We start from the raw sequence: 576,716 nt of genomic DNA on the forward strand, positions 1-576,716 counted from the left end.
TGATTCTTCATTAGCTAGACTAAAGCTCCTATGTACAGTAGTAGATGATCAAGTGCAGAGTCTTGAAGAGGCAGTAGAGGCTAATGTCAAGAAGGAGCATCAAAAGGCTCTTAATATAGCTCTAGTGAAAAAGTTGAATGAACTCTGGTCTGAACTGAAGAAAGAACAAAAGGATATAAGGGATGCTCTAGATGAGGGGAATATGCTACTCAGCAAAATCTGTCAACCCCATCTGTTTTATGATGATGTGCTAGCTCAGAAGCAAAAGCTTCAAACAGACTTATAGTCTTACTTGAGAACATTCAAGCTGCCTTATGATTCCTTTGCAACTTATGGGCAAACTATTCACCGATTTCAGATCCAGTCAGCCAAAATGGAGCAAGAGATCAACACACGGTCTAGAGATTTGTAGGAGCTACAACTGGTTTTACTTCCACATCTGCAAATTCTTCAGAAGTGTTATCTGAACCTGGATGCCTTGACAATTACACAGGAGATGAGCACAGTTGATGCCATGGAAGAACAGGTCTCCCAGATGCAAACAGAGAAAGAAGTGGTCTCCTCCCTACTTGAGTCCTGGTCTCTATCAATGAAGCAATTCTTGCAGGACTATAAATCTATTTTTGACAAGTACTATTCCTTATTGTCATAAACTTTTATTATTTATATATATCAAATGCAAACAGGGTTGCGTAGCGGTACTTTGTCATTGTTGGCAAAGGGGGAGAAGTATTCTATTTTGGAGAAGTATAGGGGAGAAGTATCTGGTATTTAAAAATTTTGCTATATGCTTTGATATATGCTATCTGCTCTGATATCTCAATGTTTATGCTATGTATGCAAAATTGCTATTCATTTTATTGTTAAAGGGATAGTGTATATGCTTAGGGGGAGCAATTTTGCTAATGGCATAATTTTGTTGTAAAACACTTAGATGTCAAAATTTTATTTTCCTAAGTGTTGCCATCAATGCCAAAGGGGGAGATTGTTGGCATTCTTGATGTTCATGTTGTGATTGTCATTGATGGACACACACTTGCATTAAGATCCTCTTTATATGTATGAGTGAGAGCACAACAGGTATTTGTTCCAACCAATATGTTGCAAGTATGTTGTATTATAGTCATTAGACTATTGATGTTTTGCAGAATGTGTTTACCGGTCTAAAGCGGCATGTTGACCTCAAGCGGTATGAGGGATTAAAGCGGCATAACACATTTCTACCAATCTTCATTTTTGATAAACCGGCAACCGGTATTTTGTATGAACCGACAATACTCTGTGATGAGTTACCAACCGACATTTTGTGATGAGTTACGAATCCATCGATTGTTTGACGGTGTCGACACTGTAGCGATGCTTTTTGTGACGTACTACCTAGTATATCCAGGTTCATTGAACCTAGGAAATTATAATGCAATCCCATTGGACTGACATGAAATCAGTTTCCTTTATAAGGACATCATGTCTAGGGTTTTAAGGTGTTGTTGTTATTGTTGTTGTGATAGTCAATATAATGGCTGGGGTTTAAGGTGATTGAGGAGTTGGAGAGAATATGAATGTGTAGAAGACTGAAGTAATGTAGGAATGTATTAAGAATGAGCTATCAAGGATCTAATCGAGCAGTCTGTGCTATTAGATAGATCAAACACTTGTTGATTACTCACATCGTTGACAAGTTTGTAGCCCATAACCGGGTAGGCCCAAAAGCCTTTTGTAAAATCCTCTAACAAGGTGGTTCACCTCTGTGAATCTAAAATCCTCTAGCAAGGTAGTCTTTAATCGGACTTATCTCCTAACAGAGATTGAGATTCCTAACAGGATCTGTTCTAGTGAAGAACATTGTAAGACCTTAACCGATCTGACCTTAACCAGTTTGGTTTCTATTATGTAGATAGTGACTTGTGAGTTCCATCTCACCGTGGTTTTTCCCATTTGGGTTTCCATGTCAAATATCTTGTGTTATGGTTGTATTGCTTTTGTGGGTGAATGCTTTATTTGCATTTTGGTTTGCATGTGTGATAATCGGTCTGTCTGTTAAACTATTTTACCGGTTTATCTTTAGACTGTTTAAGTGTTTAAGTGCAGTAGTTTTTGGTATACTAATTCACCCCCCCCCCTCTCTTAGCATTCATCATAGTGACCTTAGATTTGACCTAACAAGCACCAATAATAACCTGAAATAGAAAGCTTCAAAATAGAAAACCCCAAATAGCATGAAATTTCTCTCAATTGGCAAACCAATGACACTCCAATGGCTCTGATGTCATGTGATATTATGCTTGAAGCAACCAAGATCAAAGAGACCATAAGATAGCACAATGACAAGAGAGATAAAATGTGACAAGATTAAATTGTATTTCTATCAATAATGCCAAAAGAGATCAACTAGATCAATAATCATTACATATAATGTAGGATAAGCCTCCTTATGAAGGCAAGGCTAAGAGACAAGAGAGCACAAAATGATGATATGTGGCTCAATGAGATGCAAGAGTAGGTAGGAGAAATAGTAAAATATTCCACATGAGGTGGATCACCCACCAAAGGTGGAATTATCACTCCACAATAAGTGGATATGATAAAGTAACAACAAGATCACACCTTAAAAGGTGGAAATTCTCCTACATACACACTCCCAATGTAGCACATCTCCCTAAGTGTCTCATATGCAAACTACAATGTAATACATGTACCTAAGTAAACTTAAGTAAAGTGTAATTATATCCAAGATGAATAAATAATTACACCAACAATATTGAAAGCAGTCATAATCAACCTTGGTTCTCAAGCAAATTCTTTAAATTTCAAACAAGTGTCCAAAATTTTTCCAAGGTCTTGGTTCATTCATCTTCATTGCATTATCATAAGATCCTGTCTTAAGTTGCATTTCACATATCTCAAATCATTATTTAGCATATATCCTTATTAGGTTTTATCATTGCATAAGTCCAAATCCTTAGTTTTGTCTTAGGTCATATCATATCAGTAGTCCAGATCATATCCTTCATTCATATCATATCTATATCCTATCTTAGGTCCTTATCATTGTCATTGTCAACTTGCACTTAGTTTCATAATTAGGTTTTGCCAAACTTGAAAAATAAAAACTTCAAACTAAACCCTAAGTGGTTGTTAGGAAGTCTTGACCTTGTCCAACATTTGTCCTTTTGTCATCATCATTTTGTCAAACCTAGTTTAGTATCCAAGCATATAGGGGAGACATTGTCATTTGTCATATCATCACTGTTTAGTCCTTTGTCTTTTTTTTAATTAAGGTCTTGACTTCATTTCAATTTCCCAAGGTTGGGCGTTTAGCTTTTCATCTCACAAGATTGTCCAAATCTTCAAAAAGTCTAGAAACATAGGTTGTATTCTTGCCCTAGATTGCATCATCATTCCCTAAGGTTGCATTTAGTTGCATATCATTGTCACTCAAAAATTCAAAAACTCCAAAACACATAGATTGCATTCTTGTCCTAGATTGCATGATCATCTTTTAAGGTCGCACTTAGTTATATCTCATTATCATACCAAAATATTCAAAAGTCAAAAAGCATAGATTGCATTTGTGTCCTAGATTGAATGATCATATTTTAAGGTTGTACTTAGCTACATATCATTGTCATTCCAAAGTTCAAAACACCAAAACCACAGTTGCATTTCCATCCTTTTAGGTTGCATTGCATAGTGACATGCCTATTGAAATGAGATCCCAAGTTTCTTATGATACCATGTCGTTGCAATTGATCAATGTCAACCCAATTTATACACATCTCAAAGCTTGGATGAAACTTTTAATGATGAAACACATGTCCAAAAAAGAAAATTAGAGGAAAAACTACCTTGAAAAATATAGATCTTACAACAAAAAGTGAAAAATAGTGAGAATTCTAGACCCCAATTGATTAAAACATTTCAAAAATTTCAAGTTCCAAATACAAATCTTGAGCCCATTTATGTAAAATCTCTCATCAAACGATCAAACATACTAGTTCTCATCTCTCAAATAGACATGATGAAGCTATTTCAAGCAACAAGCATAAATTTTAACCAAATAACAAGTCAGACTTCATTTGATTAAACTCCCTTCAATCAAATCTTGAATCAACAACCAATGATCCAACATACATAATCAATGGTTCAACATATCCAACCAATGGTCCAACATATCCAACCAACATAGTCGATGGTGCAATTTCAACAATATGCTCAACCAACCACAAAATGTCAACAATTGGTTCAACCAAATTTTAAGTATCAACAACAAACTCGGTCAATAAATCAATATCAACAACTACAACTAGAAATTAAAAAACAAAAGTAGCAACTCACACCAGGACAAATTTCAAACATGTCGGACCAATTCAACCAAAAACAAATCCAAAATCAAAACCCAACCAGGTCAAAATCTTGCAATGATTCAAATGCATCTCCAAAGAAAGATAACTCTCTAAAAAGGTTTCCTAAATTGTCCTAGGAAATTCTTCTAAGAAAGATCAAAATCATGTACCCATGTCTAGAAATGGCTCATCCCCTCATAAGCAAATTGAATCTCCAGTGGCGTCTATTCCTACACCTTTTGAAGCTTCACAAGAACCTTCCATATCATCCTCATCAAATGATACACCCAAGGATGAAATCCTCCAAGGGCTATCCATAATAGATTTCCGAGATAATCCAATTCATGATGCAAGTTCTTGCCATGCTTTAGAAATGCTAGATCAAATGCCACCATGTGCTTCATTTCCCATCAAACCTATTTCAAAAGATCCCATTCAAAGTCCATCTCCCTCATTTCAAAACATTGATTCATTCTCAGAATCCTCCAAGCATATTCAAAGTCCAACCCCATGTCAAGAGGATAATTTAGAGCACGAAGAAATGAGTCCTAAAACAAATCAAGATCAAGATCCTGAAACCTTATCATTCCATTCAGTTGTTGACCAGGATCCCATTTTCCTAGACACTCATGATGATCTCCCAATTCCTATGGATCCTATCCAAAGTCCCATTGGCATTCCACTCACTGAGAAAGGTCAAGATATCTTGTCCCTTCTTCCTAATGATCCCACTGAAAGTCAAGAGCAGAGCACCTTTAAAGAGGAATCCAATGATCTTCCTCCTTGTCAAGATCAAATTATCCTTTCATATTCATGTCCCCCACAAGATTTCATGTCCCCAAATGATCTCATTATTCCCCCCATTCCATCTCATGAAGAGCCTATCATTGATTCTGATCCCCTCATGATCATGCTCCCCCTCATAATCCTAACATTTGGCGCAAGATGTTCATGAACCCCCTACATGCACAATGGGTTCCTTCACTTTGGTCCAGTTTGATCCACTTCATGATCCAATCATTCTCATCATATCATATCCACCTCATAATGGACTCACATCTTCTTCCCAAATCAAAGAGTATCCTACGGGTCAAAATATTTATAAAGGCAAAGGGGTAGACCTTCAAAAGAAAGAACCCCTCCATGTCAAAGAAAATCTTAATGGTCATGGCCTCAGTGAAATTACTCAATACGTTGGTATCATTGCTAAACCTTGTATCCCTCCATAAAAATCCAAACATACGCCTTCCCCTTCATCCCTTCCATCCATCTTAGGTCCTTATATCCCTTCATCCCATATTTGGGATCGACAAAGGCACACATCCTTGAGCACCTTCCATCCATCCAAAAGACTTTCATATTATTCTTATCCATCCATGCATTCTTTTCTCCTTCCAAGTAATTTGGATGGGGAGCATAAATTTAATAGGTCCAAAAATCCACATACAGTCAAGGATCAACATGTCCAATCTTATCGACGTGGTCAAAACAAAGAAAAATATGATCCAAAAGGCCACAAAAGCCCACTGAGAAAAAGAAAGAAAATTCAAAATTTATATGGGCTCCTAAATCCCTTGTGCAAGAAATGCGTTCCAAGGAACTACAAAAGAATGAAAAATAAAAAACCACGTGGATTCCTAAGCAGCTCATAGAAGCACAAAAATAAGCATCAAAATTGGCATCCAAAATTGTTGTTCCTCCATCTAAACCTTTCAAATTTATTCCTCCATGACCTCCTCCATCCAAATCTCAAAATCTAAGATCCACTTTTCCTCCTTCAGTCCACCACCCCTCAAGGTGTGTGCCAATGTTGATCTTGCTAGCATTTCCATCTAGTCGAGACCAATTTTTCCAATATCCTATCAATTATCCAATGTATATTTTCCATCCGTCCATCCCTTTTCTCCAATCCTTTACATAAATCTTTACCTTAGTTCTATCTCATTTCCATGTCATTATCCTGCCAATGTCTTTAAGATTACTTTTAATAGTCAAGATCCATTTTTTCATGGATACTATCCGAACAAAAAGATGCTTGAGTCCTTCGTCCATCCCCTATCATGTGCCCATTTTCTGATAAAAAAAGAAAAGAAAAAAGAAGAAAAATAATTTGTCCACTAGTTAAAATCTGGCAAATAGGCACAGTGGGCAAGTACCATGATGAAAACCTGGTAAAAAGGCGTCATACGTAATCCATGAACTTCTTTCATACCATACTTGGGGTGAGGTTTCATTTTTGCTATCGAATTGTATCCTATTACCCTTCATTATCCTATCATGTCATATTACCCTTCATTATCCTATCATACCTCTGCTATACCCTTCATTATCCTATCATATCCCTACCATACCCTCCATTATCCTATCATCCCTCTTGTTCATATTCCTTTTTCCACCTTTGATCTTGACAAGGCTAAGAATTTTTTTGAGAGTCATGCATCCTATTCAGTCTATCACAAATTTTGGCCTTTATCCATTGGCTTATTACAACCTTTCATCCATATTCCTTGGCTTATTGCAACTTTCTATTGCTATCTCTTAGCCTATCGCAACCTTCAGTTTATATCCCTTATCCATTTTTTATCTTTCTTATCTTATCCATATCCTATCCCCGTCCATACACTCTTTTTCGTCTCTTGATCTTTATCTAACATAAGGATGTAAAAATGCAAAACTTGGTTTCAAAAACCTTTTGACATATCCCTCATGCCATGTTATTGCTTTACATTGTCATATCCAGTCCCTTATCCCATCGCGTGATAGCCCTTGGAAGTTGCATTTGCTCTATCTCCAGAATAAATGGCCTTTGTCTTCCCTCCATCCACCACCATTTCAACAAGCTTGTTTATCTATTCGTCATATTCCTTGCCTTGCTAGACACAAATCAATAAAAATCAAATATGATCCTGAAAAAATCACGAAAAAGGAAGTAAAGTCCTAAAAAAATAATAAAAAGCAAATAAAGTTATGAAATAGTCAACAAAAAATTCAAAAAATGTCTTGAGATAAATTTAAAAAAATTGTAAAATATCCTGCAAAAAGCACAAAAAAATCAAAAAGTTCAAAAACCCTAAAAATTGGAAAACATAAAAAAATTCAAAAACAATTGTGCTTTTGTTTCATTTCGCCAATAAGTTGCCCCTCTTGTACATAGACAAACATCTATATGGACATCAAACAAATAACACATAATAACTCTCCACTTAACAAAATCACGCATCAACAGATGAATTTTTCAATCAATCTAATCATTCAAACTGGTCAACTTGTCATATCAATCAAAATCACATCAACATTATCAGTCCTTTGTCAATTATCATGGGTCTTATACAAGGTGTGGTATAATCGAAGCCATATTGCATCATGTCTTAGACATGGTACTACATTTCTTAAAACCAAATAGTAGGATCATCCTATCATTACCAATTTTTACAACGAAGATCAGAATGGTTGTTTGATTTGTTTGAATTTGTGAGTCTTATCTTTCATTTAAATATCTCGGATCATGTTCCTATGTTTCTCGATGATGTCACTAAGTGATTTAGAGTGGTGGAGATGGCTCATGATCATATTTTGTTTTGTTTTTTGTTTGTGGAGTGTTTTGTAACATTCTAGGGCAAGTATATCTTGGGTGTTTATGTTGGCACGTCCACATTCTAGTTGTCTCACATACCTCAACCTTTGACACACATCATGTCTTAGGATGTTTTGACTCATTCCTTGTCTGTGATGTCTGCTTTACGCAAAGGGATTGTTGTTGGCAATATAGCATTATAACAGACATTGAGAAGATTGTTGATGATTATGGATATAACTGATTAAGGATGTTTACTGTCTTGATATTATTATTTTGTCATTGATGTCAAGAAATTGATTTTCTAATTCAGTAAGATGTTGCCATATCTTGAGAAGTATGATTTGAAGAATATAAAGATGTCGGTAAAAAACACAGAAAGAATATGATGAATAAGGGGATGAATAAGGTATTCAATGGGCAACTATTACCGAGTAAGACAATGATGAGATCATGATGTTTAGATTGTTTTAACATCATACATATGTTGTAAATTGTAAAGGATAATACTATACTATGTTATCAAGCAAAGAATCTAGTTGGTAAACCCTAAGGAACCTAGTCGGTAAACCCTAAGGTTATCGCTATCGGTTAATGAAGGCGGAATGTCTATTGAGTGAAGTTTAGTATTTACCGAGTTGTAACCGAGCTATAACAGAATGCATTAAATGGTTACATGCATTATTTAATGAAGGAAGCTGATGAGCTAGAACTGGTTAAATGATTGGTATGTCATGCATGAAGTTTGTTAATGAATCTATGGCAAAGGAAAGTCGGCATGAAGATCTACAACGCAGATTGAACTACAATACCTTAGCACAAGTTCCAAGAAATATATGCAAGTTCCAAGGTGGGGTAAAATGTTTTCAAATCGAAAGATACATTGAACCTGGACAAGTTTGAAGATTTGATGGCTATGATTGATCATGGGAAATGTGATCATGGATATTAAGCGGTTAGCTAATTGTTTATAAATAGGGAACTATTGATAAACAATGGATGCGGGAAAGTGTATGCACAGGGATGCTACATAGTGATTACCGAGCACAGAAGCTTGAAGACCTGTTTGAATAACAGAGTATAGAAGCCCAGCAGATGGACAAGATTAGTTCTATGTCTAGATTGTATTGAGAAAATAAGAATCTGCTTTAGCATTTTAGGTGTGAAGTTGCAGATAGATTTTTATTACTGTTATTTTGTGAAAGTGACAGAAAATCTCTTAACCGAGTGGACTTAACAGTCTTATTTGTAAAACCCTTTAGCAAGGTGACATTCTGATTGAGTGTTTGAAATCCTTTAACAAGGTCACTTCTAACAAGGTGAAGATCCTAACAAATCTGAGGGAAATCCCTTAACCGAGTCACATCTAGCAATGTGTTTGTAATCTTTAACATGATTTGCTTTTAACCGAGCATACTCTAGAAGAGTATATTTCTTAGTGGGTTCAAAATCCCACAGTGGATTTTCCCTATTTGGGTTTCCACGTTAAATCCGGTGTTATGAAGTTTATGATGTTTCTATGCTTTTGAGTTTGCATGTTTGACAGTTATTGTTATATTACTGAAGTATATGGTACCGAGGTTGAATCTGATGTTTTTTTGGAAGATTAAGTTTGTATGATTCAGCCCCCCCCCCCCTCTCATCTTGTTGGCTATTGGATCTGTACTTACATTAAGTATCAAAACTATCAATTGGTATCAGAGCTTTGGATTCCAGAAGAAAAGTTTAAAGGCACTTGAGTTAAAGATCCAAAGATGTATAAGAGGGATGCACCGAAGCTGAACAAGTCAAGCTTCTCTACATGGCAGAAAAGGATGAAGCTACATCTATCAAGAGTTGAAGAATATGTTGTATACTATCTGGAGAATGATTTTGTTACACCGAGCACCTATCCATTGACTATGGAAGAGATAAAGGCAAAGCAAGAACATATTCAAGCAATGATTGAAATAACATCTGCATTGACCGACTCAGAGTTTAATGATCTAGAAGGCTGCAATGATGCAAAGGCAATGTGGGATAAGCTCATATCAGTATATGGAGCAGATGAACATGTTCAAAGAGCAAAAGTACATAGTCTAAGAGGACAAATTGAATCTATGAGGATGAATGAAGGTGAGAACATAACTCAGTACAGTACAAGACTAAAGGAGATTATCAATCAAATCAAAGGAGCGGGTGGAACTATTGAAGAAAATGATATAACAAGTAAGTTGTTAAGAACCCTTCTACCAGCTTATGCAATCCGAGTCTCTGCAATCAATGAATTGAGGTCTGTACCTAATATGCCAGTTTCTTTAGATGCTACTATTGGTAAGCTACATGCATTTGAATTAAGTAACTTTGATAACAGTGGATCTTCGGTAAATAAAGTTGAATCTACATTTAGTTCTTTTCATCTTGATGAATCTAATGATTACAATGAAAGAAAGTATAAGTACTCTGAAGGAGATCACAGTGGAGCAAGTGAAAGATTTCGTAAGAACATGGAAGAAGTACACAAACTGTATGAGGAAATCAGAAAGCAAGAAGAGTTTGAAGCACTATTAGCCAAAAGGTTACCGAGAGGCAAAGGTAAGTATAAAGGAAAACTACCTTTGAAATGTTTCAATTGTGATAAGATAGGACATATGGCTTCTAACTGTCCTGACAAAGATTCTACTGAAAAGAGAGATTACTGAGATGACAGATAGAAATATAATCATTACAGAGGACACCGTGACTTCAGAAGAAGAGATAGAAAGACATGCTTAATATCCGATGAGGAATCCAATGATGATAAATCAAATGAAACTGATACAGAGGAAGTAGTTTATGTGGCTATCAAAGATGGATCAGATGAAGAAAGGTATGAAGAAAAAGCCCTAATATCTCACATAAACACTAATGATTCTTGGATCATAGATAGTGGATGCTCACATCTTATGACAAGAGATAAATACAAGTTTGTTATATTAGAAGATTATGATGGAGGCTATGTTAAATTTGGTAATGATGCACCATGTCCGGTGAAAAGTAAAGGATCTATAACACTTCTTGACAATGCAAGATGCAATGATGTTTATTGGGTTGAAGGTTTGAAATACAATTTTTTGAGTGTAGCACAGCTAAACAACACAAGTTACCGAATAGAATTTCAGAAAGGAATTGTCAAAGTTCATGACAAGCATGGAAAGTTAGCTGCCACCAGGACACAAACAAAAGGTAACACATTTCACCTTGACTCAACTCGGAATAAGTGTTTTTATGCAAAGATAGATGATACTTGGTTATGGCATAAAAGGTTTTGTCATGTAAATTTTGATAATCTGATCAAAATAAGTAAGAAGCATCGAGTAAGAGGTCTACCAAGTCTTGAAAAACCTGAGAATGCTATGTGTCGAGGATGTCAGATGGGTAAGATGAAAAGATCAAGCTTTACAAGTAAGTCTTAAACTTCTAAGGGAATTTTAGATCTAGTACACACTGATCTTTGTGGTCCTATGAAAGTTCAAAGTTATTATGGTGATAAATATTTCATATTATTTGTGGATGACTATTCAAGGATGATGTCAGTAATGTTTTTAAAAGAAAAATCGGAAGCTTTTCAAATGTTTAAATGGTACAAGGCAAGAGTTGGAAATGAAACAGGAAGACAACTGAAATGTCTTAGATCAAATAGAGGAGGAGAGTTCACATCTGATGAATTCAACTTATTCTGCAATGATCATGGTATTAAAAGACAAGTCTCTACACCGAGAACTCCATAGCAAAATGGAATAGCTGAGAGAAGAAACAGATCTATTATGGATTGTGCTAAAACACTGATGATTGAAAAGAAGGTGCCACAAACATTTTGGAGAGAAGCAATAAGCACAACAGTTTACACCTTGAACCGAGTACAATTGAAGAAAGGTACTTTGAAGACACCATATGAAATCTGGTATGATAAGAAACCTAATGTAAGTTATTTTAAAATCTTTGGAAGTAGATGCTATGTTTACAAAGATAATAAAAATGGCAAGTTTGATCAGAAGAGTGAAGAAGGAACATTTCTAGGTTATTCTTCTAGGAGCAAAGCATTTAAATGTCTGATTAAATCATCTAACAAAATAGTAGAAAGTTCAAATGTGAAAACTGATGAATTTGCAGAAAGAAATGATGAAGGAAATTCCAAGGAACCAGAAGACTATGATGAATTTGTCTATGTTCAACCGAGAAGTCTTACCGAAAAGGCTGTTAAAGAAAATGAAGAGAATATCCAGTTACCGAGTGATGAAGAAGATCATATAGAGCCTACCGAGCCTGTATTAGCCAAGTATGTCAGAAGACATCATGCACCAAGTCAGATTATAGGAGATAAGGATGATCTAGTGATGACAAGGAACAAACTGAGACAGAACACATGTCTGATATCTGAATTTGAACCAAGAATAGTGAAAGAGGCATTTAACAGTGAAGATTGGATAAATGCTATGACAAAAGAGATTGATCAAATCAAGTAGAATGACACATGGACACTAATCCCAAGACCAAAGGATAAGAATGTAATCGGTACAAAGTGGATTTTCAGAAACAAGCTAAGTGAAAAAGGAGAGGTCATTCGAAACAAAGCAAGACTAGTTTGCAAAGGTTATGCTCAAGAAGAAGGAATTGATTATGGTGAAACTTTTTCACCTGTTGCTAGACTTGAAGGAGTAAGAACATTGTTGGCATATGCTGCTTTCAAAAACTTCAAGGTATATCAAATGGATGTCAAATCTGCATTTCTGAATGGAATATTAGAAGAAGAAGTTTTTATTGAACAACCTGAAGGATTTGTTGAAGACAAGAATAAAGATCAGGTATGTAAATTGAACAAATTTTTATATGGTTTGAAACAAGCACCTAGAGCATGGTATGGAAGATTGCACTCTTATTTGATTAAGATTGGTTTTATAAGGACAAGTGAGAACAACAATATGTACATGAAGAATGATGAAAATGGAATACTAATCTCAGCCATATTTGTTGATGATATTATATTTTGTGGAAATGACTCTTTATGCAAGAACTTTGGAAATGAAATGAGCAAATAATTTGAGATGTCATTAATCGGCGAGATAAAGTATTTTATAGGTTTACAGATACTGCAAATGAAAAATGAGATTTTTATTACTCAATCCAAGTACATAAAGGAAATCTTGAAGAAATTTGGAATGGAAGATTCAAAACCAGTAAGTACTCCTATGACTACTAACTATAAATTATCAAAGAATGATGAATCTGCATTTGTTGATGAGACACTTTACCAATCCATGATTGGAAAGCTACAATATTTTGTTCACAGCAGACTAGACATAGCACATGTAGTAGGTATAGTTGCAAGATTTTCTGTAGATCCTAAGGAAACACACATGACAACAATCAAAAGAATCTTTAGATACTTGAAAGGCACTGAGGATTATGGCTTAGTATATCAGAAAGGAAATGACTTTGATTTAAAAGTTTATACTGATGCTGATTGGGTAGGCAACATTGATGACAGAAAAAGCACAAGTGGAGGAGCTTTCTTTTTAGAAGAAAGACTAGTGAGTTGGCTTAGCAAGAAACAAGAATGTGTTTCACAGTCAACAACAGAAGGTGAATACGTTTTTGAAGCATTGAATTTTACTAGCATTACATGGATCAAACAACTGTTGGAAGGTATAAATGAGAAAGTTACCAAGCCAGTAACTATATTCTGTGACAATACTAGTGCCATTCATATTTCAAATAATCCTGTTATGCACTCTAAGACAAAGCACATCTCTATCAAATATCATTATCTTAGAGAAGAAGCTCAAGAGAAGAAAGTGGTGTTGGAGTATGTTAGCACAAAGGAACAAATAGCAAATATCTTCACCAAGCCACTACCAAGGGACACTTTTGAATATCTCAGAAGTAAGTTAGGGGTCCTACCCCTATCTTCTACTCATTGACCAAGTTCGGTGAAAGCATCAATCCGATGACTCTATTGAATATCTTTTAAGAGTTGATGCTGATTTACACACTTTAGGATGTTTTCTAAAGGTGTACAGGAAATATTACAAGAAAATATTACAGGGATCAGGAATTGAAGACAAAATGCTCTGACTGAGACTGCAGTTGATACACAACAGCAGGAATTCATTGCATACAGGAAGAAATTATGTTTTAGTTCTTTACTTTTTGGCATTGTTGTCAAAGGGGGAGAAGACTGAGAGAAGACTGAAGATCGGAAAGAAAACTGAAGAAAAGAGGAGAAGTCTAATATATGGGGGAGAGAATTTCAGCATTTCAGAATCACAGCAATCCGAATCTTTTAAGGTCAAATCAATTGGTTTTGCCATCAATGCCAAAGGGGGAGATTGTTGGCAATATAGCATTATAACAGACATTGAGAAGATTGTTGATGATTATGGATATAACTAATTAAGGATGTTTACTGTCTTGATATTATTATTTTGTCATTGATGTCAAGAAATTGATTTTCTAATTCAGTAAGATGTTGCCATATCTTGAGAAATATTATTTGAAGAATATAAAGATGTCGGTAAAAGACACAGAAAGAATATGATGAATAAGGGGATGAATAAGGTATTCAACGGGCAACTATTACCGAGTCAGACAATGATGAGATCATGATGTTTAGATTGTTTTAACATCATACATATGTTGTGAATTGTAAAGGTTAATACTATACTATGTTATCAAGCAAAGAATCTAGTCGGTAAACCCTAAGGAACCTAGTCGGTAAACCCCAAGGTTATCGCTATCAATTAATGAAGCCAGAATGTCTACCGAGTGAAGTTTAGTATTTACCGAGTTGTAACCGAGCTATAACAAAATGCATTAAATGGTTACATGTGTTATTTAATGAAGGAAGCTGATGAGCTGGAACTGATTAAATGATTGGTATGTCGTGCATGAAGTTTGTTAATGAATCTATGGCAAAGGAAAGTCGGCATGAAGATCTACAGTGCAGATTGAACCGCAATACCCTGGCACAAGTTCCAAGAAATATATGCAAGTTCCAAGGTGAGGTAAAACATTTTCAGATCGAAAGATACATTGAACCTAGACAAGTTTGAAGATTTGATGGCTATGATTGATCATGGGAAATGTGATCAAGGAGATTAAGCGGTTAGCTAATTGTTTATAAATAGGGAACTGTTGATAAACAATGGATGCGGGCAAGTGTATGCACATGGATGCTACATAGTGATTACTGAGCACAGAAGCTTGAAGACCTGTTTGAATAACAGAGTATAGAAGCCCAGCAGATGGACAAGATTAGTTCTATGTCTAGATTGTATTGAACAAATAAGAATCTGCTTTAGCATTTTATATGTGAAATTGCAGATAGATTTTTATTACTGTTATTTTGTGAAAGTGATAGAAAATCTCTTAACTGAGTGGACTTAACAGTCTTATTTGTAAAACCCTCTAGCAAGGTGACATTCTGATTGAGTGTTTGAAATCCTTTAACAAGGTCACTTCTAACAAGGTGAAGATCCTAACAGATCTGAGGGAAATCCCTTAACCGGGTCACATCTAGCAATGTGTTTGTAATCTTTAACAGGATTTGCTTTTAACTGAGCATACTCTAGAAGAGTATATTTCTTAGTGGGTCCGAAATCCCACAGTGGCTTTTCCCTATTTGGGTTTCCACATTAAGTCTGGTGTTATGAGGTTTATGATGTTTCTATGCTTTTGAGTTTGCATGTTTGACAGTTATTGTTATATTACTAAAGTATATGGTACCGAAGTTGAATCTGATGTTTTTTTGGAAGATTAAGTTTGTATGATTCACCCCCCATCCCTCACATCTTGTTGGCTATTGGATCTGTACTTACATTAAGTATCAGAACTATCAATTGCATTATTGCCTTGGCTTTCATTGTCATGGTGAGCTACATCCATTTTGCCATATCAAATAAAGGTTCTTACCTACTCTTTTTATGCATTTATGAAAGCAAGTTTCTCTTCATCACTATCTGTTCTTCATCAAATTTATTTTAACATTTCTTTTTTTAGTCCTTGCAATCCTCTTGGTCTAGTCCTAGCATTATTGTCGATTAATTGGCCTCTTTTCTGGATTTTTCCAGTCAATTCCTCAAGGGGGTATACATATACCTTGTCGTTGTCTGGGGCATATTTCTTGATTGTTCTTTGAAACAACGTTCATAATCACATTGTCTCAACGAGGGGCAAACTGTAGGCATCTAAAAATGTTCAACTCTTGTGGTGTCATACTTTAATATGTCTGTGTGACCTTATTTTAGGGTTTTTGCATCTTATTAACATTTCTTGTATGTCGCATTTGATATTTTATCATTTGTTGACATTTTGCCATTCTTCTACATTTCTTCCCCTTTCGATTCTATTCTCTCTCATTTCAATTAGGTCTTGTTAATATCATTTTCAAATTGCATTCAGTGGTTATGATCAGGTTATCATGTCAATCCTAATTGGTGTTAAATTAGGGTTTTGGCCTAGATCTTTATCATTTTCAATCAGTTTGGATCATTTTAGATCTTTGTCAATATTCAATCATCATTATCATCAATATTTTATCAATTTCAATTGATTCATCATCAGTCCTGATCAATCTCTTTATCAAGTCAACCTTCATCAAATCGACCTTTTATCAATCTTTGATCGATTTGTCATCGATCTCAATCAATCATCAATCTTTGTCAATTTTGGATCAATTAGTCATTGATCCTTTGTCATTTATGTTCTATCAAATCAATCTTTTTATCATCTTTGACTATTTTGTCACCGGTCTTTATCAATTGATGTCATATCAATATAAAGTCTTTTTTATTTGTCCTTTTGATTGTGATCCTTGTCATTTATTGGCTTTAATCATGTCAAAACCTATTTCATTTCTAGTTCGTCTCCTAGGGTTTAATGATTAATTCATTTAATCCTTTACTAACATTTCTCCTCTAGGTTAAGTGAATTTATTCATTTATCGTAAGTGTCTCATGTCACAATTAAATTGAATTATTTAATTGGCTAATTCTTAATCCTTTTTGTGAGCTAATTAATAAATGAAATTTATTAATTAGTGCCACCTATTTTCCTAATTTTCAAATTTCCTTTTGCCCCCTAATTTTCTCCTAAAATTTTCCACTAATTTCTCCTCTAATTTGTCTCCACTTTATGAGGCTAATTTGTCATGTTTTGAGAGCTATTTTCATGCTCAATTTGACATTCAATCAATGAGCTATTTTTTAGGCCTAATTTGTCATAATCAAGTGTCTATTTTCCCTCTCAATCATGTCGTATTTGATGAGAACAATTTTCTCTCAATTTGTCATTATTTTGACATAGCAATTTGTCATGAAATTTGTCAACCACTCATGTCATAATCATACCAAATTTTGAATTTATTGTCGTTTTTAATTTCTCATCAATTTTGGGAGATTTGTGGCCTATAAATTGAGTCCTTTTCTTCAATCATTTCTAACCATGCTTCTAGTATCCTTACACTGCAAATTTCATATTTCAATCTTGTTTTCACTTGCATTTTCTTTGTAGGTGAGATCCACAAACATCATATTTGAAGGAGAAAGAAGGACAATGGAGGTCAATGAAGGATATTTTTGCATATGGTTTGTGTTTATTTTGAAGATCTTATATTCATTCTTGTATTGAGTGTATTGGAAGTTGATTTCATTACTTAGATTAGGTTTTGTGGTTACCTAATTGTATGCTTTGATGCTTTTCCTCAATTTACTATTTACAGTTTATATTATTTATTTTATTATTATGTGTGGTGCACCTAGAGGTCCCAAAAGTATGTTCATCACTGGGCATTAACATTCTTAGGGCCACTTTATGTCTTGTATGTGACATTGAGAAATATATTTAATATGGGGGTCTTGGATTGAGAAAATGTATTTTATTTAATATTGGGGAAATATTAATAAAGTGGGAAATTACTACACAATATTAAATGAGGGGTTAATGGTATGTATGTTCACATGGTTTTATTTTACAACTTGGTTGTATTTATGTGAGCTTATTTCTATATAATAAAACACATGTTTGTGGTAAAGGTAGGTTGGGTGAGTGGGTTGTCATATTATTGAGTCTTTTGAAGGAGTGCATATGGGAAGAACAACATGGGATGTGTTGATTCATGCTTGGATACATGGAGGATGCATAGGAGGGGCTTAATGTTTTAGAAGTATTCATTGTAACTTTTTAAGTGCATGTATTATTTTATTGTTAATTAATAAGATAGATTATGGATTCTTTTTTAGGCTAGGTATTTCTCTCTTCAGGTTTTTTTGAGGTATATCTTGTGTTATCTTGTGGCTTGTCTATTTTATCTATGAATAATGGTTATTTTGTATTCTTTATGCATGATTTTATCTCATAGGTTATCTCTTTCAATCCACATAACTCTATCTCTATATCTATCTCTATCTTAACATCTCTTTCTATATCTCTCCCTATACCTCGGTATATCTCTCTCTCTCTCTCTCTCTCTCTCTCTCTCTCTCTCTCTCTCTCTCTCTCTCTTATTCACTCCATCTCCATAATGTTAGGACCTAGAAGGCAACTGAGAAGGGGGGGGTGAATCAGTTGTGTATGAATTTCAACCCAAATACAACTTAATCAAACCTTATACTTAATACCGGTAAACCAAACTTAATGTCGGTTAACAGATTAACAGTTAATATCAATGCCGGTGAAAATTAATGCATGAAATAGAAAGAGAAACAACATCCACAACACATAACACAAAGATTTTAACATGGAAACCCTTTAAGGGGAAAAACCACGGTGGGAAATCTTACCCAAAATCATATGATACTACTGCAGATAGTATGTGTATACAAATGGGGTCTGCACATGTAGAAAGGCCAACCACCTAGAGCACACTACTCAAATGGCAGTCGTAATGACTATAGTAGGATAATTAAATCCTAGAATAATGTACTGCTCAAAATAACATCTTCAATGTTGGATTCAGTACCGGTTAAGCTCTGATAATTACCTTCAAAACCTTCCTTGAACCTTCTCTATGGTCTGCTCATATGATCTTCAATATTCACACATACCATGTTACAATACCATAACCTTACTTACCATATACCATATCCTGTATCTCATCAATTGAGATCTTACATATATACAAAACCTAAGACCAAATGTGTAGGTCAGCTCACTAAGAATATTACAATAAAATCAATTACAAACAAGTTAAGATATGATGCATCATGTTGGATCAATACATTTACAACAATATCCAATCAATAAATCATCTACATAACGTGTCGTGCTGATGTGGAATAGATAATGCATACCGGTCCATAACCTAGACCAATTTGCCGGTAACAACAAATATGTCAACCCGATTAGACCATTAACCAAAATACCAAAACCAAGTATCCAAACCATGTCTTTGACATAATCAAGTGATCTCTAGATGATAACAAGTCATTCTCAGTGTCGATGAACAATATAACCTGTCGGTGAACAATATACCAATGATTGTGCATAAGTCACTGAACTTGCCGGTGAACACGATGTGTCGGTTCAATATAACCAAAGATATCTAGAAGGATAAGTGTTGACATTAATGAAAAAACTAATGCAACACATCCATAATACCAACAATTTCCCCCTTTGGCATTGATGGCAACACAAGATGGAAAAACATCTAAGTGCCAAAACAGAATGCCAAAAACCAAAAACCAACAATCTCCAGAATAGATCAATACCAGAAATCAAAATCAAAATGCAAAGAGTATATAGCTCTCCCTCAATGAATAATCTCTTCCCCAAGGATAATGTTTCCTAAATACAAAATTTTTCCATAGATTTCTCTCCCCCTTTGACATCAAATTCCAAAGCAATACAAATATTAGAACACATAACCAACTATTATGACCAATTAATATAACCAACTACTCCCCCTGAGAAGTAGCTCTCCTCCATCAAAGCCGGAAAAAGGTTTCTCTATTATTTTCTGTCGGTTTGATGCCAATCTTCAACTATCTAAGTTTCTACCAGTGAGGGTATTACCCCAAGCTTCTCTCTGAGATATTCAAAAGTTTCCTTAGGAAAAGGCTTAGTAAAGATATCTGCAATTTGCTCTTTAGTATTTACATAAACCAAGCTTACTTCTTTTGCTTCAACATTCTCTTTCAGAAAATTATATTTGATAGAAACATGTTTAGTCTTAGAGTGAAATACCAGATTCTTTGATATATCAATTGTTGCTGAATTATCACAATAAATGATTATAGGTTCTTTGCACTTTACCTTTATGTCCTTCAACATTTTCTTAATCCATAATACCTGAGTACAATTAGTTTTTACTGCAACATATTCTGATCTGTTGTTGATAATGATGTATAACTCTGCTTCTTGCTCAACCACGAAATCAATCTGCTACCAGGAAAAAATGCTCCACCAGTGGTACTTTTTATGTCATCTACATCTTCTACCCAATTTGCATCGGTCTATGCACATAAATCAAATTTTTATCTTTAGGATACCATAAACCAAGATTTGTTGTGCCTTGTAGATACCAAAAAATCCCTTTTACTGTTGATTCATGATTTTCTTTAGGATTACTCTGAAATATTGAAACAATACATACTGCATTCATTATATCAGGTCTTGTTTGTGTCAAATACAGTAAATCACCAATCATAGATTTGTATCTTGTCGGATTAACAAGAGCTAAATCATCATTCAATGTCAATTTGTCAGTTGTAATCATAGGAGCACTTACCGGTTTGGAGTATTCCATACCAAATTTCTTCAATAGTCTCTTCAAGTATTTTGTTTGACATATGAATGTACCTTTATCAGTTTGTGAAATTTGCAATCCTAAAAAGAATTTTATCTCCCCAATCATAGACATTTCAAATTCTTCTTGCATTTTGTTAGCAAAGCGTTTACACAATCCATCTTCTCCTCCAAAAATGATATCATCAACAAAAACTTCAATAACCAAGATGTCATCATTAGTCACTTTGAAATATAAGTTGCTATCAGCATTACCTTTAGTGTATCCAAGCTTCAAAAGATATTTGTCCAATCTAGCATATCAAGCTCTAGGAGCTTGCTTCAATCCATACAAAGCTTTCCTTAATCTACAAGCCATATCTTTATCATTTGTCAATGAAAATCCATTAGGTTGTTCAATGTAAACTTCCTCTTCAAGATCACCATTCATAAATGCACATTTTACATCCATTTGATATACTTTGTAGTTCTTATGAGCTGCAAATGCAAGAAATAATCTGACTTCCTCAATTCTAGCTACGGGTGCAAAGGTTTCATTATAATCAATTCCTTCCTTCTATGAATATCCTTTACACACTAATCTTGCTTTGTTCTTGATTACCTTACCATCTTCATTAAGTTTATTTTTGAATACCCATTTAGTTCCAATTACTTTTTTGTCTTTAGGTTGGGGAACTAATGTCCATGTATTGTTCTTTTCAATTTGTTCTAGTTCATCTTCCATTGCTTTAATCCAATGTCATCTTGACAAGCTTCAATAACAAACACCGGTTCAATTTGAGAAATTAAACATACCTCTTCATTTTCCAGTCTTCCTCTTGTCATAACACCTTGATACTTATTCCCAATTATCTGATTTTCTGAGTGATTTAGTCTTACATACCTGGGTTTATTCACATGTTGGTGTTCTTCAGTCACTGTGGAATTATCTGATGATGTCGGTGTGACTGGATCCACACTTTGTACCGATGCACTCTGTATAGGTTCATTTATGATCATCTCAACTGTCGATTCAGAATCTACAGACCTTGAATTTACTCTAAATTGTTCATCTATCTTCACATTAGCTCTCTCAATGATTTTCTACAATCTCTTATTAAAACATCTATATGCCTTTCTCTTAGATGAATAACCAAGAAATATTCCTTCGACACTTCTAGGATCAAATTTACCAATATACTCATCTCTCCTAATATAACATTTGCTTACAAAAATTCTGAAGTATTTAAGAGTAGGAGTATTACCAAACCATGGTTCATAAGGGGTCTTACTAGTTTCACCTTTGATGTGAACTTTGTTAAAAGTGTAAACCGTTGTATTCACTGCTTCTCTCCAATACACGAGGTAGATTTACTTCCAATATCATGCTTCTAGCTACTTCCAAAATAGTTTTGTTCTTCCTTTCCACAATTCCATTTTGCTGAGGTGTCCGAGGTGCTGATAGTTGTCTTATGATTCCATTCACTTCACTAAATGTATTAAACTCCTTAGATGTAAATTCTCCTCCTTGATCAAATCTCAAACATTTGATTTTCTTACCAGTTTCATTCTCTACCATTGTCTTGAACAGTTTGAATTTTCCAAAAGCTTCTGATTTCTCCCTGAGAAAAGTAACCCAACACATTTTAGAATAATCATCAATGATTAGCATAAAGTATATATCTCCCTGTAGACTTGTTGTTCTAGTTGCAATCTCCAATCTAGTTCTGTTCATGATTTTGCATTTACCATTCTTGAACTGTAATTGGAAACCCTTTTCAACTAATTGACCAACACTCAAAAGATTATGCTTCAAACCTTCAACATAATAATCATTGTCAGTATTGTGCTTACCATCCAAATATATAGTGCCTTTTCCTTTGATCAAACAAGCTTTATCATCCCCAAATCTTACTAGACCTCCACTATATTCCTGAAAAGATAAGAATTTACTTTTATCACTAGTCATATGATGTGAACATCCGGAATCTATGATCCATTTATCCTTTTCTTCAATTTTAGCTGCCAGGGCCTGCTCTACTGGTGGAATAGTAGGTGTCAATTGATCTTCTTTTATTGCAACAAAAGCCCATCCATTGTTTGTTGGTTCTTCATCAGAATCATTAGTAACTCCTTCATCAACATAGTAACGCGATTTGTCTCTATTCTTCTTAAATCTGTATCTCTGATATCCAGGGTTAGGCTTACATGTTCTTTTAGCTTCCTCTCTCAATCTTGCATGTCTGTCAGGACATCTAGATGTCATATGACCAACTTTATTGCAATTAAAACATTTAAATGGTGCTTTACCTTCATACTTACTTCCAACTGGACCTTTACGCATTTTCCTTGCAAATAGTGCTTCAAGTTCTTCTAGTTCTTCATTTTCCCTTCTGATATCTTCAAGTTCTCTTGCATAAAGTGCTTTCCAATCAGATTTGTTTGATGATGATGATGATGTAGATGATGATGCTCTGAAGGCTAAATCTGTCTTAATTGTAGCAACAAGACCAAATTCCTCAAGCTCAAATATTGAAAGTTTTCCAACCAAGGTATCTCTAGATACTAATGTATTAGGCATTGTTCTCAACTCATTAATAGCAGTTACTTTAATTTTGTATGCCGATGGAAATGCTCTTAAAACTTTAGAAAAAAATTCATCTTCACTTAAGGATCTTCCACAATATTGTATTCCTAAAATAATTTCATTAACCCTTTCCGTAAAAGCATAAATTCTTTCATCTTCTTCCATTTTCAAATTTTCATACCTGACCTGGAAACATTCCAGTTTTGCAATTTTGACAGTGGTGTCTCCTTCATTCAATGTCTCCAATTTATCCCAAATAGCTTTAGCAATAGACTGGTCTGATAAACCCATGATTTGCTGATCTAATAATGCGTTCAAAAGTGCTTCTCTTGCTTTGCAATCATTTTATTGATCTTTACCCAATGTTGGTGGATTAGGTTGATTCGGTGTAGGATCAACATAGCCTTTCTTTGTAACTTCCCATATGTCTCTTCCAATGCAATACAGATGTGTCTCCATTCTGATCTTCCATATACCATAGTTAGTTCCATCAAGTTTCAGACTGTCCTTCCTGAAAATATTAGTCGCCATAGGATCTCCTCAAGCTGTTAGGCTTCTGCAAAAAGAGAACTAAGCTCTGATACCAATTGTTAGGACCCGGAAGGCAACTGAGAGGGGGGGGGAGGGGGGTGAATCAGTTGTGTATATATTTTAACCCAAATACAACTTAATCAAACTTGATACTTAATACCGAGAAACCAAACTTAATGTCGGTTAACAAATTAACAGTTAATATCAATACCGGTGAAACTTAATGCATGAAACAGAAAGAGAAACAACATCCACAACACATAACACAAAGATTTTAACGTGGAAACCCTGTAAGGAGAAAAACCACGGTGAGAAATCTTACTCACAATCAAATGATACTACTGCAGATAGTATAGGTATACAAATGGGGTTTGCACATGCAGAAAGGCCAACCGCCTAGAGCACACTGCTCAAATGGGAGTCGCAATGTGTACAGTAGGATAGTTAAATCCTAGAATAATGTACTACTCAAAATAGCATCTTCAATGTTGGATTCAATACCGGTTAAGCTCTGATAATTACCTTCAAAACCTTCCTTGAACCTTCTCTATGGTCTACTCATATGATCTTCAATATTTGCACATACCATGTTACAATACCATAACTTTACATACCATATACCATATCCTGTATCTCATCAATTGAGATCTTACATATATACAAAACCTAAGACCAAATGTGTAGGTCGGCTCACTAAGAATACTGCAATAAAATCAATTACAAACAAGTTAAGATGTGATGCATCATGTCAGCTCAATACATTTACAACAATATCCAATTAATAAATCATCTCCATAACGCGTCGTGCTTATCTAGAATAGATAATGCATACCGGTCCATAATCTAGACCAATTTGCCGGTAACAACAAATATGTCAACCCGATTAGACCATTAACCAAAATACCCAAACCAAGTATCCAAACCATGTCTCGGACATAATCAAGTGATCTCCAAATGATAACAAGTCATCCTCAGTGTCGGTGAATAATATAACCTGTCGGTGAACAATATACCAGTGACTGTGCATAAGTCACTGAACTTGCCGGTGAATACAATGTGCGGGTTCAACATAACCAAAGATCTCCAGAAGGATAAGTGTTGATATCAATGATGAAACTAATGCAACACATCCATAATACCAACACATAATGCCTCTAGCTCACACACCTAGGATAAATCCTGGCAAAACATTTTTTATTAAAATGATGACAACAATATTGAAGATGTGACAACATACCACACTTGCAAAATATTGTGTAGACAATATCATGTGAAACATGATGAAATAAGTACAATAATAATACAACAACCTCGTCACTACACAAGCAAGATGGCAACAATAAATATTTTCTAATTGTGGGATGAAGTTAGTATGATGAACCTATGAGAGGGGAAATGAAACCTAAATGATGATCAAGAACTAACCTACAATCACATTGTCTCACAACACAATGCAAGGTAGGATTAGGAAATCATCAACCTCCAATCCACACCAATACACAATAACTGTTATAACACAAACATAAACATTCACAAATGGTGGAATGGATAGGAGTTAACACCACTCGACTAGACAACTCTTGACCACTAGATTTTGAAACCTAGAGTAGGATGAGGACACTTTTACCTCCAATATACTTAACAACACCTAAACATAAGGGCCAAACTTTAAAATAGGTTTCCTAAATGGTAGGTACAAACCCTCCACTAATTAGGATGACGATGGGTCAGTTCCAAGTGAAAACATGCTTTCCAGTGCAAGGAGATGGCATAAAACTTTATGTATGACATTTATTGATGAAATGGCAACATGGAGAGTCTCTTAATACCAAGGGAAATTATTTTTTGATATATATTTTTTTATTAAAAATTGAATTAAAGACTTAATTTTATGACAAGATGAAAATGGGCACCATAGGACATTAGCGCTTAGGGAGGACACTAGAACAAGTTCTTAGTGTTAATGTGAATGATTTTATTTCCTATCTAGTTATTAGAGGAACATATTCATGTGTTAAGTTCACTTGGAGTTAAGTTAGTCCTAGGCGCCACATTATAGGAGTTAGTTATAATGGGTTCGTGTCTCATTATTTACTTTTAGGCATTTAGATATTTAATATTTGATTTAGGCATTTACTATATTGCATTGAACATTTGATGTTTGTATCAAGGATAGTTTTCATACCTCACCACACCTTGCCTATATATTCAAGGTGCCTATACATTGTAGCACATCATCTCATTATCACATTTTCATATCAAATATGCATGCAAGATCATGTTATAACACTCTTTTGTGGTGAAAAATCAAGGTGGTAAAAATAATTTTGATCAGATTAGAGTGTAGATAGAAGACCTTCACGTGAGAATGAACATTATTAAGACTAAGATGGAAGAAGTTAACAAGAAACAAAAGACAAAATATATTGAGGGTAATTTAACCTCTATTTTTATCACCATTTAATCATGAAGAAAATGGTTATGGGCATCTCAACAGATCAATCGAAGATCAAAAAATACCTCAAGAGAAGTAGTCAGACTGGAGATGTCAAGTATTCAGACTAGAAAGATGAAAAGAAGGCTAAATTGGGTGCAAAGAAGCCATGATGGATCCTCAAAAGAATTGCAACATCATTTTGGTCCCTAAGCAAAATGCCTATTTTTTCTTGGTTCTTAATCTATGTTATTTTTTTAGTTGTCCTGCATGCCTTGGCGTCTCTACTTAACTACTTAATACTTTAATTTTCTTAGGTTATCTAGTTTAAGATTTTATTGTTTTTGGTTATCATAATTTCTTATTTTTTGATGTGGGGTCCTTGGTGACCAACCCGTTATTTTTTTGGTGTTTGGTTAGTGCTTAATGTTGTTTCTGGTGATGTGACTATTATGTTATTTTGTATATGGGATCAAGGCCCTTCCCTATTAATCGAATCAAAAAAACTATTTTGTGGAAAGTATCAGTCGATTATTTGAAGTGTGCAACTTCATTATGGATTCATTAGCATTCCAACATGGTATCAAAGTTATGGCCTTGTAAGACTCTTCTTGTATTGGAGAGTTGACCTATTTCTAGATAAAAGATATTTCATTGCAAGTAATTCTTGGCTAGTATTGAAGGAGATGTAAGCTTGCCACTGAGTCTAAGACACTAAATAAATTTAGGATTGCTTTTTGTTTCATCAATATTTGATCATTTTTTCCAAATTTGTGAGGGTTTGAAGCTAGGATAGTTGCTAATTTTGGGAAGTAGATCATTTGGAGCAGACTGGGCCAAATCCAACCCTGTGATTGCATATAGAAGGCCCAAACACCTCCAAAGTTCTTTCCAATTCATCAAAATTTAACATTTTCATCCCAGACATCAATTTTTTTGTCATTATTATAGGCATATAGAATCCGTATAATCATACTATATTGCTGGAAAATTAGGGTTAGGGTTAAATTAAGGTAATAAAACTATTAAATGACCTAATTAACCAACATATTTTGAAGGAGAAGGAATCTAATAGATCTAGCCTCAAAAGATTGAGATTCCAATTAGATTCTAGGCTCTTTGGATAAGGCCTTTCTCCTTCTAAGATTGAATTGAATTAGATTGTTGATGATTGAGACAAAATAGATGATAATTGAAGTATCTTGACATAAACATTAAGCTACAAATGTCCCACAGAGCCACTGACTTGGATCCAGGAAAAATAAGTTTTCTAAGATTTGTTCTCAAAAGTTTGGCCCGATTTTTCGAGACCAAGTAGTATCAATTCACCATGGTCCTCCGAATTTTTTGTCATTGAAAATTGAACTTGTTCATCACTATGAACTCTATAGATCCTCTTGAGTATAGCTATGTACTTGTTCCTTCACACAAAAAGAAAGTGAAATATGTTGGGAATGGGGGTTTGCCTTAGGTCAAACCTCGATTTTGGAATTAACCAAGAAATTGAATTGATAAATGTAAATGAAAGACTATAGTAAAATGCTTTCCTTTCGAGGGAAAGGCTGAAAATGCTTGAAACACTAATGATAAACCTCAATGAGGTTTTGTTTGACCTTCACAAAGTAATTAGGGTTTCATTTATGTTGTCTTCATAAAACACAGACCACGGATGTCATCTTCAATGTCTAAAACTTGACTTCACTTCTGCTCCAATGCTTGATGAAAGACTGATTTCTTGCTCACTTGAACTTTCTAGAGTGTAGATCTTGAATTCAATCATTATTTTTAAAATGAGAGGGCTAGACCTCCTTTTATATATGTCTATTGGAAAAATGAATTATTTTTCTGAAGTAGGCCGACACAAGATCTATGTCCCCACCCAAATTATGTGACCATTATGAGGCCCAAAATTGGGCCCTTTTTGAGAGTGTGCCATGGTCCTAGTTTAGGACTAGGGAACCCAGCGCCATGGTCCTAAACATTACAATTTCAGGTTTCAGGGGAGACTGTGAAGGTAGTGAAAAAACCTGTTTGATAGGTTATGTGAGCAGAATCACCACTCCAGTCAAGCCTTGGAAGCCAAAGCACCAAAAGGAGGTCCAAGTGAGGATAAAATTGTAGGCGATTACAATTTAGGATGATACACATATGAATTTGATAACTCAATGATGAACGAATAGTACCAAACCGGTACTGAGACGGGGGGTGAATCAGTACAAACACAAATCCAATCCAAAATCGGTTTGATAGCAAATACTCCAAATGAATGGCAAGCAGTGATACTAGTTGAAATAGAGTGCAACCGGTAAGACCCAGAATAACTAAAACAATCATAAACTGGTCACTCACTAAGCTTTCCTCTTAGCTCAATACTATAGTACCATTACACCCTCATGCATGAATAGGTAAACTATCATTAGATCTTCACAATAGTTAGTTCAATATGTTTTATAGATAGGCATAAAACACAGAACCATCATATGCTCAACAGGTAATAACAAGGCATCACAAGATAAAAGCATCACACATGACACACATTTTTTCACGTGGAAACCCCACTGGGAAAAACCACGGTGGGGATGAATACCCACAAGCTGCTTTTGAACTCTTTAGAAGTCCACTCTGTTAGGAGCCTTGTCCAGTTAAAGACATTACAATAGGTTCTGCTAGGAACCGATCCTGTTAGGGATCACCCGGTTAAGGGATGGCTATAATACCTGGTTAAGGGTTAAACCTAGTTAGGGTTACCTTGTTAGAGGATTTCAAGAAATCGATAGCTAAAGGATCTTCAGAGCTCCATAGCTTCCCAAAACTCAATAACTTCGAGTTACCCTGTTAAGGGATTTGAATCAAGTCGGTTAAAGCTACCCTATTAAGGGATTTGTATCAAGCTGGTTAAGGCTACCCTGTTAAGGGACTTCACAACTGTTGAAGTGGTCAAAGATCAACAAGAATTACAATGATCTGGTAATAGCACTCAATGCTAATGCAAATCCATTTTGGCTCCTCTTCAGCTTCTGCACATTCACTTTGCAGGTATCTCTTCTCTCCTTTGGTCTGGCAAGAATCACGTATCACTTCCCTTGGATACACACACACAACTTTTGCCAACAACCTTAGAAAGAAACACAACATCGACCTTATAGGAAATAGACAGGTCGGTAGCAAAAACCCTAAACCCTAAACCTGTTAGGTTAAGCAATTCAAGCAGTTCAATCCTGACCATTGAATCATACTGCATTAAATGCAACAATCTTGAATCGATCTCAAGACATTCTCCATCGTCCATTATCCACTGATTTCATGGCGGCTGATAACCCATCACGCGTTATCATCGTTTGACAAACTTCGCACATTCCCGAGGTAGATAGGAATAGTATTCTTCATGCAAGATCCTTCACACGCACAGGACTTACATGGCAACATGACCTGTTCTCTGTTATACTGCTAACTCATCACATAAATATCACCGATTGAGTCACACAGGCTTGAGGTACTCCAACCAAAAATCCTAAAGTGGAAACTACCTACCAACCGATAGCCATACAATGCTTCCATGTGCTAGTTCCCATAACTACATGTCGGTTCACCTTGAGCAAATACACTACTTCACTTTGGCATATATACTGGTTCACACATATGTCGGTTCTCTCTTCTCACATATCACATATGTTGGTTCACTTCATATCACATATTGACATCAATGACAACATACAATATCATTATGTCCTTATATCGGTTCACATAATGCCAACAATCTCCCCCTTTGGCATTGATGGTAATATACAAAGATATCTCTCCACTTCACATCTTCTCCCCCATTTTCTGCAGATATCTTTTCCACTTCACTCCTTCTCCCCCTTTGACAACAATGCCAAAGTGGAGGCACAAGCATCCCTGTTCCATTATTCTACTCCCCCTAAGGAGTAGCATCCTTCAACACATCAATCAACAAAAATCTGACTATGCAATACCTTACTGGTGTGGAACAAATACTTTTAGTTCACCTCCTGAAGGGGCAGTACCCCCAATTCACCTCTTAAATGCACAAATGTAGTCTTTGGGAGAGACTTGGTGAATATGTCTGCTAACTGCTCCTTACTGGAAACATGTTCCAGTGCAATCTCTTTATTCTAAACCTTTTCCCTCAAGAAATGATACTTAAGCTCAAAATGCTTGGTTCCAGAATGTAAAACTGGATTCTTTGAGATATTGATAGCACTTGTGTTATCACAGAATATACTTACTGGTTCAGATACAGGGATTTTGAAGCCATTTAAAACATGCTTCATCCAGATTGTTTGAGTGCAGTTCATGAAAGCTACAACATACTCCGCTTCTGCTGTAGACTGAGAGATATAACTCTACTTTTTACTCATCCATGAGACCAGTCTACCACCGAGAAAGAATGCACCACCAGTTGTGCTTTTCCGGTCATCCACATTACCTGCCCAATCAACGTCTATGAATACTTTCAGAATGAAATCATTGTTGTATGGGTACCACAATTCATAGTCAATTGTTCCCTTTAGATACCTAAGAATCCGCTTGACTACAACCAAGTGGGATTCTCTTGGACTTTTTTGGAACCTTGCAGTAATGTCGACTGCATGTGCAATATCTGGTATGCTATGCACTACATAATGCAACTTACCAATCATTGATCAGTATTCCTTCTCATCAACCAATGCAGAATCATCCTCTTTTGTCAATTTGCAACCGGTCACCATCGGTGTACCAACCGGTTTTCTATCTTCCATGCCAAAGGTCTTCAACACCTATTTGACATACTTGGACTGAGTGATAAAGATTCCATCTTTCATCTGTTGGATCTGCAGTCCAATGAAGAACTTAATCTCCCCTATGAGTGACATCTCAAACTCTTTCTTCATCTCATCAGCAAACTTATGACTCATCTTGTCATCTCCACCAAAGATAATGTCATCAACAAAAACCTCACAGATCAGGATCTGATCTCCTTCAGACTTCAAGTAGATATGGTTATCTTCACTTGTTCTCTCAAATCCAATCTTCGCAAGATGGGAATGTAGGCGCTCATACCATGCCCTAGGTGCTTGCTTTAGACCATATAAGGCTTTATGTAGCCTGCACACCATATCATTGTCTTCAGATAGGGAAAACCCATTTGGTTGCTCTATATACACCTCCTCTTCAAGAACACCATTTAGGAATGCAAATTTTACATCCATTTGATATACTTTGAACCCTTTAAAAGCTGCATATGCAAGAAGCATACGAACTCCTTCCAATCTGGCTACAGGAGCAAAGGTTTCTCCATAGTCTTCTCCTTCTTCTTGAGCATATCCTTTGCACACCAATCTGGCTTTATTCCTAATCACTGTGCCATCCTCATTCAGCTTGTTTCTAAACACCCATTTGGTGCCAATGACATTTTTATGCTCCAGTCTGGGTACCAAAGACCATGTACTATTTTTCTCTATCTGATCAAGTTCCTCTTCCATTGCCTTGATCCAAGCTTCATCTTTATGAGCCTCTTTGAATGATTTAGCCTCAAATTCAGAGATCATACATGAGTTTTCTCAGATCTTTCTCCTTGTAAGGATTCCTGCATCCTTATCTCCTATGATCTGCTTAGGATCATGATTCAACTTGACATACCAAGAAATGGTCTTGACAGGTTCTTCTTGCTTTTCCTCTTCATCCTCATCTTCATCAGTATCAGCATTCACCGGTTCAGGAACACTATTATTGGTACTCGGTTGACTGACAACTGGTTCCCAGAAGGTTGCAACCAATTCATTTACAGCTTGCTCACTACCGATTTCCTCAGTTTTCTTAGAGGATTCATCAACTCTTACATTGATACTTTCCATAATTCTTTGAGTCCTATTGTTGTAACACTTGAAAGCTTTACTCTTGGTGTAATATCCTAGGAATATTCCCTCATCACATTTAGCTTCAAATTTGCCCTGATGTTCACTCCTCTTGATGTAACATTTGCTACCAAATACCCTAAAGTAGCTAACCATAGGTGTCTTACCGATCCAATACTCATAAGGAGTTTTGTCCTTACCTTTCTTTATGAGTACCTGGTTCATTGTGTAGACTGCAGTGCTCACTGCTTCTCTCCAAAAGGTGTGAGCTACCTTTCCTTGAATCATCATGGTTCTAGCTGCTTCAACCACAGTCTGGTTATTCCTCTCTGCTAGGCCATTCTACTATGGAGTCTGGGGGGCAGACAGTTGCCTTTTGATGCCAAATTCTTCACAGTACTTGTTGAATTCACCGGAAGTGAATTCCCCTCCTTGATCAGTTCTAAGACACTTGATCCTTTTACTACTTTCCTTCTCCACTAATGCTCTAAAAGCTTTGAATTTCACAAAAGCTTCAGACTTGTCTTTCAAGAATGTGACCCACATCATTCTTGAGTAGTCATCAGTGAGAATCATGAAGTACCTATCACCCTGCACACTTCTAGTTTTCATAGGACCACACAAATCAGTATGCACAAGATCAAGCAAGTTGTCAATAGTGAAAGATTTACCTTTAAAGGTTGAGGAAGACATTTTCCCCAATTGACACTCTCTGCACAAGGTATTATCAGGTTTGCTTAGCACCGGCAACCCTCTAACTGCTTTGATCTTACTAGCCTTCACAATGTTATCAAAGTTTACATGGCAGAGTCTCCTATGCCATATCCATCTATCATTAAGCTTAGCCATAAGACATGTACTTATATTTGCATTCAAATGAAATAGGTTACCTTTGGTCTACATGTCGGTGGCCACCAATTCACCATCTTTTCCTTTGATTCTTCAAACTCCATTCTTGAATTCTAGAGTGAGGCCACTATCATTTAGCTGGGCAACACTCAGAAGGTTGTGTCTGAGACCATCAACCCAATACACATTGTCAGCACTACTCTTTCCATTCAGAGAGATGGACCCTCTGCCTTTGACCATGCATGGTGCATCATTGTCAAAGTGAACCACACCACCATCATACTCCTCCAAGGATAGAAACTTGCTCCGGTCACCTGTCATATGGTGAGAACAGCCACTGTCAATGATCCACTCATTGGAATTATCAAACCGGGAGACAAGAGCTTTCTTGTTTGCCACATCTTCCTTTACAGCAACAAACACAATGTCTTCATTCTCTTCATCTTCTGATTCCTCATCTGTGACACCTTCATCAACTGCCACAAAACAATTTCTCCGGTTTCCTCCTTTGAATTTCCTAAACGTTTCTGGTTTGTCCTTGTTATCGCCATTAGGACAGTTTATAGCAATATGTCCTATCCAATTGCAAGAAAAGCATTTCAAAGGTAGCTTACCTTTGTATTTACCGGTTCCTTTAGGAAGCTTCTTGGCAAGGAGAGCTTCAAATGCCATCAGAATCTCCTCATCATTCATTTCTCTGCTCTGACTAGGTTCACCACTAGTGCTAGCTTCTTTTCCTTTTCTGAATGGTAAAGTAGAGGCTTTAAATGTTGATTCAGTCTTTTGAACACTGCCATCAAAACTATTTAGCTCATAGGTTGTTAGCTTGGCTATGATGGAGTCCAAGGATACCTTAGTCTTGTCTATTGATCTCAGCTCCTGAATAGCAGCAACCCTTATTGCATAGACCAGCAACAGGGATCTCAGGACTTTGCTTACCACAGTGGAGTCTTCTATTTTACCACCTGCACTCTTGATTTCTCCAACAACCATTTTGATTCTTATTCCATACTGCTAAACGGTCTCACCTTCAACCATCCACATATCTTCAAACTTCCCTTTCAAGCTTTCTTCCTTAGCCTGTTTTACATGTTCATCACCACCATAGATATTTTCAAGAGCATCCCATACCTCTTTGGGATTTACCTTATCCTAAACATCAATAAACTCAATGTCAGATAGACTACTAATGAGGGCTTCCATGACTTGCCCATTTTCTTGTATCTCTCTCTTTTGGTCATCGGTGAGAGTACCGATAGGGACAACATAGACATTCTCAACATAACTCCAGTGCTGAGCACCCATGCTTCTGATGAATATCTTCATCCTATCTTTCGATATACTGAAATTTTCCCTATTAAACTTTGGACCTTCCCTCTTCATCATTTGACTGGGATCTTTACCTCAAGCGGTTAAGCTTACAACACAGAGGACCTAGAGGGCTCTGATACCAATTGATAACTCAATGATGAACAAATAGTACCAAACCAGTACTGAGAGGGGGGGTGAATCAGTACAAATAAAAATCTAGTCCAAAACCGGTTTGACAGCAAATACTCCAAATGACTGGCAAGCAATGATACTAGTTGAAACAGAGTGCAACCGGTAAGACCCAGAATAACTAAAACAATCATAAACCGGTCACTCACTAAGCTTTCCTCTTAGCTCAATACTATAGTACCATTACACCCTCATGCATGAACAAGTAAACTATCATCAGATCTTCACAATAGTTAGTTCAATATGTTTTATAGACAGGCATAAAACACAGAACCATCATATGCTCAATAGGTAATAACAAGGCATCACAAGATTAAAGAATCACACATGACACGCATATTTTTTCACGTGGAAACCCAACTGGGAAAAACCACGGTGGGGATGAATACCCACAAGCTACTTTTGAACTCTTTAGAAGTCTGCTCTGTTAGGAGCCTTGTTCGGTTAAAGACATTACAATAGGTTCTGCTATGAACCGATCCTATTAGAGATCACCCGGTTAAGGGATGGCTATAATACCCGGTTAAGGGTTAAACCCGGTTAGGGTTACCTTGTTAGAGGATTTCAAGAAATCAATAGCTAGAGGATCTCCAGAGCTCTATAGCTTTCCAGAACTCAATAACTTCGAGTTACCCTATTAAGGAATTTGAATCAAGTCGGTTAAAGCTACCCTGTTAAGGGATTTGTATCAAGCTAGTTAAGGCTACCCTGTTAAGGGATTTCACAATTGTTGAAGTGGTTAAAGATCAACAGGAATTACAATGATCTGGTAATAGCACTCAATGCTAATGCAGATCCATTTTGGCTCCTCTTCAGCTTCTGCACATTCACTTTGCAGGTATCTCTTCTCTCCTTTGGTCTGGCAAGAATCACGTATCACTTCCCTTGGATACACTCACACAACTTTTGCCAACAACCTTAGAAAGAAACACAACATCGACCTTATAGGAAACAGACAGGTCAGTAGCAAAAACCCTAAACCCTAAACCTGTTAGGTTAAGCAATTCAAGCGGTTCAATCCTGACCGTTGAATCATACTGCATTAAATGCAACAATCTTGAATCAATCTCAAGACATTCTCCATCGTCCATTATCCACTGATTTCATGGCGGCTGATAACCCATCACGCATTATCACTGTTTGACAAACTTCGCACATTCCCGAGGTAGATAGGAATAGTATTCTTCATGCAAGATCCTTCACCCGCACAGGGCTTACATGGCAACATGACCTATTCTCTGTTATACTGCTAACTCATCACACAAAGATCACCGATTGAGTCACATAGGCTTGAGGTACTCCAACTAGAAATCCTGAAGTGGAAACTACCTACCAACCGGTAGCCATACAATGCTTCCATGTGTCGGTTCCCATAACTACATGCCGGTTCACCTTGAGCAAATACACCACTTCACTTTGGCATATATATCGGTTCACACATATGCCGGTTCTCTCTTCTTACATATCACATATGTCGGTTCACTTCATATCACATATTGACATCAATGACAACATACAATATCATTATGTCCTTATATCGGTTCACATAATGCCAATAGAATCTATAACGTATGAATCGTATAGATAGGTTGGATGAAAAAAATCACATCATATCTTGGAGATTTGATATCAGTTTCTATAAGATATTTTGTTATTTTTCTCAAATTATGCTTGTGGCTCTAATGGTTGAATGATTAAGGATTTGAGGTTCTTACTCCTCATAATTATTATACATGAAAATTGAGGATGCAAAGACTAGTTTGGTCTAGGGGGTTATGGTCTACCTTGAATGAGGAACAACATACCTTCACAAAGGATTATGAGAAGTTTGTACATAGGAACAAATGCGATGAGGTGACGGGCTTGAGTATAATGCATATTTTATATTCCTTATTCTTCAACTTTGATTAGTGCACTACACCTATAGAGGTATGCAATAAATATAAGAATATCTTTGGTTTATTTATTGATGTAAGAGCTTTACAACTAGAAGTAGAATTGACATCTCCTTCTATTGATTCATTTCCCACTATTTAGGATTAGTTTATTAAATTCAAGTCTTTAAGATCTCAATTAGCAAGTTCTGGAAAAGACAAAATTGATAAAGAATGCATATTCTTGATTTTATCTAAATTGAATGGTGTCTTTTCATATTTCTATATTTTCTTTTACTCCACTATGGATAGGTTAGGTGCTTCATTTGTCATGCCTCTATTTGAGATATTTTGTGAGAGATTGACTAAGGAACAATCTAAGCTTAGTCAAAATTGTGCCTCCTTAGTCTCATGCATTGATAGCTACAACACCTATGGGAAAGGGGAAGAAAAAGAAAATCCTAAGATAAAATCTAGTGAGACTTCCACTACCTCTTCTAAAGAGGTTCATTCAAAGAAGGAGAAACATAAGTGTACCTTTTGTAAAGGGATTAGGCATAGTTAACAAGTTTTTTTATAAGAAATGAATTTGTGAGTTGAAATAACTTCTCAAGGAACATCATATTCCCATTCCTTCATCTAGTTCATAATCTTCTTCTATCAATCGTGAGGACAATTTGCACATTGGTTATGGAAAAGGTTTATGCATTGATCACCATTCATGCAAATAGAGATTTTGGTTAGAGAATATAATATCCTGTATTAAATTATTAAATTAGATTTAAATAACTCTTTAATATTTTATTCCAAATTTGCAAAAATGGAGAAAATTGACAAATCAAGTAAACCCTGTAGAGTTCATCAAACACACCAAACTAAAATATTACTAAAATGTCAAGCCTCAAAATTTCTTACAACAACAAATGAACAATAACATATGTTGTTATAATTAACAAAATAATTTGAAAATCACTTCTACAATATTCACTCCAGATCTTGCAACACCTACAATTTATTACAAAATATGCAACTGTAGAGCATGAAATACAAATGCAATCCTTGATTGAGAATGCCCCTGGAGGACCCAAGGACCCACTACCCTCGAGTCTCTAATATCACTAGTTTATCAGCCCCGAAGATCAGTTCTTCATTAGTTTATCAACCTCTAAAGAAAACAACATAGCTTGTTCTACCAAAAAATGAGATAGAACAAATGATTCTTTCCAACTCAAAATAGATAAATGCAAACATATCCAAACTCCATATTGGGTGTCCAAATCTAATGCCTAGGAAGAAAAAATGATTGATTTCCTAATTAGAAACATTCATTTCCTCTTTGGAAACCATCTCCTAACATGCCAATCGAAAACTGTTGATTTTATTAACTTCTATTTTCAGTTTGCAAGATAAAATTGATAATTCAGAACTCACACCATCTTTTGGATTATAGAAACATTTCAAATAGCATTTATTAATTTCCATTTTCCAACCAAAGCTAAATGGGCAATGAAATTCAAAAATTTTCTAAAACAAGCCTTTCCAAAAAACCCAGGCCATCACTTGAGTATTTAATTCTAAATAATATCTTTTGATGATAAAATATTACTTATTAAATCATTATAAATGATATTATTTTTTTAGTCTATCAAATAGTCATGATTTACTATTGTGGACAACTTGTCTTACTATAAATAGTGTTATTTTTTAAAAGGGGACATTACAAGTCCTCCCTTCTAAAAATTGCTTGTCCTCAAGCAATGAAGATTTGGATAAATGAGAATATTTGACCCTTCCCATTTTGCATCTTTAATTCACAAACCTTTCCATGTGATTAAGGACTATGTAACGCTCATGTTTCTTAGCTTCATTCCTCTTGTTTTTCGAATCTCCTAATGAATCAAAATCAATTTCCCCTTGTCATCCAATGATGGTAACTCAAGTGAAGTCACTCTTCTTTTCTCAACCACCTTCTTGGGACATCAAGTATGAAGGACATTGTGTACCTTTCAATCTGTTGGCAACTCTAGTTCATTAGCTACCTCTCCTACCTTCCTAATGATTCTGAAGGATCCATTAAACTTGGGCTTGAGATCCTCTGCTCTACTATTTTTTAAGGAACTTTGCTCATTTAGATACAATATAACAAAAACCACATCCTCAACCTAAAATTTGTCTCTATTCTTTTTTTTGTACACAACAATGGGCATGTGATAGGAGGTATTATAGAAACACTCTCCTAGATGCAACCATTATGCCCAAGCATTTCACTAATTTAAAACATAAATTCTCAAATATCCTTCTATCCAACTATAACAACGCTTATTTTCCCATCTGTTTGAAGATGATATTTTGTGTGATGTGTGAAATTTGTTGTGCATTTTTCCTCATACTTCTATTGATCTACCTTTTCACACAAACATATACCAAGTGCATTTTTTCTCCACTTCCTTGCTAACATTCTAAAAACCTTTTGAGAAGTAAACTCAAAATGAGTAATATTATTGTAGAAAACACATAAGTGTAACCATATTATGAAGGCTACTAGTTGGTATGTGATATTTCTTCACTCCTTTTCCATCAATATCTTTCCTCTCACAACCATTTGTCTCAAATGTATACATGCACTAGAACTTAACAATTGGCATCATGAACACTAGAAATTAATTATTGTGACACATATTATTTTGACACTCAATAAAGTTTTTATAACTATGAATGCAACCCTCATTACAACAATTATATAATTGGGAAATAGTTACCTCCTTTACCTATGAGTTGTTGAGATACACCTTGCTGAAAACTATACTAATTGTCTCAAACTTTACTTCAACTTGAAGGATGTGAAATACAACTTCAAGATTAGATTTAGAATAGAAATGCTACAAACATTATATAACAACAATAAATACTCCACCCAAATCTAAATATTGAACCTAGAAACAACAATTCATTTTGATCGAGGTTTGTGCATTCTTTGATTCCACCATTAGTGCATATTGATAAACAAAAAAAAAATTCCAGTATGATAGTGGGAAGCATATTTATAACATTATAGTGTCGTAAATTGTATCCTTACAGAATTTCATCCTCACTTGGTCATCACCTTGGCATTCCAACCTCCAGTGCTTGATGTTTGAGCTTTGAAGCTGCTCATAACATCTTCAAGTCTATATTTTCAGCTCATAACCTAGACTTTGTCCCATTTTGAGTCTTCAGGACTAGGACAACTTGGTCCTCCCATTCAGGACCCAAAATAGGACCTCACAATGGTCACCTAATGCGGGTGGCAAATTTGGCTCTGTGTCGGCCTACTCCAAAAATTCAAACAATTGATGCACGATTAGGTATAAACGGATTCCTACCCTCATTTAAAAAACCTAGAACCTCAATCAAGATCCAAAGTACACTCTAGCAAAATCAATTTAAGTATATGTGAGCAAGAATTCAAGTATTCATCGAGCATTGAAGGAGAAGGTCATTTCAAGATCAAGCATCTTTGATCAACCTTCTATGAAGGCATTCTACATTACATTCTAACCCTTTGCATGAGGACTCAAGAAAACTTCATCAAGGTATCAAGCTCAAGCATTTTCAAATCAGATCTAGCCTTTCCCTGAAAAAAAAGCATTCTATTTCAATTTTATTTCAATTCCATTTCAATTATCAATTCAAGGTTAATTCTTAAACTGGGGTTTGACCTAAGGCAAACCCCCATCAACCAAACCTATTTCCTTCTTTTGGTGTGCAAGTAATTGTCTCAAAAGTTGCAAGAAAGGAATTTGATAGTGTAGACAATGACAATAAGACTTATCTTTTGAAAGTGCAAAAACTAGAGGAACAAGGTGACCAACTCCCCTCGATCTCGAGAATTTCTGACAACCTTCTAACAGTGGATTCGATTCATCATCTTGATCTAGAAAAGACCCAGTTTGTCTGCTTTTGATATCCAGAGGACCAAGGTGACCTGCTTCCCTCAGTCCCAACAACCTGAATCTTTTGTCACAAGTTCTAATCCATTTTCCTTAGATCTAGGTTTACAACTTTGCTCAACGTCTAGAACATTTTGTTCCTGTTGTTTTATGTCAATTTCTCATTGTTTTCCTTAGATCTAGCATTACAGAAAACCCTAATTACAATTTAATTTCAACTCTAATAAGGGAAGAATTAACCTAATACGAATCCAGTCCTTTTAGGATTGGATCAATCAAGTTCAATTGCCTTTCCTTAATGTAAGGTGATCCCATGGAAATTAGTGGCCTTTATTAGCAATTAAGGTGTTGAAGTTGTTGAAGATATTGTAGCTATGGCCAAATTACTGAGATCTATTTGTATATATATATATATATACAAACTGAAGCACATACCATACCAATATAGGACTTGGATTAGTATCTTCACATCTAAGATGAACTTGAGACATATATGAATCAATATCAAATGTTAAGTGTTGGAGATGCGATTGAATTATAGTTCGATCCATGTTTGTATTGTTAACATACTAATAGTTAGTTAGTACTTACTAACTAATCAGATTCATATGAATTGGGTTAGTTAGTTTACTAACTAACCATTAAGACATATTGTTTGATATTGAAGAGACACAACCGATCATGGATCGGTTCTACAATTCATATATAGGCTCATTCGATGGAAGAATGCAATCATCGAAATTGATAAATGACTTGTATTCTTCAGCAGAGATAATCCCAGCGACTCATATATTCACAAGATATAGTTCAACATTATATATTTATTTGATATTGCAGATTGATAACAGTATCTAAGGCATTCTATATCGCAGATTGACATCATATTAAGGGCAATTTATACTATAGATTGATTATATATTTTCAAGTGTTGGGCATTCACTATTAGTGAATTAATCATCATATCAAACATTATTGTGTACTTACCTGGGCGAGATCTATCGGTGATCAAGGTGGACTTGAGCAATATTATATATTAGGCACTGCTTCATATCAATCAAAGTCCATATAAGTAATTGATTCTATACTAGTTGCAAATCATCTACTGCATTCTTTGATATTAGATTCTAAAGACATCTATACATACCTGTGATTTGTCTTTCTCTACTTGAGTCTAAAGAAGTTAAAGAACTGAATTTAAAGATACTTACCTACAAATAGAAGACTGAATTTTATTTAGTTCACATCTATCTATATCTATAATAAGTTCAATTTGCATTAACATGGTATCAGAGCCAGGATATAATCTGATCCTAAATTGAACTTGAGTAACTAAAGATTGCATAATTTGAAGACTAATCAAATTCCTTCATCAAACATGGCAATCACGATCAGATTCAAGGATCGATTAGATGGTGCAAATAACTTTTCATCATGGAAGCTAAGAATCACTATGTTGCTAAAGGAAAACAAAGTATACTCATATGTATACGATAAAATCACCCAACCCAAAGATGAACCAGAAAAATATCATTGGATAGAAAACAATGAGAAGGCCATGAGATTGATCATAGATGTTGTTCAAGATCACATTGTTCCAATCCTAGCAAGACAAGAAACTACACATCTCATGATGAAATCACTTGAAAATGCATTTGAAATCAATAATATCGACAGGACACTCGCACTCAAGAGGCAAATAAACAACATGAGAATGAATAAAGATGAAACTATAAATGCTTACTTCATGAGGATAACAACACTTCGAGATCAACTATCTTCAATTGGATGTAAAATTGATGAAAAGGAATCAACCTACGCTGCCTTAAGTGGATTACCTAACTCATGGGAACCTTTTGTGTAAGGCATAAGTGCAAGACCTGAACTTCCTAACTTGGACAAACTAAGATCTGACTGTCTTCTAGAAGAAACTAGACTACTCACCAAAGGGAGAAAACAAAAGGGTTTAGATGAGGACATTCATGTTCTTAACAATAATTCCAACTCTAAGAAGAAGGGAAAGAAGAAGAATTTCAAGAGGAAGAGAAAATTTAAAGGAAAGGGCAAACCAAGAAAAGATGTCTCTCAAATTCAATGCTTCTGATGTGACCAATATGGACACTGTGCTGCTAACTATCCAAATCAAACAAAGAAGGAAGCAACATATGCCAAGGTTGGAAAAACATACTCTCAAGAGGAATCTAAAATTCTCACATTCTACACATCACTTTCAAATCAAGTTTCCAGCAAATCTTGCACATGGGTGATTGATAGTGGATCATCTTGACATATCACCAGATATCGAGAAAACATGGAAGATATGGTGGAAGAAACTGATGAGGAAGTTACCATTGGAGATGATTTCGCACATCTAGTGAAAGGAGTGGGGACCTGTACATTCAAGTTAGAATTGGGCATAACTATTCAGTTGAAGGATGTACTATATGTACCAGAAATCAAAAGGAACCTGATATCCATTTCTTCCCTTGAGGATAATGGCTATAGGGTCACCTTCATGGATGGAAAAGTCTTGGCATGGCCTAAAACATCTACATTCAAGAAAGCTCAAGTTATAGGAAAGAGGCATGTATATCTTTACAAATTGTGCACTAAACCTAAACAAGCCCTTGTTCATGAAACTACATACTTGAGTGAAATTTGGCATAGAAGATTAAGGCATTTACATTTTCATGCTCTAACCTCTTTAGACAAGATGGTAACAAGATTACCTAAGTTAAACCCCTGGCACTGTGGGACTTGCAAAGGATGTGCTCTAGGAAAGAACACCAAAGGTTCTTTTCAAAATAGCTCAAGCAAAACCAAAGTTACATTGGAGCTAATACACTCAGACTTGTGTGGACCTATGTCCAAACCCTCCATAGGTGGAGCCTTATACTATGTGATTTTTGTGAATGATTTTTCAAGGAAGACTTGGATCTATTTCTTAAAGTGTAAAGAATCTGAAGAAATTATAAATAGATTCAAAGAATTGAAAGCCTTGACAGAAAACTCATCTGGGAAGAAAATCAAGACTCTAAGAATAGATAATGGGAGAGAATATACTTCAGAATTGTTTAAAGAGTATTGTGCAACCGTAGGGATCAAGAGGGAGTTTACAGTACCTTATGATCCCCAACAAAACGGAGTAGCTGAGAGGAAAAATAGAGCTATTGTGGAAGCTGCAAAATCAATGATGTTCAATCAAAACTTAGATACCTCATTCTGGGCAAAAGCATCTTGAACAACAATTTATATCCAAAATAGATGTCCACATTCTCATCTTAATAACAGAACTCCAGAGGAGGTGTTTACAGGCTAGAAACCAAACATAAGTCATTTAAGGATATTTGGTTGTCCTGTATATATTCATGTTCTAAAAGGGAAGAGAACAAAGTTGGAGCCTTTCGGAAAGAAGGGTATTTTTGTGGGATACAGTGAGACTACAAAGGCTTACAAAATCCACATTCCTGGACAAAGACAAATAGAGCTAACTCGGGATGTAATATTTGAGGAGGATATTGCCATCAAAAGGGCAAAGAATTATGATGAGTTCGAAATACAAAATCCTCCCTCAAACAAGGAAACATGTTACTTCCCTGAAGTTCAGACAGAAGTTCTTGAAGACACTTCTTATGAAAACCCACCTGAAGCTGAAATTCAGAGGGAGTATCAAGAAGAAAATCCAAATATCAACAAAAAGAAACAACCACTCTGGGATAGGAAAATAGTAGAGGAATCAGGAAGCTTCGCGGCATCTGATGGTACATTCAGAGAAAGCAAGAGGCCTCAGAAACTAACTTATGATGCACTGATGAATGAAATCCTGGACTCATAACCTGGAATTGTTAGTGAAGCCCTCAAGAGTCAAGCATGGAAAAATGCCATGATGGAAGAGTACCTATCCATCTTGAAAAATGATGTTTGGGACATAGTGCCCAGACCTAAAGCAAAATCAATTGTGTCCTCCAAGTGGTTATTCAAGATTAAACATGTTGTAGATGGTAGTATAAAAAACACAAGGCACGGTTTGTTGCTAGAGGTTTCTCACAGAAAGAAGGTATTGACTACGAAGAAAATTTTGCACTAGTAGCTCGATACACCTCGATTAGAATAGTATTAGCCATTGCAACATCCAAAGGGTGGAAGGTTCATCAAATGGATGTTAAAACTGTTTTCCTAAATGGAATTATTGAAGAAGAGGTTTGCTTGGAACAACCTAAAGGCTTTATAGTTCATGATTCCACAACTCATGTGTATAGACTGAAGAAAGCTCTTTATGGGCTAAAACAGGCTCTCCAAGCCTGGTATGAAAGAATTGACATCTATCTCATGAACTTAGAATTTTCAAAGAATGTTGCAGATCCAAATCTCTATTTTAAGGTTATTAATGGTGACTTATTGATCCTAATACTTTATGTAGATGATCTCCTAATCACAGGTAAGGACCATCTCATTGTCTAGTGTAAAAGGGATCTAGCTGCAAAATTTGATATGAAGGATTTGGGACTCTTACACTACTTCCTAGGTTTGGAGCTATGGCAGAAACCTGATGGTATTTTCTTGAATCAAGGAAAATACACCATTGATATATTGAGGAGATTTGGAATGATGAACTGTAGACCGATGTCTACACCCATGGAAATAAACTTGCACAAGTTGAAGGAAGCTACAACAAAGTCCAAATTTATGGATCCTACTCATTATAGACAGATCATTGGATCACTTATGTATTTGGTTAAGACTAGACCTGGCATATGCTATGCAGTTAATGCTTTAAGTTAGTTTATGTGTGAACCTCGAGAAATACATCTTGTGGTAGCAAAACATATCATGAGATATCTACAAGGCACTATTGGATGTGGCCTTAAATATGAGAAATTTGATTTCAACTTACATGGATACACAAATTCAAATTGGGTTGGAAGTGTGAATGACCATAAGAGTACTTCTGGATCCCGTTTCAATCTAGAATTTGCCATGATCTCTTGGACAAGAAAGAAATAGTCCCCTATAGCTCAAAGCTCTACCGAAGCAGAATACATAGCAGCCTCTATGGGAGCCCGAGAAGTGGTGTGGCTTAGGAAGTTGATTGTGGGACTATTTGGAAAGCCTCTAAAACCTACCACTCTTCTGTGTGACAATCAAAGTTGTATAAAGCTTTTTGAAAAATCTAGTATTCCATGATCGATCTAAGCATATTGAAATCCCCTATCACTATGTAAGAGACATGGTGGAGAGACATGCTATTCAATTGGAATATGTTAGTACAAGCGATCAAACGGTAGACATTCTCACCAAGCCTCTTTCAAGGATTAAAGTGGAGCACTTCAGGAAGAAACTTGGTATGGTTGAAATGTAATTGAGACACAGTCTCAAAATTATTTTATTTGTACTTATATATATAAAGTTGTTTAATGTGTAAAATCTTTATTGTCATATGTGTTGACTCTATGAGTTTAATGGGCCTGCCCTCCTATGTACGCTATGGGAAGGTGACAATCTTTCTAATAATGAACACTTGTATTTAGTATTGTAAGGTGGCGACTTTACAATGCTTACTATCACGACGAATATCATGTTGACTTGATATTTATGGAAATGTCTTGATAGTTATAATCCTTTGGAATTATTGATAGATATCATGTTGACTTGATATCGAGTATGTATCAATATTCATTATGGATGAATCATGGTGGATATTATGTAGACTTAATATCTATGGATATGCCATGATGAGTTATGGTAGACATCATGATGTCAGTACACATACCATAACCAGGATATTTAAATATCATGCTAACTTGATATTTAATATAATCCTTGATATCATGAGTAGTGTGATATCTAAACTTGTTCATACTTAGTCAATCTTCCCTAACTAAGAGGGACTGTTGAAGATATTGTAGCTATGGTCAGATTATTGAGATCTATTTGTATATATATATACAAATTGAAGCACAAACCATACCGATGTAAGACTTGAATTAATATCTTCACATCTAAGATGAACTTTAGATATATATGAATCAATGTCAAATGTTAAGTGTTGGAGATGCGAATGAATTATAGTTCGATCCATGTTTGTATTGTTAACATACTAATCATCAGTCAGTACTTACTAACTAATCAGATTCATATGAATCGGGTTAGTTTATAATTACTAACTAACCATTAAGACATACCATTTGATATTGAAGAGACACAACTGATCATGGATCGGTTCTACAATTCATATATAGCCTCATTCGATGGAAGAATGCAATCATCAAAATTGATAAATGACTTGTATTCTTCAGCAGGGATAATCCCAACGACTCATATATTCACAAGATATAGTTTGACATTATATATTCATTTGATATTGTAGATTGATAACAATATCCAAGGCATTCTATATCGCAGATCGGCATCATATTAAGGGAAGTTTATACTGCAGATTGAATATATATTTTCAAGTGTTGGGCATTCACTATTAGTGAATTAATAATCATATCAAACATTAATGTATACTTACCTGGGCGAGATCTATCGATGATCAAGGTGGACTTGAGCAATATTATATATCAGGCACTGTTCATATCAGTCAAAGTACAGATAAGTAACTGATTCTATACTAGTTGCAAATCATCTACTGCATTCTTTGATATTAGATTCTAAAGACATCTTTACATACCTGTGATTCGTCTTTCTCTACTTGAGTCTAAAGAAGTTAAAGAACTAAATTTAAAGATACTTACCTGCAAATAGAAGACTGAATTTTATTTAGTTTACATCTACCTATATCTATAATAAGTTCAATTTGCATTAACAGAAGCCCTAATTTTCAACATCTTAAAAATATTTATTTTTTATAATAAAAAAGTTAATATTTTTCTTGATTACTCCCCATTATAATCCTTCCCATTTTTTTCTCACTTTGAATGGTACATTTCTTCAACAATGTAACTAAATTAACTCCCCTCCCCTTAGCTACTAATTGGAAGAAATGTGAAATAAGAAATGCAAGACATGAGCTTATTACCTTCTCATATTTGGGGAGTTTCTTTTGTATTCCATTCATCTACAGAAGTACTCCTTTATTTGTCATTTTGGTGATTGGTGCTATCACATAATGAAATCCTTGTATAAAAATCCTCCTTTTGACCCATGTATCCATGGTGATAAACTACATGAGGGCTGAGAACTATCTATTAATAGTCACAAATATAAAATATCCCTCCCCATGACTGAGATGCATGCTATACCATAGGCTGAAATACTTGTGAATGTATACAAATACACTCATACGCAAGTACTCATACTTGTAATCAAACATTCTAAGTCATGAAGCACTATCAAATGGTCATAAAAATAGTAAACCATAAATATTGTTGATGGTATAGCTATAATTACCTACATAATTATATAGAATCCATTGACACTTATCTAAACTCTTTTGTTACCTTCCATACTTGCTACTGTTGTATCCTTATGTATGACTTGATAATTAGTGAGTCATTCTCACATGTGATTTTTCAATAATCCAACTTCATGGCATATTGAAATCATTTAACTGGTGGTGATAACTTTTTAAATATTTCTCTATGCTAACTTGAAAGCATCTAAAAATCAAAATAAAGTTTGTATTGCTTACCACACCCTGAAATGTTATGCATATTCTCCAAAACCAAGCAACTCACTGCCTCAAGAACTTGTAGCATCAAACACCCTAAAGTGACTATCTCCACATGGAAATCGCTCATAATCTTTCCTTCATTTGTGGGACTTGGCTCCAAAAAATGATCCACGAGTTGTGAACATCGATCTTTCAAAATATGGTTAGATTGCAAAATAATACATATAGATTTTATTTCAATATAGATTAAAAAAACTGGGATACTCATTAGCAACATTAAATCCTCCATTTTTTTTGATCCGCATAACATCACTTATATTCCATTTGCAAGAATAATCTTGTGATCTTGATCCTTCAATGATGATTATGATCCTCATAATCCTCAATATCCCTCTTCGAGTGTGGGGAGTAATTTAAATCCTCTTAATGGGTTTTTCAATCCTGTCATGATTCCCACATTGCCTGCTTCATTAAATGGAAAATTGATGTGGAAACTAGGACTTTTGCAAAGTAGGACATATTTAGTTTTTTATATTTGTAGTTGCAGGATGGATTAAATTTTTGTGTTTCGGACTTAGTTTGTCATTCTTCTTCAATAGGTTTAGAGGACACGCTTGAGGGGGTAACACTCTTCTTAGGATATTTTACATTGGAGGATGTTCTTGATTCTCCCCATTCCACTATTTCTTCCTTGATTAGGGTTCTTCCTAATTTTGATGAGACATCTTTGGAGGGACTTGATTATTCTTTAGAGATTTCATTTATGAGACTTCTTCCTTCTTATTTCTTCATGGAGATGGAGTTTCTTCTACATACATCATCATATCTCTTTCTTCCCAAGGGGATACATGTTTTTTTTTATCACTTTATTCTGTTTTGGCTTCAAAATTTATTTAGTAGTTTTGATGATGCTTTATTATGGGGAGGCAATCTAATCTCTATATTTCCCTTCATTGGAGGGTTAATTGTATTGTACCTTTGTTATGGATGTAGTTCTTGGGGGGTATTTATGTTGAGACCTTAATACATCACTTCTTCTATCACTTGTACATGTTTTGCATTTTCTCTCTTTTCAGGAGGAGTTTTGTCCCACAGTGTTTTCTCATTTTGTCCATTCGGATTAGTTGTTCTTGGGTGTCTATCATAGCTTAGTTGTCAGGTTCCATATTGAATTTTTATTTTCATGTTGTATCATCACTTAGGATATTGCATTATTTTAGTAATAATTTCACTCCCTAAATTTCACTTAAGGGGGTGTGTTTATGTGAGTGAGGTTATTCCGTATCTAGTTATTAGTGAGAACCTATTCACATGTTAAGTTTACCTAGGAGTTAAGTTAGTCCTAGGTATCACATTTTAGAAGTTAGTTATAATGGGACCATGTCTTATTGTTTACTTTTAGTCATTTAGATATTCAATATTTGCTTTAGGCATTTATTATTTTGCATTGAGCACTTAATGTTTGTGTAATGTTGGTAAATAGGGTTCACAAGTTTATGCATGCAAACTAGGAACTAAAACCTAATTTCACAATTATTAAATTTAGAATGAGAATGGATACACTTGGATCAATCACATATTTGATTGCAAAGGACTGAGCACAAGGTGAATTTAGTACTCCTTGAGTTGAGTTGAAAATTTTTGGCATTATGGGTGAATTGATTATTGTGTGGCATTGATGTCAATACTAGTTGTTACCGGTAGACAAACTTACATTGACTGATATGGATGGTTACTGGCAGATAGGTTACTGATATAAGATCTTGTGTTACTGGCAAAAGAGATTATCTATTGGACACTTTCTACATGTTTGGATCAGAAAAGTATATTGGATTTCATGTGTTATATGCCCCATAAGCATGTTTTGGTCAGTTGGTATTGGCTTGATAATTAGATGTTATCATACACACTGGTAAACCCTTACTGACACTGGTTTAAGGTTTTACCAACAAAGATTTTAGTGAGGAATCATGATAAGATGCACAATTGGTGTTCGTGCAGCTTCTTCGAGGATTTCAGGATATTGAAGATGTTTGTTGATCGTGCTTTAATTGCTTGAAGACATTGCTTTAGCATGGTGGACCTAGAATAGGTCAGGTACCTATCTAGGTTATGGATCGATATCATGCTAGTGTGTACTCTACACATTACTGGGATGATTCAAGATGTTTTATGGATTTTTTATTATTGTTTTGATCTTAAGATGAAATGGCATTTCATTGTAATAAGGAATTATGTAAAGATATTATTGTAATATATTTAGGTGGTCGACCTAATTGGTTTAGGCCTTAGGGTTTGTATAAATAAGAGGTAGAAACTCTTTATAAAGTATAATGGTCATTGGAAAGATCATGGTCAAGGAATGTAATGTGTGAATATTGTAATATCATCAGGCAGAGGATTTGATCGATCATTGGTGATCGGATTGGTTTCAGAAGAGGATTTAGTCCTCCGAAGTTGAGCTTAACCGAGACTGTAATCAGGCATAGTTGATGTTATTTCCAGTAGTTCACTCTATTGGATTGTTGTCCATTTATCTTGAGAAGGTTGTAGCCTCTCTGTAGTCAATGAGACTCTTTTGTAATGAGCAGTATGCTCTAGGTAGTGTGCCTTCCTGCAAGTGCAAGCCCCTCATTATAACTCATACTTTCTGCAAAAGTATCATCTGACTGTGGGTAGGCTTCCCACTGTGGTTTTTCCCTTTTTGAGTTGTCCACGTACAAATCATGGTGTTATGTGGTATGGTTTCTTTGCATTGATTATTTGGTTAATTCTAAGTTGTATTGCTTACCGGTATTTGTTCCTACTAGTATCTGTTTATACCAGTACTTAATCTGTTTAAGGTTATAATTTGTTAACAATTGATTCACCCCCCCCCCCCCCACCCTCTCAGTTGTTCACCAGTTATCCTAACAATTGGTATCAAATCTTTTGTCCTCTTTTTGCAGAAGCTTAACCACTTGAGGTAGATCCTATGGCAGCTAACACTTCTAATCCACTGGTAGTTATTTTTAGAAGAGAAATCCCTAAGCTTGATGGAACAAACTATGGGATATAGAAAATTTGAATGGAGACTCATCTTAGATGTCTTGGCAAGGATATTTGGGAGATCATTAAGAAAGGATACACACCTTATGATCCGGCATCCGACAATCCTGCTCCTGTAGACCTAGACAAGAATATTGAAAATGATTCCAGAGCTAGAGAAGCCCTCTTGTGTGCACTTACTGATCAACAAATCATGGGATTGACTGGAAAATCATTAGCTAAGGTTATATGGGACAAATTGCAAACTTTGAATGAAGGTGACCCTATTGTCAAAATTGCTAAACTTGATGGTTACCGGGTAAGGTATGAAGACTTGAAAATGGAAGAAAATGAAAGAATTGTTGTGTTTATGGAAAAAGTAAATGAGATTGTTATGGGAATTCAATGTTGTGGAGGATTTCTAAGTGAACATGAAATAGTTTCCAAAGTCTTGAGAGACCTTCCACCGGCTTACAAGATGAAGGCAACTACAAATGAGTTAAGAACAATGGAATACACTTCAGTCAACAAAGACATTCTAATTGGGAAATTATCTGCTTTTGAGCTTGAAGAATTTGGATCTTCTGGAGTTGTAAAGTCTAAACCTGACTTTTGTGCATCATCAGCAACACCTACCAGCAAAAGTGATTGGAGAGCCCTATATGAAAAAGAATTGGAAGACATGAGGAAAGAAGATGAAGAGCTTGAACAACTTGAAGCCTTATTTGCTAGAAGAGTACCTAAAGGACCAACTAGAAGTAACTATGAAGGAAAATCACCTCTTAAATGTTTTGCATGTTATAAGATTGGTCATTTTGCATCTAGATGTCCTAAAAGGAATGCAAGGTTTGAGGAAAGAGTTAAGAAAACTTTCAAGCCTAACCCAAAAAGATATAGATTCAAGAAAAACAAGCATTTCTACATAGCAGATGAGGAAGGAGTAACTGATGACTCTGGAGATGAACCGACAGAAGACTCAGCTAGTGGATCTAGAAATGGAAAGGAATGGGTGTTCTATGATTTGAAGGAAGATGAACCAGAACCGGATATCAAAAATGAAGAGAAGGCCTTGGCAACAAAAGTTGAAGATAAGGATGAATGGGTAATTGATAGTGGATGCTCACATCATATGACTGGAGATAAAAGGAAATTTTTGTCCTTGCAAGAATACAATGATGGTCAAGTCAAATTTGGAGATGACAAGGCATGTATGATCAAAGGTAGAGGTATTATTTCTTTGGATGGCAAGCATTAACACTGATAATGTCTATTATGTAGAAGGTTTAAGGAATAATCTTTTGAGTGTTGGTCAATTAGTTGATAAGGGTTTTCAACTTCTATTTAAGGATAGAAAATGCAAAATCAATAACAAAACTGGTTTGGAGGTTGCAACCGGTATTCAAATAGGAAGTAATATCTTTCACTTGAACACTGGTAATAAGACATGTTTGATTTCTCATATTGATGAGAGTTGTCTATGGCATAAGAGGTTGTGTCATGTTAATTTTGATTGTATTGTTAAGATCAGTTCAACTAAGGCAGTCAGAGATATACCTAAGATTATGAAGCTTCATAATCCGGTATGTAAGGAATGTCAATTGGGTAAGCAAGTTAGAAGTTATTTTAAAAGCATGCATGATAAATCTAATGATGTACTTGATTTGATTCGCACTGAATTGTGTGGTCCAGCAAGGACTAGAAGCTTTCAAGGTGATAGGTATTTCATGTTGATTATTGATGACTATTCTAGAATGATGTGGGTGACTTTTCTAAGCGAGAAGTCTGAAGCTTTTGAGAAATTCAAGATATTTAAAGCAAAGGTTGAAACAAAATCTGGATTGAAAATCAAATGTCTAAGATGAAATCATGGCGGTGAGTTCACTTCTCATGAATTTAACAGTTATTGTGAGACAAATGGAATCAAGAGACAACTATTTGCACCTAGGACTCCTCAGCAAAATGGGGTAGTTGAAAGAAAGAACATAACTATTTTAGATGTAGCTAGATCTATGATGATGGAAGCCAAATTGCCTCATATCTACTGGAGAGAAGCAGTGAGTACAATAGTCTACACACTAAACAGAGTTCACATTAAAGGTGAAACCGGTAAGACCCCTTATGAACTATGGTTTGGACATACACCTACTGTTAAGTATTTCAGAATTTTTGGAAGTAAATGCTATATCAAAAGAGATGATTCAATTGGAAAGTTTGACCCTAGATGTGATGAAGGGATATTTCTTGGTTATTCAATTCAAAGCAAATCATATAGATGTTATAACAAAAGATTGCAAAAAAATGTGGAAAGTGCTAATGTGAAAGTGGATGAACAATACAAAAATCATTCTATATAATATGACAGGGAACTGGCAGTGGAAATGATCATAACTGAACCAACAATGCCTCAACCGGTACAGGAAGTTGAAACAGTTACACCGACACAATCAGAAAATTCAACTGTGACTGATGATCAGAGTGGTGAACCTGAATTTCAAAAGACTCCAAGGTATGTAAGATTAAATCATTCTGAAGATTAAATCATTGGAGATAGGAACAAGGGAGTAATGACAAGAAGAAAACTGGCAAATGAAGAGGTATGTCTTGTTTCTCAAATTGAACCGGCAACTGTTATTGAAGCTTGTAAGGATAAAAATTGGTTAAAGGTTATGGAAGATGAATTAGATCAAATAGAGAAGAATGAAACTTGGCCTTTAGTTTCTCGACCTAAAAATAAGAATGGTATTGGAAATAAATGGGTTTTTAGAAATAAACTGAATAAGGATGGTCAAGTTATAAGGAACAAGGCTAGATTGGTTTGTAAATGATATTCTTAAATGGAAGGAATTGATTATGGTGAGACATTTGCACCTGTAGCTAGAATTGAAGTTGTTAGACTATTTCTTGCCTATGCGGCTTATAAGAACTATAAGGTTTATCAAATGGATGTCAAACAAGGAAAACTTTAAGAAATCCCCCCCCCCCCTTGGACAAGGTGTAAAAATATGGTGAAAGTTGTATAATTCCCAAGGAAAATTTTAATTTTACTGGCGAATTTTTGCGGTTTACAGAGAAAAAATAATAATCTCCATTGACAAATTAGCCGTGATCGCTCAAAGTTTGTGAAAAATCCTGGCAAATTGTAATGTTTTTAAAACCAAAAAAAAAATTCTATATGCCTTCTAGTATGACCTGTAAAAATGATTAGTACTAGCCTAACCTGCTCTGATATCATGTTAGAAATTAGGATCTTAGGATACTAATCATTATAAACAAGATTATAAAGTAAATGAAATATGAAACATACATGCAAAATATACACAGTACACAAGATATACATGGGGAAAACCCTTTTGGGTAAAAAACCCCATAAAGCATCATTTAATTAAAACACTTACAAATATAGTCTATAATAAAATAGACATGAACCTAGGGACACTCCTCCAATACTTCCACATGGCCAATAATACCTCATATGCATAGTGATACAACTCACAATAAAGCTCCAAATTCACACACCTCTCAAATGAGAGAGAACCTCTTTAAATATAGGAGGAAGGGTGACTTCACTAGTCACACCTTTTCAATAACCCCCACTTATAAATAATTAATAATCTAATAGTTATTAGATTATAATTATTTCAAATGGGATATGCTTATAAAGCATATAATATATAAGGTTTTATAACCTTATATTAGAACATTATATATAAATGTTATAAGGATGTGATCCCTAATAACATTATGTTCTAACACTTTTCCATGAACCAACTTAGTGGGCTTGATTTTCATATCATATTCTTAAATCTTGGCAACCCAGTTGCCCCTTTTAGTTCCAAACTCTTATTGTGTCAGAATCGACTTGACAACAACATCAGGAACAAGAGCAATAACATGCGAATTCAGAATATAAAACCTGAAATGTTTAACCGCTTTCACCATGGCAAAAGCATGCTTCTCCATTTCTGAGTATTTCAACTCATGAGCCTTTAGCAGATAACTCATGAATGCAATAGGTGATTCTTCACCTTCATTATTTTGTTGCATTAGTATAGCTGAACAAGTATGATATGACACATAGCTATACATAATGAACTCTTTGGTATAATCTGGGCATACTAAGACTGGAGCATTTTCCATGGCTTCCTTGATCTGATGGAAAGCTTTCTTTCCTTCGGGAGTCCATTTGAAGAGAGAATTACCTTTCATCATATCAACTATATGACGAGTCTATTCAGCAAAGTCTGGAATGAATCTTCGCAAGAAATTAACTTTACCAAAGAAAGAATGAACAACAGTCTTACTTATTGGTAAGGAAAGGTCACGAATAGCTTTTACCCTTTCTGCATCAATTTTTATACCTTCCTTCGAAACAATATGCCCAAGCAATTTACCTTCAGTGACCCCAAAAATAGATTTCTTGGGATTGAGGGAAATTCCATGCTGACAGCATTTTTCTAAGACTCGTTGCAGGTGAGAAAAATGATCTTGACATTCTATAGAATAAACTGTCAAATCATCCAAATAGACCACAATGAACTTACCAATAAAACCTTGGAAGGCCAAGTCCATTGCACGTTGGAAAGTTTCTCCCGCATTTATTAATCCAAAAGGTATCCTACGATATGCAAAGGTACCCCAAGGTGTAGTAAATGTGGTCTTATGCTGATCTTGCTCCAGCACTTCTACCTAATTATAACCTAAAAATCCATCCAACATGGACATCATCTCTGCTCCAGTAACAGCTTGTAGGACATGGTCCATGACAGGTAGAGGATAATTATCCTTCAAGGATGCCTGATTCAAGTTTCAAAAATCTACACATATTCAAATTTCACCATTCTTCTTACGTACAGGTACAATGTTGGCTATCCAAGAAGAATGGTGGATGGGGAAGATTATCTTTGCTTTCAATATCTTTTGTACTTCAACAAAGATAGTATCAGAAATCTTTGGGTTGTATTGCATTTGCTTCTGATGGAAAGTCGTAATACATGGTTTCAAAGGAATGTCATGGCGGAGCTCTTCAGGATTAAAAGACTTTAGATCTTCATAGGAGTATGCTAAGACGTCAACATACTACTGCAATAATGCAACAAATTTTTGCCTTTCTCCTTGTGAACAACACTTTCCAATGTTGATCATTTTTGGATTGTCTTCAATCCCAATGTTTATTTGTTCATATTCCATTGACCCTGTAGTTGATCTTTGTTGCTTCTTAACATAGCAGTCATGCTTGTCAAAAAGCTTTTCTAGTGAAACTAGACCCTTGGGGATCTTGTTTCCTTTTAATTGCAGAAATTTCTCTCTAGTTTCTGCATCAACACTTTCAATTGCATCCTTTGAAGGGGGCAGTGACTACCTTCAAAGTACAGATCATCAAAATTGTCCAAGGTCTGCAAAAAATTTATTACATGATGATCATCATTAAACACCTGCCAATGATCAAAGTTGTCCAGAACGCTTGGCTGGAAAACTAACTCAACAACATAAGTTGATCCTGAAAAATCTTTGTGAGGAACCAAAGAGGTTGTTGCAACTACTAATGAGTTAGCCCTATCGTTGAATTCATGGGAAACCACAAATATATCAAAAGCATCAAATGTTTCTATTAGATCCCAGACAAGGTTGTGGTAATGTTGCAGCCTTTCACTCCGTGTTTGATATATGTTCCTGACCCGACAGACTATTAACTCAGCATCTCCTTGAGCATGCAAGTTCTTGATTCCCTTCTTCTAAGCAATATTCATTCCCAGAAGGAAGGATTCGTACTCAGCAGTGTTATTTGTGTTATCGAACTGCAATTTGAAGGAGAAAGGGAAAAGATTACCCTCAAGAGAAACCAAAACAATACCAGCTCCCGATCTGGTAGAAGAACAGCTGCCATCAAACTCTAGTGTCCAAACATCATCTAGACTACCAATGTTGATGGTATTAAAATTGAGAATTTCTTGTTGTGAAGTTGAAGATCCTTCTAATTCCATAACACTACTTTCACAACCACTTTCACAATCAACTAGGAAATTATTGAGTGAAATGTCAACTTCACTCTCAGGAGTCACCTTTAAACCATCATCAGCATGCATGAAATAATTACCCATGCCTGATGATTCGAAAAGAATCTGGGCCAATTGATCGTCAGACTTGACAATGGTATATTTTGATTCTTTTTTTTGGGAGTAACCTTTGGACAACTCCTTTAACAGGGATACGAACCTCAGTCATATCCATGTTTAACTCACCCCCAACATCTCTATAGAAATTTCTTCCCAACAATAGCCCATAGGAGGCTGGTACATCGGCTACCAGCACTGTCATCTTGATTTTCTTTTCTGGGAATGAAGCAAAGGCAAACTGTGCATCCTTGATTTGACCAATCAAAGGAACTTGTTTGTTATCCATAGAGAAACACCTTCCAAATGTTTTGGTCAAAGTTAAACCAAGGGCATTGGCAACTTTTGACGGCATAACATTATCAGATGTCCCAGAATCAATTACATAGTTACTAAGCTTGTAACCATTTATTAACAAAGAGATGTAAAATGGTTCTATCTTCTCGACACTAGAAGGGGAAGTTACTAGGTTGTTTTGAAGAAAGTTTTATTTTGGAAGATTACTAGAGGTAGTATCTTTTTCTTTAACAAATTTGACCAAACGGTCAAATTGATCTGGTTAGATCTCAAAAATTCAACTTCAGACATTTGTATTTTGGTTTTCTTTACATGATCTAAAATATCAAATGACTGAAAGGAATTCATCACCAAAGATGGATTTGGATTTTCATTTTGAGAATTTAAAATATTTGGTACACTAGTCTTCGATGCATGTGTAGAAGAATTGACAGGTGCAGAAAAATTGACAGTAGTCGAAGAATCACTTACATTTTTATCCTTTGCAGCGTCCATTGAGATAGTGTTGTCCTTTGCGGGATTTGGTATGGGAGTCCCATGCTTCGCAATAGAAATTGGCAAACGTTGAGAGTCCTTTATTTGAGTAGAATCATCACTCTTCGCAATGACAGGTGGCTGAGCTACCTGTGTTTGCGAACGAGTGAATATTGCAAAGACGTCTCCATCATGTGTGCCTGGCGTATCATCTTCTTGATATTGCATAAACCTTATATTAGAGTCGCCAGCCAACTCTGCATCACATTCTTGATGCGAATTAGCATCTTCTTCACCAAAAGGAGGAAGATCATTCTGTTCAGCTTCATAATATCCAGTAGCTGAACTTTGGGGTGGTGCTTCCAATGCAAGCCTCTCTGAAGTAGGAGGTAATTTATTCTGATTACGCATGGTGTAATTGGAAGCATTGTTTGGATAAGTCCTTCTTGTAACATCACGATAAGAAGTATTTCCTTGTGAGGAAATTTGCTTCTTAAGCGCCAACAACTCATTTGCTAGCTTTTGTATCATAGGATCAGCAGAACTAGTTGAAGAGAGAGATGCATCGACAGCTTGATTACTCCTAACCTTGTTAGAATCTCTCCTTATCTTACCAGCAAGGATAAGATCATCTTCAACCTATATGACCATTTGTTGAGTTGCAGCCAAATCTGTAGGCTTGTTCCTTCGCAAAAGGAAACTCACCTCTGGCAATTGGGCATTGATGAAAAAGCATTTCAAGTTTCCAGTAGTGGGTCTTGAAGCAACTGGAATACGATTATGTAACTTGTCAAATTTTGCTACAAACTCATGCATGGGTTCCTGAGGCTCTTTCTTCAACTGAGTTAATTGTGCCAATAAAGCATGATCATCTTCGGCGGACTTGAATCTCACCTCAAACAACATTTTGAGAGTTGCCCAATTTGTGATACAAGCATTAATAAGATGATAGAACCAATCAGCAGCAACTTCATGCAAAGTCTCAATGAATAATCTCACTTAAACATCTTCGTGCTCAACACCTAGGACTCCACATGTGATGTAGAAGGCAACAATGTGTTCATTCGGGTACTGAGAACCGTCCCCAAAAAATTTGGGTAAATGTTTCCGCGTACCTTTGGGAAGTTCATGCAAAGGTGCGGTCAAGTTCCAAGGACCAAAAGCAGTGCCCCAAGGGCCAGCAGCGGCCATCCTTAATGGATCATAAGGTGGTATTACAAAATGATTTGCAAGTGGAACAACTGAAACTTGCAAACTTGATGCATCACTTGGTACGAGAGATCGCCGTGTAGATGGAGGAAAACTTCATGTCTGCTGCAAGGGAGAAGGCATTCGTGGAGGTGTCACAAAGGGAAAATTAAATTGCCGCAATACTTAAAAAGTAGGATCAACAATTCCTGCTCATCGTTGCCCACGAGTGTAACTTCGATCAGCCAGATTATGATTTAAAGAAAAACAACAATATGGAAATTACAATGAAAGCGCACTGCAACCCAAAAGACAAACCGGTTGCACGTCGCTCCCCAGCAGAGTCGCCAAAATACTGTTGGCTGGATATTTTGTCACCAGCATACTAATGATAAAATATATAATTCACACAACGCTATGCTAAGAAATTAATCTCTCCTCTCATCAAGGGGAGGTTCCCTATGAAATTTCTCCTCTAATTAATAAGAAATTAAATTTGTGGGTTGGTGTTGGGCATATAACTCTCTTTTTTTAGAGTTTATATATTCTCCCTTCACTTAGTTACAATTTCTCTACCTCTTCAGATACTTAAAGAAAAGAACTATTAAACTAACAAACTACACCAAGAGTTACTATTAAGCAACACAAAGTCTCCTTTATGGTAACACTAATTCACACTGATCGTTACAAATTAAACAATTAGAAACTTAGCTTAAAGCTCAAAGTCTTCGAGTATAGATTTCTAATCCATTAAACTACAAATAACCGCAGCAATACAAAGCTTACCACAAGTTACTTAATTTATCAGCAGATTTCTCAAGTATGCTAAGAGCACAAAGTCTACTTTGCAAGATTTGAGAGCTCTCTAACCACGTAGCAATATCTTAAAGATCAAATAAGTAAAGATAATATAGATTCAATTGACATAGGAACATCAAATTATATAAATGAGTTTCTTGATACAACACAAAGTTTGTAATCAACAAAACTATTTTCTTTATTTGTTTGATAGGATTTTCACCACAAAAAGCCCAAAGTCTTAGTTGGGATAAAATATCGGCAGAGTTTTGCTAAGCATGAAAAAAGATAAAATATTTACAAAAAGGTCCTCCTTATATAGGAAAAGAAGTTGAGAAAAAGGTGGGCACAGTTGACTTATTCAATTACACAGTCCCATTTTACTACAACTACTACATAAAGAAAATGTGCAGCTGCACAAAAATTGACAACATTTATCGGTGCGGCTACATGAAGAAAGGATGTCGGGAGGGGGAACTTCATTCTTGATTCCCCTCTTCATTGGATTTCTGGAAATCTTCGAATTTAGCAAGGATGGTTTTCATTTTTTCTTCGTTCAGCATCAAGGTAGAACTTGTGATGATTTGGATGCGGGACATTGCATCTTGAATCTTCACCTGTTTCTTTTTAACATCCTTCAACATGGATGCGAGGACTTCAAAGCTGACCTGAATTTCTAATAGTTTATCAAATGTATCAAGAGAGAAATCTTTTCTTGTGCATTGATCCATCAAAGAAAGGAATTCTTGCATGACAACTTCAGCAGTGACAAGATTTTGATCGCTATCATATAAATAGCAAGGGAGATCACCAAATTTAGAAAAAATAAGGTCAACCTCATTGTCACCTTCTTTCTTCTTCCGGTCCAACTCTGCAATCATTAACTTCATTGTCTCTTGTTTATGAGACAATAAAGACAAGATTTGAATGTACTTCTCCCTTCTGGGAATTACCTTATTCTCAACCAGGACATCTATCATGAAGTCCTCCATTTTGCTCCACAAGGTAGTACTTTTCACAACCTCCTCAATCTCCTGTGATAAAGAGGTTTTGAGTCCTTGCATCCGACTCTGGATTACTTCATAATCGGACAATAGTTCCACTGTTGAGCTCAGAAGATGAGAGCCTTCTGACCTTAGCCTTGAAATCCACTCATCCATCACTTGGCCTTTAGCTCCCACCTGTTCAATCTTCTTGAGAGATTCGGTATCTATTGAAGATCCTATAGGCTCTATCTCTTGAGAATATTGTGTGACCTTTAAAAGAATGTTGGTCAGCTGTCCACACTTCTGCTTCAAGATATTTTTCTCATCCCTCTCCTGATCCAATCTTCTCAATAAAGAATTAAGGGTTGTTTGAGAATCTAATTTCACACTCTCATATGTTTCCACCCTGAGCTCTATGACCTACATGGTATAGTCTTCAGATTGTATGTTACCTTTGTCCTTGTCTAATGATGGCACCATAACTTCAGCGTATTTTCTCTTGGAAGTTGGGTCTATTACCACCTGAGATACTGTCTTTGGCTTTTTTGTTCCCTTAGGCTTCAGAGGAACTAAAAGTTCAAAGTCAAACTCATCTGGGGATATCACCTATTTTTTCCTCTTGTTTCTCATAGTACTCTTGAGCAATCTCTTGAGAAATATCAGCTACTTCTTCAACTAATGAACCTTTAAAGACACTATTGAAGAATACACTGTCTAGAGTCATGATGACATTTTGATCTTCATCTTTCACTTGCCTTGTGCTTGGATCAAAGTGATCAACTACTACCAGTACAAATTCAAGATCATGAGCCACAACTGGGAAAGATGCATACTTATGCAACTCAGATTTGATTAAACCGGTTAGGTGTGCAGGAGCCTTTTGAACCCGGTCAACAAATTCTTGCATATCAACATGCCCAATTTCAGTGTCTCTTATCTCCTTAATATTTGAGTCCACTGAACTCTCTGGGTACAGATTCAAGTACCTATCATACTTGTATTTCATCTTTTTTGATGATGCTTTACTTGGAGAAGGTTGTCCTGAGGAAGACTTGGGTTTGTTGTGAGAGAGCTTTGACATTCATGCACAATTACTACATTCAACATTGATGATTAGCTATTCATCATTATCAAAATCAATTTTTCTCAAACGGATCGAAAAACGGGACTCAAAACAGGCTTAGGAGTAAAACTGCCAAAAACAGCAGGTCGGAGAAAAAAGTCCGACCTGCTCTTTTGAAAACAAAAATTACATATCGGACTTTAAAGTTCGAAGTGCAAATAAAAAAACCTTGATCTGCACATCGGACTTGTGTAATCTTGTGAAAGGGTTATCAACACATCGGACTTTAAAGTCCGATGTGTCAATCTGGGGAAAAACATGAACACATCGGACTTTAAAGTCCAATGTGTAGGGGAAAAACTTCAAACAAGCACATTGGACTTTAAAGTTCGATGTGCTTCCTAGAAAATATTTAAAGGCACATCGGACTTTAAAGTCCGATGTGCTTACTAAGGGGAAAGACAACTGGTTGACATGTCAGGTTTTAAAACCTGACATGTCAACTTACTCCCCTCCGTATATCAGATTTTAAAGTCTGATATGCAAAGGTTAAGATCCCGCATATCAGACTTTAAAATCGAATATGTGGAGATACATTTCTCCAGCTACACACCGGACTTTAAAGTCCGGTATGTAGCTTTAGAAGGGGGGGCTCTGAAGGGCAATCAGGTTTTGAAGTCTGATTGTCCTCTGAAACAAGGGAGACAATCGGACTACAAAACCCGATTGCCCTCCGGAACAAGGGAGACAATCGGGCTACAAAATCTGATTGCCCTTCGGAGAGAAGTCCGAAAAAGACAAACAAAAACAAAAGCAAAAATGAAAACAAACAAGATGCAAACCCAAAAAGAAACCCGGAAAGACAAAAAGAAACACAAACCCTACCTCTTCCGCTTCACTGATGATGGAAAAAGATCCGACAATGAAGCAAGGAAAATCCGAATCACGATGAGTAAAAGCAGAGGAGGGCGCGCGGAGAAGAAGACAAACCACAATGAAAACCCAAAATGCAAAAATTAACTTTAAAAATTTTTTTTAACAAACCCTAATAGCAATTAATACGGCATTAATACAACACGTAGTTGCATGTCGGGCTTTAAAGTCTGACATGCAAGCTAGGAACACTTGCACTTCGGACTTTAAAGTCCGACATGCAAGTGATGGGCAAATCACCCACGGTTCAGACTTTAAAGTCCGAACTGCAAGCAGGAAAACCACAAATACATATCGGACTTTAAAGTCAGAAGTTTATTTGTAACAAAGAACCCTACAGTTCAGACTTTAAAGTCCGAACTGCAAGCAGGAAAACCACAAATACATATCGGACTTTAAAGTCAGAAGTTTATTTGTAACAAAGAACCCTACAGTTCAGACTTTAAAGTCCGAACTGCAAGTAAAACTACAAACTTAAGAAACAAGGAAAACATTAAAAACGGAAAGCAAAGAACGAAACGAACTAACCGACCAAGTCAATTAAGCTCTCTCAGAGACCATAAGGTACAAAATGGACCAGTTTCGTAGGGTTGCCTCATGATTTTGGCCAAGTTGAAATCGAAGACAACATACCTAAAGTGCTATACTCATTAATATACATAGTTTTGTCTTGGGCTTTCTTAACAAGTTTGTTCATTGAATCCAGCATGGGGAGAAGACTAGCTAAAGTTAACAGAGTCTCTATATCACTTGACTTATGTAAGAGATCAGGAGCTTTGTCTACTGTGAGGCATTGCTCATACATTAGTCCGATCAAGGATTGATATTCTATTAGAACTCGTTCCGCTGGTCCATGCAAGGAGATCCATCTAGTCTCAACATCCCAAAGGAAATTGTTTCCTATTGTTACTCCCTCAGCAAAATCTGAAATTTTGCAAAATGTTTAGGACTTCGACAGAAGTATGAGTGGAGCTCGTGGACTAGATCTTCAACTTTTGACATTGTAGGGAAATTACTTACAATTTTATATGCTAAATTCACTTGATGGGCCATGAAGTGAATGCCAACCATGTATGGTGCAATACTAGTTTGTAATCTTGCGCAAAGACTGGTCCTTTGACCTTGTATTACTGTAGCTCCATCAGCTCCAACACACACCAACTTCTTGGCAATTGTCAAGTCATCCATACCAGCAATTTCATTCATAGCTTTCTTAACTTCCAATAAATTTTATGTTGTTGGATTGCCCCTCATTTTACGAACACAAAGTAGATGAGCTCGGCGGACGTGTTCTTTTACGATATACACATGCATACAAACCCAAGCAGTGTTATCTACCACAGTAACTTCATCTATGGATAATGAAATGAAATTTGACTCTTTTATACTCTCTTGTAAATTTTGCTTGTCCACCTCAGTGAGACAGTTTGCCATTTCCCATCCAGTGTTTATTGACCAATGTGACATAGGATAGTGAGGAACATTCAAAAAAGATAATAAATTACTAAATTCTAGGAAATCTTTCATAGGACGCCCTCTCGACAGAATATGAAAAATAACACTCATCTAAACAGTCTTTGCCAGGTTTGCATCTTTCGTTGCATGTTCAAGCCCAGCCTTGATTGTATTTCCAAATCCACTATTACCAATTAGTGTCATTTTATGGTTATGCTCATCATATTTCATGGCATACTTAACATGAAGATATTCTTCCTTTGATTTCCATCTTACTACTGGTGTTTCCTTTCCATCTATGATCTAGTTTTTCATAAACCTTACCAATATGTTTTTCTATGGTGTCAAGCTTTAGCTACATCTTCTTCTCTCTTTTAGTTTTCCAGTTACAAATATTACACCTACATTATGTTGGTTGTTCATCATTGTTTGGGACTGGTTCAATGAATGGGTACTTTTCTACCCAATCAATCTTAAAACTCCTTGTCATCTCCCACTCTCGCCCCAGTTTTACTTTCCTTTTTCTTTTCTTCCTACCAGCATCAACTTCAGTACTAGCATTTGCATCCGAGTGAATTATCTCATTGTGTGTATCCCTTAAAACATCTTATGTCGTGTCGGTATTGTCATCCTCATTTGATGCATTTAACTCAATGACAATCCCACCTTGTGGTGGTGGTGAGCTACTATGAATGGCTTCTACAACTGTAGAAGTTGATGGACCAGAAACTTTGCCAATTCCAAAGAAAGACTTTATGGTAGTATCTTTAAGTTTAAGTTTTGGGTGTTTTGATGGCCTCCCAATCCCTTCAGTTTCATCGCCCTGAGGAGTCTTACCCTTGTCTGACATCCCAATCCCTTCACCACCTTGAGGAGTCTCAATCTCACCCTTGTCTGACATCTCAATCCCTTCACCACCCCGAGGAGTTTCAGTCTCACCCTTGTCTAACATCTCAATCCCTTCACCACCCCGAGGAGTCTCAGTCTCACCCTTGTCTGACATCTCAATCCCTTCACCACCTTGAGGAGTCTCACCCATGTTTGATTGTGACATCTTGAGTCTCGACCTCTCACTATGAATTAAAAGTTAAAACTAATACTATCAAGTATGAAGAAATGATTACTCACCTTTATGCCTTCTCAATTCTCTGAATCAGGAATCAGGAATGCCTAGGCCTGTGTTGCAGGATTCTAACTCTGGCCCTCCGCCCTATAATGAACTTCGACGCTCCAACTCAAATTGTGGAATGCGAATCGAGAGCTCCCAAATTTACTAATCAGACACGAAAAAATTGTAAGAAAGTCAAAGAGTGTATTTATATCAATCCATGATTTCTTTTTTGGCGAATTTGGCCGACACGTAGAATGAATATTTAATTTAAGCGGGGCGAAGTGGGTCCTCGAATGCTTATAATGTTTTAATTGATATTGGTGAATTTGGTCGACGCGTGCAATGAACATGTAATTTAAGCGGGGCGAAATGGGTCCTTGAATGCTTATAATGTTTTAATTGATATTGGCGAATTTGGCCGACGTGTACAATGAACATGTAATTTAGCATTGGCGAATTAGGTCATGGGTACGTGGTCGTTTTACAGTTGTTGGCTAATAACAGAGGTGATCTAATACCCACGTCCGAGTGATTCCAGGCGAATATTACGGGAATGCACGTCGAACGGTGTGTGGTCAATGGCGAAGCCAGAATACAGTGTACCGTTAACCCCAAAATTTTGGGCGATTTGACCAGTGATGTTGCCCCAAACTATTCGCCATTTCCTCAAAAAAAATATGGAAAAATATGCGAAATTCGCCAATTGGTGAAGATTCGCCACTAAAAAACTCTCTGATGTCAAATGTGCATTTTTGAATGTTGAGCTTGAGGAAGAAGTTTACATTGAGCAACCTAATGGATTTACACTAACAGATGACAAAGACATGGTTTGCAGATTGAAGAAAGCTTTATGTGGTTTGAAACAGGCTCCCAGAGCTTGGTATGCAAGGTTGGATAAATATTTTTTGAATCTTGGTTTCACTAAAAGCATTGCTGATAGTAATCTATATTATAAGATCACTGATAATGATATTCTAATTATTGAAGTCTTTGTTGATGATATCATTTTTGGAGGAGAAGATAAATTGCGCATGGAATTTGCTAACAACATGAAAAATGAATTTGAAATGTCCATGATTGGTGAGATGAATTTTTTCTTAGGTTTGCAGATTACTCAAACTGACAAAGGCATTTTTATCTGTCAAACTAAGTATCTGAAGGAATTGTTGAAAAAGTTTGGTATGGAGAATTCCAAACCAGTAAGTACTCCTATGGCTACAAGTGAAAATTTATCTATCAAGGATACTTCTTCACCGGTAAATCCAACAAGGTATAAATCTATGATTGGTGGTATGTTATATCTAACTCAGACTAGACCTAATATTATGAATGCAGTAAGTATTGTTTCAAGATATCAAAGCAATCCTAAAGAAAATCATGAATGTGCAGTAAAGAGGATATTCTGGTATTTGCAAGGAACAACAGAATATGGCTTATGGTATTCCAGAAATGATGATTTCACATAATATGCATATACTGACTCAGATTAAGGAGGTGATACTGATGACAGGAAAAGCACTTCTGGTGGAGCTTTCTTTCTTGGAAATAAATTGGTTTCATGGATAAGCAAAAAGTAGTCATGCATTTCTTTATCTACTACAAAAGCCGAGTATGTTGCAGCAGCAACTAATTGCACTCAAGTTTTATGGATGAAGCAAATGTTGAAGGATATCAGGGTAAATTGTAGTGAACCGATAGTTATCTACTGTGATAACTCTGTAGCTATTGACATGTCCAAGAATCTGGTATTTCACTCCAAGACTAAGCATATTTCAATAAAGTATAACTTCCTGAAGGACAAGGTAGAAGCAAAGGAAGTCAAACTGGTTTATGTGAACACTAAAGAACAAATTACATACATATTCACTAAACCGCTATCTAAGGAATCATTTGAATACTTGAGAGATAGGTTAGGGGTTTCTACCCCTCCGACAAAGACTTGATTGATGAAGTTTGTCATTAGTCTGGTATACATTATCAAGAACATTATCCATTCCGGCACTGATGAGTGGTGCTACTACTCAGGGGGAGTAGTCAGCTTTGAGATTCAGAGGTTTATATCATTCCTTTGATATTTTTGTCAGGTTTCTGGCATTGATGTCAAAGGGGGATAGATATTGATGTGAAAATAAAAGAAAAGTCATATACATTGTGTGGCATTGATGTTTTGTCATTGATGTCAACACTAGTTGTTACTAGTAGACAGAATTACACTGACTAATATGGATGGTTACTGGCAGACAAGTTACCAGTATAAGATCTAGTGTTACCGGCAAAAGAGATTATCTGTTGGACACTTCCGACATGTTTGGATCAAAAAAGTATATTGGATTTCATGTGTTATATGCTCCATAAGCATGTTTTGGTCAGTTGGTATTGGCTTGATAATTGGATGTTATCATACACACTGGTAAGCCCTTACCGGCATTGGTTTAAGGCTTTACTGACAGAGCTTTCATTGAGGAATCATGACAGGATGCACAATTGGTGTTGGTGCAGCTTCTTCAAGGATTTCAGGATACTGAAGATGTTCATTGATCGTGCTTTAATTGCTTGAAGACATTGCTTTGGCATGGTGGACCCATAATAGGTTCAGTACCTATCTAGGTTATGGACCGGTATCATGCTAGCGTGTACTCTACATGTTACCAAGATGATTCAAGATGTTTTATGGATTTGTTATTATTGTTTTGATCTTAAGCCGACATGGCATATCATTGTAATAAGGAATTGTGTAATGATATTATTGTAATATCTTTAGGTGGCCGGCCTAATTAGTTTAGGCCCTAGGGTTTGTATAAATAGGAGGTAGAAACTCTTTGTAAAGTATCATGGTCATTGGAAAGGTCATGGTCAAGGAATGTAATGTGCTTATATTGTAATATCATTAGGCAGAGGAATTGATCGATCATTGGTGATCGGATTGGTTTCAGAAGAGGATTTAGTCCTCGAACATTGAGCTTAACCGGGACTGTAATTAGGCATAGTTGATGTTATTTCCAGCAATTCACTCTATTGGATTGTTGTCCATTTATCTTGAGAAGGTTGTAGCCTCTCTATAGTCAATGAGACTCTTTTGTAATGAGCAATACACTCTAGGCAGTGTGCCTTCCTGTAAGTGCAGGCCCCTCATTGTAACACATACTTTCTGTAGAAATATCATCTAACTATGGGTAGGCTTCCCATCGTGGTTTTTCCCTTTTCAGGTTTTCCACGTACAAATCATGGTGTTATGTGGTATGGTTGCTTTGCATTGATTATTTGGTTAATTGTTAAGTTGTATTGCTTACCGGTATCTGTTCCTACCGACATCTATCTGTACCGGTACTTAATTTGTTTAAGGTTATATTGTGGATAAGTTATAATTTGTTCACAACTGATTCCCCCCCGCCCCCCGCCTCTCAATTTTTTACCGGTTAGCCTAACAAAAATGAGCTACAGAAAGATGTAAATTTAATGCAATATCTAAGGCTAAAGATGTCAAAGTTACAAGAATCAACATGTATAGGAAATCTCAAATTGGATATGCAAACATAAGTTTAGATCTGGAAAGAGGAAGTATAGGGGAACCTGTGTCTAAAATCTAGACTTGGAAATGCCAAACAATTTCACTAGGGATGCCCTTGTCTAGGTTCTTAGATGCAAACAATTGAGATATTTTTGGGATTAGGATGCTACTCAAAATCTAGCTCTAAAGTTTTATTGGAAAAGTGTCGAAAAAATTCACTCGAGTTGACCTTGTCCTCTAGTTTCTACCTCTGTGAAATTTGATTCTGTATCTTAGTCTTCTCTTCCTAAATCTATTTTTGTGTCTTCTAAATCTGTTACCTACACACAATAGAAGGAAAATTGTGTTGTTGATAGGGGTTTTCTTAGGTAGAACCCTTGGTTTGGAATTAACCTTGTAATTGAATTGAAACAGAAATAGAAAGTGTAGATACTAAAAAATGGTCAAAACCTGTGTCTCCTATTTTTAACATTTCATGCACATAGTCTTTACTAACTTAATTCTCCCAGTTCTTCCCATTTTTGTCCAATTTGACCCAATTTGACTTAGTTTGACCAAATTGAGGTTCAGTCTCAACTCACTTATCAAATACCATTCACAAATCCTTATACATTGTCGGGATATAATGTCATAGGTGTACCCCCTCCAAAACTTGTCAACCCAAAGTGGGAGGAAATGAAGAACGCCCTAAAAGAACTGTGGGTGGGGTATAATGAGAAATCCTTTAAGTTTGAGGAACTTATCCCTCACTCATTTGACAAGTCTATAGTCCCTATCTTGAAGCATTTCGAAACACCCAAATTTGATAAGTATAAAGGGACTGGTGACCCCATCAATCATGTTAAGGAATTTTATATGGCTTGTAAAGAGGTTGCCTACAATGACAACCACCTTTTGTGTTTTTTTCCCAAGAGTTTAGGAGGTCCGACTTTGGCGTGGTTCCTTAATCTCCCCTTTGGTATATTAAACACATTTGCATATCTCTTTGAAAAGCTCATCACGCATTACTCTTACAATATTGAGAGAAAATTTACCCTGCTCAATCTATCTGAAGCCGAATAGAAAGGTGAAGAGAGCCTTGTATACTACTTGCAATGATGCCAAGCCTTGTCAACTAAGTTATCTTACAAACCCCATGAGAAGTATTTGGTCAACATATTTATTGACAATTTGCAATCAAAGATGATCTATAATTCTTTTAAAGGTATTAGTGAAAAGGGACTAGTAAAAAGAAAGGATTCATAACTAAAGGGTTGATCAACCTTTACAAGGATCACAATGACAAGCCCAACAATGATCGGTCACACAATTCGAACAAGAACAAGAATATCACTAGTGACATAGCCATTGACAATAAACATGTCCAAGTAGTGGTTGCAACACCTACTCTACCCCCACCTATGTCTTAGTAGGAGAACCGTACAGCTAATGCCATATCAATCCCTTGAGGATAAACAAGGCACAAAACCCAAGGTAACCAAATGTGAAACTTTACACCTCTCGGTGAGCCTTTAGACATGACTTTTTGTAAGATGGCTAATGAAAACTTGATTGTCTTTCCTCAGACACAATCATTCAATCCATCCACCCTAAAGGTCACATGGTACAAAGAGAACGATTATTGTGATTACCATTGTGTCAAGGGACATGCCACTGCCAAGTGCAGGAAGCTGAAGCATTATATCCAAGATCTTTTTGATAAGAACAATATCACACTTGAACCACATTCCAAGGCTTCACCTACTACTAGCTTGCAGAGATATCAAAATGTGTTTCCCAAGTACACCTCCAATGCCAATACCTTAGCTATAAACCCTAAGTTGCACACACCAACAATAATAAGAATTAAAACAATCGTGGTAATACCACTAATTATGGCAACGTAGTTGGTTATATTACCCAGGTCGACGACCACGTGAGCATAATTCATATCAAAGGGTAAGACCCTGAGTGTTTCATTGCCACTATAAGAGGAAGAATAATGATCGTCGATGCATCTAGTGCACCTTCCTCTAATGTGAAATACAACCTCTTGAAATACCTAGGTAACACCTCTACGCAAATCTCCATCCTGGATCTCCTTCGTACTTTGCCCATCCATCAGGAGATCCTCGTAAAGGCCTTGCAAGATTCTCGTGTCCCCAATGATATAGACTCAATGCAATTCCAAGCTCTCGTGGTGCACTTGGCCTCGTCATATATCTTATCATTCACTCCATATCACCATCACAATAAATCACTTTACAGTAAAGTGAATCATGTTGGATAATGGCTCAACCCTTAATTTATGTACCTTAAAATTTGCTAAACAAGTGTGGTACCTTGTTCTATCAAGGCCTATGACAATCTAGAGCATACTTTAGAGGGAACCATCTCTCTGCCTATCCAAGTCAGCCCTACTTTGCATCATATAGAATGCGATGTTGTTGATCTTGAAATTCCATATAAAATCCTCCTTGGTCGCCCATGAATTCATGTCATGAAAGTCCTTCCCTCCATATTCCATTAATGTCTCAAGTTCCCCTTCAATGGTACCAAAGTCACTATTCATGTAGACCCACAACCTTTTCAATATTGTCATGCTCTAGAAGCATCATCCCCCACTCTTAGTATTGCCATGGGATAGAGATTGTAACTTTGCACACCAACACCTCGTCATCCTATGTTGATCCTACTGCCATCCTCACATCATTTAGAACAGAAGCCACCCTTATCACCATCCTTGTGCAAGTCAACATTAATAACAAAGGATTTGGGGAATATAGTTTCACATATGCTTTTGTAGTCGGGGCAATGCTCTTAGATCCCCACACGCATGGAAAACCCACATATGAACAAAATTAAAAGGATTCAATGGTCAAAGAAATGGGTCACACTAACTTTCAGGCATTCAAAGGCCTATATGTTGAAGAGATTGAGGAAGACATAAGGATCCCTCTACAACTAATGAGAATCTCCTCAATTATTTCGAGGAAAAGTATCCAAAATACCACAAGTTGGTTATTCAGAAGTAGGGTTTTCAAGGTAGTGGTCTACGACACGAAGAATGAGGAATGCAAGCTCCCATTGAACCTACTATCTATCCTAGAAATTAGAGCCTTAACTTTGGTAATGTTGCTAATGATGACACCATGAGTAACAAGCATGTTTTCTATGATGATGGTTATACTTACATAACAGTCAAAGACCGCAAGTAACAAATGTTTTTTCTATGATGATGGGTATGATTACGTGATAGTCGAAGACATACTTGAAGAGAAAATCAAGAGAGCCTATGACGATATAGATATGTCCCCATCCTTCTTCAAAAATTCCATCCTCACCATTGAAATTCCCCTTTGTCACCCTGAACTAATTGATTGAGAGCAACAAACGATTGCACATCTCGACATCTTTTAGAGAAATGAAGCGCTCCTAGAATTCATGGGTTCTATAGAGTATTCAGTTGACCAAGGGCATGATTCCACCTGTATCTACAAGCTTGATCATTAGGCCTATTTTAGGGAAGAGGAACTCCTTAGTTGCAAAAGTATAAGTGGAAAGACAAATCAAGGATCTCCTAGTGAAAACCTCTCTAAGGCACTATCAGATCAAAAAATAGTAAAAATAAAGGACATATATCTTCTATTGAAAACCTCTCTAAGGCACTAGAGGATGAGGAAATGCCTCTTCCCCTTATAGACATGCAATGACCTGAGAGATCATCTATCCTTATAAAGGAAACTACAAAAGTTAATCTTTGAACTCCAAAGTCTCTTAGAATCACCTATGTGGCAACATCACTCTCAAAATTAGAAAAGAAAAATTTATTTGCTCTTCTCCATGAAGCGTCAGTAAATTTTGCATGGTCATACTCTTATATGTCTAGTTTTACATCATCTCATAAATAATCCAGATGCAAAATCGATCAAAGAAAAGTTGAAGAAAATGCATCCAAAGGTAGTGCTCTTGGTCAAGGCAGAGCTTAAAAAGTTGTTGGATGCAAATTGTATCCATCCTATAGATTATTTAGAGTAGATCTCAAACATCACACCTGCAACTAAACTAAGTGGCGATATCTACATTTTCACTAATTTCGGGGATTTAAATAAAGCATGTCTGAAGGATGATTTTCCGTTGCCAAATATTGACATCCTTGTAGATCTCATAGTAGGACAAGAGATGTTGTCCCTCATGGATGGTTTCTCTAGGTATAATCATATTAAAATAGAAAAAGAAGAGCAACACGGGACTTTCTACTACCATGTCATGCCTTTTTGTCTCAAGAATGCACAGGCAACATATCAAAGTTCAATGATATTTATCTTCCATGACATGATCCACGTAACCTTAGAAGATTATGTAGATGAACTTTTGGGAAAATTGAAGACCAGGGTTAGACATATTGATGTACTAGAAAGCATTTTTTATCGCTTAGAGATACAAGCTCATATTGAATCCCAAGAAGTGCATCTTTGGTGTCAGCTCATGCAAGTTATTGTGGTTCATTGTATCCATGCAAGGCATCAAGGTTTATCTAAAGAAGGTTAAAGCTATCATGGAAATGCCTCCTTTGTGCACTATAAAACAGTTGAGAAGCCTTCAAGGCAAGCTACAATCAATCAGGTGTTTCATCACTCAACTTGCAGATAAGTGTCAACCATTCACCCATTTTCTTTACAAAGATACATCATTCAAATGGGATACCACATGTCAATAGGGGTTTGAAAAGATCAAGGAATACCTCGCAAATCCACCTATCTTTATGCCTCCTATTCTAAGCAAACCCCTAATTATGTACATTTCAGCTACCAAAGGTGCACTAGTGGCACTCCTTGCCCAACAAGATGAGAATGGTAATGATTGGTTGTGTATTATATCAGTCAAACATTGGTCAAATATGAGCTTAATTATTCACCCATGGAAAAAACATGTCTAGCTATGGTCTTTTGCTAACAAAAACTTAGACACTATATGTTCAATCATACAATAAAGTCGATCTCTAAGGTAGATCTACTTAAATATCTACTTTCCCACACTACTTTTATAGGTCACATGGCTAAGTGGGTCATGCTCTTAATAAAATTTAGCATCTAATATGTAGACGAAAAAAGTAATCAAGGTTCAAATTATTGCAGATCAGTTAGCAAAGGCACCCCTTGTGTCCATGTGCAACCCTTGACCCCAAAATTGTGTTATCACTCAACAACCAATTTGGAAGCTATACTTTGATGGATCCTTCACATCACAAGGATTTTGGATAGGAGTTTTTTTTGTCACCCCTCAAGGTGATTATATTCCTAAGGAATTCAAGTTAGCTTTCCCATGCACCAACAATATTACTAAGTATGAGGCTCTTCTTACTGGTCTCAAAACTAACATCAAATGGAATGTCACTCAGTTGCAAGTCTTTAGTGATTCTCAACTAATAATCAAATTGGTAAATGATGAATTCCAGATAAAAGATGACAAACTACTCTATATAAAAGAATGGTTGATGACTTTAAGAAGTACTTCCAAATCATTTAGTTTGAGAAAGTCCCAAGGTTGTAAAATAAGGTTACAAATGCCATGGCTACAATTAGATCTCTCTTAGATGTCTTTCAAGATGTATAAGAATATGAATTCCTCGTCAAGTAACTTCTTGTGTCTACCTACAATAATTCTGACATAGAGGGAGTATGAAATCGTTGGTCCCCAATCACCATGGTACCAAGATATTTATGCTTGCCTATAAGATGGTATCCTTTCTCCCACCTCACTCAAAACCAATGCCAAAATATTATTCATTGATCCTCTCATTACATGATCCTTAGAGATACCCTATATGGTTGAGGCTATAATGGTGTCCTCTCTAGATGTTTAGACATTACAAAATCAAAATAAGCATTATAAGAAGTGCATTTCAGTACTTGTAGTGCTCATACGAGTGGCATGGTCTTAGCCAAACAACTACTAAGAGTAGGATACTATTGGCCCACAATGGAGCATGATGCCTATGAGTTTGTCAAAAAGTGCCTTCTATGTTAGCAACATGTAGATCTCATCAATGTTCCAACACAAGATCTACAACCAATTATCACACCATGGCCATTTTCACACCAAGGTCTCAACCTCATCGGCAAGATTTCCCCTCCCTCATCCGATGGGCACAAGTTCATTATTACTACCACATAATATTTCACAAAGTGGATGGAAGCAATTCCCCTCACTCTTACCACTGGTGCCTAAATCTCCAAATTCATCCTTTATCACAGCATCTACCGGTATGGCATCCCCTCCACCATCATCATAGATAACATTACTCCATTCAAGAACCAACATGTGAAAGAATTGTGGTACTACTTCCATTTAAAATATCATTGGTCCACACTATATTACCCCCAAGGCAATGGCCAGGCTAAGGCAACTAATAAAAACCTCCTTAAAATCCTCAAGAAGGTTGTCAATTATACTAGGCGTGATTGGCACCTCCATTTTAATCTCGCCCTTTGGGCATAACATACCAACATTTGTACCCTATTAGTGCCACTCCATAATTAATTGTGTATGGGGTTGATGCAGTCTTTCCAATTGAGGTCAAAATCCCATCCTTGCATGTGTTGCTCAATCATTTGATCACTGATGAAGATTACCATGTGGCACAACTCACACCTGTTAGACTTGTTAGATGAAAGGTGACAAAAATTTTATAACCATTTGTTGTTCTATCAAAAGAGGCTCAAGAGGAGCTACAAAAAGAAAATTAGGCCTCATCAGTTTCAAGTGGGTGATCTATTTCTTAAAGAGAAACATAAAGTATGGCAAGATCATGAGAAGAAAGGAAAATTTGAACCAATTTGGCTTGGTCCTTATATCATTACAACAAAAAATGGTTTAGGAGCATATTAGTTGTCCACTCCAAAAGGGGAACCTTTGAGTGATCCTTTCAACATCATTCACTTGAAGAGGTTCTATGCTTGAATCATAAGTAGTGTACCCAACAATTTTAAAAAATTTAAAAATAAATACATAAAGTAAAGAAAAATAATTCATCCTTTGAAGAAAACCACCCTTAGTTGCACCTTGGATAAGTACATGTGGTGAAAACCTAGAAACATGCATCGTGTGTAAGGGGCCTTGTTATTATCCTTCAGGTCCCCATTTCATTCTCCATCACATACGCTTTTCATTCACTTCATTTGCATTAAAAATTGAGTCAATTAGATAAACAGGGGAATCGTGAACACCCTATTCTAATTAACGAATTCAAACACGCATCAACAAAAGTACACATGCAAATCAATAATATAACAAATTAAACAATTAAATGAAACTCCCTATTGATTTGATGTGTGTCGCTTCCATTTCTCTTCTCTTTCCTATGGAATGTTAGCTCTCAGAGTTACGTTGCTAACCTGCATTAAGACAACAAGAATTTGAAGATTGTGATTGTTGAAAAAGGGAGGATGATGCTCAATTTATAGATTTCGAAGAGGAGGTTTGAACAGTCAAGATTGATATGCAAACTAATTTGATCAATGGTTAAGATTAATTGAGACAAAATTGATTAGAGGAGATTACGATGAGAATTGGTTGCATGACTAAATTGATGGAGAGATGACTAGCTTGATTGAGCAGTGAATTGAATAGATTTATGAGATAACTAAATTAATGAATCTGTTCGAAAAAGTCGATTGAGAGTTTAAAAAGGTGATTGAGAGTTAACTGAGTTAACTAATTAGTCAAAAAAGGCTAATTGATAGTTGAACTCGAAGTCAGTATTAGTTAGGAATTTGGCATGAATTTGCATTTGATTTTGAATTTGATTTGAATTTAGAATTTTGGAAATATTAAATGACATGCACATGAAATGAAATTAGTTGGAAATTAGAATTTGGGAATTTTTAATTTTTGAAATGAGAGGAAACTAAATTAAACAAAATTGAGAAATTTATTTAATTTGGGAAGACATAGTTAGCTAATTAAATAATTGATAAAAATTGAATTTAATTAAGTAACGAAAGTAGTTTAATTAAAATTAATAAATCATAATTGATATAGGCTATTATTCTTGAAAAACCTTCCGCTAGAATGTAATGTCTCACACTGAGAAAGAGACCGTTTGGTGGTTTTCGTTGTCGCATTTTGTCCACGTGGGAGGTAACTCTCAGTTTGGAATTTGATTCGTAGGCTGATATGATATACTCATAAGTAATACATTAAATGACACGTTGCGTGACAGCTCGGTCGATGCAGAGTAACGATGCACTTTTCCCTTGGCACGATTTGCAAGGAAAAAAATTATCCCCCTCGCCTCCTACCTCCCTAACCCTGGCTTGCCCCTCCTCCTTTGGCTGGCTAGATAATACCCACTTTCCTTGCATCAAGTCTAAAACTATCTATAATACCCTGATGGACTCCTCTTCTGTTGTTGAACATCTTAATGTTGTGTGGAACTTGGAATTGAGTAAGGTGCAGTGGAGCAAAGCTCTCAATAGGAGGTGGCTTGGGCCTTTTGAACCTAAGAAGAAGTTTTTTGTCTGGAGATTGCTATTAAACAGACTTCCCTTTAAAGACCCCAATGGAAATGTCACCCTCTGTCAAACCTATTGCCTCCCTGAATCTGTCAAGCATGTATTCTTCGATTGTCCATTTGCCAAAGAAGTTTGGACCCTGTTTGGTTTTAATTTTGAAAAGATTAATGTAGCACACATTGATGTTGTCCTAGGCTTCATTAAGGGCTATAAGAAATCTGCTAATTCCTTTTGGCCTTATTTTCTTTGGAAATCTTATGGTATATGTGGAAGTTTCGAAATGATGAAGTTTTTAATGGTAGGAATAGGAATCTTACTAGTATCTGAGGAGATGCATTTTACATCTTTGTCTCTTTGCAGATTTCAGTGGTTATAAAATTGGATGGAGGAAAATTTGATAAATGACTGGATGATGGCACCATTCATGTTCACATGGAGATATCTGTGAACCCATGGGATAGAAGTGACCTCAGAAGACCCGCTTGAGCAGGCACTGATAAAGTCCATGCACCATCTTGAGGCACGACAGGCTAGGGAGGATGTGATAGGAGCAGATTCAGAGGAGGACTTCGTACCCTCACAAGGAGCAGATCCTGGATGGCATGGTGGAAGTCTGGATGGAGGGAGACTGGGGTTGGACTGCCTGGATCCCGCCTGTAGAAGCTAACTGTCATGAGGGTGACATTGTTTTTAGATGATTAGTGGTTGCTCTCTTCTTCTGTCCCTTTTGCCATAATATTTTGGTTATCAATGATGTAATTTTTGGTCTCTTTTGATTATCCACGAGCCCCGCTCGTGGTTGGTTGTATCTGAGACATTATCTGACTGTGGACATGTCCGGTCTCTGTGGGCTTTTATATGTATCTCTTTGTTTGAGTTCCTTTATATTTAATAGAAAAAAGAAAAAAATTATATACGAATTTCTGGTAATAATCATCAGCGGGCATTCTCCGGCCAACAGGAAAGTCACAGCCTGCACATCTTCAACATGAAGATGAAAGAGTGGTTGAGTGGGCCAAACATGATGGTTACGAGAAGCGGCTTCGCATGCGGTGTGCTTGAAAACCGTCTTTACACAGCAGGTGGTTTTGGAGGATCCACCTAAAGTGCATGTAAGTTGTGACATTATGGTTGATTTATGCTTGGAGATGCCTTGGTGGATGTTCACATTCTATTCCAAAAGTCCTCTTTTTGTTGTTGGCAGGGAGTACGCTGGGAAACATTCATTTATTTTAGCTTTTCCCATCCAAAAGCCTTGCCTAAAAGTTTCTCCCCATACCGTTTCTGCATTATTGGTCTTCAGCCTTGTGTTTTTAAGTCAGGATTGTATAAAAACAGGACAGAGTTTTCGAATATAAGAGTGTGCTAATTGTGAAATGATAGTCGTGCAGGCCCTAACTTCGCCTGGTTTGAATAAGCTAGAGAGGCTCAAGGAGGCAAGCGACACCAGAACTATGTGAAGTGTCGCCTGACAAAATTCTTCGATCCTTTTATGCTTTGATGGATGTCCATGCCCTGTTTCAAACATCCTATTTTGGCACAGACATGGAGGATGCTTGCAAAGGTTGTGGAATTTGGCTTTACACCTGCCAATTGCATTTTCTTGAAAGTTTCTAAATCCATTTCAACAAATCCATGTTGTGCATATCCTTCGATCATTCATGAGACCACATTTATTTGAGGCAATATCTCAAATAGGCTCTAATGCTTCCACATTTTGCATACATGTCAAACTAGGCCAATGGAGACTACAACATTTGACAAAATTCCCTCTAACCTTTATGCTTTGAAGGATATCCATGCCCTGTTCCAAAGCTCCCATTTTAAGATAGGCAGGGAGGGTGCTTCCACATTTTGCATTTTGCATACGTCTACCAAGGTAGTTGCAACTACATCATCTGATAATATTTATCTATCCTTATGCTTTGATGGATGTCCATACCCTGCTCCAATGTTGCCTTTTCTGCCTCCACCTGACTATGACAGTCTTAACATGACTGTGACCTCATCCTCGTAAGCTAGCTTTTAAATAAATTCCATAAATTGCACAAAGCCACATTCTTTTTCAGATTTACATTCAAGGAAAAACATATAGCATGTTGTATAGGGCTTGACATGCACATCAAAGTCCCAGATTAAGTGTGAAAGGAGAATTTGTCATTATTGTTGTTATTCATGGTGACTATAAAACTTGTAATATAAAACATTTGTTGATGTCAATGTATGTTTCTGGATTTGATTGTATGAATATTTTTGTATCAATGTTTCGGATCACATTCCATGATTCGTCATCAGGATGAAAGAGAGCATAAGCATAAAAATATTTACACAATCAAATCTAGAAGCATACATTGACATTTGAATGGATTGCGAAAATCTAATGACATAGATTTGTTGATTCCAATTTTATTTTTTTTGTTGTATTATTAAATACAATCAATTCATACATTTTTTTTTCATTTAATAAGATAGATTATGAAAGTTTATTTATTTATCTAAAATTAATGTATAAATGTTTTTATTATCTTTCATTTAGTAAATTAGCAACATCTTTTCACTCTTTCACAATAATTTTCTGACACCTATTTGTTGATACATTTAATGCTTTTTTTTTTTTTGTATTAAGTATCATATAGCAGCTTTACAAAATTCAAGAGTCTTGGTTGGAAAACACACAACCGTCTAACAGATAGAACTCATAGTGTTAGTAAAATCACGGTTGGAAAGCCCATGGGTCATATCATGTGACCATTACATACAAGGTGCAAATGATGCATAGGAATATTACAGCTATATCCCAAAATTTACAAAATTACAGTTTTGAAGGTCGCATATATGCAGTATAACGTAAAGGAAAAAGCTTATCAACTAGCTAAAGAAGAGGGAGGAATTGGGATCAGTATTATCTCCCAATGGGGGGGCCATGCAGTCCAGCCCGATTCGCCCTCACACCACACCTGTACATGCCCCTCGATGAACTGATCTCTATAAGGGTGTGCAGGTAGACCGTCCAGTTCCATCTGAATGAAGTCTTCTCTCTATTGTCTTGTCTCCATTTCCTGCATGAATTTCATTAAGGTTTGTTCAAAGTGTGTCTTGTTACTTCCCATTCGGTCCCAGGTGAAGCCATGCGACAGTTCTCTGATAAAGGCATATGTTGATCCATAGTTCAACCACATGTCAAATTTGCCCTCATCGAGGTGGAGGACCACTGTGACCTACATAGCAACAAGGTAAAGAATGAGTCCTAAGAGACTCAGTGAGGCATCTACCCTTGCCAATAAACACATCATCATTCCTAGACTTCCAAATTATCCATAGAATTTCCAGGGAGAGAACAAACCAAAAGAGATTAGCACATTTCTTGCCACCTTTAATATAACCAAGTACCACCTCATCAGTAGTAAGACATTTAGTATCAATTGAAAGACCAAACAATTTCCACACCTCTTTGGCGAAATGACATTCAAAAAAAATATGTAGGACAAATTCGAAAGAGATGACACAATTTACACAATAGGGGGTTTCCATTGTTGTCTTTAAGAGGGAGCTTGGAGCAAAAGTTTCCAGGCAAAGAATTTCTTTTTTGGTTCAGACGGGGCAGACCAGAATCTCAAGAGAGCAGAATGCCACTTTTTAGAATCCCAAGTGAGGTTCCAAAGATTATTAAGGTGAGTTAGGATATCTTCGGAGTTAGCAAGGGAGGAGTAGACAATTATGGCTTTCATTAGAGGGAGGGGAGAGTCTTCAACCCAACAGAGGGGAGAAATTGGGGAGAGCATGGGAGGGGACGATGAGGAGAGGATGGGGTCGTGTGCATTTTTTAGTACATTGTAGGTTTTGGCTTGGGAGGTGGGGAGGTTGAAGGCCGAACTAAGAGCATCCCAAGAAATCAAAGAAATGTCTTCCAAGATGTGTTCAAAAGTTACTAGTCCTAAGTTGTGCCATTTCAAGGCGGAGCACCCTTGAAGGTAGGCCAAATGCTTCCAATTGTGTAGCGTATTCCACCATATGGATCTGTCTAAGTTAAGAGCACCCTTATTATCAACAATGCCTCTATTACTGATGAATTGTTTGACATGATTCCAAGCCCTCCATATGGACTTAAAGACCTCTGAGGCTGCAGGAGAGATATCAAAATTGCCAGCAATCAAGTTCCACGTGGGCAAGTTCCTCCATTTCTTTGCCTTTTTAGGGAAGGCATTTGATGCTTTTTATTTCTTTCTATTAATTTATTTATGGATTCAAATTTACATATTACATATTATAAAATATAAATTTTTACAATTATTTTTTAACAAATAAAATTTAGAAATATTGTTAATTACAATTATTTTCTTCTAAATTTTTCAAATTTAAGAAGCAATAGTAATGGGCAACTATTTTTTTGCTAACTCAAAGATTATTCCTAAACTCATATAGAATATAAATCTTAAATATTCAAAGTGCCACACATCTTTCATTATCAAAATAATAGTTTTTATTGTCACATAGAATATATATCTTACATACTCAAAAAACTACACATCTTTCTTTATCTAATAAGTAGTTTTCTATTATGAAATATTAGGTTTATTTGTAAACCTTGTGAGATGGTTTAGTAAATATAAATCTAAATAATCAAGAATTCTTGAAATAGACACGTAGACAAACTTAAAAATTAACTTGATGATAGATGAATAGCTTGAAAAAAAAAAAAAAAACCTAACACTTTCTTGATTAACAATTTTATTGAAGTAATGAAATTAAAAAAATGATAATTTTGAATCTAGCATAAAAAATCAACCCCTCAAAATTTATTTTCCTATTTTGAAAAAGGAAAGAATTGGGCTTCTCTTATAAGAGATCCCTCAAGCCTCTTCAAAATTTGCGCATTGTTTTCATTAAATTTATCAATATAAATGAATCGTTCAATTCAAGTTGGATTCAATTAAGATTTAGGTAAAATTAGAGTTAGAGATCATTTATGATTAGAGTAAAATCAAGGTTACGATTAGGCTTCAAGTTCAAATAGTGTTATTTATGTTTATGACTAGAGTTAAATTAGGGTACATGTTCACTTAGGGTTAGGATTAAGGTTTTATTAATAGTATGATCATAGTTTAGTTATGATATGTGTTAACATATAATTAGGGTTAAAGTTATGGTTAGAAAAGTGTTAGGGTTTAATTATTATAAGGGTGGAGTTAGGGTTAGTATTAGGGTTATAATTTAAATAGAGTTAGCATTTAATTAATGTTAGGATTAGGGTTCAATTAGAATTATAATTCAATTAAGGTTTAAAGTTAGCTTAAGTTTAAATTATAAGTTGTGTTTGTTTGTTTATTCAAACTTCTGTCTGCCATGATTGCATGATACGCATAGAGTGGATTTGTTGAAAAGGCTTTAGAAAATTTCAAGAAAATACAATTGGTAGGTGTAAAGACAAATTCCACAACCTTTGCCAACATCCTACCTTCTTATGTCAAAATGGAAGCTTTGAAAACAAGGTATGGACATGTATCAAAGCATAGACAAAACATGACAATATTTCTTTAAAAAATAAGGGATATGCACAAAAAGAATTTGTTGAAAAATCTTTAGAAACTTTGAAGCAAATGCAATTAGCAGGTGTAAAGCCAGATTTCAACGACCTTTACCAATGTCCTCCTTACATGTGCCAAAATGGGATCTTTATAATAGGATTTGGACATAATGGTAGGGAAATTAATGGGAAATGTTATGTAGACATGCATGCAAAATGTGGAATCAAAGATCAATTCAATTGTATTTTAAATAATTACTTCTAAAACAGGCAATGTTTGTTTCTTCCAACTTTTGCTTGCCCTTCAATAAACTACCCAAAACATATTTTGCTATCGGCTAACCATTGCACCTCGTTGAGGTGCAAGTGCTAGTTTAATTAATTTTAAGAAAGGGAGGTTTAATGATTAAGATAGAAACTACTTTGAAATTTGAATTTGGGAATTTGAATTTTGAAAATTAAAATTAATTAGAAAAGAATAAATTAGATAATTAAATAATCTAAATAAATTATTTAATTATGGGAAAATGAAACTTGAACTTAATTAAATAATAAAAATTATTTAATTAAGGGAAATAAATCACAATTAATTAAATAGTAAGATTATTTAATAATTCATAAGAGGAATAGTTAAATGATTGAGTGATTAGAAAGAAAATGAATAATTAGTTAATGATGTTCAAGATGGGATTATTGATTTAGACAAACAGAATTAGTTTAATCAAATAATTTAAGAATTATTTAATTAACATGGAAGAATAATTAGCGATGTTACATATAGGACAATTTTAGGTGTCTACATTTTGCCCCTCTTTGAGACAATGTTCGAATTAACATTTGTTTCAAAGAAAAAGTGAAAAATATGCCCTAGTATGTCGAGGAATGGAGGTGGGATGTTGATGCCCCCTCGAGAGATTTTTCGTGCATTAAAGGAATGAATGATCTCTCAAAAGATGAAGAATGTGAGATAGTGCAACAGTTAGTTGATGACATGTATGGGTTTGATTGGGTAGAAGAAATTGTTGGAGTGATTTGTATATTGATTGATTGATTAGATGGATTGGATTGATTTGATTGATGGAATTGATTGGATTGATGGGTAAAGATCAAGTCTAGTTTTAGGTTGGACACATCCTTAGGAAGGACGGATCTTGTATAAGACCAATGATATATGAAAACATCTGGTTTTAGGAAGGACACATCATGTATAAGACCAATGATAGATGAAAGTTGGATGAATGATGAAGATACTATGAAAGTGAAGATGATTAGTAAGAAGTGGAGAATTTTAGGAAATAAAATTGATTGATGAATAGAACAGCTGAAATGAGGAGATGAAACTATCACGAATCCTTGTGTCTTTATTAGAGTGCAACATTTTCATCATTGAGCCTTATTATGTATCAATGGAGTTTTGTACACTAGGGTATGAAAAACCAAGGTGTGAATAATATCGCATTGCAATAACAATCATGTAGCAGTCAAGGAGTGAATACATCCATCCTAGGGTTGTTGTATTAAGGATCGAGGTATGTGTGATAGTCACAAGCATAATTATCCTTGACTTTCATTTTTGCATAGGATACTAAATCAACGTACCAACATAGATTTTTATGGATTTTTTAGATTTTTTCAAGGCTTTATATAATTTTTTGAGATTTTTATAGGACTTTTTATTATTTTTTAAATATTTTATAATTTTTTGGGATTTTTTCAAGACATTTTATGATTTTTTTTTTAATTTTCATATGCCCCCAGTTTGTAGACAAGAATGCATGCTCTAATACATACTAGGTATCCTAAATGACTATTGATTATGCAATATGGTTTGAAAATCCTTATTATGCAATGCTAAGGGAAACCATAGATGACTCTCTATCTAAACAAGGGTGACTACATGAGTGTATCACTTTGTCATGAACTAGCATGATTAGGGTTGTAGGACTTTTTAGAGATAAGGGGTCAATTCATTATTAGAACCCTCTGACTGCTCAACTTGATGCACCAGGTGATTAGAATTTGCATCCAAAAGAAAGGAAAGATCTTCTATCACATCCTATAACTTTTGTCTCTGATTACCTAATTGTGTACAAGTGGGTTTATTCTAGCTCATATGACCATTATTGACCCTTAGAATCTTACATGACTAGCTACGTGAGATATCCTGACTTCGTAAGCATCCTAGATAGAGCCTTGCAACCAATAGATGTCTATAGCCCCGATGAGGTTATTGCTAGAATCTCATGAATATTTCTCCATTTCTAGCCAGGCATCTATAGCCTCAATGAAATTACTCGCATGTTCCCAAAGACAATCATTTTGATATTGCATTTTATTGCATTTTTTATTTTCTTTTCTTGATATTTCTCATCTTACTCTTTCTTTATTTTTAGTCTTTTGATATATCTTTTAGCATCATTTATTTTCTCGCATTGGCATGTAAGAAATGAAGCTCATGCGAGTTTGAGAATTACAGTGGCGCTAAAGTAGGATTTTAGATTTTTCACTAGCCACATCACCAACCAGTTATCTACAATGACATAGAGAAAATGATTAATGTGCAAAAGATATAGAAACCGAGATATTTAGGTCACAAAAAATAGTAGGAGATCTTCCATTCTGCTAGAGATAGATCCTAACCTCAAGGTGACATTGAAGACGAGCAACCTTAGATTTCAAAATTTTCATGACTAATTATCTAAGAAATGAACTAAATCGGAATCATGCAGGTGCAGATGTGTGACCAAGTAACACAAATGCCCTTTGTTCAAATAAAGAGTCCTATCTAATGCTACTATATGAAGATGCAATGCAATTATGTGCTAAAAAAAATGAATAAACTACAAAAACAAATGAAAGGAAACTAAGATAAACAGTTACTAAATGTAATACTTCTTTTAAGTGCATGATGTTGATGGGTTCAAGAAAAGGATCACCCTCCATGATTGCTAAAGTGTATGCTATGTTACCAAGAACTCATGTGATTACATAGGGACCCAACCAGTTTGCTTCAAACTTATCTGGCTGCTCTCTTTCTGTCAAGTTTCTTTGTTTTCTTTTAGTACCAGGTCTCCTATCTCAAAGAATCTGACTCAAACCCTCTTGTTGTAGATTCTTCTCAGTTTATTTTAATATCCATGTAGATGATTTAATGTGCTCTGGTCTTTTCTCATCAAGGATTTATAGTTCTTTTAATCTTTCCACTTTGTAGTCTTCTTTTGAAATAATATGTCGTAGGGAGACACAGAGAGATGATAACTCTACTTCAATAGGCATAATAGCTTCTGACCCAAAGACAAAAGAATAGGGGGTAGCATTCGTGGATCTGTGAACACAGGTTCTATAAGCCTAAAGAGTGGGATCAACTATAAGTGTCGATCTCATCTAGCTTCATTAACAACTTTCTTAAGGATTCTCAAGATGGTATTATTTGTTGTTTCTTCTTGATCGTTAATTTGGGGATAATAAGGAGTGGTGAAGCGATGTTGAATGCAGAATTGATTGCAAAGCTTACGCACTTCCTAATTCTTAAATGGGTAACCATTGTCTATAATTATTCACATCAGTATTTCGTACTAGCAAATAATGTAATTGAGGAGAAACTTTTCTACTTGTTTACTAGTTGTGTATGTAAGAGGAAATGCTTGTACCCATTTAGTAAAATATTTGCAGCAACTAGTATAAACTTATTCTTGTTAGAGGAGGTAGGGTTGATCTTCCCCAACAGGTTCAGTCCCCACTATGAAAAGGGCCATGGTGATGTGATAGGTTGGAGATATTGTGCATGAGCACGAATGAGATCCCCATGTATTTGGCATTGTCTATATATTTGTGCATATTTGTAAGCACCTTTTTCCATGGGTGGCCAATAATATCTTGTGTGCAATAGTTTCTTAGCTAGATTCGGTCAACTAGAGTGAGCCCCATAGATTCCATCATGTAATTCCTTTAGGATCGATTGTGCTTCTTTAGAGTCTACGCAATGGAGGAGTGTCCCATCTAGGCCTTTCTGATATAATGTGTTTACAATGATCACATGTCTAGATGCTTGTCTCATCAAGGTTTAGCATTGATTTTGAGACAAATTAGGAGGAATATATTGATCATGAAGATATGCATGTATTTCCTTGTACCATGCAGATTCAGGACCAACTATCACACAACCACATTTTGATTGAGGGATCTCATATGTGGGTACTGTCAATTTTTCTACTAGGAATTCAAAATGTGTGACATTATTAGGCATATTTAGAAGAGACCCAATGATCACCTTTGCATCGGTCACTTTGTTCTGTACTCAGGGAACTTTCTCAAAGACAATGTTATTAAAATACTTCTTGAAATCACCCACCATCCTTTTATATGGCATCATCTTATCATCCTTAGTGAAATAGTCATCATTGACCTAGTTGATTATGAGTTATGAGTCACCATACACATGTAAGTATTTGATTTTCCATTGTACTATGGTGCGAAGTCCTGTGATAAGGGCCTCATATTCTGCCATCTTATTTGTACAAGGGAAATTGATCCAATAGGATTTCAAAATATAATCGCCTTGAGGTGTCACAAAGAGGATGCCTACCCTCGCTCCGTGATTGGTACATAATTCATCAAAGTACATTTTCCAATTTTTTGAAGCTGCTAGAGCAAATACTAACTCATCAAGAAAGTCTGTCAGTAGAGGATGATCATCTTGAAGAGGGGCTTCTACCAAGTGATTTGTTATAGTCTGCCCCTTGATGGTTTTTCGATCCAAATATTCAAATATCAAATTCACTAAGGATCATGACCCATTTAGCCAACCTACCTATCAGTGCAACCTTAAGAGATACTTGAGGGGGTTGATACTAGCTATGAGTTTCACCTTGTGACTGAGCAAATAGTGTCAAAGTATCCAAGAAGCAAAAATTACTGTGAGACATGCTCTTTCTATAGGAGTATAGTTCATCTCATATCCCACTAGCGTTCTAGTGATATAATAAATTGCATATTCCTTCCCTTGGTCATCATGTTGTGCCAAAAGTGTTCCAAGGGTCTTCCTAGTGTTCATGTTGGAATCAGGGATCACTAAGAGGGGGGGGTGAATCAATGATCTACCAGATACGAAAACTACAAACTTATTGTTTATCCACCGGTTAACAATGCATAACAAATATGAACATAAACATGCAACAATAAAAGCACAAATCTACAACATTGGAATTTTTGCATGGAAACCCAGAAAGGGAAAAACCACAGTGGGGCTGGAACCCACAATATTCATATACTATGGCTAGGAGTACATAAATTACATAGATGGGGAATGCACTCACATTCAGGCTCACTGCTTAGAACTCACTGCTCAATTACAATTGCCTGGAAGGCTACAACCTTCAAGGAAGGATCATTGCCTTACAATTTGATTACAATGAGAATGTACAATGAAATGAACTCGTAAATAGCATCTGACTATGCAAAATTGAGTTCTAGTTAGGCTTTGTATCATTGACTGTTTATGTTCTGTTGATTACCCTGTTCCGGTCTCAATCAGTTACCAATTGATCTGAAAGAAAAATGCGCACGTGAAACTGTTCTCAATCGCACAAAAAATGATCACAAACACTTAACACATCATAACATATTGAACATCAACCGCTACAATGAACTCAAATATCCAGTCTCACCATAAAAACAATCTCTATCAAGTCGTCTTCAAGAGATGTAACATGTAGATGAATTCGGCTCCAATCTCGAACAAACCATAGCATTAAACCAAAATATTACAACCATTCACTTCCTAAAGGTCCTACCAAACACCAAGATCATAAAAATAGTTACCACAAATACCGCAAACACTGGAGATGATTATGGATCAACACATTATCAAAATACCCTATTTTGCCTTGTGTTGTCGATTAACGGTCTACCAGTTACCTCCATCTTCCGAATAAGCTAATTCATGACTGTTGAATCAAATCACCATGAAGAATTGACATCAATGAAAACCCTAAACAACTAATCAACTACCGGAAGTCTCCTAAAATTACCAGATGGGTGTCAATTGCCAACAATTCAAGGTACTAGTACCGGTGGTGATAACAAGTAATCCTTTAAAGCCTGGAAAGATTATTCACATTGTTATGTCCATTTAAAGGTAACTCCTTTCCTCAGTAAATGTTGGAATGGTTGGCATTTATCCACAAGTTGTGCTATGAACCTTCTGATAGATTGTAGCTTCCCTTGTAAACTTATTAGTTGTTTCAGATTAGAGGGTGGTGGCATTTATAGAATAGATTTTACTTTATTTGGATCCACTTCAATACCCATATTGGAAACTATAAACCCCAAGAGTTTCCTTATTGTGACCCCAAAAACACACTTCTTTGGATTTAACTGGACCTTGTACCATTCAAGTTTATCAAATATTTTTCCTAGGACCTCAAGGTGGCTATCTTTAGTTTTGGATTTTGCCAACAAGTCATCCACATAATCTTCAATGATGTCATGTATCATATCATGGAACAAAGTTGTCATAGCTCTTTGATAAGTGGTACCGACATTATTTAGCCCAAACAACATTATGTTCTAGCAATATGTTCCCCATGGGCAAGTGAATACAGTATTATGTTGATCCTCAAGGGTGATCCGAACCTAATTATATTCTGAGAAACCATCCATCTAAGATAGCATTTCATGGCCAACTGTAAGATCCACTATGATATCAATTTTCAACAAGGGAAAGTCAACGCTTAGACAAGCCTTGTTTAGGTCTCTAAAATTAGTGCAGATGCGAATAACTCTAGCAGGTTTTGTCAATGGCACAAGATTAGAGGTCCACTCTACATAATATATAGGTCTTATAAAGCTTACATCCAATATTTTTTGCAATTCTACTTTAACCAGGAGAGCTGTCTGGGGATGCATTTTTTTGAGTTTTTGTTTGTACATCTTTGCTCTTGGGAGTAGTGGTAAGTGATGCAAAACAAGTTTCAGGTCCAAGTCGGGCATATCAACATATGACCAATCGAAGTTTATCTACCTCTCCTTGAAAATCTGAATGATTTTTTATCTCTCGTCAGGTCTTAGTGACTCTTCCAAATAGATCTTCCTCACGTTCTCACCATCGCCGATATTGACTTCCTCTGATTTTTCCACTAATAGTGATGACCTCTCTTCATCAATTCGCAAATAATCTAACCTTGATTGTTCAGCTATCCTTGTATCATTTTTGTCAAGGTGTCCTTGATTCAAGGATGAGCTTCCTTCCCCAAAATGTGTTGTCCTATCAAGATTAATTGAAAAGTCTACTTTATGATCCTCATATGGTAGTCCTTCCTGGGCACCCAAGAATTCAATGATGGCTTCATCATTTTCAAAGCAATCTAAATGTGGCCTATCTTGTTGTCCCCAATTTAGGAGATGTGGAAACATGAGACAAAGTTCTCTACTTTCATCAGAATTGGATACGGTTGTTATAATGCATATGTGGGTATCCCTATTGTCTTTCCATGAATTAGGATCAATTTATTTGTCTTCATAAGGGATTCCATATTCTTGTGAAAATTCAAGCATCGTGCCCACACCATTGGTATTACCATGATTAAGGGATTTTGTTTCCTCTTCTATGTATGTTTCCACGTTGAAAACTTATTCTTCATCTGTTCCTCAATAATCAATGACAAATGCCCTCATTTTATTTCTATTAAATTCATGCAGTTGTGACTGGTTGATCCTATTTCCATTTGAGTAATAACATTAAATTCCTTTTCTAGGTCCAAATTTATGCCATATGATTTAATTAACTCAGTGGGGATCACATAGACTACTAATGCTACTTCTACCCAGTGTGTTGATTTTGATTCTGTAGTGTCATAAAATTGCACCTCCTACAATTTTAACCACATTTGAGGTCTTCACCTTGGTAATGACATTCTCCTTTCAAACTGAGACCTATTTTTGCATTCTCACCCCTTGCTCCCTTCATGTTTGAGCCCTGAGATAGCCTCAGGACCCTGTCCGGGCCCCAAGATAGGTCCCCTCGGCCCCATCTGCACTTCGGGATCCTAAATCTCCCCGATGTCGGCCTTTTATGAGATGAATTAATCTTCAAGAGGCATGTATAAAAGGGAGTTGGTTTTCTCATTTACATAAGGAGGAATGCGAGGTGAAATTCAAGCGAAGTGGATCATAAGCAAGCATAGGCGAAGATATACATCATCAAGCATTCAAGTCTTCTTCATTCATCCATTGGAGAAATATTACAACATTCATTTGTAATTGTGTGTGTGTTAGGGTTTTGTCATGTTACATGCCATTTCATGCAACACTTGTGATTACATTCAAGAAGCAAAGCAATCATCATCAACAAGTTGCAGATCTATAAGGTATACATTTTCATTGTTTACATTCAAGCATTTTCAATTACTTTCTTTCAAGGTTGATTCCTCAACTAGGGCTTGACTAAGGCAAACCCCTATCCACAACCCACTTTTCCTCTCTTTATTGTGTTTTTTGTGTGTAGGTTGTAGGTGCCCAACTATAATTGCAAGTTTGGGCTTCATTTGTAGTGACGGAAGGACCCTTTTTGTTTCACGGATTTTGTGGAGGACCATGTACATTCCTTCTATGGTCCTGATGAATTTTCTCCAAATTTGCAGGGCAGATCCATATCAGTCTAATTAGCTCAGATCCGAAGTTACAACACGATCCAAAACTGGTAGCTCCTCATTTCACTCATTTCTCTCTCTTTTCCACATAGTCAACAAGTCAACTTTCTCATTTACAAAAGAGGGCAAATCACACTTCAACCCTTGCAATCCACTTGGAATTCACATCCTTGTTTCCCTTGGATTTGGATCTAGTGGATTCAGCCCCTCTTTTGAATGTAAAGTTCTCCCAAGGGAAAACCATCCTAGTGACTTCCTTTCTCTCTCCTAGGTGCGGAGTCACTAGGGTTCAATTTTCCGCTTTACATTTTGGTGAACCCGACGTCCTACATCTTAATTCTGATTTCTCATTATTAGATCTGAATAATTGCAATTTGAATTTCAAATTTTCATTTCCAACTTTGATCTTTTTGCAAATTTTAGAGGTTAATTGCATAAAAACCCTAATTTTCCATTTTGAGAAAATTAAGCTTATGAAGTGTAAAATTTTAATTACTTGTTTCAGATCTGATTTCTATTTCAAAATTGTAATTCAAATCTGTCTCTTTATTGTAAAAATTCAATGGTTAAATCATAAAACCCTAATTTTTAAGATCTTTCTATTTTCGACCTTTGACTGCAAGTTTGACCAATCTAGACATCTCCAAATCGGTTGTTTTTTTGGATTCTGCATTTAAATCATAATTTCTATCATCCCTGAAAATTTTGAAAAAAATTGGTCGAACCGTGTGCACTTTCACCACAGTCCTCGACTTTTTTCCCAAAAATTCTAGAGACGAAATTGACTATATTTTTTTGCTCAAATCTAGAAAATTGATGTACTTTATCGATTTTAACACCCTCTAAGGTCAAAAACAAATTCAAATTTCACAGTTTTAAATTCAAATTTCAAATCTGTAATTCAAATTCCATTTTCTCTCCTTTATTCAATTTTCTATGCATGTATGGGGTGAACATTATTATGGTTAAATGACATACGAGTCTCTTGTTTGATCATAAGTGCATATGGAGTTCCTATATTATTTTGATAATTCAATTTTGAGTTACATTAAATATGTTCATGATGTTCCCTTTCATGCATATGACAATAGTTTAGTTCTCCCTTTCATTCATAGCTATGATTTACCCTCTCCCAAAATTGATCTCAGTAATGAGGCCACATTGGTGCAAAAATGAAATGTGGACACTTTTTTCAAAGATCTCCCTCCTAAAGAAGAATCTTTGGAGAATTGTGTTCCTTCTCCTACAAAGTACCTCCCTCATAAGGATTATTTGGTGCAAGGGGATTATTTGGTGCTACTTATCCTAGTGATACCATACCTTATTTTCATGATCTTCCCTCTAAAGATGAAGCATTCATTACATATGATAGTCATTTTTCTAATGAGTATCTTGAACATAAAGATACCTTAGAACAAGAGGATGATATTATTTCTCATCATAGTTCTCTCTCTCCCAAAAATCAAGAGCCTAAAAAAATCAAATCAATTCCATTCATATTCCTACGAAACCAAAAATTCTTCTTGATTATCATGTTGTGCCTTACACATATACTAATGAGGTAGTTGATGAGAACATAAGTGAAGCATCATATGCTTTCTTAGTTCCTACAATCCTCTCTTCAATTCACTTAAATACACCAACTCCTACCAAAGAAGTTCCTAAAGAAGAACTCTTAGAGGATCATTGGAGGTCCTTGGATTTCACTCCTATCTTCTCCAGAAAGTTTAAGATTCCTGAATTTCACATTCCAAATTTTTCTCTTAAAACGAATCTTGAAATTGATTGGGCCTCTTTAAAATTCAATTCAATTCTCCCTAGGAGTGAACTTTCTTTTGAACATACACATGGATGCAATGGACAAATGCTTGAATGTGAGTGACAAAGTCATGAGAAATCACACTTTCCTTTGTCCACATCTTCTTTTCTATTGTCTTGTAAATCCACACCTTCTCATTCTAATTTTGAGTTACAACAAGAACATGTGTTGACCAATCTTCTAAATTCCAACTTAATATTTCCTCTTTGTCCTAAACGAAGAAGAAAACATATACAACATTCTCAGATTTCTTATTTTTCTAAATATCATCAAACCCATGGCCATTCTACTAATGAGTGTCAAGCTTTGAAAACACAAATACAACATTTCATTGTTTCAGGCATGTTAAAAATAACATCTGACAATAAATGGCATCTTCATCATGATCATTGAAAATAACATTCAAGTTCCTATTTTGTTTCTCCTCACTATGTGACATAGTTAGCCTATCTATTGGAGGCTTCTAGTCATTTGTGGTGGTATAATTTCAGGTGCAATCATACTTAGTGAGCAACAAAATAGTCTATTTATTCTTCCCTCTATTCTTGGGGGGCAAGAATATTCCTTTTCCTCTTTCTAAGGTTTCACTATTTTCTTCATGGAGTACATTATTCATAAACTTGATGTCCTTTCTTGCATGGAATTTTCCTTCATGCGAGCGTATGTCTGTTCTGTTCTTAGGATCTTTTCCTTTCTTGAAACAGTATGTCTATTATGAACAATCTCTCCTTAGAGAACCTTTGTGAACCTTCTTCTTCTTTCTCTCTCTTTTCAAATTACCTCTTCTATTGCATTATTCATAAACTTGATGTCCTTTCTTGCATGGAGTATTCCTTCATGCGAGCGCATGTTTGTTCCATGAGTGGGATCTTTTCCTTGCTTGAAACGGTACGTCTATTATGAATAATCTCTATTTAGAGGACTTTTGTGAACCTCCTTCTTCTTATTTCTCTCTCTTTGAAAATTTCCTCTTCTATTGTGTCATTCATAACTTGATGTCCTTTCTTGAATGGAGTTATCCTTCATGTGAGTTCATGTTTGTTCCTTGGTTAGGATGTATTCCTTGCTTGAAATGGTACGTCTTTTATCAGCAATGTCTCTCTATAAGTTCTCCAATTCTTCTCATTATTCTACACTTGGGGGGCAATGATCTCTCTCCCTCTCTCTTTCTCTAAGGATCCACTTTTCCCTATTGTGTGGATGGTGTGAGCTTTATTACTTGATGTCATTCCTTGTGCAAAATTGTTGGTTGTTTGCTCAAGGATTCTCTCTTATACAAGAGGTGTAAGTCCTTGATTACAACCTCTTTTCCACTTATTAATGTACATCTATGATAAATTCAACCATCCCTCTGGGGGCTAAAAGTGAGTCATCCTTCATCAAGAATCCCTTTTAACCTAGCAATAGGAGGAAGGATTGCATTCTTGTTCTCTTTTGCGCTTCCTTCTAGATGATGTTATATTTGTCTAAGACAACTCCTTTGGGGGTAGATGTCTTTTGAACAAAGATATCTTCTCCTCTAAGGATCATCTTTACACTTATAGCAAGATATCTCTTTTCAACTATATTATCCTTGCTTGAAGAGTATTCCCTCTCTTGCTTGGATTTATGAAATTGTTGCATAATAGATATCTTCTTTGTGATGAAGGTAGGTATCCTTGTTCTTATTTCCTTAAGATATAAACATTAGTCTATGTTTACATCTTAAGGGGGGGTACCCACACTGCTCCTTTGTACTATAATTCTCGTATGCATTGTATAGTGGGACATTCTTGGAACCAGAGGGCAGCCTCTTAGAGCAAGGTGTCTATTGGCAATATTACATTATAAGGATATTGAGAAGGTTGTTGATGATTATGGACATAACTGATTAAAGATGTTTTACTGTCTTGATATTATTATTTTGTCATTGATGTCAAGCAATTGATTTTCTAATTCAGTATGATGTTGCCATATCTTAAGAAATATGATATGAAGATTATAAAGAAGTCGGTAAAGACACAGGAAAGAATATGATGAATTAGGGAATAAGTTATTCAATGGGCAACTCTACCGAGTCAGACAATGATGAGATCTTGATGTTTTAGATTGTTTTAACATCATACATATGTTGTAAAATGTAAAGGTTAATACTATACTATGTTATCAAGCAAAGAACCTAGTCAATAAACCCTAAGGAACCTAGTCGGTAAACCCTAAGGTTATCGCAGTTGGTTAATGAAGACAGAATGTCTATCGAGTGAAGTTTAGTATTCACCGAGTTGTAACTGAGCTATAACAGAATGCATTAAATGTTTACATGTGATATTTAATGAAAGAAGTTGATGAGCTGGAGCAGATCAATGATTGGCAAGCCGTAAAAGAAGTTTGTTAAACGAATCTAAGGCAATGGAAAGTCGGCAAGAAGATCTACAGCTCAGATTGAACCGCATTACCCTAACACAAGTTCCAAGGTGAATGTGCAAGTTCCAAGGTAGGGTAAAACGTTTTCAGATCGAAAGATACAATGAACCTAGACAAGATTGAAGATCTGATGGCTATGATTGATCATGGGAAATGTGATCAAGGAGATTAAGCGGTTAGAAGTGTGTTTATAAATAGGAAACTGTTGATAAACAATGTATGTGGGCAAGTGTATGCACAGGGATGCTACATAGTGATTACCGAGCATAGAAGCTTGAAGACCTATTAGAATAACAAAGTATTGATGCCCAGCAGATAGACAAGATTAGTTCTATGTCTTGATTGCATTGAACAAATAAGAATCTGCTTTAGCATTTTAGATGTGAAGTTGCAAATAGATTGTATTACTGTTATTTTGTGAAAGTGATAGGAAATCTCTTAACCGAGTGGACTTAACAGTCTTATATGTAAATCCTCTAACAAGGTGACATTCTGATCGAGTGTTTGAAATCCTTTGACAAGGTCACTTCTAACAAAGTGAAGATCCTAATAGATCTGAGGGAAATCCCTTAACCGGGTCACATCTAGCAATGTGTTTGTAATCTTTAACAGGATTTTCTTTTAACTGAGCATACTCTAGAAGAGTATATTTTTTAGTGGGTCCGAAATCCCACAGTGGTTTTTCCCTATTTGGGTTTCCACGTTAAATCTGGTGTTATGAGGTTTATATTGTTCATATGCTTTTGAGTTTGCATGTTTGACAGTTTTTGGTTATATGACTGATATATATGTTACCGAGGTTGAATCTGATGTTTTTATGGATGATTAAGTTTGTATGATTCACCCCCCCCCCCTCTCATCTTGTTGGTTATTGGATCTATACTTATATTAAGTATCAGAACTATCAATTGGTATTAGAGCTTTGGACTCCGAATGGATAGTTTAAAGGCACTTGAGTTAAAGATCCAAAGATGTATAAGAGGGATGCACCTAAGTTGAATAAGTCAAGTTTCTCTACATGGCAGAAAAGGATGAAGCTACATCTATCATGAGCTGGACAATATGCTATATACTATCTGGAGAATGATTTTGTTGCACCGAGCACCTATCCATTGACTATGGAAGAGATAAAGGCGAAGCAAGAACATATTCAAGCAATGATTGAAATAACATCTGCATTGACCGATTCTGAGTTTAATGATCTAGAAGACTGCAATGATGCAAAGGCAATGTGGACTAAGCTCATATATGTATATGGAGGAGATGAACATGTTCAAAGAGCAAAAGTTGATAGTTTAAGAGGACAACTTGAATCTATGAGGATGAATGAAGGTGAGAACATAACCCAGTACAGTACAAGACTAAAGGAGATTGTAAATCAAATCAAAGGAGCAGGAGGAACTATTGAAGAAAAGGATGTGACAAGTAAGTTGTTAAGAACCCTTCTACCTGCCTATGCAATCCGAGTCTCTGCAATCATTTAATTGAGGTCTGTACCTAATATGCCAGTTTCCTTGGATGCTACTATTGGTAAGCTACATGCATTTGAGTTAAGTAATTTTGATAACAATGGGTCATCGATAAATAAAGTTGAATCTGCATTTAGTTCTTTTCATCTGAATGAATCTAATGATTACAATGAAAGAAAGTATAAGTACTCTGAAGGAGATCATAGTGGAGCAAGTGAAAGGTTTCGGAAGAACATGGAGGAGGTACACAAACTGTATGAAGAAATCAGAAAGCAAGAAGAGTTTGAAGCACTATTGGCCAAAAGGTTACCGAGAGGCAAAGGTAAGTATAAAGGAAAACTACCTTTGAAATGTTTCAATTGTGATAAGATTGGACATATGGCTTCTAACTGTCCTGACAAAGATTTCACTGAAAAGAGAGATTACCGAGATGACAGACAAAAAGATAACCATTACAGAGGACACCGAGACTTCAGAAGAAGAGATAGAAAGACATGTTTAATAGCTGATGAAGAATCTGAAGATGATAAATCAAATGAGACTGATACAGAGGAAGTTGTTTATGTGGCTATCAAGGATGGATCAAATGAAGAAAGGTATGAAGAAAAAACCCTAATATCTCACATAAACATTAATGATTCTTGGATTATAGATAGTGGATGCTCACATCATATGATAGGAGATAAACAGAAGTTTGTTATGTTAGAAGATTATGATGGAGGCTATGTTAGATTTGGTAATGATGCACCATGTCCGGTAAGAGGTAAAGGATCCATAACACTTCTTGATAAAGCAAGATGCAATGATGTTTATTGGGTTGAAGGTTTGAAATATAATTTGTTGAGTGTAGCACAACTAAACAACACAGGTTACCGAATAGAATTTTAGAAAGGAATTGTCAAAGTTCATGACAAGAATGGAAAGTTAGCTGCTACCGGGACACAAACAAAAGGTAATACATTTCACCTTGACTCAACTCACAATAAGTGTTTGCGTGCAAAGATTGATAATACCTGGTTATGGCATAAAAGGTTTTGTCATGTTAATTTTGATAATCTGATCAAGATAAGTAAGAAGCACATAGTAAGAGGTCTACCGAGTCTTGAAAAACCTGAGAATGCTATGTGTCGAGGATTCCAGATAGGTAAAATGACAAGATCAAGCTTTACAAGTAAGTCCTACACTTCTAAGGGAATTTTAGATCTTGTGCACACTGATCTTTGTGGTCCTATGAAAGTTCAAAGTTATTATGGTGATAAATATTTCATATTATTTGTGGATGACTATTCAAGGATGATGTCAGTAATGTTTTTAAAAGAAAAATCAGAAGCTTTTCAAATGTTTAAGTGGTACAAGGCTAGAGTTGAAAATGAAACAGGAAGACAACTGAAATGTCTTAGATCAGATAGAGGAGGAGAGTTCACATTTGATGAGTTCAACCTATTTTGCAATGATCATGGTATTAAAAGACAAGTCTCTGCACTGAGAACTCCACAGCATAATGGAATAGCTGAAAGAAGAAACAGATCTATTGTGGATTGTGCTAGAACACTGATGATTGAGAAGAAGGTTCCACAAACATTTTGGAGAGAAGCAATAAGCACAACTGTTTACACCTTGAACCGAGTTCAATTGAAGAAAGGTACTTTGAAGACACCTTATGAAATCTGGTATGGCAAGAAACCTAATGTAAGTTATTTTAGGATCTTTGGAAGTAAATGCTATGTTCATAAAGATGATAGAAATGGCAAGTTTGATCAGAAAAGTGAAGAAGGAACATTTCTAGGATATTCATCTAGAAGCAAAGCATTTAAATGTCTGATCAAATCATCTAACAAAATAGTAGAAAGTGCAAATGTGAAAATTGATGAATTTGTAGAAAGAACTGATGAAGGGAATTCCAAAGAACTAGAAAACTATGATGAATTTGTCTATGTGCAACCGAGAAGTCCTACCGAGATAACTGTTGAAGAAAATGTAGAAAATATCCAGTTACTGAGTGATGAAGAAGATCATACAGAACCTAACTAGCCTGTATTAGCCAAGTATGTCAGAAGACACCATGCACCAAGTCAAATTATAGGAGATAAGGATGATTCAGTGATGACAAGGAACAAACTGAGATAGAACACATGTTTGATATATGAATTTGAACTGAGAATTGTGAAAGAGGCATTTAACAGTGAAGATTGGATAAATGTTATGACTGAAGAGATTGATCAAATCAAGAAGAATGACACATGGACACTGGTCCCAAGACCGAAGGACAAAAATGTAATCGGTACAAAGTGGATCTTCATAAACAAGCTAAATGAAAAAGGTGAGGTCATTCGGAAAAAAGCAAGATTAGTTTGCAAAGGTTATGCCCAAGAATAAGGAATTGATTATGGTGAGACTTTTGCACCTGTTACTAGACTTGAAGGAGTTAGAACATTGTTGGCATATGTTGCTTTCAAAAACTTCAAGGTATATCAAATGGATGTCAAATTTGCATTTCTGAATGGAATATTAGAAGAAGAAGTTCTCATTGAACAACCTGAAGGATTTGTTGAAGACAATAATAAAGATTAGGTATGTAAATTGAACAAAGCTTTATATGGTCTGAAACAAGCACCGAGAGCATGGTATGAGAGATTGCACTCTTATTTGATTAAGATTGGTTTTATAAGGACAAGTGAGAACAACAACATGTACATGAAGAATGATGAAAATGGAATACTAATCTCAGCCATATTTGTTGATGATATTATATTTTGTGGAAATGACTCTTTATGCAAGAACTTTGAAAATGAAATGAGCAAAGAATTTGAGATGTCATTAATCGGTGAGATAAAGTATTTTATAGGTTTACAGATACTGCAAATGAAAAATGAGATTTTCATTACTCAATCCAAGTACATAAAGGAAATCTTGAAGAAATTTGGAATGGAGGATTCAAAACCAGTAAGTACTCCTATGACTACCAACTGTAAACTATCAAAGAATGATGAATCTGCATCTGTTGATGAGACACTTTACCGATCTATGATTGGAAAGTTGCAATATGTTGTTCACAGCAGGCCAGATATAGCACATGCAGTAGGTATTGTTGCAAGATTCTCTGCAGATCCTAAGGAAATCCACATGACTGCAATCAAAAGAATTTTCAGATACTTGAAAGGCACTGAAGATTATGGCTTAGTATATCAGAAAGGAAATGATTTTGATTTAAAAGTTTATACTGATGCTGATTGGGCAGGCAACATTGATGACAGAAAAAGCACAAGTGGAGGAGCTTTCTTCTTAGGAGAAAGACTAGTGAGTTGGCTTAGCAATGAACAAGGATGTGTTTCTCAGTCAACAGTCGAAGCTGAATATGTTGCAGCAGCATTGAATTGTACCAACATTGCATGGATCAAACAACTGTTGGAAGGTATAAATGAGAAAGTTACCGAGCCAGTAACTATATTTTGTGACAATACTAGTGCCATTAATATTTCAAAGAACCTTGTTATGCACTCTAAGACAAAGCACATCTCTATCAAATATCTTTATCTTAGAGAAGAAGCTCAAGAGAAGAAAGTGGTGTTGGAATATGTTAACACAAAGGAGCAAATAGCTGATATCTTCACCAAGCCACTACCAAAGGACACTTTTGAATATCTCAGAAGCAAGTTAGGGGTCCTACCCCTATCTTTTACTCACTGACCGAGTTCGGTGAAAGCATCACTTCGATGACTCTATTGAATATCTTTTGGGGAGTTGATGCTAGATTGATACACTTTAGAATGTTTTTCTGAAAGTGTACTGGAATAATACAAAGAATGATACAGGGAACAGGAATTGTAAACAAATGCTCTGACCGAGACTCAGTTGATACACAACAACAAGAAATAACTTCTTACAAAAACACATTATGTTTTAGTTCTATTCTTTTTGGCATTGTTGTCAAAGGGGGAGAAGACCTGCCTAGGGGGAGAAGACCTGAGAAGGAGAAGATCTACCAAAAGGCGAGAAGACTTGAGAAGACTGAGAGAAGACAACAGATTGAAATAAAGACTTAAAACAGAAGAGAAGTTTGATGAATGGGGGAGAGCATTTCAGCATTTCAGAATCACAGCAATCCGAATTTTTTTTTAAAAGATCAAATCAATTGGTTTTGCCATCAATGCCAAAGGGGGAGATTGTTGGCAATATTACATTATAAGGATATTGAGAAGGTTGTTGATGATTATGGACATAACTGATTAAAGATGTTTTACTATCTTGATATTATTATTTTTTCATTGATGTCAAGCAATTGATTTTCTAATTCAATATGATGTTGCCATATCTTAAGAAATATGATATGAAGATTATAAAGAAGTCAGTAAAGACACAGGAAAGAATATGATGAATAAGGGGATAAGTTATTCAATGGGCAACTCTACCGAGTCAGACAATGATGAGATTTTGATGTTTTAGATTGTTTTAACATCATACATATGTTGTAAAATGTAAAGGTTAATACTATACTATGTTATCAAGCAAGGAACCTAGTCGGTAAACCCTAAGGAACCTAGTCGATAAACCCTAAGGTTATCGCAGTCGGTTAATGAAGACAGAATGTCTACCGAGTGAAGTTTAGTATTCATCGAGTTGTAATCGAGCTATAACAGAATGCATTAAATGTTTACATGTGATATTAATGAAAGAAGCTGATGAGCTGGAGTGGATCAATGATTGGCAAGTCGTAAAAGAAGTTTGTTAAATGAATCTAACGCAATGGAAAGTCGGCAAGAAGATCTACAGCTCAGATTGAACTGCATTACCCTAACACAAGTTCCAAGGTGAATGTGCAAGTTCCAAGGCAGGTTAAAACATTTTCAGATCGAAAGATACAATGAACCTAGACAAGATTGAAGATCTGATGGCTATGATTGATCATGGGAAATGTGATCAAGGAGATTAAGCGGTTAGAAGATTGTTTATAAATAGGAAACTGTTGATAAACAATGTATGCGGGCAAGTGTATGCACAGGGATGCTACATAGTGATTACCGAGCACAGAAGCTTGAAGACCTGTTAGAATAACAGAGTATTGATGCCCAGTAGATAGACAAGATTAGTTCTATGTCTTGATTGTATTGAACAAATAAGAATCTGCTTTAGCATTTTAGATGTGAAGTTGCAGATAGATTGTATAACTGTTATTTTTTGAAAGTGATAGGAAATCTCTTAACCGAGTGGACTTAACAATCGTATATGTAAATCCTCTAACAAGGTGACATTCTAATTGAGTGTTTGAAATCCTTTGACAAGGTCACTTCTAACAAAGTGAAGATCCTAACAGATCTGAGGGAAATCCCTTAACCGGGTCACATCTAGCAATGTGTTTGTAATCTTTAACAGGATTTGCTTTTAACCGAGCATACTCTAGAAGAGTATATTTCTTAGTGGGTCTGAAATCCCACAGTGGTTTTTCCCTATTTGGGTTTCCACATTAAATCTGGTGTTATGAGGTTTATATTGTTCATATGCTTTTGAGTTTGCATGTTTGACAGTTTTTGGTTATATGACTGATATATATGTTACCGAGGTTGAATCTGATGTTTTTATGGATGATTAAGTTTGTATGATTCACCCCCTCCCCTCTCACCTTATTGGCTATTGGATTTGTACTTATATTAAGTATCAGAACTATCAGTGTCATCAATTTTCTTGTACAGTGAGATATTCTTGGAACCAGAGGGAAGCCTCTTATAGAAATATGTCATCACTTTTCTCTTGTAGAGTGGTTCATTCTCAAAACTAGAGCATAGCCTCTTAGAGCGAGATGATGCCACCTTTTGCAAGGTGATTATTCTTGGAACCAGAGCACAAACTCTTAGAGTGACATATCATGTCTTTTTTGACACATGTACTGTACATTTTGTACAGGTTGTAGCGTACTCAGGCATAAACTCCTATGAGGTGCTTCAAACCTCACTTGCACACACACGCACTTGAGGTTGGGTGGAATTAATGGTTTTCTCACTCTCCTCCCTTACATGGATCACCTAGATAGGATCTATGGGAAAGATTTTCCATGTCCTTCTCTCCATGGATCATCTAGTTTTTAGGGGTGAGATGTCCATGGTTTCTCTCTTGTCCGCTTTTCTTCTCAGGGATCACCAAAGTGTGTATTCATGTTCTCTCTCTTCTTCCTCTCATGAACCCATAGTTATTCTATTGATGGTTAATGGATGATGTCATATTTTATCTTTTATGTGATCACTTGTGTTTATGTGATGGCATTAGTCTTTGTGTCTTGATTAATTGTTGAGACATCTGAGTATCGAGGTCTCTTTGGCTAGTCGGTTTGTTGTCTTGTGTCTTGTTTTTATCGCATGTCTTTTGCACTTTGTTTTTATTTTGTGTTTTTTGTGTGCTCTTGCATATGCTTGAGTGAGTTAAGATCCTAAGATTAGGGGCTTGGTTCCTTGAGATTAGTGACATCTTATACTCTTTGTGATCTTGCTTTGCATCTCTCTCTTTCTTCTACTTTACCGGTAGTAGTGGCATAAGACATATTCCCACTAAAGTGGGGGCTAAATGTAGTGTCATAAAATTGGTCCTCCTACAATTTTAACCACATTTGAGGTCCTCACCTTGGTGATGACATCCTCCTTTCAAACTGAGACCTATTTCTGCATTCTCACCCCTTTCCCCCTTCATGTTTGAGCCCTGAGATAGCCTCAGGACCCTGTCCGGGCCCCAAGATAGGGCAGGATAGGGGCATGGAGCCCCTATCCCACCTTCTTAGGGTGGCCCCAAGATAGGTCCCCCCAACCTCGTCTGCACTTCGGGATCCTAAATCTCCCCAATGTCAGCCTTTTATGAGATGAATTAATATTCAAGAGGCATGTATAAAAGGAAGTTGGTTTTCTCGTTTGCACGAGGAATGGGAGGTGAAATTCAAGTGAAGTGGATCATAAGCAAGCATAGGGGAATATATACATCAACAAGCATTCAAGTCTTCTTCATTCATTCATTAGAGCAATATTACAACATTCATTTGCAAGTATGTGTGTGTGTTAGGGTTTTGTCATGTTACATGCCATTTCATGCAACACTTGTGATTACATTCAAGAAACAAAGCAATCATCATGAACAAGTTGCAGATCTACAAGGTATACATTTCCATTGTTTACATTCAAGCATTTTCAATTACTTTCTTTCAAGGTTTATTCCTCAACTGGGGTTTGACTGAGGCAAAACCCTATCCACAACCCCCTTTTCCTCTCTTTTATGTGTGTAGGTTGCAGGTGGGCAGCTATAATTACATGTTTGGGCTTCATTTGTAGAGATGGAAGAACCCTTTTCATTTCATGGATTTTATGAAGGACCATGTACATTCCCGTCATGGTCTCGGTGACTTTTCTCCAAATTTGCAGGGCAGATCCCTATCAGTCTAATTAGCTTAGAACCAAAGTTACAGTGCAATCCCAAACTGGTAACTCCTCATTTCACTCATTTCTCTCTCTTTTCCACATAGTCAACAAGTCAACTTTCTCATTTACAAAAGAGGGAAAATCACACTTCAACCCTTGCAATCCACTTGGAATTCACATCCTTGTTTCCCTTGGATTTGGATCTAGTGGATTCAGCCCCTCTTTTCAATGTAAATTTCTCCCAACGGAAAACCATCCTAGTGACTTCCTTTCTCTCTCCTAGGTGGGGAGTCACTAGGGCTCAATTTTCCACTTTATAGATTCCCTTGAGGTATTTTCATTGATCCACTCACTATGGGGTGTTTGAGTGTCTGTGACTTCACATAAATTTTGTCCTTGTTTTGGAGTTAGTGTAATTTGTTTGGGAGGAGATGGTGTGATAAAAGGGGCATTAGATGACATTGTTTCATTTGTTTGACTTGAAGCTCTTTGTTTTGTCTCTCCATATCCTAGCCCTCGATTCTTTATGTTCTTGGTTGGTAATATTTGTTCTATGACACCTTGATGTTGTGCCCCTAGGCCTATAGTGCCATTGAACCATGTCTCTGTAACATTGTAAAACCTTTTCCATACCGATCCGTAGGGAGCTAAATGGATGGATTTTTTTCTTCATCTTTATACAGCCATCAACATATATCCTCTTTCAAGGATTCCTCATTTAATTCTCCCCATTTGACAAAAGAGGAAGAGGGTAAGTACTGGACCACTTCTTCATCTTTGCGTTGATTCACATGGTTTGGCGATGGTCTACCAAAAGACTTCAGGGATGTGATCCACACAGAATGCTCATAAATAATAATACTCCCCACACTCTTTGTCCTTGATTTTGAGTTATGCTTTAGATGTAGATGTCTAGGGTACTGACGTGTCTACAATAGACAAAGATTCTAACTATGAAGTGAAAGGATCTACTTGATTTATTGGGACCTGATTGTTTGTGTTTACTTTCAAACTATTACAGAGCTAAAATGGGTTGGGATCACTTTGTATTATAATCTTGATGCTATTATATGGAAACTTGACACATTTATGAAAATTTGAGGGCACTACATGCATAGCATGTATCCATGAGTGTCCCAATAGCATATTATATCCCAATTCTCAATCTAGGACTTGAAATGTGGCATATGTTGTTACCAGACCGACTTGTACTAGCAAAGTGATCACACCTTTCGATGGGCATTCCTCTTCATCATAGGATTTGGTAATTATCCTTTTAGAAGGATCAATACTAAGTTCTAAATATATCACAAATCCTCGACTAAGTTTAAAGTACATATGTTAAGGCCAACTCCACCATCTATCAGTACTCTCCTAACCTTATTCTTGTGGACAAAGACTTCCATATATAAAGGATCATTGTGCGATGGTTTATGCACAGGAATGTCATGTTGTGTAAAGGAAACATAGGAAGCAACCAATAAGTTCCCCACCATAGCTTGAAAAATCCTCTTCATCAATATCTCTAGGTACAAAAAACTCGCAAAGAGCTTTGTCCAGGATCACTATGTGAGTCGGGGATATGTGTAACAACTCAAAATTTTATATATGGGCAGGGATCCTTTTCAGTTGATCAATGACATTGTGATTCCTCGTCGATGGTGGAGGATTTAAAGGAGCTCTTTGAAGTGTAACTTTTGAATGGTGGGTGATCACTACACAATTAGGGCTCTTTGGTTTAATAGTGATAGTTGTCACTGTCTCATCAACCTAACTGATATTATTGATTGTGTAGTCATATGAGACCCTAGTATAATTTTCCTTGTTGTCTTGCGAGTTGTAACTTGAAGCTTTACCCTTATCATGATTGACAAAAGGGTCATTAAAAATTGTATGATCCATGCTAGAGGTCTCCTTAGTGTTTTCCATAGTTATGTCACCTTGGTCAATGAGGTCTTGCATCGAGTTTTTGAGCCTGTAGCAGTTGGATGTCTTGTGACCCTTGGTGCAACAGTATTCACAAAAAATCATTGTCATTCCACTAGGAAGGCTTGAATGGACCTGGCTTGTAAGGTTTCACCTTAGGTAATATTATTACATTTGTTTGGATCAACTTTTTAAGTACAAATTCAATTGGTTCTCCGAGGGGTGTGTAATTTTGTTTTGGGTTATTATTCACTATTTGTCAAGAATTATTATATTAGACTGTGTTTGCATTATTATCATTGGTGTATGTCTTGTTAAGTGTGAAGGTGTTATTAGGTCCTTGTAACGATGCGACAGGTTGGGATCTTTTCACAACACAAGCATCAACTACACTGTCATTTGTTACATTCTTGTTTCTTGATTAGAATTTTGATCTCTCATTATTCGTATTACTAGTCGGATTGTTGTCTTTGTTGGTTTTCAAAATACCCTATTTGATAAGACACTTCTCGCACTTGTATTTTTTTCTATAAACTGATGGACCGAGTTGAGACATTGCATTTGTAAAGGATATTTGATTTGAGGTACCAAATTTTCAATGAATATATCTACTTGCTCCTTTTAGGATATGACAAGGACATCTTTGAGCAAGGGAACGCCAATGTTGTAGGAAGGAGGCAAAAGATTCACCCTACTTTTGTCGAGTAGCACATAAGTCCATGAGTGTCACAAGAATGTCTATATTATGTGAGAATTTTGCGATGAATTATTCGGCTAGTTCTCCCCATGAGCTTATTCTAGGGGGTAAATGTGAAAACCATTCTAATGCCTTACTGTTGAGACTTCAAGGAAAAAGGTGCATCAAGTATGTATCTTTGTCGTCCACTTCTATACAAGCAGTAAAGAATTCTCTGATATGGTCCCTTGGGTCACCTTTTTCCTTATATTTATCAAATTTTGGCATTTCAAAGTTTGGCGAAAAAGGTGGCATATACATCATTTGATCAAAGGGATATGGAAAAAGATCATCCATGGTGTAGCTCTTCTTCTCATTTCCTGTCTAAAGATTCGTCATTTTTTTTTGCAAGTTTTGGACTTGTTGAACAAGGAGGTCTATTTGTGTCAAAGGTGTGTTTGATGCATAAGTGTTCACAACAAATGGATTGGTATTTATGTATACAGGAGGTTGTTGGAACATTGAATGATTATGTATCTATGTAATACTGGGTCAGCTAGGTGCTGAGAAATGTGTAAAGTGTGTACTAACACTGGGTTGAGTTGAGCCAAATGGGTTACCAGGACCTTAAGTCACGTTTTGATGATTGTAGGTGAATCGGATAGAGACTAACACCACAAGTGGTGAGGTACTAGGAAGCACTAAAATTTGAGAAGCACTAGCCAAAGTCTGGGCTAAAATGTTTGAAGCACTTGCTATCATTTGCAATGTTGTGCTAGCATATGTTAGTGATTCTATGTTTACATTAGTCTAAGCATTGATTGTCGTTATGCCAAAACTTGAACTTCGGGTTGAAGCCATGGTGGCTTGGGTTGATTTCGTTTGTGTGCTTTGGATAGAACCTTGGGTAGAACTGGAAGATGCCACATGTGTCTAAGTGTGTTGTAAAGGTGACCCTGAAGTTTGATTCATGTTTGAATTTAATGTGGTTCTAGTTGGTAGGATTGTCGTGACATTAAAGTTACAGGGTATTTTAGCCTCGTTTTGTAATAATAGTGAAAGGTATATGTCGCGATCATGATTGAGAAGAGCATTGAGGACAATGAGGACATGTGGATCTTGTTGTGCAACCTCAAGCTCTTAAGTTGTTAGGTTATGTTGGATTTCATTTAGTGAAGACAGGTTACCTGTGTATATTGGTAAATTCGCACCTCTTCGGGACTATCAGTGGAAATAACCTAACAGATTCATGGTATTGGTTGGATTCAACGTAGGATCACTTAATGGGTCCATTTGACTTCGGTCTTTCTATGATCTTGTAATGAGCATAAGGAATCCTAAGGGAATTCAAGGACGTAATGCAAAATCTATGATAGGTTATGACACACTAAGGACTAAATGCAAGTAACTAAAGTTGATGAGAGACTATGAACGTAGTTGGACTAGACACTCTATTGAGTATTTAGACGAGGGAGTTGTTGTTGAAGTCGAATTGTCTCAAGTCTTTGTATAAGTATATCTCTTTCAGCTGCAACCTAGATTCTATGGGATTTTATTTCTTCCTCATCTAAAATAAAGGTGATTCCTATATACTGGGGTTTCTTTAGTCTCCAAGCAAGGTTGTTCAGACCTAAGATAATAACTTCTTGGTCGTTGTTGTATCCTAAGTTGGGTTGCAAGACTAGGAATATGTCATTCTGAGATAAGACCATCCTGACTTATGTTAAGGAACCCTTTTAAGGGATATGATGTGATTTCTAAGACAAGAGGGTTGATGATAATGATGACAAGTACAAGGACCAACTTACGGACACTATGCCAAAGATGCCAAGGATTGCTGTGACCCAAATTGAGATTAAGATTGATGATAGATAAAAGGGTACCCTATACTATACTTATGAGTATGGGCATAAAGATTGTTTGATGATTGATTGATGAAAAAGGGTCTTTTGATTCCAATGACTCTCTAAGTGAATGTTTAAGCCTGATTTTTGAATGACGAGGACAATTCTAAGGTGCCCAAATGATGACCACTAAGGACATGCAACCTATGGACAACTAAGGATTCTAAAGGACACTTTTGATCGTAGAAGGGAGAAGATAGTATGAACTTTATCGGTAACTTGATGTGTGTATATCTAAGCACCAATTTTGTTAGGATTTAGTTCAGGGCGATTGTGAAATACTGAATATGTAGATGCAACATAGGGGTTGGTCGAATGTAGAATTATGACATAGTGGATGCAAAATACTTGCAAGTCAAATGCAGAATCCTAAATCCTAATACGTCAGACCAACAAGTCAATTACAAAATAAGGATAGGGCAAATGTGAAATTATGGGTTTTTGTCTGATTTCTGGGAAATGTGTAACAAGTCTGATGTTTTTAGGTTAAATGGTTAAATTAAGACACTCAGAAAATAAATCAAATAGTACGACCACTGGAATTTTCTTAAAAAAATGAAAATCAAAGTGACGTGCGAAAGGGTCTAGATTGGCCCAAATCTTGACTGACTCTATTGGTTTTACGCATTGAAGTTTTTTTTACAAACACTTTGAAGACAAGCACAAGCCTACTTAGGATATAAAGGAAACCATTCGATGGGGCCTGTATGATAGAATACCTCAAGCAAAGGGACAAATAGAGATTTTGGTAGCACTGGTTCCCCACCACGACACTCACTTCTCAGGCATACTAGATTCTCTTACCCCGAAGATCCAAAGATCTTATAACCAGGGGATTCCTCTCTCATTATGAAGGGTACATGAGAGGTATCTACGAAGTACGATCTCCACTCCCTGAACCATCAAATGTAGGGATTTTGGCCTATATAAACAAGGTTTTTAGTCAGAATATGGGGTTGCCAGCACTCTACATGGGCCAAGATAACCATACTAGAGGTATGAAAACACCTTTCAAATTAGCAATAATAGGAATTGATACTGATGGTGGTTGACTTTTGTCACACCCTAATTTGTATAAAGGACCAAATTAGTACCACTTGGGTCATTCTCTCTCACCTGACCTCAGCTTCTCGGTAGGTAGGACTGCTACTAGGGTTAAATAGAAATGAGCTTAAGGCTCCAAGCACAACAAATAATGGTTAATTTTAAGAGAACCAATGGAAGTGTGAGATAATTTAGAAATCATAGACAATCACCTAAGATACCTTTACAAACACAAATTAGTTATTAGTTTTAGATTCTATTCAAAGTCTTCAACTGATCGTATCCTTTTCTACGCCAGACTTCAAATTGACCATTAGTACGTAACAACAAAAAATACAGACATAGAAATAAATTAATTCACCAAACAAATGTGAAATCCTAATTGATCAAATGCAAAATTATAAACATACAAATGCAAAATAGAAATACATATATGTGAAACACTATGAAGGCGAATGCAAAATACCAGAAACGTATGCAAAAAAACACAAACAAAAAATAGAAAACCTAAAAAACAAAAAAAAGTTAGCACCTACAAACACAAAAAGGTTAATCAGAACCTTAAAAATGACCCCAGTTGCATTTGATACTTTTGTATATAGGCAAAGGTGTGCATTTGATATTGAGCAAACTGGATTTGTTCCTGAGGTTTGTTTATCAGTTTCTCCACTCATACAATCCATTGAACTTACCTGTCATTTCTGGTATGCTTTTTTATCGGAAATCTATAGACCTAAGTTTTATCTTACGAGCCATTTGTTAGCTTCATCTCCAAATCTAAATTTTGTTATTATTAATCGTGAATTTGAGATCAAACTATTATTAAAAATTGGATTCCCAAGTCAATTGAAGAAACTCATATTGATTCCTAACCTAATTTTTCCTTTCTACATATGCGAAATGGTTGAATATCAAATGTGAATTCCGACCAGGGCAAATGCAAAATCCCAAACCGTTGAATGTGAAACCCTAGTCTGGTGAATCTGAAACTCTGAGGACCTATGCAACAATACATACACATTCCTATAAAAAATGAAAAAAAATCAGAAGGTTAGAAAGCTATAAGTTCACGTCGGATTTACCAGATGTTGTATGCCTGAAATCATTGAAAATTGAGTCAATTAGACAAATGGGAGAATCATGAAAGCCCTATTCTAATTAACGAATTCAAACATGCATCAATGAAAATACACTTACAAATCAATAGAATAACAAATTAAATAGCTAAATGAAACTCCCTATCGATTTGATGTGTGTCACTTCCATGGCTCTTCTAGTCTTTCCTATGGAATGGTGGCTCTCAAAGTTGTACTGCCGACCTACATTAAGACAACAAGAATATGAAGATCGTGATTATTGAAAAAGGGAGAATGATGCTCAATTTATAGATTTTGAAGAGGAGATTTGAATGGTCAAGATTGATATAGAAATTGATTTGATCAACTGTTGAGATTAATTGAGACATAATTGATTAGAGGAGATTACAATGAGAACTGGCTGCATGATTGAATTGATTGAGAGATGAATGGCTTGATTTATTAATGAACTGAATAGATTGGTGAGATAACTGAAATGACGAATCTATTCGAAAAAAGTTGATTGAGAGTTAACTAAGCTAACTAATTATTTAGAAAAAGGTTGATTGATAGTTGAGCTCGAAGTCAGTGTCAGTTAGGAATTTAGCATGTGTTGTAGGAATTTGGCATGAATTTGCATTTGATTTTAATTTTGATTTGAATTTAGATTTTTGAAAATATTAAATGACATGCACATGAAATGAAATTAGTTGGAAATTAGAATTTGGGAATTTTAAATTTTTGAAATGAGAGGAAACTAAATTAAATAAATTTGAGAAATTTATTTAATTTGGGAAACAGTTAGCTAATTAAATTTTAAAAAAAATTGGCCTGCTAATGGGCTTTTGAGGGCTTATCCTCCTAGGGTTGTTGAAAAAAGTCATGTGTGGATGCCGCCAAATAGGGGATGGATCAAAATCAACTTTGACGGGGCATCTAGGGGGAATCCCAGGATCTCCAGTGCAAGGGTCATTGCTCGAGATGAGAAAGGTAGTATTTTAGCACTTGGAGCAAAGAGATTGGTAGATGGCACTAACAATGAAGTTGAGTGTCAGGCAGCAATTGAAGCAATTCTTATGGCAAAAAAATTGGAGGTGAAAAATCTACACCTTGAAGGGGACTCCCAAATAGTGGTGAATGGCATCGCTAGGGGTAGGATGGATGCTTGGCACCTGGATAAACATATCAGAAGAATACATGAGCTCCTGAATGGGTTTGAGGACTTTAAAGTATCGCATGTTCTAAGGGAAGTGAATGCAAAAGCTGATGTGCTCTCAAATGTAGGTGCAAATGGTTCCTTGGTTGAACATTTTAATTTCTTTGAAGACTTAAGGGATTTGGATCCCTTAGAATTTGTATGAAGAAGCATTGAGTATGAAATGGGAACCCGAGAAGTTGTGAAAAGCTATGTGTGAACCCATTTTAGATACGCATGTAGAGGGGTGGGGAAGGCTTATGAGGATTGAGTACACTGCAATGGCAACAAGTAGAGAAAAGGGCGATGAAGGTGCAATGATGACAGTGAATGCAACTTTGGACTTGTTGGCGATGTGTGGTGTGAGGTGGTGTGTGTAGTGTAATAAATGGATGGGGTGGCAGCGTGTTGTGACATTATGGTCCTTGGTTTTTGGCATTGCAAAGAGGGATTGCAATTTCCTTTGCAAGCATTGTTTCTTGGTTGTGTGGCAAGGGAACGATGGAAGCGAATTTCTCGCTGCTCACTCTAGGCCAAATGTTTGCCTTTCGAGGCCCTATTTCAAGCCATCGTCTAAAGAATGTATTTAGGGAGGACGAGGAAGAATTTTGGAAGGTTGTTTGTTTGATGTTTGGGGATGAATTCCTAGACACTGACTGTCACCCGTGAACTAATTTGGACGTATCGTCCCTATTTTTGGCTCTGGCATTGATGGTGGAAAGTTCAAGGGAGGAGGTGATGTGGGTGGCATCTCTAGTTCTGAGACCAAAATGGTCAATTAGCCTGGTGGAGTTGGTGGAACGTGCGGAGATTGGTGTGGGTTTGTGAATGGAGCAAAGATCATGGAGGCACTTAGGCGGGTGGAATGATGCAGTGTAGCCTCTTGTGGTGTGGTTGGCCTCTCGCTCGGTTGAAACCCAGTTGGAGGATGCAAGGAAAGGGTGGTGGGATTTGCTGGACTTTGTGCAGAAGATGGGTTTGACAGAGCGAGCGAAACTGTGTGGCAAGCAGACCCCGGTGAAGTTGCAGGCTCTGATTGGTGAGGATGGGCGGTCAATGGTGCATCATCAAATCCAACGGAAGATGGTGAAGATCATGGAACGCAGTGAGTTGCGAGAAGGATGGTCGGAAACCATGACTAGTGCTGGGATAGCGCAGTCCAATGTAGGACCCAGTCATGCCATCCCCAATTTCTCTAGGAAGGAGGCCCTCGGCTGGTTCTGATAGGATGGTTTCGTGAGGAATTTTCTGTTAGTAGGCCGTTGGTTTTTTTTGGTGGTTTTTCACTAATGTAAGGAATGTAACTTTAGTGGTAGGCATAGCTGGTGTTGTCTTTCTGTCTCGGGGTTCATTTTGAGTTTTGTAGGGGCGAGACCCCATATAGTCTTATGATAGTGGAAAAGTTGCAGAGTAGCTGAAGGCATGTAATTCTCTCCTTTCAATCAATACAAATATTAAACCTGTTATCAATCAAAAATATATATTTAAAGAAATTATTTAATTAGGAGAAGATAGAAATTGAATTTAAATAAATGATGAAGGTCATTTAATTAAAATAAATAAATCGTAATTGATTAAATAACAAGATTATTTAATTAATTTTAAGAAAGGAAAGTTTAATGATTAAAAGTTTAAGATAGAAATTAGTTTGAAATTAGAATTTGGGAATTTGAATTTTGAAAATTAAAATTAATTAGAAAAGAATAATTAAGATAATTAAATAATCTTAGAAAATTATTTAATTATAGGAAAATGAAATTGAACTTAATTAAATAATAAAAATTATTTAATTAAGGTAAAGAAATCACAATTACTTAAATAATAAGATTATTTAATAAATTCATAAGAGGAATAGTTAAATGATTAAGTGATTAGAAACAAATTGAATAATTAGTTCATGATGAAAGATGGGATTATCAATTTAAACGAATAAAATTAGTTTAATTAAATAATTTAAGAGTTGTTTATTTAATATGGAAGAATAATTAGCAATGTTACTAACTTACAACTTTAGTTGTCTACACTTGTACTTGTTGGAATATGATGAACCGATATGATGATAATGTATGTTTTCATTGATGTCAATAAGTCCAGGTGAACCGGTATGAAGATTGGAAGAAGTTGTTATTGATGTTCAAGTAGGAGAACCGGTATGAAGGGATAAAGTGGACCGGTGTTAGGGTTTCACTAAGTGTGACTACCGGTTGGTAGTCTCAGCTCTAGGGTTTCCGGTTTGGCAATCTAGCTTGTGTGATACAACCGGTGACATTCTGTGATGAGTTGGCTAAGAAATAAGGATGAGATCGAGATGCCACATCAATTTTGTGCACGTGAAGGATTTCCTTGAGGATCTTGTATGTGAAGATCGATTGCATTAAATGTCTACCTCAGGAATGAACATTCTTCTTAGCGGTATGTGAAGACAGCGTGATGGGTTACTGATTTCCATATGTAGTGAAGAATGGACGATGCAGAATGACTTGTGATCTGTTTGAGATTGTTTTATTCTATGCAAAGTGTTTGAACAGTCAAGATTGGACCGCTTGTAATTGTAAACCTAAAATGTTTAGGGTTTAGGGTTTATGCTACCAACCTAATTGTTGTCTATAAGGTTGATGAGTTTTGATATTGTAAGTGTTGGCAAATGTTGTGTGTTGTCTCTGAGTGATGAGATACTTGCCAGACCAGTGAGTGGAAAACTGCGGAGTGTGATTGCAGAGTAGAGGAGCTGAAAAGGATCTACCTTAGCAAGTAGTGTTGTTATCATATCAGAGCTTTACCTATTGTCTTCTAACCATTTCAATAGTAGGAAAATCCCTTTATCGTGAGCTTTAATAGGCTTATTGCAAATCCTCTAACCAGGTGACTCAAGATCATTGAGTTCTTCAAATCCTCTCGCAAGGTAACCTTTAACAGGGTTTCAACCTTTAACAGGGTATACAGCCATCCCTTAACCGGGTGATCTTTAACAGGATTGGTTCCTAACAGAACCTTATTGTAAAGTCTTTAACCGGACTAGGCTCCTAACAGAGCGAGCTTCAAAAGAGTTCAAAAAAAAGCTTGTGGGTATTCATCCCCACCGTGGTTTTTCCCATATGGGTTTCCACGTGAAAAATTTGTGTGTCATGAATTGTGCATTTTTCATGTGATGATTGAGCAGTCTTTGTTTAGGTGAATATGCATTCAAAGCTAATGGTTATGGTATTACTGATACAACAAATGCATGAGTATATTGGTGAAGTAGTTATCAAGTGTTGAATGTTATTTGAAGTATTCAGTTTTACTAGTTTAGCTGTTTGAAGTCTTACTGTGTTTAACCAGTATTGCCCTGGTTAAGTTTAGTGATGAAGACAACTGGTTAGCATTGTTTTAACTTGATAAGTTGTTGAGAAGTTTTTGTATGTACTGATTCACCCCCCCCCCCCCCTCAGTACCAATTAGGGTATTTGTTGTTCATCATTATTCATCAATTGGTATCAGAACAACTCTAGGTCCATGATGATATTGTATATGGTGAAAATGGATAACAATAATAACAATATTGAAAGGCTAAATGAATTCAACCACAAAAACCCTAGCCTAACAACAACAAAGATCCACTATAACATATGAAGATTACCTAAGATAATGCAAATCAAATGAAATCACAAAGATTATACCATCACATGTCTAATAGGGTTTGGATCTCCATTCTTCCTATCTCCATTGATCTTGCTTGATATATTTGCTCTCAGATTTTATGTGCACAAGAGCTCAACAAAGAACGGAATGTGGTTGCAAGTAGGATTGTAGTGTAGTCAAGTGCATAAATTGATTAGAATGATTGATTAGCTCATTAGGGTTTGATAATGAAGAAAGCATCTCCTTATATAGAAGACACTATATGAAATGGAGGGATAAGATTGAGAGGTGTAAAAGGAGGTCGGCTATGATTAGAGGGTAGGTAAAGAAAATAATAAAATAATGAAAGGGGTAGGTAGTGTATGAATTAAGAGATGAATGACATGTGTCATGGGTAGAAAAGATTAATGAATTAATTAAATAAATAAAAATTTATTTAATTAATAGAAGGAGTGGGATCAATTAAATAAATACAATATTTATTTAATTTAGGAAAAGGATAATTTAAATAAATAAATGTATTTATTTAAATGAGAAATAAGGCTAGAAGAGGATAAATGAATTAATTAAATAAATAAAGATTTATTTAATTAATAGAAGAATTAAACTTAGATAATTAAATAAATAAAATATTTATTTAATTAGACATGACAATTTTGGATGTCTACATTTTGCCCCTCTTTGAGACAATGCGGCTTGTCGCGTTGTTTCAAAGAAGATAATATGAACTGATACAGAGTTGCCCCAAGATGGGAATGATATGCCCCCTCGAGAGATTGGATGAAAAAATGTCTGAAAAGATCACAAACAATCTCTCGATAAGAAAGAAAGGCTAGAATGGACTGACCGGATAAAGTGACAAAGTCACGGGATAACGAAGACTGACTCGGGAGGCAAGGGCTAGGGCTAGGGTAGTCTATAAGATAGACCACTGGGGAAAATACATCCTCATTGTCATCTACACACCCACGAGAGCAGAGTGCAGAGCGAAAATAGAGTAGCAGCAGTCAACAGCAATGGCCTTCATTCATAGATTCGACCGCATTCGCCGATTTCAAAGGCCGGCAAAGGCAGGAGAGCCGGTAAGTACCACCAAACCTCCTCGTACTTTGATGCATTTAATTTTGTCATTAATGCATGCTAGATAGGGTAATAAATGCGCTTAGACTAAGGTCCAAAAAGTGTCCAAAAATGTCCAGGCGCGTCTGCGTTGGTGCCAGGCATGTCTGTGCTCGCGAGGCGCGTCTGTGTTTGTGCCAGGCGCGTCTGCATTTGAACCCGCGTCTGTGTCAAATGAGGCTGCGTTTGTGATGGTCAGTCGCATTTGTGCCAAGAAGGCACGTTTGTGTCTCCCAAGCTTGTCTGTGTAGAGCATAGGCACGTCTGTGTTTGGCAGGCGCGTCTGTGCAGTCTTTAAGTGTGTTTGTGTTAAGTTTTGGTCTTCTAGGTCAAATCGGCAGTTCTGTGATGAACATACGCTGTCGATTGGATAAGCTGCTGAGAGGATACACTCAAGCAGGTCCTCTAGGAAGACTAGGATAGATCAAAGCACTTTGTGATGAACAGTGAGTACCAAGATAGAGTACTTTGTGATGAACAGGGAGTACTAAAATATGAGCAGCACTTTGTGATGAATAGGGAGTGCAAATGTGAGTAACACTTTGTGATGAATAGGGAGTGCCACACACGTAGTACTTTGTGATGAACAGGGAGTACCACTAGGATAGAAGCAACACTTTGTGATGAACAGTGAGTGTCACTAGGGTAGATAGCAACACTTTGTGATGAACAGTGAGTGTCACTAGGATAGAGAGCAACACTTTGTGATGAACAGTGAGTGTCACTAGGATAGAATGCCCTATGCATTTAGATAAAAAGTAGCATTTTGTGATAAACAGTGAATGCCACGATGACTGACATGATTGATTTGCTTGACTGCAGGAGTATTTACCGATGCTGAAGTCACGGGAGAGATTCCCGTCTACTCAGAGGTTGTGACCTGAGTTGTCCTTCGAGGACTGAGCAGCTATTGAGGAGATAGGACTGAGACATGTTCTTTATGTGCCTGATTTTTGGGCAAACATGGGACTGTTGACTACGTTGGCGGAGAGATGGCACTCTGAGACCTGTACATTTCATTTGTCGATGGGTGAGATGACAATCACCCTGGAGGATGTATATAGGATACTAAGGATACCGACCGATGGGGAGATGATCCCTTATGATCAAGATGGAGACAAGGAGGCCCTGAGACGAGTATTCCAGGACCCAGGAGTAGAGATGAGGGCAGGACATGTGGCATGGGATACTATGACAGCCACAAGGCTAGCGCTGTCGGCAGTGGTAGGAGGAGCGATCAGTGGGTTCCTGTGTCCAGATAGGGCGACACGGGGGTTGGCTGTGGGTTGGGGAGGAGAAGTGGAGACACTGGTGATGCAGCACACCATATATGCTTGGGGACTGTGCGTGTTGGCACACCTCTACTACGAGCTGCATCAGTTTGTGTACCACGGATCTGTGGGTTTGGGCTGCGGAGTGACATTGCTGCAGGTATGGGCTTACGAGCATCTGCCAGTGATGAAGTCGATACACTTCAGAGGCAGGGGTCATGGATGCAGTTTTGTTCATTTGTATGACATGATCACATCACAGCCACTAATTGGCAGGCTAGAGCATTGGCGGTGAGTGATAGATGATATCGACATGGTCATATGGAGACCATACCTGGGCTGCGAGCAGTGGGAGGATGATGCAGTTGAGCTTCCCTACACCTTCCGAAGCAGGTATTTGATTGGGTGGATGCCCTATGTGCTGGAGAGACAGCTAGTGGATAGGGTTGGCCGACAGTTTGGCAGGATTCAGAGGATGCCACGGGGCTCAGGCATGTATGCACGGACAGTCAGAGATCAGGCACAGTTTGGGCCCTTGCTGTCATATGATCAGGCAGTGACATAGCTGGTAGAGATGATGCCCCTACCCTGGGACATGTGGCCAGAGATTGAGGACGTCGGCATGGATGCTGAGTACACAGCCTACCGGGCAGAGCATCCCTTCCCACGCTTGACGGATCCGGGAGAGCCATTGGATGGAGATGGGGGTGGGGATGATGATGATGGTGGAGGTGATGGGGGCAGAGGCTGACGGAGGAGGAGGGGAACAGTTGGAGAGAGGAGGGTTGCACCTCAGAGGGAGGGTGGTGAGGAGAGGCAGGCTCGGGTGGTGAGGGGTCGCGGTGGATTGCCGCTACAGGTGCCAGCAGCACAGGGTCCCAAACAGGTATAGGTACAGGGACAGGGACAGAGATAGGTACCAATACAGGTACAGGCACAGGCACAGGGGCAGGCACCCGTACAAGGGGAGCCACAGGCAGAGGTGGAGGGGGCTGACCCGGTGGAGGATGAGCTGCTAGAGCTGAGAGAGATCTGTCAGGGCCAGGCAGATGAGATCTAGGAGCTGGAGAGGGAGAGGGATCAGCTCAGGATGAGGCTCAGAGATATTGAGTGAGAGCGAGATCAGGCTATTCAGTGCTATACAGAGGCTGAGACAGCACTAAGGGCTGGGAGATAGGCAGCAGAGGACACAGGGGCAGGGTATGCTTATGTCTTGCAGGCAGGGGAGGAGATTGCCTACTGGCGGGATCTCTACTATGGTGCAGTGCCAGCAGATCAGCAGGCGAGGAGCTTCCATAGACCGTCGCATACAGCGACAGCTATGGGAGGGAGTCGGAGGAGACAGGCATCGAGTGGTGGGGTTATGGGTCCTCCACCACCACCAGATAGAGGAGACAGGAGGGATGATCCTAGGGCGGGTCCTTCAAGGGCTCAGATTTCATCGAGGCCAGGCGGCTCCGAGGGAGGGAGTTCATCATAGCCATAGAGGGCTCCCTATGTATTAGTTTTGTACCATTTTTGTATTGTAGACACCTACGGGTGCTTTTGTAGCCATATGATTTTGACATCATTGTATCATGACACTTTATGATTATATATATGAGATGATTCATTTTTGCGGCAGCTATATGAATGTGTACCTATGTGATGAGATGCTCTTATGTGATGTTTGTTTTATACTATGGATGCAAATATGTATATGATGTAATGCGGTATTTTTTTCTTTTATGTGTTTATATGTGTATGCATGATGCAAATGTGAATGTATGTAATGTAGATGAATATGATAATGCAAATGTAAATTGTGCTAACAGGCGTTGTATGCAGGATGCGATGCAGTTGTGATATCTATATGTATGTATGAAATGCTAACATGTGGTAATGCAGGTGCAACTACATGAAATGCAAATGTTTTTGGTGTGTCATTATACTCAGTCATGTAATAGCAGGCTACACGAACTCAAGAAGGATGATGGAAGTCAATCAAGAAAGGGGATGGAAGATAGAAGATATGAAAGTGAAAGAGCTTCTTGTGCATTATCATCATTGAGCTTTATTATGGCAAGTAGGTTATGACAATCAAGGCATATGTTCGACCCAAAAAATCATTGTACCTGTTTGCATGGAGATAAGACAGTCACAAACAAGGAATGCCCCAGTTCACACTAGACTCACAGTGTCCTCATATCCTTGGACAAGTCATAGCATTACTAAGAGACAATCCACAGACAGCAAATACAAATAGGTGACGATACCCCATCCTCGCCTTTCTAGTCAAAGACATCCTGGAAAAGCTAAAAGACATGTCACCAAAAGCTAAAATCAAAAGAAAACCAAGACTCGACACCAACATCCACTGTAGTCCTCAAGTTTAGTATCTCTTGTCACTTGTATAAGTCTTATTTGATTGTGGTCACAATGTTTACTTTCACAAAAAGGATAGATAGCACTGAACCATATGTTGTCTGAGTCTGTTGAAAGATTTGATTTATTGAAGCCCATTGTTGTTGCTGTGTCTCATCTAAAACTGACTGAATCCATGAAACTGATACTTTATTGCGGAGAAGACAGAACCTTATTGTGGATTGGTGATGCAGATGTTGCTTTATTATGGATTGTACGCGGATAGACTGAAGGAAGCTAGAAGAAACTGTACTCCTCGAAACATGTGATGTTCTCAGTTCCACACCCACCACTAGACGTAGGATTTGCCTTAGCCACAGATAGAATCTGATTTATTATGGATGGAAAGGGATGAAAAGGGAGGTTTATTATGAATGGCTAACCAATCTTAGGGAGATCAATAACAAGCCATGATGGGAATGGGTAAGTTTATTATGGATGAATTGGTCGTGAGTGTGTGCAAAGTGAAGTGATGAAAGAGAATCCCGAAGGAGGGAGGAGCAATGTCTCTACGCATGGCGCTGGTGACCCATTTTTCACCATGGTACTTGCCCAGGGCACCACCGAAGTGGTTTTCACCGTTGGACGAAATTATTTCTCTTTACTTTTTTTATTTTTCAATGTTTTTTGTGTCACAAGGCGCCTGTTTGCCAGGTTTTCACCAAGTAACGATTTTTTTATTTTAAGATTTTTTTGTATTTTTGAAATTAGGATACTCTGAAGAGCTATGTGTAAAACCTGCGAAGGTGCATGCTGTTGATAGGATCCTCCAAAGGTTCACCTTCTGTAGTTGAGAGTCGATATGCCCCAGATCCATACGCTGCTGTAATAATGTAGGGACCAAGCCAGTTTGGTTCGAACTTGCCCTTCTTCTCTCTGTCTTGCTGATTTTTAGGATTTTCTCTGAGAACCAAGTCACCTACCTCAAATGTGCGAAGCTTGACCTTGTGATTGTAGCTGTGACTCATTCGTTGTTGGTAAGCCTTGAGATGGCTAAAAGCAGTTTGTCTTCGTTCATCCAATAGTTCCAACTCTTGTAAGCGAGAGACCCTATAGTCTTCATCACTAATGATGTTTTGCAAAGAAACCCGTAAAGAGGGTAGCTCGACCTCAATAGGCAAGATGGATTCAGTACCATAGACAAGTGAATAGGGTGTAGCTCCTGTAGGTGTGCGGACACTTGTGCAGTAGGCCCAAAGTGCAGGATTAAGTTGGATATGCCAATTATGACCAGCATCGTCGACTATCTTCTTTAGGATTTTAAGGATTGTTTTATTAGATGCCTCAGCTTGGCCATTACCTTGGGAGTAATATGGTGTGGAGAAATGATGGGAAATATGGAAGCGGTCACAGAGTTCACGAACATCCTGATTTTTGAAGGGACGCCCGTTATCAGTGATAATGGAAACAGGAATACCGTATCAGCAAATGATATAGTTAAGGATGAATGTAGCAATCTATTTTCCAGTAACTTGTGTGAGAGGCACGGCTTCAATCCATTTTGTAAAATACTCTGTGGCAGTGATAATGAATTTATGACTATTGGAAGAAGGAGGGTGAATCTTGCCTATGAGATCGAGTCCCCACTGACAAAAGGGCCAAGGAGACACAAGTGGTTGAAGTTCTTGTGCTGGCGCATATATGAGGTCTCTATGAATCTGGCATTGCTTACATTTCTTGACAAACTAATATGAGTCTTTCTCCATATTAGGCCAGTAATATCCAGTCTTGATGAGTTTCTTGACCAAGGTAGGACCACTAGCATGTGGACCACATATCCCTTCATGTACTTCCCGTAACGCAATCTGAGCTTCATCGCTTTCTAAACATTTAAGAAGAGTGTCATCTAGACCTCGCTGGTATAGGATATCAGCTAAAATGACATATCGAGAGGATTGGCAAATGAAAGTGCGACGTTGGTTATTTGATAGAGCAGGAGGTAAAGTATTGTCATGTAGGTATGTGAAAATGGAACCATATAACTGGGATTCGGGACCGACAACACATATCATCTCAGTAGGCATGATCTCATATGAAGGGACCAAAAGGTTATCCACCAAGAACTCATAGCAGGTCTCATTTGGAGGTAAATCAATCAGGGAAGCAATTGTAGCCATGGCATCTACGGCGCGATTCTGCTCTCTTGGTATCTGCTCAAAATCTATCTTTATGAAGTGTTGTTTCAGGTCATCCACCATTTGTTTATAAGGCATTATTTTTTCATCTTTTGTTTGGTAATCATCAGTTGCTTGATGGATGACAAGTTGGGAATCCCCAAAAACACGAAGTTCCTGGATCTTTCGTTGAACTGCAATTCGTAATCCTGTTGTTAATGTCTCATATTCCGCTATATTGTTAGTGCAAGGAAATGATAAGTGGTATGATTTTGGTATAGAATCCCCTTGAGGAGTTATAAAGAGGATGCTAGCTCCTGCCCCATGCTGTGTGTAGGAGCCGTCAAAGTATAGTTGTCATGGCTTTGCATGTGACATTGTCAAAATGGATTCATCTGGAAATTCTGAACTTAGAGGAACATCATCTATCATAGGAGCATCTACTAATTGATCTGCGATGGCTTGTCCTTTTATTGCTTTTCTGTCCACATACTCGATGTCAAATTCAATCAGGATCATTACCCATTTGACCAGTCGCCCAGTAAGTGTTGCTTTATTGAGAAGGTATTTCAATGGGTCTATCCTTGCAACTAACTTAGTCTTATGAGTAAGCATGTAATGTCGTAATTTCTGCAAAGCAAAGACCACGGTGAGACATGTACGCTCAATTGGTCTGTAGTTTAGCTCGTATCCCACCAATGTGCGACTGATATAGTATACTGCTTTTTCCTTGCCCTCAGCAATTTGTTGTGCTAAGAGTGCCCCCAGTGCTGTTGGAGTAGCTGATATGTATAGTAACAGTGGTTGATCTGGAACTGGTGGCATCAGAACTAGCGGATTTAGAAGATAATCTTTGAGCGTCTGGAAAGCCTGTTGACAGTTATCATCCCATTTGAATTTAATGTTTTTATGTAGCAGGTGCTGAAAAGGATTACACTTATCTTCCAGTTGTGCTATGAATCATCGGATGGACTGGAGTCTGCCTTGTAAGGATCAAAGTTGACTAATATTTCTTGGTGGTTGCATCTCTAAGATGGCCTTGACATTTGCTAGATCGGCTTCAATTCCCCTTTTGGATACAATGAATCCTAGGAGCTTCCTGAAGGTTACTCCAAAGACACATTTCTTGGGGTTTAATCTTACTTTGTATTTTTCCAACCGATCAAAGATGACTGAAAGTATGTCCAAATGTGTATTTTTGTCTATTGATTTGCCCAAGAGGTCGTCAACATAATCTTCCACAGTTATGTGCATGAGATCATGAAAGATAGTAGTCATGGCTCTTTGATATGTCGCACCTGCATTCTTTAGCCTGAAAGGCATAACATTCCAACAGAAAGTTCTCCACGGACAAGTAAATGATGTTTTGTGTTGATCCTCGGGTGTGATCCTTATTTGATTATAACCAGAGAATCCATCCATCAATGATAACATTTCATGACCTACTGTGAGATCAACAATCAAGTCAATATTTGGTAATGGGAAGTCAACCTTTGGAAAAGCTTTGTTGATGTCTCTGAAATCTATGCAAATTCTGATGCTGCGATCTGGTTTACTGACAGGCACTAAGTTGGAGATCCATTCGGGATAATCGATTGGGCGTATGAATCTGACATCCAATAATTTCTCAAGTTCTGCTTTGACTAGTAATGCCACTTGTGGATGCATTTTTCTTAATTTCTGTTTTACTGGTTTTGCCCTTGGTTTGACTGTCAAATGATGCATTACCAAATCCAGATCTAATCTAGGCATATTAGCGTATGACCAGGCAAAGTTGATTTGTCGTTCTTTGAAGAGGCAAAGTTGATTTGTCGTTCTTTGAAGAAACTTATGAATTTTGACCTTTCGGACTCTGTCAGTGATTGAGCTAGGAATATGTTGTGTGGAACCTCTTCTGTACCAATGTTTGTTTTGATAGTCTCTTCTACCAACATGGATGACTTTTCCTCATATGATGTTGGGATAATGTCGAGCCTTCCATCTTCGGGTGCCTCACAGAGGTTTTCGCCCTCAGATACGTCCTTTCTTTTTACTTTTTTGAGGTCAGACAGCGCCACAGTGTGGTTTTCACCATAAGACCCTTGATTTGTTCTTATTTTCACATTTTTGCGACTGGAAGGTCCGACACCCTCACCAAAATATGCCACGCCATTGAGTTCTATAGTGTATCCCGCTTTATGGTCTCCAGAGGGAAGATTATCTCGTATGCCCAGATAGTCAATAAAAGCTTCATCGTTTTGGAATGTGTCAAACTATGCAGGTCCTCCATGATCTCAGTCAATGAGTTGGTGGTGGACAAGAGGAAGGTCGTTAATGTCTTCGAAGTTAGCGGAGCTAAGAGTGAAGATGTAATTATATTTGGGTATGTCAAGGTAATTATCGAGGTCATCGATGGAACTCTCCTCATCAATCTCGATCGCGAGCAAATCCAAATTATCATCACTAGTAGCGCACTCTGGGACAGGTGTTCTCATCCTATGTGATTTCAACCTAGAACCTTGAGACAAGGACTGTGTGGAATCCTCATGGGTTGTTTCTTGACCAACTCTGAACTTGTTATAAAACTCCTCTTCTTCTGTGGGTTCATCTGGCTCTCTGAATGTCTCGGTGAGCTCGTAGTCACTGGAAGACTTGTCGAAACCCCATTCCCATTCATTGGAATCTGTGGAATAGCGATCCTCTTGTTGAATTTTGGTAGCTTTGATTTGTAAGGCTTCTTCTATCCTTTGGGTGTGGACCTTGGAAGTTAAGAAACCAAGTCCTTTCGAGCGTTCCTTCTTGAGAGTCAATTCAGGTTGTAAAGGTTCAATGATGCCTTCCTTTCGTAACCCCAGAGGGCTTTTTCCATCATACCTGAATTTTTGTAGAATTTTGAAGCCTTTGCCATATTTCTCACATGGTAGATTGATGTGATCTTGTGTTTCCTCTTCATTGTATTTGAAAAGCATTTTGTATAAATCTTCCTCTTCTAGTTCACCCCATCTTTGAAAGGTAGTAGGGTCCCATTTGAGCATCATGATGGAGATTTGTTTGTTAGGGTGTGGTCTTCCATATTCTTTTGGGGAACTCATGACTTGTCGTAAGTACATGGTCTGATTTAAAGTATATTCCCCCATGCCTTTGTCCTGAAACTTGCCTTTAAGCTCACCTTGTTTTGATGTCAAAGGTTTTAATGACTCTGGATCAATGTATGCCGACGAAGGAACAGCCTCACGATTACTGGGAATGATGGTCTCATTCTTTGATTTCAGGTTATTGCAGTATATGAATGGATTAGGATCACCATTAACTGTTACTTCCACTCCATTATGAGGAAACTTAATGCATTGGTGATATGTGGATGGGACTGCCCTCATTTCATGAATCCAAGGGCGTCCTAGCAATATGTTGTAAATGAGATTTAAATCCAGGACTTGACAAACCACATCCTTTGTAACTGGCCCAACTCTGAGAGGTAAGATGACTGTACCCTTGGATGAACACTCTTCATCATCATATGCTTTAATGGTGATTTTGTTTGTAGAATTCACAACTTTATCAGAATATCCCAATTGTGTAATAGTGCTTAATGTGCAAATGTTTAGACCTGCTCCTCCATCTATCAGGACTCTTTTTATTCGATGTTTGTGTATGAAGGATTCAATGTGTAGTGGTGCATTATGTGGCTGACTTACAGAGGCGTCATCGGCTTCTGTGAAAGTAAGTGAATGTGGAACGGAAAGGTATCCCACCATGGCTTGAAACTGGTCCATGTTTAGATCAGTAGGAACGGCAGTATCTCTCAAGATTTTGTCAAGAATGGCTTTATGAGCAGGGGATATGCGTAGGAGCTCAAGAATGGAGATGAGCGCGGGTGTCTTCCCTAACTGTTCTACAAGGTCATATTCAGGTTTGGTTGATGAAGGAGCGGTGTTTTTAGTTGGAGCACCTTGCAAAGTGATTTTACCTCAACGGGTTGTAACATGACATTCAGAGGTAGGTTCAGAAGAAGATCCAACACCTTTTAGGACAATCCTGGGGCTCCGAGTAGAATTCTCAGACGCTTTGTCCTTGATGATAATGGTAGAGACATAATTGTCCATCGAGATGTGATTGATGGTTGAATCATAGTTGTAAGATGCTCTGGTATAGTTGGTTTGATCCTCTGTGGCTTTAGCTTTTCCCTTGTCATGTTTTGGGAATGGTTCCTTAAACATCTCATGTTCTTGATTAGACGAATGTCCCTCAATCTCAATGTCACCTCTATCAATGAGATCTTGTATGATGTTCTTCAGTCAATGACAATTTCCTGTCTTATGACCTTTGCTCTTATGAAATTCACAATACTCATCATCATTCCACCAATTTGGTTTAACCTTTGGTTCATATGGAGGAAAATCTAGAACTGTGATTACCTTGTTTGCCACTAGCTTCTTGAAAACTGACTCAAGTGGTTCTCCCAATGGAGTGTACTTCCTTTGTGATCTGGAAGTTGTTTGAGTATTCACCTGATTGTTTGTAGAACTTGATTCCGAAAAGATGAATTTGGGTCGCACTGTGTTGGCATCAACAACACCATCATTGACTGTGTTCTTGTTTTTATTCCAAAATCTTGGCTTGTCTTTTCCTTTAAAGTCATCTTTGTTTTCCTCGAATATCTTGATGACTCCTTGTTCAATTAGGACCTTTTCTGTCACTAAGCCTTTTTCAATAACGTCCTTGAAGGTGGACAAGCAAGATTTTCTTAGATCATAACCAATGTCTTTGTTAACATTCTGGGTGAACATTTCTACCATTTGTTTTTGTGGAATTTCACAAGAGCATCTGCTGGCTAGATTTCTCCATCTTTGTAAGAATGATGCAAAAGACTCTCCCTCTTTTTGCTTGGTGTTGCACAAAGTAGTGACTGATATGTCTGTCTCTATGTTGTAGGAGAAATGTTGGATAAATGCCTCTGCTAGATCACCCCATGACTTAATTCCAGGTGGTAGTTGGGAGAACCATTCCATAGCTTGATCACCTAAGCTTTGTGGGAATAATCTCATCAAATATGTCTCTTCTGCTGCTATCTCAATGCAAGATGTGAAAAACTGTCTTATGTGTGCCTTAGGATCCCCTTTTCCTCTATACTTATAAAATTTAGGCATCACAAAGTGTGTAGGAAAAGGAGGCATTGGAATGCTCTTGTCAAATGGATAAGGACGTATGTCTCTCATTGTGTATGTAGGCTTTGGTGTATTTATGTCTTCCATTTTCTTTTGTAAGTCCCTGATTTGTTGCTCCAAATTGTTCTTAGGTGGAGACCGACTTCTTGGACCATATCCTATGTTTGAGGTACCCATTGGAGGAGGAGCATGTTGCATATATGGATGATATTGATCATACACATGTTCATATGGAGGAGGTTTGTAATGATGTTGCGTATATGGACCACTTGGTATAGATTCATGTTGAGGAACACCATATCTATTTTGTGCATGTATACCATACTCTATAAGCATGTCATGTTCTATTGTATTGCCCTCAAATTTGATACGGGGTTTCCTTGTGTCCAAATTTTGAGCATGCCTTTGAATATCCCATTGTTTTGGTGGTTGATCCTTAGCATTGATATGTGATTGAGCATATTTTTCTCCATAAGACTTCCATAATGGTCTGCGAAGGTGAGTATCATATGTTTGACCATGTGTATGTGGGACCTCTAGTTTTTGAAGCAAAGCTGATGGTGATTCAGGTACCATATATGGTCCTCTATTTCCTCCACTATTAGGTCTCCTTTGATCCATGTTGGAGTGAGGTTGTTGCAAAGGTTGATTTTCCATTATTTGAGACATGTCAAAATCATGAGGTATCTTGGCTCCACTTTGTGCCATCATTTGTAAAAAGTATTGTCTATCCCTCCTCATTATTTCCTCAACCAATCGATTGAAATGGGGATTCATAATGGATTCTTCCACATCTGCTGAATGTACTGAAAAGTTGTCCATATTGTCATTATGTATAGCATTGTTGTTTATAGTGTCCATGTTCTCAACATTTGGAATGTTTCTATAGGCATCCATGTCAGGTAATGTAGTATGATCGGAATTGAAAAAGATAGCATTATCATACTCATAAGAACTCATGTTTGCGGACGCTTGAGCCTCTTTAGTTTCTCTCCTAGATTTTTGAAGACGGGTTTCAACCATGAACTAGGTATTGACCAAGATGTGTGAGACTAGATGAAAATGGAAAAAGTATGGAAGACCAAGAGTTGGATGGAATGTAAATGAATCTGAAGTGTACTTGCAATGTCCAAAGTGTAAGACCAAGTATGTATGTAGTAGAGTAGGTGTGACTTCCAAAGAGAGGATAGTTTCTCTTGATGAGGTAAGTTGACCTTGGCTCTAAGTAGGACCAAATGAGACCCAAAGGTAAGAAACCTTGATGAGGGACCACTTAGCAAAGTGTTGTTGTATGTAGTGTGTTGACAAAATATATTGAGGACAAACAAGTGACCTTTTGACTCAAGTTTAGACAAGTGTGAATGTAAAGCGAAATGTGAAGCAATGATGGATTTTGTGAGACCCAAAGACAGGTTGAATACTAAATGAAACCCTGGAGAAATGACCTAGGAAGCTCAAGAATTTCGAAACTGACTGTGTTTGTTTGCTGGACTGTAACAGTTTTTCAATTCTGAATGCAGACGCACCTGTATACTTCACAGATGCAGTTTCCTGACGCAGACGCGGCTCTGTTTAACACAGACACGTTTCTGAGATTTTTTTTGCAAAGTGTAATGTTGACTGTTGGAACACAGATGGGATTCTGCCCTTCACAGACGCGATTATACAACACAGACGCTATTATGTCTGGCACAGATGCGTTTCTGTAAAATTTGTGCAATTTTTTCCAATCTATGAAGTCATTTTGTTGTGACCAAATCTGACTGTTTGACTATTTTTCGTGACAAGAGGACACAGTGTTGATGAGGACTCAATGTTTGCAATTGTCTAGACTCAAAATGACTCCAAGAAAAGTGTGTTGTTTGATGTAAAAATGTTTTGCATACACTTGAAGACACAAAAAACACAATGTTTTGATGTTTGGTCTTGAATGTTTTGAATGTTTAAAATAAGTCAAGCACAATTCTTATGGCTGGCCAAGACAATAGTTGTTGATCCCACATGGGGTTTTACACCCGAGGCTACACTATTTAGAGTGGATACTTAGATGCTTGACCTCACTGGCTCCACCCTCGGCACTCACTTCTTGGGTCAGCCAAGCATCAGTCCCCACGAAAACTCCCCGTGGCGAACTTTGTATCTCTACTAAGAACCGTATGTGTGTGGGCCACTACCAGAGGTCCGACCTCCTACCCCAACAACTAGAAGGATTTGGGCTTCTAAAACAAAAAGGTGCTAGTAAGGGCATCCGCTCGTGTGGCCATACATGCGGCACTTTCAGCTCTGTAAATACAGAAGGCTCCCAGCCGGTAGGGGTTACACCCTACAACTGATCAAATAAATTTGATCAAACGGGTTTATGGGGAGACATAGTGTCGGTATGAACTAATCAGCACACGTTATTCATAGTTTTCACCATGAATACATTTGTTTATAGTGGTTCAGAAGAGGTGGGTTTTCCTCGCTACCACTTGGGTCGTTCTCTTCTCACTAGTAGTCCTAATGACCACCCGGGAAGACAGGCCCTCTAAAGATTAAACAAAAAGAGCCTATTGCTCAAGACATAAAAGATAATGATTCAATTTTAGTGCACCAATTGAAGTGTTTGCTAGTCTATGAAAACAAGGCACACAATAGAAAAAAATCCAAAAATCCTTGACAAGGACCTGCAACAAAGAGTTGTTAGTAGTTTGGATTGTTTCAAATGATTACCCCTTCCTGCAAGCACACAAGTTAGGTAAATTTTAAACCCAAAAGACTTTGTGAAAATAGGGGCCTTCAACCAAATGATTTAGCCTTCAAGACAAGTTGCACCAAATTCGTTAGCTAGATCTGAAAATGTTAGCTCAAAATAAACCAGATCTGAAACCCTAAATGTAAAATCCGAAAAACTGAATCAATAAAAACCCAAAATTTGAAACTGGTAAACACAGACGTAATTACCATCAACACAGACGCGACTGGGTGACACAGACGCAGTTCTATGAAACACAGACGCGACTACAGAACACAGACGCGTCTTCTGGACACAGACGCGGCTAAAAATATCGCAGATGCGACTTTATAACACAGATGCGCTTTCCTAGAACCTGCAAAATAAAATATTGCCAATAACACAGACGCGACTCTAGAGGTCGCAGACGCGCTAGAAAATCAAAAACGCGATCCGAAAGTACGCAGACGCAGAAATATCAAAATGCTGCCGAAAATGTCAGATCCGCAACTTCAAAATACAAAATCTGCAACAAGGAAGTTAAATGCAAAAGGGACAAGAGTCCCACCGGGCGTGCCAAAATGTATATGGTGAAAATGGATAACAATAATAACAATATTGAAAGGTTAAATGAATTCAACCACAAAAACCCTAGCCTAACAACAACAAAGATCCACCATAACATATGAAGATTACCTAAGACAATGCAAATCAAACGAAATCACAAAGATTATACCATCACATGTCCAATAGGGTTTGGATCTCCATTCTTCCTATCTCCATTGATCTTGCTTGATATATTTGCTCTCAGATTTTATGTGCACAAGAGCTCAACAAAGAACGGAATGTGGTTGCAAGTAGGATCGTAGTGTAGTCAAGTACATAAATTGATTAGAATGATTGATTAGCTCATTAAGGTTTGATAATGAAGGAAGCATCTCCTTATATAGAAGACACTATATGAAATGGAGGGATAAGATTGAGAGGTGTAAAAGGAGGTCGGCTATGATTAGAGGGTAGGTAAAGAAAATAATAAAATAATGAAAGGGGTAGGTAGTGTATGAATTAAGAGATGAATGACATGTGTCATGGGTAGAAAAGGTTAATGAATTAATTAAATAAATAAAAGTTTATTTAATTAATAGGAGTGGGATCAATTAAATAAATAAGATATTTATTTAATTTAGGAAAAAGATAATTTAAATAAATAAATGTATTTATTTAAATGAGAAATAAGGCTAGAAGAGGATAAATGAATTAATTAAATAAATAAAGATTTATTTAATTAATAGAAGAATTAAGCTTAGATAATTAAATAAATAAAATATTTATTTAATTAAACATGACAATTTTGGGTGTCTACAGATATAAACTTAACCGCTTGAGGTAAAAGATCCTTCTTTAATGATGAAGAGGGAAGGTCCCAAGTTCAATAGAGATAACTTCAAAATATGGAAGGACAAAATTAAGATTTATATCAAAAGTTTGGGTGCTCAACACTGGAGCTATGTTGAGAATACCTATGTTATCCCCACTGGCACTTTAACCGATGATCAGAAAAGAGAGATTCAAGAAAATGGGCAAGTCATGGAAGCCCTTATTAGCAGCATGTCTGATATTGAGTTCATTGATGTACAAGATAAGGATACTCCTAAGGATGTATGGGACACATTGGAAACCATTTATGGCAGTGATGAACATGTCAAGCAAGCTAAGGAAGAGAGCCTTAGAGGAAAATTTGAAGACATGAGGATGGATGAAGGAGAGACCATTCAACAATATGGCATAAGGATCAAGACTGTGGTTGGAGATATCAAGAGCACTAGTGGAACAATTGATGATGCCACCATTGTCAGTAAAGTTGAGATCATTGTTACTGGTCTATGCAATCAGAGTTGTTGCTATTCAGGACCTAAGGTCTATCGACAAAACCAAGGTATCCTTAGACTTTATCATTGAAAGTTGACTGCATGTGAGTTGAATAGCTATGATGGCAGTGTTCATAAGACTGAGTCACCCTTTAGAGCATCTACTGCACCAACCAGAAAAGGAAAAGAAGTAAGTACCAGTTGTTTATGGTGAAAATGGATAACAACAATGTTGAAAGACTAAATAGATTCAACCACAAAACCCTAGCCTAACAACAACAAAAATCCACCATAACATATGAAGATTACCTAAGACAATGCAAATCAAATGAAATCACAAATATTATACCATCACATGTCCAATAGGGTTTGGATCTCCATTCTTCCTATCTCCATTGATCTTGCTTGATATATTTGCTCTCAGATTTTATGTGCATAAGAGCTCAACAAAGAATGGAATGTGGTTGCAAGTAGGATCGCCTATGTTCAAAAGCGTAGTGTAGTCAAGTAGTCAACGGGGGGGTTTGATAATGAAGGAAGCATCTCCTTATATAGAAGACACAATATGAAATGGAGGGATAAGATTGAGAGGTGTAAAAGGAGGTCGGCTATGATTAGAGGGTAGGTAAAATAAATAATAAAATAATGAAAGGGGGTAGGTAGTGTATGAATTAAGAGATGAATGACGTGTCATGGGTGGAAAAGGTTAATGAATTAATTAAATAAATAAAGATTTATTTAATTAATAGAAGAAGTGGGATAATTAAATAAATAAGATATTTATTTAATTTAGGAAAAGGATAATTTAAATAAATAAATGAATTTATTTAAATGAGAAATAAGGCTAGCAGAGGATAAATGAATTAATAAAATAAATAAAGATTTATTTAATTAATAGAAGAATTAGGCTTAGATAATTAAATAAATAAAATATTTATTTAATTAGATTGGACAATTTTGGGTGTCTACACCAGTTACGAATACAGGCAATACAGAGATATGGATGATGAAGAGATTCTGATGGAGTTTGAAGCTCTTCTTGCCAAGAGACTTCCAAAAGGCACCGGAAAATATAGAGGTAAGCTTCCTTTAAAATGTTTTTCCTTCAATAGGATAGGACATATAGTTGTTAACTGTCCTAACAATGACAATAAGGATAAACTGGAGAGGTTTAGAAAGTATAAAGGAGGAGGTAGGAGAAATTGTCTTGTTGTAGTGGATGAAGGTGTTACTGATGAAGAATCTGAAGATGAAAAGAATGAGGACATACTGTTTGTAGTTGTAAAAGAAGAAGTGTCTGACAAGAAAGCCCTTGTCTCTCGCATTGACAACTCTAATGAGTGGATTATTGATAGTGGGTGTTCTCACCACATGAGTGGTGACTAGAGAAAGTTTTTGTTTCTGGAAGAATATGATGGAGGTGTTGTTCAATTTGGCAACAATGCACCATGCTTGGTGAATTGTAAAGGATCCATCTCACTAAATGAAAAGAGCAGTACAGATGATGTCTACTGGGTAGAAGGTCTTAAGCATAACCTTTTGAGTGTTGCTCAACTAAATGACAAAGGACTCATTCTGGAGTTCAAAGGTGGAGTATGTAGTATAATTGGAAAGAGTGGTGAACTTATTTCCACCGGTAAGCAGACTAGAGGTAACTTGTTTCAGTTGAATGTCAAGATTAGTCAGTGTCTAATGGCGAAGTTTAATGATAGTTGGATATGGCATAGGAGACTTTGTCATATAAACTTTGACAATATTGTAAAAGACAGTAAGATCAAGGCAGTAAGAGGATTGCCTTTGCTGAACAAACCGAAGAATTCTTTATGCAAAGAATGCCAACTTGGGAAGATGTCTTCCTCAACTTTCAAAGGTAAGTCTTTTTCAGCAAAGAACTTACTTGATCTTGTGCACACCAATCTGTGTGGTCCAATGAAAACTAGAAGTATTTAGGGAGATGGCTATTTCATGATTCTTACTGATGACTGCTCAAGAATGATGCGGGTCACATTCTTGAAAGACAAGTCCGAGGCATTTGGAAAGTTCAAAGCCTTTAGAGAATTGGCAGAGAAGGAAAGTGGTCAAAGGATAAAATGCCTAAGAACTTATCAAGGAGGTGAATTCACTTCTGATGAATTCAACAAGTACTGTGAAGAGAATGGTATCAAGAGGCAACTGTCTGCCCCAAGTACACCACAATAGAATGGCATAGCAGAAAGGAATAACAAGACTGTAGTTGAAGCAGCCAGAACAATGTTGATCCAAGGAAAGGTTGCTCACACTTTTTGGAGAGAAGCGGTGAGCACTGCAGTCTATACTATGAACCAAGTACTCATCAAGAAAGGTAAAGATAAAACCCTTTATGAGTACTGGACCAGGAAGACTCCCACTGTGAGTTATTTTAAAATATTTGGCAGTAAGTGTTATATCAAGAGAGGTGAGAATCTGAGAAAGTTTGATGCTAAATGTGATGAAGGAATATTTATGGGATATTCCACTAAAAGCAAAGCTCTCAAGTGCTACAACAATAGGACTCAAAAAATTATTGAGAGTATTAATGTTAGGATTGATGAATCCCCTGAGGAGCCTGAGGAAACCTGCAATGAGCAAGTGGAAGATGAACTGAGTGTAGCATTCTGGGAACCAGTTAAGAAAGAAACAAGCAAAGACCTTAGTGTTCCTGTACCAGTAGAAGTTGTAGTAGGTGAAGAAGAAGAAGAGGAAAAGCAAGCAGAACCAGCTAGAGTCATTCCTAGATATGTGAAACTACATCATGATCCGAAGAAGATCATAGGAGATAAAGTTGCAGGGATACTCACAAGAAGAAAGGTGAAAGAAAACTCTTGCATGATTTCTGAATTTGAGCCTAAGATGACTAGAGAGGCACTTATAGATGGTGATTGGATTAAAGCAATGGAAGAGGAGCTGGACCAGATAGAAAAGAATGCAACATGGTCTTTGGCACCCAAACCGGAACACAAGAATGTCATAGGTACCAAATGGGTCTTTAGGAATAAGTTGAATGAAGAGGGCATAGTTGTAAGGAACAAGGCAAGACTTGTATGCAAGGGATATGCTTAGGAAGAGGGAGAAGACTATGGAGAAACCTTTTCCCCAGTGGCTACACTGGAAGGTGTTCGAATGCTACTTGCATTTGTAGCATTTAAGGGATTCAAGGTATAGTAGATGGATGTGAAGTCTGCATTCTTGAATGGAATCCTAGAAGAGGAAGTGTATAATGAGCAACCAGATGGGTTTGCCTTATCAGAAGATAGTAACATAGTGTGTAGATTACACAAGGCCATGTATGGATTGAAACAAGCACCAAAGGCATGGTATGAACGGTTACACTCTCATCTTGTGAAAATAGGATTTCAGAGAACAAGTGAGGACATCAACATCTACCTGAAATCTGAAGTTGATCAAATTTTGATCTGTGAAGTGTTTGTAGATGACATAATCTTTGGAGGAGATGATGAAATGAGACATGCATTTGTAGATGAAATGAAGAAAGAGTTTGATATGTCTCTGATTGGAGAGATAAATTTCTTCATTGGTCTACAAATTCAGCAGATGAAAGAGGGTATCTTTATTACCCAATCCAAGTATGTCAAAGAGGTATTGAAGACCTTTGGCATGGAGGAGAGCAAACCGGTTGGTACACCAATGGTGACCGGCTGTAAATTGACTAAGGAAGATGATTCGGCGTTGGTGAATGAGAAGGAGTACCGGTGAATGATCGGTAAGCTGCACTATGTGGTACACAATAGACCGGATATTGCTCATGCAGTGGGCATTATGGCCCATTTTCAGGAAAGTCCAAGAGAATCCCACTTGGTAGTAGTCAAGAAGATTCTTAGATACCTGAAAGGGATGGTTGATTATGGATTGTGGTATCCATACAATGGTGATTTTAATCTTAAAGTGTTTACCGATGCAGATTGGGCAAGTAATGTGGACGACCAGAAGAGCACAACCGCTGGAGCATTCTTTCTTGGTGGAAAACTAGTCTCATGGACGAGTAAGAAGCAAAGATATATTTCCCAATCTATAGCTAAAGCAAAGTATGTGGCAGCATTTATGAACTGCACTCAGGCAATCTGGATGAAACATGTATTGGATGGTTTCAAAGTACCTATATCTGAACCGGTGAGTATATTTTGTGACAACACAAGCAATAAATATTTCCAAGAATTTGGTATTGCATGCTAGAACTAAGCACATTGAGCTCAAGTATAACTTCTTGAGAGAGAAGGTTCAAAACAAAGAGGTTGTATTAGAACATGTTTCCAATAAGGAGCAGCTAGCAGACATATTCACTAAGCCCTTACCGAAGCCTACATTTACCTATTTGACAGGTGAATTAGGGGTTCTGCCCCTTCATGAAGTAAACTAAATTTTTGTGCTCCACATCAATCAGGTACTACAGTGTCAAATCTTTCAGGATTGATGTGTTGAAGGATGCTACTCCATAGGGGGAGCAGCATAGTGGAGCTTGGAAGCTTGTACCTCCACTTTGGCATTGATGTCAAAGGGGGAGAAGATATTTGATGATGTATGATATGGGAGAAGATATCTGACGATGAATATATATGTTATAGTTGCACTGGTCTATGTTTTTTTATATAGTTGTAATGCTACACTGAGTATTACCATCAATGCCAAAGGGGGAGATTGTTGGCATATGGTGAACCGGTATGATGATAATGTATGTTGTCATTGATGTCAATAAGTGTATGTGAACTGGTATGAAGATTGGAAGAAGTTGTTATTGATGTTCAAGTAGGAGAACCGGTATAAAGGGATAAAGTGGATCGGTGTCAGGGTTTCACTAAGTGTGACTACCGATTGGTAGTCTCATCTCCAGGGTTTCTAGTTTGGCAATCTAGCTTGTGCGATGCAACAGGTGACATTCTGTGATGAATTGGCTAAGAAATAAGGATGAGATCGAGATGCCACGTCATTTTTGTGCATGTGAAGGATTTCCTTGAGGATCTTGCATGTGAAGATCGATTGCATTAAATGTCTACCTCGGGAATGAACATTCTTCTTAGCGGTATGTGAAGAGAGCATGATGTCTTACTGATTTCCATATGCGGTGAAGAATGGATGATGTAGAATGACTTGTGATTTGTTTGAGATTGTTTTATTCTATGCAATGTGTTTGAACAGTCAGGATTGGACCGCTTGTAATTGTAAACCTAAAATGTTTAGGGTTTAGGGTTTATGCTACCGACCTAATTGTTGTCTATATGGTCGATGAGTTTTGATATTGTAAGTGTTGGCAAATGTTGTGTTTGTATCTGAGTGATGAGATACTTGCCAGACTAGTGAGTGGAAAATTGCAGTGTGAGTGCAGAGTAGAGGAGTTGAAAAGGATATGCCTTAGCAAGTAGTGTTGTTATCAGATCAGAGCTTTACCTGTTGTCTTCTAACCATTTCAACAGTAGGAAAATCCCTTTACCAGGTAGCTTTAACAGGCTTATTGCAAATCCTCTAACCAGGTGACTCAAGATCATTGAGTTCTTCAAATCCTCTAGCAAGGTAACCTTTAACAGGGTTTCAACCTTTAACAGGGTATATAGCCATCCCTTAACCGGGTGATCTTTAATAGGATCGATTCCTAACAGAAACTTATTGTAAAGTCTTTAACCGGAATAGGCTCCTAACAGAGTGAGCTTCAAAAGAGTTCAAAAGCAAGCTTGTGGGTATTCATCCCCACCGTGGTTTTTCCCATTTGGGTTTCCACGTGAAAAATCTGTGTGTCATGAGTTGTGAATTTTTCATGTGATGATTGAGCAATCTTTGTTAAGGTGAATATGCATTCAAAGCTAATGGTTATGGTGTTACTGATACAACACATGCATGAGTATATTGGTGAAGTAGTTATCAAGTGTTGAATGTTATTTGAAGTATTCAGTTTTACCGGTTTAGCTATCTGAAGTCTTACTATGTTTAACCGGTATTGCCATGGTTAAGTTCAGTGATGAAGACAACCGGTTAGCATTGTTTTAACCTGATAAGTTGTTGAGAAGTTTTTGTATGTACTGATTCACCCCCCCCCCTCTCAGTACCGATTAGGGTATTTGTTGTTCATCATTATTCATCGGTACCTGTGCCTTGTCTTCCTCAGAGTCCCCAGTGTCCTCTGCACCTATCTCTCTGTCTCCATCCCATGTTGGAATCCACTCCATACATGTCAGTCCCTATCTAGTCCATCCTAACCTTAGCTCTATCAATGTTTGTGAGGGCCCCATCACTGACTTTGCCTTGGCCTATGAGGAGCTACTCCTCTCTGAGTGCCTATTGTTCTCTTTGTGTCTGCTATGACTAATATGTCTTGAGGATCCCCCGTTGTTTTGGTGGAATGATGCTCCACTCCTGGATCATCGCCCACTTTGGTGGAGGATCTGCTCCGTGAGATAGATCTTCATGAAGTACTGATAGATCTTAGAGGTACGTATACCTATCTCTGATATGGCAGTATTGCCGCCTCATACACCATGTTGGAGAATAGGGCCTCCCCTATCAACCCTATCACCTACTATTGCTACTGGATTTATAGGGCATTTTGTTGTACCAAGATTGTTAAGACACCTTCTCCTACTCCCCCTCCACCCCTCCTCACCTCATCCCTCTCCTGACAAGCCTCATCTCTCTCCCTCCTCAATCAACTAATCTCATCTGATCCCCTCTAGTGGGTGACCTCTAATGAATACCTTTTCTGTAATCTATCCTTCATCCTAAGGTTGTCCCTCTCTATTAATGTCATGTCTATCTATGACTTGAGGCTATCTCTCTCCTCTGTCACCACCACCATATCTCCTCAAAGTAACTCTCTCCTCTACCAGTAGATCCCTCTCTTCTACCATACCATCATATAGCCCCTGTAACCTTTGTAGTGGTGCATCTAGTGTTGCCTCCCACCCACTCTAACTATCTCCCTATCTAGAGCTTTCCCCTTATCTATGAGCCTTGTCTAACTGATCTACCAACTCCTAAATCCTACACTATTTATGTTGTATGGACCTTGCATGTTGCTCTACTTTCCCATCCTACATCACTCTTGGCCTCCTCCAACTCTACTTAAGTGGCACTATTATCGAGACTACCACTACTCTCCATCTTCTCAAATTTTCCTCCTTTTCAACCTCATCCACCTCCATGGCCTTCACCTCCTCCTGCATCAATGTCATCTCTCTCCTCCTCATCTCTACCCTCCTCATCCCTCATCTCCACCTATACCTCCTCAACTCTATCTATCCTCTCTCCTCTCCTTCCAACACCTATCACCAACAGTCTCCCTCCCCTCCCTCACTTTCTCCCTACTAGCCTCCTTTGCCTCGTGATAGGATCTTGTCCTCCCACCATCTTTAGTATCTTGACAATACCCCTGCATCATCTACCCCTCCCACTAGATCCCATGGCTCTACCTCCAAATCTTCACACTCTAGTCGGGCAACCTCTTTGTCCATAGGTGTCCTTCATGCTCTACCCTCCTGAGTGATCCATGTTATCCTATGGGGTGGTCCCAAGAGATGTTGTCTAATACCAAACTATCACCTAACCATGTCTAGCTTGTAACTCTAAATCAAAAAATGCATCCTTCTTGTAATGTATGTTTTTGTGATCATATATAGGATGCGTTATGGGTCCTCCAGCCATCCTGCTATGTCTTTGTATCATCTCCATACAATGTAGTTCTCATCTAACTGGTCCAGCAATACTCTCCAGTAATCAACCATGGTAACCACATAATGCAATACTCTCCACCAACTATATACCACTAGCTCTCCATCCACCCAGTCTAATCTTTGCCCGATTGGTTAGGCTATCAAGAAGCCTAAGCTCATTTGTCCATGATAACAAATCACATGGATCTCTATTGACACCAAAGTCCCCCACATGCATGGTCTTTGTCAATCTACCGCATCCACAATAATTTGTACCATCCTGAGTGAAATGACATGTCCTCCCTTGTCCAGAGTTAGGAACCCACTCACTAGGGTGCAAACATAAACATATAGGTATCAATCTAGAGTGGTCGCCTAGATTGGGCCATCACTAACACCAATACACCCCTCTTCATGGGTACGTTTGTCCTCCCCAACAATATTTATAATGTGGTTGTGTGTCCAATGTCTTGCATCACTACTTGTTACCCCCTGATAGGATGCCGCAAGATCCTGTATATGCCATCGGTGGTGACCATCATCTTCCCCGTTAGTAGATGGAACATCACCATGTTTGATCTCCATCACTTTACTAATGTTGTCAGCAATGTTGTGTGTATCCTAATTTGGGGCATCTTCCTTGCCCACTTCAGCAAAATAATTGATTTTGCCCATTCCTTGGCAATCTCACCCATTTATAGGCTTTCTCACCAATCTATGATTGGTTTTATCAATCCTATCATCCTATCCCTTTCCCAACCAGTGGGATTATTTATTTCATTTGATCCCTTGATAGATCCTCCCATTTTGGGATGAGTCTGCCAATTTATCCAACCCCTCTCTCTCATGGGAGTGGCGAATTTGTGCTTCACGCGTGTATCCATCAAATACAATTTGACATAATAGATAATTTTTTTTCTAATAAAGCATTAAATTCTACCAAATTGTAGGTACATGCTAGGTTTGATGGTACATACCTCTAGGTTTGGTTGTCCCATCCAATGTACCCTCCTCACCACATCCACTTGGTGCCTCGATGTTATGCTAGTAGTCCTTTTTGCTCGCACTCTCTTATCCTCAAATTCACTCTAAATCTTAACTTTAGGGGTACAAATAAGGGGGAATTTTTTATTTTTCCCTTATGTAGGTCCCCCAAAACCCTAATTTGCTTCCCATTTCCTCATATGGGCTCCATTTTTTGCCTTGTTTTCTCCTATGCTCTCCATTTTTTATCCTAGTCTTTTTTGCGTTTGTCATTTCTTTATGTCTTTCCGCCACATCTCTTCCTATTCTTTGCTTTTTGTCCTATCGAGACACCACTGAGGCCCCCTTTTCTTTCTCATCCACCCTCTTGAGGGGGAATAACATGTCCCCACTAGCCCAACTACCATTCTCACTATTTGGGGCATATTTTTGCCCACTTTGCTTCGCATCATCAATGTTTTAAATTTGTTTGAAACAAAGTTATTTTAACGCCATTTTGAAGAGGGGAAAAATGTAGACACCTAAATTTGATCATTATTATTTGATCAAATTAATTTCCATAATCCCCTTTCGTCTAGGGTCCAACTATTAATTATATAATTTAATTATTTAACTAAAGTCCTTGTCATCTATAGTTCTGCGTGAATTAATTTAATCAATTTACCTATTTTATTATTGGTCCATTTAATTAAATAAAACCCCATGTTTATTTAATTAAATTTCCATCCTTCTTTCATCCACTTTTTGAATTAAAATTAATTCAAATATCCCCTTTCTCCTAAACCCTCAGTTGCATCATAAACCTAGTCCAAATCCACTTGTTAAATTAAGTAAATCTCCTTATTTATTAAATTTAATCTCCTTTTCCCTCCTCTTGCATCATGAATGTTTTCCTTTATTGTTTGTTGCACACAATAGGATATTGAATCACATGCATCAACCTATAACACTTCTCGATATCATGGCCAAATTGACGATGGTATTAGAAAAGGCTTTAGGATCAAAGGAAGATTGCAAAGGCTTGAAGAGATCTATGGGTTTGACGAGAGGAAGCTTCATCACATTAGTAATAATTAAATTAAGCATGATATTATGCAACGATTCAAAAAGAGGAGTAAAATTATGACGTGTAAAGATTGATGATAGAGGGGCTACACTTGAAGTTACAGTTGCCACTTGTGTATCAACATGATTGGAATAATTATTGTTGATCTTGATAAAATTCTTGTTTTATTTTTGGAACCTTTGAAAGTATTTATGTTGAGTATCTTCATTCTTATCAATCGTAGCCATTGATGAAGAGGATTCAAATTGACACACTTAAAGCTAATAGTTATGAAGCATTATGCATAAATGTGTGAAAGATGTAGAATTAGAAAACATAACCTTATCTCCAATATCCTTTTATAGATTATGAATGAAAAATCTTTGAGCATCACCATCAAGCACATGAGAAGAAATTTGTGAATGCAAATGTTTGTATCTACCCATGAAATCAGTCATTTTTTCTTTAACTCCTTGTTTACAATGCATCAACTCAGTTAAAGCAATTTGAGGACCAATATTGTTTTGGACATGTTGCACAAATACATTAGAAAATTGATAGAAAGAATGAATCAATTGAGGAGGCAAGGAACTAAACCATTGCAAAGCCTTATCTCTCAATATAAAAGTAAATAGTTTAGTCATAAGTATATTGTCATGGGAGAAATCACTACACACTGTTCGAAATGTTTTCACATGAGTTTGAGGGTCACCTTTTCCATTATATAACTCCAAATGAGGAACCTCCATGTATTGTGGGACAAGAGTACAAACAATGTCATCGAAAAGTGGGCTATCCATATATATTATAGGGAGATTGAATTTGGATTGGATTAAATAATCCAATTGTTGTTGTAAGCATGAGACACTTTGAGCTAGATAAATAAGTGGATTTTGAGAATAGGAAGGTGGAACATTATGGTATGTAGGTTGTTGGCAATTGACACTCAATTGGTTGTTTTCACTATGTATTCATTGATGGCAACATGGCAATTTATTCTGACTTCATATTTTGGTTTAGTTGTGTACCTACAGACACTTCACCGACACCAGCACCAGCACCGGCAGGTTGGATAGATTTCTTTGGTTACTGGCAATGCAATCTGACATGGTTTAAAATCAGGTTATCGGTATTGGAGGTCGACATCATTTGGAGATCTGACATCAACAATCGTTTTGATATTCATGTATTTATGTTGTTGAGCCGAGATGTATATTCATATTATAATTATCTTTGTAAGCCGACATAAGGCATAATGAATTGTAAAGGGTATATAGGTTAGTTGGTTAGTTGGTTAGATCATTTTGGAAAATGGATTGATAGGAGAATATGATAATGTTATGTAATGTTAAATATATGAGAGAGATCATGTATGTGAGGATATTTATGTAAAGGGTTATTTTGGTAAAGGGTTTAAGGTTTCAGACTAGAACAAATAGAGCTTAACTGGAATTGTATTCACACATAGAAGATGTTATCTTTGCAGTTCAATCATTTCTCTAGATTGTAGTCTGGATTTGTATGTAGTCAGTGAGGCTCCTTTTGTGATTGAGCAGTGTTCTCTAGGTTGTAAGCCTTCCTGCAAGTGCAGGCCCCTATATTTTGTAATATCTCTTCATATGGCCAGTGGATTGATATTGTGGGTCACAAATCCCACCATGGTTTTTCCTCTTTGAGGTTTTCCATGTATAATTATGTGTGTTATGGTATTCATTTGTGTGATTGGCTTATTGGTTACTTTACTTCTTTCAATTCTATATGTACCGATATACCGGTTGGTGTATGCATGGTTTAATAAGGTTAAAATTGATCATTTTGGTAGAACACTGATTCACCCCCCCCCCCCCCTCTCAGTGTTCTTGGATTCCAACGTAGGTATAGGAGATGGTTGTGATACAAATGGAAGGCTAGTGGAAGGAGGTATGTAGGAGTAGTGTTGACATAATTTTCCCCATTACTAACATGTGAAGTAGTAATATTTTGTGTAGAGGTAGCCATGGTTGAAGATGCATATGTAGGCACATTAGGCAAAGATGTAGCCATAGGAATGGAATTCTCAACTTGATTTGTAGGAATATAGTGACTAAGAACATCGACACAACTTTGCATGGTCATAACATTAGTATCAACAATATTGAGCAATGCTATGCAACACTTTTGCACCATGTTCATCACTTTAAACCATTCTTCTCAAGCCTTCAATCAAGGAGATTGGCTCACTATTTGAGTGCTCTTGACCCATCCAATGTTGAAACCTATCCAACTCATGGTGTAGATTTCCCACTTGGTCAATAGTTTCTCAAGTTAAGGATTCATCCTCATCATGACAAGTACAAGGGGAATGGTTCTTCATAATGTTAGGTAATAGAGGATTCACCCAAGTTCCTATGGAATAGGTTAGTCAACCTAGACTCAATACCCTTAGTATTTAAATTGTGGGAAGCCATAAGTCTATAACTTCATCTCACTGAGATATTGGATGTAGGACAAAGGGTAATGAAACTCATACACCAAGAAGGAAAATCTAATGAAATATATTTGAACTAGCAATGCCTCTCATACAAGCAAATATATGTGATTAAACAATGGAATTTTCCAATAGAATGATTGATTAACCAATTAAGTATGCAATATGAATGATATATTTTAACAATAAATGATTCTAAATCTAGAAAAAATATGCAATAACAATCAAATTTGAGCATAAAAATAAGAAATTATGTAACCCACAACTCAGTTCATCAAAATATTTAAATTTTATATGAATTAGACCTCTAAATTTATGTAATTTAAGTGCATACATGATATATTTCAAAAATGATTGCAAATATGAATCAATGAAATGCATACAAATCAAATCTGGAAATGAAAATAAGAAGCATAAGGTATGTCGGGTTCACAAAAAATGCAATGTTGGGAAATAGGGTTCACAAGTTTATGCATGCAAACTAGTAACTAATACCTACTTCCACAATGATTACAATTAGAAGGAGAATGAATCCACTTGACTCAATCACAAGGTGAATTTAGTACTCCTTGAGTTGAGTTGAAAATGAGCTATTGAAAGATGTAAATTGAATGCAATATCTAGGGCTAAGGATGTGAAATTGACAAGAATCAACATGTACAGGTAGTCTCAAATCGGATCTATAGACATAAGTATATATTTGGAAAGAGGAAGTAGAGAGGAACTTGTATCTAAAATCTAAACTAAAAAATGCTAGACAATTTCATTCAGAGCACCCTTGTCCAAGAGTTCAGATGTGGACAACTAAGATATTTTTGGGATTAGGATCCTTCTCAAAATCTATCCTTGAAGTTTCATCGAAAAAGTGTTGGACAAATTTTCTTAGGGAGACCTTGTCCTCCAATTTTCGCCTCTATGGAAGTTGTTTTTGTGTGTCTCAATTCGTTCTTCCCAAATCTATAACCATATCTTTTGAATTTGTTACTAGCACATAGTAGAAGGAAAATTGTGTTGTTGATAAGGGTTTGCCTATGTTAAACCCCAGGTTTGGAATTAACCTTGCAATTGAATAGAAATTGAAATGGAAAGGCCTACAAAAGGTAAGAGGCTAGATTTAGAATTGAAATGTTATACCTTCATGAATCTTGCCTTGAAGTCTTCATGAAAGCATTGATGTATCATGTAGGAATGTAAAAATGTCTTCATAATATCTTGATCATGGATATCATCTTGAATGCTTTAAATTTGAATACTTGACCTCTCCTTCACTGCCTTGATAATGCTTGATTTTTTTCTCACTTGAATCCAAATAATTGAGTGGAGGGATGTAAGATGGATGTTCAAATGAGGGAGTAAGGCTTGCTTTTATAACTCACCTCATGAAACATGTTTGGATTTTTTAAGTATTTAAACATTGGAAAGGAATTCTTGCCTACATTTTTTGACAATTGGAGGGTTCAAAATTGGCCCCCTTTAGGTTGAACAAGGGCACTCGGGGTGCCTTTATCAAGGGAACTTGGGATGCCCTTATCTAACCTATTAGGGATGAATAAAGAGCCACATGGAAAGGTGAAAATGAGAGTTGCAGATTTGGAGATTATGTGAGAAAAATCAAACATTATCAAAGCATGGAAGTCCAAAATGCTAAAGTGGCGCCTAAGTGAGTGTGAAATTATATAGGGATATAATTTATGATGCTACATTTTTTATCAAGGGTAGGTTTCATACCTCATCACATCTTGCCTACATATTCAAGGTACTTGTACATTGTAATGTAATGTCCCCGATATAATTAAATAGTTCAATTTAAATAAATTATTGTATGGCCTTGTACTTAATAATATCTTTCGATCCTTTTTTATTAATTAGTTGGTTATAAACTTTTTTTGTCGGCCCATTTGTAACCCTTCGGGAAACTTTCCAGAGCCCATTTATAAGGCCGAGTTTGGCATAGTTGTAAGTATGGTGAATTTTATATTTTCTTTGTATCTATGAATTCCAGATGGAGTTTGGCACTGTTGCAGTTTTGGAGGTGCAAGATCCTCCCTATTTTGTAATCGCAGTTTCAGTGGTTAGCAGTCACCCTAGTCTGTTGTTGGAGATATCATTTTTTTTTATTTTACTTTGTACTTCATTGCCAGGTCTATCCCTACCATGTGGAAATATAATTACAAATATCTAGTTCTTCGCCATTCAATGTTGTTGGTGTATACTCTATGTTGATAATTCATTCTTGTATCTACAATAATCTTATCGATGAAGGAATTATCTATGATTGGATTCTTCAGTGAAAGTAACATTGTCGTACAAAATATTTGGAAGTGTGCAGCCTACTTTTTAGTACGAGTGAAACGTTGTGTTTGGAGACGAAGGGTGTCGAGTGTCATTGATTGATGGTCAAAGGTGTCGAAGATACTTTGCCCTCAAGTGCTTCCCTCGAGTATTTTCCCTTGGGTACTTCCCTTGGTAATTGCCCTTGGATACTTCCCTTAGGTACTTTTCCCTCAGGTATACTTCCCTCGAGTATTTTTCCCTTGGGTATTTCCCTCAAGTACTTCCCTTGAGTATACATCCCTCGGGTACTTTTCCCTCAGTAATTACCCTCAAGTACACTTCCCTTAGGTACTTGGCCCATGAGTATTTCCCTCAGGTATTTCCCTCAAGTACTTCCCTCAAGTATTTTCCCTCAAAAACTATGTCGTAAGAGAGCATTGGTACATCACATTAGTATGTGATGTATGGTGGAAATTCAGGTACTGTGCGGTTGGGTACATTCTAGTGGTATCAGAGCTAGTGATTCTACCAACCTGTCAGGTAGTGGATGCAGAACGAGCTCAAAGTATATACCAGAAGGAGATACCGTTATGTGGATACAATGGGGGATATCAATGCTGAAATCAAGAGTTTGTTGAGGGATCTAGCCAAGAGCCAAGCTGAGCTCAATGAAGCTATGATCAAAGGGGAATAACGACAAAAAATCATGGAAGAGACATTGCAAAAATTGGCAGAAAGTAGAACAAATGGAGAACACAATGGACATGGTGATAATTCCATTACAGGAAGGTCTAACACAACGCTCATATTCTCGACCTTTGATGCTGACATTTCCCCAAAGAACATAAGCTCCTTGCAAGGAACGAGATACCACTTTTCAGGAGATGTGGAGGCAACTGAGACAAGATTGGACAAATGTAGATCTTGATGAGGATATATCCTTCAAGGATTATGTAGACCTCCGAATGAAATATTCGAATGGCAGGAGTCGTGGCTACTACAACGATGACATCAAATGAAAAATTGGCAAGGTACACTTATCATACTTTGATGGGACCAGATCAACATCTACGCGAGGAAGGGTACAAAAAATAGATACCTACTTCCAACTCAACCTGATGCCTGAGGATGAGACGATCAAGTTTGCAGTGCTTCACTTGGAGGGAGTTTCTCACGAATGGTGGCATCATGGGTGTTGGAATTAGGGATCACTGAGAGGGGGGGGGGTGTGAATTAGTGATCTACTAGAAATTAAAACCTCAAACTTATTCTTTATCCACCGGTTAGTTATGCATAACAAATATGAACACACACATGCAACAATAAAAGCACAAATCCACAATACAAGAATTTTTATGTGGAAACCCAGAAAGGGAAAAACCACGGTGGGGCTGGAACCCACAATATTCATATACTATGGCTAGGAGTACATAAATATTACACAGATGGGGAATGCACTTGCATTCAGGCTCACTGCCTAGAGCTCACAACTCAATTACATATGCTTGGAAGGCTACAACCTTTAGGGAAGTCTCACTGACTTACAATTTGATTACAAAGGGAATGTACAATGATATAAACTCTTGGAAAGCATCTAACAATGCAAAATTGATTTCTGATAAGGCTTTGTATCACTAACTGTCTCTGCTCTACTAATTTCCCTGTTCTGGTCTCAGTCAGCTACTGGTTGATCTAAAAGCAAAATGCACATATGAAACTGCACTCAATCACACCAAAACTGATCATTTACACACATAACACTACGAAAATCAACCGCTACAATGATCTTATATATCCGGTCTCACCACAAAAATAATCTCCATCAGGTTGGCTTCAAGATATGTAACATGTAGATGAAGTCGGCTCCAATCTCGAACACACCATAGCATCTAACTAAAATATTATAATAACACACTTCCAATAGGTCTTACCAAACATTGAGATCACAAAAATAATCATCAAAAACACTAAAATCACTGAAGATCATTCTAGATCAACACATTTTTGATATACCATGTTTTGTCGGTTAACTGTCTACCAGTTACCTCCATCTTCTGGATAAGCTAAATCACGACTGCTGGATTGAATCACCATGAAGAGTTGACATCAATGACAAACCTAAATAAATAATAAACCACCAGAAATCTCCTGAAATCACTAGATGAGTTTCAATTGCCAACAATCTCCCCCTTTGGCATTGATGGCAACACATGTGAAAAATGACTAAGTGTTGAGATCTGTACAACTGGATGAAAGAATAAAGGAAGAATAAAGGAATAAAAGAATTCCAAGACTCCCCCTTTGATCATGAATCTACAGTACATCGGTCTATACACTCCATACATACAATATGTACACTATACATTTTTACCTCATCTCTCCCCCTATACATTTTTCACCGCATCTCTCCCCCTTTGACAACAATGCCAAAGATAGAGTGTCCATCAAAAAAATTCGTACATGTTCAATGGAGGATTAAATCTATACATTCTTTAGTATCTCCGCATAAGCCATCTTGAGGAACCCTAGATATGTTCTCCAACCTTCCCGCAATTTCTCCAAAATTGAAACAAAATCGTGCAAAGCATAGGCATGAAACTCTATAGCAGCAATGTTTATGGGAGTATCTTGAGACATATTCTATATGCAATCTATTTTATGATACATTAAGGTTTCCAATCGGGGACCAATTAGATTCCAGAGTTCACCTACTTGCCAGATTATTCTCTCCTTCTCCTTTTCAAAATTTTTGATCTACTTAGTGATATTCAAAATTTGACCCTCTATACTACCAGTTAAATTTGTTGTGGGCTTGAGAGATCTTAGCTAACTATCCTTTACAATTATCTATTTGCTTGTCTATGTTAGTAGTAAAATTGGTTAAAATTTGACACAACTTGTATATCTTACCGCCTTCTACTAATGCCTCATCAACTAGTTTTAACTCCTTGTCTAACTGGGCCTTGTCATTATTTATCATTTGCAAAAATATTTGAATTTTGGCATCCTTAAACTTCTTCATAGCTTGTCGAGTGGATGCTTTAGATAAAGAATCAAATTTGGTGGATACGTGATCAATCAAATTGCTAAGCTTACTGGATGAGTTGGTACTTGCATCAAATTTCACTTTCGGTACCACCTGTCCCAAAACTTTAACTAATTTTTCAATGAGTTTCTTCTCCTCTGACTCTGACTGGGCTAACTCTTGATTGGCTTGCGCCTGAAGAGAAACAACAGCTATCATCCTCTTAGCCAGAGACATTTGAGCGAATGGTTTGTCAAAATTGATGTTGAATTGAGGAAAACTCCATAGGCTTTTAGTTCTAGAAATGTCAATTGCCACTAATACCGAAGTTTCCATATCCTCACCCTTATCTTTATCCTTATCTTTATCCTTATCCGGTTCATCCTATTTTATCTCTTCTTTCTTCTTAGCCTCAACAGGTCCGGATTTATCCTCCTTAGGTGCCTCTTGTGCATTGGTGTCACCACTTGGTGCACCATCCTTTGCCTCTATTGGTTTATCATTATTATTTGTAGCCTCATCAACAACAGAATCCAAAATTTGTTGTTCACCAATATCCTGAGTAGACTCTTCTTTATTTACAGAGGGTTATCTGACTGAGTGGCATTTTTTGGAGTATCTACAAGTCGATTCTTAGTAAGAAATTTTTTCCATATTTCATGAGTTTCTCTCCTTATTTCCTCAACTCTGTCGACCATCAAACTGTTCACCTTGTGCTTGCTTTAGAATTCCCTTTTATTAGCCAATGAAATTAGTCTATCAATTTCTTCTATGGTGATACCGGTGCACTGATTGATCAGTTAACTCTCCTTTATTTCCCTATCAATTTGGCTAGCTGATTTTCTCCCAGCATCAATTAGATTTTATAATTCTTTGGGAAGAAATTTTTCCAATTCAATCAATGCATTGCTAAATACATCCATATACAAAATTACTGCTTCTTCTATCTGCCTCTTATCATTATCATCCATATTTACATAATATACAGATATATTCTTTAAATTTCCATCTTTAATAATCTCATCAATTAGTTCTTGTGTAGATAATGGGGGGATAATATGATATTCTGTTTTGGAGGATTTTATCTTACCGGATTCAATGGCTTCATCAAGATCTGACTTTCTCTTCTTCCCTTTCTTGGATTGGCCTGTCGATTCAGGTTCAAATCTTACCTTCTTCTTCTTCTGCTCACTCTTCACACCACCGGATTGTGATTTCTGAATCACCCTAGTGAATTCACCTTTTTTAGGTGCCTTGTGAGTGTCAGGATCATATTTGATCTCAGATTCCACCCGAGTGACCACCACACATTCTCTCTGGGTATTCTACTTCTTCCTTAGAACACCTTTGCCCTTGGCAAATGTACCAAAGGTTTCAGCTTCGGTAGTAGGTGTCTTCACCGGAGAAGGCCCTATCACTTTATCTTAACAGGGGCAGATGCAGACTTTTGTTTCTTTTCCTTTTATGCTACATCTCTTACTGCCCTTGCAGCCCTAAATTTCTCCCAAGGGTGGCCCTCCTCAACAAGAATGTCTTCAACTATCTTTGCCACCTTCCTCTTCCTTGCGGTTTGGTGAATTTGGATTGTAAATCCACTGACTTCTCTTTACAGGTACCTCTCCTCTTCTCCTTAGTGTCTTCCAGAGAATTGAGCAAGTGTTGAGCATAAGCTTCCAAGGTAGCCTCATCCACCTCGTATCCCATTGGCATAATCCAAATGGTTCGGGTTTGGACCACTTCCATCAAGCATTCATCTTTATTCACCATAAAACATATTAATCCCTCATACTTCTTAACAATCTCCTTGGGGATATGCACTCTTTGCTTCATCTTCTCCTGAAATGTATTGAAGAAGGCCCATAGAGTAGCATTCTGATTGTCCCATTTGCCAAGACTATCCAATCCTTGCTTGATCTATTGCGCCATCGGTCATTCATAAGCCCACTGGACTCTCAGTTCTGAGGATTTGATTCATAAAGTATAGGGCAAGACGGATAATCAATTATCCGAATTTGAAAACATGTTTCTTATCTTGTTTAATTTTATCCAAATTGATCAACAACTCCTCCAGCAACACATTGCACAGATCATAGTGACCATCTTCCTTAACCATTTTTTAAGCGACATGAATTGCAATGTTGGAAACTGATCAATTCAATCTATTGGATTGATACACCTTGTATCCAATCACCATAGCAGAAAACTTAACATCATCTTCCCTTATGGTACTGATTTTCATTGATCTTCCATCAAACTCTGCACTGGTTAACTTGTTCATGGTAGATTTTGTAACCTTCTGTAACCCTGGCTTCTCACCGGTTTGATGTAGACAAGTAACAACCTTAATTGCCTCAACAATGATCTTGTAAGGTTTGTCCAGCCACATGAATTCAACATGAACCCTGCTTAGCACATATCGAACCCACTCCTTCTCATTGAAAGTCAGAAAATTCACAAATTGGGTGAAACCCTTCCTTACCAGTTGTGCAAATTATGGCTTGGGATTGTCGATATCATCCATGATTTTGTCTGTGTATAGATCCAAAATATCTTCTGAGTTAGTTTCTTCAATTTCATAGTGGATATAAGCTCGAACATCATCTACATGCATAACACCATGTAGAACGAAAGAAAATGCACCTATCGGGTCGTCCTCCATGGACTTGTATGGGTCTTTCTTGAATACAAGACGGGTCATGTCCTTAACTTCAACCACCAAGGAAGTAGAAACTGAGGATGCATATGTTGGCAGTGGGACAACATCCCTCATGGGGATTCGCAACATGGTTTAACAACCTCCTATGGATTCTATAAGTCTGGTGGTTGTATCGAGCATTGACAGGTCGATCTTTTGGTGCAATGGCAACCCTAGCTTGTAACAAGTGGTATCAGAGCTTGGTCACAGGTTCAAATCACGCAGGCCGCAGAGAGTGATGCTAGGAGGGGGATTGTTGGCAGTGGGCCAACATCCCTCGTGGGGATTTGCAACATGGTTTAACAACATCCTGTGGATTATATAAGTCTAGTGGTTGTATCGAACATTGACAGGTCAATATTTTGGTGCAATGGCAACCCTAGCTTGTAACAGCAGATGCCATTGCAAAATCTCGAGAAAATAAGACTCAGAAAAATGCCCTTCGAGAAATACCTTGACCAATAGTCAAATGCCCTAGATCACTTCATCAGATTGTTGTTAGCACTTAGACCAGTTGGAAACTTTGATCTCCTTGATTATCAACTCGAGAACACTATTTGAAAAGTGAAGAATGATTCTCTTATTTTCCCTTTTAACTCTGCAAACCCTAATTTTGCTTTGAAATAAATACACCTCAAATATTCAACTGGATGCCTTGTTCAGCTACTGGATGACGAAAAACAACCATTTGAGCTTTGGATATCAACTGCCATCTATAATCCATTGACCACAAATCTCATCAAGGGGTACTTGCAAGATTTTCATTGATTTTCCTCCCCCAAAGGCCAAAAGCCCTAGTTACCGGATGAAGATTTTGCATCGAATTCAAGTACAGATCCATTCTATGTCTTAGATTCATCCTTCCTCACCCACATCTTCTTATGTTGATCTTTGATCTCTTCAAACTTTGCCTTACCCTTCTCATATGATTTATTCTTGTCTACTAGAGCACTGCTCTTGTTTCTGTAGTACTTTGCAATGTGACCGATTTTGTTGCAAGCTCTGCAAACAACATTATTCTTCATAGATCTGAAGTTCATCTTATTTTGTCTCATCCTTCCCTGATTAGAGATATGTCCAAACATTCCACAGGCATAGAATATTTTGTTCTAAAAGATTAATCACAACTCTACATGCATTTGACTTGTGTCCAAAATTATTGCATATGAAGCACTGACCTATAAAGGTAGAAGGATTGTTCATGTTGTTCATCATATTGTTATTGTTCATTATTCCATTATTCATCCTACTTCTGCACTGACTTTCCATATGACCAAATTTGTTGTAAATAGAACATCTACCATTAAATTTATGAGCTTTAGGTTGTCTTACTAGAGAATTCTTGTTCTTCTTCTGATCAGGTTTAGTATTGCCTTGTCCAGATCCAGAGGATTCACCTTTCTCATATCCTATACCTCGCATATCCTTCCCATGTCTTTGACTTTCCAGCATCTCATCAAATCTTATTGAACTGGTTTTGAATTTGTCTTTGTATTCATTGTCAGTAGCAAGTTCATCCCTCAAGGTAAAAACCTATCTTTCAAGTTCTTGACAATTCTTCCTTGATTGTGTCAACTCAAGCTTCAACTAATCATTCTCATAGGTAAGTCTGAAGCATTCATCAGCTCTATCCTTCAATGATTATGACAAATTCTCCTCATTCTTCTCTCGGTCATCAATCTCCTTAGTCAGTCTCATCACAATGGATTGCATCTTATTCTTCAAAGCAGTATTTTCTCTCTCAAGTTTGTCAACTTCATCAGCTTTGTCCTGGTATTCCATGATCTAATCTTCTTTCTCCTTCAACTTGTCCATTAATTCCTTCCTCTTTTTTCTATAGATACTTGCTTGATCCTTTAGCTCACTAATGAATTCATCAGTTGCATTCAGATTCTTCTTCAAGGTATAGACCTCCCTTCTAGCAGCATCAAGATCCTCAAGTGCCACATTGAGTTGTCTCTAGAAACCGGAATCCATTGAATCAATCTCCTAGATCTTCCTCAAGTGGTTAAGTTTCCTCAGAGGAACTAGTCTCTGATACCAATTTTTGAAATTAGGGATCACTAAGAGGGGGGGTGAATCAGCGATCTACCAGAAATTAAAACCTCAAACTTATTCCTAATCCACTGGTTAGTTATACATAACAAATATGAACACACACATGCAACAATAAAAACAAAAATCCACAACACCAGAATTTTTACGTGGAAACCCAGAAAGGGAAAAACCACAGTGGGGATGGAACCCACAACATTCATATACTATGGCCAGGAGTACATAAATATTACATAGATGGGAAATGCACTTGCATTCAGGCTCACTGCCTAGAGCTCACTGCTCAATTACATATGCTCGGAAGGCTACAACCTTCAAGGAAGTCTCATTGACTTACAATTTGATTACAAAGGGAATGTACAATGAAATGAACTCTTAGAAATCATCTGACAATGCAAAATTGAGTTTCGGTTAGGCTATGTATCACTGATTGTCTCTGCTCTGTTAATTTCCCTGTTCCGATCTCAGTCAACTACCGGTGATCTGAAAGCAAAATGTGCACATCAAATTATGCTCAATCATACCAGAATTGATCGCTTACACACATAACACTACGAAATTCAACTGCTACAATGATCTTATATATCCGATCTCACCACAAAAACAATCTCCATCAAGTTGGCTTCAAGAGATGTAACGTGTAGATGAAGTCAGGTCCAATCTCGAACACACCATAACAAAAGACTAAAATATTATAATAACATGCTTCCAATAGGTCTTACCAAACACCAAGATCACAAAAATAATAACCACAAACACCGAAATCATTGGAGATCATTCTGGATCAACACATTATTGAGATACCCTGTTTTGCCAATTAACTGTCTACTGGTTACCTCCATCTTTCAGATAAGCTAAATCACGAATGTCGGATCAAATCACCATGAAGAGTTGACATCAATGATAACTCAAAACAAATAATCAACCACCAGAAGTCTCATGAAATCATCAAATGAGTGTCAATTGCCAACAATGGGATGGGCACCCTTGGTCACGATCAAGTAACTTCATATGTTAGTTTCACAGAGCGACTTATAGCCCGCTTTGATGGAAAGGATCCAGAGCTCAACTTCAAGGAGTTGGCCCTGATGATGCAGTCTGGATCAATTTGACAGTTACATCACAGAGTTTTAGAGATTGTCAGTGTTTGTAATAGATATCTCGGAAAGGAGACTAGTTGTGTTGTTCATGGATGAGCTGATGGAACCCTTGAAGGGTTGGGTCAAGGGTTTCAACCCTAACATGCTCACTAAAGTGATTAAGAAGGCTCATGACATGGCAACCTCATCTTCTTCCACCAAGAGCTACTCGCATGACAAACCACCCCTCTCCCCAAAGGAGAAAGACAACAAACCCCATTTAAAGAAGCCATTATTGGATGAGGCCACAAGGCAGGAACTCAGGAGGAAGAAACTCTATTTTACCTACATGGAGTTGTGGGAACCATGGCACCAATGCTTAGGTAAGGGAAAGATCCACTTTATTGAAGTGGTGTCCGAGGGTGAAGAGGAGATTGAGGAAGATGGTCAACAAGGTACTTAGGAGGCTAAAGAAAACATAAACTGTGCAGAGAGAATTTCCACACCGGTACAAAGGGGAGGCACTATCGCGGCATTGACAGGAACTCCAAGGTACAATATGTTTCGAGTAGGTGGCACACTCCAAGGACAGTGGGTTGTAGTCATGCTCGACAGTGGGGCCACACTCAACTTCATCAACTCATCACTTGTCACCCGGAGGGGTTTGCGAATGGAGGAACACGAAGGGTTCAAAGTCAAAGTGGCAAAAGGAAATCTCTTGTCATGTACCCATCTGGTCCCGTAACTAAGCATCACAATGGGAAATTACACATTGACTGATGATTTATTTGTGGTAGATATGGATGATACAAATGTTATATTGGGCAATCAATGGATGGAGACCCTCAACCAGCACACACAGAGCTTCAAGAGAATGGAACTCTCATTCGAAGTGGATGGCAAGAAGGTGGTAATAAGGGGAATGTCCAATGGCACCGTGAGGTAAATTTCATCCAGATGGATGGAGGAAATCTTTAGACATGATGACACCGTCTGGGTAGTACACTGCTTGGTCTCAAACAAACCATTGTGTAGGAAACATGCATACTACCATGATGATGAGCTTTAGGTGGTGTTGGGAAAGCACAATTTGGTTTTTGCAAACATTCCACCTAGTATTCCCCCACACCGAGGTTTTGAGCACAACATGGAGCTAGAGGAAGGATTCAAGCATGTTATCACCGCACCCTATCGCCACCCTAAGAAGTTTAAAGATGAGATAGAGAGGACAATTTAGGAACTCCTCGACAAAGGTGTCATGGTTTCTGAGGAACTCCTACCCACTTATGATGAAGAAAAACTTATTTTGGAGCCCACAAATATCATCAACATCAGAGAGAAAAAGATGAGGTCATGCACCATCAAGGAGTACCTTGTCCGATGCAAGGACTTGTCGATTGAAGATGCCATGTGGAAGAGTAAACAGATCTTGGAACATCTGAGTCTGCAATTGCTTGAGGGCAAGAAATTCTTGGGTCGGGAGGACTATAATGTCCCCGATATAATTAAATAGCTCAATTTAAATAAATTATTGTACGGCCCCGTACTTAATAATATCTTTCGGGCCCTTTTTTTTAAATTAGTTAGTTATTAACTTTTGGTGTTGGTCTGTTTGTAACCCTTCGGGAAAATTTTCGGAGCCCATTTATAAGGCTGAGTTTGGCATAGTTGTAGGTATAGTGAATTTTATATTTTCTTTGTATCTACGAATTCCAGTTGGAATTTGGCACTGTTGCATTTTAGAAGGTGCAAGATCCTCCCTATTCTATAATCATAATTTTGGTGGTTGGCAGTCACCCTAGTTTGTCATTGGAGATATCATTTATGATATTTCACTTTGTACTTCATTGTCAGATCTATCCCTACCATGTGGAAATATAATTACAAATATCTAGTTCTTGTCCATTCAATGTTGTTGGTGTATACTCTATATTGATCATTCATTCTTGTATCTGCAATAATCTTATCGACAAAGGAATTAACTATGATTGGATCCTTCATTGGAAGTAACATTGTCGTATGCAGTGTTTGGAAGTGTGCCGCCTACTTTTCTGTACGAGTGGAACTTTGCGTCCAGAGTCGAAGGCTGCTGAGTGCCATTGATTGAGGTTCGAAGGTGTTGAAGGTACTTTTCCCTCGAGTGCTTCCCTTGGGTATTTACCCTCAGGTAGTTGCCTCGGTAATTTTCCTTGGGTACTTCCCTCAGGCACTTTTCCCTCGGGTATACTTCCCTCGAGTATTTTTCCCTTGGGTATACTTCCATTGGGTACTTTGCCCTCAGGTACTTCCCTTGGTAATTGCCCTCAGGTACTTTTCCCTCAAGTATTTCCCTCGAGTACTTCCCTCGATTACTTTGCCCTCGGGTATTTGACCTTGAGTATTGTGTCATAAGAGAGCATCAGTACATCACAGTGGTACATGATGTGTGGTGGAAATTTGGGTATCATGCGGTTGGGTACATTACATGTAATATATCATCTCATTATCATATTTTCATATCAACTAACCATTTCTCAATATTCATGCAAGCTCGTGTTGCAACAATCTCTTATAGAAGGTATATTTATTGGTCTATCCTTTGAAATCTGCAATTTCATTATGGTTTCATTAGCATTTCAACAATTTAGGTGTCCAAGTATAAAACTAGAGTCCCAATATAGCATTGGAGTCTTATTTTAGAGCTAGAGTCTATGTCAGATGTTATAGTCCTTCCTAGGAATTGTAGTCATGTTCTAGCATTGGATTCTTAGCCAATGAGAAAACCCAAGCTAGATTTTGGTCCCTAAGACATACCAAATTCTTGAATATTATAAAGAAGAAGATCTAACAAAAATAGACTTTGAAATGATGAAAACAACTTGGGAACCAAGAAGGTCCTAAACACAAGATCTTGCCTCATACAAGACCACAAAGGATAACATTACCGAGGGTTAGGGGGACCACAAGGGACTCCTACACAAGGTCAAGGATACTAGGGGTAAAGGAAAAGGTGTTCCAAACTTCTTAAGGCTACAAAGACTACTCAAAGAACCCTAAATGATCCCTCGACGAGGCAATTCTCATTGACACCCTACAAACATAAAACACCAAAAAGATTCTTAGAGTTTCAATCACCAAAGCTCGAAACTAAATGTTCTATATTTTAATTTTATCCAACCTTGCAATAAAATTAGAAATCATATAAAAACATGCATGTTCAAGACCAACATCAAAATACATAAATGATGCATTATACTAATACAACCCATCCACTTAAGGAGGTTCAAATAACATATTAATATTTGGAAAGATGAATGTCCTTCAAAATACAACTTTAAAAATATATAATAAGGAAATATATGAAATGGGAAACCTTGCCACTTAAATCACAATCTTGGAGATCCTCCTAAGATCCTTAATCCCCAACTATGGCTTCCATGCTACCCAACCTCATGGAATCCAAATATCCACTCCCACTATGCTAGGAGATAGTCACATAGGCTAAAACATACATAATACACACGAGGGTAGGCTTAAACTCACACCAATCAAAAAGTAAACACATAACAAACACAACATGTAAAGATCACTTTATGATATCAAAAAGGGATGAAGTATCATTAATTGCCTACAACCAAAATGCCTATAATGCAAATTTAATAGAGGTTGATCCAAGAAAGCATGATAAATATGCTTGAATTGAATTGACTGCATAAACTTGGATATATTTTAATGAACACGATGAATGCTTATAAAAGCATAAAGATAAAACCCTGGATGAAAACTCTAGGAGAGGATTAAAAGAGATCTTAACAAGTTTCCACGTCATAATGAATGAAATAAAATATGTTAATTATAGCTCAATATAACAAAAGGAAAAAGAAACTCTTAAGTTTAGCTTAAATGAATAAAGTAATAAAGTACCTAATTAGGTTATTACCATAACTACTCTAACACCCTCCTTAATATTAACTTAGTGAGAAGCTAAAACCCTAAAGATGAATGGTTGAATAGATCCATACATGGATCCTATCTATAAGTCCTAATGAGGTACCCATGTACAAATAAATGCAATCTCTCATAATTGAAAAAAAAGGAGAAAACTAAATTGGAAAAAGTCTTCTCCAAAAGAGAGAAAAAAACTACACTACTAAGATAACAATAGGATGGGGACTCAGTGTATGAACACCTAAAGACAAATCAAGATCCATTGCCTACAAAAAATATTTCTCCCCTTAAGAAGAAACAAATCCACAGGTGATTGGAGAAGTCATTTGCATAAAGTGGAAGAATAAAAAATCTAAATACAAATAGTGTGTGCCTCTATAAATTGCTCAAATGTCACTATATCCACAAAGAATGATAATGCCACAAACCAATCAGGTATATGCCCAATCAATGTAGAAGGTGACAAACTAAGAGTCTATGAAATTGATGTAGAACAAGATCCATAGGCGATGAATATGAGTTAACACTAAGGAGATTGTCAATAAAGAGGAGATGAATGTCCTCAAGATAATCCTCCATATTTGTAATTTGAGATTCCATAAATGAGAATGATATTCCTGCAAGATACAAACTCCAAGTAGCCATATCTAGAAGAAATGTAGATGATGGGCTAACAATGATGATGTGGCTATCAACAACGAGTAAATTTAATATCCTCAAGATAATCCTCCAAATCTACAATCCCAATACTCCACAAACAAAGATGATATGACTACAAAATATGAATATCAATTAGCCTTGTCTAGAAGAACAATGCACTTTTACATTGAATCAATGGAGGTTGCATGCATGTGTCAATTCCAAGTTGATAAGAAATAATAAAATATGAAGATGGGGTCTTAATATGAGGGGTGAGAATTGTGAGACTAGTTGTTGATTCATCAAAATGTGCAAGACCTGTAATCAACGCAAGCATCTCAAAAGTATCACAATCATAGTGTATACAATCTACATGTACAAGGAGAATGAGACAATCTATTGAAATATCCTCTAGAAATAGAGAGATACGAGGATCTCCACAACTCTCCCAAAGGTGAGGCTAAAGTGTGTGGGAACAATCAACATCAAATATAAAGCAAACGTAGTGTCAAAATCAACACGAGACAAAATAACTCCTACAACATTGTCAATAATGATCCTACAAGCATACTTAACCCTCTATGTGGCAGAGTTAAGGATGATTCCATATAGATAAGACAAAAAATTAAGCCACCCGATATGTGTCAAGATGCCATTTCACCAAGACTCATAATTACCCTTTACCAAGATGATAACAAAAAGATGACTAAAAAACTCCTGAACCCTCCTCAAATAAAATAATTTGACCATAAAAAACCTAATTGTATGTAAATTAAATTAAAAAATGTCATCCACCACAAACATTTCCTTTCTAGATGCCAAAATGTCCAAGTACTTGACCATAAAGTGAAAACATAAAAATTTGAATAAAAAGTAGCTCAACAAGAATCTAGAAGAAGTGCATGAATAGATATAAAGATTTCTAAATCGCATGGAAATGAAAAATACTGGTGAAAAGGTATGAGTTTGAAAGTAGAAATGAAAGATCTAACTTTGACATAATATGCTCAAGTTATGAATTTTGAAAAATGGGCTAAATTTAGCCAACCAATAATTAACAAGTGTGACCCTTCTAATCTTATTTCTATAAAAATTTCTCACTTCATGTAAAATATAATAAATACCCATATGGTTTATTGGGGCCGTGAAAAAAATCCATAAATCTTTTTCCTTGAAAATTTACTAAGAAAAAATATGGCCAATTTTTTTTTCTTCTTTTTTGCCTTGTTATTTTTTTATCTCTCACAAAATTTGACGAATTTTGAAAAATTGATGCATACCCAAATAGTTTTTTCATGGCTATGAACAAAACCCAAAAATATTATTTTTCCAGGATGAGGTGATTTTTCTCCTCAAGGCTAGATTTTCTTAGAAAATAGATAGGAAGTCATAGATTTGATGCTCTGATACCATGTTAGATTTGATAGCTAACACCACAGGTCCTAGAAATCACCTGCAACTGAAATGCCTATAACGTTCTAAAGAGAAAAAGTCATGATTGATGTTATGCAACCTTGAGAAGAGATTGATCAAAACACACATGATATATATGTCTATATTAAATTGATTACATAAATCTAGATAGATTTTAATGAATACAATAAATGTTTATAAGAGCATAAAGATAAAACCCTGGATTTAAAACTAATGAGAGGATTCAAAGAGAGCTTGACAAGTGTCCACATCATGATGAATGAAACAATGTGTACTAAATATAGCTCAATTTAATAAAAGAAAAAAAAAACACTCCTAAGTTTACCATAAGTGAACAAAGTAATAAAGGACCTAATTAGATAATTAATTAGGTGAATGTCCTAATTACTCTAATAGCAATGGCCTAAAGTACCAACCAAGGAAAACTGAGCACACCTCTCGCAAGAGATGAGGTTACTCAACCAAATATGTCCCAATACTCCCCAAACATGCATGTCTTTCACAATTATCTTGAGCTTATACAAGCACTCCAAGCATGATAGGGCACCATTATATTGATTCATTTAATTCCTATGTGTTTCTTTAATAATCACTTAATTAAGAGCCATCCACATGAGATATCCTTGGGCCCCTGATAAATGTCGAAAACCACTCTCACACTTCTATCTAACACCTACATCTTAAGTTCATCACAAATATCAACAATCAATTATTTCCCAACGCAAGAATTTGGCTCAACAAGAAAATTAATATATTCTTAAAATGCATATATTATGAAAAATCATGAAGGAGACTTCAAATATCCCATTCCAAAACATTTGAAATCACTTTCAAAATTCAAATTTAATATTTTTTCTTCAATACAAAACCATATATTTTCTCATGGACTCCATTGATGAGACCTCAATTTTCAATTTTCAAATTAAAAAGATACCCTTTGGAGCTCCAAAAATGCACAATACCTTTTTTTTAGCCATTTTTTATTTTCAAATATATATATATATATATATATATATATATATATATATATAATAACAGTTTCATTTATTAAAAGAAAGTACAAAATTCGACCGAAAATGACTGGTCCTTGTGGCAAAAAAATCAGTACCTTCCACCGCATAGACATCATCACACCAAAAAACCAAAATACCCTGTAACGGCTCATGGCGATTGCAAATGACAAACATTTACAGAGACTCGACCACCCACGTAAATCCTACCAACTACCCCTTACAACCTCCAATTACATTGGGGAGCCAAAAGACAAAAACCCTTGCAACAAACGAAACCGAACAAATACCATTACCGGAAAGCATAAAAGAGGAAAACCCAAAGCCATCTACTTCATGCTCGAGGTCACCCCGCCTATATTCTGTCCCTTCACCATCACCACCCTTCCTCGCCTCGGGCTTCCTTTCCCTTCACCTTTCACTTTTTCGTCAACCACCACCATCACACCACTCGCCATGGCCTCATGCTATCTGAGGTAGGTTTTTCAGTGATTCCCACTTGATGAGAGCCTCTGCCCATCGTTCATCTTGATTGAAATCTATAGGCCAACATATAAATGGGACCAATTCATACACCTCTACTGCATTTGGGTCCTCAATTCCCTCAATCACATCAAACCCAAACCCTGCCCCAGGACCGCCCACCCCATAATGGAGTCCAACCCAATCAGCCACTCATCATCCAAGATTGCTTGTACCTCCCATTTGATATTCTCTGTTGCCTCACCCAATTCTAGCCCCCATACAATGACCATCATCATAATTTCCATGTTGGACCTATAATGGTGCTTTGCCCAAAGAAAAACCTCTCCTAGCAATGCCTCCATCACCTACATAAATTCGTCATCTCCAAACTTGAAGAGCCCCTTCAAACGCTTCGCAAAGGCCAACCCAAAGAAAGTTGTTTGAGGCCGTGATGTCACCAAGGAAAAATTGGCCTCCATTATTCCAACTTAGTGGGAAATACTCAACTATAGTCTGTAGAAAAAGACACTCAATGCCCCCTTTTAATGCCACCTCAAGGCCCCAGTCCCATTAGACATTCTCCCCTGTCATCTAATAAATGCAACATTCATTCATCTGCATGCCAAGAATGTTAGTCGTCAAGGATGAGAGTACGAAAATCCTTGACTCTTAATTCACCTACATCATTTGGAAGCTTTGTAAAGTTGTCAATCCATTACAAATTGCAAGGATGCACTTCTTCAAATGCCAAGCTTGCACTTCCCTATAAATGATTGCATTAATGATTCGCCCTCCAAATGTATTTTTGATAATCCCAAATGTTTCCCAAATTTAATCACCTAGAGGACCGCTATTGCCTCTGCCACATTATTTATACCATCCTCTAATTTTTTTGCACCCATAGTAATAATATTCCTTGTCCAGTTCCTTGCCATGAAACTAGTGTCAGAATTGCCCTTGGATGCACCATCAAAATTAATTTTATGCCAATCTTCCTCTAGTGTTTTCCAAGAGACCTCCAAAGGTCTATTCATATCCAGAATAACCCGATGAAGTCCATTCACGAGCTGATTTTCAAACATTTTCAAAATGCACAAATTTTTTTTTGTTTTTGCATAATTAAAACCTAAAAAGGAAGTCCTATTCTCTATTAAGGGTGAGCATGGCATCCAAATGGGAAATCATAAACAAAATAACGAGAAATTAGAGACTTGCCTCAAAATTGGAGACACATAAAAATAATGAAAACTTGTAAAAATCCCAAATAGAGGAGATGACATACAAACACACACGATCACAATCCTATTCCTAAACCCAATCCAATCCATTCCCAAGCTTTAACCCAAATCGAATCTACATTGTTTTTTTGAATTCTAATTTTTGCATGAAAGGGATTTGGAGAGGAATTTCTTAAAAATGAAAGATTCACAAAAAAGACTAAGTTCATTTATTTTAATCCTATTTTGGTCATTTTCCTATTTTCGTTATTTCTTTTATTTTTTCCTTTTCTAATTTTAAATTTACCTTTTCTATCTTTTTCCATTTCAATAATTGAAAATAAATAAACATTAAACTTCATTTAAATTTTAAAATTTAATAATGATTAGATTAAATATATGCAACCCATTAAATATAATAAATTTAAATAGAATAACTTACCCCCCTTATTTTCCCAAATTTCACGGAACAAATACATTAGACAAAAAAAATACTTTTAACTCATCAATTGTTTTTGCGGTCAACTAGGAATTTAAATTACCATTTAATCCCTAAAAAAGTCATCTATGAGAAATCTAGAAATTTGAACCATTAAATTTAAATCTAGTGATCATTGATAATTCACAACATGAACAAACTTTAAAATTGCCTCTGATTTTGATCCAAGTTAACACGAGTAAATTACAACACGTCATACTCAAATAGAATATGATCAAGTATAACAAGGGAAGGGCCCAATGTGACATCTCGTAATATAACCTTTGTTGAGGAATAACTCAAACTTGTGTAGCCAGGTGGAGAAATAACCCTATACCTATAACCACTAAACATGCATGTCAAGCATACCTTCTCAACGCATATATAGTCGAAGCACATAGAAATCACCCAACAAGGTTCAACATCATATATAATATAGAAACTAGTGAATCTAATTGACCTATAATCATGATACCATTTAATTGAACATGAATGATATTACACACATCTATGAACTAAGGTATTTAAATAAATTATGCATGTAAACATATAGAACACCAACAATTGACATATTGATGGATCACATCTCAAAACACATAGGTGGTCCAAACACACCATTTAGAGAAAGAACAACAACCACAACAAAACTCACAAAAAAATGGTGAATTTGAAACATTGTTCAACACCAAAGGCAACAAGCACGAACATGACCTATACATCCCTTAATACATAGCCAAAGAACAATGTCGAGATCTAACCATCTCTAGGTTGCAAACAATAAGGGAATTGCAAACTCTCAATCTTTTTTCACTCCTCTCTCTATCTCTTTCTATCTATATTTTTCTCTATATATATCTCCTTATATCTCCATATCTCTCCTCATCTCTCTATCCCTCTCCCTATTCTTATATATCTCTCCATATCACCCTCTATCTCCCTCTCTCCCTCTCACTCCCTCTCCCTCCCCCTCTTTATATGTTGAGCTTGTAGGAGCCGAAGATTGGATCACTTGCAAAAACAAAGACAACCTTCCATAAGAGGGTATGCAAGAAATGAGTTTGCTTGATATTAATATTTGCGAAATATGATATTTTGATCTATGGTACAAATTGTATAATGACCTCACTTATAAAGGTAAAATGAAAGTTAAAATTAGACAAGATAATGACATTGTCTTAATCATGCTATGAGACAGTTGACTTGATAATTATTAAATGACCCGAGACGAGAAGTAAGTGCCAAGATAAGATTGCATGACGACTAGAACTTCTAGAAAGATTCCCTAGGACCTAAGTAAGACATGTGAATATGACTTACTAGTGAACTAGATGGGTAAAATACTTTATTCACACCAACACACCCCCTCAAGTGCAAATTAGGGAGTAACATATTATTATACAAATAATGCAAATATGAAGATGATTATGGGTCTTGGATATTATGCCATGTTAGGTTTAAATTTACAATGTAATCTCTCACAACTAGAGAAAAGGAGAAAACTCAACAGGACAAAAATACTCTCCAAAAAATAGAAAGGATAAAAACAAGTCATGAAAGATGGAGGACTCAATGATACTCACCAAGGAATACATCCATCACAAATATACAATTAATAGCATCCCATATGAGGGAAAGAAAGAGACTATGTAGCCCCCAAAAATGTGTAATCTCTTGTAAAAATGGTGTCTTCAAAGACAAAAAAAGATTTAGTGCCTAAAAACAACTTTTCTCCCTTTCGAAATAAATAAAACTAAGTACAAATGCAAGAATGCTTCCCATTTTGGATAGGAATTGAATAATGTCTCTGAAATCTGCTTATCTGTCTCTCACATGTCTCCTTGTCTATAGGAGATGAAAATGTACAAGTACATTCCTAATTAAAGAAGGTGACAGACCAAGAGTATTCAAAAATTGATGTTGAACAATCTTCAAATACAATGACGGTTTGACAATAATAGTGCAATGAGTATCATCAAAGAGGAGAGATAACCCCTTAAATGTATTCTCCAAATCTGAAAGACAATGATGGTCTTGCAAAGCAGGAACATTGAAAGTCTTAAGCAAGGACTCTATGCAAGGAATCATGAAGGTGAAGGATTAAAAACTATCTCTAGAGGACAATTAGGAGCCTTTGAAGGAACCTTGATCTCATCTTCTAAATTTCCAAAGAATAAAACTCCCAAATAGTACCTTAGTCACAAGGTATCCTTTCTGAAAAATGAAGATGCACAAGATAGTTTGAAACAGGATCATGTAGGAATGGATGAATATTAGAATCTTCATATCTCCCAAATTTTAGTCCAAAGAGTGTGAGGAAACTCAAAATGAACAATAGCATTCAAAATGTAATCATCAACATGCATATCAATAACTCCTGAGATATGATCTATTTTGCAATTCCAAGAAAAATTCTTATTGGGTGTTCTGGGAGGAGGAACAAGACCATTAAAATATGTCAAGAAATGAAACCATTGGATATATTTCATGATGCCATCTTTCCATTTCTTATAATTTTCCCTTTTCAAGATGATCAAAGAAGGATGAAAAGAAAAACCCATAGTCAGTTATAAGATATCCAAAATGACAAAGATAAAAACCCTCATCATCAAATAAAAACTCCTAAATATGATGAATACTACATATGAAGCTTTCCAAAAAATATAGAATCTCTTCAAGAGTCGGGATTTCCAATTAATTAGTCACAATGCAAAATATGTAAAAAAATAAAATAAAATATACTTGGGACTGAATTTGGAAAAAAGTGAATGGGCACAATGATAAAGCTCCTCAATACCTTTCTTACGTTGCAAAAATCAAGAATATTAGAGATCATGGCAAAAAGTTATGGGCTTAGATGTCTAAAAAGGAAAAAATGACTTCAATGAGCAATAAAATTTACCTGCAACAAAATCTAGCAAAATGACTTGCAACATTGCAATATGTAAAACCAGCTTTTTATCAATATCTTGTTTACAAAATCTTGACACCCTAGTAAAAAGTTATGGCAAAATGAAGGAGGCCTATTTTCGGCTTTAGAGTGTCAACTTTAGGCATTGAGTGCCTAGGGTTTGGTCACCCATATGACTATAGGCTCCACTGATAGTTTTTAAAAAATATGTGCATTACTGGTTGGGTAAGGTGACGACGGTGACCTTCATGCCACCCACTTTGGTCTTAACGTTGAGTTCTTAACAAAATGATCTCATGCTCGACAACAACAAAACTAGGGGCAAAATAAATGAAACACTTTATGAATAAAAATAATAATTAAATTTAAATGTTGATGCCATCGTACCCAACACGACAATGTGATGTAGGAAGGTACTTCAAATGGAAGCGGTTATTCTCCACATAAAATAACATGTCGTACATGAACACCATACGTAAAATAGCACGTCATACATGAACACCATACATAAAAATGTATATGCATACGTAAAAAGTGGTCATTGATGTGAGCAATCAGGGCAAGTGGTGTTGACGGAATAAACAGAGATCTCTAACTTTTCAAATTTGACGCTCATGCCTTTTTTTAAGTTTTTTAATTTTGAACAAGGGTGGGGGTCCTGTAGCCTCGCGGGCCTCAAGCTCCCCTCCCCAAAATCCTTGCACTGATGCAACACATGGATTTTGGGGAGGGGAGCCTGAGGGCCCGCGAGGCTGCAAAACCCCCTTCCCTTTTTCAAAATTAAAAAACCTAAAAGCTTAATTACATTTTTAATATATTTTATTTAATAAATTTTTAATTATATTTTTACTAAATTTTTAATATATTTTATTTATATTATTTTTTTAATACATTTTATTTATTTTTTTGACTAAAAGGGTAAAAACTTTATTGAGAATCAGAAACAAGCATTACAAAAAAGAATCAGAGCCCCGAGGCCCCAGAGAAGAACTACCAACCCAGCTGCAGATCAACCAACTTCAAAGCCATCCATGTCCTCAGTGAGAATCTTCTGCAATTCCTGACAGTAATCCCCAGAGAGATGCTCCTAGCCTTCCACTTTCCACTCACTATCATGTTCCAATGCCCACTTGGCCAAACAGTCAGCCACACCATTCCATTCGCGAGGAATATGGATGAAGGACACTTGCTCCATTAAAGAGCTAATTTGGAGAATCTGTTGAACAATCCCTGCCAACTGCCACTGAATCCCACTCACCTTCTGATCAGACAACAAGTTAACAACAATTTGTGAATCCGATTCACAAATCACCTTCCTAAAACCCCACTCCAAAGCCTGCTCCAAGTGCATAAAGAATCGCAAAACCCTCCATAAAATTATTAGACTGACACCCTTTATTAACCAAAAAGAAGAAAACAACCTCCCCCCTGCTATTCCTGCCAACACCCCCTACACCAGTAGGGCCTGGGTTTCCCCTAGATGAGCCATAAGTGTTGATCTTGATATTCTCATCCCGAGGGAGTATCCACCTTCCAACCCTTTGCACCTTCTTCATAGCTCGTCTACCTTTCCTGACACAAGTAGAGGCAAGAGACAACTCCTGCAAGCCAAGCCTACTCACAATATCCACCTCATCTCTACCTAATGGGAAATTCACCTCACATTTAGCTTCCATTGTCTCCTGAATCATAGCAGTGATCCTATTCCAAACTTGTTGAACAAATAGTTTGGCCTCCCGAAAGATCCTCCTATTCCTTTCGAGCCAGGTTTGCCACAGAATGAAGATCGGCCCAATATACCAGACCGTCTGGAGGAAGGAGGACAGAATAGGAGGTCTGCCCAAATTGCTCCAAAACTCCACCAGAGAGTCTTCATGGACACAAGGATGCTTCCACACCCCCCACCAATAGTGCCAGATAAGCATAGAGAAGGGGCATCTAAAGAACAGGTGTGAGTAGTCTTCCTCTCTGTTACCACACAAAACACAAATAGAAGGCCCCAAGAATCCCCGCTTACGGATATTTGTTGGTGTAAATAATTATTCATCATGGATATTATTACACTTACTTAAGTTTACTTAGGATAATGCATTTCATAATAGTTTGGATATGAGACACTTGGGTGTTTGTGACACATTGGGATAGTGTGTGTAGGAGAAATTCCACCTCTTATGGTGTTGATCTTGTTATTACACTATCATATCCACTTATTGTGGAGTGATAATTCCACCTTCGGTGGGTGATCCACCTCATGTGGAATATTATATTATTTCTCCTACCTACCCACACCTATTTCCTACCTACCCTTGTTTCTTATTGAGCCACATGTCATGTTTGTGTGCTCGTACATATCCCTAGCCTTGCCTATATAAGCAGGCTCATCTACATTGTATGTAACAACTATTAAACAATTATTGATCATTTTTCTATTGATGAGAATACAGTTTATTCTTGTCCCATATTGTGTCTCTATCTTGTACATTTCATTGACCTCTTGATCTTGGCAAAATCCAACATGGTATTAGAGCTATTGGAGCTTCATTGATTCGTCTTGAAGAGGCATTATTGCGATGTCAAGAGGCAGATCTGAGGAGCTTCATCATTTGAAGGCGTCCTAGACCAGATCCGACCTCGCCATTGCGTCCGGAAGGCCGTTTCCATGAATTTTGGTTATAAAGTTGCCCTATTTTGGTGAGAAATTTTTTTTCTCCATTTTTGCCTATATCGTACGGATTTTCGAAAATATTTTATAATTGTTTCAAAAAAAAAAAAATCATTTTTTCTGAAATTGTTTGGAAAAATTGAAAAATAAAAAAAAATTGAAAAAAAATTTGAAAAATTTTGATCAAAAAAAATTGAAAAGCAAAAAAAAAAAATCAAAAAAATATATAGTTTTTGGGGGGTCCGCAGACCCCCCCGTACCCCCGTGACCTGCAGGTTGCAGGTACTTTGCGCGCAGGTTGGGCAACCCGTACCTGTCAGACGCCGCCACCTCGCTGACCGCGCGCCTCGGGCACCGGACTCCTACGCTCCAAGTTCTCCGCCTCCCTCTGCCTGCCAGTTCCTGCGCCACCGCCCGAGCAGCGCCGTCTCCCGCCCGAGCCGCGTTCCCTCAGCTCTAGGCAACACCACACTCCGGCGCCCGAAGACCTGCAGACGCCGGCAGCCGCGCCGTCCTCCCGCCGCTGCTCCCGTGCAGCACAGCTCCGCTCCACGCAGCGCGCCCATCCACCACCAGCTCGTCCGCCACGCGGACACAGGTCCACAAACCGGCGAACCCGCGTCCGCCACGTGGCAGGCGGCCACTGGCCCGCGGGTACTTCCGTACGCAGAGTCAGTTTTCCGTACGCCACATCATCAGTACGGACTGCCACATCAGCAGCATAGTTAGCTCTTCCGTACAGTGCCATGCAGGAAGCCGTACGCCATATCAGCCTGCCCAGTCAGCAATATTCCGTACAGTACGGAATACACAGTCAGTTGCCACGCAATTTGTCCGTACGGTACGGACGCCCAGTCAGCCAGAGAGGCGAAGTTTTGGCGATGGTCATACGATCGTCAAATTTAATCGAGTGACTTGCTGACGTCAGCGCCACATCAGCAGGGTTTGAAAATTTTTTGACCCCCTCTCATTTGCATTTTTGATTTTGCAGTTCAACTTCAAATGGCCATATCTTGCTCATTTTTGCTCCTTTTTTGGTGCAATTTTTTTTGAAATGGGCTAGAATTTCGTGCTCTCCGCAGTGGTGAAAGAATTTTTTGATTTTTATGCACGGATTTTTCAAAAAATGCAGTTTTTGGTGACTGTCCCTGAGTAATCCCAGTTTTTGCAACTTCAGAGGCTTCGTTTGGGGTCATCCGACCTCCTTTTTAGGTGCCATTTTTTTTTTAAAGTGCGTATTTTTTCATCTACTTTCACATAATGCTATCAGATTGATGTCATTGTAAGTAGAAATTGTACTTTCAGATCTTGGCCATTTTTGGCTCTCTTGGTACTTGTATATTTGCTTGAATCTCAGTTAGATTCATTGCACTATTGATTGAAGTCTCTTGTATCTCATTTGAGAAGTTGTAAAATTTGCATCATAAGTCCACTTTGCCTTGTCTTGCAAGTGGCTCATTGTAATCGCACTAAGTATAAAGTGCCAAAATCATCACTTTTTGGGGGGGTACTTTGATTTATTGAATTTGGGGGGTGTCTCTTGTGCTTTTGTGCTCTTGTGTTCTTTCCTTTTTGCTGCTATGGGTTCTTCTAAGTTTCCTCTCTTAACTCCACATAACTATGCTACTTGGAAAATTGATGCATGGAGTAAACTTATGGAAAAAGGACTCACTCGTTACATTGATGGAACTATTGTTGCTCCAGCTGATCCTAAGGCTGATCCAGTTGGTCACTTAGATTGGCTCACTAAAAATATCATGGCAATTGGTACCTTAAGAAAGTATGTATCAAAGGATCTCATTTTTCATATTGAGAAATGTACTCTAATCAAGGATGCTTGGCAAAAGTTTCAAGACTTGTATGGTCAAGTTGATGAGATTAGGGGATATCAAATTGATAGTGATCTCACCATGTTAGATCCCAAGAACTTTGATACTATACAAGATTATGTCACTAAGGCAAATGAGTTGAGGGAACAACTCAAAGATTGTGGCATTGATAAGAAGGATAGATATTCAACTTGATAGGGAAGCTTCCACAAGAATATGCAGCATTTGTTTCTAGTTTCCAAACCCATAGGATGACAATGGGTTCAAGCTACAAAATGCCTACATTTGATGCTTTCAATGAAATGTTGATGATGGAACAAACTAAGTTGATAAGTATGGGCATTCTTAAGGCTTCTTCTAAGTCTCAAGCATTAGTGGCAAATCAAGGGAACAAAGGAAATCAAGGAAAGGACAACTCAAACAAGAAGAAATGGCAATCAAAACCTAAAGAAAAAGCACCATCTTCTCCACAACAAGGAGATTCATCCTCTTCCAAGAAAGATAATTCACCAAAGAGAGAGAGACCTACTTGTGCTTATTGTAAAAAGATTGGTCATGAGGAACATCGTTGCCATACTAAGAAGATTGATGAACTCACACATATCATCAAAAAGCATAACATTGATTTGCCTAAAGTCTACAAGAAGGATGATTCATCAACTTCCACTTCCTCACATTCAAAAGGAAAAGGGCAAGCATTCATGGCTTCTACAAGTGGAAAAACTCACTCTTTTGGAACAAGAAAAGGAAAAGCTCTATGTGCTACTATCAGTCATGATTCAGAGAGATGGCTTCTAGATTCAGGGGCTTCTCATCATATGGCATCTTCACAGTCTATGTTCTCTACATTTGAGCCTTGCACCATGCCACAGATTTTGATGGGCAATCATACATACATGGATGTGATTGGGAAAGGATCTATTGACATTGGGGATAACTCCTTCAATGATGTGTTGTGTGTACCCCACTTGACAAACAATCTCCTTTCTATCTATCAAATCACACATGGCGCAACTAAGAGAGTTGTGGAGTTCACACCTGACTCAGTTTTCATTAGAGACATGGAGACTAGAGCTATCATTGCGACTGGGGTGGTTGATCATGCATCTCGGTTATACTCCTTTTCAGATTTTGTTGATGATGATGATTTCACATTTGATGATTCTACACATGATGATCACACTTATTATGATGATTCAGATTTTGAGGAGAACTTTGGACACTTGAACATGGGGATTCTCACATGTGACCCCATTCTTGAGTCTTGTATTTCATCTTCTCATATTGATATCCCATCACCTATTGCACCTGATGATGCAGATAGCGCGAGAGTTTTGCCTTCATGTCATTCAGTGCAGCAGGATATTCATTGTCTTCCAGCTTCAGATTCATGGGATGATTACATGACAAATATTGCAGGTTTGTTTGTGGAATCCTACATTGCAGATTTGGGAGACATCATTGATGACATACATCTTCTCTTTGATGAAGATGATCCTTCTTCGATTGTTGCGAGGGCACACTCTGACCCTCTTGTTCATTCTCTACATGATCATTCTTTCGAGGCTGACATGATTGTGGATACTTATGTACAGCAGTTAGAGGAGGTCTCTTTATTCTTTGAGGAGACACATGAGTCTTTGGATATTGTTCTACATTCATCTTCACTAGATGTTGGAGTTCCTTTTTCAGCAGTGTGGCACAGTTTACCACCTTTGGAAGGGGTATCTTTTAGCATCGACATGGGGACACTTGAGCAGTTTTCAGAGATTCCTTTCATCATGAGTTTTCTTCATACATCTTCCCTTCATGATTGGGGAGACTTCATGGATACACCTTTGGTTTTGTTTCTTCCTAAGGGGAGGAATGTTGTTCGACGTTCGTGGAGCAGTTTCTTCATACATCGAGCTTCTATCATTGGTGCAGATTCTTCATTGAGGGAGGATCACAGTTTGACTTCTCTTCTTCTCTCATATGGGGGGGACTTTTTCCTCACATGGGGTTTTGTTCCTCACATACTTCTTTGAGAGTTCTCTTGTATAGCTTTCATCTCTCTTTTGGGGGAGGGTTTTTTCCCATTGGGTTTTTCTCTCTTTCCCCACTTTGTGAGAGATTTCATTGCTTAGTTGCATTGTAGACTTAAGTGCATTCCCCTAAGTTGCACTTAAGGGGGGGTGTTGGTGTAAATAATTATTCATCATGGATATTATTACACTTACTTAAGTTTACTTAGGATAATGCATTTCATAATAGTTTGGATATGAGACACTTGGGTGTTTGTGACACATTGGGATAGTGTGTGTAGGAGAAATTCCACCTCTTATGGTGTTGATCTTGTTATTACACTATCATATCCACTTATTGTGGAGTGATAATTCCACCTTCGGTGGGTGATCCACCTCATGTGGAATATTATATTATTTCTCCTACCTACCCACACCTATTTCCTACCTACCCTTGTTTCTTATTGAGCCACATGTCATGTTTGTGTGCTCATACATATCCCTAGCCTTGCCTATATAAGCAGGCTCATCTACATTGTATGTAACAACTATTAAACAATTATTGATCATTTTTCTATTGATGAGAATACAGTTTATTCTTGTCCCATATTGTGTCTCTATCTTGTACATTTCATTGACCTCTTGATCTTGCAAAATCCAACAATATTGTCCCGAGTTAGACATCTATTCCAAGCCAAAGTCTAGGCAAAGCAATTACACTTCGGCCAAGAAGCATTATTCCACACCTGTTTCCACCAGTTCACTTCTCCTCCCTCAATTCTTTGACTCAACAATTCTAGGTAACCACTAGCCATAGAAAAATGCCCTTAGGATTTGGAGACCAAGCAAGCCCATCCCTACCCTTAAGGGAGCTACAGTGTCTATTCGCCAAAATGCCCTACAACTCTACACACTCTTCCTCCATCCCCACAACCGGCCATTCAATAGGAGGAGTCTTCCACTACTCCAAATCCAATTGACCGCACCTATAGACAGCCTTAAAGTCACTCACCCTTGACCATCCAGCTTCCAAGAACCTCTGGCCCATGTTTCCAAGGTTAGGAAACTGATCAAGGATGGGAGGGTATCCATCCCAAGAATCATTCCAGAAAAGAACCTCTTCCCCCCTTCTGCAGATCCAAAAAAGCCCCGCCTTAATGAGAGAAGCCCCCCTTTTGAGAGTGTACCAAATCGATGAGCCCTTTCCTTCAAGCGGATATATAGGGATTTCCTCCATCGAGATCCTCTGCTATATTTGTTGGCCAAAATCCTAGCCCAGCCTCTGTCCTGCTCAACACACCACCTCCAGTACGATTTAGTTGCAAGTGCTTCCCCAAAAAGAATAGACTGCCTTAACCCAAGCTCCCTGAACTGCTTCAGGCTACATACCAGGTCCCAATTGACCAGACTCCATTTGGAAGAGGTGAGATTACCTGCCCATAAGAATTTCCTAGCCAGAGAGTCCAAACCCTTCAAGAACCACTTAGGAGCCACTTGAAGCATACATCGATAGATCAGAAGAGCCTAAACCACCGACTGAATCAGTAGAACCCTCCCCGCAAAGGATAACCATCTATGAGTCCAGTGTTCAACCTTGGAGAAGAATTTATCCAAGATCCCCTACCACGACTCCCTAGGGGGGTTGCCAAGAGAAATAGGGATACCCAAATACGTCAGGGGCAAGGAGCCAACTTGGAATCTCAAGATAAGAGCAATCCTCCTCCGAATAGACTTAGGAGTGTTGAAAAAGAGGGTAGAAGATTTATCCTCATTGATCATCTGGCCAGATGCTGCAAGATAAACATCCAGGACCTTACGTAGATTCGTAGCTTCGTTGATTCGAGCTAGCCCCATAAGGGTTGTATCATCCACAAACTGCAAGTGAGACTGCGGTTGCAAGTCATTACCCCATCTCCAACCTTGAATAGAACCCCGACCCACATTATGCTTAATCAGCCTCCCCAGACCCTCAACAAGAAGAATGAATAAAGAAGGGAAGAGGGGATCTCCCTAGCGGAGACCCCTAGAAGCACCAAACAGCTCAATATGGTCTCCATTGATAAGCACAGAGAAAGAGGTGGATGTAACACAACTCATAACCCACTAGATCCACTCGTCCGCAAAACCAAAAGCCCTGAGGATCTTCTGAAGGAAGGACCACCGAACTCTATCGTACGCCTTAGCCATATCTAGCTTGATAAACATAGCTTTTTCCTTGGAGGTTGCCATAGAATGAATGGTCTCTGTAGCAATGACCACCCCATCCAGAATTTGGTGCCCTTCCACAAACCCACTCTGCTCCTCAGAAATAACATTCCCCAAGCACTTCTTCAATCTATCCGCTATCAGCTTAGAGATGATCTTATAAATCACATTGCAAAGGGAGATCAGGCAGAACTGGCCTAACCGGTTGGCCCCTGCACACTTGGGGATTAGAGCAATGAAGGTCGCATTCAATGCCCTAAGCATTTGTTTATTCCTCTGGGACTCCTAGACTACTTCCAATAAATCCAACTTAATTATATCCCAGAACTCTTGAAAGAATTTAACCAGGAACCCATCCGGTCCAGGAGCCTTTCCTTTCCTCATGTGGAAGACAATCCTCTCAAGTTCTTCCAGCAAAATAGGACACAAAGGTTCTCATTCATCTCCCTTGAGACAAGAGAAGGGATGCAATCCAGAACCAGATTCTCCTCCACTATTTCCCCCTGAGAGTCCTCCCTAAAGAGGGACTGGAAAAACTGGAGAGACTCCCTAGACATCTCCTACAAGGATAAGCACTGCTCATCTCTGTCATTAACCAGAACATGAATGGAATTTTCGTGTCTTCTTGCTTTCACTAAGTTAAAGAAGAAAGTAGTGTTCTTGTCCCCCTCCTTCAGCCAGTCAATACGAGCTCTTTGCTTCCAATATATTTCTTCCCGAAGCTCCCATTCCTCTACCACCTTGACATCCATGTCTTCCTCTCTAAGTAGTTCCTCAGATAACCCATGCTCCCTAATTTCATTGGTGATCTCATTCAACACAATTTGAGCAGCTTTCTTCTCATGAAAAATGTTCCCGAAACCTTGATGGTTCCACTATTTAAGCTGAAGCTTAACAAATTGCAGCTGCTTGGCAAAAGAGTACATGGTAGTGCCAAAGGTCAGCCTCCCTTTCCTCCACCAGTACGCAACAAGAACCTGCAAAGAAGGGTCCCAAAGCCACATAAGTTGGAATTTGAATGAAGGCGAACGGGCTACCCGAGCCGAAGATGAAACCAGCTTGATGGGCCAGTGATCCGACCCTCTCCAGTCAAGAATCTCAGAACTTGTGGACCACCCCCCACCGATCCAAAAACAGGACACCAGAAAATGATCCAATCGTTCAGCAATCCAATTCTCTCCCACCCTCCTGTTGTTCCAAGTGAACAAACCATTGCTAGACTTGATGTCAACTAGCTGCAGCAAGGAGATACTATCCTGGAAAAGGAAAGAAGAAGAAGGTTCCAACTGCATTACACCCCCCTTCTTTTCACTCAACTCCAGGATGGCATTGAAGTCTCCTACCATAATCCAAGGATGAAAAGGGGCCAACCTTCGCATACCTGAAATATGTGACCATAAGCTTTGCTTACCCTGAAAATCAGTGGGAGCATAGATATTCGAAAACAAGATAAATTCCCCAGTCTCAAGACTAGATAGCACCCTGGATAATGAGGATCTGGAGGAAACCCACCAAACAGGGCGGAACCTTAAAGGGTTCCAAAGACAGGCCACCCCTCCCGAGGAACCAGCTACCCCAACACACTAACACTCGCCTCGCCCCCACAGCTTTGGCACGAGACCCATCATACTTTCCACTGAAAGTTTAGTTTCTTGCAAGAAAAGGACATCAGGTGAGTGATTCCTAATCAAATCCCGAACAACTTTTTGTCTAGGGTCGCTGTTCAAGCCCCTTACATTCCATGAGAGCACAATCATTTAGGAGGGTTGGAAAGGTGTGAATCCAAAGTCTTCACTGACCTTGACTCAACCAAATTCTCCCCCATCAATTTGATCTTATCCAGATCCTTCTTTCTGCCAACCTTTGAGCTCTTCTCTGAAGCACTTTTCTTAATATCTCTCTGATGTAGACCCAGGTGAACAACTGACTTATTACTTTTAGCCCCAACCAGTTCCAATTTTGAAGATATCGGAGAACCCTCCCCCTCAGCCAGGTTCACCTCGATACCAGGAGCCAGGCCCAACTGAACCCCTACTGTCTGGTCCATCTCCATTTGCTGGCTTCTAACCACTAGTAGGGCCTGGGAAGATTCCACGATTACACTTTCCAGCACCCCTCCTGATGCACCCTGATCTAGAGGGGCTAACCCCAGGTTTACTTCCTGATGGCTCAGGTCATCCAAGGCCTCAAATCTGTTAAAGGTATCCTCCTCACGTCTCTCTTGTAAGGGTCTCTTTTATCCTTTGTTCTTGTTCTTTGTCTTAACTGAGACAAAACCATCAGCACCCTCTACCACACCCAACATGGCAGCTTTCCCTTTCTCAGCCCTATCAAGGCTCGGTTCTGGCTGTTGAGGTTGTCGCACTACCAGTTTGTATCTAGGACAGTTACGCTGTAAATGACCATACTCATGACACAGACGACAGCGAAATGGTAAAGTCTCGTAATCTAGCTGTTGAACCCATGAATAAGAGCCTGCACACATATCTATAGCATCTGGCAAGGGTTTACTAAGATCTATTTCAACACAGATACATGCAAAGTTCATTACCTTTCTCCCCAGAGTTTGCGATGAGGGTCCCACTGGCCTCCCAAGCAGAGTAGTGAGCATTTGTAGCACATCCTCCCGACAACATTCCACTGGAAGATGTGGTAACCGAACCCACACCGGAACCCTATTTGGGAGCTCCTCTGAAGGATTAAACCCTGCATGCCAAGGTTTGATGAATAATCCCACCTAGTTGTAAAAATACAGACCTCGTTCAAAGACCCTATTGCGATCCTCCATGCAGTTGAACGTAACCATGAAATAGTTATTTGTCAAAAGCATAATCTCCATTTCCCCTTCCGATGCCCATGTCCGCTACACCCAGTTTTCCAAAAACTGCAATGAAACCCTCATTCCCAAAAACTTGCAGTATAGCAAGTGATTTGAAAAGCATTCAATGCCTTCAGCTATAATCTCAGGAGGGATGATCAACTTCGGCCTCTCACTGCATCTCTCCAGGCAACCATTAATTTTCACCATGCGAGAGCTACCAGCACTCCCAGAACCCGAATCAAAAGATAATAGGTTATTGTTAAACGTCCTCACATTCTGAAATGGGGGTTTTGAGCCCACCGCAGCACGTAAATCCATTGTTGGAACTGCCTACGAGGCTTCCCCACCCAAAGTCGCCATTGGGGCACACAAAAATTAATAAACAACAAGGACAATGGCCAAGGGCCCACACCCCAAAGGTCTCCCCACGGGGGCTCGGCACCCAAGGCCCCTCCCCTCACTCACACCACCAAAGATCGGCCCGCCTAAAATCCCAAACACCCGGGATAGCCTCGGCCGCAGTAGCAGAAACCCCATCCCCGCGTAGCCTTCCCACCTCCCGACGACCACCCCCACAGCCACCACCGAGCCCTACCAGCCCCTTCCTCCACTAGCTTCCCCCGACACCCAGCACTTCCCCCCCACGCAAAACGGCACCAGCGCCGCCTACGAGCTAGGGCCGCGAAACCCTAACTCGACCTCCTGCACGCACCCGCATGAACGCCATCCAATATTTTCATCTATTATTGATCGAATATTAAATTGGAGTTCAATACATTTTATTTATATTATATTTCTTTATTTATATTATTTACAAGTATGGAAGTTCTTTATGCGCAATTTATAAAAAATATGAATAGAATTAATAAAATAATAAAATTAATATTAATAAATTGTAATGATTAAATGAAAAATAACTTTATAAATAAATAAAATAATATTATAGTTGATAGAAATGAATAATAAAATTATTCATTTTTAAATCATTATATATATATATATATTTTTTTTAATCATAAATTGATTTATCTATTATGTATAATAAATTTTTTAATTCATAATTGTTTATTTTTAAATCCTTTTTTTTTAGAAAGGTTATAATTTTCAACATTTTACTATCTATTATTTACAAATTCACAATGGATAATTTGATATTTTAGTGTCTCTAAAATACGTTGTGAAGTTCAAATGACTATCATTTACCTTCAAATCTATAATAATGCATGCTACATTATTAAGTTGAATCAGTATTTCATTAGCCTTTACTTGGATACACATCTAATCTATGACTTTTTAACCTTTTTCTTTTTTCCTTGGCTAATTCCCTCTAATATATGAAACATAATGCATCTCGAAGAACAAGATTTCTATGAAACTATATCATTGATTTCCTTTTGTTTATGAACATAATTGTATGTACTCTTTTCGTATTGTGTAGCACATTAAGTACTTAATTTTGTTTGACCATCAATGTTATCTATCAAATTTAAGTTATATTGCTAAATTATAGTGACCTATTTTCTTGCAACGAGCAATCAAAATTTTGATAATTTCTGAAAAAAATGTAATCTTGGATTCACTCTTGATTATCTTGAAAGCCTAAAAATGGTTGCTATATTAAAACTTCAAGTGTAAGTTACCTAAGAACTCCATATTATATATTATAACTTTCTTCGATGCTTGAAAAACTAATCTTTAGCTTTTAGAATCAGTCAATGGCATAATAGTTTGATATCATTACTTATACAATAATTATAATTTGGATAGATCAAAGGGTCTCTTAGTGGTCCAAATTGACATGGCATTGTATATGTCATGTTGACACCAAAAAATTGAAGTAGGGGAGAGGGTTCGAAGTTGGTCCATTTGAACTTTATAGATTGACATGGTATTGTATATGTCATTTTGACATCAAAATGTTTAAGTAGGGGAGAGGGTCTGAAGGTGGTCCATTTTAACTTTTCAAACTAAAATGGTATTGTACATGTAATGTTGGTATCAAAAGAGAGAGAGAGAGAGAGAGAGAGAGAGAGAGAGAGAGAGAGAGAGAGAGAGAGAGAGAGAGAGAGAGAGAGAGAGAGAGAGAGAGAGAGAGAGAGAGAGAGAGAGAGAGAGAGAGAGAGAGAGAGAGAGAGAGAGAGAGAGAGAGAGAGAGAGAGAGAGAGAGAGAGAGAGAGAGAGAGAGAGAGAGAGAGAGAGAGAGAGAGAGAGAGAGAGAGAAGCATGTGAAGAAGGAGTGGAATGTAAGAGAGAACCCTAAGAGAAAGAATGGGAGGGAGAGAGAGAGGGAGATGGGGAGATATAGAGAGACTTGGGAGGTGGATGGTGAGAAAGAGAGAGCCCAAGTGAAAGAGGGAAAGAGAGGGAGGCTCAAAGGGATTAATAGATTGAGGATTAAAAACAATGTGGAATACACTATTTTATAAAACACAATGTGTTTCAAAACACATGTCTCGTTATGTTTCAAAACCTTCTTATTCAAGTAACAAAGGTATGTCCACCCCCCAAAAAAATTCATTCCTCATTTTATGTTAATGTAGGGTTGTGATAGTTAAATGTGTCATAAAGATAATTTAAATTTGAAATAGGGAAAGGCCTAAATGGAATTAAAAGAAATAGATTGTACTTATAATCATTAAAGTGAAAATAGGGAAAGACCTATATGAAATTGAAGTGAAATGAGGCATGCTAAAGAAAGGGCCCTGAAATGAGTGTGAAATTAAAAGGAATTATAATTCACAACACTACATAGGTTTGTCAACCATGAACTATGCTTTTGTAGGTTACAAAACACAATGTGTATTGCAACCTACAACTTCATATATACAATGAAATCCTATCAAAATTTGTAACATTATGAAATGAAAAATACACTTTTGTTAGGGTTCACTTGCCTCTGTTACTTGAAGAGAAAGGTTGTGCATTTGAGATAACATCAAATGAGGAAAAAACACATCTTATCAACCATAGGAAAAAACTCCCAATAATTAAATTTAAGATAATCTATAACATGTAACACTGAGTTATAAGGATCATCATCTATCAAAAACCTTGTTAACACTAGACCTATGAAATTGTAATTGACACGATATTTATTGGCCCCACATAGTCTTCCATCCCATATAATTGAATTCATTTTGATAATTAATGACATTATTAGGGAAGATGTTAAATCCTATAAAGGTATATAATAGAAAGCTAAAACATCCTTACCCTAAATGTAATTTAATCCTAACCCTAACCTTCACATTAATCCTTACAATAATTGAACCCTAAGTTTAACCCCAACCCTACGTAAACACTAAACTTAATTAAACCCTAGCCCTAATTAGAACTTCAAGTGTAAGTTACCTTCAAGTGTAAACTTAATTACAACTTACCTAAGTACTCCATATTATAGATTATAACTTTCTTCGATGCTTGACAAATTAATCTTTAGCTTTTACAATTAGTCAATGGCATTATAGTTTGATATCATTACCAATACAATAATTATAATTTAATTATAATTTGGATATATCAAAGGGCCTCTTAGTGGTCCAGATTGACATGGAATTGTATATGTCATGTTGACACCAAAAAATTGAAGCAGGGGAGAGGGTCTGAAGTTGGTCCATTTTAACTTTTGGAATTGTATAGTTCATAAAGGGATAGGGTAAAGAGGGAGGGAGAGAGAGAGGTAGAGAGGGAGGGAGAGAACTATAGAGGGGGCATATAGATAGGTAAGAGACCTAGAGTGGTAAAAGAGGTGATAGACCATGAACTAAGTTTGTGCCACTCGATTTGTCACAATATAGATGGCAGTATTATAAGTGAATGCTATTGATGTATTGTATTTATTTACGTTTGTGTTATGTGCTCTTGTGACAATTTGTATTGTCATTGTATGTTGTCTTTGTGAAAGTTGTGCCTCTACATCATCTCTACCTTTACTAAGGCGACAGACACAGTGTGTTCACCTTTCCTTCCTGTGGTGATAAACATGATGTTGTCAAATCTCCCTCCTTTGGTGATAAACACATGGAATTTACCATTGCAATAAAAACAACGCCTTTACTATGGCGATAAACACGGTGTCTATAACCTGAGCACGATTACAATTTGTATTGTCATTGTATGTTGATGTCTTTGTGAAAGTTGTACCATTGTATCATCTCTACCTTTACTGAGGCGATATACACGGTGTGTTCACCTTTCCTTCCCGTGGTGATAAGCACGACATTTTTTAATTTCCCTCCTTTGGTGATAAACACGTTGAATTTACTGTCACGATAAAAACAATGCCTTTACTATGGTGATAAACACGGTGTTCATAACCTGAGCACGATTATAATCTATATTGTCATTGTATGTTGATGTCTTTGTGAAAGCCCTACCTTTGCATTATCTCTATCTTTACTACAACAATAAACATGGTGTGTTCATCTTTCCTTCATGTGGTGATATACACGGTGGTGTTCGACTTTCCTTCCTTTGGTGATAAAAATGGTGAATTTACTGTTGCGATAAAAACAACACCTTTACTATGGCGATAAATACGGTGTCTGTAACCTAAGCATGATTACAATCTGTATTATCATTGTATTTTGTCTTTGTGAAAGTCGTGCCTCTACATCATCTCTACCTTTACTGAGGAACTAAACATGGTGTCTTCACCTTTCCTTCCTGTGGTGATAAACACACTATTTTTTACTCTCCCTCCTTTGGTGATCTATAACCTAATGACTTGAGAGAAGTTGGAAATGAAAGTAATGTGAGTCTATTTTATTTCACTTATGTGGATGTAAGAGCACTTAAAGGGATGGATTACAATCTGGATGGAGGGATGGTGTGTGTGTGTGTGTGTGTGTGTGTGTGTGAGAGAGAGAGAGAGAGAGAGAGAGAGAGAGAGAGAGAGAGAGAGAGAGAGAGAGAGAGAGAGAGAGAGAGAGAGAGAGAAATAGATATCCCAAGTGAAAGAGGGAAATAGAGGGAGGCTCAAAAGGATTGATAGATTAAGGATTAAAAATAATGTGAAATATACTTTTGTGAAAGTCGTACCTCTGCATCATCTCTACCTTTACTAAGGCGATAAACACGGTGTGTTCACCTTTCCTTCTTGTGATGATAAACATGATGTTGTCAACTCTCGCTCCTTTGGTGATAAACATGTGTAATTTACTATCACGATAAAAACGACGCCTTTACTATGGCGATAAACACGATGTTTGTAAGTTGAGCACGATTACAATCTGTATTGTCATTGTATGTTGATGTCTTTGTGAAAGTCATACATTTGCATCATCTCTACCTTTACTGAGGTGATAAACACGATGTGTTCACCTTTCCTTCCTGTGGTGATAAACACTATGTTTTCAACTCTCCCTCCTTTGGTGATTAACACGGTGCATTTACTGTTGCGTTAAAAACGACGCCTTTACTATGGTGATAAACATGGTGTCTGTAAGCACAATTACAATTTGTATTGTCATTGTATGTTGATGGCCTTTTGAAATTCATGCCTCTGCATCATCTCTATCTTTACTAAGGCGATAAACACGATGTGTTCACCTTTCCTTCATGTGGTGATAAACACTATGTTGTCGACTCTCGCTCCTTTGGTGATAAACACGTGGAATTTACTGTCAAGATAAAAATGACGCCTTTACTATGGTGATAAACATTGTGTCTGTAACTTGAGCATGATTACAATATATATTGTCATTGTATGTTGATGTCTTTGCGAAAGTCGTACCTCTGGATCATCTCTACTTTTACTGAAATGATAAACACGATGTGTTCACTATACTTTCGTGTGGTGATAAACATGATGTTTTTGACTCTCCCTCCTTTGGTGATAAACACGATGCATTTACTATCACGATAAAAAATGACACCTTTACTATGGTGATAAACATGGTGTCTATAACTTGAGCACGATTACAATCTATATTGTCATTGTATGTTGATGGCTTTGTGAAAGTCGTACCTCTGCATCATCCCTATCTTTACTGAGGCAATAAGCACGGTGTTTTTGACTTTCCTTCATTTGATGATAAAAATGGTGAATTTACTATCGGGATAAACACAATGCCTTTACTATGGAGATAAGCACGATGTTTGTAACCTAAGCACGATTACAATTTGTATTGTCATTGTATGTTGTCCTTGTGAAAGCCATGCCTCTGCATCATCTCTACCTATACTGAGGTGATGAAAATGGTGTGTTCACCTTTCCTTCTTGTGGTGATAAACACAATGTTTTCAAATTTTCCCTCCTTAAACACAATGAATTTACTGTCGCGATAAACACGACGCCTTTACTATGGCGACAAACACGATGTCTGTAACCTGATGACTTGAGAGAAGCTGGAAATGAAATTAATGTGAGTCTACTTTATTTCACTTATGTGGATCTAAGAGCACTTAAAGGGATGGATTACAATCTGTATTATCACTATATGTTGGTGTCTTTGTGTGTTCGACTTATTTGACTATTTTATATTATGCTTAATAATTCATAGTTTATATTATTTAGAGAATAAACGATAATTTACTTTACTAATTTTGTTGAAATCATAGATATCCACCCTCCTTTACTCATTTTATGTTTTGTAACAACACCATGTGTTTTCAATCATTCGACAAAATAACACGTGTTTGCCACACTATCTACATAAAATATTGTGTTTTTCACCATGCTTAATAATGCATTGTTTACATTCACAACCTTTTATAATTTGAAATGACTGGGTGGATATCACAACCTTCCTCTTCACATAACATAAACATGTGCACCCAAAAAAAATTGTATTCCTCATTTTATGTTGTTGTAGGGTTGTGATAGGATGACATTGTAAATATGAATCTTCACTAGTTGAATTACATAGTGCATTTGTCAACCTACAAAAGATTAGATCATGGTTGATAAAATTTATTTCGTTCTTTTGAGTTGAGGTTATCTCAAATAAACAGTGGGGTATTACCTCCTCTAGATATAGAGATACTTGAGAGAGAGAGAGAGAGAGAGAGAGAGAGTTAATAGACCAAGGATTAAAAAACAATGTGGAATACACTTTTGTGTAAAACATAATGTGGAATACACTTTTGTGTAAAACATAATATGGAATACACTTTTGTGTACAACACAGTGTGTAAAATATATCTTGAATGATTGATGCAAGAGAATCCCCAGTTCATGGCAATCTTGCATCAACCAAAAATATTTCCTTTCTATTTTGTAGTTTCAGCATTTCTTTCTGTATTTCCCGAACTTGGCTCACTAGATCATGTAGAGTTGGATTTTTCATGAGGACTTGATCATCTACCTTATTCCCAAACCATGGAGCATTTAGATCATTTTCTAGCGAGTTATCACTACTGATTTCCAAGATAGTTTTTTGGTACCGATTGCCTAGTTGTAATCTACCAGGATCTATCAGATCCCTTTCGTAGCTTGCGGAGCCCTGAGTGTTGATTCTGATGTTTCTTGGCTTGTGGTCGACCTTTCCCTGTGATCTACACTTCATCTTTTGGATTTTTCGGAGGAATTTCTTTGGCGGAGGCCGACCTGGTTGTTTTTACACTTTAGTGTTCTTCAACATTTGATCCTTTTTGGGTCGACCAGATCCCTTTGGATCGTATAAATCATTGTAATTGGGCATTTAGAATGTAGTTCAAAGAAAGAGATAGAACATAGAAGATAGATCCTAATATTTGAGGTCCCGGTTGTGACCTGTTCTATAATCAAGCATGTTTTAGCAGGCCAGTGAGTCGATTATTGTAACCCGATTGCTACCAGTTGATTGTAAACAATTTTCATGATATAATTCATTCAGTTTTACATTGCCTTGATCATTCCCCATGTTTTCGTTGTGTTTACTCTTGTTGACCAGCCCAGATTGATCTCTTTGAGGTCCCTCCTAACCGATGACTGCACCAATGATTGGTTTGATATCAAAACCTTCCTCTTCGGGTAATAGAGGTATGTGCACCTCCAAAAAAGTGTATTCCTTATTTTATGTTGTTGTATGATTGTGATAGGGTTCCACTATAAATATAAATTTGTAGGTTAAAATACATTGTTGTTTCTAACCTCCACACACTTAGTTGTGATATCCGACATGCCTCTATTACCTAAAGAGGAAGGTTGTATAGGTTGCAAAATGCAATGTATAATTCAACCATGAGTAATTCCTCATTTTATATTGTTCTAGGATTATGATAAGGTTCCATTATAAATATAAATTTCGTAGGTTAAAATATAAATTGGGTTTTTCAACCTGCACACACTAAGTTGTCATATTAAACATGCCTTTGTTACCTAAAGAGGATGGTTGTGCTATCCAAAAGTTCATTTGAGAAATGACATTCATTGAGAAAAACGTCTTATCAACCATGAACTAAGATTCTACAAGTTGCAAAACACAATGTGCATTTCAACTTATAACTTCATCTATACAATGAAATCCTATTGGAACCTTACAACAACATAAAATAAGGAATATAGCTTTTTTGGGAGGCACATATCTCTATTACCTAAATAGGAAAGTAGTGATATCCATCCATTCATTTGAGATAACATGAAATGAGAGAAAAAAAATCTTACCAACTGTGAACTAAGTTTGTACAGGTTGAAAAATGCATTGTGTAATGTAAAATGCAACTTCATATTCATAGACATAATCCTATTACAACCTTACAACAATATAAAATGAGGAATACACTTTGTTGGGGCGCACATATCTCTGTTACTTGAAAAGGAAGGTTGTGATATCCAACCATTCATTTGACATAACATCAAATGAGGAGAAAAAAAACACATCTTGCCAAACCTTGACCTGAGCTTATGTTGGTTGAAAAAACAAAATATGTAGTTCAACTTTCAATAGGTAATTACAAAGATGTGATTTACTCTAAGAATAAGATGGATACATAATTCAACATATTACCTCATTGATATACTAGGGATGACACTTGGAGACAAGATTTGAAAACCTCTTAGAACCTAATGATGATATATATAAAATTATGATCTCTAAGGTCTTGATAAAACCTAATATCCATATATAATTCATTTGTAGGATTATGTTTGATGAATTTCCACTATGTTGTCGAAACTCTTGAATTAAGACATACTAAAGGTGTGACATGAAGTCATAGTAGCCTCAAATGATGATGTGGATTCACTAGTTGACTTTGTTTCTAAAGATCATCACCAAATGTCTTCATGTGTGTACTTATAATCCAAGACCAACAAGCTTATACTTTTTCCTTCAATCCTTGAACTTCCTAACTTCTTGATATGTAGTCTTACTTTTCACTTATCATTCCTTTCAAAAGTTATAAAACTCCACAAAGTGGTGAGGAACAAAGTATAAAAGATTTCCAAGGTTACCAACCTTTGAAATCACTAAAAAATTCACTTGAAGCTCACATTTTTTATTGAATATTATCAAGTTTTCAATGTTACCAAGCATGCAAGTTCAAAGTGTCTTGAAAATATGGTAAAGTTGTGAAGTTTTTAAAAATCTCCAATGGTTTTAAATGAACATAACCTATAACTCAATATAGAACAATTGATATTTTAGAGAGTTTAAATATTTTTAAACTAGTGACAAAGTTCAATGTGGCTCAAAAATATTGATCAACTTAAGACCTAAGGTTATAAAAGGAGTTTGTCGGTTCATTTATTAATATCATATACTTAAACAAAATATCTCTATTGTGTATTTTAGCACACATTGCTACTACCAACTCTCTATTAATTCCCCCATTAGTTTGGATGTGTTACAAGGTAGGGGCAATGCATCCTTTGCTAGATTAGTTCAAATCCATTTTACATTTGCTTTCTACTTCAAAACCATTTTTACCTACCTACAAGTAAAATTAAAAATTTCACCAACAATAAAATTGTCCTTGACACAAAGGTTAGGTTGATCTTCTATGTCTCTTTATTAGCAGAAACTACACTTTTCACTGAACCAAGACAATATTTTGTAATTGGGGTCATAAACATGAAATTACATTATTGTAATGATAGTCACCACATCCAAGAAGTTATATCCTAAAGCAATCCATGTAAGGTTTAATCAACTAGCTTGCAAGAATGAGTAACACTCATTAGAAACAACACTACATTGTTGGAACCCCAATTTAGGGTCAAGTTCTGTTGTTGCCCCATGACATACCACTTATTACTAACATTACTAGAATAAATTTGTGCATGGGGATTATACTTCCAACAAATTCAATATAAGGTGAGCTTAGTCACATTAAAATGCAAGGCAACAAGAAGTAATAAAACTATTATCCTAAACTATAATTATGCATAACAACTTACTCAATTCAAACTACATCCACTCATAACAAAACATAGGGTAGCAAGGAAACAATTATGCTAAATACCCAATAGTAAGAAGTATTCTTATTTTGTCATTAGTACATTTGTTTTTGAAATGAGTTTCCACTTCCTCAAATGATTTGCTCAACAAATTATAGCATGTCTCATTACATCATATAGGTAAATATTTACAAGTCAAATGATTGAGGGTATTGATGAAGGAAGAGAACAAAAATGTAAAATAGTTTATTGAATGTCAATTAACCCATGTAGAGGGTGTAAGATAAGCTAATAGGACCAGATTCACAATGTTTTGCCAAATACATATTGCCCTATTAATTATCAACAAAGCCCATGCTACAATATCAATGCTAATATTATCCCAATCAAACTATTTTAATTTATATCTCATAAATATATAATAATTTAAATCACTAAAAGATCTTAAAATATTAACTCAGATTTTCCTTGAACACTCCTAACCAAAGAACAATGCCAAATATGAATTCACTCAAGTAAATGGTTGTCACCATAGTCATGTTTCATGCTAAATAAGGAACAAACACAAACAAAACCTTTATAGTTGTGCTACAAACTTGTATTTTATGTTTCATGCTAAATAAAGAACAAACACAAACAAAACCTTTATGGTTGTGCTACAAACTTGTATTTTAACATTGTATTGGAGAGCTATTTAGTACAAAACTTACCTGAGAGACTTTGAAACTTAAATCTGCCATGAAATGTTTCCATTGAAAAAAAATCCAGATTTGAGTACAAGCAAATTCCTTGTTCACTTATCTATTTGTCAGAGCTTAAACAATGCTGCTATTTTATTTTACAAATTGTCTATTTGAAGATTGGAATAAGGAGCTTTGACCAGATAAAATCGGACGCATCTATTCTGGGTCCAAAACGGTAGTATGGATTGACTAACACGCGTGTTAGTCGTGCGTTTTACGCCATCAATTTTGCAACAAACGGCTGCGATTGACTAACATGTCACTATCACGTTGTACGAAAGGTTTGTTTTGAAGCGAGAATAGCTTCGGCCGACAAAATCATTCTACATTCAAAGTGAAATCATTTAAACTAATACAAAACTCTATATTACTTTTTTGGATAGATACATAATGGGGTCTAATTCGTTCACTCAATGGGGTCTTATTCATGCAGTAAATAAACAGTGTGAAAGGAGAAAGAAGAAAACTAATGCATCATGTCCTTCACCATGCATATTTCTCGTAGGCAAACCTTTGAATTAAGAGTCACAATATCCATCTTAGCAAAACCATATTACCATGAGACTTGATTGCATTATTTGATGGTCTTCCTTCAGCGATTTCTAAAAGGCATTGAAGTTTTCCTAAATTTGGTCCCTGCATATAGGAAAAGTTTGACATTTTCCTTATGCACTTCTTTGCTTATTTTGAATATTGCATTCTGTTACAATCACTATTTGGATCTACAAACTGAAAAATTACAGGGCCAGGTTCTACATCATTTGGTGTTGGTGCACTTACTGAGAATGGCCCATTTCAACCAAAGGAAAACAAATTGGTTAGAAATGGCTATAATTGGGACGAAGGTATACTGGATTACTAATCAGACCATTCTATCATAAGATTTTAAAAAACACATTTTTCAGATCATTCTATCATAACATAGCTTGCCTTTATCCCCACATTTTTGAGTGTGTGGTAGTACTCCATGTTCCTCTCCTTCAACATGTCCCTTTCCGATATGCAAACAATCACCGGTGGTAAATTCACATCGTGCAACACCTCAGCCATGAGATTACGTGCCAGATGCTCTCTCTTCACTCCCACCAGCAACGACAACTTCCATAACGCGTCCATCCAACACCACCACAGGTTTGGGTCCGACTTCGCTGCCTCCACTTTCTCTCCGCCGAAGAAGGGTTGAAGCAGAATGACCCATCTCATCTCAACCGGCTTCACATCTGCCTGCCCACACCTGAATAAAAATCCAAAGAATTCACTGCTGAATAGAAAGCAAACAAAAACAAAACCACATTACAAGCAAAAAATCAAAATGGAGCTATTTTACGTATGCATTAACCATAGAAATTATGGACCAAAGATGGCAAATTTTATCACTGCAACTTATATCCCACAGAGTGAACAAGCTGCGCCATTGATCAGAATAGAATTTGAAAATATTATTATATATTTTCTTAGTTTGTCTATACGTTAGTAAATGGCATTTTTGAAGGCCTTAGGGTATTTTTAGCCCTTGAAAGCGGTGCTAGGCATGTTCTTTTAAAATCTCGTCTACAACTCTTGGAGACCTTTCCAACGAGTTAAACGGCTCGTAATTTCGAGTCTCGTGCAGAAGGTTATGCCTAGTTAAAGTTAGGACAAATTTTATATAGTTTTTTTGAAAAATTACGTAGTTTTAGATTTTATTATATAATAAACAAATGTGACTGTTGGACTTCGATTCTCAAGGGGTTTTTGTGACCCTTGGAATCTCATGAATTTCTATATGTTGGATTTTCGAATGAAATAGATTACTTTTTGACTTGCTTCAATTCTGTATTATCTTGTTCATCCACAACACCGCAAGTTCTCACTTAGGTGTTGTCATCCGAATCCATAATTCGGATCAGCCATCCAGACCCAACATGAAGAACAATGAAAATAGAAATGCAACAGCAGTGGGAGGAATTCAAAACAAATATTTTGAAATTATGTTTGGGCGGGAGCGGGAGAGTGATTTTTTAAATTCAAAACATTTGTTTCTGTCGTTGTCCGTCTGTTAGGGGAGAGGGACTAGTAGTTGAATGGGGTCCAATAGCCATTATAGCAATTGTGCACATAATATCCAATCTTACCACAAATTTATACTATATATTATAAATAAATAGTCCACATGTAAATTTCAAAATAACCAAATGTTATATAAAAAGTACAAATATACATTCATTAACAAGTGAAATAAATAGTTTTTTGTTTGAAATAAAATATCATAACTATCCACTATAAGTGTGTCATTTAAAAAATAAGATGTTCATTCAATACAATAGGATACTTGCTTAAGCAAGTATTGTTATCATAGTGGAAAAATAGTATTCCTGTGTACAACTATTGGGGTAGCAATGTATATTCATTAGAGTATTTCATATTAATAATTTGTCCTATCACAAATATAAAAGGTGAGCACAAAAAATACCTTGTATTTTTCCATGAAATGAGAAGGATTTTCAAAAGTTTTAGTGTTCAACTATTGGTCCATTTGTGTTAGATATATGTTATATTTTATATAATAATGTGTTTTTTTGTTCAACTATTAATTCATTTATGTTGGATTTACAAGTTAGATATAACAATTATTTATGGTTACTAATATGTATTTGGTCCATTTATGTTGCATATAAGCTATAGTCTAAATAAAAATATGATATTTTACTAACAAGAAATGATATATATATTTTCAATTACTAGACATTTTTAGATTAAGTTTTGGTCGAATCTTTAAAAAGTCATTTTTTGGACACTTCGCAGTAGACGTGTTATTTTGACGAGTTGCATGATGAGTCACGCCTTCAAACCTTAGTTGTAGATAGTTAAGTATCCATTTTACATTTCTAAAAAAAAACGGAGGTCTTACGATATTCCATGTGACGACTACATGTTGATGAAGTTAGCCCTAACGACTACTAGTCCCTCTCCCCTACTCTGTTAGTAGTCTATTCTTAGTCTACTCCTTCCATCATCTTCATGCATCGTATGGGTGGTTGTATGTTATGCATGTTATATGCAAAAACATGCCTAGGTGGATGCTTTTTTTATGTGAAGATTAGCCAGTGCCACTTCAAACTATGTAGAGATGTTGTAGTACTTTCAACATCAATAAGAATATACATTTTTTTTGTAAAATATTTTGTTGATTATTATAGATGAATGGAATGGGTTGTACAGTATTGATCCATGCTATATGGATTTTGTATAGATAGTAAATGATGATGAGGGTAGGGATTTTCCTATAAGGGCTTGGAGAAAAAGTCTCAAACTTTGATAATTCAACACTCAACCTTCGGGTTTTTGGGGCCTTTTAGAAATAATGACAGGGCCTATTTTGGCCCAAAGTGCTTCAAAGTTTTAGCTATCTCCTAGATCTGACAATCACCTCCTAACTTCAAACCCTTGTAGATTTGACCTCTCAAGCTGGGTTTGGATGAAATAAACGGTAGAGTTAACTTTCATCGACTTCTTAAACTCAATAGTGAGATCATATTTGATCTAATACATTCTGCAATGAAACTACAATACAAAAACACAAATATAAAAACCCCAAATTTAATGTTTCTCTTAAGTTTTTTTGTTTTGTTTCTCTAGGTCATCATATGAAACAAGAGAAAAGCATACTCCATTAGAGTTACCAAGATAATTCATTTGGAAATAGCTCTACCCTCGTATCTAAGAAGGGTTTTACAATACTAGAGCTCTAATACCATGTAGAAGCTAAATATTAGCTGTACATCATAGGATCACTTGCATTTAAAAGACCACCTTCCATGAGAGATATATGAGATATGATCTTCTGATCTATGATACAGAGTGTACACTAGTCTTTCTTATAAAGGCAAGGTGAAAGATAGGATTAGATAAGATGACGATGTGTATCTTAATCCTATTATATTAGATAACTAACTTGATAAATATTAAATGATCTAGGACAAAAAGTAAATGCCAAGGTAATATCACATAACAATTGGGACTTCTAAAAAGATTCCTTAGAAGGTATACAAATAGGACCTACTAGTGAAATAGATTGGTAAAATACCTTATTCACACCAACATAGCCATCTTTTCCTCTCTTCCCCTCTTATTCTCTCTCTCCCTCTCTACCCATCTCTCTCCCTCTCTCTCTCCCCCTTCTCTATACCTCCTCTCTCTCCTCTCTCTCTCTCTCTCTCTCTCTCTCTCTCTCTCTCTCCCTCTCTACCCATCTCTCTCCCTCTCTCTCTCTCTCCCCCTTCTCTCTCTCTCTCTCTCTCTCTCTCTCTCTCTCTCTCTCTCTCTCTCTCTCTCTCTCTCTCTCTCTCTCTCTCTCTCTCTCTCTATCTTCCTATCTCTCCCTCTCTCCCTCTCTCCCTCCCCATCCCCTATCTATCTCTCTATATCCACCTATCTCTCCTTTTCTCTTCCCATATATCTATAATTCTCTCTCTTTCTCTTCCCATATATCTCTCTATTCCCTTCTTTCTCTCCCCCTCCCCATTTCCCTATATTTTCCTTCCTCTTTTTGTCTCTCCCTCTCTCCATATTTATTTGTCTATCTTTACTTCTCTCTATTTTTAAATATTTATTTGTCTCTCCCCCTCTCCCCCCCCCCCCCTCTCTATGTCCTTATATCTTTATCTCTAACACTATATCTCACCATTTATATATGTCTTTTCTCTCCCTCTATATCTCCTTATCTCTCCCTATCTCTATTTCCCCCCTATACCTCTCTCTATCTCTCTATCGATCTCTCTTCCTCTCTCTCTATATTCATCTTTACTCATATCTTCCCCTCTCTCTTTCTCTTCACCCCCTCTTCCTAAAACTCTAGATACTTATATATCTCTTTGCTTCTTTATCTCTATCTCTCCATGTTTCTCCATCAATCTCTCCCTCCATCTCTATCTCATAATCTCTCCATGTCTCCCTTTATCTCCATCTCATTGTCTCTCCACCTCTCTACCCTTACATCTCTCCCTCTCTCTCTTTCCATATCATTTCTTATCTCTATTTGTGCCTTTCTATCTCCCCCTCTCCCCCTCTCTATATATTTATCTCTTCCATCTCTATCCACCCTATGCTCTCCTCCCCCTCCTTATATATCCCTCTTTTCTCCACATCATTATCACTCTCCAGATGGATCTCTATCTCTATCTCCTTATCTCCCCCGCTCTCTCTCACTCTTCTCCTCTCCATCTCTCCCTCTTTCTATCCTTTCTCTCCCTCCTTCCCTATTTCAAACATAACATGAGCCTATTGGTAATGGAGCCTAATTATCTTCTTACTTCAGAGGTTGTTTGTTTTGGTCATGTTTGGATCCCTATAAGTGAATGCATGGTTGACTCAAAGCTATCACTTCTCCATTAAGACCTTTGTTGCACGAACAACATCATTTGCTAACTAACCTACCAATTGGCCTCATTAACTATATAAATGTATTAAAAAAATAGACCACAATCTATCACAATTAGCCTCCTCCACCCCTTCAACACACCCATTGCACGCCATGTTGGATTGGTTGAAAGGACCCAAATATTGAGAGGGAGGGGGTGAATCAATATTCCCATAGATTCTAAAACTTTCTTCCAATTTTTAAACCTTTTACGGATAAATCAAATTCATCAATTAAGGACATCAACATGAAATAGAAAACACATAATAAACAAGAAACACAACCACAAATGGAACACCAAATTTTATGCGTGGAAAACCCAAATGAAAAAAACCATGGAGAGTGTTAGCTCTCAGGATAATATAACTAGTTATATTGTATTTACAAAAGGAATGAGTCACTTTTGGATGACTCACTGCCAAGATACAAAAGCGACTTATTGTCGGAATGCTCACTGCAATAGATATAAATGAACTGAGAAAAGTTGCATCTCCAAATGCATGAAATCAGTTCCAGGTTAAGATTAGATCACAACTCACAAATCTTACAGTAGATCCGGTAAAGGATCTTTGCACCTTTATCCATAAACACCCGCAACAAATCCGATGAAGGATTACTGCAGTGCTATGCCAAATCAATCACTTGCAGCAAATCCAATAAAGGATTACTGCAATGCTGTCTGCACTCTGACTCTACTTCAACTGCTTCGTTGTCCACAAATCGCACTACACACACTGCACCCTTATCTGCTACTTCTCATCATACCATCTCACACTCTACTACTCTTCTTTATATATACTAGAAAGCTTATACACTGGGATAATATGCCAGCCAAACATAAGCAATATGTTGCTTGAAACAACACATTATCCAATAAAGCCTTAACCAAAAACATGATAACAAAGTTGGTCTTTGCAAGATCTCCTATATGCTTCCTTCATACATTTCATTTACCGATGCATATACCTTAATTACCAGAACATAACAGGGGTCAACCATCGGTCCAAACTAGATAATCGAATTTGACATCAATGACAACAATGATAGTATTCACACAAGTTTGACACAACAAAGTGCGACCACTTGTTTAAATTAAATAGAAATAAATAAATGTAAGCTCAAGATGTTATTACTTCCTTATCATTAATAAATATTTAAACAAAAATACAAAAATATTTTTAAAAATATAATAGATATAAGATAAGTGATTTTGTATATCATACATTAGATTTTTTACAACATAAAAAAAATTCATATCACAATCATCTATTTATTAAATTATATAATTAAAATTTATTTGATAATAATTCTTTTAATCTCTATCATGAATTAGACATTTTTTTAATATTGTAAAAAAATTGATCTCACTAGCATCTAAATACCTACAATATAGACTTAATCATTTAACTTCATCTAGTCTTAGAAAAGACTTGTATAGGAGTAAAGAAAAAACTAAAAACAAGAAATACAAATAAGATTCAAATTACCGAGAGCAATTTTAATATATATTAATATCCTACATGAAGTAAAGAGTAAAGAGGCCAGATAGGCCCTAGCTAGCCAATTTTCTCATCGCTTTTGCTCCTTCAGACGGGGGAAGAGCATTTTGAACGCTTCTCAGACTGTTCGCAAGTAATCGAAGAGCCAGGATTCGAATCCTGGTTGGTGAAAAAGTTGCAGTTACTTTTCTTTTTCATCTGTTTTCCCTTGGGGCCGGTAGATCTGGAAATCCATAATAATGGAGTTGGATTTATGGATCGAGAGGGTAAAAGGCGGGGATCATCTCACAGAGGATGACCTCAAGCTTCTCTGCGAATACGTGAGTGTTATAATTATTCATTTTTCTTTCTTATTTAGTATAATTATCAAAATGCTATATTTTTTTGAGACTCGAAAATAAACCCTATTACTTTATAAGTAAGCTTGCGAAGTTTCCCTTTGTCAAATAAATTTTGCTGTCGTATTTTAGCTTTAATGATTTTCTTTTCCTTGAGTTACCGACGGTGTTAGTTAACTAGGGCAGGACATTAATTAACACGAGGGCTTGGCTTAGTGTGTTTTCTTTCTTTGTATGATTGCAGTGAATTTTGAATGCAGAGAGTTTCACTCTTATTTTTCTTTGTTTAGTTGTTTGTACTGGATTCATGAATTCTTATCTTTCTTAGCACTCATTGAGTCCGATTTAGGCTGTGAAGATACTTTTTGGATTGCGAAATGACTGCAATCAATGCATTTTAGATAGATTTGGTGCCGTCTTATCACTCGTCAAGAACATTGGGTAGTAAACTAAACAATTTTGATTGCTAGCTAAAATATTTCAGACCAGGATGTGTTGTTAGAATGTGAAAATTTTAGCAGTGTAGGACTATCTAGACCATTTGTTTTCCCTTCATACCGATAAGATAGTTACGAAACAGCCAATTGTTGAAATCATCTCATTTGGGTTGATCTGTAAGAAATCATTACACCAGGAAACTATGCTGGAGACCACAACCAATTTTTTAATATAAATTATAGAGGGTTGTATTGGGGCTCTCAACCGCACTCAGAAATGGACATACAAAGATACTTGTAAATTGTAAAACGAAGAACAAACCTAGATTACCCAATACAAACAAGAACATATGAACAACCACCAAAACTAATACATAACACTGCAAATAAAAAATTTCCAAAGCCAAAATTTAAAGAACAGAGCTAAACTTCCATAAAAATCCCCCTTGGTCTAAGGGAAAGTAGGCTATCTGACGTTCATGCTTCCTTTTTGTTCTCTTTCATTTTTTAATGCTGCTACAAGGTTTTACATTTTGCATTGAATGAATACCTCCATGGTAGTCTGAAAATACTTGATTTGATGAGAGATCTTGGAGCAAACTTCCAAACACCTGCTCTTGCAATCCGTTTTACTATCAGCCTGCCCCTGTGCACCTTTCTCAACTGAGCTCACTTTCTTCTTACATACTGTCACCTCACAATCTACCATGCTAACACCTGTTTCAGCAACCACCTCCTTTGATGGAATAATGTTCCAGGCTCCTCATTTGTGCTATCAACTAGCCTATCCATGCTTGGAACTTCTTCAAGCTCTATCCTGCGAGCTAGAAAACAACTGGAGTTTCTCCACACAAAAATTCACATTCAGGGCTCCTTTTATTTTTGTACCCATTTTTTCAAAACCATGCCAAATTGTGAGGGAGCTTTTGCAGAAGCAGCAAATTGGTAGCTTTTTGCTCTGCTCTGTTGCATTTGAAACATCATAGTGACATACCTTCATAGTCCATGCATTGGATCCAGGACGCTAAAGAGAATTGGATGTTGAGAGCATGAAGGATTGGCTTGGACACATCAACATATACACAGGCTCTTGCAGACTTGTTTGACAAATTATTCTGGTCCAAGTCCAATCTTACAAGCTCTCCTATCCTTTCGGAGAGAAGCTGGATCACTTTGGCTTTTCTACAAACAAGTGAGAGATTGTAGAATGAATTCAAATCAGATTCTCTGAGAAAGTAACTCAACCAAGATAAAAAATGTTTCCCCAGGACAAAGCCACAAACCTGATTTGCCACTAAACCATGGGCCATTATCCCAGACAAATCATGTTCTGTTGCAGATTTGAAGGACAAAAGAAAGATACCATGCTCCAGAAAGGATATTGAGGGTAAAGCAATATTTGGTCATTGTTTACTTTTCCACCTAAAATGTTTAGCTTCATCCATAGGTTTTCTTGCATACTTCCCTATGAAAGAAAGATCCTCCTACTGAAGATACTTATAATGACATTCATCCAAGAGAATAACAACTGAAGGAGGGACATCTATATAAAAGGGAATGCTGCCCAGAAATAGGCTGGAAGCCTTGTCCGGGGCAGCAGGAAAAGCCTTGTCCGGGGCAGCAGGAATATCTTAAATACTGTTACAGTTTGCATTCTTTATCTCTGAAGCCTTTTGTAGGAATGGGAGGGGGGCCATGCTTTCCCATTATAAGCAATGACAAGCAATACTAATCATTGCATTCATGAAAGACATGTTGCCAGTGGATTTTCAACTATAAACATTTGAAGGAAACTCCCATAGAAAGGGGGTAAGAAGGGGCCGTTGCACTCATAGACAAGCACAGACACCAAACCTCTTGGACATTCAAGCCTTATGGCCACGACCATCACTTATTAGATGCATTGAAAAATATGGATTGTCTCAGCTGATTTTGTTGGTACCTGAGAAACTCCAACAGATAGGGAACCCACACATTTGCAGTACCTTTCAAATAATTTGCATGGGGACTCTCGAAAAGGTTGACTTCCTTTTCTAGTCTACATCTAAGACCAAACAGAATTAAATCTGGCGAGTGTTGGATTTTTTTTCTTTTTTAAATCATAGATTGTTTTCATGGTACAGGTCAAAGAAATATTGGTGGAGGAATCAAATGTACAACCTGTCAATAGTCCAGTGACTGTTTGTGGAGATATACATGGTCAATTCCATGATCTGATGAAACTTTTCCATACAGGAGGTCATGTGCCAGAGACAAATTATATTTTTATGGTGAGTGATTTTTTCAGTTTTGATGTATCTGTGAACTACCTAAATAGTGTAATAGTTGACAGAATTGTTCTATATCGTTTTTGGTTTGTCATTTTATCCAGTCTACAAGATTAGCTTGTGTGGAATCTTTGCAGGGAGATTTTGTTGATAGAGGATACAACAGCCTTGAAGTATTCACAATTCTTTTATTATTGAAAGCAAGGTATATTCTAAGTGTCAAATCATAATTTTAAAAACGTGCTGTGTTTTTTTCTCACTAGAGATGCATGAAAGTATTCTTTTAAAATAAGAAAAACTAAATTTAGCACATGTGTTTTGCTTGGAGCAAGTTATATTTAAAAATAGACATTTGACAGTAATATCATATCATATCCAATGTTTGAACTTTGACAACCTCTGTAATTGTCCTTTCTATTTACATTTATTCTCCAGCAATTGGACATTGTATAAGTTTTCATATACTGAAGTCTTTGATATTACTTTTTGAGACAACGACATGGAGCTGCCAACAAGTAAAGTAGAACAAAGTTTTCTGCTTTTTAGTTTGTTCATGATTGAATGGGATCCCCCTTTGTGTGAGGCCTAGTTGTGTTTCCAAAATTTAAATACTGACTGTTGAAGGGATGTGCACAATCAGTTCATCACAGTCAATGTGTGAAAGATCTTGTATTGTCTTCTTGCCTCTCATTACACAGAGAGGCATAACTACAGTGGCAGCTCGGGACGAACGGCCTGAGCACGTTAAAAAATAATGTTAATAAAACAATTAAATAGCCGACCAATGAAAATAATATCATAAATCATTTTCCCAATTAAAAAAATAAAAAAGAAAATTAAACAAGTAGAGCAAAATTTAAGAATTACGCAGCGGAATTCACAAATTACAAACTATTTGGAGTGTAAAAACAAAATTTAAAGGTTACTTAATTTTTTATTTTTATTTATTAAATAGTTATTTTTTTACTTTAAAATTATTTTATTTTAATTTAATTTTATTGTTTTTTTTTGTTTTTTTAAGCAAGTTCTGCCTAGGGGGCAATACCCATTCTATTTCCAAAAGAAAAAACTTTACAAAGGGTGAAGGAGATGCCACTTCAAATACAAACATCCATATGGGATCAGTTATAAAGATACTTGATCCCATTACCTATTACCATCAGCCTATTTCCTACTCCTTCTGGAAAGAGGTCATTATTTTCCTGAAGGAAAGCTGCAAACCTTTCCATACTGTTTTCCTTCATTATGCCAACCTTGAAAATGGACCAAGCCTTTTGCATCTTCTTCTTTTTCCCCATTGACTACAAACTGAAGTAACCCAACATGCACCCATCTGCTGGAATGGAGACTATCCCATCCAAAGCTCTCATCACCTCCAGGTAAATCCCTTCCTCCATCGTCCTACGCAGAATGCCATTTGCCGACAGAGCATGTCCCAACACTTGAATAATCGGTCGGAACAAGTCTTCCATCAGCCTTCCGTCGTGGACATGTCCCCCAGACCAGTAATCAGGTCCCAAAATATCAACCACAGTCTCTTTCTCCTGTTCATTTGCTTTTTTGAAATGTCTTTCCACCTGCTCCTCGGGCGATTCCTCCAAGCCAACCACCTGGCTGCACTTACAGACAATGCCCAAATGCTCTGCCATTTTCTTTTCTGCTAAAACTAGGCCGAACGACAGTCCATAAATAGACCTCTCCATCGCCTGTGCGTCAACTGCACCCAAATCAATAATGCTTGGGACAATCAGACTGTCAGTCTCCTTGTACCCAAGCTTATTTACTTATGTAAATAATGCTTGGGACAATCGGACTGTCAGTCTCCTTGTACCCAAGCTTATTTACTTCTGTAAAAGGCCAAGCAAATATGAAATCTTTGAAAGTACAACTACGGACCGTGTGATTCTGCAACATTCTTAAAAGCCAATCCCAACATTGAGTTGAAAATTTGCACCCGTATAAGAGGTGATCAACTGTTTCTTCCTCTTCCTTGCATAGATAACATCTGCTAGGCCCAGAAATACCAATTGTTTATAGTGTGTCACTTGTCAGTATCCTTCCATGAAGCACAATCCATAAGAATGCACCAGCTTTTGGGAGTACCCTTTTATCCCAACAAAGGGTCGCTGGCTAATTACTGTCTTTTTGTCTCCTTCTTTGCAATTCATAGCCCAAACTTACCTTGTAGTTACCTGATTTTGCCGCATTCCATATTAGTGTGTCCTCATTCGAGATGTAAACCTTCCTGCCTTTTAAAATCTCTGCCAGTTTTAAACAGTTACCCATGTTCCATAATCCAACCATTTTCCAAATAATCGGCTCTTTCTGGGAGTCAAATAGCTCGAAATAGTCTGCCACAAACATACCTACTTTTGCCTCCACCTGATTGATCCAGTCTTGATCTTCCATCACTTCTGCCAATGTCTCCTCCCCACACCAAGAATCTCTCCAAAACTTAGCCTTTTTCCCATCACCAATCTTCCATGTAAGGTGTTCTGTAATTATTTTCCTACTCTCCCAAATAAACTCCAAATTGATGAACCTCTTGTGGTGTTTGCCATAGTAAATATTCTTTCTGGCTCATTCGTATCCAGATACTTATTTGCCATCAGTCTACACCATCCCTTGTGGGGATATTTATACATTTTCCAAGCCAATTTAGCACCAAGTGCCAAATTCTGAAGGCTCATTTTTCTCAATCCCGCCCCACCATCTTCCTTTAACAAACATGTCGTGTCCCAATGGATTAAGGGAATTTTTTTCTCCTCTTTATGACCTTCCCTAATGAATTTTTTCAGCATCCCATCTAGAGCAGTAGCCGCCCTGCTAGACAGTCTGTAACAAGACATGAAATAGGTTGGGACAATCGAGAGTACTGACCTAATCATTTGTAATCTCCCGGCTTGAGTCAACCATTTATTTTTCCAAGAGGTCGATTTTGTTTGGCACTTGTTTATCACCTCTTCCCAAATTTTAGTGTCAACTCTCCCAGCAAACAATGGCACCCCTAAATATTTTATTGGAAAACAACCTTGACCATAGTCCAAGATGCTCATGATCTTCAATTGTGTCCTTTTATTTGAATTTAAGAATTATATCATCGATTTTTGTTTATTCATACTCTGACCAGAGCATTCCTCATAATCATCTAGCACCTTTTTAATAATTGGAGCTTCTCTTTCTGAAGCTTCTCCAAATAATATTGTCATCCGCAAACTGCGAATGAGACACAGGTTCCATATTCCTATTGATAGAAATACCTTTCCAAGCCCCCTGACCAACTCTATATTTGATACTCCTTCCAAGTACTTCTACCATTAACACAAACAAAAATGGTGACAAGGAATCTCCTTGTCTTAACCCGTTAGTAGCCTCGAAAAAACCGCTAACAGTGCCGTTGACAATCACAGAGTAATTGACAGATGAAACACAATGTTTTATACAATCCAACCACCTTTGCTTAAAACCAAATTTATTGAGAACCTCAAAAAGAAAATTCCAAGATACCCGATCATATGCTTTGCTCACATCTAGCTTAATGATCATACCTTTAGCTTTTGAATTATGCATTGTATGAATGGTCTCCGCTGCCATGATGATACCGTCCGTAATCTCTCGCCCCGGGGTAAAGCCATGCTGCTCCGGCAAGATGATCTTCATCAGAATTGGTTTGAGCCTATTCACCATCGACTTGGAAATGATTTTATATATAGAATTGCATGAGGATATGGGTCTGTAATCTGTCATTGAGATACAGTCCTGTTTCTTTGGAATGAGGGCAATGTTAGTATGACTGATTTCTTTTACAAATCTCCCCCGTTTTCTAAAATCCTCCACCACTTTGAAGATGTCGTCGCCCATAAATCCCCAACATTTTTGGAAACACTCCATAGTAATTCCATCCGGACCAGGGGCTTTGTTTGGATGCATGTCGAACACTGCTTTCCTCACCTCATCTTTAGTAAAAGGACTGAGCAGATGTTTGTTATCCTCATCAGAGATTTCTTGCTGAATGACATCCACCATCTGAGCCGACTGAATATTTTTCCCTCCATTGTCATTGCCCAACAATATTTTGAAATTATTAACTGCTAACTCTTCTATAGCCTCAAAGGAAGAATGAAATGTGCCATTTTGATCCATGACAGTATCAATTCTGTTTTTGCCACGCTTTGTCTTGACCGACGCATGAAAGAATTTTGTATTTGCATCTCCTTCTTTGATCCAGAGTTCTCTAGATTTGTCTCTCCAAAATATTTCTTCTCTTAGTAAAACCTCTGCCAACTCCTCCTTTAGCGCTTTTTCTCTTCGGAATGTGTCATTGGTCATACCCCTTAAAATGGTGTCCGAATTTATTTGCAAAAGTTCTTCAATTCGGCTTTTTTCTTCAAAAATGTTTTTGAAGCACTCTCTATTCCACCTTTTGATTTTTTCCTTCAAAAACTTCATTCATTTTACAAAGCAAAAGCTAGGGGTACCCCTGAAAATATTACTTTCTTTCCACCACCATTCAAGATTGGGCAGAAACTCCCCATCTCTCCACCACATACTTAGGAATTTGAAGCTACTCATCCTCTTAGGTTTACCTTCACTCAATTTTAATTCCACAGGGAAATGATCGGATAGTGAAATAGGGAGAATGCAAGCCCTCCGCTTGGAAGGAAGACTCCATCCAATATTCTCCAATAAAGTGCCCATCCAATCTTTCAGAAATATTTGCAAAGTTTACTCTTCTATTGGTCCATGTGTATCGGCCATTTTTGGGTATGACATCCACTAAATGATTTCGCGCAACAAAGTCTTTGAAATCATCCATCACCTTATTAGTCATCCTCAGGCCCCCCTTTTTCTCATCCAAATCCAATAAGGCATTAAAATCCCCTGCCACAACAACCTTGTCTCTCACTAAATCCTTAATCTTGTTTGTAAGAATATTCCATAACTTTGTCTTCTTTGCAGTATTTGATGGCCCATATACATTAATTAATGGAAACTCTAAATTATCCCTCATGCTATATATATTACATATCATCCAATTCTCTGCTTTCTCAGAGAGATTTACTTTCACACTATCTGGCTTGCACAAGATACCTAGCCCACCTGCAGTACCATTGGCCTCTTGAAAAACACCTTCCCAATCTCTACAATATTTTAAAAAGCCTTCAGCGTTGTCTATGTTAAGTTTAGTTTCCTGCATCACTATGATTTCACTTGTGCTCCTGCTTAACGCTCGTTTGACCAAGCGTCTTTTGTCAGAGGCCGAGAGGCCCCTGACATTCCAAGTAGTTATTTTCATGACTCACCAAGGGAGACAGATCCTCCCTTGGCATTTTTCATAAACTCAATGACACTCACTATCCCTTTCTCTTTGGCTCTGGCCTCTCTCACTTGCCTATTGGTCCTCCTTCCACGTGCTCCTTTGGCTTTCCCTAACAGAGCATTCGCAGATTGGCTGATACATCTTTGATCCACATTGTCTAATTCATCTACTGACTTGAATTCTTCTTCCGATCCCATATCATACTCAATCTCAGTATCTGACGAACCCTTAAAGAGAGGCATATGCAAGGAAGTATTATCTAATCCGGTAGAACTCGATGCACCCATTAAGGCCAGGCTCCGCCTCCATTTGTCCATCTTTTGAATTGTCAGCCTCCAAAACTTGGTTCTTTGGAGAAAGATCCACCGGAAAGACATTGAAAGCTTCATTATTCAGTTTTGACACACTATCTCCCTTGTTCGAGTAATCTTTGAGTATAACCGCTTGTAAAGGTTGAGTTTCCATCTTATTCCAAACTTTCTTCACTTTTTTGGGTGGGCCACCTCTTCCTCTTCTGACAAACATCCTTCAATTCACCACCGAATGAAGGCGACTGCCACACCTAGAGCATGGAGAGATGACCTTTTCAATTTCTACTTGCTGCCTCCATTCTCCTGTTGTGGTCGAAAGAATTATCTGTGTTGGTATTCTTTGAACCGCAGTGATTCGCAATCTGGCGAATTTGTAAATGCTGTTTTCAATATTCTGCTCATCTACTTCTAATAGAGTGCCCAAGGATCTTCCAATTTTTTCTAGCACCACATCATCCCAATATTCAATCGGAAGCTTATACAGCCGAATCCAAACCGGACTGTCATATACCGCTAAGGAAGTAGGGTCGAAATTCGGGGACCAGGGCTGTAAATAGATTGGATTGCAATTAACAAACCAATTTTCTTGACTTGAAATCCGACATCTTACAGATTCCTGAGCAAATACAACCACAAAAAAACCTTTTGGAATATATTTAACCACATTGTCCTCACCCCAATTTTTGAAAACCCAGTTGTTGATTTCCATTCGGGACATTTTAGGGCCAATTATCCTTGCAATAACTGCAAAATCCTCCCACAAAGCTTTCTCTACCGAGATTTCCATAGACAAATCAATGATAAATTCACCATTACCCCCTGAAAGTCCTGCTGCAGCCGGTCCTTCCTGGTTTCCCTCCTGCGATTCTTCATCTCCTCCATCTACCTTCCCCATTTTTTGTTGTGTGGATGTTCTTTGGAATTGACTGATCACCTTTTTTATTCGTTGTCCCTTTGCTTCAGAGTGTTGGTATTGGCTTTTTGCAAATTGAATTGGTCTGCAACATTATGTGGGGATATCCAGTCCCAGTTTTATTTTATTGTTTGTTTTACATTTATTTAAAGATAAATTTTAATTATATGTAAATTTTTTATTTTACTTATGAAAGAATCACCATTCATTATTTTAATATTTTGGTATACTTATGTTTCATTTTATTTTGAAAAGTGTCATACGTAATATAAAAATGATTTTATTCACTTAAAAGTTATTTTTTTCAAATATATACCAACTTTTTTCTATTTTTTATTTGATAGATTCACACCATTACACTTAACACTCCATTGTAGTTATGTTAATATATCTAAAAGACGTTGATAGATATCAGTCTCAAGGCACCTATGTTGAAATTGTTACTGAGAATAGGTAGGCATCTTGAGACTGATATCTCTCGGTGTCATTTAGATAGATGATATCTATGTTAGTTGTATTTCAATTAGATCTTTTATGCAAGGTTTTGAATGCTCATGACTTTGTTTTTTGTTGACAGATACCCAGCCCATATAACTCTTTTGCGAGGGAACCATGAAAGTAGGCAGATAACTCAGGTATGCCTTTTGTTAATGATTTGTTATTCAAATGAAGCTAGGAGTTGCTAGATGTAAAATCCAGAGACCTACTGCAAAATGAAATATGCATCTTCAATTTAGATTCTATCAATAAGATTAACTTAAATAGTATACATTTGTATTTGTTTGAAACTAATATATATTTTAAATTATGAGATCTTTAAGTTCCTGCGTGGAAATTTCGAGGTGCAGTTTTGTAGTTGTGTATGTGGTTCAAAAAGATATCTAGATGGACATAAATTTGAGCTTTTCTAATGTGAGCCAGATGATGCATATTCTGCTTTTCTAAATCAGCAAAGTTTGGAATTACTAGTTTCTTGAATGTTCTGGCTTCTTGCAATAGTATTTGCTCCCTCATTCCAGTATTTTCAAGTGACATTACTAACTAGGATATGTGTATGTTAAGATTTGCAAGGTGTATAACCTACAACTTAAGGAAGAGAATTCTTACTATCAGAAACCTCTAATGGTTTTATATAAAAGGTCATTACTAAAAATTGATATAAGCCACATATCTGGTTACAGATTTGTTGATGTGTATTTTGTACACTATCAAACACAGAATAAAATACCCAAGGGTACCTTATCCTCTCTTGAGTAAAGCCTCTGAATGCTGAAGATATCGCGAAAAGGATCAATCAGGGTGACTTCAAGGTTCTTCGCTGTAGGATCTCTATGTGTGGATAAGCACCAGTGGTCGTTGTGAATGCTGTTTCTTCAAGGGGTCTTACGCAGTTTGAAAGCTAGTCTGTGTTGCTCTAACTCGACTGCAGGAACAAGATTTTTTCTAATACTAACAAATTCTCAAAAAAGATCAAAAGATAGGGTTTGCAAGAGATGAATTCTTATTTAATCCTAAGAATGACTCAATGTAGGCTAGACTTGATAAGATTCTACCAATTTCAGTATTGCCAAGGAATTACAACTCTACTGGAATTGATGCGATCTTCTAAGGTGATTAGTGATTTTCAAATCATCCAGAATTATGGATACTACCATAAAGATACATATCAATAGTTCAACAATGATTGAAGGTTCAAGCAATCTAAATATCTCCAGTTGACCACACAAGGCGTCCTTACAATCAGTAAGAAGCTAGTGGTTTGGAATGTGAATCTCACCAAAGATCAAGCACAACACTTAGTCCTTCAAACTTAAATACTACTTCGACTGAGAATGATTCAAGAAAGTAAACAACCATGAAGATAGCCACAAGAATTGCAATAAAACACCATAACTTAAATATTTTATTGATCTCCTAGCCAAAATAGACAACAATTGTTCGAAATTCTCTCTTCACTACTCAATCTTGCTACAAAATAACTTTCTCTCTAAGCTCTCTAATCTCTTTCTCTAAAATCTAATCTGATCTCATCTTCTAATGACAAAATGAAAATGAGTGAGGGTATATATAGCATCCTCAATTACAATGAACGACCCAGATTGAAAGAAGATCAATGGCTGAGATTCTGACACCTAAACCCTAATTAGGGTTTGTTACAAAAAGTTCCCCTTTTAGATGAACATTATTAAATGCATAGCCAAATATTTAATTGGCACAAAAGTCGAGGAAACATAGACCAATGATAATTAAGATGCCACATCATCCTATAACAACCTTTCTTCTAGAACCCTGTTCCCTTTCCAATGCTCTTTCTTAGCATATGCAACGAATCTAGACACAATTCCTTCAACCTTAGCAATGGGAATCTCAGGAAGATTCTTCATTCGTTCCTCCAAGTAAATAACCTGATCAAAGGCAGTGAGAAGAGCCGCTTCCCATCCAGGTTCGAGTTCTTTGATCTTCTCAATGAACATTAGAGCCCGTTGTTCATTTGTGATGACATTCTCATCTTTGCAAAAGATGACCTTGATTCTATCTTCCAACTCTTGGATGTCCACATCTGTTTCAATCTCGATTCGTTGGCCAAGGATGGTACACAATACTTCAAACACTTTATCCTGAATCGGATGGATGACACCTTCAACTTGACTGCATTTGGTGTTGATGTCTTCGAAAAGAACCTCTTTCATCTGGAGTAGAGTTGACCACTGAAGTAGGTTATGAGTTCCTCCATCCATTATCTTTTCCTGTGCTAGGATCTTCCTTGGTGTTTGCCTGATTACTTGCAAAACGGGAATGATAACATCTCTAGTGTGAGCAAAAGCGGCTACAGTTATCATTAGATTGTGGATGATCTCAAGGACCTGAATAGCTCGATGGATTGTCTTCATCATTCTTGTTGCAAATTCAACAACTACCGTGTGGGATTTGTCAATCCAAGAGCTCATAAGCTGAACCAAGCTCTTGACTCTTTCTGCTTCGCCAACCGATTCGAGAGGAAGTGCTTGCACAGGAGATATTGCTGGATCCTGACGTCTCAAGGGCTGATTGAGATGACTAAAATAGCCTCTCCAAGCACCTCTCTCTCTCTCAAGCTTCCTATTCTTTTCCATTTCTTCTTTAAGTTTGCCCTTAAGTGCTTCAAATGAATCGGTTGCCTCATCCATCGCCTGTTCAGAAGTGAGTGGACCAAGCTCAAATGTTTCCAGATCATACTCATCTGCAAGAATTTCATTTTCATACTTGTCCACTACTGGTGTAGCTATCTGCAATTTCCTGAATCCCGTCTCATCCCTTATCACTTTGGACATCTTGGTGGCCTTCTTCTTTTCCGTTACTTCTTGAGAATTTCCTATAAGGCTCTCTAAGTCAATTACATCCTCTTCTTCTTCAATCACAATCACCCTTATCAGTCTCTCCTTCAACCAATCTGGGATGGCGGATCTTGTCTCTCTAACTTGTATTTCTTTAAGCAAGGGTTCATCTTCTCGGAGAGGAGATGTCGCTTCATCATCATTTCCCTGATCCTCCTGTAGCTCATCAATTTGTAGAGGTTGACTTGATGAATGTTGAGGTGTTTGTCCCTTCTCTAGCTTATCATTCTGTACCATGGATTCCATAGATTCATCAATCTTAGGTACTATCTTCTCTTGACCTTCACCTTGACTTGCCTTCTTTCCATGTCGAGAAGATGTGCCTGATGGGCGATCTCGATTGGCCTCTTGCTTCTTCTTAGAAGATTCTCTTTTCTCAGGGCTTTCTTTTCTCTTTGCGCCTCTAGGATGAGAGGTATCTTCACTTACGCTTGCTCTTCCTTCTTCTGGTCTTTCTTCCAAAGTAAAAGTCATTGGTATGTTCTGCTCTCTTAACTTCTGATGTTGTACATCCACCCATCTGCGAGTACATGACAAAACAGGAGCCATCAAAGCTCTCAAATCCAAAATCTCAGGCTCGTTCCAATCTATCTTCACTCTCTTATCTTCTTTGTCATAGGATGATTGGAGATGTCTGCCATTGTCCTGAGCTTGATCGGCTACTCTGTAAACTTTGCATTTTCTGATGAAATCTAAAGGCAATCTGGAATGCATCTTTCTTTTAACTTCTAAATCATTTGAGAGATTCATCCAAAAGTCTTCCACCTGAAACTCATGTCCGTACTTCCTAGCAATTGTCTCCTCCATATAACCATACCGATCAAAATTCTCCCGTGGGGCAAAGAAGGTGAATGAATACCAGGCTAATTCCTTCTCTGCATCCTCTGAAGCTTGAATATTAGGACATACCTCAACTGAATTTCCCAATATGATAGGCATGGGAACTCCATTTCCATGCTTGTGTCTGGATATCTTCGCACAAGCTACCAATTGTCTGGTTACCTCAAGTAGCACTACTCTATCTGTCGGATATCTTGGCAACATGTAGGGAGGTGAAGGACATCCCTGAACTCTGATGTATGTAAACTTTTGAAACTGGATGAACCAAGCACCATACCTCTTCACAAGCCCTTGTGCATCCGGAGATAGTCGATTGTGAATCCCGCCTTGCAATATCCTAGTGATGTTCATCGTGAAGGTATCATTGACTAACTTGTAGTCACTTCTAGGTGGATGATGCAGATGAACATAAGAGTCACAAACTCTCACTTCTCCGGGTCCTCTTCCGATCACCTCTGTGAGGTAGCCTTGCATACTCGAAACTCCTGATCAAGGCATATATGACGTATGAGCTCATGTGGAACGACTTGGTAGGCCTTAGTCTTCTCAACTGCACATCCAGGCTATTGCTAATCATTCTGGCCCAATGAATCGTTCCTTTTCCTTGGACAATCACTTGAATGATGAAGAACATCCACTTTTCGAAGTAGGCGGCTTGAGGAGCCCCTGTAACTCGATTGAGCAAAGTTATCAAATCTCTGTACTCCTCTTGGAAATCAATCCTATGCGGTGTATTGGGAATCTTGTTCAGGCGAGGACGACTTTTGAGCAACCAATTCTTGTTGATGAGGTTCAAACAGGGGTCAGGATCATCTTCATACATTGACCTGGCTACTTCTAAACTTTTGTAAATCATATCTTTATGCTCTGGAAGATGAAGAGCCTCACTTATAGCCTCCTCTGAAAGGTAAGCTAAAGTGTTTCCTTCCTTGGACACGATCGATCTCGATTGTGAGTCATAATGGCGGGCACACTCGATCATCAGCTCATGACACTGGACTGCTGGAGGGAATCCTGCTGCCATGATGATGCCACTTTCAATTATTCTCTTCGCGACAGGTGATGGCTCGCCAATGTAGGGGACCTCTCGAAACTTCTTCACACTGAAGTTTCCCAAGTTGGTATCTCCGATATTACTCCATTTGGACACGATCCTGGTCTCCAATTCTTCGTTCTTCTGATCCTCTTTGATGAGGGCTGGATGACTAGTGGATGCTTCTGTCTTTGGAGTTGCCATCTTGACACCTACACAACATTTCACAATTAATAATATACCTTGAAGCGTAGAAATATAGAGTGAAAAGGAAGATTTAATTAGGAAACTTCATGATAAATCCTAAGTTATCATTTCCTAATTAATTACGCAATACTTGGATTTTTCAAAATGTTCAAAATTCAAATCTTCAAAATGGTATTAAGATGATTTCACCATACTTCCTCTTGAGTATTAAACTCTAAGAAATGATGCAAAAATAGATGAATTTCGCTAGGCAAAATGTAGATCTAAGCTCTCCCTTGGATAAAATGCGCCTCCTTTAGCCTTCAAAAGAATCAACTCCACTTCCTTCTAGTCTCCAACGCTTGAAATAAATTCGCTTCAAGCAAACCAGATTTCGCACCCCCAATTGGCTCTCTAAATTCGCTCTTAAGGCAATGATTGAATGATTTGAATTGTGAAAAAACACCTCCAATATATAGAGCGCTCACCCCTTTGCTCCCTCTAGGCTGACTTAGCAAAAAAAGAGGTTAAAAATAAATAAATTTCCAAAAAAGGGGGCCCGACTTGGAAAAATAAGTGAAAATAAGGCCTTGTGCGCTCTATATTTAATTTTAATTTAATAAAAATTTATTTTAAATGCCTTCACAATAAAAGTTCGATTTTTTTTAGGCTTAAAATCAATTAAATGCCAAAATTTAATGTCAATTTAATCTTAATTTTCCACATGCCTTCAAATTAGCAATTTTAGCGGCCTAATGCAATTTGGAGAATATTAATTTTTTAAAACAAGGCTTAATGAGATTTCATGAGGATTTCGCCCTGGACCCTCTCTGAGGGTCAGGAGCGACTTTTGATTTTTAGCCTTGAATATTCCACATTTCAACTTGAAAATCTCCTGGAGGGTAAATTGATATCCCGTTAACGTGTTGCACTTCAAATTTGACATTTTTTATGAGGAAAAATAGGTGAAAATGCAAATTTCGCTCTGGACCTTCACTGAGGGTCAGGAGCGATTTTTGATTTTTTGCTCAAGCTTAGCACTTTTCAACCTCCAAAACTTCTTCAAGATGTTTCAACTAGGTCCTTTCACGGAATTGCAAACTTAGCCCTATCCAATTTTGGAGAAAAGGTGTGTTTTTGAAGTTTCTCGCTGTGGGCCCTCTCTGAGGGTCAGGAGCGATTTTTTGATTTTGAGCTTGATTCTCCATCATTTTTCATTAAAACTTTGTTCATCATTTGGCAATGTCCTTCCTTAATCCACTCCAACCAAATTCGCTTTGGTGTCGCAAGGTAAAATGAGGATTTTCAACAATATCGCTATGGGCCCTCTCTGAGGGTCTAGAGCGATTTTTCGCTGTGGGCCTTTATTGAGGGTCAGGAGCGATTTTTCATTTTTTGACCAAATTCATCAAGTTTTAAAGGCAAAATAATATTCATCCTGCTCTTGGAGGTCTTTTCTCCTTGTCCAAACCTTGCCTTAGCACCATTTTGAAGAAAACATGCATTTTTTGAAAATCTTGCTGTGGGCCTTCACTGAGGGTCAGGAGCGATTTTTTGGTTCTAGGCAAATTCCTTCATCTTTTGATCTTCAAATCACCTCCAAGGCATAACACATCACGTCCTCCTCCTGTCCAAGCAAGTTTTTATCTCAATTCTTCAAACAAAGGAGAGAAAACTGGAAAATCGCTATGGGCCCTCTCTGAGGGTCCGGAGTGATTTTTGTAATTGCCTTCAAAATATTGATTCTCAACGATTTCTTTTCACTTCAAGGCTTTTCAAACATCGTTTCTAACCCATGCCTAACCTTAGCTTTCCTCAAACTTGGATGAAAATTTCCCATTTTAAGTTTCTCGCTGTGGGCCCTCTTTGAGGGTCCGGAGCGATTTCTCGCTGTGGGCCCTCTCTAAGGGTCAGGAGCGATTTTTTCATTTTGGGCTGATTTCTCCTTGTGTTGATCCTCCAAATTATTTTCAACGGATAGAACATGCTTTCCTTCATCCCCTCCAATCATAAAATCACTTTGATCTTGCAAGAATAATGCATATTTGAAAATCTCGCTGTGGACCCTCTCTGAGGGTTAGGAGCGATTTTTGCCACCTGGACCAAAATGTTTCACTTTTCATCTAAAAATCACTTTGCCAAGGGAGATATCGTCTTGTTCTTTGCTATGAATAAAAATTCATGTCCAAGAAAGGTCCAAAAATGTGCACACAAAGAAAATCGCTGCAGGCCCTCTCTGAGGGTCAGGAGCGATTTTTCCTTTCCTGGGCAAAATTCACCATCTTTCATGTCTCCAAACCTTCCAAAGCATCAAGTCATGTTCAATCATCCTTCCACGAGACCTTGCACAAAGCAAATTAGAAAAGTCAGTGACAAATATGACTTAAACATCATTTTCACCCTGGGCCTTCACTGAGGGTCAGGAGATTTTACCCTTTTTGGCCAAACTGCTTCAAATTTAAGTCTCAAACTGCTTCACAAGGCAAAGTCAGGTTCTTTTCAAGGTCAGGAACCAGTTAGCAAGTTCATCAAAAACAAGAAATTGTACTCCGGATAAATTTCGCCTTGGGCCCTCTCTGAGGGTCAGGAGTGATTTGTCTGTTTTAGGCATCATCTTGCTTCAAAAATTTGGTCAAAACTCACCAAGGCAAGAACACACAATTTCACCTTCAAAAATGCTAACACTTAGTCAAAATTGGATTTTACCCTAAAAAACCTTTATTAGACCTAACCTGAGACCTATTTGACTCTCCTGAAAGACCTACCTTATTTCAATCACCTCAATCTTCGGGAGGATACTTAACAATTTTCAAAATTTGACTGGACTCAGCTTGAATAACATCCAAAAGAAACTCCTAAGGCTTAGCCCTGGCCCAGACAGATAACTCACTCACTCAAAACCCTAAAAGCAGAGAGAAGAACAAGCAGAGAGAAGCAAAAAACGAAGCGAAAAGAGGGGGTCCCCATTTTAATGGGGCGATGTGTGAAATGGTCACAACAAGATTGCAACAATCTTGTGAGCAATGCATGGCCATTCTAAATGCCTCCAGTCACCCTGACCATGAGGCTTTGAAATAACCTGACTCATTTGTAAGTGGCTCATACATAGATCATACATTAAACCACGGATACTTGTATATAAAAAAATTAAACATGCAAATATATATTTATTAATGAATATCATTCATGTCATCATGATAGCTAAACCAATTTAATTTAGAGAGTGCCCATAGTACATACGATAATTTCACAGCACTTATACCAGGGGGAAAGTCTTATTGTCAAATAGCTCGTTCCTTCCTATGAAAAAAGTATCTTATTTCGCTATGTTATCAATTCAATAGCCCATTACCATAACACATCACTTAATTAATTGGCCAATTTTATAATGCAGACAAGGGCTGAGGGCCTCAAGTTGGGCAACCGATCTGAGCAGCTTTACATAAATTATGAACAGCAGCAATGAATTACAGTAGCTCATAATTTATGAGATCAAAATAACAGCAATTTAATAATTCTGAACCCAAACTTACTGTATAACAAAGTACTCAAGAAAATTCAAATCTCAGAATTTTGACTACAACTTCACTTGCAGATGCTCACCCCAAAGCAGAAGCTTTACGACAACCCAGGGTATCACGAAGACCAGTGTGACTGTCTTTAGTTTCTTGAATTTTTACTAATATTTATTACTGGGTCATCCTTGAATTGCTCCTTCAAGGATCTGTTTGTAATTTTTTACAAGGACATATAAGGTAACCTAGCAAGATAACTGTTGTCAGACAGATTTCCAGTTTTGGTAAAAGATGCCATCTGTCACATAAAAGATCAACTGAGAATAGGGATTGATCACAAATAGGAATGTCCACTAGAGGTGCAGTCAGGAAATGCAGGTTGTAACCATCCAGGCCAAGGAAAAGCATCAGTCAATGACTGCTATGGCTTTATTGATGTTGCCCAGTAAGGAGGAATACATGCTTGGACCCAGCAGAAGAGCTGCCATGATGCATACTTGTTTTGCCAGAAGGTTATGTGGGCCACAGCGGCAGCCTGTAGATAAATTCCCAGCATCAAGGGAATTCAATCAGCCAAAAGTAGACAAGACAATACGTGTGCTCCATCAGCAGGTAAGGAAACTGCCTGTCATAAGGGATACAAGCAATGGGCAACATTTTGATTTGTATCCTCTTGACTTAACAAATCAAATGTTCTTTCAAGAAGCTTTAACTTGCTCCTATTGTGATTTGTAGATGTCCTTGAGGTTGATTTTGGATGCAATGGAGCTCCATATATACTTAGAGCCAACCTTTGATTTGATGCTTGAACACAATTATTAGCTAAATCTGGCTTTTTTTGATATTTTGCAATTTTTGCAGGTGACAGCCTTTTCTTTGAATGATCATCAACATTTGGACTGGGACATATAGTACACCATGTTTCTGTTACGTGGCAAAGGTGCCCACGAACTTTAGTATAAGAACCTCCATAATCTTTTAGGCACTAATGACAATGTCCATTTGTAACCTCCACCTTGTTGAATTTTGTCAAGATACCTTGTTGAATTTTGTCAAGAATGGTGACATTTCCACAATGGAGATCTATGATCTGGTTTGATCCACTTTTTAGTGTTTTGATTTGTTGACATCAAACAGTGATGATGCCATGATTAATATCCTACAAATATCTAAATTTTAATAAAATATAAATAATTATATATTGATTTAACAGTCTAACTCCAAAAATTTATATTATATATTTAATATTTATTATTTTAACTTAACAAAAAAAATACAAACTAGGAACCTTCAATTAAATTCACAATAACTTTCACATTTAATTTGAAATTAATTTAAAAATAAAATAATGTTAATACAAAGGGAAGTTGCCTCTGAAATGTTTTTCTTGTGGTAGAATTGGACATCATGCTTCTATTTGCACTTACAGAGAAGACTATAAGAGGCTGGATGATGATGAGAAGAAAGATAAGTTTAGAAGACGCAACTTTAACAAGAAATAAAAAAATTAATCATATTTAAAAATGCCCTCGTTATTAAAATTTTTGGAAATGCAGCGAGGTACTGGAAAATACAAAGGTAGGTTGCCTTTGAAATATTTTTCTTGTGGTAGAATTAGACATTATGCTTCTAATTGCACTTACAAAGAAGACTATAATAGACCGGATGATGATGAGAAGAAAACTAAGTTTAGAAGATGCAACTTTAACAAGAAATACAAAAAATAATCATATTTAAAAATGCCTTCCCATAGAGCAGCCATTACAAAAGTATGCTAAGCATGTTATGGATTTTCTCTTTATGCATATGACTCCTTGAAGCCACTTTCATATATCAAAAAAATTTATTGTGACTTATATCGTAACACATAATAGTTCAAAATGTTTGAATTAAAATAATAATGGTAATTTTATTGCAAATATGATTGAATTTAATAATAGTACATACGCGACCAAATTTATTATTTTGATTTATATTTATTTTCTTCATTATAATTTTTAATATTTGATTAAAGATTTAAAAAACTAAATGTTTTATTTTATAAGTTTAAATTGTTAAATTTTTTATATTTATTTTTTTATTTTTAATTAATATTAACATTATTTTTTTAAAAAATTAATTTCAACTTAAATGTGAAAGTTATTGTGAATTTAATTATAGGTTCCTAGTTTGTATTTTTTTTTTGTAAAGTTAAAATAATAAATTATTAATCCCATCTCTACCCTCGTTGGTAATATAGTATTAATAATTTAACTTAGTAAATTTAGTATTAATAATTACTAAATTATTCATCCCATCTCTACCTTATTATTGATTGTCATTAACTTAGTATTAAATTATTCATCCCATCTCTACCTCGTTTAGTTGATTGCCATTTAGTATGCGTATCTCTCTACCTCTCTCTCTCTCACCCTCAAACCCTTGCGAGGGGTGCTACTCTCAACCTCGTTTTGGTGTTGCCCCCAAACTCCCATTAAACTGTAAGTCTAAGCAAGTAATAGGCTAGTGATGAATCATGGTCATAAAAATCTACATGATACATATCATTTGTTGCAAATCTCTGCATATTCATAGTTAAAAAAATATTATGGCGGCTGCATCATCCAAGACCTACCTTAGATGCCTTCATAGGAGGGATGTAGGCTCCTCTGAGCCATAGACTTCTAGTTTTTGTTTGGATATTTTTTTAGAACATTTGATGTCATGGATTTCATATTCCACTAGTTTTGTATACATTTGACTATATTTATATATCTAAGTGTGCTATTTCCTTCAATTTGTGTTTATACTTGTGTGATCGAGGTATACTTGTGTATGTGATAAAATTAGCTTCTATTTGATGATGTTATAGTGTCTTTAATGCTTATTTAATAAAGGGTGCATGAAATAAGTTTTAAATCCTAAAAATTTCTCTAAATTTCTTGGATTCTCACTTGCCGAGCCTTTGTTGAGTCTACGTCAAGTCGGAGTCTCGTTTCTATGATCTTATCTCTTTCACTTATAGGATAACTTGGTTCAAAGATAGTGGTTACCTAGGATAGGGATGATGACATGGATGATATTGAGTCAAACGTAGATGAAGAAATGTTGGAAAGATGGAGTGTATGAGGGAGCTTGAGATTTAGGTGGTGACAAGGAAACATCATGGATGAAGGAAGCCAATAGTTAGCTAGTGGCAAATAAACATGCATGTGAGAGATCAAGATTGAGGTCGTGATGAGGGAACATAAGCTTAGGAGGTTCATGTTTCTGATTCTTGTACCCTTGACATTGTGTTGCTCCTAGAATACTTGATGTTTCTTCTTCTTTGCATGGCATTTCAAATGAAAATACAATGGCAGAATCCACTATATCTGTTGCAAAGTCTCACTTAATACTTACAAACCTTGCTCCTTAGCTAAATTCTAATGGCATCCAAATCAATCGTGGTGGTTACTTGGAAAATCTTCACCAGTGATGTTGAGAAATCTACCCATGTGACTGATTTTGTAATGTAACAGCTATGGGTGGTGGTTACCTATTTATTACCAAGGTATGGCATTTCACATCTTTCACCTCAGCTGATAAACATTGATGTCAATGTTGGTAAGCAGCTTAAACTGTTAAAGTATATATCAACTCCATCTTTTTTATGTTCTTTGCATTCCTTGGACCAAATGGCAAAGAACAACTTTTAGAATACACAAATCTAGGATTCTACTATGTGTGTAGGAGAACAACTAAAGGATGCGATGAAATGAAACACGAGGAAAACTGCATCAATACAAAAGAAAAAACAAATAATGTGGAGTATACTGACATGGGTACTTGTTTACTAACTCAGAATCAGTTAAAATGTGATTCCAAATGTGCAATTTTTTTTGGTGTCTTCTCTACTCACTCAAAACTACTTTATAACACATGGAGAATGGGCTTTATGGGGTCTACCTTGAAACTGCTTTAATAAAGAACTGGCGATATAATGTGATGTTTTTAGCATTGTTTATTATTTATTGATTTTGATTTGTGGTGGTAATTGACGTCTTGACTGTAATGACCAACTACTCAAATTTGCCCCATATATTTTTTTATATACTCTTAGTTACACAGTTGACTCCACTTATTGACTTTGTGCCTATGATTTGATTATCATGACTGCATATTGGACACCAAGTAGATCAAATATCAATCAATGAAAACATTACAAGATACTGGAAAAAAGTCTTCACTGATTAGTGATTACTCTTTTCTGCAGCCATTTTCTTTGCTTGTAACAAAGTATAAATGGAGTGAATGGCCTTTTTTCAGAAGTGATGCTATCTGAAATTTACTAGAAGATTTCAGCTCAGTAAGCAACCTAGTATATTTATCTGTTTCGATAATTCTATCATCACATTGTGCTGCTTATTCATATTGAATGGTAGCAGATCCTTTGAAATGATGTTAATTCAAGTAGCTGCAAATTGAAGAATTTTGGTTTGGTTTGTTCTTTTAGTGAGGCATTTAATAATTATTGAGTCCCAAGGTATATGGTAGGGTCTTTGTGTCAATGCTTTTTAAATGTTGAATACAGAATTAGCGATACAACCTTTTATGTTTTTAATGCTTTCAGACATATGTCTTCAGTTCTCTCATTGGACATTTTTAAAATTTTTTTTTGAGTTAAATCTCCAAAGTATGCTTAGGGATCTTTTGATATCATGTTTTTGTTTGTTAAAAAATGCACGTTGAAGAAAATCTATTAAGTCATAATCTGGTGGAATTGTATTTGTTAAGGTTGTCTAGTTTGAGGTCTTTACTTCCAAGGTCTTATAGATTCCTCTCTTGTGCTTCAGGTGTATGGATTCTATGATGAGTGCCAGCGGAAGTATGGGAATGCAAATGCATGGCGATTTTGTACTGATGTATTTGATTACCTCACATTATCAGCAATCATTGATAGAAGGGTAAGTTAAAGCTTTTAAGCTATATCATTTTCTAAAATTTGCCAGAAATCCAAGTGCTAAGCATGTAATGTAATGGTCAGTTTCAAGTGTTGAAAACACATAAATTTATAATCTAATGGTTGTTTTACCATTATCTTATTATATCACATAGTCTATCACGGTTTGTCAGAATGCATAGATTTTGTATATGTTCGATCTTCCAAGACGACTGGAGGTGGCTGTGTGTATATATGTGAAGCAGAATAGTTTTGTTTCTTGAACATAATCCCATTCCATTGGCTATTAAAATTAGGTCCTTTGTGTTCATGGAGGGCTTTCACCTGACTTACGAGCAATTGATCAGGTCAGCAGCAAGGTTTTTCAGACAAGCACTTGTGATTTTAGAATTGGAAGGAAAGATTTGAATGTAAGGGCCAATATTTTTGATCTGATATATTTGTGTTCTTATTTGCAGATTAGAGTCATTGACAGACATTGTGAAATACCACATGAAGGGCCCTTTTGTGATTTGATGTGGAGTGACCCAGAAGATATTGAAACCTGGGCAGTTAGTCCTCGTGGTGCTGGATGGCTTTTTGGGTCTAGAGTAACTTCTGAGGTAAGCAGAATCATTATTTTTCTGACAGAATGTAGGATTAAGTCTCAAGATATTGGTATAATTTTGTTAGTGTTTCATTTAAACTGGCAAATAGTCTTTTAAAAACCTTCTTGGATCCACAGTTCAACCACATCAATGACTTGGAGCTTGTCTGTAGAGCACATCAACTGGTGCAAGAAGGTCTTAAGTACATGTTTGAAGACAAAGGTTTAGTGACGGTAGGCAAATGAAAATGCAATAAATCTAACTCTACATTTATTTTGCATACTATTTGTATGCATGAATTGGATCAATGTTTTTTATTCTAAATTTCATTACTACTTGAATGTGGATCACTAATCATTCACAAATTGTCAGGTTTGGTCTGCCCCAAATTATTGCTACCGTTGTGGCAATGTAGCTTCAATTTTGAGCTTCAATGAAAACATGGTATGGTTGAGCTATTTTATTTGGTATGCTTAATTTTTCATTGATTTATTAATAGGCAACTGAGAGCCATTTAAATGCAGGAGAGAGATGTGAAATTCTTTACCGAAACTGAGGAGAATAACTCTATGATGGGAGCCCGAACTGCGGGTTCATATTTTTTGTAGAAAATATTTAAATATGCTTCATGATTCATGACTTTTGTAACTTGTAATATAGATGAATGGGGGTCATGTCTCTGTGTATTGTAATACTTTGCAAATTTTTATGGATTGTTGTTATGATAATATAAATATTTGATAGCCAGATGGTCGTTTGATTCTACATATCTTTAAGCTGGCTTGGTTAATTCTGTGAGGTAACTTTCAAAATGCTGGTTCTTAATCTTGATTCAAAACCAGTATGTGGAATATCCTCTAATGCAGAATGGCAAATTTGACATCCATTGTATAAGATAAAATGCAGGTCATACTAACAGCATTAAAATCCATTGATTTCTTTCATTTCTCGAAATCTATTTGCATCTTTAGACCTCATTTTTATTGATGCTTTTGTATAAAGTTAAGGATGCAACGGGTTAAGTAGTCATCAACTGTAGCTTTTTAGGTGATACCCTCTGCTCTACTTGTGGCAGTTTGTATCCCATCCTTGAACAGTTTGTATCCTTGCACATCGTCCTTATACTATTTTGCACAAAACATATAATATGAGTTGCACGAGGCTGGGATAATGTGGACGAGGAGCAATTTTTCTTATTACGTAGAGAAAATAGAAGTTCAGGATCCAGGTTCTTAATATTGTGTTAGTTGAGGTCACTATCCTGGAAATTTTTCTTAGGCTATTTTTTTATATATATTTTACTTGTATTACTATACCATTGGGGATTAACACGAGCATTGAATTCAATTGAGTATATTGGAGATGAATTCATTAAGTGATATTGATGTTTTCATAAGTGGACAAATGCGATACAATAATTATAATATTTTCATGACAAAATATTCAATAGAACACATTATACCAAATATAAAATTATTCATCACACATTCAAATTTTTCCTAAAATTGAACCCACAAGAAAAGTGAAGACCATATCATGAAATCTTTTGCCTTAAGAAATAAGATTCTAATAACTATAAACTTACTAGATCTTTGCATGGTTACAACATACTAAGAAAATAGTTTGTTAATCATCAATGCCTTTAAAAAAAATGTAAAATTCATGGATGTAATTTTTTTTTTTGAGGAGTTTTACATTCTTGCCCCCAACTATTTATTGCAACCTTCACTTGCATATGTTTTTATGTCTTGCATAAATTCTTTCACAACTTTAATTTAATCATGCTTAAATTAATAAAGTGAGTATTAGTGTGGTGAAGTGTGAGGCACCCAAATCTTCTATCAGGTTTACACTTTTTTAATTTTTGGAGTTTTGTTGTGTATTCCTATCATTGGTCCCAATTTCTATCTCCTCGTTCACTTAACCTATATGGACAAATTACTACCAGAGAGGGTAGCTCCCATAATATTAAATCTAAAAATAAGTTAGATTGCTTTAACAGTTGAGAGTGAACATCAGGATCTTAGTGGCCTCAATGACCTCTTGGAGTTGCAAAATTTGTACAGGAGTAAGCACATTCTTATGAAGAGAATGGTTGTGAACTTAAATTGTTCCATTCCTTGGTAGGGGCGCTCTGGGCTCTTGAAGTTCTGTAATCCAGGGAAGGACATCGTCGAAGATCCATTTGTGCCCATCTTTTGGAAGGGGACCAATGCTTTATCTTATCAATCTATCAATTTTGTCTAGAATGATCTTTGGGATCAAGAAAAACCCCATACTGATTGTGAGGTTCTCCAGCAGCATGAACGGGAGTGAAAATCCCATCACAAAGGCTAATTTCATATTTGGGCGATTAGTTGCTCCTAAAGATAAATAGGATTTACGTGTGTTTCAAAGGTGTCTAATCTTACAAAAAGGGGGATCAGTTTCAGTCTCCATTTTGTCTTTTTGTTTCTTGAAACTTTCTTTTGGCATATCTCAAATTCTTTATATACAATCGATGGGATCTCACTTCATAGTTTGCATTGTGGCATGTTTGTATGAAGAAAGTTTTGAAATTATGGCCAAGCATTCACTTGATTGGATAAGATTGTATTTTCTTCTTGATCAATAACTCAGTTAGAGAGATAGTCTGCAACTTTGTTCGCTTCTCAAACACATGTTTGATTGTGTAATTGTTTATATCATTCAGAATTGGGCAGATGACATTAATCCACATGTTGGATTTCTAGCTAGGCGCACTTTTAGTACGAGTGAGTCTCCTATATCCACATTTTCAAAATTGTTTTGATCGCATCCCTTTAATCCTAGCTTTCTCGAGCCGTAATCATTACCCTACCTTTCACCATTCGCACCATGTGTTGCTTATCTAAGCCATTTTGTCACATAATTATTATTTATCAATAATGAATATATATCTATGCATGTTGAATTGTATTTAAAATATTTTCATTATTAGATATACTAATATGATAATCAAAATGATTTCCAATTTCTATTATTTTATTTAAAATAAAATAAAAAATTATATTGACAAATACATATTATTATTAAATAAATAAAAATATTAAATTATGTTTATACTTACCAACAATTAAAATGGAAAGTTCCTTTTTTTCAGAAAAGATAACAATTAATAAAATAAATTAAAATAGAATCTTTATTTATTAAGAAAGTAATCTTAAGAAATAAATAATAATAATAATAAACAAAAAAGTTTCTATTAAAATATTATTAGAAACTTATCATATTTATCCATACCATATTTCATTTAATTAAAAAGAAATATTTCTTTTAGCCTCCCACGTAGGAAGAAAGGAGATAAATAAGGATTTAATAAGAAAACTTTCTTGTTTTAAACTGTCTTGCATTTAAAAAAATAGAAAATACTAGCTAGGTGTAGCTTTTTATGGGGACAAGAAGCATGTTAACCTTCATCAACCTTCTAAGATGATAAGGTAAGAGATTGCATATTCTTTACTTATCTTTATTTTATTTTAAAGTTGTTCAAAAATATAAAATCGCACTATAAGTATAAGTATGGTAAGTTAGTATAAACAATAGTTTTTAAAATTATAAAAGTTGCAATCTTTCTAATACATGAGAAAAAAAAGGAATCCTCTTTGAGTGTCTATAAACAATAAATTAGTTTTCATTTGGGATTATGCAATTATTGTTTTAAGTGCAACAACAATAAACATAACTTGGAAGGAGAGATAAGATAATGGTTCCACGAAAAATAGAGTTTTATGATGATAGAAAGAAACAATAGGGGGAAAGCAAATTGATTTAGGGAAAGGGTTATTAATGCAAAATGGTTTTGATGGTTAAAGGGCATGTAGATCCGAATTGTGTTGCTTACACACACAACATTTAATGAAAGCTATTCAGATTGTCATTATGAAGTTATAGGAAGTGATAGAGATTTTACAATATATTATTTTTTTTACAATTAATTTTAGATGTTCATCTTGACGGTTAATATATTAATAGTATTATAAATAGTTGAAGGTTAATATGGTTGTATTACCCCTTTTTAGATCAAATGATTATTAGCATATTGTAAATTCTTTTATTGGAAGACTTTTTATTATAAAATCTATGATATGATAGATAGGAATATATATCTGTGTGTGTATGTGTGTGTGTGAGATATTAAGAGCCTGTTAACTCTTAAGAGGAACAAAGTAGATTTTTAAGCTAATATGAAACTCTTTAAGACTAAATAGATGTATTTCATTAATGTCTATTTACATAGTAATACTACTAAATATTATTACAAGATTGGATTGTCCTACATAATGAATCTTGTAGAATTTAGATCAACTTGTACAACTTTATGGTGATTAGAACTAGACCAAGTAGTTATGAACTTTGTTTTAATTTGAATGATAAGTTATATAAAGAAAAATAATATATCTTTAAAATCATTTATAGTTATGCTTCTTAAAACATTAATTCGATATTCTTTCAAACCTAATACAAAGGGCACATCTAAAATGCAAGAACTGTGTGTATTGGGGAATGCAATAGTTCAATGGGGCAAATTCATGTTTCAATAAGATATTGGTATGAAATCTTTTGGTGAAACTAGGTTATTGTCATAAGGTACTAATTGTTTGATGATAGATTAAATGGTGAGTAATGATCTATACTCAAATTGTGCCTTAGATATCATAATATAACTATTGGGTGTTAAAGATGAGACATTGTCATGAGTAGCCTTTATTAAGCTCATGATCTTTTCTTGAATGACCATTCTATGTCTTCATGTTTGATATCCTTATATGCTATTTATGAGACTCTTATATGCTTTCTTATAGACACTCTTGAATACTCTTGTAAACTTATGTATGCAAAGATGCGTTGTAGTATCACCTATGATTCTAGTCTTGTATATTCCTTGAAAAGTCAAGTAAATTGAATTATGGTTCCTATTAGATTTTATGATTAATTGAGGTTTGATTGAAAATAAGATCCTTGATAAGTTATCAAGTGCATGGATTGACGATATTACGCACATATATGCTCATGTAAGCTATGTATGCTTAATATGCATTCTTATGTAACCATGATGTTGTTAAATTAGCTTAGATATAGATGTCATATTGCACTATTCCATTACTCTTGTTGGATTTGCATTGTTAGTCTACCTCGTGCTGGGTCGGGTATCTTTCGTATCATGAAAGATTCCAAGGAAGTGTAACTACTTTGTGGTAGGGCGGATACGTGCTCCAACAATGTTCTCGCCCTTGATGTGATTGTGGGAGACAAATGTTAGAGTTCCTATCTTGGTGGTCTTCATGATTCGTTTCCTATGTATTCTTATAATTGACCTTGTGGTCTAATGTAAAGGAACATGCTCCCTTATGTTCAACCTTGTTATAAGTTGTATATTAAATATTTATGTTGAAATGTAATTTTAAGTCTCCATTCTTGTATATCTAGACATGTGGAATATTTAATGCTTTATTTTATGAATTTTTCTAAGAATTATGTGAATTATGTTATTTTAAAATTATGGAGGTCATTACACATTTCTTTGTTTATCTATCTTGTTTTACATCTATTTGATCTATTATCTTAGGCTTGACCTTTCTAGATTTAGCCTATCCTTTCTATTGAGAGGTCAACTAAAAATTATTTTTCCTTTGAGGGGCATCTTTATCTCCATCAATCATTAGGGCATATTGGAGTGTGTCATCAACACTTGTATTTTTACCTTGTCATTTATAGTTTTCATGAATTCTTCTATCTATATTCTCTAAATAATTTTTAATTAATTTTATTAATGTCCTTCTAGATTAAACAATTTTTAAATTGTCTAATTAAATTGTTAATTAATCATTTTTTATCCACTATAATTGATTTTTTTAAAAAATTATTTAATTAGCTAGCAATGTCCCACAATTAAATAAAATTTAATTAACTAATTTAATTTATATTTCCCTCCACAATAAATAAAATCAATATTTAATTTATTATACATTTTAATACTTTTAACTCTTCGACCTCATCAATCCATGTGCTAATTTTAGCACATATCCTATCTTAAAATTTCTTGTCCATTGATATTTCTAATTAATATTCACGATTGATCAAATTTGTGAACCATATAAATATAAGTCTCCATCAATTTATCCTCCCCTAACACATTGATCTATTAACCATTATCTACAAGCAAAAGTATCATTACCAAGCATTATCTACACAAGCACGCAAACTTTCCTATCTATCTTTGAGCTACTATCATTGCATACTATCTCATGTTATCATACTATCATTGTGTTATCATGGTTATGCTACTTTGAAGAGAAACCCACACATCAATCATTCAAGTAAAATATTAAAAAAATAATGGAGCAAACTAAAGTCTTTGCTATGGTATAATTGTTCATTATTATCTTGTTTTATGCATAAATCTTAATTTCTATTGAGTGAACGTAGATCTTAAATTGATTTTTGCATTGCATTGTTCTTATTTTACAAGATTCACATTTTTATTCTTATAACAATATTGATGTTAATAATTCACAAATAAATTATTTCATGTAAGTTATTAGACAAAATTGTATTCTCTTTGAAGTACAACATACCAATTAACAATGTAAAATGCCTTCCACAAATTTCTTCATGGGTTTAAGAAGGGTTAGATACTAACTACAAAAGCTTCATAATAATATTATTCTTATAAGGAGGTATATTTAGATCAGATTCATAATTTGACAATACCTTACATTATACAGCCTAAAAATCATTCAAACATTTCGACAAACTTTTGCAAGCTATATACAAATATACTAGTTTCATAAATTAGTTCGTGATGCAGTAGGGGACCGGGGATAAGCCCAATCTCCCAATGACATACTCATCACAGGGAGTTACTCAACAAAGACTAGATTAATTTCCCAAAACAACTGAAATATCACAAGTAAATCAGATAAATGCTTGCAATGTCAAACAAATTACAAATTACAGATCATGAATTGAAATTTACATCGTTTGAACAAACTCCCATATTCTCCTTCATTTTCATCAACATCCCTCTGTTCCGTCTTCTCTCTGCGCCTTCTCTAATGCACATTCTTTTATTTTCAAAGTCTTCTTACATCTGAAGAATTTTCCCCACACATTTTCTCTGCACTCATCCTACACTTTCTATATGCAACTTGGAATTTGGCATTCCCCTTAAGCATGTATGCCCAAATTCTTTCCTTACCCTGCTTCCCAATCTTCTTTTCAATGTCTTTCCCGATCTTTAGTCTGCTATTTCACATTTCTATGTTTTTATCTCTTGATCATTTACATTTCTTCCAGTTCCATTAACTCTTGCCCAACACACGTTTTTGTTGGAAATGTTAGCTAGTTCGGATACCTGATTATCGAATTTTAATGTTGTCAAATGACAATTAAAATTCATATGTATTATCTCAATAAAATTTGTTATTGGGCTGGACCCAAATGTAACGTGTAAAGGGAATTACATATGTTATTGGGTTGGGCCCAAAGGCAACATGGAAAGGCAATTCAATGACTATTGGACTGGACCCAAATGTCTAACGTGGGAAATGTATAATGACAATATAACATTATTAACATACAAACTGACTTTAGGATACTTGGCGCCAAAGGTTGATATATAACCACTTCAAGATGAAGTCATTTGAACATACAATCATTATCAAATGCTATATGCTCTCCTAGCAACGATTCCTTCTCATGCAAACTTGTATAAGGCGATTGTGCAAAACTCTTCAAGGTTGAATGTGGTGAAGTTGAAAAAGTTCTTCATAAGGTCTCTTGTGCGAATTTGATCTGGACATCTGCTACTCCTCCTTATCATCTGCTGTTAATGAAGGGTTGCATTCATCACTAATATCTTGAACAACAATCTGAGATAAGTCATTGCCTTGTAAAGTGTCTATATTTGAGATAATACATATCACATTTAAAAGCTGGGTTTTTCACCTCCAAGAGGGAGGTTTTCCCAGGGTATTGGTGGCTTGTGTCTTGTGTTTTATTGCTGTTACTGTTTATTCACAGTCTAATTATAATCTAATTGGTTAAATTAACATCTGATTACTTAAAATTAACATTGTATCAAAGCTTTAGGTTCATTCAAATAATCAGATTATTAGTTGCCCTTCACTTTCAGTTTGCTGTTTTAGTTTTGCAAGATGGTTACATGCCTGAAAGTAAAGGATAGACTTGAAGGTGCCCTCAATTTCACATAATGGAAGGTTCATGTCCTCCTTGCTCTTGAAGAATTAGAGCTGTTATAGTTTGTGGAAGATATGGATCTGACTGAACCTTCGGATCCGGAAGAGCTAAAACAATTCAAGAAGAATGCTCTCAAAGCAAAGAAGTTCCTTATTAATTCTGTGAAGGATCATCTTGTTCCGATCATCTCCAAATTGAAGACAACTCGAGAGATGTTTAAACATCTAGAAGGGATATATGAGATCAACAACATCAGCCGGACACTTACATTGATGCAGCAACTTCTTCAAGTCAAAATGAGCAAAGGTGATTCAGTCATGTCCTTCTTCATGAAAATTTCAGAATTGAAGGACCAACTCAGTGCCATTGGAAGCGAGGTTGTTGACAAGGATATTGTCATGATTGCTTTGAATGGTCTTCCTGACTCTTGGGATCCTTTTATTGAAAGCATAAGTGGAAGAGATGAATTCCCTTCCTTCGATCGCCTCTGGTCAGAGTGCATTCAAGAGGAGTCACACCTTGCTGCCAGAGAAATGCATAAAGGCTCTCATGGAGGAGATCAACATGTGCTTGCATCTCAACATGTTAAAAGAAAATGAGGTCATTGGAAGAAGAACAACTTCAAAAGAGATAGAGACTTCAGACCTCCTACTTACGATTCAAGGAAGAAGCCAAGGGATCTTTCACTTGTCCGTTGCTTCAGATGTGACAAGTTTGGACATTATGCTAAAGAATGTTAGCACCCGCCCATGCAAGGAGAGGCCGACCTGAATGAAGTTGCAAACTCAGAAGACAATGAAGACTACCTCTTCATTTTTGCCTTGTCCAGCAATGTGCCAACCGATAGCAACACTTGGTTGATCGACAGTGGTGGATCTAGACACATCATGAGATATCGAGAGCATCTCTCAGACTTGATGGAGAAAGAGTCCAACCTTCATGTGGTAATTGGTGATGATGCTCGGTATTCGGTAAGAGGTTTTGGTAGCACTTCTTTAAATTTAGAATCTGGCATGTCCTTGCATCTTAGTGATATCTTATTTGTATCGAGAATTAAGAGGAATTTAATTTCTATTTTTGCTCTAAAAGATAAAGGTTATCAAATAACATTTTCTGAGGGTAAAGTACTTGCATGGCCTAAGAAATCTAGTATTAAATCTGCTTGTGTTATTGGAAATAGATATGATAATTTGTATAAGCTTTCAGCTAACCCCATTCAAGCACTCATTCATGAAGCTCCTGAATCTAGCGAGCTATGGCACATCTTCACTATCAGAAACTTCCTTCACTTGAAAGGATGGTTAAAGGTATGCCTAAACTTAATCAATCTCATGATGATGCTTGCAAAGGTTGTGCATTAGGTAAGAACACTAAAAGTCCATTTCATAAAAGTGAAAGTAGAGCTAAAGAAAAATTAGCACTTGTTCATTCTGATCTATGTGGACCCATGTATGTTCCTTCACCTAGCGGATTTCTATACTATTTTACATTTATAGATGATTTTTCTAGAAAGACTTGGATTTACTTTCTAAAATCTAAAGAATCTGATGAACTGTTAAGTATGTTTAAAGAATTTAAAGCTCTAGCTGACAATATGTCCGTTTAAAGGATTAAAGTGTTAAGATCTGACAATGGAGGTGAATATACCTCAAGTAGCTTCAATGAATTTTGTGTAGAAATAGGAATTAAGAGGGAGTTCTACGTTCCCTACAATTCTCAACAAAATGGTGTAGCTAAATGAAAGAATAGAACCATTGTTGAAGCTACCAAAGCTATGATTCACGATCAGGACCTGCAGACCTTCTTATGGGCTGAAGCATCCAAGACTGCTGTGTACATTCAGAATATATGTCCTCACCGTGTCCTGGAGAACATAACTCCCGAGGAAGCTTTCACAGGAGTCAAACCAGATATCAGCCACCTAAGGATATTTGGAAGTCCTGTCTATGTTCATGTGCCAAAGGAAAAGATGACTAAGTTAGAGCCTTCTGGGAAGAAGGGTAACCTTGTTGGATATAGTGAATCTTCCAAGGCATTTCACATCTACATTCCTAGTCAAGGGTACATTCAGGTAAGTAAGGATGTCACCTTTGAAGAAAATATTGCTTTCAAGAAATCTAAAGGTTCTCTTATTGATAATGATAAAGAAGTTAATGATAATCAAGATATGGATATTGATACTAACCCTGAGATTCAGAGGGAGCCTATTGAGCCTCCTGAACCTATTGAGCATGATGATCCTCCTGAGCCTCTGGTTCCAACTGATGGACCTAGAGATATTGCAGTTAGCAAGAAAAGACCACTTTGGGTTAGAAGCACAATTCAAGATGCAAAAAAGTTTGCAGCTCCAAGTGGCACTTTCAGAGAAAGTAAGAGACCTTAGAAGCTCCCTAACTATGTTGCAATGATGTGCAACATCATTGAGGCTGAACCATCCAACATAGAAGAAGCTATGAACCAACAAGCATGGAAGTTAGCTATGGACGAAGAGTATCAATCCATCATCAAGAATGATGTCTGGGATGTTGTGCCTAGACCTAAAGGTAAGTCTGTTGTTTCTTCCAAATGGTTGTTTAAAATTAAACATGCTGCTGATGGTAGTATAGAGAAATATAAAGCTAGATTTGTAGCTCGTGGTTTTTCTCAAAAGGAAGACATAGATTATGAAGAAACATTTGTTGTTGTTGCTAGATACTTCTATTAGAACTATTATAGCTATTGCTGCAGCCTAAGGTTGGAAATTACATCAAATGGATGTAAAGACTACCTTCCTTAATGGTGTTATTGAGTAAGAAGTCTATATTGAACAACCTGAAGGTTATGAGATTCATAATAGAGAGACTCATGTGTGCAGATTGAAGAAAGCTCTCTATGGTCTCAAGCAAGCCCCTAGAACTTGGTATGAAAGAATTGATAAGTACTTAGTCAATTTAGGATTTTATAAGAATGATGCTGACCCTAACATTTACTTTAAAGTATTTAATGGTGAAATGCTAATTTTGGTTCTATAAGTTGATGATTTATTTCTAACTGGTGAAGATAGTCTCATCATTAGGTGTAAGAAAGAATTAGCTACTGAATTTGAAATGAAGGGTCTAGGTCCAATGCATTACTTTCTAGGGTTAGAAGTGTGGCAAAGACCTAATGAAATTATTCTAAGTCAGGGTAAATATACTATTGATATATTGAAAAGATTTGGTATGATGGATTGTAAACCTATGTCTACTCATATGGAAATTAACTTGAAGAAGTTGAGTATTTCTGCAGCTAACTCTGATTTTGTAGATCCCTAGAGTACAGGTAGTTGATTGGATCCTTGATGTATCTAGTCAACACTAGACCCGATATTTGCTATGCAGTGAGTGCTCTTAGCCAATTCATGAACCAACAAAAGCATGTTCACTTGGTGGCAATCAAGCACATCTTGAGATACTTGCGTTGAACAATTGGCTATGGGTTGAAGTATCCAATCAACACAATAATCAATTTGGAAGGCTACTCTAATTCTGATTGGGCTGGAAGTGTTACTGATAGGAAAAACACTTCAGGAATCTGTTTCAGCTTGGGTTCCACTATAATCTCTTGGGCCAGTAGGAAACAGTCCTCAGTTGCATTAAGCACTGCAAAACCTAAATACATTGCTTCAAGTGTAGCAACTAGAGAAGCAGTTTGGCTTCGCAAGCTTCTTGTTGGGTTGTTTGGACAACCTTGGGAATCCACTGTTATTTATTGTGATAATCAGAGTTGTATTAAAATGTCTAGTAATCTCGTGTTTCACGACAGGTCAAAACATGTGGAAACTCATTATCACTATATTTGTGATATGGCACAAAGAGGTGCCATCCAGTTGAAATATATCAGCACTGATGAACAGGTTTCTGATGTTCTCACCAAGCCTCTAGCTTGGGTGAAGTTTGAGTACTTCAGAGAGAAGCTTGGAATGGTGGAGAACACAACATTGATTGAGAGGGAGTCCCAATCTCAGTGATGCAATTCAGTCTGCATCTTCCACCCTTTGCGGGCAATGCAAGGTGACAACGTGTCCTTCTCTAAGAGAAGGCTGAGGTGTAAGACCTCTTCCACCCTTTGCAGGTAATGCAAGGTGGATCAATCCTCTGTGGGCAATGCAAGATGAACATCATGAAATGAGTTCATGATATTTATGTGTTTTTGTTGCAGGTATACTATATAGATCTTATACATTCATCCTTGTGAGCAATGCAAGATGAAAGTCAGGAATGGATCATGACATATGACAGATATCCTCCCTAGCTAAGAGGGAGTGTTGGAAATGTTAGCTAGTTCGGTTACCTGATTACCGAATTTTAATGTTGTCAAATGACAATTAAAATTCATATGTATTATCTCAATAAAATTTGTTATTGGGCTGGACCCAAATGTAACGTGGGAAGCAATTAAATATATTATTGGGTTGGACCCAAGTGTAACGTGTAAAGGGAATTACATATGTTATTGGGCTGGGCCCAAAGGTAACGTGGAAAGGCAATTCAATGACTATTGGACTGGACCCAAATGTCTAACGTGGAAAATGTATAATGACAATATAACATTATTAACATACAAGCTGACTTTAGGATACTTGGCACCAAAGGTTGATATATAACCACTTCAAGATGAACTCATTTGAACATACAATCATTATCAAATGCTATCTGCTCTCCTAGCAACAATTCCTTCTCATGCGAACTTGTATAAGGCGATTGTGCAAAACTCTTCAAGGTTGAATGTGACGAAGTTGTAAAAGTTCTTCACAAGGTCTCTTGTGTGAATCTGATCTGGACATCTGTTCCTCCTCCTTATCATCTGCTGTTAATGAAGGGCTGCATTCATCACTTATATCTTGAACAACAATATGAGATAAGTCATTGCCTTGTAAAGTGTCTATAATTGAGATAATACATATCACATTTAAAGGTTGGGTTTTTCACCTCCAAGAGGAAGGTTTTTCCAGGGAATTGGTGTCTTGCGTTTTATTGCTGTTACTGTTTATTCACAATCTGATTATAATCTAATTGATTAAATTAACATTTCATTGCTTAAAATTAACAGTTCTTTTCTACCGATTTCCCATCTCTCCCTCCCGCACAACCATTTCCCTTCTTTTTGTTTGGTAAACTGCAATTAAATCATGTTTTTTCAGTGCAGGTTTCTTCTTCTAAGCCGCATCCCCCTCTTCTTTGCCATGCACATCCTATCTTTCCATCATCTCCGCGCCACACTCTCATCTCTTTGTCTTCTGCACTCGCTTATTTTTAAAGCTGCCCCCGCTCTCTCTCTTTTCTTTTTACACACACTTCTTAATGCACTCATCTATCCAACACATCATTCCCCTTCTTCTTCAGTGCACCCTATTCCATGTTTTCAATCTTGCAATAAAACTCTTGGTCTTCTCTTTGTTTGCCATTAGTCTTTTCTTTCTTGTGTCTTTGATCTGCAAATTCTAACTAAGCATTTAGCCATTACTCCTCCTGTGCACTATACAATTCGTCGTTTTTCTACTTTCAGTGCATTTCCCATTCTCTTGTTTTCACTACGTGCACAAGGTCTCTCTATTTAAACTTCACGCCCCCTCTTACTTCATCTTCACTTCTTTTCAACTTCCATGCCTTTTCTCTCACTTTCTTAGTGTTCCAAATCTTTGTCCTTTTCCCTAGTCAATTCATCTAATGATTTTATAATGCCTCTTTGTCGTCTTCAGTTGAAAATAGCGTTTAGCCTCCTTGATTTCTCTTTAGGCTTGGAATGACTTTTTGATCTTTCCATTGTGTCCTGGTCCCCTCCTGGATGCTCCTGCATCATTTTGACGTCTTCGTTGTAACAATGCATTGTAATTATTGTGGTAAATGAGATGAGATTTCGTAGAGACATTTTGTTAAGAAGTTGGGATCATTCATCATCACCTTGCATAGGTAACAGATAGAATTACAAAAATCAGTTTGAACAGATGGGCTGTCCCATAGATTATGTTAGTTTTCTTGGTTTGCAAGCAGGAATGACCGAGAGACAGTGACAGAATACTTTCCATTGCAAACTCAAGCGGCTGGGGTAACTGAGTCCGTGCTATTCAAGGAGTCCCTCGGTCCCTCCTCCCAAGTTCCTCGTCTACTGCAAGTTGATCCATCTCAATAGATTCTTGTTTGTCTTTGCAAAGATAGAAGATTCTATCTCTTTTGGACAACAATTTTATACTGTAGATTTTAGTCTTTTTAGTCTTCGTTCTTCAAACTATCTATTTTGGATGTTGCCCTTCATAATTTTGGGCTTTTTTGAAAATTTTGTAAAGCTCATTGGCTCTACATCGATCTGGACTGTTAATCTCGGGTTGTTTTTTTGGTAATCTTAATTAAAAAATAAAAAAATTATTTCTTTTTTTCATTTTGTAAAACAAGAGACACATTGTGTCAGATTCCTGCCAATCGTTTGGTTGTTTGATTTAGTAAGAACTTCCAATCGTGTGGTTATTTGATTTAGTTAGAAGATTTAATTAATGCTGCTAAATAAAAAAACCTAGTTTACATTTTCTATTTGACATTTATATCTAATTTTGTGATTATGTTCAGTTGGCTTAGGAGGAGGAATATAGACTTTATCTTTTGTTTCTGCACTTTATAATGTCAATTTAATAATGGCAATTTGTTGTAAAGAGGTTGAACCATAAAAAATCTTTGATGTAAATCAAACCCCACCAAGATTTGAGAAGTTTGGAGGAGGGATGCCTTGAAATATGTGTAAAAATGTAAATGTTATGTGAAAAGTGAGTGCAATTATAAAAGAGCATATTAATGGCTTTTAATGTACTTCCTAATGCCGTTACATTTTTTTTACTTACAATTGTGCATCATTGTGTTTCTTTTTTGCACTTGTGTATACAATATTAATAACGATATTCAAGCATTTAACATTGTTGAGATTTGATTCAATATATTAAATGTATTAAAAATAATATAAAAATCAAGGTTACAAAGACAAAAATAATGCTCCACTCAAACATGTGGTTTTAAATTCACTTCAATCATATTCACATTTAATAGAATACATAGCAATATCTTTCAAGTTTGTTGGCATTATATATGATTTTAGTACAGTATACAAATGAAGTCAAAATGTATGACATATACAATAGTAGTAATGCTATTCAAAAATTATTCATTGTTGACATTTGATTCAATGAATCAAATACATAAGGATATGCAATTTTTTGAAACAAAATTGAATTTGCATTGACTATTTCCAATATGAACCAATATAAAGAAAGAATAATGGCATTTTTACAATCATTTAAAATAAAAAAGTATACAAATTATATATTTTCTTTCAAAAAATATAATTCCCTGCAATGATTGGTTACATTGATGGAAGAAATAGAATGGCAACAAATGCATATAAGTATTCTTGTCTTGGTAGGAACTAATAATTCATGTACAGTACAATTTTATATACACATTCATTAAGACATTCATAATTATTATATTTTTTCATATTATAAATAGATAGATAAAGTCCTTGCAATAACAATACATTAAAAACTATTGTAAAAATATGTGATCACATTTCTTTTTATCTTTTTTATGAAATAAATTTTCATGCTATTTTGCTTAACACAATTCATTGGGAGATCTCATCAAATAGCTCTAAGTAGACTTTAAGAAATGAACTCTTGAAAATTTTATAAAAGTATTGATAAATCCATTACAAAAATAAATAATATTCTAGGTGATTCTTTCTCAAATATTTGAAATCAAATTTTGAGTGCTTTACCATTTAAAATTTTTTAATGACTAATGTCTAACTTTTGTGTTGATTGAACATATAAATTTTTACTAATACAAAAAATATTGAAATGGGGTATGGAAAATGAAAAAATATCCACCAATAAATTGGGGAGATTAAAACCCATATTTCATATAAAATAGCACAATATGTATCCATAAATTTCTAATGTAAACAATTTTGATTCAAGATTAGAGGAAATCTACCAAATATGAATGAATTACACTTCTAAAGAATCTAAAATGCCATATCTAAAAATAGAAATGTCAAAAATAGTCAAATAACAACATATAACCATTATAAAATTCATTATACATATCTATTAGAATATTCATAACTATAACATTTGATGAAAAAACTAGTTTATATGATTGGATAGGGTTTTGGAGGCTAGGAACAGTTTGGAAGTGGGGTGTAGAGGCATTCATTGTAATAGTCCTCTCAAATTCTTGTGAAATTCAAAGAATTGAATCTGTACTTCCTATGTAAGAGACAACCATTTTCAATTTAGGATTGTACTCTTATTCAATATGAATGATTTCTATTTTATAAGTAGAGTTATGCAATAAAATGTATGCATTGTTGAAATGATTAGCTAGTTCGGATCATATTTTAATGATGTCGTGTGGCAATTAAAATATTATCTTATTGTAATAAGGTTAAAGTAATTTATGTCTAATAGAGTTGGGCCCAAATGTAACGTGTGGTTTATGTCTAATAGGGCTAGGCCCAAATGTAACGTGTGGTTTATGTCTAATAGGGCTAGGCCCAAATGTAATGTGTGGTTCATGTCTAATAGGGTTGGGCCCTAAAAGGAAACGTGGCTCAACTTGCAAGTTATGTAGGCCCCAAATTTGGGCGCCAAAAGTGCAAGTTAAATATGTAAAATAAAGGGAATTTGGCAAAACTCGACTTGGGAAAACTTGAGCATAAATCTTGTATATAAACAAGATTCATTCCACACAACCATATCCTTATCAAGTGCGATTAGCCTTATGCAAGAACAGTCGGCAAATCTGGCATGTTAGAGAGCGAATCCATTGGACAAGTTGCTGGGCAAGGTGGCGCGCTATACTTCAATGATCTCCCTCTTCAAGTGGTGTCGACATTCTTCTCTATCTGAAGACATACTACAACTGCATATTCTAGGTTCAGTCTGCCCTAGATTGACACTCAATCAGATAAGTAATCTGCTTATCAATAAGGAACTGATCTGAATCTTTGATGCTGGGTTTTTCCTCCAAGAGGGAGGTTTTCCCAAGGTACTTGTGTCTTGTGTTGTGTGCTTTTATTATTATTTCTGCTTATTCGCAGTTTGATTATAATTCAAGTAACTAGATTAACATCTGATTGCCTAAAATCAACATGGTATCAGAGCCAAGTTTGAATTAGGGGTAATCAGATTGATTGTAGTTGTTCCTCCTCCTTCCATTTTTGCTCTTATTACTTCATTCGAAATGTTGAACTGTCTCAGGGTTGAAGATAGATTGGATGGTGCATCCAACTTCACGTCATGGAGATTCTGAATCATGCTTGCATTAAATGGAAGTGATCTTGTAGACTTTGCGGAAAGATCTTCCATTGAACTTGAGGCAAAAGAGGAAAAGACTTCATGGAGGAAGAAGGATTTTCAAGCTCAGAGAATGCTGGTTGACTCCGTGAAAGATCATATTGTACCTATCATCTCCAAGTTGAAGACTGCCAGCGAAATGTTCAAGACATTGGAAGAGATGTATGAAATCAACAACACCAGCCATGCCCTAGCTTTGAAGCAACAACTTCATCACATCAAGATGATGAAAGGTGAATCCGTCATAGCATACTTCATGAGGACTTCGATTTGAGAGATCAACTCTCATCCATTGGGAAGGTTGATGACAATGACTTGACCATGCTTGCCCTCAATGGTCTTCCGACGTCTTGAGAGTCTTAATTCAAGGAATCGGTGCAAGACTAGATCTTCCCAAGTTCGATTGTTTGAGAGCATATTGCATACAAGAAGAGTCACGATTGATAGCAAGAGGAATTGAGCGTGATCATTATGATATAAACAATCAAGTCCTTGCTTCGCATATGGTTAAATGCAAAGGAAGGAAGTGAGATAGAGACAGAGATTCAGATGCTGCCCCTAAGAAAAGAAAGAAGGACTTATCTCACATCCAGTGCTTTAAGTGTGACAAGTATGGTCATTTTGCTCGAGATTGCAAATTCAGGTCAACTCCTCTTGCTTCCTCTGCAGAAGTTGGCATAGGGACATCTTAGGAGGAGCAAAGGTCAAATGAAGACTTCCTTTTCTAAAAGGAGGAAATGTTAGAGGGAGCTTGACATCATTAGCTTCAGAGGGAGCTTGTCAAGCCCAGAGGGAGCCAGTTTCTTTCAGCTTCAGAGGAAGCCTCATCTTTTGTGTAATAGTTTTTCGTTCCACCCTCTGCGAGTAGGCATGGTGGACCCACCCTCTGCGAGTAGGTATGGTGGGCATCATTGAAGAAATTCCACCCTCTGCAAGTAGGTATGGTGGGTATCATGGAAGAAATTCCACTCTTTGCAAGTAGGCATGGTGGTCCCACCCTCTGCGAGTAGGTATGGTGGGTATCATGGAAGAAATTCCATAATGAGCTATTTCGACCTCTGGGAGTAGCTATGGTGAACATATTATTTGTTTCATCCATGGTGGTAGTCACTTTGAGACTTGATAGAATCCTCTCTAGCTAAGAGGGAGTGTTGAAATGATTAGCTAGTTTGGATCATATTTTAATGATGCCGTGTGGCAATTAAAATATTATGTATTGTAATAAGGTTAAAGTAATTTATGTCTAATAGGGTTGGGCCCAAATGTAACGTGTGGTTTATGTCTAATAGGGCTGGGTCCAAATGTAATGTGTGGTTCATGTCTAATAGGGCTGGGCCCTAAAAGGAAACGTGGCTCAACTTGCAAGTTATGTAGGCCCCAAATTTGGGCGCCAAAAGTGCAAGTTAAATATGCAAAATAAAGGGAATTTGGCAAAACCCGACTTGGGAAAACTTGAGCATGAATCTTGTATATAAACAGGATTCATTCTACACAACCATATCCTTATCAAGTGCGATTAGCCTTATGCAAGAACAGTTAGCGAATCTGGCATGTTAGAAAGCGAATCCATTGGACAACTTGATGGGCAAGGTGGTGCACTATACTTTAGTGATCTCCCTCTTCAAGTGGTGTCGACATTCTGCTCTATCTGAAGACATACTACAGCTGCATAGTCTAGGTTCAGTCTGCTCTAGATTGGCACTCAATCAGATAAGTAATCTGATTCATGTAATCTGCTTATAAATAAGGAACTGATCTGAATCTTTGATGCTGGGTTTTTCCTCCAAGAGGAGGTTTTCCCAAGGTATTTGTGTCTTGTGTTGTGTGCTTTTATTATTATTTTTGCTTATTCTCAGTCTAATTATAATTCAAGAAACTAGATTAACATCTGATTGCCTAAAATCAACATGCATGGCCCCTCATAATTCCAAACCCTTTGTAAATGCCACTAATAGGATGTTTTTAAAAGATACAAAGCCACACTTAAATTATAATTAACCTACAATAGTGATATTTTATGAGTTTGGCAAAAGGATTTCAAATTTGAGGTAAATGTTGGAATTAGAAGACAATTAAGAAAATAGATTCACTTTCCATTCATTTCAATTATTGAAAGACTTGGTACAATGAAGAAAAAGGGTTCTTTCCTTCTTGAGTGAGCAAGTAAGCAAAAAAGTACAAGTACACACCTCCTTTTGTATTAACCAAGCACACCCATTTACAAGGATAATAAGAATTGACCGATATTTTTCCAAAATTTAACATACCATTGAATTTTTTATAGTTTTTAATGAGATGTTCAATATGCCAAAATTTGCCATTCATTCTTCATCATCAAAGCCATTGTAAAAATATTGTGAATATTATTACATTACCATGGAAGGGGCTTCAAGACATCCAGCACTCGTGTCATGAAACTTTGGATTGGATTTTCAAGAATTCAGACATTTGTAGAACATAATTATTATAAAAATGTTGTGATATAGTTTCAGGCCATAGAACATCCATGAAAAATGACATACGCCTATTTTCAAGAGGTATGAATTTGCAAGTAACGGGCACAAATTACAATGAATAGAATTTCATGGGGCACTTGAATAAAGTTAGATGTCAGCTTTGGATAGAATATAATGTACGTCCATAATAAATTATATAGATTCTTAAACATTCCAAAAATTTAATGGAATGCATTGCTGTAGATAGATATTTGCTATAAGAAGACCCCGATCTAGTACACTGAATAGAAGTTGTTCCATGCTGACAAATATCCTCATTCAAGATTCAGCAAATGAATCTAAGGTTGAATAGGCATTGACCGCAAATGTGCCAAGGATTAGATAAAATCATCAGGCTTGCCAATTTGTATGCCTTCTTGTGACAAAAATTGTGAGAGAACACTCCGTTGCCAACCTTTGAAGCTCCTATGATCAACACAAATTATTGATTTTTTGTCATAACAAAATATCAATTTATCTTTCTAAACAATATGTATCGTTTTTCACTAAAATAAATGCAAAAATATGCACAAATCCTTCCTCAATATTATCTAAAACAAATCAAAATTCATTTCATCAATTAATGGATGATGCTTCAACTAGCATGCATCATTTAATTATTGTTGTTATTTGCAGGTACACACATTCAAATTCTTTCTTGAATTGTTATAATTCAATGCAATCTTAAACATTACAAAGGTTTATGATGATTGGTTAGTTATTCAGTTTGAAGGATAAGCCCATAATGATCACCTAAACCTCACATTGGACAGCAACCAATAGAGTTTTGCCCTCTAGGGTGTTGAACTCAATAAATGATGTTTTTAAATATTTGATGCAACAATCTCATGGCATCATTGTAAAGTTGCATGGAGATGGATGTGGTATCAGATAAGCTGAATTTTCAAGACCCCTCAATACAGAAGACATTTTTGAATGCTTAAATAGACCTAACCTAGATACAACACATATATGGGCTCGATGATGGCCATACATGTATGAAAAAAAAGCGAGGTTTTATTTTAACTTCCGATCACAATAGTATTTATAAGAGGAAATTATGGCTCCGCAAGATTACTTGATCCTTACAACTCACTTAGAAAACTCTTTTCTCATCTTCAAGTCATCTTCAAAGTTAATGTTACATATCACCTTTCACGTACCTCAAAAACATATTTTGTGTAGGCAACATCTTTGACTCTCCTATTGTTTTTGGCTAACTAAATGATCCATATATTAATAAAAGTTTTCAGAGTTCAAAACATAACCATGTGGCTACATATGTGATTGTTCTTATGCAAAGTAACAATCCAAGCTACAATTAAAATACATTCCATCGCAGTCTGAACGGTGTGTAAGGGGGTCTTAAAACATTGTCAAACCACACATCCAGGTACAAATCCCACTGGTGTCGTTGGGGCAAGGTACAAATCTTGGGTGAATTTTGACTGAATAGTGTTCCCTGTTTTGACAGCAAAGCTGAATGAGAGGTGAAGTTTCTGGCTGTGACATCAGACATCCAAGTTGAATCACATGCTAAGTGTGGGATGTGCTTGCAGATTGAACATTCTTTGAATGACACTCTATTCCTGGGAAAGCGGAAAGCTTGAAATGAATTGTATTAAGGTCCCTTGGAGAGTCTAAAGGATGTTCTCTATCAAGAAGACACCATAGTCCAACCATAAAGGCTTCTTGAAGCCATTGCTATTTCATAATCTTATAGTGTTACACAAGCAAAACCCTGAAGTTAGAGTCATTCATTAGATAAAAACATCAAATGCAAAATAAGGAGTTCACATCAGACATTTTTTTAGTGATGAATATTTGTCAATTGACGAATAGTTGAAATCATTGAATCAAAAATTGGCAAATTATAGAAGCTTCAAGGCGAACAGATTCGCCACATTTAAAATCCATAAAAATTACTCGTGGCCAAACACCCAGAAAATTCAATTATTAGAGTTTTAAACATGACTGTTTCACCACATTATTTGAATAATTTTGGAAGAAAATTAGATCTAACTCGCCTGAATTGTTTTAGTATTAGAAACATTTACTTCCTTATTTCATGAATATAGTTTTAGAATGTTTGAGATTGGTTTCGGGTCTCTAGAAGTTATAATGTAGATTCTAGGTAGGAAACTTCCTAAAACTAAATAAAGATGAAAGACATAAATGGAAGTTTCTAAATACTAACTAAATGACTAAGATGACCATTATATCAATATTACAATATTATTTAGAAGTAACTATGAGTGTGATTCTGGAATTTTTTTTGGGTGCTGAAGGGATATGTGCAGGTCTATGATGCAGTGTGTGGAGTGATCTTTCTGAATAGTTTCTGAGAAATAATGGACAAGACAATGATATTCTTCTGAGCAGTTTCATATTGGTCATTGAAGAAATTTTGTTTCAGGTTGTAGAAGAGTGTTCAATAATATACTTCTGAGCAGTTTCAATCAGCTAGAATTAAAAGTGTTTTGAAAGGTTGAAGTAAAAAAACCATGGCATTTAAAAAGCTCTTATTAATCTAATGTGAAAGAAAAATAAACCCTTTTGTGTTCCTTCGCGATGTCTTTCCATAACAATGGTAGGGTTCCTGCGCAAGGGTTTCTCTCTGCTGGTTTTCCCTCTGGCCGTAGGTATGCCAACTGGGCGTCAGTTGTGAAGGGGGGTAGTGTCTGTTCGAGAAGCTTTGCTGCACAGATACATCCTTGAACGGATGGTAGTGAGGCGGTTAGACGACGGAGGGGTTTTGACGATTCTGTTGATGGTGTAGCTTAGGGCAGTTTGGGGGGTCAATTCTGCTCTCGGCCTCAGGCAAATTGCAAAGGGCCAGCGGGGGTGAAATGGGGGCTTTCTTGACCGGAGTGAACAACTCTTAACGCATGGTGACGTTTCGAGGCCACTTGGCGGGGATTTTTTGGAACCCTCTTCATTGGCTTTGGTGGTAACAGCCAAGCCGGTACAGGTCTCTTTGAGAGGTGTTATTGAGAAGGAAGTTGAACACAATGAGAGGGTTTTTGCAGGTCTTGGGCTTATTGGTCGATTCAAAGGGCACTGGCCAAGTCTTGGCGATCTACATAAATGGATCTCAAAAGATTGGGAACCCAATGCGGATGATTGTGTGCAGATTTACCCACATGCCCGAGGTTTCTTTGTGGTTGTTTTTCAAAATGAAGCGGATAGGAACAAAGTTTTGGGATGCTGTCAAAGGTGTTGGGAGGGTAGTCATCCGTTGAAGCTGAAACCTTGGCATCCGACATTCAATCCCGAGACGGAGACTTTTGATAACACCCCCATTTGGATCAGGCTCCCAAATCTCCCTTTGCAGTACTAGTTTGACTCTTGTTTTGAAGCCATTGGGAACTCCTTAGGTAATTTTTTGATGACTGATGAAGGTTCTCTTAATTTGATGCATTTTACTTTTGCACGCTTACTGGTTGAAGTTGACTCCAAGGATCTCCCTTTAGAGATTGCTATCTCGACTTCGAAAGGTAGTTGGTTACAATTGGTGGATTATGAAGGGATTCCTTTTAGATGCAAAAGGTGTTTTAGGATTGGACACACAACTGATTCATGTGATAGACGTAGGGTGAAGAGACCTGCTTCATGGTGGAAAGAGGTCACCCCCAATCACTACACGGTGGAAAAGGAGGAGGCAAACCTGATCTCCTCTCAGTTTCCTCAGGCTCTGAGTGATGCGAAATCGGGAGAAAAGGATAAGGCACTAGAATCTAAGGGTGACTTAGGATCAACAATGCAAGCTAAATTTGGGGATTCAGGAGGTGTGGGGATTGATAGTGTTTTCTTAGGGAGACATGTGGACCATGTAAGTAATGTGCAAAAGCATGAGTTTAAGGATAAATCTGGTTCAAAGATGGTTACTGAAGCGCACCATATCAGTCCACAAAGCTTGGAGGAAAGGGGGAATAAGGCTGTGGGAGTCTCCAATTTGAAGTTATTGGAAAATGCAAGAGATGAAGGGTGAATTGAGGTCAAAAGGAAGCGAGACAAGAGAGCCAAGGATGATAGTATTAGGCTGATCCTTCACGCTCAGGAACTGGAGGATGTTAATCTACGTTGCACACAATGACTTGTTAATGGGTCTTTTGTGGATGTGGGGAGGTGGCTCCCTGATTGTAGCCCCACTTGGTTCGGGCTAGGTCAAAACCTGGTTTCTTAATATAATAAACAATTATTACCGAGCAAATAAAAAAAAAAAATATTACAATATTATTTTAAAACCCTCACTTAATGGTTAGCCTACTAACTACCCTACATAAGACTTTGACATAATTTGTAGGTCATTTGATCATGAATGCATAAAAGGCTGCCCTCTTCTCCTAAGAACGCTTTGTGACATAAGCCTGCTACTGAGACCCTACTTGTGTTGAAAATGTAGCTAGGTCGTATCCCTTGATTGGGCCGATCTAGCGTGGTAAATTTTAATGTGGCCTTCAGCCTTAAAATTTATTGTTTAACTGGGCCTATTTGGGCATACCTCATGTGTAATGTGTAAATTCAATAGGTCAAGACCTATTAAATGTAACTTGTAAAGTGTTATTGGTCAGGTCCTAACCAATGTAACTTGTGATATTGCTCTGACTCTATAATGGCGAATGTAACTTGTGAATTTGTAATTTGGCGCCAAAGCCGACCTAGGCATAAGGGTTAAGGGCATGTATATAAGGGAAGTGACTTGAGGTCACAAGACAAATATATCAAACATCACATCTCTACTAAATATGCGATTTATGTAATTGTGGTTTGCACAGGATAAGCTGTGAATCTGATTCTTTCAGTCAGCTAAATTGTCTTCTAGCTGGACAAACATCTTCCTAGGTCTGCCGAACCTGCTCCAACGTTGCTGAACCTACTTCAGGCTGTGCTACATCTGTTCTAGGGCAAACGAACTCCCTCACATGATCTTCAATCAACAATCTGGGCGATTGTTCAAGTCTGACCTGAACTGTGATTTAGATAAGTTCTTTGTATGCCCTAGAAGGGCAGTATTGTAATCTGCTGCTATATCTAATCTAATCAGATCTGAGATCCTTGGTTGCTGGGTTTTTCCTCTAGTGTGTTATGCATATGATTTACTTTGCATTCTGATTTTCTGTTTTATACTGCTAATCTGATCACTAAAAACTAACATGAAAAAAAACTATGCTTGGTGCACGACACGCCCTCCAACTCCACGAGGAACGCTTAAGGGGGGGGGGGTGTTGGTGTTGGAAATAAGCCACACCCGAACCGATGATGGACTGGTCCAAGAGGGGCTAGTAGCTCAGTGGTAGAGCACTCCAACAGCGTATGGAAGGTCCTAGGTTCGAGTCCTAGCTGGTCCATGTCTCAACATGTGTTACAAATTTTTTAATCAAAGTTTCGAATCACACTGTGATTCATCATGAGGATGATCAAGAATACCAAGGAGAAGAATACCACTTTTTCTTCTCCTTGGTATTCTTGATCATCCTAATGATGAATCACAGAGTGATTTGAAACGTTGATGATAAAATAATTGGTATACACAATCGAATTTAAAAACAAATCACTGAATATTCCTTGAGTTGCCAACTGAAGGAAATAATTTTGCCTATGTGGAAAGACTCAGATCATTTGGACGACATGGTTGGTGATGCTTTCCGCATGTAAGAAGTACGTACTAAACCCTGAGTACTATAATGTATCCTCAAATTGTTGTCAATATTGCATTTACTCTCTGTAGGATTTTGCCAAGATCAAGGGCACAATGAAAAGCATAAAAAGAAACAATAGAATGACAAGAACAAACTGTATTCTCATCAATATGCAAAAATGATCAACTGGATTAACCAATACAATGAATATAGGCCTGCTTATATAGGCAAGGCCATATGGATGTATGAGCACACAAATATGACATGTGGCTCAATGAGAAACAAGGGTAGGTAAGAAATACTAGGGGTAGGTAGGAGAAATAATATAATATTCCACAAGAGGTGGATGACCCACCGAATGTGGAGTGTAACAGCAAAATAAGACCACAAAAGGTGGAATTTCTCCTACAAGCTCTATCCCTATGTGCACACTTCCCTAAGTGTCTCAAATCCAAACTACGAAGAGATGCATTATCCTAAGTTAACTTAAGTAAGTGTAATAATATCCAAAATGAATATTTATTTACACCAACACCCCCCCTTAAGTGCAACTTAGGGGAATGAAGACTCAAGTCAACAATGCAAGATGGGTCCCGGCTACTAGGCCATGATAGGTACCCATGTACAATATGCAAATGCAAGCAAAACTATGCAATGCAATCTCTCACAAACGGAGAAAGGGAGAAAACCCAATGGGAAAAAACTCCCCCCCAAAAGAGAGATGAATGTACAAAAGATTCTCAAAGAAGGACAAAACCTCAAAGAGGAAAAAGTCCCCCCCATAAGAGAGGAAGGAGAAGTCAGTTGACCCCCCCTAATGACACATCCCGCACCCCCAAGAGAGCTAGCAACTGCTGGAACTTACTCTTGGTGAAAAGTTTGGTGAATATGTCAGCAACCTGCTCTGCTGTAGGACAATACTGCAAATCAATGACCTGCTCCTGGATGAGCTCTCGGATATAGTGCATATGGATCTCGATGTGTTTGGTCCGCTGGTGCTGGACCGGGTTCTTCGAGATTGCAATAGCACTCTGATTGTCGCAATGTAGAACTGTCGGCCGTGGAGTGGTGAATCCAAACTCTGTGAGAATCTGCTGGAGCCAAATGGTCTCAGTCGCTGCGTTAACAGCGCCTCGATACTCAGCCTCAGTCGAAGAGAGAGCAATAGCATGTTGCTTCTTGCTCTGCCAACAAATGGGGCCTGAACCAAGGTGAAAACTGTAACCAGAAGTAGACTTATGATCATCAAGATCGCCAACCCAATCGGAGTCTGTGTAACCAACCAAGCGAAGTCCAGTGCCTGCTGCATAGTGAATCCCATAGTGATGTGTACCCTAGATGTAATGAAGGATGTGTTTGGCGGCTTTCCAATGAAGCTCATGTGGTTCCTGCATGAAGCGGGAAACCATGCCAATTGCAAATGAAATATCAGGGCGTGTATGAGTCAAGTAGATGAGACTACCCACAAGCTGACGATACAAAGTGGCATCAACTGGTGGAGAAGAACACTGAGCCTCAAGCTTGACTCCTGAAAGAAAGGGAGTCAGGGCAAGCTTACAATCAACCATATGAAAGCGTGCAAGTAGATCAAGAGCATACTTGGGCTGCGATAGTGTAATCCCAGAAGGTGACTATGAAATCTCTATCTCGAGAAAGTAGTGCAAAAGACCCAAGTCAGTCATAGCAAATCTGTCATGCAAAGCAGATTTGACCTTGCTAATGATGGATGAAGTACTCCCTGTAATGATCAAGTCATCAACATAGAGCACAAGTATCAAGTGAGAGTCATCCTGTCGCAAAATGTAGACATTCGGATCGGAATGACACCTAGTGAAACCTGCGGAGAGAAGAAAGGAATCCATCTTGGCATACCAAGCCCTGGGGGCCTGCTTAAGGCCATAGAGAGATTTCCTTAGTCTGCAAACCAAGGAAGTATCCTGGATGAAACCCTGTGGCTGCTCCATATAAATCTTCTCATCAAGATCACCATGAAGAAAAGCACTCTTCACATCCATCTGATGTACAGCCCAACCATGAGCTGCAGCAATAGCAAGTGTCAAACGAATGGAGTTCATCTTGGCTACGGGTGCAAAGGTCTCAGTATAGTCAACACCTGCAACTTGGGAGAAACCTTTCACAAAAAGCCGAGCCTTATACTTATCCACACTACCATCCGCTGCAAACTTGGTCCAATAGATCCACTTACATCAAACCATCTTTCTCCCCTTAGGGAGATGGACTAAATCCCATGTGTTGTTCCTCATCAAGGAACTATACTCTTCCTCCATAGCTTGGTCCCACTCAGGAACCCCTGATGCTTCCCTAAATGTTTGTGGATCGGAAGCGGTGGCAATGAATGCATGTGGAAGATCTTGATGTTGTGATCGGGTTCTCCGTGTATCTGAAGGATTCCCAACAAGAGAACCCGCGGACTCAAGTGTCTGTCGAGCCCAACGAGGTCTAGGTGGAGGTGGTGAACGAGGCTCCTCAACTGCAAGTGGACCCTGCGGAGGTGTAACCCTGCAAGTCGGAGTTGAAGGAGTCTCATCATCTAAATCACTAACATCACTATCCACAATGGAAGAAGGTGGAGGAGGTAGAGAGGCTAAGCTAGGAGAGCTTTCCTCAAAGTGAACACTCCTCTCAATGAACACCTCATGTGTCTCTGGATCCATCAATCTGTAGGCCTTAACACCCTCAGGATATCCAACAAATATGCAAGGTTGACTCTGTGGTTCCAATGCCTTGCGTTTTTGCGGAGGTATGCGAGCCCATGTTGGACACCCAAAGACTCTGAAATGTCTCACAATCGGTTTCCTTCCAGCCCAAGCTTCAAAAGGAGTAATACCTTGCAAAGCTTTGTGAGGAACCCGATTCTGGATGTGTGTGGCACAACGGATAGCCTCTGCCCAAAAGGCGGGATCAAGAGAACGTGCATGTATCATACAACTAGCCATTTCTTTGAGAGTTCTATTCTTGCGTTCTGCAACCCCGTTCTGCTGTGGAGTGTATGCGACAGAATGCTGAAGATCAATCCCCTCAAATGTACAAAAATCCTCAAGTCTTTTGTTCACATATTCCCTTCCATTATCTGTGCGAAGAATCTTGACCACTTTCCCTGATTGCTTCTCGACACGAGTCTTGAAGTCCTGAAATCTATCAAATACTTCACTCTTATGAATGAGAAAGTAGACCCAAGTGAAGCGGGAGTAGTCATCAATGAAGGTGAGAACATAGCGGGCCTTACTAAATGAAGGTGCTGGAAATGGACCAGCTACATCGTTGTGAACAAGTTGAAGAACTTCCAAATCTCTCCAAGCTTTCCCTTTATCAAACTTCTCTTCGGGATGCTTGCCCATGGAACAACCTGAACATACACCCTCTGAAAAACTGATTCGAGGTAGACCTGTGACCATGTCTTTAGTGCTGAGCTGCTAAAAATAGCGGTAGTTGAGGTGACCAAACTGCTCATGCCATAGCTTACTTTCTGAATTTGAATGAGTAAGCAAGGCCCTAGAAGGTGAACTTGGCACAAAGTGGGAGAACGAATAAAGCCTTGAGTTGTCATTGACTTGTCCCACTGCTACCAAGGCATCAACATCAAGTTCCTTTACCACAACTGAATCTGGTGTAAACTCAACCTTTTTCCCATTCCCATAGTGAGTGATTTGGTAGATGGAGAGAAGATTGGTAGACAAGTTAGGAACATAGAGAACATTCTCAAATGTTCCATCATCCATGTCAACTGAACCTTTCCCTTCAACCTCTACTTGTGTATCATCACCTATGTAAATGTGAAGTACCTTAGATGGCTCCAATGAAGAAAATTGCTCCTTTGTAGAACCCATGTGATATGAGGCACCCGAGTCAAGTATCCATTGCTGTGAAGAACCTGTTGTAGCCACAAATGCTTGGCCTTTTCCCTTAGACTGTGAGGAAGAGGAAGGAGATGAATCCTTCTTTGTGTAGGCGGATGGCAAGTTGATGTTGTTTTTCTTGAGAAGATTAGTTAACTCATCAACTTGCTTTGCGTGGCATCGATGCTCATCATGACCATACTTCTTGCAATATGCACAAGTTGGTTTACCCTTCTTAGGTGGTGTCCCCTTCTTGGAAGAGGATGAAAAATCGCCTTGTGATGGAGAGGATGATTGTCCTTTTTCCTGGTGTGGCTTAGACTTAGAGTGCTTCTTCTTCTTGTTGGAATCTTTGCCTTGACTTCCTTGATTCCCTTGATTAGCCACCAAAGCCTTGGACTTTGAAGACTTGAGAAACCCCATGTTCAACAACTTAGATTGTTCCAATATTAACATTTCTGTGAAAGCATCAAATGAAGGCATAACATAAGAACTCCCCACTGTCAAACGATGAGTTTGGAAGCTAGACACAAATGCTGCATATTCTGGTGCAAGCTTATCCAACAAGTTGAATATCAACTGAGCATCCTTTTTGTCAATTCCACAATCCTTAAGCTTTGCTCTTAGCTCATTTGCTTTGGTGACATAATCTTGGATTGTATCAAAATTCTTGGGATCCAAGTTGGTGAGCTCACTGTCAATCTGATAGCCTCTGATTTCATCAACTTGACTATACAATTTCTGAGACATATCCCAAGCCTCTTTGATTGTTTTACACTTCTCAATGTGAAAAATGAGGTCATCTGATACATACTTGCGCAAAGTTCCAAGAGCCATGCAATTCTTTGTGAGCCATTCTAATTGAGCATTTGGATCAGCCTTAGGATCAGGTGGTGCTGTTATTGTTCCATCTATGTAATGTGTGAGACCCTTTTCCATTAATTTACTCCATACTTTAATTTTCCATGATGCATAATTATGTGGAGTTAAAGGTGGAAATTTATTAGGACTCATTGCAACAAAAATGGAAAGAGCACAAAGAGAGGCACAATCACACAAGACACCCCCCCAAATTCACTCAAAGAACCCCCCCCAAAAGTGATGATTTGGCACTTTATAATTAGTGTGTATACAATGGGCCACTTGCAAAAGATGGCAAAGTGGACCTCTGATTACAATTTTACAACTGCCTCAATAAGGCCAAAAGAGACTCAGACTGATAATGCAAGAGATCTAACTAAGATCCAAGCAATTTACAAGTACCTAATAGGCCAAATAAGACCAATATCTGAAAGTACAATTTCCACTCAAAATCTGTGAAATCTGATCATATATTATGAGAGTAGACGAAAAAACATGCACTTTCAAAAAAAACGGCACCTGAAAAGGAGGTCGTATGAGCTCAAACGAGGCCTTTGAAGTTGCAGAATTGAGGATTGGACAGGTACAGCTGAGAGAATCCGAAAATTCCAAAAAACCTGTGTACCAAAATCAGAAAATAACCACACCACTACGAAGATCACGAAATTTTAGCCCATTTCAAAAAAAATTGCACCAAAAAAGGAGCAAAAATGAGCAAGCTATGGCCTTTCAAAGTTGGACTGCAAAACTGAAAAGCTCAATGGAGAGGGGTTGAAAAATTTCAAAAATCTGCTGATGTGGCGTTGACGTCAGCAATTCACGAGATTAAATTTGACGCCCGTCTGGCCGTCACAAAAATGTCATCCCCCCCTGCGTGGCGTCCGTATTGTACGGATATGTTGACTGGGTGCGGTGATGTGGCGTACGGCTGGACTGCGTGGCGCGGGTGACGTGGCATACGGACTGCAAACCACGGGCCAGTGGCCGCCTGCCACGTGGCTGGCGTGGATTCCACTTGTTTTAGTGGTCGCCGGAGAGGAGGAAGCGGCCGGGGGGATGGTGACCAACGGGCCGGGAGCCAAGGGAAGTCGGCGGATGGTCTGGGCGGCCGGCGGCGGGAGACCTGGGCGCCGGTGGCGGTGGCGCGCGGTGGAAGCCAGGAGAACTGGGTGCCGGTGCCAGTGAGCGGGACCCGAGGACGAGTACGGGCGGCGGCGGCTCCGACAGTAGGTACACCTGCGCCCTGCAGCACACGCAGGGTACGGGGGGGTCTGCAGACCCCCAAACAATCCAATTTTTTTCTTTTTTTTATCGTTTTTTTTTTATTTTTCGATTTTTTTTTTCGAAAAATAATTTTTTGAAATTTTTTTTCGAAATCCGTACGATAATAGCCAAAATGGGGAAAAAAAATTTCTCACCAAAATAGGTCGACTTTATAGTCGAAATTTATGGAAACGGCCTCCTGGATTCAACGGTGATGTCCAAATCGCTATACGACGCCCTCAAAAAATGAAGATCCCCAAATCCGAAAATAGAAGCCTCCAAAGTGTCTCCAAAAAACTAATCAATGAAGCCTCAATAGCTCTGATACCATGTAGGATTTTGCCAGGATCAAGGGCACAATGAAAAGCATAAAAAGAGACAATAGAATGACAAGAACAAACTGTATTCTCATCAATATGCAAAAATGATCAACTAGATTAACCAATACAATGAATATAGGCCTGCTTATATAGGCAAGGCCATATGGATGTATGAGCACACAAATATGACATGTGGCTCAATGAGAAACAAGGGTAGGTAAGAAATACTAGGGGTAGGTAGGAGAAATAATATAATATTCCACAACAGGTGGATGACCCACCGAATGTGGAGTGTAACAGCAAAATAAGACCACAAAAGGTGGAATTTCTCCTACAAGCTCTATCCCTATGTGCACACTTCCCTAAGTGTCTCAAATCCAAACTACGAAGAGATACATTATCCTAAGTTAACTTAAGTGTAATAATTTTCAAAATGAATATTTATTTACACCAACACTCTCAATAATAGACGTAATGAAAACTTGCAATCAAAGGCTAGATTTGTATCAACTCTTTGTTCTAGAAAATGTTATTGTTTGATCATATTTGATGAAAAGATTAGTGTTACTACAATTTGTTGATGTGGGAAAAGTACACGCTAATCCTTTGTCAACACATAATAGAATGTCGAGTATCATATGCTTTCTTGAATAAGGAAATCCCTAATGTTGTTCTGAATGATCAAAGGGAACAACCTCAAGGTTCCAACTGTCATGTCTTGGTTGAAGATAACTCAACGGATGATGTGCTTTGCTGGTAAACACTCGAGGGCTTATGAATATTGCAACTAGCTATTTTGCATCTGTTGATGTTTTGATTCTTAGACTGGGGAAAAATAAAAGCAAAAGGATAGGGTTTAGGGATACTAAGGAGTAAGGACAATGACAGTAACGATTATTGTTGCAAGTAGATAGATTTCACATAAACTAACTCCTTCTTGGCCAGAGATATACTCACAACTCCACAAGAATAGTGCAAGCTCCAAAGGACTAAAAGATTTTCAGATTGTAGGCACTTGTTCAAGCACCCAATTCTAGCGCAACTTGAGACAAACACCTACAATTAAACTAAGAACAGTTTTAGATTCAGACTAACCATACACGAAGACCTACAATCAGCAAACCCCCAATGGTATGAACTTGAAATCAAATTGGATACCTTCGCACTTCACCATTAAAATCACTGAACTCTAAATAACTAGATGAAGAGAAACCATGCAAACACACTAAGACAAACAACAAAACACCATGCTTCAATGTTCCATTTATTTGTTCTAGCTACCATTACAACAATTTCTTTCCAACAATCCTATTCTACTTCTACTCCTAATTTGCTAGCTGCTAACTTGCCAACTTTACAAAAACTCTATCTAACCCCTTATAAAGAGAGAGGCATTGGCCTTTTATAGGTTTTACATTCTGGAATCAAAGGCTAGGATTTAATCCATCCAATGGCTGCAACCTGCCTTCTAGAAGCCTAACAACTTTAATCCATACCTAGTAATTCTCATTACTTCCTAGCTGCCCCTTTTCAACCACTTTTTCAGCTACCTACAACTGTTCTTAATCAATTTAGGCCAGAAGACAAGACCTTTTTGGGCTCAAGGCAAATAAGGTAGCTGAGAAATAACTAACCTATGTTCCCCTTTGCTTTTAATTATATTAATGGGGCCCACAGGTAGTCACTTTACAACAAAGCAATTTTGTTTCTACATGCTTCCTGTAGCATTCTGTGAATTTAGCTGACTTTCAACTAGTTGCCAATGGTGGTGGTTTCGCCTTCTCGATCTTTGGGACACATTCTTCGACCCTTCTACGCTATAGCACGTTCCTCACAGGCATAGCTTTGTGATCACCATTTTGATCTTGCGTTTTGGATCTTCATCCTCGAGCTTGAATATGATTGAATCTTCAATCTGCACTTTAGGCTTCCCTTTGGCTCCTTCCAGTGGCATTGATCTACACAAGGCAATTAAATTTGAATCAATTCCAATGAGCTATTCAAATAATTAGAGTTAATATCATTAACCATGCGGTTCCAAGCCTGTGACGTATAATGCTATATCACACCCGTACACACTTCCCACTTAACCCAGATCATAAGATTTCACCAGCTTATATGTATTATAGGTCATTATGATTGCGCGTGTGACAACTCAAACCCTTTACTTACTAAAGAATTTATATGCCCCCCAGTACTAAGTCACTAAGCAGATCTCTCTTGACTTGCAACTCAATCACCCCCTTCAGTGTTTTTATCGGGGAAAACAAAGACGATTTAAAAACAAAAAACCTACTTCATCCCTGGTCTTTGCGACTCCATTTTGAGTGTTCACGATTCACCAATGTTGCTCTGGCAACTTCGGGATTTCTTTTGACGATGTCCAAGGGCATTAGCAAACAATATGAGAGCTTGTGCTTTAATCTCAAAAGCCCGAACTTTTTATTTCGATTCATTAATCAACACCTTAATATTTATTTAGCACCCGCTCGCATTTAGTTCGGTATATTAATCGGCCTTTTGGAGGCTTCAGCAAACTTTAACGAACTTTGTTTCTCCACACTTGAGAAACTATACACTTCAAATTTTTTCCTTTCTAAGCGTTGTCCTTTGGGAAGTTTGTTGGGTATCACAGGGGCTAAAATGACTTCAATTTTAATCATTCAACGTTTTGCTAATTTTAATTCAGCATTTTTATCAGCCTTATGAGGCGCGATAAAGCATCTCTTTTGCTTTTCTAGAAAAAACGTCCAGACTTCAAAAAGTTCGAGCTTTATATTATTCGTTTGCCCTAAATGTTTGATCTTTGGCATTTCTTATGGGAAAATAAACAATATTCACCTTTGTAATTCGAACCCAATGCTTCTTTTCGACGTTTGAGGAGATAACAAGAATGATCTTCGAACTTGTGATTTGATAGAACTTTTGGTGCTTATTTCGACACTTTTTGTGTAGCCACGAATAAGAAAGTTGAAACATGATCTTTGCCCATCTGAAACAGGAAAACCTGAACTTTTTATTTTCGACTTGGTTTTTCTTTGAACGTTTTTAGGAGTCTATCGGAAATATTTTCGGTGGTTGCAAGAGCTTGGGTAAAGTCGATGATTCCACAAAATAGTCGGAATCATATATTTCAAGAGTCTATTGGAAATATTTTCGGCGGTTATTTAGAGTTCAGTGATTTTAATGGTGAAGTGCGAAGGTATCCGATTTGATTTCAAGTTCATACCATTGGGGGTTTGCTGATTGTAGGTCTTCGTGTATGGTTAGTCTGAATCTAAAACTGTTCTTAGTTTAACTGTAGGTGTTTGTCTCAAGTTGCGCTAGAATTGGGTGCTTGAACGAGTGCCTACAGTCTGAAAATCTTTTAGTGCTTTGGAGCTTGCACTATTCTTGTGGAGTTGTGAGTATATCTCTGGCCAAGGAGTTAGTTTATGTGAAATCTATCTACTTGCAACAATAATCGTTACTATCATTGTCCTTACTCCTTAGTATCCCTAAACCCTATCCTTTTGCTTTTATTTTTCCCTAGTCTGAGAATCAAAACATCAACAGATGCAAAATAGCTAGTTGCAATATTCATAAGCCCTCGAGTGTTTACCAGCAAAGCACATCATCCGCTGAGTTATCTTGAGCAATCAAGACCTAGCAGTTGGAACCTTGAGGTTGTTCCCTTTGATCATTCAGAATAACATTAGGGATTTCCTTATTCAAGAAAGCATATGATACTCTACATTCTATTCTGTGTTGACAAAGGATTAGCGTGTACTTTTCCCACATCAACAAATTGTAGTAACACTAATCTTTTCATCAAATATGATCAAACAATAACATTTTCCAGAACAAAGAGTTGATACAAATCTAGCCTTTGATTGCAAGTTTTCATTACGTCTATTATTGAGAGTAAATGCAATATTGACAACAATTTGAGGATACATTATAGTACTTAGGGTTTAGTACGTACTTCTTACATGCAGAAAGCATCACCAACCATGTCGTCCAAATGATCTGAGTCTTTCCACATAGGCGAAATTATTTCCTTCAGTTGGCAACTCAAGGAATATCAGTGATTTGTTTTTAAATTCAATTGTGTATACCAATTATTTTATCATCAACGTTTCAAATCACTCTGTGATTCATCATTAGGATGATCAAGAATACCAAGGAGAAGAAAAAGTGGTATTCTTCTCCTTGGTATTCTTGATCATCCTGATGATGAATCACAGTGTGATTCGAAACGTTGATGATAAAAAAATTGGTAACACGTTGAGACATGGACCAGCTAGGACTCGAACCTAGGACCTTCCATACGCTGCTGGAGTGCTCTACCACTGAGCTACTGGCCCCCTCTTAGACCAGTCCATTGTCGGTCCGGGTGTGGCTTATTTCCAACACCAACAACCCCCCTTAAGCCACACCTCTCGTGTGCTTGGGGCTCCTACCCTGGACTTGGCTTTGATACCATGTTGAGACATAGACCAGCTAGGACTTGAACCTAGGACCTTCCATACACTGCTGGAGTGCTCTACCACTGAGCTACTGGCCCCTCTTGGACTAGTCCATCGTCGGTCCGGGTGTGGCTTATTTCCAACACCAACAACACAATCGAATTCAGAAACAAATCACTGAATATTAGCATGGATTGTGGAAATCTGATAACACTAACTCAAGGAATGCCTACGCCTTGTAGAATTGGTCTACTTTGTCCCACACAACACTAAGAAATATTCAACTCACCATTCAACCACCCCCCATCACCAAGAGTCTTTAGTGTTGAAGTTCTTGCAGCTCTTCCAAATATTCTTCAGTGGCAACAACTGCAAGTTACTCATCAACAACAGAAAGGTGGAATCAGCCCACACAATGAAGCTGCTAGAAATTAATGTCTCCACGACCCATCAAACTCCATTCCATTTAGTGTAGCCAAAGGAATCATGATAGAAATAAGGCACACAAATCCACTCCATTAGAGAGTACAAACTTACAACAATAGATTCTAGTTCCTCTTTAATGACCAAATACTCAACTCAAATAATGCCAACTCCAAATGGATAGACAGAGCCATAGCCGTTTGAATAACTCTATCCACACATCACACATGAAGAATACAAAGCCCGATAACTACTTCCAATGCGTGATTGTCAAAGAATGTATATACGAACTGGTTTGAAATGGATTCATATGCAAAAACAACCATGATTCTCTTTTCACAAGGCAGATACTATAGACATTTGCATTTAATCAATCCCACGACACTAGGAGACATGTATTCAGACCTCCGACCCTTCTGAAATATTAAGTGTGATTAATACTTAGACCGTTCATATACATTCTATCTAACCAAACTAAGGAGGAGATGGCTGGTTCCATGCCTTCAGAGTCTTCAACAATATAAATCGAACTCCACTAATGAATGGCTTCAAATGTCAAGAGCAGGAAATGCAAATCTTCGGTCTCAAACAATATCGACCTATTCATAAATTTCCACACCTAAAACAATGCTTCAGAAATAATTTGTTTATTCCATAGCTTCCCAACAATATACTTAATTTTCAAAGATTTAAATTAACATTCATACTGCTGTCTTTATGTTCAAATATTTAAATCATTCCCATTTAATCATTATAAAATCAGCCAGCAATTGAATAATTAAGTTACCGAAACTTTATAATTAAATATTGAATGCAAAACATTTATCTCATGCACATGAAAATATTCATCAAAGCACCAAAATGATGCACAATAAAATAATATTGTATTCACTCAGAGCCATAAATATTTTCTAGCAAGCATATAGATTTCCTAAATATTTCTTGTAAATAGATCCTTCTCTGAAAAGTAAATGTATACCTCTTCAATAGCTTATTTTTGTAAAACTTCAATCAATAACTCCATCTGAGAAGTCTAGCTGACTCCTCCAAGTCCATCTAGGGTAGATAGTCACACTAGCGAAAATGGTGACTGCAAGGTTCAATCCTGAGCCTATAAATCTGAGAAACTCCTCAGAAATATTAAATAAGAAAATATAACCATTCCATATCTCGCACCAATTCCAGTGGTTGCTTATATAATTATTAATTTCAGTTCTTTCCATTACCGCACACAGTTATTCATTAAGGACAATAATTAATCTTTTTGACTAAAGTAACTTCAATTAATTATTAATAATATTACCTTTTAATTTAATTTTTAGGTAATGATATTAAATAATTAATTTTAATACTTTTTGCTCCACTTTAGTCTTCAGAAATAAAACGGGACATTACAGAAATGAGGCATCCAATTAAAACATGTCTATATAACTACATAAGAAGGCTGAGAAAAGAAGAAGAAAAGCCAAAACTTGAAGAAGTTGCTAAGGAAGATATTAGGAAGCAAGAAGAATGGTTGAAACCAAAGCCATGAGACATTGCTATAGAATAGAGCATTGAGCAGGGGCAAAAAAGTTCTTGCATACAAGTTGAAGTTACAGATCCATTTTTAGAAGATGTTTTATCGACTTCTAATGAGTGTGTATGACAACAAAATATTGATGAAGTTAAGGAGGAACATGCATTACTTGTTGAAAAAATGAAGAGCCCAAGATGGAAATAGATGTTTCAACTTTCAATACATATACTACCCACCAATCTTCATAAGGGTGTGGGGAAATCGATGTTCAAATCCATGAACTATCCACCGATCTTCATAAAGGTGTGAGAAACCACTACTATTTCCACCTTAAAACACTTATTACTGCTGTTTATTATTTCCAGAATACTGTATGGATAGACCAGAGTTCCCAAACTCGCTGCGAGTCAAGCGAGTTTGTCAAGTTGGCAAGTCGAGCCAAGCTTGGCGAGGACTCGACGAGTTTTGCTCATAACTCGTTTGACTCGGGCGAGTCAGGCGAGTTATGGTAAAACTCGCCGAGTTTGAGCTCCAGGACTCGCGCCGCGGCATGTTGGACATGGCAGACAGAGAGGCTGAGTCTGTGGCTATGGCAGAGGAGGAGGATAGAGAACGATCCGACACAGGCACAACTGATGTTGATCATTGTGGCACCTCACAAGCGGAGACTATGGCTACTCAGTCATCCAGAACCTACCTTAGACTACTCTGAGGCTGAGGCTGAGGCTGAGGATGAGCTAGAGCTTTTATTTGATGATGTTATAGTGTCTTTAAGCATTATTCAATAATGGGTGCATGAAACAAGTTATAAATCGTTAAAAATCTCTAAATTTCAAGGGTTTTTTTATTTTGCCGAGTCACGAGTCGAGTCGGCCTTGCCGAGTCCGAGTTTGGGAACTTTGGGATAGACATAGATGACTTAAGTGAAAATATTTTTCAGGAACAACTGCAGACTGAAGCATAGAAACAAAGTTTGTACTTCATTTATCTGTTCCTGATACTTGAGACTAATCAGTCATTATTTGCTGTTTACAAAAAATAGTATGCACATGATCAGAAATGCTTAGAATTGCAGAATTAATACTCAGCAGAAAACATGATGAATTCCAACTCAACAGGGGTGTAAACCCATTCATATGTATACCTGTTGACGTGTATTTTCTACACAATCATACACAGAATAAAATACCGACAGGCATCTTATCCTCTCTTGAGAAAATAGTCTCTAACTGCTGAAGATCTGCAAAAAGGATCAGTTAGATGGACTCCAAGGTTCTTTTAGTGGGGTCTCCACGTGTGGACAAGCTTTTTTAGTGGTATGATGTGATTTGCTGTTCCCTCCAAGGCGTCTTACGTATTCAAAGCTCGAAGATTTTACTAAACTAAAAGGAACTTTCAAAAAATGGAAAAAGGACAGGGTTTAAGAAAGTCTAATCTAGCCTAACCCTATGAACGACTTAGCATGAATGAGATTTGGCAAGACTCAACCAACTTCAATTTTGCCATAAGATAACAACTCAATTGAAATTAGTGCGATCTTCTAAGGTAATAATGGTGTTCAATGCATCAAAGACCAAGGACACTACTATGAAGGTACATATCCTAGATGCGAAAATGCTTGAAGGTTAAGGACTCAAAAATGTTTTCCAGTCGACCACGCAAGGCGTTCTTACAATCAGCAAGAAGCTAGTGGTTTGGATTGCGAATCCTACCAAATATCAAATCTCACACTTAGCCTTTCAAATTAACAAACTACTTTGATTGAGCGTGATTCAAGTACATCCAACAACCATGAAGATAACTTATGAAATTTGCAACAAAACACCATAACTTCAATATTTTATTGATTTCCAAGTCATCATATACAACAATTGCTTGAATTTCTCTCTTCAAGACTCAATCTTGCTACAAAATAAAAATTGCTTCTCTCACACTTATTCACTATTTTTCTATTAACTCTCCCTCTAAATGAAATGAAAAATGGGGGTATAAATAGCATCCCCAGTTACAATGAAAGGTCCAGATCGAAAGCAAATCAATGGACAAGATCATGACACCTAAACCCTAATTAGGGTTTGTTACAAATGACCTCCTTTTTACTGAACAATATTAAATACATAGCCAAATATTAAATTTGGCACAAAAATCTAGGAGGTATCAACCAATGAGAAATAAGATGTCATGTCATCTGTAACAACCTTTCATCTAGAATCTTATTCCCTTTCCAATTCTCTTTCTTAGCATATGCAATGAATTTTGTCACGATTCCTTCAATTTCTGTGCTTGGAATCTCGGGAAGATTCTTGATACTCTCTTCTAAGTGGATAACCTGATCAAATGCATCTAGAAGAGCTGTGTCCCAAGTAGGTTCAAGTTCCTTTGTTCTATCAATCAGGAGCATGGTGGCATACATTTGATCATACTGCTCATCTGTAACATCTGCGTCCTTGCGAAAGATGATCTTGATTCTATCCTCAAATTCTTGTATATCCACATCTGTCTCGACCTCGATCCTTCTGCCAAGAATGGTACGAAGTACCTCAAATACTCTGTCCTGGATCGGATTGATCACCTCCTCAACTTGACCACATCTAACACTGATGTCCTCAAAGAGAACACTCTTTATATGGAGTAAGGTTGACCACTGAAACAAACTGTGAGAATCACCTTCTAAGATCCTCTCTTGTGCTAAAATTCTTCTGGATGTGTGTCTTATAACTTTCAAGACAGGGATGACAACGTCCTTGGTATGGGCAAATGCAGCTACTGTTGCCATCAATCTGTGAATAATCTCAAGAACTTGGATAGCCTGATGGGTGATCTTCGACATCCTTGCAACAAACTCAATGGCCACCGTGTGAGATCTATCCATCCAACTACATGTACGCTGGACCATATTCCTGAATCTTTCTGCTTCATTGATTGATTGAAGGGGCAATGCCTGCAATGGTGATCTAACTGGATCCTGACGTCCCAAAGGTTCATTGATGTGACTGAAATATGTCCTCCATGCACCGACCTCTTTCTCAAGCTTTCTATTCTTTTCTACTTCTTCTCTAAACTTGTCCTTCAATGCCTCAAATGTGTCGGTGGCATCATCTAAAGTCTGCTCTGCTGTGGATGGTCCTAACTCAATAGTCTGTATATGATAGTCCTCTGCTAGGATCTCACCCTCATATTTGTCTGCTGCCGGTGTAGCTATCTGCAGTTTTCTAGATCCAGTCTCATCCCGAATCATCTTGGACATCTTTGTAGCCTTCTTCTTCTCTGTTGTCATATGTGAACGTCCCACGAGGCTCTCTAAATCAATTGCACTGTCCTCGTCCTCAATTACGATCACCTTAGTCAATCTTTCCTTCAACCAATCTGGGATATTCGATCTTGTCTCTTGAACTTGAATTTCTTTATGTACCATTTCTTCTTGTCTGGGAGGAGATGTCACTTCATTATCATTATCTAAATCATAGTCTTGGAGAAATCCATCGGATGAAACATGCTGTGCTTGTTCTTCTTCCTGTCTGTCATTCTGTACCATCGATTCCATGGATTCCTCCACTCGAATTGTTCTATCCTCTGGCCTGGAAGAAGTACCTGGTGCTTGATCTTTGTTAGCACCTTGCTTTTTCTTGGAAGGCTCTTTCTTTTCTGATCTTTCCTTTCTCTTCGAACCTCTCGAATGGAGATTGCCCTCACTGGCACATCGAAGGTTACCTTCACCTGAATTCCTAGGATTAGGATTGCCTTCACTAACACTGGCTCCACCTTCGGCTGGTTTCTCTTCCAAAGTAAAAGACATGGCTATGCCTTGTTCTCTCAACTTCTGATGCTGAACGTCTACCCATCTGCGAGTGCAAGACAAGACTGGTGCCATCAAATCATCTAAATCCACGGCCTCGGGCTCATTCCAATTCAAACTTATTGTCTTGCTTTCTCTATCATATGAAGATTGGATGTGCCTGCCGTTGTCCTGAGCTTGGTCGGCTACTCTGTAAATCTTACATTTCCTGATGAAATCCAAAGGCAATCTAGAATGTATCTTACGTTTCACTTCGAGATCATCTAGGAGATTCATCATAAAATCTTCAATCTGGTACTCATGTCTAAATCTTCTACCGACCGTCTCCTCTAAATGTCCATGTGGATCAAAACTATTCCTCCAAGCAAAAGATGAAAAAGGATACAAGGCTAACTCCTTCTCTGCGTCATCCATGGCTAAGACATTAGGACATACCTCAACTGAATTACCCAAAATAATAGGTACCTGAACTCCATTCTGATGTCTGTGTCTGAATGCCTTCACATATGCTGCCAACTGCCTTGTTACTTCAAGTAACACAATTCTGTCTGTCGGGTACCTCGGCAACATGTATGGAGGTAAAGGACATCCATACACTCTAATGTAAGTGAACTTGGGAAACTGAATGAACCAAGCACCGTACCTCTTGATGAACTCCTGGGCATCCTGAGATAATCTGTTGTGAATCCCTCCTTGCAACGTCCTTGTGATGTTCATCGTGAAAGTATCATTGATTAACTTGTAGTTCTTCCCTGGTGGATGATGCAAGTAGGTATAGGATTCACAAACTCTGACCTCGCCGGGTCCTCTTCCAATCACTCCTCTGTGAGGTAGTCCTGCGTACTCAACGCTCCTGATTAAGGCATAGATGACGTATGAACTCATGTGGAAGGACTTAGTAGCCCTGAGTCTTCTCAACTGTACGTCTAAGCAATGGCTAATTATCCTAGCCCAATGTATTGTACCCTTTCCTTGAACAATCACCTGGATGAAGTAAAACATCCATTTCTCAAAATAGAAGGCATGAGGCGCTCCTGTAACTCTGTTGAGCATGGTGATCAAATCTCTGTACTCCTCCTGGAAATCAATCCTGTGTGGTGTGTTCGGTACTTTGCTCAGACGGGGACGACTCTTAAGTAGCCAGTTCTTATTGATTATGCTTAGGCAAGCATCTGGATCATCATCGTACACTGACCTGGCTCCTTCAATGCTCTTGTATATCATGTCCCTATGCTCTGGAAGATGGAAGGCTTCACTTATGGCTTCCTCTGAAAGGTACGCCAAAGTGTTTCCTTCGTTGGACACAATTGTCCTGGACTGTGGATTGTAATGACGGGCACACTCGATCATCAACTCGTGGCACTGAATGGCTGGAGGAAAACCGGCCGCCTTGATGATGCCACTCTCTATTATTCTCCGGGCGACAGGTGATGGCTTGCCGATGTAAGGGACCTCTCGGAACTTCTTCGTGCTAAAGTTCCCCAAGTTTGTATCTCCAATGTTGCTCCACTTGGACACGATCTTGGTCTCCACTTCTTCGGTCTTCTGATCTTCTTTCATGAGAGCCGAGCGGCTGGTGGATGCTCCCGCCTTTGGGGTCGCCATACCTACACAACATTTCATTATAAGAAATAGATTTTGCAATAAATAACGTAAATAAGAGAGATAAATTTTAGGAAATCTCATGATAAGTCTCTAGAGTTATCATTTCCTAAAATACAACGATTGAGCCAAGAGAAATTCAAGAATCAAAATTTCAAAATTTGAAATATGACGATGAATGAATAAAACAATAATAATAAATCGCCATACCTCGATAGAGAGCTAACTCTAGAATGCAAAAGATAAAAATTCGCCTAGGCAAAATTGAGGTATAAAGTAATCTTCAATATGATCTCCTCAAAATTGACTTCGCCACCTCTGGAAAGAATGTGATCTTCAATTATCGCCTTGGACGTGGTCTCAAATGGATCTTCAAATTCATACTTTGGCGTGGTCTTCAAGTTCGCACCACCTTTGGTCTTCAAGCACACTTCGCACTCCACACAAGATGATACTAGCGCCACCTTTTGGATGAATGGAACTCGCGCCACCTTGGATAATATTCGCACTATCTTTGAACACACTTAACACTTTCCTTCGTCTTCCTTAATTCGCATGTAGAGAGGTAAAATAATGATGTGAAAATAATAGTTTTCACCCCCCTATATATAGCGCTCTCATCGATTTATCCCTTAGGCCGACTTGATAAAATAAAACCATTTTTTAAATGATTTGCAATGAAATGACAAGGCCGACCTCCTTAAATGAGCGCTTGAAATCGATTTTTTTATTAATTAAATAATTAATTATTAATGCCTTGCGTTTTTTATTTGCAAATTTCGATTTTAATAAAGGCAAAAATAATTAATAAAGATTAACGCCATATTAAATGCCAATTTAAATAGGATTTTCAATTTTTTAAATCGATTTAGCATTTAAGGATATTTGAATTGTTTAATTTGGTGCCAAAAATATGAAAATAAAGGGACGTACCTCATCGCTCTGGTCCCTTGGAGAGGGACAGGAGCGATCCATGATTTTGGTCTTGATTCTTGCGTTTTCAACGTTCAACTCCTTCATTTCCACGTTCCAAATCGATCATCTGGTGGTCCTTCGAATTTGAATTTCTTTCTTGTGCGAGCAAGTACATCTTATGACCATTATCGCCCTGGTCCCTTGGAGAGGGACAGGAGCGATCTCCATGTTTTTGCTCGAAATTCTCCATTTTGGTACGATCCTCTCCTTGTATCATCTTCCAAATGCCATTTAAAATCCTGTGCGTCCTTGTCTTAACGTGACTTTCAAAGAATGTCATGTGTTTTGTCTAACATCGCCCTTGTCCCTTGGAGAGGGACAGGAGCGATCTCCATGTCTTCACGTTCACCTTGTATCTTTGACCCTCGAACTTCCATTGTAAGGCGAATAATATCATTGTTTGTGTCCTTTGCGCTTATTCCATTTGCTTTTGCAAGGTACCTTCGATGTTATAAGGATCATCGCCCTTGTCCCTTGGAGAGGGACAGGAGCGATCCATTATTTCTCCTTGATCTTGGCGACTTTTAAACTTCGATCTCCTTTGCAACGTCTTCCCAACGATGTCCCTTACACTTCCTAACCTTGCTTCGCCTTGATCTTTGAAGGAACGCGAGTGTTTTGATAGTATCGCCTTGGTCCTTGTCCAAAGGACAGGAGCGATATGGGGCTTTTACACTATTTGGCGATGTTTAGGCGTTCAAACCCTTGCAAATTATCTTCAAACGATGTCATGGACCTTGCATAACCTTGTGAATCTTTAACTTAGCTTAAACTTGAAGCGAAACAAGGAATCCAAAGCAAATCGCCCTGGTCCCTTGGAGAGGGACAGGAGCGATATGATCCCTAGGTCCATTTTGGTGATTATCTAACGTTTGAAATCTTCATGCATCACCTTTCTACCCTTCCGTGGACCATCTAAGACCTTGCGAAATCTTGTCCTTACGTAAATTTTGCCTGAAATGGTTAATACATCTAACATCGCTCTAGTCCCTTCCTGAGGGACAGGAGCGAAGTTCATCATTATGTGCTTGTTCTTGTTTTTATCAACTTGCCATCATCTTCATTACGTGAAATGATGTCCTTTCGACCTTCTTGGTTGCTCGAAACTTGTTTGCCTTTTGAAATTTACGCCATTATGTAGATATCGCTCTGGTCCCTTCCCATGGGATAGGAGCGATCTGGGTCTTGTGGCCTTCATTTCACTTTGTCACCTTCCAAATTTATATTCAACGGACTCGTCCTTCTTCACTCTATTCGCCCATGCCTTGACATTGTTTGGAACTTTGCAAGAAAAGCAATTATATCAAAAATCGCTCTGGTCCCTTCCTGAGGGACAGGAGCGAACTAGGCATTTAACACTGTCACGGACGTCCCAAAAATCTTCAATTTATATTCAATGCGTTCATCTCATGTTCCTCTTTGTTTTTGAACGTAAACTTGCCTTGACCCTTGTCTGGATTTTGCAAGATGAGTGAAATCGCTCTGGTCCCTGGGAGAGGGACGAGAGCTACAAGGTACCTCGCCCTGGTCCCTTGGAGAGGGACAGGAGCGATTTGGTCAATATAGGTCATTCTCCTTCGTTTCTGCATCTCAAATTATATTCATTTGGCAAAGCATCTTCCTTTGGACGTCCTCAAATTGCTAAGTCATCAAAATCTTGCAAGGACGAGGCGAAATTTGATTTGTAGCTCCGGTCCTTCACTGAGGGACAGGAGCGATTTTCCTCCTGGAGGCCTTTCTGTGCTCATGAAAATCTTCAATTTATATTCAATGGAAAGACCTCGTCGTTCTCCATCACTTCAAACGTAAAATTTGTCTGGACTCTGCAAGGATGATGAGATATTTGAAATTGAGCTCCCGTCCTTCACTGAGGGACAGGAGCGATTTTGCTCCTATAGGCCAAAATAACAAGATTTTTCACATTTTAACACTTCACGAGGCGAAAATAAATCAATTCTAATGCCCAGGATCAAAATTCAAAAGAGTCAAAATTTGGTCAAAATATTCAATCAGACAAAAATTCATATTGACGGTCAACACTTAGACAAGTTTAAGCTCTGCATGAACATTCCAATTGAAAATTAGACCATTTTGGCGAAATCATTGCATTCAAAAATTTGCATTCTAGAAAAGAAGCTCAAAAGCTCTCAAAAACGACTGGATTTTGGCTTGAAAAGGCAAAATTTAAAACCCTAAGGCTTGGCCCTAAATCCAGACAACTAACTAACTAACAAAACCCTAAAAACGAAAGCGAAAACGAGCGAAAAACAAGCAAAAAGAGGGGGTCCCCATTTGCGATGGGGCGATGTGTGAAATGGTCACAACAATACCAAAGGTCTGTGCTCAACAAACTTTACTTTCTCCCTTCCATGTCAATTCAATCACCAGTAGGAAGAACTCATGCCAATATCAAGGGTCACGCCAATCAAGGTATTTATTGTGCTGGAAATAATGATCAGACTCCGCCCTTCAGCACTCACAATAACACTCAAAAACCCCTATGACTCAGGCACACACTTAGGAAAGAACAACTACATAAAATACTAGGATCACACTTGCATGGAAATGCCAAAGAAATACTCAACCGACACTTTAATATTTTCCTTTTATTGAATTGATCTTTATTTTTATCACTACCCAAACACTCACATTTCTCCTTTATTGAGTTGATTCACTTAATAAGAATGAGGCTCTTTATTTTCATGCCAACATTAAAAGCAGTGAATGTTAATAAACTTCCACACCAATAGAATAGAGGTTCACAATGAACAAAAATCGCCATTAAAATATTCAGAAATACAATAACCTTTAAAACAAATCACCTGGCAATGTATTCATGTATGAAATTTTGCAAATACAAAACTTTCTGCAAATTCGTCTCCAATGGAGACTTGACGAATTTGGCCCAAATGTGAACCTTGGTTGGATTCACCCTTAGAAAGAGCTAGGTTTTCGTCCAACCCTTTATCAATCTAATAAAGGTTTCTGTCCTCAAAGATCAGCTCATACAAAGCACCATACAAATTTTTCATATAAAAAACCATGCCTTAATACAACCTAGCAAGACTCCTTATAAAGATCTCCAATCACATTCTAGAAGAATAGGTCACATTTAATGTTTGCAAGGTTTCATTTAATATTTGTCACAACTGGAGAAGTTTATTTAATAAAGTGACTATTTTAATATTTTCACTTTTTTTTTAATTAAATTAATTAATTATAAGTCATCCTAATGAATTTTTTTGGGCAACTTAATCCACTAATTTAACTGAGTCACTTTACCAAAATTTGGGGACATTACAAAGGGTAAGTCATTGCCATATGTAGTTGATCCTAAATTGGGAATGTTGAGCCACAAGAATGATTGTGTTGATGATCTCTCAACATCTAAACTAACAAAAGGAGGAAAGGGTTAAAGGCAATAATGGGAAGGACCTAAAGGCAATAAGTTCCCTTGGATTGGTTCTAAGCACTTTGTTTTTGGGGATGCATGTCAATGCTTCGGTACAAATCCATTTCTCGTCTATGTTGTTCTCCATTCATGCCAATGTAATGCTTGTTCATTGGTCCATTCATGCTCACCAAACAACATGGGAAGAGTGTTCTAGTTTATTCCATTGTGAGGGTGGACCTACCCATGGTTGCAACCTCTACACTCCTGTAATGTTTCCTTCCTAAGCATTGACAGTTTGATGACCATTAGCCTATTCCTTGGGTTCTCATAGGCTAATGTGGTTGGGTAAGGGAACTCCTTGGGATTTGGAAACCTTGCAGTTCTGCCTATTTGGTATTTATAGAAGTTGCCTCCAGCTCAGCTCGGTAAGAAATGCATCATGACACTTTTTGGAGCGGTTTCAAACATTTAGTCTTTTATTGCTATTTTTAGAAAGTCATCATTTCGGCACCAATTTTGTCACTCAACATCAGTTATACCTTGGCATGGTCGATTTGTATATTTAATGATTATTTGGTGATTATGGGTAATCAAGGTAATTATTTAAGTAACGCTAATGTTTTAAAGTTAAATGTTTAACCTATCGTATTTAAATATTTAAGTGACTTCATAAAGTGGTTGCCTAGGGGACATAAGGAGACTTAAAAAAGTCAAGTTAATTTTGTTTTAAAAGGAGTGACGCCTACATGGGAGACATAAGGAGATTTTCATTAAATTAAAATTAATGTTTATTTACCCAAGTTGGGTGTGGGGTTTTGAGGGAGGAAATAAAAAGTGTTTTGAAAGCTCATTTTGCATATGCTAGAGAATTTTAACGGGATATTGTTGGTTTGAAGTTTGAACTTTGTACATCCAAGGGATTTGTGAGGATGGAAACCCTCATGGAGGACATCAGCTGCAAAAGTGAAATATCTTTCCTAGCTGACTGCTGGTGGTTTCATTTGGGAACTACACGAGCTTATTTGATAAGAAATTTCAGTTTGCTTGCCAGGTATTGAAAAAGAAACTATTGGACAGATTTGCAAAGACAGAGTTAGCAAATTTGATAGCATTTACATCAGAAATTTCAAATCATTTTGCTTGCCATACATTTTCTAGAGATGGCCATACTGGTGAGGGCATGATTTTCCTAGGGCAAATCACCTAGTGTTTGATGCAGAGTTTGGCTTGCAATGGGATGCCTTGGTAACTATTTTGCACAGTGAGAGTTCTGGCGTTGGAGCAGCTAGGATTTGAAGGCCATATGCAACCACAATTTGCTGTTTACGGTCACATATCAGACCAATTTACAACAGCAGCAAATAGGTATGCTTGTATTGTCATTTTGAGGCTTTTTGGCCATATGGATATTGTTGTTTTTTAATGATATATGTGCAGTCCAAACTCTAATATTTCTGAAAATTATTTTCAGCTTGTGGGCATTTCAAATATTCAATATATTTGTGTTCAGTTCATCTGGGCATTGTTACAAACACTTCTCTTTGATTGCATTCTTCATATTATCATTAAAATCCATATACAGCATTAAAAAAACCTAAAAACAAAGTAGGATGCATATTACAATTCCACCCACCCCATGGAAGGAAAGGGAATCTAATGCAAACCCCTCGTAGATGGAATAATCATCAGTCAACAGACCATCCTTACTTCTCACACCAAATTTCCAATATAGTCTTATGTGATCAACTAAAAATCAATAGGTCCAACCACATTCGAGAGAAGAAAAGTCTTGTCTCCCATCTCTATATGGATTGAAGTACGAGATACCTAACTTTTGATTACAACTCAAGGTATGAAAAAGATTGTTATATTTCAAATTTATCTGGGAGATGTTCCCTCTTATTGAGTTTTCTTTGATATATTCATCTGTGTCTTTTATCGGTCTTATGTGGCGCGATAAGAAAAGAGTGCTCTGTCGTCAAGGCCTTCAAACCTTATTTCGCCTTACTTGCTTCGAGGTAGATAGGAGATTCGAAGCATAGAGGTGTCGGGGCTCCAGGCATTTTAAAACGTGAAACAAACTATCCCTCTCGGTACTTTATCAGCCTTTGAAGGCCCAATAGCAAGACGGGATTATTTTCGGCCTTTGTAGACGTTTGGCTTTGATGGGCTTTCAGAGGCAATGTCGAGGGTTTCTTCTAGTATTTCACAGGCCTTTGAGAAATACGACTACAATGAACTTTGGCCCTTTTTGTGATTTGCGATTTTGGCTCAGCCAAGCTTCAGTATTCCCTTGGGTGATTGCAATTGGGGTTTGAACAAATCGACCCTTTCTCTCTTAAGCGAGCTACGGGAGGGTCCCCTGTCTAAGACGGGGCGTGGTGCGACGCACAACACATACTATGTCATTACAAGATTTCTGTCATCATGGGAAATACTAAAAAAATATTGAAAGGGTGAAGGATACAACTTGCAGTAAAGGGCATATAGATTCTTTAATTCCGATTCAAAACTATTTATGCCTAAGGGATCTGGGTGACATTTCGAGGCATGTGAAGGAAAAAGACTTTTAAAGATCAATATCATTATTTCTGATGATTCTTCATTCCATGCAGTTAGATAGAAGAATTCCATGGAGAATCATAAAGAATATGTTGTAATCATTATTTCTGATGATTCTTCATTCCATGCAGTTAGATAGAAGAATTCCATGGAGAATCATAACGAATATGTTGTAAGTTCTAATAGAGTTATGGAAGTTCAATGCTTGTAGTTCATGGGCCACTACTTGAAATTTAATTCTACACTTGAACACAAAGTTATGATGCCCAACATAGACTATGGTCTAATGGAGGTAATCACAATTGTTGGGACAGGAAGATGCTTATGTTGGAAGGCAATAAGGAAGTTAGGCATTATTTTTATATTAAGATTTTGTGGCAAAGTATATTGTGGTCATGAAGGAGAATCTGCAAAGAATGAGATACTACAAGGTAACAATGATTGGATGACTTCAATGATTGCAACAAGGTTGGAGGTCATTACATATATTCAAGAGAAGACCAAATACGCAAATATGGACACATGCTGGGAAGGGTTTGATTTTCTCATGTCAATGCATTTCTCGCACCAAGGTGGTACCACAACTTTTCATTACTTTGCAAAGACACAAGGTATGCAACAACTTCTATGTTGTGGGTGTAGGAGAGATAGACATAGTGTTGGGTGTGCAATAGCTACATTCTATTGGGGAGTTCACTCTAAACTATCAAATCATGGAGTTAAAATTCAAATCAAAAGCAAAAAAGGTAGACTTTGAGGCATTGAAGATGAAGCTCCAAGTGTCATCTTAGCTAAGAGAATGGCACAAGTACTTTGGATTGAACATTGATTGGTGACAACCACAACTTCATCCTTAGGTGAGACACTTAATCATTATAATATTTAGTCTATGTGGGATAAGCATAGTATGGAGCTCAATGTTACACCTCTAAAATTGACAAATAAATTGGCACCATGAAAGGGATTCAAGAAGATGTTTGCTGGGAGACTCCAACTCATGACATAAAAATTAAGACAGTGATAGCGGTATAGCAGTGATAAAACTAATCATGACAGCAGTGACAGCAGGGACAGAAGCATAACAACAATAAATATGTTATGATTCAGATTTATAGATAATGATATAGGTTATATCAAGTTAATTCTTTTTTGATGTCATGAAAGAATTCAGATTCATGAAGGAATTCTAAAGCAGTTAATGGTTATAAAGTTCTTCAGATTCCTGAAGAAATTTTAAAACAGTATTTTTTCAATGTCATAACAGATTTTTTTTTTTTTTTATCAATAAAAATTTGTCTTGCCATTGGGGATGTCTTCTAGCCATTCCTGGGATGTTTGAGGGACATCTCAGATTTCCCCAGCTGGCTGGGGAATGGCCAGATGTCCCCACAGCGTTTCCTGTTCCTGCAAAGCATTTCTTGTTCCTGCAATGTGTTTCTGACATGTTTTAGATTTTTGAACATTTTTGGGAATGCCAGGGGACATCCCCTGCCATCCCCTTGTACCAGAAATACCATTGGGGATGGGGACAAGGGTTTGAGAAATGGGAATGCATCCCCATGGAACACAGCCAAAAGGAGCACAATAAGGCAAAACATAGTTACCAAACAACAAAATGTATAGAGCCATTTTGTTTAATTTTAAAATTTGTTTTTGAAAAAAAATAAAATTCTTCTATGCTCTTATTCCTTGTCATCAAAAGAATAGAAAAGAAAAGAGACACACTTACTTATTATCAATGTGTACAAGGACCTTTCCTCCTGAAAACGCTTCTTGTGTTGTTGCAACTGCCACACTAATTGCTTGTTTCCACGATCCACCTATTTCATTCACATCATATTCCTTTTTTTTCAAACTCGGTTCTTCCATAGGTAAGGAATATCCTGATAATAGATGGCCTACCCAAACATCTTCTTTCCTGCATTATATCCAGAAAACGAACACTTTATAATCCTATTAACAGAAATCACAAAATAAATAAGGTGAAATTACTCACACAATGTGCAAGAGAACAGAATTCTTTTATCCTATCAAACAACAATGGAAGCTAGAAAACTTCTGAGGGTTGGATTCAAAGGTCAAAGGAATAATCACAGTTAAAATGAGTTTGTGTAAAAGTGTTGCACATTATTTCTAAGACAATCATTCATATCAATGCAAGCACACCCATTAGTTGCCCTTAAGTTGAGGTCATCTTTTCTATTTTCAACATTATCTTTCACTTATTTGGTACAAAACGTGTAACATCAATGGTTCTAATTTGAGCACCAAGGCTGCAGTTCAGACTTCTAAAGTTTTTAGGAGCCTATTGAAGTGATTCACTATGATTCAAATGTCCTTGTCTTGTCAAACTCCATTAGCCTGGAAACTAGTCAAACCTGTGAGATTTAGTTAAATTTGCCAAGACATGGACAACCTTGCATTTGCTTGAAAAATTCCCCAAAACATAAGGTAATTACAAAATGCCTAGATTTTATTGGAATGCATCCACAAAATCTAAAAGTGTTCTAGATGCTCAAGATGTCTCCGAGATAGGGATGAAATGTCCTCTAGTCATTCCTCCTCCCAACCCCACTTTCTCTCTTGCCATTCTCCACTTCTTAGATCACCTCGCCTCCCCACTCCAGCCCTCACCCTCCAAAACAAAAGCATAAAAAATATCACTGTATTCCCCATTTCTTAGGGATTTGCACATATCCAACATCACCTTCATGTTGAGACATCTTGAAACATCCTACAAACACATGCACATCCCTAACTGTACGTGGATGGTTTTTCTTTAAATGTTATGAAAAACAAAGGACCTGAACCCAAGTTCACCAACGGCCAAACCCTAATTTCATTTCATTTTGAAAAAGGAGATTGCAAGGAAGAAAGATTTTCAGCCAAGCTGTCTTGCCACATTTTCATTCTTTGACTGTATGCTTCATTTCTTTCCCTTGATTTTAATTGTTATTGTTTATTGGTTGTGTTTTTCTAAAACTACAAATGTAAATGATACTGATTTTTATCCCAATTTTTTGTTGTTCATTGTTTGAATGTTCCATAAAAAACATATATATCATTTCAATTTTTTTCCACTTCAAATTTGTTGAACATATTTTTAGTTGCTTTGCATCTATTGTACGTTCATTTTGTGAATGTTTGAGTTTTGTTTTTGTTTCATTTTCATTTTTCAAGGCATGATGAGTTTCAAGATTGATGCGGACAACAAATTCAAGAAATATATAATGGAAGTCGGCAAGAGGACAAAGTTGTTGGCACTCAAACTGAAAGTTCATTAGAAAGTGCATTAATGTTTAAACAACCACCAGTGATGTTGGCCACCTTGCAGAGTAACCATTTAAGAAAAGAGTCCACAGCATACAGTTTGCAAAGTTCTTGACATAAACAGAAGTAATAAAAGAGAGTGTAGGCATAAAAAATGCATATTTCCAGCAATGATTGAAAGGGCGACATTAAGAGGGCTAATGCACAATTTCAGCATATACCAGGTAAAGAGTCTTTTCCTTGCCTTACATTTGAGGAGAGGGCTGGAATGTTGAAGTTGTATGATGGTCCTTCCTCTAGGCCGTAAAGACATTCTTCTACATATTCTCCTCTTCCTACAGCTCCAGCTTTTGAGGTTGGTGTGATGGAACCCAAGGGAAAAAGAAAGGTCACTTCAATTTCAATTCATCACAAATATGGATATGTGTATCAGAAGAGGAGGCAGATGGTGGTATTCCATTTCAATTTGCTTGGCTTTCTCATTACAAGGACACACTTGCCAAGGCATGCAAAGAAGCTTCATTTTATGTACCTCCTAGCAAAATCATACTGAAAACCAAAGTTAATTTACTGATAGAAGAGGTGAAAGTTTATGTGAGTGACATCAAAGTGATTTATCATCATGGACGGACTGATGAAGATTAAGCATCGTCCACTCATCAATGTTATCATCACATGTACTGAAATATCTTTATTCCTTAGGTTTGTTGATTGTTTTGAAAGGCACATGGATGTTGAACTCTAGTTCCAGACTTTGAGGGATGCTATTAAGAGGTGGGCCTTGGCAATGTAGTGCAATTAATTAGAGATGCAACATATGTGTGCATTGCAGCAGGAAGTTGGTAAGGCTATCTATATGCAAATAGACCTCTTGCATGCGATGCATAATGCATTTAACAACATTGGAAAAACTGAATAATTTGAAGTACTGATGCATGCTAGGGAAGTGCAGATATTCAAATGCATACCACACCTTATTAGCATTGTTTCAGTCCCCTTTGAGGAAGGAATTATTGAAATCAATTGACAAATTTGCATCCTAGTTCATTTTATTCAACACAACACTTGAGTTGCAATAGGCATCATGTTGATGTGTGAAAACTGCAGCTGCTGCTTTAGCTTTTGGTCAACACAGAATAGAATGCTGAGTGTATCCTATTCTCTCTTGAATAAGGAAATCCCTAATGCTGTTCGGATTGATCGAAGGGGATAACCTCAAGGTTCCAACTGTCAGGTTTTGACTGCTTAGGATAACTCAGTGGTTGATGTGTTTTGCTGGTAAACACGAGGGGACTTAAGCATGCTACAGGCTGGCCCGCATCTGGCGATGCCTTGATTCTCAAATTGGAGGAAATAAAAGCAAAAGGATTAGGGTTTAGAGGGCCTAAGGACAATGATAGTAATAATTGGTGTTGTGGGTAGACAGATTTCAAATAAACTAGTTCCTGCTTAGCTAGAGATATACTCAAGACTCCACAGGAATAGTGCAAGCTCCAAAGGAATAAAAGGACTTTCAGACAATGGATATTCATTCAGACACCCACTTCTGGCACAACTTGAGACAAACACTCATAGTTGAACTAGGAACAATGATAGGCTCAGACTAACCATGGATAGAAATCTACAATCAGCAAGCCCCCAATGGTATGAACCAGAAATCGATCCAATACCTCTCACTTCACCATCAAAATCATTAAAAATTACCTAGCCAGATGAAGAGAAACCATGCAAACAAATTAGGGCAAATGACAAAATACCATGCTTCAATGCTTTATTCATTTGTTCTAACTGCCATTACAACAATTTCTGTCCAACAACTTCTACTCTATATTACTTCTACTCCTAATCTGACTGCTAACTTGTAAAATCCTAACTATCTAACTGTTCTAACTCTAAAAATTCTAACCCCTTACAATGAGAGAGGCACTGGCCTTTTATGAGGGGTCTCTTTGACGCCTTTGACTGAAATTCATCTCCCTCTAGCCTAAATCTCAAATTCTCTAACCTGCACATAGAAGCACATTGTGTATATATGCACTTCGGTATTAATTTTAGGGTTTTCAAGCCCAAAGATCGGTAAACACCGAACCCTCACTATGAGTAGTGAACTTTGGTATAAACTTCGGCAAAAGTAGGGGAATTGGCAAGCAATTTGAAATGCCAAAAGTCCAAAGTTTCCTAAGAACAACCTAAACCTTTGGTGCATTACTTCCATTAGGGAGGCCCTCTTCTATCTCATTTTACATTTTCTGAGCATTCTCCATCAACGTCTAAAATAATGACTCATGTCCGATGAGTTCTTCATATGCTCCCTCCTCATCGATCATCTCTTCTTGGATCAAAACGATTTTGTCCATGCGGAAGAAAATGTGGTTGATTGGTGACCAACGTATATTCTTTTCCCTCATAAACTCATCCTTAAATGCACACATTGAAAACCTTGCGGTCAACACCACGTGCACCTAGAGGATCATCAAATAGATAAACATTTGCACCAGAATATGCAGCCCTTGCAATGGAAACTCTTTGCTTCTCCTCTCTCACAACGAGCAGGTTAGAGAAAAAAGGGGGGTGGGGGGTGGGTCCTTGTCAGAGAAGATGGGGATGGTGTGCCAAGCACAACACATCACAACTTATGATTATCACAAGAGTGGACTGGGTGGGAGGATTCAAAGACAAGACATGGAAAGAGAGTAAAGGATATGATTGTCAGAGATTTTGTTAGGCTAGATGTGAAATATGCTATATCCTTTGCATCTTGTATTTTTACCAATCATATATAGGGACTCTAATAGTCCAAACCACATAAAGATTTGTAAGTGCATTGGTAGTATGCTTGGCCAAATGAAGGCTGATTCATGCTTTGAAGCCCTAAATTGGCATCCTTCATGGCCATATTTGATGCAGGAGCATCCCCGGTTCTTGGCAATCTTGCATCAACCAAAAATATTTCTTTTTTGTTTTGCAGTTTCAACATTTTCTGGCATTGGTTCACCGGATCTCGAGGAGTTGGATTTTGCTTGAGGACTTGATCATCTACCTTATTCCTAAACCGTAGAGCATTTGGATCATTTTCTGGCAAGTTATCGCTACCGGTTTCCGAGACAGTTTTCTAGTACTGGTTGCCTGGACCTATTTGCATTTGTAATCTACCGGGATCTACCTGATCCCTTCCATAGCTTACGGAGCCTTGAATGTTGATTCTGATGTTCCTTGGCGTGTGGCCGACCTTCCCTTTGATCTACACTTCATCCTTTGGATTTTCTTTGGCGCAAGCCGACCTTGTTTTTTTTACACATTAGGTCTTGTTCTTCGACATTTGATCCTTTTTGGGCCGACCGGATCCCCTTGGATCGTATAAATAATTGTAATTGAGCATTAGAATGCAGATCAGTTAAGATATAGAACATGGAAGATAGATTTGAAGATTTGAGTAACTGGTTGCGACCTGTTTTGTAATTAAGTATGTTTTAGCAGCCAGTGAGCCAGTTTCTGTAACCTGGTTGTTACCGATTGATTGTAAACAGTTTTCATGATATAATTCATTTAGTTTTGCATTGCCTCCATCATATCCTTGTGTTTCCGTTGTGTTTACTCTTGCTGACCGGTCCGGATTGATCTCTTTGAGGTCCCTCCTAACCGGTGACTGCACCAATATTCAACCCATGATTTGTTAGAGTTGAGAAAAGCTAAACACCCTTGTATACATGGCTACACATGCAGTGAATCCCAAAAAGTTTTTGGAATGGCATGGGAGAGTCATTCCTATAGATATTGAAGAGGTGAAGAAGGGCTTCATGCATCTCTTCAAGAAGATGTCGACATCAAGGATGCTGCAACAATTAGGGATCACTACACCAAATGTGCTTCTCTATGGTTAGAAGGTTTTGGCTTGGATAGATACACTCATACACTTGCCATGGCATAGGAAAACCCAGTAATTTGGTGGCAGTTATATGGGAACTTGATTTTGTTAGTCATTGCTTTTTCCCTCATTTCTATTAGAATATTAAATTATTATTTAATTAAAATTTTAATGGTCATTAGAGTATTTTTTGCTTTATTTAGTTTTCTATTTTTGGCTTCTATTTTTAGAAGCAATTGTTTCTTTTTAGAAACATCACCGCTTGTAATCGCCTATTTAAAAAAACTCTTTGATTGAATAAAGAACACATTGATTATTGGAGCAATTAATTTTGCATGGTATCAGAGCGGGTGACAAGCCTGAAGAAATTTTTCATGCCCTTCTACTTGGAAATCATTCCAGAAGTTTTTAAAGTGATTTTTAATGAAAAAATCTGATTGGTGAGAAGAGGATTTTCAAGTTTTTTAGGGTTTGCGTCTGAAGAATCATGAAGGTTTTTTGTGTTTTGGGTGGTGCATATAGGGTTCCACGGTTTTTTTTAAAAATAAAAATAAAAAACCTTCTGTTCTTTTGACACGTTTTTCGCAGCAATGGTTCTCTGTGTTTAATACATGATTTTCATGGTGGCTGCGACTATAGTTTCCGCGTGATTTTTTCCCGAAAATTGCGTTTTTTCTTTGGCAGGTATCGCGTTTTTTCTCTAGTGCTAGAAGGAGAGGATCTACGCGATTTTTTGCCGAATTCTTGCAAATATTTAGGCGTGCGATTTAATTTCATATAGGCACGATTGTTTTCCTACCCGCATTGGAATATTTTTGACACGATTTTTTTTGGTGTTTTCCATCTTTTTGTGATTTCCGCGATTATTGTTCCCACCTACAACGACGCAATTCTACTTTCAGTTTTCACATTTTTTTTCGGAAATTTCGACGACAGCTAGGGTTAGGGCTGTCGGATTTCACGATTTCTTCATGTTTCGTGCCTTTGAAATTCAAAAATCAGATTTTGTCCTAGTTTTTTGCGTATAAGAAAATGAGAGGGATGGCATCATTGACGAATGTCATGTTTGAAAACAGTCAGAAGTTCAACGGACAAAACTTTAATACTTGGAAGCAGAGGATGTTCTCAATTTTTGAGTATCGATGCCTTGATTAGATTGTTTTGGGCAAGGAATCTCGTCCTACAACAGCAGGTGATGATCAAGACAAACATGATGTGAAGAATCGAGAGGTTGTCATACTTATCAAGTTATCCGTCATAGATGATCAACTCCCTCAGGTGCCTTAAGGTAAAACAGCTAAAGAGATCTAGGATCTCTTGAAGGATCTTCATGAAGTGTCCGATAAAAGCTGAGCTTTCTTTCTGAAGAGTATGTTGTTTTCTATCATGATGGATGAAAAGACATCTATCCAGGCACATCTTACGAAGATCAAGGAGATCCGTGACCAGTTGGAAGCTATTGGTCGTACCATGGTGGAAGAGGATATGGTAGTGATCACGCAGAAAAGCCTTCCTAGATCCTACGAGCATTTCATTGACACGCTCAATATCTCATCTACTAGTGTTGATTTGAAGTTTCTTGATCTTTGCACCAAGCTTTTACAACAAGATAGATGGAAGCAACAATTTGGTAGTAACAATGTCAGTGCGAAACAAGCTTTTACTGCCAAGGACAAGGGCAAAGGTGAGTACACTCAGCAAAAAGGGCAGCGCAACTCTGAGGAGGGGTTCACACAAAGATTCACATGTCATTATTGTGGTAGATCTGGGCATATCCAGAAGTTCTGCAGAAAAAGGTTGGCTGATAAGAAGTCCAACCAGGGAGGGTCTCAGGAGCAGGTGCATGCTCATGTTGCAAAGCATTCTAAAGAGAAGAGGGAGTCAGCCTTCTATGCTTTTTGATTGTCATCGGGTGGGTTTTCTGATTTTTCACCATAAAAATCATGGGAGGGTTTTGCTTGATTTTTTTTCCTCAAAAAACAGGGTTTAACCACGTGATGTTGTATGTTGTTTTACCACGTGATGTCTGCTATTTTGCCACATGATGCTTGCTGTTTTACCACGTGATGTCTGTTGTTTTACCACGTGATGTTTGATGTTATACCACGTGATGTCTGGTGCCTTACCATGTGATGTTTTGGGTCTTGCCATGTGATGTTTCAGGGTTTTTACCGTTTTTTTTGCACAAAAAATGATTTGTATCGTCAATTTTCAAGGGTTTGCCAGTTTTTCCTCAAAATCGTGGTTTCAGGTTTCAGTTTGGTTACCCAACATCAGGTTGGATGGATTCTGGTATTCTTGGTCATTAACACTTTGCAAATCTAGGGAGGGTCTCCGCCGCAACAGAGTGTTCTTTCCGTTTGTAATCAAAAGACCTGCAATGTCTTCAGTAGGGTATTTAGTAGATAGAATGAACATTAAGGGAGGGTATTAGAATATTTAATTAATATTTTAATGATCATTAGAGCATTTTTTGCTTTATTTAGTTTTCTATTTTTTGGCTTCTATTTTTAGAAGCAATTGTTTCTTTTTAGAAACATCACCGCTTGTAATCACTTATTTAAATGGCTCTTTGATTGAATAAAGAACACATCGATTATTGGAGCAATTAATTTTTCAATTTCATAGGTTAATAGTGTTGATTTATTGTAGCTGTGGTCGGAATCCACATGCCTACATAAATAACACAAAGCTTGTGATTATATTGATAATATAATTATATTATAATTATTATATTATTAATAGTGATGATATAATTATAGTTATAATTATTAATAATATAATAATATTAATATTATATTAATATATATATATATATATAATCATTAATATTTAATTATTTAATAATATAATTAAAGTATGGTGTCCCTTGGTGAAAGGGCATCTTGCATATATATTACGAGATGTGTGATCTCATTGAGCGTAGAAGATGGATAATAATAATAATAAAAAATACAGGCAGTACCTGGGACTTTAACATGGTATCAGAGCCAGGTATCTTATTGGTTCTATTTATTAATGGAGCAATATGAGAGAATGATAAAAGTCAGCAACTGCATCTGCTAATACATTGATGAAACAAGTTGAGCATAGCAACGACTTAGTTCCAAACTCAGCAATTAAATTAATGATGGAGAGATTGTATCGAGGTAGACATTCTATGTTCGTGTCTTACATCCACGACCCAAGCGAGTCCATTAGGTGACAATACTGATCAAGTTAGAAGTAATATTCTTCTACGTAACTTGCTTATAAGAGTGATCAAGTCAGAAGTAATATTCTTCTACGTAACTTGCTTATAAGAGAATCAACTAAGCATCGATTAATCTCAATGATAGATCAGAGCAACATGCCAAGCACAAGGGTACTAAAAGAATTCTTGTCGCCGCATTGGCTTCTGCATTGATAGTCAGTACCGATATCTTCCTCACAGTTGGAGTTCAAGGGCACAATAACGAGGGAGCCAAAGGTGTGCAAAGGAATCGTTTGGGAAGGGGGAAATTGACGTCAAATACCGTGAAAGATGCATGCAGCAAAATGCTTCACCCAGAATTGTGCGTCTCCAGTCTCTTGAGTTTCGACGGCTTATCCAGTGAAGCCGGTCCCATGGAGATCATGAACGCTGCTGTGAGTGTGGGCATATTGGTAGTGGCGAAGGCCAAGGCACAGGATCGGCACAGGCTCGTAGCCTTTCTCACCCCGGCCTCAACTTGAGGCTCTCCATGACTGTATGGAGATGTTTGATGACACGCTGGACCAGCTCCACGACACTCTGTCCGATCTGCAACACATCATTTTGGTCTATCCTAAAGCAAGTCGCTGACCTGGGGACATGTCTGGGTGCGGTCATTACAAACCAGTACACTTGTCTCGAGGGCTTCCACCTCTGCAAAGGAGATCTAAAACAAGACCTGAATGGCCAGCTGCATTTCCCTTTCCAATTGGCGTCGCCGTCTTTTGTCGAAAGATTTCATTGCATTTGACGACGAGGGTTTGCCGTTGTGGATGTCGGCGGAAGATCAACGCTTTTATGGGCTCCTGCCTGTAGTATAAGGGTTAATGTTGTGGTTGCCATGGACGAGAGTGGTGATCTTAGAAGTATTTCGGCAGCGGTGGCAGCAGCTCCTGAGAAGAGCAAGACGAGGCATGTTATCCACATAAAAGTAGAGGTGTATGAGGAGAACATAGATATACAGAAAAACAAGCATAATATCATGTTCATTGGTGACGACAAAGATCAGATTGTCATTACTGGCAGTCGAAACATTCACAATGGCTCCACAACGTTTGATTTTGCAACAGTTGAAACAACTACCAGTGTTGAACCACTCCTGTAATTGCATCCATACCGAGACCAATAGGCATTTCTGGTATCAGTGCGACCATGAGCTCTTGACATTTGCTTGTCCTAGTTAAGGTGGAGAGTATGCTTCTCCATGGTCCAGAATTCATACGGCCGCAGTAGAAACTTTGCTTCTTCCATTCTTTCTATACACCACTGTGTTACGACTTACAGATGTTCTCGATGTTTGCGTTCCCTCTGCTTTGGATCTTCCATATTTTTTAATATTGAGGCTGGATATGCAGTTCCCTTCTCGATATATTAAAAATTTGAGGAGAAAAAGTTGTGCGAATTTTCTTATTTGCTCTCCGAGCTCCTTGCAATGCACTCAAACCTGCTATTGATGTTGAATCGACACCTTCATTGTCCATCCTTGCGGGATTCATATCGACGGTATCGTGAATGAAGATAACTTCACTATGATTATTGAAGACGCGGAAACTATTTTTGGTTGACATGAATCAATTGGATAGGAGTTTGTTTGACATAATAATATTATCGCAATATTGGTAATTTCGTATTATTCTGGAACTCATGATATTTGCTCAGACAACTGGCATCAAGAGTTTCCAGAGACATCATTTGCACATGGATTTGGCCGTAAAGATTATTGTTGGAGAGTATTGTGATTATTATGCCTAGCTGATGTATGATCCTCCTCCTTGCCTTTCATCACATCCCTACAGCCACAATGCGACATTATGGCTGGAGTTGAACCTGGTCAAAGGGCCCTAGATTCTCTGCTATCAATGTGTCATGTCTCTCATCTCGCTTTGAGGTCTTTCGACCAAGCACAATGGCAATTCTTCCTTATTGTGATGGTATTGAAACATGGCTAAGACTTGACAGTTCGTGCGCTCCATAGTTAGCAGAAACATGGAACAATTCTTCTGAACAATTACTAAGAAGGTCCAGATTACCTGGTGGCAAGGAGTGCAAGTTCAGAGATTGTGTGTAACCTTCCATCAGAGGGATGTGGATAATATTGAAGGATGTTGTGCAATCTATGTGCTGAAGAACATCATATCCTTGACAAGCGAGATGAGGCAGTTCTTCAGATGATGCTCAAGCCATGCACGGAGCCGATATCATGAATATGTCGTTGCTAAGCCGAAGGTAGATGAAGTGTGATAGCGAGGGCCAAAGGCCACACAACCATCAAATCATCACTAGATGCTTTTGTATGGACGTAAATTTCGTTGCTGAGCGAAATTAGGAAAGAAAGTTGAAGACTAACCTATAAGAGATAAGTATTTTTTATGGTTGAATAATATTCATTAATTTTTCATGCTGTTATTAATTCATGCTATTGGGATAGTGAATCATGTATGATTCTAGCATTGATATTTCTCTTCGAGATAGTCTTGAACTATTAGTAATCTCTCTTAATGCTTTTAGGATGGACTAGGGAGCATAAGGATGATGAGAGATTGCATTCAAGGAAGGGAAATCTTGATAATTGCTTGCATTTCTTCGAAGAGGAAGAATCAACATTCAGAGGGAGTCTGACAAACCTATAGAAGAAACCTTGGACGAGAAGGTCAGGAGGTTGAGGTTAGAATTTTCTTGATCGTATTGATTTAGGGGGAGTAGACCATGTCGAGATGGTTTCTCTAGTGACCAGGAAATTGTAGCAGTTAGAGGAATCTATGATTCATGAGATAGAGTTCCATGTGATATCCCTGGATGGATGGATACTTGGTGGGCTTGGGATTCACCAAGGGTGATGCAAACCTTCGAGACAAGCTTGGAAATATGGAAAATGAAGCTCTAATTGAGAGGGACTTGAGGTGAAAGTCCTTATCTCCACCCTCTGATATGGTTCAGGGTGGATGTCATGTGTGTGACTCCATGACTTCATTGGTTCAGTGCTTGTTGAGCTCCTGTGAGCATTATTGAGAGGTGACGATCTCACAATGATGAACACTTGTACTTTTGATCATTATTGTAAGGTGACGATCTTGCAATGTTGATTGACCATACCATCATGATGGATATCACGAGACATGATATTTGTGGATAAGCCATGATGGTTGATATTACATAAAGAGATATTCATGGTGGATATTATGTGACGTAATATCCGTGGACATGCCATGAAGTAATATCCTTAAATGCTATAATGGTGGATATCATGAAATGTGATATATGTGGACAAGCCATAATGGTGGATATTACATTATGCGGTTATGGTGGATATCATGTGACGTGATATCCGTGGACATGCCATAACCTTTGATATCACGGTGAGGTGATATCCTTCTCTCACACAATAAAGGGAGCTATTGTGTTTACTATAAGGTGTTATTACTTATTGAACATGTCAAGTAGGATTCCTCCCTAGCTAAGAGGGAGTGCTGATTTTATTGTAGTTGTGGTTGGAATCCACATGCCTACATAAATAACACAAAGCTTGTGATTATATTGATAATATAATTATTGTATTATTAGTTGGGAGAAAATATAATTATATTATTAATAGTGATGATATAATTATAGTTACAATTATTAATAATATAATTAAAGTATGGTGTCCCTTGGTGAAAGGGCACCTCTTGTATATATATTATGAGATGTGTGATCTCATTGAGCGTAGAAGATGAATAATGATAATAAAAAAAAAATACAGGCAGCACCTGGGACTTTAACAAATAGAGCTTCTATTGCTGAGCAAATTGGTTTACATATAGCTTTTCTACTCTTCTAAGAGGAATAGATTATTTTTAAGCTATAAAAGAGTGGAGAAGTAGATGGTGCAAATAGTGTCTTGCCTCATTGATTACTAGACAACTGAGTGCAAAAATAGTCTAATATGGTAAAATGTAGAGAGCTCAAGGACCCAAGGCAGGTTGAGGAGGGCCAGGACGTGCATCAAGGATAGTTTGAGGCCCCTTTGCAGGTTTCAATGTCATGTCCCCTTGATCGTTATATATATAACCTAAATAAAGTAATTATTATTAATCAATACGATAATTATCAAACAAAAGATTATTTAAAATTATTAAATATCTTTTTATTAGATATTATTTTTTAATTAGTAATTATTATTAATGTGATGAATCTTATAGTGTATTTTTATCTTGTAAGCTTACATCTTAATGTTCTATATTTCTTCCATTATCAAAGAAACAAGTCGTAAGGAAAGGGACTACAGTATGTTAAGGATTGAGTTTGGAAGAGAAGCACGAATATGAAAAGATAACTATGATATCGAAGGTAGTGATGCATATTTTGGCGCTAATCTAGCAATGACTGGCAAAAACAATATTGGTGTTATTTAGTATTTGTCATCCATTAAGTTTGAGAAGTACTGGGTGGATGGTATGAAAGACTTAGCGATCCTTCTTGTCCTATATCGATTCATAGTCTCCAAGGAAGTTTTAAGACAATCAACAAAACCCATCAAATAATTACGGACAGAGAATCAAACTATATGGTCACACTATTATCAACAACTCGGGTGTCATCAATGAAATGTTGAAAAGCAGCGATCAGTTTAAGACATTAAGACATCGACATTAATAATATATAAATCATTAAGCAAATCCGATCAGTTTAAATAGGTTGATGTTATCAAACAAACATCGATTAAGACATTAAGACATATTCAGCAATTAATAACTTATAGTTATGTTCATATCAGACAATAACAAATATTTATGAAGAGATACGGTTAAGGGAAGTACATGACTATTCTCAGTCTCAGGGATGCAACCGTTCCATACCAAATATATTAATAAGAATCGATACTCATCCGGGTAGGGGAGGGTGGTGAAAAATAACATTGTGGTAACAATTCTAAAGGGGGGATATAAAATAAAAAGAGGAAATATATATTATTGGCAGCCATCGATCAGATCAGATCAGAACCATCATTAGGTTACAGGCAGTAACATCCTTGTTTTGGGTGGTATGAATGGGGATGTGCATAATATGAATGCTTAATATATGAAGCACGATAATGTTCTTATGCAGAATTTAATAATAATATAATTATAGAAAATAATATAATGATTATAATTACTATAATATTTTATAAGAACTACTCTGCAGGAAAACATATAGTATAATACTATCTGAAAAATAAATAAACATATATATATATACAGAAATAGTAATTTGAAAACATATACATATCAGAAATAGTAATTTGAATGATTTGAATAGTAATTTGAAAACATAATTTCAATGAACAAATAAATCTGGGACTATAAATCAGATTGAATTATCAATTCAATATCAGGAAGAAGACTATGATAACACTGATTTGATTCATGTTAAGATAAATCTGTTTCCTACTCAGGTTAGTTTTAAGTCAAAATGTATAGAAATAGATTAATTATGGTTAATCAGGTCTAAGCCTATTAGGGGACATTCCAAGTGGTATCAGAGCATGTTCCTGCTCACATGGGGAAAAAGGCTGCCAGCTGAGATTAAAGGAGAAGCAAGCAGTGACAGGTATGTATGGGGGAATAAAAAGAGATACGCCCAAAACCACGCCAAAGGTAATTGTATTCCTCACAGGTATGAATCTTCTATGTGCATATCTTTCTGCATTTACGATATCCTCTGATTTAGTGATAATACGTATATGGCAAATATTGTAATGAAATTAATATATATGCATGTATCCTACGATATTGTGAATGCCGATATGTATAAAATCTGTAGTAATTACATTAATTCTGAAGAACAGTAATTGATTCACTCTGAAATATATGGCTATATGAATAAGTCCACTAATGACATCTATACACTAGAAATATAAACTCTCTACTGACATATAATAATTAACTGGAAAATCTGCAGTAAATTAATCGATAACACACATTTGATGATAATGGATCGCTGTGTACTGGAATCTAATTAACATTCAAATTGGCAAGTAATGATATTAGAATTACATGATTGATGACTGGTAACAGATAATTAATAACAATTTGAACACATACAGTAAATTAAAAGTGCTGATAAAGAATTCAAAATGCTGATTACAGTCTGAGGGAGAACGGTCTCTAAGACACCCTCACTGTATGTCTTGAGGGAGAACCGTCATTAAGACACCCTCGCTGTGTTTCCTGAGGGAGAACCGTCTCTAAGACACCCTCATGGTCTTTCTTGAGGGAGAACTGTCTCTAAGACACCCTCACTGTGTTTCTTGAGGGAGAACCCTCTCTAAGACACCCTCATGGTCTTTCTTGAGGGAGAACTGTCTCTAAGACACCCTCACTGTGTTTCTTGAGGGAGAACCCTCTCTAAGACACCCTCATGGTCCTTCTTGAGGGAGAACCATCACTAAGACACCCTCACTGTATGTCTTGACCTGGGAGAACCGTATGATAATACACCCTATCAAGGCAAATGGAGTTCTTTTAATTATAGATCAGAACCTTTTATTTCCATAACTAACCAAATTCTATTATAGTAATTCTTTAGTTGCAATTCTTTCAATCATAGTTAATTCCCTTTCTTTTCTCTTTCATTTATCTTTCATGACTGGTAGTCATTTATATGTTGTAATCAGAAATCTACCTTCTAACTGTATTGCAGGTTATTTATTTCAAGAAGATAAGAAGATCCTTTCCTTTAACCTTTCTTGATAGTTAAGGAATTGTGACTTAGGACAAAACAAGAGCCATCTAGGAAGAGGGATATTACAATGTTAACTTCATGTGTTTGCTTCTTGCCTTAAGTACACTCTGCGTATTCTCTATGTCCTATGTGTATACTTCATGTTTTACATGTGTACTTATTGTTGGTGTTGGAAATAAGCTACACCCGAACCAACGATGGACTGGTCCAAGAGGGGCTAGTAGCTCAATGGTAGAGCACTCCAACAGCGTATGGAAGGTCCTAGGTTCAAGTCCTAGTTGGTCCATGTCTCAACATGGTATCAGAGCCAGGTCTAGGCTAGGAGCCCCAAGCACACGAGAGGTATGGCTTAAGGGGGGGTGTTGGTGTTGGAAATAAGCCACACCCGGACCGAGGATGGACTAGTCCAAGAAGGGCCAGTAGCTCAATGGTAGAGCACTCCAGCAGCATATGGAAGGTCTTAGGTTCGAGTCCTAGCTGGTCCATGTCTCAACATGGTATCAAAGCCAGGTCCAAGCTAGGAGCCCCAAGCACACGAGAGGTGTGGCTTAAAGGGGGGGTGTTGGTGTTGGAAATAAGCCACACCCGAACCAATGATGGACTGGTCCAAGAGGGGCCAATAGCTCAGTGGTAGAGCACTCCAACAACGTATGGAAGGTCCTAGCTTCGAGTCCTAGCTAGTCCATGTCTCAACATGGTATCAGAGCCAGGTCTAGGCTAGGAGCCCCAAGCACACGAGAGGTGCGGCTTAAGGGGGGGTGTTGGTGTTGGAAATAAGCCACACCCGGACCAACAATGGACTGGTCCAAGAAGGGCCAGTAGCTCAGTGGTAGAGCACTCCAACAGCGTATGGAAGGTCCTAGGTTCGAGTCCTAGCTGGTCCATGTCTCAACACTTATTGCCTTAAGTGTATACTTCATGCTTTAAGTGTATTCATGTACCTTATGTTTATTTCTCTCAAGTGTATACTCATGGTTTGCAGATATCTATGTGTTTACTATATGCCTGATGTATCTTCCAATGAAGCAATAGTTTACAAAAAATCGCAATTATACCCAATTAATCCTGAATCTTGGAGCTAGCTGATTTATTCCCCGAAAAAATAGCGATTCATGAAAAAATCACTGACCAAGTGTTGACCCAATTTTCAAAGATTTCTTGCATTTAAATCATGTTAAAATAATGTTAAGAACCCCAAAAATGGCAAAAAAGTGAAAAAATCATTGCAAAAACTTGCAAAACCCTAGAAAAATGCATGAAATTACTGAATTGCTTAGAAATAGGGTTGGTCTGAGACAAAATTAGAGTCAATGTGGAATCAACGTTGAAAAAGTTTGTTATTTTGTCTATTTTCGCGGGGTTCATCATTCCCCGCACTTGTTCAAACCCACAAGCTCAACAACCCAACAAAGGTAGAAAGCCCACGAGCTCAATGGCCTAGTAGGGGTTTGAACCTTGGTGGCTATCTCACCAATGGAGGTTTTCTACCACAACACTAAACGTTCAAAGACATATTTCATTTATGTAGATATAGATATATGATTTTTAATTTATAATTGATATAGTTAATTTTTGCTCAAACAAAGACATACAATTCATTATGTGAGCAATGTATCTAAAGTGCTCCCGAAATAAATCTGAATGACAGCAAACAAGCTTACATAGTTGTAATAAAAGAGCCTCCAACACAATCATTAAAATTTGTCTCTACCTAAAATAGTAGCTGCAAGCTAGGTATTGCCAAAACCAGTGGCTTGCTAATCTTTTACTTCAGCTAAACAAATGCCTTTTGTTGAATTCTACCAAATATAAAAGACTTACCAATTGCCATTAGGGAATATAAAGCATTGCAAATTTGATAAGCTTTCTCAAATATTGAACTACCCCTAGAAAACTCCTTGCCTCAATCACAATGAAAGTCTTGGATCACTTCAAAATGGCTTCCACTTTTACTAAACTCCTAACGATTGTTGGATCTCTGTCTGATAAATTTTGATCTCAGCTACTTCATAGACTTAGCTAATCTTTGATTTCAGACTTAGACAACTATTTAGTGTATTTGGCGACTGCCCTTTTAAAAAGTGAAATGAATTTTTGCCTATGAAATCAGCAATATGAATATAAACAACAAAAATCTATTTTCTACAATTCATGGGTTAAACTCCATGTTCTCAATCACAATGAAAGTCTTGGATCACTTCAAAATGGCTTCCACTTTTACTAAATTCCTAGCAATGGTTGGATCTCTGTCTGATAAATTTGGATCTCAGCTACTTCATAGACTTAGCTAATACCCCTAGAAAACTCCTTGCCTCAATCACACTGAAAGTCTTGGATCACTTCAAAATGGCTTCCACTTTTACTAAATTCCTAACAATAGTTGGATCTCAGTTTGATAAATTTTGATCTTAGCTACTTCATAGACTTAGCTAATCTTTGATCTCGGACTTAGACAACTATTTGGTGTATTTGGTGACTGCCCTTTTAAAAAGTTAAATGAATATTTGCCTATGTAATCAGCAACATGAATATAAACAACAAAATCTATTTTCTACAATTCATGGGTTAAACTCTATTTTATTTACTCTCTATATCTCTATGCTATGGAAATACCCTTAAGTTTTAAAAAAAAAGTAGTTTGTGTCTATTTTTCTACAAATTTTTATGATTTTTTAAAATCCATTTTCTTATCCATTTTTTCAAAAAATCTTATACTTTTGGTTTGCCGATTTTTTCCCCAAATGATTTTTGTTACTATGATAAAAAGCATTGTAATTGTGGAATATGATTTGATAAGCTTTCTAAAATATTGAATTAGCCCTACAAAACTCCATGCCTCAATCACAATGAAATTCTTGGATCACTTCAAAAGGACTTACTTTTACAATTTGTCTGTTAACTTTTGATCTCAGTTACTTCATAGACTTAGTTAACACTTAGACAACTATTTGGTGTATTTGGTGACTGCCCTCTTAAAAAGTTAACTGATTATTTGCCTATGTAATCAGTAATATGAATATAAACAACAAAAAATTATTTTCTACAATTCACAGGTTAAACTCTATTTTATTTGCTCTTTATATCTCTATGCTATGGAAATGCCCTGAAATAATTTTAAAAAATAGATTTTGTCTCTTTTTCTATTATTTTTTTTTAATTTTTAAATCCGACTTTTTCCCGATTTTTTCAAAAAATCTTATACTTTTGGTTTGCCGATTTTTTCCCTAAACGATTTTTGCCACTATGCTATCTTCAACCTAATTGCTCCATCATATACATGCATGTCTTAATGATTATGAGATTGTTTAATGCTGTCATGTTTTGGGCATGATTACATCTTGCACCTTCCTAATGTAGGGTTCATGTACTCTTTACTTATATACTACGTGTATTCATGTGATTACTTCATGTTTGATATGCTTTCAGCATGTATGCCTTGTGTCTTTATGCGTGCCTCATAACTGATGTGTCTTCAGCATGTTCCATTTATTATATATGCTTTGTACCCTACATATATCTGTGTACTGCTTCAGGCCTTACATGTCTTATGTGCATATTTCATGCCTCGGTGTATTGGTATATTACTTTGTGCTTTACATGGATGCTCCCTCACGCTACAATGCCTTATGAATACTACTTCATGTTTACATGTGTGCTACTTCATACCTTGTGTACACTTCATGTTTTTCTTGCACTACATGTCTGATATGTATTTAAGTGTATTGCTTCATGCTTACTTGTCTTCCATGTATTTATTGCTTCATACCCGACATGAGCACTTCATGCCTTGCGTGCATTTATATGTCTGCGTGCCTTGTGAATGATTCATGCCTTAAGTGTATTCTTGTGGATGACTCATATGATTCATATGTGTGCTTGTGTATGTATTTCGTGCTTGTATGCTCTATGACTTAAGTGAATTCATGGTGAACTTCATGTTAATTAAATGAAATCAAGTGTATACTCCATACTTTATGTACTACATGTGTTTCATGTGTATGACTCATGTCTTATGTGTTCATGTGTATGCTTGATGTATTGGGTTTGTACATAGAGTATTTACTCTGTGTGTGTTTCATATACATGCCTTGCACCCCCATGTGACATGTATGCCTCATATCTTACGTGTATTTGTGAATATTGCTACAAGTATTACTTTTGTCTATGCTTCAAGACTTCCATGTATAGTTCAAGCCTTACGTGTGTTTAAATGATTTCGTGTGTATTAATTCATGACATCCATGTCTTACATACTCTTAATACCTCATGCTTCATGTGTACTAAATGTATTTAGGCTTCATGCCTCATTACCTTACATGTATTGTGTGTGTACTTCATATATGCTCTATTTCTTTATATATGCTTATGTATACTTTGTATTTTTATCAAAGTTCCCAAACTCATGACTTGGCTATGACTGGGCAATGACTCGGCAAAATAAAAAAAACTCTTGAAATTTAGAGATTTTTAATGATTTAAAACTTGTTTCATGCACCCATTATTGAATAAAGCTTAAAGATACTATAACATCATCAAATAGAAGCTCTAGCTCATCCTCAGCCTCAGCCTCAGAGTAATCTGTATGCCTCATACAAAGGCGTCTAAGGTAGGTCCTGGATGACTAAGTAGCCATAGTCTCCGCCTGTGAGGTGCCACAATGATCAACATCAGTTGTCCCTGTGCCGAATCGTGCTTTATCCTCCTCCTTTGCCATAGCCACAGCCTCAGCTTCTCTGTCTGCCATGTCTGACATGCCGCGACGCGAGTTTTGACAACTCATGACTCGGACTTGGACTCGGACTCGGCGAGTTATGAGCAAAATTCGCCGAGTCCGAGTCCAAGTCCGAGTCACGAGTTGTCAAAACTCGCCGAGCTTGGCTCGACTCACCAACTCGGCAAACTCGCTTGACTCGCGGCGAGTTTGGGAACTTTGGTTTTTATTGGGAGATGACTCAATTGAGAAAATTGTCAATTGCTTGAGGACAAGCAATTTCGGGAAGGGCAGACTGTCATGTCCCCTCCTTGATCGTTATATATATATAACCTAAATAAAGTAATTATTATTAATCAATATGATAATTATCAAACAAAAGATTATTTGAAATTATTACATATCTATTTATTAGATATTATTTTTTAATTAATATTTATTATTAATGTGATGAACCTTATAGTGTATTTTTATCTTATAATCTTACATCTTATGTTCTATATTTCTTCCGTTATCAAAGAAACAAGTCGTAAGGAAAGGGACTACAGTATGTTAAGGATTCAGTCCGAAAGAGAAGCACGAATATGAAAAGATAACTATGATATCGAAGGTAGTGATGCATATTTTGGCGCTAATCTAGCAATGACTGGTGAAAACGATATTGATGTTATTTAGTATTTGTCATCCTTTAAGTTTGAGAAGTACTTGGGTGGATGGTATGAAAGACTTAGCGATACTTCTTGTCCTATATCAATTCATAGTCTCCAAGGACGTTTTAAGACAATCAACAAAACCCATCAAATAATTATGGACAGAGAATCGAACTATATGGTCACACTATTATCAACAACTCGGGTGTCATGAAAGAAATGTTGAAAAACAGCGATCAGCACCAATATCATCCAGCAGTAATCAAGAAGACATCGACATTAATAATATATAAATCATTAAGCAAATCCGATCAGTTTAAATAGGATGATGTTATCAAACAAACATCAGTTAAGACATTGAGACATATTCAGCAATTAATAACTTATAGTTATGTTCATATTGGACAATAACAAATATTTATGAAGAGATACGGTTAAGGGAAGTACCTGACTATTCTCAGTCTCAAGGGTGCAACCGTTCCATACCAAATATATTAATAAGAATCGATACTCATCCGGGTAGGGGAGGGTGGTGAAAAATAATGTTGTGATAACAATTCTAAAGGGGGGATATAAAATAAAAAGAGGAAATATATATTATTGGCAGCTATCGATCAGATCAGAACCGTTATTAGGTTACAGGCAGTAACATCCTTGTTTTGGGTGGTATGCATGGGGATGTGCTTAATATGAATGCTTAATATATGAAGCATGATAATGTTCTTATACAGAATTTAAAAATAATATTATTATAGAAAATAATATAATGATTATAATTACTATAATATTTTATAAGAACTACTCTGCAGGAAAACATATAGTATAATACTATCTGAAAAATAAATAAACATAATATATACAGAAATAGTAATTTGAATGAACAAATAAATATGGGACTATAAATCAAGTTGAATTATCAATTCAATATCAGGAAGAAGACTATGATAACACTGATTTGATTCATGTTTAGATAAATCTGTCTCCTACTCAAGTTAGTTTTAAGTCAAAATGTATAGAAATAGATTAATTATGGTTAATCAGGTCTAAGCCTATTAGGGGACATTACAAGTGGTATCAGAGCATGTTCCTGCTCACCTGGGGAAAGTGGCTTTTGAGCTTCAGATTTGTGACTTCTGAGATAATGAGTTATCAAAGATCAATGATCATATTGCAGCTCTAATCTTGATTTCTAAAGTTCGATGTCATGGATGCTCATTGGTATGATGGAATAATGATATTTGAATAACAGTCCTTTGTAATGTCATTCAATGTTGGATCGTGGATGTTATTTAATTCCAGCTTCCTTATTTATAATTTTATTTTAGTTTATTTGTAATTTTCAAATATATATAAGACATGCCCAAAATTTGACAACTTTTTGCACTCCCTGAAATGCATATCCTGTCCCAAAACTCCATGAAACACAGAGCAAAAACTTAGGCACTCAACAAGAACTTAAGGGCATAACTAAAATTGACAAAATCTCCAAATTTGAAAAAAATAAAAAATATAAAGAACATTCAGAATTTTAAAAATTCAATGTAATTTTTAAATCTGGAGTTTTTATTGGGTAACAAGCTGATTCTCTTTCATTTACCAAGCATTCCTGAATCCCATTCCTGTGCTTAAGAGTTTTGTAACTCTTGCTGCACTTATAAATAAAGATAAGGCATAACTTTTTCCTCAAACCATTAATTTTCTTTAGCTCTTGGAGCTATGACAAAGATATTTCACTTATGGGAGCTTGGTTTCAGTTTTACTCAAGATTTCTAAACAAATGTACTTCTGAGGGTCTTTTTCCTTACAAGAAAAGTTTTTAAAGGCAAAATTATTTGATTGAAATTACACACAATCCACCCAAAGATGACACAGCTTCCATCATGAGCCTAATCTAATGTTGCACAAATGGTAAAAGATATAAAACAATTTAGCATATGCTATGTTATTCAACCTTGTACATTCAGCCTGAGCTTCATATATCACTGAAAATCTTCATAACTTTTGCTAATCTACTCCCTAGGCCTATACAAACCAAAGTGTAAATTTCTATGGCCTCCATTGTTCTTTATGAAAGATCCCTGATGGATCCCCTTGCTGATCTGCTGTAGTTTTTAAATTAATAAACTATATTTTCCTGTGTTTCCTTTGATGGTTTTAGAGAAAAGACAGAAGTTGCAGAAGGTTTGTTTATTTTTGTTTTTTTGATAGTTTTTCAGCAAGTAATAATTGAAGAACAAGTACATGAAAAGAGTACTGGAAATAAATGTTCATACACAGCCAAATTGAAATTGTATCAAGCAGATTTCTGATTATTTAAATCAAATAATTATCTAGATAGTGATTCCAAACAATTCCAAGAAGATTACAATAACAATGAGTCCAACCTGGATGAAGAGTGAATACTGTAATCAAGAAGGAGGCTGCGAAAAAGATCCAAAGCTCTTACATAGCTTCACATGGGAAGAGAAATGGCCGCAAAGTACAGCCGTACGGCTATTAGGTGATGCCAAGCTGAAAACCCCAATCTCCACGCTGAACCCTAACTCTGTTCACTGAATCCTCCAGAAAAGATGTTGTACCAACTCTAAGGCACTGAAAACTGAATGCAAGAACCAAATAACCACTGTGCTGGGGGCTACGTCCCAGATAGGCAAGACCCTGGGGTTTCCGTCCTAGATGCTGAATCGCTCTCCAGAGCAAATTCTCCAAATCAAAGATGAAATGTGTAAAAGATACTTGATAATTAGGTTACCATCTCCTTATAACTCCTTCCCTCTAGCTCGAACCCTAAAAGTGTATGAAAAGTGCGCTTAGGCTTATAAAGTCTTATTTCTCATTTTTAGTCGCCAAGTATAGAGAAAACGCCACTTTTTTAATATAAAAGAATTCCGTTCATCAAAAGGGTCCCTGACAAATGGGAAACATTTAGAAAAGTTCAAGACCTTTCCAACGAGCTATAACACATGGGCATATGCAACCAGATGAAGCCAAAAACCCCTTATTACTCCAAAATGGCTATAAACATAGCCTTATTTAATTAATTAAATGCTAACTTAGGAAATATTTAAATATATTAAAAATATAACCCAAATAGCTGCAGGAGGCTCAAATGACTCCAAAAGTTTGAAACGGAACCTGTCACCTGTCTGTGACTGATGTCGGAAATCATGGATCAACTGGCAATCTCATCCCTAAAATCTAGGGATGCTCCTAGAAACTAGGAAACACACCCAAATCTCCTCAAACTGAAACGAAGGAATGGTCTCATGGAACCCCAACCCTGGACGCTGTCACAACCTCCTAAAAAGTAGGAACTGCCTCCTAAAATCAAGGAACTACTCCAAACTGGTCTACTACTGCCAGAAACACCAAATCCAAACACTGAATATCCTGACTGAGTCTCTATCCACCATTGCCAACCTACAAGACTCCATAATAGGCTAACTCACATGTCTCTGCTAGACAGAGCTAAAGAGGGGACATGACACTTTAATATTATAAATATTGAATAATTTTGAAATTTTCAGTGTAAGTCAATCAATAAACTAATTATCAATGCCAGTGTAAAAATTCGAGTATCATCACACTTCTCTGTAGCAGCTTATACATGATTGCATGTGTGCTCTCTGAGAGTAGTTTATGCAAATAATTTCTTTAGGAACATTTCCAACTTCTATGAGTTTGAATTTCATGTTGCTTAATCATTTAAAATATTACTCAAAACAATATACAGCCCTAATAAATTTATTACTCACCGCACAATATCCATATGCCGAGGAACGTAATGTCCACCCCCTATCCCAACAAGTACTTTCTTCCCTTTTTGGGCTCTGTAAGAAAACAGTCCATATAAATTCAGCAAAAAATTAAACCAAATATAGATCTCATTACATATCAGTTTTAAATTTTTGTTTAAGTAGATGCATAGAATGTTTGGAAACATTAGACTATGTGACTATGGTAACAAACACCAGAGACAATGTAATATTTTAGGTAGCATCATCAAGGTTTTCGTAATGTGCCCAATCAGGAACCTTGGACATATATTCATTTTTTTTGTATTTTCTGATTATGGAGAACTTAAAATAGGTAATAGAAATACAAAACTAAATCCTACCCTAATGCTGCTCAGAAAATTAAATTTCAGAATTAATTATAAGCTAGGCAGATCTGGAAACTAATAATGAAAAATAAATTAAAAAACCCTTGAGATCATGTATGTTAATAGATCTGATTTATGGCCGCAATCAATGATGATAGTAATAAATGATCAGCAAATATAACATTTATAGCAGCAATTAATGGGTTTGAAACTGGATGCCAATATGACAATTTATGCATGAAACCCTTGTAATAGGCCCCGAATTCTATTGTATGGCCTGCAATGGGAGGCATAGGGCTCGGAACAACTGTATGGCAGTCCAAATTGCTGATAATAAATAGGTGCAGGCTGGAAACAACCCCCAAAACATTCAAAATATATGGTGCAGGTCAATACAATGCTGATTATGTATAGCAGAGCTGGCGACTATGATTTATATTTGTACAACAGTGGCTGGAAAGCATAATGCCATCAAAATCCTGTTCCAAAAACTGATACAACTAGACAATACAAACTGGGCGCACCTATAAGAATCCTCAAACCCTTCATAGTATTACTGATATAACAATTCGCTTGCAAATATAAATCATTGCAGCTGAGATAATTCCAACAATAAGCTCAAATGCGAGGCCCAAAGGGAATCACCACCCATAAACAACAGGATTTCCATCCTCAAATCCAGAATTGAATCCAAGAGGAATTTCATCCTCTAGATTTCACACGCCAAGGGGTTTCGTACTTAAATATTCAAATCTATGTTCCACAGGGATGTGTCCCTGAGGTTTTTTTAAGTTTACCAGCATTGAGGACGTTTCCTAGCCATCCCCAAATCAATAAAAAATAAGGAACCATACCTGATATGTGGGGATAGGTTGGAAACACCACAGGGATGGCCGGCTGTCCCTGCAACATTTTATTGCTGTTTAAAAAAAAACACATGCCAATTAAAAAGAAGAATTTAATATTTGTTTTCTGGGCCCCCACTCTTTTCTCAGCCCTAACACAACAAAAGGACTCCTTCATATGAAACTTTTGTTCATTTTTACATGCAAAAATAATTTGCAGCCAACTTAGACATGCAAGCAAGGTTTGAGAGTGCAGATGGAAAAACCAGCATTGGTTAGCAGCAGAGGTGATGAGTGAAGTAGCAACTAGCCAGAGAAGTTAAAGAGGTATCCTAATCTTCCATTTGTTATTTTCTTTTCAAAAAAATTCAAAGTTTTAAAGATGAAATGTATGATTTTTTGTTTTTGTTTTCCATTCAGTTTCCAAATTCCACTTGCATATTGTATCACAAAACAAAACAACATGAGTAGTAGTAATTAGAGCAGTAGGCATGAATAGAAGAAAGAAAGAAATGAAAACCAACTTGGGGATTCATCAGGGTGTGTGAGTGGTATGGGTGAAGTGGGACAGCTTCGAAATCCATTTGAATGCCCTTCCAAAGTTCTAAAAGTTATGCAAAAGGCCCATTAAATTCTAAACAAAAATCTTCTTCAATTTGTGAAAACTCTACACAAAGATAACAAGAAAAATTTCAGGGATACTAGATTGTGGTTATGTCACATTTGTAAAGATGATTTTACAGGGAGATACACGAGTGTATTGTCATCTATTGGGCGATAAAATACAAGGGGTGAAGGTTTGTATAGAGATAGAGGATGAGAGGATAGAGTGTCATTGATTGCATATGGAGGTGGAATCAAGGTCTAAGGGGTTGCCAATGCCAACACAATTTAACAATCAGCTATGCATAAGTTCTTTACAGTTGGCAGTGCTAGTGCTAGTGGTGATGTTTGTAGATGAGGTTAGAGGAAGACTATTACCAGTGAGCAGCTAGGTAAAATTCAAAGTTTGTTCAATATGCATGCACAAGATGTGGCAGAATCTTCCATCGCCAATTTTTTATATGCCCATGCCAACCCATTCCATGTAGCACATTCTCCTTACTTCAAACAAATATTCAAATATGTACCTTTCATTGGTCCCTCATTCACCCTCCCTAGAGAACATAAACTATGTTAATGCATTAGTAGCTTCTGCAAGATAAGACTCTCCTAACTCTCTACTCTGTTATTAGTTTACTCATTCATGCTTTATGTTTATCAGACTATAACATTGATCATAATTATGATATTGATATTGGATAATGATGGATTAGATTGACGACCTACATAACTATGTTAAGCGTCAATCTAAATGCTATCGGGCTATTAACCCGATAGCATATAATGCTAACCGTTATTGTTATTGTTTACTTTATAATATTATATTGATCCATTATTATATGCTTTGATACCGATTGATTATCGGGTATGTTTTATATATGTAACAATTAACAAATACCGATACATGATCGGATATGTTTATAAGCACTGTTATCATTAACAATGATACCGATTCATTATCGGGTATGTTCATAAGCATTGTTAAACATTAACAATCATACCGATTCATTATCGGGTATGTTCATAAGCACTGTTAACATTAACAATGATACCGATTCATTATCGGGTATGTCTATAAGCACTGTTATCATTAACAATGATACCGATACATTAACAAGTATGTTTGTAGCACCGATTAGTTATGGATCGGTTAATGTTAGTAAGGGTCACGACCAAGTGACATCTTGGTCGGACATGTCTAAAAGACATGTTTGATCAAGGTGCCACTTGATCATGGCCATCCTACTACTTATACATCATTCCAATCAAAGGAGATGACATTGAAATCGATACATGTTCATCCTCCTTACCTGTAGTAAAAGAAAGATAGCAATATTAGTGTCATAGTCATAATATCAAAATTAAAATACACCATCCTACATATAACTTGTCCATTAAATTGGAAATTACAATACATTTACATGGTATCAGAGCCAAGTTGATCGAACTTGACGCTATTTAATTTCGTGAAACAAATTTAAGAACAAGTTTATATACTACATCACATTTCTTCAAATGGCCAGTGCTATCAGATTCGAAGACAGACTTGGAGGTGGCGATGATTTTTCAGCCTGGAAATTCAGAATTCAAATGATCTTAAAGGAGAACAAAGTGGATTCGTTTGTTCAAACTAAAAATGATCAACCCGAAAATGAACCTGACAAAACAACATGGATTGAAGGAAATGAAAAGGCAATAAAAATAATAGTTGATGGGGTGAGAAACAACATAATGCCCATCATAAGAAAACATCAGACAGCCTATAAAATGTTCAAAGCTCTTGAAAGCACATTTGAGATATCAAATGCAAGTCAAACTCTAGCATTAAAACGAGAAATAAATCATATCACCATGAACAAAGGGGAGACAATCAACGCCTACTTTATGCGGATAACAGTTCTAAAAGATGAATTTGCAACTCTGGACTATGAGATCCAAAGCAAAAGAGTTAACACTCATTGCTTTAGATGGGTTGCCTAGTGGATGGAGCACATTCGTCCAAGGCATCAGTGCAAGGTCCAAATATCCCAAGTTTGAAAGATTAAGGGATAACTGTCTCCAAGAAGAATCAAGATTGAACAAGATGGGAATGAAACACAAGAATATAGATGAAGACCTACAAGTTCTAAACACCAACTCCACCAAGCAAAACAAGAAAAGGCAGTTTCGAAAGAGAAAAGGTCGTCAAGGCAAGAAAACTTCAAAGGAGGACTTATCTCACATTCAATGTTACAGATGTGATCAGTTCGGACACTTTGTTGCAAAATGCCCGGAAAGAACCAAGAAACATGCTACATTTGTCAAAGCAGGAAAGACTAAAGGGGAAGATGACTCCGGGAAATACGTATTCTACTCAGCACTCACAAGTCAATCTTCTAACAAAATCAACTCATGGGTGATTGACAGTGGTTCATCTAGGCACATCACTGGGTTTAGAGAAGTACTTGATTCCATGACAGAGGAGAGTGATGTGGACGTAACCATCGGAGATGACTCCACACATCCAGTCAGAGGAATAGGAATTTGCACCATCAAATTGAAGACAGGCATAACCCTGCGGCTTGAAGGAGTACTATATGCCCCCGACATCAAAAGAAATCTAGTCTCTATATCGGCACTAGAAGATAACGGATATAGAGTGACATTCATTGACAACAGAGTATTGACTTGGCCAAGGAACTCCTCCATCAAGAAGGCAAAGACCATTGGATAGAGACGGGGCTATTTGTATGAGCTGTGCATGGAACCCGATGTAGCCCTAATCCATGAAGCCACTAATGCAAATGAAGTTTGGCATAGAAGATTAGGTCATCTGAATTTTAGGGCTTTATCTTCAATGGGAAACCTTGTCACAGGTCTACCCAAGTTAAAGCAAGATCATTCAGGGGCATGCAAAGGATGTGCCCTAGGTAAGAATACCAAAGGTGCATTCCAAAATAGTACTAGGAAAACTAGCAAAATTCTAGAATTAGTTCATTCTGATGTATGCGGACCTATGTCCGTATCCTCTCTAGGGGGATTCTTGTATTATGTAATATTTGTTGATGACTACTCTAGGATGACTTGGATCTACTTTCTGAAAAGTAAAGAATCAGAAGAGATCCTCTCTAGGTTTAAAGAATTTAAATCACTAATTGAAAACCACTCAGGAAACAAAGTTAAGACCCTAAGAACCGATAATGGGGGAGAATACACATCAGATTCATTTAAAGAATTTTGTAGAGATAATGGGATTAAGAGGGAGCTTACTATACCTTATAACCCCCAACAAAATGGGGTAGCGGAAAGGAAAAATAGGACCATAGTTGAAGCTGCCAAGGCCATGATCCTAGATCAAAACCTTAACACAAATCTCTGGGTTGAAGCATCTAGCACTGCTGTATATATTCAGAACAGGTGCTCTCACTCCCATCTTGAGGACAAAACTCCTGAGGAAGTATTCACTAAGATTAAGCCTGATATTAGCCACCTTAGGATATTTGGATGTCCTGTCTATATCCATATACCTAAAGAAAAGAGACTAAAACTAGAGCCTTCTGGAAAAAGAGGATTGCTTATAGTGAAACCTCCAAAGCGTACAGAATCTATGTACCTAGTCAAAGAAATATTGAACTAAGTAGGGATGTAATATTTGAAGAGGACCTGGCTTTCAAAAGAGCTCAAAACTTCATAGAACCTGAAATCTATGTACCTACCTCTAACTTAGATGAAAATCCTGCCCCTGAGTTTCAGAGGGAGAATCTAGATGAAACTGAAAATGAAAATGAAAACTCACCTAAAAATTTCAAGAAAAGACCACTATGGGCCACCAAAACAGTAGAAGAAGCTCAAAGGTTTACTGCTACTTCTAGAACCTTCAGAGAAAGCAAAAGACCTAATAAATTTACTAGCTATGTTGCTCTTATGAATGATCTATCTAAAAACGAACCTGACAATGTGACAGATGCCCTTAAACATCAAGTATGGAAGGATGCTATGTCTGAAGAGTATCAATCCATAATGAAAAATGATGTATGGGAAATTGTTCCTAGGCCAACTAAGAAGTCTGTTGTTTCTTCTAAATGGCTTTTCAAGATCAAACATGTAGCAGGTGGCAGCATTGAAAAATATAAGGCAAGATTTGTAGCCAGAGGATTTTCTCAAAAGGAAGGAATAGACTATGAAGAAACATTTGCTCTTGTAGCCAGATATACCTCAGTAAGGGCTGTACTAGCCATTGCAGCAGCAAAGGGATGGAAGGTACATCAAATGGATGTAAAGACAACTTTTCTTAATGGAGAGATATCTGAAGAAGTATACCTAGAGCAACCTGAAGGGTTTGAGATCCATCATGCAGAATCTCATGTGTGCAGACTCAAGAAAGCTCTATATGGGCTCAAATAGGCTCCCAGGGTCTGGTATGAAAGAATTGACACATATCTATCAAAACTAGGCTTCTCTAAAAATGATGCAGATCCTAATCTCTACTACAAACAGAATAAAGGTGATATGCTAATAATAATTTTATATGTTGATGACTTATTAATCTCTGGAGAAGATCACCTTATAGATCAATGCAAGAAAGAGCTATCCAAAGAATTTGATATGAAGGACTTGAGATTCCTTCATTATTTCCTAGGGTTGGAAGTATGGCAGAATCCTGACAACATTGTTCTAAACCAAGGCAAGTATACATTAGACATTCTGAAGAGATTTGGAATGCTCAACTGCAGACCTATGACCGCTCCAATGGAAACCAATCTTCATAAACTTAAAGAAGCAACAGCAGAATCACCTTCTACTGACCCCACTCTATACAGGCAAATGATTGGGTCTCTTATGTATCTGGTAAATACAAGACCAGATATCTGCTATGCAGTAAATGCCTTGAGTCAGTTTATGTGTGAGCCAAAGGAGATACACTTCGTAGCAGTAAAACACATTATGAGATATTTACAAGGCACCTTAAACCTTGGTCTCAAGTATAAGAAAATTGATCTTAATCTACACGGATTCTCAGATTCAGATTGGGCTGGAAGTGTGATTGATCGGAAAAGCACCTCTGGGTGCTGCTTCAGTTTGGGATCAACCATGATATCCTGGATCAACAGAAAGCAGTCTTTTGTAGCGCAAAGTTCCACCGAGGCCGAATACATTGCAGCCTCCATGGCTACCCGAGAAGCGGTGTGGCTTAGAAAGTTGCTTGTGGGATTGTTTGGTAATCCGATGAAACCTACTATCATCCATTGCGACAATCAAAGTTGCATAAAACTTTCAGTGAATCCAGTATTCCATGATAGATCCAAACATATTGAGATCCCATACCATTATGTACGAGACATGGTAGACAAAAATGTGATCAAATTAGAATATGTTAGTACAGGAGATCAAATTGCAGATATTCTGACCAAACCACTTTCCAGAGTGAAGGTTGATCACTTCAGAAAGGGTTTAGGTATGATAGAAAGGTAATCTGCTTTGTAAATAAGATGTTGAAAATGTAAACTTCTTTTGTCATGTTGAGACATTATGGGTTTTTCCCCCTGTGTTCATATCTAAGAGGCGACGATCTCTCAGATTATGAACACTTGTATGCAGACATCATAAGGTGACGATCTTATGATTCTCAAACCAGTTATCATGTTGGATCTCTGGTATGTCATGGATGTGCCATGATGGTGTTGTGATAAAACATTTGAATAAAATGTTTGAGCACATATCACAATATGGATAAGATGAGAATTTAACCATCCTCATATGTTTATCCTCAGTTTTGCGTGTTTAGGCAATACTGATATCACGTGTCTAGGTGATATCTTGTTATGATAAAATGATGAATCCTTTATATCACATGGTTGGGTGATACATACTTAGAGTAATGTTTTATATTTGTATCCTATGTCCTGATGATACTTCATATCATATGTATAGATGATATATGTTCTTGGAGACTAACATTATGAAAAGAAATGTGATGTAGGTTACTTTATCTATCTTCCAAAAGCTAAGAGGGAGTGTTAATGCATTAGTAGCTTCTGCAAGATAAGACTCTCCTAACTCTCTACTCTGTTATTAGTTTACTCATTCATGCTTTATGTTTATCAGACTATAACATTGATCATAATTATGATATTGATATTGGATAATGATGGATTAGATTGATGACCTACTTAACTATGTTAAGCGTCAATCTAAATGCTATTGGGCTATTAACCCGATAGCATGTTAATGTCAATTCATATATGAATCGACATTAATATGCTATCGGGGTATTAACCCGATGGCATATAATGCTAACCGTTATTGTTATTGTTTACTTTATATTGATCCATTATTATATGCTTTGATACCGATTCATTATCGGTTATGTTTTATATCTGTAACAATTAACAAATACCGATTCATGATCGGATATGTTTATAAGCACTGTTATCATTAACAATGATACCGATTCATTATCGGGTATGTTCATAAGCACTGTTAAACATTAACAATCATACCGATTCATTATCGGGTATGTTCATAAGCACTGTTAACATTAACAATGATACCGAATCATTATCGGGTATGTCTATAGGCACTGTTATCATTAACAATGATACCGATACATTAACAGGTATGTTTGTAGCACCGATTAGTTATGGATTGGTTAATGTTAGTAAGGGTCACGACCAAGTGACATCTTGGTCAGACATGTCTAAAAGACATGTCTGATCAAGGTGCCACTTGATCATGGCCATCCTACTACTTATACATCATTCAAATCAAAGGAGATGACATTGAAATTGATACATGTTCATCCTCCTTACCTGCAGTAAAAGAAAGATAGCAATATTAGTGTCATAGTCATAATATCAAAATTAAAATACACCATCTTGCATATAACTTGTCCATTAAATTGGAAATTACAATAAATTTACAAACTACACACTACACTCCTTGACAAAGAATATTCCAAGGTGAGTTTGGTGATGGAGGACATGAGATGGAGTAGGATGAGCTGTTCTATTTGCATGGATGGGTGGGACTGATATTAGACATCGGCATCATAGTCGCATGTTCAAATGGCTAATATTTTCTTAGAGCTATCAATTGTTTTGGGAAACAAAAGGATGAATAATTCCAATTTCATATTTTGCGAGATTCCATAGAGGAGGTTGGGCCCTCAAATGTTGTGCAGGTGGTCATTGATTCAGCACGTGTATTGAAATTAGCTGGGATGATGGTGGAGGGTGCTTCCAAGCACATCTTTTGGACCCTTTTTGTGTTCATGTGTTGAAAAATGCACTGAAAGACCTAAGATACATTGGGTGTAGTATGCAGTGATAGAAGCTAGAGATGTTCAAATGTTTATTTGCAACCATCACACCTCACTTGCTCTCTTCAAGGCATTTTCAAAGAAGGAATTCCTCAAACCTGCGGAGACAAGGTATGTCAATTATTTTATATTGTTAGAGAGGATGCTTGAGGTACAAGAGGCTATACAGTTAATGATGGTTAATTCAGAGTGGGGGAGATGGTCTAATGCAAACACTATGGAAGAAAAAGCATCAAACAAAAAATTCTTAATGATGATTGATGGTCCAATGTAAGGTAAAAAATTGTTATTTTTAATAACTTGCTGGTTTTCATTTTATTAATAAATTTATAATTTAAATTTGATTGCTGATTTTATTTTAAAAAAATCTGCTTTTAATTTTCTAACTTGTCTTTTTTCAAATCTTTGTTTGCAGATATATTTGCTCCTACATTTCACTTGTTGTGGATGTCATTACATATGCTGATATAGACTCTCCTAGTCTTGGAGAGATTTATGAGATATTTTGCAGCATACTTGGAAAAATGAAGCAAGCAATTTGTAATAGGGATCCTGATTTGGGATTATACGAGCAACACATTAAGTCCATTGTGATGCAGCAGTGGAAAATTATGAACACCTTGCTTCATATGGTAGCCTTTTCTCTCAATCCCAAATGGTATGCACCAAAAGTTGGTAAGTTGCCTCCTTGATATAACAAAGAGGTGAAAGAAGGGTTAATGAAGGCCCTTCAAAAGATGTATTCAATTGTGAAGTTGAGTTTACTTTGATTTTGATGAAGTGTTGGTAAATGTTATAGGCAACCTCATACTTTCTATCACTATGTTTTTGTGACTTTGTCATTTTGACATTTGTAGTGCAAATTTGTAGCCTTTGGGCATTTTGGTATACATAGTTACTATTTTTTAATTTTATATCATACGCACATTGACAATGAATTATGGAAGCAATTAAATATTAATTTGTTCGACTCTCATATAAACTCTATTGTTGTGTTGTAAAGATTCTATAATATATGTCAATATGATGAATGCCTTATAATTGTTATCAATGTTATTATATGGATATTTGAAATTTTCCTATATTTTTTAAATTTTATGTATTTTTATGGTAAGTCCCAAAAAATGGCCTCAAAAAAATCCATCCTCGAAACACATCCCCCAATCCTGGAAACTTGGTGGAACATAGGTTCAAATTCAAAAATTGCATTCAATACAAAGACAAAAATGGATACCTTGCTTTGAATGCTTGTGTCTCCTTTATAGGGGCTCCCTTTTGGGCCCTTAATTAATTTTAGTTTTCCCCTTAAATAAAGTACTACATATGCCATATAATGTCTCATTTAGATGGCCACTATCATGCCCCTGTCACAACACCAACAGATTATTACAAAGAAACATGTCATGCCCCCACCTTAACAATTAAAAATCCCTACTAAGAAAATTGTAAGAGTTCACAATTTTCGGAATCAATTATTGCCAAAGTTAAGTATTTTAAGGCTGAAATATATAAGTTTAGTGAGCGGAAATTCCAGGCAACAAGTATTTAAAGCACAGTATTTATAACTGTAGAAGAGCAGTGTTTCAAATGAACAAGTTTGTTAAGGAAGACAACATGGCCGACCTCTTGGGGCAACGTGGGATTAAAAAGGGTCTAAAGCAGTAGCATTCAAGAGGGCCGACTACTTTGGGAATTATCTGGCCGACTCCTTCTAAAGGCAAATACAAGAATTTTAAGAGTAAATTAAATGTTGACAAGGCCGACTTAATATGAAGTGTCGCCTCCCTTCAAGAAAGGTGCGATTGGGTATAAAAAGGTATGAAAGATAAGTTAGAAAGGGGAAGAAAGCAATAGAATAATATTGGAAATTTTGGGGGCAGATCTCTGAAGTTTAATAGCAATACATACATATACATATATATATATATTCAGGATCCATGAGCAGATTGAGATGAGATTTATTAGCAGATCTTAAGTTTTAACTGTATTAATCAATAGTCAGTGATACCCTAGTTCGTATACCTGATATATACTAATATATATCTGGGTGTAACCTGATATATATAAGCATTGAAAAGAATCGAGGAGGATCAGGTCAGATATAAATAACCAGATATCAGACATACAGAAGCTTAATATCACAACTGTGATCTGGTAGGAAGTAATAGAGCAAAACTAGGGCATTTATTAAAAAGGGAACATTGCAAAACACTAAATCGCACTCTTCAAGGGAAGAAGAGTCTCCTATATACTAGTCAGAACTTTTAAATAATCTAACACTTAGCAAATACTGGTCGACAATCCTAAATACTAGTCGGGCATTCTCATCTTAAATGCTAGTCGGTTACACTTACAATAATCCTAGTCGGTGGTCAGGAAATAATTAATTAATAATTACATAATGCTTGGAAAGGCCAGCGCTTCTTGTAGGGTCATATCTCTCCAAACTGAAGGGTATATTTGAAATCTGTACCAATCCTATATTGGTTGGCGTTATGAAAGCACAAGCCCAGTTGAAGGGCTTACTAGTTATCAATGGAAGAACTGACTCAGATAATTAATTGGGCTGACCAGAGTACATTAATTGCAGAGCACCTAAGCTGAAGCATGCAGGGTTTTGTAAAAAGTTTCAAACTCTATATGGGTTTTTTTAAATAGTTTATGAAGGGTACTCCCCTAAAAATCATATAGGAAGAGTCTGAGGCAGTGTGCAACTTTTTGGAGGGAGGTAAGACAATAACAGTAGTCAAAGGTCTCATCTGTGCTTACAGAAGGTGTGTTTTCATGTACCTTATAATTTTGGCGCATTCAAAGTTGTTGATTTCAGCTGGTGTTTGCTGAAGAGTAGAATCAACAAAAAAGAGGTGAAATTCGATAATATAGGGAAATTGTCAGAGTTTCAGAGCTTCTTCAAAGGGCTTTCCATGTTTTGAACAGATAAGCTTCAGCAGAATTGCCTCTAGAGCCAACTGTTAGAAAATTCATTTTTAGCCGACGCGATTTTTTGGCTGTCATTGTTTATGAGAAAACAAACATATTCTGAGAAGGCTATTTTAGCCATTTTTAGATGAGATTCAAGAATGTCTAATGTTAGTTTGTAGATATCCCTAAGTCTAATTGAAGATTGCCTGAGTTGGATTTAGTATTCAGTGATTTAAATTTTATAATAAAACTTGCTTTGCATGCAAGCAACTATTGTTACCTAATTTTCATGCAATAGTTGCGAGCAACTATTGTTAGGGTAGAAATTAACTAATTTTCATGCAATAGTTTTGTAAAGATTATAAATAAATGTTCTTCACACTTAGCTTATTACTTCAGTATTATTCAATAGAATTTAGTATGCATAAATAATGAAAAATTGATTGCTCAAAATAATCGAATTAATTATTCAACAATATACAACCGTATATAAAGAGTTTACAAGACGACGTTCTGAACTAAGAACTAGTCATTTTAAGTGAAAACTATAACGCTAAAAAGCTTAAAATACTAAATAAAGCTTAAAAAGCTAAATAATAAAAGCTAACTATGCGTCTTTAATAAAGAAGCAATAGTTTCACTTAACGAACTAAAAAAGCTAAATAGCTCAATAAGTCGACAACTAAGATGACCATTATAGAATAGATATTAATATTATTTTAACACCCTCCCTTAATGGTCATCGTACTCAATAGTCTACAGAAGACACTGCAGGTGTTTTGATCACAAATGCAAAGAACACTCTACTGCTACGGAGACCTCCTAGGATCTGCAGAATGTAAATGACCAAGAGTACCAAAAGCCATCCAAACTAATATAGCCCTCACACGCGAATTAGAGATCTGGCACACATGAATTGTTAATTTTTAGTGATCAGATTAACAAAACTCAGAAACAAGTCAAATGCAAACACACAAGAGACACAAAACACCAGAATACCCTATGTTAATTTTTAGTGATCAGATTAACAAAACTCAAAAACAAGTCAAATGCAAACACACAAGAGACACAAAACACCAGTATACCCTGGGAAAACCTCCCTCTCGGAGGAAAAACCCAGCATCAAAGATCCGGATCAAAATCCTTATCATGACCAAATTATAAGTACAATGAAGATCGGATTACTTATTTGATTAATCACCAATCTAAGGCAGAACTTTGCCTAATTCAAGTCATTGTGATATGCTGATGTATAAACCTGATTTCTCGTCTGAGATTTTGGCGCCACTAGGAGAGAGAGATCGCAGTCAAGACAAACTACAAATTCGCCCAGTAGATTCAGATAAGATTGCCCAGCAGATTAACTAAATTAGCACATCAACTAGGCACAATATGTTGCCTGAACTCGCCCAAAAATGGCACACAAATCGCAGGTCTGAGTGGCAGATTTGGATGCTCAGAATATGCAATAATTTTGCTCAATCTCCAAGCCAGTTCGAATGACCAGATTCGCACCAGTTAGATTGCTAAAGCAAATTGAATAATAGCCATGAAAATGAATGTGTGTATTCACAATGAAGTTCATATTGCCTTTATAGGAGACTCTAACCATTTGTTTCTCCATGTCAGCTAGGAGTCAAGATACAAGTTGGTGCCAAAATACAATAACCTTAAGCACGTTACATTTACAAGTTTCATGAAATAGGTCTTGACCTATCATGTGAATTACAAGTTATATTTGCCCCCCTGATATCACGTTACATATGGCTTATAGGACCATGTTTTAAGATATTACAATATGCTTTAAATTTTAATTGTCATTTAAAATTAAAATTAACTAATCCGATCGAGCTATTAATTTCAACACTCCCTCTTAGCTAGGGAGGATTATAGCTAGTGACCATACCATATTGTAATAACACATCATGGAACTTTCCATGAAATCCATCTTGCATTGCCCACAGAGGATGGATCCACTTTGCATTGCCCGTAGAGGGTGGAGGTGGTCTTTCACCTCAACCTTCTCCTCATCACAAACATAGTGATAATGAGTTTCCACATGTTTTGACTTGTCATGAAACATTGGATTAGCAGACATTTTAATACAATTCTGATTGTCACAATGAATGACTGTGGGTTCTCAAGGTTGTCCAAACAAACCAGCAAGAAGCTTGCGCAGCGACACTGCTTCTCTTGACGCCACACTTGATGCAATGTACTCAGCTTCTGTAGTACTCAATGCAACTAAGGACTGTTTCCTGCTGGCCTAGGTGATCACGGTAGGACCCAAACTAAAACAGATTCCTGAAGTGCTCTTTCTATCAGTTACACTTCCTGCCCAAAAGAATCAGAGTAGCCCTCCAAGGTGATGATAGTGTTGATTGGATACTTCAACCCATAGCCAACTATGCCTCACAAATATCTCAGGATATGCTTGGCTGCAACAAGATGAACATGCTTCGACTTGTTCATAAATTGGCTGAGGGCACTCATTGCATAACAAATATCCGGTCTAGTGTTAACTAGATACATCAAGGATCCAATCAACTGCCTGTACTCCGATGGATCTGCAAAATTAGAGTTAGCTGCAGATAAACTCAATTTTTTCAAGTTAGTTTCCATAGGAGTAAGCATAGGTTTACAATCCAGCATACCAAATCTTTTCAATATATCAATGGTGTATTTTCCTTGACTAAGGATAATTTCATTAGATCTTTGCCATACTTCTAACCCTAGAAAGTAATGCATTAAACCTAGATCTTTCATTTCAAATTCAGTGGCTAATTTTTTCTTACATCTAATGATGAGACTATCTTCACCAGTTAGAAATAAATCATCCACATATAAAACCAGAATTAACATTTCACCATTAAATACTTTAAAGTAAAGGTTAGGATCAACATCATTCTTACAAAACCCTAAACTAACCAAATACTTGTCAATTCTTTCATACCAAGCTCGAGGAGCTTGCTTTAGGCCGTAAAGAGCTTTCTTCAATCTGCATACATGAAATTCTCTATTATGAATCTCATATCGTTCTAGTTGCTCAATATAGACTTCTTCCTCAATGACACCATTAAGGAAAGCAGTCTTTACATCCATAGATGTAACTTCCAACCCTTAGTTGCAACAATAGTTATAGTAGTTCTAATAGAAGTATATCTAGCAACAAGAGCAAATGTTTCTTCATAATCTATGCCTTCCTTTTGAGAAAAACCACGAGCTACAAATCTAGCTTTATATTTCTCAATACTACCATCAACAACATGTTTAATTTTAAACAACGATTTAGAAGAGACAATAGACTTACCTTTGGGTCTAGGCACAATATCCCAGACATCATTCTCGATGATGGATTGATACTCTTCGTCCATAGCTAGTTTCCATGCTTGCTGGTTCATAGCTTCTTCTATGCTTGATGGTTCAGTCTCAATTATATTGCACATCATTGCAACATAGTTTGAGAATTTCTGAGGTCTTCAGCTTTCTCTAAATGTTCCTTGGGGAGCTGCAAACTTTTATGCTTCTTGAATTGTGCTTCTAACCCAAAGTGGTATTTTCTTGCTAACTGCAATATCTCTAGGTCCATCAGTTGGATCCAGAGGCTCGGGAGGATCACCATGCTCAATAGGTTCAGGAGGCTCAATAGACTCCCTCTAAATCTCAGGGTTAGTATCAATATCCATATCTTGATTATCATTAACTTCTCTATCATTATTGACAAGGGAACCTTTAGATTTCTTAAAAGCAATATTTTCTTCAAACGCAACATCCCTACTTACCTCAATGTACCTTTGTCCTGGAATGTAGACACGAAATGCTTTGGAGGACTCACTGTATCCAACAAGGATACCTATCTTCCCGAATGAATCTAGCTTAGATCTCTTTTCTTTTGGCACATGAAAATAGACAGGACTTCCAAAAATCCTTAGGTGACTGATATCAGGTTTGACTCTAGTGAAGGCTTCTTCGGGAGTCATGTTCTTTAGGACACAATGAGGGCATCTGTTCTGAATATACACTGCAGTCTTAGATGCTTCGGCCCATAGGAAAGTCTGCAAGTCCTGATCATAAATCATAGCTTTAGTTGCTTCAACAATGACTCTATTCTTCCTTCCAGTCACACCATTTTGTTGAGGATTGTAGGGCACACAAAACTCCCTCTTAATTCCTGTCTCTACACAAAAGTCATGAAAACTACTTGAGGTGTATTCACCTTCATTATCAGATCTTAACACTTTAATCCTTTTACTAGATATATTTTCAACTAGAGCCTTAAATTCTTTGAACCTACTTAGTACTTCATCAGATTCTTTAGATCTTAGAAAGTAAATCCAAGTTTTTCTAGAAAGAATCATCTATAAAAGTAACATAGTATAGAAATCCACTAGGAGAAGGAACTGACATAGGTCCACATAAGTCAGAATGAACAAGTGCTAATTTTTCCTTGGCTCTACTTTCACTTTTATGAAATGGACTTTTAGTGTTTTTACCTAATGCACAACCTTTGCAAGTATCATCATGAAAATGACTAAGTTTAGGCATACCTTTAACCATCTTTTCAAGGGAGGGAAGTGCCTGGAAGTGAAGGTGACCAAGCCTTCTGTGCCATAGCTCACTAGATTCGGGAGCCTCATGAATGAGTGCTTGAACAAGGTGAACTGAAAGCTTATACAAACTATCATATCTATTTCCAATAACACGAGCAGATTTAAAACTAGATTTCTTAGACCATGCAAGTACTCTACCCTCAAAAAATGCTACTTGATGACCTTTATCTTCTAGGGCAGAAATGGTGATTAAATTTCTTTTAATTCTAGGAACAAATAAAATATCACTAAGATGCAAGGAGATACCAAACTCTAAATTTAAAGAAGTATTGCCAAAACCTCTTACCGAATATCGAGCATCATCACCAATTACCACGTGAAGGTTGGATTCTTTCTCCATTAAGTCTGAGAGGTGCTCCCGGTATCCCGTGATATGCCTGGATGCACCACTGTCTATCAACCAAGTGTTGCTGTCAGTTGGCACATCGTTGGATAAGGCAGAAATGAAGAGGAAGTCTTCGATATCCTTTGAATCTGCAACTTCATTTAGATTCGCTTCTCCTTGCTTGGGCAGATTCTGACTTTCTTTAGCATAGTATCCAAACTTATCACATCTGAAGCAACGGATACGTGAAAGATCCCTTGGCTTCTTCCTTGAATCGTGAACAACAGGAGGTTTGAAATCTCTATTTCTTTTGAAGTTTGTTGTCTTTCAATGACCACCCTTTCTTTTAACACATTGAGATGTAAGCATGTGATGGTCACCTCTATGAGTGCCCTTGAGCATTCCTCTTGCAGCTAAGCGTGATTCTTCTTGAATCCAATCAGACCGGGGGCGATCAAATGTGGGAAATTCAAATCTTATGCTTTGAATGAATGGATCCCAAGAATCAGGAAGTCCATTTAGTGCAATCATGACAATGTCCTTGTCCACAACTTCATTTCCAATGGAGCTAAGTTGATCCTTCAATTCTGAAATTCTCATGAAGAAAGACATTACTGAATCTCCCTTACCCATCTTGACTTGAAGTAGTTGCTACCTTAGGGTAAGTGCCCGACTGATGTTGTTGATCTCATACATTCCCTCTAAGTGTTTGAACATCTCCCTGGCTGAAGGTAGCTTGGAGATGATTGGGACAAGACGATCCTTTACAGAATCAATTAGGAACTTCTTGGCCTTAAGAGCATTCTTCTTGAACTGCTTTAACTCTTTTGGATCTGAGGGCTCAGGCAGATCCTTATCTTCTACAAACTACAATAGATCAATCTCCTCAAGGGCAAGGAGAACATGAACCTTCCAAGAGGTAAAATTAAGAGCCCCATCAAGTCTGTCCTCTACTTTCAGACCTGTCACCATCTTGAAAATAAAACAACAAATTGAAGGTGAAAGCTTACTGTTAATCTGATTACTTAGAATGAACCTAAAGCTCTGATACCATGTTAATTTTTAGTGATCAGATTAACAAAACTTAGAAACAAGTCAAATGCAAACACACAAGAGACACAAAACACCAGAATACCCTGTGTTAATTTTTAGTGATCAGATTAACAAAACTCAGAAACAAGTCAAATGCAAATACACAAGAGACACAAAACACCATAACACCTTGGGAAAACCTCCCTCTCGGAGGAAAAACCCAACATCAAAGATCCAAATCAAAATCCTTTATCATGAGCAAATTATAAGAACAATGAAGATCAGATTACTTATCTGATTAATCACCAATCTACGGCAGAACTTTGCCTAATTGAAGTCACTGTGATATGCTAATGTATAAACCTGATTTGTCGTCTGAGATTTTGGCGCCACTAGGAGAGAGAGATCGCAATCAAGACAAACTACAAATTCACCCAGTAGATTCAGATAAGATTGCCCAGTAGATTAACTAAATTAGCACATCAACTAGGCACAATATGTTGCCTGAACTCGCCCAGAAATGGCACACAAATCGCAGGTCTGAGTGGCAGATTTGGATGCTCAGAATACGCAATAATTTCGCTCAATCTCCAATCTAGTTCGCATGACCAGCTTCGCACCAGTTAGATTGCTAAAGCAGATTGAATAATAGCTGTGAAAATGAATGTGTATTCACAATGAAGTTCATATTGCCTTTATAGGAGACTCTAACAATTTATTTCTCCATGTCGGCTAGGAGTCAAGATACAAGTTGGCGCCAAAATAAAATAACCTTAAGCACGTTACATTTACAAGTTTAATGAAATAGGTCTTGACCTATCATGTGAATTACAAGTTATATTTGCCCCCCTCATAGCACATTACATGTGGCTTATAGGACCATGCTTTAAGATATTACAATATGTTTTAAATTTTAATTGTCATTTAAAATTTAAACTAACTAATTCGATCTGGCTATTAATTTCAACACGAATTGTTGAAGCCTAAAACCATGATTTTGAAGAAAAATCAGCAAACCCTTTTGTAGAAGAAAACTGAGCACTGTTTGCTTCAACAACTCCAAAATAGACTGCAAGATACCATGGTTGCAGATGTTTTCCCTAGCAGTGCGACCCAAAACTGATTGCAACAAAGCACGATTTTTGTGGAGAAAAATGTCAAACCCTGAGAACTTCACGAATCACAAAATCACACGTGAATTTTGCGTATTACAAATGATTTTTGAGGAAAAAATCGAAAAAACCAGCAAAAAAATTTTCAGGAAAAATAGATAAAACCTAGAATAATTTTTAAAGTGAAAAACTTATAAACCCCAAAACAAGAAAACCTAAAAATATTTTTTTTTAAGGGACGAAAATTATAAAACCCAAGACAACTATTAGAAAACAGGAACCCAAATTGCGGACAAAAAGAAACCCTAGACGACATTTAGCTCCCATCATGAGCAGAAAACAGGAAGTAAAAAACACACAAGCCACCTAACAAATCGTCGCCTCGAAAAATGCGAGCAGAGAAAAAAACGGACATGAACATGAACGCAAGGTGTTGCACAAAACAAACATTGCACACAAAAAATCGCGACGCCCAAAAAATGCAATCGCATCGTCGAAAAAAAAACAAAAACTGGAAAATATCACGCCCGCCAAAACGTTGGTCCAAAAAAGCCGACGGCAAAAAACCGTGGGAGTAAACAAAAAACGCGGGTTCTGAAAACCTTTGTTGTTGCCGCTAGCACTGTAGACGCCTAGAAAAATCGCGAAACAAAACACGTCGAGAGACAAATCGCGAGCAAACACCAGTCGCTGTCGGGAGAACGCAAAAAATGGCATCTATCTCTGAGAAAAATTTGCAAAATACATGAGAAGATTTGCGCTGCCGAAATGGAAATCGCGGGCAAGCAGAAAACAAAGACTTTAAACAATCGCGAAATCTCCAAAAAAAATTTGCGAAAAATCCGATGCAAGCAAGAAAAACTTGCAAAAACCCTACATGCAAACTTCACACTGTATGTGAAACCCAAAAATCTCATTAACGATTTTTTTCATCAAAAAATCAATTAAAAAATTCTAGAAAAAATTTCAGAAAGAAGACCTCGAATTTTTATTTAAAAATTCGTCAAATCCTAAAGAACCCTATTGACCCGCTCTAATACCATGAAAAGTTGATTGCTCAAAATAATCGAATTAATTATTCAACGATATACAACCGTATATAAAGAGTTTACAAGATGACATTCTAAATTAAGAACTAGTCATTATAAGTAAAAACTAAAAAGCTAAAATGCTTAAAGTACTAAATAAAGCTTAAAAAGCTAAATAATAAAAAGCTAACTATGCATCTTTAATAAAGAAGCAATAGTTTCACTTAACGAACTAAAAAAGCTAAATAAGTCGACTAAAAAGCTAAATATCTAAATAAGTCGACAACTAAGATGACCACTAAGAATAGAAGATGACCATTATAGAATAGATATTAATATTATTTTAACAAATAATGATTCAAATTGACATTGAAGTGTTCTATGTCTTATGTGTTATCGTGTTTTTATGAGTTGAATACTGCTTAAAAGTTATTGGAAGTTTTGTATTATAGTAATTGTAAGTTGGTTAGCTTATAATGTATGATCAATGATGCATGTAGATGAAGTGAATTGAAGTAATTTACTCTTAATTGCAAGCTTTGTATTGCAAGTTTCAATCAAGTGGGTCTAAAAGCTTTGTATGTAATTTCCATTTTCTTATTTAGTGTTCAAACCAGTCTTTTTTTTTGTTGACACAGGGTATCCCCGCAATCCAGCCCAACGCTCATTTGGGGTGAGTTGAGGCAAGACTAGTCACTGGGGATGTACCAAGCAACCCGCTTGCTAGGTGCATCGAGTGATATCCAGGCCTCAAAGTCGAACCTGAGACCAATGGGGATGTGATGTCCCCTTCTAGCTAGAGACATCACTCTAGCTTGTGATTAGCCTATCAAAGACCCTCGTACGCTGGTAGGATTGGATAGAGGGTCACCTTGGCGTGGAGATCTTCCGGGGACAGAGCAGAGTACACTTCTGAGTTGCCAGAGTTTGTTTATGATGAGTTTTGCTTTGAGTTTGGCTTGGTCAGGCTATTTTTAGCAATTGGAGATGGACCCCTGCTATTTTTAGCAGACATCACGGTCATATGGGTGGTCAACTGGTGAGCTCCAGTTTCAGACGGCATACCTAAATTCAAAGTATTCATGGAGTTAGACAAGTTTGAATAACTTAGCATTTATTATTAAGTGATTTAATAAAAAAGTTATAAAGTGACTTTATATTATAATCACTTAACTTGAGGGTCAACTCATCATTAGACGGGGCCATGTTTTTAATTAAATTATTTGAGCCAGACTATTGAAATATTAAAATTAAATGCCCATTTAATGATTAAAATCGTTTTGACACCCAAAGTGAAATTAAATGAAACTACAAGCAAAATTGTAATTAAGAGGATTAGGGTACGATTTGCAAAAAGGATATATAGCGTTGAGTTTGGAAAGAAGGGGGGAATTGCTATTTTGCTATTTTGACATTGTGAAATTGAAAGGGTTTTGCTCTGGAGACTAGGGTTTTCAGCCACCATTGGAGGACGTAGTTGCTTCAATGTTCACCATCTGAGCTGATGAAATATTCAGTGATATTTGGTTTCAGGAAGACTTCATTCAGAGGTCTTATTTGCATCTAATTGTGTAGAATTGAAGAATAAATTCATGGGAAATTATTGCAGATTTATTGAAGAAATTTTGGTAATTAACAAGTACGGTACGGATTGCTACAGTACCGTCGTACAGACTGCTACAGTGCCGCATGAACAGTGCCGCCGCACGGACTGCTACAGTACTGCGTGAACAGTAAAAAAATTTTGAGATTAAAATTTGCAGTTTGCAGATTTTCATCTACTGGGACAGCAAAAATCAGGTTTTTATCTTCCATTGTAATGAATTTGTTTTCAGGCATATTGGCCATAGAACAAAACAAACATTCCCTTGATAGTCTCATAAATTAATTCCAGCAGTAATATTATTGTTTCAGAATTATTTTAAGCATAGGAGTTTATTTCAGTATTGTATCATTGCTCATTATTACCAAAAAACACAAAAAAAATCCATAAACATTCAAAAACCAAAACAAATTCAAATCAACTGTATTCAAAAGAAACAGTCAGCAGAGGAGAGCCAAGTAGGGTTTTTACATTGGTATCAGAGCCGAATCCTGCCATCCTGAGGGTTTAGCAATCACATGCAGCCGCCTGAGGTTGGCTCTCACAGATATTACACTCGCAGGCGAGCTTTGTTTGACAGGGAACAAGAATTTGACAGGCAGTCGGGCACCATGGGTGACAGGCAAGAGTGTAGCCCACCTAGAGGCAATAGGAATGAGGAGCAAGAAACAAGGGAATTTTTCAGAGCAATGGCTACAGGACAGCAGCAGATGGCTTAGGCCTTGCAGGCACTCACCACCATGATTGAGCGCATGAACCCACAAGACAGACAGAATCAGGAGCAAGGGGATAATAGGAGTGCAGTGGGGTCACCTAGAGCTCATAGGACTCATTCCAGGACAGCAGACAGGCCTACACGTCCTACCTTCATTAGAGATGAGCCTGAGGTAGCACCTACAGAAGAACCAGGAGAGGAGATGTTCGCAGATATCCTCATGGCTGCGAATGACGAATGGGATCTATTAGCTCCACAGGTGCGAGAGAGGATGACATTTGAGAGGTTTGTTAATTAGAGGAGAGAGCATTACAGGTCACTCAGACAGGATAGGAGGCCTAGAGGTCAAAATAGTGAGTTGAATAGGGTTAAAGGCAAGCTTACTATGCCTACATTTGATGAGAGTGGTAAGATGACAGCTCAAGCTTGGATTCATAAGATTGACAAATTTTTGGCACTGAGGCCAATGACAGAGATTGAAGCTATCAAATACGCCACTTTGCATTTGGAGGGAGTAGCACATGATTGGTGGTACCATGGTATCGTATCACTTCAGCATAATCAGGTGACAGAGTACCAGGACTTCGTGGATAGGTTGGTTGAAAGATTTGACAAGAAAGATCCAGAGGTTTACTTCCGGGACTTAGCACAGCTAAAACAAACAGGCAACTTGGAGTATTTCATTGGTGAATTTCATCGGTTGGCAGTCATGGTGCCAAACATTTCGGAGCGTAGATTGTTAGTTATTTTCATTGAGGGGGCCTATCCGAACCACTGAGAGGTTGGATAAAGGCATTTGATCCTATTTTTTTACAAGAAGCTATGAAAAAGGCAAGAAGTATGGAACATGCAGTCCCAACAAACAAATTTCAGTCCAAAGGAGCATCTTCTAGTAAGGATAACAAACAATTTTATAAAAAACCAGAGAGGACTGATTTTAAAAATGATTCTAAAGATAAAACTTCAGCACCTTTTGACAGGGAAACATTAAATGATTTGAGGAAGAAAAAATTATGTTTCTACTGTAAGGGACCCTATGATGCAAACCATGATTGTCCTCTTAGACCAAAGGGCAAAGCTAACAGAGTTATGTGGGCATACTATGAGGAATCAGAATCAGATAATTCAGACCAGCAGTCTGATATAGAGGAAATAGATGGTGAAAAAGAGGAAGACAAGGCTGAAAACTTGTCTAAAATGGAGTCCAAGGATGGGGAAGGAGATGGGCAACTTAGGGAAGCTCGTCTCACTAGTATTAGGCAGGAAGGGTCATTCCGGATGAGAGGAGTGCTTACTGGACAGCGAGTTATAACTTTGGTTGATACAGGTGCCACTCATAATTTCATTGATGCTAGGATGGTGGAGAAGCGTGGCATACAAACAAAGGAGTTTGGGGGAATTTGAGTGAGGGTAGCTGATGGCTATGTCCTCAAATGTGATTGTAAAATCACTGGACTCCCATTGAAAGTTAATAATTATGACTTTAAGGCAGATTTCTATGTTGTGCCTATGGGAGATACAAATATAGTCCTTGGGATGAGTTGGTTGCATGATATTGGGGAGTTCACTCTTAACCTCAAGGAGATGGAGATGAGGTTTAAAGTGAATGGGAAGACACATATTCTTAAGGCAATCAGGGACAATGATCTCAGGATGGTTTCTTTCCGGAGGATGGCTAGATTGATTCGACATGATCAGGTAGAGTGGGCAGCAGAGTGCATGTTGATGCCATCACAGGAGGGAGAGTAGAAGACTGAATATCCTCCTGATATTCAGGAGCTTAGAGTTAAACACTCTAAGGTGTTCAGTGACATTCCACCAGGTAGACCACCAGACAGGGGTATTGAGCACATCATTGAGTTAGAGGAGGGGGCTAAGCCCATCATGATTACACCTTACAGGCATCTGAAGAGGTTTAAGGATGAAATTGAGAAAACCGTAAAGGAGTTACTTGCTATGGGCCACATTAGACCAAGTAAGTCTCCTTTCGCTTCTTCAGTGGTCTTAGTGAAGAAGAAGGATGGGACATTGAGGATGTGCATTGATTACAGGGTGCTTAATAGGAAGACAATTAAAAACAGGTACCCCATTCCTAGGATCGATGAGTTGATAGATGAGCTTCATGGAGCTTGCTTCTTCTCAAAGATAGATTTGAGATCAGGTTATCACCAGATCAGAGTTAGAGAGCAGGACATTGAGAAGACAGCCTTTAGATGTCATTGTGGCCATTTTGACTTTGTAGTTATGCCATTTGGGCTAACTAATGCACCTGCTACCTTTCAGGCAACAATGAATCGGGTTTTCCATCCTCAGTTGAGGAAATTTGTACTTGTCTTCTTCGATGATATCTTGGTGTACAGTAGATCTTGGGAGGAGCACTTGGTTCACCTTGACACGGTGTTGGATATATTGGGCAGAGAGTCCTTGTATGCAAAGGAGTCAAAGTGTGATTTGGGCATGACAGAGTTGTTGTACCTGGGTCACATCATCAGTGCAGAGGGCGTACGCATGGATCCTGAAAAGATTCGTGCCATTGTGGAGTGGCCTTCACCGGTGAACCTTACACAGTTGAGGGGCTTTCTAGGATTATGTGGTTTCTACAGGAGGTTTGTGGATGGATATTCCAGGCATGCAGCACCCTTGACAGATTTGATGAGAAAGGGAGCTTTCTTGTGGACTCCTGAGGCACAGAAGTGTTTTGAGAAATTTAAGGAGTTGATGACTTCTTGTCCAGTGTTAGCATTACCAGATTTCAGCAAACCTTTTGAGCTACACTATGATGCTTCTGGAGAGGGCATTGGAGCGATGCTTATGCAGGAGAAGCACCCTATTGCTTACGAGAGCAGGAAATTGAGAGGGCCAGAGTGGAGCTTCAGCATATATGATAAGGAGATGTTAGCCATTATGCATGCTTTGGCTAAATTCAGGCAATATTTGGTAGGTAGCAAATTTTGTATCAAAACCGACCATAATAGCCTAAAACTCTTTTTGGGGCAGCGAGATCTCAATGATAGGCAGCAGAAGTGGGTGAGCAAGTTACAGTCCTATGACTTTGACATTACATATTTTAAGGGGACACAGAATGTAGTTGCTGATGCCTTATCATGTAGGCCCCATTTGAAATTATTGACAGACATAATGGAGGATTGGAGACACTTGATCCTTGCAGAGTATGCAAAGGATACTTGGGCAGCTGGATTCATAGATGGGACTATTCAGGACAGCAGATACACCCTTGTGAATGAGCTCATCATTTACAAAGGGCGAATATTTTTGGTTCTAGGATCAGCAGTGAGGAGGATGGTTCTGAAATCTTTTCATGATTCACCTATGGCAGGACATCCTGGTTTCTACAAGACATACCGGCAGATTAGAGAGCGCTTCACATGGAAAGGGCTCAAAGTAGAGGTACTTCAGTATGTTAGGGAGTGTCCCACCTGCCAGCAGAATAAGCAAGAACACTCCTATCCAGCTGGTTTACTTCAGCCACTTCCGATTCCTAATAGGAAGTGGGAGTGTTTGTCTATGGACTTCATCACAGGACTACCTAGAGCCCAAGGCAGGGACTGCATATATGTGGTTGTGGATCGCCTTACGAAGTTTGCACACTTCTTTCCGATCACTGCTACATACACAGCTACACAGGTGGCAGAGTTGTTCTTCAAGGAGATATTCAGATTACATGGCTTACCTCGGAGCATTGTGAGTGACAGGGATAGCAAGTTTATGAGTCACTTTTGGCAGGAGCTATTCAGGTTGTGTGCAACAGAGCTCACTCCGAGTACTAGCTACCACCCTCAGACAAATGGTCAGATGGAGATAGTGAACAAATGGGTGGAGGGATATCTCAGAAATTATATAGTAGGGCAACAGAAGGCATGGGTAAAGTGGATTTGTCTCTGTGAGTATTGCTACAATACCACTTATCACATGTCTATTCAGATGTCACCCTTTATGGCCCTGTATGGGTATGAGGCACCCAATTTTATGGATCTGCTTTTGAGTGACAGTAGAGTGCCCAGTGCAGGTGATTTGTTACAAGAGAGTCAAGACATTGTTAAGACTCTCAAGGATAATATAACTAAGGCACAGAATCAGCAGAAGCAGTATGCAGATCAGAAGAGGACTGAGCGGACTTTTGAGGTTGGAGATATGGTGTATCTTATGTTACAGCCTTACCGTCAATCCACTCTCAAGAAGAGTGGTGCCGAGAAACTTAAGCCACGATACTATGGTCCATTTAGGATTATTAGGAAAGTGGGAGAGGTGGCTTATGAGTTAGATTTGCCGGCGGAGAGCAAGGTGCACAACGTTTTTCATGTGTCACGCCTCAAGAAGGCACTAGGACATCATATTGTGCCTTCTACAGTACTACCACCCCTGGATGATGAGGGAAAACTTGTTTTGATATTGGAGGCTATCATTGATTTCAGAGAGAGGAACTTGAGGAGACGTACCATCCGAGAATATTTGGTGAAGTGGAAGGATTTGCCGGTAGAGGATGCTACTTGGGAGAGTGAGGAGATTTTACAGCATCCAGAGTTGAGATTGGTTGAGGACAAGCAATTTCAGGAAGGGCGGACTGTGATGTCCCCTTCTAGCTAAAGACATCACTCTAGCTTGTGATTAGCCTATCAAAGACCCTCAGAGGGTCACCTTGGCGTGGAGATCTTCCGGGGACAGAGCAGAGTACACTTCTGGGTTGCCAGAGTTTGTTTATGATGAGTTTTGCTTTGAGTTTTGCTTGGTCAAGCTATTTTTAGCAATTGGAGATGGACCCCTGCTATTTTTAGCAGACATCATGGTCATATGGGTGGTCAACTGGTGAGCTCCAGTTTCAGACGGCATACCTAAATTCAAAGTATTCATGGAGTTAGACAAGTTTGAATAACTTAGCATTTATTATTAAGTGATTTAATAATAAAGTTATAAAGTGACTTTATATTATAATCACTTAACTTGAGGGTCAACTCATCATTAGACGGGGCCATGTTTTTAATTAAATTATCTGAGCCAGACTGTTGAAATATTAAAATTAAATGCCCATTTAATGATTAAAATCGTTTTGACACCCAAAGTGAAATTAAATGAAACTACAAGCAAAATTGTAATTAAGAGGATTAGGGTACGATTTGCAAAAAGGATATATAGCGTTGAGTTTGGAAAGAAGGGGGGAATTGCTATTTTGCTATTTTGACATTGTGAAATTGAAAGGGTTTTGCTCTGGAGACTAGGGTTTTCAGCCACCATTGGAGGACGTAGTTGCTTCAATGTTCACCATCTGAGCTGATGAAATATTCAGTGATATTTGGTTTCAGGAAGACTTCATTCAAAGGTCTTATTTGCATCTAATTGTGCAGAATTGAAGAATAAATTCATGGGAGATTATTGCAGATTTATTGAAGAAATTTTGGTGATTAACAAGTACGGTACGAATTGCTACAGTACCTCCGTATGGACTACTACAGTGCCGCGTGAACAGTGCCGCCGTATGGAGTGCTACAGTGCTGCGTGAACAATAAAAAAAATTTAAGATTAAAATTTGCAGTTTGCAGATTTTCATCTACTGGGACAGCAAAAATCAGGTTTTTATCTTACATTGTAATGAATTTGTTTTTCAGGCATATTGGCCATAGAATAGAACAAACATTCCCTTGATAGTCTCATAAATTAATTCCAGCAGTAATATTATTGTTTTAGATTTATTTTAAGCATAGGAGTTTATTTCAGTATTGTATCATTGCTCATTATTACCAAAAAACACAAAAAAAATCCATAAACATTCAAAAACCAAAACAAATTCAAATCAACTGCATTCAAAAGAAACAATCAGCAGAGGAGAGCCAAGTTGGGTTCTTATAGGGGAGCAAACCCACAACCCAAGCCAACTTCGCTACCTATGCGGGCTACTGTTCAAACCAATCTTATCCTTATGTATAGAGGCATAATTCAATTTTTGCCTTTAGTTGAACATTGTGTGATTATCATAGGGTTTACTTCCAATCAAAAAACATAACAACCTTTTTCCCTGAGTTCAAGTGTATGTCAACTGTTTTCCTTAAGTGAATCCAAAACGACCTCCCTTTAGTTCCGTTCGTGATGCATAAATTGCCCATAAAAATATACCAATACGTATTGTTTAGATAAGGGTTTTTAGTTTATTTTTTGTTTATAGGACACTTCCTCTTCTAGTTCAAAAAGTAGTTTTATCACACATCTATCTCGTTTTGTGTTGCACTGAATAGTGTGAATTAAAATGCTAACAAAATGAGGAGACAATCTGATTGATATATGTGTGTGTCTATGTGTGCGCGCGCGTGGGGGGGGTGGGGGGGCGGTGGGTGTACAACAAACAAAGAACGTGCAGCTACAATAGACAATAAATTGAGCACTTAAACAATTAAAGTATTTATGACAATTATTTGTACATGTAATCATATGCAAATTTCAAATCCATTACATTTCACATGATAGGCATTACCTTCAAACTGGTATATATATCATTGGTGGGGCAGTCTGTTTCTTTTTCCTTCGTTTTCTAACAAAGCACTCTATATTTGCATACTATCTAGTCCCTAAATGTGGGTACAAGAAACAAATAACGTACAGCTACAATAGACAATCAATTGAGGACTTAAACAATTGAAGTATTTATGTCAATCATTTGCACATGTAATCATATGCAAATTTTAAATCCATCACACTTCACATGATACGCATTTACCTTCAAGCTAGTATATATCATTGGTGGGGCAGTTTGTTTAATTTTCCCTCATTTCCTTAAAAAGACCTTTAAATTTGCAGTTATAACATTCTGGCCACTGTTAAAAAGCTTATGTGCAGGAAAAAATGAACAGAATATAATAGAAGTGTGGACACATAATAAGGATATGCATTTATTGTTACACCCATGAGCTTTTTGGTGTAATGAAATAGAAGGAAATAGATTAAACATGAATCTTTAGAGTTTGACTTCAACAGACCAAATAGACATTGAGAAAACTCGTGCTAATAATAGTTATTGTATCATTTTCTATGTACCACAATATGCATCTGAAACAGAAAGAAAAAAGTATATTTACAAATAACATACTCAGTCCAATTTCCCACACCACTACCTCCATCCAGCCCTAGCCCTTGCCATACAACCTACAAATATATATATTGGTCAACATAAGCAAAATTAGTACCAACACAAAACCAGCTTTTATTTGAACATGATTGAAATAAAAATGAAATGCAACATAGAATTTGTTTACAGTTTGGAAATTAGATTCAAAAGTAACGCATGTTTGAAATAGTGGAATATTAAATTAATGAAATGGAAGTGAAATAAAACAAAGTCAGCTAAGGGACTAACAAGCCTCAAAGTGGTTGAAGAAAGAATGAATAAGGCCACAAGACAAATATGCAGATTAAGGGAATAAATCATCAAAGAAGGCCTGCAATCAACAAGAAAAAGGTTCCCAAACTAAAAATGGCCACTAAATATATTTATAACAAGCAGATGTAGAGAAAAACTAACAATAAAACCAAAACAATGAAGGGGAAAAAATGAGCTATAGAAATGTAGCATGTAACAAAAATAAATGGTGCCTAGGAAAATTTGCAAGTGAGCAAATCAGACATCAGTAACATTTGAGTAGTCAGTTCAGAGATCAGATGAAACATTGACCAAATTACTAGGGAATGCACATGGATGGTATAAGAATTAAGAACTATACTTATGTCCACCTCTATCTTTTTACTAAAGCAACATCATAACTCAATTCTGCAACAGTTCGAATCCTTATTGCACCATTATGCTGTCACAGATTATCCTCTATTTTGAAGTCAACAACTTAACATCCTGCTCTATTGAATTTCTTCTTAGAAACCATCCATCTTTTTCCTAGCTCCTTAAAGGCACTTCCATCAAGACATTAAATATATGGCATGTATTCTAAATAGCATATCTGCAACCACATTTATTTTTCCCACTTACAAATTAGTTTTTTCCATACTCATCAAAACCATGAGGCTCTCTACAATGCTTGCTTGATTAAAGATGATGTGAAAATGCATAATCTACACATTTACTTTCATCCATCAAGACATTAAATATATGGCATGCATTCTAAATAGCGTATCTGCAACCACATTTATTTTTCCCACTTACAAATTAGTTTTTTCCATACTCATCAAAACCATGAGGCTCTCTACAACGCTTGCTTGATTAAAGATGATGTGAAAAATGCATAATCTACACATAAATTTTTGTTTTACACCAGTTTGCATCCGATTCCCAGGTACATTGCCCTAGTACACGATTTTAATAGATTTGGCACTCCCATGACTCAAATTTCCAATTGACTTTTATAACAAAATTTAACTTCTACTCAGACAATTCCTATAGGATAAATTATCAATCTGACTACCAAGGTCAAATCTGATTTGTGAATTCAAACCACATTTTCAAAATCTAAATTTCACCTTAAGCCAAGCCAACTCAGTTTCAACTAATTGTTACATGTTGATTCCCATGCCAAAACTTTCAAATAGTGTGCCTAGATTGTTTATAAAAAGACATCAACCTTGGCCACCATCCATCATCTAGGATCACTCATTATTACACACTATTATGGATAAGTCTCAGACAATCACTCCCCCCTACCATTATTGTTCTCAAAATCATTCTCACTATGCCATTATACTGTTTTGCATCAACATTTTTTATTGTGCTAATCTCCTTGTTGACAATTTCCAAAACCCTATTTTAACACCTTGGTTGCCTTAGTTATTGCATCGCCCTTAACATTTTTGTTCAAGTTTCAAGTTCCAAGTTATGCTCATCATTGCAACGTCATTCTCTTTAATTCCTAATGTCTTCCTATATTCATCAAAATTGTTGAATAGATCCACCAGGATTGATGAAGGAAAAACCTCTATAATAGCAAACCTCAATAGGTGCACAATAACACCCCAATTTTCCCACTGCAAGTATAAATATCAGGTGAGTCTACATTTGAAAACATAAAAAGTCTGCAGGCATCAGGGTTGAATTTGCAACAAAAGATCAAATCTGCAAAGACAAAGGTCAAATCCACAACTCAGGATTGACCTCACACAAATTTTGAGAGCAACACAGTTCAAATTTTACCCTTCTAGTTTCAATGCATCCTTAGTTGCACTTGATCTAAAGGATAGCAAGCATCATCCCCATTAACCTCCTGTGTAGTAAAGACTATTCAGGTCTTCTCCTAGTTTTGTTGTTGAAGTTGATGGTATTGAAGATTGAGGACTAAATGTATCTCAGATTCTCATGTAGCTCATTTGTTATTGATACATGTATCCCAATCAATAACAGCTACCAATTGGACAGACACATAGCAATTCTGCAATAGAATTAGTAAATAAATACCTTTTTTGATTGTTTCATCTACTTTCTTTGTCTTTATAGTTTTAAAACTCGTGGACTCGCCACGGACTCGCGAGTCCATGGGAGCCACGAGTCGACTCGCCAAGGACTCGCGAGGGGAGTCCGGCGAGTCCATCTGAAAGACTCGCGAGTCTTTTGCAAGGACTCGCGCGAGTCTTTTGCATGGACTCGCGAGTCTTTCAGATGGACTCGCGCGACCCAGAAAAAATGTCATGCAAGCTTTAAAATTGAGTTTAACATGTGAAAAAATTTGGTCTCTCCGTCAGGATTCATATATGGAATATAACATTTAAGTATAAGAAAGAAGAAAGATATTCCATATATACTGTCAGGATGTTTGAGAGTGGTTTCGGACCTCCAGGAGTTATAATGCAAAATCTAGTTTTTGGAGGATTCTTCAATTTTCCAGACTTAGTCAGATTTCAGGATTAGGAAGACATTCCAGACTTAGCCAAATTTCAGGGCATTTGAAGATCAGGATGACATTCCAGACTTTAAGTTATATTCCATATATACTGTCAGGATGTTTGAGAGTGGTTTCGGACCTCCAGGAGTTATAATGCAAAATCTAGTTTTTGGAGGATTCTTCAATTTTCCAGACTTAGTCAAATTTCAGGATCCTTCGACGATGCCCCTTGACCCCAACTTGGGGGCGTTGCCCCCAAACCCTCGTCGAAAAATATAAGGGGAAATTGCGTCGATGGAAGTAAGGAAAATTTAACCTCCGAGTCTGATTAGGCTCCATATAAAAGCATAATTAGCATTGAAGAAATCTTGGTATTATACATTTTAGAGTTAAAAGTTTGAAACTATGAGTATGTGACATGTGTAATGCTTCAATTATGGCTGTTATGTTCTCTAAATGCATTAATTTCTTTATGTTTTTTTGTAAAACTACGGTTTTTTTTTTTGCCGAGTCTTTCACGAGTCCGAGTCCGAGTCCAAATTTTTGGTTTGCCGAGTCCGTGGCGAGTCCGAGTTTTTCAACTATGCTTTATATAACATATATAAATAAGAATAAGATACACAAATCTATTATAGAAATAGTCTCCTTTATACAAACTCATATTTACTATAGTTTTTGATGTATGTTGGTGGAAGACTATACTGTTCAAGTTTCTTTACACAGAAAAGTTCAAAAAATGAGTGCATCAAAGATCAATATACAATTAGAAAATTCTAAGAAATTATGGTCCTTGGACAACAGAATAGGAAGCTTGTACCAATCTTTTCTGGCTTCTATAGTTGTCATGTCAACTAATAAAAGGTAAAACACGGCATACATCAAACATTTCCAATATATTCTGGAAGATCATTAAGCTAAAGTGGTATCTTCATATTCCATGAAGATCTATATGATTCTTCTCCACGCTCAAAGGCGATTTAATGCTCTGCATGAAATCTTTAAAAGACATTTTCTAAACAGATATTACCTTGAATAAGGGAGGAATGTAGGATAGGAGATAGACATAAGCAAAAGCAAAAAATGAATGGCAATCAAAAAAGAAAACTAAGCCACAGCCAAAATGGGAAAACTAGCTTTGATACCACAATGACTGAATTGTTCATTCAGGTAAATTATAAGAAAATGGATGCGCGTAATAGCGGCAAAATTGTTAGCTAAACAATTCAAATCAAAAAAATCATAATGAAAAAAATGATGATATAATACGGGATCCCCTTTTCACAACACTTGAGGGTATATTTGCATTCACCCTTTACCAATAGACACCATTTTATCTAATTAACCATTATCTTTGTTGGAAATAATGTTGCCATTGATGTCAAGAAGGAATTCATTGTCTAAGATTGATGGCAAGCATATTGTCATTGATGTCAAAGGAGTTTTCAATATGAGTAACAGATAAGGGAGATATATGAGAGGGCAATAGCAAATGTGCCACCTTCAAAGGAGAAACACTAATGTGCAGAGATTTAAACTATGATGTAGCAGAGAGAATAATAGCACAAGCTTTGAAATAGACTCACATAATATTAAATGAAGCATATATTCTATGTGGTCATCCACTATTAAATTATTGCAATCAGCAGCCACTGGGAGTTTTGCTTTGCTTTATTAAGAGATAAACATAATCACAAATGGATTGGAAGGAGAGCATCATAATGGCCAATATGATAAAATGGAACTAGCTATCAAAAGCAATATAACTGATCGTTTCTTTGCTAGAGTTCAACATGACTTCAATGAGAATGGTTATGATGTTGTTGACGCTAAATGATGACAATGAATCCTATACCTACAGAACTTCGGAATGAAGATGAGGCTTTGCACAGGGAAATCGATTTAGAAAACGATCAACACATATTGATGATGAGCATGCAAATGCATTGGAAAAGGATCCAAAGATATTTGTGGAGTACTTCTTGCAACACAAGCAGTCAACTTACACAGTTTGTCAAGGAACTAAAATTTGTATTTACTAATGCACAAAGGATCAACCGGAGTGATTAATGTGATTTTGTTTTGAAGCATCCTACTATTTCTTGATACCATGCTGTTCTACACCACAAAGGAAATGGTAATATATTTCTTTATGATCTGTGCCATGATAGAGTGATGTTTGCATCTGCTGAGCCTAACATTGATATGAGCTTGAAACGAAAGAACCTTTGGATTAATTAATGCAAATGAATGTAAAAGGATAACATAATCACAAATAGAGTTTAAGTTATCAAAGGGAGTGCTGAAATTAATTTAAAGATGGCCAACCCTTATTGTAATAATCAAAAGTTGTCTCCCTTGGAAGAAACCGCATCCTCTAAATAAAGAGGCATGAAAATGAGTGGAATAAAAGAAGATGGAATAGAAAGGTTGATGGGATGCAACACAAGGAGATACCATTAGATTTGAAGCAGATTTACAAGCAAAATAAAAAGATCTGAGTATACGCAAAGCAGAAATATATTAAAATGTGTATGTAGATTTGTGAATAAGAAAGTGGAGCAATGAAGAATATATAAGATCTTTCAAAGAGATATATGTGTGGAGCAATGAAGAATATATAAGATCTTTCAAAGAGATATATGTGTGGAGCAAATGAAGATATAATGTAAATATAGAGATCATTCAAATTAATCACGGAGCATGCACAAGTGAGAATATATGGAAATTTGAGGAGAGTATATGCAATTTTGTGAAGGAGGGTATATATGAATAAGAAGAAGAATTTTATGAAGAAGATCAAATTCACTATCAACAATTGAAGAAGTAACATTCAAAAGGTGGAACTTTGATTTTGGAAGTAGGTGCTTCCTAAAGGAGGGATCGGTGTCTCCAGTGGGTTGGTGCCTACACGGTTTTGCCATGGTTTTTTTCCCATAAAGGTTTCCGCGTAAATCGTGTGTTCTACTTGAGTTGCATAATTGTTAGATCTTATGTGAATAATATTGTGCTATTGATGTTATTGTGGTTGTTGAGTTAAAAAGTAAAAGATTGTATTATACTAATTAACTAACCACCCCCCTCCCTCTTAGTATAATTGTGTGCTCATCAATTTTAAAAACTAATGGTTAATTATCAATCCTAATTAACTTCATAGTTGAATATATTACAAGAAGAAGAAAATTTCCTTTTGTTAATTCCTCTCAACAATATTATATCCAACAAAAACTTGTAAAATGAACTGAAGAATGAATACCCTAAGATAAGGTTTGAAAAATCTTTTACCAATGCAACAGTATGTGCAGCATCTTGCCTCTTCCAGTATTCTTCAGTACTGCCTGTTATTGATTATAGATGTCAAATACAAAAAGAGATCAACAAAAAGTCAAGCAATAACATAATTTGTAAAGCAATAACCAAGCTTTCTAGTTGAAAAAAAAAGGATGTATCAAAACATGAATTTAATGAAATAAAATAATTTCATATTTTTTGAATTGAATATCGATTACAGATATCTTGCTCATATGAGGATCAACATTAGACCAATACAAGGTCCTTACAAGCAAACATCTTAGAAATCACCTATGAAAAACCAAGAGTCACCTTAGAAATCCACTTTTATATAAAAACCACCTCCATAATAGAAGCCAATTATCAAAGACCAAGAGTCAACTTAGAATTCCACTTTAGATGTCCCTATGGGGAATTGAACTTGGGTCTTCACAATTAAAACCCAACGTTTTAACCAATTAATCTCAACCCCTTGGACAAATGATGTCATATAAAAATATCAGATAGTAAAATATATGTTATACAAAAGATAATTTCTAAGTGAGCACAAAGATAAGCTAACTAATGAAAAAAAAAATGCAACAATTTCCTACTTACAAGTTTTCAAATCTAATTAAATTTCAGAAGAGTTTTGCCATGTACACCTAAGAAACAAAACAAGAATATAAAAGAATATGAAGAAGAATAGAAAGAACAAGCACAAAGAACAATGGTACCAATATAACTTGAGCAAAAACTCATAAAGGTAAAAACAGCCTCCAAATCACTGAAACAAATGTATTATCAGCGACTATAGGCAACAATACAATATCATGTTTCAAGCTTATAGGAGATCAACACTCTAAATTTGGAGGAATTCTGACAGCATAACCCTGCATAAAATTAAACATAATATCTCCATCCCAAGCCTTGTATATATATGCCAAGGAGAGCCAAGAACCAAGAATGGTTTTCAAAAACCATGAACCAAAGACTAGTTAAGGTCATCATCGACATTCAACCCATGCACCTCAGCTCCAAGTACAACTCTTCCACAAATAGAGTGTAACTCCCAATTGACTTATTTGAACCACAAGACTAATTGGGATCAAAGTTTCTCCCGAGCACTCCATGTAGGTGTCATGTCATTATTACCATTTACATAGCTCTTAAATGAGCTATAAATAGTTGGTCAAACATGCTTGTCATCGTCCACCTAACAACCTCCGATTCAATGACTTAAAACTATTATAGACCAATGACACATGGTGAACAGTGCCCCTATGGAATCAAAGATTCCATCCAAGCGGGATGCCTTTTTTCTGTGTGGGCACATTATTTACAAATATTAAATAATTTTTTCTAAACTTAGGCCTTGCAAGCTGTACAACACACCTAATCCCTTAGTCCTAGCAATCTTCCATGTGGTTGTATACATTACAACACTCATTAAGGTTACTCAACATGGTGAACTAAATGCTAGGGGCTGCTCACATAGCCATCTTACACCATTTAAAATTTGTAATGCTCATAGGCTTTGACAAAGCATCCACACTAATCGCCAAGTTGTCCACCTACTCAACCATAACTCTCTTGTCCTCTAGCATGTCCCAAGCAAGTCATCCTACATAACAATGTGCTTTGTCTGGGCATAAAAGGTAGGTTCCTGCCAAGCTGATGTAACTCTATCACAATAAATTACCGTTATTCCCCACGTCAATGCCAAAATGCCTCCTTACAAGCATGAGTGGCTACCATATACTTTGCCCCTGTAATTAAAAGAACAACCACAACTTTTTGGTTTGCACATCCGATTATTTGCACCACCAATACAAGATTAATATATGCTCAATAGAGAGCTCCTACTATCTACATCTCCCATCCAATCAAAATCCACAAATCCTTGTATATCCATTCTCCTACTCAAAGTCTACTCTTTCTAGTAGGAAATTGAACACTCTAATATGTTTCTAAGACACCTAAAGACTCTCTTTACTGCAGTCCAATGCTTTTTGCCTGGATTGGACACATACCTACTTAGAACTCCCACTACTTAGTCGATGTCTAATTTGGTGCAAACCATAACATAGAAAAGAACTATGTCATAGGGTTCGCCACATTTTATGCATGAAATTCAAAATCCAATGAATTTTAGAAAAACCCAATGAATTTGCTTCATTTCACCCTCAAATTTGTATAAAAAATCGGCTAGGTTTTTTTATCAAAATATATTTTAAAAATACGTTTTCACCAAGATTTTTCGGATTAAAAACATATCATGACCTTCAATGGAGCATAATTTGCACTGCGAGATGTAAATTATTTTTCCTACTTACGCCTTTTGCCAACTCCCTTCTATAGCTATCATTGAGGCATTAGAATTGACCCTCATAGATCAGATATATCATGATATGTATTGGGAACTATACAAATCAAGTATCTAGAAAGATTTTAAATTGTGTTCTTGAAGCTGGACTAACCTCCTCAATTGATTTTAGTAAATGGTATCAGAATTAATAATAGTAGGGAAAATAAAACCCATAGTTAGAAATAAAAATATAAAAAGATTTAAAATTTAAATAAATATTAATAATACTAGGGTTAAAATATTGAGAATAATATCAATATGTAAACAATTAACCCTAAAAATCACATCAATAATTCAGGGAGAGAATGAAGGGGAACCATGGAGAAGTTGCAGGCGATGTTTCAGGGGATGCCGGGATTTCCAACTCAAGGAATCCTAGAAAATCTAGTGCTGAATCAGATTTTCCCTCGATTGAAGTTTCGGAGGAAATCGAGGATGATATTGAACTTGGGAGAGTTTGGCGATTATCTACAGAATTATCAGCCCAAGATTTGACAGAAGAGTAGTTAGGGCTTGGGTGGCGGATCATTGGAGGACCAATGTAATTCTCAAATTTATACCAAAGGGGTTTTTCATTGCAATCTTCACAGAAGAGTCTGAAAAAAACAAGATTATGCAACATGGTATATGGTGGTTTAATAATAACCCGATTTATATGCAACCATGGTTTCCAAACTTTGATCTAGTCCCTCTAGATCCATATGACGAGCCTATCTGGATCAGGTTGTATAATTTACCAATTGAGTATTGATGCTTGGAGAAAATTGGTAGAACTCTATGGAAATTCCTGGGGATTGAGAAAGGTTTGATTGAGAAGGATTCTTGTCTATATGCAAGATTGTGTATAGCGGCAATCAAAAGGGTGCTGCCCAAGATTTTTCTATCTTCAAAAGGGAGAAGATGGGTTCAACAAGTTGATGTTGAGGAGCAGAAGCAATTTTGTTTGTGATGTGGTAGCAGATTTCATTTTGAAAAGGACTGCAGGGCCAAGGGCTGTAATAACAAAAAATGGATCCCCAAGGATAAGCCTAAGGAAACAGTTTCGAAAGTAGTTAAGCCTATGCCGCTTCTTGAAGGTCCAGGGAAGAAGGAATTGAAGAATTCCAGTGCTAAAACTTATCCAGCATTGAACATTGGGAAAGAGATTTCTTCCTCGAGGGTAGAATGTGGCTCTTCCAAATTGATCGCAAGGGAAGAGGACATCGGTTGCAAGGTGGTGCATAAGAGTGTTTCCAACTCTGAAATGTAATGAGTTAGGTTCTGAGGGGGATATGGGAGATGATCTGGATATTATTGATCCCAACAGCCTTAGTCAATCTGCCAATAAACTGTTGGGGACTTTGAAATTGGGGAGAGGTAGAAGAAGCAATAAACAGAAACGAGAAGATAGGGCCAATGAGAAGGGGATCATTAACGTGATTGATTTTATGAAAGTGATTTCTTGGAATGTCAAGGGTTTAGTGACCCTTGGCAAGTGTCGCTTGGTTAAACGTACGTTAGAGAATTGCTCTAATAATGTGGTGTTACTTCAGGAAACCAAGCTCAACCTAGATAAGGCTCTTAGTTTTTTAAAATATTGTGGAAAATGGTAAGGATTTTTTCACGAAGCCAGTGGTTCCTCAGGGGGGTTGGGTATTTTATGGAACCCGCTTTCAGTCAAAATCAACTTGCTGGAATCAAAGGACAATTGAATGTTATGCTCTATCGCCTCCTTTGTTCAAGATTTGGAATTTCCCTTAATCAATCTGCATGGTCCAATTCAAACTGTGGATAAAGCTAAGTTGTGGGAGGAGGTGTTGTTTTGTATTCAGAATATTGAGGGAGATAAGGTTATTGTAGCAGGGGATTTTAATGCCATTTTGGATCTTAGAGAGAAGAAGGGTGGTCTATCCAAAATTAACAGGAGTATGGAAGTCTTCAGAAATTTTCTCTCCCATAACGAGCTTTTGGACATTCCTCCCAAGAATGGCAAATTCACTTGGACTAATTGTAGATTTAATTTCGCCAATATTGCTGAGAGACTCGACCGTTTCCTGGTTGGGGCTTTTTGGTCGGAGGGCGCTCATTCTTTGGTTTCTTCAATTTTACCTATTCGGTTTCGGACCATTCCTCGGTACAATTGGAGGTGGACTTGGGTGTCTTCAACAAGAAGGAATATTTTAAATTTCAGAGTATGTGGTGGAGGGACAACTCTTTCATTGCCAATATTCAACATTGGTAGGCTCAAAGCAACATGGATTCCGGTACTCCCAACTTCCGCTTTGTCAAAAGACTTCACTTTTTGAAGGATAAAATTAGAATTTGGAACCAAGAGAAATTTAAAAATATCTTCCTAGAAAAATTCAAAACGGAGGAGGATCTTAGATTGCTTAATGAGAAAGTTATTCAGGAAGGTATGAAGGATGCAAACTTCACTAGAGAAAAGGAGTTGAAGGAGAGAGTATCAGAACTGATAGCCAGAGAGGAGGTGTACTAGAGAGACAAGTCCAGGGAAATGTGGATAGCCTCTGGAGATTTGAATACTAAATATTTTCATTCTTCAGTTAGAGACAAGAGATCAGCCAACAGGATTAAAGGAGTAACGAATGAGAATGGAGATTGGTGCTCCAAGGCAGAAGCTACGATTGTCCATTTTCAAAAACTCTTAGGAAGTTCGACTGAGGGCAACTGCAATTTATGGGAGGTGACGGAGGTAATTAAAGAGGAGGTGCAGCAGGTAGATAATGATTTCCTTCTCCAACCTTATTCCCTTGAGGAAGTTAAAAGAGCAACCTTCTCTTTACATCCAAACAAGGCCCCGGGGCCAAATGGCTTCACAATTGAATTGTTCCAGAAATGTTGAGAGTTCATGGGGAAAGACATATTGGAGGTGGTGGAGGATTTTAGAAAGGAGGAGGTTTGTTAGGGAAACCAACAATACGGTCATCGCTTTGATCCCCAAAGAGTAGCACTGTGTTTCTATGGCGGATTACAGACCGATTTCACAATGTAATTCTATCTACAAGATCATTTCTAAGGCTATGGCGAATAGGCTCAAGGCCACCATTGGTAGGCTCATCTCAGAGGAGCAGAAAGGCTTTACCCCTGGGAGAGAGATCACAACAGCTGTAATGTTCCTACTTGGGGATTGGATTATTTGGCGTTCAAGTCCTACAAACAAACGTTAGTATACAAACAATATGAAAGATAATTAAACATATATATTTATTTGTGCAATTATACAAGAAAGAATGCTATACGTTATTCTACATATTTAACAAATAATGTTAACTGATTTATTGTATCTATAAAAAAAAGATACAATACTCAGTTGGACCTTACCTGGATTGACCCAACCCTCTATTGAGAAATATTTCTCAGTTAGGAGCAACCCAGGATGTCGTCCTCCTAAGGTCTCTATTTGGGATCTCTATTAATGAGTGAAATCATTAATGTTCTCAAAGCTTGGCAGAGATCCCACCCCTGCTCAAACTTGTCTATCTCTAACATATGCATATGGTTAACCTCTACAATATAATATATATTGTCTCTAAGAGATTCCCTATGAATCTCTCTCTGGATTCCTCTTGGAATCTTGGCATTCAATTATGCCCTCTGGTCTCTATGGCTCCTTTAAAAGGAGCAATCATCGCAGACATTATCGGGGACTTAAATATAATTCTGCTCTGAAATGCCTCAATGATCCCTAGCTCTGTAAATTGCCTCTGAAGCAATCTCTATTTCCTCTGTTTTAATTCTGAGTGTATCTCTACAATCTTATGGTAATTGTTATTTAACATCACTAATATATCACTATTATATTATAATCCTGAGTGTATCTCTGTCTCTAGAAGTGTCATTACAATTCTGAGTGCATCTCTATTGTGCTAATTCTGAATGTATCTCTGCAACATTGATTCTAAATGCATCTCTAATATATTAATTTAGAATGTATCTCTGTTATTTACCGGCTATTCTGCTTTAATTTATCTTGCGGTATGATTCGAATTCCATAACATTATTCATGAAGTATTTCCTACGGTTTAGGGCAAACCACTTACCGTTCACTTGTCGGTGGTGTATCCTGGATATGCTGGGTACGCTCTACTCCTTCCACGGTTTTTGCTTCCAACGTGGCTATCCCTGTTAGCACTATCCCCCCTTTTTCTTTATATCTCTCAATGTGAGGGAGAGGTCATACCTCTTCATCATGTATGCCCTTTGGCAAGGGACACACCCTTTCACCATTAACACCCTTTGAAAGTGTGCAACTCTTCATTATTTCTGCCCTTTGAAAGGGACACAACCTTTCACAATCAGACCTGCACTTCTTATTTAAATCAGATCTGCACTTCTGATTTCCAAGTTATCCCCCTCCCAAATGAGGTTCTCTTCTCCCTTTTATATCTTATTGTTGAGGGAGTCACAACTTTTCCTTCCATGTCTTTTAACCATTCATTAACTTAATTAAATTTTAATTAATTATATTCTTTATATTATAATTTAAATTTTAATTAATTATATTCTTTATATTATAATTTAAATTTTATTTTTATTATTTATTATTAAATTCTACTTCAAAGGGGGGACATTACAACAGCATAATTTTGGTGGCTGAGACTATACATTCAATCAAAGCAAAAAATGCCAAAGGTATGGTGGTCAAACTTGATGTTAGTAAAGCATATGACCGAGTTAATTGGGATTTTCTTTTGTTCGTATTGAAAAAATTCGGATTTGATTTGAGATGGCTGGAATGCATTCGTCATTGTATATCCTTTGACTAAGTTCTTTGTGTTAGTGAATGGTGCAACTAGTGGTTCTTTTCAGGTGACTAACGGTTTGCGTCAAGGAGATCCATTATCTCCTTCTCTGTTTGTCTTGATGGCTGATATTTTGGGAACGAATATCAAAGCCAAGTGCAAGAAAGGTGTTTGGCAAGGTATTCAACTCCACAAGGACTTGGACAATGTTTCTCATTCTCAATTTGCAGACGGCCTGGTGTTATTTGGTGCTGCTACTATCAAAGAGGCTATGGTTATCAAGTCCACGTTGGAAGAATATTGAAACTCAAAGGCTTCGGGGCAACACATGAACCAAGACAAATCCCAGGTTCTTTTTCTCATTCTCAATTTGCAGACAGCCCGGTGTTGTTTGCTGTTGCTACTGTCAAAGAGGCTATGGTTATCAAGTCCACGCTGGAAGAATATTGAAACTCAAAGGCTTTGGGGCAACACATGAACCAAGACAAATCCCAGGTTCTTTTTCTCATTCGCAATTTGCAGACGGCCCGGTGTTGTTTGGTGCTGCTACTGTCAAAGAGGCTATGGTTATCAAGTCCACGCTGGAAGAATATTGAAACTCAAAGGCTTCGGGGCAACACATGAACCAAGACAAATCCCAGGTTCTTTTTCTCAATACAAGCAGAAGCAATCAAAGGCGGATTGCGGATATTCTAAGTTTTTAGATTGCTTCCTTTCCAATTAAATATCTGGGTGTGCCCCTTTTTCCTAGGAGGAACGAGTCATCACTTTGGGAGGACGTCATTAACTCTTGTCTGACAAAGGCTCAAGTTTGGAAAAACAAGTGGCTTTCCCAGGCAGAGAGAATACTTATGATAAAATCGGTTATGTTAGCTATTCCTATTTACACTATGTCCTGTTTTAGACTTTCGGCTAGAGCTATCGGGTCTATTGATAGTTTACTAAAAAGATTCTTATGGGAGGTCCCCAAAGATGCTACAAGGGTTCCATTGATAAACTGGGATATTGCATGTTTGATCAAGGCTAATGGAGGCGTGGGTTTAAGGAAAATGAATCTTCAAAATCTAGCTCTTGGAGCTAAGTTGGTCTGGAAGATCTATAAGTTCCCAAACAAAATTTGGTGTAAAATTATTAGACAGAAGTACTTAAACACAAACAATCCTGAAAGGATATTTACCATGGAAAACTCAGGAAAAGGATCAGAAGTTTGGAAGTTCATCTAGGAGAGGAGGATTATTTTGGAGCACATTACTTGGAAAATCAGTAATGGGCAAAAAGCCAAGTTTTGGTGGGATTCCTGGGGCAGGGAAGTTGCTATTGCAGATCTATTTGATAATCAGGATTGGATTCGAGTTGTTGAACAGATAATGGGGACATATGTTAGGCAAACTATATAGGTGAAGTTAGACATCATCAGCCGATCTGGAGACCCATTGAATTTGAGATAAGTCTAGAGGATGGGCAGAAGCTGCGGGAGACTCTAGCCAAGAGAAGAGTTGTTCCTACTGGGGAAGAAGATTGTGTCGCCCAGCATGAAGGATGGATACTGTAGTGTCCTAAATTGTACCCGGTGCATTTATGACACTTGTGCATGATGCCTAAGGCACTTATGACAACCCTATGATCGAAATTGTAATCATAGGACCTTCATTCCAAGGATCATTGTGCAGCCCTATTAGCCCTTTGGGACCTATTCCCGACGGACGACAGCACGACGCAGGGATGTCCGCGCACTGCGCTAACGTGCCAGAAAACGGTCGGATTTTAAAAGTGTCGGTGACTCAGATGCGCGTCGACGTGTGTCCTTTGGACCACGTCGTTCCGTAACGGCTCTCTGCGCTTGCTTCGAATTAAAAACCCTTTCCAACTCATTTGGAGGGGTTCCCACTTTGGGTTCTTGGCTCTTGATCTTTGCGCTCTCTCAAAAGCTCTCTTTGGCAAGCTCTTGACTCATGCAACATCAACATCAAAAGCAAGCTATCAATACTAGCATCAAGCTTCCCGACCTCGTGGTGGCTTCTTACCAATTCGTCTATCGAGTGGGCTTCATCACACTCGCGGTGTCAAATATCAAGGAGGGTTTGATTTCCAAACTTACTCTCTCTATTTCACTTTCATGCAATGAGTTCTTTGCATTAATAAGTGTATTTACCAATATTCCAATGTTTATTTGCATGCAATAGGAATTAGATTTCTTTTTGCATCTATTTACCAATTTACCAATTTACCAATTTGTTCCAAGTTATCTATTTTCCAATCTATACCAATCTAGTTGTCCGTGGCGGTGGAAACACCTAAGCGTGGGTCTGACTGAGGCAGGCCCCTATACAACCCCAACATTTTCCCCTTCTTTTTGTGTGCGTAGGTATAGGTTTGACCCAATGGTTGGACTCGGAGACATTGCTTTCTGGACGTACAGACGACAGCGCAGTGCGTTGGCGTCCTAAACCCGAGAGCTTCCCAGGTTCTCCATTTGCTCTATCCTTTCTGCTTCATTTTTTTGTTTAAGCGGTTCACAGATTATTTCACCCATATTCTATACATTCTATATTTACTCATTCGTAGTTGGTTAGCTCGTTAGATAGTTAGTAGTTTAGTTGTCTCTGTTTTTGTTCTGCGTTCTGTCCGTAAGAATTAGGCATCTTTGTCTAGCTCTATGTTCCGTCCACCTAGGACACTAGCGCACCATTATGCAGTTCGCAATCTGCACTGCAATCTTGGGTCTGCGCTATCGCCCCGAATACAGAACCTTGCAGAGTTCGTTAGAGGTTTGCCTCGGTTCTCTGACAGATCCAGAGCATTCCTTTTGCTCCTGGCTCAGCGTTGCGCCTGTTCAAAGAGGTAATCGAACGTATAATTTGTCATTGGGGATTCATCTTTCCTAAAGGTGGCAAATTCCATCCGTTACATTTTGGTGAACCCGACGTCAATGATCTAGATGTCGGATCTCTTCCTTTCAGAGTTTAATGCCTTTGATAAGGCATTTTCAAAAGATGATTTCGATAGGTTGGATGAAGTCTTAGACGACTTCCTTGATGCACCTCCTCCAAAAAGGAGTGCGAAGGATGAGTCACCTTCCTCAACATCCTCATGCGAAGAAAAAGCGTCTGTGAATGTCATTGTCGTCTCTACAGCCCCTCAAAGGCCTAAGAGACCTTTCATTCATGTGACATCAGCTAGTCCTTCCCCCAAGAAGGTTAAGTCCATTAATGGAAAGCCTTTCAAAGGAGAAACTTCCGATCTATATGCCAGATTTATGCAATCTAGACAATCGTCTTATAACACCATTGCACACACGTATAACACTCGTAATAACAAGCAAGTTCCTGGACAACAACAACAAATTTTTTTACCACCTTCTCAACCGACTTTTCCTAAGGCACCTGTGTCGGCGAACAAGCGACCGAGTGATTATGATCTTATCGAGCAATTGAACGTTACTCCAGCTAAGATCTCACTATGGGATTTGCTTCAAACCACCCCGATATACCAAGGTATGCTGCAGGAAATCTTGCTACCTTCCTCTGCAAGACCCGCTGACATGAATGCGCTGATGGATCATATTCATGCGGATTTGCCGAATATTACTTTCTATCCACATGAACTTCCGGCTCTCGAGGTGAGGAATCTAGCAGATCCTTTGATGATTATTGTCCATGTGAATGGTGTGGGTATCAGACAAACTCTAATTGATACTCGATTTGCACTTAATGTTTGTGGATTGGACTTGCTACCAAAAATTAAAGTAGATCCAAAATCTTTGGCAGCATCCTCTCTATACATTCGAGGTTTTGACAACTGTGGAAAAACTGTTGTAGGAACTATCATACTGTCCTTGAAGGTTGGACCGGTAACCATTCCAACCCTTGTGCACGTTGTGCCAAGTCCTTTATCATACAACCTTCTTCTAGGTAGGCCTTGACTTCATGCTTTGGGAGCCATTTCTTCTACGCTTCATGGAGTGGTGAAGTTTGTAGTTGATAACCGGGTTGTCACAGTTTGTAGCTATGAAGTTATGTCAAATTGCCCCAGTGAGTCAGGCTACTGCTATGCCCTCGTTTCATAATTGGGTACCAAGCTTATCTTCTTCAGTGATAACTACTTCTTCTGCCACCTCCCCTAAAAAGGAAGAGTGTAAGAAAGAAGAGATCCCTAAGGAAGTCGTTAAAAAGGAGAAGTCATCTGAGTCTCTAACGATTGACACTCCTAAGACAGAAATGCTAGAGCCGCTGCCTAAGCAACGGTCTCCAGTAAAGTCGTCTTCTCCATCGAAAGTCAATGCATGCTTAGGTGACGACTGTGGTTCTTTAGATTTCACTGATTCCCACGTTGGTGAATACAAAGTAGATCTTGTCTACTTGAGTTTTCCAAACATAGCATTCACTTCGGCTACGAAGGATGATTATGCATCCATAAAGCCAGGTGACGCTTACCATGTGGATCATCTTTTCTATACTAAACCACCATCAGGGAAAGAGCTTCAAGAGATCTATGGTCCTAGATACAAGATGGTCTCTCAACTTGGGTACGATGGAAGGGCTTGTGGGCCTAATGAGCAAGTCATTTGGATCCCTTTAGAGGCCGAACCTTGCCACCACAACACTGGACTAGGGTATCGCCATACGGGATGAAAGGCAAAACCATGGTTGATAGTGAACATGATTTCGACCAATCCCCTGCCTCTGTAGCTTGTCCATCCATAACTCATTGATACTAGTGCATCGCCAGCTGAGATTCCTTTGGACTTATTCCCTTCGGAAGAATCCTTGAAGGAATTTCTAGGTGTCTACGAGGAGCTGCCCTCTTATCACCATAAACATCGATTCCCATATTGCTTGAATGCTCAAGCCTACTTTGGAGAATCCGCTGCACAAGGGGCACCTCTTTCCTGTAATGAAGAGCAAATATTTGTGATGTAGAGGTATGGTTCAAACAACTTAAAATGCTCCAAGTTGCTCACTTGCTCAACTGGCAACCCAATCCCTTTCAAAAGAGATTCTCCCAACCAGACCTCACACCTTAATAAGCAACAAATCAATGTCTCATTTCAATTGTTTTCATCCCCATAACCCCCCACTGAGACATTTTACAAAGGCTATCAACTTTGGTTTGTCAACCCCACAGGCAAAGTGCTCAAGCATTGCTCAAATGGCTCACGCCCCTCCAAAATGGTTCTACAAGTCCACAAAGACTCAAATCAAGTTTATTAGGATCCAACAACCTCCAATGATGGTAAACAACCCTCAAATTGGGTTGGTCAAGTCTCAAAGGGGTCAAAGTGCAAAATGGCTATTCTGGCCTACTAGCCCTCAAAAGTGACTTTTTTGGTTTCTCTCCCAAAAACTACAAAGGACCAAGCAATTTTATTTTATTCACCATTAACAAACTAGGACAGCACTTTTTCCAAAAGGGATTGATCTGGAATCTTCTACAAATACCATTTCTTGTAAACCATCAACTAGGCTAAATAGGGCTAAATGAGCACTTTAACAAAGGAACTACCCTTCCAATTGGCAATTTCTCAAAGGCAACAATTGGAACACCTTGGGGAACTCAAAAATTCACCAAATCCAAAGTTACAAGTCTTGGTTTGCATCTGATCAAAAATTATGGGGAAATGTCAAAGTCTTCTTCACCACCATATGCCAGTCACATGGGAATGCCTGGCTTCAAACTTGAAGAAAACTTTCTCCAACCACATTCTCCTGGTCTGAAACCTCTTGAATCTCATAGTACACTCCCAAATCTTCCATCCAACCAAGTTTTAGACTTTTGCCATGATTAAATTGGAAGAAAAGGGAAAGAAAAGGTGAAACCCTTGGTTTATGCCCTTTCACGGGCTGTTTTGGACTAACACACAATAACTCGCTCCAAACTCCACCTCAAAGGCTCTGGTTGGACTCAAAAGAAAGGTATTTCACCCCCCTAACTCCCCATGGAAGAATTTTTCAGTTTGGAGGTCGTGAAATTCCGTACCAACCGAAAGAACAGCAAATTTGCAGGAAATTGCAGTATTTTTTATTGCTTCAAAATGTCAAATTACAAATATCCAACAACAACTACTTCAAATGAGGTTGTTGAGGCATTATATAGCCATCTCAACATGTTCCAACCAAAACAAAGTGGTTGTGAATGTTGGGAACTGATTTTAATAACTTTTAAAAAAGTTGTTCACCAAGTTGGCAACATTTTGTCAATTTTTGACAATTTTGCAATTTGCCAACAAATTAACTTCAAACATAGACCTAGGAGCCTAAACATATTATCTTGGACCTAAATAGACCAAAATACACATAACTCACTAAATCTACACATCCCAAGTCCCTTTGACCATAGTTGACCATAGGGTTTATTAGGACTTTATTTTCAAAACAAAACATGAACATAGGATTCTCAGATCCTTTACAACACCTTGAAACCAAAACATGAAATAATGAAAGAGGAAATGATGAATTCTTAGGCTTGTGCCCCTGCACCAGTTTATTTCTCATCCGAACGACAATAGTGCACTCCTACGCGAGGAGACTACTGATGTTGTCATGAGTGATAAGGTACCCGATAAAATTATAAAGATTGGGAAGTGCTTGTCCCCTGAAAAATCGAAAGAATATTCTGAGTTGTTACACCAATTCCCTAACATCTTTGCTTGGTCTTATGAAAAGATGCCTGGCATTGATGAGTCAATTGTGGTACACAAAATTGTGCTTAGTCCTAATGCTAAGTCGATGAAACAAAACATTCAAAAGATGAATCCTAAGGTAACCTTGTTGGTCAAAACCGAGATAGAAAAGCTCTTAAAAGATGGCTTTATCCGACCTATTGACTACTCGCCTTAGATCTCGAACATTGTACCGATGAGCAAACCTGATGGGAGAATCCGCATTTGCATCGACTTTTGGGATGTGAATAAGGCATCTTATACTAACTTTCCCCTCCTGAATATTGATATGATCGTCGATTCGACCGAGGAGTATGCTTTGCTTTCATTTATGGACGACTTCTTGGGTTATAATCAAATCTGCATTAACCTGGAAGAATAATATAAGACTGCCTTCACGAACCCATGGGGGACCTTTTGCTATGTCGTCATGCCGTTTGGGTTGAAGAATGCAGGAGCAACCTATCAATGAGCAATGACTTTGATCTTCAATGATTTCATCCATAAGATCTTAGAAGATTATGCCGGTGACATTTTGGTAAAATCCCTAGCACGAGGAACACATGTTGAAAATCTACGTCTGGTCTTTAAAAGACTTCGATTATATAAAATGAGACTAAACCCTCTTAAGTGTGTCTTCAGTGTAGACGCAGGAAAACTCTTGGGGTTTATCGTCTCTCGCCGAGGAATTGAAATAGATACAGATAAGATTGATGGTATCGTCAACATTTCTCCACCTAGAAACATCTCTCAGCTTCGTAGTCTACAAGGGAAAATCAAAGCCATCCATCAATTTGTGGCCCAACTGGCTGATCGGACTCTCCCTTTCACACGATTGCCGAAGATGGATGTTCACTTTAAATGGAATGAAGACTGTCAAAAGGCTTTCAATTTCATCAAGGATTACTTGGCTAATCCTCCTATCCTGATGTCGGCTATGTCTGATAGACCTTTCTTCTTATACATCTCCGCTACATCTCACGCTCTAGCAGCATTGCTAGCTGAGCGTGATGATGAAGGTCGAGAGAGAGTTGTCTATTACATTAGTTGTACATTGATAGGTTATGAGACCCGATATTCTACCATAGAGAAACAATGCTTGGCTCTCGTGTTTGTGACCCATAAGCTAAGACATTACATTCTCCACGCAGAGACACAGGTCATTGCCAAAAATGACATCCTTAAGCACCTTTTCACCAAATCTGATCTTTCAAGATGGTTGGCTAAATGGGTAATGCTGCTCTTTGAATTTGACCTGAAGTCAATTAAGGGACAAGATATTGTTGATCAGTTGGCCAGCGCTCCCTCAAGCAAATCTTTTCCCACCCTAGACCTCTTCCTCGACGAGGATGTCTTGATCATTGATCAAGACCCTGTATGGGACATGTATTTTGACGGTTCAAGATGTCAAACTAGTTCCAGAGCAAGTGTAGTCTTTGTTTCACCTGAAGGAAAACCGGTTCCCCTTTCGTTCCGCTTGGAATTTCATTGCACCAATAACATCGCTGAGTACAAGGCCCTGATTGCAAGACTCCATGTCGCGATTGCCATGGTTGTGAAACATATCCGCATCCAAGGAGATTCTAAACTCATTATAAATCAAGTGACAGGTGCTTATCGCGTGAAACAGCTGAAGTTGTCTCAGTATAAGGATTTAGTTCTTACTATACTGAAACAATTCGCTACTTACACGATCGATAGCATCCCCCAGAGAGAAAATCGTCACACGGATGCAATGGCAAGTACGGCTTCCCTTATAGGCCCCGATTTTGGCCAGGATGAGTACCGCTTTGTGGTGCAAGTCCTCCGCTCCCCGGCTGTTTCAGATAGCGCATATCAAGACAATCTCATATGTGCTCATCTCTACTCAGGAGAATGGTTTACACATATATTCGATTATCTAAAGACCGGAAGCTTTCTCGAAGATGCTAGTAAAAGTTCGCGTGTGCGAATTTGGAAATTAGCTACCCGTTATATCCTCTTATTTGACATATTATACAGGAAATCATATAATTTGCAATGTTTAACAAAAGCCAAGATCCCTGGAGGTGGTCATTTTGGTGGTAAATCTTTAGTGTACAAGCTTATTCATATGGGGTACTATTGGTGAACGATGGAGCAAGACTCCTTCGCTTTTGTTAAGAAATGCCCTCAATGTCAACAACACAGCAACTTGATTTGAGCCCCCACACAGGAGCTCCGTGGTCAAGTCTCTCTGTGGCCTTTTCAGACTTGGGGACTAGATATTATTGGTAAAATATCTCCTCCGTCGTCTAAAGGTCATATCTTCATTATTACCGCCACAAATTACTTCACGAAGTGGGTCAAAGCAGTACCACTGCGTTCAACTACCGTTGCCATGATTTGTGGTTTTATCATGGATAACATCATTTCTTGATTCCGTATACCTGCTACCCTCATTTCTGATAACGGTACGTTGTTTATGAACAAGGAGGTCAAGCAGTTCCTCAAGAAGTTCCACATTCAGCATCGCTTTTCCACTCCTTACTATCCACAGTCCAATAGTCAAGCAGAAGCATCTAACAAAACCATCGAGCAGATCTTAGGCAAGACTATCACTAAGCATGGTAATGATTGGCATTCGCAACTGATTTATGCGTTATGGGCCTATCGCATGAGTGTCTGTACGGCTATAGGAACAATGCCCTATGACCTCGTGTATGGCTGGTGCCATCATGCCTCTCGAATTTGAGATCCCCTCTTTGTGTATCTCCTTAAAAGGGGCTATCGATGATGATTCTTATCGCACTCTTCGTCTAAATCAGCTGGAGCTGTTAGATGAGCGTCGTTTGAAGGCCCTCTATCAGAAATCTCAATCTCGTCAATATAACCAAAGTGTGCTTCCTAGAACATTCCAAATAGGTGACCTGGTCCTCTATGAGAACCAAAGAAATGTCAACGCGCCACCCAACCAACGTCAAAAGTTTAGTCCGAATTGGTTAGGTCCTTACATCGTCACTTATGTGTATGGTTTTGGTGCCTATGGTTTATCTTCCATGGATGGCACTCCTCTCAAAGAGCTTATCAACGTTGCGCACCTACGTCGATACTACGCATCCAGTTTATCTTTAAAGATTTCCCAAACCTTGTCTTTCACAGGCAAGAGAAATGATACACCTGAGGGATTTCGTCCCCAAATGCCAAGAAGACTTTCCAGATTTTCTCCAGAAATTAACTTCACAATTTTCAAAAACACCATACCCAAGATGAGTTTCCAGCATTAAATGCATGTATTTATCACTTCCTTTTGGCACACTTCTCAAAACACCAACAATGTGGGATAAATGAAGAATAGAATAAAATAATATTATCCCTTATGTCTCCCAAATAAAAGGGTCACTCTTAATTTATTTTTTCTGACTATAGTCCCAGCATTAAATAATTCATTAAGTTAAATATTTACTTTTAACTTCGGAACTTTTAATAAATTAGACAAATAGATCGTTAACTTCATAAAATGGCAATCCAACTGGAAATAAATGAACCCAAAGAAGTCGGCATAATAAATGCATCAAAAGTTCCATTGCCTTTGCGCTCCTGGTGACTTACTATAAATAGTAAGTGTCTGGAAAATCCATCAAATCACCTCCGTTCGGCCCAAAACTGAAAACACCTAGGCCAATTTCCTCACTAGTCCCTAAAATGTCTTGGTTAGCCCTCAGGACCATGGAAAAATGGGCTAATGACCAATCACCCTGTGACTGCTAAGAAGGGGACATTACAATCAATTGGTGTAGAAGGTCCGAACTAGTGCCCAATGTGTAGAAAAGCAGAAGAGACCGCTAGTCATTTACTTCTTTAGTGCCCATTTGCTGTAGGGTGTTGGGATTGGTTCTTGGAGATGATCGAGTGGCAATTGGCTAGGAATGAAACGTTCTTGGAATTTTGTAGATCCTGGCCTCTAGATAGAACAAAGTCAAAATGGGGAGATATCTGGACTGTGGGGCCGTCCATTATTGTATGGCTGATCTGGAAAGAGAGAAACAAAAGGGTATTCAAAGATGAGTATCTGTCTTTAGAAATGACTATTAGCAAAATAAAAGAATCAATTGCAGAGATGGTTAATGGCAAGATTGCCAACAAGAAAGTTAAGCTCTATTCTAAGTGGGACAAGTTGGAGGAGAAATGGATGATTTTGAAGGCAGAACTGGATGGTGTTCATGGCGATAGAGTGAATAGAAACTTAGTCAAATGGAAGGCTCCGGGGAGGAATTGTTTTAAACTGAACTTTGATGGAGCTAGTAAGGGCAATCCGGGGGAGGTAGGCTTTGGTGCCATCATTAGGGATCACGCAGGGAGTGTGGTCTTGGCAATCATGGGCTACATGGGGTCAGCCACCAATAATGAAGAGGAGTTGAAGGCCTCGGAGAGTGGTTTAGACTTATGCCTTAGTAAAGGTATTTTTCAAATAAACATAGAGGGAGATTCCCTTCTTGTGGTCAAAGTAGTGTAGTTGTCAAACATAGAAAATTGGAGATTGAAGCAAAGATTAAAGGTTGTTCAAGAAAAGATTGGGAATTTGCAGACTTTATCATCACACACACCTACCAAAAAGGGAATAGGGCATCAAATTGCCTTGCCAACGAGGTAATAAGGCGATGTGTGGAAGTGATTACTTTGGATGAGGAGCCGCATATAGACGAATTTAGATCCATCATTGCTGAGGATTCGAGGCAAGTAGAGTATTCTCCTCATACAGGCATTGGATGATTTTTTGTTCATCGACAGTTCTCCAAGATCCGCATAGCAAACAAGTGACTGATATTTGATCTCAACTCAAATCTAATGTCCATAGAGAGTATACAATGAACTGTTTTTGTGGAATCTCAAAGAGTTAGGCTAGCAGACATTGGAAGGAACAAAGCAGCTTTATTCAGGCTTGTTCCGTCAGGTCTGAAAAATCAATCGACCCGGTGGGAGGTGTATGTTAAAAGGGCCTCTTTGCACTCTGATTAGCTTTCTCTCTTTTGTAGGTGTAGGTTACATGTTCAAAAGTTGTGATTATAGAATTATGCAAATTACATGGAGACAATCAATTCTAGCTTTTGCAGGAGTGAAAAGCAGAGGACAAGGTTGCCCCACGCACCTATGTCTAACAAATTTTGGCAAAACTTTTGGGATACATTCTCATTCTGGTCTGAAAAAGGTTTTTGTTGTATGCATCCAACATTCCAAGGACAAGGTCACTCGGAACACCATTGTCTCGCATTTTCATCCTCATATTCTAGTCACAAGTTCTACTCATCTTCCCCTTTCTAGGTCTGTGTTTATTTCTGTATATCAAGTCTAAAACTACTTGTTCATCTTAATTTATATCGCTTTATCATCTTAAGTCCTAGATCTAGCATTCACTTTACATATTTGTAGTATCCATTTCAAATCAAACAAAGGGACCACATCAATCAACAACCAGACTTTAAAAGCCCTCGAAATGATTTTAGACTCATGCTTGGGTGAGGGACATTATCACGATGGTAGCATTTTCAGATTGTTTTTCCATGCTATAGTGCAGGCCATAGGTTCAACAGAGATAGGGTACCAAGTGGGGAACGACTTTGTGACCTAGGCATTCTGGCCCAAAGTGGCTGATCAAATCTATGAAATTGGTTTGGGTAATTTAGATAGACCGCTTTCTCTATTCTTTGGTCATCTCAAAGAAGAGGAAGGGGAGGATAGCTCTCGAGACACACAAAGAGAGGATAAGGTTCCGGCTTCGACTGTTTGGCCAATCTTCAAGGAATGCATTCAGCGGCAGGAATACAACAGACTATGTAAAGTGATATTCTTAGAGCAGACACCATTCTCTCCTAACCAAGCAAGGAAGCTGTTATTTCTTTATAAAGGTAGAGGTTTCTTTTGTAGAAATTTGGTCTGAATGTTGGATAGGTTGGAAGAGAGGAGGTGGGTAGTAGAAGAAGTTCTATAAGCTAGGTGTTTGGAGGCTTGTAGTCTCTGCCATCATGGAGACTTCTCTTTAATGATGGTGATATGTATTTCAAATTTCTTTTCTCGGTTTAATATAGGGCACTATACCCATAATGATAGAACTTGCCAAAAAAATAATAATAATAATAGTAGGGTAAATTTAATACATTATGTAAATACTAATATTAATAATAGGGCAAATATAATATGTTATGTTTTGTTCTTTCTTATTTATTTATTAAGTCACTTATTTATAAAGTTTAACATATTAAAATCATATTAACATTTTTTAACTTTTAGTATATTGAATTTTAATATTTAAAATATTTATTTTAGATTATTAATTATTAATATAATCAATTGAATATATTTAGTATTTACAATATTTAAATTAAAAAAAAATTAAAAATATTTATATTTTAAAATCACGAATTTGTTTTTGAAATTTTTACCTTTGTCAAACTTCATCCAAATTTTATTGTAGCCAAACTCAAAGTTGAACTTTAACCTTGTGATGTTGCATAAGACTATCAATTGGACTTGAAAAAGGATTGTGGCTTGTGTCCTCTATCTCATTTGGTGTAAAAAGGCACTAATCTATTGAAAGCTTTGTTCCCATAGGAGTGAGAACTAATTGGTTTGCAATCTTGCATACTTAACTACTACAAAATAGAGTTAGCATACTTCCTTTGGCTGATCCAGAGTTTTCTGTTCACTCAATTGAAGAAAACACACACACATACTGATATGGGGGATGAATTAGTATAAGACCAACTTTTTCAATTTATAATTTTAACAATCTTAAAGCAATGAACAAAGCATCCACACAATTGAGATCTAACAAAAGCACACACACATGAATTTACGTGGAAACCCTTGCAGGAGAAAACCACAGAAAAATATTGGTCTTGTATTGAAAACTAATTACAAATTTCATAGGCACCAACCCACAGGAGACACCAATCCTTCCACTAAGCACCAACTATCTATTAAGAGGCTCCAACCTCAGATCTGGCAAAGTAGTAGGCACCAACCTTTGAAATGCAAAGTGTTTATAATGTAGTCGGATATGCCCTAGATCCCCTTCAAGGTCTTCAACAAAATCTGCCTTCAACATCTGAAATAATGTTTTTAAATATATGCTCTCAAATCTGGAATATACCTTCACAAAACTCTGCTCAAGAGTGCTCAATTCTGCTTATGTTCTTCAAGGATTTCTGCACTTATTTGCCCTTAAAGTTTGCAACAGTCTGTTCATAAGATTGAACTGAATCTGAAATGAAAATTCGCTCAATAAATCTGCTTAATACGTATACTTATGAACTGAAGAAGTCTGCTCATTAATTCTGCTTATGAACTGAACTAAGTCTGCTCTTAAGACTGCTCCTTATACTGAAAAGGGTCTGCTCATTATGTCTGAAATGAAACTTCAACAATCTGCTCAAAAAGGCTCCTTAAGTCTGCTTCTGAGTTCTGCCTTTAATAGGAATGAATATCAATTAAATCCATGATTGAATGATCTCCAAAACTTCTTATTTATACCCCTCAAAAGAATCTTTTCACCAACAGTTGCAACACCTTAACCAGGTCATCCAAACGGTTTGCATTTAATTTAATTTAATTTATTTTTTAATCACATTGCCCAATTCCGCTCTGCCCTCTTTGGGAGGCCAAAAACAAGTCATTTTATTTATTTTAAATCTGCTCATACAGGTAAACCCATGAAGCATAATTATTTTTAATTAAGTTTCATTTATTTCCCATAGTGGGCGTCAATCTCTAGGGGATCGGCCTATATGTAAAAATAATTATTGTTTCAAAATTCAATGCCAAGGAGGGGCGCCCAAATACCAAGGGTCAGCCAGCAAGGTAAGACATTAGTTGGTTATCATAATAAAGCATGAATTTTTTATTTAAATTATGTTCAAGACCCTATGTTGGAAGCCAATCTAGGGAGGGTCAACCCAAATATTGACAATGCCTTTCTTGCCCAATTTTATTAATTTATTTCATTTTATTTCTGATTTCCTTGCAAATAATAAACTCCCCTTTTTAGCAGGCCTTTGACATCAATGACAACTATTTCCAACATCCATCTCTCCCAATCTCATTCCCTAAGATGAATTTAGCTGCCTCAAGTTCTTCATATCAAATAGAAAGCTAAGATTTAAGAGCCATAATCATATCTTCATTGATACTAAAAACATAAAATGAAATAACATGTTAGAAATAACACAATGATATGACTTAGCTCTAACAAAGCCCAACTCCAATAGCATACATATTACAAATCAAACTTTTAATACAAAGGTGAAAATGAAATAACATGTTAGAAAGAACACAATGATATGACGTAGCTCTAACAAAGCCCGACTCTAATACCATACATATAACAAATCAAACTTTTAATACAAAGGTGACTTTTAGAGTACAAAAAAATATCTTGCAAAGAATAATCTATATGTTCGTTTGTATATCTATCTATCTATCAATCTATCATCTATATGTCTGTCTATCTATCTATCTATCTATCATCTGTCTGTCAATCATTCAGTCTATATATCTATCTATATGTTTGTCTTTTTGTCTCTCTCTCTATCCATCCATCCATCCATCCATATATCATCTATCTCTCTGTCTGTCCATATTTGGACCAATGAACTCATGATTGATTGATTTTCTCTTGTTTCCATTCAGCTCTGTTGAGTTAGTGATGCATGAGGGTGTTATTCCTAAAAATTGTATAGGTACAAATTCATCAAGGGCAATGTGCAAAACTCATAGTCCATTTTCTATTTGAATTGGGGGTTTCTCTTTGTTTCAAAATACCGTGAAGCAAATCGCAGAATGAGTTGGAAGAAAAAAAAAATGCAGGCGGAATGCACTCAAGCACAGATTGCAAATGAATAGACGATTCGTGCGGGCCAAAATTGCAAAAAAAAAATAAAATATCGCTGCCGCCGATAGGAAAAAACTCCAGCCGGAATAGAAGCCACCCCTTCTGTCGCGGGAAGAAGAAATCGTGAGCAAAAGCGAGCTATCACAGACAGACGCAACGAAAAATTGCATCGCAAATGAAAAACATCGTGCAGATTCAACATAAAACGTGAAAAATAGTGTTAAAAACCCTTGAACACAGGCGAGGAAAACAAAAAAATCCACAGGTCATGAGTAGAAAACATTGAATCGCGGGTTTTGACGGAGGTTGCACAGTGAACACGACCCACCCACAATCACACATAGGCATAGGAAAAAGTGACAGAAAACCCTAGATGGGTTTTTGGAAAAAACCTTTTACGAAAAAATTTCACTAAAAACAAATTTTAGGATTATAAAAATTTTCGAAAAGATTTAGCCTATGGCTTTGATACCATATTACAAGTAATTGGTAAAATCCAGTGTTCCACGGGGACGCGTCCCCCACCTTTTTGGGCGCGTCCCCCCGTCAGAGATGTCTCGGGGACGGGGACGGGGACGCGATGTCCCCCGCCGTCTCGCCACGGCCACCCAAACGTTGCCGGGATGGGGATACGTCCCCGCGTCTCCGCGTCTCCCAGGGAGACGTGGAGACGTCTGGGTGTCTCCGTGGGAGACGCCTGGGCGTCTCCCTGTCCCTCAAGAGACATCCAGGCGTCTCTCGAGGGACGGGGAGACGCCCAGGCGTCTCCCGCGTTCCCACGCGAAAAAAGACAGTTTTTTTTTTTTTTTAAGTTTTTTTAAAACATGTGCCTTTTGGGGGGGGTTAAGGGGTAACCCTAATTGGACGTGGGCCCCACCCTACCCCCCAAAACAACACAAAAGCATGTTTATTTTGGATTTCACTCTCATTTTGGAAAGCTGATTTTTTTTCCAGCAACTTGAAGAGGAGGAAATACTTGAAGAAGATTGATTGAAGGGGTGAGAAAAGTGACTGCAAGCGTGATAGGAGCTAGAAGAAGCAAGAAGAAGAGGAAGAAGAAGATTCTTCTACATTTTGGAGATTTTTCAAGCAAAAGGTAGGGTTTTTCAACTTCTTGTTTTTTTTTTTGTTTTGCTTCTCTGATTTTCATTGTTCTTTGTCATTTTTGGTTTTTTTTTCCCTATTCATCTCAAGACTCAAAATGAGATTTGACGTTGAATCTTGAGGGCAAAATGATTCATCATTTTGCCCTCAAGATTCAACATCAAATCTCATTTTGAGATGAATAGGAAAAAAATTTAAAAATATATTGTTAAACAAGGCTGATTTTATTTTTATTTTTATTTTGTGAAATGCAGTGTCAATTTCACAATGAGCTCCCAAGGCACGAGTGAAGATGACATGGAAATCCATTCTCATAGTGAGAATGATTCAGAATATGAACCTGAAAATGAGGGGGGTGACCATGGGGCTGATCCTGGAGCCCAATCTAGTTCTATGGCAAGTGCACCAGCTAGTACAGGTTGCCCTTCAGAGTTGTTGGCACCATATGCTAGGGGTCATTTTGATCCTAAGTCTCCTCTAAAACAGTTTGCTTCACAAATATCAGTACAAGGCACTGCATCACATTCAAGTGGGGGAACAAGGAAGTGGAAGTGCAATATTTGTGACAGAGAATGGTTCGGTAGCATTAGTAGGGTGAATGCACACTTTCTGTTTTGGAGAGGAAAAGGCGTGAAACATTGTAAGTTTTTGGAGGAACCCAAAAATATACAGTACAGAATTGAGTTTAACAGGCTTTGGGGGGTTCCAGATGACACAAATATTTCAATGCCTACTACTTTGTCTGCTAGGGCATCACTTCACGACAACCAGAATGTGCCAGTGCCACATACTTCTCATGCTTTGCAGGCGGGAGGAATGATGTTTGGATCTCCATCTACTTCCACTTCTACTGCTGCCAGGGCTGGGAAACGTAGGTTGCATACACCACAGAGCAACCCCATTGCTGATATGTTTAATGTGCAGCTGAGAGATGAGATAGATGAATCCATTGGCAATTTCTTCTTTGCCAATGGCATTCCATTTCATGTTACACGGTCTCCTTATTATAGGAAGATGATGGATATGGTGGCCAAGGGAGGACCATCTTATGTGCCACCAGGGGAGACGAAAATGAGGACCTCGATCTTGGATAAAAGCTATTCCAAGATCAATATTTTGATGGAGAAGATGAAGGCATGTTGGGCGGCATCGGGGTGCAGCATAGTTATGGATGGGTGGACGAACATTAGCCATCGTCCACTCATCAACGTCATGGTCACATGTGCAGAGGGCCCATACTTCCTTAGAGCAGTTGATTCTACAGGGCATCGTAAAGATGCTGATTTCCAGTTTCAGGTCCTCAAGGAGGCTATTGAGGAGGTTGGGCCACAAAATGTGGTCCAAGTAGTGACAGATGCAGCCTATGTGTGTAGAGCAGCAGGGAGACTCATTGAGGCAGCCTATAGACACATTTGGTGGACCCCATGTTGTGTGCATGCCATGAACAATGCACTCAAGGACATGGGGAAGATTGACTGGATTAGAGGAGTGGTCACCGATGCGAGAGATGTGTAGATGTTTATCTGCAACCACCACACTTCACATGCACTCTTCAGGACCTTCGCGAAGAAGGAGTTCTTGAAACCAGTTGAGACTAGATATGCATCCTATTTCATTCTCTTGGAGAGAATGATTGAGTTGCAAGAGGCATTGCAACTCATGGTTATGACTAATGAGTGGAATAGGTGGGCTGAGGCCAAGACAGAGCAGGGGAGAAGGGTGAAGGAGATAGTGAAGAGTGATGTGATAGCGAAATACATTGTCTCCATCATTTCTCCAGTATTCTAGGTGATCAGATATGGGGATGGGGATGCACCTAACCTTGGAGAGGTGTATGAGTGCATTGACTCTATGCTTGACCAGATGAGGGCTGCTGTGCGAGTGAAGGACCCCTCTCTAGCATTCTACAATGAGAAAATCCGGCCTATCATTTAGAGTAGATGGGACAAGTTGAACACTCCTTTGCATATGGCTGCCTTTGCCTTGAATCCTAAGTGGTACAAGGCTAGACCGAGTAGAATGACACCAATTGAGGATGATGAGGTGAAGGCGGGTTTCTTTAGGTGCATAGAGAAGATGTTTGATTCCAGAGATGCCGGCATAATGCGCACTGAGTGGGGAAGATTTGCCACTCTTAGAGGTTATTCAGATGCAGCAAAGATGGATATAGACACTATGGCACAGGAGGACCCACTTTTGTGGTGGACTTGTCATGGCCCGAAATCTTTGACCACCACTCTAGCCATCCGTCTGCTATCCCAGGTTTCCAATTCTTCAGCTGCTGAGAGGAACTGGTCTACATATAGCTTCATCCACTCTCTTAAGAGGAACAAACTTACCTCTAAGAGAGCAGAGAAGCTTGTGGCTGTACACAGTGCTTTGCGTCTCATAGACCGCAAGACACTCGTGTACAAGGAGAGTCCAGCGGCACGATGGGATGTAGAGCTAGAGGAGCCTTCACAGATTGATGAGGATGATCCTACCACTTCAAATACAGGGCTAGTTAGTGTGAGCTTGAGGGACCTTGATCTTCAAGAGTCCAGCAGTTCCAGTGAGGAGGAGTTCGCAGATGATTAGAGGCCTCCATTAGCTACATTTTGAGTTTTGTCATTTTGTCTTTGACTCTAGTCTCTTTTGTAATGCTATTGCTACACGTATTTGTATTTGGCTACTCATTGTAATGATGAATTATGTAATCATCTTTATTATTATAGACTTTGCAATGGCATCAGATATTCGTATTTTCATTTTCCTTTTTCGATATTCATATGATAGAAATGAGAAATCTCCAATTTGACAATTTCATTTGTCAAATTTTATTTAGCATTTAGCAATTAGTATTACTAATCTAAGTATTCTTGGTATTTCCTATAGTTTCATTTGAAATCTAATTCTTATACTGTTATACTGTTATACATCTTTTCAAAACTAGTACTATATGTATATATATGAGCACCACCACCCCGCCACCCCCCCGCCGCTGTCCCCCCGCCGTCCCAAATTTAGGCCCTTGGTCCCCCCGTCCCGGAAACGCATCCCCCTCGTCCCCACGTCCCCAACGCCCGTGGAACACTGGTAAAATCTGAATGTATTAATGGATGATCGAAAGATCATTATATAGATTACAAGAGATCATCGTTTCTAATAAGAAACAACTGATAACAAAAACAGAATTAGAAACTCCTAATATTTACAGTATATTACAATATTGACCATTAAATAACTAAATAAAGATATTATTCTAATAGATTGTCTCAAACATTCTAAATTCAATGTTGAGCTCAAATTTGTTGTATAAAGCTCCAAAATTTGCTTACAATACAAATCACAAAGAGAACCCCCCCTAAATCTGGTATAATTGTTCAAAAAAACTAAAAAGGACTAACTTTAGGACATCAAGGTTCTAATACCATGTTAAAAATTTGCATAAAATCAAATTCTCCTTAAGACCAATTGTCTAATAGCTAATCACAAAACAAGAATTTGAATAAAGAAGTTAAATATTCAATATTTTGAGACTAATATCAAAATTGCTTATACAATTGAAGGATAGAGCTTCAATACATAGCCTTATAGTTTTCAAATCCTTTGAAGAAGAGAAAAAAAAAACACAAAACCAAAAAACTAGAGATAACTTTTGAGATTCTAAATTTGAGAGGATTAAAAAACAGAATCCCATGAAAGCAAAAAATGACATGTACTCATTTATCCTATTCTATCAAAGTAATAAAAAATAAATTACCTAAGTAAATTTTATATAATAAGGTACAAAGAAATAATTATACTAATCTGGGTGGGCAATAAAAAGGCATAAAACTTATGAGTGGTTGATGGTTGAATAAAATTGTGGTGCAATCTGTACATATGTTTTTTTTGGTTTGATGGTAAGCACAAATATGATGACAAGGGATGGCAAGCCCATAAAAGACCTTTGATTTTGGTTGCTTTTCAATTTGTCAGTGTGGCTGAATCCAACCAACATCATCCTCACTGTAAAATGCATCTGAAAGTAAGTTTTACTGAGCATCAATTCTCACTTAAGGTATATTGTTGGCCACTTGAAGCTACAAAATGCATAGCCTTCATTGTACCAAATCCTTCAGGTAGGAGAATGTGGTCTGTATATTTTTCCTCAAATAGCATCATCAAGTCAAACAAAATAGAAAAAAATATGGAAACATTGGAATTCTTTGATTGGGGAAATCATAAAGTGAAGAATCAAGTGTTATTATTTTGTGTTGAGTTTGAGTTGGGACCCATCTCAATTAAAGGTCATTAAAAGCAATCACTTAAGGTTATCTTAATTGACCATTAGTGGAAATTTTGTTGGAAACTAGTTAGTGAATAAATTAGATGTATTCATGAATTGTTTGTGTTAATTATAGAACTGACTCTCACATGACAACCTCCTCTCCTAATAAATAGAGCCATAGGCTCTTACTTGCAATCAACTTTTGAACCACCAAGTTTTATAAAATGTTATGAAGCTTATGTCTTTTCCAGATTGAACTATTTTGAAGCTCAAGGATAAGTAAGATGAATGCCATGGAGGTTTTTATGCCATCTTGTGTGCGTTAATTGTGTGAATCCTTTCTTTTGGCAAGTGACCATTTCCTTGTGCTGGTTGGTATACGAGATTGAATCCATCTCAGTGAACTATACATTGTTCTTGGTGGATTCTCAAAAAAATGGCACTGAAAAGGGAACTCTATTTCTACTCCTTTGAAGATGTCATTTCATTTTTTACAAATGTTTTAGTTCTCTATTCTAAGTGTTTATGTTTTTTTTCTGCGATTTCGGCCCGTGCAAATCGTCTGCTCATCTGCAATCTGCGCTCGCCTGCATTTTTTTTTTCTTTCAGCTCATTCCGCGATTTGCTTCACAGTATTTTGAAACAAAGAGAAATCCCCAATTCAAATAGAGAAGGGACTATGAGTTTTGCACGTTGCCCTTGATGAATTTGTACCTATACAATTTTGAGCACTAGTAAGTTGTGTGATGGTCCTACCATCCTTAGACTCTTCTTTTGATGTCTTTTCCTCTTCACTACTCTCTAAATAAGATTGCTAATCTGATTTTTCTCATACAGATTCCTCAGCAGAAAAATACTCCAATTGCTTAGCCTTAGCTTTCACATTGCACTTATGTGAAGGGTCCCAAGGTTCTTTGCAATGGAAGCACAATTTTCTTCTTCTAAGGTCACTCAACCTGTTTGAATCATTCTTTGGCTGCTGTAATTCCCTTTGGAATGGTTTCTTGTCCTTGTCCTTCTTATGAGTAAATCCCTTAGACTAAAATTTGCTCCTAGAAGTAAAAGCTTCCATGTCTCTAGCCTTTTTGATGGCCTCTTGTAAAGTAGGTGGACTGAGAGCTTTAGTCTAACCTCTCAAAGGATCTGCAACCCATCCATTAATACAACCATGAGTCTTCTCTTTGAAATGTTAGTGACTAACATTGCAAGCCTTTGAAAATCTACAATATATGTGTTAACTGAACCCCATTGTTTCACTTGTACCAACTCTTTGAAATGCAGTTCCAAATCCTTCTTATCAAATGTTTTGATCAACCTCTCTGTAAAATCTGCATAAGAAGTAATCCTATCATGCCCCATGGTGATCATCCCATGATACTATCATTCATGTGCAATGCCATCTAGATGTATAGCTGCAAATTTAATGGCCTCTTCCTCTAGCATAGGATTAAGCTGAAAATAGGTATCTACCTTTTGGACCCAAGCTCTAGCTGTAGTCTTCCCTAAACCATCATAAGGAATAGTCAATTTTGCTACCTTCTTCTATAAATCAAAGTTTTGTGTTCTATCACCAATGTGGGGTCTATATTTCATTATAACATCAATGTGACGTCAATGATATAGTAGCTTGGAACTCAGGGCCTCCACTTTTCCAATCATGTCTAAATTGATCCTGCAAAATTGTTATTCGTGGCTCATTATCCACTGGTGCAGGTACCTGTTGACATGGGAAATGTCGCAAGCTAATCTCTTTTGACAACACAAAATAGAATACCAAGATAATATCATTCTCTCTTGCATAAGGCAGTTTCTAATGCTACTAAGGACGATCACAAGAAAGCAACCTCAAGGTTTATACTGTCAGGTCTTGACTACGAGATAATTCAGCAGTGATGTGTTTGCTGGTAAAACAAAGGGGACTTACACCTACAGTTAAGATTAGCTTTGGAAAGGTTCTATAGGTCACTCTTAAGACTTTACAAGTCTCTTACTCATCAGTTTTTCATTGAACATGATGTTTTTTTTGCAATATCAGCTACAAATTTATAAAATAAATGGAAAAGAGGTAAAAGGAGAGAAGCTAAACTACTTTAACTAGAACATCAACCTAAATAAATAGACAAAATTGAAAATTCTCAAATAACCAGGCTCTATTTTAATAGTTTAAAACACAACTTGACAAAGTCGGTGCAATCTTCAAAGGATAATCTTGATTTTCAAACTACCAAATGCATATGTTGAATTTCAAAACATTCATCCAACTCAACATCTAGTAATCAAACTAAGTTCTTCAAATGTTCAAACTAACCATATAGAGAAATTACCAATCAGCTAATTCCTAATGGTATGAACAGAGAAATATATCAAATATTGACTAAGGGAAACCATTCGTAAATAAAATTCATAACAGAAATTGAATTTTGTGAAGAAGAGGAACCATGCACTCACAGGAAAATTTACACAGATTGGTCTTCCATAAATCCTGTATAAATTTCAGCAAAGTTTTAGCAACAATTCATTAACTTCTTACAAAATAAGAGAAAGCAAGCCCCCTTTATATAGATTTTCAAAATCTAGATGAATGGCCAAGATTTAAAATAATAAATGGCCCAGATTCATCCATACAGCAAGTTTCCCCATACCTTGTAAATATGCACCTTACTCTTCAACTAACTTATCAACTACCAGCAGTAAAGCTGTCCCAAAAAGTGCATTGAACAGAGCTCAAATTAGATATTTTCCTTTTACAATAGAAATTGATTTTCATCGTTTATTTTTAAGTACTTTTCCAAATATCTCTGCTCGCAACCCGCTCTGCTCGAACATACTCTTGAAACTTCATGCAAATAGCTCTTATCTCTACAAAAGGGGGTGTTGGTGTGTTGTTGGTTCGGACGATAATCTCCTTACATTGATTTTCTATCCTTTGCACCTGCAGCTCCCAATCATCTTTGTTAGTCTCACATCCCCGCATTGTTGAATGTAGTTTGTTGGCAAATACCATGGTCTGGTATATGGAGCCCCATCATTTTTCAAGTGGCTTTTCCAGTGCATTTTCAGTTCGTCCAACCCCATCTTAGGTCTCCAATCATCGATTAGACTTTGTAAGGCTTGTGTGCAATTAGTTCCAACAAGTGTCGAGGTACTTTCACATTCTTCCCATCCATCATCAATGAGGTCCAAGATGTCACTCTTTAATCCCAATGTTAGGTACCAATCTGCGAAGTTACTGAATACATGAGGCTCAATAATTTGTTGGCCTGTAGGGATCTTTGGGAAAGTCCAAAATAAGGCCCTCGTGAAAGGAAGTGAATTATTAACCACCTCCTTTAATTTCTCGAGTCCTTCCTTAGTGGAACTTATTGCTTGGGTGGTCCGATCTATGTCCCGCTCCAAGAAAATTACATCCTGGAGTATCTGATTTCCCATCCTTGTAACTTCTTCGAACCATTCCCACATTACCTTGTTCGAGGCTCTCATCCTTTCATACTTAGCAGTTGTCTTCTATGCTAGTTCCGCAGGAGGAACATAGGCTTCATCAGCATGTTGCAATGGCTTTAGTAGGTGGTCTACATATCTCTCGGCTTGCTCTGCCCGAGTCTTGTACATTTCCCTCTCTGCAGTTACATTTTCTAACCGGCTCAACATTGTCTCCACAGATTCTCGGAACTCCTCAACCTCCTACCGCTTAGTCGGCTTTTCTATTGGGACTCATACAACATTATAATCAGCATGTGTGATTTCTTCAACTGATTTGCCATCTGGTGGGACAAAAAGATGCATTGTTCGGTTATGCTAAGCATCCTTGGTTATCTTTGAATAAGTACTTGGTTGCTTCTTTTCTTTAACCCGAGGCTGCCCTATTCGGGAGAACAAGTCCTCAAGGCCCATCGATGGCCTCACTGCCACTTTCTTCTTAGTTTAGGCCTTCAACCACATCAGAGGTACGGATTAACCAAAGGTAACCACCATCTCTTTGCCTTGCTCAACTAAAGTTGCAGCTGATTCCATTTCTGTTCTTGGTTGATCAATTAGGGATAAGAGTTAATTCCCATCAACATCTTGTTCTTCTCCCACAGTCGAGTTTTCTTTGACCTCATTTAGTAATTGCTAGGGAACCTCAACTTCTTGTTGTTCTTCATTTTTAGAGGGATCTTCATCCTTGTCATCCTCCTTATCTTCATTTTCATCTTCGTCTTTATCCTCCTCTTCATCATCCTCTTTATTGGGTCAGATTTCCCCTTCTTCAATCTGGTTTTTGGGCCCTTCTAGATCAATGATCTATACTTCTTGTTGTTGCACATTGGGCTCTTCTTGGTCTGTTGTCTCAATTATAGCTGAATCCATTTATAGCATAGGAGGGGTAGGTTGTCATTCCACCTCGGTTGCATCTTTTGCTGCAATAAAATCTTCTTGCAAGGTAGCAATAGATGGTCTTCTTATTATCAACTTCTTAGGAGTGGGGGCCTCAAGTGATTGGCTCTTATTTCTTCGGGAACTCTTTGATGCTTTTGACCCCTTACTAGCTTTTGCCTTTTTCATTTTCTTTTTAGACTCCTTTCACCTTATGCCTCTTCCTCTTCTGATGATTGAGACTCAAGGTCTCCCCCACATGGTCTTCTTATTGCCATCTTCTTACGAGCGGGGGCCTCATGTAATTGGCTCTTATTTCTTTGAGACCTCTTTGATGCTTTTGACCCCTTATAGGCTTTTTCCTTTTTCCTTTTCTTTTTAGGCTCCTTTTCGCCTTCTTCTCCCTGTGCCGCACCTGATGCCTCTTCTTCTTTTGATGATTGAGAATCAAGGTCTCCCATCAAGTTGTAAGTGAACTGCATCCCATCATGAGTTAGTTCCTCAATGAGTTGATGAATCTAGGTATCAATGTATCTCCTGGATCATTCCATTATCACCTCCAAGCTAGTGATAGGATCTTGAGACCAGTCGATCAATGCAAGAGGCGATCCTTAATGGCATCAGAGACTCATTGTTCTACACAGTCCCCATGCTCATCTATTTGGTCTAGGAACCGGGTGTATTCAAAAGTTCTGATTTGGTACAAGCTAAGTCTGGAACATTCCCACCTACGGACCTCAAAATCGTCACTACAATCGGCCCAGTAGTCTTCTACGCTCATCTTATGCTTATAGTGACAGCCATAAGCTTTTCGTCCCAGTCCTATAGGATCAAAGTTTGTCCTACTAGGATGTTCTTGCAAGTAGTAGGTGGGCAACTCCTCAGTAGATTGTTCACCCTGTGTAGGGGTTTTAAAATATACATCATTGTCCCCAATCTTCATTGATAATGAGACCCCTATAGCCTTGTCTCTAAGGATCTTCCCAACTGCATTTGTTTGCCTAGCGACTTCCAGGAGCACCATCTTGTTGGTGGGGTACTTAGGGAGTCGGTATGGGGAGCCTTTAAACCCCGAGATTCTCAAATAAGAAATTGGATAAACCATGTTCCATACCACCTCACTAGTGCGATTGCCTGTTTCGACAGCCTTTGTTGCAATCCCTCTTGCATAATCCTGCCATGCGCATTGGTAAAGGCATCATTTGTCCACTCATATTGACCCACTGCATAGGCCACATTATGCCTTTCCCTCTAGCTTATACTGTAAAAGTGGAGCTAAGGGTAGCAGTCATACACCTTTTTTCTGATTGGGCCCATTCCCAATGTCGCCTAAGCAGATCATCCCTAACAACCTAGGATGGCATGCAAACTACACTATGTAGGAGGACATGGTAAAATACCTCTTCTCCGCAAGTTGTACCAGTTGTGTATGTATGTTGTCACTGATGATTTGTGCCCAGTACAACTAGACCTTACCCACGAAGACCTCTTCTGCATAATAGAACATCCCCTCCTCAAACATATTGGAATGGGGCAGCCCCACGACACGGTTGAGAAGGGTATTCCTCATTGAATTCACTCCTGTATATCTTTTTGAGGATTTTGGAGCTGTGGGGCCTCTTTTCCCCAAACCAATTGTCGTTCATCTTATTTTTACACTTGGTGGGATTTTGGTCATGCATCGCCTGAGCCTTTTCCATTTGCACTACAATTGCATCTTCATGGACGAGGATGCCGAAAGCCTCTACAATGGCCTCAGGGGTGAAATCCGCTATTACCATGTCGTTCACAAACACCACCTTGTCGTCTGGCTTGTAGTAGTTGGAGCTTTCTACAATTAGTTCATGATTCTGAATAGCCTGTGGGAATCCAGCAGCTTGTGATATCCCGCTCTCCACCATTTTCTTAGCCCTCTAGTAAGGATCTAGACCATAAATCCTATCCCTGAACTATTGGATGTCGATCTGCCCCGAAATTCGTGTCCCCCAAATTATCCCATTTGCTTTGAACCTTACTAGTAGTACGTCGTGATATTCGTATTTCATCTTTTCTAGCTTGCGGGGGGATTCTTAGTCTTGGATGCCTGAGAGGTTCCCAGTGCTTCGGGTGCCTTGGAGGGGTCAGACACTTTGGGAGGCATCTACCCTGCACACCAAAATGCAAATTACGAAGCGATTATAAATGCGTAAATGGGGGTTAGCGGTGCCCAACAACGACGTTAGTAGCAAAAACCATCAACAAAGTAACCTTACAACAGCATAAATGACATTACACAACATAATTGGCAAGGTTGAACTAATGTTTGTAAGCGGTGCAATCTGCTGTTAGAGTTTTCAAAATTTGTTGTAGAGTTGAAAAACTTGGTTCTTGGCGCACTTTTGCAATTTAAAATTTGTTTTAGCAAAATATCGGGGATTTTTTGATACTTGTAGGTGTTGAGACATGGACCAGCTAGGACTCAAACCTAGGACCTTCCATACGTTGTTGGAGTGCTCTACCATTGAGCTGCTGGCCCCTCTTGGACCAGTCCATCGTCAGTCCGGGTGTGCCTTATTTCCAACACCAACACCTCCCCTTAAGCCACACCTCTCGTGTGCTTGGGGCTCCTAGCCTGGACCTAGCTCTGATACCATGTTGAGAGATGGACCAGCTAGGACTCGAACCTAGGACCTTCCATACGCTGCTGGAGTGCTCTACCACTGAGCTACTGGCCCCTCTTGGACCAGTCCATTGTCGGTCCGGGTGTGGCTTATTTCCAACACCAACAGTAGGCCTATTGAAAACAATGTTTTAGTTTCCCAACTATGCTGGTAGATGTCGAAAATTTTGCCACGTAGGATCTTTTTTGAAAGTTTCATTTTGAGTTTGGTTGTTGTTTGCTCAGCTAGGGTTTGTCCCGGGTTAAATATAAAATTTGAAAATATGAACCATATGTGATTTGCCTGGCTAACCTTGACTTTAAATGCAACATTTCACTATCATTCCAAAAATGTTACTCATCTGCCAAGATTTTAAAAGCATACCTGGAAACGATTGAAATGCTTAGCTTGCTATAGATGCTTCCGCTAGCGCGATTTTCTTCAATTCCAGCTTGATCTCCTTCTATGCTTTCTACGGCTCGATTCAAGGAGATGAAACTATGAACTCTCCACTCTCCCCTTCTGTTGTGGACCCAATATTGCTCCTTGCCCCTTCATTTCAGTTTAAGATGGAATTTGCTTGCTCTTGCTTTTGAAGTTTGGGGAACCTTCAGTGATGCTTGCAAGGCGAAAGTAAAAGAGAAAGCTTTGCTTTAAGGTGTTCAAATTCCACCTTGCTCTACCTAGTTTTGGCGTCTAAATAACATTTCGGGTCTTTCATCAGCAAAGTGAAGATGTGTTAGCTCCCAGAAGGAAAATACGAACCCTACTTTCACTTGCCTTGACCTAACTTAGCGCGACTTCGGCATTTCGATCAAGCTTCTGCAAGGCGACTCTCATAGATGTCTTGGTTTAAAGAAGACACGCAAACTTAAAATTCTTTTTTTTTGCTCCAATTTAAATCTTGACCTTTTCAGTATTTTGCTCAGTGATGCAAGAGTTGAGTTTTAAAAGATACAAAGCTTATTTCTTTATTTGAGCACCCATATCCATTTCATTCACTTCGACTCTAGTTTTGGTCTTTCGATATTTATTTCAGCAATATGGAAGGACAAAAATAAAAATGAAATACTCTCCTCTTTAAAACATGCGAACTCGATCTTTAGTTGAATCTCCTTTTTATTTTTTTCATTAACCCTTTGGCGCCTAGGAATTTTCGATATCTTTCTCGGTATTTGCAAAGGCATCATTTTAGTCTTAAAACATATGAACTCCTCTTAAACTCGACTCCCCTTTGCCTTTTATTATTTCATTAGTGAGCTCAGGGCATTGTTCGGCATATTCATTGGTATATGCAGTGGCGATATGAAAAGCGCTTGGGTATTAAAACCTTCGACCTTTATTTTATACCAACTCTCCTCTTTTTGTTATTTTGTTGGTTGGCTCGAGATATTTTTAGAGTCTAGAAGGCAAAAATAATAAAAAGTCTTTGTTTTCTTTAGTCATCTGATCTGGTATTTAGTTTGGGATATTTCTCAGCGAAATGAAGACACAAAATGCTTCCCTTAAAACATAGGAACATTAGTTCATTCGATCTCACTAGGTTCCACTGCAAGCATTAGTCTTCTTAGTAAAGCTCTGAACACTACAAACCTTGAAATCATACCATGAATAATGCTTCTCAAGCCTCATAGGGTGGTAGCCTAGTGGTTTCTTTTGCTTGCCTGAAGGTTTCACTCTTTGTGGCGCAATTCCAATTCCGAAATTGATACTACAAACATGCCTAGGCCTAGCTCTTATTGTATTTTGGGATCCCACTCTCTCCCTACCTCTTACTCTATTGATCCTAACAAAAATCCTACTCTATGCCTTGACGAGGCAAACCAACAAAGGGGGTCCCTTTCGACAACTGGGAGTGTGTGCAAGGCACAACAGTACCCTAGGTGGTAAGGTAGGCATAAGAGGCCTCAAAGTAATGGTTCTATTTTGTTGATTTGGAACTCCAACATAAACTAAGTTCACCTTGACCATTATTGCCTCATTTGGAACTCCAACATGAACTAAGTTCAACTTGACCATTATTGCCTCCATTGTTGCCTCCATTAGTGTTTGCACCAATATTAATCCCCATTGGGTGAGCCATCATATATGTTAATAGCTCCAAACGCTGATTTTGTTGTTGTGACCTTTGTTATGCAGCTTGTTGCCCTCTAACCAGCACATCCAGCATATTTAAAAACCTCTCTTCTCCCTAATCTCTAGTATTCCTATCACCCATATTGTTTGTAGCCTGTACTTCTATTACTCTATGTTCTTCTATTGACCTCTATTCTTCTGCAACCAAAATTGTTTGACCTGTTTCAGCATTTGTTGCAGAAGGTGGCTGATCAAACCCTAAAATATCCTTGATTTTTTATTTTGTACCCTCCAAGATGGCAAAATACACTACTCTAATACCACTATAATATGCAACCCTGTTTGGGCTTTGTTTTTGTTTTTTTCAATTGTTTTTGCAATATGATCAATGACAATAATAGTGCACATAAAGAGATAATAATGCAACATTTTTTCAGTTCAAAAAATGACTAATGTTTAGAAATAACACAGCTGAAAATTCCAGATTTCATTTTCAATCTGGGAACACATTTTTTCTCAAAAATAACAGCAAGCCAATTCATAAAGTACACTACATATGTAAATCCAACATAACCAGAAAATGCAGCCAAGAAATAATTGGAGCTGCTCACAAAAAAGCATCGTCAAACTCTAACGAGTTTCTTACCACCCTCCCATAGCCCGACAAGCTTTATATTCTTTCAAAGTCATCACAAAGCATTTTGAAGTCCCTTTTCTTTTTTGGTTGAAGAAAGACAAGTTTTAACAAGTTTGTTGGAGACTGCCGAGGTTTCCACAACTTGGAATTTCCCCGGAAGCCCTTTTTAAAAAGGAAATTTCTTTAGTGACAACAAAGGTTGGAGTTTCAAAACTAACTTTGAAGGTCGACAAGGTTTTCATAACCTTGTTGTACTCTGCCAAGAGATTCAAAACTAAAAGAAAATAAAGAAGCAAGGGAATGAGAACAAGGAGAAACCTTTGAAGCGGTAAAATGTGAGATTGTCACAACCTTGTCGATTGCTGAAATTTTTTTGACAACCTAGCCAGTAACCAGTCTACAATTAAGAAGCACCAACACAAAACATTCCAAAGGTAGATAGAATAAAAATGCAAAGAAAGAAAGCAATTATGAAACCTTTGTCAACCCCCAATATTCATTCTAAGAAGCAAGAATTAAATGTTTGGCGCTAAGTGTATCCAACATTAATGATGTGAGAGCCAAGATGGATGCAATTATTGCTATGACATGGGAACATTATAAGCCCTAATTTCTTCATTTCAAAGGCCAAATTATGATAGAAAATCATACGCGACTCAAAAGGAAGAATTCTCATAGCCACAACTACATTTGAAGTATCCATTCTCGAGAACTAGTTTTGCACTAATATTATAACCTTTTTCTTAAAATTCAACACAAAAATCAGCCAAAACAAGGGGAGGTTATGTTGAAATTTCTCCAAAATTCGTGGTTACTATTTAAAGGTCAAGATTTGAAGAAATGAAGTGCAAATATCTAGGTTATGAGCACCTCTAGGGCCTAGAGAGCACATTGCTTGAAATTGGATATACACGATTAGAGCACATCAATTTGCAAGAATTTTGGAAGAGGGTTATTTATCCAAACATGCATCCAATCACTCAAAAAGTTGCAGAGTGGTTTGCTCAAAGCTTCCGCATTCTCGGTAGTCATGCACTACACAGACTTTGTGCTTTAGTGTATAAGAAAGTATAACGCAAAAACCAAGGAAATCAAGACGAATGATGACAAAGTAATAATAACTTTGGACCGAGCTATAATTCACAAATATTTCAAGCTTCCAGCGAGGGCAACTTATTCAGATTGGGATTTTGCAATGTCACAATCACATTTCAGTGAAAAGAAAGGGTATTACAAAAACATTATAGCTAAAGAATGGTTCACGGCACCCAAGAAGGGACAAGCTCAACTACCCAAAACTATTCACAAATCTCATCTTAAAGGTGAAATTGTCGGCATTGTTATTTTGTTGCATAGATTGCCCGGTAATGTGAATGCACGCAATTTTGAAGACTAGATGTTTTTCGTGCAAGTTATATGTGTCTAAGAACAATATTTGGATTGGGCAAGCTTAATAAGTGGCAGACTTCATTCCATGATCATGGGTTTTACTCTTAATAGATTCTTTTATGTCTCATCCTACTTATTATATGCCCTAATTTGCACAAAGCCATGGCCTGAGTTAAGGCATGTAAAGCAATTTGACAACAACATCCAAATTTATAACTATTACCCTGACTTAGAATTGGAGAAGAGTTATTCAAATTTTAGGAGGGTAAAAAATACATTTACAATGAGGTTGGTAAGCAAATTACATGGGGACCTAGGACAAAGGTTTTCAATGGAAGCTATCCAATTAGTCAATCAATACGAAAGTGGTGCATGAGCACCTAATAGGTCTTTATGCCTTAATAGGTTTTTGAGTTCATGTGATGTAATAAGCTCAATCATGACCATTCTTGATGTAATAAGTGTCTTTGAGGTCATTAGAAGGTGTTTTGAGTCATGTTTAAGTCATATAGTCAATATTGTCAAAAGTTGTCATTATGTTGAAAATGAGTGCCAATGGGTCAAATATGTTGTTTTATGATATGTCAGGGTCTTTGTGGCCTATTTGGACCTATTTGAGTCAATATTGGGGCATGGGAGTCATAGATTAAGTCTAGATGCAATTTGGAGCAAAATTGTCAAAATTGACAAAAGAGTTGTCAAGCAACTTTTGAGTTTGTAAGGGTAATTATGTGTTTGTTGTTAAAATGAGTTGTAGAGGTGGTTATAAATGTGTGGAGGCTTGGGAGGCATTATAAAAGCCTTGTATATGTTTGGGTATGGCTGTTGGTGGATGTAATAAGAAAAATCAATAAAATATCTTGATATTCCCCGCATTTTCTGGTTTTTTCAGAAAAACAGTCTGCTATTTCGTGTTTTTCATTGCTTTAACCTATTCTTTTGAGGATCAAATCAATTGGACATGGTAGAGGGGTGAATCCCCTGCAATTTCCCTTTCATCTCACTAAATTTCATTTTGATTTGAAAACATTATAGTAATTTTACTAAAAACAGTCAAAACCCTGCCCTAGGGTTTGCCGAGGCATTATAAAATGTAAATAGCCTCCATTCCACGTGATCAAGGGCCAAAACTTTGTGGAATGGAGGGCAAATATATGTATTTTAGTTTTCTTTTTGTTGCAGGGATTCATACATGATTTTGGCACATGCAAACAAAGAGAAAGTTGACTGAAATTGTGTCTCAGTCTGGTACAGCAGTGTAAAAGAGGAGGTTTTGGTGGACCTTGAGGGGTCAAGTGAGGGTTGTGGAGAGTGTGTGAGGATTCCATAGACAGGGAACAAGGGTTGTCAAGTTGGGGAAACAATCCAAATGCACGAACTACTGACTGTCCTAAAATGGCTAGTGGCTGTCCTAGTTTGACAGTTTAACAAGAACTTGTGTTTGTGAGTTGAATGCTGGTTGGTTTTGTAGTTGGAGTTGGTGAGTGATTGGGCAGACCCTAGTGAGTCTTTAGAAGCCTTTGGAGGCATTGAGAAGTGGAAAAGTAATCTTAATATATGACTGTCCTAAACATGTTGTTGACTGTCCTAAAAACAATGAGTCCTCATTGAACATTGTTTTGCCATTTTGGGAGGTTGGGTGGGTAGAGATAGTCCAAAGTGAACATGTTGATAAGCCTTTTAGGATTGACAAGGGAGTTGTGTTTTTGTGAGGAATACTTGTGGCAAGTTGTGAAGTTGGGAACTAGTGAAAAGTGGGAGTCCTAGTTGGGGCAGCCTTGGTTGTGTGAGTACAAAGGAGACTAATGGTGTTTAAATGCTATGGAGCATGGATATGGGTTCAAGAGGGTTGGGTATGCATGGGGGAATGTGTGTGGGAGGTTGGTTAAGGGTTTGAGAAGCTTGGGTGAGTTTTGGGCTATTGTAGCCTTGTGAGTAGGTTAGAAGTCTAGTAAGGGACTTGTGAAGACTTGGAAGAGTTACTACCTATTGAATACGTAAGTTGGGAGAAAGAAATCTCCCTAATGTGGTTTTGGTGTGGATGTTCTGCATCAGAAAGTCATTTCTTGCAATTCCAATGTTTCACTTATATAAGGGTAGGAGGTTTTCATGGCTTTCCACATAAATTGCCCAAATATGCAGAAGATGAATTTGTCCTAATTGAAGTCTGCAGACAAATTTGTGAAATCAACAAAAGATGTGCAAATAGGAAGAAAGCCAAAATCCAGTTCCCTATCAAGCTTGGTCATTACATTTGTAGTACCCAATCTGATGCTTTGAATATAGATTTCCTTTTGATGGAAAGAATTTTGTCAAAAACCCACAGCTAGACCCCACATTTCACCATGTGCTAGACGTAAGAAATTACTAGCCAGATTGCTCTGATGATTATGACGGAGTTGGATGAGATTGAACCTGAAACAAATTATTGATTATCGATTGGGATGGGATGCAAATGGAAGAAAGGATAATGAATCTGATTTGGTCGATCCAATTTATATATCTAATATCCAAATGCAGCCTTTTGTTCCCATTGATTGGAGTTTGCAAAAACACAAAGATCTCCAAACAAGAATTGTTGTAGTCCTTATGTAAACATTGATTTAGCTAGCTAAAAAGAAGTCTGAAGCATCAAAGGTCACTCCCAAGAAGGGAGAAAAGGCGGGAGGACAACCCAATTCCAACCCTATAGGTACCTCTTCCTCAACCACACCTACTTCATCTAAGCAAACAAACACTCCAAGCGGGACCGTAGAAGGAGATGAACCTCCTAAGAAAAAGAAGCTCCTAGAGAAAACATGTGTAGATGGTCCTGTTCTCGCAAAAGTTTGCACCCTTGTTGAGCTATCAACCCAGCAACCTTGTGTAACATGGAAACAACCCCAAAATGGACCTTGCGCAAAGGGGAGTTGAATCTCCGGAGAAGGTCGGCTTCCTTCTCAATCCAGGTGCAAGTGTTGAATCAACCCAAGACTTTGAATTCTACTTCTAGACCTATTCTAATAACTTGCAAAGGAAAAGGGAAGAAGGAAATGCTGAAAAGAAAGGAGGTGATGCACCAAGATAAGAGATGTTCCTCTCCCCACCCGAAATGACAAAAAGAATCAATCGAAATACGATGCACAAACTTCAGTTGCATGAATGACCCCAAACGCACGTATGGAAGTTAGGATTTGCTGAATGTCAAAAGGGGAGAAAGGTTTCCCACAAGTCACACTCAGAAACAAGTTAACACAACATATACGCGAGAGAAAGCCACAAAACATACACTCATAATGAAGGTAAGAAAACATACACAACATGCATAAGTTGAAGAGAGGCAAGAATGAAGATTTCAATTTATTCTCAGGCCAATGGTCAAACTTACAGTTCCAGAAATGCAAGAAATATACAAATCTTCAAGATATAGCAAATTAGTCGTAGAGAAGAGACAAATGGTCAAAGAGGGGAAACCTTGAACCTAGCGTGCACAGGAGAATGTCAATCTGGGAAGGTAGGGAAGTGCACGGATCTAGCATGATTGTGCGTGCAAGACACCCATCCATACCCTGACAAGGCAACCCCAAGAAGGAAAGGACTTCAAGAAGGTAGATTGCCTAATATTCCAAAGTCAGAGCGTACAAACCTAACATGAAGGCCATCAAGTAACCATAAATAAGCATGGCCTTGGACTCCACTTTGATGGCAATCCTGCAAAAATCATTAAATGTGCTCCTGTAGCTCCATAAGTGAAAGTAGACAAGTCACAGGAGTTGGTGGAGCATTAAGAGCCTTGAGTGTTGATCATGCCATTTGGAAGTGTTAATGTCACCAGAGGTCGGACATTGAGCCTTCAAGGAAACGTTGTAAGGGAAGAGGAGGAGGGAACCCAAGAGTCCAAAGGAATGAGAGGGAGGACTCTGGATTCCAGGGTCTGAGGAGATGGGATACCTCTCCCCAAAAGGGAAGGGATAGACCGGTTCCCTGCACTCGGGAATGTGGAAGGAAGTTTGAGATTTCGGGGTCCGAGGAGACAGGATACCAATCCCCAAAAGAAAAGGGATAGACCGGTTCCCTAGACTCCGGAATCCGAAACGAAGGGAAGTTTGGGATTTCGAGGTACAAGGGCAAGAACAAAGGGGAAGGCCCGAAGCCACCTCCTGACAAGATAAAACTTCAACATTTCATGATTTCATTGGTTTTGTGCTTGATCAACTAGGGCAGCGTTGGTCCATGGAACATATCTCTGACCGGTTCTTGTTGATGGACCAAGGTGTCATAAAATGACAACAGGTCCTCCAACAGATACTAAGGTAGGAGAGAAAGCGAAAGAAGACACAAATAAAGAGAAAGAAAAGAAGGGACATATAGAAAAAGAGTGAGTGGATACAAAGGATAAGGAGCAAGAAGTGGAAGTAATGGATACAAATCAAGAAAGAACTCAAAAGGGTAAGGCTATTTCACCTTTTCCTTTAGACCTGCAAAATGTGGCAAAGACCCCTCCACTCAAGAGGACTCTCCAATTCACCCCCGATTCTTTGAACAGTGCTTTGGGACCTTTTTCTTCCCCATCCTGGTTTGAAACTACCTTGTCAAAGAAGAGAAAGGTCGAGCCAGCAAAGTTGCCAGGTGATGATGTGTTTAGGAAAATATTACAAACCTCTCCCAAGACTAAGAAGTTAAAGACCACTTCCAGATTAATGGAAGATGACAACTCTAAGCATTTGTTTATAGAAATTGCACATCCCTCAGTCCAAAAGGACCCTAGTCAAGCTACCGTTGTCAATTCCAATATGACCAAAATAGACTTGGGACCCCCAAGTAGACATGGTGATGTACATTATTTTTAGGTAACAGCCACCAAGTTAATGAAGAGGATTTGAAAAGGACAAATATGACAGAGGAGCTAAAGGAAGCAGTAAAATTGCTCATTGATTGCTTCAAATCACAAGTGGATCCATCCACTCGGCCAACTAGTTCATCATGAACTTCTTTTGATACAAGCTTAGATGCAAGCAAAGAGATGCTAAGAAAAGTGCAGATTGATAGTCTTTTTGGTAGAACTACACAAGAAAGGGTCCAAAAGATAAAAAATTAAAGGATTTCCTTTCATCAATAATATGAGGAATGTATATGGTGACTTGATCATGACACACAATGGTGTCAACACTGAAATTGAAACTACCAAATAAGATGAAGCTACATGGTTGCAGACAAGAGAAGAGCTTAAGGAGATCATAGAGATGAGCATGGCCAAAGCTGTGGCTGAAAATATCATTGCAAACGGCCAAGACACTCAGTGCATAGTTTCGAAGGAAAGTGTCAAATAAAAAAAACACATGCCTCGAGCAAAATATCAAGCAGCAAAGTAAATTACTTAAGGATTGTAATCAGGCGTTGAAAGATATTACTCAAGAATTCATAGATATTGGATGTCAAATTAAGTAGACAAATAATTACAAGGATGCTACTATGAACGAACTTAAAGCTGAGTTTGAAAATACGAACCCAAAAGCCTTCAATGAGGTAAATACCAAGGATTGATTCAGCATTGAGTTGCTATGTGAACCATGAAAAGACTTTCGATTTTAGAAATAAATTTGTTCAATCTAATAGGGCCTAGTGGAGACTAAGGACGTAGAAAATTCTCATTCCAAACCAAGAAATTTTGGCAAAGTTGCAAGCACTTGAAAATTATAAAGCCTAGGTGGCAGTTCAACAACAAGGTCAGCAGGACAGTGCCAACACGGACCAATCACAAACACCACCTCAACCTTAGTGTTTCCTCTTCTAACTAAAATTTTAATATTTTATTATCTCAAATGTAGTTTAAAGACTTTATTTAAATGATTCTTTAAAAAGAATCAAGTTCAAGAACTTTGGGCATTTATATAACAAGACATTATAAATATATATTAGATGGACTATTGAGGGATCCAAAATTTTGATCACCATTGCATTGTAGTGGAAGAGTGAGAATAGATCAAACTTGGAGATCAATAAAAGTTTGTTGTCCTTCGGAGAATTTCATTGTCTGTGTGCATATAAATCAAAAGTACACTTATATTTTGTTTTAAGTCTGTGAGCCTAATCATCTTGCGTGTCATTTCCTTTGAGAATATTGACGTTCGTATGGGTAGATTCCATTGTCTTGAATGCAGCAAAGTTTTCTTTTGAGATTTTTACTTCTACATTGGGATTTCAATCTATGTGTTTGTGAGCCACAAAGTTGATATCTCAAATTTGTCATTTTGTTTCAGTTTTATCCTTCACGTTTGTTGCATCGTGATATGCAAATGTTAGATACCTTTCCTACTTTCTGGTTAAAGGTATACCTGGTTAAAAATTCATAAAAATCAAACGTTTGATCTTATTGTACTTTAGAGGAACATGGAAACACTCCTAAGTTGTGGGTCACCTAAAATTTGGAGTGAATCTCCAGATAAGGCTGGCTCCTAGCTAGTTATCACCTACAACTACTTATACTTATGCCTTTGCAGAGAAAAGGGTAAGAAAGATTGCATAAAAATGAAACCTACTATCTAAGGTGATGCACCAAAATGATAATCTAAAATTACAAGCAAATAACACACAGTAAAGCCAGTAATAAAAGGCTCTCTTACACAACCCAATAAATCATAATTTTTGCATGAATAGTTCATAATAAGGCTGAAAAATCACAATCCTACGAGGAAAAAATACTCTTTCTCACAACCTAAGACTGATAATTTCAGACATAACTTATAACCAACAAATAATTATACTCCTGCATAAAGGCACCAACATGGAATACATTTCCAAGGACAAAGAACATCACAAGAATCAGTACTCACACTAAGAACCCACAATATCAAAAGAGATGGGAAGGTATGAACTACTTATTACTGCCAAAAGGTGTTACACTGTGTTACTCTGAAAAATGGGTTACAAAACTGTCCACTTCTGCAAAAGAAACTCAGAAAATTACAATATGCACCAAGTGAACAAGTAAGAACTCCTGAAATAATAAAGACCTGGAGATGTATATGCTTTCCAAAAGCAGTCAATGAAAATCAAATCCCACCTCCTCTTGGTCGAATCAACTCAAAAAGCCTACTTCTCAGGGCCTAAAACAAGTCTAAAAAGGAAAGGGCTTTAGAAAAAAGTCAAGCCACAATATCTCCTACCATAAAAGCCCTTAATTGCACATTAAATGGCCCCTAAATATCTCTAAACAGGCCTGCAACCCCTCATAAATGCAAAAAATATCTCTAACTTCTTAATAAATGTAAATAAGATAAATATCTAATAAAGTGATTTCTTCTTTATCACTTTAATAAATACCCTTCTTATTCCATTTGCACATTTTAAGTCAAGACATTAATAAATAAGAAAGATATTTAATAAAATGATAAATTATCAATCACTTTAATAAATATTTTTATTATTTAATTTATACATTTAAAACTCCATAAATTAACATTTATTAAGTGATTTACAAATTACCACTTAATAAATATTTTACATTGACATTAATTATTAGGGGATAATTGGTAAATCACTTAATAAATGTAATAGCATACACATGAGATGCAAAAGAAAGGCTCGATCACTTCTCATGCCCATGGGAAATATTAGCTAGGGGAGAGAAAAATTAAAACAAGGCAAAAAAATGCCTTACGCGATAATTGATGAAATAGGGAATGAAACCCTAAAGCACCTCTTTTTCTCCTTGCACTCGATACTCTTCATTTTGCTCCTGCCACCATGAAGGTTTCCTGAGTGGATTCAATCTGCAGATTTATTGATTCTAAGTATTCTCCATAAAGATTTGTTGTATAGAATGCATGGTAAGCTGCATTTATTCTCTAAACTTAGATTTTGACCTCCATTTTTCTTGATTTGAAGGTGATTTCGAGCCTCTAAGGCCATGGCTTTGACTGGTTTTTTAATGCATCTCTTTTGTCGATTCTGTTCTCTGATTATGTCTGCTCTGCTTTGGCCACCATGCTTGGGTTTTCTGGAAATTTTCGAAGGTTTTCTGGAAAAAGTTGAAATCAATACTCAGGCCGCCATGGGGGATTTCGCAGGGTTTTCCAGAAATTTTCGACCAATCATCAGGCCACCATAGGTAAGTATTATCACTTGAACAAAAACATCTTTCAGCAGCGCCTTCTCTGTGTATTTTTGCTCAACTCGAGCTTCATTTTGACTAAAAAAAAAGATAGAGCCATTATTATAAATGTTTGTGTGCTTTCATCTCTCTGTGTTCTTGAGGCTGCACTCTTGGATTTTCAAGAAAAACACATGGCTCTGAATCATTTTCTTGATGAAAATTGGTGAAACATTGCTGCTCTCAAAATTTAGCTTGTGTGTGTTGAACTTGTGTTTATTGGCGGCCATTATCTGCTGCAGACTGTACATGATTTGCCCCATTTTATATAAAACGCATCCCTTAAAGGCGTGGACTGCTTTTGTTATAACCTTATCAGCATATCTCTTCTTATTGTAAGATTACTGTATTGACTATGAATATCATTGTGCTCGAACCTGCAAAAAGAAACCCTTGTGCCCGGATTTACTACTTTCTGGAAAGCATAACTCATCCCTACATTATTGATCTCTCTTTGTCAAAGTGCTTTCTTTTCTGACATTATCTCTGTATGAACTGTCTTTAAATGCAAAAGTGTATTATGCTGTGAAGTCGTTGTGCTGTCACTGTAGCATTTATTCATAAAATGATAATAAACACAATTTCTTTAACAATCATCTTTGCTAATGGACAGTATCTATCACTGTCATACTGTGTCCTTGTTGATTGTTTTAGCACTGTCCTTAGAAGATGTATCCACTAACTTTTCTATAGGGTTGTTCTATTCATCTTTGTCTTGAACTCTTTGGACTGATTTTCAAGATCCATCCATATACTGACTTGAATCAGTCTGTGCATTGAAATATCTGCTGCTCTATAGCCTGGAAGATACTTCTGATTAACTGTAGCTGTTCATATTCTGTGTTCTGAGTCTACACTATCCTTTTGGCGCTGCTACAGGTGATCATGTGTATTCCCATGACTATTCTAATGTGCTGCATCAATAAGTTTGGCCTATATTTTGCCCTTCATATGAAACCTGAATGGTCCATACTCCATGCTTTTTGATTGTTCGTTGAAGGAGTACATTTTTGGATATATCTAATTGTTGTGACCATTTCACACATCGCCCCATCAGGCTGGGGACCCCCTCTTTTTCTTAGGGTTTTGCTATCCCTTAGTTAGTTTTTCTCTCTGCTTGCTGGGTTTTGAGTGAGTGAGAGGTTGTCGGTTGGCTAGATTAGGGCTAATCTCTGAAAGATCGTTTTAGGGTTTCTTCCAAGCTGAGTCTGGCCTAGTTTTTGGAGGTCGTTAGTTGTCTGCCTGGGACCTTAAGTTTGCCTTAATGAAGTATTTTCTTTCAAGAGAATCAGGATGGTGAGACTAAAGAGTAGGGTGAATAGGTCTAAGGTCAGGATAGGTCTAATTTGATGGTTTTCTTGTTATAGTCATGTTTTCTTCCATGTCTGAGTCAATTGAGCAAAGTCAGTGATCAGAAGGAGATCGAAGTGGTGATTTCAGAAATTGATGAGCAAATGCACCTGATGATGATTGAAGGAGTTTTGGAAGAATATGACCGAGATTGTTGACTTCTGAGGCATAATTGAGAAAGTTGGTACATTTTTGCCTTGAAGGAAAGTTTTTAAGCTTTGAAATGATGAAAGCCAGTCTAGGAGGAGAAATTCGCTCCTGACCCTTCCAAAGGGTCCACAGCGAAATCTCCCTTTCCTGCCTTCCTTAGCCCTAAAAAACCCAGTTCGACCTTACCTAGACCAAATTGGATGGAGATTTGTCTTGATTGTGAAGCAGGGGAGTTGATTTGATCAAATTTGATGGAGAATGAAGTGAAGCAAGGTAAAGAACTATCCAAGAATATAAATTTCGCTCTTGACCCTTCCAAAGGGTCCAGAGCGAAATTCTTGAAAGCTCTCATCTTTACTTGGCAAAAGGCAGGATCTTGATGGGGATGCGTGAAGAGAGGTTTGTGTTCACCTCTCAAGGAGGATTAGAGTTCAAAAGGTCAAGAATCAAGCTAAAATCTTGATTTTCGCTCCTGACCCTTCCAAAGGGTCCAGAGCGAAAATCCTTCTAGACCACCTTTTCTTCTCAGTTTTGGCTAAGTGTTGCCTTCTAGGGCATGTTTGAGGGTGAATTGATTTGATCTTGCCTTGAGATGGAGTTGGTGGATTTTTGAAGGACAAGATTTTGACCTAAAGGAGAATTTCGCTCCTGACCCTACCAAAGGGTCCAGAGCGAAATTCATCATAAACCTTGTTTCTTGACTTGAATGGATTAGAAACCTTGCTCCTAATGTGGAGAATGATCTAATTTTGCCTTGTGAAGTGGTTTGAAGCTTGAAAAATGAGTAATTTAGCCAAGAATGATATTTTCGCTCCTGACCCTTCCAAAGGGTCCAGAGCGAAAATCTTCCTAAAGCTCATTTCATCTTAAGTTTGGCTAATTTTTTATTTGCAAGGTATCTTGGAAGGAAGCTTGGACATTCTTATTGCCTTTGAAAGGTTTGAAAGCATTGAAAATGAAGGATTTTGGACCAAAAGGGGAATTTTCACTCCTAACCCTTCCAAAGGGTCCAGAGCGAAATTCCTAAAGGCTCTTACTTTTGCAATAAAGGAAGTCAAGTTTTTGATTTGTTATGGCATGGATGGAAGAAGAATAACTTGCTTTTGCCTCTTGAGGTCATTTTGAAAGGGAGAAATGAAGGATTTAGCCCAAGAAGGGATTTTTGCTCCTGACCCTTCCAAAGGGTCTAGAGCGAAAATCTCTCTAAGAGACATTTCTTGCCTTATTTGGCCAAAACTTGATGTCCAAGGCATGATGAGATGAAGTATGAACATGATCTAGCCTTTGGGGATGTTTAGAAGTTGTGAAAATGAAGGATTCTAGCCAGGAAAGAGATTTTCGCTCTTGACCCTTCCAAAGGGTCTAGGGCGAAATTCCTTATATACCTACCTTTTGACCTTTCTTGGACATGAAACCTTATTCCTAGGGTAATGAAGGACGAAATCCTACCTTGCAAAGAAGTGTCAAGTTTAGAAAATGATGATTTTGGGTCAAAATTGAAAATTTCGCTCCTGACCCTTCCAAAGGGTCCAAAGCAATTTTCTCAAAACTTCTTTTTGCTATCAAGTTTTTGCTAGGTCAAGTGTGGGATAAGGTAAAATCAAGAGGAAGTTGCCCCTAAGAGTGACTTTGAGTTGCTATAAACCATGAAAGATGAAGGAATTGAGCCTAGAGGTGATTTTCGCTCCTGACCCTTCCAAAGGGTCTAGAGCGAAAATCCTTAAAAACATCTTTTTTTCCAAAATTTGAGCAAAACCACGCTTGGACAAGGGTGTGAGAAGGCATTTGGATTGCCTTAGAGTAGATTTTGGTTGCCAAGAATGCAAATTTGAAAGCCTAATGAAAATTTTGCTCCTGACCCTTCCAAAGGGTCCAGAGCGAAATTTCTAAAATTCACCTTTTTTCCTTGCAATTCAAGACAAGGTTTTGGTTTTTATATACTGGAGAGGAGTGAGACAAGATGTTCTATGCCTTGGAGGAGATTTGAAGTTGGAAAGATGGCAAAATAGCCCTAAAACAAGATTTTCGCTCCTGACCCTTCCAAAGGGTCCAAAGCAAAAATCCTAAAACCTACTGGTTCCTTTCAAATTTATGCTAAGACAAGACTAGATTAAGGTAAGAAATGCCCTTGAGACTACCTTTGAGTTGATGTTTGTTTCCAAGAGTGATGATTTTAGGCCAAAGGAAGAAATTCGTTCCTGACCCTTCCAAAGGGTCCAGGGCAAAAATCCTAAAATCTCCTATTTTGCCTTGCAAAACCAAATCAAACTTGGATTGGGTGAAAGAAGAAAACTATTTCCTAGCCTTGTGAGGTGGATTGAAGTTGGAATGATGAAAAATGAGGTACAAGCAAAGAAAATCGCTCCTGACCCTTCTGAAGGGTCCAGGGCGAAAAGCACTAAAGTCACCTTTTCCTTCAAGGTTTGAGTAAAACTAGGCCTAGATTGCAGTGAAAGAAGCTATTTAGGATGCCTTGGAGAGATTGGGACCTTCAAAAAATGTGAATTTTGACCTAAAAAGAGAAAATCACTACTGACCCTTCCAAAGGGTCTAGAGCGAAATACCTATTTTCACCCAATTTACTCATGTGAAGAGCTAAAAGTTGAAATCCAAGACTTTGTTAGGCCAAAACAAGCATAAGCTCGCCTTCTGGAGGATTTAGAAGTGAAGAAAATATGGTATTCGTGGCCTAGTCAGGGAAATCGCTCTTGACCCTTCCAAAGGGTCTAGGGCGAAATCCTCAAAAAACACCTATTTTTCATCTTTGTTAGATTGAGTCAAGGGTAAGTTGCAAAATTGTGAAGACAAGGACATGGGAGATTGCAAATCTAGGTTGTGAAGATCTTGATTCATGAAGTGAACAAGCCTAGATAAGGGGTTCAAATAAGCCTTGAAAGAATTTAGACCTACATCACTTTGGATATTTTTAATGCATAAGGAGAATAAAAAATTCATCAAGCCTTAACCAAGCTTTGACATTCCTAAGCTAGCCCATAATTTTTCACTAAATTAGCCTATTACAAGACATTTGGGAGGCTGAAACAAGTTCGCATGAATTAAGGCATTTGTAATTTAATTAATTAATTTCTAAGCCTTGAAATAAATGAAAAATCCACCCTTGAAGCTTTGGAATTAATTTTAAAATAAAAAAATTATGATTGAGCACTCAATACTTATTATTTTCCCCTTATTTGCCAAGTCGGCCATCCTTTAAGAGAGGTTTTATTTCATTTTATTTCCTATTTGTCAAGTCGGCCTCAAGGAGAATCAAGGTGAGCGCCCTATATAAGGGAGGGGTATTTTGATAAATTTAAATCATTCATTCATTGTTCTCATGTGAACTTGAAGAGCAGATCTAGAGGAGCGAATTCTAGCTAAGTTGGAGGCGAATTTCTTGCTAGTTGGAGGTTAATTTCTAGAATTTGCCAAGTATTTGAAGGCTAGTAGAAGGCGAAATTTTTTGAAGGCTCATTGGAGCATAATTCATCCAAAGGAAGACCAGAAATTCAGATCAAACATCCTTGCCCAGCAAATTCATCATCTTCCTTCTTTCATTTTTTAAGGTTGATAGCTAAAATTCAAGAAAGAGGTATGAAGAATCAGATTTTTGAAGTTTTTATTCAAGATTTAGTTTGATTTTCCATAGTAATCCTTTGAAAAATCTAAGTCTTGTACAATCTGATCTTAATTTAATTTGAAAATCCATAATTCTTAGATTTATCATTATTTTCAAATTAATATTTAGATATTTCCTTGAAAGGTCTCAAATCTCCTATAATGAAGATATTATGCTCAAATCCTAACTTTAAGCTTTTGTGTAGGTGTCAAATGACGACCCCCAAGGCCGGAGGATCCACTACTAGACAGGCTCTCATCAAGGAGGATCAAAGAAATGACGAATTGGAGACCAAGATCGTGTCCAAGTGGAGCAATATCAGAGACACCAACCTAGGAAACTTCAATGTGAAGAAGTTTCGGAAGTGCCCTACATCGGCAAGCCGTCACCTGTTGCAAAGAAGATAATTGAGAGTGGCATCATCAAAGCTACAGGTTTCCCTCCCGCAGTCAAGTGTCATGAGTTAATGATTGAGTGTGCCCGGCACTATGATTCACACTCAAAGACGATCGTGGCCGAGGATGGAACTATCTTAGCCTATCTTTCGGAGGAAGCTATAAGTGAAATTTTTCATCTCCCGAAACATAGAGACATGGTCTACAAAAGTCTAGAAGGAGCTAGATCGATCTATGAGAATGATCCTGATTCCTGCCTGAACTTCATCAACAAGAATTGGCTACTCAAGAGCAGACCTCGACTGAACAAGATTCCCAATACACCGCACAGAATCGACTTCCAAGAAGAGTTCAAGGATTTGATAACCTTGCTCAATCGGGTCACGGGTGCCTCTCAAGCTTTCTTCTTTGACAAATGGATGTTCTTCTTCATACAACTGATTGTCCAAGGAAAGGGAATCTTCAATTGGGCTAGAATCATTAGCAACAGCCTGGACGTGCAGTTGAGAAGACTAAGGCCTACCAAGTCATTCCACATGAGTTCATATGTTGTATATGCCTTGATCAGAGGTTTTGAGTATGCAGGACTACCTCACAGAGGAGTTGTTGGAAGAGGACCCGGAGAAATAAGAGTTTGTGATTCTTATGTTCAACTACATCATCCGCCCAGAAGTGACTACAAGCTAGTCAATGACACCTTCACGATGAATATTACCAGGATATTGCAAGGTGGGATTCACAATCAACTGTCTTTGGACGCACAAGAGCTCGTGAAGAATCATGGTGCATGGTTCATTCAGTTTCCAAAATTCACATACATCAAAGTTCATGGGTGTCCTTCACCTCCCTACATGTTGCCAAGATATCCTACTGACAGGATAGTACTACTTGAGGTGACTAGATAGTTGGCAGCTTATGCGAAGGCATCCAGACACAAGCATGGAAATGGAATTCCCGTGCCCATCATACTAGGGAACTCAGTTGAAGTGTGTCCTAATACTCAAGCCACGGAAGATGCAGAGAAGGAATTATCTCTATACTCATTCACATCCTTTGCCTCGAGAGAGAATTTTGATCCTCATGGTCATATAGAAGAAACAATTGGGAAGAAGTACAGGCATGAGTTTCAGGTGGAGGACTTTTGGGTGAATGTCCAAGATGATGTCGAGGTCAAAAGAAAGATGCATTCCAGGTTACCCTTGGATCTCATCAGGAAATGCAAAATTTATAGAGTAGCCGATCAAGCCCAGGATAATGGTAGATACCTCCAGTCATCCTATGAGAAGGAAGATAAAGAAGTGAAGATAGATTGGAATGAGCCCGAGGTTTTAGACCTAAGAGCTTTGATGGCTCCCGTTTTATCTTGCACTCGCAAATGGGTAGATGTACAGCATCAAAAGTTGAAGGAGCAGAATGTATCTATGACGTTCACCTTGGAAGCAAGGCCAGAAGAAGGAGAGGCAAGTGTGAGTGAGATTACTTCTCATTCCAAAGGCTCAAAGAGGAAAGAAGGACCTGAGAAGAGAGAACCTTCCAAGAAGAAGCAGAAAATAAATCCTGATCGCCCACCAAGCACATCTTCTAGGCATGAAAAGGAAGCAAGTCAAGGAGAAGATCAGAGGCAAATAGTATATGAAATTGATGAGTCTATGGAATCCATGGTATAGAATGATAAACAAGGGAAAGGACAAACACCTCAGCATTCATCAAGTCAATCTCCCCAAGTTGGTGCTAATGAGCAACATGAAGAAAAGAATGATGATGAAGCAACATCTCCTTTTCAGGAAGATAGACCTCTACCCAAAGAAATACAAGTGAGGGAAACAAGATCTGCCATTCCGGATTGGTTGAAAGAGAGGCTGACAAGGGTAGTTGTGGTTGAAGAGGAAGAAGATGTATTTGACTTGGAAAGCCTTATAGGAAATTCTCATTAAGTAATAGAGAAGAAGAAGGCCACAAAGATGTCAAAGGTAATTAGAGATGAGACAGGATCCAGAAAAGTGCAGATAGCTACACCAGTGGTGGACAAATATGAGGATGAGATTCTAGCAGAAGAATATGATCTAGAAACATTTGATCTTGGTCCACTTACCACCGAGCAGGCTATGGAAGAAAAAACTGATTCACTGAAAACACTCAAAGACAAACTCAAAGAGGAAGTGGAAAAGAATAAGAAGCTTGAAAAGGAGGTCAGTGCTTGGAGGAATTATTTTAGCCATCTTAACCAGCCTTTGAGACGACAGGATCCAACAATATCTCCTTTACATGCACTTCCTCTTGAATCAATAAGTGAGGCAGAAAGGGAGAAGAGCCTAGTTCAACTCATGAGTTCTTGGATTGATGAATCTCACAAGGTAGCCGTTGAATTTGCAACAAGAATGATGAAGACAGTTCATCGAGCTATCCAGGTCCTTGAGATTATCCATAATCTAATGATAATTGTGGCTGCATTCACTCACACTAGAAATGTTATCATCCCAGTCTTACAAGTGATAAGAGAAACACCAAGACAGATTCTGACGCAAGAAAAGATAATGGATGGAGGAACCCATAGCCTCCTGCAGTGGTTAGCTCTGCTCCAAATGAAGGAAGTCCTTTTTGAAGACGTCAACACCAGATGCAGCCGAGTTGAAGGCATCATTCATCCAATTCAAGACAAGGTGTTTGAGGTGTTGTGTACCATCCTTGACAGGTGGATTGAGATCGAGACAGATGTGGACATCCAAAAGTTGGAGGACAGAATCAAGGTCATCTTTTGCAAGGAAGAAAACATCGTCATAGAAAGGCAACGAGATCAAATGTATGCTACTATGTTCCTGATTGACAAGACCAAAGAACTTGAGCCTGGGTGGGAGACGACTCTTCTCACTGCTTTTGATCAAGTCCTCCATTTGGAAGAACGAATGAAGAATCTTCCTGAGATTCCCATTGCTGAGATTGAGGGAATTGTGTCCAGATTCATTGAATATGCTAGAAAAGAGCATAGGAAAGGGAACAAAGTTCTAGATGAAAAGTTGTTATAGGATGATGTGGCAACTTAATTCCTACTGGTCTATGTCTCCTTGGTATTTGTGCCAATTTTTTAATTGGCTATGGATTAATAATGTTTATCTAAATGGGGACTTTTTTGTAACAAACCCTAATTAGGGTTTAGTTGTCAAAATCTCAACCATTGATCTTCTTTTGATCCGAGCCGTTCATTGTATTTGAGGATGCTATATAAACCCTCACTCATTTCATTTTGAAAAGTTAGAGACAGAGAGAAATAAGTTTAATTTTGTTAGTAGCAAATTTGAGTAGTGAAGAGAGAAAGTTGAACAATTGTTGTTTATTTGGCTATGAGATCAATGAAATATTGAAGTTATGGTGTTTTGTTGCAATCCTTGTGGCTATCTTCATGGTTGTTTATCTTCTTGAATCACTCTTAGTAGAAATATCATTTAGATTTAAGTTTGAAGGACGAATGTTGTGTCTGATCTTTGATAAGACTCACATTCCAAACTACTAGCTTCTTACTGATTGTAAGAACGCCTTGTGTGGTCAACTGGAAACATTGAAGTTGATTAAGAGTTCAATTATCATTGGAAGTATTGGTACGTATCTCCCTGAAATTATCTATCTCCTTGGTGATTTGAAAATCGTCGAATACCCTTAGAAGATCGCACCAATTCCAGTGGAGTTGTAATCCTTTGGCGATACTGAAATTGGTAGAATCTTATCAAGACCAGCCCTCATCAAGTCATTCTTAGGATTAGTTTAAGTATCTCTTCCTTGAAACCCTTATCTTTTGATCTTTTTGAAAATCCGTTAGTATTAGGAAAATCCTGTTTCCTCATTTGGAAAGATAGTAACACGGACAAGCTTTCTTTGAAAGTACGTAAGGCCCCTTGAAGAAACAACAAACACAACGACCACTGGTGCTTATCCGCGAGTAGAGATCCTACAAAGCAGAACCTTGAAGTCCTTCTGATTGATCCTTTTTGCGATATCTTCAGCATTCGGAGACTTTAACTCGGGAGAGGATAAGATACCTCTGGTTATTTTATTTTGTGTTTGGTCGTGTACAAAATACTAATCAACACTAATCAACAAGATACTAAGACATAATCACATGGCATTTAAGTTGCTTGGACTGGATCAATAACTTCCCAAGATATTTTGTCTGGCTCTATCCTCATGATGATCAGACTTCGCATAGATGCTTTTAATGCTGCTATAGAATCTGTCTTCTCCCTCTAGTCATGGTTGCCTGCTAAGACTGTGATTTAGGCCAGCTCTAAGTTCTTCATTCCTGGAAACTTTGTCATTGCTAAACTTAGTGACACGTCTATTGTACCAGGTTTCTTTGATCCCTATGAAGGCTGCTCTGAACACAAATAGCTACTCTACACTTTATTAGTCTCAAATCTAGGCTTTGATTGTCCTAATGGTCATGATGCCTTCTGTTATTGGAAATGTGTTTAAAGGGTCTTGACTGTGACTACATTCTTCTTGCTTCAAGGTGACTCCATTGGGTAATGATTCGTTATTTATACCAGTGGATTTGTTACTGTTGTGAATAACAAACCCCTTTCTTGATTGAGTTATTATGAAGCAATAAGAATCTAGTCACCGACAAACACATTTGCAGCATGCTAAGCTCAACCCTTGTGGGAACCCATTTACTCCACATGTTGTAATAATAGCATTGATTGAAAGCCAATGATATAATTTCACCTGTATCTGCACAAGGAAACAAACAATGCTAGATAAAAATGACGAAGCTGAGAGGCTTCCATTGAGGATCTTATGGCACTTTTATAACATTGTTGTGCCTTTTTCTATTCTCTGTTTTTGTATAACTTGTTCAATGCTCTATCAAAATAGATTATACATTTGCTGATGTATATGATGTGTATAGTGATCATGAGCTCTAGCATCTTTCTCCCATTTGCTTGCAGGTACTCAGGGACAACAAAGCAACACTCAAGAGAATCCAACCAGATCCAACGCAGAACCTTTGGGATTCGTCATTCCAGGCAATGATGGATCCCTATCCACTTCCTATGCTTTTCCTTTTCTGTTCATCGAATGTATAGTTTATTTTGGTATAGTATTAAATGAGTTACTCCCACGGCTTGTATGAGTCACTATACTTTTTAAAGTCATGAATAAAGAAAGCAATTTTTTGCACTATTGTAAACTCTTGCTTCTTGTAAACACTTGCATTGAATCTTTTATTCATTTGATAGCATCTCTCCTATATGAGAACTTGAGCATAATCAGATGTGTACATTTAATCTTTTAGCGCAACCGTTGTCCCGGCTCTACCTGATTGAGCTTGAAGTGAAATTTAGGTAGCACTTACAAAAGGAATTGTACCTTTATTTAAAATTCAAAGGGAAACTAATCAATAGTTTACCCAGCTATTTGTTATCAGATTGTCTACATTTTTATTTGGTCAAATAAGAGTCAATTTCTTATTATTTTGATAAGACAAATCTGTTAACCAACAATACTAAAAATACATGCAAGGTTTTTAGATCTCGTTCATGCAAATCTATGTGAGTTATCCTGAAAATCCGCCATTGTCCTCAGGTTTAGATTGCTAGATGATTTCTCAAGGAAGATAAGGATTAGCATCTTGAAGATGAAATTTGATTGTTTTGATGAATTATTTTAATTCACAGTATTGGTGGAAACTTTCATAGACCATTGGATCAAGTCCCTGCAATCCCAGAATGGGGGGGAAGGGGTTGGGGAGTAGGCGTGGGCGTAGGCATGGGGGGTGAGGTGGTTCACCTCCACTCAATTCAAAAATTTTGTCAGAAAGAATAAGGTATTCAAATTCAATACTCCATAGCAACATGGAGTGGTAAAAAGGCACAACAAAACTATCATGGAGATGGCAAAATGCATAATGCTCAACAAGGGTATTCCCTACAAGTACTAGGGATAAGTTGTGGATATAGTGGTTATCTCCTTAATAGAAATCCTTGCAAGGCCTCAAGTAGAATATCACATTACAGGAAGCTTAGTGTGATAACAAATCTAAGGTAACATATTCTCATGTTTTGGTTCATTGACATATATATTAGCTCCTAAACAAAGCATTTCTCAAAGTATCAATTTCCATTGCTATCTATGGTGAACATTCTAAATACAAACCCATTGATGTTTCTACTAACAAGGTCAATACCAATCATGATAAAGATGCAAATAAAACGAAGCCACATTTTTCAATGTTTCACATAAGGTCAATAAAGTTATAGAATCTAGTGTTGTGTCACTGCAACAAACCTTCCAATTCCTCATCTACTTCATCGCCAACCCTTGGCTAGGTCTTCTCCACTTGTCTATCAAAGAAAAAAGACAAAAAGGTGTATTCATTCTAGTTGAGACTCCACACATACAAATCTTGTTTCAAACTCCAATTGAGACCTCAACTTCACACCATTCATTTATGGTGCATCGTAGACACAAGTGAACTATGATATTATTCCACTTTGGTTGTGCACAAATATGAACTTCCACAATCAAACATACAACCTCCTATTACGAAAAGTAATGACATAGAGAATAATTACCAGGATATTTGATATTAACAAAGGAGAAAAGTCTTCTTAAAAAAGAGTTACAAACGATTTATCCAATAAGGATAAGATCAACAACAAAGAAAATCATATGACTACTAAAAGAATAAAAAATACTCCTAAAGTCTATCCTAACACCTTATTTGGCCATAATAACTAAATATTACAACATTATTTTAATACCTCAAAAAATAGACAGACAAAGTAATGAATTTGTAGCCAAGCACTTTAATTTTGCTCTTTTCTCAAATCTTATTCAGGTCCCAACTAACTTGAAAGTTGCTTGTCGCAATATTTCTCTCCATTTCTACACATCTTAGAAGCAATCTATTAATTTAATGACTAAACCTATTGAATCCTATGAAATCTTGAGACACACTTGATGTTGTTTCCAATTTAGTCATTAAAGGAGATATTAAAGTATATTAGAGTGTTATTAGATATTGCTATAAGTGATATCTTTGATTGTAAGTGTTTAACCACCATTTGTTATACTTGCAGTCTTAACTATCATCTCTTTTTTAATGTGTAACTACTTTCTATTCTTAGATAATATAAGGTTATGCTCTCTCTGAGTAATCGCCGCCATTTCTCTCATTCTCATTTCTTTAGTTTTACCAACCTTTATTATTTATTTATTGATTATAAACCTTAAATTTATATATTAAATTATTGTCAATATATTTAAATTGGAATTATATTTTTATATATTTTAATATGTAATATATATTACATGACTAGACCTAACCATGCTGCAAATGGGGGGAGGGGCAAGCAAATTGGCAAACCACAAACCAAAACGAGCAACATTGGCCCACAACAATCTTACAAAACACAAATCACAAGGTGGTTAATTTTAATACCACTTGCACTATATTTACAAGAATATAGAATATATAATCTGATGGATAAAAGTGAATGAATGAATAAGTTATTTATGTGTTGATCAATGAGCAAGTTCAATAGGATGTATGCCACCAAGGTAATCAATCATGTCTCTTGATAATGAAGATCAATGACCCAATCGTAATGAATTAGGTATATGACGTAACTATCACCACCACTTCCCCTATCAAATTACCATGTATTCCCATTGCTTATAAGAAAAATGTATAATTATAAATCTTCATTCATCCTAAATGTTTTTTCTATTCATGTTACAATGTTTGTATATTTCATATGCTATGATTGCACCATTTATCAAAATTGATTACAATTTTCATAGGTGAATCTTTGTCAAGATTGTCTATGTTCCTCTGTCACTAATAAATTGTTCCACTAAAAGATCCATTTATGGCATGAAAAATTCCCAAGGAAGGATTCATATCTATGTTATATCCACAGTACAAAGAAAATCAGAAATTTCATCAAAAAAAGATAAAAAGAAAATAACAGAATCAATTTGCTCAAGTCACCTTAATTGTGATCTAAAAGTTTCATTCATCTTTAATCTGCTTTATTGCTCCTAAATTATATAACATTAAGTGGAAATGGACAGATTTTTTTCCCGAAAATACTAGCTCAAAGATGAATTACTGGTATTTTCCCTACCAAAATATTTAGAAAGTTTTGCCAACAAAAATATGGCACTATCATAAAGTTCAAAGGCAAAGAATTATTGCACAGTACACCATGTAAATGTTTATGAACAAATATCCATATCTAAATAATAAATGACAAGCTCACCAATCTCTACGAACATTGTTGGTTTACTGACTACAGGTCCATGATGAGTGGCTTCAAGTGTGATCTACATGGAGAAATATACAACATTAATTGTAAGAAAAAATAACTTAACATGTCTTAGGAAAAACACTTTGGTCAAAAACATCACAATGCATTAAGAGCATTCAATTTATTATGCTGAATATTCCTATAAAACAAAACATTTGACTGAAGCATATTTGTGCATAAGTTTACAAGTCATATGACTATCTGATGTGCTGTGCATGTGATTAACACATCATGTCAATGTGCTGCTCATACTGCTGAAATTATACATAGCATTCATACATCACAACCTACATGACTAAACTTGATGAATTAGTCAAAGACAATGATTATGACATACACATGCAAGGAAAGAAAGATCATGAGTGAATCCAAAGAATAACACACAGAGAATTGCCAAAGAAAGAATAACACAGAGAGAATTAGGCTCAGAAAAGTACGCATCAACCTTTTAGAGGCAACTCAAAAGAAATGGAATAGAACACAACTTGTGGGGGCTATTAATAAACCCTAGGATCTTTAGAAAAAGTTTCCCTAAAGTCATCTCACAAAATTTTTTAATTCAGCATCCCTCCCAAAAGTACATCATGTTCCCTGTGAAAACTACATAATTGAGGATCCAGCTGCTGTGAGGCCTAATTTTACATGAGAAAAAAACTCCAAAACCCAAATGGTGATTTGCAATCTCAACATGAAAAAGCCATAACTTTCTTCAAACTGCTCTAACTTTTGTAATCAAAGGTAAAGTTTGGATCTCTACAACTTCATAACATATTTTTGGGGTGTAAATCCATGTGGCCAATGGCACCATGGCATTGCCAATATCCAGCCAAAAAGTGCATAGAATCAGTTCCGAGAGACTTAACTAAGACGACCCTGACTTTAGAGGAAAAATGCCAAAGAGACCTCAGTCTTCTACAACTCCAATAGAAAATCCTCTACAAATGTGACTCAATCACCAAATCAAAATGGGAAATAACCACTGGAGACGCCTTTTGGTTTTTCCTATTTTGTCTTTTGATTTTCCCTCTCTTTTAATTTAAATTTGAACTTGAGGGAAATAATAATGAAGTGACTATTAAATTATCCCTTAATTAACCATTAAAGTCACTTAAATACTTTATTAAATTCATTACATAATATTACCCTTGTGATTTGCTTTTGAGGGATAATATTAAATAATTGAATTAATTAATTCCCTTACTTGTAACTATAGCCTATGAGAATTAAATAGGACAATAAGTCACCTCTGAAGCGACCATGCAAAAGGGTACATTAGAATAAACCTCCCCTTAGCCCAAGAAAAAAGACAATTGAACAACTGAATAATGATTTTACTAAAAATCCTTCTTTCAGGCAAGATTGGACCATTCCCCAATCCCTAGGTCCAGTTCTTCCCAAACAAATTGCATACTTGCAATTTAGCAATACATAAACCTCCTCTTGGCTCAAGAAAAAATGCAATTTCACAGTTGAACAATGACTTTACAAAAATTTCTTCTTTCTAGCAAGGTTGGACCCTTCCCCGGTCCTTGAGTCCGATTCTTCCCAAATAAAAGCACTATGCGCAAATGTCCACATGCCACACTAGTGTCCCACAAAAATGCGAGACTTAGCTCACCATTGGAGCATTACGTTTCCTAGATTTTACCAATGTAACACACATGTCAACTAGGTTGGACGCTGCAAGCAAATCCGGAGCTTCTATTTTGGCTCTAAACTCTCATTTTAAACATTATGGAAAGATTGAAAGCTCTCTCTCGTGATTCAGTCACTCTCAATTTTCTAATGCATATACAACAAATAGTTCTTTCTTGAAGCGTTCATGATAATATCCGTGAATGGTTTTGATAGATCTTTGAAGCACATCTCCCTCATGTTATTGGCATGGAGATGACCTTGTCCTTGGCTAGATTCTCCTCCTCTGCTATGTGGGATTGGTACACTACATTGTTTATTGCATTTTCTTTGATAGCATATATCTCTCTTTTATCCTTTCATGTTATTTCTATCTTTATCCATATTGGTTGTTTGTGGAGGTGGAAACACCAAAACAAGGATTTGACTGAGGCAAGCCCCTAAACAATCACCCCCAACCTTTTCCTTTGTTTCTTGTATGCAAGTTCCATGAAAACCCTAAAGAGCACACGGTTATACTGAGAGTCGAGGGTGAATTAGTATAACAAGTATTTTTACCAATTTAAACTTTATTAATCACAATAGTAACAATTACTAAATTTCAACAATCATGTACATGAGAAGAACACAATTAACACGATATTTTATATAATCAATTCTTTTATACTATTCTTCATTTACAAAGATTGTAGGCAAAAACCTACTAAAGGCACCAACCCCTAACTTAGTTTGGGAGCACCAACCCACTAGAAGCACCAACTTCCACTTCTAAATTTATAGGCACCAACCCCTACATTCACTTCATGAGCACTAGCTCACTAGAGACACCAACCTCTTGATCAATTTGTCAGCACCAACTCAATCCAACCTCTTGATCACTTCGTGAGCAAAGCACCAACTCTGATGCAACAATAACTGGTAAAACCCTCAAAGAGAATCAACCAGCTTATGCAGCAAGAGTAACACAACAAAAGCAGCAAGAAAATATAACAAGATCACATAAACAAATCATATTATTGTTTTAGAACTTCTGGCAACCATCTGGTTATCATCATATAATCATCAAAGAACATCCGGTAGTTAATCGGTTACATGCAAGCCTCAAGCCAGATACAATCCAACCGGGACTCTAAGACTCAACCGGATCACAATATGCAAATCTCAATCCTTATCCTCAATTCTACTTCCTCTACCCCTACAAATGATTACATAATAACATATTTATACCCACCGAAACATATCCGGGTCAGCCTCATAAGATTACATTTACCAATGCAGGAAAATGAAACGTGTAACTAGGTCAGCCCTAAGAATTAAAGAAATCTTTCAGGAAAATAACAACCAAGAGATGTGGTTCAGCAGGAAGGTCGGCCACATGCCAAAGAACATCGGACAAGACCCGAAATAGATCCACAAGCCAAGAATAGCACCGAAAATGAAGGAAAACCAACCGATAAGCACAAGAATTGTCCTAGAACCCAGAAACAGTCAACCGGAAGCGATAACTGGCCGGAAAATAACCCAAATGAATTAAAAATCTGGAATTAAGCACATGAACCAACCTGGAAACCGAAAATAAGATCTGCCACGAAAAACTACCGGTACCAACCGATAAGAATACAAAAATCTGCACAAAGAACTAAACAAGAACAAAACTGAAAGGAAATATTTTTGCTTGATGCAAGATTGCTCATCGACCGGGGATGCTCCTGCATCAAACTCACTAGAGGCACCAACCCTTTATGCTAAGTTGCCACCTTGATAGTGTTGCGTCTACAATGGATGATGAATGATTTTGATCTTCACCAAATATGCAATAAACTTGCTCTTGTATTGCCTTTGAATCTGCCCCAAATTCTCGTCTCAAACTGCTATAAAGATGTAATTCAATTACCTTGAATCTGCCCACAATTTACTTCACAAACTGCTATCAATATGCTGTTATAATATCTTGAATCTGCTATAAGTCTGATCACAAATATGCCACAAAATAATCACAATCTCCCTCTCAAAGTCTTCTCTACACTCTTCTTCAATTTGCTATGATGTCTTTCACAAGTTTACTATAAGTTTTTTCTTCAAACTACTATACTTTCCCTCTCAATTCTGTTTTCAGACATAAATCTCTCACAAATGATCTTTATTTCCTCTTCGAAATCTTTTTATTGTCTCCATATATTCTTCAAATCAAATCTAAGACAACCTTCTTATATAATGCCTTGGTGTATATCTGATATATATACTTCATACACACGCGCGCACACACACACACACTCCTCCATCAAATGCAATATATATATTTGAAGAGACGTGCCCCTTATGAGTTTAGACATCTCTTATGTGAGTCATGTCTTTATATAATCATACATTTTCATTAAAAGCAAATCAGATTTGATTTATTACTATGTAACCCGGGGACGCGTCCCCAGCCTGAAAACCCCCCTCCCAGTCCCAAGGACTTTTCGGGGACTTGGGGACGTTTCCCCCCATCCTCAGCTTGAAAACCCCCGTCCCAGTCCTGAGGACTTTTCGGGGACTTGGGGATGGCCAGGGGACGTTTCCCCCCGTCCCCAAATTGCCAAGAATTTAGAGGGGACGTCCCCGAAACGGGGGGACGTCTGCCCTAGTTGGGGGGGACGTCCATACGTCCCGAGGATGGCTGGGGACAGCTGGGACGTCCCCAATCCATCTCGGGGACGGCGAGACGTCCCCCAGATCTAAGACTATTAAAAAAATTAAAAATGTCATATTTTGAAAAAAAAAAATTAATTTCCTAATATGGGCCCCTATTAATTCAAATTGTTATTAAAAAAAATTAAAAGGCAACATTAATTAAATTTTAAATATATTTAAATTTAATTCATATCAAACATTTAAAATTAATTCATATTATAAATAGAAAATATTAAATTGTTAAATTAATTGGTAAACATTTAAAAATTTAAAATTAATAAATAATAAATTATAAATAGGAAATCAAAATAATAAAATATTAATTCATTAGTACTATTTTGATTTTCATATCGTAATTGACAATGAAACTATATGGCTGCAATGTAGCCTTTGGGCATTTTGACATTTTGTATGTTATTTCTTTAATATCTATTATGATATGCATATTGACAATGTGAATGAATTGAAATTATGAATTATGAATGCATAATTGCATATCAAGTATTGACAATGTTTTATGTTCAAAATTTACATTCTAAAATGTTTTCATAGTATCATGCACATGCTATATCCATGTTTTCATATGAATATAATGTATATATGCATGCTTTATACATGTTTTCATATGAACATTTAGAATTTTCCTATATATTTTAAATTTTCCCTATATTTTATATAGCCGTCCCCTTTGCCGTCCCCCACCGTCCCCAAATTTGGCAAAAAAATTTGCCGTCCCGGAAACACGTCCCACCGTCCCCTGTCGTCCCTGTCTCGGAAACTAGGGGTAACATAGATTTATTGTTCTTTTAAACTGAAATCATATTAATCCTTTAAGAAACGCACCCTATAGTCATTCCTTATCTTAAGCACAGCTTTTCGTAACTATAGTCGCTGCCTTGAATAATGAATCGACACTTTCTTATGAGAAAATTCTCATATTAGTAATCGACCTCTGTAATGCAAGATTAAATACTTTTTAATTGGTTCCTTAAGGGTGATCGCTTGCCTTGTGATGATGCAAATTCTGTTATTAGCAAGTGTTAATTAATACAAGACATTGGTCGCTTCTAACGATCTGAAACTTCTATTATTTAATAGTCAGCCAGCATATTAATATTGATGAAGTTACTGAAAATTGCACCATCTTATTATGAAGTCGGTCATTGAAGTTATTAATCATCATCTTAATGCTTATTAATATATCATATTAAATTTTATTGAAAGTTGCATGGACACGGATACGGTATCGGATACGGATACAGTATTGGATACGAATACGGCCATTTTTTAAGACCCCTAATATGGATACGGCTGGATACATCATTCATAAAAAGCAATATAGACACATAATTGCTACATAAATAGTGATAAGTTGATTTAACATTTTACAATATGCAAAAATAGTACAGTTGCATTGGAAGATAACCCAAAAAATGGGTCACTCAAATAGAAAAACATTTCATTTGTCTTTCTCATTGGGTGTAGGTTTTGTTTATACCAATTTTTTTTTTTTGAATGCATGAATGAAGTTTTGTAAAACTGAATTTAGGAAGATTTCCATCAATTTTTAAAAAAAATCAAATCACATAGTATCTAGCATGATTGGAAATCAAGGTTTTTTGGGCACATGTGGGTACATTATTCAATGTGTATCCGGGCTGTATCGGATACGGGAACGCATATGGGGATACGCGTTCCCAGGGAGGGACAAAGGAGTTTCCGGCTACTCTGATTTTATGGTGTCGCTGCTTGTCTTTCTTTATGAATGAGCTCATCTAGTCGCTAGTTTTATATCCTTTGTCAATCATATAAATCATATTATCAGCAATGTTTATTTAAATCTTTACTTCAATAGGATTGGCTACCTACATCGGTCCTTTTCTTACCACCAATTCCTTCTCTATCAAATCGGCCATCATTTTTTATATGGACTGTCATATATTGCACTTTGCAGTCGGCTGTCATATGTATATATGAATCATCAAGTTCATCCATAATGTCATTCTTCTTCTCATGGATCATGGCACTTAAAGTCTTCTATAAGAACTGGTCAATGGCCACCAAGTTTGCTTAGTAGATTTCTGTGTAAAATCTTTTGCATCCATTCTTCTATTATCTCTTATGATGAAGTCAAATAACACTTATATTTAAGTGTTGTGCATTAGCTAGTAATATCTCCAAGACTAAATTAATTTAAATTTCAGCATCTCTTGACAATGATTTATTCGATATCAATTATAATTATGTGACATTCTTTGATCACAAGGCTGCTCTTAGGGTCCCCTTTGAGCAAGTTCAGAACTTAGAGGAGAGCTCAAGGACTTCTAGACTTCTTGTCACAAGAGTCTTTCTATATTAAAGCGGGCCTTGTTATTGGAAATCTAAGAGATTTACTCATCCCAGATAACAAGGGCCTTGAACTCTTACAAGCATTATCGTGATAGCTGAGAGTCATGTGCCTTCATATACATTTGTTCTAACACAACCTACTAATTCTTAATTGGATGTTATTGGCAAACAATTAAATTTGCCGACATCAAAAGTTTTTGTTCATATATAGTTGGTGCTTCTCCAATAGAAACACCTATTTTTTCTAGCGGTCCTTCTACTAGTGTTTTTGCTCCCATTTCCAATGCTCCTCTTGGTGTCTCTCAGCCTCCTAGGTTATCACATCCATAACCCACTTGTTTCCACTACACAATCAACTATGGTTTAGACCTCCACCGCTATGCCTAATCCTCTTCCGCTCAATCCAGTCTTCAATACCATGTTGCAAAATATGGGTCAAATGCAGTTTCAATTAGAAAATCTCACAAGTTTTGCCACTAAACTGACCATGCAACCTTATTATCATCACAACCCTTTGTCTTTGACCATCCCTAACACACCTTTACCTCAAAGCTTTGAGGCACCAAAGTTTGATAAGGAGAGTGGAAAAGTAGACCTACAAAGTTACAAACACGCATGCCATCTTTTACTGCTCTTTGTAGCAAATTCCTTTTTTAGGATGCTTTGTTAGCTAAACTTTTCTTACGAACACCGAATTGGATTGGTTTTGCTCACTTACTGACAACTCTATAGTTTCTTTAGACCAATTGGTAAATCAGTTCCTTCAACATTGCCAAGCAAATATTGGACCACAAGTTACTTTTACTAGCTTGGTCCATTGCTAGCAAGGACCTCATGAAGAATTCACTGATTTTATATTCAAATACCAATCATTGTTTTCCCAAATCTCATATGTGCTCCTAGATTCTAATATTCAAAGAGCATTTATTGACAATGTGCAATTGGTGCTACGAGAGAAGATTCTCTTGATGAAATATAGTTCTTAAGACTATCAACAAAATATTATGCAGTATAGGGGCTCCTCCTCATCCACTCATCCTAATAGTCATGGTGCCACGTCTTCTTCTAGAGGATCTAATAAAAATAAAGCCCTTGGTCAAACTAATATCATAACCATACCTCAAGCTCTTGAGACGGATGCACTAAGATCTCAATGAAACAAAAACTTCACGAAGTTATCTAATACTCGTTACGGTGTATTACAACAACTATTAAAAGGTAACTTAATCACCCTTCCAAAAATAAGGCTGCTCTCTTCTAACAAGCTATACCCTAGCTCGTATGATGTATAGAAGTTTTGTCAATATCACCGTGTACCTAGTCATGAAACCAAACATTGTATGCATCTTAGGCATGTTATCCAGGACCACATAGACAATAGTACCATCCTTCTTGATGACAAGAAACAAAGCACAAACAAATCAATTGCTGAGCCAAATTGGCAACTACAAATTTACACAGATCCTTTTCCATCTCATTCTACTAATTGCATAGCTAATCCATCTTCTTCAGCACATGAAAGTTATGAGTACATAAACATAGTGAGTATAACTCTGATTTCCCTTCTAGATTGTAATGTACGTATCCCAAATAGATCTTTTACTACAAACAATTTGCCTTATAATGGAGAATATTATTTATTTACATACCTACTCAAATTAACCAAAAGTAAAACATAGTCACTAGAGTCAAGGTTGATCCTATCAATAGGGTTAATGTGATAATAGAAGAAACATTGTTTATTAACAATCTCCATCAAGAGAAATATGAACAGTCTAATGTTAGCATCCATACTCATGACGGTCTTTCCTTGTGACCTCTTGGTTATATTACGTTCTTAGTACATGTAGGAACCAAGATTATCGATGTGACATTGTTGTGATCCTTGACTCTAACTTGTTCAAAGCAAAGCTAGGTATGCACTAGCTAGCTTCCATGAATGTTGTTGCCTCGGTTGTCCACAAGTGTCTCAAATTTCCCCATAATGCCATTGTGTATACCATCCAAGATACTGGATATTAGCCATTGGTGTCACGTGGGGGCTTTTCACTTGATCACTTCTGGCCTACCTTGATAGGGCCTACGCAACCTTGCAATAACTTGTTATTCAAAGCATACTATTAAGTATAAAACGGAGGGTTCAACACCCTCATCGATGCTTCCATCATCTTCACCTAAAGTCCCTCTTGTTTAGTCTACTCTCCTGCAACAGCATGCTTCATCTTTTATGCCTTCCTCATCGAGAGCTAGAGGCAAGCACGCTCCCTCGAGTAGACTTCCTTGTCCATCTAAGTTTTCACAACCTCCAATGGTGCCTTATATTCCTCAAATTGTGACAGGCACAGGAAGAGGAAAAACACCTATGTTGTTGAAATCTAAACCTTATGTTTTCCATCCCCTAGTTCTTCCTATTGTACCTCATCATATTATATATGGGAAAGGGAAGCATTCTTTTGAGGCAAGTTCCTCATGTACAAATTTTGTGTATAGAACCTCAAGAGTTCCTTCTATTCCTCCTCCTACCCCAAAGGCAGATCAAGGAAAGGCACCCATGGCTGAAACATTAACTCCTATACCCGTAGCACCTCCTATTCCACCCATGGAGCCTATTTTTCAATCAGTTTTGAATGCGAAGACAACTCAATCTACAAAACAGAGTGCTCCACAGTCTCTTAAACGTCTATTCCTAGACCACACAACAACCAAAACCAACTTGCGTGTTAGCATAAGCATCGTTGATGTGCTTTGGCCCTCGAACAAGACTCTTTGTAGAAGACCAAGGACAAGCCTCCTCTACATAGCCTCCTACGTCAACTGCACCCAAGTCCTCATCCCCTTTTGCTTCTTCTTCCAAATCATTTGCTTTGTTTCCAATTCGTTTGAGTGATCTTGATTGCAAGTGTTCATCGCTCCCTCTTTGGAGCAGCCACTAACCACAATGTTGCCAAATGTTCTACCTTTTGTTGAGCCCATCGATATGCTTAATACAAAAGTCATGTCTAGTGTCACTCGCGCTGCTCATCTCGCTCCACAACACACACTCCACCTGAGGTTTCCAAACACTCAAACCTACCATGGTTGATATCAAGATTCCTCATCAATCGGCTAAGCACAAGTTCGAGCAAGGCCCTCTTCTCGCCTTCTACCAAAAGAAATCTACTCCGCCTTCTCTACAACTAGCTGATCTATCTTGTTTTCTTCTTGTCATCAAAGAAGTTCCTCCGCCTCCTGAGTTCATCACTATTCTTCCAGAAGTTAGCAATGACCCTTTTGTCATTTAACATCCTCCAACTAAGTCACCACACTCTTCTCTCGAGAAATGTATGTTTGACTATTTCAGCCTTGTCAACTATTTTCACAAGATCGTTGGCGCTCGCCTCACAAGAGATACTAGATGACAATGTTCAGGCGGCTTCATTCTTGGGTCTTGTTGCAAGCAGGACACTTAATACTGCCTTATCCATTATTATGATACAAGCTCAACCTCCTCCCTATGATCAATATTGGGAAGAAAATGACTTGTTGGATATAATTGACTAGAGCAGTATACTTCGTATCTTTAGATTTTAGAGTTTGTACGATTGTCTGTGTTCCCCCTACTTGCATGTTTACATTTGTGCTATTCCCTGGAGAACCCATGATATCCTTGAAGGTACTTGGATATAAGGAAGAAAATCTATTGTCAATTCCTCTATATGTTTAATCATTCTTCTATGTGTTGTAAATTGATTTGCTTTTGTTTTCAAGGACAATGCAAAGAATTAGGGGCATTTAGGCCTCTTCCATGTTGACCTAAATTTTTATTTGTTTTCATGTGATCATTCTTCCTATGTGCTTGTTGTTCCAATTCATATCATATCATATTACATATAGGGGAGGGGAGCCTATACGTGTGCAACCTAACTTCGGAGGTCCACATGGAGCACCAAGACAAAAAAATTTGCCCACTTGGAAGACCATTGAGTGCTAAGTTGGAAAAAATCAATTTTTTTTATTTTTAAGTGTGTTTGCTACGTCTTCGACGTCAATTCGTCCAAGGTGTCAAAATTTTGCCTTTTTGGTGCGGTGACCAATACCTGCGCTAGCCCACCTCCACAGCTTGCGTGGCATACCATCTGAAATGGACATATACTAGCCACATGACTTTCCATCACATGGCCACCCTTCTATTCCACTTGTGCGCATTTATTACACACTGCTACCCTACACTCTTCCTTGCAAAGGCATTAACTCGCGTCCCTACTCCTTACTGCTACCGCATTGCTCACAATTCTCAAGCAAAAATGCATTCAATTCTCCTACCTCCTCGTCATTTCGACCAACTTTCATTCCATTCTCTCCCGCGTCTTCTCCAATCTTCGTTTCATTATGCACCAGAATGTGTTCGACCGAGGTCCCTGCAAGTCAAGATGATGCACCAGTACATGCTCACTTCAGACACCAATCTCCCTTCCACTTTGATGATGGCTACATAGGGTTTCTTTGACAATTGCAATGCCCTAGTTCTTCGGCATGCCTTCACCGAGGTAAATGCCATGCCTTGGTTCTTCGCCTTTGTGTTTATCTCTCCATTTATCATTCATATTGATAATGGAAAATGTGTTTACTTCCATATTTGTGGGCTTGTGCTTGCAAGTATGGACGGTAGGAGTTGAAGGTCACTCCACACGCACCAATGGGGTTGCAGTCTTTGACCCAGGTGAGCATTATTCCTCACTAAGGCCACCCATTTTTCTATTTTCCTTTATCTTTTGTTGCTTTTTAAATTTTAACTATTTTACATAATTTCTAACATTAATGTTCTCTAAATCTATGGGTGTTCGTCTATAAATTTGTGGCTGCTTGTTCTCTCGAGTTGTTGGTGCAGTTTTTCATGGGTGCTTGTTCTCTAAAGTTGTTCAGCATTGGGTGTTTATGAACACTAAAATCTGTGTTCATAAACACATAAATGTAATGTCCCCTTCTAAATTCTGTACTAAAAATCAGAAAATTATAAAGTTAGGGTTAGAGATGATACCCGATCAACTTAGGATCATAAGATTAAATATAGTTTCCTGCATATAACAATAAACATATGCAAATGTATACATTCCTCTAACTAATAAACATATAGGTTTAATATTATGGCATGAATTCCAATTTAATATAAACCAAGTGTTTGGAAGGAAGAATGAGGACAGCTTAAGAATCTCTCCACCCAAGCCCAAGAGAGGTTGTTTCCTCCAACCCTCTTGCTCCACTTGGTGACTCTAACTGATCTCCTCATGTATCAACCTTCTTCCAGGCTTAATTAGCTTGTGGGTTTGGGATGAGGCTGTAACCAGGTTGCTAGACTCCTCAAGGTAAGTGCTCTCAAGGTCCTAGACAGCTCTAGGGTTGTTCTAGGACAGCTAACTTACGAGTCTTTCCTAACCTCTCCATTACACCTCCATTCCCTCCCTCACAAGTACTGTAGTTCTGATTTAAATGCTTAATGTTTTATCAATATATTTTCATGATTTGTATATTCAAGGTTCATTCATAGACTTTCATATTATTCACTTCTTATATTCATTATGAGAAACTACTGAGATAACATTGATTCACTGTGTGAGTTGGCATTAACTTATAGATTCAGTATTTTAACCTGCTTATGTTGTTAGAGTCAATTGTCTGTAGATTACTGCAGTTATCTTAATTTATTCCTTATGTGTGTAATGCTGTGACTGTGAAACATGATACTATGCAGGTACGATTCTAATAGAAATTCAGAAAGATGTTACCGTGACACAAAGGCTGGAATATTATTCTTCTTACAGACCGTGTTTTCTGGCCTTCTGCGAATTCTCCTTATCTTTTTCGTGTTCTCTCCTTGGCACCCGATGGCCCCTCTTAAACTCCTGATTGGCTGTGTCTCTTCATTGGAAGGAGACGCGTTATTAGAAAGAAAGACATCTCTCTCTTATCACTGCACTTCACTTCGATCCAATGGGATGTCCTGCTAAAATAGTTGGAGGCTGCCACTAAGAATAAGGATGTTACTGCCTATAATTTAATAGCTGTTATGATCTGTTCTGATCGATGGTGATCCACTAAATGCTTTGATTCCTTTCCATCATATCTCTCAATGTGAGGGAGAGGTCACACCTCTTCATCATGTATGCCCTTTGGCAAGAGACACGTCCTTTCACCATTAGCACCCTTTGAAAGGGTGCAACTCTTCACTATTTCTGCCCTTTGAAAGGGACACAACCTTTTATAATCAGATCTGCGCTTCTTATTTAAATCAGATCTGCACTTCTGATTCCCAAAAAATTCCACTCTTAAATGAGGTTCTCTTCTCCCTTTTATATCTCATGTTTGAGGGAGTCACAACTTTTCATTTTATGTCTTTTGACCATTCATTAACTTAATTAAATTTTGATTATATTATTTTATATTTTTATTTAGCTTTTAATCTTTTGTTATTATTATTATTATTCATTATTAAATTCTATTTCAAAGTGGGGACATTACAATAAATCTTCTAAGGGAAATGTAATCTTGTGTTCAAGCATCATTGGATATGAATAATGAATATTTTTTAAATAAGTTGTTTCATTTTCGGATATGGAAATGGTATTTTCAAGCATCACTGTTAATATTCGTTATACATTTCTTTTATTATGCTAATATGGTTTTTTAAGGGTTTACGACATCACTGTTAAACCCTATTTTTTAACAGTGATGTTGTAAACGCTTAATAAACCAGTGATGTCATTAACCCTTAAAAAACCATTAGGGTTTATATAATACTCATGCAGATGTTAAGCCGGTTTTGTCTTTGTGGCCTCCTAGCATTCCATCACCTTGCCATTAACATTGTAATCCATCTTGCTATTTATCGCCCTCCATCACCCTATACTATTCATTGGTCCACTACATTGTGCGCAAATGTTGAGGCATTTATTCATTATTAGTCTGTTCCATTACATAGTTACCCAAATTCTAGCATACTTCAATTTCTAGGCTAGATATATCTTCCAGAGATCCTATTGTATGTATGTAGATATGTGTATGCATCAACATATATATATATATATATATATATATATATATATATATATATATATATATCGTAGTTACCAAGAGACCCGTCTCCTACCCTTGGAGACCCGTACCAGTACCGGAGACACACCAAAGTACCGGAGACCTCTCTCGAAACTTCTTGACAAATAAGGTGCTCTTGGTTGTCGTCTCTTGCCCTTCTCCGAAGTCTCCCGACCAAAAATTGATGTCTCCTCCTAGAAAACTTAGGGCAAAAAGCAGTAAAAAGGCAAAAAAATAAAGCAAAAAAATAATATAAGCTTGCAGCAAAGCAAAGTTGTAGGGAAATGACTAATAAGGAAACTGTTTCGCAGGAAGACAAAAATCCATGCAATGTTATAGTGATCGAATCTATTGACAGTGTGTTATAGTGATTGGATCTATTGACAGTGTAGACTTTTTGAGAGGACTGATTTCTTATCATTGTAATAGTCTAAAAAGAAATTGCCTTTAATATTTAGCCGACAATATTGAGTATGCTCAACATTTATATTACCTTACTTTCACTAAACAATTTAGACTAGATATGGTATCAGCAAAATAAACAATTTTAATTTCGATTTTTGTTCAATTTTAAAGTTTATGTTAAACTTTACCACTGTTCTTGTTTTCAAAGTTCTCTGTCATGATATGTTTTGAAAATTATTAAATCATATAAAAAAAAAATTGGTGTCTCCAAGTACACCCGTCTTCTATTTTTGAAAATTAGTCATCCCAGTGTGTGTGTGTGTGTGTGTATACATGAATGTATATATATATGTATATATTTCCTTCTCAAATTTCTAAACCATTATTGTTTCACATCATCATGCTTTATTTAGTTTCTTAAACCCTTTCTTTCTGTTTTACACCCTTACCATTTTACGGTCTTACTTTGTTAAACCCTTTCTTATTTTGTTCTTTACATTGCTTTATATTGAGGAGGATCGACAAAGATGAAATAAAGTAACTAAGTAATAATTGATCTATGTGCCAAATACTCAAGGCTGATAAGCATACGACCAGAATGAATATAGCATCATTAGAATTGATGATGAATAGAGACTATTAAACTTTAAGGATGTGGTAGGCAGATCAGTGAGAAGTAAACAGTTCGACAAAGACAAATACATTTGAAGGAATTGATGACATTAATAATAATCGATAAACAAGGAATTTGTTAAAACTTGTTAATGACAATGAAGACAGCAATTATGATTAACCATTATCAATTGTATACAAAGTCGATTTGGTTATATGTTGAAAAGGCATGATTAAGGATAACAAAGGGGAGCAATTATAAAGAGACAAGAGACGTGTCTCTTAAGTCACCTTTCCCATCATATATGAAACAATCCCTATCATTTCCAAAGACATCGATGAAGTTTATCTCTTATTATTAATCCATTTTGAATTGCTCTTTAAGAGCAATTGCCTTGGGCACATAATCCGTTGCATAAGGAACAAAGGTCATCAATCAGGGAGAGCACCAAATCTGTCATGTCCCCATTCTTAACCCATTAATCAGATTAACAATTGTACATAATATCAATAGTTAGCTGTATGTTCATAGAAATTGTAAAGTAAAACACATGGTGGTAAATCGTTTTATTCCATAAGACTTCACGAATTTCCTATTAGATCTCCATTACAACCATCCAGATAATGATCGTCATCGAAGATGATATATGGACAATACACCATCGGAGGATGATATTAATATCACGAATAAAAAAATCTTCAAGAAAATAGTTTCCAGTCGCCTTGATCAGAACAGTCAATGATTTATAAGGATCAATGAATAACAATGTTGATAGAGGGTGGCAAAGGGATGTGTGATAAAAGAGAAGCAATGATATCTATTTGGTCATCAATACTAATTAATTTGTTAACTAATGATTCGCAACAGTTAAGAAATGAATTGGTTATTTATGCTGTTTGGAACAGGCCAATCAAGATCAATGTTAGCATGCGCCTAGGATTAGCTCAGGATCAAACATCTATATATAATAAATTACGATTATTGCTAAGCACTGATAATGACATAAATTTATAATCAAAACCGATCCAGTTGAGAAGAGGCACGATTAAGGATAACAAGGGGGAATGATTATAAAGAGACAACAGATATGTCTCTTGGGAGCCACTTCACCCCTCCATATAAGAAAGCACTCAGTATCATTATTAGTGGAGGTATGGGGCACCACAATGGCAGTAACCATTGAATAGTTATGAATGAAGAGGCATCGAATAAGTTTATCCCTCCATTACTTATCCAGTTTGGAATGCTTAGATTGAACATTGCCTTTGGCACACCAAACGATTGCAAATGGAACATACAGCAGTTTGATTGTACTTATAGATTATTGCCAGTACTAACTATGACAACAGACTGTATTAGGGAAGGAACAGAACATTAAGTTACTAGCAGATTATTATATCACAGGCAATATGCTGTAACTACTCATAAACTAATGACAGTTAAATATTAAGTTATGTCTGCATTCTAATTAAGAATAAAGATAAGTATACATGCAATATAAATTGTTATAGTTATCTAATATAAAATATTTTAAGGAGAACTGTTGATAAGAATTACATTTGCTTATAATCGGGATAACAGATTTCTATTTGAATTCATTTATATATAGATCCGTCATACATGACAAATTATTATATTGTTGGACTAGTCTTAGTTCCTTACTAAGTCCTATGAGTGGATAGGTTGGTGTGTGTAGGGAAAGGCAAGTAAACCCAATCACAAGTGATGGTAAGCCCAAAATGGTTAGGGACGTAGTCCTGGGCCTTGAGGGAGCCTCCTCGTAGGTGGTGTCAGCGCCCTATGACAATAAATCCCCATCCCTCGTTAGGATTAAGAAAGAGACTTAAGATAGGACTGAATATAATAAATGTCAAATGTATTGCTAATAATAATTCATGCATTAGATTTAGAAATGTGAATTGAAACCACAATAATGTATAGTAACATATGTTAATTTATTGGGAAACAAACAGCCTCCTCGGAGGGGACATTACAAATGGTATCAGAGCATGATCCTGCCATCCTGCACGGAGAAGATAAATCAATGAATCATTCTAGTCAATAAGAAGGAATCTAACAATACATATATTCATGCGTATGCTCCGTGTTTGCATATATCCATGTGCATGCTTCGTGTTTTCAAGTGTATGCTTCATGTTTGATTCATATCTTATATGTTTGTTTGCTCTATGAGTGTCTATGACTACTATAGACATTTATTTAGGAACATTGCATTTGAGGTCATAGATGTGTCTCATGCTTCCAATCATAAGTTCATAACATTAAGTGATATCCATGATATTGTGCAAACCATTTAAGAGGTGATGCAGAACAAGAATATGAGAAACTTACAAACCTAGCCAACTCTAGATTCTTTGGTTACAGGTTTAGTTCAAAAATTGTAATTGCATAGTAGAAGCCAATAACACCATCAACTCCAAAGGTTGATTTGGATTCAAAACTTTGCTTGAGCACAACCAAGTTTCAAGAGGGGAGGACTGTCATGTCCCCATACTTAACCCAATAATCAGATTACCAATTGTACATAATATTAATAGTTAGCTGTATGTTCATAGAAATTGTAAAGTAAAAAGCATGGTGGAAAATCATCTTATTCCATAAGACTTCATGAATTTCCTATTGGATCTCCGTTAACACCATCCAAATTATGATCATCATCGAAGATGATATATGGACAATACAACATCGAAGGATGATATTAATATCATAAACAAAGAAATCTTCAAGACGGTAGTTTCCAGTCACCTTGATTAGAACAGTCAATGATTTATAAGGATCAATGAATAACAATGTTGATTGATTGGGTGGCAAAGGGATATGTGATAAATCATAAAAGTGAAGCAATGATATCGAATTAGTCATCAATACTGATTAATTCGTTAACTAATGATTCGCAACAGTTAAGAAATGAATCGGTTATTTATGCTGTTTGGGAAAGGCCGATCAAGATTAATGTTAGCATGTAGCAAAGATTAGCTAAGGATCAAACATCTATACATAATAAATTACGATTATTGCTAAGCACCGATAATGACAAAGTTATAATCAAAACCGATCCAGTCGTGAAGAGGCACAATTAAGAATAACAAGGGGGAACGATTATAAAGAGACAACGGATATGTCTCTTGGGAGCAGTGTTCCACAGGCGTCGGGGTCAGGGGGACGCAGGGACGTGGGGACACGTCTCCAAGACGGGGGGACCAAGGGTCTAAATTTGGGGACGGCGGCCGGGGGGTGGCGGGGTGGTGGTGCTCATATACTTATACATATACATATAGTACTTGAAAAACTAGTTTTGAAAAGATGTATAACAGTATAAGAATTAGATTTCAAATGAAACTATAGGAAATACCAAGATTACTTAGATTAGTGATACGTAACTAATTGCTAAAAGACTAAAAGTAAATAAAATTTGACAAATGAAATTGTCAAATTGGAGATTTCTCATTTCTATCATATGAATATCGAAAAAGGAAAATGAAAATACAAATATCTGATGCCATTGCAAAGTCTATAATAATAAAGATGATTACATGATTCATCATTACAATGAGTAGCCAAATACAAATACGTGTAGCAATAGCATTACAAAAGAGACTAGAGTCAAATACAAAATGACAAAACTGAAAACTCAAACTGTAGCTAATGGAGGCCTCTAATCATCTGCGAACTCCTCCTCACTGGAACTGCTGGACTCCTGAGGATCAAGGTCCCTCAAGCTCACACCAACTAGCCCTGCATCTGAAGTGGTAGGATCATCCTCATCAATCTGTGAAGGCTCCTCTGGCTTTACATCCCATCGTGTCGCTGGACTCTCCTTGTACATGAGTGTCTTGCAGTCAATGAGACGCAAAGCACTGTGTACAGCCACAAGCTTCTCTGCTCTCTTAGAGGTAAGTTTGTTCCTCTTAAGAGAGTGGATGAAGCTATATGTAGACTAGTTCCTCTCAGCAGCTGAAGAACTGGAAATCTGGGATAGCAGACGGATGGCTAGAGTGGTGGTCAAAGATTTCGGGCCATGACAATTCCACCATAAAAGTGGGTCCTCCTGTGCCATGTTGTCTATATCCATCTTTGCCGCATCTGAATAACCTCTAAGAGTGGCAAATCTTCCCCACTCAGTGCGCATTGTGATGGCATCTCTGGAATCAAACATCTTCTCTATGCACCTAAAGAAACCCGCCTTCACCTCATCATCCTGAATCGGTGTCAGTCTACCCGGTCTAGCCTTGTACCACTTAGGATTCAAGGCAAAGACAGCCATATGCAAAGGAGTGTTCAACTTGTCCCATCTACGCTGAATGATAGGCTGGATTTGCTCATTGTAGAATGCTAAAGAAGGGTCCTTCACTCGCACAACAGCCCTCATCTGGTCAAGCATAGAGTCAATGCACTCATACACCTCTCCAAAGTTAGGTGCATCCCCATCCCCATATCTGATCACCTGGAATACTGGAGTAATGATAGAGACAATGTATTTCGCATCAGTCCAAAACACATCACTCTTCACTATCTCCTTCACCCTTCTCCCTTGCTCTTTCTTGGCCTCAACCCACCTATTCCACTCATTAGTCATAACCATGAGTTGCAATGCCTCTTGCAACTCAATCATTCTCTCCAAGAGAATGAAATAGGATGCATATCTAGTCTCAACTGGTTTCAAGAACTCCTTCGCGAAGGTCCTGAAGAGTGCATGTGAAGTGTGGTGGTTGCAGATAAACATCTGCACATCTCTCGCATCGGTGACCACTCCTCTAATCCAGTCTATCTTCCCCATGTCCTTGAGTGCATTGTTCATGGCATGCACACAACATGGGGTCCACCAAATGTGTCGGCTGCCTCAACGAGTTTCCCTGCTGCTCTACACACATGGGCTACATCTGTCACTACTTGGACCACATTTTGTGGCCCAACCTCCTCAATAGCCTCCCTAAGGACCTGAAACTGGAAATCAGCATCTTTACGATGCCCTGTACAATCAACTTCTCTAAGGAAGTATGGGCCCTCTGCACATGTGACCATGACGTTGATGAGTGGACGATGGCTAATGTTCGTCCACCCATCCATAACTATGCTGCACCCCGATGCCACCCAACATGCCTTCATCTTCTCCATCAAAATATTGATCTTGGAATAGCTTTTATCCAAGATCGAGGTCCTCATTTTCGTCTCCCCTGGTGGCACATAAGATGGTCCTCCCTTGGCCACCATAGCCATCATCTCCCTATAATAAGGAGACCGTGTAACATGAAATGGAATGCCATTGGCAAAGAAGAACTTGCCAATGGATTCATCTATCTCATCTCTCAGTTGCACATTAAACATATCAGTAATGGGGTTGCTCTGTGCTGTCTGCAACTTACGTTTCCCAGCCCTAGCGGCAGTAGAAGTGGAAGTGGATGGAGATCCAAACATCATTCCTCCCGTTTGCGAAGCATGAGAAGTATGAAGTGCTGCCCTAGCAGACAAAGTAGTAGGCATTGAAATATTTGTGTCATCTGGAACCCCCCAAATCCTGTTAAACTCAATTCTATACTGTATATTTTTGGCTTCCTCCAAAACTTACAATGTTTCACGCCTTTTCCTCTCCAAAACAGAAAGTGTGCATTCACCCTACTAATGCTACCGAACCATTCTGTGTCAAATATTGCACTTCCACTTCCTTGTTCCTCCACTTGAATGTGATGCAGTGCCTTGTACTGATATTCGTGAAGCAAACTGGTTTAGAGGAGACTTATATGGTGCCAACAACTCTGAAGGGCAACCTGTACTAGCTGGTGCACTTGCCATAGAGCTAGATTGGGCTCCAGGATCAGCCCCATGGTCACCCCCCTCATTTTCAGGTTCATATTCTGAATCATTCTCACTATGAGAATGGATTTCCATCTCATCTTCACTCATGCCTTGGGAGCTCATTGTGAAATTGACACTGCATTTCACAAAATAAAAATAAAATCAGCCTAGTTTAACAATATATTTTTAAATTTTTTTCCTATTCATCTCAAAATGAGATTTGATGTTGAATCTTGAGGGCAAAATGATTCAACATCAAATCTCATTTTGAGTCTTGAGATGAATAGGGAAAAAAAATCCAAAAATGACATAAAACAATGAAAATCATAAAATATTAAAAAAAAAACAAAAAAAAAAGAAAAAGTTGAAAAACCCTACCTTGTGCTTGAAAAATCTCTCCAAAATGTAGAAGAATCTTCTTCTTCCTCTTCTTCTTGCTTCTTCTAGCTCCTATCACACTTGCAATCAGCTTTTCTCACCCCTTCAATCAGTCTTCTTCAAGTTTTTCCTCCTCTTTAGCTTGTTGGAAAAAAAAATCAGTTGACCAAAATGAGAGTTAAATCTTAAAAAAACATGCTTTTGTGTTGTTTTGGGGGGTTGGGTGGGGCCCATGTCCAATTAGGGTTACCTCTTAATCCCCCCAAAAGGCACATGTTTTTTAAAATGTTGCTTTTTTTGTTTGTTTAGGCATGGGGATGCGGGAGACACCCAGGCGTCTCCCAAGGAGACATCCAAACGTCTCGGAGGAGACGTCCAGACATCTCGGAGGAGACCACGTCTCCCTGGGAGACGCGGAGACGGGGAGACGTCTCCACGTCCCAGCGGCGATTGGGTGGCGGTGGCGGGACGGCGGGGGACGTCACATCCCCGTCCCCCCGTCCCCGAGACGTCCCTGACGGGGGGACGCGCACAAAAAGGGGGGGGACGCGTCCCCGTGGAATGGGGCTTGGGAGCCACCTCACCCCACCATATAAGAAAGCACTCAATATCATTATTAGTGGAGGTATGGGGCACCGCAATGGCAGTAACCATTGAATAGTTATGAATGAAGAGGCATCGAATAAGTTTATCCCTCCATTACTTATCCAGTTTGGAACGCTCAAATTGACCATTGCCTTTGGCACACCAAATGATTGCAAAAGGAACATACAGCAATTTGATTGTACTTATACGTTATTGCCAGTATACTAACTGTGACAACAGACTGTATTAGGGAAGGAACAGAACATTAAGTTACTAGCAGATTATTATATCACAGGCAATATGCTGCAACTACTCATAAACTAATGACAGTTAAATATTAAGTTATGTCTGCATTCTAATTAAGAATAAAGATCAATATACATGCAATATAAATTATTATAGTTATCTAATATAAAATATTTTAAGGAGAATTGTTGACAAGAATTACATTTGCTTATAATCGGAATAACAGATTTCTATTTGAATTCATTTAAATATATATCCATAATACATGACAGATTATATATCCATAAGTCCTATAAGTGGATAGGTTGGTGTGTGTAGAGAAAGGCGAGTAATCTCAATCACAAGTGATGGTAAGCCCAAAACAGGTAGGGACATAGTGCTGGGCCTTGAGTGAGCCTCCTTGTAGGTGGTGTCAGAACCCTATGACAGTAAATCCCCATCCCTCGTTAGGATTAGGAAAGAGAATTAAGAAATAAATGTCAAATGTATTTCTAATAATAATTCATGCACTAGGTTTAGAAATGTGAATTGAAACCACAATAATGTATAGTAACATGTGTTAATTTATTGGGAGACAAACGGTCTCTTAGTAGGGGACATTACAAAATATTGCATGTTTTCACAGTCATATCTGAAACAGCATCTTCATATATCGTTGCAAGCACATAATCAATATAAGGAGCAGAAACATCAAAATCTGCATATTTCTATTGATACATCAGACACGGCAAGCTTTATAGCTATTTCCAAAGGAGGCTAATTGCATAATTAATATCAACATATCAGGGAAAGCAAGGACCACTCTTCATCTGCAAGTCATAAGGAGCAGCAGACCTCTTTGCACGCGTTAAAATTATTAAATCAGACACAGCAGTATCCAAGTATTGCAGATTTGCATCCATATACTCAAACATTAAGATTTATTTGCAAGTTTACTTACTTCCAAATCTGAGACAGCAAGTAGTCTATTTATTAAATACCATGTATTTGTGTAAATCCATTATTATATATAAGAAATAGCATAAATACCAATATATTTCATAATTCTTATTATTTGCACAGTAATATCAGCATCTAGTCAAGTTCATCAAAGAAAGAAATCCCTTGCAATTAGATATGTGTCCCTATTTCATAAGTAATCAAATAAAGGGACATTACATGCTAGTTCCTCTGCAACTGAGAGGAGCTGATATAATTATAGTTTCATTTACTCTATCAAGAGAAAAAAATTTACCTCCAAGAGAGCAGAGTAGCTAGAGCTAAAAGTTCTATTGTCTTAAAAATAGGAAGAATACAGAGTAATTACAGCAACCTAACACACATTGGGATGTTGATCCTAAAGATGTCACATAGATTGATGAGAAGAGTGTAGATCTTTATCAGGAATCAGTTGGGATGCCCTTGAGCACATCAAATCAGCCAAAGGATCCTAAGAGCGTAGAGTCATGACTCTCTCTCTCTCTCTCTCTCTCTCTAGTCATATGGTGTCATTTATATTCTCCATTTGTAGGATGTGATGAATCAAATGGTCTTCAGATGCCAGATCAAAGTGATTCTCAATGGGCAAGGCTAATCAGTGTATTAAGACTCCTTTGCAATCCATGAAATGACACTATAAACAAACCTCTCTTGTTTTCCATCCATATGGCACCATAGATGTTTGCTTTTTCATATTGACAAAACAAGTGATAACTAGATAATGCCTCTCCATTATGACAATTTCAGTGTTTTTATCAATCCTTAGATAAAAATTACTCTGCTAAGGTAGCTGGGGTGAGATGCAATAGATATAAGTCAATCCCTAAGCTGTAAAGATCTACACTACATTTGGACTTCTTTTCGGCAATAAGATTCATGTTTTCAAAGCCACCATTACTTATTGGCATCCTGATAGTTAAATATGTGTTATAACCAGCCTTGTCAAACAATCCAAACCGAGGGACAAGAAATCAGGTAAAATATAAAAAATTAAATAAGCTATTAACTTTGTAAAAAGGAGATCACATTTGCATTATTTATTAAAAAATATTTTGCTTATTCTCCCAACAAAAAACTGTAAATATTATCAACATTAAAAAATTATAGTATCAGCCCAAAAGAGAAAGAACCTCAAACTCTGGTGTAAGGGCTTGCTTTTCAGCAACTGCTTGCAACAGCCTATACCAAGCCCCTATTCGAGGACAAGGCAAACCTGCCCAACCAGGCTTTCCTCCAGCAACACACTCTTCATATGATTGCAAATGTGGTACACCTACACACGTTATACAAAATGTGAATAATTGGATCAAAGCAAAATAGCATGTAACCCACAACTTAAAATTTTGTAAACAATATATATCACTTCTGTCTCATAACTCTTGAGTTCTACATTTTCATAATGTATGTTCAATACTTCATTCTTGTACAAACAGCGATTCAAGATGTTCCTAATTGTTTTGTCTCAAAAAATAATAGCAAATAGTACCACAGCTACTAGAATTATCAATATCTAAAGTACCCATGGATTGAAAATAATTGTCTACTAAACAAACTTAGTACTATGATGCCTAAAATTTTGAATGTGCAAAAACATTTTATAACCACAACCATCAATCAAATGAAAACAAATTTCTGGCACGTTCATTAAAAGATTAAGAATTACTAGAAGGAGAACAATATCATATGTTCAATAAAATCTGTAAAGTAGAATATATGAAAGAAATATATTGATAGCAAATTCTAATTAATAAATTTGTTTACCTATTGGATGAACTGTAAGAGCAGGCCGGTTTGAAACAGCTGTATGCTTGCTCAGGAATATTATTTCATCTACAGTCTCCCCAGTGAACTCCTCCCAACGCATATCCAAGTCATCCTCCTTTACAATGCTCTGATCATGCTTCAGTAGACGAACTCTTCCATTGATAAAGGACGGAATATCCTGAAGCATTAAGGATCGTGAGATACAAGCCATCACTCAACAAATCTTGTGAATCCAAAGTTCCTTTCCAAAAGATATATCAAGGATGTGGATATATACTATTGGATGTTAGATACAGATTTCCCATTAGCTACAGGAAAAGCACCATCACCACTATGCATTAATATTCCTAATAAATAGGTCCTATTTAACAAAGTAATTGAAATTTCTACATCATAGATAATTGCAAAGATTTTCCAGCTGAAGAGGAGCTGGAAAACACGTCTGAGATTCACTGGGTCTTAAAAGAACAAATTGATTTATCTCTGGGACCTTTGTTTGTGTAAAGAAAAGAACTTAAAACAGCTATTATTATTTGCAAATTTCAACCAAGCTAAATTCGCAAGAAATCCTCATAGCATGCTCTTTTCTCTATTCTCAGTTTTCCATCTTACATTCAAATTATGACACCATACAATTTATTTCCATCACTACATCCCTGTTCTTTGAACACACTGCACAGTATTATGCTCGAAGTGGATTAGTATATATCAAATAACAGAGATACTTATGAAAAGGAAAAATAGCTTTCTTTAAGGGATGACCTTTATTAATGATAATTCAATATGCTAAGTTACTGATCCTAGTACTGGTTCAGGTTTGGGTTCCAGGGTTTGGTTTTCAGGTACGGTCAAAAACAATTGGGGTTGGGTTCGTTTCGGGTTCATCCATTCAAAACATATAAAATTAAAAATATATACATATTTGCAGCAGTAATTAAATCCAAAATATGCCACCACATTATTAGTCAAATAACATAGCAAATACGAGGTTGACCCCACAGTGCAATGGTAGTTGCAAACCCATTGTTGATAATGTGTCTTCGGTTCAAGTTCCACCTGGGTTGATGCTTTTGCTGGCAGCTTCAGAGGATGATGGTAGAAGGAGGATGGTGAGCAGTTGACACAACGACGGCAGAGTTCACCTAACTTGGCACTGGCTCGTAATGGAGATTGATCCCCCACATGCCATAGAACGGTGCAATGATAGGCACCGCACGCTAGAGTATGGATTGTCAGAGGTGTTAAGACCTCAATCCTTCAAGGTAGGTTGAATGCAGACGTGGCCAGGGAACATACTGTTGTGACGTTTTCACACATCGCCCCATTGCAAATGGAGACCCCCTCCTTTTTATGCCCTTCTGGTCTTTTGGCTTTGTTTTTTTGGGTCTTTTCATAGCAGTCTCATCAGTCTCTCTGCTTTGCAAGTGTTTGGGGGTCATTTTGATTAAGTCTGCTTTTCGTTTGAGCAAACTTGATTAAGTCTGGGGCTTGTTTTGGCTATTTTAGGGTTTCTGCCTTCAGTCCTAGATTTTAGGGGTTTCTTTTAGGGTTTTGGAAAAACTGAACTTAGAACTGGAATTGGGACCCTTCAAGGAACCTCCTAGTAAAATTTGAGCGAATTCTGATCACTTACTATTTTTAGTAAGTCTATTTTTAGTAAGTTTCACTGCCTCCCGGATTGGTCTAATTTTGCCAAAAAAAACTCAAACTTACTATTTTTAGTAATTTCTATTTTAGCAAGTTTCTTTTTTTAGTAAGTGCTTTCCTGACCTATTTTGTCCAAACCCTAACATTTTGAAACACTTACTATTTGGGAAAATCTATTTTTGGCAGGATCTTCACAGGAAAACACTGAAAACTGAACATCCCTAAAGACGCTAAAGACTGAATGTTCCTAAAGATCATTTCTAAATCCAGAAGAGTCAAAAGGCAGACAAGTTGGATCAAAAAAAATGGTTAAGTATGGAACTCCTATTCCAAAAGAGGAAAGCATGCAAAATCATCCAAGTCTGGAAATTCACATCAATCCACCAATGTCATCCTGATCCGAAAATGGCCTGAAATTTGACTAAGTCTGAAAATTTGAAAGATCTTCCAAAATCTAAAATTTAGATTATGATTCCTAGGGACCTGAAACCACTCTCAAACATTTTGAGAATATATATGAAATATAACTTAAAGTATAAGAATGTTGTATTTCATATATATATTTTGATAAAGGAAAATTCCTCCAATTGTCAAAATTCGTTCCTCCTAGCAAAAATCCGCCCAAGACATTTGCATGGCACCAAAGTAGGGTATGCATGGAGAGATGGAAAAAGTAGAATTCCATGACCAAGAGCAAAATGCGCCCTAGCACTATGGAGGGCGCCAAACTGGATGGGTCATGGAGGATTCAGCATTTGATGAAATTCCTTCTCCACAGTAAAATTCCGCCCAAACACTCAGCAGGGCGCCAAAATGGAGGGGTCATGGAGGATTCAGCATTTGATGAAATTCCTCCACAATAAAATTCTGCCCAAACACTCAGCAGGGCACCAAAATGGAGGGGTCATGGAGGACTCAACATTTGACGAAATTCCTCCTCCTCAGTGAAATTCCGCCCAAGGCATAGTGAAGGCGCCAAAACAAGGAAGTGATGGAAGATTCCAAACAAAGTGTGAATTCTTCTGCACATGGAAATAGCGCCCTAGACTAATGGAAACCGCCAGATTGAGGGGTGTTGCGAGGCATGGAAAATGATCAAATTCCAAGACATGATGAATTCCATGCTTAAGCTTGAAAATTGAAAATTTGGCTAAGGCATGAAAGTCACCGAGTCAAGGAGGAATGGAAAAGTGGAAATCCCCTCTGGAAAACTTTTGAAATTTCCATTTTTGGACACCAAATCTTATCAGAATCCGAAAATTCTTGCAGATTTGGAATCGTAAAAGAGATCTCTCTCTCCTAGACCCGGGTCCTAAATTTTAGGAAAGTTCCTAAAAAATAGGAGATGGTGGAAAATCATTAAAAATCTCCTCCAGAGCAAGGAAAGTTTGAGAAACTTCATGGATCAAATTCTTCTCTCCTAAAGTTTTCTCTCTCCAAGGTTTTCTCGCCAAGTGGCAGCCGAGTAAACAGATGAAGAATTAATGGAGCATCTTTTGCATGTAGTTGTCACATTTGGGGCATTATGGCAAATTCCTTTTGCATGTAGTTGTCGCATGTGGAGGTGATGGTGCATTTATGACATGATGGGGCAATTTTTGCATGGATGAATATTCAACACATGTTGGGCGAATTTGAAAGAGGTGGTACATTTAATGTGCAATGGATGTTATTTTGGGTACTTTTGAATTAATTGTGTAAGGATATGATGGGTTATTAATTGTCAATTCCCACCTTGTTGCATCTTGAGTGCAGAATCTTTTGGGAAACCCTAATTAGGGTTTTGCATGTAGCCAGGGCTTGAAGCCTATATAAAGGGTTGACCCCCCTCATTTGTAAAAGGAGGGGAGACTTGTATGAAATTGTTGCGATAAGCTTTGAGATAATAACATTGAAACATTGTTCTCTGATGGTGTCCACTTAAATTATTTTTTCAAATCTTGCATGGTTTCACCTTCCTCACTTAGATTAGTGTTAAGATATAGCCCTCGTGAATCTAACTGATGGTAAATCGGTTATTATCTGGAGAGTGATATATTAACAGAGCATACAGTTTGGAAATTAAACATAAACAAACTAATTGTTATGAACGGTTGCCTCCATAGGGGCATGTCCATACGTGGCAATTGCCACATATGGACATGTCCCTACATAGGCAACCTTTCCTCTTGTATTTAAACCGGATTCAATGATGGAGACGATCAATAACTCACGGCAATCAGTCTTCCAGAATCGCTGTCATTATTCTTCGATCCATATTTCACAACATGGTATCAGAGCCAGCATATTAAGAGAATAAATTAGACAGCCATATTACCCATAAGCATTTATCGGAAGTAAATAACAAATCGACGCAGAGGCTATATACGCAGAGGACATATCCGACTAAGAAAATATTCAAAATGTCAAGTAATATGAGAGTGGAAGATAGACTCGAAGGAGCCTCCAACTTCGTTTCTTGGAAGATACGAATCATTGCCATTCTTGAAGAACTAGAATTAGAGTCTTACATAGAAGAAAATCTAGACATGCCAAATGATGAACCACAGAAATCTACCTGGAAAAGGCGTAATAATAAAGCAAAGAAAATAATTATTGACTCAGTCAAAGATCATATTCTTCCATCTATAGCCAGACTGCCTAAAGCATATGAAGTATTTGAAACCATTAAAAATACATATGAAGTTAACAATGCGAGCAGAATGTTAACCTTGAAACAACAACTTTTAAACATAAAGATGAATAAAGATGATACAATATCTACATACTTATCAAGGATATCTGAAGTAAAAGACCAATTACAAACTATTGGAAATGAGATAGATGATCAAGAAATCTCTCTCATAGCCCTAAGAGGATTACCAATTTCATGGGAATCCTACATTCAATGTATTAGCAGAACACCCCCCTTACCCAAATTTGAACAACTTAAGAATAAGTGCATTCAAGAGGAATCTCGACTAATCTCAAGAGGATTAGGACCAAATAAAGAAGGAGAAATCCAAGCACTTAATACAAATACCTTCAACAAAAAGAAAAAGTTCTCCAAACGGAAGAGAGGAAATAAAAACCATCAGAAAAAAGATATGTCTAAAATTCAATGTTACAAATGCGACAAATATGGGCACACTCACAAGAATTGTCCAGAAAGGAAGAAAACACAAGCTACTCTAGCCAAAGTCAAAGGAGAAAACTCACTTTTCTTCTTAGCCCTATCAAGCGAAATAAATACAAATAAAAACACTTGGATCGTAGATAGTGGAGCATCAAAGCATATAATTGGATTCAGAAATCAATTTGAAACACTTAACGGGCACTCAAGTGAAGAGGTTACTATTGGAGATAACTCCACATATCCTGTGAAAGGAATTGGGACCTGTACTATCAAACTAAGAAATGGAGTATCTCTACAATTAAAGGATGTTCTGTTTGTACCTGGAATAAAAAGAAATCTAGTCTCAATCTCAGGCCTAGCTGATCAAGGATATCGGGTTACCTTCAATGAAGATAAAGTTCTACTCTGGCCTAAAAATACAAATATCAAAAATGCCATAACAGTAGGTTCAAGAGATGGTAGCCTATACAAACTATGCAGTGATCAAAAGGAAGCACTAAATCTTGAAGTTTCAAATAATAATGAATTATGGCACAAAAGATTAGGACACCTAAGATATGGTGCTCTATCCAACATAAAGAAGATTACTTCAGGACTGCCCCAACTAAAATCTGAACACACAGGCATTTGCAAAGGATGTGCCTTGGAAAAGAATGTGAAAGTTTCTTTTCTCTCAAGCGAGCACAAATCGAAAGTTATTTTAGAACTAATTCACTCAAACCTATGCGGTCCCATGTCAACACCATCCCTAACTGGATCCTTATACTACATAATCTTTGTTGACGACTACTCTCGAAAAACATGGATATATTTTCTAAAGTGCAAAGACTCAAATGAAGTACTATCTAGGTTCAAAGAATTCAAGGCACTAGTAGAAAACCAGTCAGGGAAGAAAATTAAGGTGTTAAGATCCGACAATGGGGGAGAATATACATCTGACAACTTCAAAGACTTTTGTAATTCTGTTGAGATTAAGAGGGAGTATACTGTACCATATAATCCACAACAGAATGGAGTAGCAGAAAGAAAGAACAGAACCATAATTGAAGCAACAAAAGCCATGATGCATGACCAAAACTTACACACTTCATTCTGGGCAGAAGCTTCAAATACAGCAGTCTACATTCAAAACAGATGTCCGTACTCAGTTCTAGAAAACATAACTCTTGAAGAAGCTTTTACAGGGAACAAACCAGACTTAAGTCATTTAAGGATATTTGGCTGTCCCGTATATATCCATGTTCCTAAAGAAAAGAGGACAAAACTAGAACCATCCGAAAAAAGAGGTATCTTCATTGGCTATAGTGAAAATACTAAAGGATACCGCATTTACATTCCAGGGAAAAAATCTGCTGAGATAAGTAGAGATGTAAAGTTTGAAGAAAACACCACACTCAAAGAACCTGAGGATGATAACATTACTAAAGAAGAAGAAGATCACATAACTGAGATTGAGAGGGAGAATATCATAGAAAATTCCAAACCTTCAGCCACTGAGAGGGAGGACATCATAAGAGCTTCTGAACCTCTTGTTGATGAAAATATTGAAACACTCAATAACAAGAAAAGACCTCTATGGGCAAGGAAAATGATTGAAGAGAATAATGTAGAACCAAATGAAATTTCCAAAGAAAATAAGAGAACAAGAACTCTAAAATGTTATGCTGCACTTCTAACGGAACTCACAAATTCTGAACCAACAAATGTCAGAGAAGCCTTATCAAAACAGGCTTGGAAAGATGCTATGGTTAAAGAATATCAATCTATACTAAAGAATGATGTTTGGGATATAGTGCCTAGACCAAAACACAAATCAGTTGTCTCATCCAAGTGGTTATTCAAGATCAAATATGCATCTGATGGCAGCATTGAAAAACATAAAGCTCGCTTTGTGGCCAGGGGATTCTCTCAGAAAGCAGGAATTGATTATGAAGAGACATTTGCCCCAGTTGCCCGGTATACATCAGTAAGAACAATCATTGCAATTGCAGCATCCAAAGGATGGAAAATTCACCAAATGGACGTAAAGACTGCCTTCCTAAATGGTTCAATTGAAGAAGTATATATAGAAAAACCAGAAGGATTCACCATACGTGATAAAAATTGCTATGTTTGTAAACTAAAGAAAGCTCTCTGTGGGTTAAAACAAGCACCTAGGGCCTGGTATGCCAGGATAGACAACTATCTCTCCAAACTAGGGTACTCCAAGAACCTAGCAGATCCCAACATCTACTTCAAGGTTTCAAATGGCAATATGATTATATTGGTCTTTTACGTGGATGATCTTTTGATAACAAGAGAGGATAATCTCATTGAGAAATGTAAGCAAGATCTGGCAGCAGAATTCGATATGAAGGATCTAGGGCTTCTACATTATTTTCTGGGATTAGAAGTATGGGAGAAGAAAAACTACATCTTCCTAAATCAAGGAAAGTACACCACAGATATTCTAACTAGATTTGGGATGATGGAGTGTAAGCCATTAGCTACACCAATGGAAACTAATTTGCACAAGCTGAAAATTGAGGCAGAAGATTCAGAACCTACAGATCCCACACTCTACAGACAAATCGTCGGTTCACTCATGTATTTGGTAAATACTCATCCTGATATCTGCTATGCTACAAATGTATTAAGTCACTTCATGTGTGAACCTAAGAAGATACATCTAATGGCTGCTAAACACATTCTAAGATATTTACGAGGCACAATCGGACTTGGCTTAAAGTATGAAAATGTTGAGATTCAACTTGAAGGATATTCTGATTCTGATTGGGCCGAAAGTACCACTGACCGTAAAAGTACTACAGGGTGTTGCTTTAGTCTTGGTTCTGCTATGATATCTTGGTTCAGCAGAAAACAGTCAACAGTTGCACAAAGCTCCACCGAAGCAGAATATATGGCAGCCTCCATGGGAGCTCGTGAAGCGGTATGGCTAAGAAAGTTATTATTTGGATTATTTGGAAAAACTCTGAATTCAAGAATAATTCACTGTGATAATCAGAGCTGTATCAAGCTCTCAGTAAATCCAGTTTTTCACAATTGATCCAAACATATTGAGATCCCTTATCACTACATAAGAGATATGGTAGATCAAAACGTCATAAAACTAGTGTACATCAGTACTGAAGAACAAAATGCTGATATCTTCACCAAGCCACTTGCAAGATTGAAGATAGAATACTTCAGAAGTAAACTTGGTATGACTAGATTATAATTGAGATTATTAGGATGAAATTCCTACCATGTGTAATTTGTTCATGAATAAATAAATAAAATGTATATTGCAATATTCTAACTGTGTTCAAGAAGATGACAATCTTCTTATGTTTAAGGTTACTATTTCAAGGTGACGATCTTGACAATAGTTGACCAAGTGTCAAGATTGACTACATTAAGTTGTTGTCCCGGACTGTGCCGGATATCTTGATCCTAAAGTATGTGATCATCTCATGATTGACTTCTTAAGTGATTGTCCCGGACTGAGCCGGATATCATGATATTGAGTTTATTGTCATGACAAGACTATATTAAATGTTGTCTCGAATTGTGTCGGAAGTCATGACAGAATATGCTCCCAAGAAAATTACTTAGATTCACTCCTGCTAAGAGGGAGTGTTAAGATATAGCCCTCGTGAATCTAACTGATGGTAAATCGGTTATTATCTGGAGAGTGATATATTAACAGAGCATACAGTCCGGAAATTAAACATAAACAAACTAATTGTTATGAATGGTTGCCTCCATAGGGGCATGTCCATACGTGGCAACTACCACATATGGACATGTCCGTACGTAGGCAACCTTTCCTCTTGTATTTAAACCAGATTCAATGATGGAGACGATCAATAACTCACGGCAATCAGTCTTCCAGAATCGCTGTCATTATTCTTCAATCCATATTTCACAACAATTAGAAATAGTAAAGTGCTTTGATTTCAATGGAGAATGTAATGGTGTCTGACGAATTTCCATGGTTCATACTTTTTGCATCTTGCTGATTGTAAGTTGCAGTGTAAAGTTTGTCTGAACCCCCTAAATTTTTGCTAAGTTCGATTGTGGATAGTTGTTTGGATTGCGTCGTTTTTGGGTATTCAAATGTACTTTCTCGATTTGAAAATCCTCTAGCATCCCCAGAAGATTGCACCGGTTCTTGCGGAGTTGTAGTTGATCTTGGCAAAGCAGAGCTTGGTTTATTTGGAATTTGTCCACCAAAGCACTATTCATTGTTATCACTGCCCTTAGGAGTAGATTTAGATCCTTCTAAACCCTTTCCCTTTTATTTTCAGTTAATTTTAGTCCGTTTGAAGCAACAGCATCGCAGAATTGCCATATCCGATGATGGAGTTCCAGCCACAACAAAGAAGTGAAAGAATGATGCAAACGTAAGGCCCCTTGGATTACCAGCAATCACATCAGCCAACTAAGTCACGTCCATGCACTGGAGGAACCTTGGAATTAGCCGTTTGAACTTTATGCAATCTTAGCATACAGACTAATTTTCATCAAGAGAGGGTAAGGTGAGCATTCGTAGCTTTATTTTGTGTTCAACGCTATCAAAAAAACACGTCAACACATACCAACAGCAATAGATGCGCAACAGTAAGGATGGACGAGAAAAAGGAGAGATAAGGAAAAAACAGAGAGATAAGGAGTGAACAAAGAAAATAAGGAGCAAACAAAGAGATAAGGAGTGTTCAGAGAGATAAGGAGTGTATGGAGAGATTACGAACGAGCGGAGTGGAGAGAAGAGATAAGGAGCAGAGCAAAGTGATAAGGAAGTTCTTCTGGCCTAGGGATAATCCCAACATTTGAGCAATCCCACCATTTGAGGATGAGGTCCCTCAAAAACTGTGGCTTCACTAGTTCATAGCTCCAGTCAAAAGCGTTCACTGATCAAAAAAAAAAAACATAGCAAATACACCATATTAACAGTCAAAGATTAGTCAAACTCAAATTTCATAATATGTATTAAAAGTTAAAAAATAATAATGTCAAGTGTCAACAATCAGCCATCATTGATCAAAAATATCATATGGGTTGTCAAAAAAATAATCATCACCATCCATATTAGATGATAGAGGTAGTGGTAAATTAGAAGAACCACAAATAGTGCCACCAGCACTAGCACTCATACTCACCAGTTGGCTCATGGTCATCATCAACATCAAGTGCAGAAAAGTGGGCACTGCAAGCATCCAAATCAATATGCTCTGGCTCGATATCCCACTTCCTTGTGTCCCCTTCTTTATAGCCACTTTGTTTGTGTGTAAGGAGCTGCAAGTTTAAATGCACATACAATCAAACCTTTACGAAATAACATCAGGCCGCCCAATGATAGGGATAGGCAATTAATCCAACTGTGAGCGGTCTTGACCCTGATCGCCGGATACGACTTCTTTTCTCCCTACTCAAAGTCCCTCTCCTGGTACGGGGCATGTAGTGAGAGCCAATGCAGCTTTTCCCTAAAAAAAGATCAAGCTTTCATCAATCCTGTGTGTGGGCCCCCCCATATTCTAGCGTATTCTAGCAAGCGCCCCATAGGGCAGTTCCCACCCAACCCTGGGTGGGGAGTATAGTTATGAGCTAATTAATCAACGAGGTAGATAACTATGATAGCCTACCCAAGAGATCCTAAGCGGTTGGCATTTAATTGATGTTAGTTACGAAACCCTTATTTCGAATTGCTTAGCAGTGGCTACCATTAGTTAAATAGCCCCTACTAGTCAGCAAGGGCGGGGGGTGCCATGAACAGCAAATTGAGCCAAATGATCTCAAAACAACTGATATTCCCCTACCGTTATGTAATAATATTATGGAGGTGAATAGAACTTATACAGCTGGATGTGAGACCTGAAGCTATACGTAACATGCCTACCCCCCTATAGGAGACGGATAAAGAGAGACGGCCCCTACTATTTTAAGGCGAGATCGATCTCTTATGAGGGAACAGCGGCCCCCTATCAATTCTATGGATGAGGGAACAGTTTCTAGTCAATTAATCAGCTTGCTAGACCTCCAATTAATGTACGCCTGCTAGAGTAACAATTATAGTTGGTTAGATTAATTGACAGTACTAGGCAACAGTGGCACAACAACGGCCCCCTACTATTCTATGGGTGGCAAAATAGTTTATAGTCGGGTTAGATTAATTTACCCCTACAATTCTATGGGAGCGTGTAATGTCCCCTTATGGGTTTAGGGATGCTTTAGCCATAATTAATCAATTTCAAGATACTTATGACTCAGACTGAATATATTAGGAGACAACTCCACCTTAACATGCATCAAATCAATGATATTTCGCAAATCAATCAATTAAATATTCATAAATAAATTATTCGTCCATCAAACATCCCTAGTTCTTAATGTAAGTATCAAACCAATTGTAATGTCCCCTATTAGGAACATCTCCTTCCCCACTTCTTAAATACTGATAGTAATAACATGTTTTAGACTATACGTATACTAATTTCTTATGTATTATGAATATATATATGAAATTAAGTATGACTGTCATACATATTGCAGTCCATATTAATCTTACTATTTATTCTGCATAAGAACATTATCGGGCTTCATATATTAAGCATACTTATTAAACACATCCCCATGCATACCACCAAGAACAAGGATGTTACTGCCTGTAACTTAATAACAGTTCTGATCTGATTTGATCCATGGTGATCTTACTAGATGCTTTTGATTCCTTTCCTTTATATCTCTCAATGTGAGGGAGAGGTCACACCTCTTCATCATGTATACCCTTTGGCAAGAGATACACCCTTTCACCATTAGCACCCTTTGAAAGAGTACAACTCTTCATTGTTTCTGCCCTTTGAAAGGGACACAACCTCTCATAATCAGATCTACACTTATCATTTAAATCAGATCTGCACTTCTCATTTCCAAATTATTCCCCCCCTCTCAAATGAGGTTCTCTTCTCCCTTTTATATCTCATTGTTGAGGGAGTCACAACCTTTCCTTTCATTTCTTTTGACTTTTCATTAACTTAATTAATTTTTAATTAATCATATTTAATTATATTTAATTATTTTACTTTATATTTTAATTTAATTTTAAATATTTTAATTTTATTATTATCATTTATTATTGAATTTTATTTCAAAGTGGGGACATTACAGAGCGGCAAAACAGCGGCAGAGATCCGAGTATAGATCACATAGTTTGAGGATCTCGAGATCGATCGCCTTAGATTAGAATAGTAGGGTGGATCGCAGCTATTATTCCCCCCCCCCCGCACCCCTAGGGGCCCTAGCCCTAACCTGCCTTTCCTACCCCCACGCTAACAACCATCCAAACCTTCCACCCTAACAACCATCCAAACCTACCTATCCTACCCCACCCCCATCCTAACCTATCCTACCCTAACCTATCCTACCCTAACCTATCCTACCCTAGCCTAACCATCCTTTCCGTATCCCAAGCCCCCCCCTTCATTGTAGATTATAGTGTTGGCATGTTACGTATAGAATTTGGCCCCTTAGAATAGAATAGTAGGGGCCCTACCGAACCTTCCTGGTCGGGGCTACCCCTACTATTTTCTCCCCCTACCCCTACCCCTCCCCCTACCCCTACAATTTTCGGTACAGTTGTAGGTAGTTAGTGATAGCCGCTTACTTGATTGCATGGTGGATGCCTCGCGACAGTACTTTGTCATCCTTATACTGTTGGACTGATGAACCTAGTGGTTTTGGAATCAGATAGAACCTTTTTTTCCTTAAATGCCTCAGTCATACATTGAATATAGCCATCCCGACGTGAACTTTTGGAGAAATGCCGCCACTTGACCCAACTTTTTCTCACACTTCTCGTCTTTCCCTTGCTCCAGCTCCACCTCACTCAGCCTCATTCTTTTCCTCTCGTCAGTAAGTCGACATTGCGCATAGCTACTGCTATCAGCAACGGATAACGCTCTTACACATCTTGGGAGGACCCGGATCTCAGCAAACATAGGTTAATTACTCCCCATCCGACTGTAACGCACAGCTTATGCTGCTATGATACTTGAATAACCACATCGCTCAGCTGACTACCTGATGAGTATGGAAAGGGAAACGTCCCGCATATCGAACTCTATCGTCCCTATTAGAGCACACCGGGCTAGACTACTCCTATAGGAGTACAGGGAGGTACATAGCTTCATTCTTTCTATTCGTAAACACACCTAGCCAAAGCATGTAGCACACCTAGGCCGAATGCATGCCACCTAATACCTACCACAGCAGAGGGAAAAGGTCGAGTACCTAAACACAATAGGGTACCTGATGCCCCCCCTGCAGGGGCAATGCCTATAGATAGTAGGGCAATCTGCTCGAACTGAAGTTGTTGAGTCAACAAATGCAACTGCGAGTGAAACTGTGGATCCACTGGATCAAGGTAAACTGGTGTTATTGGTGATACTACTATTCGTCACTAGTGCTACTTAGCAAATGAGATCCATTGATTCTTCAACAGATGCCGAAGGTGGGCTTTAGCCCACCTTAGCAGATGTTTTCATTATTACTACCTTTATAAGCTTCCGGAATCGGGTATGGAACTAATGAAGGTGCCTATGCCTTTGCTATTACTGGTGGTTCTAGATCAATGAGATAAGAAATTCCTACTACCTTAGCCACCAAGCCTCTGCTTCTGTCATTGGCTCTGTTCTACTGGGCTTGTCCCCACCTATGCACTTGTGTTTGCTACCCATGCTCATGCTCCCGCCTTCTCTATTGGGCGAAGTGAAGGGCAACAAAAATTCTGCCAGAACACTGGCCCTACTATTCTATGGGCATCTGGAACATGAATAAGCTCTGTGACTGGAGGTTATGAAACTAGCTATGACTCTCCCCAAACGGACTTAGACGCGGTGCTGCTGGGTAAGCTGGTTCCACTCAATATGGTACTGTTTCTTCTCCTGCTGTCTTCGCTGCGGGTTATTACACTACTCTATATGCAATGAGCTATGCCTCTATAGGTTGTGGATATGCATTCACCTATCAGACTAGAGATGAACCAACTCAAACTTGGTGAACTGGATCTGGATTTGCTACGATGTTTGTCCCTGCTCTCGCTTCTGCCTTTTCATCACCGAGAGGATCCGGAAATGGAACTGGAAGGGAATCATTCTACTGACGCCCTACAATTCTATGGGGAAACCTATGCCCATGTTTATGGCGATACCACCCATGCTTCTGGCGTGCTCTGCCTCTTATCATGATGGTAAGACTCGGTCATCGACGAGAGAAACTGGTGTTGCTGGATCTCTGGCTAGAAGCTATACAACTGTTAGATCTGCTACTGGCTATCCTAGCGGGGACGCTGGAGCTAGCTCAAATGTTGGCTCAACCTTTGGTTCTTGATCGACAACATGACTTGCATAATCAATAGGATCAACTGCATCACCTTTCTCCCCCTGCTACAAATGCTACCAAAATCTAGATTGACTCTTCTCGCTGGGGCAGCTGTCCCCTTGTTGACTTATTAACTCGAGGAGAGGGGCGGAGTTCAAAGCTTGAGTGAGCCCGAATCAAAGATCTATCGAGAAGATGTCAACTCCCAGGGCAAGCAGTGAAACCCTTAAGATAGGAGGGCAATGTTGGCTCGAACCAATCCTCAATCTTCCTACCTACCTACGCAGATCCCATGTCTAATTATCCCAGAGAAGGGCAACCTACCTGCTACCAATACGACCGGTGGAGTGGTAAGACGTGTATAAGCACCCGAGTGAGTGATTTCTCTTGCAAATCCTAGGTTTTGCACATAGACGAATCATGAAACATCAACAATCCCGACCCATCATACTAGTCCGGGTTGGCTAACTTTTGCAGTGCGTCGCCATATAATTGTAGGGGCTCACGGCCTCATACTAGTCAAATCTCAATCCTCACTTTTGCACCTATGTGAGCCCTCAAATTATATGGGCCCACACTCGGACTGAGGTTTGCTTACTGAAATGGGGTTGCGTTCGGATTACTATTCATTCACCATAGGAACTACCTTAGAATGGTGGGGGTTACTCTAGCAGGCCCCATAAAATTGTAGGGGCCTTAAAACACTCTAAAAGTGGGGTGGGGGGGTATCCTCTGCCTTTGAGTGCAGTCAACCGCACTTTACTAAGTGGATGAAGAAATATGTGATCCAATACCTCTTAGATGCAGATGAACTAGTAACCTATTTAGACAAAATTAGAGTTAAAGAGTTACAAAATCTAAAAATTAAAATTATAAAATTAAAATATAAATAAAACTTAAAAGATAAAAGATTTTTTTATAGAACTTACTTGAGATAACATTTTGATTGCAAGAAGTTGTAGGTGTGTGAATGATTGGCCATGGAAGTACCACCAACTATGAGCATTGACCATATACTTGTCCCAAAAAGCATCAAGACCATAGTCATTAGAGCATTAAAATTCCATGAACTCAACCCTTATTGCATCCCGTATGTCACAATCAGTGAAGTGGTGCCTTGTACCCTTGACTGACTTCAACATCTCTATATAGAGCAACTCTTGTTGCCATGAAAAGGAGTTGAGCACTATAATATTTGGGACTCAATGCAAAGGAAAGAAACTGTAGTGGTCATTTTGTTCCATCTCTCGTCAATGATTTTGTGTAGTTGTTTGAAGAATTTTCTTCAAGATCTTGCTCTTTTGCATTTATGATGACTTTCATCTTTTCAATCATTGAATCAATGTCATCATATACCTCACCCAAACAAGGCCTATCCATGTCAGTATAACGGATCATGTTCAATATGGGCTTAATGAAACTAAGGAGATACTCAACACGATCCCACCAAATGTCATCTAGGATCATTTGCGTAAACTCTTTTGTCGTTGTAGAACTTTATTGCCTCCATATGGACCAGTCTAGGCGGATGAACATGTTAGAAAGTGCCTCACAAATCATCAAAAGTTGTCTCAACACAATTGTGTTGGAGGCAAAACGGATCTCAGCAACCTGTTTGAAAATCAAAATTTAAAAAACAAATTACAAAGATTAATATACAATTAAAAATTTACTAAAGTGAAACATATTTATTATTTAACTTACCTTCAACAGCTCCAATATTGAGAATGTTCTAAATATTCTTGTGACACATAGTGATTGGTGACAAACATTTGGATCTCTTTGGCCTCAACATACACCTATTTGATCCAATCAATTTTGGTGCCAATTTTTTGTAGCATAACGCTCCACAATCAATAACCCAGCTACTCTACAATTTTTGGCATTGTATGTTATAACTTGCACAACCTTTTGAGGGCCCACTTCCTCAATGGCTTGACAAATAAAGTTAGCAATAAATGCACCATCCTTCACCTCCCCTTCACAATCTGTTGCTCTCAAAAAATTTGCCCCCTTCAGGGGATGGTGCAATAACATTGATCGATGGCCAATTTTTTCCATCTTTCCATCCATCAAAAACGATGGACACCCTTGTTTCAACTGAAAAATCCCTTATTCGGTTCAAGGAGTCCTCTACAAATTTCACCTCTCTTTCCAATAAGGTGTTATGCATCTTCTCAAACCCCAGGCCCTTGTACCCTTTTGTAGCCTCATTAATTGCTTTCACCATTTGTTGCCAATATGGTGAGAGAACACTATTGAATGCCAATCCATTCACATAGATACATCTCACCACGTGTTGATCAGCAATCTCTCTAGACTCGTTATGAAATGCCATTTCCAACAATCCCTTTGATCTCTTATGTATAAGGCCACAGGTTGTTCTTCAAGTGTGGACAAAAATGGATGGCTCTCTGTAGGTTGAAAATGGGAAGGTAGTGGAGGGGTCTTCATCCCTCGAGATCCTTTCTTTAACAAAGAAGGATTAGATTTACAACCTCTTGCTTGATCTAGTTTTTCTTTGTCTTCAATACATGTCAAGGCTTGTGCTTTTGGAATGCCATTACAATCTTTTCCTACACAAAATTAGATGCCTTGTGTAGGGATCTTGCACAAATGGATTTTCACTCGATTGTATGAGCTCGAATATCTAAATCCAAACATAACCCCCACCACCTGGAAGTTGTTATACCATTTCAACATATTTCCAAAGGGGAGAGTTTGGGTCTCTTTTGAAGCCGGGTTGGCTCAGGAGCTAGAACCTATTACCATTGTAATCCCTATGACAACATGTTCAATAAACAACACATTCAAAGAATTGAAACAAATGAAATTTGAAAACAAAATTATATAAATACAACTTAATAGTTGATTCATTTCAAAAAATTAAGCATGTGCTATGGATACCTAGAAGAATGAAAACAAACCAAAAACTTCAAAACAATACAAGAGAGTTCATTTGTAAAACAAACCAAAAACTTCAAAAAAACCTACCTCTTGCAACAAATGAACTCTTGCAAATGCATAGGATTACCATAACAACCAACTTGGAGTGCTCAACGATCAATCTTCAACTCTATTTGTGCAATGGAAAGCAAGGAAATAAGTTCAACAATGAAGGAAAAAAAATTGTTTTTCATTCACGATATGAAAAATGAATTTTCTTTTGCCTTTTGGATGTTTTGTATGCCACATTTTAGGGTTTGGAAGGGAATTGCACTTTCCAGAGTCAAAAAATCTCAATTAAAAGTTAATAAAATTAAAAAAGGTGTAGGTACCCACCAAATTTGCCTCGAGTTCAACCACAACAAACCCACAAGCAATGGACAGGACCCCACCCAAACCCACAAGTAACCCTTTCTAGACCCTGAATCCAAGCCATATCGAACCAAGACCTGAGCTCTATAGGGGTCGAACTGGTAACCTAGTCAATATGTATCGTGTCCCCTCTTTTTGCTAATTTATGTAAGGGAACAAAATGCCTATTTCCTAATTTCCTACATCTCCCCTAATCCAATTTTGTGTGTGTTCTTCATCCTCTTTCCCCCCATGTCTATCTAAAGTTCTCAAAGTTCTAAGTTGGACGCCTGTCCATTTTTAAGAGTATGTTAGTCATCAAAGTTTGACTTTTCATTCTCCAAGTATGCCTTCCTATCTATGTTTGACTTTTCCTTGGTTCCCACCAGAATTTCAAGCTTCTCCATCTCAACTTGCCTTTTCACCTAACTTCACCTTTTCCTCTATTATTGTCAAAGTTTTGAGCTTACCCTTACCTAGGTACCCAATATGCCTTACCACCAAATTTCAATCCTTGTATTGAGCTTCCCATTCTAGTATACCTTATGCATTCCTTGTCTTTGTTACCTCTTTTATTGGGACTTCAAAGTTCTCCATCCCCCCATTCCTTTCCGCCAAACCCCACTTCTTCCCAAGCCTTTGTCGAAGAGTCAAACTTCCTCTCACTAAGATGCCTCACCTCTAAACTCCAATTCCCAATTTATGGTATAAATCTTGGGGTATCCCCAACACCCCAACTCTAACACTACCAATTTTTTTACTATTCACCTTAGGTACCTTTACGCAAGACACAAAGCACCATTAATGTGTATATTTGTTGCTGCAACTTCCAAAAAGGATTTGCTTGCGCCCAAAAACGTTACTTTATATTTAGGGCACATATTCAAGAGTACCTCCAATAGTGGAAAAAAAGAGGATGGCCTTTGTTTCTATTAGCGGGGTAGTTAGGGCTTCAAAACCAATGCGACCTCACGTGATTATTGTGTAGGACATTTGCAAGTTGCACGGATCCCTTCCCCATGCCTTTCATATATAGCTTTGCACGTGGGCACAATTTTGAACATGACCCAACAACACCCAATAGTTATGGACATCCTCAAAAAAGTACCAATCATGTGTTCATGGACTTAAATGCTAGTTTCCACAATCTTTCTATAATATTAAGGGTCCTAATTCTTCATGAAGAAACATTATTGCATATAAACAAAACCCTAAAAAAGAAATTGTTATGAACCCTTGTGTTTAAACGACCAAATTTGAGGACAAAAATCCTTAGGTTTATCAAAGATCAATTAACGAAAACCATTTGATCCCACATGTCAGAAGATGAAATCCCTTTGATCCCGCATGTCAAAAGATGAAACCCCTTTGGTCGAAGGACAATCTCACTCATAGGTTGCACTTGGCATCTCACTTGAAGTTCACATTAAGCCTGGTGGCAAATCTTCAACCATATTGAGCTTGTTTGAGTTGCAAACTGCCATGGCCATAGACTTGTATTTCCAATTTGTTATTGTTTGTATGGTAGCATTTGTAAGTATTATAGACCCAACTATTATAATAGGTACTCTGAAATTTCTTTTACATTGTGAACCCGAAGTGAATCTTTGAATAATTAAGATTCACTAGTAAAAAAAAACTTCATTCTATTAACTGAAGAAAAATTAAATTTATAGAAATTACAAAAACGCTATAGCTATCAAAGAAGTCACCTACTTCTAACTACCTGCTACTATAGACACCTAATTACAGCATTGACCATTAACAAAATAGAGAAATATAATTCTAATACCCTCCCTTAATGGTCAATCTATCAAAAACACGAAGTTGCCCCCTGAATTTTACAAACTTATCTGGGCTCAGAGACTTGGTGAGAATATCCGCAGTCTAATCCGCTGTCGAACATACTGCAACTGAATTGATTCATCTTCTACCAGCTTGCGGATGTAGTGACAATGAAGCTCGACATGCTTGGTACATTCATGGAAGACTGGATTTTTGGCCAGTTTGAGAACCCCTTGATTATCAGTATACAAGGGAGAAGGACCTGCTTGCGGCATCTACATGTTAGAAAGCATCTTCCGGAGCCAAACTGCCTCACATACGGCCTTGACTGTTCCTCGATATTCGGCTTTTGTCGAGGAAAGAGCCACAGCCTGTTGCTTCTTGCTGCTCCAAGTGACGGCACCTATACCCAAACTAAATACGTACCAAGAAGTGGATTTCCTGTCATCCACTGATCCTTCCCAATCTGAGTCAGTATAAGCAATCAGCTTTGGATTGTTGCACCTGCTATATAGAATGCCATAGTCTGAAGTGCCTTTCACATATCACAGCACTCACTTCCCTGCAATCCAATGATCAGGTTTTGGGGCTTTCATGAAGCGAGAGATGTAGCTGACAACAAAACAGATGTCAGGTCTAGTGGTAGTGAGGTAGATGAGGTTGCCTACTAGTTGCCTGAATTCAGTTTCGTCTACTGCAAGTGAATCATACTTGGCTGATAACTTCAGCCCTTTCTCCATAGGTGTGAAAGTAGGTTTACAATCCTGCATTCAAAACTTGTCAAGCAAACTGCGAGCATACTAGGACTATGAAATAAAGATATTGTCATCAGTCTGCCACACTTCGACACCTAAGCAATAATGGAGAAGCCCCAAATCTATCATATCAAAAGCTTGGCACAAGTCCTATTTGATGGTTGTAATCAAATGTGTTGAATTGGAAGTAATGATCAAGTCATCCACATAGACAACAAGAAAAAGGATATCATCACCGGAGAGTTTGACATACAGATTAGTGTCAGAGGGACTACGTTGAAAACCATGTTCAACCAAATACTGATCAATCTTAAAGTACCAAGCCCAAGGGGCTTGCTTCAAGCCATAGAGGGCTTTAACCAATCTGCAAACCTGATGTTCCTTACAAGGAACCTTGAAGCCAAGAGGTTTTGTCATATAAACTTCTTCTTGCAACTCACCATTGAGAAATGCACTCTTAACGTCCATCTGATCAAGTTTCCATCCAAACTGAGCTGCAATGGCGAGAAGAAGACGAATTGTGCTCATCTTGGTAGTAGGAGCAAAAGTCTCCTCGTAGTCAATGCCCTCTCCCTGTGTAAAATCCCGAGCAACCAATCTAGCCTTATACTTATTCAAAGTACCATCTGCATGATACTTGACTTTGTAAACCCATTTACAACTGATAGGTTTCTTCCCAGGAGACAAATCAGAAAGAACCCAAGTGTTATTCTTCAGCCTTGGAATATGTCTAGGGCTCATGTATGTTGTGGATGTTGGCCATAAGTGCAAAGTTGACTATATCTGCTGCTTTCTCTTGCGGCAAACTGATCTATCCTCAAGAAGCTCATCATCACAAAGATCTCCTATGGTCTAGGCCCACCATTTAGGCCTGAGGGTAGAAGTACCAACATCTAACATTGGAGGAACAACATCTGCTGGAGTTTCCGGAACAAAGTCATCTAGATGTGAATCCTGTGAAATATCAGGTGGTGTTGATCAATAGATTCCTCATCTTCAGAGTCAGAATGCTCTAAAGCCCTCCCATCATGGGAACCAAGAGGAAGACGAGCACCAACATCAGAAGTCTTCACAGACAGAGTCGCGGGACTAGGAGTAGTAGAAGGCATAAATGGACCAGTAGTCTCATCAACCACAACATCACGACTGAAAATGAGACGATCTGTCTCCACATCAATCAACCTGTAGGCCTTGTGGTTGTCGTTGTAACCAGTAAACATAAGTGTTTAGCTCTTTGAATCCAACTTAGCACGCTTGGCGTCTGGAATCCATACATGAGCAGTAGAATTGAAGACTTTCAAATGGCCCACTTTAGGCTTGCGTCCTGACTAGGCTTCTTTAGGAGTCATCTTCTTAACGGTATGTGTAGGTGACCGATTCAGGAGATAGACTGTAGCGTAAACTGCTTCAACCCAGTGTTTCTTAGGAACATTTCTATGCTCTATCATAAAACGAGCCATTTCATTAATGGTGCGATTTCTACGTTCAACGACATCATTCTGCTAAGGGGTGTATGGTGTGGTGAGTTGGCACTTAATGCCATGTGTAGCACAAAATGTAGAGAAGTCATTGGAACAAAATGCCATGTGTAGCACAAAATGTAGAGAAGTCATTGGAACAAAACTTCCCCCCATTATCTAACCTTAGAGTGACAATCTGAGAACCGGATTCTTTCTCAACTAAGGCCTTAAACTGCTTAAAGTTACTGAGCACGTCTGATTTATTTTTCAAAAAATACACCCACATTTTACGACTGAAATCGTCAACAAATAACAAGTACCTGCAACCAGTAACAATTGGAGTGTTCATTAGCCTACATACATCAGCGTGAACCAATTGAAGGACCTTGGAGGCTCGCCAAGAATCACCATCTGAGAATGGTGTCCAATGTTGCTTCAATGGCGCCCAGAACTAACAGGCTTTGATACCATGTGAATAATTGAGATTCACTGGTAAAAAAAAAACATCATTCTATTAACTGAGGAAAAATTACATTTATAGAAATTACAAAAACGTTGTAGCTATTAAAGAAGTCACCTACTTCTAACTACCTGCTACTGTAGACACCTAATTACAGTATTGACCATTAACATAATAGAGAAATATAATTCTAACAGAATCTAGGCTATTAATGAATGCAAAACTAGTGAAGAAATTTGGGTTTATAGATTGGGGTAAAGTGCTTAGATCTGCAATATATCTATTTTCATTTAGGGGACCAATTTATAATATTAGGATTTTAATGTTATTCTGCAAATTGTGGACATAAAATTTTGGGTTTGTACTACATTTAGGTAAATTATTTGTAATTAATCACAAAAGTGATGAGAGACTCAAGGTTTTATAAGTTCTGGTTGAAATATTAAATCTGCAAAACCTTGCCCTAAATATTTTGCCCAAGACCTTATAATTAATAATATGTACCAAATAAGCAAAGGGTTTGAGCAACAATTCCTTTACCTTTGATACCAATAGAAAGGAAACGACCATTCTAGAATGAAAAACAGTTGCAAACCAGCTTCAATAATGCCTTTGGCATAAAAAGAATGCTTATTTATAGCCCTAAATGAAGTTGCCTTAAAAAAAATAACAATTGGATAAGGGCTAGGCTTTCCCATCACTAGATCTTAACTACCCTTGAAGCAAGTAATTGCTATGTCCCGTTTTCAAAATTAGAAGGATTAATTGACAATTAGTCAATTTTTATTTCCCATCAACAAAGAGATAAAATAAGGGAAATAATTTAATAACAATATTTTAAGTCGGGCCCAATCACTTTATTTCCAAAAGAGCAACTTAAATATTATTATAAAGTAGTCATCTAGATGAGCAATTATAAGGCTTATTAAATATTTTATTTTAAAGTGTTTTTTATAAACTTAGGAGGGAAAAGGGAAAAACTATTTCTAAACATTATGGAAGTAAAAAAGAAATTCAAATTGAGGGCCCAAAAAGAATTTATAAAAGAAGGGTGAAATTGTAAGAACCCAACTTGGCTCTCCTCTGTTGACTGTTTCTTTTGAATGCAGTAGATTTGAATTTGTTTTGGTTTTTTAATGTTTATGGATTTTTATTTTTATTTTTGGTAATAATGAGCAATGATACAATACTGAAATAAACTCCTATGCTTAAAATAATACTGAAACAATAATATTACTGCTGGAAATAATTTATGAAACTATCAAGGAAATGTTTGTTCTGTTCTATGGCCAATATGCTTGAAAAAACAAATATATTACAATGTAAGATAAAAACCTGATTTTTGCTGTCCCAGTAGATGAAAAATCTGCAAAACTGCAAATTTTAATTTTTTTTAAAAATTTACTGTTCACGCGGTACTGTAGCAGTCCGTACGGCGGCGCTGTTCATGTGGCACTGTAGCAGTCTATACGGCGGTACTGTAGCAATCCGTACCATACTTGTTAATCACCAAAATTTCTTCAATAAATCTGCAATAATTTCTCGTGAATTTATTCTTCAATTTTGCGCAATTAGATGTAAATAAGACCTCTGAATGAAGTCTTCCTGAAACCAATTATCACTGAATATTTCATCATCTCAGATGGTGAACATTGAAGCAACTACGTCCTCCAATGGTGGCTGAAAACCCTAGTCTCCAGAGCAAAACCCTTTCAATTCCACAATGTCAAAATAAAAATAGCCATCCTCTTCTTTCCAAACTCAATGCTATATATCCTTTTTTGCAAATCGTACCCTAATCCTCTTAATTACAATTTTGCTTGTAGTTTCATTTAATTTCACTTTGGGTGTCAAAACGATTTTAATCATTAAATGGGCATTTAATTTTAATATTTCAATAGTCTGGCTCAGATAATTTAATTAAAAACATGGCCCCGTCTAATGATGAGTTGACCCTCAAGTTAAGTGATTATAATATAAAGTCACTTTATAACTTTATTATTAAATCACTTAATAGTAAATGCTAAGTTATTCAAACTTTTCTAACTCCATGAATATTTTGAATTTAGCTATGTTGTTTGAAACTAGAGCTCACCAGTTGACCACTCATCTGACCGTGATGTCTGCTAAAAATAGCAAGTCTCCAACTGCTAAAAATAGCCTGGCCAAGCAAAACTCGTCATAAACAAACTCTGGCAACCTAGAAGTGTACTCTGCTCTGTCCCCGGAAGATCTCCACGCCAAGGTGACCCTCTATCCAATCCTACTAGCCTACGAGGGTCTTTGATAGGCTAATCACAAGCTAGAGTGATGTCTCTAGCTAGAAGGGGACATCACAGGATGTCTCTAGCTAGAAGGGGACATCACAGAAATGATCATTTTTAAGGATCATACATCTTAAGTCATTTGTTGCTCATTTCATTTTAGAAGTTGAAGCATTCAAGGAAAAAAATACGTAGGACAAAAACCCTCTATTGTTGGATTTTAGGATGAAAACCCTCTGCTGTTGGATTTGAGGACGAAAACCCTCATCCATGAAAAGTTATTCCATCCAAGATCACATTCGTGGTAATTTGTTGAAGATTAATTGAAGATTTTGATTGTCAAGGACTAGATCAATTAAGTATTTGCAAGCAAATCTAATCAATATTATCAAAATATTAATAATTGTTCATGAAAGATTTCCAACATTTCAGATTGCTGATTTTGCACCCTTTATTGTTGCATCCTTGTGTTCTGCTGCCACCATTATTCCCAACTGTCGTACAAGGGTAAAGGAGCGCTATACAAGTCTGATCTGTAATTGTGAAGGAGTTTGAGTGCATATTCCAACCACCACAAGGTGAAACAAGTCACTATACAGCATTTTTCCACAACCATTCAGCAAACATCAACAATAACTTAGACCTGATTTTTGGAGGATTTTCTTGCTGCCACGCAGCCCTTTTCATTGGCTGCACTTGTGTTTCCAGCCATTGCACTAACCCTAGCACTAGCTGTGACACCTCCCATGCTCATACAGCCTACAATCTGCTGAAATTCTTTGTTTTTGGCAGTCATACAGTCATACCTTGCAATAGGGATTGGATCACTACACTTGTAAGTGAAATTACAGCACTTTATATTTACGTTTCTGCTGGCAATCAATTATTTTGGTACTTGGACATTGTTATTGGCTGTAATCAGTCATTTTGCTACTATTGCTCATCTGTTATATGCTGTACTTTGTGATAACCTGTCAATACTTGAGAGTTTCTATTGTACGTTCCCATTGCAATATTATTTTTATCATTGGATCTCATAATTTGCTACTGCTATTCAAGCTGTATATGCTGTTAGATCATATCAACATTTTCTATTGTCATCTCTATGATAATTGATGTATAAGGGTTTCCACAATTTTTTTCTGCTATTTATTAACATTGATCAGCAATTATTGGAAGGGCATTTGATGTTTATATCAGTGAAGCAACAATCGTCCAAAAATCGCAATTATACCTGATTAATCGGGAATTGTCCAGGTCACAGATTTTTCCCCCCCGATTTTTTGAAAAAATCATGTATTTTTTGGTCATCGACTTTCAACGATTTCTTCAGCATTTAATCATGATTAAACCATCTGATTAATTGGGTATAAAAAATCGCACCCAAAAAAGCCCTAAAATTGATGCTAAAACCCAAAAAAACCTGCGAACTGGGAAAAAAAACCATGCAAAGCGGCTCACACGACATTATTTCCACACCTGATCAAGAAACGACAAAAAATAGTGACCAAAAATCTCGTGAAAGGAAGGTGAAATGAGTTGCAGGTTGCAAATTTGGCAATAGTTCGGCGAATTTAGCATCACATATCTGTGAATACCGGTATTAATCGTCATATTATTAACCATATTATATCTGCGAATACCGGCATATGTTTATTACTTTATTATTAACCATAGAAGCAATAGGTATGCAATAGGTATTTATTAATCGATACATAATAACTATATATCGATACAGTAAATATTGATATAAAGTTATAATTGATACAGTACAAGTATAAAGTTATAATCGATACATAATAACTATATAGGTATTTAACATTAATAACTAATCGATACATAATAAATATATTTATTATTATTTATTAATGTTACTATCGATTAGTTAGCATTTCATTATATTTATTATGTATTTATTTATTCAAGAAAAAGTATGTGGTCAAGTAAATTTTTTAAAAATGTAAATTTTATTGTTTATTGTATTTTTATGAAACTGTTTTTTATTGTTAAAATGATATTTTATTAGAATAAAATATTATATCATTAAATTTTAAAACTGCAATAATATTATATTATATATATATATTAGAATATTAAAATTAAATAATATAATAATACAATATGTTATATGAAAATATATTTAATCAATATTCAGCCTTGTAAAATAAAATTTAAAATTTATTTAATATTTCTTATTACAGTAATTTTTGGTAAATATTTTTTTCTTATTATAATAATTTAGTTATAATAATATAACATTTACAGTTAATAATATTAAATTCAATATTTTTATAAAATATTTTTTGGTCTATTTTATTTGCCTATAATGTTTCTATGCTATGGAAATGCCTTAAATATTAAAAAAAAGTAGTTTTTTATTGTTTTTCCTACAATTTTTTTACGTTTTTTATAAATCCGATTTTTTCCCCATTTTTTCAAAAAATCTTATACTTTTGTTTTTGCAGATTAATTCCCCAAACGATTAATGCTTCTATGGTTTATATATCAAATTTGTTTCATTTCAGCTTGAACAAATCAGAAAATAGAATAAGTTGCATATGATTCCAACCTATGAATCATGTAGTGTTACAAGAATCTGCTAGAATCGCCGATTTCAGTCGATTCCTGAGGCAAGGCAAGCTAGCAAAGTCCACGAGTCTTGAGACTCACCGAGTCTGACCAAGGCTAGCAGAGTCTTGGCAAACTCGCCAAGTCTGCAAGAATTGTCGATTCCAGCAGATTCCCGAGCCCCAAAATCTGCCATCCCAGCAAGATGAAAAGTCAGAAAAAATAAATAAATAAATAATGAGTTTAAGTGAAAATTTAAACACTTATATTTGTTTCCCCAAACCCTAAAAGTTCTTATTGTTTTCAAGCACAAGGAGGAGAGAAAAACAATGCTTTGAGCAAAAATAGTTGCCATTGAAGAAAAAACAGCAGGCAGATTGAAGACAAAATATCGATTGAAGATCATTTGGACAGGTTAGTAGCTTGCATCGATGTATTTAGAGGATCTCAAGAAGGATTTAGAGGAGGCCACAACTAATTTGAAGCTGCATTTCTTCATTTTTGTAGCAAATTTGAAAAGAAAAGTTAATATTTTTTTTTTTAATTTCAAACTTTCAAACTTCCATTTTTTGGTACATTTTTTTATTTCATTTTAAGTTAATGGGGGGGAAAAAACCCTGGCTATCAAATAATCAAACCCTAGCTATTATTTTTCCCTTAATTCTTTAGCTGCAAACCCTAAGTATAAAGCTATTTTTTATCATTTATAATTTATTGCAGCTTACCATTCATTTATACATTGATCCAAAATTTGAAGTATAATGTCTACCCCAATTAGAAAGGATCCTGCTTGGAAACATGCCATCCCTGGTACAAAAAAATGTGAAATAAAATGTATGAATTGCAAAACAAAATACAATGGGGGAGGTATTCATCAGTTGAAGTATCATCTTGCACAAATACCATTGCATGATGCTAAACCTTGCACAAACTAGCACCAATTGATGTTGTAAGTGAAGTACAAATGCAAATAGAGGCCTTTGAAGAGAAAACAGAGAGGAAATGGCAACATTGGTGGGGAGACATCTTCAATTCCTCCATTTATTAGATCCATGTGTAGTGGTAGTTGTAGTTGTAGTACGAGTGTGATAACATTGGTGGGGAGACATCTTCAATTCCTCCATTTCTTAGATCCATGTGTAGTGGTAGTCGTAGTGGTAGTGGTAGTACGAGTGTGATTGTTGGGCCTCAAAATTGTAAAAATAAATCCCAAGAAGATTCATTTTATGCTCCATGCACGACTCCGAGTTTCCAACCATCACTTGAGAGCATGGGTTGAAATAAGGAGAAGCATGATGTTGCAAAAAGTGCAATTGGAGATTTTTGGTTCTACTGCGACATTCCATTCCATTCAGCTAGGTAATCATTATTATTTTTGTTTTAAATACATAATTTGATTTCTATGTCTATTGATTTTTTTTGTTTTTAAGACTTAAGAGTATGTGGCATTTAAGATTTTAATTTTTAAAGTAAATAACTTAGTTCGTTTATATAATTTGTTTTAGGTCTCCTTATTGGCAAAACACGGTAGATGCCATTACTGTTTGTGGTGTGAGGTTCAAAGCCCCTAATGATGAAAAGATGAAAGGTACCAAAGTTAATAACTTATTTCATTTATATAATTTGTTTTAGGTCTCCTTATTGGCAAAACACGATAGATGCCATTACTGTTTGTGGTGTGAGGTTCAAAGCCCCTAATGATGAGAAGATGAAAGGTACCATTTTGTCTCAAAAGGTGGTTGATGTCAAAGCTAATACAGATGCAAAAGCATATGGATTTCAAAGAATCGATGTTGTTCAATTAATCAAGGAGACAAAGCTCCTTTAAATAGAGTTACAAAGACAGTGTTTCTAAAAGAAACAATCGTTAACTAGAGGCGAAATTAGAAACAACTTAAATGACCATTAATAACACAAAGAGAAAGATATTATTCTAATACCCTCCCTTAATGGTCATCGTTCTAACTACCAAGAGAAATAACAGAGAAGGTTGCCCCCTTCTTCTCAGAACACGCTACAACAAAAGACAAGAGCCTGCCACTAACTCTGCCACTTGAGATGAGTCTGCCACCAACCCTCCCAGAAACTGCAGAACTTCTGGAGATACCCGAAACAACACCAACCGTCCAACCTGATGTTGGAGAACTATCCCTCCCTGTAACCAGAGACACACCAAGAACAGTTGTCACGATTTTGAGGAAAAAATCGGCAAACCCTCCAAACTATTGCAGATGAGCAAGATGACTGAAAAATAGACTACAAACAACAGACTAGTGCAGATGTTCACACAACAACTCCAGGTGCGACTAAAACCAAACTGCAGCAAAGTACAATTTTTGAGGAAAAACTCATAAACCCTCATGATTTTTTCTTTTTTTTCTACAGGGACAAAAAATATTTAAAAACCCACAGATAATTTTTTAGGACAAAATTATTAAAACCCACAGATTTTTTCTACGGAAAAAATATTAAAACCCATCTAAATTTTTTTTAGGTAAAAAAATATTAAAAACCGAAACAAACATCGAGCCCATAAGCCATCTTCACGCTTTTCAAGGCACGAAAAACGAGGTACTGAGAAGATGCTAAGTGCACAAAACCTGACTACCTTCCAACATCAAGTTGGTCAATGATGCCATCTTGCACGTTTCCCAATGCACGAAAAACGAAAATCTGAGAAGAGGCGCTAGCACGGAATTCAAAAAAATCGAATCCCAATGCAGAAACAGAGGCAGATGCAGCCATGCAGGTACAAACTTCAAAAATGAAGTACGACGAGCAAGAATTTCAAGAAAAAAAATCCGGCTGACCCAAAAAAATCCGAAGACAACCCAAAAATCCTGGTGAAAAACCCAGAAAGAATCTGCTGTCGGAATCTAGATCCGCTGGCTCGAAAATTGAGACACAAAAATCAAGGCACCTAGAAAATTCTGACGACGACCCAGTTGAGATCTCGAAAAACCCACCTCTGTACTCGGAAAAAAAATTTGACTGAATCTGGAGGGTCAAAACCCTAGCCGAAAATGCAGATTTCCATCCAAAAATGGCAGAAAAAAAAAATGCAGGCGGGAAAAAAACGTGTCGCGTGGTTGCGCGAAATGCAGGAGAGACGGGTCGCGGTAGAGGGCAGAAAATAGCGACAAAACCCTAGTAGCTGCAGCCAAAACGAACTGCCAAAGTAGCAATTTCGAATAAACAAATAAATTTTTCAAAAAAACTGTTTAAAATTCGTGACGAATTTTTAATTGAAAAATTATTTTCAAAAATATCCAAGGCTCTGATACCATAATACAGATGCAAAAGCATATGGATTTCAAAGAATCGATGTTGTTCAATTAATCAAGGAGACAAAGCTCCTTTAAATAGAGTTACAAAGACGGTGTTTCTAAAAGAAACAATCGTTAACTAGAGGCGAAATTAGAAACAACTTAAATGACCATTAATAACACAGAGAAAGATATTATTCTAATAAAAGCCACAATTGATGAGCAGCGTGATATATGGACCAAGAAGGGTTGCATCATCATGACTGATGGTTGGACCGATGGAAGAAATAGAAGACTATTGAACTTTCTTGTTTCTTCCTCAAGTAATTATAGTTTGTATTATGTAAAGTCCTTTTTTAGTGGTTCAAAATTTTTAATTTTATTTTACTAAATCACTTTTTTTTTCTTTCTCAAGTGGCACAGTGTTCTTGAAGTCAATTGACGCTTCAAGAAACGCAAAAAATGTTGAGTTTCTTTGTCAGGCCTTGGAGGAAGTGTTGGTCGAGGTGGATGATGAGAATATAGTACAAATCGTCATAGCTAATGCAGCAAATTATGTTGCTGCAGGTAGACTTCTAATGGAGAGGCGCCCCACCTTGTTTTGGACCCCTTGTGCTGCTCACTACCTTGACCTCATATTGGAGGATCTTGGCAGAATTCCGTGGATCAAAACATGTGTAGATCATGCAAGAAATATTTGTAAATACTTATATAATCATGCTTGGGTCCTCAACCTTATGAGGAATTTCACAAATAAGAAAGAGTTGGCTCGTCTAGAAATCACCCGCTTTGCAACAAATTTTATCCCGTTGCAATCCTTGCTTCACTCCAAGTCTACTTGGAAATGCATGTTTGTAAGTGAGGAGTGATCTAATTCATCATATGCAAAGACCACTACAACAACAAATGTGGTTGAACAGATTTTTGATGAGCATGCTTTTTGCAACCGACCAAGGAGGTTGAACTTTACATTATATTTTTGTTCTTATTTCCATTTTGTTTGCTTATTTTTGTTCACACTTATTTATATTCATTGTTAAAGATTTAACTTAAAACTTAATGTTTCACAATGATTGCAGTTCACAGAGCCTCTAGTTGTCCTCCTCCAAGTTGTCGATGGAAAGAAGTCTGCAGTGGGTTACATATATGAGGGCATGGGCAAGGTGAAGGAGGCCATTAGATCTATTTATTCAAGGGATGAGGCCAAGTATGGTCCCATATGGGACATTATTGAGCGATGATGGCACAATCAGCTTCAAAGGCCTTTACATGCAGCTGCCTGCTAACTTAATCCAGCATTCCAATTTCACCGAGATTTTACGACCGATGAGGAGGTGTTGAGTGGGCTCTACACAGTGAATGTCATCTGATTCTCTTTCATCAAATGGAGAACACATAGTTTGTGAGATAGAGATATTCAAGAATGCATAAGGAGACCACTTTTCACAAGACTTATGCAAGCACAATCAGACACTAATGCAGCCAGGTAATAAACTTTTCTATTTTTTACCATTTTATGTTAATTAACTAAAAGTTATAGAATAGAATTGATTTTTATATTTTTTCATTTCAGATGCATGGTGGGAGATGTTTGGTGCTAAGGTGCTAAATCTACAGAGGATTGCAATTCATATCTTGTGACATTCCCATTCAACCAAGCATACACCATTTGTATTGATGAAAAAAAGTCAATGAATTGAGAGTCAAATTATTGCCCGATTCTTCTATGGGCACAACACCAAATATCAATATCATACACCAAGAAAGGTTCGGTGAAGTTTCATGTCTATGAAAATTTCCTTTGTCATCTTTTTGGTATTCCCGACTTTGGGAAGTCTACAGTAAACAGTTCATCATTGCCGGTGAATTATCGAGCTATGCTAATTATTTAACCTCCTTTAGTATATGATCATAGCTAAGAGATGTCAATGAATATCTATCCCCATAATCAACACTATTACATGGAAGTAGGTGCACATATGTGTTAGTATAAGGATAAGATGTTTTGAAAACCGTGAAGTCTTATGACTAAGACAGTTTTCCCAATTGTATAAGGAGGAATAGGGATAAGTCCAATGGATAGTAAGCAACATATCAATTACACAAGTATGCATCTTCAGCACCTTTGGATAACATAAATGAATTATAATATTAACATGGGAGAGCAGTATATCGCACTCGATAGTCATTTGTTTGAATGAATATTTTCACTATAGCCGCTCCACAGATATGGTAGTCGATTGATTAATCATTCAAGGAATGGAAGACCGACAGCGATAAAGATGTTAGTGAGACAGCAATGATGCCAAACAGCGATAAATTTCCACCAAGTCAGCAATAAAAAGAAGCGATGAATTCGACATGGGAACTAAGTTTAAACAGCCAATATAATTATTGAAGTAGATTCATTATCGTAAGGATTATAGATAGTGTAAATTATGGGATGTAATTGAAGGAGCGACCGAAATAAGATATTAAGATCCATCAACAAGATATTGGGTTGATACTTGTCAGCACATTATTTCCCTAAATCTGCAATTTGCAAATAAACCAATTTATATCTTGGGGAGATACGATTTAGGGAGTAATTGCAAGCAGTAGCATATTGACTGCGTTAATACAATTATGCATTAACTATGAAGCGATTAAGAAATAAACAACTAAAAGATTATGATAACAGCAACTAAACAAAGATTGATAACAAATCATCAATCAGGGAAGGCAGCGAAAAAGCAATTGACTACTCGATATCATGAAGAGAAACGAATTATTAACAAACTGATTTAATATGCCTTCAACATGAAGAGGTACGATTTGCATATTAAATCAATAAGCTAATGTTACGACGAGATGCGACCTAATTATGGAGATACATAATTAGATGAGACATGTCTCTAAGAAGGCAACCATTCCCATCATGCATAATATAACATGGAGGTTGAACTCATTCCCAGAGGAGGAGGGATTTGTAATAGGCTGCCCTTATTCACTTCAAACTCTCACTAAGACAGTCCTGAGAAAATTGGTCAAACAGTTGTCTTGCAACCCCTTGTGAACTGGTTTTACTTAATGTATTGTACTGCTGTTTGTGTGATACCTGGTGCGTTTTTTTGGCATAATAGTTTTGCAAACATTCTTTCAATTAAACATGAATATATATAATGTCAGCAAGAGCATGCGGATTTAACTTTGTCAATATCAACCAAAAGTACTTGAATATCAATTGCTACACCTCCAGATTACACAGTTCGAATGGAACATTAATATTATTTTCAGATTTACAACTCCAATTTAAAGTAATCTTTATTCCAATGGAGATGACAAGATGAACCTGTTAACAGCACTGTGGTAAGCGTAAACCAGCTGCTGGCTGTGACATAGCTTGGTATATAATTTTCCAGCATTACCAATCTGCTCCATGTCCCAGTCTGAACCTGATTTGGCCTTCAATGATTCTGCTAGACGTCTAATTCCCTGCAGACTCCTTCCACATTCTGGAAACGGCTGCTGCAACCTTTCAATGGCACTACAAACACAGTGGCATTATGCCTGAGATAGCTCCAGCAAGTCGTATTAATGGCCGGGCAGATGTCTTGAGCTCTCCCTCTCTGATATGTGCAACCTGGTTCAAGACCAATGCTGGTAGTAAAGCCCAGGTCACAAAGCACAGTTCTTCCAAGTGGGATGAAGCTAGCAATGCCAACTCCACACTCTAGGATTGAAGTTAATGTGTGAAAAGAACACCCATACCCTACGTTGCTCCAACACTCTCTTCTGTCAACTGCATTATAGATAATAACTCTCCTCTTCGACCACTACTGATTTACTAGAAAACTCCCAGGTTCGAGCTTGCTGTATACTCCTAATGAGCCATAATAATTGCAAAATGATAGAGTGCCGCTTACTTCCCAGTTATCAAGTTTGCAAATTAAATCTACAGGTCTGAGTTTAAAGTTTTACCTGTTACTCCTCTGCATTTCGTACCCAGCTTGCTATGCAGTCATCACAGTGTATAACCCTGTCATAGAAATAATTTAAAACTGATTTGCTTTAAATTTCCCAGACCTGGTCTTTCACAGGCATGGAAAATGTTGCTAATGAGGGTAATCGTCCCTAAAGGCCAAAAAGATTTCCAGATTTTCTCCAGAAACACCAAATCCAAGATTTCCCCAATTTCCAAGATGTCCCAATCTGCAGTTAATGCTTTCATTTATAACTCTCATTGGGCTCATTTCCCAAGACACCGCGAATGTGGGATAAATGATTTTCTTTTAAAATATCACTTCTCTCTTAAGTGAAAAAAATGTGTACCTTTTTTTTCTATTAAGGATAGTTCACAAAGCTTATTTTTGCTCATTCGAGCATCCATGTTACAAACTTATTACAAATACCAGCTCCTTTCGAGCAAACTTATTACAAATATTAGCTCCTTTCGAGCACCAAACTAGAAACAACAATTGGAAGACCAAGGGTCACAACTTAGAAATCCACTTTAAACAATGTGACAAATACAACCAATGGAAGACCAAGAGTCGCAACTTGGAATTCCACAAAGATGTCCCTCGTGAGAATTGAACTTGGGTCTCCACATTGAGAACTCAATGCTTTAACCAACTAAGCTCAACCCCCTGGACAAAAAAAAAAAAAAAGGTGTACCTTTTATAATAAAGTGACTTTATAAATAAATGTACTTTAATTTAATAGTCACTTTATTAATTTGAACTCCCTTTTTCCTCTGAAAATGACCCTTTCAATAATATAATAATATTTTGACACTTAAGGTCACTGTTTTATGCGCCCAAGATTTAAAACTTTTTGCCTCGATTCCAACAAGCTATAACACTAGGTTGGAATTAAATATTTTAATTAAATTTACGCAACCTTAGTAAAATAATTAAAATAACTCATTAATGCACCAAATTTGCGAAAACTTGTCAGAGCACATCGCAATCAAGTTCTGATCCCACCAAAGTGGTCCTAATGACGAATAATAGCAAACGAGGCTGATTGGGCGACTTACTAAAAATAGACGGCTTCTCCAAGATTCTTGGAGACCAATCCAGAGGCCAGAAATCACTTCGAAAAGTGGCATATAACTCCACTAAACCAACTGAACTCACTGGAAACCTCATATTCCTAATCTGAACAAGCTGACATGAACCCAAAGTGTCAGCTACTAAAGCTTGCTAGAGAACCTAAAAAATTGGGGACATTACAGGATTTGGGAAACTTCTTTTATCTCTGATATCCTTTATTGGATATGATCGCAGAGCATCAGCCCATTGGCATAATTCGGTTGCATAAATTAAAGGTCTCAATCAAAGACAGCGCCATTGTTGCAAGTGTAAATTGACTACATCAGAAACGTCATCATTACCATTGTTGCAAGTGCATATTGATGATATCTGAAAAAGCATCATCATCATTGTCGCAAGAATACACATTCAGATCTGAAACAGCAACATATTGCTACAAGCAAGATTAACTTCATATATCCCCATTGCACATATTTAAGGATTGTAATCAGAGATAGCAATTCATTGCTATAGGCGATTCGGAGACAAAGTAGCATATTTTCCATTGTCAGATCAGAGGAAGCTATCAAGATAAGTTCCATTTGCTACATTATTCTTAGAATTCTAATATTATAATGAAATGTCTTCAGACTTGATAAAATTATATTTATAAATGTATTATAATTCTCACCTTAAGTTGGAATTTTCGTCACAGGTCTAAATTATGGTAAATCCCAAAAGGGGACATTACATATCTTGAGCCAGCCATGTAGTGCTTCAAGATGTGAGCGCAATTGGAGTATGTTTGAGCGCATTGCCACATACATTCCAAAAAGCACAACAAGTTGTCAGTGCAAAGGTTGCATGATCTTGTCTATGTTGATTACAACCTTCACCTCTGTCATAAACAGATTTTGGGCACTAACACATCTCCTATCACTTTAAAGGAGCTTGATCCACAATCAGAGTGGATCATTGAGATCAAAGATCATGTCTTCAACGATGATGACTTGGCAAGGGTTGATCAAGTGGATCAAGAGGCAGAGGCAGTAGCCATGGCAAAGGAGGTTAGAGCACGAGGAGACCCATTGGAGGAGGAGGAGGATGTGGATGTCACTGAGCCTAAGCTTGAGCCTAAGACACGAGCAGATATCATGGCTACAGCATCATCCAAGATCTATGTTAGGCACACATGTAGGAGAGTCAAGATGTCGAATGATATAGGCTCCTCTGAGCAATAGACTTCTATCTTTTATTTTGATATTTGTTTGGAACTTTTGATGTCATGGATTTCATATTCCATGACTTTTGCAGACATTTGACACTATTTATTTATCTAATGTGTTATTTCCTTCAGCTATAATTTGTGTTTATAGTTATGTGATCAATGTATACTTGTGTATGTGTTCAAAGTAGCTTCTATTTTCATGAGATTAATGTGCATTTAATGTTTACTTATTAAAGGATGCAAGAGACAAGTTTTAAATCCTTGAAAATCTCTGAATTTCTTGGGTTTTTCAATTTGTCGAGTCTTTGTCAAGTTTTTACCAAGTCTGGGCACCGAGTCCGAGTCCGAGTCCAAAATCAGCTTGCCATGTCTAAGGCGAGTCCAGGTCTTATAACTTTGATACTAGTTTTTAGGGGTTTAAATTTCAATCCACAGCTGAAGGCTGCTGTCAGAAATCAGCACAAAAAGATAAATTAGAAGCTAGTGGCTTGTCTTATGTGAAGAATCTGCAAGAGAAAATCAAGGTTTAACTCAATTTTCAAAAAAGAAGGAAGATATTGTTATGATTACTTACAATGATCAGTCTCAAGATAGTTAGCATGAAAGAGAATCGTGGCATTGATTGTAATCTTGTGAAACTTCAACTGGTAGGGAGAGTTCTTGATGAAGCGATATGAATAGGGCAATAGGTATAAACTCCATCAGTCCACAAACAAAGACTGTAAAAAAATAATAAGGTTGATAGTCATTCTAAGAAGAATCACGTATCACTTTTTAGGAGTTCCAGTAATCTGATATAGAGGGAGACAACTTAATTGGTTCCTACACAGGGAGCTCATCTTCAAAGAGTTCTGCAGTAACCTTTTAGATTCGTGTGATTCAGATGTAGGAAGCCAAGACAAGATATCAAAGATCTAATCAATAAAACCTCGAACAAACTGAGAACCTTCAACAAGTGGAAAAATAAGAAATGGGCATTTGTTTTGCTTCCTTCATTTTAGGGGATAATTGCAGCAAGAATTATTTGAAAAGATTGATTTGCTAGTAAGGCAATATGCTGCTAAACTGATTGAGTAGAAGAAATTGGACTGAAAGACAAGGCATTAAATTATTGTTGCAACTTGCATATTATTCAAATGATGAAAGTGTCATTAAATTTGAAATTTGAGATGGAGAGAGACCTTAAAGGTACCAAACTCTTCTTAAAGGTCTTTTACACAAGACTTCAGCTACTCCAGATATTTGAAGTTCTGTTAGTAATAAGCCGTGGAACAAGGATATAGGTGATCAAAATCTTGGGAGTTCTAACAGGCCAAGTGAAGAGGCTTCTGCATCGGGTACTAGTGAACATGAGAAAACAAGTTACAGAACAGCATTTCCACAAGAGAACGGGAATATTCTTTGCAATAGTAATGAGCATCCCTTTCCCATTGATGTCAAAAGGGGAGAGTTACAGTAAAAGGGAAAATGATGTCATTGATGTCAAGAAGAAATATTACACACGGGGGAGTTTTTCTGCCTCTAAGTTTCAAATGAGACAACTAAAAGACAAATCTACAAAAATCAGACCAGGTTATTGATAAACTTGGCAAATGGGACAGCAAATGGGGTAGGTCACAATTACTAAGGACTGCTAGTGAGTTTTTTTAGTTTAATGCAACTATGATTAGGACCCTCAAGGATCATTAAACAACCCATTTCTTTCTAGTACTTATATATATCCCACATGGTTATACTAGACAAAAGGATGGGGCTCAAAGGAGAGATGAGACTACGGCTTAGAGCTTAATATGTAATGCTAAACAGCTTGGCCTTTGTGCCTTACATGAAGTTATGCAATATCCTCTGTTGCAGAGGACTCCACTACATCCCTTGGAAAACAAATAGTCCTAGCAGCTCCCTCATTGAAATTAAAGTGCATGGACTCGTCTAGATCCAAAGGCAACTTCCAACTTCTCAGCTCCTCATCACAAATGTTCTGTCAGTATGCATCTGATACAAAGCACAAGTCAAGAGAGGGAAATTATTGGGTCCCTCACCCATAACCAAAAACCTAATAAGCATTCAGAGCAGCAAAACCAGAGAGACTCCAAAAAATGGAAGAAAACAAAAAAAGCATATAAGGCTAAAAACCAGTGAACCACGGGGACGCGTCCCCCCCCTTTTTGGGCGCGTCCCCCCGTCAGAAACGTCTCGGGGACGGGGGGACGGGGACGCGACGTCCCCCGCCGTCCCGCCACCGCCACCCAAACGCCACCGGGACGCGGAGACGTCCCCGCGTCCCCGCGTCTCCCAGGGAGACGTGGAGACGTGGAGACGTCTCCTTGGGAGACGTTTGGGCGTCTCCCAAAGAGACATGGAGACGCCTCCACGTCTCCTTGGGAGACGTTTGGGCGTCTCCCCGTCCTTCAAGAGACGTGCAGACGTCTCTCCAAGGACGGGGAGACGCCCAGACGTCTCCTGTCGCCCCCACTTATATGCAATGTTTAAAATTAAAAATTTTTTAAAAAGTGAGTTTTTAAGTTTTTGGAGGGTTAAGGAGTAACTCTAATTGGACGTGGGCCAATAGAAAAATAACACCCGACGCCTTTAGAAAATAATAAAAGTATTTTTGGCCTCGCGGGGCGCTGCCCCTCGACCCCGCCCTGTATCGCGACAGGGAACGCGCAAGGGGCGCTGCCCCTTGACCCCGCAAGGGGCGATGCCCCTTGACCCCAACTTGGGGGCGCTGCCCCCAAACCCCCGTTGAAAAATATAGGGGGAAACCGCGCCGATAGAAGTAGGGAAAATCTAACCTCCGAGTTTGATTAGGCTCCATATAACAACACAACTTAGAAATCTTGGTATTTAGATTTAGTATTTCAAATTTCCTATAGTCTCATTTCAAATGTAATTCTTACACTGTAATACTGTCATACATCTTTTCAAAACTAGTTTTTCAAGTACTATATGTATATGTACAAGTATATAAGCACCACCACCCCGCCACCCCCCCGCCGTCCCCAAATTTAGGCCCTTGGTCCCCCCGTCCCGGAAACGCGTCCCCCCCGTCCCCAACGCCCGTGGAACACTGCTAAAAACTAAAAAGCCAAACTGCCCATGACCTCTCTTTACACCACTAAACAATCACACAGCAGCCCCTCATCAAGAAAATCAGAAATGAGCTGCTAATAATTTTCTTCCCTTTCGGAAAAGAAGAACCTCCATTGTCCACTGGTATTCTTCCCCAACAATGTTCATAGCTTCACTTTGCAGTCTCTCTGCTTCCATCCTTCACCCTCATCACTTTGAACGCCCACAATTGGCTTTGGTTTTCATGCTTTCCAGCTAGGTAATGGTAAAAATGTCTGAGAATTCCCAGTTATATTTCTCTGTCTCCATCTTCCTGAAAAGCAGTGTCATCTGCATCTTGTCCCACCCTGAAGCCCAGCATTTGCCTTGAGTGAAATTGAAGTCTCTGCCTGAACCAAATCTCTGTTCTCTAATGATATTAAATCATGTTGGCAGTCCAAGTCCATCCTGAGAGAAGACATAGAATGAGCCCCCTCATCACAGAAAATTACATAATTTCTCCAAATAAATTCAACATTTAAACACCTGATTCCCTCACCCATTTCTGCAAACAAATAGTGTAAGATCCAAAAAAGAGTTGGGAGGAGTAATTCACCTTCTTATGTCCCAACTTATTACAAAAGACATGCCAAAAGGGCATACCTTATTAGTTAAATATTGAATTCAAGGACCCTTTGAGAAAGAAATCCTAATGGTGTGAGAAAGAAATCCTGATGATATGAGAAATGGGCTTAGAAATGTCACCCATGACACAAACTTTCACAAATCTTCTTTGAGAATCAACCTGATCTGTATTTATTTTGACAAAATATCCAACCTTTTCAACCAGCCATTTAATCAGAAACTAATCTCCCATCGCCTAAGGGAGGTTATATAAACATATAGGAACTGTGGTGATAACAGCATTCACAAGATCAAAGAAGGGGATCCAGGGACTTAAAAAAATTCCCACCTTGCCAGAAAAACGAAGGAAATTGTTCCACACAGAGTCTCGATCCTCAACAGTCTGAAACTGAACCAGGAAAAAGCCTTTATTGAACAAAGATAAAGACGGCTTTGCAATGTTACTCCAATCAGACTTCTTCCACTGAGCAAATCCTCATCTGAGATTCTTTTTCCCATGCATCTGCACACAAGAGATCTATTGCTTATATCCGCCTTAATTGAATCAATGCATTCATCGAAAAGGAGGTCCAAAATTTCTTCAGACATACTGATTATCAAGTCACCAACGGTTAGAGAATCCAAATGCATGACTTTCAGCCTCTGAACACCAAAACAGACCTTGTCCTAGGAGGCCGGTTTTGTTAATTTTCTAAATTTGCAGGAAAGGATTAATTCACGTCCTGGACTGTGAAAAATTCCTTCTTTCAAACAGGGGAAAAGATTGCCACTTCAACAATCTGCGGCTTACAGAAATCATTGCATGTGTGAGAGAGATTTGAGGAATTTCTGCAACCTTTGTATATCAGAACCTCTCCAGCTATTTCCCTCTGCTGGTAGCAGACTTAGGTTTCTTGCCTAAAGGACCCAAAAATGGTTTCACAGAGCCAGTCCCGGAATTCACCCTTTCACTGATCTGCAACCATCACCATCGCTCTCCTTTGGCTTTTCCTCTCATTCTGCAGCAACTTCTTCAGCGACATCCTCTCCTCCTCCACCCTTTGCTTGCCATTTCCTTCCCACGTCTACTACTCAATCCTTTTAATATGTTGTAACATTATGTAATACAATTCTTATTGGCAATATTATTTTCTGTGTAAATGAATTTGCATTATCTTGTACCCACTTTGCTCTCTAAAATTCACTTCTAAACAAATTATGTAACTTTAGTGCATTGTCTGGTGCTATGCACTAGGATCCAGATCATGTTGTTTGCTTCAAAGTTACAATGATATCAAAACAGATTTCTTGCTCCTAAGATATGATAAAAAGCCACCCAATACCTTAATAGTTAATCAAGAATGGGCATACCACGCATCCATGACATAGTGCCATGGAGGAGTAATCACCATGATGATAACTCGGGTTCAAACCTCGCTAGGCATATTAAATTAGATTAGTGTTTAAGTTAGTATCTATTTATGCTCAGTTAGTATCTATTAGTGTTTAAGTTAGTATCGTTTACCCTAAGGGACCCAACCTTCATCCCTGCAAAAACCATCAATTCTAGCTTTAACATACATAGCCAAATTCCTTTAAAAATATTCCATTTCTCTAAGTAAGGTGGAACTTGGAAGATTATCTTCATAAACGGGTCACCTTGCACATTGTCTTTCCAAGGAAAGTCTTTAGCACTCAATCTTGTCTTCCCTTTGTAACTTTCTAGAAGGATGATAATGACAAGTTTTAAAATCCTTCAGGCCTATGCAAATTTAGAAAGGAAATTGATTCTAAAGTCTTTACACTGCATAATAAATTCTCCAAAATTAAGTGATTGCCTTGGTTTTCAGTTTAATGTATTAATTTATAGCTGCAAATGGTTTGTAATGGTTTGTACAGTTGAGTCGGTTATAAGTGAATAAGTTAATAAAAAAAATGGGTTCTGTAAACTCCTTATTATTTGCATAACTCTAGCTCACAGTTTTTATGTTTTAAATTTTATTTGACTATAAACTCAATTTTTTTCAAATGAAGTGTGTTGACGATCAAATTAGTATAAGTATTTGAATTGCATTCAAATGGGATGGACTCAAACAGTATAAGCACGGGACTTCCAAAGAGGAATCCCGGGTTTAAATCCATGGGAAACATAATAAATTATGACATTGGGTGAAATATCAAAGCCAGTGTATACCCCAAGGTGTGAGAGAAACCCATCTGCCTGTGGCAACTAATCCCAAGAACACCCACCTCACGGGAAGAATTTACCATGGTAGTAAAAGGGTATAAGCTTCCATACTGAAGCCCCACATTCAGATGTTTGGAGATATGATAAATGTTGTAATTGCCAAATGATTCAATGATAAGCGTTGAAATTGGGTAAAATACCATATTCTAACTTGGTTGCGATATTCATTTATCAGTGGTCGTGGTTAATCCCAAAATAAATAAGGAGTAATTTGAGATTTAGAAACAACAATTAAGTAAAATGTCTAGAATGCTGAGAGTAGAAAGCTAACTTCCTCCTTTTTAAATCAAACATGAGCACCTGCAAGAGAGGGCCAGGGCGCCATTCAGAAGACATTTGGAGAAGAGCTGAAGCGGGTCCTATGGAAGCTGGATCGCATGTTGTTGCTACCACCAGTGTCACCATTTTTCTATCAATCCACCTCAGTTGAGAACGAGTCCGGGAAAAATCTCTCACGTAGGCTTGTGTGTCTACTTTCAATGAACTGGAAATGAAATGCTTGGTGTACACGCTATGCGTAACGTTTAAAAATGGTACCTTAAGAAATTGTAGGAGGGGGTGAATGTCTTTCAAAGCTGCCCCTTTGCGCATTGTATCCAACGGTTTCAATTTCCAGATTCTTGTGGAGCCAGTGGTTTCTTTCCCAACGTCTACCAAAATTAAGTATTAAACCATTAGCATGGGAATATATTAAATTAGGTATAGGTATATTTGGAGGGGGAATTTTTATTTTTTATTTTTTTATTGATCAAAATTTAATTATATGAAAGATTAGCAGTTCATAAAAGGAGAAGTGCAAAAAGGAAATAGAAGGAAGATGTAAAGCAACTACTTAAGAAGGATAAGAGTCAACTATCTAATTAGTCAAGACAATGAAGTCTAAATAGTTACATATGAAAATTAAAGATTTTTTTAAGCTATTATGAATATCTATCTTTCCCTTCATGAAAGTGTAGAAGTTGGTATTTGATTTCAATCAAGTTTTTGTTGTACTTGACATCCTTCTTCAAATAAAAATATAAAGAGAAAAATTGTAACATAACGTCATAGTAAAATTGTAGCATTTCTGATGTTCTGCAAAAAGGATTAGAAAATCTGTTTGATGGCAACACACACAAGAGCACAAGAAACAAACGTTAGTGTTAGCAACAAAAGATTATCCTAAACAGGCATATCAAGAGAGATATTAAGCATGAAATAGAAAGCATATAAACATAGAATAAAATAGCTAATCAAGATGCTCATAGTTGCTCCTCCCTTGTTCCTCTCCTCTCCAAGTCCCAAATGAGTGTAGCTCACAGCTTTTAGCACTAGCCATGGATGTCATATGGAGATTCAAGATAGTTGAATATGATAAGCAAATGCTATGCAAGTGTAGATAGTGATGCTATGAGAAAGCTCTATGCTAATGCCAGTATAACAACAATACTCTAATGCTTCCTTTTCTTTTGCTTGAGGAGAAGGGTTCTATTTATAGAAGAAATGGGGAAATGAAGGGTTAAGATTGAATGGTTTAATCAAGGGCCAAGTTTGAAAGTTGGGGATCCATGTGCACAATTGGCACCAATAAAATGGTGACAAGTGTCAACATAGGATTGGATTGAGAGAAGAGGTTGGAAGCATTAAAGGCGTGAGAAGACCTCATGGTTATCTAGAGGCTAAGGGTCAAGTCCGAATTAAGATTACCCACTGGATTAAGAGTTAATCCAAGGATAAACCTTTGTGCAAATGTTTAAGAGATAATCATGGTCAAAGCATTAATGGCCTGATGAGACCTTTGGGTTGGGTAGAGGTTGAGTCAAAACAAATGTTTTAACCATGTGGGAGGGTTTGAGGTAACCATTATTGGAGACTTTAGGGATTAAGTGGTTGAAGGTTGAAAGCCTTCAATAGTTATCAAAGACTTTGAGCCATTTAGTGGTTGAAGGTTGAAAGCCTTCAATGGTTATCAAAGACTTTGAGGGTTTGAGAAGTGACTTCCTTTTTGCTTAGGAATGTGACAAAGTTTAGAGAAGGGGTTAGGTTATTTAGAAGTGATTAGAAAATTCTAGAAGGGGTTTAAGCATGCAAGTGGATTTTGTAGGAAAATGCAAGTGGGAGAAATTTTGGTATTTTCAATTAAAATAAAATCATTTATTTCAATTAAATGGTGTAATTTGCATTTGGATAAATATTCAAATAAATATTAATTTATTTAAATGAGAAAAAGGAAGATAAAGCATTAAAATGCTTGAAAACTTTGAGGGAAACCATTAAAGGCTTGAAGACTTTAAGGGAAGCAATTAAAGTCTTAAGAAGACTATAGAAGGAAGCCATCAAGTTTGAAAACTTTAAAGCCATCAAGTTTTGAAGACTTTAAGGAAACCATTAAAGGTTTCAAGTGGGTGAGGATAAATAGGATTTTAAATAAATAATTTATTTAAAATAGTTGTGCAACTTGCTTTTGTAGGAAAATACAAGTGGGTGGAGGATAAAGGTGATTTAAATAAATTATTTATTTAAAATAATTGTGCAACTTGCTTTTGTAGGAAAATACAAGTGGGTAGAGGATAAAGGTGATTTAAATAAATGTTAATTTATTTAAATGTGAGAGGTGGGATTTTGGGGGTTTTAAATAAATATTAATTTATTTAAATGTGAGAGAAGATTTAATTAAACAAATATGATTTATTTATTTAATTAATGGTCTGAATTTGGTTAAGCGAATTAAATCAAATAAATTGAATAATTTATTTAATTAATAGGAGAAGAGGGTTAAGATGAATTAATTAAATATTAATTTAATTCATTCATTAATTGATAGTTAAATAATCAAATAAATACTAAGTATTCATTTAATTAAGTGGACAGATTTATGTGACTACATTTGCCCCTCTTTGAGACGGTGTGGTTTATCGCGTCGTTTCAAAGAAAGAAAAATAGGTGTGAAGAAATGCCCCATAAAATATAAATTTAATGGGTGGTATGCCCCCTCGAGAGATGGGCCGAATTTTTTTTGAAAAATCGGGCGATCTCTCGAAAAAGAATGAAAAGTGGAGGGGAGGTAGAATAGAAGAAATTAGAACTAATGATAAAAGAATGGGAGAAAATGGAGTGAATATGAAGAAACAACAAGCCAGTGGGTACCCTGAGGTCATGCAAGAGATACATAGCAGATGTAGTGTGGGGTTTGGATTGATGCTATACAATTGATCAAAATTGGTTGGACAATCTGGTGCAATCGGTTTAATTGCCCCGGTCAAGTCAAAGCGTGACAGTTGATGTCAGTTGGTCGCTTGGACATGATAAAGTCTGAGTAAGTGAATCAAAGTGACCTAATGTGACTTAGACAATTGATGTAATTGCCCGATGAAATCAAGATATATGAAGCAAAACACTCGTTGAGACTTAGACAATTGATGTAATTGTCCATTGGATTGTGTTTGATTGGTTGATCAATTGATAGTGTGTGCGTGGGATGGATGATTGTGGTGAATCATAGCAGCCCCGTTGAGACTAGGTCATTATGATAAATGCCTGATGTAGTATAGGATTACCATGATCGATTACCTGTTGAGACCCGAAGATACTTGATCAGAGTATCTGTTGATAGTCTGGGTGTGCATGAGTTGATGTACCTATGCAGATAGAGTAACTTTCTTGACTTATTGGATGACTTAGGATAGGAAACACAATCCCTCCTATTTAGAGATGGATGGTGATGAACGTGGCTTGATTAGGTTGATTGGGACACAATGTAGGGTATGTGATGGTGATTATCGAGATGGGGAGGGTGGGGGGGGGGGGTTCAATGTTAGATAGAAGAAATGGATGACCTATTACATTCCTATGGAAGAAGAGGAAAATAGAGTATCCATTGTCATTACTATGTATGAATGATATGCAGCTATTTATGAATGTATGGATGGATGGAATGCAATGGAATGCAATATATACAGATGAGATGGAATGATGATCCATGGTGCTTTATTTTTCATCATTGAGCTTTAAAATGTTGTAAGAAAATACAAGCAACTTGACATAAAGATTCAAGATGACTAGAGTATTTCTTACATGGATTTGATATAGCAAGTTAATACAAGCAACTTGATATAATGGATCAAGTTGACCTGAGTATTGCTTGTGGAACAGACAAGGATTATCTCCTTTCATGCATGACTTGGATCGTCTTCCTTGATCTTAGGTTGATCATATCCTAAGACAAGTGCATACCGTAATAAGAGATAAACCTTTATCCAGTTTGGATGAGGTAGGAGGAACCAAAGAAAGAGCATTGTACCTGCAAACAAACAGTATATACATAAAGAATAAAGAATATGGATCCTTGGTAATGGTTCATGCTCATATGGTCGAGGTATACGCTGTAGTCAGCAAGCCGTAGTGATCTATGACTATATTTTTGCCTATGATCACATAGCTTAGTGAACTTCCCACGTAGACACCATTCATACATGCCCCAAAACTTTATCGGAAATAATGCGCAAACGATACAAAACAATGCTGCAAGATCCTCATACAGATAAACGAACGATTGTACTCACAAATCAACCAAGTATTTGATAGCTTAACATAATTTTCTTGTCAAAGAAAATGTCACTTTTGTCTTTGTTTTGGTAAGGAAGGATGCATCCTTGTTGAAGACAGTTTGATTGGTAAATGGTCATTGTGTGAGTAGTTTGTCAATGTTTATTTTGGTATCTGCATGGATGGGTATGTACAAGGTGTTGTCATGTTTTTGTGTGATTTTTCAATGGTTTTGTCGATGTTTTTGGATTTTGAATTGTTTTGAATGTTTTTGGTATTTTTGCGAGATATTTTTGAATATTTTTGGATTTTTGATGATTGTTTGAATGAAGAACTTAATGAATCATAAGACAATGTAGAATCCACTTCCATCAATAGGTTAAAGGCATTGCCCCCAGTTTTAGACATGACTATGAAAAAGTGGGATGCAAGATGTATGGAGTACTATCATAATTGCAAAGGAATAAAAAGTCATGGTTGATAGATGGATGGATGTATGTATGAAGTAGATGTGATCGCAACAAGTCTGAAAGACAATGGAGCCATAGCCTTTACGAGTGGCACCTGTTTGCCAGGTTTTCACCATCGTACTTACCCAAGGTGCCACCGGAGTGGTTGTTCACCGTTTGGATGCATGATTTTTCTTTACTTTTTTTGAATGTTTTTGTATTTTCTTCAGGACATTTTTCTGAATGTTTTTGGTATTTTCTGGTATGTAAGGGAGCCTGATGCTCTGTACAGCTTAGGTATAAAACCGTTTGAGGTGCATGCTGTTGATTGGATCTGCAAGCGGTTCTCCTTCTAATGTAGCCAACTGATATGCCCCGAACCCGAACACAACAGTGACAACATATGGGCCCAGCCAGTTTGATTCAAACTTGCCATGATGTTCTCGGTTTGGTTGGTTGCGAGGATTCTCTCATAGAACAAGATCACCTACCTCAAATGTACGAGGTCTAACTTGGTGATTGTAGCTTCTGCTCATGCGCTGCTGATAGGCTTTGAGATGGTTGTATGCAGCTTGTCGCTTCTCATCAAGTAACTCTAAGTCCTGAAGACGTGAGACTCTGTAAGCTTCATCATCTATCAGATTATGCAAGGAAACCCGTAATGATGGTATCTCGAGCTCAATAGGCAAGATAGCTTCTGCACCATAGACCAATGAATAAGGAGTTGCACCTGTAGGGGTTCGAATGCTAGTTTGATATGTCCATAGTGCCGGATTTAGTTGAACATGTCAATCACGGCCGGCATCATTGACTGTCTTTTTGAGGATTCTTAATATGTTTTTATTGGATGCTTCGGCCTGACCATTGCCTTGTGGGTAATAGGGGGTGGAAAAGCGGTGTTGGATATGAAATTTCTCACAAAGTTCACGGACATCCTGATTTTTGAAAGGGAGACCGTTATCTGTGATGATGGACATGGGCACACCATACCGGCAGATGATGTAGTTGAGGATGAATGAGGCGATCTGCTTGCCGGTGACTTAGGTAAGTGGAACAGCTTCGATCCACTTTGTGAAATATTCGGTGGCGGTAATAATGAATTTATGGCCATTAGATGAAGATGGATGAATCTTACCCACAAGGTCAAGGCCCCATTGAAAAAAAGGCCATGGTGTCGTGATTGGTTGCAGTTCCTGAGCTGGTGCATGTATTAGGTCACCATGAACTTGACATTTCTTGCATTTTCTGACAAAGTAGTAGGAATCCTTTTCCATAGATGGCCAATAATATCCAGCTCGCATGAATTTCTTGGTTAGTGACGGACCACTTGAATGAGTCCCGCAAATTCCTTCATGTACCTCTTCCAAAGCCTTTGTTATCTCACCTTGTTCCAGACATTGAAGGAGAGTACCATCAAGACCGCGTCGGTATAGGGTTTCGGCAATAATGGTATATCGAGCAGTTTGGCGAATGAAGGTTTTTCGTTGGTTATTCGATTGGTTGGGAGGAAGGGTATGATCGCGAAGATAGGTGTAGAACTCACCGTACCATGGGGATTTAGGACCGACAAGGTGACATATCATCTCGGATTCAGGGATATCATAAGCGCGGATCCAAAGTTGTTCGACCAAGAACTCATAATGTGTTGAATTCTGTGGAAGATCTAGGAGAGATGCGATGGTAGCCATAGCGTCAGCAGCTCGATTCTGATCTCTTGGTATCTGCTCAAAAGTGATAGTAGTAAATGATGTCTTTAGAGTGTCCACCATTTGCTTATATGGCATGAGTTTATCATCTTTGGTCTGATATTCATCAGTTGCTTGTCGAATGACCAGTTGTGAGTCACCATATACTTGTAGTTCTTGTAATTTCCATTGTACGGCTAGCCTAAGTCCTGTGATCAAGGCCTCATACTCTGCTATGTTGTTTGTGCATGGAAATGCGAGCCTGTAAGACTTCGGGATACTATCACCTTGGGGTGTGATAAACAGAATGCCTGCCCCCGAGCCATGCCTAGTGTATGAGCCATCAAAGTAGAGTTTCCATGGTTGTGTTGTTGTGATCATGAATATCTCTTCATCTGGAAAATTGGAAATAAGAGGATGATCGCCTGTGAGGGGTGCATCGGCCAATTGATCTGCAATAACTTGACCTTTGATAGCTTTACGGTCCACGTACTCGATGTCAAATTCACTTAGAATCATCACCCATTTGGCCAAGCGACCTATCAAGGTTGCTTTGCTGAGTAAATACTTGAGTGGATCAATCTTTGCAATGAGTTGTACCTTATGTGTCAACAAATAGTGCCTCAATTTAGTAGCTGTTAAGATTACTGCTAGGCAAGCTCGCTCAATAGGCGTGTAATTGAGTTCATAGCCCACTACTGTGCGAGAGATGTAGTAAACAACACACTCTTTTCCTTCTGCATTATGTTGTGCCAGTAGTACACCCAATGTTGTACTTGTTGCTGAGATATAGAGAAACAACGGTCTACTTGGATCTGGTGGCATCAACAATGGTGGATTCATGAGATAGTCTTTAAGCGTCTGAAATGCTTGTTGGCATCGAGCAACCCACTGAAAGCGGATATTCTTGTGTAGCAGGTGTGTGAATGGGTGACACTTATCAGCCAATTGTGCAATGAATCTTCGGATGGATTGAAGTCGCCCTTGTAATGTCCTTAGCTAACTGATATTCTTTGGAGGTGGCATGTCCATGATTTCCTTAACCTTTGCTGGATCAACCTCAATGCCTTTGCTTGAGACAATGTATCCTAAAAGTTTCCCGGAGGTTACTCCAAAGACACATTTCTTTGGGTTGAGCCGAACATGGTATTGTTCCAGTCTATCAAAGATTTTATCTAAGATGGGGAGATGCCCTTCTCTTGTGAGTGATTTTGCTAGTAAGTCATCAACATAATCTTCCATCATAGTATGCATCATCTCATGGAAGATGGTGGTCATTGCTCTTTGATAGGTTGCTCCTGCATTTTTGAGACCGAAGGGCATTACATTCCAGCAATATGTGCCCCATGGACATGTGAAGGTTGTCTTATGTTGATCTTCTGGTGCGATCTTTATCTGATTGTATCCTGAAAAGCCATCCATGAGTGAAAGCATGGCATGTCCCGCTGTTAGATCCACTATGATGTCGATATTTGGTAGGGGGAAGTCATCCTTAGGACAGGCCTTATTTAGATCTCTGAAGTCAGTACAAATGTGGATGCCCCCTTTTGGTTTGCCAATAGGCACAATATTGGAGATCCATTCTGCATAATCAATTGGTCTAATGAAACCAACATCTAGGAGTTTCTTGAGTTCTGTTTTGACTAGCACTGCAATCTGAGGATGCATCTTACGAAGCTTCTGCTTGATAGGTTTGGCTCCTTCTGCTATGGTGAGGTGATGCATGACTAAATCAGGATCAAGCCCAGGTATGTCTGCATATGACCATGCAAAGTTGATCTGACGCTTCTGGAAGAACTCTATAAATTTAGGTTGTTCCTCTGGAGTGAGAAGAGATGCCAGATGTATGAGATGAGGATTTTCAGGAGTCCCCACATTGTATTCTTTGGTTTCCTCGATGAGAATCATTGATCATTCCTATTGTGTACTATCAGGGAGAATGTCAAACCCTTCATCCTCAGGTGCCTCGGAGAGGTTTTCACCATTGGATATGCTCTTTCTTTTTACTTTCGTCGGATCAAACAGTGCCACAGTGTGGTTTTCACTGGAAGATCCATGTTTTAGTGTTATATTTTTGCAGCTGAAAGGTTTGGCATCCACCCCGAAGTATGCTGCACTATTAAGTTCAATGGCGAACCCAGCTTTGTGATCCCCGCTTGGTAGGTTATCCCTTAATTCCAAAAAGTCAATGATAGCCTCATCATTTTGGAAGAAGTCAAGACATGGGGGATTTGGTTGGTTCCATTCGATGAGTTCAGGGTGGATAATGGGCATTACTTCATCGATTAGGTTAAGTGTGTTAGATGTATCAGTGAGGGTTAAGACATTATGGTGAAGGTCGTTAATGGTACTCTCCCTGTCAGAATCAGGCATAGGATGAAACGTAGGGTCTGTGGAAGACGTTTCCAGCTCAGGAACCCAAGTGGTCTTTATCTGTGCTTCTCCGTAAACAGGGATATCTTTGCGTGGTGGAGGTGGTGATGTGTCTTCCTCATCTGAAATGTTAAGTTGTACAGAATCAAATTCCCACTCATGTGAGTCAGTCTCTGAATCACTTTCCAGCATCCGATTACTATACCATACTGGGATGTCCTTTGAGTTAAATACCGCAGGTGTGATTGGTTGATGTACCTTTGTAGTGATCGGTGCTGCAGGAAGATTGATGGGGATCAAGGAATCTAGTACGGGGAGTATCGGTAATATTGACTCAGTTGCTTCTGCTGGAACTGCTGGTGCTATAGATGCTGCTGCGGGTTCTGACACAGTTGCTGCTGCTAATGGTACTATGGATGTAATGGCTGCTGTGAATGGGATTATTGGTTTGAGTGGTGGGATGATTGGCATTGGTGATGGCTGTGTTGGGATTCTGAGCCTCGATGGGGCAGTTGGGATGGTGCTTGATGCCGCTTTGATAATGAAAGGTGGCCTTTTGGCAGTAGGCTGACATAATGGTTTGTTGGGTTTTCCTTTGAATTTGAGCTTAGGAAATATCTCCTTTTCAAAGCCTAGGCCTGTATTACCTTTGGGTTTGAATTCTGGTAGTAGAGGTTCATGTCGTCCTTGTTTGCAATATCCCAAAGCACTCTGACCATCATACCCCATTCTTTGCATAATGAGGAGACCTTTGCCATACTGGTCCGTAGGAAGCGTAACTCGCGGTATATCAGTGGTGATGGGATCTTTATAGATCCATTCCGCCAGGTCCTCATCTTGTGTTTCTTCCTCTTGACTCTTTCCAAGAACGAAAGGCGTCAAGGCACATGTTGGTATGTTTAGTGGTTGCTGGAGTACCTATTGTGGTTTACCATGAGTTATAGGAGAAGTGGGCATTTGTCCCACACAAAAGAGTTGACTCAAGTTGTATTCCCCAGGACCTTCCTTTGTGATCTTCATCTTAAGCTTTTCTTGCTTCGGTATAGTGGTGTTTGAACTGGCAAGAGAGGCGGGACTTATATATGATGTGGAGGAAATGGCTTCTCTATTATTAGGAATGGTAATCTCTAGTTGATGGCTGATGTTATGGCAAAATGCAAAGGGATTTGCATCGCCCAGGATTGTGATCTCTACACCATTATGTGGGAACTTGATACATTGATGGTAGGTAGATGGAACGGCTTGCATGGCATGTATCCAAGGTCTTCCTAACAATAGATTATATGGCAGAGGAAGGTCCAGAACTTGACAAATGATGTGCTTTACCATGGGGCCCACTCGGATTGGTAGTACCACTATTCCTTTGGATGAACGCTCTGCATCGTCATAGGCTTTGATTGTGATCTTCTGACAAGGATCCACTGATTCTACCGCATATCCCAATGCTGTGACCAACTACAGTGTACAAATATTTAGGCCTGCTCCATTATCGATCAAGACTCTCTTGATCCTATGCTAGTTGATAAATCCTTCAATGTGGAGTGAGGCGTTATGCGGTTGTTGGAAGGAAGAGTTGTCACTTTCAGAAAAAGTGAGACAAGGTGATGACTTTAGACTTCCAACCATGGCTTGAAATTGGTCTGTATTCAGATTTGCAGGGACTGACGCTTCTTGGAGTGCTTGATCCAAGATAGTTTTATGAGATGGCGATAGACGCAAAAGCTCTAAAATGGATATAAGTGCAGGGGTTTTGTCTAATTGTTCCACAAGATTGTACTGCTTTGGGATGGAGGTGGTGCCTTGTGGAGCTGCCTTGATGGTAACTTTGCCACGACGTGTAACAACATTGCAATTTGAGTTGGGATTTTTGAAGGTTATGGTTGCAACTTGTTCATTGGCATCATACAGATGATTTACAGTGTAATTATACGCAGCCTGCGTATAATCAGTGGTATCAGTGCCTCCTCTGGAAGTGGAAGGATCCCTTTGATCTTGTGATGGAAGTGGATTTTTGAACATCAGATGATCATTATTGGTTGTTTTTGGGTTATGTCCTTCAATTTCAATTTCTCCTCGATCAATAAGATCCTGAATGAGATCTTTCAATCGGTGACAATTACTTGTCTTGTGTCCTCTTCCTTGATGGAATTCACAGTGTTCAGTATCTCTCCACCATGCCGGTTTGACCTGAGGCTCATAGTTTGATAGTTTAGGTAGAGTGACCAAATTTTGAGAAATGAGTTGTCGCAACACTGTTTCAATGTGTTCCCCTAAGGGAGTGTATGTTCGTTTCTGTTTTTGCTGACGAGGTCTAGGTTCATCGTGAGATGTGATGCGACCTTGATTAGAAGGAACATTTGTGTTGTTTTGAGGTGGAGGATTTTGTCCTGCAAACTGAACCACAGGTTGTGCATTTTGGATAGTCCGGGCATCCACAACCCCATCATTGACGATATTCTTGTTTTTATTCCAGAAGCTTGGTTTATCACTATTGAAGCGCGGGCAAGGACCATCTTTTGGTTCATTAAAGATTTTGATGAGTCCTTTCTTGATGAGTGCCCGTTCACATTTTAAACCCTTGGTGATCATATCATTAAAAGAGTCTGTGTCTTTGACATCCAGGTGAAATTCCATTTCTTCATTTAAGTTGGAAATGAATATTTCCACTAGTTCTCGTACAGGTAACTGAAGAGAATGTCTGCTAGACAGTTGGCACCATCGTTGCAGGAATACTGAGAATAGTTCACCTGGTTTTTGTTTGGTGTTGCACAGATCAGCCATGGTGATGTCGCGTTCAATGTTATGAGAGTAATGAGCGAGGAATTTTTGGATAAGTTCCTCAAATGTTCTAATGCCACCTGGTAGTCGGGAAAACCATGATGTGGTTGTTCCTCCCAAGCTTTGGGGGAAAAGGCGCATTAGGTATGTATCTTCATATGCTACTTCGAGACAAGCGGAATGAAATTCTCGGACATGATCGCGGGGATCCCCCTTTCCTCTATATTTTTCAAATTTGGGTGTTTCGAATCCTCGTGGAAATGGTGGCATGTAAAGATTCCTATCAAAAGGATAGGGACAGATGTCATTGAGTGAGAATTGGTTAGTCTTGACACCACTATGAAGCTGTTGGGCGAGATTCTCGACTTGTTGCCGCAACATCTCCATTTCATTTGGAGGAGGAGGTGGTGGGTTACCTCAAGGAATGTTATATCTGATGGGATCTCTACCTCTTTCCTCTTCATGGCGACTTTGTCTTTCTGATGCTTGTCTTAATTGGGCAAGATCAAAGTCAGAGGGGAGTTTTGCTCCTTCTTGAGCGAGTCTTAAGAAGTGAGCATCCGCATTGCTCCTGAGTATTTCGTCAAAAAGTCTGTTAAAGAGAGGGTTATGCTGAGCCCTTTCTATTGTTGCAGGAGTGGGAGTACTTGGGTTTTCGTCATCTGCATTTCCTCCAAGTGCTTCTTGAAATTCATTGAGATTTTCCTCTTCTTCTTCTTCCCTTTCTATTTCTCGTTGCCTGGACTGTGATCGGGTTTGGGCCATTTTGTTTATAAGCTTTTTGTTAAAGTTGTGTGAAAATGATGATGAGTTTTTGTTGAAATGAGAGATTGATGGTTGGTGAATTGTGTTGCACGTGGATCTCTAGCACCTTTAAGGTGGATGTAACCGAAATTCCTTCTTTGAATTGCTTGTTTGTTTGATAAGTTTTGATGTGATAAGGTGTAGAGAAATCTAAGATGTGTTACAGATTTAACTACCTAGTAATGAGAGGATTCACTCATGAACTAGTTTTAACCTGCGTAGATGTGTCTCTTAGGATGAGCTTATCCTAGATGTAGAAACAATCTAAAAAGTGATGTGATGTGTTTGATTTCAAGCAATATCTAAAAAGAGAACTTAGGACAAGAACCTCTTAATGTTTTGAGAGTTGGAATGGATTGATGATGAAGTGATGATGTATGAGTGAGATAATGGATGAAAATGTTTTCAACTTCAATAAAAACTTTGTGTTACAAATGGGACAAACTCTATCTCTTCCCTTTCGGGTGTTGGTGGTATTTCTCGAGCTGTGTTGTATGTGATACAGACGTTTGGGAAGAAGTTGGGATTAATCTTTCCTCCTTGGTTTTTGTGATAACTCAGAGCTCTATATTGCATAAAAACTCTGCGGTTCAATGATTCGGAATCAAATTCGTTTGTTTTGCCTTGAAGATAGAGACACATGTGACACAAGAAAACTCTATGGGAGACAAAGATTTGTCTATTGATATAGAAGAATTTCCTTCGTTTGATCAAAACCTTTGAGCTTAATTGTCTTCTTTTCAAGTTGATATTTTGATGACGCTTCTTCTTTCGCAAGATGTGAAGAATGGTCATAAATTTTTTGACTCTTTTGTTGTTTGCACTTTGTTTTTGATGTTTTTGGTTGTTTTTGAAAGATGTTTGGTTGGATGAATACTTTGTTTTTGGGATTGATTTTCTGATTTGATGTTTCTTTGACAAAAAAACAAAGCAAGCACACAAACACCAAAATTTTGCCTCAAAGGCACAAATAAGTATGGGTCTAGATCAACCCAATCCTTGGACTTTTATATAACCCTTCCTTTAGATGTATTTTAAGGTGTATTTCCAAAGCCTTAAGTCGGCTCAATTTGCACTTGGTCTTTAAAACGAACACATTTCAAACACTTTTTATCCCTAAGGTCAAATGGCCAGTTGTGATAAATTTAGCCCACATCTTGATATTTCTTCGACTTTGGTACTACATACCTTATGAATCCCGCTGTGGCAGGTAAGGATGTGATATACTAAGTCTTGCATGAGCATAACAAATAGATGATCCCTATGATGGGGGAGTCGCCACTTTTATCAAGTCACAAGTGACTTTTCAAAAAGCTATGTTTCTACTCAAGGAAATATGTATGGTGAGTATCTTGGGAGCAAAACCATCTATGTTCTTGCACTAAATTATATCGCAAATATCCTCAATCAATAGAACAGGTGGGCTACTACTAAAAGGTGTTTAGTCATGTTCGATGTTTTTGGACATAAGTTCATTCTGCAGTGACTCACTTAAGAGCCTTGTAACTGGTGGTGGGGCCCATTTGTCCTTTCGACCAGTTACACTGTAGGAACAGCTATACCCAAGGCTACAGCTTTCGCTCTCACCTGATTTCTATAGCGGCTCGAAGGATTTACCGCTCGAGGTCGTTCCCAAGAGTATCGATCCCTTGGCAGGCCTCTCTTAAAAAGATAAAATTTTAAGTGTTACTAACACTTTTCTCTTGCACCTAGGACCACGAAAGCCAAGGGAGAGGATAGTGTATGTTAGAAGTAGGACCACTCGACTGACTTTTTGCACAAGTGTGCCAAGTACGAAAGACACTTGTTCTTTTTAATCCACCATTACAAATGTGATCTAACTATTTGGAGATGTTGCTCCAACAACCATGGTGTTCTTTTTAACTTCAAAGGCAATGTGTTTTGTAACCTAGAATTCGGAAATCCTAGTCAACTTAAAGAAAAACATGTTTGCTTGAAGTAAAATTTGTTTTTGCAAAAATCAAAACAAGTGGATTGTTCTTTTTATTTGCCCAAAAATTGAAGTGTGGCTTGTGATTTTTAAGTTTGATGTAAGAAAGAAAATTTGTTTTGTTGATTTTAAGCACCAAAACAAAATGTATCCCTAACTTGCAATGAAAGCAAAATTTTGAAGTTTGTTGTTTTTTTTTACTTTGCAATAAAGAAAGATGAATTTTTTTTTTAAGCACCAAAAAAAAGTTTGAGGTTCATTTTATGCACTCTAAAATAAAATGTGAGGTTTATTTTAACTTGTGCAAGAAAGAAAAAATGGATTCTTTTTAACCAACTTTTGTTGAAAGAAAGTAAAAAAGAAACTTTTAAAACATTTAAACTAACTCCTTCCCCTGCACAAAAAGATTAGAACCTGCATAAAAGACAATTAGTTAGAAAAATTCGCATGTTTTGGTGGGCTTCTACAAGCCTAATTTTTATTTTTTTTGGTTACAAGGTGATTTGTACAACATTCTGTTACAATAGCGCTAGTCTGCGTTTGAACAGAGGCGCTATTTAACACAAACGCACTAAAAGAAAGGGAAAGACAGAGAAGGGAAAAATGCTGAAACAAGGTGAATAGCACCAAAACAATGTCAAATGCGCCAAAACAATGTCAAAAGTGCAACCTGTGTGACATTTTCAACATTCAAACATGTTATTGGTTAAAAAAAAAAGTTGATCTTTGTGGTGTTTGGATTCACGTCAGGTTCACCAAATGATGCTCTGCAAAAAGGATTAGAAAATCTATTTGATGGCAACACACACAAGAGCACAAGAAACAAACGTTAGTGTTAGCAACAAAAGATTATCCTAAACAGGCATATCAAGAGAGATATTAAGCATGAAGTAGAAAGCATATAAACATAGAATAAAATAGCTAATCAAGATGCTCATAGTTGCTCCTCCCTTGTTCCTCTCCTCTCCAAGTCCCAAATGAGTGTAGCTCTCAGCTTTTAGCACTAGCCATGGATGCCATATGGAGATTCAAGATAGTCGAATATGATAAGCAAATGCTATGCAAGTGTAGATAGTGATGCTATGAGAAAGCTCTATGCTAATGCCAGTATAACAACAATACTCTAATGCTTCCTTTTCTTTTGCTTGAGGAGAAGGGTTCTATTTATAGAAGAAATGGGGAAATGAAGGGTTAAGATTGAATGGTTTAATCAAGGGCCAAGTTTGAAAGTTGGGGATCCATGTGCACAATTGACACCAATAAAATGGTGACAAGTGTCAACATAGGATTGGGTTGAGAGAAGAGGTTGGAGGCATTAAAGGCCTGAGAAGACCTCATGGTTATCTAGAGGCTAAGGGTCAAGTCCAAATTAAGATTACCCACTGGATTAAGAGTTAATCCAAGGATAAACCTTTGTGCAAATGTTTAAGAGATAATCATGGTCAAAGCATTAATGGCCTGATGAGACCTTTGGGTTGGGTAGAGGTTGAGTCAAAACAAATGTTTTAACCATGTGGGAGGGTTTGAGGTAACCATTAATGGTTATTGGAGACTTTAGGGATAAAGTGGTTGAAGGTTGAAAGCCTTCAATGGTTATCAAAGACTTTGAGCCATTTAGTGGTTGAAGGTTGAAAGCCTTCAATGGTTATCAAAGACTTTGAGGGTTTGAGAAGTGACTTCCCTTTTGCTTAGGAATGTGACAAAGTTTAGAGAAGGGGTTAGGTTATTTAGAAGTGATTAGAAAATTCTAGAAGGGGTTTAGGCATGCAAGTGGATTTTGTAGGAAAATGCAAGTGGGAGAAATTTTGGTATTTTCAATTAAAATAAAATCATTTATTTCAATTAAATGGTGTAATTTGCATTTGGATAAATATTCAAATAAATATTAATTTATTTAAATGAGAAAAAGGAAGATAAAGCATTAAAATGCTTGAAGACTTGAGGGAAACCATTAAAGGCTTGAAGACTTTAAGGGAAGCAATTAAAGTCTTAAGCAGACTATAGAAGGAAGCCATCAAGTTTGAAAACTTTAAAGCCATCAAGTTTTGAAGACTTTAAGGGAAACCATTAAAGGTTTCAAGTGGGTGAGGATAAATAGGATTTTAAATACATAATTTATTTAAAATAGTTGTGCAACTTGCTTTTGTAGGAAAATACAAGTGGGTGGAGGATAAAGGTGATTTAAATAAATTATTTATTTAAAATAATTGTGCAACTTGCTTTTGTAGGAAAATACAAGTGGGTAGAGGATAAAGGTGATTTAAATAAATGTTAATTTATTTAAATGTGAGAGGTGGGATTTTGGGGGTTTTAAATAAATATTAATTTATTTAAATGTGAGAGAAGATTTAATTAAACAAATATGATTTATTTATTTAATTAATGGTCTGAATTTGGTTAAGTGAATTAAATCAAATAAATTGAATAATTTATTTAATTAATAGGAGAAGAGGGTTAAGATGAATTAATTAAATATTAATTTAATTAATTCATTAATTGATGGTTAAATAATCAAATAAATACTAAGTATTCATTTAATTAAGTGGACAGATTTATGTGACTACAATTTCAATTTTCTTATGCATAAAGTGATTAGAAAATATAGCTAAACATCTACTTTTCCAAATATGCAATAAAATAGCTTGTCTCATAGAATCACAATAACATTCTTATGCAAACCAACACCCAAAATAGCTTCTTTTCAGCCCAAAGTATGATTAAAAATAGCAAGAAATTGATCAAATATAGTGAGCTCCATTTCATTTTAGCCCCAAAACAACCCCAAAAGGTATGTTTTATGTTTTCAGTATGCTGACAAAAGGGACACTTAGTTGATTGAATCTTTAAGTATTTCAGTCTATCCTCATAGGCAATCTATAGTGTAAGATCTTCCATGCCAAGATTTGGGCATTAGCTTCAGCCCCAGACTTCCATATTTGTGTGTGTACACTTCTCCACTTCTATTTAAATTTGTGGCCCCATTTGATGTTAGTTTGGGATTTAATTTCATGTTGGGCAGAAGTTTTAAATAGATTTGCTTCAAAGGAAAATATAAAAAGGGAGTTTTCCCTGGCCAAACCCAATCTTTAAACACACTAAATTGAAGAGGAGTGTATAATTTCATAAGAACGATGAAAACCAAGGACTTCGTAAAGGTGAAGAATCATTTTGCTCTCTTGTTAAGATTGAAATAGGCTTTTTTTTAAATTGTAAGCTAATCAACCCAATCCAAACAACTAAAATCCCAAATATCACTAAATTATTGAACTCCTATTTTTTTAAAATAGTGAGCCTGTTTGGGAAAGTTGACTACAAGCGGTTGTCCAAGATATAAAAAAAAAAGTTTGTTCCACCAAATGGAAGAAGAAGCAAAGCTAAATCCATGTTGAAGGGATTCATTCCAAGTTAAAAAACCACAAACCGATTGACAAGCCTTCCAAATGGACTACAAGGGAAATGAAGCCATCATGTGAAAGAAGGGAACCATCAAAAGCTTATCAATCCAACCAATATGTTGTCATTTTTTTTTTAATAGCAGCACAAGCAATACAGTTGCAGACCAATATTTTCCAAGGTTCCTCCCCATTCATGACTAATAATCCATTTTGTTGATAAATAGGCTCCTTGTGTCTTAAGATCCAATAGCCCTTTCCCACCTCTATCTTTAGGTTGTATGCAGTGTAACCAAGAGGAAGCTTTGAAAATTGACTTCTCATCCTAATTAGACCGCAAGAATTGTTGAACTAGTTTGTTCAAGTCATCATATCCTTTTTTAGAGGGCATGCAACTGGAGGAATAATACACATGAGAAGTAAAAAAAATATGATTAACGACCTATAGTTTGCTAGCAAGAGATAGGAATTTAGTGCCCAATTAAAAATCTTGTTTTCAATTTAACTAAGAACCAACTCCACATATCAGAAAGAGAGAACCCCAAGCCAAATGGAATACCCAAATATCTGGTGATTTGACCATGTTTAATTTGTTTCCAATCTTTTGGCATCCAATAAGGAGTTGGATCAAAACTAATCATGAGAAATTTAGTTTCATGGAGGGCTAATTTCGATCCCAAAACTAAGCAGTACAAATTAAGAACTTCCAAAACATTATTAATTTTGGATGAAAAGCAAACTATCATCAACAAAATGGGAATTAAGAATAGTTGTATTATTTGGAATGGAAATGCCCTTAATTAAATTCATTTGATGAAATTTATGCAATAAATAATCCAGTGCATTAGCAACAAGCACGTAAACAAATGGTGATAATGGACATCCCAGCTTGATGGAACACTGTAAGGGGAATGAATATGTTAGAGAATTATTGATTTCCAAATGAGCATTGGCATCCTGGAATAACATTTGAATGAGATTACAAATTTTAGGACCAACCCAACAACCTTTTTCTTGTCATATACCTTGTCAAAATCAAGCTTCACAATTAAGGCATCCCGCCATGTTTGTTGAGCCCATTCACAAGTTTCCCATGCAAGAATTAAGTTATCAAGAACATCCACCAAGGAGGTTAGTTTGTTCAGATCTAACAACCCCTTTAACCACTAGTTTAATTCGTGAATATAGAGCTTTGGCAATGATTTTATAAAATATATTTAGTAAAGTGATTGGACATCATCTAGATATAGAATCCTTCTTTTTTTACCTTTGGGAATAAGCTTATTCATGACCTAAAGAACCTTGTTGCATGACTCCCAAACACACAAGGTAGAAGTCTTCTTTAATATCTTGTCATATCATATGATAGAACTCAATAGATAACCCATCCATTCCAATACTTTTGTTAGGATCCATCGAAAAAACATGTTCCAAATTTTCTATAGAAAGATTTCTATTAAGAAATTTACATATTCAACATCCACCTTTCTAGGGATAAAATCCTTGATATAGATTTTCATATAATTTATAAAACAAGGCTTTAGTGTCATTTTGATTAGTAAAAACATGTCCAGAATCTCTTGTATTGCTCCAATAAATTCCTTTTTATGTTTATAATGTAAGTAGTTAAAGAAGTATTTGGTGTCTTTCTTTCCTTGTTTCATCCAATGCAATCTAGCCCAAAATTTTGGCCCTTGCCCTCTATTCATTTCAAGTTTTCAAAGTTGGGTTTCAATCACAGTTATAGAAGTTTGGATAGATAAATCACAAGGATTGAACATACGCTAATTTCTCTTGAATTCCAACTTCCCTTTGAGATATTTTTCTTTAAGTTTTCATTGCCAAGCCAAGAAATTTTCCCAATGGACGGGAGAAGTAAAGTGCATTGAGAAATAGTAGCTTGTCACCATTCTCTATATGATTTGCCTTCTTTTTGTTTCAAGATGAACTTCCAAAGACAACCAAAGTAGCCATATAGGAAGGAATCTTCAAATGAGAAGTATTAAGCTTAAAGGGTGGCTTGTTTTCTATTTTATTAGATTCCTCATTCAAAATACAAAGATAGGGAAGTGGTCAAAAAGATAGGTAGAATAATCAACTTTCACCATCCATTGGAAACTTAGTACAACTGTAGATTAGGAGAGATATAGAACCTATCAAGCCTATTAAGTTTTCCTATCTACTCCCAATCTACAATTGGACCAAGAGAAACCAATTATTATTGTGGCTAGAATTTTTTTTATGAATAGGGTCTGAAACTCCTAGTGAATTTTGAAATATCCCACCCCTTTGTGGATATTTGATTTCTGATTTTTATCTCTTTTTTTATTTTTTCTAATTTTTGAATTGTTTGTGTCTTGAGATATAATAAAATAAATTGTAGGAATTCAAAGAGGAATGATAGAAAACCTTTCTAAACACTAATAATTAAATTCACTTTCAAAAAACTCAAGAACTTTATTTCGGATTAAATAAAGAATAGTACATACTCTAATCAAACACCATCTAGATAACATATAAGCAGATTACACAGTACGACCATGCTGGAAAGAAGGTACAACAACTAGTTGGTATGGTATGGCTAGGTTGGGACTACAAACAAGAGATAATTTTTTCCTAAAAATACTAGTAATTATAATCACCCTTCATAACTGACAAATCCTTCAAAATCAGATCTGAAAAGACTCACAAAATCCTACGTTGGGACCATAAAATAGTATGACCATCCTTGAAAAAGGTACAAATAGGCCAGTGAATGGTACAACCCTCCAAAATGATCTTCAATCTCTTCAAATCTACAAACAATCGACTTCCAAATGAGCCCTATCAACTTTGCAAACTAATTTCAATGATACACAAATATAATCTTTGAGTGAGATTATCAAAGAGTGATCTTGGGTGATCTTCCACACCTATAGACACTAATCCCTTTGAGAGTTTTTGTTCTTAGAAAGCCTAAAAATTCATCAGCAAACCTTTGCTCTCTAGGAACTTCATTGATTTCTCAAAACATTAACAAATTAATGAGCTCCCAAGAGCCTTTTTTAACCTTCACAAAAACCCGCAACTTGGAAGAAATGAAATGTACTTTTATAATTTCATTTCATCTCAATTAATCATTTAATGTAGTTGGTGCCCCCATAAAGGCTTGATAAATGGCATTATAATCATTAAAATAACATATGAAATTAATACTCCCTATATCCCCTTAATATAAAGTCATTAATTTAATTAATATTATTAAAGTCAAAACTTTAATAAATTAATATTAATCATTAATTCCAATAAATATCAATATCGAAACATTTAATTAATTTTGTCAACTATCCAATAATAGTCATCGTACCTTCCAACTATCTAGTTACTTACTACAACGTCCTAAAATTGCACCTATAGACACCTAAAAATGTCTCACTAATCATGTACTAATTATCTGTCTAATTATTTAGTTAACTTAACCTTATTTCTTCTAAATTAACTCAATCATCACCTTCTACACAATACTAATTAATCAATTTATATCCTTTAATCAATTCCTCATTAAACCCCTTTCTCAAATATTAATTAATTACGATTAATTCCCTTAATCAAATAATCTTTATTATTTAATTAATCCCATTTGTAATGCCTGCAATGCCCACCAAAATACCCTAGAGAAACTAAACACCTACATACTAAATGGAGATAAAAAAAATTAACATCTAACGCTACACATTATATCATCTAAGCCATGTGAATTAACAAATAAGCATAAAGAACATAACCCATTTCTCATAAGTTCATTAACCTTTAACGCAAGCGGAATAAACATCATAATCATTGCAACTATCTCTCTAGGGCACCTTAATGTCATTACTTAACCAACTATCATAAGCAATAACATTCTACTCACTTGATTTCTACACTTGTTATTATTTATTCCTTGATCATGTTCAAATGCATCTTATTTATTACCTTCCATTTTGATATCCAACCTACTTGATTATTTAACCAATGTGAAACACAATCTGCTCTATCATCTAGCTAACATGATATGCTACTCATTTCAATGCAATACTAATCCCTTTTCCTACGTTCATTTTATGTACCAAATTCAAATATGCTTAAACCCTTAACCATTTCCTATCTACATAATCATTATTCATCTTATAATGATAATGCAATACTTAATGCATAAACATAGTCATTTAAATTTAACTACCATATCCATGTTACACATGCATCCATATTCCTAGCATGATCTTTTCCTTAAACATGAGTTCCAAATGCATAATGCAAGAATCTTAATGTCATCCTTAATAAACCATCCTATATGCTATGCATACTTTCCTAACTTCCAATGCAACCACGTGAATGACATTATCAACTAAACATGATATTATTAATCAACCACAATTCCTACATAATATTCATTCGATTTCCTTATGGATCTTCCACATAGTAATATACATCCTAGTTAATAACCATGATTTTTCTTTCTAAACTTATTAAAATTAATCAACAACATAAATCAAATCCATTCTAGGTGTAAATCAATTACAAACATCTAAGTACATGAAATCATTTCCTTCTGACATACAAGTACATAACTATACATCTCATAGTCTCATTATTACAATTCATGCTATGACTTAAGGCACCAACTACAATATAGTTACAATTACAATGACATGAATGATACATCATGAGCATAGCTCATTCCTAATACTTGATTCCACCTACATCTTTTACATGATAATACATTACATGAACCCAAGATATCCATTACATAAATCTGCTACAATAAACATCCATAAGATGCTATGAAGAAGAGTATCCACATTCACGCATGAAGAATCCAAAAGAGTATCCCAATGGTTGAAAATTACCAATCACCCAACCATGTGGAACCAAAGGAACCACCCTCATGCTAGGAGATGACAAAAGGTCCCAACATACACTCTAGACCTAAGTTGGAACCTAATTAACGACCAAAGAGACTAAACAATACAAGGACTCTCAAGCAAGGACCAACCACAAGCAATCACAAGAAGAAACTCCTAGAGGCATACAAATCATCAAGGCATAAATACAAATCAACAAGGGGACACATGTAGGAGTGGAGTGTCATCACATGCCATCCTCTAACATAACAAGTACTATAACACAAGGCACAAGCCTGATGGATATGTGGAGCCATCTCAACCTATGAGAGATCAAGGGAGATTGACTTGTCATCATAATGGCCTTCCCAAGCTTATCCTAAAACATCCTCCCTAGGATCAAGTCATGGGGATCAACTATTAATTATCTTGATTAGGTGAACCTAACTACCCACCCATCAATTTATTATTATATTATCACTTGATTACCCCATGGTGAACTTCCAATGTGCCCTGGTGGTCTAGAATTCATGCATCCTTACAAGAAACCTCATGCAAGCCTATCTCTCATGACCCTGGTCATCACAAGGAAGCCCAGTCCCCCTAACATGTTCCCAAAATAAAATCACAACAAGAGGCTCCAATACAATACGTAAATCTAAAAACCATGAGCAACATCATGGAACCATAATACATACATGAACATCCAATGACTACAATATCAGTAAACCAATAATGAGCCTCTTAGAATAGTAACGCATCAAGCCATATAAAGGTAATCAAAATTTGTCCAACAGGTGGAATGAATACTATCAACAAGGCACATCAACTTGTCGATTCAAAGGTAATAAAACAACCCTCTCTATCATGGCTTCTCAACATGAAAGAGAGCACAAAACCACAATAATGAAGTACATCAACATGTAGAAGCAAAACCACATAAAAGGTCATCAAATCTAATAAAATGCAATACTGGAAAACACCAACAATCTTCCCTAAATGCCTTTGGTACAAAAACAAATTATAAAATAACATCATAGATTGACTAAACTAGAAAAAATACTAATACAACACAGATTAGTGCATCTGATTAATAAAGGCGCATTTGACTAACCCTGAGGCACATTCGATACATTTTGCAACGTATTTGAACAATTTTGAAGCACATATAATCAATTCTAAGGCGCATCTAACCAGTTATGAAGTGCATATACTCAGTCATGAGGCACATATGCTTAGTCCTGAGGTGCATATGCTCAGTCCTGAGGCGCATATGACTGCTGAAATGGTGCATATGACACAGAGCCAAAAATTGCATGGAAAGGCTCAAATTACAACTTCAAAAATAAATTCTCAGATAACGGTTTAAGTCTTGAATTCAATCTCAAAAGTAACACCCAGAAAATACCAACAAAAGGGCATAAACAAATCGAATTAACATGAAACATAGGGAAAGATTTCTCATTTCAAAATTGCACGACACTCATACTCAACTCCATAGAACAAGAATCACATAATGCCTTTCATGGCACAATAGCACAACCAAAAGACTACATGTAACAACAAAACTCAAGGGAAAGACAACCTCCAAATAAACATTCAAATATAGGGAGAAGGGAAGACTTTTGTGAGATCTCTCTTGTGACAATGTCAAACCAAGAGATCCATAGAGGCAACCCAAAACATACCAAATCCTCAAAGGCACAAATCAAAACCTTCCAACAATCGCATTCCAACTTGAACCACAATGTTGGTTGAAAATTTTGTACACTTGGGGAAATATACAAAATTGTGGTTTCAACCATAGCACATGAGTAAAAACTCTCCTAATTAAAGGAAGGCTCCCCCTATCTAACTACAACTTTGAAAATAAAATAGGATGGGACAACAATCTTTCATCTTTTTTCAAGAAAGACAATATCCTTTTCTCTTCACAGAAAAGGATAGCGATTGAATATGAACAGTAGTAACCACTTTCAAGTGAAATGAGAGAAAGGAAATGAAGTTTCCTGAAAGCTCAAAGACTTCCGTCACTTCCTTTGGGATGGGACAACAATATCAAGCTCAAAGACTTGATTGTGTGAAGTCCTATCTACCCTTTGCTATACTAAATTTTACAACAAATAAAAGACAACAACTCAAAGATTGGAATAATCTATTCTTTCAACACAAAGACAAGAACTAATGCAAGCTCAAAGACTTGCTGCTATTTCTTATCAAACAATAATTTTTCCTCAAGAATAGACACAAGCTCAAAGACTTGCTGCTCCTTCTAGAGATTTTCCTATTTTAATTAATCTTCTCTACTTGTAGCTCAAAGACTTCAAATCAGATTAGACTAAGCTCTTTTAGAAACACTTTGCATGGAAGAAATAAAAAGATTCAAACTCAAACATGTATCTCAAAGACTCAAAACTTGAGTAATCCTTCTTTATTATTCTTCAAAACGTTCAATTCACATACATAAGCTCAAAGACTTCTTGCTGTAAATTTGGCAAAGTTTTTGCTTGCTTTCCAAATGATAAAGATTATAAAAGACCCCTCAAGTATCTATAGAAGAGGAGCCTTGAGAAAAAGGTGGGAGGATCCTAACCAACTTGAGAGATTCTCTCAACCACCAAGACTTATTCAATAACTAACTAAGACTTCATTAACTAACTAAGACTTATTCCAACTACAATCCTAATCGGACACAACTTGTAGTTGCCTTACATGTAATTACAAAAGCGCAAGTAATATGTAACTTGCATTTTACAAAAAATACTTTTACATGTAACTTGTCAAAACAAAATTACAACTAAAGATTACAAAAGAGGGAAAATTCAACTAAGTGTTGAAAAACACTTAAGTTGCATTTTGTGAAGACACAAATCCTTGAAATTTTTGGATGCTCGTTTGTAGTTCCTCAGGATTTGGTTCATGGGTGTTCTTGGCAACAACCATGGTCTTCACAATAGTGTCATGACATCGAAGGAGCACAGAATTGTTTTTATCCAGGATAGATTGGATTTCATGCAGAAAGGCTTGGTGTTTCATCAATGTCTGAATTGAAGCGGTCGTGAATTGTTCGCTCCTCCATTCATTATAAATCCACATTTGTAAATCAGCAATAACTTCTTCTTCTAGAATCAGATCTCCATCCTGACTTACTATGTTGCAAGAGGCCCTTTCACAATATGAGACAATATCTCGGAAAACTTCACCTCGGAATCTCTTTGCATCACCGATCTCCTCAATGAGGGATTTAAGAACAAGGGTCTTGTTTTCCAGGAGTTCTTCAAATTCCAAGTACATGACCCTGGAAGAGATGATGGCGTGCTCCTGTAGAACACTCAGCTGTTGTTGGGGCATGGTACGCCAAATTGTCAAACTTTCTTCAACACTTTCCAGATTCTTTTTGAAAGTATTAGAAGTATGATCCATTTTCTCCTCAACAATCTCCAACTTAGACATTATTTGAAAAATATCTTTCATTACCTGTGCACATAGATCATGAAGCTGATCAACCCAGGAATCCAGTGCTTGTACCTTTTGAGCATCCCTTTCCACTCCACAAATTGATTCTTGGGAATCAGAAGAACCTATGGAGTTACTCCCTTCAGCAGCAGGTTTTGTGACTTTATGAATGGTTACCATAAGTTCTCAGTTTTCATCTTCTAGCTTGTCTTTCTTTGCTAGAAGCTCATCACACCTTTGCACCAGCGAAGCAACAGAAAACTGAGCATCATGTTTAATGACCTCATGCGTCTGTTTTCCTAACTCTATCCCTGTAACCTTATAATCGGCAGCTGACATTTCTTCAAGTAGCTTATCTGCAATAGGTTCCACAATTTCAACTACCTTCATCTTGTTGTTGTCAACAGTTACTCTGGAAATAGTCTTGGCCTTCTTAGCAACTTTGGATCTAGACTGTTTCAGTTGTTGGTAATCAAAGGCATCAGGTGAGATTTCTTGCTTCTTCCTTTTCAGGGTAAAAGAACTAAGCCATGGAGGCAAATTCATCAACTCCCCTCCAGTAACAGTCGTAGGCAAAGGAGAAGCAGTTTCTATTTGAATCACCGTGGTCATCCTAGGAGGAATATCTAATTGGACAGTGACCACAATTTGCTCAGTTACCAATGGGCATGAAGATTGCCTCATGAATTCTTCAAAACCAGAAGTGGAAGTATCAATTTCTGATAACTGGATGCAAGTAGGAATATCCTCAGGAACTTCCAATACACTCTCTTGTTGAGGATCAGGAGATGGCTCATATGCTGAAATGGGAATAACATTCTGAGGAGACTCATCCACAAGCAAATCAGGAGGAGAAAGAGTCATCTCAATGGAAACTGGAGGAATGATCTCATGAGGCGAGTCTGAAACTGGAGACTTGGGAGCATCATCATATTGCTGCCCCTCTTCTGGATTATCTAGATCGATCACCTGAACATGGAATTGTGATTTTTCCTTCCCACGAATTGTTGTCTCCTCAGGAGGAAGCACTACTACACGACTAACTCGCAACTTGATCCTTGTGCCTGAAGATGATGCACCCTCCTTATTGTCAACCTGAATCTCAGACTTACGTCCAAGAGGCCCCGTAGAATCATCTTCTTTACCAACCTTGATTTTTATAAGTCTAACAACATTACTTTTCAGCCATGCATTGGTGTTAGCCAAGATAGGCTGAAATCTCTTAAGGATGGATATGCACTCTTTATGCAATCATTGGATCAAAGGAAGTGGAGCTTCCTAAACCCTCCATGAAATGTATTTAGGATCAAGTATGTGCCCATCATCAATCATCCCTTGTGGGATATCCACCAAGTTCAAATCAACAATTTTCTCAATAGTGAGCCTGCAGTAATCCATCTTCAGGACTTCGGCTTATGTGCGGAGATCTACCCAGATGTCCTCAATGATGTACATGCACAAAGGATTCCTTTAAACCTTTTGAGCTTGATTTCCTGCAATTCAGTCTCCATGACCTTACCTTTCACAGATGTGACAAGGGAATACCGACCAATTTTCAGTGGATTTGTGGTAGAGATCCCCATTCCAACCTTGTGCTTAGCAGACTGAAAAGTGTGGACAACCATGATCTGTCTTCCCACCTCCATAAGAATGATCTTATCAGTTGGGTATCTAGGAAGCATATATGGCTGACCACCATAGCATCCAATTCTCATATAGGTGAAGGTGGGAAAATGCAGAAGCAAACATCCATACTCGCACACCTTGTCCCATGCCTCATCTGATACTCTCTTGTTCCTTAGATTTCTGTCAAACTGACACATGAAATATCCGAAGAATGCATCTTGGATTCTTCTGAAATGCAGTTTGCTGGGTCTCAATGACAACTGGTCATAATACTCCCAAACTGGTACAAGTGAGTGATCACCCTTGGTAGAAAGACCTAGAAAGTGTCTAAGTGATGCTGCCAAATATACCAAATATGAATTCATGAAGAAGGTTATGGTGGTAGGAACTATTGCAAGTTTCTCACACAAGGCATCGCTGATGACTTCTCCCCATGAAATGTGATGAGACTGTCGTATGAACACGATGAACTGGTACATCCATGGCTCAAAGATATTGGATTGCTTAAGGCCCATCATCATGCTAAGAAGGGTTATGGTGTCTCCAATCTCCCATTTGAAATCGTAGTAGTACAACTTTGCCCACGTTGAGAAAGAGGCTCATGGCTCTTGGATCCACCTATTGATGTGTTGTTTGCAATCTTTTTCCCTCTTCACGTAATACTCCACTGCATTTTCTTTGGAGATTTCCATATACACAGGTGCGTGAGGTGTTCTGAAGACCTTCTCGATCATATCTGTGTCAAGACAGATTATAGCTTCACCATCATCATTTTTGATGACTGTTGTCTCTTTGTCAAAATGATGGGCGCAGGCGAGAACGAACTCAGGTTCTAGGGCAGCCACTGGGAAAGATGATGCATGGTGGATATGGCTGTCCAACAGCTGCTGCAAGTTATTATCCTTCTACCCTCTTGACAAATTCTGACATATCAACGTGTCCTATTTCTGTGTCTCTGATGTGATCCAAAGGAGAAGAAACTTGGGAAGGTGCAACCTTATTCTGATATTTGTCATATTTGTATTCCATCTTCTTTGGAGCTGGAGATGCTGACAAATATGACATTGATTGTGAACCTGGAATACTGTGATGAAGACTTAAAAGAGTTAAGGCAACATCATAGTCAGCTGCAAATATCATTCTTTCTTCTCCAAATGGGAAAAACTTCGATTCTTGAACTTCACAATTCTGTGAGAGGAAGAGGGGAAATATATGGAAATGGGAAAATCTTGACTTTGACCAATTTCGGATCTTGCGAAATTTTTTGCAAGTATACAAGTTGGAAAGAACATACATGCAATCGGGGTTTTAAAACCTGAACGCAAGTGCACTTGTAAATTTGCAAATGGAGAAATGGATGGAAAATGCAAATTTGACTTGCAGAAAATGACGAAAATGGAAAATACGGATATGGGAAACGTGAATGGATAGAAATGGGAAAATCCGGGAATGTCATTTTCATGAAAATGGGAAGAACTCTTCAACATGTAATCCAGTTTCTAAAACCCGAATTTGAAAGGGAGAGGTATTTCACACTTTTCAACTTGGAATTTTAACCAAAAATGGTTAAATTCCTTAACCGTAGGGGAAGAACAAGAATTTCCAGCGAACTTGTAATCGAGATTAAAAATCCCGAATACAAGTAAAGAGGGAAATATGGGAAGAACAATGTAGTTCAAAAATTGCATACCAAGGGGAAAATTTCTCTCACAAAATCCGATTTTTTGGGTAAGAACAACATATTTCCAAAAATGTAACTAAGAAAGAAAACTAAGAAAACAAGAAAATAATAAAATGAAGGAAAGAAAGGAAAGAGAACATACCTTTCTTCAAACTGAAAATGCTTTTCCAAAAATGCAACAATCTTTGGAATGAAGAAGCATATCCAATAAATAGAGACAAACCAAGATGCCAAACCCTAGCCACGTTTTGCAAAAAATGCCTTATATGAAAAAACGTGGCAGCAAATGAGTGTTAAATGGCATGGAAAAAGGTTGAATCCTCCTTAACCCTCATCGCCTTGGAATGAAAGGCAAAAACAAAAAACTAGTAAATGCAACCTCCAAATGGCGTGACAAGTGGTTTCAAATGCATTGGAATAGGGTAGAAACCAAAACACCTCTCCTTCCTTGAAGATCTCCACAAAAATCAATTGAAAACTTCAACAAATTCGCTTCCAATTGAAAATCGGGGTTTTTGGAGAGATGAACAAGTTCGAATTTACACTTGCATGTAAAAATCGAGTTTTTTGGAGAGAAATACAAGTTTTATTTTCACTTTTTCACTTACTAAGCTAAAATCAGGTTTTTTGAGCCAAATAGCAAGTTTAATTTTTGACTTTTTCACTTACAAAGAAAATTCGGGTTTTTGGGACCAAATAGCAAGTTTTAAAAATGTCAAAAATGCACTTTATGCATAAAATCAACTTTTTTTGGAGAGAAATGCAAGTTTTAATTACTTGTAAAAGGGAAATAAAATCCCTACAACAAGTTATACTTGCATACACATATGTAATGGGGTTTTAAAATCCCATTTACATTGAAAAACCATTAAAGTAGGGGTTTTTAGACCAAACTACAAGTTTACTTGTAATCTAGCCAAAAAATCCCTATTTTAACTAAACAAGACCAAAAACAATAAAAATGATAAAAACAACAAAGGAGAAATTTAAAACAAATTACAAGTAACATCTTTTAAATAAAATTGCACATATAATAAGCCAAAAATTCCCCTACAAAGACCAAAACAATGAATATCATTAAAACTTGTAGTTTGAAGGAAATTCTCCACTTGCAGTCGAGATTTTAAAACCCGAAATTGAAGGAAAGACATAGCAAACGAACCCAAAATTTGACAAAATTCAAAATGTAGCTCGAGGATGGACTGAGGATTAAGTCAGTCCAAGGATTAGTCAAAATTCTGCCTCGGGAAGTGTGTCATTTAGTAAAAAAATTCATTTTTTCACAAAAATCTTATGTAGTGGTCCTTCATTTTTGGAAACAAAAATGAGGACAACACACAAGAAATAAAGTAAGATCCAAATATAAATAAAATTGCAGAGTTGTGCATTAACAACAAGTCATACTCCTAGGAAATATTTTCCCCAAACCAATAATGTTAAAATTTATAATATAATTTATACAAGGAAATATTTCATTCCAAAACTATAGTCTAACTATAGAAAAGATAATTTTCCCCCAAAACACCCGCATACAACCAATTCTCTACAGACATAGAGAAAACACAAAATGTGAAAATAAAACTTCAAAGGAAAGACCTCCAATCTGGATTAGAAGTGATGGAAGAAGATTGATGAAGCGTCCACAAAAATCTAGCAAGCTCCAAAATCCAAAATCCAAGCTCAAAAACAAAATTACAGAGAAGATTCAAAAGAGTGTAACCCGACAACAAGCTCAGGCTGCCGAATAAAAAGGAATACCAAGCCTAAACCCTAGCCTCCAAGCCAAAACCCTAGCCTCAAAGTCAACCAATGAAAATATTCTAAAAGGCAATATATTTTACCTACCCCACTAATAATATATATTATTTTCTCATTTCAAATTTGGTCAATGAGAATAAACGGTGCGGGGTATTATTAAAACTTATTTTAAAATAGAATATGAGAGTATTATAACATAAAGTATTTATTCCCCCAAGAATAATTTATAATCAAACTTTATAAATAAACCATGGCTAATAATTAATTAATTAAATAGTCCAAAGGCTCATAAAATAAATAAATAACCTCTAATGAATATTATTCAACACTAAAGCCCAAGACATTAATAAATAATAAATAAATAAATAAACAATAAATATTGATTAAACAATAAATACTAAATAAACCATTAATCAACAATAAATAAATAAATATTAAATCTCAAATAATTAAATATTCAAATAAAACTATATTAAACCAACAATTAAATTAATCAATCATGAACTATATAATCTCACATCAATTAATTAAACAAATCAATAAACACTTGCATACTCACAAAACCACAACTCACTAACCGACATGGCGAATTACGCCAAGATGCTGATGACTCAAGGTAGAAATCTTAGACCTAGAGCATGCGAAGGGAACTTGTGTCAACTCCGAACCACATGCCATTGGGATTTAAAGGCACACTCGGACCTGTGGAATCAGGTGGAGTCGGTGTCTAGTACCTGCAAATCTTGCAACCACAAAGAAACGATACAACATATGCATATATATCATAACAGACAAGTGATAGGGAATCACAACAACACATCCCACTTGCAATGAGTGATGTGACATTGTCCCTATCACAAAGACAGTCATACAATAATCAAACGCATCACATAATCAACTAATCATATGTGATCATGAACTAGGGTTAGTGTAGCCATAACAACGTGAAATCCATGATCAATATAAACTATCAATAATCCATCAACATGGTAATGCATACGGAATCCATCAAGCATAGAGATACATATATGATCCATCAAACACATGATCAACAATGATAGCGTCATCATCCATATAAATCATCAAAATAACATATGTCCAAATAATGTCTAGCATCATAATGTGTAACTGAAACACATGCATAATCATAATCCAAAACATCATAAAGAGTCTAGATAGGTCTATCATGCATGAAATAAAAGTCAAGTCAAGGAGGGACACTACACCATTTCTAATGATTAAATAATTTCATTTAAATTATTTAATTAATTAACTTATTCCTCCAATTCCGCAAATTTGAATTTCAACTAATTTCATCTAATTCCAATTTCCCAAATTTTAATTTAACTAAATTTTAATTTCATCCCATTTCAATAAATCTCATGTGCATTTCATCATTCGAAAATCCAAATTCAAATAAGAATGAAATTGAATTTCAATCTAAGAATCCTACAACACATGTTGAAAATCATGACTGATTGATCAAATTAGTTAACAAACCAGTTAACTCAGTTAACTCTTCAATCTCCACTTTTGACTCCCAATCAACTTTTTCTAACTAATCAATCTGTTCAGTCTTCTCTCAATCAATTCAGTTAACTAACTAATCTATCTAGTTGACTAATCAATCAATTGAGTTATCTTTCCAACCAATCCACTTAACAGATCAATCAAAATGAGTTGACTGATCAATCAAATCAGTTCAACTATCAATCAACACTTCAGTTCCAAATCTCACTCCATCTAACCCAAAAATCTATAAAAGTAGAGATCATTCCTCCTTTTCAACAATCACGAACTTCAAAATCTTTGTGTCACTTGCAAGTTATCAACACGATATTTGAGAGCCACCATACCACAGAGATGAGAAGAACAATAGAAGTTAAAATGCAAAGTGAGGGAGTTTTTATTTAATTCATTTCATTTATGCATTTTTCTATTTATTTATGTTTAAGAGTGCTTTAATAGTTAAGGATTTTGTGATTGTCGTTATTTCCTGTCAGCATGATGATTCTAAGCATGAAACAACGCCCTTGTACAATTTTGACCGTATTGGGTCCCTACCTTAGCATTTACACCCCTAGGCCTAATAGGGACCTGATTCTACTCATATCAATGACTGCATTTTTTACTTTTGCATTAGCTAGGTAACTTGTCCTAGCCCCAAAATAGGGTAGGACCAGAGCGCCACACCCTGGTCCTAATTAGGACTAGGGTGCCACACTTTGGTCCTCCCTATTTTTGGCCCCTTTCAAACCCTTTTCCCTATTCCAAAAATGAGTGGGATTCCTAGCTCTGTGTCAGCTCATGTTGGAAAATTAATTAGTTTTTTGACAAACAAGTATAAATGGGGGCTTTCTCCTCTTGATATAGAGGAACACAAATACACACATGAGATCAAGCATGCAATCAATTGAGAAAGTAATCAGTCTTCCTTCAAGTCTTGGAGTAGCAACAAAGTCAAGATTCAACCATTGAAGTGGAGATTTACATCCTATTTTGCCAAAGACTTCATGAAACCCTAATCTTGTGTGGAGACAAACAAAACTTCACATAGAGGTATATCATTTAGTTTTCAAACATTATTCAACATCTTCATCAAAAGGAGAATCATCATTTACAAGAATTCAATTATCTTTTATCTTTATTTCATGGTTAATTCCAAAACCCATGTTTGACTTAGGCAAGCCCCTATTTCCAACCTATTTCTCTTTCTTTGCCCCTATTCCCAACCTATTTCTCTTTCTTTATGTGTGTAGGAAATTGTTAGTATTATAATTATGTGTTGTCATTAATGTCAAATCATATGGTCCAAATGCAGTATGATGTGCATAAGTATTTGGATAAGGTGTGTTCAACATTTGAAGGTTTCTCAGATTTACCGAATGTTTTGGCTTTTTGAAAAATGTTATTCAATGCTACTTTTGGGTCTAGAATGATTTGGAGCTCGAGGTTTTTTGGACCAGACAATTAAATTGTGTAATGGCAGTTATATAGCATGCAGATAATGTTTGGGGTCCAACTTTGGTGATATACGTAATGTGTTGACATGTTCGATGAGTAATGGTGTAATAAGGTCTACTTCTCATTTCTTCCCACCACCAGAATGATTAGTGGAGACCAATTTTAGATCTGTCTCAGCTAACATTGAGGATTATGTTTTTCCGGAGACAGTATATGTAGGTGTATGATTTGATGAGTTGCAGTGTGGATTTTGTGTTGAAGACTATATGCGAGATTGAAAGAATCCAGTTGTTGTGTGAGTATAGTGTATGGATTGTTACCAGAAGCAATTCCGACAATGCAGACTATGTTTCAGTGGTGGATTCTCTTTATCTTTCTTTCTTCTTTGGTAGTGAACCTTTATAGGAAATGAGTCCTTCAGCAATGAGCCTTTCTGGGCAGTGATCCCATCCATAGTGAGCACCTTGGCAATGACCCATCCTTTGTAAAAATAACCTTAACCGATGTTTATATATTGAGAATTAACATTCTCTATGGTTTTTCTCTTCTTGGGTTTTCCACGTAAATTCTTGTGTTTCTTGTGTTTGATCTATTTTGTGTATATGCTTTCATGTTTTATCAATTTTGTTAATTGTTCTAGATCTGTTAATTAAGTCTAAAATAAAATTTTATCGTCAATTGATTCACCCCCCCTCTCAGTTGCCCAGATATTCAACAATTGGTATCAGAGATTTGGTTCCTTGATATAAAGCTTAACCACTTGAGGTAGATCTTGATCCGATGGTACACAAATTATCCATTCCTATCTTTGAAGGATCTGATTATATTTCTAGAAAATAAAGATGAGGAGTTATTTGGTTTCTCTCGGTCACTACACTTGGAAGGCTATGGAGACTAAGTATGTTCTACTGGCGAATGGTCTTAACACTCCAGATGAGATTCAAGCCTATGAAGAAAATGAAAAAGAAAGGTATGTTATCTTTAGTGCGTTATCAAAAACTGAACTTTGGAAAAGGTTATTTCTTTGAATACTACATATGAAGTTTGGCAGAAGCTGAAAGACATTTATGAAGGAAATGAGAGAGTTAAGTTGACAAAGAGACTAACTTCTAAACAAAGATATGAAATCTAAAGATGGCAGAAAGAGAAGACACTGTAAGCTATTTTGAGAAGGTTGACAGTGCAGTGAATGAAATCAGAGAACTTAAGAGGGACCTTGAATGATGAAGATGTGATTGACAAAATCATGATGACATTACTGGTAAGCTACAGTGATAAGATCTCATCTATTGAAGAAACCTATGATCCAAAGAAGTTCACCATAGAGCAGCTTTTTGGTACCTTGACTGCATTTGAAGTAAGAAAGTTTGGAAAGGACAGACAAATTAGAGACCGCATTCAAAGCATCTGAATATGGTCTAGATGATGAAAAGAGCCTGGATGAAATGGAAGCAAACTTTGTAAGAAAACTAAAGAAGGGCACTAGCAAGTACAAAGGTATGTTACCCTTTAAGTGTTTTAGATGTGGAAAGATTAGTCATATTGCAACTAGATGTTTGGATAAGGGAGATAGACACAAGTTTAGGGAGAACAAGGGAAAATTCAATAAGAAAGCCTATTATTTTAAGGATGATGCTAGCATTTCAGATGATAAATCAAACTATGAAGATGGTGATTGTTTGTTTCTTATAGAAAAGGATGTTCCCAAATTTGATATTTCTAAGACTATTGCTAATGCCTTTCATGCTAGAAGAGATAAGAATGAGTGGTTAATTGATAGTGGATGTTCAAATCACATGACTGGTGATAAGAGTAAGTTTGTAATGCTTGAAAAATAATATGGAGGTTCTGTTAGGTTTGGAGATGATCAGACAACACAAATTATTGGGATTGGTTCAATTACTTTTAATGGAAAACATAACACTGACAATGTTTATTATGTGAAGGGTTTGCATGATAATCTCTTGAGTGTTGGACAAATGTGTGAAAATAGATAAATGTTATCTTTCAGGACAATGGATGTGAAATACAGAAGGAGTCTGGAATGTTATTGTAGTTGGAAGAAGGACAAATAGAAATATGTATCAACTGGAAGGATCTACAAAACACTACTTGATATCACAACTCGATGACAACTGGCTATGGCACTGAAGGATGTGTCATATCAATTTTGAAAACCTGGTGCAAATTAGTTTGAGGAGTGCAGTAAGAGATTTACTCAGATTGGCTAAACCAGACAACAAAATTTGCAAGGAATATCAAGTAGGAAAGTAGACTAGAAGCACATTCAGAGGAAATGAGTACTCATCCATCGGATTATTGGATTTGGTTCACATAGATCTTTGTGGTCTGACTCAGACAAGGAGCCTGCAAGGTGAAAGGTATTTCATGTTATTGATTGATGATTATTCTAGAATGACTTGGGTTGCATTTTTAAGAGAGAAATCTGAAGCATTAGAAAAGTTCAAGATATTCAAGGCAAAAGTTGAGAATGAGGTTGATAGGAAAATCAAGTGTTTAAGGTCTAAAAGAGGAGGAGAATTCATTTTGGATGAGTTCAATGACTTCTATGAGAAGCATGGCATCAGAAGATAGTTATTTGCCCTCTGGACACCATAGCAGAATTGTGTAGTTGAAAGGATGAACCAAACTATACAAGAGGCAACTAGAACTATGATGAAAGGAACATAGTTACTGGAAGTTTACTGGAGAGAAGCAATTAATACAACAATATAAACTCTTAACAAAATCTTATATCAGAGGAAATATGGTAAGACATCTTATGAGATTTGGTATGGTAGAATTATGATAGTGAAATATTTCAAGGTATTTAGAAGGAAGTGTTATATCTAGAAAGATGAGGATAATCTTGGAAAGTTTGACAGTAGAGTAGATGAAGGAATATTCTTGGGTTATTCAACAAAGAACAAAGCATACCCATGTTACAACAAAAAGGTTGAATAAGATTTTTGAAAGTGCAAGTGTAAACGTTGATGAAAGTGCCACAAAGGATTTAGAAACTATAGCAGGACATGAATCTGTCGAGCCTGAAGAAGAGAAAAAGAAAGAAGAAAGTAGAAGTGAAGAAAAGAATGATCAATATGCTCCAAAATCTGCATCCAAGACTCTAAGGTATGTCTAGAAGAATCACTTAGAAGAACAAATTATTGGAGACAAGAGCAAAGGTGTTTTCACAAGAAGTAAGGTAGCAAAAGAACAAGTCTTGTTCTGTTTACTATCTAAAACTAATCCAAAGATAGTAGAAGAAGATTGTAATGATAAGAATTGGATGAAGGAAATGAAAGAGGAACTAGATCAAATTGAGAAAAACCAGACATGGGAATTAGTCAACAAATCAGAAGACAAGAATGTGATTGGAACTAAATGGGTATTCTGGAACAAGCTGGATGAAGATGGGAAGGTTGTAAGAAATAAGGCCAGGTTGGTTTGCAAAGGATACACTCAGATTGAAGGCATTGACTCTGATGAAACTTATGTCCCAATTGCATGAATGGAGCCAATTAGGATGTTCCTGGAATTCGCAACATTTAAGGACTTCAAGGTGTATTAGATGGATGTAAAATCAACAATCTTGAATGGAGAATTGAAGGAAGAAGTTTACATTGAACAACCAGAAGGTTTCAGGTTGAGAGATGATCCAAACATTGTTTGCAGACTAAAAAAGGCATTGTACATACTGAAACAAGCCCCTAGGGCCTAGTATGGAAGACTAGACAAGTATCTGACTGATCAAGGATTTTAGAAAGGTTCTGCTGACAACTATTTGTACTTCAAAACTGACTCGGGTAAAACCTAAATTGTAGTAGTATATGTTGATGATATAATCTTTGGAGGAAATGAATTTATGTTTAGAAGATTTTCTAATGAAATGCAAAAAGAATTTGAAATGTTCATGATTGGTGAGTTGAATTTCTTTCATGGTTTGCAAATTAATTAGAGTGACAAAGGAATTTTCATTTCTCACTCTAAGTATATCAAAGAGTTGTTAAAGAAGTTTGGGTTGGAGAATTCCAAACTGGTGTGTACACTTATGAGCACTAGATGCAAGTTAACCAAGGATGATAATTACCTAAGGAAGATGCAAGTCAGTACAAATTAATGATTGGAAGACTGATACATTTGATTGCTACCAGATCAGATATCATGTATGTAGTATGTTTGGTAGCTAGATTTCAACAAGAACTGAAATAATCTCATGTTGTGGCAATAAAAAGGATTTTTAGATCTTAATGGCACAAAAGAGTTTGGATTGTGGTATCCTAGGAGCTCAGATTTTACCTTGATAGCTTCTATAGATGTAGACTGGGTCAAAAGTGTTGATGATTGAAAAAGTACAAGTGGAGGAGCATTCTTCCTTGGCCCCCAGTTGGTTGCTTGGTCAAGAAGCAAGACTATGTATCTCTATCTATAGTAGAAGTAGAATATATTGCAACATCTTCTTGTTGCACTCAGATTCTATGGATGAAGCAGACTTTGAAGGACATCAGGTGTAAAGTTTGATGACCCTATCTCAATCATGTGTGATAATATTAGTGCTGTAAACATTTTAAAGAATATGGTACAACATTCTAGAACAAAGCATATGTCCATCAAGTACCACTTCTTGAGGGAAATTTTTTTGGATAATGAGGTTAGACTTGAGTATGTATCTACAAAAGAATAGATTGCGGATATATTTACTAAGGTGTTGTGCAAAGATACTTTTGAGTATCTCCGACAGAAGTTAGGGGTATTACCCCCCCCCCCTTAGTTTGAACTAATGTGCATTGGTTCAGTGAGTATCATGTATATTCTTTTCTAGACTGATGCATGTGTGCTTCCTCTCAGGGGGAGCGAGAGTAAGGTTTTTAGGGGGAGTTTTGTCCACCTTTGTCATTGTTGTCAAAGGGAGAGAGAGAGAGTTTGCATAATGATCAGATTAATGTTGTTGATGGATGTTGTCATCAATGACAAAGGGGGAGATTATTATCATTCTAATTATGTTTTATCATTGATGTCAAATCCCATGGTCTAGATTAGGTCTCAATGCATTATGTTGTACAAAAGTATTTGGATAAGGTGTGTTAAGTGTTTGAAGGTTTTATGGATTTACCGCATGTTCTGGCTTTTTGAAAAATGTTATTCAGTGCTACTTTTGGGTTCAGATTGGTCTAGAGATTGAGGTTTTTTGGACTCGACATTGAAGTTGTGTAATGGAAGTTATATAGCATGCGGATAATGTTTGGGGTCCAACTTTGGTGATATACGTAACGTGTTGACATGTTCGATGAGGAACGGTGTAATAAGGTCTACTTCTCATTTCTTCCCACCACCAGAATGATTAGTGGAGACCTATTTTAGATCTCTATCTCAACCAACATTGAGAATTATATTTTTTTGGAGACAGTATATGTAGGTGTATGATTTGATAAGTTGAAGTGTGGCTTTTTGTGTTGAAGACATGAAAAATTGAAAAATCTAGTTGTTGTGTGAGTATAGTGTTGTGGATTATTACTGGAAGCAATTCCAATAGTGCATACTATGTTTCAGCGGTGGATTCTCTTTATCTTTCTTCTTCAGTAGGGAGCCTTTCTGGGCAGTGAGCCCTCCGATAGTGAGCCTTTCTAGGCAATGAGCCCATATGCAGTGAGCACCTTGGCAGTGAGTCATCCTTTGTAAAAATCACCTTAACCGGTGTTTATATATTGAGAATTAACATTCTCTATGGTTTTTCCCTTCTTGGTTTTGCACATAAATTTGGTTATTTCTTATGTCTGATCTATTTTGTGTATATGCTTTCACGTTTTATCGATTCTGCTAATTATTTTGAATCTGTTAATTAACTCTAAAAGAAAATTTTATGTCAACTGATTCACCGCCCCTCTCAGTTGCCTGAATATTCAATAGGAGTTAGGTATGGAGCTGGGATCTTCAGAATAGGCATTATTTGTAGAGACAAATCAACCCTTTTTGGTGTGCAAAAAGCTAGGAGAACCACAGTGACAGACGCTCCGGTCCTGACATTTTTGTAACTTTTTTAGGGATCGGGTTTGAATCTACTTATATTCCTCTGATCCAGGTGCACGCCGAAATTTGATGACTATAGCTCACTATTTCCACATTTTTACCTTCATTTTCAACACTTTAACCTAATTTCAACAATTCAATTCACAAAAGAGGGCAAATCAACTCATCCCTTGAATCCAATCAGTATTTTCAGTCCTTATTATTACTAGTTTGTGGATAAATCTATTGGATTAACCCCTCTTTTGAATGTAATGGTAAAGTAATGGGTTTCATCCCTCTCATAGTATAAACCCTAATTTTCCAACCATTACACTTGCTATAATAGTAAGTATGGAACCAAATGCTCAAGAGGCTCACGAAATTAGTATGTACAAATGGAGCTTAAAAGACCTCTAGAAGGCAAACCACCAAAAATTTGAATCTCTAAGATGGAAAGTACTAAAATAAACAACTCAAGGGTCAACCAAAAATATATGAATCACCCACAAAGGGCCCCCTAATCACCACATTAGCCTACATGGACCACTAATAATAGGCTAATCTCTAAAAATAATTGAAGCTTAGGAAGGCGCAAAATGAAGGCATTACAATCTACCCTCCCCAAAATTGCTTGCCCACAATTAATTACACGTGTCAACTTTGTAATAAGTCCAAATACTCCAGTCAAAACCCAGATCTCAAATTGAACTTGGATACAAGATTGGATTATGTTGTATTATTGTGATAGGAATTTCATCAATATCTATCTAAAGCTTAATTGTGTCATATGTACTTGACAAGTATCTATCATTTGTATGAAGTCCATCCACTCTAGATAGTTGGTATAATCTGGATTAGCACTCAATAAATTGAAAATCAAACTTGCAAGAACATTGTTGATGTCACAAAAGGGTAGAATCCCTTCAACGCACACCTGCCTTAGGCTACAGTGATAAGGCCCTACCTCCATGCTCCACCCAAATAGCTGCCAACAATAAGTTGTAATTTGAAAATGTGATGAGCAGTAGGGTAGGACAACCATCAACCATCGAGGCATGAACATAAATCAAATGTATGAAGTCTAAAATCCCTACTTCAATTGACTTCCTCATGAGATATTTTTGCTCATTGTTGAATTCAAAGATAACCCAACTTGTATTAACCAAGTTTTCATTCTCCCATACACCATAAAAAAATGAAAGCGACTTAAAGTAAACCATCATATCAAGATGTCCATGTTCCTTATGTAACTCCCAAGAGAAATCAAGAGGAAACATTACCAAAAATCCCACACAAGAATTACAAAATGGCATGCTTGTTTCTCTACTCTTTATCTCAGAAAATTGCATGCCAACACAACCAATGAAATCAAATCTGGTTGAGAATCTATTGTTCACCATTAATAAACCACTGTTTGATACATCACTTCCAATTTCCCTTTCATCAATGTCACTATGCATTGTTGTCCCAAAGTGTATATCTCACTAAAAATCACTCTTCTCAAAATTATTAGCTAACTATTCATAATCAAAAAATCAAAGTTCTTTGCATGTTTTGAGATTGGGGTAGATCATGCCCAATCACATAATTATCCTCTTCTTAAGGATATGTCAATTGGCTATCTAAACACCGTGATTTACAATATCCATGATCAAAATCCCTTGCACACAAAGAAATCTTCGAGCTATCAAAAAAGGCATACCATTCAACATCATATTGGAAATCACATTCCAACTCGAAAAGAAGATTTTCATGAGCCAAGTTAGCACCCATGTCAAACAATGGGTTATCAATAAATATCAAAAAATGAGTCTTTCAATAGTGATTGCTCAAGGAGAGTAAACTACCATTGTGATGAGAACTAGATTCAGAACTTACACATGTGTCATAATTGGTTTCAGGGATATCCCACTCCTTTGGAGCATGTTGAATGAGTAGATCCATTATTCTAAGTGAAGCTTTACATTCTCTCCCATCAAACATTCCTCTAATAATATGCTTTCTTCCATCAACCTTAAACTCTATTTCAAACGTTTGAAAGTTGAGGTAGAATTCTCCATTAGACCAAAACCATGTCATGCCTAGCACAACATCCATCTCTCCCCAACTAACCACATACAAATCAGCCTAGAAATTGTTGTCACTCAACTAAATGGTCAAGTTGGGAGTCATTTTCTTACAAATGAGAATGAAGCCATCTACAACTCTCAACCCAAATCCTTCAAATTCTTTAGCTTTGAGTCCTCTCCTAGCCACTAACCCTTCATCAATGAAGTTATATGTGGCACCTATGTCCAACAAAGTAATCACACATTGTCCACCTAAGACTCCTCTAATCATGAACCTACTCTCTTTTTGAATTCTAGATAGTTGTGCTATGTGAGCCGCTTCTTTATCTTACTCATCGGATGCACTTTCTACCTCTTTTGCCTCTAGATCAAATTGTTGATCATATTTTTTAGAACTAGTTTCATCAACATGGTAGTATTCCATTTGATTATCTTTGCCCTTCATAGGAAACTTATGACTCACTTCTCAACAATCCTTGTATTTAAAACACAATTTCTTCCTTTTCAAGTCATTTAGAGTCTCATCATTATTTTTTTAGGTCTCTTTAACTAGGGGCAAAAAGTTTCATGCTCCTAGCTTTCCTCATGGCCTCTTGTAGAGTGTGAGGGTCAAATGCCTTGCTTTGTCCATGTAAGGGCTCTAAGAGTCCCTCACTAAATAGGACCACAAATCTACTCTCCATGATACTGGGCACCATCATGAAAAATCTCTAAAAATAATAATTGTGTCTCTAAAGAACCATACTATTTGAGCTAGGCAAGCTCCCTGAATTACATTTTTGGATCCTTCCTATCAAATTATATGATGAGTTTTGAGGTAAACTCATCATAGGTGGTGTTGAGAGGAAAAATGGGACATACCAAATAACATTAGAGCAACCATGAAACTCCTTCTCAATCTACTTGCATTCTCAATGATGAATTCCTCTACACAAGAGATTAAGAAGTCACTATGTCCAAATTAGATCCTATGCTTTTAGAATGTGGTATTCCAAAATTAGGACAAACGTATGCATATCCCAAGGTTTCCTCAACTTTCACTTTGCAAAAAGGATATTCAAGTTCTGACGCTTTCTTTGCATATCTAAATGAGATTATTCAAGTCATGATCAATAGAGAAAAAGATAATTTCACTAATGTTATATATGAAGTCACATAAGAGGTGAAGTATGATGAAGAGTGGTTGTTTGGATTTGAGTATGTTTTAGGAAAATTCATACATGTCATCAGTCTGAAGTTGGGTATAGAAGCAATTGTGTTATGGTGGTTATGTACAACTTCTAGCCACAACCAAATGTTTCACAAAGGGTCATATTTCTATCAACCTATTGATGGTTTCATTGAGTAGTTTTGGGTATCTCTTGAGGTGGGATTTCCCTACCTTTTTTTCTTGTCTTGCTATTTTTGGTGCTATGCTCAATTTCCCCATCCTCCTATTTTTTTTCACTATACGCCCAATGGATAAGGCTTTTATTTGAGTGTTCTAGATTCTCTGTGTCTTGTCTAGTCCTTGTCCTCTTTGAGAGCCTATTGTTGCCCCCAATTTTTTTTGAAATTTTCATCTTCCTTGCCTTAAGTTTAAAATCCAAGTTCATATTTTGCTAATTACCTTTACATGTTCACTTAGCATCTATAAACCTTGTTTACAACCAAATTTGTGTTGGGCCTTTGTACCTAGTTGACAAGATAAAATTTTCTTAAACCTTTTTCCTTTGAGTTCACAAATTCAGGATATCCCCGACCATTTGACTCTCCTTAAAACTTTGTCGGTCCCCATGGTGTGTGAGTCGTTGTATTCGGTCAATAAAAAAAAAATAGAACTCGAGCACCCTCCGTTGATTTGGTTTAGCAGTTCAAACTTTTACTGACGACCCGACCTAAAGCATTTTCAGCTCACAAGACATTGTCTTTTCGTGACATCAACCAGTTCAGTTCATTTATGACCAGTAGAGGATGAAATATGTAAGAAGTGTGTTAGCACAATTTTAAAAAGAAATTGCAATACCTTAGTCACTATAATTAAATGCATTTAACACCTTAATCTCTAAAATGGCTGCCATCTTCCTTTTTTTTTTGGTCCTAAACATGCAATGATAGTAGCTCTGAGTTTTTTGTATCACAAAAGAGGTTGCAGAGAAGTGAGGAGACAGGTTAGAATTGATTTCCTATTTCTTTACCCTCATCTCTTTAAGGCGTTCTTCTTAGGTGATTGGTATGGAGATTTTAAATGTTTTCCTCATAGTCCTATGCAATGTACTTCCTTGGGTCTCTATGAACTCGTTTGCTAAGTTCTGATGTCATAAAATCCTCTCGGTTAATTATTTCCTATATTCAAAACTCTGGTCTTTCCTAATGACGCCAAGAGTAAAAGGTTGGTCCTGATGGTCTTAAAAAAATGTGAATGAAAGAGACACATGTTTTCCATATATTTGGAGAAGAATGTGGCATGACCCTACATTAGTATGTTCTTCTTGAAGCTTTGTTTAATTGTCTTTGTAAAATTTTTTTTTAAAGAAGTTATTAGTTATGTGATATTTATGAGATTTTTTCTTTAAATTAGATAAAAGAAGAAGAAGAGTGAGACAGAGGTGCCAATTTTTGAAAGGAGTAATTAATAAAAAAATGTTTGAATTGATTCTTGAGAATCGTAAGCTTCTAGTTATGATAATATAGAGATTTATTCTTCTTATGTGGAATATATTGTCATTTAGATGATTCATTATTATTCTCAAAGGTGGTTAAAATTTAATATCCAAGTATTTGTTGTGAGTAATTCATCTTTGAATGGATACTATAACAATCTCTTAATTAGAAATTGTTAAGATTTGATTACTCTATATAGAATCTTTGTATTCTATCTCTTTCTAAGTTTAGCTTTTGATTTTTCCGTTTAAAAACTTTCTGGTTAAAAGCATGCATGGATTTCATGAGAGAGTAGGTGTAAAATATCATTATGGCTGACTCAACTAGTGGTTTCAATTGCCATTTGTTTGGGCATGACAAAACAGAGTTAGGTGGCAAATTTGTTAACCAACAAATTTTGGTGACTTTGTTGGGTAACAAAAAGACCAATAATTCAAATTTTCGCAAATTCCTAGTAGTGCTTCCCCAAGAATGGAGGTTGACAACTCTGTTTGATTAAAGACCTTGAAAAATGGTTCAGTGCCATACAAATCAGAAAAGTTGATCTAAAAGATGACCACCAGCAACAATTAGGGAAATATCGGATGAAGATGACATGATACTTCATTCGTTTTGGAATTATCTCAAAGAAAGCATCTCTAAAGATGAAAATAAAAAAGTTGCCTCCATCTAAAGATCACAAATTCATATTACAGTCAAGAATTTTGCATCACAAATATTACCTGCTTAAAGACCATAAGTGAGAGATTCACCAATTACAAGTTGCTATAGAGATTAAGATTGCTCAAAGAAGAACCAGAAAATGAAAATTATGTCTCTTATAATTACTTTGTTCTTAGCGAGCAGGATTTCATACTGACATTGGTTGAACCTAAGGATTTCTTAGCATCATGGAATATCAATCAACAATAAGAAAGAATCTTGAACCAAACTAAAAACAAAGAATCAAAGAGTTTCATGGCGTGCATGTAGTCAAGACAACTCGAGTGGCCATTCATTTCCCTTGAGGAAGAGGTACCGTCAGATGAACCAAGTATCATCCTCATTCCAAATTGGTGCCTAAAGGATTCACGTGACGACTTGTTATGTGGAGTTATGGATAAAGATGGTCACATTACTAAAGTTGAAATGAATGCAATCTCTTATGACTCTAGTGATACAGAAGAAGATACAAATGGTATTGCATCTGAAACTTTATCTTCTTATGAACTAGAAATTTTTGTTTTTAATATTGATAGAGAATGTTTGGGAAATAAAAAAACAGAGAGCATTCTAGAAATATAGAGAGAGGGTTTTTGAATCATTCTTCAGACACATAAGTTTTTGTTAACTCAACGCATGATGAAGCTAAAATAAAGATCGAGAATATGGTTGAAGTGAGGGAAATTGAACAATCAAACTTTTGCACAAATTCATATATGTAGCCTGAATAATCATCATTCAAATTTATCGATGAAGGAAAGGAGTCACAAGGAGAGGTAGTATATTCTTCTAATGCTCTCAGAAACTATCTTTGCAAAGAAGATAGTATGCAGACTCAAATGACCTCGTTTCAGTTTCCCATCACTTGTGATTTTGGTTCAATAAATGAAGTAAATAAGATTGGAGAATTTGATAGTCCAATTATTGCTCTTGATGAAGGTATGAATGAATTACATTTTCAATTCACTTGCATTTCCCATGGTGATTTTCTTAGTGCAAAAGAGGAAGAAATTGTCGAGACTAGATTTGATCCTATGCTTTTAGAATGCGATTTTTCAAACTCAGAAGATACATCCATATGCTTGGAGATTACTCCAATCACCTACCCAGATGGAAGTGATGAGAATATGATCGACACCAAGCCTATGCAAGATGGTTTCTTGTAAAACTTCCATGACAGTTTGAAATTTATTTTTGATATAGCACACACTTTTCTATTTTGAACATTGAAAAAGATTGAATAAAGAAACAATGACGTAGGCAAGTATCTTCCTTCTAGAAGTGAAGGTATACCCAATAGATTGATCTATAACCAAAGTATTGAAAAGGTTTCAAGAGAGTATGCATCTACTCATAAAAATAAGGCTTGCACACAACTTGGGTCAAGAAAGAAAGACAAACAAGGAATATTTCAAGAAGTATCTCACAAAGTCTTCACCCTCACTTAGAGTCTAGGGTTCGTAGACAGTGACTTTCTTTATAGAAAAGATACATTTATTCATTCATCATTAATCGTCAAAAAAGAGTTCCTCATTACCATGATCCAGGATGATTCTATGGATCATAAGGGGAATACTGGTGTGGTAGTCTTACATCCTAAGATAGCAAAGGGTTTCTTATCTAAGGTTACACACAAGATACGTTGTATTTTCCAAAATAAAATCATAGATGATGATGACCATATTATAGATAAAAGAGAGTTTGTACATGGAATAATACAATGGGAAGTATACTTTTTTTGTGTATAAATGAGAATTTTGAAAATCATCTTGAAGAATTGAGAAAAAAAATTATCAGTGTTGAAGAAGCTAGAGAAATTCAAAGGAATGTTCAGTTTCATGAAAACTCCAATCTGGATCATTGTCCTAAAAATTTAGCTCGTGTTTCTTGTCATAGGAAAAATAATTATCATTTTCTTGTTCATATTCCTAAAACCTTTTTAGAAGAAAATCACACTTCTGGTCCCTTTGTTTTTGAATTGATTAGATCAAATAAAGGAAATTGTGCTCCTTTGTCTCAATTATATGAGCTGGACATTATATAGAAGTAGCTTCTTATCCTACAAAGTAATTGTGACTTCATGAAAAATACGATAATCAAAAGAGAATAGGGGAGAGAGAACAATTTGAACTATTCAAGCCCAATGAGACCATATTTTCATATAAAAACTACCATTTTGAAAGACTAATTAAAACGGTGCCAGTAGAAGTAGAATAATATCATGTATCAAGGAAGAATCGAGGAATTAATGATGACCAACCAAGAAAGATCTAGGAAGAAGGTTTGTCTCATGATAATTTTACTTCTTTGGAGATTTAAAACATCAAAGATGTATTAAAAATCTTGAAATTTTAATACTCCAACTCATTCAAAAATAAGTGATTAACAATATATAAGAGGAGGTTGATTTGACTCCAAATTTAGAGATTTTTGATGGACAATGGTTATTTAGATACAGTGCCTTGGACAAAGTGACTATATATGCTACAAATCTCAACTTTGGAATTCAAGGAGCACACTTACAACTGAGTGTATTGGTGCCCTGACATAGCCACATATTATTCCACCATGGAATTTATATTTCTCAGCCAATCAAACGGGTTTGCATAGCCCACTAGTAGTTGTCTGAAGGTAGGGATCCCCTACCATTTTGGTCAAATTTTGTTGTGTTGATCTCATTTTTGGTTTGTTTCTGGTTTCTTGAGTAGTTTCCTTTGTTGTTTTCTTTATTGTTTAGGTTTTTGGTGACTTTGTTGAGGAAAAAAATGTTAAATTCTCTTGCATGGCATTTCTTATGGAATGCTTGTTTGTGATGAACCAAAATGGTGTTTCCTCGTGAGGATTTCTTTCCAATCCTTTAACCAAATTTGGGCTAACACGATGAACAAGAAGACCTCATTACTCAACTGAGAACTTTGGCTTGGAGGTGGAGAAGAAATTTTGATGATTATAGAAGTGTTGGAAGAGTTTTGCAAGAAGAACAATTAGCCCAACTCCTTAGGCTAGTGAGGCATAGGGAAAGGAGATCTCCTATTGTAGCTATTCTGGGAAATCCTGTTCGTATAAGAAATCATGAACCACCTCAAAACCAGCCCCAAAATCAGCCAAATCCTTCCTCGGATAATTAGAAGGGGGGGGGGGGGGAGGGGGGTTGGTGACTCTGTATTCTTCCATTGATTTAAAGGTAGACTTTTTGGATCCTAATTTTGATTTGCTCAAACCTATTTTTGGCATCTCCATCTACTTAGAAGGATAAGTCTCTCGGTAGATCATTTTCTCCTCCTCATCTAAAGGCTCCACTTAACTAGTATTGATTCCAATATTGATTTCCCTACCTTGTCAATTTGTTAATCTGACCAATATGGCCCTACCTGTCCCTTGGGGAGCTGCAATTGGACCTTTTAGTTTGGGGGCACAGTTACATGATTTACCTAAAGGCTTGTGAAAAAATATACCCAAATTTAGAGGAGATGGAAATGTTACTCCTGAAGAACATATTGATTCTTTCTTTGCAGCATGCTCAATTTTGGGGGTCTAGCATGAAGACACAATCATTAGATTATTTATGGAATCCCTCATTAACGATATCAATGAATGGTTTTATCATCTACCAAATGAAACAACCAATACTTGGGCTACCATGAGGACTAAGTTTGAAGATATATTTAAGTCTGTAGAGAATGAGCATAGTTTGATTGCTCAATTAGCTTCCATGAAGAAAGAAATACATGAGCCCATGTGGGATATTGTAGCAAAATTCAATAGGTAGCTAACCATATCCCAAATAATTTAAGACCCAGTGATCCTCTTCAAAAGTGTTTTTTTATTAATTCACTACCTTTGGACATTAGTTTTACCATTAAGTGAGGAGGTGTAGCTGATTTAGTAGCAAGACAAGCATTATCTATATTAGTGGAAGATGATCTGATAACATCTGGAAAGGGGAAGAAAAAATTACAAATTGGCAAACCTCAAGTAACCAATTATATAGACCTGACAATTTAGAGATTGGCTAACGATGTCATTTCTTTAAAGATACAGATGCCTTATCAATCATCATACTAGGGCATGTCAAAGGATAGCTATAATTAGAGAAGGAATTTCCCTAGAAAATTATTTGTAGCTAGACTTGCGCAAAAATTAGTCATAGAGGCCTCCCCCTTTGTAAGAAAAGGAAACCACATGGCATGTACTTTTCATCTGGAAATAGATCATGATGGCTCCTTTTTCCTTGAAATGACAAGGTTTACACAAATGTTCTCAACAAGGAATCAACAAAACAAATATCAGATAGAGGAAGATCTCTCACAGGTTGTGAATACTATAATATATTTTTTTTAATATTAGTCTAATTTCGAAAAAGGGGAAGTGTATATACCCAAGTGGATGATTCCAATTGTGTCATATTCACCAAAGGAAATTACACTCTAAGAAAGGAAAATGAGTCTTGAGGATAGAGCACTGACATTTTGGCTAGTTCAATGGGTGTTTCTTAGGATCATAGAGACAAAGAGACAAAAGTAATCAGAACTACCTCTGCCAAGGTACCCAAACTTTTTTTCAAATAAATCTCTTTCATCTTTTAACATCATGGAATCATACAAAAATACTGAAGTCAAAATTTCCCAAGAGAAGTATCTTAGGCTCAACCTTGTCTAATTAGATAGGCTTGTCAAATTTATTAAAGGGGAACCCTTACCCTCTCTTCTAAACACTAAAGTGTTTGATAAAATCCCTAATACCTTTGAGCCACAAAAATACTCAAGCTCTCATTTAACTCTTTCGGATATCAAATATCCACTTGAAAAAATAGAGCCTTTCCTCGTGTCCCTATATATAAACGGGTACAGATTGAGCAATTGTGTGATAAATTCAGGATCTTTCGATAATGTTATGCCTGCTTGACGCAGGAGCATCCCCGATCAATGAGCAATCTTGCATCAACCAAAAATATTTGCTTTCAATTTTGTTATTTATCTATGTTGCAGTTTCTGTGTTTTTTCTGGAATTTTCTAGTAGTTGTTCCTTTTTCGTTGTGGATCAAATTGTTGTCTTCCAGACTAGTTCTTGTTCCTTGTCTAGGATTTTCAATTCATTTGGATTATTTTATGGCAAGTTATCACTTCCAGATTGTTTGTTTCTTGGTTCTCAGAGCAGTTTTGAGTTTAATGACTAGTTGGAGATTTCTTCCCGTGCAGAGCGATTTCTTGGCTTGCGGATCTGTTTGGTACCATGTTCATTTTACACGTTTTATTTTCCTGTTTTGGAGAATGTGATCTTTTGTGGCCGACCCAAATGTGTTCCATATATATATATATATATATATATATAGATGTAATTGATCTTTAGGAAGGAGGGAAGCAGATATAGAGGTAGATAAGAAGAAATGTGATAATTTAGTTTAATGATCTATAATTTGGAGATCCGAATGATTGTAATCTGGAATATATGATGTAACTAGTCCTACAAGAATGTTTTGATTTCCAGATGTTGTCGGTTGATTTATGATGAATAAATGATGTTGTGGATGTCTCTTATTGCATTTTCTATGTTTTGTGTTCGTGCTTCTGTTGTGTTACTCTTGTTGCATGATCTAGACTGTTCTCTTTGAGGGCCCTCCAGACCATGCTTGTGTCACTGTTGAAGTAGCCAAGGCCTTGGGTTTAACAATCACTTCTTCTCATGGGAAACGTTACTCCATGGATTCCTTTGAAGTGCCCATCTTAGGCTAGATTAAAGATTCTCAAGCCGCTTTAGCTCTGTTTCCCAAAAGGAGATTGAAGCTCACCATCTTGGTGGTTGACGTAATCACAAGCTATGAGATGTTGTTAAGTAGAAGTTTTTGCAAAGACATAGGGGGAGATATTCAAATGGACTGGTTTTATGCTACCATACCCTTAGACAAGAAGAGGGTCTTCTTAGAGCCAAAACCCAAAACAAACTTATTTGGAGACCCAAGGTTCTAGATCATGTATGTTGATACTAGCCTTGGAGCTTAAATGTTTACTTCCACTACCGAAAAGGGGACCGATGCAATCAATTATGGTTTATCAGATGGGTTGGGAACCTCAAAATTTGACAACAACTATCTCTCTTGGATCCAATTTATATCTATACCTTTATCTCTTTCTGAATATATATATATATTTTTAATGTCAACAAAGAACACCAAATGGAAGGAATTATTCCTGGTAAGAATACAAATGGTTTTTATTTATTTATCATAATTCAGCTCTAGAGTTTTTTTCCTTTTGTGATATTGTTTCAACAATTGATGAAGTTGATATAGAAGAAATTAAGTAGTCAAACATTCTTGCTTCATTTGAGTATTCATCATTTAAGTTCCCTGGCGAAGAAGATGGAAGGGAAGAATTGCCAAAGGAGGTAATGTCTCCTACTTTTAGAAATTCCCTTCCTAAAAGAGATTTTATGTAAGATCAAATGGTTTTATTTTGATTCCTTGTGATCGGTGATGTTGATTTGATCAAAGAAATATATGCAAGAAAAGATAATTGAAGAGTCTGATGATTAAATAATGAGGTCCAATAAAAATTTGGGTAAATTGCTATCTCGATCTACTTGTATTCTCAATGATGAATTCCTCTATACAAGAGATGAAGAAGTTACTACATCCACATTAGATCCTATGCTTTTAGAATGTGGTATTCCAAAATCATAACAAACATATACATATCCCAAGGTTTCCTCAACTTTCACTTTATAGAAAGGATATTCAACAAGTGACGCTTTCTCTGCATATTCAAATGAGATTATTCAAGCCATGATCAATATAAAAAAGATAGATTCACTAATGTTCATAAGATGTGAAATATGATGAAGAGCGATTGTTTGGATTTGAGTATGTTTCAAAAAAATTCATACACACCATCAATCTAAAGTTGGGTATAGAATAAATTGTGTTATGGTGGTTACATATAGCTTCTGGCCACAACCAACTGTTTCACAAATGGTCATATTTCTCTTAGCTTTTTGATGGTTTCATTGAGCAGTTTTGGGTATTTCTTGAGGTGGGATTTCCCTACCTTGTTTCTTGTATTGCTATTTTGGTGTTATGCTCAATTTCGTCATCCTCCTATTTTATTTTGACTTTGACATCCAATGGATAAGGCTTTTGTTTAAGTGTTTTGGATTCTCAGGGTCTCGTCCAGTCCTTGTCCCCCTTCAAAGCCTATTGTTGCCCCCATTTTGTTAAAAAAAATTCATCTTCCCTACCTTATTTTTAAAATCCAAGTTCATATGTCGCTCTTCACCCCAACATGTTCACTTAGTATTGATAAACCTTGCTTACGACCAGATTTGCGTTGGGCCTTTGTACCTAGTTGACAAGCTAACATGTTCCCAAACGTTTTTCCTTTAAGTTCACAAATTCAGGATATCCTCGACCATTTGACTCTCCTTAAAACGTTGTCGGTTCCCGTGGTGTGTGTCTTTGTAGTAAGTCAATTGAAAATGTTTAGAACTCAAGCACCCAACCCAAAGCATTTTTAGCTCTCGAGACACTATCTTTTCATGACATCAGCTAGTTTAGTTCATTTATGGCCAATAGAGGATGAAAGATGTAAGAAGTGTGTTAGCACAATTTTACTGAGAAATTGCAGTTCCTTATCTGCCAGTTTTAAATGCATTTAACACCTTAATATTTAAAATGGTTGTGATCTTCCTAATTTATTTTTCATCCCGAACATGCAACAACAGTAGCTCTTGAGTTTTTCGCATCACAAGGGAGGTTGCAGAGAAGCAAAGAAAGGGGTTAGAAATGATTTATCCCATTTCTTTACCTCATCTCTTTAAGGCATTCTTCTCATGTGATTATTTTGGATATTTAAAATGTTTCCCTCATGGTCTTTTGCAATGTACTTCATTGGGTCTCTACGAACTCATTTGTCGAGTTTTAATGTCACATAATCATCCTATTTAGTTGTTTCGTATATTCAAAACTTCGGTCTTTCCTAATGCCACCAAGAGTAAAAGATTGACCCGAACGGTATTAAAAAAAATGTGAATGAAAGAGACACATATCTTCCAGATATGTGGAGAAGCATGTAGCATGGATCTGCATGAGTCATTCTCCTTGAAGCTTTGTTTAATTGTGTTTGTAATGATTGTTTTTTAAGAAGTTGTTACTTTCGATGATAGTTATGAGATTTTAGCTTTAAATTAGATGAAAAAAGGAGTGAGATAAAGGTATCCATTTTTTAAGGAGAAATTAATAAAAATTGTTTGTATTGATTCTTGAGAATCGTAAACTTTGAGTTATGATAATCTAGCAATTTATTCTTCTTATGTGAAATATATTTCTATTTATATGATTCATTATTATTCTCAAAGGTGGTTAAAAATTTATAGTCGTGTATCTGTTGTGAGTAATTAATCTTTGAATGGATACTATAACAATCTCTTAATTAAAAATTATTGTGATTTGAATACTTTGTATAGAATCTTTGTACTCTATCTCTTTCTAAGTTTAGCTTTTGATTTTCCTTTTAAAATATTTTTGGTTAAAGGCTATTCCTTTCCCTTGCTTTATGGTTAAAATCATGCATGGCTTTTATTTACTATTTTCTATTTGAAAGTAGTTGCACCTTGTAAAATAAGCATAGAGTAAGTGTAAAATATCATTATGCTTGACTCAACTGGTGGTTTCAATTGCCATTTATTTGGGCATGAGAAAACAAAGTTAGGTGGCAAATTCATTAACCAACAAAGTGTAAAGTAGTGAACTTAATCACGTCCCCCTCTAGTATAAGACTCAAAGAAAGAAAGTTGTCCAACTTTTGTACCCAAGCTCTTGCAGTGTGCATTTATCATTGCCATCAAAATGTGGCAAGGTTACCTTGCTCACAACCTATTGAAAATATGTAACAAGCATAAACTAGCATCTAAGTATTGCAACATTGAAACTAAAATTTTGAAACTTGAAAATCTAGATAACATTTTTTTTTTGAAACATAAGGAATGAAATTTAACTAGCAAGAATATATAACACTTGCTCAAGATTGATTTGCATAAGTTTAACATAGAATGAAACATAAATAAAAGCTTGAGAGAGGTTTAGCGTTTACAACTTTTGGAATTAATATTGAACTTTAAATAATCTCTACAATGTTGATACAAGGAAAGTATCATCAGGGCACTTTTCTGCCCAACCACGAACTTACTAGTCCCCTGTGCCACTTCCAACTAGAAAGGCCCGACCCTTCACAAGGGAGTAATAGATGTTGGATCTAATGCCATCTGAGATTGGTGTTTGACCCTACACAATCCCTCATCGATTACACACCATAGGAAACTCCTAATGGGTATGACCTTTGACTGGGTTGCATATATGGACCAAAAGAACTGATTGATGCTTACATTTGTGGTGTCAACTTGGCCAAAGGTTTTATAAGTTGCAACACATCAATGCATGTAGTCATTGTTTGTTACCCTACTCTACTAGATTTAAACAAGTGAGGGTTTCCAAGCCATCATGTATGTCTCCTATGCTAGCTGCATGCTGACTCTTGTGGCTTTCTGGCTTACTCATAAACTTAAGGAAGTATACTAGACAGGGTAAGCTCATAATTAATATTCATCCTTGTGGACTCACATTTCATTTATAAAATCACTTGGGTGATTTGTAGTTGATTCCATACTTGTACTCACGAGCTAGCCTCTTTCTCTCTCGTGTTCTCAGGTATGAAATCTCAATTTGGAAACTATACTAAATTGCCTTTTCCTTGTAATTGTGTTTCAAATTCCCTTTTAGGAAAAGTAATTTATAATTGCAGCAGATAAGGTATTTAGAATTTTCAATAGTCACACTTCTCAATACTATTTGTAAATGATACATAGCCAACAATTGGTCTCTATTAACTATTGAAGACTAATTCTTGATGTAAATATTCTTGGTACTATTTGAGGTTAAGTTTCTTTCCATGTTTAACCTTTCATGTGTTGCTCTATTTTCCACAATGAATTGAAGCATCTAGTTTGGTAGAACATTTTTTATTTTCTATGCTTATCATTTTAATAGATACATATTTCCTCTTTACATGATAATGAACTGTGTTCAATTCATATGTTCTCATGTGTTTGAGGTTTAATATTTTTGAATTTATTAACAAGGGATGAAATTAAACATGTTAGTCATGGGGCAAATCCTTGAATCAATATACTTACTTACTTCCTTTTGTGAGTCTTCTATTTGTTTCACAACCATCTCCCATACCAACATACCATAATGTCCCCCCTCCTTATTCTCAACATCCACCTACTTACAACAATGTTACTCCTCCATCACAATCAAATATTTCTAATTTTAATCCATCCACCATAGCAACTATCAATAATCTACCTCAAACTCTTACATCCTTACAACATCAATTGGCTTCCATAACTCAATCCAAGTTCAATGTTCGCACATTTGCTATAACAAGCCCAATATCCAATGACATTTTTCATGTAGTTCCACCTAAGCATATGGAAGTTCCTCAATTGGATTTGTACAATGGAAAAGGTGACCCCTTGACTCATGACAAGACATTTCAAACTTTGTGTAGCGGTTTTTCTCATTATGAAAGACTTATGGCTATACTATTTATGAGAACCTTTAGAGATAAAGCCTTGCAATGGTATTGTTATCTGTCTCCTTATTTTGCTACTTCATTTCAACAATTGGATATTGCTTTAATTTAACAATTTCAAACTAGCATTGGTCCTAAGATTACTTTGATTGATTTTATTCATTGTAAGAAAGGAGTTAAAGAAAAAGTGACTGATTTTATTGGTAGATATAATCATTTGTACTCACAAATTTCTTATCAAGTGCCTGATCATAATGTTCAAATAATTTTTATTTCTAATTTACAAAAAGATATTAGAGATAATCTTCTATTTTCTAAGTTTACTTGTTTTATGCAATTGTGTGTGGTGCTTCATAATTATCAGCTTCAAGTGAGTCACTTTGAATCATCCTCTTCAATGGCTTTGGTTGATAAGAATGAGAGTTCTCAACAATTGTTCATGAAGTTAATACCAAACAAAAGTTTCATCAAAATAAATGACAACATGAACACTCAAGTGGCAACCATGACAGTTGGTGTGGCCCCTTTATCCAAATACTTTAGTACAAAAGAATTTACTCCTCTTTTTGAGTCTTTGCATAGTATAATATTGAGATTGATGAATGCTAATGTGTTGTAACTTCCTCCCATCAAGCAAATTGACAATTCTAAAGTATTTTCTTCTTACCATGATCCTAAAGCTTTTTCTCAATATCACCATCAACCTAGCCATGATACTGAGAAATGTTACTAGGTGAGAAATAAGATCCAATACTTTATTGATTGCAATACTATATTTGTAGCTAGCGTCAATGATAAAGGGACTAAGTTCATAGCTCCTCCTAATCAAAACCTCAAAATCTTTACCAATCTATTGCCTTCACATTCTACCAATGTTGTTGAGTCCAAGTCTCTTAATTTTTCTCCTAATGACCTTGATATAGAATCTAATAATGTTGTGAACCTTGTTGAAAACCCCACACCTCCAAAAGACATGTATTATTTTCAATCCTAGTGAGACTATTGTTGCACCTGATGGCCCATTATATATCACTGTGAAGATCAAATACAAACTCTCACAAGGGGTACTCATTGATCTAGTCTGTATGATGAATGTGATTACTGAAGAATATCTTTATACTCAGTAGTTACACCAAGTAACATATGATAAATCTAATGTTATGGTTAAGATGTATGGTGGTTTCTCTTGTCCTACTATTGATTCTATAACCCTTCCCATTGAGGTTAGTACTAAGTGCTTAGATGTCACCTTTTCTATTATTCCTACATCAAATCAATTTAATGTGAAGTTGGGACATCCTTCGTTCTCTTCCATGAAAGTTATCCCTTCTAAAATTAATAAATGTTTAAAATTCCCTAATAATGGAAACTATTATAACAATTACTCATAGCCTTTACTGACCCACTACGAAGCATGAAAATTTCACTCTTGATTATTTTTGGCCTAAATAACTTGGGCCTCTTAAGCCTCAAAATGACATCCTTTTCTTATCTTATGAAAAATGAAAAAAATGAGATGATGATGGCCTTGAGTAAACCTAGAGACCCTACACCCATGGATATTCCTCCTCCTCATAATGGACCTAGTATTCTTCCTACTCCTTCTATTCCTCCTATGTATGCTTGAGTCCCGCCTCCCACTTCCTACAAAGGCAAGTGCTTGGAATCAAGTATATCTCAGTCTATTGGGGTTTCTTTCGTTCATCTCCTTATAAGGGAAGAAAATAAGCCTATGCCCATTGATCTTAAACCTTCACAAGCCTTGGCTAAAACTAAAAGGAATTGTTGTGTGAGAGAACATTGTTGGGAATTAAGGAGTCTCAACCTTAACAATTAGAAATTTTGTATTTATTATTATTTCACATTTACCCATGTTTATTTGGTATTTATGTAATTAAATAATTGTGGTCCAACATGAGGGGCGTTGGTTTAATTAGTTGGCACTTTTGCTACATGTCAATGCCTTAAAAATCAAGTTTTTAGTTGTCAAAAGATGCCCATCAACAAGTATAACATGTAAGCCCTATTTTTTTAGGGATTTTACGATAGATTTTATGAAAATTGTAAAGGCTAAAAGTGGGGTCAATCATTTTGGACATGGGAATAAGTTATTATGGCATGTGTAAGAGAATCCTTACATTTGTTATTAATAGTCTATGATGCATGTAAGAGTATCTCCTCTATTTTGGGGATTCTTATGACAACCTATAAGAAGGTGTAATATCATGTAAGAGCCTATTTTTGGCATGTAGAGGTCATATAAAATTTTACCATGGTCTTTTGGAACCTTATTTTGTCCCATGGTAATGTTTTATGGTGGTTAATTGAGCCCCCAAGGATCTATATATAGAGGGGTTGATTTGAAGACAAGTAAGTTGTTTTATAGGTACATAGATGCTACCAAATTGGTGCAAGATTGAGGAAAGGTTTTTGTATTGTAATATCTTTGAAGAGTAATACAAATTTTCCTTTTATTAGTGCAGTTTTTTCTCAAAAGGTTTTCTCTACGTAATCATGGTGTTATGTGTTTATTTGATTTGTGGTGTTATCTTTTGATGTTATAGCTAATTTCTTTCATATGATAAACACTGTTAGATCTAATTTACAATTTGATTTGAATCTTTTATTATCATTTTCCACCTCTTCTTTTCTAATATTTGGTATCTAAGCCTGGCTAGTTTTGTGTCTTACTAGGTAGAAGGGAGGTTTTTTGAGCATTTGTGGGAGTTCTGATTGATTTGTTTTTTGCAGATTTGTGTTGATACCATGGTTGCAACTTCATCTCATTTGGAAATAATGAAGTTCAATGGAATGGGTTATAAGTTGTGGAAGTTGAAAATAGAAGATTTACTTGAAGACCGAGATCAATGGGTGGCTATAACAAATATGGAGAAGCTAGAGAAACTTTCCAATGAAGACTAGGAGAAGGTGGATAAAAAGGCACAGGGTACTATCAGATTGTGTCTTTGAGATTTTGTTCTTTTAAATACATGTCAAAAGAGAAGTCGACATATGCTTTGTGGAATCGAATTAGTGAGATCTACCAAGCCAAAAGTCTGGTAAATAAAATTTATTTGAAATATAAATTGTTTTCTCTTAAGATGAAGGAAGGTGATACAATACCCGAGTGTATGAATTCATTTAATTTAATATTGAGTCAACTAGCCTCTATTAATATTTCAGTCGAAGAAGAGGATACATGAATTATGCTTCTTTGTTCTTTACCCAATTCATGCGCAGATTTCATTCTTGCTATCACCACTAACCTTGAAGATCAAAATAGGATGCACTTGTTGGAGCTTTTTTGGTGCAGGAAATGAGGAGAAAGGATATGGATAGTTATAGTCATGCTCTCAATGTCAGGGGAAGGCCTAAAAATAGATGTTCTAAAGGAGATAAGAATGGGCCTAAGGACAAGTCTATAGGTGGATCTAAAACTCTTGGTAAAAAGAACAGAGTGAAGTGTTGGAATTGTGGAAAGAGAAGGCATGTCAAGAAGGAATGCAAGAATCCAAAGAAACAGTTTGATTCCTTTATAGAGAAATCCTCAAACTCAGGTGATGATGCTTTGATTTCTTCTCTTCATGTTATGACTAAAGAAAATTGGTTAATCAATTTAGGATGCTTGTACCATATGACTCCTCATAAAAAGTGGTTTTCCATATGTTGGTTAACGGATTGGATTTCTCAAAATTTACAAATAAATACTCCTGTTGCCCAAATAGAAAACCAATGATAACCAGCAGTTGGGTAAATAATTATTGTTTTTACCCTCTGCATTAAGGTACAACTCCCTATATGATATTCAACAAATTTTGAATAATATTTTTTTTTTATGTGACTCACTTTTAACCAGAAAGTAAACAAAAGGCTTCAACATTCACTAGTCAACACAATATGAATGCTTAATGATGGATAATGAAATTCATAACAAGACATTTGATCTCAAATGGAAATTAACTCATAGGACGATAAAAAGAATATTTGAACTCTGATTGACACTCACTCATGTCTCACATGACAAGGGGAATTAGAAAATTCAAAAGCTTACAGCTAGTTTCATTTACCAAATTGATTCGCAAACTTCAAATGAAAAATCAGAGAAAAGAAACTGATACACGAACACATAATCATTCCAACAGAAATTTTACGCATTCAAAACACACAGGTTTCTCAAGTTGTATCATATATTTCATTCCACTCAAAGATGGGTATTCCACTGAAATTACAATTGAGATTAGTCTGGTCCTCCCAATTTTACACCAAAAATTCTATCTCGCGCAAAAACATCCTTACAAATATATATAGCTGCCAGGCTTAATTGTCTTTTTTTTAAAACAAAATACAGATATGAAATTCAAGAGACAACTGTCTATAACTAAAATTAACTAAACGGCTACAAGCCGTAAATAGAGCCATAACTAAAAGAACAGAAAACGGCCTAAACTATCTCTGAAGTGTGCGTGGTGCCACGTATATTTCGCCACTCCATATGAGCCACGGAGAAGTTATGAACTACTTGATAATGTGGGAGCCCAATGTGCAGGATGCATTGCTTCCAAACTTCTTTATCCATACCCACTTGCGTGACTTTAGTTTTATGCACCTCTAAGTGATCCGAACAGACAACCAACATGGATTCAATGTGAGCTACTCTGGTGAAGTCATCTCGGGTGAAAGATTTTGATTCTTTAACAGAATTTATTTTCCCTTTGAAATTCTACACCATATCTACTCCCTGTTCAATGGTCCATCCGTCATCCTTCAGAAGTTGTACATCGATGCACTTCAAGTCTTTCTGCATCACGGCAATGAGTTCTTTCAATTCTTTTAGCAACTTAATGGACTCTTCATGACCTTGTTTTATGATTGAATTTCTCCACTCAATGTTTTCCTTGGCCACATGCAGTACCTTGTCATCCAAATCATTTACTACCTTTTCTGTAAGGAAGTTCATGACACCATACTTCTGTACATCTCTCATTTGAACCAGTACTGCAACCCATTTTTTCCTTTCCTTTTCCCATGCTGAGACTTCTGTTTCTAGCTCTTGAGTTACAGTCACCGCATCCTCGTACACCTTTACCAGATTAGCAATATACTCTGTTCCTTGCTGAATTATGAACTCAAGCCACTCTTCAAAGGTTTCTGCTAGCACATGATTTCTCTAAACCTTATCCAACAAATTCTGGTTCATGGGAGATTTAGGATCAAAATTCTGAGGAACCTGTGACAGGGGCTGTGGGCTGGGATGATGAATGGCATTAATATACTCCGCCATCTACTTCATGGTCTATTTTAACTCCCGTTTATCTTTCTCATCCTTTCATGTTCTAGATAACATTCGTTTAGCAGAGGACTCTAGGTGTTTTGCATCAGTAGTCCTTGAAGCAGTTCCTAAATCAAGCTTTTCAACAACAAAATCCTGCTCCGTTGCGTTTTCTGGATCTTTGTCTAAAATAGGACTAGCCACTTCAACTACCCAGTGCCATGTATTCTCATCCACCTCCAGCATAGCTTAGGTGTTTTTCCGAGGCATTTGCTCACCATATCTTCCATGGGTACGCTGATAGGGACTACGTTGTGTTTCTTACTTATTGATCCTCCTAACCACCTTGAAACGTTTGAGGATATCTTCGCTGGCGGCGTTTGACATTCGGATGAATCCATGGTAGACAAAGTAGTTACTTGATTGGGGCTTTCCCCTGGCTGCTCCTTTTCTTTACCTGCATCTTGAGCTGCAGGAATGTCTGTTTCTGGTTCACTCATAATCACTTGCGCCTCCTCAGTATCAAGAACTATGATGGTTTCTTTTCTTGTGACGTCTGCACCTTTCCTTTTACTTCTGGAACGGGTGACTCGAATCGTTGAGGGGCCAAACAGTGGTTCTTTAAGTCTTCTGGTTTGAACCTTTTCACTTTGAGTACCAGTGACACCTGCAATATCAACAACAATGTTAGAAGAAGAAATTGGTACAACAGCATGAGTTTGCTCAACTGATTTCTCGACTGAGCCGGCAGTAAATTTTATTCCAGGCCTACGATCTCTTAACCATTTCTCCATTCTCCTTATTACATTAAAGGTTCTTGACTGAATATTTTCTTCTTCTTTCCTATCCCAATCAATTTCAGGAATAGGTTACACATGAACTCTTTTATTGAACTCCGGGTCCAATACATCTTCATCTTCCACTTCTTGTATTCTTGCAATGTTCATGGGCAATTTCAAAGTAATGATTTGCTATAAGGTGAACCTCGACCATAATCTTCTCCGAACTTCAAATTCATCACAACAATCCTCCCAATAGTCTTCTAACTGGGGCATATGTGAAAAGTTCACATCAACATTCAGGTGCTTCACCGCATATTCTTTGTTGTCGAACCCCTGCCGAGCAGCATATGGCGGCAAATTCATCTTCTTGAGTTCCAATTCTAAGTTCAATGCATCAGAAACAGTTTGGCAACTATAATGTCCGAGTTCAACTGGGAAAATTGCTTCATATTCACTTTTCATCCCAAATCTCTTATCCACATTAGCTAGCTGTCTGCTAACCTCTAAAAGTACATAACTGTCAAGAGCATATCTGGGTAATCTGAAAGGTTCATCTTCAAAGCCTCCAATTCTGATATAAGTGAATCTAGGAAATTGAATGAAACAACTCCCATATGTGGTGACCAACTTTAATGCCTCAGGTGACATTCTATTATTCAAATTTCCTTGTAGTTCAAAAGTTAATCTTCCCGCAAAGACATCATTCCATCTCAAGAAATTTTATGTGTATCTCTGTATTTGCAAATGTGGATAGCACTCGTAGACCTTCATTCCATTAACCCAAGGTTCTTGATGTAATCCTGGCCATTCTCTGATACAAGCTAAAATATAGAACAACTATGAAGTCATGTGAAAATTAGTTGTTCCAACGAAATTACTCAACCCTTCATGCAATCTCTTAGCAATTACTTGTGCCCAGTCTAGGTATTTTTCACTAGCTAATAATACCTGAATGTAAAAATACATCCAGTCCTCCCAATAGAAGGCATGTGAATTCCCCTTAAGCCTGTTCAAAAGGATCACTACATCCCTAACTTTTGTGATGAAATGCTCTCTTGTTAAGGGTTTGGGCAACCTAGAACCTCCCTTTTGTATTTTAAGGAGCCAGTTCCTAGCTATGACGCTCCGATAAACACTTCTCTTTTCAGAGAAAAATGTGTATGAGGTTCCTATGGACCAATCTTCATACGGCTCCTTGTGAGGAATTCCAATTGCAGCCATTACAGTTTCTCTGTCAATCCGCACTAGCATGTCTCCATTATTGGCTCTAATACACCTATTACTAGCATCATATCGGTTCATGCATGCATATCATAGTTGAAAAACTCGGACTCGCCACGGACTCGGCAAAACAAAAATTTGGACTCGGACTCGGACTCGTGAAAGACTCGTGAAAGACTCGGCAAGGACTCGGCAAAAAAAAAAACCGTAGTTTTACAAAAAAACATAAAGAAATTAATGCATTTAGAGAACATAAGAGCCATAATTGAAACATTACACATGTCACATACTCATAGTTTCAAACTTTCAACTCTAAAATGTATAATACCAAGATTTCTTCAATGCTAATTATGCTTTTATATGGAGCCTAATCAAACTCGGAGGTTAAATTTTCCCTACTTCCATCGGCGCAATTTCCCCCCATATTTTTCGACGGGGGTTTCGGGGCAACGCCCCCAAGTTGGGGTCAAGGGGCATCGCCGAAAGATCCTAAAATTTGACTAAGTCTGGAAAATTGAAGAATCCTCTAAAAACTAGATTTTGCATTATAACTCCTGGAGGTTCGAAACCACTCTCAAACATCCTGACAGTATATATGGAATATAACTTAAAGTTTGGAATGTCATCTTGATCTTCAAATGCCCTGAAATTTGGCTAAGTCTGGAATGTCTTCCTGATCCTGAAATCTGACTAAGTCTAGAAAATTGAAGAATCCTCCAAAAACTAGATTTTACATTATAACTCCTGGAGGTCCGAAACCACTCTCAAACATCCTGACAGTATATATGGAATATAACTTAAAGAATAAGAAAGAAGAAAGATAAAAGGAAATGTCACTTATACTTAAATGTTATATTCCATATATGAATCTTGACGGAGAGACCTAATTTTTTCACATGTTAAACTCAATTTTAAAGATTGCATGACATTTTCTCTGGGTCGCACGAGTCCATCTAAAAGACTCGCGAGTCCATGCAAAAGACTCGCGAGTCTTTCAGATGGACTCACCAGGACTCGCCTCGCGAGTCCTTGGCGAGTCGACTCGTGGCTCCCATGGACTCGCGAGTCCGTGGCGAGTCCACGAGTTTTAAAACTATGATGCATATACTAATTCTGGGCAAGGAGAAACAATTGGGAATGCAATGGCCTCAACAAGACCACTGTGAACTATCTTTTCCATCATGGAATTAGCTATCGGGTTCTTGGCCCTCTCTAAAAAGTTATCTAACTCATCCTGAATGAAGGTTGTATCATCTAGCTTTGGAAGGGTACTAACCAAGCATGATGTTTGACCCAATTTGGGCAGAATCGGTCTCATTTTTGCTTTAAATTGTGTCAATCAGACAACATTCAACTCTGAAGCAAAGAATTACACTTTCCAATTTTTAGAACTAAACAGAGCAGGGGAAAATAAGCAATTGAACTCACCTGTCTTCAACATCAAACTGTGAAACCCTCGAAAGAACTGAGCTAAATTACCTTCTGCATCTCCACTCTTTGCCAACGGCAACAATAATTACCTTACCTGAGACGCCCCATATTTAAAGATGGAAAAGACTGAAATGAACCAACACACGCTTCGGCTCAGCTCATTCATACGTGGAAAGTCAGTTGTGATTTGATATAATTTTGACATGCTTATTAATTAGAAATCAACTCCACACAGTCAACATGCCTTCTCATGATTGTTTCCATAATTACAATTTGAAAACACGAAAACCAAGGAAAATTCTGTTTTGATTGCGCCGCCTTTTCCTCCAAGACACCATCGGGTTGACTTGAAAACACCGCTTTGAACCTTGAACTCATTTTAAAAGAGGTTCATTGGTTCAAAGTTCAATGACAACAAGTCACATTTGTGAACAAGCAGAAAGAGACAAAAGGAATGTTCAAAAACATGGGAATGAACCTTGAACCTTGAACCTTGAACCATTTCAAAACAAAAGTTCAATGGTTCAAGTTCAAAGCGACCACAAGACTAGTACTAAAGAGACAGCCGCAAAACACAAGACAAAAGACCGATTGAACCTTGAACCTTGAACCGAAAAGGTTCAAAGTTCAAGTTCAATGACTATGCTAAATGACAACTTAGAACTTTATGGAGTGCATTTCTCTTGAACTCGAATTGTGAACTTTATAAAAGGTTTGACACATGAGTACGAAACTCGTTTAATGAAGACTTAAGTCCTAGAAAATAATTACCCTTTTTTTTCTTTGATAGGCTATAAACGAAAAATAAAAAGGGGGCAACACCATATATGAGAAATATAATGGAGGAGAAATTTGTTAGAATTCGTGAAATGTGAATCCCACAAGCCCAGTTATCTTCTGCAAGAATACATGTCACACATAAAGACATAATTGAACAACAAAAAAATTGAAGACAATAACAATAATTGATTGAATTTCTTTGAAATTGCTTGAGTTACAATGAAGGATATGAAATCCTTATAAAGATATCTAACTCTAAAGATAGAAACCCTAAATGGTGGATTTTACAAGATAGACTAAGAGTTAAAACAAAATGCGTGGATCAATCATGTATGCACAAATAGCATAATAGACTAATTAAATGCATGAAACTCTCGAAATTTAAACATAATTTGCTTTTCCTAGTTTGCATTATGCATGGAGTTTAAATATTAATTAATTATTCCTAATTAATTAATTAACTAAATAATAAATGCCAATAATTAATTACTAATTAAGACATCGATTATTTAGCGAATTAATGCATCAATTATTTATTGAATTAATGCAATTAAGTGAATAATTAACGTATGAATTATTTACTCCAACAAAATCTACCTTGGTGATAACTCTTCATATCCTATTGTCAGAAGGGGTAAGATTCAATTGTATTTTAGTGATGGGAGAATTAAATCTCTTTCAAGTGTTTTGCATGTCCTAGGTTTAGAAAGAAATTTAATTTTAGTTTCTATGTTGAATGACATGGGATTGCATGTAACTTTTGACAAGCATGGTTGCAGATTAGTAAGAGGAAACTAGGTAGTAGCAAGAGGGACAAGGAAGGGGACTTTGTTTAAGCTTGAATCTACTACAGTTGTTAAATCTTCAAATGTAATTGAATCTGAAAATACTTGTATGTTGTGGCACCATAGATTGGGCCACGTTAGTGAGAATGACTTAAAAATTATTTTGAATAAAAAGTTGCTAGATAGTTTTTCTTATTCTAATGAGAGTTCTGAATTTTGTAAACATTGTGTGTTTGGAAAACAATATAGAAAGTCATTTCCTTTGGGGAGTAATAAATCTAAGAGTAAGTTGGAAATTATTCACTTATATTTATTTGAACCAATGGATATTGAATCAATTGGAAGATCTAGATATTTTGTCTCCTTCATTGATGATGTTTTTAGATATACATGGTTATATTTATAAGGCATAAATATGATTTTTCACTAAGTTTAAAGAATTTAAGGCCTTAGTTGAAAAGAAAACATATTTTAAAATCAAGGTTTTAAGAATAGATAATGGAGGAGAATATTATTCTAAGGAATCTGATGAAGTTTAAAAGCATGTAGGAATTGTAAGACAAAAAACTACTCCTTACACTCCACAACAGAATGGAGTGGTATAAAGCTTAATGTTGAAATTTTTATGTCACCCTTGAAGCCATCAGTTAATACTGATCTAAGAAATAATTAATGGTTAAAACCTACATATTTTCCTAAGGCCTAAAACCCTAAACCCTTAAGGCTTCTTGCCTTAGTATTTTTTTCAACCTTGTTCTTTTCCTCCATTGACGGGCGCATACAGTTATTTCACTTAAATCAATGGGCTAGAGTGTTCCTTATGTGTCTTGGAACCAGCCTCGTTTTACCTGATATCGACATGCGGGAAGTTAATTGTTACTATGATCACTTGATAATAGGTTCATAGTTGTTGGTGGTCACCACTGCTTGGCCTTGCAATGTTGAGATGGACCTGTTGCTGTTACCTTTGGTTGTTACCCGCATCATTGTAGTGGTCAAGGAATTATGTTATTTCATGTTGTGATTGTTGTGATGGGTTTGTGGTTGTCGTGAGATGCCGATGTCATCGTAGGTTCTCAACAGTTAAGGTAAATTGTCAGTTCCCCTTACGATGTTGTGATGCACCGTTGGAGGTTAAAGAAATGTTAGGTCACATGTTCACATATTCCGTGTAACCATCTTGGGATTGCCTATGATCTTGTGAGATCCTACCACATTTCCAATATGGTTAGTGTTTTATGGGCTCAGTTAGATAGTGGGGCCAATAGAGTTTGATGAAAAAATGGTGGTCATTCAATTTCACTTAAGGGCGAGATTGATGGTTGTGTTTTATTTTATCACTGAGGATTTTTTTTAGGGCCTTTTTGGGTTCTCTCAACTATTCATCTACACGTGAGGGAAGGATCTAGTGGCCAGGATTCAAACTTGGAGTGATCGTTGGAATTCAAATAGGTGTTGTGGTGGTTGTCAACTTGATGGTACGAAAATCAATTTCTGACTTGGTCAGTGACCAAAATCATATTTGATCTTACTACAACTACCTCTAGATGTTGCAAGGTGATCACAATTACTCTTGCTAGATTCTGCAGATGTTTCCCAAGGTTTCCAATGCCCATTTATTGCACTCAGTTGATATTTGGCTCAATGGAGTGTATTTTGATGCCATCCAAATGTAGGGGCCTTCCCAATTTTTAAGGATTGTTGTTCATTCCTAGTTTTGTAGGACACTTTCAGACATGCAAAAATCAGATCCAATTTGATCCAATCTGATTTTCTTTCTTCTGCAACCTAACTCTAGTCAGTTCGGGTTTCTAATCCTAGTGTTCTATTTTGATTCATGCTTGACCTATAAAGGCAAAATTATAACATATTCTAAGGGTCCTCTCCTTGGTTCTTTTATGGAAATTCATACCTTTTGTAACTATAATTTTTCCTTGCCTTTACATTAATAAATTTATCTACTTTACCTTCTCTCTGTTATCAAATGTGTTGTGTGTTTTTCTTTCACCTCCTATTTGCAGTTTCCCTTTCTCTATTTCTAGATTGCAAACTATGTTAAATGTCCTTATGGGTGTTGTCTGTGGATATTTCTCAATCCCTCCCAGCACTGCATTAAATTCTAACTTCTTTATTTTTCTCGAAGCTAGAATATAGATAGAGATGTATGTATCTTTTGGGTATCTTTCATTGGTGTCTTGTGCAGACATAGGCAAGGGAAGACCACTTCAAACTTGGTGTATCGCCTCTTTTCCCTTTTAGCATTCCTTCTCCCTTTTCCCCTCTAGATCAGTAGGATAAGATCTACAAGTGTTGGGTTGGTCCAACACTACACCCTAATTGGAAAGGAAGTCGGCCTTCTCCGGAGATTCAACCTCACATGCACAAGGTACCGCATTTGGATATTATTTCCATGTTTGACAAGGTTGTTGAGTATTAGTGTTCAATAAGGGTATAACATTTTATAACAACAATTAAATCAGACAATAATGGAAAGAGCTAGAAGTATGTTAAGTGGTTCTGGGATTGATAGATGCTTTTGGGCAGAAGCTGTAAGTACTGCTTGTTACTTGATAAATATATCTCCTTGTAAGGCTCTTGATATGATACCTTATGAAGTGTGGATAGGTAAGAAACCTTTTGTTTCACATTTAAGGGTATTTGGGTGTGAGGCTTATGTTCACGTGCCTAAAGGAAAACAAACTAAGTTATATCCAAAAGCTAAAAAGTGCATTTTCATCGGATATGTTGATAATGTAAAAATTTATAAGTTATGGAATCTGCTAACCAAGAAAATTATCTTTTCTAGAGATGTGATTTTCAGGGAACTTAGTGTTATTTTTGATCTTGAATAGCCAAAAGAAAAAGATAAGGAAAAGAGAGTGCATTTTGAAATAAAGCATGAAAGTGCACCTCAAGAAGAACAAAGAGATGGATGCGAGGATGATGATGATGATGAAGAAGAAGACGAGGGTTCAAAAAATATTACTAATCAAACTGAAGAATAGAAAGAGGTTGAGAAAGATCAAGAACAACAAGATCCCCATACTCTTATTCTTAGAAGGTCCACAAGACAACAAAATCTAGTTGACAGGTATAGCCCACCAGATTTTTGTTGTATATTTGCTTTATTAAGTATTGATGATGGACCTAGATCTTATAAGGAAGATATTTGAGCAAATGATTGTGATTCTTGGAAACAAGCCATGCCAGAGGAGATGATGGCATTAGAATCATGTGATACATGGGATCTTGTTCGTTTTCCCAAAGGAAGAAAAGACCATTGGTTATAAATGGGTCTACAAAAAGAAATTTGGAGCAGATGGTTCATTAGAAAAGTAAAAAGCTATACTAGTAGCTAAGGGCCACTCCCAAAGAGAGAGAGTTGATTTTGGTGAGATTTTCTCTCTTGTTGCTAAATTATCCTATATTAGATTGTTTTTATCCATTGTTGTTGCTAATGATTTTGAGATTGAGAAAATGGATGTTAAAAATATATTTTTTGTATTGAGACTTGGAAAAGGAAATTTATATGCAACACCCTACAGGATTTGAGGTAAAAGGAAAGGAACACTTGGTTTGCAGGATAAAATAATATCTTTATGGTTTAAAATAGTCTCCCTGAATGTGTTATTAAAAATTTGATTCATTTCTAATGAAATCGGGTTTTGTTAGAAGTGAAGAAGATCATTATGTATACATTAAATGTATTGATGATCATATTCTAATCATTGTCTTGTATGTGGATGATATGCTTCTTATCAGTAATTCTAAGGTAATAGTTAGTGAGCTAAAAGCTCAAGTTTAAAGGGCATTTGATATGAGGAATTTGGGAGCTGCAAGGTATATACTTGGTATGGAAATCAAAATAGATCAGATAAACAAAAAGCTTTAGCTGCCACAAAGTAAGTATGTTAGCACTATTTTGAACAGATTTAGTATGCAAGATTGTAAACCAGTAAGAATTCCTTTCTAGGTTGGCACTAAACTTTCATTAGATATGTGTCCTAAGAATGACAATGATTTAGATGATAATTCTAATGTGCCTTATGCTAGTGTTGTAGGAAGTTTAATGTATGCAATGGTTTGCACTAGACCAAATATTGCACAAGCAATGGGAGTTTTAAACAAATTTATGTCTAATCCTAGCAGAGAACATTGAAATCATCTTAAAAGGGTGTTTAGATATTTGCAAGGAACTTCTAATTATTTTTTAGAATATTCTAGGACTAACGGCGTGGATAAGAAATTGGACATACAGGGATTTGTTGATGCAGATCGGGCAGGTGACTTGGATAGTTAAAGGTCCACAAGTGGGTATGTGTTTACTTTGCTTGGAGGAGTTGTAAGTTGGATGAGTAAGAGGTATCCTACAGTTGCTTTATCCACTACAAAAGCAAAGTACTTGGTTGATACCCATGTTTCTAAGGAGGAAATATGGTTTCAAAGGTTGTGTGTAGGTATTGGTTTTGATTGCAGAACAATTTAGATTGGTTGTGATAGTCAGAGTGCAATTCATTTAGCTAAGAATCTTATGTATCATACATGAACTAAGCATGTAGATGTATAGTACCATTTTGCTCGTGAGTTGCTTACAAAGGGACAAATTGAGTTGAAAAGAATTGACACTCAGGTAAACATTGCAGATTATCTAACCAAACATATGAACACATAAAAGTTTACTTGGTGCAGTAAGGCCATAGGCCTTGTTTCTTGTTCCTAGTTGATTCCATGATGGTGTGATTCCCCTAGTTTTTGAAAGGTATTTGACAAGTGGTAGAATGTTGGGAATTAAGATGTCTCAACCTTAGCAATTCCAAATTATGTATTTATTATTAGATCACATTTTCCCATGGTTATTTGGCATTTATGTAATTAAATAATTAAGCCCCAACATAAGGGGCATGGGTTTTATTAGTTGGCACTTTTGCCACATGTCGATGCCTTAAAAGTCAAGTTTTTAGTTGTCAAAAGATGCCTATCAAGTGGTATAGCATGTAAGGCCTATTTTTAGGGATGTTATGATGAATTCTATGACAATTGTAAGGGCTAAATGTAGGGTGAATTATTTTGGACGTGGGAATAAGTTATTATGGCATGCATAAGAGAATCCTTACATTTGTTATTAATAGTCTATGACGCATGTAAGAGTATCTCCTATATTTGGGGGATTTTTATGACAACCTATAAGAAGGTGTAATGTCATGTAAGAGGCTATGTTTGGCATGTAGGGGTCATATAAAATTTTACCATGGATTTTCAGAACCTTATTCTGGCCAATGGTAATGTTTTATGGTAGTAAATTGAGCTCCCAAGGGTCTATATATAGAGGGGTTGATTTGGAGACAAGTAAGGTATTTTACAAGTACACAAATTCTACCAAATTGATGCAAGATTGAGGCAATGTTTTTGTATTGTAATCTCTTTAAAGGCTAATACAAATTTGCCCTCTTTTCTTGGTGGAGTTTTTCCCCGAAAGGGTTTCTCCACATAGTCACGATGTTATGTGTTTATTGATTTGTGGTGTTATCTTTTTATGTTATAGCTAATTTATTTCATATGATAAACACTGTTAGATTTGATTTACAGTTTGATTTGAGGCTTCTATTATCGTTGACTACCTCATCTTTTCTACACAACACCGAATAAGACACCATGCTAAAGCTCGCAAGCTTGCTTCCCAAACCATTTCCTCCCCAAAGACACCAAATCTTGACTTGGTCCCATTTGTCTAGCCTTCACCTAACCTTGGGGAGGAAGATCAACTCAAATCACCTAAAATAAAAATGCTTAAGAAATTATGGTTCAACTTCTTTTCGTGTTAAAGATCCTATTTTTATTAATCTAGATGGTGATATGGATGATGATAATTGTGTTCATGCTAAAAATGTTGATTCTAATGTTTTTGATGATATGTATGAGCTTGTTGAAATTAATCATGAGTTATCTTCACATTTTTTTAAAGCATTAATCCTAGCTCCTAGTGACAACCAAAGTGATTCATCCTTATAGCATGGTCCTTGTTTGGAACTTGCAGTAGCTCCGTCCATTGTGTTTGATCTAGATCCTCTTGCATCTTGTCCATCATTCCTAGATGATATTAAGCAAGATTTGGAGGTGGATTATTTTCTTGACTAGATTAATTCATGCCATGGATTCTCTTTTGTGTGTTTGCTTGTTCTAATCTGCTTCCCTTGTGATGTGTTGCTTGAACTCTTTGCATGACCCTTGTTACTCTATTGGTGCAAAGTAATAAAGAGATTGAATCTATTATGACATTCTTCTATTTGTATCTTAATTATTCTATATGTTGTATCTATGTTATGTTGTACATGTGCTATTGTTCGTAAATGTGCCTTGTGTTGTCTACTTGGGGACGATGCAAACTGTCGAGATCTCTTTTTGGTCTCTTCCATGTTGACTAAAAAAGATACTTGTTTGTTATCTACTATTCTCTTCTTCCATTTTGTTCATAGTTACACTAGAGGGATGAGGTAAACTCAATACAAATATTATTGATATACATTATTTGTCATAAGGGCATACCAACCCCAAAGTTAGTGGATCCCTTAGGTGTTTTTTTCCCCTATATGTTTTGTGACCATTATCCTTTGATTTATCCTTTTTTGGGGGCATCTCATGGTGGTAACGTTCTTGTCTTTTGGATGCATGCTACCTTAAAGAAGTTTCTCCCAATAAGGCATATGCGATCACTTTAATGTGGGGGCATACACTCCACTCAATGTTACACTTTATGCACACACCATGGTGTGTTTTTGATACTCAAGTTACTTTGCAAACCGAGCCTTTTGATTTATAATTTGGTATTTTATTTTTTTATTACTCATAGTAAGCAAATATTACTAGGCCAATGTATGATGAATACTAAGGGGGGGGGGGGGGTGAATTAGTATACCCAAAAACCTTACCAAACACTTAAGTAATTTTATTGTAGACTGGTATAGCCCTTTAAACAACAAACCGGTTAATATGCAAACAAGACAAATAGCAAATAAATAATTCACCCACAATAACACAATCACCATAACACAAGATATTTTGATGTGGATACCCAAATGGGAAAAACCATGGTGATTAAAACTCACAAGCTTACTATATGCAAAATAACAACCAGACCGGTTAAGGTCAGACCAGTTAAGGCCTTACAATGTTCTTCACCAGAACAGATCCTGTTAGGAATCCCAATCTCTGTTAGGAGATAAGTCCTATTAAAGACTACCTTGTTAAAGGATTTTAGATCCACAACTGTGAACCACCTTGTTAGAGGATTTAGAACAGGCTTAATTGAGCCTACTCGGTTGAGGGTTTCTGACTTGTCGAAGAGATTATTAATCAACAAGTAAGTGATCTACAAAGTAGCACAAAATGCTTAGTTAGATCCTTGATTGCTCTTTGTTAATGCATTGCATCATTACTTCAGTCTTCTGTCCTTTTGCAAACACCGATAGTCTTCTACAAACAAGGACTATGCATACATTGGCATATAATATTTGTTTGAACAATACATCATATACTACCGGTTGAGAATAACTCATACAAAAAATAAGTGTGTGTCCATTAATGACAATCACAACTAAGTACAAACATCATCAAAATGCCAACAATCTCCCCCTTTGGCATTGATGGCAACACTTAGGAAAATTTGACATCGAAGTGCTTACAAAACAAAAATGATGCCATAATCAAAGTTACTCCCCTTAAGCATATACACTACTCCCTTTGCCAAAATTACAAGCATGTACTACTTCCATTTGCATAAAATTTTCACAATACCACTCCCCCTTTGCCAACAATGACAAAGTAATGCAAACATGCCGCAAAGATTTACCAAAATCATATTGCATAACATGAAAATAGAGTATATGTTTATGATAGTAATGAGTAAAACTTTTCAAAAATGAATTTACGGTTTTTCATAAATTCCTTCATGTCTATAGACCACGTATCTAGGAGTGAGGCAACATTTTCACTCTAAGTCTTCATCTGGAATGCTAACTCCTCCATGGCATCCATAGTGCTCATTTCCTGAGTGACAATAATGGCTTCCATGTTCACAAAGCACTTTTGAAGAATCTGCAACTTAGGTAACAAAAGCAACTGAAGCTCCTGCAGATTTTGAGTCCACTTGCAGATCTCTGAATAAATCCTGGCAATCTATTGCCTGTGAGTCTATATAGTCTGCCCATACACTATGAAGGAATCATATGGCACTTTGAAGGTCTCCATATACTACTTTAATTCCAATTGGAGTTGACCTTTCTTCATCAGAGCATCATGACAAACTAGATCAGGTTGGCAGATTTTGCTCAAAAGTTTATGTCCTTCAACCATTGCCAAACTGATATCATCTCTCTGGTGGGTCATCTTGGCTCTGTCTTCGTCAATTTTCTTCACAAATGCAACTTTTAGTGTTTTTTCATGCTTTTTCTTTGTAGTAGCCTGGGCAACATCTTCCAATGATTGCACTTGATCACCCACTATTGTGCATAGAAGCTTCAACTGGGTCAGTGAGGAATTGGTACCAGAAAGATCAATATTGGGGACTAAGTTTGAAAGAGTGTCAACAACAAATTGAATAACATCTTTTTCTTTCTTCTTTCTTAGTTCCTCCAATCTTTCTTTAGCAAGTCAAATACTTCTAAGTAGCTCATTTTCGTCTACAGATTTGGTAAGACAGGAAAGAGCCAATTCACTATGACCGGTGGGACAAACCTGTTTAGCTTGAACTTGATCTTTGGTTGCCTTAGGAATCTTAGAAGTCCATCCTCCTTCCATTTCTCTGATCTCCTCTTGTCTCTTCTTCTCTCGCTCTTTTTTTTCCTTGGCCTCCTTGTCGGCCTTCTCTTTCTCCTCTTTTTCCACTTTCTCCTTCTCCGTTTTCCGCTTCTCCACTTTCTCTTTCTCCGCTTTCTCCTTCTCTGCTTTCTTCTTCTCTGCTTTCTCTTTCTCTACTTTCTCCTTCTCCACTTTCTCCTTCTTCGCTTTCTCCTTCTCCACTTTCTCTTTCTCTACTTTCTCCTCTGCTTTCTCTGATTTTCCCTTCAAGTAACTGAAGTCTTCTATTTCTCATGAAAAAGATGCATTTGTACCGATCAAGAATCTCAAATAATTTAGAATTGGAAGCATCTGGGAAATATTGAGCAAAAATTTGCTCCCTAATTATTTTCTCCTTTTCAATGACAATGCGCCATTTATTGTCCAAAGAATCATACAAAGAATTAGAAACTATAGGTTTAAATCAAAATAATCTTTTAAATCATCAAGAATTTTCCTTCTAATATTCTTTATAATCCTTTGATAATGTGTCATAGTCTTGTAAGAAGCAATGTGTAAATTTACCGGTGCAGAGGTTACAGGTACATTACCGATTAGCTTGGTCTTCTTACCCGATTGCCTCGTCTTCTCCATTTCATCTTCTGATTCAGTGTCTACTGAATCCTGTGCTTCGTTCTTGGTTTTCCTCTTCCTCTCAAATACCTTTGGCGGAATAGCCTCCGGTTTCTTCTTGGCTGGTGACCTCTTGGTCACTTTTGGACTGGCAGCAGATGTAACTGGTGTCGATGTCGATGGCACAACTTTGTTCTTCCTCTACTTTGGTACTTCAGTAGGATTAACCCTCTCAGAGTAGGTATCGGTCCTCTTCTTCTTTGGATCAAGCGCTGAAGCAAGTAGGGTAGAGGCACACCCAATGAGTATATCGTTCACCACTTCATAGCCCATAGGCTCAACTTTCTCTTTTCTTGGCTCAACCGCTTCCATGATGCAATGATCCACTTTGATCATGAAATAAATATCATCTTCATACTTCTTAACCAGGTCACCTGATAGCCTTGTTCTCTGGTTCATCTTCAATCTAAACTCATCAAAATACCTGTTTAGAGTCTCCGGATAAGTAGATCCCATTGCTTGCAGACTCTCCTTGATTTGTCTTGTAACCGGTAGGTCACTTGACCATTGAACATCACCAACTCCCTGAAAATATCCTTGAAAGTAAAAAACAACCCGACAAGTAGTTGACCAAACTTGAACCTTAGTGCCTTATCCTCTTTGATGGATTTCAAATTCTCCATGAGTTGTTTTCACATGCAGGTACACAAGTCGTACTCTGCATCTTCCTTGATCATTCGATAAGTGGCATGCACCACAACTGTCGAAACGTAATTCATTCTACTGGCATAGAATACTCTATACCCAATCACCATGCACACATCACCAATTCATCTCTTATGGTGTTGATAGTCATTTCCCTCTTGTCGCTCACAGAACCGGTGAGTTCTTCCACTTTGGCTTTTGTGATGTTACGAAGAACATGGACTTCTCCAATATTGCAGAAACTGGTCATGGCATAGATTGCCTCCGGTGTGATATCATGGGTTCGCTCAAGATACATCTTGTCACCATGAACCCTACTAAGAATAATTCTGATATGATTCTCTATGAATTCCTCGAGATAATATGCTGCATTGTGGAAATTCTTCTTCTTGATCACGATGTACTCTGGTTTAATCTTCTTATCTTCTCCACAGAACAATCTCAATTGGGAGTGAATCACTAGAGACCCTAGGTCTTCTAGTCTGCAATCAATATAACCAGAAACATCCCCTTTGACAATGACTCTGACGGGAATTTGAGATAGGGCATTGTAATTCAACTTCTTCCTAAGAGATTTGGATGACTCCTTAGGTGCGGAAGAACTAGAAGAGACTTTGGATGTAGAAGCCATATCTAAATAATTCTGAATGATAAGAGTGATTCAATGGAAAATACCTTTTCACTCTGAACTAGGGTTCATCGATGTCGAGCACAACACACTTCTCCAAAAGCTTTCTTTACCAATCTGACCTCCACTCTGGATAGCTTGAAATGACTGGTAGGTTTTGCACAAGATTTCTTTCTGGATTTCCTCGAACGCAAGATTGATCGCTTTTGTTGCGCTGCTCGAGTTAGACAAACGCTTCTTTGAAAATGGGTAAGTAAAAATGACTACAAGAGTCACCTTTATACATGATCCTACCTACCATAATAAATGCATCACCATTAGGGTACAAACCCTAATTTTACCTTTTACCACTTCATTTCTTCTGTCGGTCGACAGGTAACCAATACCGATAAAAGCACTTTATCAATATACTCTGGGGGTCCAAGACATTGTTGCTGATATGTTCCCCCTTAAGCTTTTCGAAGCTCAATTTTTTGATTCAGGGGTCTCCACACTGGGTGCGGAAACTGGTACATCTTGTGGCTTCTCTTAAGATTTATTTTTCCAAGTTTTATTCATATCTACCTGAACGGTTTCAACATTGACCTTTCCTTTACCTTCTGGGTCGACCGGTCTATCTTTCGATGGATTTTATCTCAGTCTGCATGATCTGGCAAGATGTTCCAGTTTGTGACAATGATATCATACCATACCAGGTGCTCTCCATGGTCCGGTGTTCACATTTCTATTCTTTCTCCTACATGTTGCAGCAATGTGACCGCTACCATGACAGATCACACAGATTGCACGCTAACCATTTGATGCTCCATAACCATTTGACCAATGGTCATAGGTTCTATACCGGTTTGGGTTTCGGTTCATAAGAGGTTCTTGGACAACTCCTTTTGATCTCGGTGCATAACCTCCAGGGTTGTTCATAATCGATTTGCACTCAAAAGATCTATGCCCAAACTTGTTACATGCATAACAATGACCATTAAATCTACCAGTTCTAGCCTTATGATTATACACATTGTTTTGCATGTAAGGGAAATTATTATAAGTCTTGCTCCTACATACATTGGCAGTATGTCCTTCCTTATGACATTTAAAGCATACAGGTTTGAACTTTGACTTACCTTTTCTTTTGTTGTTGTTCTCAGGTATCAGTTGCTCTTTTAGTGCATCAATCTTGGTTCTAGAGGATTCACCTTCCTCATGTGCAGAGAAACCAAGTCCAATGGTATCCCTTGATGGCTTCATTGATTCCAGTTGTTGGTCCAATTTTGTAGAGCTTAGGTTGAACTTTGCAAGTATCTCCTTCATCTCAACAAGTTCTTTGGAAAGAGCGTCATTGGTCTTCATTAGGGTTTCGTTATGAGAAATGACTGCATTGAGTTCTGCTTGCATTTTTTCTTTCTCTTCCTTACTCTCTTGCAGATAAGCGATAATGGTACCAATTTCTTGATTCAACTTAAAGATCTTGTGCTCTTTGTCCTTCACTAGATCATCAACTTTTCTTCGGTTTTCCAGTTCCTGACTCATCCTAATGGTCAGTGCTTCTAGACTTATTCAGTTTTTCTACTTCTTCGACTAGAGCATCCATGTCTGCTTCATCAGAAGAGCTTTTTTCAGTAATTTCCAGCATTTGCTAAGCAAGTTCTCTTCTTTTGGCTAAAGAGGCTTTATACTTGACCTTAAGTTCATCATAGGCTCTCTCAGATTCAGCCAGATGGTGAGTGAGTTCCCTCATGCTGTATTCCCCCATATCTCATTTCAAGCGGTTAGACTTAAAGAAAGGTTGGCTTTGATACCAATTGTTGAATACTAAGAGAGGGGAGGGGGGTGAATTAGTAAAACCAAAAACCTTATCAAACACTTAAGCAATTTTACTGCAGACCGGTATAGCCCTTTAAACAATAAACCAGTTAATATGCAAACAAGACAAATAGAAAATAAAGCATTCACCCACAATAACACAGTCACCATAACACAAGATATTTTGACGTGGAAACCTAAATGGGAAAAACCATGGTGAGTAAAACTCACAACTCTACTATCTGCAGAATAGCAACCAGACCGGTTAAGGTCATACCAGTTAAGGCCTTACAATGTTTTTCACTAGAACAAATCCTGTTAGGAATCCTAATCTCTATTAGGAGATAAGTCCTGTTAAAGACTACCCTGTTGAAGGATTTCAGATCCACAACTGTGAACCACCTTGTTAGAGGATTTAGAACAGGCTTAACTGAGCCTACCCAGTTAAGGGTTTCTGACTTGTCGAAGAGATTAGTAATCAACAAGCAAGTGATCTACAAAGTAGCACAAAATGCTTAGTTAGATCCTTGATTGCTATTTGTTAATGCATTGCAGCATTACTTCAGTCTTCTGTCCTTCGCACGTTCAATCTTTGTCGCAAGATACTTTTTGCAAAGACCTAATTTTCTTACACAACAAACTCAAAACCCTAGACATGATGTCCTCATATAGGAATCTAATTTCATGTCGGTCCAATGAGATTAGATTACAATCTCCTAGGTACAATGCATCTAGACATAGTTGTAACACAACACAGAATCACCGCATCGGTGTCGGTGGATGATAACTCATCACACTTTACAGGTTTGTCGGTTAAGAAAACAAAGTATACCAATTACTAGTTTACAAACAAAGGCTAGTAAACTGGAACATAGTGTTCTGATCCTAAAAAGATTGGTTGTCGCTTGGGGTCCTTGTACCGCTTGAGGTCCTCAGTCATGCTTTGACCGGTAAGATCATTCTGCAAACACCGATAGTCTTCTACAAACAAGGACTATGCATACATTGGCATATAATACCAATTTGAACAATACATCACATACTACCGATTGAGAATAACTCATACATCAAATAAGTGTGTGTCCATCAATGACAATCACAACTAAGTACAAACATCATCAAAATGCCAACAGTGTAGTCACACCCTCTTTTTCCTTTTCATGTGTTTTCCCTTTTATCTTGATATTAGAGTAGTAAGATACTAAAGTTCCTGGTGGCTTAATGTGTCTTGTCTCCTTGATATCTTGGTGAAAGTTTTTCAATATGACTTTGTACTTTATTGTCACGAATCGCATTCTTGATAATGTGTATTTAATGTAAGTTTTTATCTATGCATTGAAATTGAAACATAAATGAGAATTTATTTTTATGATAATTTAGTTGTGAGAAAATGATGTATGCATTTTATTCATGCAATTTATATGTAATTCGATATCTATTATGGGGATTGTCAATGCTGATGAATTCTCGAGTGCAAGTGATGCAGGAATAGGTGAACGAAGTCGAAGGCGAGAACATGACTCAGGTAGAGTTGTTTTTAACTAATGATTTCGGTAGACTAAGGGAATCTCACACACCACATTAGTGAAGTTATGCATATACATTTATGTCTGTATTGATGAATGATTTTGAGTCATGAATGGAATTTTGTGAGTAAAGGCAATGTTATGTTTTTTTTGTCTATGAAGGGTGAAAAATTATTAATAATTTGAATTAAATAGTGACTCTATGATTTAACGTCCTTTGTGTAGAAGTATGTAAATTATTGAAACTATATTTAATGTTTGGTTTTCAAAATCATACTATAATTATACGTATTTTATATGTATATTAGGACTCAATCATATACATATATACGTAGGTAATTATGGTTCATGTGTAATTATATTTATTACTCTTAATATGATTGTAGACACCTAAAATTGTCCAATTTAATTAAATAGATATTTTATTTATTTAATTATCTAAGCCTAATTCTTCTATTAATTAAATAAATCTTTATTTATTTAATTAATTCATTTATCCTCTTCTAGCCTTATTTCTCATTTAAATAAATACTTTTATTTATTTAAATTATCCTTTTCCTAAATTAAATAAATATTTTATTTATTTAATTGATCCCACTTCCTCTATTAATTAAATAAATCTTTATTTAATTAATTCATTAGCCTTTTCTACCTATGACACATGTCATTCATCTCTTAATTCATACACTACCTACCCCTTTCATTATTTTATTATTTCTTCTACCTACCCTCTGATCATAGCCGACCTCCTTTTACACCTCTCAATCTTATCCCTCCATTTCATATAGTGTCTTCTATATAAGGAGATGCTTCCTTCATTATCAAACCCTAATCAATCATCCTAATGACCTAACTACTTGATCAATTGACTACACTACGATCCTACTTGCAACCACATTCTGTTCTTTGTTGAGCTCTTGTGCACATAAAATCTGAGAGCAAATATATCAAGCAAGATCAATGGAGATAGGAAGAATGGAGATCCAAAGCCTATTGGACATGTGATGGTATAATCTTTGTGATTTCATTTGATTTACATTGTCTTAGGTAATCTTCATATGTTATGGTGGATCTTTGTTGATTGTTAGGCTAGGGTTTTGTGGTTGGATTCATTTAGCCTTTCAATATTGTTATTATTGTTATCCATTTTTATCATATACATTTTGGCACGCCCGGTGGGACTCTTGTCCCTTTTGCATTTAACATCCTTGTTGCAGATTTTGTAATGTGAAGTTGCAGATTCGACGTTTTCGGCAGCATTTTGTTATTTCCGCGTCTGCGTACTTTCGGATCGCGTTTTTTATTTTTTGGCGCATCTGCGACATCTGGATCCGCGTCTGTGTTCTGGCGTTAGTTTATTTTGCAGGTTTCAGGAAAACGCGTCTGTGTTGTAAAGTTGCGTCTGCGCTGGTTTTGACCGCGTCTGTGTCCAGAAGACGCGTCTGTGTTCTGTAACTATGTCTGTGCTTCACAGAACCGCGTCTATGTTACCCAGTCACGTCTGTGTTGAGGGTAACCGCGTCTATGCTCGCCCATTTCAAATTTTGGGTTTTCATTGATTTAGTTTTTCAGATTTTGCATTTAGGGTTTCAGATCTGGTTTATTTTGAGCTAACATTTTCAGATCTAGCTAACAAAATTGGTGCAGCTTGTCTTGAAGGCTAAATCGTTTGGTTGAAGGCCCCTATTTTCACAAAGTCTTTTGGATCTAAAATTTACCTAACTTGTGTGCTTGCAGGAAGGGGTGATTATTTCAAACAATCCAAACTACTAATAAATCTTTGTTGCAGGTCCTTGGCAAGGGTTTTTGGATTTTTATTGTGTGCCTTGTTTTCATAGACTAGCAAACACTTCAATTAGTGCACTAAAATTGAATCATTGTCTTTTGTGTCTTGAGCAATAGGCTCTTTTTGTTTAATCTTTAGAGGGCCTATCTTCCCATGTGGTCATTAGGACTACTAGTGAGAAGAGAACGACCCAAGTGGTAGTGAGGAAAACCCACCTCTTCTGAACCACTATAAACAACTGTATTCATGGTGAAAACTATGGATAACGTGTGCTGATTAGTTCATACCGACACTATGTCTCCCCATAAACCCGTTTGATCAAATTTATTTGATCAGTTGTAGGGCGTAACCCCTACCGGTTGGGAGCCTTCTGTATTTATAGAGCTGAAAGTGCCGCATGTATGGCCACACGAGCGGATGCCCTTACTAGCACCATTTTGTTTTAGAGGTCCAAATCCTTCTAGTTGTTGGGGCAGGAGGTCGGACCTCTGGTAGCGGCCCACACACATACGGTTCTTAGTAGAGATACAAAGTTCGCCACAGGGAGTTTTCATGGGGACTAATGCTTGGCTGACCCGAGAAGTGAGTGCCGAGGGTGGAGCCAGTGAGGTCAAGCATCTAAGTATCCGCTCTGAATAGCGTAGCCTCGGGGGTAAAACCCCATGTGGGATCAACAACTATTTTCTTGGCCAGCCATAAGAATTGTGCTTGACTTATGTTAAACATTCAAAACATTCAAGACCAAACAACAAAACATTGTGTCTTTTGTGTCTTCAAGTGTATGCAAAACATTTTTTTACATCAAACAACATTGGAGTCATTTTTGAGTCTAGACACTTGCAAACATTGGGTCTTCATCAACACTGTGTCCTCTTGTCACGAAAATCAGTCAAACAGTCAGATTTGGTCACAACAAAACGACTTCACAGATTGGAAAAAAAATTGCACAAATTTTACAGAAACGCGTCTGTGTCGGACATAATAGCGTCTACGTCAGAAAACCGCGTTTGTGTCAGATATAATAGCGTCTGTGTTGTATAACCGCATCTGTGAAGGGCAGAATTGTGTCTGTGTTCCAATAGTCAACATTACACTTTGAAAAAATCTCAGAAATGCGTCTGTGTTAAACAGAGTCGCGTCTGCGTCAGGAAACTGCGTCTATGAAGTATACAGGCACGTCTGTGTCCAGAATTGAAAAACTGTTACAGTCCAGCAAACAAACACAGTCAGTTTTGGAATTCTTGAGCTTCCTAGGTCATTTCTCCAGGGTTTTCATCTAGCATTCAACCTATACTTGGGTCTCACATAGTCCATCATTGCTTCACATCTCACTTTACATTCACATTTGTCTAAACTTGAGTCAAAAGGTCACTTGCTTGTCCTCATCATACTTTGTCAACACACTACATACAACAACACTTTGCTAAGTGGTCCCTCATCAAGATTTCTTACCTTTGGGTCTCATTTGGTCTTACTTAGAGTCAAGGTCAACTTACCTCATCGAGAGAAACTATCCTCTCTTTGGAGGTCACACCTACTCTACTACATACATACTTGGTCTTACACTTTGGACATTGCAAGTACACTTTAGATTCATTTATATTTTCATCCAACTCTTGGTCTTCCATACTTTTTCCATTTTTCATCTAGTCTCACACATCTTGGTCAATACCTAGTTCATGGTTGAAACCCGTCTTCAAAAATCTAGGAGAGAAACTAAAGAGACTCAAGAGTCCGCAAACATGAGTTCTTATGAGTACGACAATGAGATCTTTTTCAATTTCGATCATACTACATTACCTGACATGGATGCCTATAGAAACATTCCAAATGTTGAGAACATGGACACTACAAACAACAATGCTACACATAATGACAATATGGACAACTTTTCAGTACATTCAGCAGATGTGGAAGAATCCATTATGAACCCCCATTTCAATCAATTGGTTGAGGAAATAATGAGGAGGGATAGACAATACTTTTTACAAATGATGGCACAAAGTGGAGCCAAGATACCTCATGATTTTGACATGTCTCAAATAATGGAAAATCAACCTTTGCAACAACCTCACTCCAACATGGATCAAAGGAGACCTAATAGTGGAGGAAATAGAGGACCACATATGGTACCTGAATCACCATCAACTTTGCTTCAAAAACCAGAGGTCCCACATACACATGGTCAAACATATGATACTCACCTTCGCAGACCATTATGGAAATCTTATGGAGAAAAATATGCTCAATCACATATCAATGCTAAGGATCAACCACCAAAGCAATGGGATATGCAAAGGCATGCTCAAAATTTGGACACAAGGAAACCCCGTGTCAAATTTGGGGGCAATACAATAGAACATGACATGCCTGTAGAGTATGGTATACATGCACAAAATAGATATGGTGTTCCTCAACATGAATCTATACCAAGTGGTCCATATACGCAGCATCATTACAGACCTCCTCCATATGAACATGTGTATGATCAATATCATCCATATATGCAACATGCTCCTCCTCCAATTGGTGCCTCAAGCATAGGGTATGGTCCAAGAAGTCGATCTCTACCTAAGAGCAATTTGGAGCAACAAATCAGGGACTTACAAAAGAAAATGGAGGATATAAATACACCGAACCCAACATACACAATGAGAGACATATGTCCTTATCCATTTGACAAGAGCATGCCAATGCCTCCTTTTCCTACACACTTTGTGACGCCTAAATTTGATAAGTATAGAGGAAAAGGGGATCCTAAGGCACACATAAGACAAATTTTCACAGCTTGCATTGAGGTAGCAGCAGAAGAGACATATTTGATGAGATTATTCCCACAAAGCTTAGGTGATCAAGCTATGGAATGGTTCTCCCAACTTCCACCTGGAATTAAGTCATGGGGTGATCTAGGAGAGGCATTTATCCAACATTTCTCCTACAACATAGAGACAGACATATCAGTCACTACTTTGTGCAACACTAAGCAAAAAGAGGGAGAATCTTTTGCATCATTCTTACAAAGATGGAGAAATCTAGCCAGCAGATGCTCTTGTGAAATTCCACAAAAACAAATGGTAGAGATGTTCACCCAGAATGTTAACAAAGACATTGGCTATGATCTAAGGAAAGCTTGTTTGTCCACCTTCAAGGACGTTATTGAAAAAGGCTTAGCGACAGAAAAGGTCCTAATTGAACAAGGAGTCATCAAGATATTCAAGGAAAACAAAGATGACTTTAAAGGAAAAGACAAGCCAAGATTTTGGAATAAAAACAAGAACACAGTCAATGATGGTGTTGTTGATGCCAACACAGTGCGACCCAAATTCATTTTTTCTGGATCAAGTTCTACAAACAATCAAGTGAATACTCAAACAACTTCCAGATCACGAAGGAAGTACACTCCATTGGGAGAACCACTTGAGTCAGTCTTCAAGAAGCTAGTGGTAAACAAAGTAATCACAGTTCCAGATTTTCCTCCATATGAACCAAAGGTCAAACCAAATTGGTGGAACGATGATGAGTATTGTGAATTTCATAAGAGCAAAGGTCATAAGACAGGAAATTGTCATCGACTGAAGAACATCATACAAGATCTCATTGATAGAGGTGACATTGAGATTGAGGGACATTCGTCTAATCAAGAACATGAGATGTTTAAGGAACCATTCCCAAAACATGACAAGGGAAAAGCTAAAGACACAGATGATCAAACCAACTATACCAGAGCATCTTACAACTATGATTCAACCATCAATCACATCTCGATGGACAATTATGTCTCTACCATTATCATCAAGGACAAAGCATCTAAGAATTCTACTCAGAGACCCAGGATTGTCCTAAAAGGTGTTGAATCTTCTTCTGAACCTACCTCTGAATGTCATGTTACAACCCGTCGAGGTAAATTCACTTTGCAAGGTGCTCCAACTAAAAACACCACTGCCTCATCAACCAAACCTGAGTATGATCTTGTAGAACAGCTAGGGAAGACACCCGCGCTCATCTCCATTCTTGAGCTATTATGCATATCTCCCGCACATAAAGCCATTCTTGACAAAATCTTGAGAGATACTGCCGTTCCTACTGATCTAAACGTGGACCAGTTTCAAGCCATGGTGGGATACCTTTCCATTCCACACTCCCTTACATTCACAGAAGCAGATGACACCTCCGTAAGTCAGCCACATAATGCACCATTACACATTGAAGCCTTCATACACAAACATCGAATAAAAAGAGTCCTGATAGATGGAGGAGCAGGTCTAAACATTTGCACATTAAGCACTATCACACAATTGGGATATTTTGATAAAGCTGTGAATTCTACAAACAAGATCACCATTAAAGCATATGATGACGGAGAGCGTTCATCCAAGGGTACAGTCATCTTACCTCTCAGAGTTGGGCCAGTTACAAAGGATGTGGTTTGTTAAGTCCTGGATTTAAATCTCACTTATAACATATTGCTAGGACGTCCTTGGATTCATGAAATGAGGGTAGTCCCATCCACATATCACTAATGCATTAAGTTTCCTCATAATGGAGTGGAAGTAATAGTTAACGGTGATCCTAATCCATTCATATACTGCAATAACCTGAAATCAAAGACTGAGACCATCATTCCCAGTAATCGTGAGGTTGTTCCTTCATCGGCATACATTGATCCTGAGTCATTAAAACCTTCAACATCAAAACAAGGTGAGCTTAAAGGAAAGCTTAAGGACAAAGGCATGGGGGAATATACTTTCAATCAGACCATGTACTTACGACAAGTCATGAGTTCCCCAAAAGAATATGGAAGACCACATCCTAATAAGCAAATCTCCATTATGATGCTCAAATGGGACCCTACTACCTTTCAAAGATGGGGTGAACTAGAAGAGGAAGATTTATACCAAATGTTTTTCAGGGACAATGAAGAGGAAACACAAGACCACATCAATCTACCATGTGAGAAATACGGTAAAGGCTTCAAAATTCTACAAAAATTCGGCTATGATGGAAAAAGCCCTCTGGGATTACGAAAGGAAGGCATCATTGAACCTTTACAACCTGAGTTGACTTTCAAGAAGGTACGCTCGAAAGGACTTGGTTTCTTAACTTCCAAGGTCCACACCCAAAGGACAGAAGAAGCCTTACAAATCAAAGCTGCCAAAATTCAACAAGAGAATCGCTATTCCACAGATTCCAACGAATGGGAATGGGGTTCCGACAAGTCTTCCAGTGACTACAAGCTCACTGAGACATTCAGAGAGCCAGATGAACCCACGGAAGAAGAGGAATTTTATAACAAGTTCAGAGTTGGTCAAGAAACAACCCATGAGGATTCCACACAGTCCTTGTCTCAAGGTTCTAGGTTGAAATCACATAGGATGAGAACACCTATCCCAGAATGCGCTACTAGTGATGATAATTTGGATTCGCTCGTGATCGAGACTGATGAGGAGAGTGCCATTGATGACCTCGATAATTACCTTGACATACCTGAATATAACCACATCTTCACTCTTAGCCCTGCTAACTTCGAAGACATTAACGACCTTCCCCTTGTTCACCACTAGCTCATTGACTGGGATCATGAAGGGCCTGCACAGTTTGATACATTCCAAAATGATGAAGCTTTTATTGACTATCTAGGCATACGAGATGATCTCCCCCTTGGAGATCATAAAGCGGGATACACTATAAAACTCAATAGCGTGGCATATTTTAGTGAGGGTGTCGGACCTTCCAGTCACAAAAAAGTGAAAATAAGAACAAGTCAAAGGTCTTATGGCGAAAACCACATTGTGGTGCTATCTAACCCCAAAAAAGTAAAAAGAAAGGATGTATCTGAGGGCGAAAACCTCTCTGAGGCACCCAAAGATGGAAGGCTCGACATTCTCCCAGCATCATATGAGGAAAAGTCATCCATGTTGGTAGAGGAGTCTATCAAAACAAACATTGGTACAGAAGAGGTTCCACACAACATATTCCTAGCTCAACCACTGACAGAGTCCGAAAGGTCAAAATTCATAAGTTTCTTCAAAGAGCGACAAATCAACTTCGCCTGGTCATACGCTGATATGCCTAGATTAGATCCGGATTTGGTAATGCATCATTTGACAGTCAAACCGGGGGCAAAACCAGTAAAACAGAAATTAAGAAAAATGCATCCACAAGTGGCATTATTAGTCAAAGCAGAACTTGAGAAATTACTCGATGTCGGATTCATACACCCAATTGATTATCCTGAATGGATCTCTAACTTGGTACCTGTTAGCAAACCGGATCGCAACATCAGAATTTGTACATATTTTAGAGACATCAACAAAGCTTGTCCAAAGGATGACTTCCCATTACCAAATATTGACTTGATTGTTGATCTTACAATGGGTCATGAAATGTTATCATTGATGGATGGATTCTTTGGTTATAATCAAATAAGGATCGCACCCGAGGATCAACACAAAACATCATTTACTTGTCCATGGGGAACTTTCTGCTGGAATGTCATGCCTTTCGGGCTAAAGAATGCAGGTGCTACATATCAAAGAGCCATGACTACTATCTTTCATGATCTCATGCATGTAACTATGGAAGATTATGTTGATGACCTCTTGGGCAAATCAATAGACAGAAATACACATTTGGACATACTTTTAGTCGTCTTTGATCGGTTGGAAAAATACAAAGTAAGATTAAACCCCAAGAAATGTGTCTTTGGAGTAACCTCCGGGAAGCTCCTAGGATTCATTGTATCCAAAAGAGGAATTGAAGCTGATCTAGCAAAAGTCAAGGCCATCTTGGAAATGTAACCTCCAAGAAATATCAGTCAACTTCGGTCCTTACAAGGCAGACTCCAGTCTATCCGAAGATTCATAGCCCAACTAGCAGATAAGTGTAATCCTTTTCAGCACCTGCTACATAAAAACATCAAAATCAAATGGGATGATAACTGTCAATAGGCTTTCCAGACGCTCAAAGATTATCTTCTAAATCTGCCAGTTCTGATGCCACTAGTTCCAGATCAACCACTGCTACTATACATATCAGCTACTCCAACAACACTGGGGTCACTCTTAGCACAACAAAGTGCTGAAGGCAAGGAAAAAGCAGTATATTATATCAGTTGCACATTGGTAGGATATGAGCTAAACTACACACCAATTGAGCGTGCATGTCTCGCCGTGGTCTTTGCTTCGCAGAAATTACAACATTACATGCTCACTCATAAGACTAAGTTAGTTGCAAGGATAGACCCATTGAAATACCTTCTCAATAAAGCAACACTTACTAGGCGACTAGCCAAATGGGTAATGATCCTGAGTGAATTCGACATCGAGTATGTGGACAGAAAAGCAATAAAAGGACAAGCCATCGCAGATCAATTAGCAGATGCTCCCATGATAGATGATGTTCCTCTAAGTTCAGAATTTCTAGATGAATCCATTTTAACAATGTCACATGCAAAGCCATGGCAACTGTACTTCGATGGCTCATACACATAGTATGGGGCAGGAGCTGGCATCCCCTTTATAACTCCTCAAGGGGATTCTATACCAAAATCATACCGCTTATCATTTCCTTGCACTAACAATATAGTGGAGTATGAGGCATTAACAACAGGATTACGAATTGCAGTTTAATGGAAGATCCAGGAACTTCGTGTTTTTGGGGATTCCCAACTTGTCATCCGTCAAGCAACTAATGATTACCAAACAAAAGATGAAAATTTAATGCCTTATAAACAACTAGTGGATGATCTGAAACAACACTTCACAAAGATAGACTTTGAGCAGATACCAAGAGAATAGAATCGTGTCGCAGATGCCATGGCTACAATTGCTTCACTGATCAATCTACCTCCAAACGAGACCCGCTATGAGTTCTTGGTGGATAACCTTTTGGTCCCTTCATATGAGATCATGCCTACTGAGATGATATGTGTTGTCGGTCCTGAATCCTAGTTATATGGTTCCATTTTCACATACCTACGTGACAATACTTTACCTCCTGATCTATCAAATAACCAATGTCGCACTTTCATTCGCCAATCCTCTCGATATGTCATTTTAGTTGATATCCTATACTGACGAGGTCTAGATGGCACTCTTCTTAGATGTTTAGAAAGCGACGAAGCTCAGATTGCGTTACGGGAAGTGCATGAAGGGATATGTGGTCCACATGCTAGTGGTCCTACATTGGCCAAGAAACTCATCAGGATTGGATATTACTGGCCCAATATGGAGAAAGACTCATATCAGTTTGTCAAGAAATGTAAGCAATGTCAAATTCATGGAGATCTCATACATGCGCCAACACAAGAACTTCAACCACTGGCGTCTCCTTGGCCCTTTTGTCAGTGGGGACTCGATCTCATAGGCAAGATTTACCCTCCTTCTTCCAATGGTCATAAATTCATTATCACTGCCACAGAGTATTTTATAAAATGGAGTGAAGTCGTGCCTCTCACACAAGTTACTGGAAAACAGATTGCTACATTCATCCTCAACTATATCATTTGCCGATAGGGTATTCCTGTTTCCATTATCACTGATAACGGGCGTCCCTTCAAAAATCAGGATGTTCATGAACTCTGTGACTGCTTCCATATTTACCATCATTTCTCCACACCATATTACCCCCAAGGTAATGGCCAAGCTGAGGCGTCTAATAAAACAATCCTTAAAATCCTTAAGAAGACAGTCGGCGATGCTGGTCGTAATTGGCATATTCAACTTAATCCTGCACTTTGGGCCTACCGCACAAGTGTCTGCACGCCTACAGGAGCTACACCCTATTCACTTGTCTATGGCGCTGAAGCTATCTTGCCTATTGAGGTCAAGCTACCCTCTTTATGAGTCTCTTTGCAAAACATCATCAGTGACGAAGACTATAGGGTCTCTCGCTTACAAGAGCTGGAACTACTGGATGAACGAAGACAAACTGCTTTTAGTCATCTCAAGGCTTATCAACAACGAATGAGTCGCAGCTACAATCACAAGGTCAAGCCTCGCACATTTGAGGTAGGGGACTTAGTTCTTAGAGAAAATCCTAAAAATCAACAAGACAGAGAGAAGAAGGGCAAGTTCGAACCAAACTGGCTTGGTCCTTACATCAATACAACAGCATATGGATCTGGTGCATATCAACTCTCAACTAGAGAAGGTGAACCTTTGGATGATCCTATCAACAACATGCACCTTCATAGGTTCTACACATAGCTCTTCGGAATATTAATTCAAAAATACAAAAAAAAAAAATAAATTCAAAAATACAAAAAAAAAAAAAAACATTGAAAAATCGAAAAAAGTAAAGAGAAATAATTTCGTCCAACGGTGAAAACCACTTCGGTGGTGCCCTGGGCAAGTACCATGGTGAAAAATGGGTCACCAGCGCCATGTGTAGAGACATTGCTCCTCCCTCCTTCAAGATTCTCTTTCATCACTTCACTTTGCACACACTCACGACCAATTCATCCATAATAAACTTACCCATTCCCATCATGGCTTGTTATTGATCTACCCAAGATTGGTTAGCCATTCATAATAAACCTCCCTTTTCATCCCTTTCCATCCATAATAAATCAGATCCTATCTGTGGCTAAGGCAAATCCTACGTCTAGTGATGGGTGTGGAACTGAGAACATCACATGTTTTGAGGAGTACAGTTTCTTCCAGCTTCCTTCAGTCTATCTGCACACAATCCGCAATAAAGCAACATTGGCATCACATATCCGCAATAAAGTTTCATGTTCTTCGCAATAAAGTTTCAGTTTCATGGATTCAGTTAGTTTCAGATGAGACACAACAACAACAATGGGCTTCAACAAATCATATCTTTCAACAGACTCAGACAATATATGGTTCAGTGCTATCTATCCTTTTTGTGAAAGTAAACATTGTGACCACAATCAAATAAGACTTATACAAGTGACAAGAGACACTAAACTTAAGGACTACAGTGGATGTTGGTGTCGAGTCTTGGTTTTCTTTTGATTTTATCTTTTATCTTTTGGTGACATGTCTTTTAGCTTTTCCGGGATGTCTCTGACTAGAGATTCTATCTCCAGGATGTCTTTGACTAGAAAGGCGAGGATGGGGTATTGTCACCTATTGGTATTTGCTGTCTGTGGATTGTCTCTTAGTAATGCTATGACTTGTCCAAGGATATGAGGACACGATGAGTCTAGTGTGAACTGGGGCATTCCTTGTTTGTGACTGTCTTATCTCCATGCAAACAGGTACAATGACTTTCTGGGTCGAACATATGCCTCGATTGTCATAACCTACTTGCCATAATAAAGCTCAATGATGATAACGCACAAGAAGCTCTTTCACTTTCATATCTTCTATCTTTCATCCCCCTTTCTTGATTGACTTCCATCATCCTTCTCAAGTCTGCGTAGCTTGCTATCACATGACTGAGTATAATGACACGCCAAAAACATTTGCATTTCATGTAGTTACACCTGCATTACCACATATAAGCATTTCATACATACATATCGATATCACAACTACATCACATCCTGCACACAACACATGTTAGCACATTTACATTTGCATTATCATATTCATTTGCATTACATACATTTACAATTGCATTGGCATAACATTTTAAAACATAAAAGAACAAAAATATATTGCATTGCATCCATATCATAAGCATCACATAAGAACATCTCATTACATAGGTACGCATGCATATAGCTGCCGCAAAAATGAATCATCTCATATATATATAAAAGTGTCATGATACAATGATGTCAAAATCATATGGCTACAAAAAGCACCCACAGGTGTCTACAAATACAAAAATGGTACAGTACTGATACAAAGGGAGCCCTCTATGGCTATGATGAACTCCCTCCCTCGGAGCCACCTGGCCTCGGTGGAATCTGAGCCCCTGAAAGACCCACCCCAGGATCATCCTGCCTGTCCCCTCTATCTGGTTGTGGTGGAGGACCCATAACCCCACCACTCGATGCCTGTCTCCTCCGGCTCCCTCCCGTAGCTGTCGCTGTGCATGATGGTCTATGGAAGCTCCTCACCCGCTGATCTGCTGGCACTACACCATAGTAGAGGTCTCTCTAGTAGGCGATCTCCTCCCCTGCCCGCAGGACATAAGCATATCCTGCCCATGTATCCTCTGCTGCCTGTCTCCCTGCCCTCAGTGCAGTCTCAGCCTCTGTATAGCGCTAGATAGCCTGATCCCGCTCCCGCTCAGTATCTCTGAGCCTCCTCCTGAGCCGATCCCTCTCCCTCTCCAGCTCCTGGATCTCATCTGCCTGACCTTGGTAGATCTCCCTTAGATCTATCAGCTCCTCCTCCACTGGGTCAACCCCCTCTGCCTCTGCCTGTGGCTCCCCCTGTACAGGTGCCTGCCCCTGTGCCTGTGCCTATACCTGTACTAGTGCCTGTACAAGTACTTGTCTCTGTCCCTGTCCCTGTATCTGTACCTGCCTGGGACCCTGTGCTGCTGGCACCTGTAGCGGCAATCCACCATGACCCCTCACCACCCGAGCCTACCTCTCCTCACCACCCTCCCTCCGAGGTGCAACTCGCCTCTCTCCAACTACTCCCCTCCTCCTCCGTCGGCCTCGACCCCCATCACCTCCACCATCATCGTCGTCTCCACCCCCATCTCCCTCCAATGCCTCTCCCAGATCTGTCAAGCATAGGAAGGGATGCTCGACCCAGTAAGCTGTGTACTCGGCATCCATGCCGACATCCTCGATCTCTGGCCACATGTCCTAGGGTAGGGGTATCATCTCCACTAGCTGAGTCATTGCCTGATCATACGACAGCAAGGGCCCAAACTGTGCCTGATCTCTAACTGTACGAGCATACATGCTTGAGCCCTAGGGAATCCTCTAAATCCGGCCAAACTGTTGGCCAATCCTGTCTACAAGCTGTCTCTCTAGTACATAGGGCGTCTGCCCAATTAGGTACCTGCTCCAAAAGGTGTACGACAACTCAACTGCATCATCCTCCCACTGCTCGCAGCCCAGATATGGTCTCCATATGACCTCATCAATATCGTCTATCACTCGCCGCCAATACTCTAGCCTGCCAATCCGTGGCTGCGATGTGATCATATCATACAAATGAACAAAGCTGCATCCATGACCCCTGCCCCTGAAGTGTATCGGTCAGGTAACTGACAGATGCTCATAGGCCCATACCTGTAGCAATGTAACTCCACAGCCCAATCCTACTGATCCATGATAAACAAACTGATGAAGCTCATAATACAAATGGGCCAGCACACATGGTCCACAGGCATATCTGGTGTGCTGCGTCACCAGTGTCTCCACTGCTCCTCCCCAGCCCATAGCCAACCCCCGTGTCACCCTATCCGGACACAGGAACCCATTGATAGCTCCTCCTACCACTGCCGGCAATGCTAACCCTGTGGTTGTCATGGTATCCCATGCCACGTGTCCTGCCCTCATCTCCTGTCCTGGGTCCTGGAACACCCGTCTCAGGGCCTCTCTGTTGCCATCTCGATCGTATGGGATGAGCTCCCCATCGACCAGTATCCTCAATATCCTGTATACATCCTCCAGGGTGACTGTCATCTCACCCATTGGTAAATGGAACGTGCACGTCTCAGAGTGCCATCTCTCAGCTAATGCAGTCAACAGTCCCATGTTCGCCCGAAACTCGGGCACATACAGAACATGTCTCAGTCCCATGTCCTCAATAGCAGCTCGCTCCTCGACTGTCAAATCAGGTCGCAATCTCTGAGTTGAGGGGAATCTCTCCCATGACTCCAGCATAGGCAAATACTCCTGCAGTCAAGCAAATCAGTCATGTCAGTCATCGTGGCATTCACTGTCCATCACAAAATGCTACTTTTTATCCAAATGCATCTGGCTATCTACCTTAGTGACACTCACTGTTCATCACAAAGTGTTGCTTCTATCCTAGTGGTACTCCCTGTTCATCACAAAGTACTACGTGTGTGACACTCATTGTTCATCACAAAGTGTTACTCACATTTGCACTCCCTGTTCATCACAAAGTGCTGCTCATATTTTAGTACTCCCTGTTCATCACAAAGTATTTTATCTTGGTACTCACTGTTCATCACAAAGTGCCTTGATTTATCCTAGTCTTCCCTAGAGGACCTGCTTGAGTGTATCCTCTCAGCAGCTTATCCAATCGACAACGTATGTTCATCACAGAACTGCCGATTTGACCTAGAAGATGCAAATTCACACTTTTTCAAACGCAAACACGCTTACCTGACATAAATGCGCTTTCAGACTGCACAGACGCGCCTGAAAAATGCAGACGTGCCTTTTTGACACAGACGTGCCTATGCTCTGCATAGACGCACCTGGGCGACACAGACGTGCCTTCTTGGCACAGACGCGCCTGAACATCATAGACGCGGCCGCAATTGACACAGACGCGGGTTCCAACGTAGATACGCCTGACACAAACACAGACGCGCCTCACGAGTGTAGACGTGCCTGGCACCAACGCAGATGCGCCTCGACATTTTTGACACTTTTTGGACCCTAGTCTAAGCGCATTTATGACCCTATCTACCGTGCATTAATGACAAAATTAAATGTGTCAAAGTACGAGGAGGTTTGGTGGTACTTACCGGCTCTCCTGCCTCTGCTGGCCTCTGAAATCGGCGAACGCGGTCGAATCTATGAGTGAAAGCCATCGCTGCTGACTGCTACTGCTCTATTCTCGCTTTGCAATATGCTCTCGTGGATGTGTAGATGACAATGAGGATGTATTTTCCCCCGTGGTCTATCTTATAGACTACCCCTAGCCTTCATTTCCCGAGTCAGTCTTCTTTATCCCGTGACTCTGTCATTTTATCCGGTCAGTCTATTCTAGCCTTTCTTTCTTATCGAGAGATTGTCTGTGATCTTTCCAGACATTTTCATCCAATCTCTCGAGGGGGCATATCATTCCCATTCTAGGGCAACTCTGTATCAGTTCATCTTATCTTCTTTGAAACAACGCGACAAGCTGCATTATCTCAAAGAGGGGCAAAATGTAGACACCTAAAATTGTCCAGTTTAATTAAATAGATATTTTATTTATTTAATTATCTAAGCCTAATTCTTCTATTAATTAAATAAATCTTTATTTATTTAATTAATTTATTTATCCTCTTCTAGCCTTATTTCTCATTTAAATAAATACTTTTATTTATTTAAATTATCCTTTTCCTAAATTAAATAAATATTTTATTTATTTAATTGATCCCACTTCCTCTATTAATTAAATAAATCTTTATTTAATTAATTCATTAGCTTTTTCTACCTATGACACATGTCATTCATCTCTTAATTCATACACTACCTACCCCTTTCATTATTTTATTATTTCTTCTACCTACCCTCTAATCATAGCCGACCTCCTTTTACACCTCTCAATCTTATCCCTCCATTTCATATAATGTCTTCTATATAAGGAGATGCTTCCTTCATTATCAAACCCTAATCAATCATCCTAATGACCTAACTACTTGATCAATTGACTACACTACGATCCTACTTGCAACCACATTCCGTTCTTTGTTGAGCTCTTGTGCACATAAAATCTGAGAGCAAATATATCAAGCAAGATCAATGGAGATAGGAAGAATGGAGATCCAAACCCTATTGGACATGTGATGGTATAATCTTTGTGATTTCATTTGATTTACATTGTCTTAGGTAATCTTCATATGTTATGGTGGATCTTTGTTGATTGTTAGGTTAGGGTTTTGTGGTTGGATTCATTTAGCCTTTCAATATTATTATTATTGTTATCCATTTTCACCATATACAATGATTATTTATAAGTTGAATAATTTGGAATTATGCTTATACGATTTTTATTTTTATATACAAACATGATTATTCACAATAACGTATTAATAAATATACATTTATAAAACTATGTGTAGTCACATAAATTTGTCCAGTTTAATTAAATGAATATTTTGTATTTATTTGAGTAAAAATCCACTAGCCATCAGTTAATTAAATTAATATTTAATTAATTCATCTCCAAACATTCTCCTATTAATTAAATAAATTATTCAATTTATTTTAATTAATTCATTAAACCAAATTCAAATCAGTTAAATGAATAAATCATATTTATTTCATTTAAATCCCCTATTCCTCTTTTAAATAAATTAAATAAAACATTTATTTAAATCATAAATCCCCCCCCACTTGCATTTTCCTACAAATGCAACTTGCACACATTTATTGAAATAAATTAATTTATTTTAAATAAAAATCCTATTTTCCCTCACCCACCAAACCCACTTGCAATCCTAACCCCCTTCTAGATTCTTCTAAGCCCTTCCTAATTAACCTAATCCATCCCCTAATTATTGTCACAATCCTAAGCAACATGGAGTGACTTCTCAAAGACTTCCAAAGTCTTCCAAAACCACTAATGGCTCTTACATGACCATTAATGGCTCTTACATAACCATTTATGGTTATTTCAACTTGCACTCATGTGTCTCCTCAAACATTTATTGCTTTGACCATGTTTATCCCTTTTGCCTTTGCACAAGAGTTTATCCATTGGATAAAAGCTTTATTCTTTGAATAAAGAGTTTATTCATTCAACTAACCTTGACCTTAACTTCCAAGTTAACCTTTAGGTCATGTCAAGCACTAAATGCTTATTCCCTCTCCTCTCAAACTATCTCACATTGACACTTGTCATCCTGGGATTGGGTTGAAAGCCCTCACATGGATCTCAAATCATTCAATCCTGACCCTTGTTGAGATTGCTCAATCTCAACCATCCATTGCTCCATTTTTCCTATAAATAAAGCCCATTTCTTCATAATCAGGATCCTGAAAACTTGTATGCATTTAAGCTATAGGCATTTTAAGAGAGCATTTTAGCATAATCAACTAATATCTTGTCATTTTGGATAAAATAAATCATTTTAGTATCAATAGCATAGTATTAGCTTTTTATTCACATTTAGAGCAAATACTTTAATCTCAAACCTCCATAAGCATCCATAGTGCAAAAAGTTGCTGAGAGCTACATTATTTTGGAACTTGGAGAGGAGAGGAACAAAGGAGAAGAAGCTAAGAGCATGTTAGGAGGCATTTGGAGATGCCTCATCATATTTACCTTCTTAGTTAGATATTCTGTCATACTTTTGGTATCTCTTTTGATATGCTTGTGTAGGAAAGTATTTTGTTTGTGATTTTTGACACTAACAGTTCGACTTTTCTTCTTGTTTGTGTTTTGTTATCATTGACTAACCTTCCCTTTTTGCAGAGCATCACTATGATTATATATTATATCTAAAAATGTTTAAGTTAGACTTACCTTGCAAACTTATTATGAAGTCACTTATTATATATTTATATATATTAAGCAAGGTGGTGGGTTTTAGTGAGACAAAGGATAGTGACTATGTCGCATGATAGATAGGAGTCGATAGGGTGGTCGACTAAGCAAAGACCATCGGTTTAACGTTGAACCTAGAAGTTGCATCGACGTGGAGATCATGGCTATTGACTTGGCAGCGAGAGCGATAATCTTGCTCATGACAAACACTTAAGTGTTTGTAATTACATTTCACTTTGCTGACCCCTCCACCAAGCGAACAATCTGCCACGAGATAGCAGACACTTCTCTAACGCTGACTACAGACTCATTGATTAGCATACGCTTCTCACTATAGATAACTCCCTCATTCCACGAACCCACTGTGATAACTTGGAAGTAGCCCACGATCTGTGGCATATAACTACAGAAAGAAATGAATTAACAGGCACGTGTGCCATGGTATTAGGAATATCCACGATAAGAAGATGTTGCATAGTCAAGTCATGCACTTAAACTGCAGAAAATATAACTAGAATTGCCATCTCTGTTAGACATGTAGACTTGAGAGAGAGAGAGTTAAATGGAAGACTCAATGTATGCAAAAGAAGACTTCAAATCAACAACCATAACTGAGCCTCTAAATGGGGAGAGATCATAGGATAATTTAGGATAAATAGAGATGTAGGATAGAAAGATGAACACACACAAGGAGAATCATGATAGACACACAAAGGGAAGAAGAAAATAGTAGAGAAAATAGAGAAGATATTCAGATAGCATCGAAGAGAGTTGTTTAAGAATAGAGTGAGAAGATAGATCGGTGATAGTTTTGCAAGCATTCAAGGAAGACATAGATCTATTTGGAGAAAGCACATCAGAGATCATTCGAACTAGCTTCAAGCGAAAAGAGGTCGAAATCTCTTTTATTTTGGTTATTATTTGAAATAAGGAAGTGAGAAATTAAAAAGTTTTTTATATATAGTGTACGATTTCTTATATGATTTTCCATATGTTATTTGTTTACTGAATATGTGTTATTAATCTTTTGAAAAGATGAAAGGAATTCATAGGAGAAATATATGTTAGTTAATTTAATTTCTTAAAAAGTGATATTTGTCAAAATGATTAGTTTATATTTTCAATTAAAGAACGTGTTCACATACCTTATGCCTTATATGAAAGAAAAATCATACTTGTGTTACACCTTCTTTTACATTGTATCTATTCGAAAAATTGCTTATGAAATTTTATTGTTTTCCAAAATTTGAAAGATTGTCTTCAATTAGATGAAATAGTGTTTATAGGGAAGATGTTATTCTATTTTTTTTTTAAAGATTGTATTCTCAATTGAATTCTTGTTTGTGGGAACCAAGCTATGGATAGGCTTGTGTATAGAAAGATACCTTCCGCGACGGGTGCCGAATGTGGATTCTTAGAGAGAATAGTTTCTTTTTCCAACTATTTATTTGCTATGCATGGAATTATACTCGGCCGAGTAATTATTTGAATTATCCATAGAAATAGATGGAATTCTTTATTTTATGCTCTCTACCATATCCTTGATTGATAGTGAATGCTTGTTTTTTAAATGAATTAGAAAAATGAAAATGCTTGTATCATCTAGGCACGCACCAGATTCCCTCTTGCCTTTCGAATTATTTGGTTAAAACAATTCGTGCAGGGTCGGGTATTCTTGATTGACCAAGAATTCCGGGGAAGTGTAAGCTTCAAGGTTGGGCGAAAAAAACGTATGAATCTTGTTCAAAGGACTGAAAGGAAGTGACTTAGAATGGAGATAGACGGATGTATCTCACCTTATTTCTATATGTATATTAATTAAGGCAATATGAAAGCATACGTAGGGAATAAGGATTTATATATTGAGAAATTTGTATATTTCATTTTACATGAAAATTGTATATCTATGATTCTTCTATCAACTTATTGATATTTCCTTATTGAATGTATGAAATAGACTTTTTAATTGACATATGAGTTTATTTATGAATAAAGAGTAAATCATGTCTAATAGATAAATTTACGTCTTTACATTTATTGTGAGTATCTTTAGTCTCATACTCTCACTAAAGTGGGGCCTAAATGTAGCATCATAAATTGTATATGTAGTCACATAAATTTGTCCACTCAATTAAATGAATATTTATTATTTATTTGATTATTTAACCATCAATAATCAGTTAATTAAATTAATATTTAATTAATCCATCCTCAACCCCTTCTCCTATTAATTAAATAAATTATTCAATTTATTTAAAATTAATTCATTAAGTCAAACTCAAAATCAATTAAATAAATAAAGCACATATTTATTTAATTTAACCCCTTTTCCTCTTTTAAATAAATAATAAAATATTTATTTAAATCCCTAAGCTACCCCCCCCACTTGCATTCTCCTACAAATGCAAGTTGCAATCACAAATGAAATAAATTAATTTTATTTTAATTAAAATCTTATTTTCCTTCACCCACCAAACCCACTTGCAATCCTAAATCCCCTTCTAGACTCTTCTAACCATTTTCTAAATTATTCTAACCATTCCTAATTAGCCTAATCACCCTCCCTAATTATTGTCACATCCCTAAGCAACTTGAAGTCACTTCTCAAAGCCTCCAAAGTCTTTGAAAAGCATTTAATGCTTTATGTCTCCAACAAGTTAACCCCTAAAGTCTTCCAAACCATTAATGGCTCTTACATAACCATTTATGGTTAATTCCACTTGCCCACATGGTTAGAGGCTTTACCTCTAACTCAACCTCCATTTAACTCGCGTGTCTCCTCAAGCATTCATTGCTTTGACCATGGTTATCCCCACTAACTCTTGTACAAGAGTTTATCCCTCGGATAAAGGCATTATTCATTGGATAATGACTTTATTCATTCAACTCAAGCCTAACCTTACCTCTAAAGTTAACCTTCATGTCTTCTCAAGCATTTAATGCTTCTTCCCTATCCTTTCAAGCCATCTCATGTTGACATTTTTCATCCTGGGATTGGGTTGAAAGCCTTCACATGGATCATAAACCTTTCAATCCTGACCCTTGTTGAGATTACTCAATCTCAACCATTCATTTCTCTATTTTTCCTATAAATAGAGCCCATTCCTTCATAAACCAGATCTATAAATCTTGTATGCATCTAAGTTATAGTAAATTTAAGAGAGAACATTTAGGAACATAATTACTTTATTCTTCTTTTGGTTAAAATTAACATAGCTCAAATTAACTCATTTCTTTCATATTAAGCATGTATTTGCATAATCTCATAATCATTTTCAATCTTGAATCTCCATAAGACTTCCATAGTAGTGCAAAGCTAAGAGCTACACTCATGTGGAACTTGGAGAGGAGAGGAACAAGGGAGGAGAAACTATGAACATCTTGGTTAGCATTTGGAGGAGTGTAGTGTATCTCTTTTGTATTTGCATGCTTTCCATTGCATGTTTAATATCTCTTGATATGCTTGCTTAGGAAAGTCTTTTGTTTCTGACACTAACACTAACGTTTGAATTGCTTCTTGTGTTGTGTTTCCTAACATCTATCCTATTTTGTAGTGCATCATTTGGTGAACCCGATATGATTGGCACACTTGTGCAAAAATCTGTAGAGTGGTCCTACTTCTAACACACACTATCCTCTCCCTTGGCTTTCGTGGTCCTAGGTGCAAGAGAAAAGTGTTAGTAATGCTTGAAATTTTATCTTTTTAAGAGAGGCCTACTAAGAGACACATCACTCTTGGGAATGACCTCATGTGGTAAATCCTTCGAGCCACTATAGAAATCAAGTGTGAGCAAAAGCTATAGCCTTGGGTATAGCTATTCCTACAATGTAACTTGTCGAAAGGACATATGGGCCCCACCACAAGTTACAAGGCTCTTAAGTGAGTCACTGCAGAATGAACTTATGTCCAAAAACATAGAACATTACTAGACACCTTTTATTATAGAAGCCCGCCCGTTCTATTGATTGAGGATATTTGTGAAAAGTTTAGTGCAAGAGCATAGATAGTTTTGCTCCCAAGATACTCATGATACATATTTCCTTGAGTAGAAACAAGGCTTTTTGAAAGGCTAATTATAGCTTGATAAAAGTGGTGACTCCCCCATCATAGGGATCATCTATCTATTATGCTCACACAAGACTTAGTATATCACATCCTTACCTGCCATGACGAGATTCATAAGGTATGTAGTACCAAAGTCAAAGAAATATCAAGATGTGGGGTGAAATTATCACAACTGGCCATTTGACCTTAGGGATAAAGTGTGTTTGAAGTGTCTTCATTTTTTGTCAAACCAGCAACAATTTGAGCCAGCATCAAGCTTTTGGAAAAACATGCAAAAACATTTGAAAAGGGGTCAAAAAGTTCAAAGATTGGGTTGATTTAAACCCACACCTATTTGTGCCTTTTGAGGCAAAATTATTGTGCTTGTGTGCTTGCTCTGTTTTCTTGTCAAATAAATTCAAAACAAATTCAACCGAGTATTCATCCAACACAATTTTCCATCAATATTTGACCAACAAAACAAAGTGCAAACAAGATATCAAATTATATCACCATCCTTCAGATCTTGAGAAAAAGGAATCTTTATCAACATATCAACTTGAAGAAAATACCATTGAGTTCAAACGCTTTTATCAAAAGAAGGAATTTTTTTTTTATCTCAATAGATAATTTTTTATCTCACACAAAGCCTTCTTGTATCATATGCATCTATATCTTCAAGGCAAATGCAACGAGTTCGATAAAGAGCCTTTGAAAAATAGAGCTTTTACTCAGTACAAAGCCTTGAGTTATCACAAAAAAAAAGGAGGCAAAATCAACCCTGCTTTCTTTCCAAACATTTGCATTACCTATAACGTAGCTCGAGAAGAACCACCAACCCCAGAGAGAGAAGAGTAAGAAGAAGTCCCCTTCGTGACACAAAGTTTTTATTGAGTTTTAAATTCCACTTTCACCTTCATACATCACAAAAAACCATTCACCTCTCAAAACACAAAAAGGTCTTGTCCTAAGTTCTTTTTACATATTTCTTAAATCAAACCAACAAATCACTTTTTAGAGTGTCTCTAAATTTAGGATCAATCATCCTAAGAGGCATTTCTATGCAGGTTAAAACTAGTTTATGAGTGCATCCTCTCATTTCTAGGTAGCTTGGTTTGTAACACATCTCAAACCTTGTTATACCTTATCACATCCAAACTGTTGAAAACACAAGAGCAATTCACAAAGAACTTTGTTAACATCCAACCTTCAGTGTTAGAGATCCATCTTCTAAAACACTTATCTCTCATCAAAACATTTCATCACTACCTCATTATCGCTTTCACCAAATCTCAAACTCTCAAACAAAATGGCTCACACCAGATCGAAAACTAGACAAATAGAGATTGAAGAGGAGGAAGAAAACCTCAACGATTTCCATGAGGCCATTGGAGGAGGTACAAATGATGAAGATCCTAGCACTCCAACTCCCGAAGCTATAGAAAGAGCACAACACAATCCTAGGTTCAATAGACTTTTTGACGAAATCCTTAGAAACAACGCAAATGCTCATTTTCTGAGACTTGCTCCAGAGGGTGCTAAACTACCCTCTGATTTTGATACCGTACAGATACGACAGACATCAGAACAACATAGCCGCAATGATGGTGGAAGAGGTAGAGATTACTTCTGGTATGACCTTAATCAAGGAAATCCCCCACCTCCTCCTCCTACATAAATAAACATGTTGAGATAACAAGTTGAGAGTCTCGCTCAACAACTCAATAGTGGTGTGAAGACTACCCAGTTTTCACTTAACAACATTTTTCCCTATCCTTTTGATAGGAACATGCATATGCCACCTTTTCCATGAGGGTTTGAAACACCTAAGTTTGAAAAGTACAGGGGCAAAGGATACCCTAGAGATCATGTCCGAGAATTTAACTCAGCTTGTTTAGAGGTGGCTCATGAGGACACCTATCTAATGCACCTTTTTCCTCAAAGTTTGGGAGGCACAACCACGTAATGGTTTTCCCGATTACCAGTTGGCATTAGAACATTCGAGGAACTAGTCCAAAAGTTCATCACTCATATTCACATAACATAGAATGAGATGTTACCATGGCAGATCTATGCAACACCAAACAAAAATGAGGGGAGTTGTTCTCAGATTTCCTGCAACGGTGGAGGCAACTGTCTAGTAGACGTTCTCTTCATTTACCTGAAGAAGAACTAGTGGAAATATTCATTTCCAACTTGAATGACGAGATGAAATTCCATTTAGACATAAAGGGTATTGAATCTTTTGAAGAGATGATCACTCAAGGATTAAAATGTGAACGAGCCCTTATAAAAAAGGGACTTATCAAAATCTACAATGAACCAAAAGATGGCCCTCGCCCGCATTTTAATAGTGATAAACCCAATTTATGGAACAAGAACAAGAACATTGTCAATGACGGGGTCGTAGATGCCAGGACTATAAAGATTGCGCAACCTGTGGTTAGATTCGCGAGGCAAAATACCCCTCCTAAACAACACCATCACTCATCCACAAAATCAAGGTTGCAATGCGCCACAAGAGGAACCAAGACAATGACAACGAAACTATAAACCAAAACACACATACACACCCTTAAGGGAACCCATCAAAACAATATTGCGTCAATTGGTCTCTTCAAATCTTGTGACCTTACTGAAAACATAGGTCAAACCTCCATGGTGGAGAGATAATGAACATTGTGAATTCCACTAGGGAAAAGGGCATAAAACGAGTAATTGCCATCGACTGAAAGATCTTGTTCAAGATCTCATTGACATAGGAGAAATTGAAATCAAAGGAAATGACCCTAAAACATGAAATGACGATCATCTAATCTTCAAGAATCCGCTTCCATCACGTGATCAAAGGGGTCCTTCCACCTCAAGGCAAAACATAGATACTACAACTAATTATACACAAGCTGCCTATAATTATATTGTGAATCACCTCTATGACGTTGATGAACAAGTGGCAACCCTCACCATCAAAGATCAAAATCCTACATGCAATGTTGTTACGTGTCGTAGCAAAATTACTATTCGCGCTGCACCACAAGGAATAACTCCCTTGCCCAAGTAATATAATCTTGTGGAACAATTGGACAAAACACCTGCACTCATATCCATATTAGAGGTTTTATGCTTATCCCCTTCACACAAAACAATCTTGGATCAATCTCTCCAAGAAGCATCAGTCCCCGCCAAACTTAACATAGATCAATTTCAAGCCATGGTTGGCAATTTCATATCATCAACATGCCTAACTTTTTCTGAAAGTGACAACACTTCATTCCAACAACCACATAACTCATCCCTTCACATTGAAGGATTTGTAAACCAACACAAAATCAAGCGATTCTTGATTGAAAATGGAGCCAACCTAAATATATGCACCTTGCAATTGGTCATAACATTGGGATATGCGGTTGAATCAGTAGATCCTAGTAAAAAGATAACCATTAAGGCCTATGATGATGCAGAGCGTTCTTCCAAAGGAGATGTTGTATTACCTATCAGAGTGGGCCTAGTGGTAAAGCATATCATCTGCCAAGTTCTGGAGCTTCCTCAGCCATATAATTTATTGTTAGGAAGACCTTGGATACACGCCATGCAAGCCATTCCATCATCTATCATTAGTGTATCAAGTTTCCCTATAAAAGTATAGAAATCACAATCCTTGGTGATGCAAATCCATTTGTATATTGTAACAATATTAACCATCAGCCAGAGATCATCATTCCTAACAACAAAGAAGCTATCCTATCCACATCATATGTTAGTCCAACCTCTCTTTCTAGCTCAATCGCCCCTATACCAAAGAAAGAGAATTTGAAAATGAAAATGGCAAAGGAAGGTCTTGGGGAGTATAATCTAAGATAACTCTTTTTTGTTGGGCAATTACCCACCTCCTCTAGAACTTATGGCAAGCCTCAAAAGTTGCTTCAATCACCACTAGCCAAGCCAGCATGCACTTTGGCATAGTTCATCCCTGGTAAAAGTCAGAAAGAAGAAACCAAAGATGGGGACCTAGAAGAATGGATCTACAAAGACCCTATCACCACATAAATCCCACAGGTTAAGCTTCCTACTGATAAATATGGCAAAGGCCTCACTATCATGCAAAGAATGGGCTATGATGGTCAGAGTGCTTTGGGACATTACAAACAAGGATGACACGAGCCCTTGCAGCCTGAGTTGAAACCCAAAGATAACACTGGATTAGGTTTTCAAAAGGAATCTCTTCCTAAGCTCAGATTCAAAGGTAAGCCCAACAATCCCATGTATCAAACAATTACTCCAAGGAGGCCATCCTTGATTATATTTGTGACACCAACCACACCATCCACGCCAACAAAACTGATCATCAAATCAACAACACCAATCACACCAGCAACATCAACAACACTGATAATTCCATCAACAACGTCAGTAGCACCAACTGCACCAACAACACTAATACACCCAACAGTTGTACCAACCACACCTACCAAACTAAGAATAGCAGTAGTGGCACCAACAACATCAATGACTCCTATAATCATACCAGCAACACCAACAACGTCAACGACTCCTATAAACCTACCAGCAACACCAACAACATCAACAACTCCTATAATCCTACCAGTAGCACCAACAACATCAACAACTTCTGTAATCCTACCAACAACACCAGCAATCCCACCTATAAAAGTGCATACACCCGTGACAAATACACTCTTCAATACGAAAGACATCCCAAACTGGTATAGTAATCGGATGTTAGAGAGTGATTCAGAGACTGACTCGCATGAGTGGGAATTTGATATAGTGAATCTAAATACTTCAGATGAGGAAGACACATCACCTCCACCGCCTCATAAAGATATCCCAGTTTATGGAGAGGCTTGGATTAAAACCTTTTGGGGTCGTGAGCAAGAAACACCTTCCACAAGTCCTACGTCAAATCCTACACTAGAATCTGACAAGGAGAGAACCATCGACGAACTTCACTCGTCTATATTAACCCTCACTAACGCCTCCTTTGAACTCAACTTAATCGATGAGGTCATGCCTATCATCCACCCTGAACTCATTGATTGGAATCATCCAAATCCCCCATATCTTGATCACTTCCAAAATGACGAGGCACTCATAGAGTTTTTTAGAAATACGGGATCACATACCAAGCGGGGATCACAAAGTTGGAGTTGCCATCAAACTTAATAGCGCAACATACTTTGGGGCAGATGCCAAACCTTTAAGCTGTAAAAAAATCACAATAAAACATGGATCTTTTGGTGAAAACCATACAGTGGCACTTGTTGATCCCAAAAAAGTAAAAATAAAGAGCGTATCCAAAGGTGAAAACCTCTATGAGGCGCATGCAGATGAAAGGTTTGACATCCTCCCCTTTAGTACAAATCAGGAGAGATTGACGATCCTAATCGAAGAAACAAAAGAATTTAATGTAGGGACCCCAGAGACTCCTCACCAAATACATTTTGCATCTGTACAAAATCCAGAGGAACAACCAAAATTTGTGGAATTCTTCGAGAAGCATCAAATCAACTTCGCATGGTCTTATGCAGACATGCCTGACTTAGATCTTGAATTAGTCATGCATCACCTCACCATGGTAGAAGGAGCTAAACTGGTAAAACAAAAGCTTAGAAAGATGCACCCACAGATTGTTGTGCTTGTCAAGGGAGAACTCAAAAAGCTCTTAGATGTTGGTTTCATCTGACCAATCGATTATGTCGATTGGATCTCCAACATTGTACCTGTCAGCAAGCCTAATGGGGGCATCTGTATCTGTACAGACTTCAAAGATTTGAACAAGGCATTCCCTAAGGATGACTTCCACTTACCTAACATTGACATAATCGTTGATCTCACATCAGGTCATGCAATTCTTTTTCTTATGGGTGGCTTTTCAGGGTACAACTAGATCAAGATTGCTCCAGAAGATCAACATAAAGACTACTTTCACATGCCCATGGGGAACCTACTGTTGGAATACGATGCCATTTGGTCTAAAAAATGTAGGGGCAACCTATCAAAGAGCTATGACTACCATCTTTCATGACTTGATGCATACTATAATGGAATATTATGTCGATGATTTACTAGATAAATCATTAACAAGAGAAGGTCATCTGGAAATACTGGGTCAAATCTTCGACAGATTAGAGCAATATCATGTACATCTTAATCCAAAGAAATGTGTCTTTTGAGTGACCTTCGCGAAGCTCCTAGGATACTTTATCTCAAGCAAAGGCATTGAAGTAGCTCCGAAAAAAGTCAAAGCAATCATGGACATGCCACCTCCCAAGAACATCAGTTAGTTAAGGACACTCCAAGGGCGGCTACAATCAATTCAGAGATTCATTGCACAATTGGTTGATAAGTGTCATCCCTTCACACATCTGTTACATAAGAATATTTGCTTTCAATGGGATACAAAGTGCCAGCAATCATTCCAAATGCATAAAGATTACCTAATGAATACACCGTTGCTGATCCCACCAGAACCAAGTAGACCTCTATTGCTATATATTTCAGCTACAAATATGACATTAGGAGTACTACTAGCACAACACAATGTAGAAGGAAAGGAATATGTTGTATACTATATCTCTCGCACATTGGTAGGCTATGAACTCAATTACACACCTATTGAGCGAGCTTGCCTAACAGTTATCTTGGCAGCCACCAAACTGAGGCACTACATGTTGACACACAAGGTACAACTCATTGCTAAAATTGATCCACTCAAGTACCTACTCAGCAAGGCAGCATTGACAGGCCGCTCGGCCAAATGGGTTATGGTTCTGAGTGAATTTGACATTGAGTACGTGAACTGCAAGGCTATCAAGGGGCAAGCTATTGCAGATTAGTTGGCCGATGCACCCCTCACAGGTGATCATCCTCTTGTTTCCAATTTTCCAGATGAAGATATCTTCATGATCACAGCAACACAACCATGGAAAATCTACTTTGAATGCTCATATACTAGACATGGCTCGGGGGCAGGTATTCTTTTTATTACATCTCAAGGTGACAACATCTCAAAGTCATATAGGCTCACTTTTCCATGCACCAATAACATAGCAGAATATGAGGCCTTGAACACAAGACTCAGATTGGCTATACAATGGCATCTAAAAGAGCTATAGGTATATGGAGATTCTCAGCTAGTCATCCAACAAGTCACCGATGAGTACCAAACTAAGGATGATAAGCTCATGCCATATAAAGGATGGTGAATAGTTACAAAGAATCATTTACAACTATCAACTTTGAGCAAGTACCTAGAGATCAGTTTAAAACTACTAACACAATGGCTACAATTGCATCTCTCCTAGATCTTTCGCAAAATTCCACACGCTACGAGTTCTTGGTAGAACAACTTTGGATCCCCGCTTATGATATCCCCGAAACTGAAATGATAAGTCGCCTAGTCGGTTCTGAATCTCCATGATATGGTGAGTTCTTCACTTATCTCCATGATCACACATTTCCTCCCAACCAATCCAATAACCAACGCAAAACCTTCATCCGCCAAACAACTAGATACACCATCATTGCCGAAACCCTATATCGACGAAGTCTTGATGGTACTCTCCTTTGATGTCTAGAATAGGACGAGACAACAAAGGCCTTGGAAGAGGTACATGAAGGAATTTGTGGGGCTCACTCAAGCGGTCCTCCACTCGCAAAGAAGATCATGTGCGCTGGATACTATTGGCCATCCATGGAAAAAGACTCCTACTATTTTATCAGAAAATACAAGAAGTGCCAAGTTCACAGAGACTTGATACATGCACCAACACATGAATTGAAACCAATCACAACATCATGGCCCTTTTGTCAATGGTGACTTGACTTTATGGGTAAAATTCATCCATCTTCATCAAATGACCACAAATTTATCATTACCGCCACCAAATACTTCACAAAGTGGATCGAAGCCATTCCACTTACCCAAGTCACCGACAAGAAAATCGCCTCATTCATCCTTAATTACATCATCTACCGGTATGGTGTACCCATGTCCATCATCATAGATAACAAGCTTCCCTTCAAAAATCAGGATGTCCGTGAGCTTTGTGAGAAGTTTCACATCCAACACCGTTTTTCCACCCCCTATTACCCACAAGGCAATGGTCAGGCCAAAGCATCAAACAAGAACACATTGAGAATCCTCAAGAAGATAGTCAATGATGTTGCTCGTGATTGCCACGTTCAGTTATATCGAACACTATGGGCGTATCAAACTAGCATTCGAACCCCTACAAGCGCAACTCCCTACTCACTGGTCAATGGAGTAGAAGCCATCCTTCCTATTGAGGTTGAGATACCATCTCTACGGGTTTCCTTGCACACTCTGATAGATGATGAATCATACTGAGTCTCACATCTTCAAGACTTGGAACTACTTGATGAAAGGCGACAAGTTGCATACAACCACCTCAAAGCCTATCAGCAGTGAATAAGTAGAAGCTATAATCATCAAGTTAAACCTCATACATTTGAGGTAGGTGATCTTCTTCTTAGAGATAATCCTCGTAACCAACCACATAGAGAACATCAGGGAAAATTTGAATCAAATTGGCTGGGTCCATATGTTATCACTGCTGTATTTGGGTCTGGGGCATATCAGTTGGCCACTTCAGAAGGAGAATCGCTAGCAGATCCGATCTACAACATGAAACTCAAATGGTTTCATACATAAGCTATACAGAGCATCAAGCTCCATCACATATCCGAAAAACCACAAAAACATTAAAAAAAATGTCCTGAAGAAAATACAAAAAATCAAAATAGTAAAGAAAAATCATGCATCCAAACGGTGAAAACCACTCCGATGGAACCTTGGGTAACTACGATGGTGAAAACCTGGCAAACAGGTGCCACTCATATAGGCTATGGATCCATTGTCTTTCACTTTTTTGTGATCGTATCCATCACATCCATTCATCCATCATTCAAACCATGACTTGTTATTGATCTACAATCTGGGTTAGTATTTCATGTGTCCCACATCCTGCTTTTCATAAGTGAACTAGGGGCAATACTCTTATACCTATTGATGGAAGTGGATTCTACATTGCGTATGATTCATTGAGTTCTTCATTCAACAATGGCTGGAAATAATACCAAAAAACATTCGTAAAACATCAGAAAATACCAAAAACATTCAAAAACACAAAATCCAAAAACATGATAGAACATCAAAAATCAATCAAAAACATGGCAACACATAAAATCCTTTGTACATACACATCACAACAGACACCAAACAAACATTTTGAGCTACCCAAATAATGATCACCTATCAAATCAACCAATCAATCAAAACAAGTTGACACAACTGTCTTAACAAGGATGCATCCTTCCTTACAAAAACAAAGACTTGGTAACATTTTCTTTGACAAGAAAGTTTTGTTTAAGCTATCAAGTACTTGGTCAGTTTGTTAGTTATTTATTCATTTATATCAGGTTCCTATGCTACTCCGGGATATCTACAAGTGAATAGAGTAGTCAGGATGGTTCCTAAATATCATTTTGTTTGTTGTCTATGGATTGTTCCAATGAAGTTCTGGGGCATGTACTAATGGTGTCTATGTGGGAAGTTCACTAAGCTACGCGATCTTATGCAAAACCTAGTCATAGATCATTATGGCTTACTGACTACAACGTATACCTCGACCATCTGCACATGAACCAGAATGGAGGGTCACTTTTCCTTGTCTATAAATGCTTGCTTACAAGTACAATGCTCCAACTTGGTTCCTACTACCTCGACCAAGAACGATACTACCATGCTCGATGAGGAAAATAAAGCACTATGACTACTCTATGGAACGCCATTTCATCTCATCTGTATATATTTCATTTCGCTGCATATCACCCATCTATTTTCTCATTCATTGTTCATATCCATTATTTGCATGCAAGAAATTCAGGCTTATATGAGAAAACTCCTAATAAGTTTGTCTTGGGTACAAAAATCGTGACGAAGTTCTCTGATACATCATCTCACATCTGCATTCCACATCTACAAATTCTCACCAACTTGCATTCATAAATAATGTAGGCCTGGCATTATCATGTTAGTGACATCAACTGCATTCAGTTCATTATCATTTAGTTGCACTTTGATTCATTTCGATAATCATTTAGGTATATTGATTTATTCGTCACCTTAGGACATTTAACACATCATGTGCATTTATTATCATGTACTTGCATTTCATTTAAGTGCATTTTGTTATCAAGAACATTCATTCATCCATATAGTGCATTCATTTTAACAACATTCATTATGCATTCCTATTCATTATCCTTTTAATTGCATTAAGGTGTAGTTATTCATTATCATGTTAATTGCATTAAGGTGCAGTTATTCATTATCATTTTAATTGCATTAAGGTGCAGTTATTCTTTATCCCGTAGTTGCATTTATTTGCATAGTCATTTCACTTTCATTTATCACTTTCATTTATCACTTAGTCATGTTTTGAATCATTTTAAGTCATTTTAGATTCATTTTTATACATCTCACAAAACATCACATCATTTAGATACATTTATTTAAATGTATTCATACATAAACATTTGTATCCACATTTGTTTATCTATTTTTAAAGTGCATTCATTTAGATTCATCCATAAACATTTGTATCCACATTTGTTTATCCAATTTTTAAATGCATTCATTTATTACCATCTATAAACATTTGCATAAACATTTGATTCATTTAGATTCATCTTAAACAACATACATCATTTACTCATATTATCATATCGTCAACATAAGTAAGTATTATCTATCCCATAGTCATCATCATTCACTCATCATTACACATACATAGTCATCATTGCATCACATTCATAAAGCATTACAACAAAGATCACACATCTACCAACCTGCATCCACATGTTAGCACCACATCCATAACATACATATAGAAGTCATATAGAAGTCATATCATCATCATGAACATATAGAAAGAACATCACCCATAACATAAATTTAAGCATAAATCTAAGCATCAATCATAATAATCCTGCATAAAACCATACATATCATCACACATATATGGGATCTCCTCATATATCACATTATATATCATCTCGCAAAAGCATACATGTATCAGAGTACAATGATGTCAAAAATATATCGGCTACCAAGAGCCATCCAGAGTATAGTCCAAAATAACAATGTAACAAATGCATAAATAATTCTGAAATGGCACTCTGGCTAGATGCTGCACCACCACCACCCCCTGCTCCACCACTACCCCCTGCTCCACCCGCACTATCTCACCATGGAGGACCCATAACACCCCACTACTCTGTACCCTCTGTGACCGCTCTGACCTCACCCTCCGCATCTGAGAGTAGCTCATATCTTGTTGGTTAATCGGCACAACCTGCTCATATAACCCTCGCCAGTAGTCAATCTCTCCCCTTGCCTGCTGCATCGCACTCAATACCGCCTCCGTCAGGCCTTGTGCCTGTGCTCCCTCCAAAACTCGAACTCTATCCTATAGCTGGATCACCTTACCAACCGCATCATCCTGCTCTCGCCTCACTACTATCAACTTTGACTCCCGTGCAAACAGCTGAACATCCCTAGCTGCAATCTTTGCATTCCTATCCTCTAATTGTTCCTCAGTTGCTGTAAGTGAAGTCTGCAAATATACTATCATGTGCTCCCACAGGTCTCCCCTCCTCCGCCTGTGGCTCCCTCTCCCATCTCCAGAGGATCCTCTCCTCCACCCGTGGCTCCCTCTCCCATCTCCCTCGCCTCCGCTCCCTCACCAACATCCCCCCATCCTGCTCTAGCAACACCCTATATCAAAGGACGTTGTGACAGTCACAACGACTGCCTACCTCTACCTCTTTGTTGTAATCGACCCCCTCCACCTCCTCCACCTCCAAATCCACCTCCACCCCGAAATCCCCCACTCCCACCATCTCCCCCTCCTCCTGCTCCACCATAACCTCCCCCACCACCTCCCTCTCCCCCATCACCTCCTCCTCCACCAACACCATCTCCTCCTCCTCCACCAGCACCACCTCCTCGTCCACCCCTACTTCCTCTCCTCTTCCGTCGTCACCTCCTCTCATCATCAAAAGCTAGTAGCGGCTGAGTCGGATCTGAAATGCATGGAACCGAATGCGCAGTACGATACTGTGTGTACTCCTCTGTCACCCCTACATCCATAATCTCTAGCCTCATCTGCAATGGTCTAGCTTGTAAGGTTTGAAACTAAGCCTGAGCCTGATCATATGGTAACATTGGTCCCCACTAAAATCTCTCTTGTACAACCCGTGC

At 37.2% G+C, this 576,716-nt stretch overlaps 2 protein-coding genes across 8 annotated transcripts; one reads left to right on the forward strand and one right to left on the reverse strand.

Moving 5' to 3' along the window:
* Window positions 1–197,474: 197,474 nt before the first annotated feature.
* Window positions 197,475–222,257, forward strand: LOC131059759 (phytochrome-associated serine/threonine-protein phosphatase). The gene is made up of 10 exons (XM_057992799.2): window positions 197,475–197,772; window positions 200,351–200,497; window positions 200,632–200,699; window positions 207,616–207,673; window positions 220,801–220,911; window positions 221,204–221,254; window positions 221,366–221,509; window positions 221,632–221,727; window positions 221,867–221,938; window positions 222,019–222,257. Exons 1-10 carry the CDS (start codon window positions 197,692–197,694, stop codon window positions 222,100–222,102), a joined length of 912 nt encoding a protein of 303 aa, XP_057848782.1. The 5' UTR covers window positions 197,475–197,691; the 3' UTR covers window positions 222,103–222,257.
* Window positions 222,258–241,380: 19,123 nt separating this feature from the next.
* LOC131059757 (D-aminoacyl-tRNA deacylase) lies at window positions 241,381–462,261 on the reverse strand. 7 transcript variants are annotated; one of them, XM_057992795.2, is made up of 10 exons: window positions 461,907–462,254; window positions 419,464–419,644; window positions 418,833–418,975; window positions 394,911–394,974; window positions 371,940–372,002; window positions 333,963–334,015; window positions 327,950–328,005; window positions 298,418–298,492; window positions 273,962–274,150; window positions 241,381–241,996 (listed from the first exon to the last, which is right to left on the reverse strand). In XM_057992795.2, the coding sequence occupies exons 1-10, from the start codon at window positions 462,195–462,197 to the stop codon at window positions 241,909–241,911; spliced, it is 1,203 nt and encodes a 400-aa protein (XP_057848778.2). In that variant the 5' UTR covers window positions 462,198–462,254; the 3' UTR covers window positions 241,381–241,908. The 7 variants fall into 7 exon arrangements, with proteins under 7 accessions (XP_057848778.2, XP_057848780.2, XP_057848775.2 ...); XM_057992792.2 differs by lacking the exon at window positions 241,381–241,996 and adding an exon at window positions 273,473–273,656 and having other exon boundaries at window positions 461,907–462,259; XM_057992798.2 differs by lacking the exon at window positions 241,381–241,996 and adding an exon at window positions 326,305–326,363 and having other exon boundaries at window positions 274,013–274,150; window positions 461,907–462,259.
* Between the last annotated feature and the right edge of the window lie 114,455 nt (window positions 462,262–576,716).

Source organism: Cryptomeria japonica, chromosome 3 (genome assembly GCF_030272615.1).
Source record: "Cryptomeria japonica chromosome 3, Sugi_1.0, whole genome shotgun sequence".
Taxonomy (NCBI): Eukaryota; Viridiplantae; Streptophyta; class Pinopsida; order Cupressales; family Cupressaceae; genus Cryptomeria; species Cryptomeria japonica.

Coding starts and splice junctions, on each gene's coding strand:
- LOC131059759 (XM_057992799.2), top strand. CDS start 197,692: ATGGAGTTGGATTTATGGATCGAGAGGGTAAAAGGCGGGGATCATCTC. Junction 221,510..221,631: donor GGTCTAGAGTAACTTCTGAG/GTAAGCAGAATC, acceptor TTGGATCCACAG/TTCAACCACATCAATGACTT. Junction 221,939..222,018: donor TGAGCTTCAATGAAAACATG/GTATGGTTGAGC, acceptor ATTTAAATGCAG/GAGAGAGATGTGAAATTCTT.
- LOC131059757 (XM_057992792.2), bottom strand. CDS start 462,197: ATGCGCAAAGGGGCAGCTTTGAAAGACATTCACCCCCTCCTACAATTT. Junction 372,003..394,910: donor AACAATGTTCGTAGAGATTG/GTGAGCTTGTCA, acceptor GTTACTGGCTAG/GTTGTCAAAAAAATTTCAGC. Junction 274,151..298,417: donor CGGCATATGGATATTGTGCG/GTGAGTAATAAA, acceptor GATATAATGCAG/GAAAGAAGATGTTTGGGTAG.